The sequence below is a fragment of the Lycorma delicatula genome, chromosome 4 (assembly GCF_047948215.1).
Source record: "Lycorma delicatula isolate Av1 chromosome 4, ASM4794821v1, whole genome shotgun sequence".
NCBI lineage: Eukaryota > Metazoa > Arthropoda > Insecta > Hemiptera > Fulgoridae > Lycorma > Lycorma delicatula.
Window position 1 is genome coordinate 90,593,465 of NC_134458.1, and position 512,267 is coordinate 91,105,731.

Sequence of the window (512,267 nt, forward strand, 5' to 3'; positions counted from 1 at the left end):
TTTATTACAGTTTTGTTAATCATGGGATCATAAATTATACTGTTAAAATTACACTTGTATGTTTTTTGAATAAAAATTAAATTTTGATTATAATAAGTTAATAATGTAATAACATTTATACACATTAATTCTTTTTTAATTAATTTCCTGAAAGCAAAGACCTATTAAAGGCCCAAAATCATTTAGAAATAGACTGCTATATTAGAGAAATAGATATATTATTCAACAGTTTGCTATTAAACATTGTTGTATTAAATTTTGGTGTCAATGAATATAATGCCAACATATGAACTCACCTTTTCCTTTTTCATCTCTCTGTGTACACCCTATTTCCACTAAATGGATTAAATGGTTTATGAATATTTCTTACAGAGTCTGGATAATTAACTTTTCTTCTCTTAATAGAAACACTTAAACTTGAATTTTATTGTTCTGAAGAGTATAGGTATTTAATTTAATAATGAATATTGATTAATATATTTCTGTATTACCATGATTCTATGTTTCTGTATAGCAACTCTTACCTTCATCATTGTGATATCAGCTAATGTTACAAAAATATTAAATATTTTAGAAAATTTAAACATTTAATAATCTGTTTTAAATGTTTTGTATTATGCATTTATAAATCACACAAACAAAAAAAAAAAACACTCATGTGTGCACCCCCCACACACACATATATATATACATTTTATTTTAATAAATATAAAACTAGAAATCACTTTTACTTTATGCAGACTGTTGATGTTAGTTAATAAGAATATTAGAAGGACTAGTTAAGTCTGATAAGGCAGTTTAGCGACTAGTTACATTTTTCTCTACCTCTTGATACAAAATGCCAGACAAATTATAGACCACCCAGCTTCTCCATGAAAGCAACTTCTTCACTTCTTCTTTATTGTCTATCCATTCTGTAAGTAGATCCAGTGTGGTTTGTGACAACCCATCCCTATGGTACTTTTAGATTGAAGAAGGAGTAAAAGGTAAGATAAATGGGTGATAAAAGGAAAATGCATTTGACCGCACAGTGATTATGAAATGTTGGAAGGTTGGATAAATTTACCATCTTGATTAGGACTAGAAATATTGCCCTCAAACAGGAATGTAGACACATGCTACTTAATTAAAGGGATGGATAAAGGTTTACATTAGGAAAGTGCAAGCTGTTTTTTCTGGTAACTATTTAATATCTGAAGGAAAACCAGTTTGTTGCAGAATATATCTGATTCTCCAGTCTACAGAGTTACAGGGATAAAATGGTCGTAAACAACTGGAGAAGCCTTGAAGCACTCCTTTGGTTGCGTTTTATCATCTCATTTTGCACTTCTTATGTCAATAAATCATTCCTTTTCCTTATGATCCCTTCTTTGCTCAACTGATCTGAGGGTCTTGGCTACTAGATTCTTGCAGTGATATATAAAGTTATTGTGTCGTTGATATTGATGTGTTTTGGTCGGGTGGTAGGAGTAGCTTTGTTTACGGAACTGATAGAATACACTTATTCCTACTCAGTAGCTTAAAATAGCCAACTTGGGGTTGTTATTGGGTAAAGTCAAGCCTCCTATCCCTTTTAAAAATAGATACCTCTTCAAAATCTTTTCCAATCTTGAAAATTAGCAGCAAACTGTATGACTTATTGACAGTGTGAATAATATCTTTGAAATGTTGCAAATGTTTCATGTTTTTGTAAATAATGCAAAAAGCAATGTACATACCAAGTATTCTTTATTTATCCTCTAACTGAAGTTTCTGCCATCAGATTATTTAAGACTTTATTCTAATTAACTAAATGTGTAATCTACATATTTCTTTGTTTAAAAAGCAAAATACTTTGTTGCTATTTAAACAACGGTTACAGGCAAACACTAAGATTGTTACTCTTTGAACTATTTAAGCATTTCCTCTGTTGTTTCTTTACACTTATTTACATTAATAATTCTTAAAATTTTTATACACAGTATATGTATATTTTTTTTAGAAATGTTTTTTTTTTATTTTTGCATAATATTTCATAATAGTACTAATGAAGTTAAGTGTTCTTACTTCTTTGTAGTATTTTTTTTTTTGTGACTACTGGTTGTTGCCAGTAGTGTAAATACTCAGCAATTCAATGTTTTATTTTTCTTATTATTATATTGTACACAAAATGGCCAGGTACTAAGAATTTTTATACTCTTAAATTTATAAATGAAATTTTGCTGTATTGAAAATCAGTAATAGTAAAATTATTCAGTTATAGAATTGTCAATGACAATGAAAAATAAACAGAAATGTTAAAGAGAAACAAACTAAATTAATAGTGTTAGATGTACTTGTAATATAGTATTGTAAAAAGATGAGAAAATAGTGTAGATGGTAATTATAACAATTTAGGTCCAAAACCTGGAAGAGATATCGCCAATTTTGCAATATTTTAGCAATATCAATCATGTGAATGGTGCTAATTAACTAATATTATCATGTAGTGGAGGAAATAGAAACTGGCATAAAATTATTTTTTTAACTTTGAGCATGGACTCGCACTAACATTCTCAGTTATAATTTGATGTCTGAAGTCTGATTTGAGAAAAACAAAGGTGTAATTTTGTTCAAAATGAAACTCTTAAAATTAACTAATAAACAAGTATTTAATAACACTAGTACTTGTCAAGTTATCATGGAGTTAAAAATTAAGGTGGTCACCATTTTGAATTTTATGAATATAAAATTAACATATTTATTTCATAGAGAATATTATTTTAAAAAGATTTACCAAATTTAATTAAAATAGGTTAATCTGTTCTGGAAATATAAATTTCTATTTAAAAAACACAGCAAAGCAGATAGACGGATAAAAAGATGTTTCTAGACTTATGTTTATAGGAACCTTTTTCTTGTACTGACATTAGGAAAATACTATCAAAATATTGTGAGTGGGATTTTTTTAATTATGGCTTAATTAATAAGTAATACATCTAATCATTTAAGATAAGTTTTGATTCAATATAAAACAATGAAACTAATATAAAAATTGGTAAACTTATTTTGAAAATTTAAGTTTTATTTTTCAGCAGTTGAACATTTAGAGATTTTCCTTGTGTTATATAAAGTTTTTCATTAAGACCCTTCTGGTTCAATTTGTCTGTTGGCTCACAGCTTATTTGAATGTGGCATCAGATGAAAAATATTAACCTTTCAACAGTTCCTTAAATTTCAGAAATAAACAGATTTTTGTCAAATGAGGTTTGTACATATAGTGTACAGCAATGAAATATTTCTCTTTTTTGTTGTTGTCTGACTACAATATAGCCTTGTGTTATTAGGACTTAGTGTGGAGATAGTTTCTTGAGTAGTTATTAGGTTTCACGATGTAATTGTAATTACTTGTGATAAAAACTCTCAGTAAATGATTATTTGTGCCCAAAAAAATTGTAAACATGACATATTGTAAACATGACATAATGTAAACGTTTTGAATTTCCTTACTTCTCAAGAATCTGGTCGATTATATTATTCCATTAATTGTATTTTATTTTCTAGGTTTTAATGATGAATCTAAGTTTTGTTCCCAATTTTAAAAATTTATTTTTTTTTAACTGGCAAATTATATCACTGACTGCTGTTTTTAATAGACCTGACTACTTGAAACTGGAAAATATTATTACTCAAAGCCTATGTACAGCGTATTGAGATCATGTACATTTAAACTAGGAATATAGACTACAAATGAAAAATGGAACTTGTTTTTATTCTAGATGATAGTGACATTAAGTGAGAGGAGACCTTATTTATAAGTTAACTATCATATATAATGTACATATACACAAATGTTTATTGATGATAAACCAATGTAATTCTTACAAGAATTAAAAAACATTAAAAAACTATTTTTTAATTCTTCTGAGAAAACTTGTGTAAATCTTGTATAAGTTGTATAAGATAGTGTTTTTTGAGAAAAGCTTATGTAGAAAGAAAATATTAATCGATACGAAAAATATTAAATACGATGTTAAAAATTGATGGGAAGATCAGTAACCTAAATCTTATATAATTTTAAAGAGAGTTGAAGTTATTGTTATTTGTTTCAAAAGTGGACGTCAGAACATCAGATTACTAAAATTTTGGTTAAATCAGGAAAACCAGTTTTTAACTGTTAGGAAGTCTTTTATGTTCAGAGTGGTTGGCAGTAAAATTATAAAAGACTATTCATTTTTAATTACAAAACTAAAGTAAATTTTAAGTTATCATTTTAAAAACTATTCTGGTTTTTATTTAAATATTGACTGGTCTTGTTTCAATGAAATTTGTTTCAGTAGTCACAAGTTTCAATGGAACAGATTGTAAAAAATGCTAAAGCTTAGTATTTAAATTCGAAACATTCACATATCCAATTTATCACGTATACATAAATACATGTCTTTTTTTTTAAAAAAGAAGCTTTCAGCTATGTTACAAAGAACACCACCGATTGTCATTGAAGCTGGCCAGAAAAGCAACTGTAATTGTTATATGTAAGTTTAAATATTTTTGTTTAAAATAAATCTTGTTCAGTTAATAATTAAAAATGAATAAATTTTATATAACTTTGATTTGATAGACTGATTTCTTGCACAAATTGATGTGTGGTTATTGTGATGCCACATCTTAGGCTGTAATTTTTTAGCATTTATATTAAAATATTTGATAAGAAATATTAAATGAATAATGTTAGATTCAGATTTTAAGATTGTGAGGCCTAGAAAAATGCTATATCCATTCAAGTCACTAATTGGGATTTTTGTGCGATTGTGTAAGGAGTTATAGAGTTATTGGGAAAAGAAGTAAATGCATGCATGTTCACCACATTATACAGCTAAGCTATGTATGCAGCTGCCCATAAATTGTTTGACTCGATTTCATCGGTACCTATTCAGAGGAGAAAGGATCAAGGATGTGATAAATGGGTGAAGGAAGGAGGGGATGATAAATGTCTTGAGAGACTGCCTCCAGATATCAGGATAGTTTACCATCTTGTCCAGAAATATAATGTTAATCTAGATTAAAATGCAGCAGATATCAGTTTTTTTCTAATTTCCTTTAATTGTATTATGGATGATTGAACTGGAACAACATAGATGAACATATAAATGCGTTGCCAGTAAGATCACCATTACAAGATATGATTGATGTACGTACACAGTTTTCTTTTGATTTTCATTTAATGTTTGATAATATCAGATAAACAGAAGATGTTGGTTTAAAATAAAGCATAACTGGCATCTGTTTTTAATTTAAGCATTTAAAACATTCATTTTTTGGACTGACCGACAATAATATAATTTTTTTTCTTTGAGAAATTTAGCAATGAAAATGAAACAAAGAAATTATAAATGAGATTTTAAAATATTAAAAAATGTTTTATCTAATAAATTGATTTTTTTTTTAATAATTGTAGATGAACTGTGTTTATTTTTCTTGCTTAAATGATTCCATGCATTTTTTTTTATAGCTTTGTTTATTTATTACCTCTTTGTACTTTTTGTTATTTTGAAATTTATTTTTATTCCCTGTATATGTTAACAATATTTCTGGATGTAATGATATTTTTAAATAATAATGCAGAAATAGGCCAAGAAATTGGTTCTTTAAGGCAAATATACAGTATAAAATAATTGATTACAATTAAATTTTTCCTTTGAAAAATGTATTAGAAGTCTTAAAATAATACGTAGATATATTTATTAGGTCACTGGTTCTGTTGTGTTTTAGAATTGTAAACTACTCTGCTCCACATAGTTAAAAAAGAATTATTCACCAAAGCTATGTAGAGCAGATACACATTGCAAATAATTAAGCTGTTCTTTGTAAATTGTTTACTTTAGATTCTGAACCATAATAAACCAACAAAGTCATAAAAAAAGTTAAATTATAAATTACTTCTGTGAAAGATTTATATGCACTATTCTAATAATAGTACATAAATAAAATCCTAAAACAAAAATAAAACTTACTCCGTTACAAGTTTTTCAATACTACAATTGTTATTCAAAATTTCTTAAAAAATATTTTTATAATTTACTTCATTAAACAAAATTATCTGTAAACTAAATTATCTCTTATTTCCATAGCAAACCAAATTATTAATTTTTAATAGCAAACCGTACCAAATTTTTTTAGTAGTTCTAATGTTTTTAGTTCCTTTAATATTTGTATTTTGTTTCTATTCATTTGGTACATTATTGTTCTGTATTGCAAATATTATACAAACACATAATATATACTAAGTTTACAGATGCAATTGAAATTTAACAATTCATTCTTCTATCACACCTTAAATATTTCTACTACTAGCAATACTATCATTACTTACAACAGTGAAAAACTGAAGCACAAATATTGTTTGGTATGGCTAATAAAACTGTTGAAAGAATTATAAAGTTTAAAAAATATTAATTTGAAGTAGATTTGGTTTGTTATTAAAAGTGAAAATCTTCATTGTTATTCATTGTACACATCACAATTCCCTATTTGATTAACCAAAAATTATGTTTTAGAATATTAGCACAGAAGAAAAACGAACAAAGGAGTGTATTAAACAAATGATGGTAACAAGGCTCGTTTCAGTGCAATCCCATTATTCAATAAGTTTTCATCTTCCCAATTTCATAACTGTCTGAACTTACATAAATCACACAACTCTCCAAATTAAATGACATTTCATAACTGTTTACTGCTTAAGATAAATTACTTTTTCTTCTACACTGGTAAATAATACTTACATACTTTAAATACCTTCCCAGGTCAGTGTTGTGCCTCGTATTTCAGGAGAGAAGAGGCATGAATTTTTTTAAATATATATTTTAACTATTAGATTTGTGTAACCACTGAAAAGAAAGCAGAGGATTTCCTCCCACCAAATTACACCAAAAATGCATTGAATATATGAAAAGTATTTATATTGCCAATGTGGACTTAACAGATTCTGATTTAAATGATTGATAATAAGAAAGACTATCTATCCATGGGGAAACCATAGCATGAACCATAGAATTCAATTTGTTAGGATTGGATTAGTTACGCCTCTGCTGTCCATCCAACAAGGGTTAAAACTGTTTCTACACTGTAATAACTATTTATAAACAGTGTCCAAAATAATGATTTTCATAATGTTTCATCAAAATACTGGGAAATATTTTAGAAAATTTTGACTGTTGAACTCCTTTATTTTACCACACCAGTTTATAAAGAAGTTCACCTATGAATTCTAAAAATAAATTTTTGCAGAGTAAATTAATTTTTTCACAGTTTGTTTAAAAATGTTTAATCTACTGTATGTTTCAAAAAATTTTAAAAAGTACTCATTCTTGGACATATTTATCAGTGGAAAAGGTACAAATTTTTTTTTATTCTTGTTTGTTTTTTTTTTGTTTTGAATAAATTACACAAGCAAACCTGTGCAAAGATTTCGTAACTTAAATTTTGTAAAAATAAAAACAAATCACGTGAACTGCAGTAACAATCTATTTTTAAACAGAAGAAAAGTAAATACAATGATTGAAATGTTATATAACAAACTGTACAGAACATTAGAATACTTGAAAAATACAACTGCAACAAAACATTAGTACATTCACTGGTTCGTTCATAAGTATACTCATGAACATTAATTAACATAAAAAAAACTTAATATAATTCATGATAATTATACAGTAATTGAAGCAAACATATTTATATAATGATTGAGATATCCTAATGTACAATGATTGAAATGTTACAGTATAAACTGTATAGAACATTACAAAACATGAAAAATAAAATTGCTATAAAATATTAGTACAAAACATTAGTACTGATGTTGGTTGTATCACAGCGACTGGACGGTGGTGTGTCTTAAGCAATTGGACACATCAATGAGCCTGTGAAACAGATTTGAATTTTTACTGACTTTTTTGCACTTTCAGTACTTCTTCACTTTCTTTTTATCTTAAATTGTTTGATATACACCTGGAAGGTAATTCCCTACCCAGCAATACCACATTATAGGGTTTGTGTTGATAGCATCTTATAAATGGTGCAAAACCATTGTCTTTCCTTACCTTATTATATATAGAGAGATATACTCAAATTATTCATATTACCTGAAATTTCATATTTTCATATTTCCAACTTTAGTATTACTAAATTAATTTTGGGATTCCTTGTATTAAACTTTGGAAGAAGAAAATTTAAGATCAATTTTACAAATATCAGAAAGTATTACCTCACTGGCCGGTAATGGTGAACATAAATTTTAATTTTTAATCCAGTTACGATATCAATGATTTTTTAAATACAATATTAAGTTTGTACTCTAGTTTTTATAGAATGAGCTTTTACTTAGCACCATGTTAGTTTAGTTGTGTTGAGGTTAAAAGATTAGCTCAGAAGAGTAAGGAATGAAGGAATGGAAAACTAGCTCTTAACAAGTCGCATGACTAATAATAAAAAAAATTAGGTTAATAACAGTGTTTTTAATTCTATTTATAATTTATTCAAAATTGTCTTACATTGTACTTCGTTTGAGTGATATTTTAGTTCATAACTTTTGTAAGTATGTGTATTCACACAAGTGTTGTGTGTGTGTGTGTGTGTGTGTGTGTGTGTGTGTGTGTGTGTGTGTGTGTGTGTGTGTGTGTGTGTGTGTGTGTGTGTGTATATGTGTGTGTATATATATATATATATATATATATATAAAATAGTTGTGGTTTGTGGTAGCGTTCAGAAGTATTTAAAAATATATTTAACCCTTTTACATTAAATTTCTTAATATGATAAATATGTTGTACATTTTGTTTTAACTAAACAGGTGTTAAATATCTGCAAGAACAAAAAAAAACAAAATGTTTGTGTAACATAATTGTATCTGTAACAGAACTGTGCGTGGCCATGGCTAATTGCCAGGCATTCTCTTTTGATTCTTTTATGCATTAACGGATGACATAAGCTAATGGAATTTTAGACAGCAATAATGCTTTCCATCTTACTTTCTAATATTCAACTTACTACTGAAGTAGTGTTTTAATATATAATAGTTTAACAAGATATTCATTACATAAGTCACTCTTTTTTAACATAATTAACAATAAAATTATTTGACAAATTTTTTTTTATTATATATTTTTCATCAACTAATTAATAAGTAATTTTAATTTTAATAAGTAATTTTAAAATTTTAGTTCAAGTTATTTTTACCAATACTTTTTCTACTTTTGCTTATCTCCATGGTGGAGCAGTATGTCTTCTTATTTCTATCAGAAAGTTCTGGGTTTGAATCCTGGTCAGGCTTGGTAATTTGTTTTTGTATGTTTTATATATATTATCTCACACATAAAGCCTTGAGATACATATAAATTAATTATGGTAAAAATATACCTTTCTTTCAAAAACTTAAAATTTTACCTGAACCCCTTTTCAATAACGAGAATCTTATTAATGCATTTGCTCTATTTTAAACATGATATACAATCAAAATGTTTATAATGAAATATCTGTTAGATGTCATAAGTGGATGGTTATAAGCACCCTAACATGAATACAAGGGGCTCCTGAAAATGATGTGGCTGTTCTCAAACAATAATAATTTAGTGACAGGCAAACTAAGAAACGAAGGAATGAAAATGGTCCCCCCGTTGCGTACTCAACGAGTTAAATACACTATTTGCATAATTACAAGAAGGACACCAAGATGGAGGTTATGTTATAAGTGGCCATTTCACTTTTTTCAGTAAATATGTTAATATTGAATAGATTATCCAGATAATTCCCTTGTATCCAAAGATAATTATTATATAACGAATTAAAAAAATTCTTATTTAGCTATTCAAAATATCACTCACTTGTTGGATTTTAATTATCTAACTTTTCTATGAGGATAATCATTATGTATTTTGCAGGTAAATGTATGATTACTAACTGTATACATTACTGCTAGTGATGACATTAGTATCTATTGTCCGTAAAGTAATTTTTTCATATCTTATTATATAATGTACTTTTGTGGGCTGCTAAAATTGATTTTATTTCCAATAAGATTTATGTCATATTGAAACATCTGGATAAAATACTAAGTTTGCTGAGAGTATTATAAAATATGTGTAACACTTTTGTATATTAAATATTATATTTTGGGGCTTCTTCAATAAGTCAAAAATTTTCAGGATATAAAAATGGGCATCTGTCTGGTAACAGTAAACATAAATCATGCAGATTAAGATTAGTAAATTCAACATTACCATGAATTTATTATATGTATGCATGACCTTTATTTATTTATCTCTTTTTTAAATAAATAGTTATTTCTAAAAAAAATATTAAAAATAGCCATTTTAATTAAACTAGTCACTAGAATTTTAATATAACAAATTATACTTCAGCCTACAAAAAAAAGAAGAAATTATTTACACTTCTGTTACTATTCTTTATAAATTGCCAAATCATCTAAAAGATCTTCCAAACAATTTATTTTAAAATAATTTTAAATATTACAAAATTAATTTTATTGTTCAGTAAATTTTTAATAATGCTAATTTAACAAACTTAGATTTCCAGTACCTTATTCCATATATATTTTTACACTATTTCATATATTCTGTAGTTATCCTCAAATTTCTGTTTTTATACTATTTCTATTTTTTCACCTTTACTTATTTTAATAACTTTTGTTTAATATAATTATTATTCTTATTTATTAATTATAATAGTTTTTTTGTAATACTGCTCTGATAAAAATTTTCTCATTGTTTTCTTGAAATCTTTTTAACAAAAATCAGATCACTTCTTTTTATTACCTTCCATTCCTGATGTGATGATTGATGTATAGCTTTATACTCATTTGAATAAAAAATATTTAATTATTTATGAGGATTTTCTATTTAATAAACACATTACTTTAAGAGAAGGCAGCTTGACTAGTGCCACTGGTATCTCAGCTGTAAAGCCATAAGAAATACTATGGCAAGTAGTGTAAAATGACAAATTGTTGTTACTGATTGTGAATGCAATTTTAGTGTAAATAATTCTCAAATTAAGGAGAGTTATTTATAACTCTCACTAACTGACGGACCAATGTGAAAAACATTTAGATATGAAAAATTGAAGCATGAGAAATGATGCAAATAGCTCCAATGAAAAGTGTACGTTAGGGTTTATCAGCTTTTAAAAATCAGTTTTGAAAACCGTTTTTTAAAAGAAAATTATACAATTTGAAAACGGGTTTTTTCAGTTTAAAAAAAAGAAACGGTTTTAAATTCATACGAAACACCTATATATTAATCCGCTATAATGAATTTAATGTAAGCAAAAAGTACACAGCAAGTTGAATATACCAGAGAAAGGTTTGGCAACACTGTTGCCTGAGTGGAGTGAGATTGCAGTAGAACATGTGATATGCTGACTAGATATTTATGTGCATTGTGCACTATCCAATTGGTGCATGTAGTAGGCCAGTGGGCCAGTCTTTATCAGACTGCAGGAGTGTGTAACTGACTTGTTTTTTTCGGTGTCTATGTAAACAAATGTTTGTTGAGATTATTTAGATGAAATTCAGAACCAATTTTCATGTTAATTATTTCATGGCACAGACTACAGTGTTTATTCATTTGATATTATTGTAATTTTTATACTGTTAAAAATATTGATTTGTAAGTATTTTCATTTATTTATTTTTTTTTAGTCTAAAGTGTCAGATGTTTGGAATTATTTCAAAAAGGTTGAAAAAGTTAAGGCACATTGTAATTACTGTAATAAAATGTTAACTTGCAAAGGATCATCCATGAGCAGCCTCCACAATCATTTAAAAACAGTCCATGAAAAAATAACTGTCAAAAAATCATCTGATACTGGCTCGAGTTCACAAAAAAAACCCAGCATCTTTAACTTCTTGAAAAGGAGTAGTTTAGAAAAAATTGTATCAAAACATGCTGGCTTGAATGGATTATTCATCAATAGGATTACAGCAAGCTCGTTCATACCAGTCATTACAACAATGAGGCTACCCCTTACCACAAAACAACTCTTAAGTAATGAATTTCATTTATTCATTTTATGAAACTATCAAAAATGAAACTGTAAATGAATTTGATTGTATGAAGAATGATGAGAAAAAAGTTTCTATAACTCTAGATGAATGGACTAGCAAGAGAAATCGCAGATATTTGATATCAACATACACTATCTTGAAAAAGATTTTAATTTAGGATTAACTCCGATAGCAAGTTCTTGTGATTTTAAGACAATGTTAAAACTGGTTTCCGAGAAGCTAAAAATTTTTCATTTGGATCTATCAACTGATAAAGTTGCATCAGCAAGTGATGGTGCTGCTGTTATGAAAAGGTATGGCCAAATATCATCAATAATTAATCAACTGTACTATTCACATGCCATACACTTAGCAGTTACTGACATATTACATAAAAATAAAAATCCTGTTGAAACAGATGTAAATGCTACAAGTGAGGACTCTGAAAATAACGAGTCTGAGGATGACTATGAGGAGTTAGATCCTGTTGACATGGATGATTATAGATTACTTATTTCTGTATTATTAGATAATTACCAAAAACTTATGTCTGAAATAAGAAAAATTTGAAAATATTATAGAAAATTCCCTGTCAGAAATAGCATTCTTCAGTTAAGTGAAACAGAAATACGGAAAAGAATTAAATCTGATTCTTGACTGTCAAATTAGATAGAATAATTTAGAGGCCATGTTAGAAAGATTTGTACACTTAAAATAATGTGTTGTTTTAACTCTCAATGACCTCAATACTTTTCACATGTGGATTGAAGATGAAGAAGAATATTGCAAAATTGTAGAGCTTCTTAAAGTTTTAGGACCAATAAGATTAGCAGCCAAAGACTTAGGCAGACAAAATGCAAATTTATTAACAAGTGACAGGATATTTGAATTTTTGTTGGCGAATTAAAAAATTTGAAAACTGAAGTTAATTGCAAGTTACTATATGCTATAAAAACAGAAAAAGTGAAGAAAGAAGAAACACAGGATTAGTAACAGTTCTCTTCTATTTACAAAATTCACAGACCATTTTGACAAAATCTTCTAATAAATTTCTTCCATTAGCTACAAAAACTGACATTATTAAGTTATCTGGACAGATATTATCAAGATTATATAAAGATTATTCTACAGAAGATGACTGCGATGTTAAAAAAAGCGACGAAGAAGAAAATCAAGACATATCTATGAAGTAAAATGCTATGGAAATAGCAATAAATAAATATCTGCAAGAACCTGAAGAAGTGACTTCCTCTAGTCCTTAAACATTAAAGCAGGAGTTTTTGATCTTAGAGGCTACAAATAGAAGAAAAAAATTTAGATTTATTTAATGCTCTACAGAAAATTAAGCCCAGTTCAGTAGCAAGTGAGCAAGTGTTTTCTATTTCTGGACATTTTGTGTCCAAAATAAGGACGTGACTGAGCAGTAAATCCAATGATATTCTTTTCTTTTGAAGTCATATTTTATTAAACAAAGAAAGAAGTAAAATAATAATTTTCATAAATATAAAACATTTGTTAATGTCTTTGATTTTTTAAGGGTATTATTTTGTTAATTTTTTGTTTTAATAATTTTATTATGTACGTATATGTACCTTGTCTTCCTTTTTTGTATTTTTGAATTATTATAAATAAAACAAATTAAAAACTTCTATTTTAAGTTGTATATATGACTTGTTTTTGTCTGCAAAAATTCAAAACCAGTTTAAACTGGTTTCATGGAGAAGTTAAAATTTGAAAACTGTTTTTTTAAAAAGTTGGTTTTTGTATAAACCCTCATGTACGTCTTAGACTTTTTAGATTATAAACAGACTTGTCCAGGTTATTTTAGGCATCTGTCTTTCCTAAAATTCTTTTGGAAATCAGGTTATCTTTACCTTAGATAGAAGAAACACATTATTGATCATTGATTTATGTCACTGCCCATCTTAAATATATGGTGCAGAATCCTATTTTTCTTCCAGATACTAGAGCCACCTGAGAGGTGAGACTTGACTTTGTTAAAGAAAATCCTTGACTACCCCCAAAATTATGTGGTCTGAGGTATCCAACTGAATTATATTAACCATTTAGAATAATTCTCATCAGAAAATATAAAATTATTAGCCTCACTCACAAATGTTGATCGCACAATGCTTCTTTACTAGTTCTATATGACCAGTGGCATGGCGGACTACCTGTGTTACTGTTACTGGCCTTTACTTTAGAAATAGTATACAAATGAATTAGCAGTGCTACTAAGGATAGTTTATTCAACTTCACTAGTCTCAGAACACGTGGAAAAATATCTTCTGACAAATAGTAAATTATATAGTAAATACAAAGTGGTAATCCACATTACCACATTGGCTTAGATGCAGAATTATTATTATGGAGTCCATTTGTTAGTACTTTTATTTTTTCTGTTTTAGTTTTTTTGCAGTTTGTTTCATTGTGATTGTGTTTCATAATTACCTACACTAATAGAATCTCTATCCCATTAGTCAGTTTACGAACTAACAATTTTGTCCCTGCACTATTAATTGTTTCAAAAAGTTCCATATGTATAAGATGTATCCAATTACCCCATTTCCTACAATATGCTTATCATTATTTCACTATTTCTGAAAAACTTATTCTCAACTCATTTTATCAATGTCTAAATAAGATGTACTTCAGCACAGAACTATTATAAAAAATGACATGACTATGGGCTATTAAATATTTATTAAACAAATAGAGTGTGATCGGGTTGCTTGTTCTATAACTGAGATTATACAGTAGCATTGTGGGGTCCACAAACTGAGCTGTATAAGTATTTTCTGATGTAGACTTCATCGTTTCTTTATTTGTCATTAGATTCATTTGTTTACAATGTTTTCAAAAATCCATGACCTGTTCCAAAAATGAATAGATCTTTTATTTTTAATTATATTATTTTCCCAATAGTTATGCCAGCAGAATATTTTATAGCTTGGGTAGATTGTGGTAATTTTGTCAAAAATAACCTTTCCATTTTTATTTTTTTGGATTTAAGGGATTATGGAACATTGAAAAATGAGAAAAAGGGGGAATAAATTCTATTCATTCACATGTGCGTGTGTATTGGCATCTAACTCACTCATATCTGGATTAATAGCTTCAGATAAGCTGGCCTAAAATTTTCAAATTTGGATTAGTGACTTCTGGGTACAAGGGGCATTGATATTATTAAAATTCAGAGTCATGGTATCAGAAAGGGGGTCAGGTATCATATCTCAGGTTATTTAATGAGAAAGTTTAGATATGCTACTAAGATTTTTTTAAATTTTTTTTATAAATATTTTTTTATGTTTGGTCTTAATTTATTTAATTTTAGTGAACTTCATGTTGATTTATGTACTGCCTAATCTTTTTTCCAGTTAAAATTGCAAAATTTCCTGACATGAATTCAGTGATGGAAACTCATTTTATTATTTTTTTCTTGTTTTCATTTTTCATCTATTTTCAGTCTTTAGTTTGAAAATCTATAGAATAATGTTTGGTATATCATAAAGTTATTGAGGGCAAAGTTAGAAATGTGTGAATGCATGTTTCAATGAAGAATACAGAAGCTGTGATATATACTCAACACTTATTTTGGTAATATTTTCAAAATAAATGCATAAATCAACTTAATAAATATCATAATATTTGTAGTACAACATAAATCTAATGCTATAGAACTTATGTTTTGAAAATATTTTTTTAGTTTTTTGTTCAAACATTCCTATTTGTTGAATGTTCGATCCTCTCAATACGTAATTATTCTTCTAAAATAGATTAATTCTAAACAATAGCACATATTCTGTCATAATTAACTCCTACATAATAATATAATGGTTTATTGAAACATTTTAAATCACTCATTAAATTTTATTTTTAGAATATTTTCAAACTAAATGAAAATTTGAACTCACTGCATCAATATCGATTTCATCTGTTTGATGTAATGGTGAAGTATAAACATAGCTTATCATGTTATACCATGATAATGTATCAGAAAATGAGTGGGTACCTACTTAAATTGGTATCCTTCACTTGTTTTATTTACATGTTTTTCTTTTTGTATATAATGATTCATAATATATGTCAGGACATAACTCTGAATTAGTGTCAGTCCTCTGTAAGGCAACACTGAATTGAATGTCTAGCTTGTGAAATTTTTTTTTAAAAAGAAAATGTTTGTAACACAAAATAAGGTTTACTTTAGGGAACACTTTGTGTCACTGAAAACTTATCTGCTTTTGTTTTTGTTGCTAAAAAGAGCATGAAGTCGATAAATTAATGAATTAGAAAAATAATTATTTATTGACTGCCATGTTATAGTGCTGCAATATGAGTGCTATGAATATATTTAAGATTAGTATTCTTTGAAAGTAAAATAGACTGTAAAGAATAATTGTCATTTAAAATAATTTGCGCCCGGCCTCTGTGTCATGAGTGGTAGTGTCTTGGCCTTTCATCTGGAGGTCCCCCAGGTTCGAATCCCAGTCAGGCATGGCATTTTTCATATGCTACAAAATTGCATTTTCATATCTCACACACAAACTTCAAGCTTACTTAGTGATATCATCAGACAAAAGAAAAAAAAAGATTTTTATTAATGTTCAAAAACGTTTTACCAAAAAGGTCTAAAGAAATTTTCCTAGTTAAAAAAAAAGGAAATGAACACTTAAAAGTCTTACCAGCATCAGAGTCAATATTTGCTCACAATCTCATAGACATAATTGCACATCCAGTAATATTGACAACTTATATATTTGACACAACATAAAGAATGTCCATATCTTTACATGCTTATACATTATGAAATATATAAACACGCAATAATGATATACTGAATAAATAGACATAATAATTATTTTATATATATATATATATATATGTCCGTAATATCTTATTTTTTTACTGCAAAAATTACTATAAGATCTCAAAATATTGTTTTGTAAAAGATTTTATATCTGTATTCTCTTTCTGGTAATTAAGTGATTGATAATATAAATCTGAAGCACTTTTCAATACATTTCATAAACATGTTTGTATATTTAAAAATAACTATCAGCAATAACTTCAACTAGTATGAGAATATGAACACCAGTCACAGAAGATGATTACAAAGACAACTAAAATTATTTTGAAATAATTTATTAAAATCATTATACTTTATTGTTAAAATATTACTTATACATTAGTATATAACAAAGACAATTGATTAAAAAAAAAAATTAAAATGTATTTATTCAAAGTTGGTTATTTATTGTTAGCAGGTAAAGTTAACTGAATATAAATCAATCATTTGTCAGTGCATGCACTATTGGATTGTTCTATATGTATCTTTATTAGTGGTTGTGACCGAAGAGTGGAAGTAAAGAGATGAACTTACAGAAGAGTGGCTGTAGAAGTTTAAGTGAAACCATGTGCTGATGATTGCAAGATTTAACAGGTATATTAGCACCTTTTATGCAGTTTTAGAAACATTGCTTTTGAGATGAAAAAAATCCTTTTTTTGCTTATGTTATGGAGTAGGTTTTTCTAATTATTGCAAAATGTTATTAAAAAGGAAAATAATCAAAATTCGTTAAAAAGAAATTTACATTATTTTTTAACTTTATTGTGGGGGAAGGGATTGTTTTGTGAATCATTTTTTATTAGAATTAAACTTAGTTTAATTTCTTATTTTTTATTAAGAAAAACTGTAATTAAAAAAAATTTGTAAAGATGATTACTTCATGTTTAAACAAGAACTGTCAATCCTGTATATTCATTGTGATATGGCTTGAGTCCTTTGATTAAAAGGTGAGGTAATAATAGATGTTTATTGAAAAATAGATTTTTATGCTGTGTTTAACATATTTAAAAAAAATATAAAATCGATAAGTATAAAGATGGAGTCATTAAAATCTACAAAATGTAATAAATCTATGAAATAATAGTAAACCATAGTTGTGAAGATTATAGATAAATAAAATCGATATAAAACAGAATTACTACTTGTAAAGCTTTAATTAACATTACTTCTTCATGTTAAACAAAATTGAAGAAAATTTAAGTTTATCTAATTATAATTACAGGGTGTCCAATCTGAAATGCTCTATTTTTATTTAACTATATCTCCCAAAATATTACACATATCAACATGAAACAAAAATTAAATTAAAGCCTGCATTATCAAGTTATAACAAAAATCACATCACTTCCACATGCGCCTCATCATACATGAAGAGTATCCAGCCGATAGACAATTTCTTGCCATGTTCGTTGAAGCATTTCTGGTGTAATGATTGAAGTGTCATTCCGAATGCTCTCACACAGTTCCTGGCTGCTTGCTATTTTTGTCGTATACACCCTGTCTTTGACATGACCCCAGAAGAAGAAGTCCAGAGGGGTTATGTCTGGCGATCTGAGTGGCCAGGGAATTGAACCACCTCTTCCAATCCACCAACCAGGAATCTTGACATGTTGGAGTAGTTTGCGCTCCCACAAATTGAGCACAGGCATTGTAATATCCTATTCCAGCAACATGGGGCACTCCCACTCAAGTTTCTTGAGGTAAGGGAAAGTTTCTTGAGTTAAGGCTGAGACATTTCCTAGTTAGTGGATTGGAAGAGGTGGTTCAATTCCCTGGCCACCCAGATCGCCAGACATAACTCCTCTGGACCTCTTCTTCTGGGGTTATGTCAAAGACAAGGTGTATACGACAACAGTAACAGAAAGCCAGGAGCTGCGTGAGCGTTCAGAATGACATTTCAATCATCGCATCAGAAATGCTTCAACGAACATGGCAAGAGATCATCTGTCGGCTGGATATTCTTCGTGTGACTGGTGGGGTACATATGGAAGTGATGTAATGTGATTTTTTGTTACAACTTGATAATACAGGCTTTAATTTAGTTATTGTTTCATGTTGATATCTGTAACATTTCGGGAGATACAGTTAAATAGGTAATTTCAAATGGGACACTGTATTTAAAAACTTATTAGTAGAACAGTATTATTTTTGTAAATTAAATATTTTAATCTAATTTTATATAAATCAATGGAAAGTCCTTTTGAGTGTTAGACAACTTATTAAGAATAACGATAGAAGTCTTTATTTACTGACCGATTCGTATGATGTTTGTAGATATCTATGCAGAGCTTTATTAAATCGAGGCCATAGTGGAGGTCTGTCGAGGGACATATTCGTCCCTAAGTTGAATGATTGTATCTAATATACTACATCCCTGGATCGCCAGGCTAGGATTTGCTGTTAATTAGAACCCGACCAGAGGACAGTGACCGGGAGACGTTAACGAGTTGCCGATAACGTTAAAATATAAAAATCTAATTGGTCCGGCTAAGCCTTGAACTTTACGCACGGAAAGACAAAATTAACCTGTTTACAGTTTCCGTAATTTTGATAAAACATAGAATTTACAATAATTAGGCCTTTCTTGTAGACCGAAGTATTGTATTATGCTAATCGAAAATAGTTCTGTTTTCTGGTTTGTTTTTTTATTTTTATGAAAAAAATAATTATTTTTGATCGTGAATTAAGAGATGAAAAAGTTAGAATTATAAATACCCTAATATATTGTTGTTTACTGGTGATGAAAATGATTATGCAACATATTTTTCTATCGTAAAAAATCAAATACTTTTAATAATTTTCCCGGTAAATTTTTGTAATAATTGGAACTTAGCTCTCAAGTTTAACTGTAATTATTCAGCTAAGAATCTTCTCCGTCAACTTTTCTAATGTTCTATTTCAACTGTATCGATATCGATCGATGAATTTAAATTTTAAGATATACCGATAAACATACGGATTAAATGAATATATACTCATTTTATTTATTTAAAGTAACTACAAGTATTTAAACCCGATTATAGTTATCTATAATGATAGAAGAATTCGGTAGTGTATAAAAAAAAAAATACACCTCGATTCGAACCTAGAATCTTCTAGATGAAATTCAGAGATCGTAATATTAATATTATATTTCCAAAAAAATAAGGTTAACGACTCGAGAATTACCGATGTATATTTTATTATAATTTTGTTTTTCTCACTGTCGTTTTCTAAATCGTTACGTAACATGCTCTGTTCTATAACGAAAGTGTCAAGTAACAACGATGAGTCAAGTATTGCTCTTGTAACATTTAAGTAACGCTTTGACTAACTCCTACATACTTTCCTAAACGTTACGTAAAAATTGGATGATCTTTGAGGTCGAATTTATGAAGGAGTACTTAATATTTGGTTCTATAGTTTATTTTGGTTTATTTAAAACCCATTTTCTTTGAATGACGTATGTGTGTGTATATATATATATATGTGTGTGTGTGTGTGTGTGTTCTTTTCTTTTGTTTGTTTTAAATAAATCTGTTGAAAGGTTAAAGTGTAATTTAAATTAATTTGCGTATGTTTATTTAAATATACGAATTAAAATAATTAAATTATTTGTTCGTATTTAAAACAGAAATAAAATATCATAGCATGTAATTTTACATCTTAAAAATTTGTATAATCCTATCTGATCGTCAGACTGTAAAATTATTTTCTCTCAGAAAAATGAGTATAATTTTGTTCTAAAATTAGTTGACGTAACAGAATGCTAAGATTGCGCACAAATCCTAAATAAACTTTCTGACTGACCCGTTGTTGCTACATTACAATATAAAGTGTATTATCAAATTGAATTTTTATTTTGCTCACCAGTAACGATGTTTGTGCCAAATATCTTGTTGACACATAGATGTAGACAAACACACACACACACACACACACACACACACACACACACACACACACAAATGTATTGCAATATTGCTTACTACTAATAAACATTATGTTTTATATTTCAACGATTTAAAAAACAAAACACTACTGTATTTGTCCAATTTTTTTTTAATTAAAAAATTATTTTATCATTAAAATGTTGTAAAATATTATATTTAGAATAATTTGCACCAAAGGTACTATTAACTAATTTCTTTTATTTTTATTATTATTATTATTCTATAATCGTTTTGTTTTTTGCAATTTAAAAATTATTCATGTGTTATTGCTATATTATTATCATTATTACTAGTGTATTTTAATAATAGTGTTTCTACTTTTAACCGTACCCATGTGACGCTATTAAAAATGGTGATGCAATTCCGTGGTAATTATGTGGGTGTTTGTTGGAATTAATAGTAACAGAAATGTGGTGCAACGATCGCGCTACAACAATAACTCTTTACGTTATTGTGATGTTACAACCAAGAACTGCTATTTTGTTGTACTAAAAAATACATTTTAAAAGGAAAATTTTGATATACGAGTGTGTGTGTGTGTATTTTTTTGTATCAAAAACTATTGCTGTTTTTATTTTAAATTGTTTATTAATAATTTAGCTAATTTTTTCTTAGTAAAAAAATATAATTTATAAAATTTATTTGTTCTCATTTTATTTTCTCTTCCGCTTTTTTAGAGATCTCGGTATCATCAGAATGATTTATGTGAAATTAAATTAAATAATCACAGTTTAAAATGTTAAATAATATAGAGTGGTGTGTAATACCATCTCATTCACCGATGTAAAATGAATCACTCTACTGGTCGATAATGAGACAATTATTTTCGATAAGATAATATAGATTATATATTTTTAAATGTATATAATATTATTTAAATTAAATCTATAGTTTTCCTTAATCGATAATCACATTCAAATTTTAATCTTTCATTAATTATATTTTGTTACATGTTTTCTATAAAGTTTTTATAGGTACGTATTTCGTGGTAGTTATGTAATCGACGTGTAATTTCCCCTAATGTGATCGGTTAATTAGATATTTGTTTATTATATTTATATTCTCGTAAGTTTTCCTGAAAGCGTTTTGTAAAAAAAAAAAATATAAAACTGGCAAAGTATTACATGACTTTCTCGGCTATTCATAACAAAAATGAAGACTTAAAGAAAAAAAAAAAGAACATAATATATATTTTTTAAAGGTAGGGAACAAATTTTAAGAACAGTATTCATATATAGGTTATGCTTTAACGAATTATAGTAAAGTTTTCTCTAAATTTAACAGCCCCCCCCCCTTCAATAAAGGCTAAAATAAGAAAAAGGACATTTTTAAAAACGTTTTGCTGCATTTTAGGTCCGAGGTTTATAATTAAAGAAAAAATTGTAGATATATCTTGATAGTTGTATTTATGTAACATAAACTTTCAAAAAGTTTTGAAAAATATTTAAACGGTTGGAAGATAGAATAAAAGAATAAAACCATATATTTCAATTTTAAGAGATGGAGGTTGATTTTTTGAAAAAAAAGAAGATTTTTAGATTATTTATATATGCATTGTATGTAACAAATTTGATTTAATAAATTTTTCCCTAAAATGCCTCTGAAGAAAATCGGAATTGGTCTCTCGCGACATTCCTCACTCCCTTAACGAATTTTGGAATATTTGAGCCAAATTTGAGAAAAATCGGGTTGGTCTATCCTGAGATATAAGGCCAAAAACACATACATATATAAATATTTCTTTATTGTCTAGATGAACCAGTTGGAACCTAAAACGTAAAGATTTTCAAAGACTCTACACTCTATTTTTGAAATGATCTATCCCCTTTAATTTAACTGTTAAAATATATTCACCGGGAAAGTAAAAGCTTTTGTTAATAATTTTAAATTACGTTTTAGTTAAATTTTATATAAAAACGTTCTGATTAGTAGAAATTTCTCCGTGCTAAACGCGGAAGAAAAAAAATTAGTAAGTGTCAGAAATTAATTTTATACATTACTTAAGGATATAAAAAAAATCTCTACAAATCTGTTGAAAATTAAGTTAAAAAATTTCTCTTTTATAAAAACAGTCTTAATACCTTTATTACATTCTACCCGTTTGATCTGCAGACGTAGATTTTAAAAATTAAGTATTTTAAATCATTAAGAAATATACGGGATTTATCATTAACTTTTTTATTTTTTATTTTTTGTTACTTAATACGTCAAATGTTGTTAATTGCAGCGATTTGATATTTAGAATCGCTAATGAAACTATATTAAATTTATTACTAAAATAAGAACAATGAATAATCATAATTTGTTTTTCATTAACAAACGTTTACTCACTAATAGTCTGAATTCCTCAAATGACCCGTTCACCGGCAATTTACCCCTAATAATATGATTTTTTTGTATAATCATATTTAAATCGGAAATCATTAATACTTTTTATAGTGTGAATAACTGATAATCCTTTTCTTTTACGTTTTTTTCTTATCTCTTATTCTTTCTATGTTTTCCTTCCTTTCTATGATTTTATTTCGTTTTAGGTTAATACAATTTTTGTAAATTATGTCAGAAAAACTTAATATAGAATCATCTATAAGCTTTTCTATAATATTGGAAAACAAGAAAAATTAAAACCTTTTTACAAAAAAATTGTAATTAAAATCCAAAATTAGACGGCTATTTCGTTTGTTAAACACTCACAAGTAGTGATCGCTGAAAAAAACAGTATAAAAAAAATTAATTAAAAATATATATAATACTAATAAAAGGTATTAAAATCTACAAACATAAAATGTACACGTGGGAGGCGAACCAGGAGGAAGAGAAAAAGAGGACTGGTACAAAGTGGACAGAAGAAAGAAAACAGGAGCATAGTCAAAAAATGAAACTCCGCTGGGCAACCAAATAGAAAGAAGAAAACGGAAAAAACGAGAAAAACAACCTCACACTAAGCGAAATTATCTCGTGTAGTTCTAGTAGGAATTAGACTCGTCAGATAATGATAAAAAATATTAATTAATAAATAAGCAATACATACGAAAAACTATATATCGAGTTTTTCAAACAGCAGGCAATGTGAGTTAGAAGCTGTAGTGATTTAATTGTTTTTACGTATGTTTTTAAAATTTGATTTATGCTTTTGATTGGAATCTCCTAAAACAAGAGTTTGTAATTTTTTATTGTAATATAAGTATAGTGTCAGAAACACTATTATAGCGGTTTGTAAGTAGAGTTTATTTCTCAAATAATAATTTTTTTATTTATTTATTTTTATTTATATTTCCTCGGTGTATTTATTGATAACAGTCATTTAACGATTGATCTAATTTTAGATTTCAAGTAAATTAACGAATTTTTGTAAATTTTCTTCTTGTTTTCCAATTTATTACGTTACAATTTGATGAAGAAAACACTTGTAAGTACAAAACAGATGAGGTATTTGAATATATACAAGTTCTTCAAGACGGCTGTCATTAACAGGGTCATCTACAAACATCGCTTGATAAAAATAGATTGAAAAATAATTCCAAATCATCTTAAATTAAAATATTTAGGAACTTAATCTTGATTTAATTATTATGTTTTTTTTAAATATCTTATTTAGTCTTATGATATTATTGTAAAACGTATAAAATTTTATCCTTTACTTAAGCAAAATTTGGACTTTTGAAAAAATACAACAGAAAACAGACCACATCTGGGTCAATAAAAAATTGTTAGTTATTGTTTATGAAAGGTGAACAGATTATTTAAAATATATTTCATTACTTTTTCCAGTTATTAATAAAATAATAATAAATCCTTAATCAATTTTTTAACAGCAAAAATTCAAAGTTAAATTCAGGCGATTTCGACTTTTACACTGTCATCAATTTTTTTTTGTCTTCAGTCATTTGACTGGTTTGATGTACAGCTCTCCAAGATTCCCTGTTTGATTCATCTGTTGCTAGTCGTTTCATTTCAGTATACCCTCTACATCCTACATCCCTAGCAATTTGTTTTACATATTCCAAACGTGGCCTGCCTACACAATTTTTTCCTTCTACCTGTCCTTCCAATATTAAAGCGGCTATTCCAGGATGCCTTAGTATGTGGCCTATAAGTCTGTCTCTTCTTTTAACTATATTTTTCCAAATGCTTCTTTCTTCATCTATTTGCCGCAATACCTCTTCATTTGTCACTTTATCCACCCATCTGATTTTTAACATTCTCCTGTAGCACCACATGTCAAAAGCTTCTAATGCTTTCTTCTCAGGTACTCCGATCGTCCAGGTTTCACTTCCATATAAAGCGACGCTCCCAACATATACTTTCAAAAATCTTTTCCTGACGTTGAAATTGATTTTTGATGAAATTATATTTTTCATTGAAGGCTCGTTTCGCTTGTGCTATTCAGCATTTTATATCGCTCCTGCTTCGTCCATCTTTAGTAATTCTACCTCCCAAATAAAATTCTTCTACCTCCATAATATTTTCTCTTCCTATTTTTACATTCAGTGGTCCATCTTCGTTATTTCTTCTACATTTCATTACTTTCATTTTGTTCTTGTTTATTTTCATGCGGTTAGTTCTTGCGTAGGACTTCATCCGTGCCGTTCATTGTTTCTTCTAAATCTTTTTTACTCTCATTTAGAATTACTACATCATCAGCAAATTGTAGCTTCTTTATCTTTTCATCTTGTACTTTTACTCCGAATCTAAATTGTTCTTTAATATTATTAACTGCTAGTTCTATGAAAAGATTAAAAAGTAATAGGGATAGGGAATATCCTAGTCGGACTCCTTTCTTTATTACGGCTTCTTTCTTATGTTCTTCAATTATTACTGTTGCTGTTTGGTTCCTGTAAACGTTAGCAATTGTTCTTCTATTTCTGTATTTAAACTCTAATTTTTTTTAAATGCTGACCATTTTATTCAATATATCTTCTGAAATCCAAAGTTTTCCACCAGTTCTCTTTGTTCCGCCTAAGTTCACTTCTGCAGATTTAAGAATTTCCTTTTTAACATTCTCCCATTCTTCTTCTACATGTTCTACCTTATCTTTTTTACTCAGACCTCTTGCGATGTCCTCCTCAAAAATCTTCTTTACCTCCTCTTCCTCAAGCTTTTCTAAATTCCAATGATTCATCTGACACCTTTTCTTCAGGATTATAAAAACCCCAATCTACATTTCAGTATCACTAAATTATGGTCGTTATCAATGTCTGCTCCAGGGTAAGCTTTGCAGTCGACGAGTTGATTTCAAAATCTTTGCTTAACCATGTTATAATCTATCTGATACCTTGCAGTATCATCTGGCTTTTTCCATGTGTATATTCTTTTATTATGATTTATAAACTGGTTGTTGGCAATTACTAAATTATACTTCGTGCAAAACTCTATAAGTCTGTCCCCTCTTTCATTCCTTTTGCCCAGCCCGTATTCACCCACTATATTTCCTTCCTTGCCTTTTCCAGTGGTTGCATTCCAATCTCCAACTATTATTAAATTTTCATCCTCTTTTACGTGTATAATTACTTCTTCAATTTATTCGTATACACACTCTACCTCATCATCATCATGGGCGTTTGTAGGCATATAGACGTTAACAATCGTTGTCGGTTTAGGTTTTGATTTTATTCTTATTACAATAATTCTATCGCTATGCATTTTGAAATAATCTACTCTCTTCCCTATCTTCTTGTTCATTACGAAACCTACTCCTGCCTGTCCGTTATTTGAAGCTGAGTTAATTATTCTAAAATCATCCGACCAAAAGTCGTTTTTCTCTTCCCACCGAACCTCGTTAATTCCTACTACATCTACATTTATCCTATCCGTTTCCCTCTTTAAATTTTCTAACCTACCAACCTTTTTTAGACTTCTAACATTCCACGCTCCGACTTGTAGAATGTTATTTTTTTAATTTTCTGGTGACCCCTTCCTTAGTAGTCTCCAACCGGAGATCCGAACGGGGGACTAGTTTAACTCCGGAATATTTTACGAAGGAAGGCGCCTCCACCTTTGTTATATGAAAATGCAGAGAGCTACATTTTCCTGGAAAAAAAGTAGCTGTAGTTTTCTATCGCTTTCAGCTGCGCAGTACTCAGAAGATCGAGTGATGATATGGCCGTTTAAGTCGTCCTGACCTATGCCCTTAACAACTACTGAAAGAGCTGGTGCCCTCTTTCAGGAATCATTCCTTAGTCTGTCTCTCAACAGATACCTCTCCGATATGGTTGCACCTTCGGTTCAGCTACTTGTATTACTGAGCACTGAAGACCCCTCACCATCGGAAAGGTCTCACGATTCATAGAGGGAGACTATCATCAGTAATAGATATAAAACAATTATTAAAAGCTTACGTATTTTTACAATATATTTTGGGTTTTTGTCAAAATATTTAAACGAAAATTTTTTAATTTTATTCTATTATTTATGTTAGATTTTTTTATAATCACAATAGAAATGTGTTTTTCTCCTAAACTGGAAATGGAATTCTTCTGATGATCGTATAAGTCGAAAGCTCTTGAGTGATGCTTTGGGAATTTTTTGTTTTATAGAAGTTGAGCTTTTATTTTCGTTAATATTTTTATCAGCTTTGTCACCGTTGCTTTTCATCCTCTGCATGGACACAGTGACAGCGAATATTCCGACATCTCACCCGTGGACAATTCTCTACACGGATGATATCGCATTGACCAGTGATACCCGCCATAGCCTTGAACAGCAGATTCAGCAATGGAATACACGACTCGGCAGTCATGGCCTGCGTCTCAACACTAATAAGACCGAATACATGAAATGTGGGGATCATACTGACGGCTCCATAACCATTAGTGGACAGTTACTTAACAAAGTCACCGAATTCAAGTAACTGGGATCGCAGATGACATCAGATGGTGGCGCATTACAGGATGCGCGGATGAGAGTAAATTCAGCATGGATGAAGTGGCGGCAGGTCACCGGCGTTCTTTGTGACCGCAGAATTCCAGTATACTTGAAATCAAAAGTTTACAAGACAGTTGCAAGACCGGTACTGTAAGGAGCTGAGTGCTGGCATGCCCCAAAAGTTGACCGCATCACATACGTGGATGTACGAAAGGGAACTGGTCGTGCCAATTGTTGAGAAAATGAGAGAAGCACGACTGCGTTGGTTTGGCATGTTTTACGCAGCGCCAACCAATCGGTGGCCAAAAATGCATTCCATTTGAATCCAGAAGGACGATCCAAAAAAGGGTTGGCTAAATAGCATAAATAAGTACTTGTTCGCCGTTAATGTCCGATCGGAGGACGCGGCTAACCGAATGAAATGGCGGGTGTATTACCTATTAGCAGAACCCGCCCGTAAGGCTGGAACCATGTTAAGAAAAAGAAGAATATTTTTACACTTAAATGAGTCTTGATTTAAAATTCACTAGCGATTATTTAAAGTTTTTATTGACTGAATTAAAAAACTTTATAGATGAAAACTGACTACGGATTATAGTATTATATGTTTATATATATATATATATATATATATATATATATATATATATATATATATTCATCATTAAAGTGAGAAAATTCTAATCCTAAAACACTAAACATATATGGAAATATTATTTTTAGTATTAAGTAATAATTTATTGTAAAAATAACCACCTGAATTATTCATGGTTGTTTTTTACTTTTTTTATATTGAAATATTAATTTATTTTATATCGTATAATTAACTTACAAATTTATAAAATTTAATTTAAGCTCGGTTTTATAATTTTACATCTGTTTCATGTTTTGATTTCAAAAAATATTTACAAAATTATAACTACTAAACAGATTTTTCATATTTAGTGGGCAGTACGTATAACATTTTGTAACGTAATGTATTAACCGATTTAAACTTCAGATACAATATAAAATTGTTTGGTAACCTTTATGCCTAAAATGAGGTCGATTCCAATTTAAGATTATTGAATTTAAATCGCCTCGTGTTAGTTATTCCAGAAAACCTACGTAAGTCGTATTTTAATATTTTTTTTAATTAGTTTGATTTATTTCAAAGATTTAGAAAGAAAAAACAAAGTTTTATATATTTATATATACATATATAAGAATTTATATATGAGTAATCGGTGTTATAATTCTGTACAAACAAATTTTATTACAATAGTCTTTTATTGAAACGGTAGGTTAGCATCATAAAAATAAGTTATAGATATATTTGTTCTATAATATTAAGGTCTAAGAGCTAGACCAGTGACTGAAATAGACCGCTGAAATATAATGTCAAACGCCCTCACTACCGACGATCGCAACGCGCAGGCGGCGATGTGATTCTGTGCTGAAAAAAACAAAATTCGTTTCACATTATGAATATTAATCTTTTTTCTTTATTTCGCTTTTGCTTATACAGCGGTTAATATTTATAACATATATCATACTAATTATTTTTCTTTTACTATAAATTGAACCAGGAATGATTCCTTGACGGCGACGAACTGAAGGAAGTTTGTTATGACCTATAAATTAGTAAAAATTAATTAGTTAATCAATAAAGTTTGATTTATTATGGTATCATTGTTACTTTCAAACTTCTTTAAAAACAAAATAAGTTGTATTAGATTAAAGAATCTGAACTCTCATGTTTCTACGGGTACTAGCGTAGAATAGATGACATAAAATTGATTAAAAAAGAATCAAATGTTTTCCTTAAGTACTGTATTTTTTTAAGTTCCTAATACTTTTCCTTAAGTTTTCTTATTCAGATTGTAAAATTATGAGAAAACGATTACGTAAAGAAAATGTCAAATGAGTAACGGGTACCAATAACGGGTTTTTAAAATGTAACTGTATATATAACTGTGTAACTGTGTATAAATGTGGATCACATATAAACATTTGGATGTCAATTAATAAAATTAGATTTAAGTTGTTTTTTATATTATCAGCAGTGAAACAAAGAGCTGATTTTCGTATTTCGTTGTTGGCAATACTTCCTATCTCCATAACCACTGGAACGTTTGTTTGCTCTTTTATTTCCAGTAAGCGATAATGATTTTTACACTTGAAGCTCGCATATTTTTGGTTGAAAATGTGTTTCGTTGTGATAATGAGGTCACAAAATATATGAAGGAATTATTTCACCAAAGGTTTTCAGACATCATTCTTCCACATCTCAATGTTGTTCGAAACTTGACGGATAAGTTACGAGAAACTGGATCTGTAAAAAGACGAACCCTAATCTGGAAAATCAATACTCCTTTCCGAGAAAAAGTCGCATGATATTTCTGATTTCATAGCTCAAAATCCAAAAAACATCCTATTAAAAATTGGCACAACAAACAAAATTCTCTATGAGTATTACCCACAAAACACTGTCTAAATATTTAAAATTATACCCGTACAAAATACGAAACTGCAGTGCATCCAGTACACGATATTAATTTTCCTAAACATGTTTAATATTGCTAATGGTTTTTGGATTTTATTAACAAAAAAATAGAAGACACTCTTCATGTTACATTTTTTCACATGAAACGTGATTTCATTTATCGTACCATGTCAAAAGCCTGAAGAGTCGTGGCATCAGTCCATACCTAAGGAGGATAATCCAGTGTTACCTCTCTAAAAGATCTGCGACAGGTATTTCCGCCAGGGAAAGGTACGGATAGGATGATTTGTGATGTTCCATAGGGTTCAGTGGTGGGGCCAACACTGTGAATGTAGTGATAACAAAGTCCTGTCCGTCGCGAAGGACGGACAATTCTCCATCGAAATGGAGAACTTGTATCAGGTAGCGCTCTCGAAAGTACTATATAGAGCCGCAGTCTGGTCCGTCGCGTTGCAGAATGGATGGACTTTGCCTCTGGATCTCCTCGTTCGGAAGAGGGAGGAGATGTACAAGGGAGTGGGTAAGGAGGATGAGGAGGCATTGCTTGTCCATAGGTAGCAGGAGAGATGGGATCAATCGACGAAAGGCAGATGAACCCACAGACTGATCCCGGACCTCCAGAGATGGGTGTGCCGAAAATATGGGGAACTAGAGTACGAGTTAACACAATTCCTTACCGGTCACGGATATTTCAAGGGATACTTATGCGCGCGGAATCTGTGAACCCTCCGCGGATTGCGATTACTGTGAGGAGAAGGACACCGCGGAACACACGGTGTTCATGTGCGATCGGTTCCTGCAGCATAAGGTAGCATGCAGGAGAAAATTCCGCGTCTTAGCCCAGATCGGGACTATGCTGCAGACCGAACGATCGTGGTTCGCGGTGTCCTCGATTCTGGTTAAGAATCAAGTTGACAGAAAATGTCCAGGGATGAATAACTATGTCTGATTTTCCCTTAGGGCAGGTCCCCGGCTCCATGAGGTCGAAGTTTAAAAAAAATAACGCAGGCCCCGACAAGTTAGAAGCGTGAGACCAGCAATGGAGGCGCGGATGATGGAGACAAGACACATGGGATGCTGTGATAATACCGTAAGGTGGGCCCGGCATCCCACCGGGAGGGGGAGAGGGTTTTAGTGCGTAGGATCGCAAGAGTCCCACACTACTATGAAGTATGAGACCATTTGGTGGCTATAAAAGGTTTCCCCTCCTCCGAAAAAAAAATGAACAGTCGGACGTGATCTGTTAATTAATCCTCATAAAATCTTGGAACGACCGTTAGATGAAAAAAATTGGAGTTTGGTGTTCTATATCACGTAAGTGGATAATCATTCATTTTCTAGAACATAAGTCATTTATCCTTTCATCGGCCGAATAAATGAGGAAGAAATTGCTGGAGAGTATTTCTAACAAGTCGTAAAATTTGTCGCGTGAAGTTTTCGGGACTAGGCTTACTTCAAAGCCATAGCTGGCCACCGAGATCTCTAGACCTTACACCTGCAGATTTTGATTTATAGGGAGCGATGAAAGGATCTGTTCACAAAAAAGATCTTCGTACCCTGGATGGACTGAAAAATAACATAACTGAATGTGTAAATGCTTTGGTGCTTCGGCTTGTATTGTCAATTATGTTGAAACGTGTTCACGAGGAAAATGATGGCTATGTCGAGCATCTCATGTAAATAAAGATTTATTGTAATATTATTCCTACTTCTACCATTGTTTTTTTGAATATAATAGATTAAATGTTTGTAAACATCGGTCCGTATCATTTGGGACGCCCTCTACAAAAGAAAAAACTGTTTAATTCACAAAAATCTGCAGGTTGATTTACGAATTAGAAAGAAATCCATTAAAATATTTGTTTGAAGTGCATCGGTTTGTGATAGCGATAAATGAACGATAAGAATGCAAGAAAGATTAACAGTTGAAGTTTTTGAAACTCTGGATTTACCGAAGTATATTGATAAAACATATTGGAAATGCTACTAAAATATCGCTTTTACTAAGAATGGGAAAAACAGAAATTTCATTGGGAATTCTCAAAAGAAGAATAAATTCGTAAATCACATCTAAAGGGATTCTCATGGTAAGTAAAGAAGATGTATGCAATACATTATTTCTCGACAGAAAAGGTGCATTAATTTGTTGCTTTCTAATATTTATACCATTATTTTCTTACACTCGTACTTTGATGTATTTAAAACAGGTAAATATTCACTCCTGCTTTATGTGAAATTAGTAATGTTCACTATACAGCTAGTTTCTGTGTAAAGGTGTCACTTATAAGATTGATTTTTATCTGTATTTCTATGAGCATTCGTTATGACATGCAAAAGTATTATATATTTCTTTTGGTAAAGAAGGCCACTTGAAATCTCTTCATTTCTTATTTTTCTTAGTAAATTCGGCACCGTATGTATGTTACTTTAATAATAAGTATGGTCTTAGACATAATTTTAACTATGTCGGTTTTATACAAACTTTTTGTTATGACATTTAATACAAATATAAATCTTGAGGCACTTGAAATTAGTAGGTACAATTCAAAAAAAATAAAAATTGTACAGGTAGATGTCTAAAATACGTGAAGCTGATAGTTAAAGATATAGAATAAGACAAATATGTGGAGATTAAAGGATAAGAACGAAACATAGAGTTTATACGAGTTTGAAACCAGTCAAATGACTAATTATGTAAAAGTTAATTTTGTTTTTCGGATCGAATAAATAATTATTCGAACGATTTTTTTTTGTATTTACTTTTTTTTAAATTCACGGTTGAAGTGTCGATAAATATAACGATTCTGTGTATTTTCTTTTTCTTTTAAATCTTATTTGTTTACATATCCACGACGTTTAAAAAGCTGTAAAAAATGTTTTGTTAAAAATATTAATTTATTTGCTCTATAAAAAAAATCTTTTCTTAATTTATTAAATTGTTTATACTAACAAAAGAATATTAAAAATATTTATTTTCTAATATTTATTATTAGAAATATATATATCTCATCAAAAAGCTTTTCTTTGTTAATGTTACGCGTATTAATAAGCAAGTAGAATGATATATTAATGTTTAAATACATCTTTTACTTTGTTTTAAATTAATTTTATTAAAATTTTGTGTAAAAATAGATTATATTCTTTGAAAAAAATTATTGTGGCGATTGATCTTTTGATTTTTTTTTTTCATTAGGAATAAGTATTGAAGGGGTGGTATTTTTTCGAAAGAGGCTAGATTATATAAAATTTTACTCGAGTAAAAAATAATACTACTGATATACCAACGAAAATAATATTATAAAAACAAATTAATTAAGCACCCCCTCCCATTTAAAGTAGTTTCAATATACGTCATATCAATGTGTTTGAATTTCATTTCATTGAAAAAAGTATACATTTGACTTTTTTAATTCCTTTTTTAAAGAGGCGTTATCAGGATGAAATGATTTTACATATTTTTCATTGAGGAAGGAGGTATATATTTTCAGTATCTATTTAATTTTTTTTTTTTGTTCAGGTAGCCCAAAATATTTTCATTTAAGGTGATGTAATATTTTATATTACCCTTGGGGAAGGTAGCTGTGCATTAAGGTTAAATTTTTGCTAATTTGTACTTCGTAAACGATTTCAAAAAAGGAGAATTTTCCAGTCTAACCGTATGTATTTTTTTTTATGTATCAGTTTTTATATTCGTCAAACTGACCTGAAGATTATTTTTTATACAGATTGTGTATTAGGTTCCTTTGGTGATCTCGTTCAAGGTTTTATCCAAATAACGTAAGTAGAAGTTTTTTAGAAGAAAAACTTTATTGCATGCACGTACGACTTTAAGTAATTTTATTTATTTTTTCAAAATTATTAATTAATATTGAATTATTATAGCGTAATAATGTATAGTATGATGCCATTATAATATTCAATGTATTTTCATGAACAGAGATTAAAAAAAAATAGTTTAAAAGCTAAGAATAAAAAATAAGTATTCCCTGAATTTCAGACTATCTTAACTTAATATTTCTTGTACCCTTTGTTTATGATGAGAATAAAACGCTCCGTGGTCAATCTTGTGAAATAGTTACAATGTATACGATTTTTTGAAGAAAAACTATAAAGTTAGGAAAATTAGATAATGACAAAGATTTAACATGCATTCAAGAATGTAAAGAAAATCGCTGGGGCTGCAGCTTGTGAGATTTCAAGTTCACAAGTTCAAAAACTTAAAAAAAAAAACAGGATCTTCTTAAATCTAAATCTCAATCGTGCTAATTCATCATACTAAACAAAGTATAAACATCGTTCAGAACTAGTTACTGGATTAGGGAGTTTTGATTAAGGTGTTGTAAAACAAACGGTTAACAGGTTTAATGCAAAACATAAACCTACATTAAATAAGTCACGCAAAGAATTTCAAAAGAGTATTCAATTTAAAGTTTCTATAACTACAGTAGCAGCTATCGTGAAAGAGTTGGGGTGTAAGTGGTATAAAACTGATAATAACAGGAAAACTTTGACTGTGAAAGAAGACATCCGGTGGAAAAGAATAGAATATTTCAGAAAAATGACCGATTGCAGAAAATAAATCCTTCGATTGTTTATTTGGATGAATCGTATATTTTAACGTTCCATTCGACGACAAAAAATCGTGGTCGGATTAAAAGTGCCGATTAAAAAAGATGATCGGTTAATCATAATCCACGCTGGAGGAAAAATGGGGTCCCTTCCGAACGCGTTGTTAACTTAGAAAACGAGTTCAGAAAGCGGTGACTCTTACGATAGCGTCAACAGCAATTTCATGAGGTGGGCATCTGAAAAATTAATTCCTGGTCTTCCTCCCCAGTCAGTGGTTGTTATCGATAATGCGCCATATCATAAACAATATTCTGTTTAATAAAGTAATGTTAAAACCACAATTGTATGACATAAGTAAATCGCATAGAAAATTTAAAAATAAAGTACCATTTTGATGAACCATTAAAAAAACACGGGAATCACGTACTGTGAATTCCACCTTACCATCCCTATTTAAATCCGATCGAGATGGTATAGTCGGCTCTGAAAATATATGTTAGTAGTAATAATAACACATTTTTAATTTCAGAAATTAAAAAGATTAAGTGAGGGGAAAATGAATGAAATGAATAAGGATGATTGGAAACAGTATTGCAAACATACAAAAAAGACTTTAACAATATAAAAAGATGGAACCGCTAATAGTAGAAATGACGGATAAATTTATCACACATCTAGAGAGTGGAGTAGTGAAAGTAACTGTTCCGGTGAAAACAGAGAAGATAGTGAACTCGCACAGGAATTGGACATATAATGCAAATTTCAAATAAGTGTTAATAATAATAATAATAATTAATAATAATAATTATAATAATAACAGTATAATCAACAATGAAAACAGTCGTAAAAAAGATCTGAAAAGTTAAAATAATAAAAAAATTCTAAATATTGTAAAATAAAAATCGTATAATATAAATAATAATTTTACATCTGATTTAGTGTAATTACGGATACAATACACAATCAAGTACTAGTAAAGATTGTTTTAATTAAAAACATCTAAATTAACATTTTTGTTTTGTAATCTTTATTAAATTACTAATACTAATTACGTAATAATGAATTATGACTAAAAAAAAACGGTAATAAATTAAACGTGCATAAATAAAAGTACAACAATTATTATTGTTGTCCTAGTAGATGGGAGTAAATGTTTTCACATTCGGTAGTAATGCAGTTTGGACATTCTCCAACACAAGCTTTTATTTTCATTGTGTGCACTATACCGTACCGGGTGATTCAAAGAGGACTTCGCAACTTTAAAATCACATAAAAATTTAATGAGATAACTTACAGATTCGGTGTTAAAGTTTAATTTTATAGAAAAACACGTAAAGTTTTGACTCACGTAGTTCATTAGTACCCCATTTGGCCACCAGAGCTGTCATCAGTATTCTTAAAGATGGATACATTTAATGGTGCGGAAGGAGCTCGCTGTGTGTTTTGGTTTCACGATTTGCAGTCAGCAACTGCAGTTCAACGTAATTTTCGTAGAGAGTATGGTAGAAAGCCTCCTAGTACGCATACAATTTATTCTTGGCAGCAAACCTTCGTTGGGAGAGGTTGTTCTGTTAAACATATAAAACCAACAGGACGCCCGCACGTCCCTGAAGCCGCTGTGGAACGTCTCAGAGAAAGCTTTGCACGTAGTCCAAAGAAATCAGACAATGATGACCAAGATGGACGCAATTACTATCAACAGAATGGGGCATCACCTCATTACCGCCTAGAAGACTGAGATTTTCTTGATACTTGATTCCTAGGTCGGTGGGTCGGTTTTGAAGGTTCACTTGCATGGTCACCTCGCTCCCCATATTTGACCCCGCTAAAGTTTTTCTTGTGGCATTTAATTAAAGATCGGGTTTATATATCGTCTTTGCCTGCCCATCTTGAGCTAAGACTTTGAATTAACGCCGCAGCTCCAGAGGTAACGTGCGACAGTCTAAAATGAAATAGACTTCAAGAGGGATGTCATTCTCATTACAAATGGAAAACATATTGAACCAAAGGGAATGTTGGGTGACAAACTTGTGTTCTTCGATGAAATGAGGCTATTTGAATTAATTCATTAATTATTCATTTAATTATTTTATTTCATTAATTTTTATGTGCTTTTGAAGTTGTGAAGTCCTTTTTTATCATCTGTACTTTTATATTTTTTTATTTAACGAGTTGGGAAATGCCTATACAATGAAGAGAAGGAGCAAATTATTATTCACAGTATATTGTTACTTCATGTCATGAAAAAATACTATTTGTATATCTTTTTTGCCAACTATGAATCGCATTTAAAATTCCTTATTACAGAGCTTTTTCTGCATTTCTGAATTCTAATTCTCGGTCTTTTACAGTATTGTTCTCTGATGTTGTTTTCTTTCTTTTAATTTTCCGAAATTCAAAATTATAAACCTTTTCCCTAAATAAATCTCTTTCAAAAATATTGTCTGTGGAAATACTTAATGCTTTCAGGTCTTTTCCTGTTTTCATGATTCTGTTTGGTTTTGCTGCTGAAATATCAAAAACGTTTTAATTTTATCGATTATTACTCATTCGGAAAATGTATCCGAAAAACATAACTTTGCTTTTTTACTTTACCTTGTAAAATATATACATATATATATTTTTTTTGTTGTAAATTTAATTATTACATTTTAATAATCTTCCATCTTTGATTTTTGGACCTTGGATTTTTCTTACAACTTTTTTTCTTTTTTCATAACATTTTCTAATTGTTCGGGTTTACGTTAAGTTAAACATTCAGATACATATAAAGTTTCTGGTTTTATCACATATTTATAATGGCTTAATTTTGTGTTAATTGATTTAAATTTAGAGATTTTCTGTATTAAATACGGTGAGATTCATATAATTTATTTAAAAATTAATCATTTTTAAAATTAATAATTTTTTCTTTTTGTTTGTTATATGTATAAAGAGTCATAGATTACGGCTTTACAATCTTCTAAATATAGGAAATCTTTCAAAAATTATTTGATAAAGTTGCGTTTTGTTATTTATTAATTTTTCTTTCTTTATAATTTGAGGAATTCTTCATTACATCATTTAAAATATTTGTCTTGACGATACATCTTGAGATTTTAAAAATATTAAAAGAAAAATATCGAATAGAAATTGATCGGGTAATTTTGGTGAATTGACTATCAAAAGCAGGCATCCGCTGCTTTAGCAATATTAATTATTTTATTTTTAACATAACTTTAACGTTTTTAGATGAATGTCAATAAACATTATACTATTATAAAATACTATACGATGAAAGATTTCAAAACAGCTCGTCAATATTTTAAAGCTGCATTGCACAATAACATCGAGTAATGTGTATTGGCAGCGGGTTTTAATATTTCTCAGACGTTAGAGTTTATAATTGAATAGATGATTTCTCAACCCTTTTCCCCTTCCCCAGACGCCGGAATGAATACTAACCTTTTTGTTAGGGAGGTAAAAGGTGGTCGGGCATAGAGCCAGCCTCCTTCAGCCACCTACAGCAACCTTCGACTAATGCTGGCCAAGGAACGAGGCGTTTCTGTCTAACCTACCTCAATCGCGTACTCCAAGAGGAGGGGAAATTTTTTATACTAACCGCTTAGTTTGTTTCTAAATTTCCTGCATATGTAGAAGAGGTTATGGAAAACTATATGTAAATTAATAATTACAAAATTTCTTAAAATGTTATATTTAACTAGTTAGGGGGAAATCCAATACGATACAGTTTATTTTAGCTTATAATAACAGATTTTTGGTGGCTTACTTGTTCCCTTTTTGAAAATGAGAACCACTTATTTTTTTCGACCACTATTTTTAAGTTTTTGTTTTAAATCACTAAATTTTATACAATTGGTTTTGATGAATTTTTAATACTGTTATGTTTATGGAAAATAATTTGTTTATTCAGATATTTGAAGCAGATACAATTTTCACAAAATGATTTAAATAAAATCTATTTTTTCTTTTTTTTTAATTTAAAGTTTCTTATTAAAAGCTTTAGTTTTAGAAATAATTTTCAGAATAATCGAATGGTAATTTTTTTATGATTTTCTATCGATTTCGGAACAGGGTACCTGATAACTAAAAACAAATAGATTGGTAAATCAGTTAAATTGTTTTGTGATATACATTCCTGATTTGTCGGGAATGATAACTTGCTTAAATATTATATGTTAATTCTGTGTGTATTTTTTTGTTTATACTTCTTTTTTCTCTTATCGTTTTCAGTTATTTTGTTGGTTATCCTTCATTTTTGTAAAAAAAAAAAGAAAAAAGTTATTGATAAATTATAATAATACTACATTATACGTACTGCACTTATGAATATCGACCGCTAAAGAATACGTGTCTTATTTGTTATTATATTTAATCGGTTTAAATGCTTTTATATTGTTGACATTACGGGTAGATTTCACTTTGTGTAATTTAAACTGGAACACTTTTATTTTTTAAGTATTTTTTCCAGGTCTACCTCTGTTACTGCTGCAGCAGCACAGCTGTAAACGGAAAGTTAAGCTACCGGCCAAAATTTTGGGTACCGGAGTTTTTGCAAACGTCAGCGTTTAAAAATCCCTTTTGTTCAAAAAAACAAACATAAAAGTTATAGAAAATTCCGAAAGATGAATTTACTTACGTAACCACTAATATTTACCAGTATTTTGATTATATCTCCGAACCGATTCAACATATATTCTTTAAAAATGGCTCAACAAATTTCTAGACATGGGGCATTGACAGCACTAAATTTCGGACAATAGTGAAGAACGGGAAGGGTTAGTTTTTCCATTTTTTATTTTTTTTTACTTTTTGTACAGCAGTAGTAGAAAATTGAGCTTTAGTAAGATAAAAGTACTTCTTATTAAGTTATTCAAAATTCCAAAGTTTTAAGTCGATCCGATTTATTGGTGGAGGGATATTCTACACTATTTCTATACTGCTTTAGCCTCATATCTCGAAAACCCGTCGACTAAAAAAACTTGAAATTTGGTTATAAATATCAAAACCTGATTTTCAACCTCATCGAACAGGGGTACATAACGGCACCTATATTGTTTCCGTCAACTACATTTTTTTTATCCTTGTTAAATAATATTGCACAAATTGGAGCAACTTATTGAAGTAAGTAATTATTCCGATAAATAAACTTTTGATCCCCAGAATACAAGGGGGCTGAATGGGACCCATATTTAGAATATCGTTTTTTTTTTAGACTTTAATTTTCAAGATTGAAAATAAAACTGTATCGAGTAATAATGTTGACGGTATAGGATTTTTTTAAATTTAAAAGGAGGTCCCATGGAACTCGATTAAGAATTAAAAAAATCTTGGATTTATTTTTAATAATTTCTGAAGCTTTATCTATTTTTCAAGTTGTGGCTGTTAATAAAATTGTTATACGAGGTAATTGTCAAGCAAGGAGGTCAAATGGGACACGGATTTCTTTACTAAAACTTTGAAATTTTTAGGGGTTACACTCTAAATACATTATAATTTTGATGATAAAATTTAATTTAGTCGAGAGGGTAAAGTTAGACCTACATTTTTTTTACGAGACTTTTTTAATATTCGTGTTATCAGTACGTTAAGTGTAAAGATGATCTTTGCGGCCTAAGTTTGTCTTTGCTTGTGTATGTATTATTATTTTTTAAAATTAAGGCTTTTTCAGTTACCTTATTTAGATATATTGTCAAATTATTAATACTAAAATCCATAAAAAAAAATAAATCTAACAAAAAATTGCCATAGTGTCCAAACTGAGGTTTAGAATTATCTAAAACTAATTTTGACAAAATTTGACGATTTTTTAGAAAGTTACCATGATTTGGTATCCATTTCGGTCGTGCCTAAAAATTAAAAAAAAATTCTTAGAAGTTTCTTAACAGAATCTCTTATCGTTAGTAAAGTTTGACAAGATTATCGGTGTAGAAAAAACCAATAGTTTTCTAGGAAATTCTTTAAAAAACAAATAATAATTAATGGGTAATTATATGTAATTATCATTAATAACTAAATACATTATTTAACTTCTAAAATTCCCATAAAAGTTTCATGTATATTCCGTATTTCGTTAAAATAAAATTGTCTTGGGAGAGACGAATCTGTTGAAAAATTATTTCTTCGCACTGATTTTTTTGTTGGAATTTCAACTCTCTCTAAAAAAATTCCACTATAAATCGATTGCTTTAAATCATATTTTAACAAATGAAATTTCATTAAAAAAATACTTACTAATTATTTACGGAAATAATGATTTTTGATATAATAATGATTTGTATAAAAAACAATTTAAAAATCAAAATCGTAAAATTTCTCTGTATATGTGTTAGGTGTCGTAACCAAAATCAGGCTGACGGCAATTTAATAAGAGACATCTTACTCTTGGAAGTGGCAGAACAATTATCAAGAATAATAAGCACTCGATGCCAAATCTAGTAAGAAAGTGTTTTCTCGTCGCTTTCTTCATCGAGCCGACCAAATATTTTATCGCATATCAGCACGGCAAGCCGGACAAAATGCGGTTGATATTCAGTCTTGCAAATGACACTTGGTTTACCACAAAAATGGTTGCACGATACACATTGTCATGACCGTTGATACCCAAGTCGGTACTTCGTTTCATTAACATATACTGCATCCAGGTACTTGGGTATCCTCTGCTTCTTCCTTCCTTTTTATATCCTTTAGATCTATGATCACGTTCCGAGGTCTTTCAACTAGGTCTTTGCTTTATGGTTTCCCGCGCTTTGACTCATTCTATATAAATGAGCCATAGCGCGGTATTTTCTTACCCCTTTTTTTAATTGTTTTATTAATTCACCATATAAGCTGGAACCTTGTGCATAAGAATATGAAATGGAAATTTTTTAGCGTATGAAAAATTCCATGCCTGACCGGGAGTCGAACCTGAGACCTCCAGATGAAAGGCCGATACACTACCACTCCACCACGGAGTCACTTTATTCTTCCTTGTTAATAATTTATCTTTTCTGAATGCTGAATAAAAATGCGTTTTCTGCTACATACGTATAGTAGTACAGGTTTATTGATTTTTATTTACGAATGTTAGTTTGATGAGGAAGTATTTCAGAAAATATTGATTTATTAATGATAGCATTTAGAATGCTTTATGCATTGATAAAAATTTAACCCATTTTTGATCATCATTTTGTCTTAATGTTCGGTCGATATTAATACCGTTTGCATTTTTGAACTTTTCTAGAACGTGTATAAAAAGTCGTTTTGAACGTTATGGGCTCTCCGTGCATAGTACGATATACGAACAAAAATGGACACGCGCTTAGCCTTTGGGTCAATATTGCATTAGATACACCATAATCTCCTACAAACCCCGGGAGTGATGGTTCACGCTCTCCGCTGAAACTCGCAGCGTCGTTCTTCACCTCATTAGGTAACTATTTTATTCTATTCTTCGGCTACTTAGATGTTGCATTAACTAAAGCAACGATCTACTACTGTTCATCCACCGTTAGAAATTAAAGGCCAGGAACCCTTACCACGCCCACCAGTAAGATGCATATACGAATCCTTTCTGTTACAGGCCCGCCATAAGCAACGGAGTTTTGTTGAAGACGGACTTGGTTCGGGACTCATTAACGACTAACAGATACCAAATACTATCTCATTTTGTCATCCGATTTACCGCGCAGGAGGAACCTCTTTGCCGATGAGCAACCGATCACTAAGACCTTACGCGGGGTTGTATTAAGGTGTGGTCTTCAGAGACAAGGCAGAAGCCACCATCCTCATAAAATCGGGTTCAAATACGAGACGACCTGGATTTGACTTTAATGCCTATCCTAAGCGATTAGAGTCACAGATATCAGTTGTTTGATACAATAAACGTTTTGACTAATATGACATTATGACCATATCACCGAGGAGAGGTGGTAGAGAACCAGTTATTTAATGAACATATAACTAGAAAAAGCTATTGTACTTCAGATGCTTTATATGTGTGTTAGCAGTGAAGGAGACAGAGATTTAGTTTTAAGCAATAAATGAATATTCTCCTTTCTTTGATAAGTAGCACTGAAAATGTGTGCGTTGCTGTAGTAGAAAATTCTATTTATTTGTACTAAGTTTTAATATCTGTATCGGTTTTTTTAAATATAGTTTTTAAATTTCATTTTTGAGTCATGAATTTCTATTTAAAATGAACTACAGATATTAATACGAGGAAAACGCTACCAAAATATAGAACTACTAATTATTTATTTTATTTGGTTAAGGTTGAATGAAATGTAAAGCGATTACTGGTGTTGACATTGTTTACAATATCTCGGGGTTTTTAATAAACCGGAAACTCCAGATCAATCAGATCATTGAAATTCTATTACATGATATTTCCCTGTAGTTCAGGGAAAATTTTTCTTAAAAAAAGTTTTTATTTATAATAATCTGAAAATAAGTTAATATTGTATTTATTCGTTTTATACAATCAATACTGGAAATATCTCTTTAATTAATTTTACTCTGTAATTTATGCTAAATATTTATGGTATTTATCTAAACAAACAATTCGAAATGGAATTGTTGAATAATTACGTCACTTATGGAGGGCAGAGATCTTAAACGTGCAGTCGGTCTCGTGAGGCTGAGAAGTAGTTGCTAGCAGACCAAAATAGAATGAAATGCTTATATAAGTTACTCAGGATTTATTTGTAGGAAGGAGCATTCTCTTAGAGATACATGTCACACCCCACGCGCCAGTGTTGCAGCTATAATGCAAATATAACAATATTCATCTACTTTCTTCTAGTATATTTTATAATAAAATAGATTATCGATATTAATTTTAAAAGAATGCTATTTAATTATGATTATATTTACATTTTTTCTTCGATTTTACAAAAATAATGGAAGAATTGTATAACTGATAAACTCCTTAATTTATATAGTGTTTGATTCCTAATTAATCGTTTGATAGCTTTGTTATCATCCGTGAATCTATTTAACGTATTGTGGAACAAATCCTACTACTGATTTAAATCTGATCATTTTATCAGATTTGAAAATATTGACAAATTTATTTTAGGATTATTAAAAACTCAAACATTTTTTAAATCAAGTTTATTTTGTATTTCAAAAGGTTCGAATATTATTTATTATTGTTAATGCAAAAATAAATTTTTTACCATTTAGAAAAAATTAACGGACCTGAAAAATTAAGATATTTAAATTGAAAGTTTTACAAATTAGATAAATGCAAATAGTTTACTAACAACTTCGCTTTTCTCATAAAATTTCATTTGATTTTTTTCTTGGGTTAAAATTGCTTTTGTATTAAGGTTTCATTACCCGGAATGTAAATCTAAAATGAAGCAAAATGTATTTGAGTAATTATTTGTACAGTAAATTTTCTTTCTGTGAATGTATTGTATTTATTTTGCTTTCCACGTATGGAAAAAAAATTAAAATAAATTTGATTTTCTTCGAGAACAAAGTTCTGAGAAACATTTTCGGGGTGGTGCAAGAAAATGGGATATACAGCAGAAGGAAATGAATGGACTTTCATTAGCTATTCAAGGAAGTGGGTTTTCCTAGAAGCAACAAATGATAAGAAAACAATTCATCGGCTAGGATATAAAGTGAAGAGGGATGAAGAAAGATTTATTAACAGTTTTTTTAGCGTCCCTCTCCTTTCTTTTCTGTCAGTTCTTTTTTAAGTCTTTCACTGGTCTTTTCCTAAATTCTTTTGTTATTACACTTTTTTGTTTTTGAGCTTCTTAAAATAGATCCTCTTTCCTGAGATTTCGTTTAATCTTTTCTTGATGAATACCCAATTTCATAAGTCCACACATTCTATTCCCGCTTTGTTTACTTTTTTCACAATATACGCTTTTATTTTTTTATACCTAGATAAAAGAAGAAGATTTTCTTGGGAATCGATCACTAATTTTTAAAATTTGGCTTATAAAAGAGAGTTCCATCTCGTGCATTATTTCTTTAAATTTCTGATTTAGCTTTTTGTGAGGGCAGAGTTTGTACAGGTGTCCGGACTACGGGTATCCAAAAGTAATGGTCTATATTTAGAAAACCAGTCTTCGTAATCTCTTAAACGTAGGCTCAATCAACAGGAAATATCTCTAAGATTTGTTCTGTATTCTCTCAAGGTCAGTGGAATACGCATGCGTAGGCAAGCCGACTCACAATGTAATTGTAGTCAGTAGCAGTCTGTCAGATGTGGAACCAACAGCAAAAGTTCAGTGCGTGCTTTGGTTAGCGTAGTTTCAATCAGTTATGCGTGTTCAACCGCGTGTTCGAACTGAATGGAATATTGATGCTCCTATATCCAATCTATTCGTCAGTGGGATAAGACTTTAAAAGCGTCTGAAAACTTGGTTTCACAAACTGTAAATCATCCAAAATGTTTAGTTAGTGATGAGACTGTGGATTATGTACGCGATGCATTCGCTGCCAGTCCTGGAAAGTCAATTAGGTGGGCTAGATACGAACTTCAAATTCCTCGTTCCACTGTTCACGATATTGTTGTGAGCGGCTCCGTTTGGAGCGTGTAAGTTAAACTCCGTCATCACATTAAACCAAATGATTGCCGTCTACGATATCAGTTTGCTGCAGAAGTAAGGGACCGTGTCGAAAACAATCCTAATTATCTTGATTTGTTGTTATTTAGTGATAAGGCAATCTTTCATACGCGTGGGAAAGTTAACAGAGACAATTGTCGAATTTGAGGTACTGAAAACCCCCATACAGTTGTCGAAAATAAACGGAATGTACCGAAAGTCAATATCTGGTTAGGACTACACAAAAATGGCGTCATCGGTCCTTTATTTTTCATGGAACCTATTGTGACAGAACACACGTACCTTGAAATGCTCGAGAACTTTGCTGTTCTTCAGATTCCTGCAGGCTTCAGTTTCACACACCTTCATCGAGATGTTACCATGTTCTTGAACAACACTTTCCTCGGATGTTGGATCGGACGAGGAGGTCCAATTTTATAGCCACCTAGATCTCCAGATATCATTCCTTTGGATCTTTTGCTTCGGCATTTATTAACAATTGTATGTAACATAGAAACATTCGAGAGTTGGACGATTTAAAGCAGAAAATAGTTGAAGCTCTTGGTCTAATAACGCCGCTATACTTGGCTATACTTGAACACTACGTAGATCGTAGATATAGGAGTTCTTTTGTCTTGTTGGGTTTCAATTAACCACGCATGTCAGGAATGGTCGATCTGACTGTACAAGACTACACTTCATTTACATTCATACATATCATCCTCATTTATCGTCTGAAGTAATACCTTACGATGATGCCGGAGGCTAAAACAGAAAAAGAGAGAGGATATATGAGTTGCAGTAGGTCTGGCTGAACGTCATTTGACAGTTGGCAGTTGATGCTAGTATATGTGCAAAAAGTGTTGGAATTCTTATACTCAGACATAAGGTGCAAAAAGATGAGTGAACTTTCTGCAAAGCTGTACTACATTTTAAAACTTTATTTCGATAAAGGCGCAAATGCTGCACAGATCCGTGAAGAAGGGCATGAAGGGCTATTTCTGAGCAAAATACTTAATCAAAAGCAACAACTAAAAGTGATTTAGTCACGTTTGTTCTGGAAATCTCGATATCCAAGTTGCTCTCGCAATGGGCGACCAGTTACAGAAAAAGTGAATGATATTTTGGTAAAAGTCGAGAAAGACCGTCATGTAAGCAAACAGCCATAACATTGTCAATCCGTTTCCAAACAGTGTCAAACCACTTAGAGAAAGCTGGCTACAAAAAGAAGCTCGACGTTGGTGACACATGATCTGAAAGAAAAATGTACTCGATCGAATTTCTATCTGCGAATCTCTATTGAAACGTAACGAAATCGAGCCATTTCTGAAGCGGTTCATCATGAATGATGAAAAGTGGATAACCTACGATAACAATGTGCGAAAAAGATCGTGGTCGAAACGAGGAGAAGCTCCACAGTCTGATCAAAGTCCACACTGACGCCCAGGAAGGTTATGCTGTGTGTTTGGCGGGATTCGGAAGGGCATCGTGCATCACGAGCTGCTGCTGCCAGGCAGAACGATAGACTCAGACCTACACTGTCGACAATTAGCGCGATTGTACCTAGCAATTCAAAAGAAACGGCCAGAATTGGTCAACATAAAGGGTGTCGTATACCACGCTGACAATGCTAGACATCTTTAACGTTCCGTCAGAAATTAAGAGAACTTGACTGGGAGGTTTTAATGCATCCACCGTGTAGCCCGGACCTGTCACTGACAGACTATCATTTGTTTCGGCCTCTAAAGAACACCCTGAACGGTGTTAAGTTTGTTTCAAAAGAGGTCTGGGAAAACTACTTGTCACAATTTTTTAACCAGAAACCACAGTTCTATAGCGACGGAATTATGGTATTGCCGGAAAAATGGCAGAAGTTTATCAAAAATGGTGTATATGTAGTCTCATAATAATATATTCCAATAATAATAAATGAATTCTCAATTTTGGCCTCCAAAGACACAGTACTTTTTAGACAACCAAATTATAATAGATTACTTTTGTACTGAATAAATTATCACTAGGTTAAACTCGGTGAAAATTTTTATTAATTCAAAAAATAAATAATAATAATAATAACAAAAAATATTTCATTTTATTTATTTATTTTTTTTTAGATATTAATATAAGTAAACGAATAAGAGAATAAATTAGCTTGAAATGACAAAAAGTAATTTTAAAATTCGCTACTGGTGGTGGAATTAAATTTTTAGCTCTATAGAAATACCAAAAAATTTCAACAACGTTGTTGCCTCTTTTAAAAATAATTTTTTAAAAGTAATTCTACCTCGTATAATATAGCATAATTTTATTTGTATAACAGTTTCCTCACGTAATGTCTGTGTGTATGTGTATATACTTGCGCGTGGGGGAGAACGCGTTTATATGTTGTTTTTTTTTTAATACAAGATTAGGATGTTTTTAATTAAAATAATAATTCTATATTTGTATTTATCGTTTAAATTTTAATCTAAATATTTCTTATTGATAACAAGCTCGAAAATTCTTCATTTATATATATATATATATATATATATATTTTTTTTTAAATTAGAATATTTGTATGTATGAATTTACTCTTTGTACCTTACCATTGAATTCAATTTTAGCACAGGAGGCGTGGTGCGGGGGAGGAGGTAGCAAGAATCGGCGTAGTTGGTGGGGAACCTCTGTGACGCTTATACTAGTCTTTTAATGGTGAGCTGAGAACTATTCGCGCTGTCCGTGCACTTTAGAACCGGCGTGTTTAGTTCAGTGTTGGGTGTGTGGATACGTGAAACAGAATGTGGTCTTCTCAACTCAACATGCTTTCAGGTAGTCATTTTCAATTTTAAAATATTTATTTGTTATTTAATATAACTGAATGATTTTTGCTCGATTACTTTAACTTTTTTGTTTAAATACTCTCTTTAAAAAATATACATAGTTTCCTTATTCAGTTATAAGTACCTTTTTCTTTTTAACTAATCCAAAATTGTGTCGTTATTTTCAATTTTTTACTGAAAATGTTTACGTTACATATTTTTTTATAATGTTCTAAAACAAATTAAAAATTATATTTTTATTGCCATTCAAGCATATTTCATATAATTATATAATTTTCCGTGGTTTATCATTAAAATAATTACTTTTATATTAAAAAATACTAAATTATTCAATATTTTACTTAAAATCTTATCGTATTGAAAATTAAATAACCCTATCATTAACACGTGTATAAATGAGAATATATCATCAATCATTTAGGTAAGTTTTTTTAAAATAGACTTTTAACAATTTTCGTGAATTTTATCTTTAAATAGATTTATAAAAATATCATTTAATTTTAAAAAAATGATTCATGATTTTTCTCTGTTAATTTTTTTTTTAATTTAATATTTATAGAAATAATTATATTAATAAGAAAAAATAAATAGATTGTAAATTTATGGTTATTAGTAAAAATATATTATATTACTCTGTTTAAAATTTTAATTTACTTTATTTGGCTTCGCAAATTGAGGATTATTTTCGGTTGCCATCATGTTAGCTTACGCTCGGTTTTATTTATAGAAATGCAAAACTAATCTCGGATTAAAATATTGTACAAGCATTTACCTTATTATATACTTGTTAATTTTTAGGAATAAGCTTTACCTATTTATAAATTTTTATTAATAAATATTTAATTCGTTTTTTTTTTCATTTTCTTATATATATATATATATATGTGTATGTGTGTGTGTGTGTGCGCGAGAGAGAGAGAGAGAGAGCGCGCGTGTGTGTGCGCGTGCGCCGCGCACACTTATGTGTTTTTATAGTTAATAATTTTTAATTTTATAGTAAATAAATAAATAAATAAATACGAAATGTATTTTTAATTAAATTAATTTACATCAACTGAATAATTTTCTGTTCAATAATTCTAAATTTTGTTAAGTAATATTGTAAAAATTATTTATAAAATTATAAATATATTTTTTTCTTATACGAAAACTAAATAAAATGGAAAAACAATCTTTTTTAATAATATTTAACATGTTCTTAATTAATTAAACCAATTTTTTTTTATATTAACACCCATTTTTATGAAAAAAAAAATACTGTTTATTATGTGCAACGGAGATTATTACAAAATAAAATAAATAAATAAAAAAAATAGGTGTATTTTAAAGGAATTAAGTCCGTGTTAATTGTAATTTTTTACAAAAATTGAAATTTAACCTAATCAATTTTTTCTGAAATTTATGTAATTTATTGTTTCATTTAATTATTTTTTTCCATTTAAAATAACATTCAGTAATAAAAACAAATATTAAAGTATTCTTTATTTTAATAAAATTTAAATGTGATTTAATATATAAAAAAAGAAAGTATACATAAAATTTTGTTTTCTTGTAAAATAAATTTAAAAAAAAAGTTAATTCTATGGAAGACCAATAATGCGTGTTACTTAAATTTATAAAATATGTAATGCAGTATCTGCAAAATAAATATATTACAACGTACGTAGATTACTTAATAATTAATTCTGTATAAAAAATTATATCATGAATATAAAGGTATATTGAAATTAAAATCTCTACAAATAACTTCTAATTCATATCTGTAGAAAATATAAACGGATCGACATGTCAGTCGAAGTCGGTTGTCCGATACCTGATTTATTGAAATTCATATTCGTATTCTAGAAATTGCATTAAAAATAAATACCTATTAGAATTTATATATAATATAAAATTTTCGTAGCCTCAGTATCAAAGTCTCTTCCTATAATTAATTTGCATTAATTGTATTCGGGCTTTACTCCTTTATAAATAAATACTTTTAACATATTGGATTTTTCTGATTAAGAACATTAATTTTTTCCACGCATGTTACTATATTCAATACGAAGGCCTATGAATATATTTATGCTGAAGGACAGAAAATTGTTTACCAGAAAAGTATATAAATATATATATATTTTTTTATAAGTAAAGATTCTGGGAAAGAAACTGTAAAACGATAACGTAGCGTCGTTGTAAAAATTGACATCCGGTTTTTCGGTGTATTACGAACTATATTTTAATTTAGAAATTTGTTTTTATTTTTATATATTTTTATTTGCAAAAAAATCTGTTTATATAATTTAAAATAATTTCTTAAGCTCATTGATTAGTTTGATATAACGATGAAAATATTATAACCTGTGATGAAGTCGCGGTAATATAAACTAGTGTGAAATGATTTATAATAATAATAATTTTTCGTGGTATTGGTAAATAGTTTAGTTTATTGTACCTTTGTCATGTATTAATCGTATTAATAAAAAAATAAATAAAAAGTAGATACGGATAATATGTGTGAATTTTCAGTTTTGTTTGTAAATAAAAATGTTTTATCATAAATAAGAGATTTACGATGTATGTTTTTTCGTTAGTTTTTTTAAAATATAATTTTACAAATAAACCTAGTATCTATTTTTATTTTGTTGCTTTATTTTAGTATCTTTTAAAAATATATAAAAGAAAGATTAAACTACTATTATTTGAACGGTAAATTGAAATTAGCTGAAAATTAAATTACTTTATAATGCGTCGATAAAATTTCATCGTGATGGTAGGAACATATCATCTCACAAAATTTTCAATAATTGCCGTTTAATTTATTAAAAAAAAAAAAAAAGTTGTATCATTTGTACTGAAATATATAAACGATTTTTAAGCTACTTACAGAAATCTAAATTTAAATAGTTTGAACATTTTAACAGTAGTTTTCCTTTTGATACTACTTTTTAACATATTACAAAAATGTGATTTTTCATATAAAAACACTTTACGTTTTAGGTGGGAGATTCGTTTACTAATTAATTTTGATGAAACAAATTTTAAGATTAATAAAAATGGATATTTTATATTTGTTTCATTATAAGTAATTTAATTCTGTTTTATATATACATATTACGTATTCATAATGTTGAAACGAAGATATTTTTGTATTATTTATCTAACGAACAATTTGCCGATACTAAAATTTAATAATATTTTATGCGGAAGCCACTACTTAGTATTAGTTTTTTTTCTGGTTTTTCTCATGCTTTAGAAAAGTACGTTGTATGAATAAATATACTCTCATCAGTTTGAAAATATGAAAAATAATAATAAATTAGTGTTTTATTCTTGTCAATCGGAAATATTTTGCGTAGTTAAATTTTTAATAAAAAGTAAAATGTATTTAATTACTGCTTTTTTTTTATTGTGTAATTTTAATTAATAGTAGATGCTAATAAGACAGTATATATTTTGATGTCATAACTCTTTCAACAGGTTAAATTTAGTAGTTTTAAATAGTACACGGTTTATTTTTATAAATAAATATTCGGGCGGTGAATAGATCAAAACTTTAATTAGTATCAATGAATGAGTAGATCGGTGTTCTACGTGACCGTGTAGATGTGATTTGTGGACAGTTGTCAGTCGATCATCACTTCGTATCGAAGCGATTTGGCAGGTCGTCTGATGACTCGTTAACCCATTTTAAATGAATCGATACCGTGTGATTAATTTGTTTATAACATTCTTAGGATTTTCCGACCACGCTTTGACCTTACTTGTTTGATCTTATCGTGGTGCCAAATTTTTTAGTAGAGCCTATTGCAGCACGACTGTTTGAAGCTATTTCTATTCTGAACAATCATTTTGATGTTCGCTTTTAATTGAGCCCTGGTATATTTGTTAATTAGTTCATAAATAGGCAACGGTCTTGGTTTGAACGTGACGGTTCGTAATCGAAAAGGAGCAGATTTCCTACGTCCGTTTTATGTATGTATCGTTTATTTAATATTTTCTCGTACCGATTTATGTTAATATGCATTTTTATTATTTACTTGTGTTAAATCTAACTGATATGATGTTAACTAAAAATAAACCTTAAATAGACATAAAACTATAAAATACTGTTGCACAGTTTATATTTCATAAAATTTATGAAACAGTTTTGACAATTTATGGACTATCGTTTCTTTAAATATTTGTTTAAAAAATAAAAGATCCATATTATATTAAATCTAAGTAAACGTTTTTAATATATATATGTTAAAGTTTTTTCTTAATGCAATATTAATCAACAGATAAATTTTTAAATATCCTCTTCTATAAACACAAAGATATTAACGTTTTAAAAATAACAATTTAGTTTATACAGAATTAGCTTCAATTATCTTGAAATAAAAATAATTTTACTCTAATTAAATTTTTAAGTCTTTAATTAAACTTAAATCAAATATTATACTAGAATTTTAATTTTTACTTAATAATATTTTAATCTTCATTTGTATTTAAACTCATTTAAACAAATTAAGAAATATTTTATAAAAATATTTAACTAATATGAAACTTTTTTATTAGTAACATTTTGTTTGAATATTTTTCAGTTATTAATATTTTTAATGTAGAGAATTATAATTGATTGGCCTAATAAATAAAAATAAATATTTGTTTTGAATTAATTAATTTCATTTAAAAAAAAAATAATTTTATCTACAACGTGTTGAATTACAATTTAACACAATTAAAAAAAAAGAAAAGAAATAATGATTTATTAATGAAAACGAATGACTCGGTAATATATAAATATTTTATTTGTTATTTTTTTGATTACTGATGACTAGTTAAAAAATGAATTATTTTTATTTTATAAATAAATAATTTTCAAAAAAATTAAAGACGTGATGAAATCTTGTTAAAATCTTCGTAACACATGTTTAAAGAATTTTTTGTGGTATTTTATGTTAAAAATATAGTTAGGTTCATGAATAATGTTAATCTACATAATTATAAACTAAATGAGTAAATTATGATAAATAAAAATAAAATTCTACGTAATAATGAATTCAGCTATTCATTATTATTATTATTATAATTAATATTTTTTAAATTTGATTAATCTATGTTACAAAGTGGTTATAAAAGTGGTTAGATTTACTACTGTTTTAATAGAGATTTTATTATTCTATCAATTTATTAATAAAATATAATAATAATAATAATATTTTTTTAAAGACGTTTAATGAATAATATTTTATTATTGTTTTTTTTTTTTTTATGTAAACATTTCTACTCTATCATAAAAAAAAATAATTTGAAAAAGTAATATTATTAAGAAATTCTAATTACTACACTAAGATCTATGAAAGAAAATGTTTGGCTCAGGTATCTAATAAATTGTCCTTGAACGATACAGTAATGTCGCCCACTTTTTTAATACAGAAAACATATTGTGTCACAACGTGCGGTAATGTTATGAGTCTTTAAAAAATCTTATACCTATCAAGACTAGGAGTTGTCATAGCGTAATAGGGTGAGTCGATTAAACATTATATTCTACTGTGATATGGAATTCAATTTTCAATTCGGAATTAAATAAGCAATTATAACAATCTTTATTTATTTACGAAATTTTATTCCGGCGTAACTAATTTTTACTTTTTTTTTATATTTTCTTTCGGTTCTTTGTTTATTATTTCCATTATTATATTGAACATTTATTTTATTGGACATCTATTAATGGTTAATTTTCAAAATATACGGAGGCTGATGGTAATTTTACATTGAAACAGTTTTATTTTTATTTATTTGGTTATTAAAAAAAAAAAACAAGGATTATTTATGCACCTTTGGACTAACTCAAACGGCACGGTTAGTTTACTGTGTAACTTATGACCTTAAATCTTAAATCATATAATTTATGTGTTTGTATAAGTCTTTAGTGTAATCATTAATAATTACTAAAGAATAGATTTTAAAAAAATCAAACAATAACAATTTTTTCCAAATTCTTTTCTTATTTATTTTTTGGATTAAATTTGTTTGAATACGTGAATTTTCCATTCATTTTTTTAAAATAAATTAATTAATAATGAAATAATTATATATATATTTTATACGGATAATAATCATACATCTCTATAATCATCAAATTAAGAAAATATATGTATATATATATATTAAACTATACTAATAAAATGAAATAAGCCCTTAATCCGAGGTAAATTGATTCCTTAAAAATAATAATTAATTTTTAAAATAATTTATTTTATATATGATTTAATAGTAGTAGTAGTAGTAGTAGTTTTACATATGATTTAACTTAAATAATATAACTTTAGTTTTTTTTTTTAGGTAAACAGTAAAATACTCTAAATTATTTAAATGTTATACACTTATCTTCTACGTTACAATGTAGTCAATTTATTAAAATAATTTTTCGAAAGTTATTTTATTTTCAAATAATAAAATTTGAATTTTTTTTTAATATAAAAAGATAATACCATAAGGTATTATGGTAATATATAACATAATATAAACATACAAACATAATATATAACATAATTTGTTATATTCACATGTGAATTACGTAATGAAATCGTAAGAATTTTATTTTTAAGAAGCATTATTATGGACACTTATCCAAACAAAAAATAAATTGTTAGATCTCAATAAAAAAAATGTTCGGACATTGTGGTAACTACTGATTTCTTTAATATTTTCCCTACTTAGTTTTAAGATACTTTGTTATTAATTGGATAACATAGTATGTTATAGAATAAAAAGGAGATTTCATCCGGCATTAAATATATAACGTAAATAACACTTAGATTAATTTATTCTTAATTAATTCTCGTAATTATAGTAATCTAATGAAATGTTAAATTAATAAATTGTGTATGAGTTTGAGCTCTCACATGGTGTTGGTGTAGTGATCAGCATTGTGATTTCTTAAACGGTTAATTTAATTTACCGGTTTCGCAGTTTAATTCCTGGAAAATCTTTATTTTCTTGTAGTAACAGAAATAAAATTATGAAATCTAATTACCTGAAAAATTATGTCATTGTTACCTAAAACATTATGTCTAATTACCTGAAAAAAACGTTAAGATGTATTTATAATAATTAAATATTTTATTATATTATCTAATAAACTTAAGTAAAGATTTTTTTTTTAAATTTATTTTATTAACCGTGCAGATACATTTTTCGTAATATAATTAATAAAATAACCTTTCTCAATATTTAAAATTACAAGTTTTTTTAGTTAACAGATTTAAAATAAATCTACATAAAAATAAATTAAAATCTGTAAACTTATTGGAAAGGTTACATTTAATAGAAACCGATAATATTCTTTATTTTAAACTACAAACATAAAACTATAACTGTTGACATGAATAACTTTATTTCTTTTTCACCATCAAGATTCATGAATGTATAATTCTGAAAAAACGTATTAATCAAAAAAATAAAAAAAATAACTAGTATTACCATTTTAAATCCTTAAAAATAAATGTTACATCAGTGTATATCTATTTCCACAGAAATTATCACAACAAACCAATAATAAAGCATACTATAGTTCGTTATTACACCAAGAAATTTGACCTTGATTTTTTTTTATATGTCGTAACTACTTCTTTGTGTAGAAGTAGTAGGGATGAGGGAGGGTGTTTAACTTGCAATATGAATTCGTACATGGTCAATAGCTTTTCATTATGTAGTAGTCATTTAAGTTCTTGTCTTGTTATTTTTCATTCAACAGATTATCTTTTTAATCAAAGAATCTTCCTTTATCAAACGACTTCTATTTGTATTTATAAAATTATACATTAATAGGTATTACACACAATCAATAAATTTCTTTGAGTTAGTTTTTTTTGTGGTAGATGACCGAGATAATACATGGTTAACGGTTGCTTGCAACATAAATGGCTGCATTGTTGCCTTTATTTAATAAAAGAATGGTAGGAAAAATATTTAGAACTATTAAATAAGTCAATGATTTCAAGAACGTGATAAAAAATTTGTAAAACATTGTTAATTTAATGTTAAAATATTTTGTTTTTGTTGTATAATATTTAAAGTAACGATTTCATAACGGTAAAACTATTAGTGATAATAATAGTTCTTTTCAAATTTAATAAATTTATTTATTGTTTGTCGTAAATGCTTATAAAATCTGATTTAATAATAATTAAAAATTATAAATTGACCCAGAATGATAATAAAAAATAAAATTTCAGTTAAATTTTCTCGTTAAAAACTTATTAATTCAGTATTCATTTTTAAAATATTAATTATAAAAATTAAATTAAAATAGAGAACATAAACTCATAAAACAAATTCCAGTAAACTTAAAATATGAAATACAATAATTAAATAAACTAATTTAAAAATGAAATTAAACAATAATCGATTACGAAAATTTATTCTGATGCTGATTGTATAAGTATAACTTTTTGCATGATCCTGCGTCAGAATACAACATAAATTATTATAATAATTTTTATTAAAGAAAAAAAAATATTTCTGTGGTTATTATATAGCCCGATTTACTTGAGGAAAAATCGGATTAAAATCTTACCACAATAGAAATTAATTATTTCATTAACAATTGTTTTAATGTTTATTATCTCGTACTAATGAATTATTAATAAATTTATGTGTTAAGGTGTGGATTGTGGCTTAAAATTAATTAATTAATTACTTGTTTTTATTTGGTTTATGTTTGTTTTTTGTAAGTAATCTTTGGGTACGACCACGACTAGTATTTGATTATTTTGGAATAAAAAAAGAAAAAATGGATGGATGGACAATTCCCATTCTTGCTTAAAAAAAAGAAAAAGAAAATAATAATTTTGTGTGATCGGGCCTCTCTTTAAAATACCGTATGTGTTTTATTAATGTGTTGTAAATTGGTGCATCAGTGTTTGATAATTATGTTATTTTTATACGAATCATTGTAGTTAGGACTGCACTAATGTGAAAAATCTGATAAAAATTTTGTAAAACGGTTTTTATTTTTTTAAGAATTAAAATGAAAAAAAAGGTAATTTATTTTTTCAATAATTTCGTGAAAATTTTATGCAGTGCTAAAAATACAACCGCAGGACTGATAAAAGTATTTTTCTATTAATTCTTATAAATTTAATTAATCTAAAATATTTTTTCTTAAATTTCTTTAAATAAAGATTAAATGAATAAGGTAAATAAGCTCGGAAGGTCAAAAATTATCTTTATATTAGTTGAAAAGGAGGCTGAGTTTTATATTAATGCCAGGATTTTTTTTTATTAAGTAATTTTACCTTTTCCGAATTAACATAATTGGTTTTAAAAAGTTTTTTTTAATAAACACTTTCTGTGGGTGCGTGTTCATGTGGTTACTCACATATGTGTGTTTTAAAATATAAAATTAGGATATTTTAATTAAAATAAATTTTTTTTAATGTACATTTTTCGTAAAATTTTAATGTAATTTATTAAATATTTCTGAATAAGAGAATAAGTTAAAAGTAATTAATTTTTTTCAATAATACTGTAAAAATTATTTACAATTTAAAAAAAATGGCTAATAAACAACAAAATTTATAAAAGTAACTTGCTTGGGAGTTCCCACGAACACGCGTGTACAAGTATTTTCGTTTGTTTAAGAATTTTTTAAACCGATTGATATCATTTAAGTGATATCATTTAAAATCACTTCCAGTATTATTTCTAAAATGGAAATAGGTTTTATGAAATGTTTTAAAGCGAAAAGTCTGTTTAAAATAAATATATGTATATTATTGTCAAAATTGTCTGTAGGTTAAGTAAAATATCTTCATAAAAATATAAATCTAATATAATATTAATATAAAAATATCAAAACTACTGGTCGTACCTACCATGCATATGATCTTATATTTGGCTTAGGCTGATTAATTTTTATGTATATTAATAGTTAATATTTTAAATTAGCATGAATTTGTTTTTTAAAGTCCTTAATGAAAAAAACGTTTTTCCTATTTTTATATGGATTCATTACTTTATGTTCATAACAATAAAAACAATAATGTAATCTGTTATTATATGTATTTTTTTATAATGATATAAGTATATAATACAAAATTCAATAAATCAGGGTTACATTTCGTTATATAAGTGACCGGTTCATTAAGATGTTTTTTCATGCATTTTAGTACGGAAATCATTCAAGCACAATAATTTTTTTATTTATGATAATATCATTATGATTTGGAACAATTTAGGGGGTTGTCAGGCTTATTTATTAAAGCAAAAGCTGGTTATAAATTTGATATCATAAAAACGTTTTATTTATTCTGTATGTTTACATTTTGTTCCAATTTTTTTTGTTTAATTTTTTTTTATTATTTATTTATTTTTATAAAGACGATTAGCAGGAAGTATTTATTTAGGTTATGCACATATATATATATGTGATTCATAATCAACGCCCAGCAAAAACTAGTGAAGATAAATTGATGAAAATTTGTAACACGTTCTTTTTACGGTGTAAGTAGACACTAAGAAAGATTTTTTAAATTCCAAGTTTAAGGGTTAAAGTGGGTTTTTGATTTTTTTTTAAATCCGGCTGTTTTTTTTTTAATTTCTCGGCAACAAATGAAATATCAACTTGATTTGCTGGTGTGCGTAATCTTCATGAGAATATCCAAAAACCAGTTTCTAGATTTTTCGAAATTCTCTTTTGAAAGGGGTGAAGAAAGGTAAAAATATTTAAAACAATTATTGCACATTTTCCCCGTTTCCGTCTACACTAAACGAGATATTCACTTGATTTTGGCTTGAAAATATTCTTCAGATAAATATCTAAAAACTATTTTCGAAAATTTTTGAATTTTATTATTTAAGGAGTAAAAATAATTTTTGTTTACATTTTTGCCGTTCTATGCTTCCCCTACTGAATCAATCTTTATGAGATTTGGTAAAATTGTGATGGTAACTTATGTTTCTAATTCTGATTATGTATTTCGCGAGCGAAGCCTCGACGGGAAATATAAAAATTAATGGGTCCTGTACTGACTAAACTGTTGCTCTGACGAAATTTCAATCCGCTGATAGTTTTTATAAATTGAACAGGCTTTAATTTTTATTTATCATTATCATTCTCACAAGCATGAGTTTATTGAAGACAGGGAGGTCCAGACAACAGAGCTCTAACCAGCTAAACATCCCCTGACCGCGACGGGAAACGCAAGTAAATATATAGCTCGGGTGAAGCCGCGACGGGGATTCTAGTTTATGTTTATTCTAAACATATATATATATGTTTATAATTTGAGCGTATGATGATGTTAAAAGAATTTGTTATATCACGGCTTTTTTATATCTTAAAAGAACCTTGTTATATAAATAATAATGATTCACGCGTTCTACATTGTTAATCGTTAAGTTGTGGTTTTTAATTACTTGCCCGTTATAGCAAACTACTTAATGAGCCAAATTTATTCATTGTAGTGCTCAAAATAATTTTTTTTCTTCAAAATTAGAATATTTATATAGGTGTTCCACAAGTTTCCATACATAGGAAAATAAACAAACATTTCTTTATGAAGGCCATGGTGTATTAGGAAGATGGTGTACTCTAGCTGTGCTAATATGCTTGTAAACATGTGACTATGCTTGTATTGGCGTTTGTGATACTTTCCTTGAGATGATCTAGGTTTTGTATTTTTCCTGATATACCGTGGCCTTCATAAAATTTGTTTAGCTTTCCTATGTTTGGAAACTTATAGGGTTATGTGTTTTTCAGCAATGGAGGACACGTATCGAAATGTGTTTTCAAAACAGTGTTAGTTAAGTAGAGCATATTATATTAACAAAAATGGTTTTCATAAAAAAAATGTTTATTTTTCTATGTTTGGAAAATTATAGCACACTCTAAATAATGGGGTTCAATTAAGTCTTTAGGTCAGGATAATTTGTCGTTATTAATATTTTTTTCAAACATCGTCTAGATAAGAGTTAGTTTTTACGTGAGGTTTTTTGTTTGTAGTTGTATAATATTTTATTCTTATTAAAAAGTATTTATTAATTTTATATGATTGTTCGGTTAAAAGAAAGGAAAAAGAGAAATAGATTCCGTTTAATATTTCTATTATTATTTTTAGTATTTAACCTGATATATTAATATCGAAACCAAAAAAGAATATGAGTATTTTTTATCCCTCTTATAATGTCAATAGCGAAAAGTTGAAGTAAATATACAACGTGTATCATGAGTTATATATTTGGACTCCTCGTAACTATTCTGAGAACAAAACTGGCAGGATGTTGTCTGTAAATAAATGTTTTCTAGTACAGCTAAACTTTGCTACGTCTTTCTAGTTAGATCACAGAAATTAACTCTATCTAAATTATAAGAAATTTATTATTAAATAATTATTAAAACCTTATTTATAATGACATATATTAACCTCGTTTATATTTTATATTAATTTATTTTTATCGTTTATTAAATATTATTAAAATAAGGTCGTTATTTATTTTATTTTTTTCTGTATGCTTTTTTAGGTTACGTCCATTTTAAGAAGGTATTTTGTTTTGTTGTAATTCTCTTAACAACTGTAGGAAATTGAAAAAAAGTTTGTATTTCCATTTTAAATTATACGTAAAAAAATTGCCAAAGTAAAAAGTTAAAACTAATGAATATTTATTTTTTAAAAATATATATATATTTAAATGTAAATATTTGCTTAAAAATCAGTAGAAGACACACTATAGGATAAGTTGTTTTTTATAAACGGAAAACCTAATTGCCAATCATGATTATCTATTTTTAGTGAAGACGAAAATTTTCGTTTCCTTTGCTTAATATATGACTCATCAAATAAATATTTAATAAAAAAAATTAGGAAAGATTTTACTTATTCTGCAAAATTAAAATTATACTGGGCCTATTAAAAAAAAATTAACTTATGTTATCTGAAGTTTTATTCATTACGTTTTAGTATACGTTAATAATAAAAAGTAGTCATTTTATAAATTATACGGTTAATAAGTAAACTGCATTACAGTTCTTCTAGATGGACTGTTATTTTATTTATATTTGTTATTATGAGTCTATGAAATTCTTGTTTTTTTGTTTTGTTTTTTTTTTTGCAAGAATTACAGAATAAAAAAAGAGAAAAAATGGGGGAAAAGGATTGTTTTATTAGAATAATACAGCATAAAATAGTTTTGAAAGTATATACAGTTTCAAAATGTTTAATCTTAAGAACCAATTTTTAAAAACTTATGTAATGAATACATTTTATTTATATTTTTTAAATGAATATCACCAATTTAATCGTGAAAGAAGGCAAATTCTTGAAGGGTTTACATGCAGGAAAGTACGTAGAAGTGCTATGCTAATAATTCATGTTTTAAATATAAATCTTTAGGTTAAATAAAAAAAATCCCATTCAACACGCCGGAAGGCGGAAGTAGATTTCACCGGTGATAAGAAGGGGATAAAAAATATTTCCACCTTAAAGTTAAGAAAAACTTCGAATTTACTCAATACGACAATAGTTGCATGTGAAAAAATTTCACATATTTAGTATACGACAAGCCCCATCTTTTTACAATACCAACAATATTTTGGTCATTCCTTGCCGTAAGGGTTGGTCATATCAAAAATTGTTTCAGACAAAAGTATTAGGTAATGTTTAGTGGACTAACGAACACTTTAAACCGATTCGATACTGCACCTATTAAGGGAGGTAAGATTTTTTTATCTTTGAAACCCCATTTTTTCCACCCTCTGGGCCAATGGTTGGTGATATCAAAAAACTTTACTTAGATAAGTTTTACGCCCTTATCCAAAGAATAGTAGGAACTTTAAATGAATTCGATATTTTATTTAAGAACGTTATAGCGATATTTTGTTTTTTTGAAAAAGCTCCCCATTCCACCCCTATGGTCCGTCCGATTTTGCCTATTAACGAACTCGACCGGGTTTTGGGTCGTTATATTTTATGTACCAATTATCAAAATGTAATTGGCGCCAAATTACGGCAGTTATCGTGTCTACAATAAAGTGAAATATATATATATATATATATATATATATATACATATATATATATAAATAACATTTTGAACTGACGGTGGTTTTGGGGTCTGGGAGATGTGAAACGCGAAGATATGTCGAAATTTTCCGGAAGTCGAACCATGGTACCCATTACAATTGGTAGCTTTCTTTTGAAATCTATCTAAATGTTAGGCTATCGAGTAGGAAAAAGAGTTAGTTTGGAAGGAAACGACTTATAATGAAGAAAAAAGTTAATATTAGTTAACTATAGTATAAATTTCTTAACTTTTATCAACAAAGCACACCTATCCGCCTGGTTTAGTTTCGACTCTACCATTCCTCCATTCTTTTTTTTTCCAGTCGGCATAAACATTACTCGTTCCACATTGATCGTATTTGATGTTACTATTCATCGATACAATAATCGATGTTCTATATTTGTACTAAAAGCACTAAATTTTGGAGAGTTTGATTTCTTATTTATTACTTACTCTCCGACTTCCCTTTTATTTGTAAATTATACAAATAATATTTTATGTAAAATCACGTCGTCCTCTTCTAATTGTAAATTATTTCGTACAAATTCAAAGTTGCAATGTATGTATTTATCTCAGGGAGACGTTTGATTTAAATTCAGAAATATAGAATTTGGCTTACTAATGTGTGAATGAAATAAAAACACGTTTCAGGATTATATTTTTTATCTCTAAGCAAATTATTTTTAAACTAGAAAATCGTTTGCATAGGTGTTACAACGTAGAAGATTATTTTTCACGTGTAAATTAATTGTTAACGTATGATGAAACTTGGTGGTCTGATGGAAATTTGAGGTTGTTTATCTGTTGTAAAGTTTTATTTGGCAACAAACATTGCGGACAAGGTCTAATAGTTGGCAATATCTTTATTCATCTATTGTTTGAAAGGTGCATCAAATTTCCATTAATGTGTATAATTTAGGCCATTTATTTTCTTTTTAATTTCGATTTATTTATCTTGTACTTTTTTTTGTTAAAATATTATCACTTTAAAAAAATCAATGTTATTTTTACAAGAATAAAGCTATTAAATTAAATTCAAAAACGCACAACTTAAAATGATGAATCGGTTACGGAATGTAAAATTCCTCAATATTTAGAATCATATTAATATATACTTTTTTAATTAGCTATTGTAATGTAAACAGATATTAAAATAATATTTAATAATAAGTTAAATTGTTATAGATCTAATGATGAAAAAAATTGCTCGGGAATTTTGTTTGGATAAATTGTCGTAACTTCAATTATGGAGAATTATCTTTGATAATTAGAAAATAATGTTGGCCGCATTTATTTTGTTGGTTATATCAACAACTTGTACACGTTTGTTACCCAAAGAGTTGATACGTTATGCGTTGTTATGCTTATTAAAACATCTTTTTATAATCTGGAGATTTATTTTTAAATAGAGTTTGTGTGTGCGCAAGCACGTGTGTAAGCGTTAAATCTAAGAGTGCGATGTGAACTGCTTGTAATCTCTTGCTCTCAATTTTCGTTCAGAAAATAAACTTGTGAAAAACTGCTTACGTTACACTCACCTGTTCGTAGCGTAGTTGTCCAAGGCGCATGCATAATTTTTCCTTTTTACAGTCTCTATCAGTATTAGGTACTGTTAAGATGTATTTATATGATTTAAAACCGAAGTTTTCTAATATAATAGTGTAAAAAAATCCCTTTGTTTAATTTACAGTTTGTGCTATCCTACAAATCAATATTTGTATGCGGTCACACAAATCGATGGAAAGGCGTATTTTCTTTAACGCTCAGTTTTTTCGTACATCTGCATAGATACACCCACTAATTGAGTAATTGTTTCTAATTCTGAGCCTTTTCAGCCCTTGGCTTGATAACTTACCGAGTAGTTTGTATAAATTAGAATAAATGAGGCCCGGCTTTAGTTGATTGCACCTCAGGGTCAAATTGGCGATTTTCTCCAGCCTTCAAATGAGAAATGAAGTTTTGGAGAAGTCAGTTTGGAGTCAGGGCATGTCAGCCTCCTATCCCAAAACTAATTTTGTTAACTTTTTATAGATAAGTAACAATATAAGTACCGAGAAGGTTTTAATTATAAAGGACCCTACGACCTTACCCAACCCAACCGGATTTGTTGAGCATTCGACAAAAACTCGTGGAATGTCACCGGAAACAAACGGATGAAGGAAAAGACATGGGTAATGAAAAAAGAACAATATGCCCGTAAGGGGATTAAAAGACGAGACAGACAACCCTACCAAAAGAAGTTTTTAAGGTCCTCTCTAGGTAGTGAGCAGTCATTCTGTCATAATCTTCCAGGGAATCAAGATAATTTATGCTTATAATAGATAGATAAAGATAAAGATAATTTATATCAAGATAATTTTATCAAATTATGCATACATGCTAGTAAATTCTCTTTTTTGACCGGCGCCAAAATTTTGGGTAGGTTTTGTTGAAAGTTGATGGCCGAGTTAAAAAATGAGTTTTTTTTAACAACAAACGAAAAATAATGTAAATTATATTAAAATCATATTTTAAACTATGTCGCCATATTGTCATTCGCTACGCGTGTCGTAATTTATATTATGAACAGTTTAACTTTATAAGTAATACAACGTTTAGAGAAAGGACTGAACTTTGTATTAATTATGACTACAGGTATGAAGAGGTACAGAGATGTGAATTATTAATATAAATTTCTTAATTCATCTGGATAATTTCAAAAGTAAATAGCTTTATATTACTTACTTAAAAATATATTTTCAAAGAATTTTAGAACTTACTTTTATACTTCGTGAAAATTATCTAAAAATAATAACAAAATAGAGTAAATATGATTGTTTTTCTAAAATGTGAGGAATTTGTAAAAAGAAAGGAAAAAATGATATATTTTTTTTTTAATTGGAATTCTTTCTTAGTGTAATCAATCTCTTTGATTTAAAAATAAATATAAACACGAATTCTAATTTAAAATGTATTTATTTCCAATTTTTAATTGCATTATTGTTTCTGTTTGTATAAAGGCAAAATAATTTAATAGAGAAAAAGATTTTTGTTTAATTAGAAAACGTAAAATAATGTAATCGCTTTAAAAAAATAATAACTTAAAAAGAATTACTTTAAGGTAAATAGTTCGACTCGCTGGAACAGATACAGAAACACGGTTTATTTTACAAAAGTTATTTTCGTACCCTCTGTGGAATTCTTAACCAGTACTTACACACCGACGTTACTGAGCGCGCAGAATAACCTAGATATTTCTATTAAGTAAAAACGATATATTTATTTTAAAGAAATATTATTTTAACCTTTATTTCTATTTTAACCGTGTTTTTCTTAAAAGAACTAATAAGTTAGAGATAATTATTTATGTTTTAAGTACAAATAATTACAACGGTATTAAAGACAACTTTCAAAAACCGTTTATAAAAAGTAAAAATCTAGAAGTAGGTGCCTGTTCGATTGTTAAACAATCTTAATCATTAGTTGTAAAAGAATTAGTAAAAATAATATAAAAATAAAACATGGAAAAAATAAGAAACAAAAAAATTATCTGTTTTATAAAATAACACAAACTCTTAAAAATAAAAAAAAACATCACTGGGGGTAGTCCAATCGGAAAATAATATAAAATAAAATTTATTCCATTTTCTTTTACCAATCCTGATGAAGGTAAGGTTAAGTTAAAAAGTAGTTTAAACTTTATTTTACACACACACACACACACACGCGCGCGCGCGCGAGTGTATATAATTATTTTAAAAGTAATAAAGGCGCCACTCCACCACCTTCTCTAACGGAGTAGTAGTGTCTTTGTCTTTCATCCGGAAGTTTCTGAGTTCGAATCGTAGTCAGGGTTGACTTTTTTTTATTCATACAATTAGTTTCTTATCAAAAAAAGGAATGTGCTATATGTAATTTGGATATCAACGTGCAGTTGTCGAAGTGAATAAATAAATGATTGACTATTGTTATAGTATTGTTTAACAATCGGCATCGACATTTAGCTATAGTGTTGTTTTTTTTAACCATTTGAACGTTCTGTTTGTTTGTTTTTTTTTTTTAATTTCTCTGTACGTTTACTTGTGTACTCTTTCTTTGTGTATAAATAATTCTGATTTATCAATCAATTTTATCTGATTTTTTCAGTCCTTTTATCTTTTTTATTTTTTTTAATATTTTGTTTCAGTCCTTAAATAAAAAGTTTCAGTAAAAAAGTAAATAATAATTGTGTTTAAACGTTTAAACACAATTAATGCTATTTATTGACAAAATTGTCTAAATTATTTTAAAAATAAATATGGGATTGATTTAATAGATATTCCACATTCTAAATCCAAGATAAATAAATCGTGATGCAAATAGAACCACTTCACCGTTTTTAACAGACCTTTCTATATTGTCGGAACGGGGTCTGGATAATAATCAGTTAAAAATGTTTTGCATTAAGATGTGGATTAATTAAAGAGCAGTTTTAATAAAGTAATCTCCCGTGAGATGTTTTTTTAATGCATTCATATGCATCTAATTCTATTTATGAATTTTAATGTCAGTATTAAAGCCTCAACCTTCTAAAAATAACTAATTTAATGTAATGTAATTTATGGGGAATTTATGTTAACTATATTTTTTTTTTATTTATAAGAACCCTCATATTAAAAATTCCGATCGGGGTTCCATTTGAAACTTTCAGAAGAATGTTTATTTTCTTTAGATTTTAGAATTTCTTCCGCGATTATTCATCCATTATTTATATTCTAGCCGTTATTTTTCCCCCATTTTTACAGTTTAAAACTTTAATTCCGGCTCTACTGGACTTTTAAACCGGGTTTGACCCAGATCTGTTTTTATATTACATATTACTTTTTCTCATATCATCCCTTTATACTTCATTAAAAGATATTCTCTCCGATGTTTATTCTGTATCCAAGAAATTAACTTACCGGTTCCTCTTCGACAACAACATGATCGATGGATGAAGCCGTTACTTGATAAAAATTCATATAAAAATGTTAACACTAAAAGGTACTTAATCTTTTGAAGATACAAAACACCCGTAACGTAGGCTGTTAAATGAAACCGTTATAACTTCTCATAGAGATAACTCTTGGTTCAGATGATAAGTTATTATCAACTGGATTATTTTTTTCAACTTTCCTGTATTTATAGGAGGAAAAGAAATGTATAATTTATACGGTCGGCTGTTCTTCCTAACATAAAACTAACCCACGATGCTAGCAGTACTTGACATAAATAAACGTCACAATCGTTGTTACATAACTTTAATGTTCGTGTGGGAAACTGTCTGTTAAGATAGCTTAGGCCGATGAATGATAGACGGTGAAGTAAGATATGTTGAGTATATTTAACTACGGTAGAGTGAAAAATACGAATTCTTTCAGGTTTTTGCTTATTTTGTTTTTATATTCTGTTTGATCTACCGTGATCTATATATGAGACAGATTTAACACTAATATTTGTAAATTTTAATTGAAAAGCAGTTCCTTTTGAAACGTCTTCATTTAGAAATTTTTTAACCGACCTAATTTTCAACTATATGCTTTTGGATTAATAAATGTTTCTACCCTATAACTTTCTTTATTTCATATTATCGACATTTCGCTCCTACGTAATACTAAATTCCATCAAAGTACTCTTAAAATGTTTATTTGTTATACTATATTCATTTTCATATTACGAAATATCCTATCGATATGCAATCTCTCCCTTTTGTGCTTAACTGCTTTTTACAGATTCCTTATCGTTATTAATAGAATAAAATTGATTTACACCTTCTGTTTTTTATTACTGTTTTGATCAATTAGCATTCATAACTCCGTGTCATTTTTTCTAGTTTTTTTTAAAGTTTTTGTACGTTTTTACACCAATATTTTTCGCAATTTTGCTCAGTGACTTTTTAAAACTTAATCTGTTATACATTTGTTATCTTCCATTTTTATTTCTACAACGTTTACGTTTTATAAATTATAATTTTTAAACGTGTTTGCAATTAAAGTATTCCCTTATGTTTTTTCTTTTCGTGCATTTTTCTACTTTTTCTTATCCTGTATAAGAATAATATATTAAAATAATTTTAACAGTAATATAATTGAGTCGGGTTTAACATAAAAACTATGACTAAAACGGTATTGTATTAGTAGGTCATGTTATTAGAAAAAAAATCATAACGTGTTTATCCGTCTAAAATTTTGTTAATAATACTGCTTGTTTTGCTAAAGAAGACTTTAAGATGTTAGACTTTTTATTGTTTCAGTGATTTTGATGTTTACAATGCAAGCTATCAGCCGGTTTGGCTTTTTATCTAATTTATATAGACCTGTGTATTATCATAAAATGGTAATAGTTTAATGTAATAATTTGTTTCTTAAATATTTTGTATAAAAAGTCACATTACATGATACGGTAAAAAACAGGACGAATCACGGCAGGATTGTGAAGAAGTATATTGAACCTTCGGGACTATAATAATATTCATTTGATGGAGAAGAATGACTGTAGGAAGTTATAATTCGCTGATGAATGACCAGAGGTAGACATATATGGCAAAAGTTTCAGAAGATAGAACTTGACTATAGGTCAGTTTACCGTTTTACAGAAAGTACGTGTTTACAAAAATTTGTTCAGTTATATCTTAATCGAATATTGTAAAACGGTCACTAAATTAACTACTACCTTGTTTTGATGTCTTGTAACATCTTTGTGTCCTTGGTCCTGTTTAATTTAACTTCCATGCGGATTATAAATTTCAGTTACTGTTAGGAAACATTTTAAGATAATTCAGTAGTTATTTTTTCACGTGCTGAAATATGAAAATATTCCACAATAATTATAATTTTAATCGGTATTCGATTAACATCTCAATACTTAAAATATCTACTAGCTGTATCCCTACAGCCGGATAATAATTAAACTCTAGAAATAACTTTTACTTGAAATTTTTAATTTTCTATTCGGAGTCTATCAAACGTTCTCCTACCTTATGTCAATCACTTATATACATCTAAGTTTTTGTGTCGTTGAAAGTTAGATATATAAATTATTCCCTTAAGATAGAATAAAGTAAGCTTTTAGTTACAAAATTTATGTTTTTTGAAGTAAAATAAGATTAAGATATATAGTCAGAGATCACGACCGACACTTAACTGGAATAGTAATATTTTTTCTAATTAAGATGTGTGGGGTGTAGACGTAATCGCTTAATTACAGCTGAAAAACCCCCGTTAAAATAATAAGTAAATGTTTTCTTGTTTAGAAACATAACAGTTATGGATAAAATAGAGATAATTAAGATTTACTGTTATGAGATTTTTATCTGACGTCATAAGGGGGGGGGGGTATGATTACTTTGTCGTAATAGTATATTATATTCTAAACTGAAACTTCAAAAAACCTAAACGACTCGGTTGCAAAACTTCACTAGATTTTTGTCAAGATACTTGACTTTAAGTGTCTTGCATACTCTTTTAAGTGACTGATTTCATCATTGTTAATTAATTACTTTTAGATCTGGTTCTCTGTTGTGGAATGGCATCTTCTCAGCCACTCATACGGAAGGTCCCCGGGTTCGAAAAACGGTCAAGAATAGCATTTTTTATAAGGTACAAAATGTCCATTCCATATTCCCGCACGTAAACTTCGATCAATGTAAAGTAAGAATTTATTTAAATGTCTATTTTTAGGTCGGTCAAAGGATCGTTTTCTGTTTTGATTAACTTATTTCAACGTTCAATTCTACGTTCTGAAAGACTTTTATCTCAACGGTTTATTCGCTATGCATTTGACTTTACAGTCTGATGGTCTTTTTCACAAATAATATTAATATTAAATAATATTTAATATAAATTTCAGACCGATTGAAGAACTTATAAAACATGTGGAAGTAATTTCCTCGTACGTATGTACAGTCTTGGATCGTTTCAAAACACAAATCGATCTATGATGCGGGTCGATTCGTAACTACGTATTTATTTGAGGTTTCATTCGTTCGAACCTGCTCGAATACTATGTGATCTCCATAACAGGAACTCCAGTAACGCATCCATTAATTCGAAAAGCTCAAATCCTAAGATCGTTGATGCTGAAAATCCTTTGAGATGATTCCGCTGTTACAGAAACTATGTTAGAAATCAGGAGTGGCGGTGTGACACCGGTTTGTTGGAACCGAGCGTTTAATCGATAAACAGAATCTTAGAAAAACGATCACTGGTCTCTTCAAAGTTGTACCCGCAAGTCCGACTCGTAATTTTTGATCGTGTAGAAGTCTTAAGGGTACCATTTTCATTATATGGTGGATCTTTCCGACAGATAAATCGACCGTTGATTACAAATATATAGACAGGCGATGCGAATATTCAGTTAATGTAGATCGCGATCGCTTTCTATCAGTCGGAGTTTGGGACATTAAGAATAATTTGACTTGAGAGTGTTTGATTTTATTTGATTATGAAGAAAGAACTTAATTCGGTCGAAATATTGATATTTGTAAAGTACTCTCATGTGAAATTATTAAAATACTGGAATAAATTAGTCTTGTAATTATTACAACTTTATTTTGCATTTTTCAACTGATTTAACACAGGTATTATCTTATAACCCACCCGGTTGTTCTAGTGGTGAACGCGTCTTCGTAAATCAGCTGATTTCGAAGTCGAGAGTTCTAACGTTCAAATCCTAGTAAAAACAGCTACTTTTATACGGTTTTGAATGCTAGATCGTGGTTACCGGTGTTCTTTGGTGGTTGGGTTTCAATTAACAACTCATCTAAGAAATGGTCGATGTGAGATTGTACAAGACTACACTTCACTTACACTCATACATATCATTCTCATTCATCCTCTGAAGTAATACCTGACGGTGATTCCCGGAAGCTAAACAGCAAAAAAAGGAATTATCTTACAAATTTTTGTCCGAATACTGTTTGCTTTTGATTTTCTTCAAGCAAGTTATTTACTTGTACAACGTATAAAACTTTCCCAAAATTGTTTGGTTATTATCCGCAAAATACATTTTGCTGCTTATAATTATTCGCTAAAGCAAATACATCAGCATTTCAACGACTGACTAGATACTTATGTCTGGTGGAAAAATAGAGTTTTAACGCTCACCGGATTTTCCTTCTAGTTATCGAAGTCCGTCGGTCAATAAGCAAAGAGCAGGACAAATATGCCGATCTAATAGCAGTTATGCAGAGTCTGCACTCTCTCCGTAAAATCGTAAAAGTTATCAAAAAATTAATTTATGTTATCAGGGGAAAATGAATCATTCAAGTGAATTAAAGTTTACTCCCTTGAATAATAAAATATCAAGCACATTTCGACATCTTATAAAAAGTATACAAATTAAAAAAAAGAGAGAGTTTTGTGAAGATTAGTACGTATGAAGGTTATTCATCGGTACTTAAACGTAGTGGCTTCTCTAATATTCTGTTATGAACTATATAATTAATCGGCGTAAAAACAAATCTTCAAACCGTTCAGTACGTTTTTCATTAGCCAGTTTAAAAATATTTTTTTTTTTTTTTTTTTAATAAAGAAATCGGTGGATGATTTGCACAAAAATAGGTAATTTAGGTCCATCTGTTCTACTATTTTTAATTTCTTTATTTGAACTTGTTTCAGTATCTGTCTCTTAATATATATAAAATTCGTTTCCAGTTATTCTTATGTTCTCTTACGACGAATATATGTTATAAAATCCCTTGTAATGTCTATATTTTCACTCTATTTTGTTTTTTCTTATCTCCAGTAGCTCAAATCTATTTTTATCAATTATTTATTAATATTATGAAATATTTTAATTTAAATTACCAATTTAAAAATTTATTAACATTAAATTACTTTTATTGCGTACATTATTTTGTTTTTCAATTAAATGCCGGATGTGGTTAATATGTTTCCTTGTGAAAATAAAACCATTAAACGTCGATCTTAAATGCTATTAAAATCGATTCTTATGTTTATTAGGCGATAGAGATCAGTATTATAAGTTAAATATTACGATGAAATTACTTCTTAAATTAAAAATGTAGCTGAATTTTATTTTATTACATAATATTGTTGTATTTTTAATGGAATGAAACGTTCATGTTATTCGTATAATCATGCAACATTAATTTTAAATAATTAACATATGACGTTACTATTTATTTATAGGGTTAGAAAACATATTATTGTTATTCGACGGTGGATATTTATTGTTTATTTATAATTTTCGATTGCGTTATATCGATTTCCAAATAGTATAAGTATAATGCAAATTAATTTTTCTAGATGCTCTGAAGACCATTTTTGTGGGAGTATAAAATGGCTTCTTATATTAAGAGTGATCTTAAAACAATAGTAACACTGATGATAGTCGTCCGTTGTTGGTTATGTGTAGTTTATCCTATAAAAGAGATTTCTCATCTTATTTGAAATTTACTGTAACAACTGGACTCGTGCGAAAATTTCGGAAATTGTCTCTTTTAATTTAAGTAACTTCGAATATGATGCGACAAACGGGTTAACAATTTTATAAAAATGAAAACAAATCACGTTAACTGAAGTAATAATTTATTTCTAAACAGAGGAAAAGTATGTAAATGATATTACAGAAAAAAATGTGCAGAAAGTTATATACCATAAAAATAGAACTAGTACAAAATAACTGATTCTGATTGTATAACAGCGGACGGTGGCGATTGGACGGATCAGTGGGCCAGTGAAACAAATTTGAATTTTAACTAACTTGTTTGCACTTTAAATACTCTTTCACTTTCTTTTTCATCTTAAATCTATTTGATGCACACCCGGGGGATAATCTCCTATCCAGCAATACCACATTTATGGGGGTTTGTATAGATGATGTCTTATAAATGGTGCATAATCCTTGCCTTTCCTTAGCGTATTATATATGGAGAGATAATGCTATGGAATCATTTTTTTTAAATTTATATGATTTTTACTGTTGATTATTGGTTTTGTAGTGTTTTTACTAAGTAGGAATGAAAGAAAACTATTTATTTAAGTTTTAAAGTATTTCAAGTCGATCTTTTTAATGTTCCATAACTAAAAAAACTATGGCTATGAATCGGGAAATATTCGTGGTTGTTTGGAAACATTTGAACAGATGTTTTTCATATTAACATAGTGTACAGAACGAAGAAATGTGTACATTACAAATCGCTTCGTAGAAGTTTAATATGTAAAGAGCACTATCTTTATTTTATTTATTTTTGTGGAAAACGCCGTAAAAACACAAAATATATTTTGTTGAGCCGTAACAAAATGTATACGTTACAAAAATTACTTTGAGTAATGTGAAAACATATTTTATATTAAAATATATTATTTATAAATATGAACGTATTTTATTAGCAAATCATGTTTTATGTTTCTTTAAATCAGATAATATTTTACGTTACTATATTCCAATTTAAAATAACTTTTAAATTTATTTATGCACGGTTTTCATTTTCCTAGGAGTTAAAAAATATTATTTACCTAAAGCGAGGGTATCTTTTAAGTTTTTACATTAATGAAAATATTTACAAATATTAAGTTTTTTATTAGAAAAAAATTAAAGTTTTTTTTTAGAGACGCTTAGTTCTAGAGTTCTATTCGCCCGATTTCAACGAATTATTTGGTACTAGAAATATTTTAATATTTATAATTTCAGGAAACCCGAGTGAAATATTATTTTTCCGGAGAAAAGTAGACTTTTTCTTTTTCGTTTAGATTATTATTAATCACATATTTTTTAACTGAAAATACGGTTTGCAAATTATTTAGCATTAAAAAATTCCCGACCGGTCGATCCGTACCAGTGATTTAGCTGATAAAATCCTAAGATATTACCTAGTATTTCTTACAGAGGGAAAAATTCCTTGACTTTTTAAGATTTCAACAAAATTTAGAACTTTTTAAAACTAAACTTTACATTGCATTAAAATTGATTAAAATATGTTATCTGAACGAAATCAGCGACCTCGTTCGCATTAATTTATATACCGGTTTCTAAATTAAAGCCGAAGTTAATTAATATAGAAAATGATTAGTAAGTCTACTAGTATTCTCTGATACCTCTGTTATAGAGAAGGTATTTAAAAATTCCACCAGATCCTATATAAGCCTAGAAAACCAGGAAAAATGGCACTAATATTAAAAGAAAGTATTATAAAAAAATTACCGGTATTATTATTCCTGAAATATTGGGGCTAGTACAAATTTTAAAGGTAAAAAGCTTTATACATAAATAAAGCTTTATATACACACATATATATATATATATATATATATATATATATATATATATATATATATATATATTAGCTATGTTTTTATCATTGGTATCAAGTTTTAAAACTAACGCATGGAAATTTAAGACCTTCTAATATTTAAAGTTATTTAACATTTCACCTGATATTGTATGTTTTAATTTTTATTATTAATTTAAAAGCGATCGTGTTATTATTATTATTATTATTATTATTATTATTATTATTATTATTATTATTATTATTATTATTATTATTATTAATGATTGTTAATCTCATTAATAAAGAAAAGAGTTAAACACAGGAAAACGAACCGGTTGATGGTATATGTGTAGGCTTTGTTATTTGCAGGTGACCTGATTTCGTTAAAGATTATGAAGCTGAAGTGTAGCAAAGTTCTAGCTCATGATAGAAGTGTTAGAAAGAGAAGGCTAATGAGGATTTGAGAATCAAGAAAAGGAAAATTAATGTGATCGCCAGACAAGTGATCTAGCGTAGAATTAAATTTAACTGGCCAAAATGATATATTTAAATACTATAGGAGGGGGAAGGACAACGCTTATTTCTTAAGATAAAATCGGTAAAGAAGTCAACGAACGAATATCAACTGTTATTCAGTTTAATTATAGGCTTTATCGATAAACAATGGTACTTATCAGATAATTTTCAAGAATATTAAATTTATAAAACGATTTATTTAAAAAAAAAGAACTAAAATTTCTCACTAATCAGTTGCATAAATAAAAATTGTAATTGATTTTTAAACTATTAACTCTTACAAAAAGCTACATAAAAATATTTTTTTGTATACACCCAGCTTTGAGTTCGGTTAATTAAGTTTTCTCTTCAGTTCTAGGGTCGTATCCGTTTGGCATTTTTTTTATTCGCTAAAAATAAAATTACTATCCGTATCAGTAAGAATTATTTGACAATTTTTCTTTTTTATTAGATTCTACGACGGATATTTCATTATTTCTATCTATCATATGACTTTACAGTATATCTGTGAAGTAGATTTTTTTTTATATGTTGTGGTCTTTAACTTAAAGAAAAATTTGTCAAACTCCTCCCTTAACCGAGGGAAATCTTTCCTTAAGAAGATTTTTTTGGTTAATATTTCTAATAGATGCCAGTACTACTACCAAAGGATTAATATGTAATTAACCAGCATTATTCGGTTCTGTCTGCTTCTTTATCTTGGTGAAAGATGTTCCTAACCCGGCGAAGTCAGAATTTATCTGAACTGTTTACTTTCACTTTAATGTCTTCCGGGTCTGGATTAAATGTAGCTACATCAGATATTGTTACTTAACTCATTTATTCATCTAAAAATTTTGTATTCGATTCGATTAAAGTAAAAAATTTTATTTTATGTTTATATCGTACAAGCAAACCCTTCTTTCGTGTTACTTAACATTTTTATTAGAAATTATTTTTGTATCGTATATTAGTTTTTTTTTTGTTTTTTTTTAATTTTTAAATGTACTTTAAAATTAATTATTTTAATATTACTTTACTTTTTTTCAGGCGATCTGATGGCCTAAGTGTGGCCAGGACACACTGACGATTCGAGATACGGTCCTAGGCGTCTACCATCGTCCAGCACGATGGGGGTGGCTGAGGACTTCGCGCCGAGTTTCACGCAGAAGCCTCAACTTCGGCAAGAGGATGAAGGCAACCGACTCGTTTTTGAGTGCAAAATACTTTCTTCTCCGAAGCCCGATATTACGTGGTTCCGGAGTGAAACACAGTTATCTGAGGACAATCGGACTGTGATGAAAACACAGACAATCGGAACAAATTTATTTCTAGTTGTACTTGAATTAGACGATGTTGTCGAATCAGACGCTGGATTATACAAAGTTAAGGCCAAAAATAAAATGGGTGAAGTGGCGGCATCTATCAATCTCAACTTTAGTCGTAAGTTACAAAGATTTATTATTATTTATAGTCAATTTACTTGTTAATCTTGTCTAGAACTGCAATAAAAATTAAAGTAATATTCTTTAAATGTAACATTTTTTAAATTCGAACTACCATAATCGATGTTAAAAATCACTTATAGATAGTATTATTCTGAATTTCCGGCCTCCGTGGCGTAAGTGGTAGCGTCTCGGCCTTTCATCCGGAGGTCCCGGGTTTGAATCCCGGTCAGGAATGGCATTTTCACAAGCTACAAAATTGCCATTTCATGTCATCCTAACGGTGATCCCGAAGGCAAAAAAAAAAAAATGTATTATCTAGAATTAACTGCAAAATTATGCAAAGTACTTTCTTATGTAAACTACATTATAAATTGCTAAAAGTTTAATTATTTTCAATCACTTATCGACTATTTTCCAATGAATTTCGTTCGTTTGTTTTATAAACTCCTCTTTGACTACTTTTTACATTAAAATCTATCTATCCTATTAAAAAATATTTTAACTTATTATTTTACTTTCTTTTTGATGTTAAGGACTAAAAACATCTTTTGAAAATTTACAAGACTTAACGATTGTTTCCTATTTTGAGTTTAGATTAATTTTTTTTATTTGCGCAATTTTTTTTTTACTTTACGTTGATAATTTCTTACTTTACCACTTCCCAGTTTCTTAATAGATATGACGCGTATAAACTATCTGATGTAAACTATTAATAGCCAGATTTGTGGTTTTTTTTTTTTTGGTTTTGTCAGTAATGATGTTCACTATAGTAACTCTCCCTTTGGTAAGTAGAATAAAAAGTTAGCTTTTTTAGTACTGAATTTCATTTTTATTTGGTTGGTTTTGAAATTCTGATGTAAAGATAGCACATCACCACGATGGGAAATTACTTCACTTCCAAATTACTACAGTAGTTAGCTTGGCTGGGATACTTCACCGATAGCACGGGAATATATCATTTTTTAGAGAGAGAAAACCGTTTCTTGTAAGCTTTTCTACTACCCTCCATTTTAACCGCCATTTTAACCTCCATTTTAGGTATTAACCACACCTCTCAGGAATGATCGACCTGAGACTGTACAAGACTACACTTCATTTACATTGATACATATCATCCTCATTCATCCTCTGAAGTAATACCTTACGGTTGTTCCGGAAGCTAAACAGAAAAAGAGAGAGTAGTATCCGTGAAAGGACAGTGGTATCAAATTTCCCTTTACATGGCCTAACAGAATATCTCGTTGACTGATGTTTGTAGAATACACTTCATCACCTCTTATATTATAGAGGTACATACCTAACCTTACAAGTACCTTATCCTAGAGAACGTTTTCATTAGTAATCGAACTGCACGAATAAGACGTTGCTTACCTCTTCGGTGTAAATTCATAAAAAAATGTCTTGCATAATTATTTAAAAACCTTTGTTTTTTTTTTTAATTTTTTCAAAAAAATTCTCTTTACTTCTTAATTTAAGGATCACAGAGTTGAGATATTCGTTACGTTTCTTGGGAACGAAGATAGCAATTTCCATTAACTAAGTATAAGCCCTTTTATTAAACGAATGAAATAATGTTTAAATACTTAAAAATATCCGAGAATACTTTCTTTGAAGGCCATTTTTTAATCTGAGAATTGCATATTTTATAAATATTGTCATAAAAAGCCTAAGTGGATTATAAGACGGATAGATTATTAACGTTTTAATTCTGTATTATATTTTTCTGATTCATTAACTTACCGAAGCTTTTATATTTAATTTGTTACATTTACGCATCTATATATTTCTCTCTGGCAGTAGTAATTACTACATTTTACTTGCAAATATATCTTCTAAAATCCAGATAAATAAATAAATAAATAAATAAATATATATATATATATACATAAATTTTTAATTCACAGATCACAGATTTATTTAAAGTTAATTCATTTCTTTTTACTTTCATGTCTACCATATCCGGCTTTTACCGAATCTCAACGAATTGACTCCCAAGGACCCCAGAAAACCGAAAAATGGCATCGAAATTTCCGCGACAAAATGTACGTACGTATGTATGTATTTACGTCGGCGTGTAAATCTTCTTATATCTCCAGAACTACTTGACCGATTTTGACCAAACTTGGTTAGATTACTTGTGTATATGGGGAATTGATGCTACTAAATTTTCAATTCAAAAGATCATTGGGTGGGGGGTGCAGGGGGAAAACGAAATCGCCTCCAGATTTTGCATAATTAAGGTTTTTTTTTATTATTATTTTGTGAATATTAATAAACAACTTTTGTAAAAAATAAACTTTTGTCAAATTACACCTCACCCCTAAAAATTATTTTAATTTTGAAGAGTTATAAAAGGCAGTACAAAAGGATTTCGTTGCATTTTTTTAAAAAATATTTTTGTGAAAAATTATTAAAAAAAACATCTTTTGGGTAAAACGTGTTTTGCTAAATTGCACCCCCACTCCAAAAAATAATAATTTTGACACATCGTAGAAGGCAATAGTTAGCGTAGTATAGAAAGAAGTCTTTTTCGTTGCAGTTTTTTCTATTAGCATCTCGTTGGATCCACAAATTTGTTCCCCCATCAAAGTGGGGTCTTAAACCAGCCACCCCCTCACACATACCAAATCCCACTTAGCGGCCGAACTAGTGCTGTAATCGTCTGCTATGTTGTGACGTCACAGGTGAGGGGTAGAATTAAATAAATATATAACAATTAAAGTGGTCGCTAGTACCGCCACACCCACGTGAATGAATTACGGTATGTGCACGCGCTTTAGCTAGAGTCATTGAATTAAATAAACAAAAAATATTGCATATAAATAAAATGATAAATATTTTAAATTGTATGTGCACGTGTGTAAGCCGTGTATAAGAAAAGAGCCGCGTGACGGGAAAATCCTACAACTGTGTTGTCAGCTTTTTTTTCTTAATTAAACAAATTTTTTGTTAAAAATCAAGGTCTAATAAATAGTTTAGCACAGTGGTACGTGCACCAGTAAACGGAAAACAAAATAGGTTTTGTAATAATAATAATAATAAAATAAATAATAATAATAATAATAATAATAATAATAGTAATAATAATAATAATAATAATAATAATAATAAAACAAAATAGGTATTGTAATAATGACGTAGAAGTGCATTTATTTTCATTGGAAATTTAAGTAATTTTGAATCCATTCCAAATACGATGTAGCTTATTAATAGTTCCATCTCTGAGCGTTTTTTAAAATGATTTAAATCATAACTGAAATACAAAAACTTTTTATTGGTTTTACAATCTTTTCATGTATTATTTCTGTTAGTCCTTCATTTTACAAAGAGGTTATAAGATAGTTTTTTCTTTATGGTTTTAGTCTTTTATTGTGTTTAAATGTTACTTATTATACCATAATAAGCACGTTCATGCGTATATAAGCTTGTGCGGATTATTTATAAAGTAGGTTTTGAAACGAATTATATCTGATAACTTGACTTTCTATTATCATTTTATTTTAATAAACGAAGCTAATTATTGTTTTAGTGTAAATTCTAAAAATGACTTCTTTAACACGAAAAAACAAGTTTTCAAATTTATTTATTACAGAATCATTAATATTATATATGTATTAATTTTTAACACTGCTTACTGATATGTGTTAAGCTTCCATAAGTAATGTGTGCGTGTTCACGTATAAAAAAAAAGTATTCATTTCATACTTTAACATATTGCAGCAGAATGTAATTGATTAATTAAAATAAAGATTAATTTTTTCGTTTACTGCTTTTACTTTTTTATAATTTCCGTTGGGTATTTCTCAGAAGGTTCTGGTTCTTCAGAAGGGTTTGTTTTATGAAAAGTTAATTAACATTGTAAAATTATAGAGATAGCAAACATTTATCGCTATAATTTTTAAATTTTAACATAATTTTCATAAAAGGTCCGTTCAAAAAAGCAAAGATCTCTTCGGAAGTACACAACGAAGAATATAAAAAGAAAATAAGGAGTTTGTAAAAAAAGAAAAAAAATCAATTCTAACAAAATATATATATTTTAGGGCTGCAATAGAACAGTCCTAAATCGACTGTTCTGTACATAAATAAGTGTCGAAAGCGTTTATGGTTTTTCAAAACATACCAAACAGCAGTAAAGCAGGATATGAGATCAGATTGTTGTCCTAAGTTAATGAAAAACTGTGGAAATATAAAGACATTTTAGAAGATATTTATTTGCTTTAAAATCTGTTGTAACATAAAGGTAAAAATATTGATCTCAATTAATCCATGTAAGAAAATAAGTACATTAAATCCAACTGAGCAGCTAAATTGTCTTGCATTTGTTTTCCATGAACTGAAAGTGAGCAAAAGATGCTTTGAACTTCAATGCTTGGGAAATTTCATAATAAAGATATTAATGAACAAATAACCTTTTACTATAATACAATAATTATATGAAGTATTCACCAGTAAATAATTATCATTATTTTTTTTTTTATATTAAAATAAAATAATGTATAATAATATTGAAATCATAATTCTAATAAAATTATTTTTTTAAAATTTAGAAAATTCTAATTTAAGCTTCTGTGTATTTTTCTTGTTTTTTTTTAATTTAGTTCTAAAATTTCAAAATTTTTGCTGGGTAAATGGGTTTTGAACAATTCGTTTTTTCTTTAATTCCATTATATTAAAATATAAAAACATATATTCATGTAAATATAGATTTTTAATTAATTATATCAGAATTATATTAATTGATACAGTAAGTCAAAGTTATGGTTTACATTATGAGTCACAATACTAATTATTGAATCCTACACAAAACGAATAAAATTAAAAATTCCAAGTTTAAAAAATGAAAACGCATTCATTTATTGAAAATGGTAAGATCTATTCTTCTGTTTTAATCAAAATTTATTTTGAAATTAAATAAAGATGTTATTATTGCAGTGTACAGTTCCTTTATTGCGTAAAATAACTACATTATTCTATTGAATAACTCATTAAAATATAAAATAATTTAAAATTGTAGTGTATTACATTATATTCATATTATCAAACTGGGTATCAAACAACAACTTTTTTTCTTTTTTTGTTCGATCAAACAACCATCTATGAATTATAGTCTTACATCTATATTTATAAATAAATTCCTATAGATTTCAGTAACAGTGGTCGATTACTTGTTTCACTGAACTTTGGTCCAGATGAATAGGTTTAATGCTAGATTATGGAAAAAATTAAATGTCTAATGAATTAATGTTGTGACGTTCTACTTACTGTCATTTTCATTTTTCTGTTTAATATATTTTAAATTTTAATGGTAAGTGTTAGAATATAATGTAGAATAAATTTTATTAGATACTTCATAGATGATTTAATGTGCTGTCTATTTTTAAAATAATAAATATATAGAAAAAACTTTCCCTACAAATAATTTCCTCTACTTTTGCATTATATCTTTACCTATGAGTTATTAATTTCATAATAAAGATAAAGCTTGAGGTTGATCTCATTTTATTCCCAGATCATTTTTCTGTAAAACTATGAAATTTTATTTTATTGGTAAAATTATAAAAAAGAAAACCTCCTTTTTTGATTAATTTTTAACATTAATGAAATTTTATTTCAATTATCACTTTATCGTCATCATAATAATGATTACTTTAAAATACTTTACACATTTTCTTATTATACCACTATTTTTGTAATTTATAAAAATCTTGACTGAAGTACATGAAAAATAACCGATAAGTAGAATACCATGGGACAAAAACATCTGTATTAGGGGAGAACAATGAGAACGTATAAGATGTTGGATGTATTACTTTATATGACATATTTTTATAATTTAAAAAAAAAATTTACAAGGCTGATGATTAATATTGTTTTTTTAAAAAGCATGTTATTCTTTGGTTTTTTAGAAGAAAGATTACAGTATGCTATGAAGTATTATAGGTTCAACAGGAAAGTGATTTGAGAATGAAATAAGAGTAACCCAAATATTTTGACCATTGTAGCTCATCGTGAGCATCTTAGCTTATAATAAAAATAAGTTCTATAAGATGATAAAAGCATCTCAAACTTATCAAAAACGACATAACTCAACAAGAAACAAAATCATACCTGTTCAGTTTGTGAACACGTAGTAATTAATATGTCCTATATTCTTAATCACTTCACATATACAATTTGACATCGATTCAACAAGTGTACTACACATTTTTTTTTTTCATCATGAAACCATATCAATATTATTGCTTTAATGAGGTCAATTATTGTGGAATAATTAATTTTTGAGAATTGTTTTTTGACTATTGCCCAAGTTTGTGGAGTTGCATGGCCATAGGAGCACGTTAATGTTTCATTGTTTGAACAATTTTTCCACTTTTTAGGCAGTATGGCATAGACAAAAATCTTATTGGAATGCTCCATTGCTTTGTGGGAATTTTTTTAAAGTTGTGTCGCAAATATTTCCTTCAGAATCATGAATTATATCCATCACTTTTCAACATTACATCTACTGGAAGTAATGAACAAGGGCCTTCAAATGTGAAACATCCACAAAACATTTTTTTCTGGGGATGTTTAACTGATTGGTGGATATAAGCTGATGATGTATTCTCATCTGCTTCTTTTTGAATGTTTGGAATCATTTACCCCTGAACATTAAAATGTGTCTCGTTGGGAAAGATAACATTTTTTTTCAGTCTTATTTAGTTCAATTAGCATGTGCTTTGGCCCACATAAGCCTTTTTTTTTGCACATTGCTGGTGTTAAATGTTGCTTTTTAGCTGACCAACCAGCTTTCTGTCCAGCTGCAAGAAGTCGCAATCTAAGAGTTTTCATGTCTGATCTGCTCCACTGGCTGCTAATTGTCAATTTAAGTCCACAGTAGATAATCCTGAATCAAGTTTACATTTTCTCACTTATAACCGATCTTGTGTTGGAGTAGCGTTTCTTTTACGACCACATTTGCCTTTCCTTTGAGATGAGGAGGAACCAATTGCTTTAAATTGTTTTAAGATGATATTCACAATCCCCAGTCCAAGACCACACTAAGAATTGTTTGTCATTGTGTCATACGGTATGCTCAGAAAGAGAAACAATTTTCAACCGCTTTTTTGGAGTTATGTCCATTATCATATATTCAAGGCACACAGAACAAAAAATGCAAAAATATGATTTTGTAATAAAAAATTTAACTTTCACAAAAAACTATTTATAAAACAACACACAAATTGCTAAATAACCAAAGAACAATAACTTCACATTATACAGACAACTTAAAGAATGGGTGTGGTCAAGCAGTGCAGCCACAACGTAGAAATAAACAAAACATTCCTGTGTTCGGATTAATTTGCAGATTACTATGTATACATTTGGTTATCAAACATTTTAGGATTCACCTGACAAGGATAAATATCGGCAAAATAAAATATTAAAATATAAATAAATTTTTCTTTAACAGATACTAGATACCATTATTTTTAAAGAAAATATACATTTAATAAAATTAGCGAATGAAATTTAAAAAATCTGGAAAAAGTAAGGAAATGCTAATAACATAAAACCTTTTAATCATATTCTATTTTGAAACTGAAGTTAAATAAATAGCATACATATATTTGTTTAACTGTGTTAGCCTATTTTCTTGCTGTTAGTATGGCTTGTAAAAAAATTTGGAACAGAACCAAATTGTCAAGGGTTTTATTTTACAGCTAAATGTTAATTATATTTTTTTATTATGAAATAATTCTGAGTGAGAGAAACTGTTGGGGGATTAACAGTTTTACGAGTTGCCAGACACATAACTAAACCGTTAAATTCTGACATGAGACAAAATATCTATTCCTGCTATTTTGAAAGATATCGGTTTTTAATGGTGACTGATTTATAGGTGAAAAGACAAAAGGAGGAACTATAATAAATTTTCTTAATCTCATTTGTTAATTTACTCTGTACTGATAAAAAATAGACTCTTAGCTAAGCAAAAAGAAAAATATCTATTCGAGACATGTTTTTTAAATTTTTTATATACTTATGTTTTTTTCATTTTTTTCTTTTTAAGTCTTTTTTTATATTATTTTAAAAGCTTCTATTTCTAAATTGAAGTACATTTTTTGACAGTTTTATATACTTATTTATGTATATATACTTTTATACTTATTTATATGTACATATATGTATATATATATAGAATTCTTTTATATGAAATGTAATATAAAACTAATGTTAAAATTAACTGCGTGTAAAATGGTCAGAAGAGATAAAATACTCTTTTAACTTGAGACCACCGCCAGATTGGAATCTCTGAATAAATAGCCTACTCAAATCTTGGAAATAATTCAAGTTGTTATTATTATATCTTGATAATCTTTATAAGAGTTACATATTTGCATATGATGTTGGAATTATTTTATTTAAAATTAAATTATCTATTTTGGTTTCTAAAAGAAAATCACATTAAGGAATTTTTTTGAATTATTTATTCATAATTCACTGACATATTTCATGTGTTTTCATTCATTTCCTCTCAAATCTCTTCATAGCATAATTTATAACTAACTGGTTTTTCATTTTAGAAATCACCTGGAAAGAAAGAGATTTTTAAAAAAATACATGTATTATATCATTGAATCTCTCAAAAATAAAGTAAACAGAATAAAACTGGTAAATAAACAGAATAAAGGAAAACAAAGAAAGCTATATGTGCATAAAAATTGTAGATTCTTTAAAATTTATCGTATTTCCTTTCATATAAGTGAGCTAAGTTAATGATTATTGAAATAATACAATGAAAATGCTCATGAATTGTTAACAGTAGTAAAAATTTGAAACTATATATGCATTTTGATTGTTAGAAAATTAATTAATTGTAGTTGTAAAGATGTTAATTTAAAAAAGGTACTCTAAGGTAAAAATAAGCTCAATCATTGTCATTGTAAGTAGAGAAAGCAAGAGAAATCAGCCATCAGCAATGGTTAACCATTGCTTGTAAACTGGTCATAAAAGTAGAGACAGCATTTGTTACAAGTAGAATATGTTCATAAAATATAGGGCAGTTGTGAAGCTACCCTTTTCTTATAAGATTTAAATGAACAATAAATGTTTATCTTATCTCAATTTTCTTGAGAGATACTTTTGCCCCTGTTGAAAACTCTTGTATCAATATTCTTTGAAATAGTCTATCTTATCCTTTTGAATATTAATGATATTGATAAGGAATAGTGGTCTGTCCACATGGAAGTTTTGGTGTTGCAGACTACATCATCAAAGCTGAAAATATGAGCTGTTTTAATAATTCATTAACCTGTTGCAGACCACATGGTAACATGAATTTGAACTATTTTTTTTCTTGCTTTTTTTAATTCACAATGTTTTTTTTCATGTTTATCCTCAAATCTTGCCTCCTTAATTTAACATACTTCCTGACATGGCCTATTGATGAAATTTATACAGTTACTAAGGTCGGGTGATAATACAATATTCAATCATTACTTTTGCAAACATCATCCTGCATGAGGGGGGAGATAAATTAATTATTAGTTATTATTGCAGGTGCAATAATTTAACATACTTCCTGACATTGCCTATTGATTAAATTTTCACTGAAAACTTTACTATGCAAAACCTTCTCTATTTCATTACTTTGAATAGTAAATGTTTGGTTAAAAATTTGTTTGATTTTATAAATATATTAGAAATTTCAATATAGGATGTTATCTTTTGAAATCCAAATTAACCTGCTAATTAAGCTCATGAAACGTATGATAAAAATTTGATTAAAGTATGACTAAAAAGTATAAAGCACGTTTTGAAAAATTTTTGTAATATTATTAGGTTCAAATTCGGCATCAATGGAGTAAAATTTGTTAGAAATTGCCCAAATGTTATGTTTTCACTTTTAATTTGAAAAATGTATTTTGATATTTTTTTCGGAAGGTAATTCTTCTGAAAAACCATTCAAGGAACAATGTTGCTTTTTTAAGTTTAAATGTTTAACTGACATTAAAGTCTTTATTGAATGCTTCATATGGAAAAATAATTGATTCAGACCAGTAAAAAATGAATCATAGTTTTCAAACAAAAGGAATAGGTTATACTCTGTAGAATTTCAAGGAGAGAATAAAATTTGAACAATATGCAGCTTACCTGAAATACGCTTTGCCCTATTTTCATTTTTAATTCAAGTTTCTTGATTGTTATTGTCATAATGAAAAATTCTTATACTTTTTAAATTTATTTTCCAAAGTTTTGACTATATGCTGCAGTTAGGAGTTCAGAAAGTCTGCAAGCTATGGGCTCAGCACCCCCTAGGCTTTTTATTATAAGCTAACCTTCTGCTTTATCTATGAACTGATCACAGTATGATCAAATTATTTTTTAATTTTTGTTAATAAAGACAAATTTTTTTTTCTAAATAAATATTGTTTTTTAATGTCTTTTTTTTGTATTTGTTACTTAGATTTATATTTACTTTTATTTATGTATTTATAACTACTGATTTATAACTCTCAAAATGTGCATTTATTAGAGATTTTTACACTTTGTAAATGGGTTTTTGTTGTTTTATATTTTGTAAAACTTTATTTTTCATTTTTAGTAAAAGGTACACCTAAATACAATCAATTTTTGAAATTTATTCTGTTTGAATAAGAAACACAGAAATTCAAATGTGTTGTTTATTCTACTTTTCATCATTGAACCTGGGGTAAATATGATGTGGTTTACTACCCTCATTATTTTGCTTATTTTGGCAATCAAAAATAGTTTATTTATGAAAAAATTATAAAATTTTATGCCTACAGTTTTATTTATTTTCTACTTAAAAATTAGTTAAAATAACCTTGATCATATGAATACCTTCTAAACAAGAATAGACTGCTCTAAAGAATGAACAATTTGATCTTGGTGTTTTTGTCTTGTGAACCTTCCACTTCTTAGACAGTGCCTAAAATTTTTGATTTTAGTTGCATTTTGAAAATGTTCTGTAATGAACAGTATCAGCTGAAAGAATGACTTTCAGCTTACAGTTGACTGAGAGTCAACTGAATTCTTTGGGTTAATGTAGAGGTTAAATACTTGCCTTTTAATGTGAGAGAACAGATCTAGGCTTAGCCCATACTAATTACTTTTTTAAAACTAATAGTTCTGTCCCAGTTATCATTTATTGTCAGGTTCTAATTAACAACATATCCTTATTTGGTAAACTTAGGAGCTAACAATTACATGCACACTGTCATTACAAAAGCAAGGGAAGCAGCTATTTACAGGTCTCAACTAAATAACGTTATACCTGATAGCACAGATATTTTCCAAATTATTCTATGACTTATTCGATCAGTAAGGATCCTATTCATGCACCTCCTAATTGAAACTCCAACATCCTTTCAACTGTGCTCCAGAACTCAGTGTAACTGTGTTATTTGTTTATTAAATTAATCCTTTTTTTTGTTTTAAACCATTTTTTTAAAATATTTTGTTATTAAAAGCAGGTATAGAAAAAATAAACAAAATTTAATCATATTGAAACTGCTTTCATTTTAGGTTAAATCTAGAATCATAGAAAGAAATCTTATTTTACGAAACGCAAAATAATACAAACATGAGGCCTTACATTGTGGCTATCTGCTGTATCTTTCTTCTAGTATTCTGGCTAAGAAGACCAAAATACTAGAATACTTCTCCATTATATTAAACCAGTGCATGACATATATCATTCTGTTGCAAATATTTAATAGATTACTATAATTTATATTGGTTAATGTAAAATTAGGAAAGTATGAATGGCATTTATTATTATTATATATATATATATATATATATATATATATATATATATGTGTGTGTGTGTGTGTGTGTGTGTGTGTGTGTGTGTGTGTGTGTGTGTGTGTATGTGTGTGTGTGTGTGTATGTTCACACAAGTAAATCTAAGCATTTTGTAAACTGTTCTAAAATTGAATTAGTTGTTATGGTTATTGTGTAATTTTATCACTAACCTAGATAAATTTGGAATATGTCAGTTGTAATGTATCTGATTATTTAAAGAACACACTATTAGAATCCGTTTCATATTAGTATTGTGATTAGTTAGTGTAGGTGTATGAAAAATATTGTATGACTAAGAAAGAAAACATATTGCATACACGTTGCCAAAATTACTGTTTCACAGACAGTTCCATTCTATTCACATGTTTATAATAATAGCCACTACAAATATTATTCTCGACTCCACTTTGCGTTTTTTCTTCTTCACTATGAGTCACTTATCTATAACAGTTATTCTAATTTTATATACCTGTATATCTCTTCTCAGTGCTCTTTAAGAAGAGACATATTTCCTTCTGTGGAAGTTTTATTTTTAATCTGGTAAATTTATAAAATTACAAATATTGATGATGCATAATGTAACTGTGATAAAACTTATAAAATAATTTTTTTTTGTGATATAAAAATTAAATGAAGTAAAATAAATTTATGTTGGCCTACAGCAGGTGGTCATAATTTTCATGAAGGAACAATGATGTAAATTATAGTATTAATGAAATAAAGGTAAATTGTTTTTCCTAAGTTTTAAGTGACATTGACTTCTACAGACATTTGCCAAATTAAAATTCAATAACACACTTCTTAAGAATATTTTGGATTCAAATAAATAATAATGATCTTAAACATAGAATATTAAATCACCAGTCATTTTTTGAAGAAATTCAAACATTGTTCCAGTTGCTGGAAATGTTTCAGCATATATAAATTTGTTTAATATTTTATGTTTTATAATATAGTTAAACACAACTTTAAAAATTATAATCAGTTCCATTCATGGTATCAAACAAACAATAATCAAATGAATAGAATATGAACAAAACTTTTTAATGATGAAAAAAATTGTATTTTATATTTTATAATGTTTTAAGCAATTATTGACATAAAATTTAACAAAATGTCTTGTTGAACTAGTGCAAGAATAAATGCACAAAAAATAAATGCAATTTCAAAATCTGATATGTAAGTAATAAAAATACTTAAAAAAGAAGAAGAATTGTATAACTTTAGAATGTTATTTTCAGTTTCTTTTTTAGATTTTTTTAAGCCTAACCTTTTTCAAAATACAGAACCTCCTCCATATCTCTCACCCTTCTTCTAAATTTAAAAAAAAAATATTAGTAATACTTATTCTTCCTAATGCACAGACTGTCAGATGTGAAATGGTATCAGATTTCATGATAGTAAATTAAACTGTTCCTGAATTGTAGATCCCATATAAAGGCAATTGCACATTTATACTTACAATTTTGTAACCAATATTTTATTTTTTTACCATGGACCATTAAAAAATAAAAATAATGTGGGTAATCTTTTTTTGAGTTATGTGGTGCCCTCATTATTTTTTACTTAACAGCCAGGATAATAAGATTATTTCTAAAAATTAAAGGATTGTCTAACAAGAAAAAAATGATTGCAGCATAAGGGAATTACATTTCAAGGAATAATGGCCTTCTGTTTTTTGGGTCTTTTATCTCTTATACTACAATTTCAAACTTCAAAAATTTTTTCCCAGATAGAGACTTTTTGTTGATAGTTTGTTTATTCATATTAATAAAGATAAACAAATACTTCTGTTAATAAAACTTTATTACAAAATACTTACCTAGAGAAAACTATTCATTTTTAAAGTCAGTGTAGATCTGATATCATATTTCTGAATTTTTTAATTATGAGACATTGCACAGAAAACTTTCATACCTATATGAAGGCTTTGGATATAATACTGTGTTTAATCCTTTATCTTTCGACCACACAATTATTCTTAAAGTGGAAGTGACATGTCCAACTTCACCAATTATGTCTCCTTCAAGTGCAGTTATAAAAATTACAATAACTATTGACAGTTATGAATTTAAGTTTTCTATTAACGGTTATTAGTCATAATTGTAAATCTATAAATGGAGACCTATAATGAAAACCCTAAAAAAATCATCAGAATTTTCATTCGGTATTAAATTAAAACTTTAAAATGGATAAATTGATATGTAAAGTAACTATTTTTACATTATAGGTGTACCTCAATTTTCTCAAAATTTCAAAGCTAAATATTTCAAAATTGAATTGTATCAGTATGATTTTGATAAATCTGGAATATGTTTATTTCTGTGTAGAATAATATATTTTCCACGTGTTTTTATCATCTACAAGATAATTTTCAAAACGTTATTGGCAGATAAAAATTATTTTTCAATATTTAAATGATTTGCATTTTTTTACTTCTTAAAATACCTATGTTTAGAAATTGAATTTCTAAAAAATAGTTTATACAATTATAATAAAATTTGGATAAGCCTACTGCCATATGGAATAATAAATTAATGCAGATATTTTAAATGCATATAGATAAATTACATAAAATGATTGAAAAAAGATAAGTTTTTACTGTCTAAATTGCTTCATATTTTTTTAAAAAGAATGAACTATACTAAATGATTACTTATACTGAAATATGGCAACAGAGAGATTGATTAAGAACCAAAAAAATTAAAATTTTGTTCTACTTATGCATTTTAATTGTTAAAAAAGAATCATAATTATTTATAAAGGAATTAGCAAAAACAAAAATAAACTTTCAAAATAATAGAAACATTTTTACACATGATTGTCACTTATATCACAGGGCCTGGCTGTACAATGAATGTCATTACTATCAGAAAAAACAACTGCAATCTCTTTAATCGCAAGCAGTTTATATGTATCGAAGTAATTATAAATGTTCAGGGAGGTACCACTAAGTATCACTGTCTCAAATCGTTGTGGGAACTTGACTAAATGGTTAAACCAGACTAACTGATTAACAATAAAATGAAGGTATCACTTTTAGTGTAAATATCACTTATATCTCCATGGACTGTTGATATGCAACAGTATGTCCTTTATTCAGTAAAGGAAGCAACTGAAAACACTTTATTCCTCTACTTTCCTTAAAAAGCCTAACATCTAGGTTTTAAGAATACTGATTATTCTTGAGAATGGTTATGACATTTCTGAATGACTTGTTGCTCATGTCAGGTTGATATTTTTTGTTTTTAGTGAAACAATCTGTTAAAAAAAATTTACCCAAATAAGTTTGAAGAAACTACTACATCCACAGGTAGATAAACTCACATACAGTGACTTTCGACTTCTTCTCAGTGCTCTTCTTGGTAGATTATCTGTGGAAAGTTCTGAATTACCTGAAACTACTCCTTTTTTAAACAAACTTATGAGAAAGTTTTTTTTTTTCAATGAGCCAACATTATAAAATTTTCCTCCTACCTACAGAGAGTGTTTATGTTTAAATGGAATTTTATCGTGGTAATTCCACTGTAAAATCATTCATAATCATATGATTCTGAATACCAACAGCGAATGTGACTAATGTATGAATGAAAGATATTGTAATGACTAACTTTAATAATATTATGGCAGTTTTCCAGAAAAATTAATGCTTTTTTTTAACTTTATTGAGAGACTGGAAAATATACCTTTCAGCTATCATTGGGTGTATAAGCCAACTAAATACGTCAAACATTTATGCATTCCAAGATCTTGAATCATTATACCTTACTTTGAGCCAAATGTCTTCTTATGTATTACAAATATATATATTTCATAGTTATTTGTAGGAAAATTTTCAGTTATAAAAAAAGTATGGTTAATGATCATATTATAAATAAAATAAACTGTTAAAAATAATTACTGATTTAGCAAATGGCCAAAAGTAGAAAAAAATTATTCTTTTTCAATTTATTTTTAATCTTGACTTTGAAGTTCCCAAATTAAAAACAATTATCAACTAACCCTGAATTTAATGTTAATTTTAAAAAAAAAACTGAAAATTTAGACAAGAATTTAAGAAACAAATATATTTATTTAAAGTCAAATAATTTTTTTCTAAAACTTAACTTAATATTTTTAGTTCTATTTATATTTTAAATGTGGACTGCATAAAAAAACTTCTATATAATAAAAGCCAATTTTAAAAGAACATCAAAGCACGAAACCTATATCTTGATAATAATTAGTAAATGAATGGATAAAAATTATGTAAAGAAGCTACTGACAGACATCAGCTTTGGCTTTCTGGAATACAGGACTTCCCAAGTATTTTTAAAGTAATTTTCTTTAATTTTCTCAAAAAAAATATTTTAAATATCAAAGTTACATTAGGTTATATATTATGCCATAAAAATCCAGTATTAAGTGATGATGGCAGAAAAATGTAAAAATCTTAAATTATCTTGAAAACAGTCTAACTTTTTATTTAAAATATACTCCATCTAAGTTGTTTAGAAAAACTTACAAGAGGGGTCACTAGAGGAATTTCCTCTAAAAAAAAGTTTTAATCAAGTCTACTTGGTGAAGAGTAATGAATGGATGTCAGAGAAAATATACAGGGGTCAAATTGAAAATCTCCTCCTTTTTTGAAATCGGTTAAAAATGATATAAAAACTGTTAATTTGAGTAGAAGTTTTGGAGTATTTAATTTTTTGAAGTTTTGGTATATTTTCAAATTAAATAAAGTAATTTTTTTTGTAAAATGTAAAAATGTGCAAACAGAGAAGTGGTTTTGTATAGTGTGAGGTTTGTCATCAGAAGACCCTTAAACTTGGACAGATGAAGAGAATGTGAGCCTAGCTATTTTTTTCATTAATTTTGTTGTTCACCAATTTCATTTTTAAGTTTATATGGGTGGATATTTTATTATTTTATTTCTCATGTACTTTTATGCAATGAGCTGCATGGTGTTGGGTTCACCATGCAAGACAATAAAAACAATTTTTGTATGTTTAGAATAATTTTAATATCCATACCTCATGGTTTTCAGAAGAGCTTTTAAGTCTTGTATCTTGTAATTTCCTTAAATGTAAAATCATGGAGAACATAAGGATTAAAAATTTATAGTTGGATATCAAGTGACTATAACTTTATGTCATTTTTAAGATTAATTAAAAATTATTAATGACCTTCTTTCAAATTATCTGGAAATCGCTCTATAGAATTTTTTTTTTTGAGCTAATTATGCAGCTACTTCTTTAATGAGGTTACTGAAGCACTCTTGTTAGTGGCACCCAGTTTTTGAGTGGTTAGGATTATTGAATTTTACTGATTGAAGAAGTAGCTGGATAATTGAGTAAAAAAACAAAAACAAAGTACCAAAAAAAAAAAACTAAAAAATAAAAAAAAGGAAAAAAATAATGAATTTTCATACTTAAGCAAGACTTCAATAAGATCTTCTATTAGAACAACTTCCACATCATTTGAAAATCAGTCACTAATAATTTTTAATATAGTTTAAAAGATTTATTACTTCATTTTGATAAATATAATATGATAAATAAATATACATAACAGTTTATAAGGTACATATTATTTTTTGTTTATTTTGTTTTCCCTCATGTATTATTATAATATACATTTTCCAATACAACATTTAACATTTTATTTTTTATCATTTACTTCTGTAAAGTGACTTAACAGACTATAACCGCTTTCCCTATTCACTCCTTATGAAATTACGTTCAATATTGTGTTCCTTCATTCAGTGCAATTTATTAACATTTTTTTATTTCTCATTTATACTAACTGATAAAAATATACCTTGCTATAATTAAATTTTATCATGGCAATTTTCCATTGAGCACAGCTGTTTTCTTGAGGACAGTGGTGCGGATAGAATGACATAAAAATAATCCTAAACCAGAGCCAGGAATTAAACTTACCATTATAGTTTACAGCCAATAGTGTCAATGACTTAGATACTAAGAAAATTTAAGTAACTTTTGAACTATTTCTTTTTTTAGATTTCTATCTGATTGATCATATCTATTTAGAATTAAATATAACTTTTAGCAAAAGTTTAATATTAAATTAATTTTTAACCCACAATCTTGTTATCTTCATTACTTATATTTTCTGTAACTAAATGAAATCTTTGATGTCTACTTGAAAGAGTTTTATAAATGTTCTGTTGCCGATATGTGTAGAGTTAGTGTAATTCTGTTGCTCACAGTTAGTACCACTAAATATAAGAAAATTAAACTAGTAGTGCAATAAATTATTGAAATCTCTATCTGTTAATTATGTTATTGTCATATTATTCTTATAGTTTTTATAATAAGTATTTTTTATCGTTTTAAAATATTATTATTTAAAAGTATTTATTTGGTTACTGTTTGTAGTGTAAAATTTTAAAAGAAGTTAATTAACTATGCATAATTATCAGTACCATTAAAAAATGACCCACTACTAAAATGTTGGGGATATTTACAAGCTACAGTAAAGTTAATAAACGAATTCTCATAGAATTTCCTTTACTCCCATCAGTTATCAGCTCCCTGACTCTTCTATCCCTCCTTCCCTCACTCATTTAAGTATTCAGCTAAATGCATGTATCTGTTACATATCTGTGTTTGTTTGTATTTAGATGTAAGCAATGCATTTATGATTTACATGGATGTTTTTGCACCTGTGTATGTTATGTAAAATGCAAGCATTATAAAGTAACTTTTACAGCGATAAGTTCAATAATTAATTTAGTGATGTGTAAGTTGGATAGAGAATTCTACTCATATAAGAATTTTTTCCTTTTTTTCTATGTTGATTAATAAGATGATTTGAAAAAAATAATGCAGATAGTATATAGTTATCAAATTGTATGAGTTGAATCTAAAATTGTTTAATTTTGGTGATTTATGTGAACTGGTTTTATTCCAGTTGTCTGACTATTGACATCTTATCCTTACTTTACTTCATTTTATTAACAAGATGCTACTCCTTGAGACTTTCCAATCATTGTGGATTTTTAGGTTATAAGTTTATAACCTAATCCATCAGATATTTATTTACTTTTTTTTTTATGATTTGTAATATAAGGATTCTTAATTGTATAATTTTTAACCTTATACCTTGTTTTTCCAAAAACTTTCTCAAGAAATTTTTTGAAGTGTTTCTTTTCTTCTTCTACATGCCATATGCACATTCTTGTAGTAGAATCTTTTTATATGATGAAATAGGTTATAAAATTTACGTTTCCTTTTGGAACTATCTAGTGGTTTCTTATGTAGTCAATGTTATATTATTATAATATGAATTATAATTAAGAATCAACTACCTGTGAGATAATTCTGAAAATACCTAATTCTATTCGTGGTAATAAACATAAGTGTACAGGAAATGAAATTACACTCAAAATGTTTTGGGTGAAAGGTTTTTGTTTGTTTGTGAAATTTTTATTTATTTTTTTAAATTAATCTTTTAATTGTGTTTCAGCCGTTAACTTTATAAAAAGTAGTAGCATCTGTTAAATGTGTGAAACAATTAAAAAATTTATTTTGTGATATGTACCATCATTTGATTATTACAGATTTGTTATGTTCATTGGAAATCATCTAATATAAAAAGTGAGCTAGAGAGTTGTCCTCAGCCAAATGTTACACACTAGTTGTCAGTTTTTTCCATTAACTACTTCTTTCCGTAAAAATCATTTAATATTATATATGCTACTGTTATAGTGACTAATTTTATAGTTTCATAACAGCCTATGAGACAGTTATTTGAGTCAAATAAATTTTATAAATCTTTTTGATTTTATTTTTATTAGGATTTTAGATTACTTGATTCCCTATAAAATTCAAGAATGGATTTCCGTACTGACCTTTTTTTGTCTTTTCATATCTTTCAATGTTAAAAATTATTATATATATTTTTTTTTTATAATTTCAGCCAGAAATGAAAACAATGTGAAATTATGAATTTTTGAAATGGTAAAATTAACCAGTCTAAAGCTATGAATTTTTATAACGATAAATCTTCTAATTTTATAAATAAATATCTTTTAATAACTTATTTTAAAATATTTTTGATTGCTCTTGTGACCATCTTCAGTGACTGTGTTTAAAATCCTTCCACAGCAGCGTAACGTCAACATTTACAAAACCATCTCATAAACATTAATCACAAACATTGGCAACAACTTTTATATTATACTTACATACTCATAAAAGAACCACACCTTAACACATTTGAAAACTTATGGAATATATAAAAGCACAACAGTGATATATTAAATAAATAAATACAATTCAAGCCCAAAAACTTTTCTATCATGTTTTAAATTCGGTCTGCCTAACTCAAAGAATCACTTCAAATAATATAAGTTGTGAGAACAGCAATTCCAGTCACTGATCATGATCGCAAGTGCTACTGAAAATGTTTTGAAGTAAATTATTTAAAACATTATATGTATAAAATTTGTTTTGGTTTGTTATTTCAAAGTTTATAAAATTAGAGTTTTGAATAAAAACAATGGTTAATTTTGCTTCAATGCAAAAATAATTTGCATTAAGATGGAGATTGGGAAGTATTTTAGGGACAGCCAGCCGTAGTCATTTCATAATTACTTCTGCATTTATTAGTGGAGTGTTCTAATAGTTAATAAGATTGAATTTAAGATATCATTTAGAGATATTTGTAGCCTTTTAGCTTTATCTCATCAATTGTCAATTAGACTATTTCTTTTTATCTATCTACCTACTTTTTTACATAAATTTTTAATTTTTATATTCCATGATTTTCTGTTAATATTATACTATGTACATTATCTATATTGTCTTCTTACACAGTGCAACATACAAGGTTTTTCACAACTGGTTTTTGTGCCCTTCCCTCTTTTCTCCTATGAGGCTTAATTAGTTAACTCATAATTAATGAGCAGATTATATATATATATATATAATAATAAATTAGCAGCAGTTTGTTTCTTTATTTGTTAATGGAATTTGTTTCTACTAAACCATATGTATAATGCAACATGTTAAAGTGATAATAACAACTTAGTATACATCTTTAAAGTATGACCAATATTTCTGTAGCTTATGAATTAATTTTATTGATTTAAAATTAATAATAAACCAGAAATATACACTGAATTTTAAACATAGCTTTTTAAAAGTGAAAAAAAAAAGTTATTTACTATTTAAATAATATTTGGATGTTCTAAAATGAAATACTTTTCAAATTTTAGATATACCTAATATACATTGGCATTGAATGTTCACTGCATAAAAATCTCTCGTAGTTAATGCCAATTGGCATTATCACAATCATACAACATTCATGTTTACATGATGTTATTGTTGTTACCAGAAAATTGCCAGCGTTTAATTAGATATCTTGGCAAATACAGAATATCATAAATATAACTTAAACTGTTATAGAACCATAATAATTTTTATCATATGAGTTGTCCTAATAACCTTGTAAATGAATTATAGAAGTTGAATGTTGTTTGTAGAAAAATTATACTAACAAATTACCATAATATAATTGGCATAGTCACAAATCAGCAGGTTTAATTTTTTTTTTTTAATTTTTTAAAGATTATATAGGACTGGCCATCAATAGATTGAGGTTAATTGAGACCAATTAAGAAAATAAATAAATAAATTTAATAAATTATTTTTTGATCCAATAATGAAATTTAAGTTTTAAATATTATTTTTTTGCAATTAAAGAATCTTTGCCTAATTTTACATTCCTCACTACATAATGAAATGTTTAAAAATAGATTGCAAATAATTAGTTTTATAATTGGTCACCAGTTATCATTTAAAATAGTCCAAAAACTTAAATTTAGAAAAAAAGGAAATATTTAAAAAAAACTTCAAAACTAGTATAATTTTAAGTAACTGAACATTTTTGTTTGTTTAATTTTATTAATAAATTGTATACATACTTGAAAAATAAATAAATCTTTTATTTTGATCTGTTCATAATAATACATTATGTACATATCATGTCACCACAAAATATATTTTAAATATAAAAATATAAATTATAGATAGAGTAATAGATGTGACTTTTTCCATGGTAATTACTTCATATAAAAACACAAACTACGTTAAGATAAATGTAGTGTATAAAAAAGTACTGTAAAATAATCAACAATTCAGAAGGTTTTATTGAAAATTATTTTTTTGTTATTAATTCATGCTGAACCAGATAGAGAAAATTCTAGGTTTTTAAAAAGCTTTAATTAAAATTATAAATTCAACAAATTAATATTGTTTCTGAAAAATAAAATCTATAAACTGCATTTTAAATAAATTGGTGGGATATTAAAAAGTGATTCCTTAATAGAATGGAGAAAAGATCAGATATGACTTTACATCTGATTTTTTTAACTTCATCTGGTTTTTAAGGATGTAAACTAAAATGGTTTTTAAATATATATCCAGAAAATTCAAATTCTCTTTTATCATGTAACTGTAGAGAGTTTTAGTGTTTAATTGTCTTTATGACTTTTTCATTAATTCTTATTTAACTTCCACAATCCAAACCTAACCTTACCTGGTTGAGATTAGGTTTGGCAGCCAATATTTTTAAATCACTGTAAATATGACTAGAGTTTTAGTAGCAAAATCTATTTTTAAAAATCAAGATATTGTATCATTAAAATTATTATAAAAATTATAAAATAAACTTACTGTCAACAACAAATGGATGTGATAAGAACTTTGTCATCAACAACAAGGTAAATAAAAATTGAAACTAATTAACAGTATTAAAAGTGGTTTAAAGTATTGCCAAAAAATGTAATGTATTGCCATTACTCTATTAAACTTTTATTAAATTACATTGGAGTAACAAAAAAGAAAGTAAAAGCACGTTTTATTAGAAAGTAGATATTATTATTATTATTATTATTATTATTATTAGCAGTTTGAGTAAACATTTTTAACTTGAATATATATTTATATACACACACATATTATTTTTTAAAAGTAATTCCTTTAATAACCATACTCCTCTGTACCAAAACAAATTAATTTATATTTAATACATCAACCCTAAGTACAGAACAATTGAAATAGGATGGCGTATATATAGGATTTACATATATATATATATATAAAATAAGTTTAATATGATCAACCTTCAGACAGAATATGAGGATGATTGTATTATAAAGGTTGCAGTAAATAGTACCACTATCTGTTTAGATAATAGTGTTGAGTAATTGATCTTTCAATATGGTTAGTCAAGTAAAATCAGAAATGGCTAGCACATGATTTTGTTTTAAGTTTTTGTTTTTATTTTAAAAGTTTTACTTTTTAATTATGTAATTTTTATCTTTGTTTTAATTACATTTTTACATTTTAATTAATTGATCTTTATAATTTTAAACAATTTTTTTAATATTATTTATATTTTATGTTTTTATCTCTTGTTGGGATTATAATTTTAATTTAAGTAAAAGGTTTTAAATTTTTGTATGGTTTTAAAGTATAAGTTTAATTTAATTTAAACATTAAAAAAAAATGTAATTAGTTAAAAAATATTTTTAACAAAAAATTATAAATGAATGGGTGGTATGTTGTCATGGATTGAAAGTTTTTGTTAGTTTTGTAATATATATATATATATATATATATAATGTATGCAGCTGATGATGCAAATCAAGTTCACAAAAGTGCTTCTGTTATGTAATGAAATAAGGTAAGTCATCCTACTTCAATTGTTTTGTACTGAGGGTAGATCTATAAAATATAAATTTATATATAAATATACTTATCCAACTTGTGTGTAATCTGATATCCTTTTTCTTCATTCTCACTCCTCTAATCTTTACCTTTGTGTTCTTTCAACTTCTTATCTTTGTTTCTCAAGTAACTCACTTTTCACATTCTTTTATAATATTTAGTCATTGCTTCTCAAAAAACAACCTAACACTGTTTGTTCCTTCTTGAAAAACATATATTATAATTATTGTAAAATATCACACTCTGAAGAAAAAAAACAGCATCAAAGAAAAAATTAGGCATTTCACCTTGTTTTTTCTTCATCTCTTCTGTTAGATAGTATAAGGAGATGGAAAAGAAAATATCAAGTAAAACACCTCTTTCTCAAGAATTTTTCAATAGTATTTTAGTTTTAAACAGCAAAACTTTCCACCAAGAGAATCTGAGAGGAAAGAATTGCAATCAGAATATGACTGGTGTGACCAATATATTATGACATCCAGTTTTTGACATTCTGTCCCACTCTTCCACAAAACATGAGAGATGACAAAATTCCCTACTTGTTGTTACCAATAGCATTAAAATAACACATTTTAAAGAAAACATAGAAAAACTTATTAACAATTTTATGTTATGTAGAAATTAATGCTAAAATTATTTTAAAAAAAGAAAAAAAGAATGGTTATAGCAGAAACTACAGTAAAAAAGTAGTTATATATCTATACGAGGAATAATTTCTATAATGTTGTATTGATTTATTACAATGAAACCCCTTTTAGGCAAAACCCCTTAGCTTGCAGTATAACATGCCCTGAATAATTATGAATCCTCTTAAGATTTGAATGTAATTTTCCAATTTATAATTTTTTTGTTAGTGCTTCAGAATAATTTATGTAGGTCTGTTAGTGAAAGGGTCTTACCTGTACATATTTTCATTCTGTTATCTGGAGTTGGATATTTGTTTTTCTCAATTAATAATAGTTCTAAGTTTCTTTAAATAGATTAAATATAATACTTCTTAATTTGTAACATCTGTTAAATTGATTTCACTTCTAGTAAATGACATGCATTATTATTATTTAATAGCAAAATAAGAAATTATAATTTCTTTTATCATAATTACATAAAAAATGGGATGTACAATGGTAAAACAAATTTGCCACAAAAGTAATTTTGAATTTTATTATTAATTAGTGTACTTTTCATTGTTTCAGTTTTTAAAATGTTGCCTGTATATTTTTAAATTAATAAGTTTTTATTATTGACTATTATGTATGAACATGTGACAAATCTTTCATTTCATTTTAATAATGATTAATGAACTATCGTCTACTATTGCTATAATTTACATAATTTACAAAATATTAGGTTTGTTGATCATCAAGACAAAACTTGGTAACACTTTTTGAGTAATTATTTAGCACTCCTTTTTAAATTATGGAAACTATTCTTCAGTAAGATCTTTTCAGAGCTAATTAAACAGCTTTGTCATCAGTTCCATGGTTTGTGTCTTTCCATGGTTAAGAAGCACTTTTAGTATGTGGTTAACTAGTGTATTTGATCTGTGTTATGTTTTTCATTTTTTATATTTTTTATAAATTTTTTGTTTGTAATTTTCATATTAGTTGAATTTGTGGTTTTTATATTCTGAATATTGAATTTTTATGTTGTGGTTTATATAGCTGTATGTATTCAGTTTCTATGAGATGATTTGCAAAGATCAGTTTTGTTCTTGGGGGTTTATTCTTTGTATCTGTGTATAAATGTATCCAAAAAAATTACAATGAAATTGTGAACCTTATGGTAAGAGTCTCCCAGATATCATTTCTTTCGTTCAAAAAAACAAAAACTTCTGTAATATAAATAAAACGGTTTTTAAGAGAATGATACTGATATCAAAAAAAAGTAAGACACTACATTTCTAATATCAAAATCTGTTATTAATTTAGCATTTTGTTTTAAAAAAATACATGTTAAATGTATGTAATAGACAATAGATGTATATATATAAAATTATATATCAATTTATGAAATTAATAGAAAATTTCGTTACAAAACTCTTACTGGCCTGATTTCATTTATCAAACAACAAAATCAGGCTGGTAAGAGTTTTGTAACAAATTTTTCTATTTTTTGCTTATTATATGGAACAGTTAAACATTATTTATTATCTATTATTGTACATCTATTGTCTATTACATATATTTAACATGCATTTTGTTTAACAAAATTCTAAATTAATAACAGATTTTGATAATAGAAATGTTAGTGTTTTACCTTTTTTGATATCAGTATCATTTTGTTAAAAACATTTTTATTTATATTACAGAAATTTTTGTTTTTTGAGCAGAAGAAATGATATCTGCGAGAATCTTAACGTAAGGTTTACAATTTCATTGTATTTTTTTTGAAAATCACTGCGATTTGTTAGATTATTCTTTTATTTTTTTTTATGAATTACTGATTGTTATCTTATGGATGTATTAAAATTTATTGTCTTTCTAGAACAAACAAATATACATTTGTTGAATTTCTTGGGGAATTTTTTTTTGTTGATAGTCAATTTACTCACTTCATACCATATTGTTCCTTTTTTAATAAAACTAGTACCATATACCTTCATGAATCGAAGATCTGTGATGTAATATTTGTCTTATTACTTTGTAAGTGTAACCCTCGATTTTTATCGTATGCGTGGACACACTTTTTATATTATTATTAAATGAACTTTTTTTTATTTCTCCATCAATTAGTTCAAATAGCTTTAATTGTAGAATAAAAATTACCAATCGAATTTGTTTCTGTTTTATGTAAAAAATCTTTGTTGCCAGATTTGCAACACTTCCCTACTGTTCGTAATTTTTGTGTTTTATTAGCAGCTATAATCTCTTGTAAACTAATACTTTTATTTTTTTTTTAATGAAGCTGTAATATATTTTCTTTTAAATTTTATTATTTCAAGTACATTATCAAGTTTTTGTACGCTACCTAGTACTATCAAGTACTGCCACCTAGCAGCGCGATTCGTAAACCCACCTTTTTGAGGAAAAGTGACATTATTTTGATATATCGTCTTAATCTTTCTAAAAATTTTGTACTTGGATGTGTTGTTGGGCCATTAAAATTAGAACCCTATGTTGACAGTTTTTTTTAATGAAGGTCTAGGCATAATTTGAGAGTAGTGTTGCAGAATCATTAAAATTCATACTATATCTCTTTTCTTCATTACTTTTATAATTTACTTGTCTTTGGATTGATTTACAAAAGATACTGGCTGCTAATCATGGAGAAACTTTTGAAGAATTCAGTTAATGTAAGAAAAGTAGAAATGGATTTTATCCTTAAATAGTTTTAAAAGATTGACATATTTCGGAATAAATTTTTAAAAATCTGTCATCGATGTTATTGAACTATTCTGTCATATTTATGAGCTTATAATTTAAGCCCTTCTGCAGTGATTTGAAGAAAAATATTGTTTTTAGTATTTCAACCATTTTAATTTTTTTATTAAAGAAAAATAATAAAGAATTTTGAATATATACATAGACAGTAGATTCCGGATGATCGGACCACTTCGGGACCGGGGTTAAAAATGGCTGGGCCTATTAAGCGATATTAACGAAAAATAAGGAGCTATGCAAACTACGGTATACGGGTGTATTCTAATTATTAAACTCGAATTAGCGATTTACTATTCTGAATTTTATATTAAGATTACATGAACAATATTATAAATTACAACATAATAAAAATTTAAATACTCTACCGTACAATACGTGTCAAATAAAATACAATACATTATTTACTATCCTTTTATATTACATAGCTGCATACAAAAACAGGACTATTACATTTAAAAAGAACTATTGTTCTGGTGCAATAGATTACTGAATAGTTTTTGTAATCTTACATAACTAAAAAAGAACAGAATAAATAAAACAAAACGATTGATAAACATAATAGAGGTACAAAATACTGTAATGATTGCTATTTATGAACAATAAAACAAAAAAATACTTTAATGTTTCTTGTTTAAACTTTTTGAAAGAATTCTTTTATTTTGTCGTCTCCCTTTTAATACTTGGCGTTCTACATATTTTGTACAGTCTCGTAGTTCTTCTAGCGGGCTTCCTTCACTGCCTTCTTGTTTAAAATACTGCTGAAGTCCGTCAATGAATATTTTTGCATCTTGTGTAGATACGCGTTTGACATCGGGTTCGTCTTCATCTTCGTCAATCTCGTCCAGTTATTGAGTACCAGTAATGTTTTTAATTATTTCTTCATCACCGGTTTCATTCTCATCATAGCATTGTATTTTTTGTCTATATTTGAAAACTCTTCAAAATTTTGAACCTGGTGCTGCAAAACTAACGTAATCATTGTCATCAGCATCGATTGTCTTAGTATCATCGACGGCATTGACTTTTAAACCACTTTTGACAAAGCAATTTCTGATAGTGTTACTTTTCACTTCATCCCTATTTGCTACGAACTGAATCGCCTGCAACAAATTTGCACGTGCACTAACATCTTTAGTCGTAGCCGAGGAAGTCGACATATTTCCTTCAATTTCTTGTAAAATGTAACTTATCAGATTACTTCGGTAAATAAATTAAACATTTTTTATTATTCCCATGTCAAGCGGCTGAATTAAACTCGTTGTATTCGGTGGCAGAAACTCAATTTGAATGTTTCGTAAATCTACATTAGGATGGGCAGCATAGTTATCAATAATCAGGCAAATCTTTTTTGATTTTTTTCTGTAACTCGTTGTCTCAAGCACTCAGCCAATACAAAAAATTAGACTCGTCATCCAGGCTTTTTCATTAAAATAGTAGTGAACAGGTAAACTCTTCATTCTAAACTACTTAAAACATTTTGGTTTACCTGCTTTACCAAAAACAAGACGTTTTCATTTGTCACTGCCACACATATTCGTGCAACAAAGCACAGTAATTTGATCCATTTGTTTTTTGAGCCAGATAACGCGATGTGTTTGAATCTGACAGACCCATGATTAAATATAATTACGGAAAAATGATAACAGCCGCATACACAATGAACAACGGACTCGCAAAAGAAGAAATTAAAAACATTTGCTTCGTCATAACTGCATGATGTCATCTGTGTCGCCACGCACTACATACTGTACAGACCAGTAATAAATAGAAGGAAGTTACCTCCCTCAATACAACATTCAACAACAGTCAAGCAATTTAAATCACTAATAAAATTGTGGTATTTTAGAAGTAAAAGAAAGAAACGAACCAGCTAGTGAGCCTTATGAGCGGAATTTTGAACCGTTAAACCGCCGTAATTTTACATGAATTATATATGTTTCTATTTTAACAAAAATGCCTCAATTAAACGGCTTCCCCGAAAAAGCGGTGCTCCTATTAACTGGAATCCACATATCCATATATATATATATATTACACCAGTTATTAATTATGAAAATTTAAGCAAATTCAACCTTTTTCTAAGGTACTTTTTTACAGTAACATAAAACACAAGTATTTAAGTAATATTTTTATCTAACTGAATAAAAAGTAACTTGAAAAAAGTTTTACTCTGTAACTTTGCACTGTTTTTTTTTTAAGTCTCACTCATTTAACTGGTTTAGTACCATTCTCTATTCCTTTCTGTTCTGTGCTAATTTTTTAACCTCAACATAATTACTACATCCATGTCCTCAGTTATCTGTTGAATAAATTTCAGTCATTATTTTCCTCTACAGCTATTACCATCAACACATCCTTCTTTTATTAAATCTTAATATGTGTGGCCCACCATCCTAGTTTTGTTTCTTTACAAGATTCTGTTCCAAACCTCTCTCAAAATTAGTAATCTTTGTTTTCTTTTTATTACCATTAATTTTGCTATATGAAGATGAAATTCTGTGCTCTATCCTAACCATGTTATAACTGAAAAAACTTTTTAGAAAAATGTTAGTCATTAACTGAAACAATAAGAAATAAAAATCTATAAAACTAATTTCACAGGTAGTATAATCCAACTTTTTGACATTTGTGTTTAGTACTTCTATATTATTATTTCCAAGTGAGAATACTTACTTTTTAATAAACCAAAGTACGCATATAAGTTAAATTTGATTAAATTTAACCTTCTTTGAGTTATAGAATCCTCATAGCAAATAAAATCTTCCCTTCTCAGTCGATTTTTATTGTTAAATTTGTGTGAACTTATATTAAATCTTATATTAGCTTATTTTATTTCTAAATATTCTTTTTATTATTTTAAATTGATGAATAAATATTTTATTCGGAAATAACTACTTCACAATTTTTTTAAAATTAGACTTTATTTAAAAAACTTCAGTAAACAAACCAAAAAATTCTGATCTTACAGCTGTTATTTCAAATACATTAGCGATAAATATGTTTTTAAATTAATTAAATAAATGTTAGTCTTTAATAATTTAGTAGTATCTGATAATTTCTAAATTAATGTGGAGGTATTATCAGATCTCAACACTGTTATGACAAACATTATTCATCCAGGTTTATAGTTGGTACTAATTAATATTAATTCAAGTAATAATACTAAACAGTGTTAAGTTAGTATTTTAATGAACAATTTTAACTAATTAATTTTTTTTCTGTTTCAGCTGTCGATGAACCTCCAGAAAAGTAAGTTTTGTTAATCTATATTCTTAAATATACTGTACTTTTTATTTATGTTAATTTATTTGAAGAATTCTTTCTGATGGACTGATGATATGTAGTAAAATTTTTTATCGACAAAGTTTTGTGTAAAATAGATGTTATGCTAATTTATAATACAGCTGAGAAATAAATAAAACTGCTGATTAAAACCAGTTGTGTGGTTTGAAAGCTGACATTACATGGAATTAAAAAATTGACATAAGATACACTTTTGTCTTCAGATCAGTTGAACAAAATAAAACTGAAAATAGTTATATAAAACTTAACTTTACTGCTTATTAAATAAAGTAAATTATTAAATAGTGTGGCTGGTTTTAGCATATCTAAGAAAGTAAAATTTGGGAATAAATCTTTATTTCTGTAATGTAATTCAGCTCCAATTTTCTTCTTTAAAAAGGTGTTTCATAAAAAAAAAATAATTTATTATTAGATTTTTAACAGTATTAAATATTTGTATAGAATTTAACAATAAAAAATAGTTGAAGCTGTAATTTGTTGCTTCAACTTGACTTTTGCCACTAATACGAATGTTAAGGATCAATGATAGTTTAAATTGTAGACCAAACCAATTTTTAAATACAATGGAAGCATTTTTCTTATAGACAATTACCGCTGGTAGTTGAACAAACTTTGATACAAGTAAATTATTTTAAGTTTCATTCAAAGTAATTATTTATATAAATGATGTTATGTTATGTCAAATAAAGATAGTTAAGTTATAAAAAATAAATGTTAAAATTTATAAAATTAACTTTCAAATTTTCTGTCAATATCAGCAGTATTGATTATAAAATAAATTTTTTAATCTGATTGGTAATAATAATAATAATAATAATAATAATAATAATAATACATTATGTAAATCATGTCAGGAATGGATAGATAGAAAAGAAAATTCTTTAGCGTTGGATGAATCAAGGGGGAAATTCTGTGGTAAACCTTGATCAGAACAGCATCACAAAATAGAGAATTAACTATAAAATAAAATATAATAAGATGAAAGTTCATATTAATTATTTAAAATGTAACACCTGAAAAAATGTTAAAGTAAATACAGGAACACATTAATTATAAAAAAATAGCTATAAATAAATTACTGTTCAGAAGATATTAATGAAAATTGTTTGAGCATATATTTATAAGCACGTTGAACACGAGACAGATAATTCAGGGTATAAAGATTTTTATAATAATATATTTTTTAAATTCATCAAAAAAGTAATATTGTTTCTGTAACATAAAATAATTTAATTAAGTTTTAAATAAATTGATGGGAAGATTTGTTAAAATGGTTCAGCAATTTATTGAAAATGGCAATAGAAGCATAATAAGGCCTTTCATAAGGCGATGTATTGTGTAGAGTTGAAGTTTGAAGAATAAGTGACGATGTATTTAATGATATGATTATCATCTTTTATACAATTGTAAATATTGAAATAAATAGCTTCTATTTTAATACATTTAGTTTTACTGGCATGAAATAAGTGATATGAATGATTTCGATACCATGCTGCTGCATAATTTGTAGTAAAATTTTTTTTTGTCTACAGTTGTAGTAAGGATGTCAGTGTGAAAAAATACGTTGGATTACAACACTGGTACTATACATATATGAGAAGTTTAATACAGCTTCATATACTATCATAAGTTAGTGTATTAGTATATTGCAAGCAGGCTGCATAGACCGTAAAAACATTTAAGTGAGGATAATAATTTACAATATGGATGTTTCCAGTTAGTTATAGTTAAAACCATAATTTTGTGGAGGTATATTCACTGCATATGCTGTAACTGGTTTAGATAAATGGTAAATAAAGCATTTTTTTCTGTATTGTAAGATGGGATAATACTGAGAACAATAGTAATCAAAAAAATGAGTGGGACCAAATACTTAGTTCTGATTATAAGAAAAATGTAATTACTTTCAAATAAATAAGGCTTGTGAATAATATGTGTGATTAAATATCAAGTAATTCTGCATCATCATCAAAGCCATAATCATAATTAAAAGTCTCATCTAATTACACAGGGCGTTTCATAATGTCCTTAGGAGTTACAAAAATTCAGTACAAAAAAAGTATTTCACTTACCTAAATGAAAGTTATACGAGGTGATGCAGGGAGTCAAACAGTTTTTGTTAAAATCTATAAATGTTCAATATGTGCTCCTCTGGTGACACGGCACACATCAACACGAAAGTCCAACTTTTGCCAAACATTGGTGGGATAAACACCTTATCTTTCACGTAACCCCAGAGAAAGAAATCACATGGCGTGAGGTCTGGTGATCTTGGTGGCCACAGCATAATGTGTTGGTCTTTTTCAGACGCACGTCCTATCCAGCGCCGAGGTAATGTTGTGTTACTGTCGAACCTCGTTATGAAAATGGGCAGGACAGCTATCTTGCTGGAAAATGAAGTCGTTGAGTAGCTGAGGCATAAGCCATAATTATAACATATCCAGGTATATCATGCCGGATACTGTTGTTTCCATAAAAAAAGAACGGCCCATACACTGCCTCACGAGAGATCGCACAAAAACCGTTTACTTTCGAAAAATCCCGAATGTGTTCCACATAAGCGTGTGGGTTTTCAGTTCTCCAAACTCGCACGTTATGACGCTAATATGGAAAGTAGCTTCATCGCTGAAAATTATCTTGTTTAGAAAACCTTCATCTTACAACATCTTTTCCTGTAACTGTAAACAAAAATCGAGCCTACATGTTTTATCTCCATCAAAAAGACGCCGGATTAATTGAAGATGGTACGGTTTGCATAATAAAAGTTTACGGAGAACTCTTTTATTACGGAGTCGAAACTCCGAAGAACATTATGAAACACCCTGTATTATTATTTCAGGCATTTATATTATAAACTAATGGATCGACTGACAATTCTAGCTATCTATAAGAGTCTTGTAGAAACCCTAATTTTAAGATTCAATAAAAACACGGTATACTATATTGAAACAAACTTCATTTAGGCAAGGAGTGATTTGCATAAATATTCATCTTACAGTTTTTATACTCTGAGCAAGAACAGTAAAGCTTACTAAACAATTTTTTTTTAACATCAGTAGTTTTAATTTTTACTTTGAGTTGAATTTTAATATTATCAACCATAGTGATATAAATGTATATACATAAGTAGTACACTATGGCCGTTTGACAGAAAGATCAACAGAGTAAATCCAGATCTATATTTCTATGTTTATTCAGAGAATATCATGATAGAATATTTTTTATACAATTAAAAAATAATAAAAATTACAACTCGCTTTCTAAATAACTGGGAAATATAAAAAAAATATTTTCAAAACTGGTTTAATATCTTCCTTCTTATTGCAAGCAGTGCTATTGTTAATGGTGCTGATGGAAAGTAGTGAGATAGCATTTTTTTTTATATGTGGTCAAATAATATATTTTATCTGTGTTGTGCTTGTTTATTTCATATAGTTTTTTTTAAATATAAATATTTTTTAGTAATATATGTAGATATAAAAAGTGTTTGAAAATTTTATATTATTAATTGCCCTGAGTTCATAACTTTTACAAACTTTGTGTAAAATTTACATGTATTATATTTTGGTTTGCAGAGGTTGATTATGATATTGTGTTTTCTTAGTATCCGTGGTTGAATCTGCATTCAGTTTGTCCATTATATCATTTAATACAGTGATTGCAGTTTAATTAGTATATTTCTGGTTTTCAATGTTTAGATGCATTTCTATATGAGTAGACAAAATCACACATTATAGCAAATCACTCACTAAATATATTACAATTCAAGATTACCCAAATTAATTAGTAACTGTGCAAAATATTATACGGGAAAACTGGATTCATGTTCAACCAAAGTACACATACCATCAGAATCAATGGTTGTTAATACATCTTAGAAATTAAATTTAGAGATGTTAATAATATCATGCTAATTATGTATGAAGCATGTAAAAATCATGAATTGAAAATTATGAAATAATGAATCAAATTTGTTAAATTATCATTAACAAAACTTTCCAACCAGCTGATTTCGAAGTTGAGAGTTCCAACATTCAAATCCTAGTAAAGGCAGTTACTTTTGTACGAATTAGAATACTAGTTCACGGATACCAGTGCTCTTTGGTGGTTGGGTTTCAATTAACCACACATCTCAGAAATGGTCGACCTGAGACTGTGCAAGACTACACTTCATTTATATATACATGCATATCATCTCATACATATATCATTCTCATTCATCCTCTGAAGTAATACCTGATGGTGATTCCCAGAGGCTTAACAGGAAAAAAAGTAGAATGTGTAAATGAGTAAGGTAGAATGTAAAGAAGTGTTTCAATATGTTACACTTAATTTAAAAAGCATTCTGAAATTTTATGTTGATGAAGTTGTGGAACAGTCACTATCGATTGATCTATGTATAAGATTTTTATATATTTCATAAGATTTATAATCTGACATAAAATATATGAATGATGTCATGCTCCATCTATTGTGGTATTTTGAAAACTAGCTATTGGTTCTTATTATTAGTAGTTAAGATAATAATCATAATTTTAATGGTAATAATTTTTATCTACTTAATACATATGATATTCAAAGAATAAAAATAAATTGATAATTAAGCAATTCAGAAACTTTTCATTAAATACCTCTGAATACATGCGAATATATATCTTTTTTCTGTTATGGTACATTGCGCACTACTTTCTATTTTATAAATAATAGCTAGCAAGGTAAATTCCAACTGTCTGGCACCACACCCATGAATGTATTTATGCATTTTCATCAAAACATTAATTTTTGTGTGCATCCAAACATAGACCAGTAATGACAGTTAGTTAATATTTTTTGTACTCTTATATATAGTGTAAATATGTCAGTGATGTACAACTTTTTACAAAAAAGTTTTATTAAAGTTTTTTATATTTTATTTTTACAAAAGTAAATTTGCAAATACATTGTCAGTTGTGAAAATTCATTTCATTAATTAGGATTTTAACATAATTTTTTTTTTTTATTCAGTTATCATTTACAAAATTTTTTATTCTCTCCTTTGTCATCAGTATAATTTTATTGTTAATTGTAATATTTTGGATTATAAACTGTGTAACTCTCTTTGCAGACAGTTGTCATTTCCTTATGACTCAAAAAAAATATAATATGGTTTAAGGTCAATATACTATTATGAATAAATACTTTTATCAGATCATAACATAATTATTAAAAAAATCAGCTATGAAAATTGATTATGGAATGGGAATTTTGTGACATTTGAAAATATACGCCTGACCGGGTTTAAACTTGTATCCTCTGGCTAAAATCTGAGGTTCTCATAAGCTCAGTTGAGGCTCATAAAATCATCACAAAATAGAATAATTATTTAAAGGTGTTAGTTGCTAATTATTTGAATACTTTTGAATACTATTGAATACTAATTAAGTACACATTAATGAAGAATGCAAAAAAATTAAGTTTATCTACATATTAGCTATTATTTAAAACTCATCAAGATGATAATATTGTTTCTGTAAAAAGAAGTAATTTAATCTTATACAAATTTCTCAGAGGATCTTTTAGATTAGGCAATTGATTAAAAATAGAAACTAAATCATAATAAATTTGTTCTCTTAGGTCGAAGTAATACGCTGAGTAATATGAATATAGTTATGCTTCTTTGATTTCACAAAAGTAAATATTGTTACTTTTTATGAATATATATATTTTTATTTAAATGTTGCACATTTATAAGTATAAATGCATGGAAATGTCAGGATTTTAAAATTTACTAAAAATCACGTGAATCATTTTTTAATATCATCAAATACTGAAAAATAGACTACTGTCAGTCACATTAATGTGCATCTGTCTACCACTGCAGACACATGCAGCTCCAAAATCATTTATTTGTTAGAATATATTTTTTTCATTTACAGCCATCTTTCTCAAAAATTAATTTGTTTTTATTTTTAATATTTATTTTTGATCTCAGTGTCATGCATGTAAGCATTTATTGAACTATTATAAATCTTTCAACTTTTAACTCAAATTTTTATAGTAATATAATTTTAAACTTCCTATAAAGTCACTTTGTAAAGTATTATAATTAGAAAAACTTTCTCAAGTAAAAGGCCAATTATCAGTTTAAAATATTGTGAAAAAAATTTGAATTTTTCAACCAGTATAAGTAAATTATCTTATTACTTTTGATACTTTGTAATCATCAGGGATATCCGACTATCATAAAAAACAAGTTTTTATCAAATTATTTTTATTTTTTTTATTATTGCAGATGTATTAACATTAACAACACTGGCATCTGTTATTATATTTAAAAAATATATCTCTGATATTAGGATTTAGTTTAACGTTAATTTCTTGAGTAAAGGAATATCCCTGACAGTGATCTTGAAAGTTCATGAATTATCTACATCGGTCGGTAAGGTTTAACTTTTTTCATTATTTTTAATCGATACATACCAACAGTTTTTGACGTTTTGTAAAACTAGATCAAACATTATTTTGGATTTTATTTCATCATAATCAAATCTACCTAGCTTGAGATATAAATGCATTGTGCACTGATAGCATAAATTCTATCAGGTTTTCTGCTCTGCTGATATCATGCATCCATCTTCTTTTTATTATTTTTATTTGTGCTGAATTATTTATGACACAGCAGTTTTTTCTCCATAATTTCTATAAAATAATTGTTGGTTATTTATAAAAAACTAAAGATATATGACTTCGTATTACGTTGTTTTCGTCAAATTTACTATGTTTATAAATTTCATATTGTCTGAATGTGTTATAAAAGTTTATGACTTGTATGAGCTGTAAATAAGATCTGTACATTATGTTTTGTGTCTTTGTATGTGTGTTCAGTTTCTGTGAGATGAATTGCAGAATTCAATTTTTATGAGTTGTGTGTAGTAATTATTTGTTCTTTGTATTTGTGAGTGATTGCTCAATTATTTATTGCAGTCACTGCTGTCTAATTTGTGCAGTTATGGGTTCTTCTGCATATCGGTGCATGTATGTATTCAAAACAACCCATAAAAGTATTATAAAAAACAACACAACAAAAACAATGTAATAAACAGTCACGACATAGATCGAATGTAGTATTTGATCACTTACTAAATGGATTTTCTAGCTGCTTTCTAGATGGGTATCTATAATAAAAACATTATTTGTAAAACCAATGGGGGCCATGTGCACTTGGATAATAATTATGTTTTTTTTATTTTTCTTCAGTGAGAATAAGCTGCTAGACTAATCTTATTTGTATATGATTCTTCATATCAAGTTAAAATAAAGATAGATCATTTTAGTCGATGAAAAGATGTATTAAAGATATTAAATGTGATTGTTTTTTCTGATTTGTTTTTTTCTGTATTGTTTAATCAAAAACTGTTTTTTATTCAATACAATACTTATTTCCTTGCTATTGATTGAAATTAACATTGAATGAATTTGTACCAAGTCATGTTTAATTTGTGGTAGCGTACTATGATTAGTTTTTGTAATAATCATTGAATAATTTATAGACTCAATAATTATTTATATATTTCTTTTAGTATGATTTTGGACTGCAGAAGAAAGAAATTCTTTTTATCAGACTGTGGACTAATATTATCTAATTTATATTTATAAAAATGTTAAATTCCTTAGAATGCAACTATAAATTATTCTTTAATAAATGTAGTGTATATGTAACATATGTAATATTTTTTTTAAATCCAAGACCCTGTCTCAGGACCTTACTATTAGAATAATGGGAACTGTTTAGTTCTTTATTTTTCTTTCTCATTTCTTTGCAGTCAGTGTCCTTTTATCATATTTTCATTAACTGCATGAAGTAAAATTTGCACCCTTAACCAAATACTGATCAAAATCTTCTGATAGACAGAGATAGTTTCTTATTTGAGGTTATGAATTTGTATATAAATTAGTTTTTCTTAAAATTCACATATCTCCACAAATAGAAGTTGTGTGCTACCATAATTTAAAAACCGTATCATCATTTTATTTATCGTTCTTTTATTTTTTTGTTTAGTATAACTTATAAAAGTATAAAAATATCATGCTTTTGAAAATCATATTAAATGTTTTTCTGAGTTTTATTAAATAGAAATACTGAAGTAATAGGGCAATGAGCCAAATGCCGTATGTCCCTATATCCTACACTTTATGTTATCTCACACAACATAGGGCACTATGCTATGTTGTAATGTAGGGTGTTGTAATATGTTGCAGTTTTACATTGATCTATATTTAAGCTAAAAATCTTGATTGTTTGATTAAAACCACAGTGAGTTACAGAAATGATTTAATGTATTAATTATATTTTGGTTGTAACAAAAAATTTAAGAATTAGTAGATAATAAATTATATTCCTTTCAACTTGACAGTTCTGGAACATTTGTAATATCTCAGCAAATAGCATCCATGAAGTCGAAGAGTATGAAGTAAGAATAAAATGCAAATAGGCAAACCCAGTATTAATAAAAGATTCCCATCAACAAGGTTAGAAAATATTAGGTGCAGTTTCATCATATGCTGTTAACATTTTTTGGTAGATAATGACCACACTAGTCGATGCCATTTAAAAGTAGAAAAAAAGAAAAAATTTAATATGAATTCATAACATATCTTAAATTAAATTATAATTTTTTTGCTTGAATATACTCTGAACTGCCATAATATTGAACTAATGCTGAAAAGATTAACTAAAAATACAAACTTTAAAACATTAATAGAAATGAATTAACCAGCTGATAAAGAGTAATTTATATTAAATAAAGTAATTTATGATACTATTAAAGAACACTTAAATAATAAAATAAACACTGTAGCAACTTTGAAAACAATTTTTTTTTTAAATCAGCAAAACATAAAGGACAAAAAGCGCAAAAAAAAAAAAATATTTTAAACATTAGTGTAAGATTATGAAAATGAACAGTTCACATTAATTGCCTAAAATGGATGAAATTTATTATTTTAAAATTTGTTTATCTATTATTGATATAATAATGATTTCTGATTGTTATTTAATTGATTAATTAATTAATTAGTGTTGTTTTTATGTAAAGTAAGCAATAACTGTTCTTTGTAATCCAAGAAATGAGTGTAAAGGAAGATTCTGGTGGGATAATAATGAATCATATTCTTTTAGATAGACATGTCTTTTCGTATAATTCTTCATTCCCTCAATTTTTGTTGTATAAGAAAATAAAAGGAAAAATATTTTTAAAAAGTTATAGTTAGATGATAATAAAAAGAGCAAAGTTTTGAATAAATTCGTAAAGTTTTTATTGTTTAATTATAAAAAGAATTTTTATTAGTTTCATATTTTTCAGAACACAACTACTGTCAAAATAAAAAATTAATATGATTTATGTGGTAGTTTACAGCTTCATTTCATTTTCACGTTTTTGACCGAAAGCTAGAAATAGTTTAGCAAAATCATTTTCAACTGAAAACAACTTACATTTAGACATTTTAATTATAAAAACTGTCAACAATACATCAGCATATGGTTTTTCAACAACACCAATAATACATGGGTGAATATATTACCAGTAACGGATTAAAGCCCTAATGAATTTAAAATTCACTAAAATTGTTTTTTTTCTTATAAAAACTTAATGTTATGTAAAAAAAAATGTAAACCAACTAATCTTGATTCAAATGCTACCAAACTTTTAAAAATAATACAGATTGTAAAACAAAATATGATCTGACGCAATAATGTTAACAGTGGTTTTTTTTTTAGTTTTAAGATTTGATAAAAGAAGTACACGTATTTACTAAATAATGCAAGGATAAAATAAGTTTCTCTAAACTTCCATTGATTCAGTATCAACTAATCAGACTAAGGTCCCAGAGGGTTAATGATGCAAAATTGCAATGGACTCATGAATAGGCAGAAATGGTCTATAATGACAGGTTTGGTTTACAGTGTTAAGTACCATGTTTTGGTCACAAACCAGCCTCATTAATGACACTGGGGGAGACTGCAGCCAAATAATGGGTCTCTGAAAAAAACAAAACCGAATCTTTAACCTAGTTCTGTAGATCTTTTATAGAAAGACCTTACTGATTCATACTTTTATTTTAGATTACATTGGTAGTTTTTGGAAATGTGATTAGTCTCTTAAGTGACATGCTGTGCTCAGAGAGCATACAAGAGACTCCAGAATAGAAAAGATTCAGTGTTTTTTGGGGTATTCTCTATTGAGTATAGATTTTTTTATTTTAAGATAATGAATCTATCATTACCTTACAATGTATAAGAAGTTTTAAATCTATACTATTATATAAAGAAGAAGAGGGTTTGTTTTGTTCAGGATAAACAAAAAACTACCCAATCTATCGCTACTAAATTTTTACCCATATTTCTTGGCGTAACTGAGAAGGTTTTTGTATATATTTCATCTAAAAAAAAATTATATATATATTTGTAGTAGTGGAGGTTTACTAGTTGAAGGATAAACTTTAGTGAATTGAATTAATGAACAGTGAACAGGGTTTGAACTGAATGATTCAAAACAATCAAATGAATACATAATAATAGAACAGAATTTACATTAAATAAAGTAATCTATATCTATATGTACTATTATATAAAGAGGAAGAGGGTTTTTGCTTGTTCAGGATAATGAAGAAATTAACCTGATTTTGGGTGAGTGTCTTCTCTGATTCTGTCATCTTCATGTCAATAAACTAATTCCTAGATTTTTGAAATTCGACCTTGAGAAGGGATGAAGAAAGGTAAAAAATTGTTGAACAATTTTGTAAATTTTCCCAATCCCGACTGTAGTAAACGATATATTCAGTAGATTTGGGCTTGCAAATACTCTTCAGATAAATTTTCAAAAACTATTTTCGGGTTTTTAATTCCGATTTTTTGAAAGGGGGTGCGAAGGTATACGACGCTGTTGCCAACCACCACAGCCACTGCTACCATTACTGTACGTGTAAGTGGCTGCACCTGCCTCCAGTTACTTGATTAACAAACATAAGATCAACGATTGACCGTTACCGGAAACGCAAGTAACCATATAGCGTGGGCGAAGCTGCGACGGGGAGCTACTACAACAATAATACATACATACATACTTAAGTTATAAAAAGATTTTAACTACATATTTTAATTTATAATTATATGTAATTTATAAAAATTGGTCTAGTGATGATTGAGAAAAAACCCTGCAAAAAGTGCAACAGATTGGCGAGTGTTCTTACCTTTTATTTGAACTTTATCTGGTGGAGTTAAATAATTGTTTTTAAAGTTATATCAAAGATATAGTAACAATAAATATAACTTAGACCGATAAAAAAATACTTACTAAATACCATTAGAAGTAAAAATAAAAATAAATTTTTCCCAGAAAAGTAACTAATATTGTTTTTTGTAAATCCAATTTCTTTTATAAGTATTGCTTATTTGTCAAATGAGTGTTTAATACTACTTCATTTTCATTTATTCTTTTGCATACTATTTCCTCAGTATCCACTGATAATCTTTGTTTAACAATCTAAATAGTTTTAACATTTTATGTTTTAAATCATTTTTTTTAGAAATCGTTTCTGGATGATTTACGTGATTTCTAATTTAGAAAGCTGTTAAAAAATTATAATTTTTTAAGTAATTTTAATTGGTATTAAATACCAACAGTTTTCCATGTTTTATAAAATTATACACAATATAATTTTTTGTTTATATAATAGTTTCCCTTATCAACAATCTCTAATAGCATGTTCGTATGCTTTCGGATTATTAATCCATTGTCAGGAACATTGGTGTGTTATAATTATAATAATTTACTCCACATATCATTAATTATACTAACTTGAATTTAAAAACAAAAATTACAAATATAGCAATTGATTGTCAAAAGGTAAAATAATGTCAACGTTATCCGTCATGTCAGTATGAAGGTCTCAATTGTTATATAATTGCCAAATCAAATCAATTATTATCTCTACTGACATGAAGGATAACGTTGACATTATTTTACCTTTTAACCATCAGTTGTTATATTTATAATTTTTGTTTTTAAATTTTTTTAAATTCAAGTTACATTATTTATCAATACCAATGGGCTAAAATTAATATAATTTTGATTTTTAATTCATTATAATCAGGTTAACCAATCGTGGTTGTGTAATAACCTTTTTAATATATATCCATTTTATATACGTACATCAATAACTTTTTAATATAACAGTATTCCCTTTTTCCCTTACTCCCCTGGGCCGGACATACAGTTAAGTAAAACTCAGCCCAGGGGAGTGTCCTTTGACTCTAAGGGGCCTCCCCCCCTACCAGCAGTAAGTCCAGCATGGCAGGTCAGCCCGCCGGTTGGATCTTTTCATTCTTTATTTCCCACTCTAATGGGGGTACTCCATTACTGGATTCCCCCCACCAGTATCGGGTCTTTTCGTTTGTATCCCCCTAACCAAGTCTCCCTTAGAGTCCTCATTCGATCATCGGAACCGGCACATCTCGGCATACCAGCTCTCCCGATTGAGGCTGTTCACCCAACCCTACACTAAAACCCTCTTCTTCTACCTTCTGTATCTTTGTATCGAAGCACCTCCCTCGAGCATTCCTCCACTTTCCTCCAGTTACTCTGTGACATATACGAACTATGTCTGTATGTGTCACATATACGGGGCTATGTCCTCCGGCTCCAGATTTGCAATACCAGCCCGACTACGTTGTTCTATCCATTCCTCATACTTTAAGAGGGTGTGTTCAACCTAGTCCCGTTCACTACAATACATATAGTCAGGCGACTCCCTCATCCCAATTCCATACAAATACACTTCAAAATTACCGTGACCAGATAACATTTGCGTCAGCTCACCAAACCTTCTATTATACCATACTTTTAAATCGGGAATTAATCTCCCCGTCCATCCAGCCTTGACACCCAAGTTCCGTCTGTCTTGCCATACTCTTAGTGTTTCATTTCTAACTTTAGCACTGTCACCGCCTTCATACTTATGGGCACGCTCAAGAACGAAAAGTTCTATGCGGGGAGACCCGGCCGTACATATGCCGCGTCATAAGAAGCCGTCCGATATGCTGCCACCACACCTAACAAGGATCGTCGATGAATTCTCTCTACTCTGACTCGGTTCCTCTGTATACCAACTGCATCCTTCCAAACAGGCGCGGCATATAACATAATGGAAGAAATTTTACCGACATAATGACTCGACGTTTAGATGCCCGTGGTGCAACCTGTGAAGTCATCAGACGACTTAATGACGTAAGAGTCCTTTCAACCCTTTCACAGCACTCCAAAACGTGTTCGCTGAACGGTAGTGACTTGTCGATTGTCACACCAAGGTACTTCACCTTAAGGCTTTGTTGTATGCGGTGATTCCCAACCACCAACCTGATGGGGTCAACTCTACGTTTCCCTGTTAAGAAAACATACCGAAACTTATCAAGAGCAAGTTCCAGACCGTAGTCTCTCAACCACACGTGAATCAAATCAAGCGCAGCATTCCCCCTCTACAGGATTTCCTGCTCGTTCTGCCACTAATCATAAGGACTAAATCATCCGCATAAGCAATTGACTGCATCTGCTGCGCCAACCGAACACCAGATATGTCGTCAAAAACAATGTCCCAAAGGAGGGGCCCAACACTGAACTCTGTGGGACTCCCCCAAACATCTGGAAACTGAAGCACCCTTCCAAAGTCTCCGTCTTGATCCATCTCTCATTTAAATAATCGCCGACTTGCTTAATTAGGTAATTACTAATACCCTTATTTGCCAGTTCAGACATTAAAACGTCTCAAGGCACGGAACCAAACGCGTTCCGGATATCCAAGAACACGAAGATAACCTCCACGTCCGGAACACACCACTTACGTTCCACGTCCAGGGCGGCAACAGCTGTACATACGTACAACACATATAGCTGATTAACGGGGCTCCGAGTTTTTTCCTCGGGAATGAGATCTTTTTTTGACTTGTCTTCCACTTTCAAGTCACTATGTTGGATTGGATTTTCTCGGCCACCTGCAGATCATGTACATTGAAAATGATTGGGAAATGGACTTATACCACATTTAGAGCGGGCGATTTGGCGGCCAGGGTCGATGTTATTGCAGGTGTAACCGAGACTCTTCCGTTGTCCACATCTCCCCTGCGATGGCAAGCATGTAGCGAAGGTACCCATGTATGTCGGTGCATGGGAGCCCTGAAAGCTTCGGTGAGTATGTGCCTGGAGTTGGTGCAGAGATTATGCAACCACTTTCTGCCAGGAAATATGCCGAATCCACCGAAGTATCGGATCGGACCTCCAAGATTAGTAGCCCTGGAGTAGGGGTGTACCCCGGCGACTAGCCTTGCTACAGATGGGATCATATATAATACAGAACCTTGAATAACTCAACCTTGCAGAGGGTGCACGTAAACACCCTCATTTAGAAACAGCCGATTCGACAAAAGCAAAGCGTAAATGCAGTAAAGAGTCTGACAGAATTAGAAAAGATTTGTGGAAACCTTTGTTTAGCAACAATGCGCCCAGACCAAGACATCTAGTGATTACGAGAGAGAATGGAAACTTCCAGAAAGTCAGTCCATTTTAAATCGCTCCAGAAATTACAAATTGTGCTAGTGGTCCTGTCAAGGAGATTTGCAAGACTTTTAATGGTTTGTACATCAAAACTGTAAGCGATCGTCAAAGCCAAAAAGTTCAATATTTGAAGAAGATCGGTGAGTTCCCGGTGTCTATACAACCTCATAGTACGCTTAACTCATCAAAAGAAGTCGTTGTTTGCCGTGATCTTCTTTATTGCACCGAAGAAGAAATAGTGGAGGAAATGTCGAGTCAAGGAGTGATTCAATGCCGCAGGTTAACCATGAAGACAAAAAATGAGATTCTTCCTTCAGCATCGCATGTGTTGACCTTCAACAGACCTAATCTGCCTACACCTATGATTGCCTGACATATATTTTCTAGATGTACGCGCATTCATCCCGCAGCCTATGCGATCTTTTAAGTTCCAACGTTTTGGACACATTGCGGTCAGATGTGTAAGGCAAGAAATATGTGTGTGCAGAGTGGAGACTCATGAAGGCCATCCTTGTAAAGATCCTCCAGTTTGCATTAACTGCAAAGGACACCACAACTGCCATTCAACAAACTGTCCGGTGTACAAATTGGAAATAGCCGTTCAGGAAGTTAAAACGCTGCAAAAGATGAGTTACTCTGAAGCGAGGAAAATTGTTAGCAGTAGAACATCTCGACCAACAACGACTTTTTTTTTCTTTTTCCTGTTTAGCCTCTGGTAATTACCGTTCAGGTATTACTTCAGAGGAAGAATGAGGATGATATCTATGAGTGTAAATGAAATATAGTCTTGTACAGTCTCAGTTCAACCATTCCTGAGATGTGTGGTTAATTGAAATCCAACCACCAAAGAATGCCGGTATCCACGATCTATTATTCAAATCAGTATAAAAGTAACTGCCTTTACTAGGACTTGACCAACAACAACTTTGTAGAAGTAGCTACTTTGTCATCCAAAGTTAATGTGGAGCAGTTGCTTTCTACGCTTGCACCAAGTCTTGCTACTATGATAGAAAAAATCATTGACACTAAGATTGAATCTAGTCAGCGAAAAGAAACAATTAAACCCGTGAAGACTCATTCATAGATAGACATCATTGACACTAGGATCGAATCTTCTCAACAAAAAGATGAAGCAAAACCCACAATGATGACCCCACCAATCGATGTTGTGCGTAACGATAAGGAAACATCTGAAAAAGCCAAAAACATCTCTCCTTCAACCAGTCATAAGGCGAAGGAGGGTGTGAAAAAGGTGCAGAAATAGTCTGAAGTTAGTACGATGGAGGTGCAAGTAACAATAGAGAAAGCACCGAATATAAATGCTTTATTACCAGCACTATGGAACCTCCAAAAGCCCAAAGGATATCTAAGAAGAGAGCGAGTATTTCAACCGCCCCAAATACACCTTTGGAGATTGAATCAAGTTTGGATTCAGTAACAGCCATGCTGACCGCTTCATCTAATTTATCATCACCTGATGTCAGTTGCAGAACATCACTGGTATCTGAAACGGAGGAAGATGTCATGTATAAGGCTTCAGACACATTGTCATCAGAAGTAGAAACCGTAAGGATGGAAAAAAGATGTAAGAAAGGATGGCTGAAAGGAAAGCCTAAAAGGTAAACAACTGTGATATGTTTAAGAATCAAGATTATTATGGATTGTATTTTAGCATTTGTTTGAGTTTTTAATCAAGATTGAATTAACAGTCTTCAATTTCATTGGAAGTGGAACATAAATTAAGTCTTATTTTCTTCTTTTTTTTTGAAGTAGAAAGGGGCTAATGACCAAACTAGTCAATGCCCCTAAAAACTAAAAAAAAACAAAAAAAAAAAAAAAAAAAACAGTATGATTAAATGTAATTTAAACTTTCATAAAACAAATTTATTACATGGCTTGCTTTATAAATGCACAGAAATATGCTTCCATAAGACCTTTTCAGGTTTATTTTTTAGTTCCTTGATCAGTGATTATGTAGTAACTCCATCAACATCTACAGTGCTTATTAAAGAAAATGAAAAATAGTCCAAAAAATAATTTCTGGAAACATATTTCTTTATTTGAATAGAAGTTATTCTTTTAATTTTAATTTTTGCTACAAATATAACATATTTAACAGTAAAAATCACAACTATAAATTATACTGCATGCAGTTATTTAAAAATATTCGTAAATAATATTTTTTTAAATAATAATATTCAGTAAGGTTTTATTTTGAACTGATCACATGCTTCCTGAATTAGCTTTTTTAATTATAAAAATTATTTCAGAGCCAATATTTTATTTGAATGTCTCAGTTACAGAATAAACAATTGTTTTAAATTATTATTAAATATGTTTTTTTTACACATTTATTATATATAAACCATATAGTCACTAGGAAAGTTATATTAACAAGTTTTTTCATGTGTTTTTTATATCATCTCAATTATTCGCAACTAACAACTGTCCAACATTCATTGACAGATTTGTGTATTTGTGCTGCTCTGTCTAGGAGAAGGTGTTATCCTAGTTTTTTATCAATTTATTTTTAATATCTTTTGAAAATATAAGATTTGATCTCAGCCAGTCTTTAATAAAAAAATGCTATTAGATTATCTTATACTTTTCTCCTTATTATAAATAAACATCATTTTTCAGTAATTTTTATTGTGTGAGGATATATTAAATCTGTGAATATTTAACTTGAAAAAACTGTATTTCACAAGGTAGAATTATGAAATTAATAAAAAAAATGATTTATGAATTGATGAAAGTAATCGACCTCCATATAAAACAGTAGGTTAAACTCAAGTAAAATTGCCATACTCACTGAAGTGAAATTTCCATCAAATTTATTAATAATTTCTTAAATTTTTTTGAACTTAGCTAAATTAATTAATACTAGAAAAAAGGCGGCCGTATAGGCGCCGCGAAAATGCTACATGATTTATGTTTCATTACACATGATAAACGTAACTATATAACTGTAACTGAATAACGTTCATGAATTTAGAACTAACAACAACGAAAGCTTCAAAATATGGAACATTTTTAGCTGTTTCATGAGTTGTGAATTTTTTAACACAGCTCTAATATCAGTGTTTTTCTTTTTTATCCACAAAAACATAAATATAATTTTAGATAAATCGTTCAAACAAATGAATCGTTTGAGAAGTATAGATCGTTCGAACCAATGAGTCGTTAGTGTGCTGCGCGCAGTTGCCCAGCTGCCCGGCGCACCATTTGGTCTGCCCTCCACTAGCAGCTAAAATAAAAATGTGAGCACAGACGTCAAACAAACTCACATACCATCATTTTTTATAAAGTGATTAGCAATAACTGTATTGTTTTTCAAAAATAAGACAGTTTTTTTCATGCTAGTGTAGACCAACTAACCTCAATCAACGTTGGTAAGCGTGTGGTTATTTATATTTAATTCGGTTGATTTAGTGGGAATTAATCATCTAAAATTTCCATAAAGTTAAATTAATAATTAAATTTTCACAGAATTCAAATAAATAAATCTTGACTGGTAATTTATTATTTTGGAGAATCAGAGAAAGTAATGCATTCATTCTTAAAATTTATTGTAATGGGTTAACAGCAGTCCACCTTCGTAGTGTTGTTTAGATTTGAATCATTCGTCAAAAAGTGAAAAAATCTCAATATAAATATCATAATTACATTTTACTTAAATGAATAAATTAATTTTAGTGATTTGTTTGATTTAAGAAATAAAATAGATTTCATATCTGTGAAACCGAGACCAATACATGCATTTATTTAGCCCTTACTTTACTGTTTTTAATTTATTTTTAATTATTTTGCTTAAAATATCATACAAACAAAATAGAGTAAATTTGAGAGAAAAAATTATTTTCATTGATTTAAAAGATATATAATATTTGACTTTTTTTAAAAATAAAGTTGAATTTTTTATTTCAAAGTTATCATTTTCATAAAGTTTAAAATTTACTAATTTTAATAATTTTACTAACTATTTTGTAAGTTGATTTTTCAATATGTAATGCAATTTAAATTAAAGCAAAAAAAAGTTAGAAAAACTTAAGTATTTTATTATCTAATTATTTTAATTACATATATTTTCTTCAATTTCTTTTAAAACTGAAAATAAGAAAGCATTTAAAAACAGTATTTTCAAAAAAAAAATATTTAAAATCTAAATCTGTATGACCATTTTGGTTGTTAAACAATCATCGATAGATATGAGTAATTTATATGTAAAAAGAATGAGTGAAAATTATAATAAAAAAAATTAATTAACAATTAAACAAATGTTTATGTAACAATACAAAACAATTATTTTAACTATTTTAGAATAAAAATAAAAACAGCTGTTGACTAAAAAAGTAACAAATATCAATTTAGGTAAGCTTAGTTAAAGTGTAAATCTTAAAAACAATCTAACTACTGAATTTCCCAACAAATAGTAGCCATAAAAAATAAAATTTAATAAATGTTTGAATTTAATCTAAAATTACAAAATTTTTCAGATTTTTGCTGTAGCAGTGATATGAATGTTTGAAAGAAATTAATAAGTTTTAAGTGATAAACACTGTTATGTAATACTCTGAAGAAAAACCATTCCATGGTACAATATTTTTCTCTTGAGAATAGATATGAAAGTTAGAAAAGTTTAGGATTTATTAATGATAAAGATGAGAGGTCCTATTTGTTTGAGGAGTATACAACCAAACATTTCCTATAACAATGAGCAAAATAATAAGCTAACAAAAAGCAGTCAAGTAATACAAAATAACAGCTGGAAAATAATTGTTAAAATTCTTAAGAAAATAGAAAATAATATTATAAATATCAAAAACAAATGAAATAGTACTCAATAATGTGATAATGGGGGATTATTGTTAATATCAGCATAGATTTTTAGTAACTACATGATGACATTTTAAATATTTAGTAAGTATGTTTCCTAAAAAATATTTGTCTTTGATTGTCTGACAATAAATATCATATGAAAACTTTCTTCTCTCAACATATGCTGTAATAATGCACAAAATTTAATTCAAATTTTGTTGAGTTTTATACTTCGGCTTAAATAACAGAGCAGTACCTGAAATACATTTTACACAAGTAGTAAATTTGTGGATTAATTTACGATGATGATATGAATTTTGCTATGTTTCAAAAGTAAAAATTGTTTCAGTATCTTTTCTATTTTGATAATTGTTTAACTAATTGTTTTTTACTTATTTTTCAGACAAATCGATGGACTTGCACCGACATTCTCGAAAAAACCAGCAATCAGACAAGAAGATGATGGAAAACGACTTTTATTTGAATGTAGAATACAAGCAGATCCACAACCGTCAGTGATATGGTCTCATGGTGGCACAGTTGTTAAGGATGACAGTAGGCACAAAGTATGTAATGGTTTTCACTTTATTTTATTTGTAATCTGCAGTTCAATTTTTCCCTTCTGTTACCGGTTTCAGGTTTCAGCAAATCTGCTCCATCCTGAAGTGTCCAATAATTGCATGAATCATTATAAACTGTACATTTTTTTTTTTAAGTCAGATACAAATCTTCATTAATTCCTTAATGAAAAAAGTTGTTTTAAATATAATAAATTATTGAAAATTGAAAAAATAACTTGCAATCACAAGGGATGGCAGTGTAGGTTTGTTGGGATTAAATAAGGAAATTAGGTGAACCATTGCTGTATAACATTGGAGAACTCACCATGCTAGCTAAATTAATTACACTTTATTTTGAAAGTTTTGAAAATTTGTTTATTTCATTTCTTGATTACAGATTTAACAATGACATGCGTGTTAACATTAGTTTATTTGATATATTTAATCTGTGATTTAATATTTAAAGATTTTTATATTTAATGTGATTAATGATTCATGAAGGCAGAAACTGGTAGCGTAAAAGAAAAATAGTATTTGAGATTACATATAACAAAGTAATAATAATTTTTATTACTTTAATAATATCTTTTACTTTTCATTAAATGAAAATGTATTTGTATTAAATGAATTAGGGTCCTGGGTAAGATGGTAAAATATTCTGATGATTGGAACATCCTTTCTGTGTGTAGAACAAAATTTTCAGATACATTTGTATAGTTTATTTATTCAGATCAACTTATTAATGATTAGGTTGTTTTTTATTACCTGTATAATAGTGGGCTATGCACATTATTTTATTTTCATTTTTTATAAATGTACGTCTTTATGTTGCATTATAAGTAGTAATTTCATTTTTACTAGTTTTATATCACTTTTCTGATGTGCTATATTGCAGATTAAATAATTATTTCAACTTTTATACATTGAACATGTCCATTGCTAAATTTATTTCTAAAATTGACTTAAAATTTAGCTTTGATATTTGTTATTTCTTAATTTTTATAAATATATTCTCAAATCAGTTACAAAAAAATTTTGTAAATGGTGATGTAATGTAATATGAAATATTTCATCTTAAGTTTTATCCAGTCAATTGATGTTGATGTCAGCATGGACATAGCTTGTCAGCATGGCATCGTTTACACTCACAGAACTGAAATTAGGGAAGAAAGGAATTAAGTGTAAGGTAAAGGGATGGATGGTGAGAATAAACAATTTACTCTCATAGAAATCATAGTATAATACAAGACCTCATCCAGAGAAAAACTTAATTAGACATCTTTTCTGCAGACAATCCCTTGGGAGATCAGGATATTACATAACACAGAATATAAGCAAAACTTACTGAGCAGTGATTTTGTATTGACTTGCTTATAGTCTCAAAAAAAAGAAGGGTTAAGCTACCTTAGCCCATCCCTGGAAATGTATACTAGCCAAACTAAAGATAGTTTTGGCAGTACCCTCAGTGAAGATATTATGGTGATTGCGCAGTTATGATAAATTGATGAAGTTGGCTGATTGAAAAAATTTAGGTCCTTGAGGTACAGATAATTAATTCATTCAGATAGGTCATTGAAGGACAGATATATACTACTGAAGGAGTAATATCCCACTATATGTTTACAGCTTGTAGTGAGATCTAATAAAAAAGATAAATGGTGTCATTGTCTTTCTAACTTTAACATTTTAAACATTTTTATTGTGGACAAGGTGCTATTTTTAAAAAAAGTTAAGTTTGTTAAAACTGGTTTAGGTAATCTGATGCAGAATTTAGGAGTAGAAATGAAGGTATTATTTGGTTCTATAATTTGTTATCACATTACCTGAAATTGTAAAATTAATTTTTTAAACTGATTTAATTATTTATTTCCAGTTGGCAGTCGACAAAGACGGACATTCTTATTTTGCTACTTTGGAAATTCGAAATGTAACTGTTGAGGATGCAGGAAAATATAAAGTTACTGCCAAAAATGAACTTGGTGAAAGCAATGCAACAATTAGCTTAAACTTTGACAGTAAGTGAAGTACTACAGTGATATTTATATAAGCTTAATTATGCTTTTTATAACAAAAACAAAGAACAAAAATAATAATTTTGATGAAAATTATTCTATTCATTTTATTTTACAGTTTGATTTTGTTTTTAACAAAATTAACAGGATTTTTTTTTGTTTTAATTTTATTTCTGATTTTATAGCCAGGGCTATAAATTACATATCAGTATAATAATTTTAATAATAATACATTATTTATATTTTAAATAGCTGGTATAACATATAACTAAAAATTGCTGAGAAATTATTGCACGAAATATTTATACTGAAAATTACACACATTTTAAAATTCTTCAAGGTACTATCTCTGCCATATTATTTATATCATTTTAGTATTATTGATCATTACTTTTTCTTTTTTATTACTAATTAGCTAGTAAATTTCATCGATTAACTGAATTACTGCTTTAACATTTTAATAAAATCATTTGTCACTTTCTTTAATACAAATATTTACCCTACTACAGCTGATTAATGAGAAGCAGATTAATTACTAACATCAGAAAAAGTTTTTTTTTTTCTTTAAAAATACAATTTTTTAATAATTATAAAATAATATCAGTTTTTATTTATGTATTATTTTTTCTGTCAGTTATCTTTTTTAATTTCTTCGTTTTGCTGTACTGTACTTAAATTGTGTTATAATAAACATATTATGAGAGATTTTTTTATAATACTACAAATTTTACTACATGATCAAATTTATGTAATTTCCTGTAAAATAAAGTAGATTTCTTAAAATTTCCATTTTGGTAGTATAAAAGGTACACCTTATAATAAATTAAATAATTACATTTTACATTCTAAAACTTGACTCAAATGGTCGCTCAAATGGTCTGAAAAAGTAACAACTTAGCTGTGTGACTATTTAAAAGAAGGTTAATCAGTAATCAAATGAACTGTTAATTAATACCTTTATTGCAGTATATTAAATATGGGTTTGAATACTAACCCCCATTCAGTAATATCCAATAACTGTGAATCCACCTTCCTGGCCTTTTTTCTTTCATTTTATATACTTACAGTACTTGTATTTTGGGTTTTTGTCACTTGTAAATAGATTTTATTATTATTTTATCAGTAGTACATTAAGTAATGATACATTTAAAAAAAATTCATTAATACAATTATTGACACTGTTTTTTAATAAGCTAAATTTATCAAATTATTACTACTGTTTATTTTTTTACCATTATATTTTATATTGAGAATTGTCATTATTATTAATTAAAAATTATCTTCTAAAAAGTTGTTTTAATTGCAGTTCAAGAAAATTTTTTTTACAAAATAGGATTTTTTTATCAAAGCATTAGTATTGTAATATAAACTAAGCCTACACTTAACAGAATTATTATTTTTCTACTAAGCTGTTGGTCACTGATATAAAAAAATTTGTTCACAGGAAGTGCCTGAGGCAGGCTTCATTGTTCTCCTACACAAAATACCTAAACTAGCAATTAGTTTAGGATGCATGCATGGATTATATTTTGTATATTATTTATTCACACTTAACAGAAAAAGTATAAGCTTAATAACAGAATAATAACTTGTTTTTTTATCCTGATTAAACTGTGGTACATAACGTGCATCTAAGAAAAATAATTTATTTAAAAATTACATTTTATAAATAAATAATTAATTTTATAATGAAAGTAGATCATCTGTTTAATGATAGCACTTAATTTTATTAAATTCTGCAACTCTAATGGTTGTAGGCAATGTGACATGTTTAACAGCATATCTGTTCTCATGAATAAATGACATCCCATGTCAAGCTTGTTTAAAAACTGATAAGTGAAGTGTTTTATGTTGCCTTCTTCTCTTGATTGAATGTACATCATGCCAAACCCAAAAATACATGGGCAATAGTCAGCCCTACAAGTGATGTTTTCATTCTGTTTACTACTGGAACTAGTTAATGAATAATATTATTCTCAGACAGCGTAACTTTTGACTGTTACCTCTTGTTTCTAAGGCATTTTATGTGTGTCACAGCTGTAAGAAAACTGGGACATATAGTACAGAATGGTAAATTAACTTACTCCTCTATGTTGTAAAACAATGCATTATATCGAATTAAATATAAAAATATTTTTTTCTTATAAATTACAAAATGTATTTAAATTTTTAAATTAAAGTTAAAAAGTTTAGTCACAAAAAATGAAATATTTTTTAAAATTACCAGAATTATTGTTTTTTGTTTATTGAAAACATCAAACACAGACTACAATCTATTCTGATTAACTATTATTTTAAATTTAATATTTTTGGATTGGTTTAATGTTAAAAAACTACAGAAAATTTCAAAACAGTTCTACAAAATTACTTTAAAAATTATAACTGTATCAATTATTCAATATAAATATGTGTGACAGCATTGAAATGCTGGACATACATTTTGAGCGGTCACTGGAGAGGGAATGAAAGATAATCTTTTGATAAGAAAAAATAATTTTCAAAAAATGTATATCTAAAATAACTTTCTGAACCAATATAAAAAAAAATCTTTGCTTTTTTCACTTTATAACTATACTGCTCATTATGTATTTTTCAACTGTAGTCTTTTATTTTGCTCCCAATGATAAAATTCATTTATTCTCTTCCGCAATACTTATGCCCGTTGCATGAATAATTTCAATATTCTTCTTTATTGTAATATAAATATTTTCAGAGTAACTTTACTTTTCCTGTTCCTTCTTTGTTTTTGTTATTATTTTTACCCCATCAAATCTATGCGCACTTATATTTTCTTCCTGTATTTAATTCATGGGATAATCTCTTCTCGTTCTTTTATTAGTGATCTGCTATTATATTGATGTATTACAATGTAATCAAAGGTCAGAAGCCTAACTATAGAAAAAAAATGAACAAACTAATTAAAAATTGGCTTAATAAAACTCTCAAGTTAAGAAATATTGAGAATTATGAGTAAATGAATAGGTGATCTCTTTAAATTTATGCACCACTGGCATAATCATATAGGTTATCATCTGGGAGAGTATCCAGTCGGGTAAAATTAGTGAAATCCCTCTTGCTTAAGCTGAAATACCTTGAGAAAAAAGTATAAAATGCAAATATCATAATCAGTGCTTTTAGATGACTATATTATGTTAATGCAGATAACATACTGTATAAAATTTTATACTAAATAATTTATTTTTGCATCTGTGAAAATAATACAGATATGTGAATTATGATATAATTTTCTTTATTCACTACATAAAAAATTATAATAATATGAATCAGATTTTTAATTATATTTTGGAATATTATATTACCAGTTCTAAATAAATTTGTCACAGATTTTGACCGCTTATATTAATTATTCTTAATTATAATATTGTGATTTAAATTTCATTGAATCCGATGTGGGTTGTTGATTGTATAGTTATGTAAAAATATCACATAAGTTTGTTCAAATTAATGGTGGTATTTTATTACAGTTAAGAATAATTTTATATTCTCTTACTTCTACTATAAACAAATTTTATCCAGTTTTATGTATGAATCTTCTTTTTTTTTTAATAATAAAATGGTAGAATATATCCATGGATAAGGGGCTAATAATATGTTGTCATGCTATTTTTCAAAAATTTTTGTTAATCTACAAATTATATTTACCTCTTAACTGACCTTCATAGTGGAATGATAATATTTCAGCTTTCACCTGGAAGGTCCAGGTTAGAATCCTATCAGTTTTGGTATTTTCATATGCTAAAACATTTTCACACTATATTTGTACTTCATTGCAATAACTTTGAGCTTATGCAATGAATTAATCATAGAAAAATTAAAGATTTATCACTATAGTTTAAACAGAAAATGTGTCTATTCATTTTAGAGTAGCGATTAGTTTAGATTTGTATGTTATCTTTAAGTGTTATAATTAACACTTAAAGATAACCTTTACTAATGTAAAGGTATAAGTATAAGTACTATGGAGGAACCATATAATAAAGTTAAATATATACAAGAAACTGGAATAGTCTTGTTTATGTATTTTATCATTTGTGTATGGCTGGTCGGACAAAAGGGATTTTCCTGTACACAACTGTTTCCCCTTTACGCTATAAATTTGTAAGCAAGCAGTTGCTTCATTTTGGTTATACTAAGACACATATCAAGAATGCAACTTGTATGATGAGCAAAGAAGCCGTTGGTGTAAAGTGTTAAAATTATAATTTATATGTATTTCTTTGAAAATTATGTAAAAATTAACTGGTTTTATAAGGATTACTTTCACTGTACATTTTCCTCCTATTTCTTATAGGAGGGAACCCCCCCCCCCCCCCCGCCAATCATTAAAACTCCCTTCCTCCTAATGCATGACAGTTTTTAGACAGCCCCAAACACCACTTATGGAGTTTTTAAAAACTTGCATAAACACCTTCTTCTATTAAAAATTTCTCATTGATCAGCAAGTAGGAATATTTTTAAAAGTGAAAATTCATTAAATATTATAATTTATCCTCTCCAACTAACTTTAAATTGTGCACGAGTTTATTTTGTAGTTTTTTTTTCTAAAAAATTATTATCTTTTATTTTTTATTATATAACTATAAAATGTGAGCTATAAAAATGAAATTGAAATGTACTTTTATTATTCTAGTTAGTTTATGATTGTTATGTTTCTTTTTCAGATTTGTTGTGTGTCAGTAATTAGTTAATTTTTTCCTTTTAAGAAATAATAAAAAGTAAATATAATCGATTCTATGTTTTCAAGAGGCATTTGCTATTATTTTATAAGCAGTTATTGATTATATTTTAATATATACACTATTATTACATTGATACATATTTTATTATATTATTTGATTTTGTTTAATGTTTTACTTTAATTTATGGAGTGTTTAGTTGTTAACAGGAAATTTTCCGATGAATTTGAATTATAATTTCAGCAGATATTATTACTGTTTTATTGTGCTTTTTTGTATTGTATGAGGAAAATCATTTCAATTTTTATGGATGAATGTTGTTTTGTTTGTTAAAAATTTATTTGTGTAAATTTGCTTGAGTGATTGTTTCTATGTGTGTATATTTTTGTGCATTTGTATATATGTTGTAAAGAAATTTTTCGGAGGGTGTTTGATTTTAGTTTGTCTATTGTGAAAAGTTAAGTGTCCGATATTCTTAATTCTCTCTACTTTTAAGTAAGATTTTATTCTTCTTAATGACTGTGCTATAATTGTTAATTATTGATAGGTTTATCATAAAAATTCTGTTTTAAATTTTGATAAATGTAGATAATTTTTTTTTTAGAAGTGATGTATTGTACCTTTTATATATTCTCATAATTTGATGTAATAATAATCTGTTTTTTGTTTTTTTATTATCAAATTCTAGTATAGGTCTTAATAGTTTGAATAAACAAATATGTTTTGAGTATTTTTTTAAGGCTAACTTGTCAGTTAATTTGAAAATATCAAATATGATCAAGTAGATCTAATTGTAGTATTCTAATCTAAGAGAAGTTTTGATATTAGTTATGGATTTTCCTTCCTTGTTATTTACAGATTTCCTGTAACATGTACAGAATATGTTGTTTTTTTTTTTTTTAGACTATTGTTTGGCTTTTTTCTCTTTTGTTTGTTTTTATGTTATTTTTATAACATTTTTCTCAATACACAAAATTTTCTGACTGGTTTCCTCTCTCAAAAAAATTTGTTTACTGCTCATGACATTTTTTTATATAATGATTTTTAAAAAAGTTTGTTCGATCTGCCCCTATCACCATATAATTGTCTTTTGCAGTCTTTTGTTAACTTCTATTGTTGGATTAGCATTATTATTAACTTCACAAATTTGTGTGAATGAGATTTCTTGTAAATAAATGGTCATGTAATGAATATTTATAAGCAAGTGTTAATTTTTTATGGTAACTGAAAAGTTCTCCATCATCATCGCATTAGATAATTACATATAATTGTTGTTTTCTGTGTGATATTATCTGTAAATTCTAAACTAATGTTTTAGAGTCGATTAGGGAAAAACGTATGAAAATTTCTGTAAAGCAGTGTATGAAAATCAACCACCTATTTAATTGTACCACTGACTCTAACTAAAAGATAAGCCATCAGGTTCTTATTTCAATATTGCATATTGAAATCGTTTTCCTTGCTGAAAAATTGGCCATGTTACCATTATTTTTGTCTTATAACTTCCCTTAAATTGGCTTCTCACTCTTGAATTATTCAGTTCAGTTTTATGACAATAAAGGTTGATCTCTAAATTCTGATCATTTACTGTATATTCTGTCAATCTTGTATTGCCTTTACACACATTATTGATTAGGAGTAGTCTTTGATGCCTCCTCTGAAGAATTTCTGCTGTGATAATTAATCACCCATGCACTTAAACAAAATTTCAGTCTTCTGTAGGAGATGGTTGTTAATGTTAAATGACTTTATATGGAAATAAATTTCTGTAATGCTGTAATTTCTCCATATTATTAACTGAGAAGAGTACGCGTAATGTATAAATTACATTATAACAGTGTATTCTGAGAGACACCATTGGAAATTTTGCCAATTATATCTTAAGGTTATTAATTAGTGAAATGGTTTATTAAAGTATCCTTGATTTGCTTTTATGTAAATGAATGTTATTGTACTTTGTTACTGTAAATTATTATTATTATTATTTTTTTAATTTTTATTGGAGGACAATACATTTTCCTTTTACTATGACAAATTTCTCTGCTTTTCATCTAATCATGATTCTTTGTAACATCTATACCTTAATTCTAATTAAAATATCCATTTATTTATCATTCACCATCATTTTATTATTTATTTTTAAAGACTTTCTATTTTCTCATGTTAGATTATTTTAATGATGAAATTCCTATCTCTGTACAGTGTTATAAATTTTATTTAAATGGGATGCTTGTTCTGAAGAACTTGTGCAAGGTTTGTTGGGATTTTTTAAAATATTTTTCTCATTCTAATGTTATGATTAAGTATCTATTTGCATGTATTCATTCCTATTATTAAGTATGGACTCAAGTTATAAGTTAGTACTTTACAACTTTTGATGTTATAATATTATAATGACATTTAATCATAAATTAGAATATAACTAGCTATTTCTCTTTTAACCGGTTGTGCTTATCTTGAATAACTATAAAGGTATATGTCTTTTGCCCTATAAACATCTCTACTTGTTTGTTTATGTGTCAAAATAGCATCAACTTATTAGTAATATGTGTATTGATGTGCATGCATTTCACTATGTTTTATTCCTATGAAATACGTTTATTATCTTCATTATTTCTTTCTTTCTTAGTAGGTTATTCCATTGATCTATTTTCAATTGAGAGGTTAGAAACAGATATCAATAAAAAAAATAAGACAGCAGTCGACATACTTGGCATTTCCTTCGTTCTTGGTGCTACTTTTATGTTTTTTTTGCTTTACAAAATTGTTAATTGTTTTTCTATAATTTTTATTATACGTTCTGTGCTATAGTAATAATAATAATCTTATATTTTTTCGCTAATGATCAGAATAAAATTAAAATTATTTAAATTATTAAATAGAATTAAAATTATTGCTCCCAAGATATTTTTTAAAGATTTATTTTAGAAAATTTTTTAAAGCCTTTTTTTTATCCTTTAATAATAACAGTTATATCAGGAACAACTATTTACTATTATATTGAACAACAAGTTGCATATTTTACTTCTGTCAACTCTGAAGTACCCAAATATTAAATTTATTGTTTACTATCCAATTAAATTTTGGAGAATATCTGCTTATCAAATTACTATTTTTTCTATTTGTTTCATTTCTACCAATTATTAAACCTCTGATATTACATTGTTAAAATCAAATATTTTGGAAGTTTTTTCTATATTTCTTAAATAAAAAATGAAGGAGAGAAACCATCATTTATTTGTTTGTATTTTTGTAATTTTAGTTTTTCATTTAAATTTCCAAATACTATTAGCCATTCTACTATAATTTAATCTTCCCCAAATTTACATAAGTCCTAGATATGCATTTTAATGTTTTTTATTTTTAATTTTCTACTGTTTACCCTTTGTCAGATTCAAGTATGACCCGACACCTGGAAAATGTAAACTGTACATTAAACATTTAGCATTTGCACAATGATTAATTACATTTAAATTTTGTCACTAATTAAATTATGTTTTCATGAAGTTTTATTTTTTTAATTATGGTACATTTTAACACTCACATTGTTAAATTCGACATCCATTGGTGCTAGTGTAAGTAATATAAAAAAAAAATTATATAAAAATTATATATCACCAAAATAATCTGAATGTCAAACTTCAACGTACAAATAAATATTTTTGTATGTAATATTAATTATTATGATTCTTATTTTTGTGAATTTTATTCCTAAATAATCTTGAATTATAATGCCCTCTCAGGTATTCATTATTTAAACACCTTTCAGTGGAATTTTATTATTCTTAGTTCTTGAAATTGGTAGAAACAACCCATTAATTAAGTTTGTATTGTGATTAAAGATGGATCCACTGGAAAATGTTTAAACAGTTATCTTAAGGGTTTAAACAGTTTAATAGATAAGTAACGACCCAAGGTAGTAGAAATTTGTCTTGATATATTGTATAATATATTAAAAAATAAGTTTCATGATGGGCTGTAGAAATTTATTTATTAATGAATTAAAAATTATAACACAGTGAACACTTATGATTAATTAAGTGGGTTTCTAATTATACTTTATTAAACAAATTTTAATAGTTAAAATTTATTTATGGCGGTATACTACATACACTAATACTTATTTCTTAGTATGTAGTTATGAAACTGAAATGAATTTTGGCAATATGCAATATCAGGCACAAGTTAAAAATTTAACAGTATTAAGGATTTTAAAAGAGAATTATTATTATTTGTATTAAATCTACATTTTGTATTAATTTGTATTTAAATATATAATATTAAATTTTCACTTTGAATGTACGGTATTATATTTATCTACCACTGTGTATATAATTTACTTATTTGTTTGTCTACTTCTAACTTTTTCTCTGGAAGTAGTGTTCGCTTTATGCTTTGCGCTTTGTTTAAATTTGTAGCTTATTAAAAAAACTTGATGGCTTTTTTTTGGCAATGCAGTGATTTAAATTGAAGCTTTTGTTTTGAATTTATGAATTTTTTTTACCTGTTAATTTTTTTTATGATTAATTAATTTTATTCTTATTTACTTTCACAATTGGCTTTAAAAGTCTTGTCATTAATTCATACTTGGAGGTGTGAAGTTAAATTATGTAGCGTTTAATAATTTATTATTTCCTTTCTATGTGCAGTTAGTACATTTGTAGAAGTCATTACTGATTATTGCCATATATTTATGAAGTTCAGTTTTTCTTTTTATATTTTAAAGAATAACCAATTTTCCAAACTTATAAAAATAATTTATGTAAAGTATTTTTAAAATATTGAATATAAATGGATTATTTCCCATAAGCGGTTTATTTAGTTTTACGTGTTTGTATTTATTTGTCATTTGTATAATCTTCTTATCTGTAGATGTGTCAGGCATAATAAATTTATTTCAATTGACTTCTATATAGATATTGTTCATTAAAGTTTGCCTTCAGTGGATGACTATTTGATATTGCCATGTAATATTTTATAGCCAACTAACGATTTTACAATCTATCACTGTTCATAGAAAAAAATGTATACCTACTGTACATATATTACAAATATGTAATGTATATATGTATATTACATATATATGATATATGCAATATACAAATGCATATGTACATATTTTTAAAAAAGTAGATACCTATATAGTTAGTGATATATCATTGATATGGGCTTTGTTGTAAAGTTTACATTATATACTTAGAACTGTACACCTAACTTAACTTAAACTACATGCCTAACTTAAAATATTAATGTAACTAAAATTAATTTTGTTAAAATATTGCTTTGAAGTAATCTTCTAAAAAATATAATTTAAAGTTGTTCAGTGGATTTTTTGTTTACATATGTAAAGAATTATATATACTTTGAATAATGTTTAAAGATATAATTATTTTCACGTTAGCCAATGTTGTAAAATTTTTATGAACATTTTTTTTATTCCTTTCCCACTAAAAGTATTTTTAGTTATGTTGTGTATTTTTATTCATTAGAGTAATATTTCATCCTTAAAATGAGATTATTTTGTAAATATATTGCAGTAAAACTCTGTTAATCTGGAGCTGTTAATCTTGTATTTGTTGAGACTTCATAAAATTTATTTATAATTTTGTATTGAATTTAAGAATATACTTATTATTTTTTATTGTTAAGTTTTTGTTAAAATTATTTTATTTTTCAAACATACCTCTTGTGACTTTTTATTTCAGTAATTTTTCTGTTTATACTATGTTCAATGTGACCGTAAGAGTTTGGAAAGCTTGAAAAATGTTTTTGATTTCATTTTATTAGCTGAGGGAAACATTTTTGTATAAATAACAAGTAGTTTTAATTCATTAGAAGCTGAAATTAAATAGAAAAATAGTTTTTACCTGTAGACAAATCAAGAATATTTATAGCCATTCTATTGAATTTACAGATTTTAAAAACATGAATTTATAGACTGTATGTTCTGCCAAAATTTAAACAGTACTTAACATTAATAATTCTGTGAACAGTAGACCTTGCTAATTTTGTTTGGAATTTTTACAAAATTGACCTCCACACTGAAATTGAATTAAATTTAAATAAAAATTTAGTAAGAAATTACACTGTTTTTTCTTTGTTTGAAAAAAATATATATGAAAAACACCTCTTGAAACTTTTTTAATAAAATATTGTTATGATTACCTTTTTGTTATCACAAATATTATTAAAACTGTTTCCGTTAAATTTCAGTAACATGTACAAAAAAATATTTGAACTATGTAGATTGCTGAAATAGCTTAGTATTTGAAATATGTAGATAGCTGTGCTGTGTTAACAAATTGCAGCCAGGATGATTTGGCTTAGTAACTACGTACCATAAAACCACAAATTATGTATGGTTAATTTTTATAGCGGCCTTTCTGGCACCAAACTGCAAGTAATTCATTTGTATTTCAACAGTGACCTAAATACTCCTCTCTTTAAATGAACTCAAGTTATGTTTGTTTGTTTTCGATATATTACCCTAATAAAAACGAAAATGATAAAAATGTTAACCTATATTTGCCAAAGAGAATTTGTATTTCTTTTTTTTACTTTTAATTATGCTTGAGGGAAAAACTTTTACTTTAAATAATATTTATCCAAACTTTCATGTTTTATGATAAGGTACATGTAGTCTATATAATTATAAATAAGTTATGTAAAATGCTTATTGAAATAAACTGAAAAACAAGAAAATACTCAGAAATGATTTGTATCTTTTACTTTCCTCAAAATTGTTAGAAATCTCTTATGGTTGGCCTCAACCAGTTATGCTGACAAAAAGTACAGATCATAAAAATCCAGATTAACAGAATCATACTGTAAATACTTTTATATAGAATCTCTTCATTAACTGAAAACTGAAATTTTTTATATAGGTATTGAATTTAAATTTTATACTGTTAAATAAAGAAGTTTTAATACAGTAATGCAATTATTTACATGACAGTAACTTAAATAATAAAATAAACAGTAGGTTATTGTGATTCTTAATATTATAAGCTGTAATAATTTATTGTAACATGTTCTAGTTTTTCTGTTGTGTTTTTTGTCATTATATAGGCTCAATGATATAAAGGCTTAAACATTTAAACATCTTTATTGTAGGTTTTATAAAATTATATCTGAAATGAATAATTCTTATTATCATTAAAGGATCACTTGATTCTTTCCTACAGTTTTGAATAGTTTTGTTATGCAAGCTATTTAAATTTTTTTGCTATTTAGTTAGTGTTTGTTGCGCATTGTTTTGTTGTGTATTGTGGTTTTCTTTTTGTTATCTTCTTGGGTTGTGTGCAGTGAGAATGTGTTTTATGTGTGTCCGAGTATTGGTTTAGTTGATAGTATAGGTTCTGAATTAGGTGATGAGGCACCACTTCCGGACCATGGAATCAAGCCGACATTTACAGAAAGACCGATTACAAGACAGTCAGAAGATGGATTGAGTATAACGATAGAATGCAGGGTTGTTGGAGATCCTAAACCAACAGTCATGTGGTAAGTAAAATTATTTTTTTTAAGAAATTTGGATGGATTTAAATTCATAATATTTATAATATTGTAAATACTTTTTTTTAAGTTTGACCTACTTTATATTACTTACTGTACATATTTTGGGAAATATTTTGGTAAGTTTCATTTACAGATAAGTGTAATTTAAATTATGAAGTAAAATCTCAAGAAAGGCAGATTGAAATCAAGGAAAAACAGTTTTTATGTGATCCCTGTTTCACTCTTAATTAAAGCTATTGTAGTATATAAACTTTAAAAACAGAGTTGCATTTTATGATGAAAATCTATTTTTTTTTAATTGTTATTATTAATTACATTAGGAATGGTAGCTCACAAACCTTGTTACTGAGAATACTTTTGGTTTAGGCCTTGGGAATCTCTCCAATATTTCTTTTATTTTATAGCAGAACATCAAAATTTAATTTAGCACAGCCAGTGTAGATGGTATTTGAATCTATGTCTACAGCCTATGAATGCAGTGTATGCTGTAGCTAAGGTGTCCTAAGATTGCTGAAGTCCTTGGCTTAAATTACTAAGTTATGTGCAATTTAACATTGTTTTCCGTTACTTTAAAAAAAAAGCTATGTTTTATTTTGTTCTGGTGTCTTAATACCTGTACTGTATAAAGAAATGATTCAGATAATTAAAATTGCCAACTTGACTGACAGATTGGGAGAATGCCTAGTCTTTTGTTTCTTAAAGTCATATTAGGACCAATAATTCTGTTAACAAACGAGTAATAATATTTACTTATAATCATTTTTTAATGACTGTTAATCATGGTTGAAAAATAAATACAAGTTTTCATGAGATAAACATATATGCAACAAACGTTCTCATGAAATTATACAGTTCTTGAAATTAATAACGAACACAGTTAAAAATAAGAGATTATTGAAGCTAACATGATAAAAAAGTACAAATACAAGTATTTCAAGCTAAAGTCAGTAATTTTTATATTCTGATGAATCGTTTATACACACATATGTATGTGTATAATATGGAGTAAAAATTGCACATCAGAAAATAATTGATTGGTTCAATAGCTTTTATGATCTTTGACTTTTTATTTTGTGTGTCTGTGTGTGTGTGTGTGTGTGTGTGCTCGCCCGCGCACGCATATGTATACCTTGTATTCATATGTGAATATCAGATTTCATTGTATGAATAAAAATATTTTGAAGTTTCATATTTCTCAGTGTACCAGTACTCCAAATTGTTTCTCTTATTTAGTACACAGTGATGGCATTTTCAGACAACTTGGCATTGGCAACAGTCCCAGTAGATCCAGTGTACATAATGTCGTTCAGGAATATAATTTATTTTATATCTTAGGAAGAGCAGAAATAGTTTTTTACAGTTTCTTTTTATAGCACTGTTAATTTATTTTTTTAACACGCTGTAAAACAAATGAGATCATTAAGTACAGTTTATTATAAATCTATATTGTTATCATTGATATTTTACTCTGATGTGTGAGTCAAGGTTTTAAAGCAAAAATTAGGTGATAAAATCAGTGGTAGACTTTTAAATTCTATCTTAAGATAGTTTATGTTCTTATACATCAACATATAGCAGTCATTATTTTTATTTTATGTAAAGTTTTATTAGAAGATTAAATGCTACAGAAAGTTATTTATACTTATTACATTCAAAAAATACTTTATTAAAATTAAAAAGAAAAGAAATTTCATTGCATAACATATTTTCATCTCTTGTTTATAAATATGTTAATATATTCGAATATTTTAATTTGTTTATTTTGTATTGGTTTAGTATAGCTTTATAAATTATTAAATATGTATTATTTATACCAAGAGTGAAATGATGACACTCATCTAGAGAGCACTTGTTAATCACATCATCAGTCCAATTATTAAAACTATGATATTGAAAGTTTGTTTAAAAATCTTGTAACAAGTAACTTTATCACCAAAATATCATATACATGTGTTTTTTAAAAAACAGTTTTGTGGTAACAACAAAAAGTTGTATCTGGTGAGTGTTATTTACTTTTTTTAGTGGTTTAAATAATAATTTTACTAATAAAATGCAGTGGATTCAGTATGTTTAATAAATAAATAAATATATATATATATTTTATGTTATATCAAGATATTTATCATAAAATATTTTTGATAGCATATCTTGTGGTTGGAAACTGGGATACTAATTAAAACACCATAAAATTTGTAATTTTTCTGGTAATGATCTCAAAAGTGGATTAATTACTAGTCGAAATCATTTTCTCTCTTTTCATATGTCTCGTAACATCTTGAACTATTAGCTACGAACATTTAAATATTTACTGTAGCAGAATTGTAGGCTCGCATGAACTAAAGTAAAATGAAAGCCTCCTTTATCATTTCAGAATTCCCCACCTTGGATTTGCCAGTGATTTTTCTTAGAAGTGATCTCCTTAGAATTACTATTAATATTTATGAATTTTAGGGTATATTTAGGGAGAAAAAATTCAAATGAGCTACAGAACTGGATAACAATTTTTATATTTCTTACATCTCAAAAGCCTCAATCCAGTCCCCCTCTCACTCTTCCTCATCATCTATGAATCACTTCCATACAATATAGCACATATATATGATTTGGCTGACCTCTTCCTTAACTCTTTAGTCCAGACTTTTACTGTTTACAGTAGTAATTCATTTTTACTGAAGAATTAAGATAGTACTCAAATCTCTGTAGTTGTTTAATTTTTCTACTTTCCCTTCACTTGTCCTAACTACTAAATCTTTGTTGTTTACTTCCATTATTTTAGTTTTTCTTATATTTTTTCATATTCTTTTATTCCTTCCTCCAGGGCTTTTAACAATCTTTGAAGTGTGTGTCTGCTATCAGCTAGAATTGCCATAGCATCAGCAAATCTTATCCTTATTTTTTGTATTCCTGTATTTATTCCTTCTTCTTTTTCTTCTAATGTATTCCTTATCATATGTTCAATTTAAATGTTGAAGTGTCAGTGAGAGACAGCATCCTTGCTCCACATCTTCAATTTAAATGTTGAAGTGTCAGTGAGAGACAGCATCCTTGCTCCACATCTCAGCCTAGACCCACCCAGTTGGTCGTATTCTTTTTACTTTCATTGCTGCTGTTTGTCTCATGTATAATTCTTTAATTAACATTCTGTCTTTCCATTCTACTTTTTTCTCTTTAAGAATTTCTATCATTTTCTTCGATTTGACTCTGACAAATGCCTTTTCTAAATCTATGAAGCACAGACTTATTCCTCTTCTTCTTTCTAAATATCTCTCTCCAGCCATCCTTAGTAGCCCAATAGCACCTTTAGTTTCTTTCCCTTTCCTGAAGCCAAAATGTTCCTCCCCTGCATTTTCATTCTTTCTTCTTACCATCCTCCGGTTTAGGACTTAAAAATATTTAAAGATTAACGTTTAATTTTTATATATAAAATATTTGAAGAGCTTGATAATCCTTATTTATAAAATTTAGTTTACATCAACTGCTATAATTATTAGTCAGCTAAGAAACAACTATAATATGAATTGAAATTTCACACGATATTATTTAACTCATTTACTAAATTTGACTTCGGTGATTGAGATTTGGCTTTAATGAGCATCCTTCAACATACATATTGTTACTCATTGACACATTCTAGGATGTTGTAGAACTTTCTGATTAACTTTCTTTACTCAGGACCTTTTTCTCTTTATTATTAAACAATGAAAAAAAAAATCGTTTTTCAATTTTTTTTATATGTTCATCTAACAGCTAGTCTTCAAAAACATCTAATGGCGTATAATTTTACTGAGTTTCAAAGTATTCAGTTTAATGCCGTATTGCAGTATAACATTTGACTGAAGGTATAATAACCTGTTCACTATATGCTGTAGATGTTTGTTTTACTAGAAATAGTTTTGGAAAAATGGTGAAAACTGAATTTTAGCTGCCATTCTAAAAAAAAATTAAATAAAATTTTCAAATTTATGAAAATATTCATTACAAAAAAAGTATCAGATGAATTTTATGCCAGGGAGATTATAAATACCATAAACAAACAATTCAGTGTAAAATTCTAAGTTGCAGTTGCTTTATGAAATATATTCATAAAAGATGGCAAATTTTATTTTTTATTTCAGGGATCATGATATATTTTTTTGTACAACAATTTACATAATTTTTTGATGTTATTTATTAATTTTTTTTATATTATAAATTTTATATATTAAATAATATTACAAAGATTTTTTTTTAAAAACTTGCTTTATACCTTTTAGTCATACTTTAATCAGATTATTATCATACATTGCATGAGTTTAATTAGTAGGTTAATTTGGATTTCAAAGTATTCTTTACGCCCGCACTCTTAATTTCCACCCTTAATTTAACCCCCCATATGGGGAGATGTTTGCAAAAGTAATGGTGGAATATTGTATTGTTACCCGACCTTAGTAACTGTGCAAAATTTCATCAATCAGCAATGTCAGGAAGTATGTTAAATTAAGGATGCAAGATTTGAGGACAAACATGAAAAAAAATTACTGAAAAAAAATGAAAATTGAAAAATAAAACAATTAGAAACATATATTTTTCTTTTTTTTAGAATTGTATCAGGTAAAATATTCCTTTCCTAGATTATTTATTTATGCTAGTGTATCATTATTTCTGTATTTTTTTTTTAAAATAGGTTAGCTCTCTGTTTGTATGCGCCAATTAAATCTATGTACACAATATAAAAACTGAGTGTATAAATTTTAAATTTTCACATATAGATTGAATACTTATCATATTGTTGACACAAACTACAAGTTTTTTTTAAGGATACTACTTGTATAAAATGTTTTTATTTAAGTTTCCCTTATTTATTATATGTGCATTTGTATAATTTTCTAAACGAAGTTGTGAAGATATTTTTTCTGTAAAGTTGATTAATTAGTAGTTAAAACTACTTCAGTAATATTTTGAAATAAATATACAAATTAAAATATTTTTAAAACTTGTATGAAGAACAATCACATTTTTAGAAGCGTTTTTTAATCATAATATAAAAGTGTTTTAAAAACTAATTAAAACACCGATTCTCATTTCTATTTATTTATTTTGAGCCTTAATTAGAAATCTTTGATCATTTATTAGTAAAGGATTTTCTTCATTGTATTTTTATCATGCATCACAAACGATGTCCTTTCTACAAGAATTATATTTTTAAAATCCATTTAACTGAAAAAAAATGGAATCAGTTCAGAAATGAAGATTAAGTTAAATTTCAATTATAATTATGTGCACAGTAGAGAATTGATAGTTGCATAACATATGCCACAAAATAATATATTTTCTGAATCTTGATTTGTCAGTCATTTTTTTTTCTTTTAAGTTGGTAAGCAGTTACTATTTTTACATAACTTTCTGAATAAAATATTATTTCCAATGATTTTATACTGGTCAATAAAATATCAGAATTTTAACTGATTAGTTAATATATTCATTAAATAATTAATAGTTTTATTTTTAATCTATACGAACAAATTTAATTTATTAATAAGTAAATAAATATCAAAGCATGGTTGAAAGTTATAATTATATATATCTTTTACTCTATCGGAACTAAAATATTAATTAAAAACTCTTCCGGTTGATAATAGAAAATTCATTTATTTTGTACATGCAACACAATTATTTATTTCCATAAAATTAATTTACAAATTTTATTTTTTTTAATTTCCTGTATATATTAATAGCCCACTCTAACACTGGTTTGAACAATTACCTATTTTCTTTGTATTCGGTACCAATATTTCAACTTAAATATAGCCCATAATCTGTATGTATATTTTACCTCTTATTATTATTTTATACCTCATATCCCATAATCCATTTATAAATTTAATCTTTTCTTCTTTACTAATTTTAATGTCCATATTGCATTCTAGAATAAGATCCATTAATCTTGAATGCCTTAATATTTAACCATTAGCATTGCCTGTATTTATATCACATTTTCTACAAATCGGTTCTCTTATCTAATTCTTCTTAATATCTCCTTATTTCAAATTTTATAGATTTTAAATATTCTCCTGGAACATTTACTCTAAAAATCCTTAGTAAAATTATCTTGTCGTGTATTTTCAAAATTTTATTTGATCATACACTTAAATCGTGGACTACTGATATCGGGAAAGGAAATCGGCAAAAAAAACCCGGAAAAATGGATGTTAAGGAAAAAATAACTCTATTTCTAAATATATATATAAAGACCATTTGTTTTATAACAGGTTGAATGAAATTAGACAGATTAAAAAATTTGTTTATACTCAAAAAATTTACTTAAAATTCTAAACCTAGAAGGCCAATCTGACTGTTAAAAAACTATTGTCATAGTAGATGCTATGGAAAAAATAAACACTGAATGATGTACAACAGTAGTGCTGTGTATATAAAAAAAAGAAAATACATAAAAAAAGAAGAAATACTAAAAATAAAATATTAATTAACAAAATAATAAACAGCGCTCAAAAAACACTAAGAATAAGAATGAGACCAACCTATAAAAGAAGCGCAAGTTAAGTAGTGATGGGTAAACTGGATTGAAAGTTTAAATGATTGATATATATGTTTTTAGGCTAAATCAACTGGCCATAAAACGAAAAGAGATTTGTATTTTTACTTTTGCTTTTTATTCTTATTCCGTAAACCCCGCTAAAAATATTATTTTTTTGTGTGTTTCGTAAGTACTGTTTATTTGTGAATTAATATTTTTTATTTATAATTTATGAAAAAGCAGTTACTGGTATATAACAAACGGTCATAAAAAATAATTAAAACCCGTTTTTAATTTTAAAAAAATAGAGAAAAGCCCGCTTACTATATTACAAACCTATTGGTTTGTTTTTCAGCATATAACCTAACCATTCCATTCAGTGTGTATAAAATACACGGCAAAATATTTTCGACTTGACGTAATTCAATAAAGAAACTCATTTATCTACTAAGTTTCTGATTAAGAGAAATAAATTTTAGTTGTTACAGAATATTTTTCCCAGTTTTTACGACATAAATATTTTTAGCACCTAAAAGTTATGATTATTATATCTTTAAATCTTTTAAGGAAAATTCTAATATTCAGGGAATAGAAAAATAGTGTAACATCGTAGGGGAAAGTTTCGTTGACATTTCAGCCAACCAATCGTGTAAAACTTTTTTTTTAATTCCCTTAAAAACATTGCGCTAAATTATTTTCCTAGACGTAAACTATTCCAAAAAAAAAGTAACATTCATAAGGTTAATAAGATAAACTTCTTGTAACTAATGCACCAACCAAAGCTCCCGGTACTTCAGTACTACTGTACTCTAGCGATACAAAACAATCAAGTATTGCCTTCTTTTGCAGATAAATACTCATGCAAAAGTCGTAATTGCTTTTTAAAACTATTTTCATCAAATTTTTTGTATTATTTTTTTATCCAGGGGAAAACATGTTAAAAAGCTAACTTGGATTATTCTTAATCGAATACTTCTTTATGGTGATAATAATAAGTAACAGAAACGGAAAATTCTCGCAACATCAATTTTCAACCTTCAATAACCAATTTATTTATAATTATAAGCAAGGGCCCGCTGGAGCAGAGTGCTAACAGGCCAGCATGCAACGGTCAAACTTATCAATTTAATGATTATTTCTCAATAAGTATAAAAAATAAACTATTTATTTATTATTTATTTTTCTGAATTTTTTTACTCTTATTAATAAAACCAGACAGCGAGCTCAGTTAAGAACATCCTTTATTTCATACATGGGTGGATGCAAAATCTAGCCTCTTCCATTTACTTTTTTCTTTTTTTTTTGCAAGTTTCACATCAGAACAACACCCAGCAGTAAAACACAGCTAACCTTTTTTTCTACCCTTTTATATCAGCAAATTATTTTTATTCGTGAAGTGTTGCTTTACTCTCTTTATTCATTTCTATTGCTACCTCTTCCGTACACAGATTAAAATATAATAGTTTAAATCTTATGTAACTAAACAACATATAAACTTGATTTCGCCTCCTTAAAAAAAAAAATTTTTAATGTTTACCTATTTAATGAAAAATTAAAAAAAAAAATATTTTTTTTATATGCACCCAAAATTAATTGTAAATTTTGTTACTAGTTTACAGAGAGTTTTTAAAATTATTTACAAATTTCTCACTGTCAAAAGCACCACGTTATTTGCTTCTTTCAAGTTTTTAAAGCGTTTGGAGGTTTAACTGATGATCCACGTAAAACCAATTTTTTGTCTAGTTTTTTTTATGATGGCCAATTGAAACAATAAAATGTATAAAATTAAAAAAAGTAAAATGTTTAATTAGCTGACATACTGGTTCAGAGATCACCATGGCTGAATTTGAAATATATAACCAAGAAAATCAGTGAAAATAATTAGATATTTTAGCAAAAATTATAGCTATTATATCCTTTTCCTCATGTATATTTGACTGCAGGTAAAATTAAAAACTTATTTTGGATTGCATAATAATTGTGACATATTTTAAATGTTACATTGTTTTACTTTAAAATAATTCATAATTTGATAAAATTATAAAAAAATATTATCAGGTAATTTTGTCGATAATTTCTAATTTTCGTTTTTAATTAAAATCAAAATGAAGAAAGAAATATAAAATAGCGAGTGTGTTACTATCTCCATTAAAAATTGAAAATTTATAGTTCATATGATGACACGATCTTTAAGCCCAGAAAAATTTTGGAGAATTAGTCTTTAAAGAAACTTTAAAAGCACATTGAGATACTGGTTGCTCTTCTAATATCAAGTTTGATAAGATATCAAACTTGATACACTAAATCCTGTGTGTTTAGTCAATAGATCCGAAAAAATGTTATTAAAATGCAGGAAATAATTTAATCCTAGAAGTTACTGTAACAATATATACCAGTATTTCAGCAATCTGTAATTTGTAGTATTGAACTTTCTTCTGAAAATTTGTGTATTTAATCCTCAAGCACATGCAAACTGTTAAAGATCTTCTTGTCCTGTTTTATAAAAACTGGAATTATTATCTAATTCAGAATTTCTTATGGTTTTTCAGTGCCGTGATCAAAATCCAAAGATAGCAGTAAATTGTAGTATTCATCAAGATAAAAAACTTATTCTTAAAGAGATATTTTACCATTCATTTGGTGGAAAAATTTATTTGTACTCCAAATTAAAACAGCTTTTCTGTTTTACTGTTGGTAGATTAATTGCAGAGTTTTAATAAAAAGAAATCCTGCAGGAATTATGAAAAATTTAACATAAAACCTTTTCTGCTTTTCGACTGGTTTTTTGGGAATGTAATTGTTATATTTCAGAACATTTTTAGGAAAATGTAAAAAAATATATATACTTTAAGTCTACTAAAAAGCAGAATTTTTTTATCTGTCTACTTATTTGATTGAAAGATGTTTTGATCCTGTTTTTTTTAGAATTGCCTTTTTTTTCTGTTCTCAGTAAAGATATTATTTTGCCATGAACCATAACGATATTCTTATGTTAAATAAATTTGTTCATCATAGAACTGTAATATAGAGTAAAGAGAAGAGTAATATGATAAGAGAAGAATAATAATTTCATCTATCTTTGTAAATTATAATCACTTGCTGTTTGTGATATCTATTTGTAATGTTGTTTGTGACCTTACAATTCTTAAACAGCAACACAAGTAAGTGAGAATCAACTGCTCTGAAAGACTGCAGATCCCTGCTTAGAAACAGCTATGTTACTTTTAATAGGATTTAAATGTTGACATTAATGGTTTACCCTTTGCGTTAAGCTTTAATTATTGGTTATGTAAGATTAACAAGACCACATAACACCATCTCTTGAATAGTAATAGATGCTACCAGTTATTAGGCTATAAAATATAGAAAGTGAGTTTTATTTTATAATGCCTATATCCAAATGTATCTTTAAATTAACAACTAGGATTTGATACCCATCTTATCATAAAAAGTAACGTCATTTGATTTTAATATCAGCATTTAGTTATGAAATAGCTTCTTTTTTTAAATCAGAATTAAACATTTCCTAAACCACCTAGAGTTTTTCAGACTTGTCTCCACAGCACAGAATCTAAATTAGCTTGATGAAAATACAAGGGCTATTCCAGAATTGACTTTTAATTAGGTATTGATAATAAACTGGTTATCACGGTAACGCAGTGTGTTATACCATTACATGTTCATCTCCTTTCATTTCTATTAAATACAGATAAATTAGTGGCCACTGAAATATAAAATACATCATTGTTATTCATGACAACAAAGAAATTGATGATGTATTCACATTTTTGCAAGTGAAAAATCCTGCTAAGATTTACTTTTGATGAAATCACACTCATTTACTTAATAAAAAAATTGTTTTGTACTATTGAACCAAAAAAATGATGGCTACTGTGTTTTGGGACTGCAAGGGAGTTTTGATAACAAAATTTATAGATCCTTGGACTGTAATAACATTAGACTTTTTTGTGTAATGCTGAAGAAGCTCTGGTGATTGATCTAAAACAAGCAGTACTGTATGCTCATCAAGAGTAGTTTTCTTTGCATGAAAATATGTTTCTCCACTACTCTGGTTGCATTAAAGACTAGATTTACTTGAACAGTTCAATTTTTTATCATTCCCTTACAACTTACACTTGCATCAAGTGACTATGACTGTGACCTCTTCATTGAGATGGTCTGGCCGAGTACCATGTACAGTAGCCACCACATGAAGATGAGCTTCGATGATTAGCCCCCATGTCACTGCTATACTATTGTTATCAACAAACATGGGCACACCATAATTAGTATCTCTTCGTAGCATAAACATGATAATCGTCACCACTCCAAGCTCTCCATTACTTGGTGGTGACTGTAGGTAGAGAATTTTTTTTTATGAAGATCTGTAAAAGCTGATATCATTGTACATCGGGTAGCTGAACGTTGGTGAAAAAGTAATGTAGCTTTGAAGTTAACTTATGTAAAAAATAGAATCTTTTCCTGTATTTTTTTTATCAGCCAACTGGAAATCAATTTTGAAATAGCTGTTGTTTTAGTATTATTTTAGATCTTATTTTATTTTTAATTTGTCAACGTATTTTGAGAATAATACATTAGAGAAAAACTTTCATTCCCAGATATTTATAGCCATTGAGATCATTTTATATTATTTTCTTCAACCTTTGCTGGTGGAATTTGAAAGAAATTTAACTTAACTTTTCCCATCACACTTTGTGCTTCCTTATATTATTTGAAGGCGGTTTTAATATATTGTTTGTTAGTTAATTATGTTACATTAATTCTTTTAAAAATTTACATTTTGCCTTTACATCCAAAAGATAAAATTTCTATTTCAGTAACTAATTGCTATTGATATAGCATTTGATTACATATTTAATGCTACATTGTTAAACTTTTTTATTGTTATTAAAGAAGTATTCTAAATTTTTTGACAGGTATCACAGAGGAAAAATTGTGAAAGAATCTTCAAGACTTATTGCAACTCTTGAATTAGACCAAAAGTTATATTATATGGCAAGGTTAGATATTAAATCAGTTGAAAAAGAAGATGCTGGTGAATACAAAATTGTGGCTAAAAATGACCAGGGTGAAGGATCAGCTACCGTCACCCTGAATTTTGAAGGCGGTGAAAAACCAAAGTAAGATACAGATTATTTATTGATTTATCCTTATTCTATTTTTACTTGAACCCTGCTGCAAAATTAAAAACGATTTTAACTGATAAAAATATAATTCAAATTTATTTTGTATATATGTTACCAATTTATATAACCCTGTTATTTTGTTGAATAATGGCATTATTCTATGAAAAATTAGGTCCTATTCATTAAAATATAAAATAATTTTTTATTGTTCACTACCTGTTTTAAATAAAAAAAACATTATGCTATAACAGTTTTTCTAATTTTAGTGTCAGATGAGTACTTTTTTATATTTCATTTTCCCGAAATAAATGAAGTGCTACAAAATTTATTCACATTTAAGAATTCTTTAAACTGGCAGATATATAGTCAAGTACTAGAGCATTCAAGGCTTTTCCATAAATAAACCAAACTTTTGAAATAATGCACCAATATATCAATTGTTGGTAATCCAGTAGTGGCACTCATGATGGGATATTTTAGAAATAATGTTCTGTTATGCCACTACATTGTTTTGTTTCTACTCTCTAAGCATATAAGTGAGGTTGTGTTTTATACTTTTAGAAAATTTCTGATGTAAAGAAAATAAAGATTTTCAAAGAGCAAAGTGTTTACATGAAGTTTTTTTCAAACTGAGCAAGATATTTACAGAAACTGTTTTGGATGTTGTAAGAAGCTGGGGAAGAATGTATGAGATATATGCACTATGATTGATATCAGCATTTCAAATTGACCACCAAAGTCGTTTGAATGTAAAAGTGATAGTGATTGTATTTTTTGATTAGATCGATGTTATTCGTTATTAGTATGTCCCATGAAGTGATAACACTAGTAAAGAGGTTTATTTGGAAGTAATGTGGTATCTGAGGGCTGTAATGAGAAAGAAGTGGTTTTAAACATAAGTAACAAAAACATGAACCTGAACTATGACAATGCTTCTATATACTTGATGTTCCTTATTTGAGAATTTCTAATGAAGCATAAGACTAATCAAGCAGCGATTATAACCTAACCCTCTATTCAGCTGATAATGTTTAATTGCAGAATTCCTTCTGTCTCCAAAGATAAAGCCATCAAAATGATGATTTTTCCAGATAATAAAACATGTTAAAGATTATTCACTATGAGATTTGCAGACTTTTCAAGAATCATAAACAAAATAATTTTCTGACACTGGAACAACTTATTAGCGAAGGAGACTACTTTGATGTGTAACAAGCAAATAAAATAATTTTTAAAATGTTTGGTTCCTTTTTTGACAAACCTCTTATATGCAAACAAACAAATTTAATGCCATTTGGAATTAAAAACCAAGTTTAGACTCTTAAAGAACTGGAAAATAATTATTTTAACATTATTTTGGGAAATAGCACATTTCATACATTAATGATAGATTATTATTTATCTTACTAATGTACATCTTTCTTACAGAAATTTATTATTATAGCAAAAGTTGCAGTTGTGTTGTTAATTTTTATATAGTCCACGATTTTTTGTCTATTACAATTAATTAAAATTTTATGAATCTTCTAACAGTGGCTGAAAACTAGGTACCAAATCCTAAGTTTGAAAACATGGTAATGATATTTAATTGAGTCAAACATAAAAATCATTGGAATATTTAAAAAAATTCTGATTGCGGATTATCAAACTTTGTTCACAGTACTTATAGAGTTATCCTTATACATTTGCAGTGTAAGGATATTTATTAGTGTCTTGAAATCTGATAAACTCTAGATATTGTTCAATGCCTTGTGTATTTAGAATTAAATTTTAAGAAGAGCAATAGTTTCAGATTTTTTTTCTATGCAATTCATCCATTATAGTTTTGTAAAACCAGTCTATTTTTTATAATAACGTCTTACTACATACATTTTTTTCTGTCTCATCTTACAGCTGTTTTATTTTGAAGTTTATTAAATTGGATTTGCTGCAAAATTAGATTTTAAAACCTTTGCTCTTTTTCTGGTTTTTCTATCAAGTATATTTCTTACCTTAAAATTCAGCACTTCATACAAATATTTTTAAAAATTTGTTTTTCTCTTTCCAAATGTATGTTTAACTTCATTTATCTGTTTGGGTGGTTTTTTATTTGTTTAGATCAGTTTTTTTTATATCTTTGTTACCCGTCTTTTGTAATTTTATCAGTTAATTATAAAGTCCTTTTTTGTTATGTATAAAGTCTTCCTAATTTTTTGATAACATTTTTCTCAAGGTCATTAGAGATTAGTCTCTGCTCAGTAATTAATATTATATAATTAACAATTTGTAGTATATAGAATACTTTTATAGTTTTAATGCCATAAATGTGTCTTGTAATAAAACTAACTCCTATAATAATACAAATTTCTTACCTGTAATCTATCACTGATTAAATTTATAAATACATGCATATATTTGTAAATAAATAAATTTAATATAAATACATAACATAAGTTATGATTAAAATCTATGTAAAGCAATATAAAGTATGAAGATGCTAATTGTATTCTCACTTTCAATACCTGCAAACAATTAATCACCTAATCAAAAATATACGATACTTAATAGCCTAGCAAACATTTATCATAGTGAATTATTTCAGAAACATAAGAAATTAACTAGAATATAAAGTACTAATAATACAAGAAATGAGCTCTTCAAGTAAAGTTTTTTACTAAACTAGAAAAAACATAATATTACTGTCTATGTGGTCAGAAAGTTTATAAAAGTTATAATGGATTTTTAAACATTTTGGAGTTGTATAAAAATGCAGATAATTAAATTTGTAGTTAAGTTAATTAATCTTTTATTTAGATAGTTCAAAAGTATCAAATTCAAATTTATGTTAATTAATATTTCACTGAATTGCTGTAATTTTAACAGAAATAGTCCATACATATAAGCTGATTATAAATAATTATAAGCTGATACTTATGACGTTTAGACAAAAGAATATGGTAGTAAATTTCCATAATTGTGTAGCATTTTGTTTTTTAATCTATAATATTCTTATTTATTCTGGTTGTAAAGTATCTTATAGCTTTCTTATACCTAGAATCCATTACCACATAATGGAGGTTTTTTGCTGTTAATAATTTATTTGATACCTATTAAGGATGATCAGTAATTAAAGTTGACATTCACATTGTGATTGTAAATAGCTCAAAAGAATTTTATTCTGGAAGGTACCATAATGAAATGTGTAGTAAATGTGCTAGTGTCTCTTCTCAATCTTCCAGTAGATCTTTTATCATGAGATTACGTTTTTTCTGGATTAATTTTAAGTGCTTTCATATCAATGTTAAAATATAATACACATCTTATTTTACACATAATTATGTACATCTGCTGTAGAATCATTGTAATGAATTATTCTTACAAAACGCATTTGATTTTAATATTTAATTTAACTATTTGTATTGCATTTTATTATTTATTTTTTATAATGTTTTTACACATTTTTACAAATAACTCGTGTAGAATAGTAAAAAAAAATTTATTAAAAGGTAAAAATAATTTTACTTGCCCTATTTTAGAGAGTTGATTATAATCATTTGTGCATTAATAGAAATGTTTCTGTATATACATTTATTAATTTAGTAATATTTACTACTACAGTAAAGCCATTAATAATGAATCAGATCATTAAGGGATAGTATATCCAGCACTTTACCTTTAGTGATCTGTAGAAGTGATTTATCAAATTTCTGTTTGGCCATTAGTATTTTATCCATAAAAACTTTTTAAATTTATTATTTAATAAAAATTATGTTACATATACATACATTTAAACCTTATAAATTGCTGCAAGAATTTCAATTCACATCTTAGAACATTAGGAATAAGTGGTTGGAAAACTTATTAACATCTTAAATACATTTCTTCATTGATTAATTGTAAAAAAATAAAATAATTCCTTAGTAAAATTTTTCTGAATGAATGAAAAAATTGAGTACTTATTTTTAGTAATTTATTGTTCACTGTTAAATCTATGATTTCTCTGATTAGAAAAAATTAATAATTGTAATTTTAATTTGTTAATCTACATTTTATTTTAGTAATATTTTAGAAATAACTTGTTTATGAACAACCCCTAAATGAAATTTCAACCTGTCGGGTAATATATGGGTGAGCCAAGTAAATTTGTACCATTTTGCAACCAAATGAAAATAATAAGTACTGTGGCTTAATCAGTTAACTTTTGTGGGAACAGCAAGCTAATATTGAATGGTAGAAGATGTACACAAATCATGTGCTATACAATATTAGCCCTTATGGTAACCTTATGTTTATTCTCATGAATATATAATTCTTATATTATTTTATTGCTAGGATAATGGTTGACATAGGATTTATTAGATTTTCTTTTACCTTTGTTATTTTTTATATTTTTAATCATTCGAATTTCATATATACTGCAGGATAAGTTCATTAATGGGAAAAATGATTTTATTTTTAACTGTCATTACAATATTTAATCTTTAATAGATAATGATTAAAAAAGTAATAATAATATTGCTTATTTTCCATGTAAAAGTTCTTATTTACAAAAGGACTTAAAGAGAAAAGTCTTTATTAAATAATTAATTTTGAGAATTAAATAAAATTACTATTCTAAATAATACAAATATTTTGTCTATTTACAGATTAGTAATGACTCATATTTTCAGTAAGCATTCATTTTTTTAAGAGTTGTAAAAATTGAGGAACATACTTTGTTATGTGATTAAAATTTCAGTTTGAATTCATTTTTGTTTTGTTTATTTGATTTTTAAAAAGTCTTAAGGAAAAAATTTCAAAAACCATGCACAAAACACGGTTTGCGTTTAGTAATTTCTGTTTATAATTTTATGAAATAAATAGCTCAGTTCTTCCTTTGTATTTTACTTTACTGTAAAATTAAAGATCAAAAGTTTTGTATTGAACTTAATCATTACATTTACTCAAAAAAAGAAGAAAAAAAGTTGTTTAAACTGAACATAAAGTTATATAAATATAAAATACAAATAAAGTAAACATTTAATTATTTTTAATTCTTGGCACAAAATTTTTTTCTAAAAAAATTATTTACAATCAGAAAATTAAGACAAACCTGTAAAAAATCATCATACCTCTAAACAGTTAAAGGAAAAAGTATTTTCCTAGTCAGTAGGAACAAAGCTATTCTTATTACAGCTAAATTTTATAGGATAATAAAATGGTTTAATATTAATATTAACCATAAATAAAGATCACAAACTAAATTATATAAAATGTATTATTATATTACAATGTACAATTAAATATGTGCAATTCAGTATCAAGCACATGTTATTTTATTGTCTGCTCTATGGTTAGAATGTTTCTACAAATCTTATAAGTTTATAATATATAATATTTGTAATATAACATAATAAAATTACATAATGAAAGATAAACATTTTTTACAGTTGTAAATAAGTCTCTTATTGCAACCACATTCTGGCCAGACAGTAAACTGTAACTACACAACTTAATAGTTCCACAACATCTAAAACATCTCATATAGTGATTGTTAAAAAATGAAAGGATTTAAAAAAATATCCATTGGCTGAAGAAGATCTTGTAAATCGTTTTTATAGATCACTAATGTTGAAAATGCTGAAAGTAGCTCCTGTTTTGATAAGTAACTACAGTATGTTTGTTATTTTTGATGATAAAAATTAATAAAATTTGCTTCTAATGCAGATATGTGCATTGAGTGCAGTAATTAGTCATTGAATCACCATTGTGTAATACCATAGTTTTCACTAGATTTTTACTAATTTGTAAATGTTCATAGATGGGGATTTAATTTTTTAATAATACGGCCTTAAAATTAATTTTTGGCTCTTAACCAAAAGATATATGAAAAATTGATTAGAAAGAAGATAGTTACTTTCCATTTAGCTCACGCTCAAACCATAGGTATTATTACTTTTCATGATAAAATGATCTGATAGGTATTTGAAATAGTGTAATTAGGTGTTTCAGGCTACTTTGATATTTACAGCATCTGTATACTAATTAATTGATTTTTTTTTTAAATTATTGGTTAATTTAATTTACTCTTATTTATTTATTAAAAATAAAATAATGTACATGTTTATTTTACTTCTTGCATCTAATCTTTACTTTTGTTTTAAGAATTCCAGAGGGTAAGCCGCCAAGATTTCCAAAGAAACCGACCATTCATCAAGAGGGTGATATCTTAGTTATGGAGTGCTTACTAGAAGCAAATCCTGTACCAGAAATTATATGGTACCAGGGTTCCAAAGTGATACTCGATACAAACAGAATAAAAATGTCAAAGAAAGCTACAGGAAAGGACACATATTTATTAAAACTTGAAATTTCAAATCCTACAAAACAAGATGGTGGAAATTATAGATGTAATGCCTGCAATAATTTTGGCGAAAGCAACGCTAACATTGCATTGAACTTCCAAGGTATGCTACACATTTGGGACAGTAAAGGTATTTGCCCTTTCGAGCATAATTTCTTTGTAAACTACTCTAATTTCAATACTTTCTTTTCCACCTTCTGTCATTTCGTGTGCTTGCACTCGTGATTGTCTCTTGTTGTTGTGGTATCTGTACTCTTTGTCTGTTTAATTCGTACCCTGTGTGACTAATTTTCTGATGTTTTTGGTTAGTTTACAGTATGCAACGTTCCTGGTAGCTGTGATTTCTCTTCAATGGGCTCACTGGTAGCTGGCCTGCATGCTTTTCCTTCATGTTTCAACATTTGAACATTCAACTGTATATATATATATATATATATATTATATTTCTTTCTTGTAGTCTTTTTTTAATTCTCCGTAATGCCTGATATTGTTTCTTCTGTATATTAATCATTATAATGAACCTCTACACACTATAATTAAAAATTTACTTTTATGAGTAGTATATATTTGCATAAAATTATCTTTATTTTACAGGTGGAGCTGATGAAGGATTCGCTCCATCATTTATTGAAAAGCCTAAAATTATTCCAAATGAAAGTGGTACACTGATAACTATGAGATGTAAGTGCACGGCTAAGCCTAAACCAGTAGTCACATGGTTCAAAGGTACGAAACAGGTACTTGAATCATCAAAAATTAAAATGAAAATGATCGAAAATGAAGATATTTATGAAATTCTTCTTGAAATACAGGTAAGTCCTTTAATTTATTGAATGGAATATTTCAAATTAAAGTTTTAATACTCTCTTATTTGAAATATGATGTATGGTATGTAAATATTTACATTCACTTTTAGTGCTTCCAGATGGAGATCTGTGTAATAAATTTTGACAGGGTGTGGGAGATTTTTAATTTTCATTGTATTCAGTAGACTCTCTTAAGTGACTTTTGCTTAACCTACCCACTGATTTAATTAACTCTCTTGGTCGATTATTATCTAATGAAATGAGATAAAAAATTTTACTTGCTTACGTTATTAAAAACCACTTTATGAATGTATAGTTTACTATCTTTTTTTAAACTACTGTAATTTCTGTCCTTTTTTCTAATGAATCATCAGTCTTAGTTTACTTCTTTATTATGTTAGAGCTACCACAATCTCCTGATAAATTATAGCCATACCATTACATAGTTTTCTGTGGATATATTTATGATTATACTTTATTATCTTTCGTTGTCAAAGTTGAAATGTGTTACATTGTCATCTATGTTCGTTTACTGAAATGATCAAAATATAAAATTAACCTTAAATAAATCTAAGAAAACTAAAAACTGCAGTTTACATGTACTTATTGTTTATTTTTAATTTTTAATAAAATTATACTGCAGGCTTAATGAGAGTGTATCATTATTAAACATTTATATTTACTGGAAACAGAAGATATAACTTCTGTGCAGTTAGTAATATATCCCAGTAGCATTAATAGCATGTATATAAATGCTTTATGTTTATATTGTACATAAACAAACAATATATTACTCTTAGGATCATGAGTATTGTACATTTTTTTTATCAATACAATGCATTTTACAACCTGTTTAAAATAATGCATAAACTAGAAATTTCCCTACCAAGTCGAAGCAGTATGAAGCATGTATGAAAGGGTATATATTAATTTGTTGCTTTATAATATCTGCTCCAGTCATTGTTATGGCTATGATAAATGTAATATACTTGTGGTACAATGCACTAGTCATAATTGCTTTCTCTGAGAGTAATAATGTCTATTCTAAATCGAGTTGCTGTAATAAATGAAACAAAGCTGTCACTTGTAAAGCTGAGCATATATATATTTTTTATTGGACTTAGCCTGTTAATGTGTGAATTAGTGAAGAAGGCAATGGGGCACTAATTATTCCTCACTTCTTTAGTAAACCTGGCATGGGATGCTTTTGATGCCAGTTTCAGAACTGACTTATATCTTATATCAGGTCATCTACAACCTTACAATTACAACACCTAATATACATAAATTATAGAATAAATTCTACACAGTATTAGAATAATTACATGCCATAAAATTTATAAGTATTTTAAGTGCCATTTGTAACTTGCATTGTGTTATTGACATTAATACCCAATAATGAATTTAATTAATTATCAAAATAAAGAATTTAAAAATATAATAAAAGTATGCTGGGTTAACTCATTTATTTTGATTGTCCAATACCCTTCTCAGTCTTAGTTACATCAGTTAAGAGAGAATCTATTACCTGTACATTTTAACCTTTTGATCATTGCATCTGAAGAGCATAAATTACAAAACAGGGAGACTTTTTACAACCTTGTTTATATAAATTCTTTAACTTTTGCAATAACTACACCATGCTTGGTGTAACTTAACTTTATTTGGTTTGTTACAATTTTATTAAGAAAAAATGTCAAATGATAAGTAATCTCCCATTTTTTTTAATTTTTGCTTTTCATGTGAGCAGAGGCATATTAATTACTTCTGGAATATAAACTAACACTTTTATTTTCTTAAAAAAAGTAGAAAAAATACCTTTCACTTGGTGAAGTCACTATTTTTTACAATTTATACATATAATGTACAGTTTGCTTAGAAAAAATTAGAGAAATACAGTATGCTTATAAAAAGAAATAAGACTTTACTTTTACAACTTTCCCAGTGTTTTTAATTATGATTAAGAAGCTGAAAATTAAATTCTGTACTGTACAAGGGTCTAATCTGATTTCATCATTCTCTTGTCAAATGCCAATATTTTTCAAATACAGGTTTTTAATATGAAAACTATTAAAGGTAAAAAAGTGGTTTTAAAATGTTAATTTAAATTTAAAATAAGAGGAAAGTATATACTATTATTTTTAAAATTTCAAGTTCTTAAAATTGATTGAAAGAAAATAAACCTAGCATCAAAGAAAGCTTTTTTAAAAGAGTCTTTTTTTTGTAATATAACTCAAATATTTTCTAATATTTATGAAATTCAAATTACTTTGTTTACTTTTCAATTTCTAAAAAAAAATGATTTTATTAACTACATCTATTAACCTTTTGCATCAAAGATTAATATAAAATAAGTTTAATTGTGAAATTAATGAAGATTTTTTTTGCAATCGGTTTATGAAAGTAAGAATTTGCTAAACAAATGAATTATCAAGTACTGCTTTTAGTTACTTATGCCTGTTGATGAAACAGTGTATGTTGCAATCTTTGCAGCACTGTAATGTGCGTTACAGTATGTTTGTATCCAAAAAATTACAATGAATTTGTAAACCAAAAGGTAAGAGACTTGCAGATAAAATTATACTGATATCAAATAAGGTGAGAGACTACATTTCTATTACCAAAATATGTTATTAATTGAGAATTATGTTTAAAACAATAATATTAAATATGTAGACAATAGATATGCAATAATAGATAATAAAAAAAATGTTTAAGCGTTCAATATGTATAATAAGCAAAAAATAGAAAAATTTGTTACAAAACTCTTATCGGCCCGATCTCATTTATTAAACAAACTCATATAATTAGCAGGAGTAGTAGAAAGTCATTACCACAATTTTGGTTAAATTTTACAATTATAAATTTGCTGTCACAGATCTATCATGTACTGGTGTTTATATTGCAAGTTGACTTATTAGTGATTCAACAACTTTTCTTCAGTTACATATTTGTTTTGAAAGTAATTTTCACCTTATATTTCACTACGACTCGTATTGTCTTTATTTTAAGTATTCAACATTATTTCAAGTTTTTAACTTTTCAGTGTGATGAAAATTCGGTTTTTTCATTGAATGTAATATTTTTACTAAAGGATATAAATAGAAAAAAAATCAAGTAAATGCATTTTGCATTACTTTCTTTCATATTCTGATCTTTTTTTTTTAGCAATAGATGTATTCATTATTTATTTACCTAGTCTTACCTAGGTAAGTAGTTTAGTACCATATTTTTTATATATAGAAATAATAAAAATACAATTTAGCGTAGTTTCTTTGATGTTCTGAATGTGTTATGATAAAAAAAATGTGATATGTAATACATAACACATTTACAGAAATAATACAATTCTTATGATTGTTTAATAAATCAAATTGGGTTGGTAAGAGTTTTGTAACAATTTTTTTCTATTTTTTGCTTATTATATGTATGGAATGCTTAAATATTTTTTATTATCTATTATTGTATATCTATTGTCTATATATTTAACATGTATTTTTTTTTAAACAAAATTCTAAATTAATAACAGATTTTGATAAGAGAAATATAATCTCTCACCTTATTTGATATCAGTATCATTTTGTTACCGTATAGTTTACAATTTCATTGTAATTTTTGTGGATATCACTGCATTTTGTTAGATTATTCTTTTATTTTTTTTTATGAATTACTGATTGTTATCTTATGGATTTATTATTAAAATTGCAGTATCTAGAACAAACAAACATACATTTTTTGAATTTCTCTGCCATTTTTTTTTTGTTGATAGTCATATCATTCACTTCATATCATACCTTTACTTGTTTAATAAAAGTAGTATTGTACAAGTAGTATTGTAAAGTAGTACCTTCACAAATTGAAGATTCGTGATATAATATTACACTTATTACTTTGTAAGTGTAACCATGGTATAACCATATTTTATCTATGGACACACTTTTTATATAATTATTAGATGGACTTTTTTCTCCATCAATTAGTTCAAATAGTTCTAATTGTTCAGATTCAGTTTCATTGTATGTTATTAAACATTTATTTAAGAAGGACTTTAAAATTTAAAGGTCTTTCGATCAGTTCACACAGCTTCTTTCGGATTCACTTGACTCCTGACGGCTGCACTCAACTCTGGACGCTCACACAGCTCCTGATGGTTCACTCGTCTCTGTGCTCACTATATAAGCTGGCTCCGCACTACATTCATTCAGTTTCTTCCAATAGCCTTCATGGATACAACGTAACATTACATATACGATTCAATCATATTACATATAAACTTGCAAAAAATAATACTAATTGTAGAATAAAAATTTTACCAATCAAATTTATTTCTGTTTTATATAACAAATGTTTGTTGCCACATTTACAACATTTTACTACTGTTCATGTTTGTGTTTTATTAGCAGCTATAATCTCTTGTAAACTAATACTTTTATTTTTTTTTAATGAAGTGATGGGAATTAAAAAAATTATTTCATATTCAGTACTTTAATTTACATAAGAGCATTTGCTATTAAAACAAGCTGTAGTATATTTTCTTTTAAATTTTATTATTTCAAGTACATTATCAAGTTTTTGTACGCTACCTAGTACTATCAAGTACTGCTACCTAGCGGCACGATTTGTAAATCTACCTTTTTGAGGGAAAAGTGACATATTCATCAAATGGAAGAAAAAACATTGAAAGTATTCTTTGTTACAGATTTGAATTGAACTGAAATATAATGTTTTCATATATTTTTAATCTTTTTTCCCCATTTTCATTTCACTTTTAGGTTAAGTCATGTTTAGAACTGTAAACATAGTTTACTTTGCCATGCCATCCAGTTCTTCGGACTCTTACCGAAGAAGCTTGAACGAACTTCTTGATATTAACATGTTCACTGCAGTGTGGTGGATAAAATAGGGAACTTAACCATCTTGCTGTACAGGCAACTATGATCCCGTAGATTAATTACCCACTATGTGTTATGGATTACATTGGCCCGTCCTGAGGTTTGTACTGTGCGTGTAGTTTTATACGGATTTACTCTATATGCTGAACAGTTTGACCTTGGATTTTTGTTTGGTATACATGCGGTACTGCATGTTACATTTTTTTTAATCTCTTTCTGACAATTTTATTTCCTTTTCATATATTTTTATCACAAGTTGTCCAATGAATTATTCATAATGTTACTTAATCTTATAAATGCTGGTCTTTATTTATAAATTAAATTAATTATATTACATCACCTAATCCATCACTCACTGTTTTGAGTCATATTATTCTTAAATGAAATATATGTTGAAGTATTCTTCTTAAAAAAAATATCCATTCAGATGTACATTTTAATAATAAAAACACTAGGCAAAACATAAAATTTATTTCCAGATAATTGGATCTGAATCACTTCACATAAAATGTTTATACACTTGCTTGTAAACATCATCCAAATTACTAAATAATTAATAAATTGATTTATTTTTGACTTGATTACAAGTAGATGCTAAATAAGAATATGTATAAAGGAACTGTTTCAACTAGAGTTAGTTCACATGTTTTCTGAGAGATATCATAGACTATAAAATCATTTAAAAAAATATTTTTAGTTATAAAAAAAATAAAATATTCATCACATATGGTACATTATGTGCTGTAATGCACAGTCGTATCACAATATGGCAATAATGAGGCTCATACAACACAAAAGTTAAGTTAAATAACTTACCATTCTACACTGTACTGAATTATGCAAAAGAAGACAAGCACACAGCAACTTCCTATTAGGCACATATAAGTGCCGTACTGCAGTGAATGTGCTAATTATGTACATAGAATAACTGGTAATGTATTAAAATAGATTATTAAAACTACAAATTATGCATTTTATTCTAAGTATCCTGTTTATAAATTTATTGATCCATGCATGTTTATTAAAACTATAGAGATGATTTACCATCTTGATTATTAATATGAAATTTAATAAAAACAAGAATATACACATTTTCAAAGTCTGATAAAACAGTTAAATTTTCATCTGTTTTAAAAAGTATACTTTTATGTTTTAAAATATATACTTTTGTTATATATGCTTTGAGGTAATCCCATAAAATACACGTTTATGCCAGCCAGCATTTTGTCATATTGTCAGAAAACTTTTGGTGTAGCCGTCAGTTTTCACAGTGATTTTTGTTTAATATTTTCAATGATTACAAAACTTTGTGTTTCATATTTTCAGTCTCAGGAAGAGAAGTTTAATTGGGACATGTTTAAGATATTCAGTAGATTGTAGTATAAATTATAGGGTTATTTTTGGACAAAATACTACCAAACAAACAATACTGTGTAAGTTGATACTGTGTCATACAGTTTCTATGAAATGCCCTTCCACAAATCTAATTATATGGATAACTTCATACAATTGACATAAAATGCCTGATTAACTCTCTTTATTGATTGTAGCCCTTTTGATAAAAATGTATGAAACAATATTCTGTGATAATCAAAGAGAACTAATAAAACCTTTAACATCTGATCAAACTTGATTTACTACTTTTAGTCTCTGTTCAGGCTTTCATGAAGTGTTTTTCATCAGATTTTTCCCTTGATGTATTTCACCCATGATTATCAATTATGCATTCGAATAACATTGGTTTATTAGTGACTTTATCATTTCCTTTGCAATTTCTTGTTTGTGAACAGATTTTACTGCTATCCATCTCAAAACATGAATTGGCAAAACTTAAGTAAAAATTGTTTTGCAATAACTGCATATTAGTCTTTTCAATCATTTCCCTAATAGTAATGTAATGATAAGCCATGATTTTTTCCTTAATTAATTTTCTTCTATTTTTTTATACCATTTATGTGCTTTAATTCCTAACTTATCATCTTTAATGGAGTTCATGAACATTTAGAATTTTCCACCGTTTATCAACCACTATTTCTTACAAAATAACCTTATCAAAAGCATTCTCATAATTTTTCATCACTTAATATTTGTTTTACACATAGTTTGAATCAAACGCTGATCCTCCATTTTAAAGTAGTATAAAGTTGCTGAATACGTCTTACTCTTTTAGCTGGTAAATCAACACTGATAAAATTACTTACTTCCCAACACATAGAATAGTTTCAAATGTTGACAGACATCAAAAACAGGTATACAAAATTACAAGAAAGCAACAGATTTTCACCTAAACATTTCTAGTGTGGGAAATTAAAAACTAATCCAGAATTTTTTAAGATTTGGTGTATAGTTTTTTTTAATAATTTTTATGGAACTTCATATATATAATATCAGCAGGTAATTATCTACATTTTACATTTTCTACGTTTTTTTTTTTTTTATTGAAACTAAACTGTCTTAATATTAATTAATATATATAAATTTCGTAACAGAATCTAATGTTACCTTGAAATTGACCATAAAAATTAATATACCATGCATAATTTTTTAGTTTTAATAAAAAAATAATGCAGTTTTTAATTATAAGAAACCCCTGTGTTGGGATAAGATGGTAGTTTTGTAAACAGAAGAATGAAAATAACTGATGTACCAGATTTCTTTATGCTTGTTTATGGATTTCATTTTTTGAATACTGGTTATTTATTTTATTTTATTATACTAGTTTCTTTATTTTCTTAAAACACTGCCTACCATTATATGAAATTCTTTCATCAATTTTATCTGTGAAATATTTGTATAGAATTTTTGAGTTTGTAGTCATTTGTATTTAGAAGGAAATTAGTGACTGAAATTTTTGTTTCTGTGAATATCTTTTATTATGTACCTGCCTATTTGCTAATATTAAATCTGTATATAACTGTTAGATCATTTACAAAATATCTCTATAGATAATAAGACAAGAGAGTAAGAGTTGATTCCTATCTTGTTAAGCTGTTGCACCACTGCATTACCATTAGTAGTTTCATAATTACTAGTCTGAAAGGTCATCTTTTCTTTCCTATTTCTGTTTCTTTCATATCAGGAACTGTAATCCAGTTTTTATGATTCTTATTTTTTAATGTTAATCCATCTCTATGTTGATTTTTTAAATAGCTGTTTCCTTTTTAACTGTAGATAAAGTAGCTCATGGGCTTGTCAGTTTTCTAACACTATCTTTAATAGTTATTATTTCAAACACAGTTATTGATATTCTAAAAAAAATAAAAATAAAAAAACTTCTATATCTGTGTTAATTTTTTTGTATCAAACATTTTTTTCTTTTGCAGGATCCAATTGGTCCGGATAGTGGTACTTATAGATGCCATGTTAAAAATGAATATGGTGAAAGTAATGCCAATCTTAACCTTAACATTGAAGCAGAACCTGAGCCTGAAGGCGACCCTCCGACATTTATCGAAAAACCTCGTATTAGGTCTGAAAATAATGGCAAATTAGTCATAATGGATTGTAAAGTAAAAGCTAAACCAAAACCAGACATGGTTTGGTATCATGAAAGTAAAGTATTAAAAGAATCTACAAAAATATCATGGAAAATGGAACAAAAAGAGGAGACTTATTATATTAAATTAGAATTGAAGGTAACTTGTTTTACAGTATGAATTAATATTTTGTACATAATACTATTTCCAGATACTCTATTAGTGTTTGTTTAACTTTTTTCCACATCACTCAGAATTAGATCGTAACAATGAGTTTTGTGTTTTAAAATGATATTTGTTAACACTTTCACTATTGAACATGTGTACTATTTAGCTTTGATATACTGCATGTTATACTGATATAAAAATTTGTCAGTACTATGTAAAAATGACCATGTAACGCAGTATATAAATAAATAAATAAATATATATATATATATATATATATATATATATGTTACAAATTAATTTATTTTAAAGCAGATTGTATATATATATATATATATATATATATATATATATATATCCTGCTTTACTGAGAATCACAAACAAATTTCATTTTATCTGCTATTATAATAATATATGCATACGTTTTTGCAATTAAACTATTTTAGACATAAACTTCTCTTTTGATAATTAAAACGTTTTTTACACTGTTACCTGTTAAGAAAGTAAAAGGAACTATCGGCAATTAAGAAATGCTATAAACAGGAAGTACAAACTGGCGAAAGAAGAGTGGATTAAAGAAAAGTGTTCAGAAGTGGAAAGAGAAATGAATATTGGTAAAATAGACGGAGCATACAGGAAAGTTAAGGAAAATTTTGGGGTACATAAATTAAAATCTAATAAAGTGTTAAACAAAGATGGTACACCGATATATAATACGAAAGGTAAAGTCGATAGATGGGTGGAATATATTGAAGAGTTATACGGAGGAAATGAATTAGAAAATGGTGTTATAGAGGAAGTTGAGGAGGATGAAATGGGAGAAACAATACTGAGATCTGAATTTAAGAGAGCATTAAAAGATTTAAATGGCAGAAAGGCTCCTGGAATAGACGGAATACCTGTAGAATTACTGCGCAGTGCAGGTGAGGAAGCGATTGATAGATTATACAAACTGGTGTGTAATATTTATGAAAAAGGGGAATTTCCATCAGACTTCAAAAAAAGTGTTATAGTCATGATGCCAAAGAAAGCAGGGGCAGATAAATGTGAAGAATATAGAACAATTAGTTTAACTAGTCATGCATCAAAAATCTTAACTAGAATTCTATACAGAAGAATTGAGAGGAGAGTGGAAGAAGTGTTAGGAGAAGACCAATTTGGTTTCAGGAAAAGTATAGGGACAAGGGAAGCAATTTTATGCCTCAGATTAATAGTAGAAGGAAGATTAAAGAAAAACAAACCGACATACTTGGCGTTTATAGACCTAGAAAAGGCATTCGATAACGTAGACTGGAATAAAATATTCAGCATTTAAAAAAAATTAGGGTTCAAATACAGAGATAGAAGAACAATTGCTAACATGTACAGGAACCAAACAGCAACAGTAATAATTGAAGAACATAAGAAAGGGAGTCCGACAAGGATGTTCCATATCTCCGTTACTTTTTAATCTTTACATAGAACTAGCAGTTAATGATGTTAAAGAACAAGTTAGATTCGGAGTAAGAGTACAAGGTGAAAAGATAAAGATTCTACGATTTGCTGATGATATAGTAATTCTAGCCGAGAATAAAAAGGATTTAGAAGAAACAATGAACGGCATAGATGAAGTCCTACGCAAGAACTATCGCATGAAAATAAACAAGAACAAAACAAAAGTAATGAAATGTAGTAGAAATAACAAAGATGGACCATTGAATGTGAAAATAGGAGGAGAAAAGATTATGGAGGTAGAAGAATTTTGTTATTTGGGAAGTAGAATTACTAAAGATGGACGAAGCAGGAGCGATATAAAATGCTGAATAGCACAAGCGAAACGAGCCTTCAGTAAGAAATATAATTTGTTTACATCAAAAATTAATTAAATGTCAGGAAAAGATTTTTGAAAGTATATGTTTGGAGTGTCGCTTTATATGGAAGTAAAACTTGGACAATCAGAGTATCTGAGAAGAAAAGATTAGAAGCTTTTGAAATGTGGTGCTATAGGAGAATGTTAAAAATCAGATGGGTGGATAAAGTGACAAATGAAGAGGTATTGTGGCAAATAGATGAAGAAAGAAGCATTTGGAAAAATATAGTTAACAGAAGAGACAGACGTATAGGCCACATACTAAGGCATCCTGGAATAGTCGCTTTAATATTGGAAGGAGAGGTAGAAGGAAAAAATTGTGTAGGCAGGCCACGTTTGGAATATGTAAAACAAATTGTTAGGGATGTAGGATGTAGAGGGTATACTGAAATGAAACGACTAGCACTGAATAGGGAATCTTGGAGAGCTGCATCAAACCAGTCAAATGACTGAAGACAAAAAAAAAAAAACACTGTTACCCTAGTGGTCATTTCAGGCACCTATCCAGGTATAAATATGAAACATAATGCAATTTATGTGCTTATTTTTATTTATTTATTTTATCTATACTTATTTATAAATATAAATTTATAGTTTTCTGACCTCAGAAAAGGTGTCTAAGGTTGGTCATTATTAATATGTAACTAACATAGACAAAAATTACTCATTTAGAAACTGATATCAAGGTAATAATAAATTCATGATTGTTGATTTTTTAAAGATGATTAACTTATTAGTTTTGTACTAAAATGCTAAAATGTCATTGGGTAAAATAAATAAAATATATATATATTTAAAAAAGTCCAAAACCTTCAGCTCTGTTATAAAGTCAGAATAAGTTTTCAAATTACAAACATGATATGTTAGATCATTTTTTGGTGCCTGTAAACATGAATCATGTTGATCAGTATTTTGTAAATTAAAAATTCTAATTTTCCCCACGTATTTAATTTTAATAATGTGCTTCCTTTACCTTGAACCCAACAGGCAAATGATAAAATAGTTCTATTTTTGTCAGCTCTGAATAAATAAATATAAATCAGAATAAATTGTTTTCTATTTATAAATTAAATTGTAAATCAAAGTTCCACTTTATTAAGTATCTATTTTTTATATGAAACATCAAATGAAAATTATATATTTAAAAAATAATTATGTATTTATTTGTAATTATCTATTATCTCTGTCTTAATAAAGTTTTATATTGAAATAAGACTCTTGATGTTTCTGTTTCAAATATGAACTATTTCAAGTGTGGAAATTAAAAGGAAAAGTATATAGTTGTTTTATCAGGTAGGGAGGTGAGAAATGTTTTGTGCTGTGCAAACCATATTAACCTTGCCAATTAAAGGATTAAATCTTTATCATTACTGAGAGAGGTTTGCATTATAATTAGAAATGCTATAGTACTCTGAGTTTTCAGTTATGAAAATTTGTAATAAATAAGCTATTTTAATAACTCATTTATTAGCACAAAGTGATATATCAAAAAACGTATGCTTACCTATTTTTTACTTAAAAAACAATAATAGAAACTAAAATAAAGTTCACATTATTCAGTATATTTTTGTATAAATTCTATGTATTGACAAAATACAGAGTGAGCAACATAAAACTGAACCCATAACATAACCGCTGCAGAATTGGTAGGTTATGTTGGAATGAAATTTTATGAATGATACGATTAAATTAATAAGAAAAACTTAAAATGTAATTTAAATGTTGCATTTATAAAAAAAAAAATTAAAATAAAAAAAATTAAATTAAATAAAAAAAAAAACAAAAAAACAAAAAAAACAAAACAAAACAAAACAAAAAAAAAAAAAAAAAACAAAGGAATCAACTTAAAATCAAAAGACAAAACAAAAAAAAAATCAGCTTGTCACATATTTTACAGGTAATAGTCTGTAAATTCTGTTTAGGCATATTATATTAATTGCAATTTATTAATTAATACAGTTCAAGATATAAAAAACACTTAAATTTTTAAAAAAAGTAGTTTTTATAATGATATTTGTACGTCTTTATCAACTGTGCATTTAATATTACAAAAGATGTTCAAAATGACCACCCTTGGCATCGATGTACTTTTTGCTCGACTGATCATATTGAGAATTGTCTGATGCAAAATGTTGTTGTCAATTGATTTCTCCGTTTGATTTTTCTGTTGTCATGTCATTGATTTTTCATTGAATGTTCACCTTCAGTTCATCAATATTGTGGGGATTAGATGCATAAATTCTTTTCTTTAAGTAGCCCCAAAGGAAAAAATCGCAAGTAGACAACTGTATCTGTCCACTAACAATGTTTTTGAGAAGCCAGTTGCAATAATCAAGTCGTTTCGGTTTGTCTGTCTCCTTCAGATGTTGCACAGTTGTAATGCGGTATGGTCTCAATTTTAATTCATGAAGAATTTTACAAGATGTGCATTAAATATCCAGATTGTTGGGATAACTTGCTTAGTGATTTTTTTGGACTGGCAGTAATTCTCCTTTCAATATCGGCAATGGCCTGTGGAGTCCTGGAAGGTTGCCTATTTCATTTTGCATTTGAAACCGAACCTGTTGTACATAATTTTTTAACTAAATCGTGTATGCTACTCTTCCCTGGGATACAGGCATTTTGGAATTTTTCTATGAATACTTGATGTGGTTGTTCAAATGATCCATAACGAATATAGGCCTCAACTATAGCTATCCTCTTCCGGAGTGAAGGTATTTTGCACAAACACAACTGCACTCACAATACTGCACTGCAACAAAACGTACTCTGCACGGACACGTAACCACTTGCAAACAGCAGCAATAATCAGTTGTAACATATTCATCCATTAGTTAGTCGGGCTAGTTGTGTGAGAGTGTCTTTCATAAATAGTGTTGGGTAGCGGTTTCATTATGAGTTCGGTTTTATGTTGTTCACTCTGTATCTTGTCTGTTATTTTAATTAATTTTTTCAGGACCCTGGAAAAGAAGATTCAGGTCTTTATAAATGCAATATAAAAAACATTTGTGGAGAGTTAAATGCTAATTTAACGTTAAACATTGAAAGTAAGTATTCTGTATAAAAAAATTAAAATTTTTAATATAATTTATTCATTACAAATATTGTGTCATCTTTAACAGAGTTTATTTATATTTGGACAATATCTTAATCTTATAATGAAATGCTGTATCAAAGGAAGGCCTATACTTCCCATATACCTAGCCCGTAACTTTATTAGTTATGGGCTAATTAAGAAAATTACTATTATAATTAAAAAAAAAAAAAAAAAAAAAACTTAAAAATTATTTTTAATGAGGCTTGCCTATATTACAGTGAGTATTTTATGTCAGGAACTGCTGTATACTGTTATTTGTATGTTGTAAATTGTTATCTGCTGCTAATCTATTTTTATTATTAATCTATTAGTCCATGTACTGATGATGTTTAAAAGCAGCAGCTTGTCACATATTTTACATGTAATAGTCTGTAAATTCTGTTTAGGCATATTATATTAATTGCAATTTATTAATTAATACAGTTCAAGATATAAAAAACACTTAAATTTTTAAAATAAGTAGTTTTTATAATGATATTTGTACGTCTTTATTAAATATCCTTGAAGATGAAAGAATTGTTCTGGACAACTGAAGCATCTTAATTTAGTTTAGACCCATAAATCCAATGTAGCAGCTTGCTGTATTGCTTTTTTATACAATTACAGCATACAATACTAATTTACACACTTATGTAATTAACAGCCAAGATATGATATTAAATGTAACTTTCTACATCACCTACTTATCCTTCTTGTTGAATTATTAATCCTTTAACAACAGTTCTATTTATGTAGAGTACAGAACCTTTAGTAATAATAAGTTTTATTAATTTTTTATTTGAATGAGTTATATTTCATGTTATATAACATATCAATTTATTTGTATTATTGTTTGTTATTCAGTCATTATTTTTCAGTGATTTTAACTTAATCATAAATACTCAAACAGAACAGATCATTAAAATGTTTTTTATTTTCTATAAATATGTATATAGAAAATATATTAAAATATTATAAAATTAATTCACATTACGTAATCTTATATACGTTAGGTGCTATAAACTTACAGTTTTGTGACTTGATATAATCCATAAGTCACTTCCAGGAATGACCTAGCTGTTCTCAAAGGTTAAAATTATCTCATGTTAGGCTTATCAGGAAAAGGGAGGTGTTAATGCTTATTACCCTTTTTTTTACCCAGCTGTATGTAGTGTTGCTTTTCAGTTGCCAAGCCCATTGGAATCCAGATTATATTAAGCCCTATTTTTAACACATTCACTGCTGGATTGGCTGGGGAATGAGCTTCATTATATTAAATGAAAGCAACTGATTACCAATACTTGCTGCTTGTTTCTCAGGTGCTTTACATTGTATCACTATTATGAGCTATATAATGTATATATGCTGTATTATAACACAGTGTATATAATATATCCTAATTCAAATGACCAGAAGCCTTAATGGACTTATTGTAATCATTAAAATTTTAATGTATAACTACAGAATAAGTATTAGTTAATAAATTATCACAGAAAAACAGTTGTTAAAATGTACTAATTAAAAATTTTTCTGACCTCTCTTTCTTTTCACTTCGAGCTCTATCTGTTATCCTTACTTTTAATATCACCTCTCAAACTATGTAACTGAATGAAGATAGGTATATTTATCATATGATTTCTTTCTGAACATTTTGTTCATGTATAGCTATTTCTGATGTGTTATATCTCAGTTTAGCATTTCTGTTTCTGTAGAACTAATGTACTCCTGATATGTTTGATTCAAACTCATGATAAACCTTTTTTTTCAAAATGGCAGCCAATTATACCCTGTCAAGCTCAAATAATTTCATTTTACAATTGTTATTAGGTTGACATCAGATTATTTACATTACTAGTAAAAAAATCTTTTAGTTGGATTATTACAAATTCTGTTTTTCTTTTTTGTAACTTCATAAAATTATTGATGTTTGTAAGTTTTTCATTATTTTCATATTTTAAAATTTTATATCTGTACTGAATTAGTTATTTATTTTATTTTTTTTTTTTTCAGTTATTCCTGTTATTAAACAAGTTCCTAAAGTTGTTACAATTACTAAGAAGAAGACTGTTGTTATTGAAGCTCGTGTGCAATCAGTATTTGAACCTAAAGTCATATGGATGAAAGATAAGACAGTTATTAAAGAAGGTGTTAGACATCATATGAAAATTGAACCTGTCAAAGATGTGAGAAAAATTTTATTTTATTTAAAAAATATATATTTTTTACAATACTATTAAACATAAGTTTCTCTATTACCCATACTGTATCATTTTATTATAGATGTTGTGAACTAGATTCTTCTATTTATTTGATACTGTTTATGATACACATTAAGAAATTTTTTTATTTATAAAATGTTACTTCTATGTAATATATACATAATTTTCTGCTTTTGCTTACACACTATGCATTCCAACAAAATTTATAAGTAAATTTTGTGGAGTACATTTTATTGTTAATAGTGTAATTTAACCATTGATCAAGAGTTGATTGCTAGCATGCTAACATTCTGATTTTGCAAGTACATTTTCTAGACAAATCAGGCAGCTTTATGTGAACACCAAACCTTCAATTTGCAATACAAACTGTTTTCCTAATTATTTTTATCAGAGTTTTCTTTCTTTTCATTTTATATACTTCAATTTGTTTATGTTGTTTAATTTTCTATTTTTTTACTGGACAAATATTGGAGCTGTTAACTTTTGGTCTTGTAGTCTTTATCTCCATTTTAGAAATAATTTCCCTAAATAAAACAAATTTATCAAATATATGAAGCAAAATGATGTGAAAGAACATATTTTTATAAACAAAGTGTTATAATTTTTTTTTTTGTGGAAATCAGTTCCAAAGAGAATTTTTTGGAACTTTATACAGGTGTGTAAGGATTTTTACAAATTATTATAATTAAAATGCAATAAATTTTTTGTTCCAATTTAACTCACACTTTGACTGAATGAATTGAACCTGGCAACTCTATTTATTAGTCATATCTATAAGATCCCCATTTTGCTGTTTATGTCTTTTTCTTTAGTGGAATGAGACCAATTTCCTTGTAGTGGCAGTCTAACTCTTGAATGCGAAAAGTTGTTTCTCAGTATTCCTATTTATATTATAATTAAGAATAACAATGGATATTCAAGTAATTTTTCATCTAACTAAAATGTTTAAAAGATTTTAAAGTTAGTTAAAGAGTAAGTATGGTAATTTAGTCATACAGAACATAACATATTAAAAAACTTTTGTTTTTCTACATAAAACAATTTATCTAATTTTATTATTTAACTATAATTTTATTCAATTCATTTGAATACTACTGTTAATTTTGGTACCAATTTATTAGTTTTTACTAATTGGCGTATAAGTAAAAGTTTAAATACTATTACTAATTTGAGTTGTTTTATAGAGAAGCATTTTAAGTAAACTTCATTAAGTCAAGTTTTAGTTGAACTAAACGTTAAGAAAGGTGAATAAAAACTAGAGTTAAAAAATTGAATAAAATTTAATATATGTGTCTAGTTTTGTTTAATCTTCAGTTTTTTTTATTAGAAATTTAATGAGAAATTTATCTCATTTTATTTTTTAAATTTTGGTTACTTGTCTTGCCATCAGGAAAACTTTTTATGATAGTTATTCATTATCCTTTTAGTCTGACTATATTCTTTAATTTTTTCTGTATCAAACTAATTTTTTAAACTCTTAATTGAATTTATTTAAAGTGTGATGTGTGTACCTTTATTTATTTTTGAAAATAAAAAGTAATTTTTTTTTCTGAAATTGACAATATTTGTTTCAGGGTGAATATACAGTCAAACTTGAGTTGTCTGACTGTAGTTCACAAGACAAAGGTGCTTATAAATTTACAGCTAAAAACGACAAAGGTGAGGCTACTTCAGAAGTTATTGAGGTCACAGAAGTCCCTGAACAAGGAGAAAAGCCAAGTATCGGTCAAAGACTTAAGAACATTGTGAGTTTGTATATTTTTCTCTTATCTTAGTATAATTTTATCATAGTTCAAAATTTTAAATACAATTATAAGTTTTTATTCATAAACTTCTCATTACAATATGAACTATATTTATGAATATATTTAAATATAAATTTTAGACACCCTTCACCAAATAAGAAGAATAAATTAACAATTAATATAATCCACCTTACCAGCACATTGATATGTTCTCTAGATCTTTTGGCTTACTTGGAAGCCATCATCAGTAGTTAAAATTAATGCATTAATGTTAAAGTTTAAAAATCATAGTTAAAATTTAAAAACAATCATGACTGTCTCGGTCCTACTAGTATACTCATAAATGTTATAATGTTGGTTCTATAAACTAATTATATAATAAAATAAATAAAAAACTAATATAAATAACAATACAAAATTATTTCCTGATAAAAAGGATAAAATATACATACAAAATTAATATGCATCTTTAAGTCAAAAAATTGAAAAAATATATTAAAAAAATGGCTTAACAGCTGCATACGCTACTAATAACAAATCATTAAAATATATTAATAATAATTTTAATGAAACATTATATGATGATGATTCCAAATTTGATAAACAGGGAGTATACAGTCATGTTTATGATGATTGTGACTTGAAGTATGTGGGTATGACTAAACGCAAATTTTCCACACGTGCTAAAGAGCATATAAATAGCATTAAAAATATTAAACCAGAAAACTCTAACTTTGTCAAACATATAATAGAATACGGTCATTCATACAATCATAATAATTTCATGAAAATCTTCGATTTCTTACAAATATTATAATACTTCTAATTTGGAAAAATATCATGTATATTGTAATAATAAAAATTTAATTAATGAACAAACATTTTTTAAAGACGATATATTATTTAAAAACATACTAAACATAAATGTTAAGAAGTAATAATTTAATCTAATAATTATCTCTTTGATAACATGGTTCGGTTTGATTTCATTTTAATCCGCAAGAGATATGTGTATTGCTTCAGTATACTAGTAGAGAGTGTACTAATAGGACCAGGATGTGACTGTTTTAAAATTTTAACTGAGTTTTAAACTTTGACTTTAATGCATTAATTTAAACTCCTGATGACGCTTCCAAATAAGCCAAAAGATCTAGAGAAAGTGTCAATGTGCTGGTAAGATGGATTATATTAATTGTTAATTTATTTAATATATCAGCAGTACCATGTTTGAGAAATTAAATAAGAAGAAATCTGAATTTCCAAATTTCCAAAAATTCTGCTTGTCACATTAATGCAAGAAGCCATTATTTCAAATATACAATACAAACAGACAAATGGTATATATATATATAAAACACATTTAATAATCACATAAACCTTGCTGGAAATCAGTAAACAAAGTAATACAAACTGTTTATTAAAATGAAATAGTGTACTGTAATGAAATGAGAAGCATAAATTAAATATTATGAATATTGCATTGCAGTGTTGCAATGCAATACAACACTACAAATAGGCAGTTTGCAGTGTAACAAAGTGATACAAAAATATGTAACAAAAAATGTAATATGCTGAATATTTCAGTTTGTGGCCTACACCATTCAATTTATTGCTGTACAAGTCATAGCAATTAAAGAAAAAGAAATAATTTTAATTGAAAGAATGCAGTGATTAATACACTCACTTACTACATGATAAACCCAAAACATTACTATTAAAACCTGATATCATTATTTTACGATTATTTCCAGGGCTGTTATCATGCGATAATGTATTTTCTGCTTATAACATAAGAAAAAAAGACCTTTTTTGTGTCATTTACAAAGTTCTTCCTCAGAGTTTTGTGGCCTGCGACATTGTCATGATTCTCTGCATTAAATGTATTTTATAACCACTGATCAAAGTTTGTTGTGAAATTATTCGTATCAGAAATTTCCATTTGAAGAATTGAGAACATTATGTTAGTGATGTAATACTGCTGAAGTACGGTAAACTTAACTGTTATGAAGAGCTTTTTATCTTCTCAATAATAGTCTTTATCTCAGAATCGTCAATATAGATCTTTATAAAAAAAACTTGAGAATGGTGCTTACTGTACACTGCAATGCTAAAGAATTTTCAGTGAATGATAAACGTGTGATCAGTGAATGTACAACTTTCACTGGCATTCAAAGAAAAAGACAAGTTATGAGCTACTTAAAAGAAAATATTTTTCCATTTTGTAGAATTTAAAAATAAATATTAAAAAAAATTATGTCTAAAAATTGATTCCTTCATCCCTTCATGGCTAAATATTATCCCAGTCAAAAGTATTATAAGATTAAATAGGTAGGCCTAACTGCCTGTCAGCTACGAAAAAGTATCTATTTGTGAAAATATATTAATATCTTGTGGCCAAGTCTATTACATTGTGCTTTTTGATGCACATAGTACTTTTTATTATGCATTTTCCTGCTACTTCTCTTCTTTTTGTTCTTACTCCTTCTTCTAAAAATATGATTAGGATAGTTAAATTTTATACTGTTTAATTTGATTATTCACAGGTGTAAAATTGTACAAATATAAGTTTATATTATTCACTATTTTTTTTTTTTATTCCAGAATGTAACAGAAGGATTGGTTGCAGAATTTGTATGTTCCCTTACAAAAGCAGACAGAAAAGCTAAAATTGTATGGTACAGGTAAGATTTATTTATTTATGGTTCCTTTTCTTCTTGTTCTTATAAAAAAAATTTAGATTTTTTTTTTTTTTTTACTTTGAAACTTTTACAACCTCTAAGAATTTTGAAATTAAATATGCCAATTTATAATTTTTTAACTTCTCAAAAATAAAGACTATTAGCTGAAGCAGTAAATGAATAAATAATTTGAAATTTTTGATAAGAGATAATCTTGAAAATTATGTGGTTTGATAGAGTTAAAAATGAAAAGTTGTTTTTTAATACCAACTGGAAATAATACTGGTTATATTAAAAGCTTACTAGATGAAATGATTTTAATTTTAAGGGGTTTGTGATTAATTATCAATGTAGAAGAAGGAAGTATGGAGTGAATAATATTAAAGATTATTATGCATGTAGTTAAATAAGTATTAAGTAATTAAATAAGTATAAGTTAATAAATATTTTTAGATTAAAGGATTAACATAGCGTACAACAAAAAAAAACTATAAAGAGGTCACAGCATCTTTTATAATTAGTAGTATTATGTACTACTGAAACTCTTGTATTTAAAGAAAACTATTTTAGTGCCCTACAATAATTTGTTGAAACACTAGGAAAAAGGCTAAATGATAGTTAAAAATCTGGAACTATTTGGGAAAAGTAGGAGATGCGAGATCCCTAATCTGATTGTATTAATTTAATTTGACAATAATACTGTTGTTATTATTATTATTACAATAGCATACCTTCCCATTTCTGATGTAATAATATGTGTAATGTGCAAGTATATATCAATGTGAATAAAACATTGTTTTATTATTGCTTATAACAGAAATGGAAAAGAGATAAAAGAAACTGAAATGAAGACAAGCTTTGATGGCACAACTGCAAGACTGACTATTTCTTCTGTGAAACAGGAATTTTCTGGTTCATATAAAATTGTGATATCAAATGAATTCGGTAAAGATGAATCATCTGCGGAGCTAGTAGTTAAGGTAAGGGTAAGTTAACCTCTCATTTCATCAACTCATTTTTATAAACAAGTGTGATCTATGAGTTTTCAATTCTTTTTATAGCATTATATTCATTGGTTAGACAGGTGAATAAATCATTCTTCTTTTGTTTGTAATCCTCATATTTAATCCTTTATTAAAATTGATGTGGTTACAGTTACTTTAAGATCCAGTAAATGACTCTTTTATGGCTTTTCCTAGTTTTCCCTTTTTTTGTTATCTAATAATGAAATTATAATTTTTTTTTATTTTGCTGAATTTTCCTGAATTTCTTTATAAAATAAATAAAGTTCTTTGTTTTTATTAGCATAATTAATATTACCATTATTATTATTACTGAATTGAACCAAAATGTATATGTAATATATGTTGTAATATACATAATATATGTAAATATATTTAACCCTTTTTTTTTAGCACTTATTGATTTTATTTGCAATGATTTAATTAAATTAAAAGATAAATTACAAAACAGTTTTATTTCATCTGGAGATTACAAAGAGACTACTTTTACTGGAGATTACTCTGTGATCTACTTACTTTTTTCTTTCTTGTTTAAATAAATTTTTTTTTTACAATAAATACACCAATTAATCTTCAGCAGTGAAATTTAAATAATTAATCTTTTATAGGGTAACATGGTATGATGATTAATTTCAGTTAAAATAGTGATGTTTTTTAAATCGATTTTTAAAAAAATATTTTTAAAGAAATTTTTCCCTTGCTATAAAATTATTTATCTCATAGATCTGGTTCTTAATTCATCCACTAATCAATCATCCTTAAATCGTTTTTTTTTTTTTGAATAGATATACTATTAAACATTAAATTTATAATTTTAGTTATGATAGTTTATAAAAAGCCATATAATTATTCATCCGATTTAATATTTTATAACTATTTTTGTGCTTTGAAAGTATAAAAACATGAAGAAAATTATTATTTCACTGATTAATAGAGTATGTGTGTGGTTTTTTATTCAAACAGAATATTATAAATAAAGTAGGAATGTTTTTTAATTTAGACTCTTGTCAGTTATTCTAGGTTGGCTTTTTATAGCTGTTTAATTTGCATTATAAATATAAATTTGCAATTCTTTGAAAGAAACTTTTATTTATCGATTTAGAAACATTTTTTTGTTTTATAAATTTAGACTTATAATTTGGTACACTTTTACAGTTAATTCATTTTTTTAATACTTTGATCATGTCTAATACATTTTTCATTATAAATTACATATGAATAACCCTTTTATCCAAGACTGATTCAAATGGATATTAAATGACAGATTTATTTTTATAATAAAATTTGTCAAAGTTTTTTTTATTGATTTTTTCTTTCATTCTTAATATTTTTTTTTTTTGAAAAACAAAAGTCCTCAACATTTTTTTGATACTTTTTTGTAAGAATTTTTTATATTTTTCAAACTCAAAGAATTTCTAATTATTAAATTTGTATAGTTTCTGTAATTAGTTTTAAAAAGACTTCTCTAAATTTTTTTATATAAATGTTGGGTGTTGTATTTATATTGGTTTTGATTTTTTTAATAAATTTTTTTTTATTACTTAGGAAATGTTTTTCATAAAATTTTATTTTTTATTCTTAAGCTTTTTTTATTATCCTCTTTATATATATGTATATAGATTTTTTCCTGTACAATGCACAATTCATTTTGATTTCTTCTTCATGAAGTTATGTTAATTGTTTTTTGTGTTTTGTTTTCCATTTTTTTTTTTTTTTTAATTACTTTTTAGTAAAAACAAAGAATATATTTTTTTTGGCTTTTTTTGAATGGGTATTTATGTAGTTTTTGGTTTTTTTGAAAGATTGCCAAATATTGTACAATGAGTTGTATATAGTTTTTGTAAATAAGTATATGTAAATATATGTTGCATATTTTTTTTTTATTGTATTAGGTATTATATTATATATTACATTTGATTCTTCTTTTTATACATTTATCTATATTTATTATGTAAATATGTATATATTTTCCATGAATACGCTTAGAAAAAGGAAGAAAAGAAAGAAGAAAAGAAAGAAGAAAAAGAAGAGAAAAAGGAAGAAGAAAAGGTTGAAACAAAAAAGAAGGTTGAAGAAAAAAAAGAAGAAAAGAAAAAGGTTGAAATTAAGAAGGTACGTTAAGATTTTCTAAATATGTACTTGACCATGATTTTTATAAGAAATTACAGGCTAATAAAATCTTCATAGAAAAAATTAATCTTTAAAATATGAATTCAAGCTGGAAAATCTCTTATAGGTTTACAGCATATTCATTCAAAATAAAATTATTTTATTTTTGACTTCACCAACCTCCATCATGAGGCAGTAGCATCTCTGCTTTTCATCTTGAAGGTTCTGGGCTTGAATTCCAGTCTTCTTGAGATTAAATGTGATAGAAATTCAATTCCTTATGATAGTGCTCAAGCTTCAAGCATGTTTGGTGAATCAAATAATCTGAAATAGTAATGAGTTGAAATTAATGAAAAATTGTCATAATAACTTGAATAATCTTTTTCATTCTCAACGCATAATTTCTTTAGCTAATAATTTTTGTTAATCATGTTATTCATCATTGTTGTTATTAATCATAATGTTATTTTTTAAAGTAAAACGTTGTAGTTCTTTCTACAATGAATCGGACATAAACTTATAATTTTTTGTTAGTCCTGGATTTGGATTTTTGTTAATAATGTTATCTGCAAATGTTGATTCATCTTCTTCTAAGTGTAAGAAAATTTCTTGATCTATGATCCTATAAATATTGAAATTTAGAATAATAAATACATAAACATAGATATTTAACGTACAAAAACATGATATTAGACCAAGTTTATTAATTACATTAAATTTTTCTGTTTGTTTGTCATATGTAATGACTAGTCCAATTAATTTATACAAGATATGTGTTGGTTTCCATTTATCATTTTTTTGTTAATTGCTGCAATTTTTCAGCTTATTGAATCACCACTCAAGAATAATATATTTTTAATTTCATGAAGCCATTATTAAAATTATTTATATTTCACTTTCTTATTACATACTAAAACATAATCATGATTTCATTACCTTGATGCTACTTGCTTTTATTTAATGAAAAATTAATAATAACATTTTCTTTAATTTTTTTGCACACTTCAAGAATATTAGTGATTACTTAAGGGCTATTAAAAATATTAATAAGATATATTAATTTAAGTTGGCATTTTGATTATTGGTTACTAATGTTACAGCATTATTTATTAGGAATTCTTTTATAAATTATTTATTAATTTATTTAAAATAGAATTATATCACTGGATATCTGATCTCACATGATAACCAATTCTTTTTATAGCATTATTTTATGATTTTCACTCAACTTAATTTATAAACTAATTTTCTTTTTTCTTCACTTGGACTTGACTAAAAGTAAAATTAGTAGCAATAATTGGTAGTCTATTGTCAAATATATTTTTTGATACTATTTTTGTCTACTTAGTTTCCTTGAAATGTAATAAAAAATTTTTTAAGGCTAAAATATAATACATATTATAATCTTCTTTCATAGTATTTGTACCTTCCGGGGCTTTCTTTTTCTTCTTTTTTCCTTTTGTATCAATTAATCTAAAAATTTCACTGTGTTCTGAATCTGGCCCATATTCAGATTTTTCCTTTGTATTTCTATTATAATCATTATCTGGAATCATACTGAATATTTTATGTGTTTACAAATATTTTGTATCTTTGATAATGGTATACCTTTATAGTTAAACCAATCAGAAGCGGTTATCTATAAAAGGTAAATTTTGCTCTGTGATGGAATTATTTGTATCTTTATAAAATTGATACATCTTATTGATGTATCAAGGATTTTTCCTTTTGTATTTATCCCAGTAGTCTTTTTTTTAAGGTTTTTAATAATGTAGCTGTGGAAAAAATCCTGCAAATTTTCACTAGATTAGAGCCTTTTTAGAGATTCCTTTCCTAGATTAGTTCCTAATGCCTGTGCATCTGTTGCAGTGATGATCTTTAAATCATCATTTACGTAATTATTATGTATTGAAATTTAAAGTTTTCTCTTTCATTTTTTGCTACATTCTCCTTTCTGTGATATTGCTGTGAGCAGAGTGCGTGGGTTTTCAGTTATTTTATATGGTTGTTAAACATTTTTCTGAATCTATATATGCAATCAAGATTTAATGGAGTCACATTGTGCTTTCTCTCTATGTTGTAGTGAGTTATTCTTATTTAGTACATTTCTTTACAATGATTAACAGATTCCATATATTTCATGTGCTATCTTGTATCTATGTAATAATCTGATTAAAGAAGCTTTTAATATTATAAACATGTATGAAAATCTACAACCATTTTATATACAGAAAGAAGAATTAACAGTAAAACAAGAAGAAAGTCTAAAAGTAGTTCAAAGGAGAAAATCTGCTCAAATGAAATCTGAACAAATAACTATAATGCAGGTAATCGTTTGGGTTGTTATGAGGAAACAAATAATTAAATTATAAACTTCATGGACAATAATTTTACTTTTAATGGTACATAATTTTTTCTAGCACTATGGAACAGTGTGAAGAATATTTGTAAAAACTTTTATATTGTGTTTTATGTGATAATTTAAAGATCTGGGCTGATACACCAGTAAGATTGCTATAATTACTATTAAATGATTTTAATTTTTTTAATGGCAAATTATTAATTAAAATTTTTATACTTTTTTAAGGGCTGTAACATAGTATTGTTTAACTTTTGCTGTATAACAGATTTCATTTCATAATTTGCTATAACCTTTCTTGGCTTTCATTTGCTTTTATTTTTCTTGCTTATTTTTTGTCTTCATTTTATTAATTAATTATTTTTTTAAGTAAACTATTTATTTACTCTGTTAAAATTTTTAAGTTCCTTCTTATCCAAGAAATAAATTATATTTTTAAATTATAAACAGCAGGCAATGAAATAATATCTAACATTGTTTAAATTTAATATGATCTATGAGACTCAGTTAATTAAAGATGGCTTCAGTTTTTTTTTAAATTTAATCTCTTAATTGATACTCCTTCCTTTCTTTACTTGTCTTCATTTCTTGGACTCTTCTGAAACATCAGGTTGTAAGCGGATGACCATTAGAATTTTTTACTTATCAATTTTTCATGGCTTATACTTGCTCATGTATCATAGTCAGTTTTTATGTAAATAATCCTTTAATTTTATAAATTATTTTTTTATTCTAACTGATTTATTTCATATACACTACTTTATTCAACTATTTAATCCATTGTTTACTGCCAAATAGTATTAGTCAGTATGTTAGTTTTTGTTTCCGTACTGCCATTTTGTTAATTACACTGTCCAAGAATAAAATACATTCTTATATTATAAGTCATCATAATATTAGTCATTTTTATTAAAATGTTATGAGTATTACTTCTTGTCTGTTCTTGTTAAGGAAATATACTCTTCCACATCTATCATGCATTTCATTTGACACTACAAAAATATATAATATATTTAACATTAAGTAGTATAATTTTATATCTTACTCAAAAACACCATTTGACCTTGTAGCTGATGTGTCCCATTTTGTTACTGAATGTTAAGTATATTCTCCTTTTCTTATTTGTTTTATTAATTCAAAAGAACTATTTTTCAACATATATTATTAGTTTCTGCAAATTTAGGCTGATGAATATATTTATATAAGTAAAGGACTTTATTTATTTACCAGTGATTTATTTATTACAGTATAAGCAGAATTTTTATGCATTTTTATTCTTATTTACTTTTACTTTAAGCAGGACTTGACTAGTGTGGTCATTAACTGCTAGTAAAACCCAAAAAAATACACTGAAACTGCACACAGTATTATTTAACCTTGATTTATAGGAACTGGCTTACTGAACATGGTTTCAGCTGTTGCCATTCTGTATTTACTGTTTACCCTTTCAAATGTCACAATTGTACTCACTGAAACATTCCAATTGATGTGGAACTATTGGATTGTGAGGGGGTGTAGTTTATTATTTTACTCAATCCTTAAATATTTTAATTTTATATCTTTTGTTTTCTTTTTGCCAATGCTGTAATTTTTTATATTAAATACATATATTATTTTTTTCCACTCTTCATGTGATAAGTTTAACTTCATAGTCATGCTTAATTTTATACTCAGCTCCATTAATTAAGTCTTAGCACTATACATTTCTGTTTGCTTTGTATTTCATTTTCATAAGAATAAGATTTGTGAAGTCTCTCTTTTAATAATTTTTTCTATATTCATTTTCTATTTTAAATTTTATTGTTTATTGTTACTATTGTTATTAATCTGCTATTAATTTGTTCATTAAATAACAAATTAATTTTTCATGCTGTATGTACATCTCAAAATAGGAATTTATTCAGCACATATCATCAATCAACTTATTCATCCATAATATATATATATATATATATATGTATAATACCAATTAAATATATTATGCAAACACTACAGTGTACTACAACTTTTAATGAATTATAAAAATATTTCTTGAGACATATAACTAGATGCAGCTATTACATTTGGGTTTTATTGAGATATACAGATCAGAGACATGATGACAATTGATGTAAACTGAGGATGGCAAAATAACCCAGTTGTAGTTGTGATGTGAAATTTTTTCAGCAAACAGTAATTGAATTTCATTTACTTATGAGGGAAAATAATAAACATTAATTTGCATCAGTTATATTGTATATGTATTGAGGATTTATTGTTGGTACATTTTCATTATGTTGGTGTTACATTGAAATTTTTCCTAGCAAAATTTTTATAAAGCAAGTCAAAATATATAATGATGACTAAGGCACTTGATTGTTAATGCAGTTATTAAGTGAAACTATAAGATTAAATCTTCTATTTTTTTCTCATATTATTGTTTGTTTTTTAGGAATTGGAAATTTACTGCCAAAAGTAGTTTATCTGGCAATTAAAGTGTGAAGGAAATTTAGTAATTAAAATGCCAATTTGTACCATAAGATAGATCAATGGTTTTTGAAAACATAATGAATATAATCATATACAAAATTAAAATATTTAAATATGCATACACTGAATGTACGTCAAATGTACATAAACTGTACATGCCTGTCAAACATGTCAACTTGTCAACTTGACATGCATGTCAAATGTACATGCATAACTCTAAGGCTGTAGGTGATCTGACTTGAGTCACCTCCAAAAATTACATAGCCATTTTTAAGAATAACAAGCTTCACATGTCAGGTTATTATATAAAATGAGAGTGAAGTGGTTTTCCTTTGCTTTCTTCACTTAGCCAAATCTATAGTTGTATATCAGCCTACTGAAATGCTGATGATATTCAGTCCTACAATTAACACCTTCATTCTTTCCTCTACAGGCACCAGCTGTATAATGGACATCATTATTCTCAGCGAAAAAACTCTGTTGGTCCCTTGTATCATAGGTGCTTAACATGTGTCAGCCATGTACTCCTTTCTATTTTGAAACTGTGCATTAATGAATCGATAAATACAATCTGTCATGTAATAATACAAGTACTTTAAATATATATTTTATGTATTAGAAACCTAGCACTTTTTTAAGATAAATAAAATTTGTAATATTCATGGATTGTTAAATAAATTTAACACAAAATATATTTTTTCTGAAAAATACAAGTTATACATCCCATTATTAGATGATCATGTGAGATTCTTAATATCACTAAGTTGATAGAAGAAAGATAGTTTCATTACTCTAAATAATCCTTAGCTTTTGTCAGTTGGACATTATTTTTTTCCCCATTCCCTACTCCCCTGGGTCAGACATACAATCAAGTAAATCTCAGCCCAGGAGAGTGTCCTTTAACTTAATTGAGTTCCTCTGCCTACCAGTAGAACGTCCGACATGGCATGTCAGCTCACCGGTTGGATCTTTAAATCATCTGCCTCAAATCCCCAGGGAGGGTTAACCAGGCTCGACTATGTTGTTCCTGCCCGCCCCCCCCCCCCACCATAAGGGACCAGGACTTGGTCAGTCAATTGCCTGCCTCTAACTGCCAGGAGAGGGAACCAGGCCCGACTATGTCATTCTCAGGCGGAAAGCATTTGTTTGCTTATTCTCTTCCATACCCTATTAATTACAACACCCATGACAGATCTGACATATAGCTTGATTGATAGAAACTTTAATTCATACAAGTAGGTTCTATTGAATTTCTAAATTATATTCTGCTTACAGTAAATTGTTAAAAACTGATAAATAAAATTTAGATAATAGTATATAACTTTTAGAAAAAAAAATTAAGTGGTATCAATAAAATGAATAATGTACCTAACTGTAAAATGTTTTATATTTTTATATATATATATATATATATATATATATATATATATATATATATATATATGTAGTGTTCATTAATTAATGAATATTAGTATTTTACTGTATTACAAAAATTTAATTGTAGTAGAATACCATTAATTTAAACTTGGTAATGCACTCCTAGCCTTGATTACACATAGTAAGATCTAGATTAGCCTAAAGGCACTTTAATTTTCACTGTATCAGTTGTGTTTTTTATCCTAAGCTAAAAATTAAAGTATTTTTTGAAAATTTATATTCAAGAATTCATGGCTAATTATAGACTGCTACAAAAATAAAAATATGTAGTTTTAAGTTAGAGAAAACTATACTGTGTATAGTTTATCCAGCTTGTTATTCTGAAGCATCTTGTGTAATCTCTTAGGCATTTTGAGATCTGCTGTTCATTCATAATTGTTGATCACTTTTTAACTATACTCTAAATTTTAATTTTACAAAAATTAGTTTGATTTATCGAGATGTCTGAATTAATGGTATGAATGCTACTGTAATTGCAGAATAGTTTTATTATGATGTTTATTAATTACACATTAATTATCAGTTTGCTAAATGAAACAGTTTAAATAATTAGTTGTTGAAATTGTTAAATAATCAGTTTACAAAAGAACACATGATAACTTTTATAGTGATAAATATTAATTGGCTGGTATTTTTGAATGAAAGGTTTTTTCTTTTCATGAAATCTTGTGCATCAAGATTTATGAAAATGTTTTTTTTTAACATATCTTGCATATATACTTTTCGAATCAAGATTTTTTTTTTTTTAATTATATACCTTAAACATTTGTTGTGTTTTTGTTTTATTTTTTATTTTTTTAATGAAATATAATTTGCATATGTTAGCTTGAGATTTTTGTATTTTGTTGGACATCTACATTTTATCTAAATGTAATTAGATATATATGTAAGTGATTATGTATTACTGAATAAATAACTGTGTTCTTAAAACACGAATTCCAGTGTAAATAAGTTTTTATACACAAAAACTGCATTTAGCATGTTTGTTATTGATTTTGATACAGAAAGATGAAGAGAAAAAAGAAGAGGCCAAACCTGATAAAGAAATTGATGGCCTTGAGGTAAACTGGTTTTTTTTTATGGTTGTTTTTACTAATTAATTCTAACATATTTATGTTGTTTTTTGTTATTCATATTATTACTTTTGTCATATGTATGATTCTGTGTATGTATGAAAATGTTTGTGTTTATATTTTTAGTTTATTACCGTTGCTGTTTTGCATTTTATGAAGTTCTATTTGTATTTAAAGATTATTCAAATTCTTCATAAATATGTATTTTATTACATTTTTTTTAAATTGTTAGAAAGTATTATTCAAGCTTCACTTTATGATATGCATATGGTGTGCAGTTCTTTAGCACATACTGAAGCACAATCAGTGACTTATCAAAGTATTTTATACACTAATCACTGTATTTCTAAAAAAAATATAATTATTTTATTGTTATTGATAACTCATAATCCAATTGAGATGTAGCTGAATGATTAATAGTACGGTATTTCCACATGTCATGCAATTTCAGGAATAGGTGATCTATTTCATTAGGAGCCTAATCTCTACCTTTTTTAAAGGTAACTCTTTAATTTCTAAAAGAAAAGCAAGTTTAAAATCATTGATAATTAATGTGATTCTCTCAGCTGCCAAATAATGCCTCGCTCTCAAAGGATTATGTATTGACAGCAGGTACCTGCTGTTTGAAGGGAATTTTAGCCCTTGGAATGTTGTGGAATTGTCTCGTCGAACTGCATTCCCTCTTAATGTAGATCACCTTTTTATGCCATCCTCTTTCCTTTTTCCTTATTCTTGATTTTTTCTTCCCAATTTTCATCTATGGACATAGGTCTGATCCTACTAGTTTTGCGCTGAGGATGCCAGGATCAGTAGCACTTCCTTGTTTTGATCTGGTGGGGAAATGGTCTGTGGTCTGATTCAGAGACTCTGTTTCCTGTCTGGTAGTTGCACAAGTATAATCGGAAATTCACCTATTGGGTTAAGCCAGGCATCCTAAAATATAAATAGGTCATGTTACTCTTGGTGTGTGTGTGTGTGTGTGTGTGTAAATGGACTTGCTTAAATTCATGACAATTGAACTTTGTGAGTTTATATTTATAAGCAATTTAACTATAATTTTTTTTTTTTAATTGTGCCAACTTCTTAATTTCAGCTATTAGCTATAATACATTACATCAGCAATGATTTATCAGAATTTCATTTGCTCACATGCTTTTTTACATATTTATTCTTTACTTATTTTCTAATGGTAATTATAGTACTGCCTTTGCTTATATGTTTCTATTTTAAATATATTCTTTATATTTATGGCTTTTTCCAACTACCCTTAATTTTGCTTTCTTTGTATTTTCTTGTACTGATGCAGAATTTTTATTTACTTCTTTTGGTATATATTAATAAGAATAAGTATTTTATTAAAATATAACAAATCAGGTAGGCATTTTTTTAGTATGCTTACACAGAATGGCTTTCACTGTCTTCACTCCGCTTAAATGGAATCTTTGGCATGATGTGAAAAATGCCTTAAACTAAAATTTTATTTTCAGAATAATTTTTAATGATAATAAATCTCTGAGGTTTTCTTATTTATATCCATTAAAAATTAAACTTTTAATTGTTGTAACTTTTTATTTGTTGGTATATATTTTTTACAGCAGGAAGATAAAGATGTAAATTTAACTGATAATGGTTAACTAGTTATTATACTTCATAAAAGTAACTTCTTAACTCTCTGTGTCTTATGCACATTTTAAGATTTGTAACTGAACTTCTATACTGGCCATTATTAAAACAGAAGCATATTTCTATGTGTGGGTTCTTCAAATTTGTGAAGTTCTATGTTTGGTTGAACACTATGGTATATTTGTAATATTGACGTTTTTAAAAATACTATATTATTGAAATTAACACTGCTTTGTAGTAAAAATTAAAGGAAAAAATTCAGTGCAGTTTTTTTTTAATTCTTCTGAAAAATAAAATATAGGATGCTGTTAAATTGAATAAAAAAAATAAAATAAAAAAGATTTTTGAAGAAATTATTTTTTTAATAGAATGTTGCCATATATCATATAAATTCATATAATTATGTATTCATAAACTTATCTATTGGTTTTGTCGTTAATACTTTTGAAATTGGAATCCAATTTTTCATTATGCTAACTAACCCACTTGAATTATCAAAATTAGTACTACATCAACATCAACATGGAAATCAAACTAGATTAAGTCTATATCAAAATCCTAGAGTGTACAATACTCATAAGAAAATATGCCATATTACTGCACACTTTGTGACTGGCATATATTAAATAACCATAGTAGAATTATGTTTCAAGATTTATTTTTCCTTAATGGAATGCTCTGCTCAATATAGGCATTCTTATTGAAAGACGTTAGCTGTATTGAATCTTAGATATCTAAGGAATTAATGCCTAATGTGCATTTACTTTGAGAAATTCCAACATTAAAAAATAGAAGTAATTCCCATTTCTTTATTGAACCGCATTGATTAATTTGTATGATATTCCAGGAGTCTCTGAATATCTTATGCAGCTTTGTGAAATTGGAATCCAAACATTGCTGCATCCCTTAATCATTTAGTCAGTACTGCAGCTTGTTCATTAGCCATAGTTCAATTGGTAGGTCAGGATGTGTTATAAATTAGAACCCAACAACAGATTGACAATATGATTACATGATGATATGATGATATGGTGACAATATGATAATACTGAGAAGCTGATAGCATTGAAGTTAATTGGGTGAATTATACCAGATCAATTATTGAGTTACTGTATGAGCAATATCCTTCACGCGAATTGTGGAGTCCCTCAGCTCAGTTTTTGGACCTATTCTATTTCTAATTTTTATTAATGACCTATTCTCACATAAATTTTATGGTAAAGCTATGTTTTTTGCAGATGATACTGCTCTATTGTATTCATCTAAGAATCTTGATAGTTTACAGATTGATCTGGATAATTTAGGCTTATGGTTTTATGTCAATAAATTAGCTGTCAATAAATGCTTTAAAAACCAAATATCTCATTTTTACTGTATTTTTTATCTAATTTTTATTTTTTTTTTTTTTTTTCTCTTAATTTTTTTTTATTTTTTACTTTATCATCTGCTTCCAGCTTATTAACTTCATTAATTTACCATAATGTTAATTCTGCTCATATTCAATTATAATATGATTGTTCAGTCATATCTCAGATGAATTTTATTAAATAAAATTCTTAGGGTTGATGGTAGATGACAAATTGTCATGGAATTTGGATATACAGAGTTTGAAATTTGCTTATATTCATTAAAAAATGTTATCATATAAGAAGGTTTTTTCTGGTAAAAGTTCTTCGTCAAATCTACTTTGCTCTAGTTCATTTTAAATTAAATTATGGATTGCATTGCTGGGGATCAACCTATATATCAGTTATCTTCAACAAATTATAATTTTGCTAAAAGCTATTGTTTGGGTAATGTGTGGTGTGAGTAGAACACATTCTTTCCTTTTTTTTTTTTTAAATCTGTGTTTCCCATTAGATCTCTTTTCGTTTATAAGTTGCTTCTAATCTTTTACAAAAGAAATGGTAATGCTGGGGTGGTGATAGCTAAAAGTGAAAGCTTTATATATAACTAGGCAGACTTTTAGAGGAAGTATTGTTGTTTCAAGGCCTTATTTTACATTGTTTCAAAAAACTTTTATTTTTCTAACACGTAAGTTCTTTAATTACCTGCCTGGAAGTGTAAGAATTACCTGGAAATGCCTGTAATTTGAATCAAATAAAATTAAGTTAAATTAAATTTAACTTAAAGGAGTGGATTTTCTCCATGACAATTGATGAGAGGAAGCATTGTATTCAGTGGTGATTTAGTTTAATTGAAACAGTTGTCGATTTAAAATTTTAATGGGACCTTAATGTACTTATATTTGTACTTGGTCAGTGTCAATATTGTGTTGTGAAATTAGGTGTGTGTGTGTGCATGTGCATGTGCATGTGCATGTATGTGTGTGTGTTTGAGTGAGCAAGAGAGAGAGAGAGAGAACTGAAAAAAACTGTGCGTGTGTGTTGGGAATTGCAGTGTTGATCTGGTACTCCTGTCTACAGTCAGACTTTTGCTTTGTAGGTAGTGTATTTTTAATGTGTAATTATAGTATTATCTTTATCAATATCAGGATGCTAAACTTATTGATAGAGTAAATTGATTAAATATCAGTACATGCTAAATTAATTGACTAAGTGCTTTATATTTTAAATAATGCATTGTATTGTATCAATTCTGTCTTTTTTATGTTTTTATTATGTATTCATATTGCGGTTGAAATAAAAAATAACTGGTTCAGCTTGGCCTCGAACTATTAACCCTCTACCCACAGACAGATGCAAGCACTAATCCTTGGCAACAATACAAAACTGTTGAACCTTACTGATAGTTCAACAATTTTGATGTTGAACCATCACTTCCAACCATGTTCAATCATGCTTTTCTCATGACTAAATTTACATAAGTGAATAGTCAATGCTGTTAGTTGCTTTTTATTTCTTAAGTAACATTTACTGAAAGCCAAGAGTGTATACAAAATATTTTTGACATTTAATAATAGCATTTTAATAATAATTAATTAATTATATCTTACATATTTCAATAATCTTCTTTTTTGAAGTAATTATTATGATGACCAATTTTGCATTGAATATGTATTAATTTTATAGAACGAGGAAGTGTCCAAGACAGAAAAGAAGGTTGTAGAAAAGAAGAAGATTGAGAAGGTATAGTAATATAGTAATTCTCTTCTTCTCTTCTGATTTTTCTGCTTTTTTGCTTCTTAATATGTTATGCATTAACTTATTATTATGTATATTTTGCTATTTTTTTTCAAACTTTAATTTATATTTTATCTCTTATTTTTTCTGTCCTTCTTTTATTTATTTTTCTTCAGAAAATTTAAAAAAGTAATTAATTTCTTTACTTTTAATCTTACTGTATCTTTTCACTTCTACTTTTTTTAATTTTTTTCATCCATGATTCCATAAATACAATTTCACATAATTATATTAAAAGGTGAGAATTATTATTATTTTTTTTTTTTTTAAAGAAGTCAAAATATATCATTTATCCATTATCTTTCACATTTCAGCTACAACACAACATTGACTTTTATAGTTGACTAACAGACCTGGCAATGCTTTGCTATTCCTAGATTTCAGTACATATATTGATTAAATGAACACAATTTAAAGTTTGATAAAATATTTTAAAAATGAGCATTACGGGACTTCACAAAATTTAACCTTTCTTTCACTTTATTTCTTTTTCCCTTCTTCTCTTTTTCCCTATTTCCCTTTTTACTTTTTCCCCATTCCCCTCTTTTCCCGCATGTAAATTGGTCCAGAATTTTTTAGTCTATAGCAGACACACTTATGAACATTGCCTTTTATATATATATAGAAGAAGAAATTCTGTTTGGTTTTGTTTTGTAAATATCTCGATACCAGCACCACCTAGCAAGTATAGTTTTTGCAAAACTTTTTCTTTTCATATAATTAATATATTCTGAATATGAGCCAAATCAAACCATAGATACAATTCTTTGAAATATCTCGACCTCAGCGCCACCTAGCGGGTCCAAACTAGTTTCATCACAATTGGATGAATGGTATAGGAACACATACGGAACAAACAAACATTCATTTTTGTATATATCAATATGCATATCTAAGATATATATTATGCTTTGTAATATTTTATGATACATTGTTATTTTTTATTCTGGAGCCTAATATTTCTGTTTTAATCTTACTAAAATTTATAATAATAACAACAGTTAAAAATTCTTACTTTTAACTCAATTTTTAAAGCAGTGCATTTTTATTTATGATTTTTCAATCGGATATCAATGTTTTATAATTTTTTACACTTTTTAATTTATTGTTGTCTTAATAGAAGTTTACTGAAATCCTAGCAGTTCTGTTGTTTACCCATACATTAGTGTACATATCTACTCATTCCTAATGATTTAGTATCTTACTGATTCATTGCTAGTAAGATATTGAAATAATCATAAATAAATGTATAAATAATTTCTTGGTTTTTACTTTTATGTAATTTTCTTGTATAAAAGCAACTCTGATTTTATAGATATATGAATTTTTATGGAATCATGAATCTTTATTTTTTTATTCTTCTACTCTCTCTGTTAACTTTTTTCTGTTATTTCTTCTACTTTCTTCATTTTTCTTTATAGATTTTTTTTATTCGTTCTTTATTTAATTATGAATTGTATTTAAGTTATTTTATTAAAAAATTGAATAAATAATGTCATTAGAAAAAAGAAAACAAGGTGAAATTATTTAATTATACAATTTACCTTAAAGGCGTTGTAGATGATTATTTTTTCAGAAGCCTTTCCAAGAATGTTTAATTTAAAAAAATTAATTTTAAAAATAAAAAATAAATACATAAGAGATATGTGCAAGAATGCAAAGAATTATTTATGCATTTTTAATTTAGCAAAGTATTTATTACTATTCTCATTAGTAAAACAACAATAATGTTATATATATATATTTTTTTTTAATAATTCCTTTTGTCAGTAGTAATGTAATAATAATACCTTCTGATATCAATTGGCAAAGATTTTAGCTTATGATCTTGATAAGATTTGTTATTTAATAGCTTGTTATATTCAGTGTATGTAATTTAAATTTTTATATTGTTTATAATTTTTGGCAATAATTAGGGGAATATTTTGTTGTCATTTTTCTTGTTGTGATGATAAAGGTGTGATGTTTACATCTTTTGTAATAGTTATGATAGTAAAACTTTTGCACTGCAAGCCAAAATATTATATGTACTTTGCTCATGTTAAAAATTTTAGTTTTTACTTTATGCATTTAATTTTCTTTACTTGCATGTTAATTTGATGAAAATTATGATGATAATTTTTTTAGAAGTTCATGAACATTACTTTTCTTCATTAAATCTGTCTTTATAAATACAGTAACAGTAATAATTCATTCATTACTGGTATGCACATTATCACAATTTTGGTTTTATCATATATAACAATAAAGTAGTTAATAACAATAAAATAATAGCATTATCATGCTGTTAATTTTTATTTTCATACAATTAATATGTGTTATTCAATAGCTGTCAAATATATGTTTAAAACATATTAATTCGTGAAATTTTCATTCAATGTTTAAAGTTTGGAGGTTTTTTATTTATTTTTCCTCAAATTATCAATTCTTACACCATTGCTCTATAATACTTCTATTTATCTTAATCACTTCTATATATTTCTTAATTTTTATCTCTTTCTTGGTCTACCGATTGGGTTTTGCTGTTTTTCTCAGGTTAAGCATTTGTTCAGATTAAAAATGTTTATTTACCCACATATAATTTTAAAGAATATGTAATCAACCTGACTTCTTCTGTTATATCTAGTATCTTTATACACAATATTTATTTTCTATCTCAATTTCCTTTTTTTTACTATTCCATTTTTATTTAAATATAACATTGTTAGAAATATGCTGTTAGGTGATCAGATGGCTACACCCAGAATTATTTAAGTTTAGTGATGCACAAGGATGTGCTTATTAAATTAACTTTTACTTTGGTATTTTCCCCTTATTTCACTTTCTTTTAAATTCAAGTTCATACTCTATGAGAAGTTTTATGTGTTATGGAACAGCCAGGTTATAAGGGAAACAGTTTACAGTTTTGCTTAGGATCAGACATAAGCATGTGCAAGTATTATGTATAATTAATATTTATATATATGTTACATTTTGCTACTGACACTATATAAAAATGTGATGGCACTGACTTTACAAAATACATTTATTGTTTCTAATTGCATCTTTAGTCTTCTTATTAATATATGCATAAATTCAATAAACATCAGTTTATAAAACTGTTTCAACCAAGTATATAATAATCATTGAGTGCAGTTTTATTAATTAATGAGGCTTCTAACAAATTTATTTATATTTTATTGAAAAGATTGGAGGTGCTGTTAGAAACAGCAAAAGTGCTTTTGTGAGGTGAGTCACTTGTCATCATGGTGGTAAATATATTATACTGCATAAATAGGATAGCAGAGTCAATATTTTTAATAAATACATATTTGTAGAACGTTAGTGTGATTGATTTGTGTAATAATCTGAAAGTCTCCTGGATGTCTAGCAGTGTGAAATTTAATAAAAACTTATTGCCATCTGTATTCCTTGGTCATATAATTATAGTCTATCTATGACTATTATTACATATTCACCAAACATCAAGCCTTCCTCTTTTAACTCTTGTTTATTACAAAAATTATATTTATAAAGAAGTCAGTTATATTTAAAAGACTTATATTTCAGTACTATGAATAATTTTGTTAATTTAAATAGAAATAAGCTCCCATACATTATGCATTGAATGAAATTTTTCTCTTTAACCAAATATCATTGTTTGTATATGTGTGATGATTGTGGAATGTCTTGTATTGTTTAAATGCATGTAGAAAGAGGATTCTGTTATTGAAATGAACAAATTAGAAGAGAAAAAACAAGAAGTTATAGAAAGAAGGAAGTCTTCCATTTTCCTTGAGGTAAACATTTTTTTTTTAATTCTTAGATATTCTGTGATGTACATGTTTGTGTTTATGCACATTCACAGAAATCATGTCTTATAATTTATCGCAACTTTTTATTTTCATAAAGATGTTTTTATTGAGTAATTATAAGTTGAAAATACAGTGAATGTAAGGAAAATGATATTTTAATATTTTCTTTGTTCTTTTAATTTAATTTTTTACTCTGTATCATTTGACATTCATGCACTGTTCTTTCAAATTTTATTTTCCTACTGTTGTATAAATGGAAATTTTTTTATTATTTATACATTTTTCTAAATAGAATTTATAAAATAATGATAGTTCTGAGAAATCTTTACCAGAAATCTTTGTCTTTTATTTATCAGTTTAAATAGTAAACATTTAGATGCCATTAAAAATGTGAATTTTCATAGAAATTAGGTATCCAACAAAGATAATTGAAATTTTTAATTTCTAAATAATACTAACTGGTGATGCTGATATTTAATGTAAATATTTTTTTTTAGTAATGCTTACATAGTAAGACAAATATCAGTCCATCCTGTTCCACACCTTCCTATAACTTAATGTTGTATATTATGTTTATCTCCATAATTTAATGCATGTTAAATTAGTTCACATGTATAATATGTTAAAATAATCTTCATTCATGGATGTAGCTTCATTATTCAATAAATCATTACCAACTTCCTAGAAACCAACTCTTTATGTACATTCATTCTTTTCAAAATTGGGAAGATTAAACATGTAATCATGTAATCTTTATGAAAAAATTATTTCTATTTAGGTTTATTAATAATCAGTGTAATATTGTATAGGCCATGATGTAATTTAGATATTTTATTAGTAAAAAATTAATTATTAGATTCAGTGGTTTGGTTGATATCTGTTGCATCACTTATTATTTTAATAATCTTTAATCTTTCTTTCCTTCTTAAAGTATAATAATGTAAAGCTCCATTAAAAAACTTTTCTCTGGCATATAATGTTAGCATTTGGTAATATTACTGTATTATTTCATTATGAAAAATTATTTAGAGGTCTTTTCATATCTGAATATTTTGTCTGCTGTATCATCATATGTAACTTTCAGTTGATCTAAGGAACTCTTTCAGAATCTAAAACAAGATCTTTTATATATCCAGTTCTAAAAATACATACATTATTCATTTTGAGATTATAATGTCTTGCTGTAGATTTTTAGTTCAAATTCAGTTAGATAGTTTGTCTTACCCATTTTCAGGCACACCATTAAACCTTAGTACAGTATTCTATGAACAAACCATTGTAGTGTCAGTACAAGAATTAAAATCTGGTTAAAAGTCAAGTATATCTTAAATAAGTTTAAACCGGTTTGTAGCAGCATCATATAACATGTCATTATTGCTGGTTAGTGAGATGATAAACACTCACCTAATCGATTACATTTTTGCCATGAAACAATGAATAAAATTTTAAACAATCAACTTTATTTCTCATCTCTGAAATTCCAAATGTAATTGCACATTTATTTGGTTTGTTCTAATATTTATATATTTTTTCATGAAATAAATGTTTTTTTCTGTCAATGGATGTATTTATTATTTAAGTCTCTGGATTAACTAGAATTAAAAATTTGTAATGATATTTGAGGTATGATAACAATAACATCTAATATGGCCAGAGATTCATGTTTCATAGTTTTTTCCTTTTTCTACCTGCAATTTATCATCTATATTAAATCCCTTAGCATATAAGTAAATTTAACCATTCACTTATCATCAAACACTTCTGAAAAATTGTGTAGTAATAGCTTTACATTTGTTATACTTGTCAATAGTACCTGTATAAAAATTATAAATTAAAATTTACCTTATGTTTTATTATTTGAAAACATTCCATTTGTTCAAAACTTGCTTACATGCATTTTGAAGAACTTTGATGCTTAATCATCGGTTGTTTTAAATAAATTTGTGCTGAATTATACGCTTTGAAATGCATCTTGGCGAATTTTGAAAAATTGTTAAATTTCATGGTAATAAAACTTTAAGTAACTTTTAATTTATAGCACTACTTAATTAAATTACATGATTTAGCATTTAGTTATTCACATCATATGCTTCATATTTCTATAAATACTGTCATGTGATTGGAACACAGTGTTCATATGTACAAACTCATTTGGAATCTGTGGAAGTGAGCAATCTACATCATTTAAATCACCCCCTTTGTTTTAAAAGTTATTAAAAAATTTATAATTTAGTTGAGCTTTTGAATATTGTACTTATTCATGTTAATTCTTACATCATTGAATTATTATAAATTTTTCTTATAAAAAAGTATTAAAAAAAATTGCATCATTCACTCAGAAAACCAGAAGTTATCACAAAAAGGGACAACTCTGAGAAAGTCTGCTCCCTTTTTAAGTGGTTTCATTTTTATTGAAAACAATTATCCTCACTTAATAAAGATACCTATCTTTATTTTAAGCTTAGAGACTGCACATTTTGTGTAGTAATATTATTTCTTTGCTATAATTAATATATTTTAAAATAGTGTACTACATGTTTTTTTTAATTTAAATGTATTATTAGTTTCATATATATATTTACTAGTACTAATAGCTGTTTTTTTCTGTTTTTTTTTTTTTTTACAGAAAGAAGAGGAGAAGAAGGTAAAACTATTAACATATTCTCCTGAAGAATCTCATTATTTTAACATATTTATATTTATATTCTATTTAGTATTTAGTAAATATTATTAGGTTAGATTTTTTTTCAGTTGTCATTTGAATATTTTGAAGAAGATTAAGGTAAGAAAGCTTTTTTTATAATAATAATTATTATTATTATTATAAAACATAATTTATTATTATTGGTTTTTTATAGTTGTATGACTCCGCCTTTCTATTAATTTTGTTAATATATGATGTTAGAAAAGACATCTATTTCTCTTATAGAATGTGGCCACTGCTTCAGCTGAGCATGATACAATTATTCAAATGAAAAGTAAATTTTTAGGTTTTTTGTGTCTAAGAATCAATTTTTATAATTTGCAAAATATAAATGTTTTAATTTTTTAATTCATTTACTTTTTTAATTTAAACATTTTTTTTTAAATTTATTTACTATTTAATTAAAAAATTTTTCTTTTTAAATTTTGTTTACTTATATTAACAATAAGTATATCGATAACTTAAGAAGGTAAGCCTTTATTTAATTAATTACTTATTTTAGATAAGATGATTTGAAATATTTCTTATATTTTATGCATGTTTAAATGTAATGTGATACATTTGTAAAATCTACACTCTGAAAGTCAGTTTTATTCTACAGACTTCGGCATTTTACTCTCACTCACATATTATCAGTTGATTTAACTTCAGTTTTTACTCATAGAGAATTGCATGTATTTTTTTTATAACTAATTTTATTTCTTAAAATTATTTTAGTGAAACTAAACTTTATACGTACATTCTAATTTGTATCTACAATTACCATGTTTAGTGTTAATTTGTATGTTTTTCTTCTTACGTATTTTCCATTTAAAATTACATGTAGAATTGTTTATTCTGTTATATTTGAATGTATTCAAGTTACATTTGTAAGAACTTCCAATTGTATCAATTGCCAATTTGTATATATTTTTTTTTTATTTATAAAATATTACAATGTTAGTGTAAGCTTTGAACTACATCATTACTATATATCTAATTCCAATCCACATTTTACTACAATTTTATGATATTTCATATCCTAAATATTTTCAAAGTCAATAGAATGAAAAGGTCATGTACAGAAAATAGACTGTAGGTTCCACTAATGGTTAAAAGTTAATTATAGGTTAAAATCTAACTAATAAAGTCATTTTAACACATGTTACTGTCATTTCTTAATGCTATTTATTTTTAACCTAACAATTTAGTGACTTTTTTATTACCCTTCAGTGTTAATCTATTATAGTTTTTAGCCACTTTGAAACCTAGAATAGCATGAAGCATTACTTTGTGTATTTATTTTTTATTATTTTCATGTTTACTGTTTATGAAGATAGAAAAATATGTACGTGAGTTTCAGTGCAATCATTGAAAGCTTTGTATAGGAAACGCCATTCATTTTACTTTCTAATCTTTTACATTTGTCTCTGGTTCTAAGTATATACAATAAGTTACAAAATCTTTCTTTTGTTTACTTGTGAATGTATATACTTTGAGAAGATATATATAAATAGGTACATTTTAATTTTCATTAAATTTGATATGTGTCGCTTATTGTTTGATTATTCTGTGTTTTTCTTTAAGTGTGGAAATTGATTTTTAATTTCTTATTTATGTTTTATGTCTTAAATGGTACCTCAAGAGTTAACAAATATATATAATCTTCTTTTACTTGAACCTTAATTGACAATAATATAATTATCCTGTAGTAGTGAGAATATTGTAACACACTATGCACTCATAAACACAAATAGTACTTTAGTGGTAAATCATTCTCTTTATAATTTTCTTTATCTGATAATTTTGTTTCCCATATTTATGATTTTTTTTTTCTGTTTGTGAACTATAGTTATTTCCAACATTTTTTCACTAGCATATTTCTTAACAGCACATTTCAGAAATTTTTACTCTGCACAACACTATTGTAATTTTTTATCAATTTTGTTGCTGTAATTTCAAGTGTATTTGTTACATATACATATGTAAATTGGCCAGTCGCTAGATTAAAAAACATATGATAATAAGGGATTTTATCAAAACAAACAGTAAGGTTTCATATGTAGAATTCAGATATAGACAAATTTTATTGTACCCCAAAAACATCCTGACATATCCATCAGGGTATGTATATCCTAGTTTGGGAGCTGCTTGAATTCTTGTGTTAGTATCTAAACCTAGTTATTGGGTGGTTACATCAGTATAAGTATTAAGATGAGTTTAAAACGTGTAATGATTTGTATTCCATGTATAATTTAAATTTTCCAAAAGATTTCCATTAAAAGTTTTGTTAACAATTTTAGTCATATTACAACAATTGGACATTCGTTTATGTATTGATATTTATATTAAATTATTGCTTTTTAATTTTGAAATTAAAATCTATGTATTCTTCTTCATTTTTGTCACAATCTTTTTCCGTTAAGACAGTGGAATTGAATTATGTTTTCTGAATCATTTAACAGCCATATAACACAATTAATAGGGAATTGTGTTGTTAGGGAATAGCCCTAACAATACAATTAATTTTTTTTTATAAATTGTTGACTAGTTGGTTGTCTGACTTTGTAAATTATTTAATCTTTCTCTAAATAATTTATACACTTTTTTTATACAAAAATTTTATGTAACATATTTTTATTAAAAATAAATAAATTTTTGTTCCATGAATAATGAACATTTACAACAGAAGGAACCACCAGGAACAGATAAAACAAAACCTAAAGTTCCAGACACAACAGAACCTAAAAAGACTGACACTAAGGTAATTTATTACAAATAATACTCATACACATGATACAATCTTTTAAAATTATTTTAAACACAAATAGTGATTTCATAAACAGATATATTTTTAAACTCCGTTTAATATTTAATTTTGTTAATTTAATTATAATCTTTTTTTAATTATACATTTTCAGAGCATCTCATATTGCAGTTAAATTCTATAAACTAAATATGGTCACATTAAAAAAATATAAAATGTGTCAGAAAACTGTTTTTTTAAATAACAGTTGTTTTTTTTTGTTTTTTATATGATATTTCTTATACTGTCTGAACTTTTTTTTTATTTATGTATATGCACATAGATTAGAAGTGAGATTTAGTTTTTTTGCATGGTTTTAATGTACAATTGCACACAATGTGTTTCTTTTCAGAATTATAGACCAAATTATCGATTTTTTCCTGTTTGTTTAACACTTATTTATTTGTTAGGAAGGAAGAAAAAAATTATTTAACATTTTAAAGAAAAGTATGAAAAGTTATTAATCATTTCTGATTTTCACAGTATATCTCATTATTTTTAACAAAAGGGATTAATTAAAACAAAATTATTAGTACAATAATTTTCATATCATATTTAAATGTTTGTGATTGCTTTTGTATTGTAATTTTTGTGTTAAGCATTTTGATTGATGTCAATTGTTTATACTGTTTGTTGATTCATTTCTTTATTTTCATGTGTTGTAACTGAATAGAGTAAACCATTATCAGATAAACCTAAACAAATATAAACAGAAACATCTGAAGTGAAAAAGTATTGATGTTATAGATGATGCCAGTAGATCTGAATTACATAATGATTTAGGTGGGGGAAGTGATAGTAAACATCCATGGATAAAATAAAAATTAGCTGGTAATGAATTACAGACTAATCTATTTTCAAAAGACTGTGCATAAGTTACATACATCCATAGAGAACGACTTGCCAGTCATTACTGTATACTATATCAAATTATTGCTTGTTTTAGTTTGTATTGATCAGTAACTGAGTTAACTTTGTGTAAACTCTTTAAAATTACATTTTTGATCTAATGAATAAAAGTGTCTGGTTTTTATGCCTCAAGACATGATACCTAACCTTATCACAAAACAAAATTATTTATCAATTTCATGTCAAATTGTAATAGAATGTAGATAAAATTTGTTTAAATTCTCTTGAAAAAATAAAACTGTATATTTTTTTTTAAATGGTTTTTTTCTGTAAAATAAGTTTTCATCTACAATCAAAGTGCTAAGCGACTCCAAAATCTTATTTCAATTAGATTTACCTCATTTGATATGTGGTATTCATTGAATTTGGTATCAACATGCTTAAAAATGTGTTTTGTATTGGGTGTCTCATAGTAACTGCAAAGTTAATAGAAGACAGTTCATTATGCACTTATGTTAGATTACGATTCAGATATTTTGTCATATTCTATAAATGTACAATACATTTTTGGATGAAATGACATATTTTATGGTTATAATTAATTATCCTTTTTCATTTTCTTTGTAATACCATTAAAATATGGACTATTAACTCCTCTATCTTTTATTCTCTCAAGCTCAATATTTTCAATTTCTTACTATTTTCATTCTGCTGTTTTCATATTTATCATAGTACATAGTAATTAACATTTATCATTCTTTTTTTCATGTAAAATAATAAACAGGAGGAACCAGAATTAGATAGAACCAAATCCAAAGTAATTGAAATAGATAAGCCTACACCTGAAACAAAAATAACAGAAATTATAAAGGTACATTTACACCATAAAACATATTTCATTTCACACCTTTTATCATACATAGTTAAATATAATTGTTTTATAACTAACATTATTTTTCTTTAAGGAATTATCCCATCTTCAGTTTATTGTGCATTGTAATTGAATAATATTATCCAAATTAATTGAAAAAAGAATTAAGCATTATGATTCTTTCATATAAATTGTAGTTTAATGAACAATTTACTTAATTTTTTCTGTACAAAATACCAGTTATGTTTTGACAAAATCTTCTTTATACACGGTTTTTTTATATAATTCATTAAATTAATTAGATTGAAAATTAAATTTTTAGTTATGGTGAGCTTCATGTGGCTCTATACTTAAAGTAGAGAAAATGTAAACATAGCCAATGTTTCTAGTTGCTTGAAAGAAAAGGAAAGTAAGAACTTCATTTAAAATGCTACTATTCCTCAGTTTACTGAAAAATCAAGTAGAAAATCTACTCATGTTTGATTTATTTCAGATTCAAATATGTTGGATTGTGTGCCATACTTTTATTTAAAGTTTCTTAGAGAAAATCTTTAGTGATAAGTATATTTACACTCTTTTAATTAAAAAAAATGGAAAGTAATGCCACTGGATAAAAATTTAGTATTTAAAATGTACAGTTGTCTTAAGTCTGGTTGGAACAGACAGATTAACTAATTTTATAACAATAATATGTATTATAAACTCTGCTTATATCTGTGCAGGTTTTCGCATGTTTTTTCTTTTAGGTTTTCTTAATTATAAAGTTTCTGATTAAAACTGCACAATTAAAATGGTTTAAAATACATTCAATTCATGTTTCCACTTTTTTTTGCTTTAATAAATGACACACTATGTAATTTTTATGTTATACATTTTTAATAAAACTGAAGAAACCAGAGTTAGATAAAACAACTTAAAAAGATATACAGAAGAAAAAAAAGACAGATTTCATAAATGTATACTCATTTTGCGATGAAATTTTTCAAATTGCATTAACTTACTTCATTGCATTGCTTTCTCTTAAATGCGGTTATGTTTAAGTGCCTTATTTGTCCCTTGCTTTCTTTTAAATGCTATTTTATTTTAAGTGCCTTATTTGTCCCAGTTTTACTCAGTACTGTAATCTCTTGGATTGCACAATGTTTTTTTTTTCATTAATAGTTCCATTTTTTTCACATCATGTATTTCATAATATGTAGTGTTAGTTTTTTTCATTTAATTCATAAAAATTTCACTGAATTTTATTAACAAATATTCTCATTTGTTTTGTTTCATTTTATCTGGAATAAATTTAAAAAATATAGCTGTGACAAAATTATTAGATCTAAGATCCATTATTAAACTAATCCATCAATCATCACAGATGTAATTAGGTATGAAAACTTTATAACTGGCATTTACTAAAAAATGGTAAACATTATATTTTCACAATATACATTATATTTTTTCAGAATTTTACCTCCATATAAATTTAGGTCCATTTTTAAATTTAAAAGATAATTTGTCGCCTTTAAATATATACTGCATAAAATTAAAAAAAAAAAATTAGTTCATTAGAATGTTTATCATATGATTTTAAATCAAAAATCTTTTGAGTAGTAAAATAGCGTAGCTACCCATTCCTAATATGATCTGTATAATGTATTATTATATAGATATCAGAATAAAAGATTGATTTATGTTATTAAAAATTATTTCTGTTCAGTATGCACAACATGGCATTTAATACATTGTCATTTTTTAATATGATTTCTTTACGTACAGTTTTAATCTTGTTTTGTAAATTTATTCTTCTCTTTCCTTTCACATTTTGAATATTTTCTTATTTCATTTTATACATTTATCATTTGTTGAATCATTTTTTTTTGTTCCATGTGTAATATGTACAACAGAAGGAACCAGAAACAGACAAATTCAAACCAAAAATAACAGAAAAAGATAAAACAGAAACAAAAATGACAGAAGTTCCAAAGGTACATTCATGTAATCCTTTTATTTTAAACACACACTCTTAAAATTTCATTTAAATTATGTTTTTGAAGAATCCTTTTTTCTTTATTGCAGAATTTATTGTTATTGCTTCATTTTGTGTTCTCATCTTCTTTATTCTGTCTTTCCGTAAATTTCTTTTTATATATATACTATTTAATTACTTATTTTTATACATAATTTATTAAGTAATGTTTTATCTTTGTTGCATGCTTAATCATCTTATCAGAAGGAGCCCGATACAGACAAAATAAAACCAAAAGTAATAGAAAAAGATGTACCAGAAACTAAAAAGCCAGAAGTTCCTAAGGTACTTTCTTGCTGTTCAGTTATACTTAAATATTTTCAAACTTTAAATTACTTTTTCTTTCTGGCATAATTCTTTACTCTCAGTATTGTTTCCTCTGTTCTTTCTTCCTTCTCTTTATCTTTCTCTATGCTTGTAATCAGTTATTCGTACTTACCTCTGATTAAATATTTTTTTCTGTTGCATGCAAATTCCTGTATCAGAAGGAACCAGAGTCTGATAAAATTAAAGAAAAAATAACAGATACACAAGAAACAAAAAAGACTGATTTAAGGAAGGTAATAATCATTACATTATAAGAGTACAATTTTATACACGTTTTTGAATAAACATAAAATACTCACATGAATTTACAAACATTATATTATGAATTTTGTGTTTATCATTTTCTTAAAATTGTGTAAATGTTTATATACTGTTTACATTTATTTATAATTTAATATGGGAAAAGGCCTATTCTATTACAGTCAAGGAAGAGCTATTGAACAGTTTGTTTGGTGAATAAGAAATGCGATATGAACTTTTTTATATTCTTGTTCTTAGGGATTTGCTTATGACATGTAATACATTAATTTAGAAAAAACAAAAGATCCATTAAGGAGGGTATAGAAACATATGCTCACCCAAATATCCATTGATTTTCAGTTTTATCATCAATCATTTGATATAAATGCCACAATTTTTTTTTTTATCAATACTAAAATTATTTTTCATTTCATTTCCTAAAGATGTATCCATTTTATTTGCCATAATCAGTTCATCAGTATTAAAAATTTATTTAACTTATAATTTCATTAGTTTTAAATAGTTTCAAATAAAACAAAAACATATTTATTTGGCAAACTTTAGATTAAGAATGAGGAAAGATTTCTGCACTTATTTGTAGAAAAATTAAATAATTTATCAATTTTTCTATGACTTATAACTCATCATTATGTGTTCTTATATGTTTATATATATATATTTATTTATTTGATTATTTATTCAGATACATAACTGAAGTTACAATGATATGTATATACTCGGTTATTTTCAGAAAATCTACATTTCATTAATGTTATTTATTAAAATAAATATTTTTCATTATTGTTAGAAGTATGAACCTAATTCTTCTACAAAATTCAAAAATAATTTTTTCATCAGTTGATTTTTAAATCTGTTTAATATTTTTTATAATTATATCTATTGTATTCTGCAGAAAGCAAATGTCTTCAGTATTTTGTAATCATATTTTGAACAATTTAATTCATTAGTATGACAATTTTTAAATTTTTGTTTCATGTACTTTATTAAAGAAGGAACCAGAAACTGAAAAACCAAAAGCTAAAGTTCCAGAGGTACCAGAAACTAAAAAAACAGAGATTAGTAAGGTACATTTACAGTTACATATTCTACATAACGTTTACATATTTTTAATGCAGTTTCCTCTTTAATGAATAGTACTTCACATTTATTGTACTTTTAATTGTAATTCATTATAAATGAACCACGTGTTCAACAGAATTCACTGAATACTATAGGCAAAAAAGGTTTTTGTTTATTCATGCTATCATGAATGAAAAAAACATTGAGTTAGTCTATAAAACACATCTCAATTTTGGTAAAGTAAATCCAACTATCCACAAATATAAATACAGTTCTACTCTGCCAGTCATGAGTTTGAGCATATGAAATGCACATGTTAACAGATTATAAAGTGATTTAAATAAATTTTTCGCTGAATAAATTGGTCTTTATTTATCTTCTTTACAGTAAAAAGAATTTTTTTTAACTTTATTAATTAACCTGCAAAAATGTAAAAATATTATAAATCCAGAAATAGAAAAATTCTCAAAAAAAAATTTCTAAGAAAAATGTTATTACAATCTAAAAGATGTCAATTTATATTGTTAGATAAGATTGTTGTTTAATTCTAGCTGTTTTCATTCTACCTAAAATCTTATTTATGTTTCAGTTGTGTGATATCTTACTTCCAAATTACCATTACTGAAAACATTCCGCGATTTTCAGGTATAATAAATATTATACCAAAACCTGAAAAAGGTAGAATAATTTCAGAATGACAAAAATCGTATTTTTTCATTTCTTTCCTCTGTCATTCAATAGTCTTGCTTTTTTCATCTTTATTGTCACACCCTGTTCATTAGTTCTCTCGTTTCACATTTCTTGTTATTTCTGCATTTTTTCTTTCTTCTTGGATTATAATATATAAACAAAATTAGCTTTACTGTCATCTCTCCCCAGATTATTATTACATTATTATATTGTATTATCATGTATTACATTAATACAGTTTTTTGTAATTTTAAGTTACTATATTTGGTATTAATATATATTGCATGTAATTTATTGATAAACAGAAAAATTTTTTTTAGACCAAGTTTTCCTAATTAATGTAGATTAAAATTTGTGATTATGATGACACATTATATTAGAATTTTGCTTAGTAATTAGATGTAGGCACAGTGTAGTATATATTGATAATGCAGCCATGTATGAATGAATCATTCAACCCCGTATATGTTAGAATAGTGTTTTTGTTGCATGCATACATAAACTTAGTATACAGTCAATATTGCAATAGCTGTACTGCAATTAAATGTGTAAAACTTTATGTTATTCTAGTGTTGTTTTTTGTTATGTGTTTGTTATTTGTAAATGCACGCTATATTTGTTTGACTCCATTGTTTTCTTTGTTTACGACAGAAGGAACCTGAAAAGGATAAAATTACTAAACCCAAAGCTCCTGGTGAACCTGAAAGTAAAAAATCTGAACCTCAAAAGGTACACATACACATAATTACAAACAAATATATATTATATTTTTATAAGACAATTTAAAATTCTTAAAATCATATTACTCAAAAATTTTGTATAAAAATTATTATTCATTTGGTTTTGCAATATTTTTATTGCAAATAAATATATAATATTTTATGCTATTACTGTTTGTTTAGTATTGTGTTTGTAGATGCATGGTATAAATATTTATCCCTTTCTTCTTTGTTTATGACAGAAGGAACCTGAAAAGGATAAAATTACTAAATCAAAAGTCCCAGGTGAACCTGAAAGTAAGAAACCTGAACCTCAAAAGGTATACATTTGCATAATTATACACACATATGTATAGTATACTTTCAGTATTACTTATAATTGGCTGTATTGTTCATATTCCATCTACAACATCTCTAAATTAATGTAAAAAAACTATATAGGTAGTTTAATTAATTTTGTTTAAAACACAAGTAATACATTTTTCACCCAACGAATTTAATTTTGATTATTAGTGTGGTAGCTTTTGTTGTTTGTTTTGTTAATATTGTAAATTATACTGTAAAACCTTTCTGAAATAGTTGAGAATTTATTTAGTTGTTTCACAACATTTTTTGTTCCTTCATCTGATGTTGTTACACTTGTATTTTTGTTTGAAAACAGCCTAAAGTTTAATAGTATGATTAATGCCACTGTGGCATCATAGAAGACCTTCTGATTTGCTGATGAGCCACAGTCATGATATTGCCTTGTTGTAATCTAATTTTAAACATCCCTATAGATGATGTTGCTGTTACTAAACCGTTAGGGTTAGTTTTCAGATAATAATACAGTAATAATTATCCCTCTTGTGATAAACATTAAAATATTTTACCATTATAATATTTATCTGTAACTGTGTGAATACTATAAGAATTTTCAATAGGACTTAATTGGGAGAGGAGTTGGTTAAGATACTGAATATCTCAACTAATTGATAGTTGGATTTTATATAGGCCTAAATAATTTTTTTAAAAATCTTACTCTGTTGTAAAGAAAATGTTATTTAAAAGAAAAAAAAATTGTATCTAATCTACAGAATTGTATTTTAAGGATAGTAAAAGGCCTGGTTTTGCTGAATAAAAATGTCCAGTAGCTGCTTCTTTTATGTAAACACCAGATACCTAAACAAACCCACTAGTGAAATTACTATTCCAACAAAATCTACTGATAAAGCAGATCTCCACCAACTCCTGATTTCCCAGCCTTGGAGATGAAGTCTTGGACTTTATTCTCATTGCATTCAATGAAAGAAAGAATAGTGTTTAAAGGAAAACTACAAGGATGAGAGAATAATATGTTCGACCCACAAAACTGCTAATCTTTTGGTAGATGTAGTTAGTTTGCTGTCTTGCCTGAGAACACATAATACACATAATTTGCAATAATACTTTGATATATGAGTATGCAATTTTAGTGTTGTCAATATATAGAGTAAGACATTATTTAAAACAAGCTCAAATAGAATTGTTCTGGTTAGTAACAGCTACCACTATAAAGACAAGTCTTAATGAACCATTACTAATAAAAACAACTTAGCTACTAATATATTGATTCATTACATTCTTCTAAGAGCTTGGAATTGACTTCTGTATAACTACATAGCTTTTACGTATTATGTTATATTATGATTTCCATATATATATATATGTATGTATGATCCATGAATAAGTTACAAAAGCTGCCCCATTGAAAAAATAGTTTCAGAAAGTCTTTACGGTACAATTATAATTTTTTTAAAAACAATCTGTTTTTATATAAAATCATTATCTCTCTTCTTTTATTATATTAAGTACATTTATTAGCAAACCAATAATTGCAAGTTATTTTAATTGTATTAGGCAAATAAAGAAAATTTAATCTGACATTTTTTTTAAATTTAAATATATCTGATGTATGAAAATAATATTTCTTTAAAATTTGTTATCCTTTTGCAGTTTATTTCTTGTAGAATGTCCATTATACGAAGTTATTTAAGTTTAATATATGTGTAACAATAAATTTTAGCATAGTTTTTAATATTACTACTCTATTATAATTTGTATTATTAAAAAAAAATTATAATTGTTCATTTATCAGAGAAATAGAATATAATCTATTTATTTTATACATTACAGAACAAACATTAATTGAATACAATTTGGTTAGTTTATTTCAGAATAATTAGTGAAATTTGACTGAGATAGTTAATTATTCTTCAAACCATTAATGAAAATATTACATATTTATTTTTATTTATTATTGATGTACTCTGCATAATACTTCTTAGCTGCCTCAGTATATGTTTTAAGTATTCTGTAAAAAATATTTTTAATAGTAGTCATTTCAGATTAAAAAAATAGATGAAGTAAAATAATAGTCATTTTTCATATAATTTTACTCTTTAATCATTTAATTGTGGTTTTCTAATTTCCAGGTCAAGTTAATTTTTAATTTTGTCTAGCCTGATTATATATATATTTTAATGATTAATATAATTTATCTCTCTTGTATTTTTTTAAATATTTCTGATCAGTTATTAGCATTCAAAATATTAATCATTCTTTGCTTAGAACAAATTTATCAACCACTTTAAGTTGAAATATATTAATTAATTAATTCACTGATCTTCATTGAGTTAGCAGATTAATTGATTATTTCTTAGTCTCATTATTTACACTATTTATTAATGCAAAAACAACCTGGTTAACATTTTATACCCACTTTCAATTGGTTTCTTACTATAAAATATTGTTTTTTATTTAGATGTAGAGCAGCACAGTATAGTTGTAGATGTAGATGCATGTCTGATTTTTATGTACTAGAGAATTATCTTATTTTTTATTCATTTTTGTGTTAGTAACATGCACAGTACAGTATGTATAATATATGAATGAATGTTCTGACAGTGCTGAAAATAAGATAAGTGAATATCACATTTATGTTTTTTTTTTTGTATTCACTTCAAAGGATAACATGTTTTTAATGTCATTTTAAGACTATGATATTTGTAAATACTATGTTTATACTTTCTCTTGAAATCATAAGAAATATATGTTTTTAATGTCATTTTATGACTATGACATTTGCATGTTGTATATTATCTGTTGCATGTATTTTTTATAACAGAAGGAGCCTGAGACAGACAAAACTCCTAAAAGAAAAGTTTCTGACACACCTGAAATCAAGAAAACTGAAGTACACGTGGTAAATACATTTTTTATTTGTAGTATATTTCATTAATTTTGTAAAACATTATATCTTTACAAATTTATCTTTGCTATTGGAAAGAGCCATATTTTGTTAAATGATATAAAATATTGATTGCCGTTAAATTGAACCCTTCATAATTAACTTAAAGAAAAAATATTTGAGACTGCATAATATATTTTAAAAAAACGAATGTATAATTACATTTTAAGTTGTTGTTACCACTTACATTACATAAATAAAATCAAATATATACATACACATTTTAAGAGTTTAATTTCCAAATATATATTACAAATAAACAAACACACACACTTTATGTATAAATTGCCTATGAACATACCAAAGTAGCAAGCTCAATACAAAATTACCAATTTACATAAAAACCTTTTTAAATCGACAGATTCATCATCAGTTATAAAATACTGTATCAGTTAATGCATTAATATCATTATGTGTAAAAAGTGATAATTGTCATGACTACCTTAATAACTACCTTAAAATTTAAAATGGTTATTAATAAAAATACAAATAAAATAATAGGTTTACAATATTAATAATCGTAAATCTACAATTAAAATATTTAAACGCAAAATAAATTTTACAAAAGTAGCATTTACAGAATTAATTATGACAATTATACAATAAATAGGCATTGGTAAAACTAATGTGTTCTTTAAACAAGATTCTTAGCACCTATAAGAAGTATTTATGTATAAGTAACAGAAATAATTTTTCAAATGTTGCTGATCACCACATTAAATTCAATAATAAATGCAGAAAATAATCTAGAAATATAGAAATAAATAATAAACTTAATTATTTATAAATATGATCATAAATACAAAAATATGCAAACACTTATGAATGAACAGGTAAATTTCAAACTTGATCAGTTACGTAAATAGGCAAATCTGTTCTAGTAGCTAGCTTAACTGTAACCAATATTTAATTCAGTTGTTAATGACAAATATCCATTTGTACATGTCATAATAGCAATGCTTTACCTGATTTAGTATCTTATAATTGATGATGAATCCATGAATTCGAAAAAACTTTTGTTTAAATTGGTAAGATTATATCAAGCTTGCCATTTTCATGTACACATAGGTGATTTTTGTTAATAATTATTAATTACAACACACTGGACAACATGTTTGATATTTTAATATACATATAAGAGGTCGACAAAGTGTTTGATAATAGGTGTACATATTTTTTATAGTGTAGGCATCAGATCTGTTTACATACACAAGATTAATTCAAACTTCTGATGATCCAAATATGGTTCGATCCTAATTAGATCAGGCTAACAAGACTTTACTACATTATTACTTATTCATGTCTATGTAACTATTACACAAAAAGTAATGTAGGTTATATATATTTTTAATAATTTTTAACTGAAATGCCTTAAACAATATTTAGAATTTTTGTTGAAGTTTAAATAAGTATGGTCATATCTGTTCATTGCAAATGTTGAAAATGCAGAGATAGAATTCTTGTAATTTAAAATAATATTAATAAAAGAATGCTAATTAAGCCAACATAAAAATTAAAAATGTCATCCTATGTAACCTTTCAAATTGTAGAAAACTTATCATCAGGATTTTTTATCAAAATGTTCAACTGTTTATACTGTTACTTGTAGTTCATGTTATATAGTTTTATTATTATTTTTTTAATTTTTAAACTTGAGTTGAAAGTAAATTTTATTTTCTTGTTCTGTCATAAACACTGATAGAAAATGAATGACTGATGTCTTAATTATTTTAAATTAGCTTGTACAAATTATTAAATAAAATTATACAATGATTTTAAAAATAATAATTAAGCTGCTTTGTAAGTAAACAAGATATTACTTACTCTGCTTTCTCAAAAAAGTATCGTTCTTTAATGCATCCTTAGTGATTACTATCACATATATTTAAATATCAATAAATTATTTCATTTATTTGTATTTAAATTATAATTTTTGTTTTAATGAACATGAAATAATAATACTACAAATTATTATTAGTTTCCTGTTTTAATGGTTTTTATTATTTTTACTATTAAAGTTATTTAACCAAATATATACATCTTTTTACTGGTAGGATGGAACTGAAGAAGAAAGCAACAAACTTAAAGTTCCAGCTATTCCAAAATCAGAAGCAGAGGATGCTCCTAAGGTACACTTTACATATACACTTTATATACATACATCAGCATACAAATAATTTTCATCCATACATTTTATGCACACATGTACATCAAGTTCATTTGTATTAATAAAGGTTTATAAAAAGAAATTAGAAGCTATGTATCAGTTGACTGGACAGTTATTCTATAAATAACATTTTTATCAATTATTGTAAACCTTCTTGCCTTCTCTTAAACTATGACTTTTTAATTAAACTAATCCAATTGTAGATAAATTTTGTCAATAAGGTAGCAGCTAACAATTTTTAGCTTATTAATTAGTTGAAATAACTAATAATTAAGATTGTTGTTATCATTAAAAGATAGTTAATTGATAATTTACTAAGGGAGGTTTTATTATCTTTCAGACTGATGAGGTATCCAATAGGTACCTTCTTTAGGTTTAGCGTGTACTCCCATTTTCAGTTATTAAAGGTGCCATATATGAGGATCTACAAACTATTTTAAGTTTAAAAAAGCTGCCCTAGGACATTGAGGGTTTCCAAAGTTTTCAACAGTAATTTTTCTGTTCTGGTAAGATAATTAATTGCATCATTACAATCTGAAGTTTTCATAACATCTGGAATATCTCATAAAGTAGAACTCTGAAAATAGAATGATGTAAGGTAAAATGTCAGTGGTCAGAAGCATACTAAAAAAAAAAATAAAGATATTTTATTTTGATTGGTACATAACATTACACTATTTAAAAATTTATAAAACTGCAATAAAATGAAAATAAAGTGAGAAGTACACATTAATACTTAAATGTATGAAATAATAGTTATTAAATATGTAGAGTTACAAATACATCTGAGATCGTGTTAATGGAGATTATTTCATCATATGTAGATTAAATGAAAAACAGTCAGGGTTTTTTCAACTACTATTGTTAAAAAAAGCTCTTAACATACTAACACTAATATTAATAAATGTTGAGTATGTAAAAGAATTTATGAAATAAATAAATAATAATAATAAAAAAATAATATTGAATTTATAAATAAAAATGATCTAACTGGGTTGGTAATTTAATTTGGAATGATAATGATGGATAATAATGCTCCTTCTCATAGGCCAAAATGTGTTTTGCTTCAGATAAAGAAATAGTTCTGTGATCTGATTTGATAGAGATGGGTATTATTATTTTCTAGGAATAAGTAATTTTTTTTTTTTATAGATAAGTTACAATTTTTAAAAAATATACTTCCTGTAAATCACAAATTTAAAGAAGTTTGGTATGGTTCATAGTATGTTAGCATTTATTACTTACTTATGACGGTAATAGTAGATGCAGCTTAAAACTTGTTAAAGAAAAAGTAATCCATTCGATATTATCCAGTATTTTTCACTTAGGGTCTTAAGCTTTTTAAGTTGAAATTACCGACAGAGAAGTACTTGCCTCATAATCTGTTTACTGTTTAGCTGTACACTTTAATACTTTTAAAATTTTCATCATTTACCTCACATGTAATGAAATAAGGGATCGAGGGAATGTTCATTCTTGGAAAAGTTAATTTTTCTTTGATCCTTCTCATAAGAGATCATATTTCTATGTAGTATAATTTCAAAATACTCTTTAAAATATGTGGCTGACTTAGCTAAATGCTAATGTAAGGAAAGCAACAAAAATGTTAATCCCACTTTGCCCATATTTATGATTCTGGGAAAATTTCCTTCTGGATGATTTAATGCAATTTCTAGACGTACAATGTATAATTTTCTTCAGAATGTACTCTACTTTTTATCATTAGGTGTTTTTTTCTAGAATTTTTGTCTATGATGGGTATTATAAAAGTAAATCATATTCTTCATTGAAATAGTGCTTATTATAATTTTTAATTTTAAATGGAATCAATTGGTTTAGAAATTTTGCCACTAACAGTGGCAGTGCTGTAATGCTAAGAGCATGCAGTGAAATTATACATTAAATTTTCTTACTTTGGTGATCTACAGAAACTAGTTTATTAAAAATGACTGCAGCTATTGGCAATTTATTTTCAGGAAGCTACTCTTTCATTTTTTCCAGATATAGTGAAACCATCATCAGTTTGAATTGATGCAATTGATGCTATTTAGTGTCTTATCCATGATATTACATTCATTAATAGCTTTGAATTTTTTTTCTTTCTTTAACATTTAATTTTTAAACATCAAATATCTTTATTTTTTAACATCAAATTTATTATAAATATATTATTAAGATTATTATCAGTGTATTGATAAAAGGATTTTAATCATTAAGCTGTAGTAAAAGAAATAACTTAACGTCTGTCTCATCATTGATTACGTCATTCATGTCAGTCATTTCTATTTCAGTTAAGTAAAAAAAATATAATTTGTTTACATGTTTCTCTTAAACAGATAGTCAAAGAACAGGAAAAGGTTACTAAACTTAAAGTTCCGACTGCTCCGGATAGTAGAAAACGAGAAACTGATCAGGTACATTGAAACTTTTTTTTTTTTTAATAGATAAAATGTTTTTTTTATTCATTTGTTTTATTAATAGAAGTGAAGTTTCTTCAATTAAATCTGATATATCTTACCCATTATATATATATTAGCTTATTTTTCCATTAGTTTTTTCTAATATTTTATTATGATAAATTAATTTTTTTTAATAACCACTTTTACAATAAACATTTCTTTATTGAGAGGTGTTATTAGTTACATTTCTGTTACATACAGTATTTCAAATAAAGTCAAACTTGATAAACATGAATGACTTGTACAAGTACATTTTTTTTATATATCAATGAAAATTATAGTTAATTTTAATATGAACTATTAATTTTAGTAAAAATAATATTTCAAAATTAAGATTTAATGTTTCTTTTTATCATAACAGGAAGTAGACACTGATAAAATAAGTGAACTTAAAGTACCAGGTGCTTCTGAAACAAGAACAAGAACAGACAGTGTACAGGTACACACATACACACACATATATATTCTTACTCTTATCATTATATAAACATCTAAATTTATGTGTATACAAATACACACACACACACACACACACACACACACACACACACACACACACACACACACACACACACACACACACACACACACACACACACACACACACACACACACACACACACACACACACACATATATATATATATATATATATATATATATATATATATATAGCATAATTTCTAATTTATATATATATATATATATACATTTGTGTATGTGTAGGTGTGTGTGTGTGTGTGTGTGTGTGTGTGTGTGTGTGTGTGTGTCTGGTAATACATTTAGTGTTACCAGAGACTTTTTTTTTAATTAGTGTTTTTAATTTTTAGTGTTTTTTTTTTCAATTGCATTATACTTTTTAAAGTTTAATAATATCCTGTCTGTAAATCAATGAATTAGATGCATTTATACATTTTTAACTTTTTGTTTGTTGATCTAGACAGTCGGTTTTTAAAAGTTTTACAAAAAAGTAAACAATAATAATAAAATATATATAAAGCAAATTTTATCCCAATATGCATCGTAACAGATTTTGGAGATAACCAGGAAGTATTATATTCTTCATGGGTTAAGATTACTGGTTAAGAATAAAATCTTTAATTCTAAATTAGAGTATGTATTTCTCACACTGACTGAAATATGTAAATTTACCATATAAAAAGTTTAGAAAAATGGTTAGTGATTTTAGATTGAAATTCTGAGAGTATAGCTTTAAATCTTACAATTATATAACTCATTTGGATGCTTTCACATCCCACGTTTTTCTAGATATTTTCCTTTAGAAGTCCTATGTCTAATTTCAAATGATTTTTTAATTTCCTTGAGAAAACTTTGGTTTTTGTTTGTGGTAAACATTTAAATTGCTCAATGAAAAATTATTGATTTATAATGTGCTTCTCCAATCTGTGTATTATAGTGCCTTGGTTGGCTTAGGGTTTAATAGTAGGATGAACACTCGCTGCCTAGTGGAGACTTCACTGACATATACTGTCCCTTTTCATTCAGACTCGGGTAGATTCATGGTAAGGGCACATCATGGTGTGAACCACTAAGATGGCAGCTGCCTCAAAACCTGTTGAGGGAGTCTGTTTCCTGTCTGGTGGCTGCATAATAAATATAATGGTTGATAGCAGTAAGGCAATGTCTGGCTTCCTAATTTGTCCTAAAATTTAAAAAAGAAAGTGCAATATATTTAATATTCACTAATATGTACAGGTTTTTTTAGATGGTGTGGGAAAAATTTTATTTCCAAGTTACAAGTTACTAATGGGAAAAACAAGCTTTATTTCAATGTATATAAACAATTCAGAAATATTTATAAACATTTAATGGCAAAACCTACAAATATCTGTGAGAATTAAAGCTTAGATTACATTAAGTTACAAACTTAACATGGTAACATTACTTTAAGTTACTAGCTTTTCGATACTTTTTGAACAGAATTTCACGCATTGTTGATTTACATAGGCATTATTTTTATACTCTTTTAAATTAATCTTATAACTACCATACAGTAAAAACGGTATTTTTTTGTTGCATGCTGAATACAATAGAGGGATAGAGAGCCAGAAAGACTGAGGAAATTACACAAACCACCACCAGGTGGCTTAGATACAATACAGGTACACTTTTACACTACACATTTATGTTATACTGCATCTATGATACATTGCAGTCTCAAATCTTTTTTTTATATTTATTTAATTTTTACCATATTGAGATATATATATATATATATATACACTTTAAAATAACTATTATGCAAAATAGTCTTATTTTACTTCAATTTTTTTATTATATAAATATACAGTGCTCTCAGAAAGATTTATTAATTGTTTATATATTTAAATAGTTAATGAATTTGTAAGTTAACCTAACCAGAAACAATACTATAATGGTTTATTTTCAATTAAAAAAAAAATTCAGTGTAGATATAGCCAAGTGATCAGTATTACAATATAGTTGCACTTAATAATAAATAAATAACTAATAAATCTGAAAATATTGCGGGTAATGTTTTTTTTTTTTTTGTTATAACTGATACTTTAGAAAATATATATCATGCCTTTATTGCAGCATAAAATAACCCAAAATTAATTTGTTGTTAAGTTCATAATTTAACCAAAATGGTTATTATTATTTTAATATTTGTACATATGTGATAAATTTTTTATTTGTTTACTGTTGTGTGATATCAGTGTGATAATAATATCACTAAATAGAATTATGAGCATTCTTCTTTTCTTTTTATTTTATTAATTTATTATGGCATTAATTACTGAACTGTAACAAACTCAATCACACTTCTCAAGGGAAACTATATAGTGTTATTTATTAAATGTTGATTTCAGCTATTAGTATATTACTCTTACTTCATGTGCTTTTGTTATCCATTGTATTAACTCGTTAGATATTTTACAAGTTGTGGATTATTCAGATTGTAAAAAAAAAAACAGTTTACCATTTTGCTTTAGATTAAGAAAAAGTTCTTCCAAATGAAGTGATTTAAATAAACTATTGTACTGTATCCATATATAATTTTTGACAGTCTATGAGTTGCTTCGTTTTAGTTGTATCTCCACAGTCTAGAATGATGGACTAGCATAATCATATATGGTGTTGGCAACTTGTTCCTGAAACATTACATAAATAAAGATGGATTTAAATCAACAAATTATACATTTTTGAACAGTACTGTTTTAGGTGCTATCATATTGCTACTGTTAATCCATATCTTTTTACTACCATAATGACTATATACTAATATTATTCAAGATAATAAGCAAATCAACCACTAGCAGTTTACCTTATAGCTTTCACTCATTTCACTTAAACTCAGACTATTATCAGGCATCCTATAACATACCATATAAATGGGATTCAGTAGTCTGGAACACTTGTTGAACAAAAATGACTTATATTAATTAAAAAATTAATACCCAGTTTTATAAGGAATTACAAGCATACATTCTATATAAGTCTCTAATCTTAATCACTTACTTTTGTTTAAATTTTCTTATAACCAGTGTTGAATGTGCTACTGTTGGCTCATTCTTCTTATATTATTGTGTGTCATATCTCATTTGATTGTACACTGTATTGTATCTCATATGTTGTACGTTTTTTATGATTTTTTGAAAAAATTGTCTTGATTTTACATTTATATTATTATATTGTGCACAGATTATTTTCTTTTTGATAAGTGTTCCTTATAATACCTCATAATATATATATATATATATATATAACTTAATACAAAAATATATTACAGTTTTTTTCTACTTTTATGGGATTCTCTGATGATAGTTTGATTCATAATTGAAACATATCTTATAAATGTAAAATAATGCTATTCATTGAGGTTTATTTATTTATTACTTATATGACTATGGATTATGTTTGATAAAAACAAAGTTGAAATTGTTATCCATACTACCAGTTCAGATAAACTGTTATATAAAATTTGACCAATTTTTTTTTTTTAATGGGCCAAATGAAGAGTTGTTAAGAAATCACAATTTCATTTATTATTATTATTGTTATTCAAACAACTCTTACGTATTGAACAAAAGTCTATTTGTGTAATAATAGCTGTTTTTATTAACATTTTTTCTTATCACACTGAAAATGGATTAATATTTTTATCAAAAAAATATGAAAACTAGTACTTCAATTTAAATAATGTATAAAGTGGAACATGAACAGTAAGTTATAGTGCAACAACATATGACTGATTATTCCACAACTGAAATGTCTTAGGGTAATTGAATCTTATAAAATAAAAAAAATTAAGGTAAGGGTAAAACCTAACTTCTGATAGCATATTTAATAAACTAGTTCTTGTAGATTACTTAAACAAATACACCCGTTTGAATTTGTAATTGCGTGAAGTTATTAAAGTAGTTGTTACTGATCATATTTATCAGTGATCTAGAATAAAAAAACCCACACCGACCATTAAACAAAAAAATTATTGAAAAAAAATGGTTTAATTAAAATATATTTTTATAATTATTTTTGTGTTCTGATACAGGGTAAAAATGAAACAAAAATTGATGAAATAATACCAAAAAAAGATACAGAAACAAAGAAACCAGAAATTAAAACACCTCAGGTAGAAGTTTACAGATGTAACATCTTTAAATTAAAAATACTTATTTTACTTTTTGATATATAATTCTTCTTTTAACTATGTATTTTTACTTTCTACCATTACTGGTATTCAGATTGACAAAAGTTTTAAAAAAACTTTTTGTATCTTAGTAATGCATTTAAATTTCTATATTCTTCTACTTGCATTACATATTGTTACACTATACACAATCTTTTTCTTTCTTTGATTTTCCTGTATATATTTTTTTTAATTTGTTGTAGTTTATTTTACTGATTTAATTTTTCTCTTCTTTTATACTATTTGTAAATATTTATTCTTATATGGGACAGAATTTTTTATCTGGTTTTATTTTTGCTTAAATACTAGATGTTATTTTATCCTTTTAATAACTGTTTAATACTTATTTGCATTTTCTTTATCTTCTGTGCTTCTTTTTTCTATATTATTTGTAAAAATAGAGTGATGAATCAGAAGAAGAAGCAGAAGAAAGTGAGGAAGAAATAGATAGTGAAGAAGAAACACGTTTTACTGACACTAGGTATAAAAAGGTATGGTGTGTTTTATTTATTATATCGTATATCTATAAAATGTAAATTTAATTCACTTGTATGACTTATTTCCTAACAATTTCAATACTTTTTTCTTTTTAAAAAGAGATTTATTTTGAATTTTTAAACATGAATAATTACTTTTTTATGATTAAAAATATTCTTTTAAAAATTTTAGTTAATGTAAAATATTAGGTTTTAATATGTTCAATCAGTTAATATGATTTTAAACTACTGATATGATTATACAGTTCAGTGCTTCATAACCTTTTTTGAATCAAGACTTGTGTAAGATTAATGTTCTATTGGTATGGCCCCTCAGATTCCAAATTGAATTTATCAACAATTTTATAGTACGTTAAGCATGTATACTGTTTTAATATTGCCATTTTATTACAGGTGTACTGTTTTGTATTGTAAATATGTTGATATCTGTAAAAAAACACACACACACACACACACACACTCTGAAGAAAAAAACTTTCTAGCTTCCAGTTTTTCTAATAATTTAACAGCTAAGCCACAATTAAAAATCCAAGGATGGTTCAACCCACGATAACTTGTCATAGACATTATTTTCAGTTGGTAGTCAGTCTATGGACGGTATCCTTTAGCTGGCCCCATTTTCATATAAAATAACTATTTTGTTAAGCATTTTAAAGTGAAAAAATTAACAGTTTTATGATGACAAACGCCCATATTGAATAATGTGGTATTTCTCTCTCTCTCTTTTTTTAAATGTTTCACTTATACAAAAACTAATGCAACATTAATTTTGTCTCACCCAAATAAATTTTCATCCTTTAGAAGGTATTTTGCTGGATTTAAGTTACATTTTTTCTAACTTACTTTAGTAGGATGTACATTTTTTATGCATAAGTCCTAGCACTGATGACAATTCTTATAAAAATTTAAAGCATACTCTAATGTTATTAATTGATATGTTACTCTAATTTATTAATTGGTACTTTATTAAGTAATTTTTTATACAGAATTATTTTTTTTAATTTCTTTGACTTATTGCTGATGGGTCAGTTTTCTTTATCTGTTTCTTATATATAGTAAACATATAATAATGTTTTTTGTTTATTTTAAAAGTATGTTCAACATTACTGATCTGTATAAATAAGTTATCCAAGTATTTTTTATTCTAGATCATTGTCAAAGATATCTTCTATGAATAAAATAGTTAAAATACATAAACATTTTTTTAATCTCCAGTAGTCAGTTATTGGTAATATTTATAAATATATATCACTTAACAGTTAAAGATATAGTGACTTAACACAGACATATGTTACCTTTAATTGAGATCGGGTATATTACTTTTTTTAAATTTATACATTTTAATTTTTTTGGTAGAAGAATATCCCTGATGATGTCTTAGTGATGAAAGTATGTCAATAATTTACTTATATTGGTTAGTAAGATTAAATTCTTTCATTATTTTTCATTTTTATTTTGTACAATGAGTTTATCATCTTTGATAAAATTAAAATGTAAGGTATTAAAAATTTTGTATTTCTTTTAAATTCATCACACTTACGTTTTCATCAAATTAATCAAATCCACATATCATCAATATTCTGTGCAGAGGAATTAATCTTGACTTTCATGTCTGACACCCAAGCTAATATTAACTTATGCTTCTTGCAAGATTTCTTTCTTAAAAAAAAAAAACTGAACAGTCATTAAACTTAAATTAGCATTTCATATGTTTGTATTCAAAAATAAGGATTTGAAAAACATCTGTATATTATTGCATTGGTTGCAGAAAAAATGTTGTAATACTACAAGTATAATATTGCTGATAATAATTAACAATCATGCTGGCTCCAAATCTTTTTTTTATATTTTTCAGAATTGTCATAAGTTGTTGTTTTTTCGTAGGTTATGAGTATTTTTGTTACTTGTTATAAAGAGAGAAACATGTGAGTAACATTATGTGTAAAAACTAATTTTTAATGCTAAAAAAAGATTTGCCCTTTCTAGGCTAAAATACCTTGAAAGTAAACCAGAAATCATTATTATTTAAAAATTATTATGAACCATTGTACAAATAAGCCAAAGTCATATTTTTTTTCATTATAATACTATTTATGTATTTACAGATAAAAAATTGTGTATATATCTCTTTCGAAAAACACTAACTTTAGAAAATAAATTATCTAGTGAACATATTTATATAGTTAAAAAATATATGATGTACTTATTAAGAACATAAGAATGATATAATAAAATACAAAAATTTCACACTTACTAAAAAAAAACAGTGATAGGGTTTAGTTTTAATACTGTTCAGGGTTTCTTTTTAATTTTGTAAAGGAAGGTATAACAAGTTATATGTTAACATTAACTTACTCTTCAGGCATAAAAGTTAATCCATATAGAACATGTTAATTACAATTATTAGTGTTCTATGTATAACTACAAATATTTTTTTTTAAATTTTTTCGCAAACAGAGAGATGAACCACGTAAGAAGCCCACAGGAAGAAAACAATCAGACACAGAGGTATTTACAGAAATACTATACAACATACATTGACATTCACATACATATAAATGTTGATATTAAAAATATATATTTATTTAATAAAATAGAGTCCAATGTTTTCTTTTCACACACATTTAAAACATTAACTATTTTTATAATTAATTTAATCAGATATTATTTCTTGGTATTTCAGAATCATGTTTCTTTTTAGTATCATTGTGATATTAATTATTATCGATAAATAAAAAAAAATAAAAATATTTTACCGTATCCATTCCATTAATTCATACATATTTTTTTTAAATTTTCAATTAATTTGAAATTGACTGTTTAATTTTCTACTTTTTATTAATTTTATGTTACATGATTTTTGTAACATTCCTTACCCTTTTTTATTTTTAACATAAAAAACATGATTACATATTGTATGTAGTCTTTTTTTGTTTTATTAACTTTTTATTTTCTATAGTCACACCTTACTATCAACTATCTATAAAATAATTATATCCTTTTGCTCTCTGTTGATATATTAATAAACTTTTAACTCACTTTAAGCCATCCTCACTTTATCCTTATCTCTTTCTAACAGAAAAGATTCTTCTTTATAATGTATGTAATTATGAAATCATTACTTTTCTATCACTCATTTTTTTATTTTATTACAAGTATTAATTTTATTAACCTTATTCACATTGAAAGGGTTAATTAACACCTTTCTTTCATTTTATTGGTTTTATAATTCTCTTATGTTTAAAAATTCTACGTATTATCTTGCATGTTTTTTATTATTTTTGGCTTGTAGAATAATATTAAGGATATATCATAAGCTAATTCGTTGTCGACTACTACTCACAAGGTAAAATTTTATCATTATTATTTTATTATCTTTGTGTGTTTTTCAATGTGCTTTAATCATACTCTTAATTTTATGATACATAGTTAATAGATTATTTACTCATTGGGTTATTAATATTATCTTTTTTAATGATTCATTTCATTGAAATTCTGTTTCTGAATCATTTTTTCTTGTTTCGCATTGTTTATTAACAGAAAAGTATTTATTTGTTAAATTAAGTAATTAATAGTTATTACAAGATAAAACATGTTTTACTTACAAACATTAACTCATTGATACCTTATTTGCATATGTATATATATACTATTAAGGGTTAAAATTAAACTCAGCAATCCACCACAGTAAAGAATCTAATAATATTTCTAACCTTATTATTACTTCTTCATTTGTGCATTAAAAGTGCTTTTGAGGATTTTCCCTCATCATCAGTTGGTCAAAAATTTAAAAACTTTAAAATTATACATTAAGAAATTAAAATTATTGCATATATATTGTAAAATATGAAGTCAAAAATTAAAATTAAATATTAAAAATTAAACATTCTAATAATACCAAATTTTTTTTAAATTTTTATTAAGATTTTTTAAAATTTCCTATATGTGCCTGTGGCCAGCCACTGTATACAGCACTGTACTCTTAATAATTAGTACAAAGAAACATATGGACAAGAATAAAGGAAGAATTGATTTTACTAAATTAATATGTACATATATATACTCTACATACATGTATATGTATATTAACTAATAATAATTTATTTGTTATTAATTGAATCAATTTTTATTAAATTTATTTAATGTTTATAAAATAAATTCTTTTAACCCTTTCATTACAAAATGTTTATCTAAATATTCCAATTATAACAAACTATTCTACTGTTCTTCTTGTGCTAGTTCATTTTTAACTAATTTAAATAATTATTGATACAGACTGAAATTTTGGTCATCCAACTGATTAATGTGTAGTTAAAAAAGTAATTTTTTCAAATAATGTAAGTAATTAAAATGAGTGAAACAATCCATATTTGAATTTAGATTTTCTGGAAAATAAGTGGTACAGGTTTATCTCAGCTGACAGTCTGGCTTCTTGTGTAACACCTTGATAAAAAATAAGTAGTCCAACAAACCTTGAACTATCTGACCCTGCAGTACACAAGCACAAAAAAGACCAAATTCTAACTCTCTTGGCATTATTAATTATACAAACATACAACAAAGCAGACACACAATTAAATGAGCAAACAATCAAATTTGACATTCTTTTCAACTAAATTCTTATATATTCTGTTTAATTTTTTTTTAAATCTATCAGTATAGCATCAGCTGCCATCAAGCCTACAACACCAACACCATTCACTGAAAGTGGCTGAAATCATTGCAATATGAATTTTAAAAACTCAGTATTATAATAAATTTGGCTTGTTTTATCATTTAAACAGTTGATAATTTTAATTTTTTAATGAACGATATGCAAGAGATTTAAAAAAGAAATTAATAAAGTGAAAGGAGTAATTTATTCCTTTTATATTTATAGACATGTTTAAACAATCCTAATTTTATTAACCATTAGAATTTTTTTCTTTTTGAACAAATGATTCAGATAGTATTTAATTATCATATATATATATGAATGTTTGTTGATATCTTTTTTATTTTAAATAAATTTGAATCTTCAAAAACAGTACTTTTTGAACTGTTGAAAATACTTTGTTATACTTTTACTCATCTATCCAGTTGAACTTAAATTTTTAAGGAATGAAACTTTTAGTGTGGAATAATAAATACAATATTGTACAAAAATGACTGAAAATTAGAAAGATTTGTCATGGATTATAAATTACATGTGAAGTTCCTGAACTGTGTTTCTATTTAGCTCACTTATTGACATAGTACTAAGACACACTAAGTTTTTTCTCAGGGTCTGTTTAATTGTAAGTATGCTTATCTGTTGCTATTTATGCTTTTTTTGTTTTTATGTTTATATTCTTAGTTCCTGATAAAATATGAGCTCTTACTAATAGTTCAGAGTTTTAAGACTGTTTCTGATGTGCATTATGGAGCAAATAATTAAAAATAAACATAATAGTTTGGATAAACGTAAACTGGATAATAAAACAAATAATCAATGTATGTCTAGAACTACATCTGGTATACTTGTTTACCACAGTGTAGTTCCAAAAAAATGATATCCATATTGATTGTGTTTAAATGTTAATACCATCAATATTACATGGCATATTTCCTGTACTGTATTAAAACTACATAAGACAATGCTAGATGATAAGTGTACTGTCTTTAACATGGTTTTAATTCTGATATTTTGATAAATGTTTCTGAAGGTAATTCGTTCAACTGGTTATATCAAAATAGTATAACAAAATATGTTTAATGGTTTGTTGAAAAATAAAATACTGTTTTTGGTATTTCAAAATTATTTTTATGCATATAATTAAATTAAATTATATCAGTAAACCTGTCATATATAAAATCACACAAATATTATTCATTAAAATTATTTTACAGTAAGTATTTTTCTATACATTTCATAGTTAAAATAATCTTAATTAGTTTAATTTTTTATATTTATATCTATGAAATGGTGTTTTAGCAGCTTATCTTTTCATTCTGTGCAGTAATTTAATATAGCACCTCATCGTTTATTTATTTATTTTTTTTTTACTTTATTCTTACTTAATTTTTTTTAACATTTTACCTTGCATTTTCTTTCATTTTTATGTTTTTTAATTTAATTTTGTTTTTTTTTCAGTTCATTCTTTTTTTCTTATTTTATTTTTTTTATTTTGTATGTTGAATCTGAAATACTTATAGCTAAATATGTTTTATTGCCAAACTTGATTGTTAACCAAATTTCTGTTATAGAGTGTGTTTTATTGTTTATGATTTATTTATTCATTTTGTTTGTTGTTAATTTTTTTTTTACAGGCTTTTAATTTGTATTTGCCTCTCTCTCATTACAGCTTTTTATCCTTATTTAATTCTTGTATTATTTATATTCGCATATGTTTTGTATTTGCTTTTATGTTAGTGTTTTTTTTTTTATTACTTTCTATCAAATATTTGATAGATGAAAGGACATCACAACACATCATGTTATATATTTTTTAATTACTCTTTTCTTTACAGCAGTTTTAATCATTACTTGAAGAAATCTGTATATATATATATATATGACTCATTATTATTACAAAAAACAGTTACATGTTACTTATGTAATCATATGAGTGTTTGTCTATATTCATTTCTAAACATACATTAAGAATTAATTAATTAAATTAAAATTCATTCATAAGTTTCAGTAACAATTCATATGTCACAATTTACTGAAAGTTTTCAGCTTGAACTCATTTCTTTAGTTATATAACAAAATATATTAGTTAAACATCCACAATCTTGTTTTATATCAGCACTCCCTTTACCTGGTATACTATATAGCTATCACTGTATTGTTACTAGGGTTATATAACTGTCATTTATCATCATTATTACTGTCTTAGTAGTTGCATATACTCGTAGTTCAGATTTATTTTAATTTTATAAATATACATTAAAGACATGGCTGAAGTGCAATTAATTACATTCCATTTCATTTTAATTAATTAGAAGATAATTTAAAATTACCTGTTATGTAGATTTTAATGGTTGTAAAATTACTTTTCATTATTTTATAATATAAAAGTAATAGCTTTTGCAGTTTCAGGTATCATTTTATTTCAGTAACTGTTAAGAATTATGATATTTAAAAGTAGTATAATATATTCTAGCATCACTGTGTATAAACAATGAAACTCAACTATAGTTAGGAATTTCTGATGAAAGTGAAGTTCTTATATATATAAATTAAATCAGTAATGTGTTGTTCTGTGAAGTTCTTCAATTAATGTTTCCAGTAATTTTTTTTTACAAGTAAGATATCACAATATTTCACTAATGAAACTGGACATTATTTGAAAAAGAGGACTTATTTTAAGTTACACTTGGACAGTTTTTCTAATTGTATATACATTCTGTAGTTATTGTATTAGAAAATTCATAAAATATATGTTGTAAAATTGTTTATTTATATTAATGCTACTAGTATTTATATGTATATATACATATAAAAAAGAGGGATTTTGTTGTTTTAGTTTATCTGTAAAAATGGTTTAGATACATTTTTATTATTTTGTACAAAATTTGTCATAGATGTTGGTCAGTAAACGTTAATAATTGTGCATTTATTTAAGTGTATATAAATATATGTCATTCTCTGTAAATGAAGTGTTTCAGTTTTGTTCTCTTCCTCTTAGAATGAACAGGTTATAACCCAGCAAAAAGAAGAACAACCATCACTACAAAAACGTTCTGATAGTGTAACTTCGATTTCAAGCACAACTGAAAGCCGTAAAAGTATAGATTCAACGAAAGACGACTCAAGAAAATCTTCTATTGATAATAAATATGATAAATTTGGTAGACGTTTATCTAAATTTCCGATTGAAGAGAAAGATGGCGATAAAAAAGTTAAAAAAGTTGAAATATTTGAAAAAAGACATAGCGTTGGAGGTGAATCTTTTTTCAATGTTCAGTTAAGACCGACTAAGCGAATTAAAGAAACAGTCGTTAAAGAAGAAGTTAAACCTTCTTTAAATGAAATACCGAAGGTAAAATGCTTTCTGGATGTGATGTGCCTTCTTTTATGTTCACTGACTCACAAAGATATATCTGTTGTAAATATCTATGTTGGAATTTATCAGCATCTACTTTCTCACTAAATATCTGTTTAAGTGTGTTCTAAATTCTTTTTAAAGCCTGTAATACTTTACAGACTTATTTTCTTGAGTGTACTCTATCTTTTTCATTTAATTAAAGAAAACTTTTGTACACTTTACTTTTTATTTCTTCTAAAAATAAATCAACTATTTTTGTGACTATATAAAAACTTTTCATTAAATGTTTGTATATATTTTATATGTATATGTTTGCACTAAATGTTATCTCTTCTATATTAATAATAATATTTTTATGGTAATTTATTTTATGAATGTTACTTACAGTTTATTTTAAGACTTTATGGTTCTGGAAGACTTTCTGGCAACAAATTTGTATATAACTGTTGTATGGATTTACTTCACTATGGGACCTCTCTGTAAATTATGGTTGCTTCAGTGTCAATAATTGTGGTAACTTACGTGTCATCTATTGTAAATATATTTATTATTATTTTTATTATTATATCTTCAGTGTAAACTATTACATATGTGTTGTATTATATATAAATTCTTTTGTATATAAGCATATTTTCTTTAATATTTTCTGTGATATGTGTAATAATGTAAATTATTTTTCTTATATTATAAACATAAAATATATTTTGTACTATAATTACTTTTATGTTTTTTACTCTTTTACATAACATTACTTGTAAATTTAATTACTATTAATTTTTTTCTGAACACATAGATATGTATTTATATTTCACAATCATAAATAAACCCTGACTGATCAATGCTTGTCAGTTAAGATGTGGTGGAGTTATAATAATGTATTCCCAGTTATTGTATGGGTCAGATATACGCAGATAAATTATATTTTCATATATTTTTTTATGAAAAGTTATTCAAGAAAATTATTTTTTTTTTATATTTAATGAGATGTGTGGGCATCGACTGCTATGATCATTTAGCCCAAATGGAAATTTTTAGTGTATAAAAAATGTCATGCCTGACTAGGATTTGAATCCAGGACCTCCAAGTGAAATGCAAAGATACTACCATCTAATTTTTCCTAATTTTTCTTTTTGGAAAACAATTTAATTTTCTCCACAGTATTAATAAAATGTTAATGTAATGCGACTTCTATTATTATACACTTGATTTTATGAATGTTTTTCCTTCAGTATGTAATCATCTTTAAAAAAAATTAAGTCAAAACACTGTTATTCAAAAACATTGTCAAGCACATTCTCTAACTTCCTCTGTTTAAACCAATGAGATAATTAAAAACATTTCCTTGCAAAAGATATAATTGCATTGATTAAGTCTTTTACTCAACACATAATTCACATATCTAAAACATAATAATAAGCATGAGTTATTATTGAATTTTCTGTTTTTTGATAGTGAAATTACAAAGCTTTTAATAAACTATTTATACTGAAAGAAGTGGGATACCAAATCATAATTATTTGGGAAAATTTAAAAGAGATGCAGTTCAAAATTACTGGGAGAATAATTATAAATTAAAAAGAAATTCCCATTAGAGAGAAAATTCAAAATCATATAATGAGTTTTTATTTTTTTATTAATTAATCATATTATTACTGAGCTTTTGTGTTATTTATGATGTTCTTGCTGCTGAAAAATCCTATAAAATTCCATCTTCTTAACAGTAAATTCATCTTCTTAACAGTTTTTATTTCAAAATGATTGAAATATTTCAAAAATTAAATAAATTGAATTATTTCAAAATAATTAAATAACTTTCAATTAATGTTGCTGTTTTTAATCTCCTTGTTGTGACAAATAAGAAAGAATGTGATTCTGTTTCCTAATTAATGATGTAATTTTTTAGATTATATCTGCACTGATCAGATCTCCATTATCGTTGATTAGTAATTCAGTAGACTGTGTCAAAAAAAATATATATACATAAATTCTTGTAACAGAAGTAAAAAATTAAATTATGTAAAAAAGTCATCAAATTATACACAAGATAGTTTTATAAATTCTAACATACATAAATTCAAATCTGTTCAAATACAAATTCATTGTATGTGCACATATATATATATATATATATATATATATATATATATATATATATATGCATATCTATGTATCCATTTGTGTAATTATATGTGATAAATACTGGTAAAATGGTGTCTATCTGAAATAAGATACTGGATATATGTTTATTGTAACTAACACTTTTTTTTTGTTATATGTGTAATAATTTAATATTACAGAAAAAACATACTTTTGTTTATATTTTGGGTAATTGTTCTTCTGTTATTCATAAAATTTATTTTCTGTGTTACCAGAATATCTTCTGTGACTGATATTTATTTACTTATTTTTCACTGTATTTGTTCATTTTTCCTTACCTTAAAATTATTTTCTTTTTTGCAAGTTTTGTAAATATTGATTTCATTCTTCCTTCTCTCCAGCTTTATATATGAATATATGTATTTATTTATTTGCTATTGTAACTGTATTTACATTTTATCACTAAAATTTCTTTGATTTCTTTACAACCTACCTCAACTATTTGAAAATGTGATTTTTTTTAGTTTATCATCATTATGAAGTGATATAATGCATGAAATGATTCTATCACTTTTCATTTATTAGTAATGTCCATTCAGTTATATATTATTTCTATCCTTTAATGTCCTTTTTTTGTTTTACTTACTATATCATTTTAATTCAGTTTTGTTACAATATTTTTCATATATTATGTAATCTAATCTATTTATTTTTCTTCTGAATTGTTATAAGTAGGATTTTCTACTAGTTCACCTTGCAAAAATGCTTATTTTTATCCATTAACTTTATTAGTGTAAAGTTTATAATTCAAAAATGAATATACATCTTTTATCAAAATTTCCATCAGTGAATAATTTTTCTTATTTCTTATCCATGTCACTAGTTTTACACTGCAATTTTTGTTTTGTATATCTGTTTATGTTTTAAGTCTTTCAAATTATTATCCAGTACTCAAGTTAACATTTACTGGAACACATTCAGAAAATACTGATTAATACTGAAATGAGTTATGAGTTATAGTACCAACACAGTTTCAGTACAGATTGATACGTTTTCTGTCATATTCATTATACAACAGAAATATTATAGAATATTTAGTGAATTTAACTAAATTTACATTTTATGTGAGTAATTTTTATTCTAAATTTAAAAAGAAGCTATTTATAAAAACTGAAAACATTGTCAAGCTTTAGCACTATGGTTATCTGGTTTTTCACTCAATTTTCTTGCATTAAATACTTAGCAATTCTTTCCCGAGTTCTGTAATATCCTCTTTAAATATATTTTGTCATTCATAATTTATAATTGAGTAAACAAACAATTTTTCAGAAATACCTCAGTTATTTTTTTTCAATTAATTAAAAATCACTCAAAATGGATGGATGGAAATGAAATGTAGGTACTGGTTTTTTTTTTATATATATCAATTTTATTTTTAGTTCATATTTAAGTTTACTTAATTTAATTTATCTTGTACATTTAGTTACATCAGTTAATATCATTTTTATTTTAACTTTTTCTTATTGAAAAGTTCCTTCTACTTTTTATGTTTTTTTCTTTTTTTTAATCATTCTGCTATATGTACAGTAAATATTTTTATTAATTTGATTCATTTTCAACTAATTATATATTTCTTCCACATTCTTTTTTTGTATATTTTATTGTACAGTACCTTATCTTTCATAAAAAATTTGTCATTGTTGTTTCTTTTTTTTGTTGTATAAATATATGTCTGTGAAATTTTTTTTATAGAATTTGTGTGTTTTTCCAGAGTTTTTTTTGTTAAATAACTATAAATTTTAACATATTATCTGTGATTAAATGAAAATTTACTTGGTATTTTATATATATATATTTTTTTTGTGTATAATATATATTTTCTTATGGTTAATTCTTTTTCTTTACTATTTACTTGTATTTATTTTTTATAGAATATCATTATATATTTATATCAAGCCATCTTTATTTTTAAAAGGTTCATACAGTGTTCCTTTATTATGTGATTGCTATAGTAGTTTGAAAGCTATTAATATGAGCAAATTTGCAATTAAAGCACGTGCATGTATTTCCATCAGATGAATTGATATATTTTTAGTACTATAGTTTAATGATGTTAATTTTTATTTATAATAAATATTATTTTATTTTATTAAATATTAATTTCATTAAATTTTATTAGGTATATACTAAATTATGCATATTGGCTTTTACTGTACAAACTTATTTATATTAAGTTATTTTGTCTAATTCCAGTGTAAATTTATTTTTTAAAAATCAGTTATTCTGCTCATATTGTAAAATAATTTTGAACAATTTTTTTCTATAAAGAAAGTTGGATAAATTAAAAACATTTTGTAAATATTTTACTGGGTGCATTCCTGATAGACCAAAAGACACTAGTAGCAAAAGGCTTTCAGAGGATTGACTGAAGGGGAAATTACATTGGATGAAGGACACAAAAAGTTTGCAAATCTCCCATGTAATAACTCCAGTAAAATCTTATCAAACTCACTATCTATAAAAATAAGGGTCAGAATGCAATTTAAAACTCCATTCATCATAAAAACAACATAAATATAATATATAACCAGTAGTAAAAATAAATACCCACCAGTTAAATAGAGTAAGTTGGGGGTAAAATATCCCTGACACATACACACTTTCATTCTGTTCCATTCCAACTGTTCTAATACCTTATACCAGCTTTAATGATGTTGTTATTACTCAGTGCCTGATTGTATGAGTTGAAGATATTGATCTGAAAGAGAACATCATCAGAGTTCCTTTATTTATCACAGGAATCAAATGTTTTAATGCTTCTTTTTCTGTTGAAATTTCATCCTTAATACCAATTTCCTGCCACCTGTAACAGCCACCATGAACCATCTTTTGTATATTTTTAGTTATTATGTACAGCAGTGTGCAATCTTTCATCTAAATAAAGTATAATTTTATATGGAGATTTTTAACTAGTGAGTTACTTAAAAATGTTTATTAAATTTGGCTCTGCTGTTGGGATTTAACTCTTTCTTCACTTTCTTTAAAATATGGATTGCTGCTTCATGCTGTTATATTCATAATGAAACCATATAATTCCGAGAGAATGTACTTTATTTAATTTCTTACTGTGAATTACTTCTTAACCTACAGTAAATTATATATTTTAAAATTTTTTCCGTGTAGATCGATAGTTCAAACTTTAATTTAATTTAATGAAAATAAGTTTGTACTTAAAATATATTAAAATTATTCAATTATTTTAAGTAGCGGAAACTTTTCAAATAATAAATATATACAGGATCTTCTTTAGAATGAAATGAAAAAACAGTAACTGAATTTTTAACTAAGATGATTGAAGAACAATAATCTTCTTCTTTAATGCAAAGAAAAACCTATGCTGATTGGTTACTGGAATAAAATCATAAATAAAAAATGCCAAAGAACCATTTACAAAAAAAATAAATAATAAATACCTAAAATTAGACGTGCATTTTTTCATTTCAATTGTTAAATTGTAATCATCGGTAGATGTTTCAGAATAAATTGAACAGAATCTAAAATAAATAAAAGAGATATTTTGATAATAACATGAAAAAATTAGTATTAGTTGATTAATAAATAATCAATACCTTTGAAGAAAAGATTCTTATTTTTTATCTTAATTAAATGTTTTTGTATAATTATTAGTTTTTATTATTTATTTTATTTAAAATTTTATTTTTTTATTTATATTTTACCTTTATAATTACCCTGTACCTACTAATTATTATGATTTATAATTTATTTTTTTTTTGTTTTTTAAATGGTTTTTGAAGAGGTTCTATTTATGATTTTAATCAAATAATTTTAATTACATTGAATGTAATTTTTACTGTTCATTTTGATGGATGTAGATTTCCTGGAAAGTGCTTATGTGGAAAAATTCAGAAAAAATAGCAATTAACAACTTAGGTTAAAGATATCTATTTGCATATTATATTGTGTCCAAAATAGTGAAAAATAAGTTTCATAGTGTATTATATAGTTAACATGTTAATGATATGGTCTTTTTTTTCTTATATTTCTAGTTTATATAAAATATTTTTATATAAACTAGATTCCAAAAAAAAAAAAAAATAGAAATGTATTGGAGTAATAAATAATAATAGTAAAATTATTTAATAATAACATTATTTATTTTTTTGTCAATTTTTTATTAGAGTACTGCATGTGAGATAATAATTTTCATAGCCAATAATTATAATTTTAATTTTTTAAATTTATCTCAGTGAATAGTTCTTACAGGATGTAAGTTTTTTTTTTAATTAAGAAACTTCTTTTTGTACTTTAATATAATTATATGTATTATCAATCTTCGGCCATGTGTTTTAGTTTAAATAAAAATACAAGCTTTTTTTAATAGAAATAATATTAACCGTATCTTATGATAATGAATTAGTACAAGTTTTATTGTGATACTTTGTATTTTTACTGCAATATGTATTAGTATTGTCAGCGAAACTAAATATTCATGTCTATATTAACTTAATGTCCGTCACATTTCCTATCTTTTGTTTTTACACATCTACCCATGATACATTATATTCCTTTCATTCTCTAAATTATCACCATTACATTTTATTATAATACTGTTTATCTCTTTTTCAACTTAAAATATACCTGTTATTCATATATTATATATATATATAATATATGAATAAAAATTTTTTTTTTTTTTTTGCTGTTTATATTACATTCATATTTCATGCTTGCACAATGTCCTGTCTGATTTTTGCATGTAGAAAATTGAACCTAAGCTCAAAGATGAACCAGCCAAAAGGAAGCTTTCTGAAGTTAAAAAAGTGGAGGAAAAGAAGGTAATTTTTAAACTAGAATATGATGCATTTTTCTTTTATAAATATTTTAATTTAGTGGTATTGTAAAAATATGTTGATTGGTGTACATTTAATGTGTTAAATTTACACATTGTTTAATTATGCTCTATTTAGAAGGTTTTTATTACATTTTTTTTTTTTTATATTATCTTGTTGAAAAAATATACACAACAGTTGACTTGAACATAAATTTGGTTAATTATTAATAAAAGATAATATTTAAAGTAAATAAATATACATTTAGATTTTTGTGCATTTATTTAAGTAGCTATACAGTAAAACTTCTCTAAACTGCAATTTATTGGAGTTTATACATTTATCGGTTTTGCAATTCTTTATATATACTAAAAAATTGTAAATCATACTTGTGAATGTCACTTTTAATCTACTCGTATAGAACTGTTTTTGAACTTAAGGCTTTTGCAGTAAGATGATATACATATAACCAAACTTTATTAATTTTTATTTTTAATGAATTAGAAATTATTAAATTAAATAAGTACTGTCTGGAGAGGATTTTTACACATATGAACATGCCAGTTGTAACCATGGCAATGAGTTACAGGTATTTCTTCTCAGTAAGGATTATAAGTAATACTGATTTTGTATTGAGTTTCTGGTGATTTTTTTAATATTTCAGATAAACAATTACATCATTGTATGCAATCATTATTTTACTTTGCAAGTCATATAAATCAGTTTATAGCAGTTATTTAACATCTTTGAAGTCCAAAATCTTTTTATGTATTTAATATTGTAAACAATCATGCAAATTTTAAGTTTGTTTTAAAAATAACTGATTTTAATAAATAAACAGTTTTAGCAATGAGGAATTTTAACAAGAAAAGAACTGGTATTTATTTTTATCAGAAATCACTGAGATGTTTTCTGTTTAATAGTTATCTTTAGAATAGAAGACAATTAAAAAAATAGGATTACATCTATTTCATCATTAATGATTTTCACTTTTTACATAACAATTCCTGTGTTTATTTGTTTGGAACTGATAAGGTTTTCCTTTAAGATAAGTTTCTAGTCGATAGATTGTTTTGGTTTAGTGACGTTTTGCTTACATATTACTTAAGGCATAAGTATTACTTAACAGTATGGGAAACAAAGTTGCCACACTTTCAGACAGTTTTGGTTATAAATTTACACACTTGGAATACTTAATTCTATTCTTTTAAAAATTGTTTAGATATTTCCTTTATCTGTGCATAATTTGTATAACAGTTATAAGAATTAACAAATACTCTTTATTTTACCAATTTTTTCATTTTTTATTATTAAGTATAATCATCAGTAATTATGTTTTTATTGTATTTATTATTAAGTTACTAAGTTTATTATTAGTTGTTATGATTATATTTATTGCTAGAACTTTTATTACATCTGATAACATGTTACAGTTTTCACATACCCTCTGAGACAACTTCAAAGTGTCATATTCATTTTAGTTGTCTTTAACAAGTATTTACATTATTTTTATTTTTTTCTAAGACTTGTTATTTACTTTTTTAATTCTAATAACTCATTCAAACTCACCTAACTTCACATGTCATCTAATTTTTTGTGCATTAAAAAAAGATTTCTTTTTTAATTATTATTTTACGATATCTTAATCTTCACTCTATCTTTTTCTTCTATTTTTCTTTAAATATAAGGAAAAAATTTTTTCAGTCTATCAAAGAAGAGTATTACTTTTTCAAGAGATTAAAAAATTATTTATAAAATCATAATGACCCATCTGTCTCATGAAGGACAATCATGTTGTAATTAACATAGCATCAACATTAACATAATGTGTTCAGTAGATCTGAGAGTAGAGAAAGTATATGTTAATTTAACAGTTAATATACTGTTAGTGTGGAATAACAATAAACAGCCAATCCTTTTTCTATAAAAGTTGTGCAAATTTGTTTATTAAAATCGTTCAGAAACTAGATTATTTACAGTTATTGTTTTATTAATGAATAATTTATTTTTTTACATATTATGTCATCATCAGAGACCTGTTATTAAAAAATAACACATTAAAATTAAAAAAAAAGTTATCTAAAAAAAGAAATGGAACAAAATAGAGCAAGCAGTTTTTTTCATATACTGAGAATTTTATATATTAAGTTTTATTCTAAAAATTTTGATATTTGTTTTTAGTAATTCTTCTCTGATGGTAATGACATAATTTTTTCAAAAAATATTTGATTTTATAATATTTGGTAAGTAAACTATTTATAGTTTCTGTCTTGGTAGTTTTATTATGCTCAATGTTGAGCATAATTTATATTTAGTGAAGAAAGGATGTTTGAAAATATACATCTTTATTTATTTGTAAATAATGAATGACTTTCCATTCATTTTTATTTACATTAAAAAATAATGAAAATATTCTTGTTGATAAATAGTTTTATAAAATAGGTAATTTAAGATAATTAGATTTTAAGATTTATTAGTACTGGTACTAAAAATTTCTGCTTAAAGTTTCTTATTTCTTACATCTTGTATTTTTATTTAGTTACCGGAATAAATTACATTAACATTTTTAGTATGTGATCATACTTTTTCTTTTATTGAAATTATTACTTTTTTGATTTATTTTCTTTTTAATTTTCCCTTTTATTCTCAATCTAAGTAATTTTTTGTTCGTTTATTAAGTTGAAATTTATTTTTATTTTTGTACCTACGTAATACATTTGCATTTATCATCATTTTCTATTGAAATAATTTTGGCAGAAAACATACAAATGTTGGTCAACAAGTAGTAATTTTGACTTTTTTATTTTGTGGAAATATTTTTTTTTTTTTAATTTTTTAAAGAAAAGGAAAGTAAGTTGCATGCTTGTATGATATTGTATAATACAGGTTTTTTTTTGTTTATGAAACAGTATGTTTTTGAAATTTTTTTTTTTTTTTTATACTGGCTTGTTTTATTTTGTATTTTGATTGCAACTGAAAATTATATTTTTGTTTTTGATAATATATTAAAGGAAGCAAAATTTTTTTACCATTTTTTTAATTTATAACTTTATAAAATTGAACATAAATATTTGTAGTTGTTACATTTTAATTTAGGCATGTTTTAAATTGTTTTTAATTTAAATTTATATTAATAATTGTATATAGGCACTTTTTTAAAAGTGTATTTTTTAAGAGCTTTTATGTTGAATTTATAGATTGTGAATTAATATTTTTAAATTGTTGCATGGTATACAGATTGAAGAATCGAAAGTTCAGCTTAATGCAGTTGATAAGAAGAAGCCTGAACCTAAGGTAAGCATTATTCTTTAGATTTACATTAAATTCCTACATTTTAGTAATAAACTTTCTGTTCACTTTTTTTTTTTTTTTTTTTTTTTTTTTTTTTTTACTGTCATCATGTTTACGTCATTACACATTTAAATCATAATTTTTAATGTTTGTTGCCATTATGTAATTTTTATTTTCATTTTTTTCATGTTTCCTTAATTCATCAATACTTTTTTTTTACTTATTGTATTACAAAATAATATGTTTTTAATATTATAGAATATTAATTTTTCTTCATTTCTGTTTTAAAGGTTTCATCAGCTTTTATTTTATTTTATTTTTTAATTGACTTTATCTTTGTTATTGAAATTAAGATGAAGATGAGTGTTTTGTAAATACATTCTGTCTGTATGATTACTGTTTTTTTTTTTTTTTTACCAAGGTAAATAAATTTGATAAAGTTGTTCTTTTTTATTTGTTTTTTGTTTTTTTTGTTTTGTATTATTTCAGAGCAATGTGGAATCTTCCTGCTCAATTTATTTACTGCATATACTATCAGAATTTATTAAATATAATAATTATGCTGTATAATAAAATTATAGTTACTTTCTATTAACCCATTCGTTTAGTTTGAGTGTATTTTGCTCAGAATTAATTATTGTAAGAAATAAATTGAATTAAAATTACATATACAAATTAATTTAAAAAAAGATTTTGAAAATCTTTAAATTAAAAAAATTTTTAACATTAAAATTCTAATTTTTATCGTATTCAATAAATAACAATTTTTTGTTATTATTTTCATCAGAAGAATTAGTAAACCAATGGGTTAAATACATTTTTTAGTATAAAATCTAATGTAGCTATTTAGAGGTGAATTAAAACAATACTTGTTTCAAAATATTACAATCATTCATACTACAAGTATTACAATCACATAATTTTGTAGAAAATTAAGTCCTTTCATTATATTTTTTACTAACAAAAAAAAATTCATGCCTGTAAAATGATACTTTTAAAAAATATTTATACATATCAGGCCTTTTGCATATGAACTAGTTTCACATCATAGGCAAATTTCTAATCAATAGTCGAACCACATTACAGAGCTGAAATGCATTGTGTTTCATATCACTTGACTATGTCTACTCTGTTATATAAACATTAACTCATGTTTTATCAGTTGTGATTACAACTGATAGGTGGTTGATTTCAGCTCAACTGTTGCGTTATCTATTGCTAGTCAGGCTTCCCTAGCTATTTGCATTAGTTGTACCACAATGATCAGGTGAACAAACAGTGTTTGCAACTAGCTAATTTTTTGTAATGTGCGATTTAAGTAGTTTTTTATTTTTGTTTTTTATCAAGAATTTAAAAAACATCTTTGAAATTAATTAATTAAAATTATTCATAAGCTTTAATTTAATCTGAAATCAATTACCTAGGTCTTGTGTCAAGAGCAGTAATAGGTTTTTAAAATTATAATAGAATTTCAAGATTGTTCTCTAGCTTTTTATGGTGATGTTTGTTTTTCTGGAATTTATAAATTATTTTTGCTGTCAAGTGAACTTTGTATGCACCATATTCACCCATTCAACAGTGCAATTTTCCATTTAATGTTAACACATAAAACCTGTTGTTATATGTATTTTCTCTTTTTTTCAATGTAACTTTCATATTGAAACCTCAATAACTAAGTTTCAGCTTTACAGTATCTAGCTAAAATCAATTGTTGCAGTTTTAAGAAATATTAACAAAAGATTTATGAAAATCAGTTGAGAAACATTTCAGCAGCAATATATATATACTTGAAAAAATAGTATATTACATTTCTTATGAGGCGGGAATCCTCTTGGGAGTGTGTAGGAAAGGACTTAAAAAAGATAGAATGTAGAAAGGTTTTTAACAAAAAAAAAATAATAATAAAATTAAGGTAAGGAAAGAATAATAATTCCTTCAACTTAATTTTACTGGTACAAAATTTTCAAAATATAAATTTTAGGAAATAATGTAAGGAATACTTTATGAAAGAAAATCTATATGGTATTTTATTTTCATTTGTAGTGCATTTTTCACTTGCAAGCTTAAAAAAGCTTATTCCTCTTTTGTATTTTTGAAACTAAAGCAGTTATTCAAACTTAAATATTTTCTCTGGAAAAAAGTACAATTTTCAAAGAACGGGCTTTTGGAAAATAAAAATAGAAAATATGAGTTCTTGTGAAAATTTTAATATTTTTCATAAAAAAACAAAGTTGTCATTATTACACGTCATTCTAGTTTTGTTATGTATGGAAATTAGAAAATATTAACACCTAAATTAGTTGTAACATGATTATATAGAGATGATACAAAGGTTTGAAGAAGTTATGTTCAATGAATGACTATTCTGCATTTAGTCACGAGAGCCTTTTCAAAAATTACTATACTGTATGAACACAGTACCAATTCGATCAGTTTTTTTTACTTTTTCACTTGACAGTAATAAATATTTTATATATTAATATTAAATATTATTTTCTCTCAAGAATAATACAGTTAGTTACTAATACTACATTTAAAAAACAGCTAAATGTTAAGCCTATTATATTTTATTTAAAGTAGATTATGATTTAATAATTTTAACAGATGACAATTTTTATAGTTGAATTTTATTTTATTAAACTGTTATTGAAGTTAAAGACTTCTTTCCATATGTAAAGTCATTAAAAGCTTAACACACACATAAGTTATTAAGAGCTTTATAAATAAATAAATATATATATATATATATATATATAAGTACTCTCATAAGAGTATTAATCTATGCATATTAATTCCAAATACAGTGAATTCAGTGAATGAATACAGTGAAAACAATGAAAACAGTGATAACATTTAATTAATAGTATTTTATAAATAGTATTACTGTATTATTCTGAGAAATTTTAATTGCATTTTGCAGTTTTTCATTGCTGATTATGAAGTAATTTTTGTAATTTGCATTTTTGATCTTTTTTTCTCTCCCCTACTCCCCTGGGCCGGACATACAATTAAGTAAAGCTCAGCCCAGGAGAGTGTCCTTAAAACTCTAATCCCCATCCGTTCATTGAAACCGGCACACCTCGGCATGCCGGCCCTCACAACTGGGGCTGTTCGTCCTTCCCCTACTCTAAAAACCCCAATTTCTGCTCTCCATGTCCTTTGCTCGAAGCACATCATGGGCAAACACCTCCACTGCACTCCAGTTATCAACAGAGCTCAACATGTGAGCCACAATGTCTTCCGGTGCTAGTCCAACAATATCCGCTATGGCTTGGTAGCTGATCCACTTCGGACAATGAAACACCATGTGCTCAGCTGAGTCCTTTGCATAACAATACATGCACACCAGTAATTCCCAACGGCCAAAACGATGAAAGTAGGCCTCAAAGCAGCCGTGTCTGGACAGCACTTACGCAGTATAAAAGGTAACCTCGCCATACCGCCTATTGCACCACATCTCTAGGTTCGGGATTACCCTCTTCATCCACGCTGCCTTTCTTCAATTCCTTCACCTGTCATACCAAATGCGCAGTGTAGTCGCCAACACCTCTGCTCTGCCAGTACCACCATTTCTTTCGATCCGCTTTCGTATCAACAGAGCTACCAGGGGAACAAATGCCAGCACACACACCACCTCATAGGAAACAGTCCTGTAAGCCGAGACCACACCCAACAAAGCCTTACGGTTAATGCTTTGCAGTTGCTGAAGATTTCTTCGTCGTTCCACCACCACTCCTCAAACCGGTGCCATGTATAACAGGGCGGACATCATGGCCATCATAATCACCTTGCGCTTAGACTTCTTGGGAGCAACTTGCGACGTCATCTGCCTTCTCAAAGATAACAGGGTTTTCTCCGCCTTATTACAACTATCTAGGACATGTTTGCTAAACCGACTCGCCTTATTGATGGTGACACCTAATTATTTGACAGTAATCAGAGATTGCAAACAATATTCGCCTATCCTTAAGGCAATATGGCCAACCCTCCTCCTACCGTCAGGGTGATAAATTCACTCTTCTCCAGTGCAGTGGCGAGGCCATATCCCTTCATCCAAGTGTCAGTCACCGCCAGCGACTCATTGCCTTTCTCCTACAACTCTAAGTCCGTTTTCCTGCTGACCAGCACAGCTAGATCGTACGCGTAGGTAGTTTTCGTATTCTCTGGCAGACGAAGACGAAGGACACCATCGTAAAAGATGTTCCAAAGGAGAGGCTCCAAGACTGACCGCTGCGTGACCCCCCCCCCCTGTACATCTGAAACCGCAGACACTCGCATTGCGTTTCGGCGGTCACAAACCTGTTTGGAAAAAATATTCATTTATCTGCTGTTGAAGGTACCTGCTGATGCCTTTCTCAGTCAAAGCCGCCATGATTGCATTTCAAGGGACGGATACGAATACATTCCGAACATCTACTAGAATCAATATCGGCATCCACCGAGTCCGCCTCGTCCCCTTTCTAACTGTTGCAGCCCAATCTACCACTTGTTGCACTGCCTGTACGGTCGACCGGCCTTTCCTGAAGCCATGAATGTCCTCTCCAACATCCAACGGCAACAATCCGATCCACCAATACTCACTCAACCATCTTCCCTATCTCTTTCCAATACATTGGGAAGGAGCCACTCATCATCCTCTTATTCACCAGCTCCACAATGTCCCACGGAATTTGTTGCATTAAGCCCTTGAGGACCCGGGCTGGTGTACCACCAGAACCTGGACTCTTGTTGTCCCGCAGCCTATTAACCGCTGACGAGACCTCCCCGAACGTAAGGCGTCTTCTTTCAAACTCATAGGGCCCGATCGTCTCCTGTTCACCACAGAGGAAAAGTCTCGCCACCTCTCTCCTGGCTATCTCGTCCGTCAGGACAGGCAGGCATCTCCCAAACCGCTTGGTGATGATGCTATATGCCTGCCCCCAGGGATTGTCCAGGTCCGCATGCAGTTCAAGCCACTTCTGCCGCTTCGCTTCTTTAATCTCGAAATTAAGTCCTCCTACAGTTTATATATCGCTGAGCGTCTATCTCATAACCCAGTCAGTTGCCGTCGGAGCCTCTGCTTGAATCTTCTCAATCGCTGTAACTCACGACGAAGCCGCGCGACATGTGGCGTCCACCATTAGGCGGGCCTGTGTGTCCCTCGTGGTGACCGGGAAGGCAGACATTTCACGATGTATCACATCCTGAAGAACCTCCGGCGATAATCGGAGCTCGTCTCTAAAACAGGTTTAACTGGTTTGCCAAGTCCTTCAATCCTCCAGGAACAGGGTCCTCCTCTTCAGACGACACCGGCCAAATCCTTTTCATCCACTTAGACTCCTGTCACTTTGAATGTGCCTCCGAGGTCCCAGGAATACCTTTCTCCACTGATCCCGCAGACAGGAGTGAACCATGACACCGCAACTTGTCACTACCGTTATCAGGGCCGTATTCCAGTTCACAATAACGCAGTAACACAGCTAGTCAATGTTATCAAGAGACCAGACACTGCATTTTTGACCTGTACATATTACATAGCACTTATCAGTGTAACTTTTTAAATAATATTTCAAGTGCATGATTCTTTATTTTCATTGCATAAATTATTTATATAGATGTCTGTACATTTATTCCATTTGCATGGTGATGCAAATTTAGACAATTTAAAGCGATGGTTAGCGTGTGTAAGATACACAAATGGTTCTTATTTAAAACTGTTGTATATCAGTTTAATAAACTAAGAGGTATAAGTTAACTAAATTAGGGTGTGACTAGATGGTGGAGGAGGTTTTTTGCTGCTACTGCATAATCATTTTTGGTGCCCCTTCTCTCTGTTTCAAAAAAACATTTTGTCTATATTTTTACTCGTTCCTTTGGACTGACTATTTGTATATATTCTATTCCTTATTTCATTTATATTTGTTTAGAAATTACATTTCTTTGTCTGTTGTAGTTGCTTGTGTCATAGGTTTGATTTCTTGTGTCGTATTTATTTACTGTTTATTATAGTTGTTTATTAAAAGTTTTCCTTTGTTTTGTAATTATATTGAGTTATGTAATTTCTAGTTATCTGTTATTTGTGCTGCATGAGTATTTATGTACTCATAAAATTTATTGGCATGTGTTGCAATAGTTTGTTTTTTGATCTATTAAAAAGATACTTCAGGTAGTATAATTTGTTTCCAAATGATTGTTCAATTTTTCAAAATTTACAAGATAATAACTTTTGGTATATTGATTGATACTAAAATAAACAATTTTTTTTTTGTTCAAAAATTGTGTAATTGAATTTATAAACTCAGCAGAAAAGAAATTCTAGGATATTTGAGCCCAGATATCAAAAAGTTAAAAATGTTCCCTTTTTTTATATTTCTTAGAATTCACTGAAATTATTTTGTGTTTTTACATTTAAAATGTATTCATTGTTTTATATTTATAAATTTATTGTAAATGTATAACATTTATATATTATGGTATTTATTATTTGCATGCAGGAAGTAAAGAAACCAGGAGCAAAAGAAGTACCAAAACATGAAGAGGTAATTCTCATCTTTTTATTATCTTTTATCATTTATATCTAACAGATATTTTTATTTTGTTATGTTCCATTATTATTTAACTGATAGATTGTTTTCAGAGTTTCCATCGATTAATTTACAAATTTATTATAAGTTATACTATGAAAAATTATTGAATTTTAAATCTCCTTCTTACAAGGTAAGTATGATTTCCATAAAAGTAAGTGACGTTTAATTTTTCATAAAAATTAGTGGATTCTTTTGATTTTAAATAACTCTAAATTTTATTAGAATATATTCTAAAACTCTATTTATATGTGCTCATCTATATATATATAGTTTCCGTGCACAAATCTTTTTTTAATTCATAAATTAGATATCTAATTTTGCATTTATTTAACAAGTTTTAGGTAGAGGGATTAATAGTTAGATAGCTGCAGGGTGTAGATAATGCACGCATGTAAATGTAGATATTGCATCAGTTTAGTATAGATATATTTAATTTTTTTTTTTTTTTTTTTTTTTTTATAAACGCTTATATATATTGATATTGTATAAAATATAATTATCTTTTTAAGACTTTTATTGATATTTTTGGGTTCTCCTGTTATAAAAAATTGTATGTATATATATATACAATATATATATATATATATATACAATATATATATATATATATATATACAATATATATATATACAATATATATATATATATATATACTATATATATATATATATATATATATATATATATATATATATATGTGATGATGAAATGTATTTAATATCATTTAAATAAAATCATGATTCATTTAAAGAGTACAGTTTATATTATATGTCACTTTTACCTCATGAGATAATTAAAAAAAATAATGGTTTACTCATAAGTTTTTTGATAACACATTCATTCCAAATAAGCAGTGTACTCAGTCAAATGTTATCTACCTCCTTATAATTCATTCATACAATTAAAGTAGTAATATAATCAGGTATATGTTTTGTGTACTTCTCTGAAAATAACAAGTATAGTGATAATTCTAATTATTTTATTCAAATTGACCCTGTTAAAACGTTATTTGGGTAACATTATTAAACAAAATTGGATTTATACATTAGAAACACTTATTATTAGTAAACATAAGATATACATTTGAACAATATTCATTCACCATGATGTTACATCAAAATATGGAATAATATTGTCACATATTCAGAATACGTTATTGTAATGCACACAATTATGAAAAATTGCATTCAAGTAGCTATTTAATATCATTAAGGGTATTTTTCATTTAAAAAGTTTTTATTCGACATTATACTCTATTTTTAAGGACTGTTGATGAAAATAGTACTCATAGCAGTAATAGAAATCAGAAATCCATGCATGTTAAAAATTAGTACTTTTTTCATTTGTTCACAGTGCAGCTAAATTATATTAAAAAGTACTAGTGAGGATGGAATGTACAGAAAAATTTCTGACAGTACATTTATTATGTAAAATATTTAAAAAATGTATTTTAAATTTATATCCAAAAAAGAAAACAGTCTTCCATCTGCTTACTTTTTTCATCATGAATTCATATTTCAAAAACAGATTGAGATATATTAATAAAATTTCTTTATGAATGTTTAAACCAACATTCTCTATTAAAAAAAGTAAATAAATATAAATTTTTCATTTTAAAATTTCAAAATAGCAGTCATGATTTAAAAAATAATTAGTTTTATCGGTTAATCTTAAGTAGTTTATTGTGAACAGGATAACACTTTGATTTTTCAGATAACTGAGTTAATGGGAAAAATCATTGAAACGTTAAATGAAATTCTTAAACTGTGATATAATTTAGTCTAAACTATATAAATATCGTATTTAAAAGTTAACTCATTACAATTTTGAAATTTGAAAACAAAATATTTCCACATTTATTTTTTCAATAATATCAGTCTAAACATTTACAACAAAATTACTTGAATATCTCTTTTCATTCTTGAAATATAAATTTCTGTTATGTATAAAAATACAGGCAGAGAGAAAGTAAATCTTTCCTTGTGTATGGTCGTACTTTAATTTTTTAGTTATTTTTATGTCTTAGTTCCCAAAGTTTTTCTATATGTTTTAGGTACACTGATTGTAAAAAAGAATATTTAATAATTATTTTTTAATATTTAAATTAAAGTAATCAAATTAAAGAGCATAGTTGTAATAAAAATTTTAATGTAATAAAATGTTACAAACTTGAGATGACAGTCAAGTTAATATGAATGATTTTTTTTTTGTTTTATTATATAATTTGTACTGAATTATAGTTTTCAAAATTTCCTTGTCAAAATAGTTTTAACATTTTAGGGTAGCAATGTAAGTGATAAGATAGCTTAACCGTATAAAAACCAAAATATTGAAACTAATTGGTTTTCAACTATGAGAATATTTTTAGCTGTGTGCAAATTCTTCAATTTTGAATGTTGTGGTTGTTGGTGTACTACAATTAAAGCAGAAATTGATACTGTTCATAATTTTTTGTTATAGAGAGACATACATTTAAATTGTACTTTCTTTTAAGTTATATAAAAGTTATATATCTTCCTAATATAGATAATTAGCAGTTAAAACTTCCATTGGAATTGCTTTATTATTAAACAACAGCAGTATTAATCATTAATTAAGGTCATTTGCACATAACTGAAAACAAGTTGATATTCATTAAATATTATTAAGTTTAAAATGTTAAGCTTAAAAGTTGTTTTATTAATGTATTTATGATCTGTTTTTAATCACAGTGAAATATATTACATTTTTCTGATATTAAAATTACAGTAGTATTTATCATAGTTTAAGTAAAATCAGCAGTTCATTTAAAAGTAACATGTTTGGACATAATTTTTTAAAGGTACATAATTTTAATTAAATAACAGACTTGTTTGTTATTATAGTTATTTTGAAAAGAAATGATTTATTCATAAAATGGTAATAAATTCTATGTATTAAGATGAGTAAAAAAATATATGTATATCATGTCATACTGTTATCTTAATTTTGAAGAAATTGTCCGATTATTGTTTTTATTACTAATTTATGTTAATATATTTTTAGCTTGTACGTATAAATGTAAATTTAAAAAAAGATTATTTATTTATATTTTAATCATGTTTTTAACAAATTGCATTATAAAACTCTTAATTTAGAGCCTTGGAAAAAAGAGAGATGTCAGCGAAGATATTATTGATGAATTACCAGGCGGTAGGAAAGTTAAACGACAAGAAATCATTGAGAAAAAACATAGTGTTGGTGGTGAACAATTTTTCAAAGTACAATTGAAACCGACCAAAAAGGTTACTAGAGTTATCGAGAAAGGTGATGAAAAAAAGAAAGAAGATTTAAAACCTGATAATTTAAAATTATCTGATTTCGATAAGAAACCTGTTGAATTAAAGAAAAGACCAAAACCGAAGAAAAAAGATGATGCTATTACAGTACCAGGGATTCAAACAGATTCAGATAGTGTTGAAGAAGATAAGGTGAGATGTATATTACAGTTGTTGAAAAATGTGGTTAACAAGTTGGCAATTTCATAAAAGCGTTTTATAACAATTGTGGGTTTCATCATTGGTTTATATCATACAGCATTGTAAATATATATGTGCTACAAACATTTTATGACATCATTTTGGTTTGTTTGTTATTTTTAGAACTACATTATTTTAAAATTACATTGTTTAACTTTCTTCAGAGTATCATTCATATACGAACTGATTTATCATAACTATCTTCGACTTATCTGTCTTTTTTTTATGAAGTGTCACCTGTTTTATTGTTCTTTTTTGTTTTTGTTTTATTTTGAAGAAGAAGACTTGAATTTGATTTATGATTCACTTATTATCAATTTTGTGCTTTCATTGGTACTTTATTGAATAAAATTGGAATTTTTTGAAACTTATTATATTTATCAAGATTATTTGTTAACTCTTTTATTTCCTTTTTTCTACTTTCTTATGTATCTTCTTTTCTTCTTTAAATATTCTCTTTTTCTTTTATCATACCATTTACATAAAGCATTCATTTATTCATACCTTTACATTTAGACAGTTACTTCATTTACTTCACTTTTTTAACACATTGAAACTTCTTATAAATATATCTCATTAATCTTATATATATCTTATTAATAATATATTGCTGCATTCCACTTAAAAATTCCAATGAAAAAAACCACTGTTCATAAAAGTGAATGTTGGTTACTTAGTAAAAATTAGAAATTAAAATTAAAATTTTTCTGTTATGTAATGAAATAAGGTGTCATCCTATTTCAATTGTTCTGTACTTAGTATTGATCTATTAAATATAAATTAATTTAAATTTAAATTTATGCATTATTTGGTATCTGTAGCGTGCCTAGTAATAGTATTTGCTGGCATAAAGCAAATTCCAGCTACAGTTCTAATGCAAACTCAGCATTCTTTCTTACTTTTCTTGAAGTTATAGTATAGTAATACTGAAGCTAGGAAAAAGTATGGTATCATGCCAAAAATCACCTTTCCATTAACTTTTTTTTTTTTTTTTTAGACTTGGGATCATGAAATGCAGAGAATGATTAAATATAAGAGAGTAAATTCTGTGTGTGTATTGATTATTTAGGATTATCTTCAAATTTAGTATGGTGACTTCTAAATATGAGGCATTGATTATGTTAAAATTCGAAAGTGGGGTCTGAAAGAGGCAGTGAGCTAAAGGGAGGTCAGGAGATCAGAGTCATTTCTTGGCTGGAGCTGAACTTAAAAAGAATTTTACTTTTATTGGTTTGCCCTAAAAGATTTTTCCCCAAATGATTCCTGAATTTAAAAATAAGGTTTTAGTAAAAAATTCCAATTTCTTCCTAATTGAGTGATTTTGTTCAAAATATGTACACATACATTTGTGATCGTTTATCCATTATTTCACTTGTCATTAAAAATTAAAATTTTGTTCTAGTTCTTTAGAAGTTTGAGGTTTCCTCCCTTTCTAAAGTACCTATAGAAAGCTATATACATAATTCACTGTTACATAATATTCATTTTACAGCCAGTACCTGTAGAGAATAAAGTGAAAGGACACATATAGGACTAAATACCAGCTGTATCAGTAGGTTTGACATACTGATACACAATTGTATATTTAGCTTCATTCCACAAAATTATATAATTTACTGTATTACTGATGAACTCTATGCTTTATTAAAAAGTAAAGTTAAATTGTTATTAAAAGCTAAATGAATTTGAAGGGTCAGTCTTTGGGTGGACAGTGGTATGCAAAATTTCATTAATTTCCTGGGTTTTTAAGTAATTTCTTTGAAAAAATTCAGTTAATGGAATTGTGATGGTTGTATTATAGGGATGAGTATTAAGAGAAGTTTTAATGTATTTATTTATTTATCTTCTTCTTTCTGTCTTAAAATTTTGTTCTTATCATTAATTAAATGAATTTCTTACTCTTCTTTTTATACTATCATCTTTTATAAAAACTTAATCTCTTTTTATTACTATCTGTTAACTTTTATCTATAATACTTTTTACTACTTTCTGTAATTTATCTTCTTTCTCAATTCTTTATTACTTACGTGAACTCTTTATCTTTTCTTCTATCTGTCCTTTTAATCTACTTTTCTTTATCTTCAGGTTCTGTTTCTAATTCTTCTGGTTTTCTTTCATGTATCTTTACTTATTTTATAAACTGTTTTTATTTTCTATTTGAAAATTTTAATAATTTTGCGTGTTGTATTTTTATTTATAAGATGTATATTTATGTAAGGAGTACAGTAAACTCTCATAAAATTTGTTTTGGCGATACTTTTCTGATTCTCTTTCTTTATTAGTTAAAAATAATATATTTTTTATTTTTTTTTTAAATTATATTTAAATACACTTCTCTATAAAAAATAAACAGACAAAAATTATATAATTTTTTATTTAGATAATACATTTTTTTTAATGAATATCATTATTATATTTTCATTACATTAAATTGCACGATTTATATTTTTAAACACTGGTAATTGAAAAATGTTTACTTGATTGTATGTTGAGTAAAATAATGTCTTATTTATAACTTACACTTTTATTAATACATAGATTTATTTATTTAAATGTATATTATATAAATAGAAAATGTAATTCATAGTAGATGATAGCATTTAAAGTTTTTGTATTAATATATATATACGAAGCATTTATAGTGAATTGTAGAGAGTTTATTGTACTTAAAGTATTATTGGATATTTTTATATATTTATATGTTAAGTATAAGTTTTATAGCACTTAATTGTTTGTTCAGACCAGAACTGATTTATTTGTTTTATCAGAACTTAATATTTCATTTTTTTATAATTATAAATATGTCTCATTTAAATTGATTTAAATATTAGATTTAATCATTTTATGGTGTTATTTTAAAAAACAATTTTCAAATTTTAGCATCACATGTAAGTATTCAGATTTTATTCGCTTGAATGCTCTTTTTTTATACTTTTCAAATCTAGATTAATTAACAAATATTTTTATATAATTTTATTTTAGGATTTTATTAGTATTTTTTATTAGATTTTTATTATTTTTTTTTAGAACATTTTAAATTCTTTAATATTGCTCATTTAATATGTAGCTAGTTTTATTACAATTTAATCAATGAAACAACATTTAAAATACATTTATAGTTATATATTTTATTTCTCTTAAACAAAGGTAGGTTATAATAATAAATTTAATGAGTTTAATTAATTTTAGATAAATGATACTGTAGAACCAGTGAGAAAGCCTTCTATAAAGGAACCAAAAAGTAGGGTACGTATTTTAATTCTGTAAATGCACAAATGTTAAAATTATCACTCATATGTATATCTTCAGTCATTTTTCTGTCTTCATCTTTCTATAGATTTATAATGATATTATACAAGTAATTGTTTTAACTGCTATTTAACTTATTTTAGAAATTCTTTCTTTTAATTATCATCATTTATAACTTTTTATTTCTATTTTTTAACAGTTAGTGATTTTCTTCTATTTTTACTTTTTGTAAAACAAAAAATGATTCATTTTTAATAGTATTTTGTGTTTCTGATAGATTAAATATTTTTTAATGAACTTTTTTTATACTTATATTACTTTTAATACTAATAAATAATTGTGTTGTTACACTAATAGAATGACTTCTTAGGTTCTGAATGAAAAGAGTTGCTAATTTTTGTGTAATTATTTAATTAAAATTTCAGTAATATAAGTTTAACATTAGTTAATGTTTTTATTTATGTATATTTTAACAAAATTACAATTTACTTAAAGAAACACAAAAATTTGTTTGAATTAAGCTACTGTTTTTTAAAATTTGTCTAAATATGATCATACTCCATTTGAGTTGATTAATTTATTAATGTGGTATATTAGAAGCTTCCATTTAATGTAGCTTAATTTATCCTTGGGTTATTAAATTGGGTTTTATCTCATAAATATAATTTGGATTAAACTGTAACAATAAATAATAGCTTAAGTATTATATCGTAATAATATATAAGAATTCATCTACCCAATTTGCTCAAGAAGTTCCCTTGGTCAGTTAGTCAGAGCTCCTAAGGGCGTTGCAGTTTCTCTAGACTTAATTGTCATTTCTTCTCATCTACTCCTTATGTTCTCGTTGATCCTTTCTTTCCTTATTAGAATCATAGGAATTAGGTCAGTTCCTTCTGTCTCCAAGCATTAACATAAACAGCAGCCAGTAGAGGAATCTGCTTCCTTAGTAAAGTTTAGCGGGAGGGTGTCTCTGGCAATGAGCTTGACTGTGACCTCCATTTCCATTCCAGGGGTTGCATAATTGGACCAAGTAGAGGCTAAGGCGCCTATTAGGGAAGTTAGGCATCCTACAGTTCCTGTAACCTATCTACCTCAGGCCTGTTGTTTGATTTTATATTGAGGAAAGTTATGGTAGTTAATTAATGGGTTTTAATGGTTTCAATATTTTATATGATAACAATAAAGTCTAGTTTAAATATATAAACATTATTAGATGTAATATACCAGTAGATTTAAATTCTCTCTGATATTCCATTTAAAAAAATACATCTGTATTGTTATGTGTATTATAATCATACTTATGTATTTATTATAACTCGTCTTGTGTATCTGTACAAATTAATGCTTGATAATTCATCCAAATAACATGCCACATCTGATTATTTTCTGTTTTAAACTTGAAGAAACGTTTATTTAAAGCAAATGAGTTTCAAATTATTGTTTCATAGAAATAATTAAGAATATGGTGTCTTTTATATAACATATTTTTATAATTTTTTTTAATATTTTTTAATTATGATTGTGATTTTTTTTTATAACATTTTTTTAATAAATTTGGTTAGACTAGTTTTTCAATAAATAGATATCACATTTTTATATAATTTTACATTATATACATCATGTTAGGAATGGTAGATGTGCTATTACCTGGATAATGAGTAAGAACTGCTACATCATTTGCCTGGAAGTATGAAGGGAAACCGTGAAAAATGTAAAATGTTGACTTTTATTCGATCGAGGCAAAATTAGATAACTTATAAAGATAATCCAAAAAGTAAAGACCATTTAGTGTCAAAAGATTAAAACATTATTATTTAGTTTTTTTAAGTGCAACATGTTCTCTATTTCGTAATATAACCATCACTTATATTTAAGCATTAATTAATTCTGTTTTTGATTTTAAAATCTTCTCGTAGTCATCCACCATTTAACCAACTGGTCGACAGTCAGTCAGTCGTTGTGGAACCTCTTTTGTACAAATTTTGTTGTAACCCAGATATTTCTATACAGTTTTATGTAGCAAAGAATGAAGAACATTTGGGGAAAAATGTACAACTCAATTACAGTTGTCTTTTTTTAAACATTTTGATATTAACTGCATATTTCAAGTCTTCTGTCATAAGTGATGAGCATCCTGATGAATCCTTATCATGAAAACTTGTCCATTATGATAAGTTGACTGGTCTCTCGTTCTGAGCATTCAAGAATTGAATAATACTCCATACTTCACATTTAGCAGGATTTCATTTTAATGACACATGATGTTTAGAAAGTATGTATTAAAACATGTGACTCTTGGAACACTAAGAAAATAGATTAAAAAGACAAATGAACTCTTTAAATTGGGAAGAAGGAATGACTAAATAGCCTTTACTTATTGGATTTACCCTCATTTATTTAAAATAGGAAAAGATTTGATGTGGCATAAGAAACTTTGAAGAATTACCAAATCTCTTTAATGACTGTTTTTTAGAAGCATGTTTTTATACTGTAAGTTATATTTTTAGATTGAAAAAAATTACAATACTTTTAATATGTTAATTTTTCTCAATTTTACTCATTCATCATTTAAATTCATATACAAATTTATACTAGATTTTTCATAAATTCATTTATAAATGTGTTTATATTACCACATATTTTGAGTTTTTGTATGTATTTTTGTCTAGAAGTATTAACAATACATACATTAAAATATGCATCAAAAATTTATTCAGAACAGTTTCATAATCATTAGTATAAGTTCTAGAAGGATAATAAATATGTTATAATATAATTCCTGTTATATTTACTAGGACACAATACATCTTTTTTAATAAAGTTTTAACTATGAACTGTAAATCAAATCATGTATTATCAATTTGACATTCTTAGCCCCTTTATGCCTATTTTCTAAACACATATTCGTTTTTTTTTTATAATATATAATTATGTTTCTACTTTGTAGTAGAATTGCTGAAAGGTGTTACAACAAATGATGTTAATTATGTTGTCCTAATGATTAAAGGATACTGTTAAATATGGGCTTATTTAGCCAATCATTAACATCAAAGAAGTTAATAATCATATGCTGACATAGTAATATAAAAAAAAACATTATCTATTTACAGTAAAATAAATTTTTTTTTTATTTCTAATAAAATATATATTTATTAGGAAATTTAAAATGTATAATTTTTTTTTAGTATCATAAATAGAATACAGTACAAAACAACTTTTTTTTAAACTAAATTAATTGCTTTCTGTATAGATATTATAAAACAATACACTGGTACACATAAAGTGTTTACATATGGCATGGTGAATTATTGTATTCAAAAATACAATTAAATTAATGTTGTGAACGTACAACTTAAAGGAGAAAATAACATTTAAGAAAGTAACAGTATTTTTTTTAATTATTAAATATAAATAACATTAATTTTGTGATGGTAAAACCACATTAACTTTGACTGTTTCAGTTAAGAGGGTTCTTATTAAAAAAAAGTTCTATTTTTGAACATTCTCCATGAAAAACTAATTGAAAGACTCCTTTACCCAAAGATTTTACCAAAGAAGATACTGTTGTATTGTAATTATCAAGTAATATAAAGAAAATATTTTTTTAGAAAGAACACCAACAGTATTTTTTTTCTGTTACTTTGATCCGGACAGCATTAAAAACCTAGTATAAGTTAATAATATGCTAAAATTTCCTTGTGAACTAAGAGTAGCAGGAGAGTACATCAAGAACATTACCTCCATCAGACATAATGTTATTAATGAATGGAAACATACAGCAACCACTGTCATTGAAGAGAAACTTCTTTAACTCCAACATGTTCAGTTTAGCTTGTCTAATTTACTTGAGTCTCTTAAATTCTATTAATGTAATACATTGTGTCAACAGGAAAAGAGAAGTAGAAGTGAATTGCCCAAGTATTGGTGGGAGGGAGGTTGGTATTACAATTTGAAAAAGTCACATTAGGGTAGAGTTGTAATGCAGAAAGGTCTCACAAATTCCAGAAGGAACTGACAAAAGTATATAATTCTATTTGGAATAAATATACACATTTATCTTTCATTTATTATTAATTATTAGATTTGCTTCTAATATGTTTAAAAATAATTAATAAATAAAATTCATGATTTTGATTAATCTGGTTTTACCATCTGTAATAACTGAACTATACTAGATGAATGTTTACTATTGTAAATATATTGTTACTTTTATGTTTACATACATCGATACTTATGTATGTTGATAAAAAATCTATTTGTATATATATTTACGTACTAACATATTAAATACTTCTTGAAATATTCTTTGTGTTTGAATGTACATATTTGTTGTTTTTTTTACATGTTTGTATGTATGTATTTATGTAGGAAAGTGTTAGAGAAACAGCACCAAATGTTCACTTTGAATCACCAGAGAGAACACAAGATGAGGTAATTACTGATTTATTTTATTAATTGTTTATAATTTTTTTCTGTATTAAATTTCTGTGTTTTCAGTACCTGATGGACGGTAAGTTATTTTTAAAATTATACACAGATATATGATTTATTACAAATCTCTTTTAACCATAGATGCTAAAAAGAAAAGTTAATTATTATTTTGTATATACGCGTATGTATATTTTAAAGTTATTTGTATGTCACCATCATTCAAAATTTACATTTGCCTGAATATTATTAATTTTTAACCGTTTGTGATAATTCAATATTCTTATATTTTCCTTTTTTGAATTACTCTGATCCAGAATATGAATTAAAATTAATAGATTATCTTTTATAACTGAGATAAAAATATAATTCATTTGGATACTTTAGGAAAGGTTTATATGATTTATATTCCATAGATAAGCATTAAAGAAATGTATACTTTTATATTTATTTTGAAAGACTTGTTAAATTTTAATGTAGTTACTCATTTGTATCCTTGTCTTTAAACCATTGAGTATTCATGATAAAAGTTATTGGTTATATCAAATAATCAGTGTTTTTGGTATAGATATGCTATAGATGAGATTAAAATTTAATTATAATTTCTGTTATTACAAAAATTTTTTTATCTAATAAAATAATTTAAATAATGTTATTTTTTAAAAAATGGAAATACTTTAATCTCTTAATTTTCCTACAATCCTACAATATAGAAAGATGCTACTTCAAAAATTAATAAAATATGATTTAATTCCTGACTCACTCCAAAAATAAAGAAACCATTCGATTATAGAAGGACACAGATAAGATCTAGTTTTGTACTTTCTATATTGAATTTTATGCTTTATAAAGTTCTGTTTTATTAAAATCGCTTGCAGTAATCAAAAAGTCTGAATTTATAGAATTTTACAGCGTGAAAAATCTTCTACAATGTGATGTTAGTATCAGTCACTATTAAGACTTGAGTTTTATCATTTGAAAAATATTGCTGAGATTAGATAGGAATGAATGTATAAAATCCTTGGTTATGTGCTTTAATTCTCAACTTTAAAAAATTGATCTTATTATTACTGTTATTATTTAAATATGTATGTTTAATCTGTAATCATTATTCTTTAATTTGAATTAGTAGTATTATATTGAATAATATAAATAATTTTTATTTCTTTGTCATATAACTTATATAGATACATCAGGTTATGGCAATGTGTTGAAGAAAGTAATTTGAGATATCAGCTGACAAAATTTCATTCATACCACTATAATGATCGGAAATAATTTTCTTTCTATATTCATTTATCCTGTGAAAATATCAGTACAATAGTTTTCTATAATAATTTTAATTATTATATTCTAGAATTATAGCTACACAGTGCGGTAGGATTTGTATGTTTAAATTGACGTAAGAGAGTAACAAATTTTAAGTTCGATCTTTTATTCTAAATAATTAAGAAGTTTTATGGATAATATAGTACAGTACAAGTGCAATACTTCAGAATATTTGGTATTTAGACTGTGCTACATATGAGTTGATAGATTTAAAAGGGTAATGGTTTAATATTTACAAAATTTTACTAATAACCCCTTTATATTTATGTGAAAAAAAACTCTTTCTCCGACCTTTGTACATTTTTTTTTGTACTTTTAATCATATAAATTCATGATAATTAAAATTACTGTTTAATTTTTATTGATTCTTTGCATTTATAAAAGTATACAGATATTTTGTATTTTGTTTTGTAGATTAGTAGTTATTTTTATAAGTTTTTAAAAATGATAATGAGTTATTAAATTATTATAAGGTGTAAATTGGTACAGTATGAGAGTTCCAAAGTTCTGGCAACTGTGCGTTGCTTCCTGGTACATGGAGCTCTTTCTTACATAAAGTTTTAAAGTATTAGATTTCATGTGGTTTTTACTTATTATGTATATGCATAATGTTACACATCAAGTATATAGTAAAAGTATAATTAAAATAATTATCGTTTTTTACACTACATTGGTTTCTTAATGGATTTTTCCTTTTTTTATACAAGAGCCAAAGCTCTTAAGTTTGTAGATTTAGATTTATTTTCCAGTTTATATATTTGGAGTGGTTTTTAAAATTAATCAGTTAAGATCATAGATGGTTGTTGATTGATATATATCAAAAACCATTAATAATAATAATAATAATAATAATAATAATCATTATTACTATTAACAATCATCTATTATCTTAACTGATATATAACTGATCTTAAAGTATATATATATACTTTTTTGAAAATTCAAATAATTCATTAACGCATTGACCACTGTGCTAATACAATTTAATACTAAATGAAATATAAACCACCAAAACACAGTAATTAGATATGTTAAACTTACCATACTACTCCCGAGAATCAAATTTTGTGGGGTCCCTTATCTTCAGTTATTATTAAATTCTATAATTACATTATAAACATATATAATATTAAAAATATTTAATATAACAATAACTGAAGATGCAGGATTCAGTAGTAATTAAATTTTCTAATTACATTATATTAACAGTATGTAACATTAACTGAAGATGCAAGATCCCACCAAAATCAATTCTTGGAATTAATATGGTAAGTTTAACTACCTATTTCCTTTATTTCGATAGTTTATATTTCATTTAGTATTAAAATTACATTTTAATAACTATTATTACATTATAATATACTTATACAATATACTTATACTTATACAATATTTTAGTATTAAAATTACATTTTAATAACTATTATTACATTATAATATACTTATACTTTATTACATTATATATTATTATAATTAACATATTATATGTTAATTATAATATATATATTCTACCTAAAAATTAATATAATAGTAAAGGATTGAAATAATTTGGAAAAGTCTGTTGTCAAAGTTTAAAATGTACTGTATATTTGTACTGTGGTTAATTCTTGTGCAGTTATTGCTCTGCACTCAAAAAATCTTTTTATCAGTATTAATAAATGAACCAATTAATAAATAAGAACATCTTTTGGTCTGTAGACCGTCTTCAAAGTCTTGTGAATCAAGTGTTGTTTGCATGAAAAAATTAAAAAATGCTTAGAGTACCATTGCAGCAATGTTTAATGTGAAAAGGAAAGAAAAATGAAAAAATTACATTTGATCATTATATACTCCATTTTCCAATTCTTTTTTTTTCTTTTTTACATATTAAATACTAGTATTATGAATTAATTTAACTATCTTTTATTATTTTTTAAAATTTTAGTTATAAATAGACATTTAAATCGAAGATGGTTAAAGGACCATCTGGTTGAGACATCTCTCTTCTGATCGATTACTCTATTTATATCGTTCATTTGTTAATATTAATACTGATTATTAATAATTTAGGTCGGATATTGTGAATTAAATAATTTTATATAGTCAAGTAAAAATACTATATAACATCAAAATATTTTTCTTTATAGCACAGCAACTTACATTTTTTTAATATGTAAAATGTTATTCTACATTTTGGATACAATGGAAGAATTGTGTAATAGTGTTAACTATTGAATTTTGTCAAATCATTAATTCTGAAAGATTATTTGTTATATATACCATTTTTTTCCTCCAAATGTTTCTAAAACAGTTTTTGTTCCATTTTTTTTTGCATTTAATAAACATGATTTAATCTGGATTTGAAAGTAAATAACATGACTTGAATTACTAAAATCATTAAAAAATTATGATTCAGAGCCTATAACTGAAAAAACTTCCATCATTAAGCTTTGTTTACTTAACAGAGCAGTGTTATTTTTTATGTAGCTAGTATTGCTAGATGTCATAAAAGTGAGTAACATGAATTTTTAAGTATAAAATTTTGAAGGTTGTTGTTATAATATTATCTAAAGTTTGTTTGAAATATAGAGAAGAATTTCTTAAAGTATTAGTTTTTGCAGATAATGTGTAGAGTAGAATCTCTGTCCATATGTAAGAAACCTTTTAAAAAAATGGTATGTAAATACGTATAAATATTTAAATTTAACAAAATTATAAATCAATTTTGCATTGAATGTGTTTTAATACTAATTAATATGACATTTGATTTCTTTTTTGTCAGTTTTAATCAGATGATTAACTGGAAAATATTTACAACAGTATATTGATTAATTCAGACCCTATTGATGAAGTCTTAGTTGACTGACGTTTTGCTGTATATAATTTAGTTAACAATTATGGTATAAAAAAATCTTTCATGAAATGTAAGTCTTGTGTTATAAAGCAGAATATTTGTAATACAAAATATATTTTAGTATTTATGTTTAAAAAAAATAGGAAATATAAAGACAATATATATATATATATATATATATATATATGTGTGTGTGTGTGTGTGTGTGTGTGTGCGTGCGCGCGCGCGCGCGCGTGTGTGTGTGTGTGTGTGTGTGTGTGTGTGTGTATTTAGGCCATTTTCTTTTATATATTGCTATTAGTGAGAATTATTTTAATGCATTTTATTTATGTATAACAGTTAACTAAATAGATTTTATTGATTTCATAATCTTATGAAAATATTTATTAAATTTAAGTAATTGAAAAAGTCAGTATATTTTTATTTGAAGTACAGTCAGAACTTCCGCATAACAAACTAGGTTTAGTATCAGCGTTAACAATTAGTATCCAGATTTTGTTAGAGATGATTATTTTCCAAAGTTTTGAACCTGGTAACTTGGCTCAGTTTAACATATTTTTTTCATAAATATTTATGAAGTAAATTAATTTTGAAAAATTTAGTAGAAAATGCTGTTTTAGGCATAAAGTACAAAAGGACTAATATGAATAAACCTACTTAATTTTTTTTTTTTAAGGTAACACTAAACTAATATTTTTAATAATTATTTTTTACCTTATCTTGACTGTTCTAGTTGCCACTAAATGCAAATATTTTCCCAATAAATAGATAATAATATCTTTAACAAAATCATATATGTATAGTAATATTTTGTATTAAAAATACTGAATATCAGGCACAGACAAGATATAAGAACAGTTACCATAAAGTAGGATCTCTTTTCTAGAAGTTCATAATCAGCATGAAATTATCACAAATAATAAAAGACATAAATATCATAAAATAGTTAGTTATATACATAGCAAATATCCTTCATAAAAATGGTATAGTATGGCCATTATTATATGATTTAAGCACATAATTTTTGTTAAGTTCATTTTAAGCAAATGTGACTCATTATGTGAAAGAAATAAATTGCTTTTTATTTCTATAATTTTATGTTACACAGAGAAATTTAACATTTTGGACAATCATTTCACTTAAAATTTTGTTATTTGGAAGTTCAACTGTTACACTATAACAAAATTTTTAATTATTTTTTACATGACTTCTTATAATCAACATATTTATTTGTTTGGTTCTTATTTTATACAAAATAATACAGTAAACATATATTGATTTTTAGATCAAGAATGATTTGAGACCTGAAGTTAAAGAAAAAAAGCCTCCCACACCAAAGGTATACATTTACAAAAAAAAATACAATACAACATTCACTGGGGGTTTGCAAAAAAATATTATGCTTGGTTTTTATTTTTTATTTATTTAATTATTTTCATTACACTTTCATCACAGTATAACACAGTAAAGCAATAACAGTGAACATTTCATGTTTTACAAAAATGTTTCTTCATTATCATTGAGTTAATTAGTTGAATATTTCTGTCAATAAGCTAACAAAGCATTAATACATTTTGTAAATATGTATTAATTTCTATCACTTAGTATATGTAAACTGTAATCACATAGTTAATATTGTTTTTTTTTTCATTAGTTTATTGCTTTTTACCTCTTCAAAATATTATTTCTTGAGTTAATTTTATTTTTCCATGTTGTTCATTAAGTATTTCCATTTCAATAGTATTTTATTTAATTTGCTTTTTTTTCATTCTACGCATTTAACAATATGTATTCATTTTAGTATCGCTACACATTAATTGTCTTCTTTTTTTTAAATATATATGTGTAAAATAAAGTAGTTCAGTAATATTGTAATATTATCATAATCATTGCTTATTTTGATTTTGAAATAAGAAAAAGTAATTAAAAATTATACTTATTATTTATCTTGACTATACTCATACATGAAAAATTATTCAATAAGTAAAAAAAAAAAATTATAATAAACAAATATCATCTATGAACCTGATTTATTTTTGTTATAAAATTACTTACTTTTATATTAAATTTTATATGTAATGATTCAATTAATTTCTGTCATTTACTGGTAAAATATTTATTTTCTTTCATTTTAGTATTGTATTTATAATTTTCCTTTTCACATAGTTTGTAGCATTTAATAGGCCATCATTTTTAATAAAAAGGGATTCACTGTCTCAGAATCTATGTGTTATGTTAATATATATGCCCAATGTTGTTAAAAGTCATTTTAATGCTACTATCTGGTGTTATAAAAATCCTAATCAGTACGGGATGGGAGTACTGAGCTAATAACTCCATATATGGTACTTTTTTCTTTTATTCGATGAACATATTGCAGTATTTGATTGTCATTAATTACATCGGTTATATGCTTTAATGATTGGTATGTAGTTAAATCGGTTTGCTACTCTCTTCTGAATGCATTTGTAATTATTTTCATAATTTTAAGTTGTAAGAGTTGGCCCATCGTAATTACTTATCTTTATTTTGACTAATAATATATTACTCTGGTATTTTTGTACTTCTTGATGAGCATCTTCAGTGTTTCTTTTTGTTATATTTAGTTGCATATTTTTTAATAACTTTATTATTTCTCTGATTGCATCAGAATTTTTCAATAATGAGTATCATTGGTTTATTTGTTAAGTTTATATGTTGTATAGTGTTAGTCATGAATCGACTAAAAAATAATATCATTGAAATTTATAAGAAAGTAACAGGAAGGTTAGTTTGTTAGGTTTGCTTAGGTTTAGTTCATAAATTTAAAAGAGGGTTGGTTTAGAAAGTTCATTAATTGATAAAAACAGCCAGCTATTAAATTCCTCACATTTGTTGTTTGGTGATTATATTTGACTATTTATTGAAAAATTTCATAATCGTCGGTATCATCTTTTCAAACATCTCCGTTAATTTGTTTCCTTTTCATATCGGTTTATGCATTTACTTATTGAATAATCGAGACATTAAACTGATTTGACATTATGTAAAAAAAGCTTATTAATTTTATTACTTTAAATAAAATGTAGATTTTAACTATGAAACACAATATTTATTGTTTTATATATATATATATATAGTTCATACTAGTATATACGTACTAGTAATTTAAGTTAATTCTTAGCAACTAATGATAATCTATTCTTTTATCATTTATTTAAGATTTTTTTTTTTTATTCATTACAACAGTTCAATATTAGTATAATAATACATTTTTTCTTAAAGTTCATTAATTTTCAAGTATATAAACCGTAATATTTTGTGTTTGTAATGTTTATCTCCAATTTCTGTTCTTTATGTTGTTTTTAATATTTAAAAATTATAATAAAGCTGTTTTTCCCTTTTATTCCATTTCTAAAGTAAGCTACAAACTCATCTACTACCTAATAGTTAATAGTTTGGTTGAAAAATAACTTAAATCATGCTATTAATTAAGTTATTTTTTGATTATTGAATCTTTTATCATAACAGTAAAGTAGTATGATCTTTTCATAAAAGATATTTGTCCTATTATTTTAGAACAGTTTTAGTTTAAACTGAAGCAAAAAACAGTTATTAATAAAAACCTGCACTTCAAAATGAGAGATGGGGCATCTTGTATAGTTAAGATTCAGTTTTGGTGAGCAATGAATCAAAATAAAAATATTTTTTTCTTATATACATTAAATGTTGCATAATGACATCAAGTCCCTATTTTTCTTATAGAGTGTGATTTAGGCGAAGATTCAAATTTTCATAACAGGAAATTAATCTTAGTAGTTTCATTTAACACAACTGAATAAATATTCATAAAAGTGCACAAGAAACTAGAATTAAAAAGAAATTCTATTCTGTTCAATAATCCAGAGAAATAATTAGTTAATTAAGAGTTCCTGTTAATTAGCTAGTTATTTCTCTAAAGATATGTTTTACATCTAAGATGCATTAAAATAGCCAAAGATACGTTTTGCAATTAGACATCTATGTCTATTAGTCAGAGTAAACAAAAAACTGTGTAATACATATCAGTCACTCAATATTTGTTCAATCATGACACTCAATTTTTGTTCTTAACTATACATTATCACATCCTTTTTAACTTTTGATATAAATGAGCATATGTGGCTTGCTTAAGAAACTAGGGTAGATGGACTGTGTTCTGTATCAAGCATTATATTTGAAGTTTATGGTTAATAAATTACCAATTTAATATGGTTGAAAAATGCATCTTAAAATATATCTTCCTGTATGTTCATATAGACATATATAGGTATATTTTTTCTAAGCAAGAATTTGAACTTAAGAATAACTGAACTTATTCAGAAAAAAATTGTTTACATTATCATAATAATTATTTCATTTGTGGGCCAAAATTTTATCATTTATATTCATGATATATGTGTTTGTTTGACAAAGAATTATACAAGGTGTGTTTTTTAAGTCGGTTTAGTTAGATATTGCAAAATACTGTCAAATGTAAAAACTGTTTATTAAATCTAAAAAATATTTTCCAAATTTTAGATTGATTGGAATCATGTGAAGTAAAGTGTAATTCTTCAATAGCCCTCTCCCAACAGAAAGAAAGTTATGTATATTGATTCAAAGGCATGCCTATGTTTCCTCACGTTTCACGGTATGAATCTACAGTAATATTCTTTCACCAGTCAAACAGATTAATAAATGAGAATGCAATTACACCCCTCTCAAAAAAAAAAACAAAAAAAAAAACAGTGACCATATTTTTTTCTAACTGAAAGTCTTGCTGAATTTTTTTTTTTTTGAGGGTGATGATGCATACCACAGGCACTTTTTATGGTTCTAAATTTTGTTTCAACATCATAGATTATTTAGTTTTAAAACTTCTGAAAATCCAAAAACCATTCAGATATTGTAAAGCGATAATTTCCTTAAGTTTTCAGTTCACTTTTTCTACCAAATAATCTGCCATAAGTATTTGCATACCGCTACACTCCTTGTTATAGATAATTGATATTCTCTACTGTATACATTCGACTCCATTGCCGAAGTTTACTGTCATACATAAAGTTTGACCCAGAAATCTCACAAAGTTGCCTGTGAATTGTTGTTTTTATATTCATAAAAACTGAAACGACAAGTTGTAAACTGGACATATAGAATTTATTTTACTAGAACATAGTGGCAGACAGCTAACTAAATGAAACAAATAAACATATTTTGATCTATATCGTCTTTTGCAGCCATAATCAATGATAATTTCAAAATGAATATATACTTAAAAAATTAACACCTTGTATTACTATACATGTCATTCTGCAACTTTTTTTAATATTACTTTCATGTTTATGTCATTTCTTTAATTAATTTAATTTAAATTTCAGTGTTAATTAATATTTTTTTTTATAAATTGTAAAAATAACTGAGAATTTTGTTTTATGCATGGGATTGTTTGTTTAATTAAATTGTTTAATTTAAATAATAGTGTTAAAAATAACGTTCACGTATACCTTTTTTTGTTTTTACATTTATATTTTGCACAGTTCTAATTTTTAAACACATTAATATATTCATACAGGGACCAATAAAAAACAAAATAATAAATAAACTAATGTCCCTGAATTCATTTATGTCATATATAATAAATGTGAGTGTGCATGAAATTTTATAACAAGAGACTTGGGTTGGTTTAAGTAGATCAGACGTTATGATCCAATGGCGTTTATTCCAAGTAGTTCTGAAGATGAGGATGAAGGAGAAAAGCAGAATGAGCAAGAACATGATGAGGACCAAGATACGGTCGATGAATTACAAAGTATAGGGAAGGTATGATCCTGTTGTCCCGACGGTGAAAATTTGACGCCATTTTTGCTGCTGCTGTATTTTTCTTTTCTTTTTTGTTGTTATTAAATGTTCATGTCTGCTGCTGGCTTCGTCCGTCCATTGTGCTGCTATAGATTTAGCCGATATCCACAGTAAAATATACTCATTTAAATCTAAAAAAAAAAAAAACATTTATATATTCATAAATTTTGATGATTTTTTAAAAAATTCTATTAAAAGCATTTGTTAAGTTCAATTAACATTTATAAAAAAATTGTAATGATTTAAATATTAATACTTGTTGAAATCATATAGTACTAATAGAAAAATAATATATTATTTTAAAAATGAAGGTAATTTATTTTAAATTATGTATTTTTAGTACCTTATACATTAGACACAAGCAAGTAGCAAGTAATTATATTTGCTTAGCTAATGGTATCACTGGAAATACTTAATTTTTTTATGCAAAATTTTTTTTCATCTAGAAGTGATTATATTCTTTAGGTATGAGATTATGATATTATTTATTTATAAATTTATTAAATTTTTTAAAACTTATTGTATAGTTTTTTTAATTATCCATTAGTAATTCTTATTTTATTTAAATTTATATCAGGCTGTGGATGTTGACTGTGGTATAGTTAAATGTCTTAATTGTTGACTATAGGAACATTTAATGATCTCGAATAAAAGTGGTTCTCAAATACGAACATAGTACATCCTATGAGGAAGATGTATTTCAGAAATATAATCTATAAGTTAAAATAAAGAAAATATATCATAAACATATGGATCTGAAAATGCTTTTTTGTAATTATGGTTACCAGATTTGTACTGCAAATATTTAAAAGAAATATTACATATTTTTCCATGTAACGTATAGGTAAACAAATTTGCTTCTTTAATTGTACTTGTAATTTGAAGTGAGGACTTTAAATAAAAGTTATCTGAATTACTATTTTACATTTCTATTTTCATAAAATTGAATAAATAACAGTATAAAAGTACACTCTTTTTAAATAAATAAACCTTTGTTTAACAGATTTTTAACAATGAAAAACAAAAGTTTTTTTCAAATAAAAAAGCGAAATTCTGTTTTTATTGAAAACTTATTTGATTCCACATTAAACTTTTATATTTATTTTTATCTGTACAATATATTCTTGAAGTATGCGAGCTTCTTAATAGGATAATCTGTATACATAAATTAAAGTTAATTCAAATCATCAGATATAATAAAGAAAAAGATATTACTTCATTATCAGTGATGACATGTCCGTATGTGTGCCACCATAATTAACTTTTAAAAATTTTATAACAAATGTATTTGAATATCTGCGTGATTATTAGATCTTGCTCTTTAATCGCCATGATTTAAAGCAAAAATTTTGAATGTTTCATTATTGATAAATAAAGCTTGTCTATATTTTAATATGTTAATTGTTTTTGTTATTACAAGAGCTGATGAGTCAGGTATTCCATGGAAAAGCACTTTGTGCTGCGGGTAACAGTACTTAATGCATTTGAAAAATTTTGGATTTTAAGGATTTATTTTTGTGAGTTATGTTTGTAGACTAGTAATAGAGTAAATGAAAAAGTACATATTTTTAATTTGTTTTCATTTTTGCCATATAATGAAACTGATAAAAAAATAAACAAAAACTTTTGAAAATTTATCATTTCAAAATTCTTTTCTGTCTTATTATATAGATAACTGGTACATTCAAAGTTAGTTATTAGATTAAAATATTTGAGAACTGCTTATTTATTGATATAAAAAAACAATGTGTGTACTGCTTAATTTCCTGCCATTAAAATTTATCTATAATTTATGTAGATATAAAAATATATAAGTGCAGAATCGTTCATAAGGAGTAGATTGCTATACACTTGTAATTTTTAATTAGAAAATTTGAATATTAAATTGTTAGATCAGTCAGGATCAGTAACATATCATGTTATGGATGATATGTTATATAGAAATATAATGATTTTATTAAAGCCAAATGAATTTAAAATGTGTTGGTGATAGTTCTAGTCATATTACTTCCTTCTGCACCTATGGATTTTAAATATGGCTGTTGTAATTTTTAATATTATTTGGATACTTATATTTGGGTTATCTATTTTCTTTAAAAGAATATTTGTTTTTAAATGATCTTGATAATAAAACAATTAAACAGTTTAGAAGTTATTTTAACAAAACTTCATTATCAATTTTTTTATTTGGTTTTTGTAAGTATTTAGTTTTTTTTTGTTATACTGGAATTAAAGTTATTCTATTTTTATGGCAGGAAAGTATGCATTTTATGTGAAAATTTACATATTTTTTTGTAAATTGTTAGTATTGAGTAGTATTTATTTCTTACCTTTATTTTTACTGCAGTGATTCCTAAGTATTTTTCATTTAAGTATATTGCATCATTCTATTTCTGCAGTAATCTATTTTTGAGCTAGCTACTGTCTTTTCTTGACTAACTGGATTCTTTATGAGGGATGATATTACTGAAAAAGTAAAACAATGATTAAGCTAAAAACTCATTTTTTGTCTTCTTTTAAACAAGTAGTTCCTTAATTGTGTGTTGTGAAATCAAGGGCACCACAGCCACTGAGATTAACCATTTAATGTTCTGTTGAAAGCATGTCATAATATTTTTTTACAGTTGTAGAAAGTGTGTGATGAAATCAAAATTTCTTTGTCCTCTGTTATTTAAAATTAAAAGTTTACCTCCTTTGTAGTCCTTTATTATTTTTTATATATACTTCTTTAATTGAAATTTTAACAAGCTAAACAACCCCTCTCCCTCTCTCTCTCTCTCTCTCTCTCTCTCTCTCTCTCTCTCTCTCTCTCTCTCTCTCTCTCTCTCTCTCTCTCTCTCTCTCTCTCTCTCTCTCTCTCTCTCTCTCTCTCTCTCTCTCTCTGTGCATGTGTGTGTGTGTGTGTGTATGTGTGTGTGTGTGTGTGTGTGTGTGTGTGTGTGTGTATGTGTGTGTGTGTGTGTGTGTGTGTGTGTGTGTGTGTGTGTGTGTGTGTGTGTGTGTGTGTGTGTGTGTGTGTGTGTGTGTGTGTGTGTGTGTGTGTGTATGTGTGTGTATGAGTGAGAGAATGAAATTTAAGTAGTAGGGGGATAAAATTTTATCTCTTCCTAAATTATTTTAATAGTCCACAGCTCTTTACTGATATCTGCAATAAAAATAGTCTTTCACCTATTTTGTAAGTTTGTTACTTCTGGTAAATAAAGCTGAAGAATCCCTTGCCCAGTAACTATTTAGTAAAGAAAGTATATTTTGTTATGGTTTTAGATATATATTTAAGGGTTATCTCCTATTGTTATATTTTTAAATTGAATATAAGGGGAGAGTTCATTTAGTTATATTCTCTAAAGAAAGTGAAGTTTGCCTTAGAAAAATTAATTAAGGCCTAAAGAACTACCTTCATACTATAAAAATATATTTTATAACAAGAACACAAATTAAAAGTTTAATTTTTACTTATTTAGGTTTAGTTAAACAAAATTATAAGTGACAGTCATTAACATATAACTATCATTTATTAAAAAAAAGATATGTTTTGGGAATCACTGTATTAATAGCTTAGATCTCGTGGCTTTGCTCACTGTCATTGTCTGCATAGTTTAATGTTATTTTGTATAGTTTTATTTGTAATTGGGCCTGTAGTAAATGCTATGCAGTTGTTAATGTTGCATTAGCTTATGGTTTAAATTAGAAAATTGAAAATTATTATTTAATGATTTTTTTTTTATAACTTATTTATTTTTTTATTTATATACTTATTTGTTTTATTATTACTATTTTATTTGATTATTACTGGATACATTTTTTACGATATACATTATTAAAAAGGAACTGTATGCCATATATTTATTAACTGAATGGTTTTTCTAATAAATATTATTAATATAAATGAAATATATTCTTAAAAGAATTTTTGATCGTTATCTATTTATTATTTTATAACTTTAAATAGAAATTAAAAAAAAAAATGTATATATGTATATTTCTTTAAATCCAATTCTGTAGTACAAGTGATATTTCATTTCTTATTAATTTTTGCTGCACTAGGAATACGGTATGTATGATGTTTCTTTTTTTTTAAATATGTTTTTTATCATTAATAAAGTAGGTTAAAACATAAATCTCATTTTCTTGAGCCTGTTTATTATTTTTTTTAAATTAAACATTGTTCAATTATGTTCATTCAAGTTTCATTTTTAGTAATCACAGGTGGTATCCTATATATTTAATACCCAAATAATGAATGCAAGGAGATACCTTATATGATTACCTTATGCATACAGCCTTATTATTTTTTAATGATTAATATGTTTTCAGAGGCAACACGTATGTACAACATAAAATAATTTATTTTATTTTACATAGAGCATATATAGCATATATATATATATATGTGTGTGTGCGTGTGTGTGTGTGTGTGTGTGTGTGTGTGTGTGTGTGTGTGTGTGTGTGTGTGTGTGTGTGTGTGTGTGTGTGTGTGTATGTGTGTGTTTCCTGGTTGTATGTGTAATTATTTAAAATTTATTTTTAAAAAGATATTTGTAATAAAATCTGTTATTTTTTACTATAAAGTTTCTAATTAATATCCTGAAGGTATCTGAAGAGAACAATACAGGTATTTTTTTTTTAAATATATAAACTTAAAGTATTTTCTGTTCTATATCCAAGAAAAATAATTAATTTTGTAACATATATTGGTTTGATATGTAATTTTTTTCATTGCATTTAAATAACTTATGTTGTAATTACTGTAGCAAAGTTGTTTCACTTGCATATGCAAATTGCATATTGTTTGTAATAATAATAAAGGTCAGTTATTAAAATGACATTAGAATACAGTTCTGTAAATTATTGTTTTACCAAGTAGTTCTTTATTTTTGTATTCTTGTGCATATATTTTGGTGAATTTGCATGATATTTGTTATTTACTTTTGCCTTGTGATATTTTATTTATCTGTTTAAATGTTTTTATGACTAGAAAGCTAGAGAACGTTATAATTTTTTTAAAGGAGATTTACTTTATACTCAGATATTTTTCAGAGTATGAAGAATCTTTTTCTGTTTGACTAATTAAGGTAAAAATATATTAATAATAATTTTATTAAAATATTTATCAAAATTTGATTGATTGTAATTAATTTTATTAAGAAACAGCTCTTGACCTGTGAATTTGATCCTGTACTGTTATCAGGCCAAAGTTCCAGAAATTAAAGCTCCTGAAGCACCCAAGATTGAAGTCATTAGAGAAAAGACTCCGACTGATAGCAGAAAGAGCTCTTTAGTCCCTGGATCTGGTCAGTCTAGTCGAAGAGGCTCATTGATTCCACCAGATGATGGGCGAGGTCGACGCCCAAGTTTAATCATCAGTGATGAGGTAAAACTGATGATTTATATCGCCTGTAGGGCTGTAATTTTGTTATACATAATCTGTGGGTAGTGTAGATAATAGTATATTTTATTTAATTTGGTTTAAAATAAAACAATTTTTTTGCAGTTGTTTTTATTCACTTCTAAATAACAAATTAAATATATACTTTAGATGCTGGTAATATTTTTAGTGACTTTAAGATTTTTATAATGTGTTATGTCAATAGTTAAAATAGTTTATGTATGAATAATATATTATTTTTGTATTTCTTTTTTAAAATGTTAATTGTTTAGTTAGTAATATGCTTTTTTTGATTTTTTTTTTTAATTTAAAAAAATGTTGTAAATACATTTTATACATACACTAATATATATATATATATATATATATATATATATATGTATATATATATTTATTTATTTATATAAAGTAGGTCACATTTTACATATATTTATGAATACATATTTATATGCGGGTTGAGTTCAGTTCTATAGTTAATAATATCCATATTTTATAAAATTTTAATATAAAATATACATTTACACACTATTTTCTAACTTTATATACTTGGTGTCCTATACTGTCATTACACTCAATGCAATGCTTTAGGTATTTTAATTATGTATTATTTAATAATACAGTAATTTTAGTTTGTAATGTTGGCAGTAATAATCATGTCATATTTTGAAATTAAGTTGGCAATGCATTATTTTTGAAGAGATATTTTCGTTGTATATTAAAAGGACAAACTAAACTTTGACAATGGTAGCACCTAGTGGCATGACCTTATTTTACTGAATTTCTACAAAAACCTATGAAATTTTCACTATATTCATTTACTGGTGCTATTGAATGTAAACTGTCAGTCATAATGATGCAGATTAAATGCAAGTTGGCATTTAAAGATTAGATTATAAATTATGAGAAAGAATTTTTTTACGTTTTTTCAAATCTAAGATTAAGAAAATAATAACTGCTCATTGGAAAAAGTTAATATTTTGTTAAATGACTACACCAAAAAATAATGTTAAAATATCCTTTAGGCTACATTTTTTTTTTTAATATTAAGAAAAAACATGTTACTACTGAATATTAGTAAACTGCACCATGTTGCCTCAGGTGTTCAGGTTTTGTTTAAAGTTAATTTAATTTTCTAACCAAGCTTAATTTAAATCAAGCTTTGGTTTTAGGATAATCAGTATCTATTATGAGCATGGTGTAAATGATGTTGGAGAAAAAAAATGACAGATATAGATGGACCAAGAGGTCATCATGGTCTGTCTAATACTGTCCCACGATCTACAGATTTCCTCATAAAATAAAAACTTTGGCAAGATCATTTTGGAAGTACTACACCCTATCAAAAACTGATATGAAAGAAAATAAAGAAATTATGTTTATGTAGTCATATAGTTTATCAATTAGGAGTTCATCTATGAATTATAGATTTCTGTTTATTTCATTCTCCGATAATGTAAAGTAAAAAAATTGTTCCCTACAATCGATTCATGATTTAACTGGACATGATTTTTATAGATACAGCTGACTATGATATTTCTTAATCATACAAAGAAGCTTAATCTCTTCTAGAGAACTAATTATGAGGAAGAAATTATTTATTTTTATATAAATTTCTACAACTGTATTTACTGGTACATAAGCAATTTCACCATTGTGGTGGAAACTTAACTTAAACATGTTTTATATGTGTGAGAAGGCCTGTATATCTTTGGAGGTAATGGGTCCCCTGCTTTTTTGATGTTAAAATGATTTTAATTACTTAGACATGTTAAATAATTATATAATTTTAGGGGTTTACAAACTTCTGATTTTTTTTTTTAATTAATGAAATTTTTGTACAAGATGCCTCATCTGTGCTCCTACAATATACATTCAGATTCTATCAGTGCAGTTTTACCTAGTTAAATAATCGATAGAAGAGAAGCTGTGGAAGAGCTCCTGCATCACCTGATCTTACCTTATGTTCTTTTTCTGGGAATGAAAGTAATAAATACTGTCTATGCTATTAAACCGAACTTACACTTTGAAGATAACTGAAGCCTAATGTAAAGAGTCTTATTTAGATGGTAATAAATAGTATTCCACAAAATAAAAATTTCAAGCATAAGTGAATAGTGGGAGATAAATTTTGAATGCAGAATTAGTGAGGACTAGTAACAGTCTTTGCTTTGTTAATTTTTTTTTTATGACTGCACTGAGTACATGAAAATAAGTGTAATAACTTATGGGACACCCAGTATTCATTTATGTTTTTTTTTTTTTTTTATCTGAAATGTTACGCTTTCAAAATGATCTCATTTTGAATGTAATAAAAATATACTATTTACAAATTTAAAATTTCATTCCTTACTATAATTCTAATCAATGTAAATTTTTTTTATATTTAATTAATTCACGTACTTTTGTGAACATAAAAAATTAACGCATCTATTTACACACTTGTTTCAAAATTCACATTGATTAAAAAAACTCACATTTCCCACATTTATGTTATGAATATTTTTAAATTTTTAATTCAGCAAAACATATTTAGATTTAATTAATTTTTTATTGCTATTTATATATTACTTTTTTAACACTGTATTATAACTAGTAATTAAATTAGTAGATTGCTATTGTTTTTGTCTTTTGATAATGTGCTTTATTTATTGTCTTTCCTCTATAGATATATCCCATCTCAGTTGTATAATTTCTTGTTTATTTATTTATTTACTTTTTTTAACAAAATTTTGTACATTTTTCCTGTTGTCTGAAAAATATGTCAGATATATTTTTTAGAAACTAAATTTATCAAATTCAAGTATTATAATTTTATGAATTTTTTTCAGTTTGTACTATTGTTTAGTGTAGTTTAGTTCCTTTATTTTTTCCTAATTAGTCGATTAGTTACTTTCATTTCATTCCTTGATAGTTAATTAGCTACGTTAATTTCATTAGTTTTCTTAGTTAGCTAATCGATTAGTTATATTAACTAATGAAATGGATTAGTTAAATTTATGTTTAATTTTATTGATTTCTTTATTCAATGATTATTTATTACGTTTATCAACTTTAGAGATATATTTTAGTTTTAGTTCTAATTTTAGACAGTGTACAAGCACATCAGTACACCATTTTTTAGATTGTTTTAGATTATAATTTATTCTTTATTTATATCATTACAAGGGTGTTTCGTGTGGTCAACATATTGATTAATTTGTCTTTACTTAATTGCAATGAATTCTATATTTTTAGGAGCGTAGGCAGTTACGCCCTGGAGAAATCGTAGAAGAGAAAAGGGTGAGATATTGAACTAGTCTCTCTCTATGCCTCTCATAGCCTCATCTCGCCTCGATCTGCCTCTGCCTCATGCAATTTATTTATTCATTATCTATTTGTCAATGAACCAAGTTCAAAATAAAAACAAATTTAATCATTAATATTATTCTATCATTTGTGACGTCGGTTCTTAATAATTTTTTACTTAATATTTTCACTTTATTATTCTTATCGCACGCTGAGATTAATATTTAATTATTTTAATAAATAATAATTATTATTTTTCAGTTTCAGTAACCATATATCGTACAGTAATTGTGTTGTCCTAAGTTCTACCTATCCATCAGTCCAATGAGTCAGTGATGAGGGTATTGTCATGTATTGTTTTTGTGCCCCTGTGTTATTCCTTACCACAGCTCTTCATCAGTTACGTGCTATGCCGGTAGGAGTCGTCCTGTGTCCATCTGTCAACCTGCGTCTGCCATCTGTGTTGTTTTTGGTGTTCTCGTTATTGTTTTTTTCCTCTCCTGCAGCTCATCTGCTCTGCAGCTAGCCGCTACGAGTCGCTCGCTCACTCATCTTTATGTATCATCGTATCTTCGTGTTCATCTCATGTTTTACGCTTTTGCTCTTGTTAATTTGCTTTTCTCAATTTATTTTTCTACAGGTTGGAAAATTGCGGCCCGGTGAGGTTTTAGATCCCAAGGTGAGATTTGTGTTGTAAACACAAAGCTGACCTTCTTCTTTGGCATTCCTTTTTCTATTTCTGTATGCACTAATCGTTGCACTGTTGGTTCTGTACAAAATAACTTCTTATATATATATATATATATATATATATATATATATATAAATTTACAGAGAACAAATGTATTCTTATATCCTAAAATATCACTCAATTAATATTTTAATGATGTTTGTGGATTTTAGAATTATTTTTGCTTCTTTTGTATTTTATAAATATTTAATGCGGTATACAGTTCAGTAAAAATATACTGAGACGTATTTGCGATCATACTACTGATAATAATATTACAGTTTGTGTTTAATGAATAACAAAAAGTATTTTCCTTCATTTGATTTTTTGAAAATATTAATTTTTTATGCTTACTGATGATTTATCTTTTATTATTTTTTATTGTTGTTATTAATTATAATATTAGCATTACTAGTGTTATTATTATTTGTATCATGCATAATTTTGTTCAGGAGTACAGTGCGTTAATAAAGTAAATCGCTGCAAGACATTCAAGCAGATATTTATAAGCATTTTTAAAATAGGATTTGCATTGAACTTTAACATATACCTACGCACACTCGTGTGGATAATAACTAATGCCTACAGGATGCCAAAGAAAAGAAGAACCAGTCTGTTGCTTGTTTCCTACTGCTTTTTCCTGTCTTATTCATTTCTTTTGTGATTGTTATGCACTTCTGTTACCTATTTTCTTTTGATTATCCTGAATTTATTCTTATTTCATTTTTTCATTGTTATGCTTTTCTTTTCTTAACTTAACAGAAAAGAGGACGTCTGGGCGAAAAGGAACCGGCTAAACAGGTTAGATAGGAGAAAATTCCCTCTCATAATGTATGTTATATGTACATAACGTATAATGTTTGTTGACATCAAAAAATTATTTTATAAAAATGTAGTTTTGTTATTGAAAAAGCCTGATGCCTGATTGATGTTACGAAAAATTATTAATTTTTCATTACGAGGGAATCGAGCTAATGTTAAAACCAATATTTCACCTCTGACTGAAACTTCATATCAGTATATATGTATTTTTACGGAATTAAAGTTTAATTTTTCTTAAAAGATTTTTGATATCATGTATCGCTATTGTTATTATTTTTAATAGTAATATTCATTGCATTGTTCGATTCCCATTATTTTGAAATACATTAGTGATTTTTTTTTTTTTTAATAATAAATTTGATTAGTTATTAAATTATTAAAATATTGACTTGCATATTGCGGTACATCTGTTTAATTTTGTGTTGGGTGTAAACGTAGAATTTTTGTTAATAATCAGGCTCATTATAAGTAGATTTTGCATCTTGGCATTTTGGAGGATGTTTGTCATATGAAAGGTAGTTAAGTTTTATTTACAGATACATTAAAAAAAAATTGCACAAGATAAGACATTGTATACGCACAAATCTTCATTTGCATCTTATTCATTACATTTTCATGTTTGTATACACATGCGTACAACTTTAAATGTTATCAAAATTTTTTGTGTAATAGTTCTCTGTTTCAAATTGAACATGAAAATGTATGCTAGTTGACCAGATGAAGTGTTTGTCCAAATTCGGTAATCAAATGATTACTGTTTTTTTGTTTCAAAAAATACCTGTCTATGCCATATGTAAATAGCAGTACTTTTGCATAATAATTACTTTTTTGGCATTTACCTATCTTGTAAAATTTTAAAGCAGAATTTCTGAAACTATGGCTTAGTACTTTCATAAGATTTTATTATTATTTATTTATATATAATAGTGTATTCTAGCACTTGCAAACAATTTTCACAAAACTATTAAAAATAATTTTTTATTTATATTTCTTAAAAAAATATTTTATTACAAAATTGATTTCTGAATGGTTCATGCAAGTTAAATCTGTAAAGAATGCTAAACTTGTACACATATTTTAAGTACTTGCAGACAAGTCTTACAAAATTATTTTAAAATAGATAATTTTTCATTAAGTATTTCACATTGAAAGTACTTATTGAAAGTTAATTGTATTAAGTGCTATAAGATAGTTTCACTGTCAGTAGAATTTTCATCATTTATTCCTATCCTTAGAAGATGAATGATAGAATTCATAAATTTCTAATGCACCCTACACATTAGATTAATAGCATAGTCATTGTTACAATATTTCATCTTTTATTGATACATGTTGCAAAATTCAAGAGTCTCTGTCTGTTACCTTAAAATTCAAGAAACACAGAACAAATTTAATGTAGGTTTTCATCACTAGAAATTTCTCAAAGAATGTTAAGGTGTACAAAAATGTAAGTAAATGGTATAACAGTTAATGTTGTTTCTGTTTGAAATATTAAATTGGGATATTTTTAAATTGATTCCCTGACCCTAAAAACATAGAAACAAAATGTAACCAAAGATAAATTTTATAATATCTATCTCAGACTTTTTTTAAAAACCTATTTTGGTGTGATGACATACTATTGTATTCACACACCAGGCTGATGTTTAAGAAAAGGCTATACTGTACCATATAGGATATTACTTAGTCTCAAAGGAGTTAGTAATTAATTTACTCATGCGATGAGTCGGCTGCACTATATGTCATTTATTGTGAAATTATTGTCTTCATGATATGTTTTCAATTTTCTTCTGATTAATTATCTAATTTATCAGCAATTCCTGTTAACTTTGAGAAATATTGGAAAGAGAAAATATTTATCGAAATATTAGGAAAATGTGACTTAATGCATTTCACTCAATAATGAACTCGCAAAACTCTTTCTATTATACACATCATATTCATTGTTTTTCTTGTGTAATATTACAGTGCTACTTTATATTTAGTTTAATATCGATATTTCTTGTTCCAAAAAATAATAATAAATCCTTAACATGAAACAACTAAACCCAATATTTGAACTACTGGCATTAAATTAACTATACTACATATTATTGTTCTGTTAGACCCATACTTTTACATATAAGAGTAGATCTAACAAAGCTGGGTAAATACTTTGCTGATCAACTAGTACACATTTTAAAATACTTTTCTAAGTAAAAATTGCTCCTCTTTCATTATGTTTTTGTTTTAGAATTTTATGTATGAGTATAATACCTTTTATATTTGTTTATGATGTTAGATTTTTTTTTAATTCACTGTAAAAAGTAGTTTTTTCTTTTTAATTACTATACATGTAATATTAATAAATCTAATTTTAGACATTCAAAACTAATTCATTTGCATTATGTTAACGATACATATAACATAATGTTCAAATACGTAGTGTAGTCAATTTTTTTTAGTAACACTGAAAAAAGACAATGTACATTATTTTTTTATTAATACAAGTTAATTCTATGTATCATATTAATTAATTTATTACTTTTTTATGTAACAATATTATATTATATATCAATTTTTGTTTTAATATGACAGACAATTTTATTATAATGTACTTATTATATAGCAAACAATATTTAATTAATACTGCTCGGTTAAAATATCTACAACATTGTGCATGCCACACACTATATAGTCATAGTTTCTCTTACGTTTTTTCTATCTATTTTATGAATTTTTATGATATTAGTTGCATTCAGAATTATTGTTGTTAGCTTGCAAATCAGTTTTTAATGAAAAATACTAAAGTTGATTTCTTAATCTTAATTTCATTATTTCTTAATTTATTTTTATAAATATCACAAAATAGAATCATCAACTAACTTTCAAATTAGTTTGATCTGTAATTTAATTATTGGTAAATTAATGATATATTTCGAGAAAACTGCCTTCATTAAATTTTCTCTGAATGTTTATTTAACAATTTTTTTTTCATATTTGTTTATCTGACAAGGGTACTTTGTAGTTTTTGAGTACTTTAACAAATAGCAGACCATACACAATTCTTTAGAGAAGTCATAAAAGACAAAAAAAAACTGTATTGACCTAATTTGATGTTTTTTTATCTTTTTCTTTTCTTATAAACCATGGTTCTCTAAATATGTTTATGAGTTTTGGATATAGAAATAAAATATTATTGGAAGACTGTTTAAGAATAATATAGTATTAGAATTTATAATGGTACTTATGACTTTTCAAATATGATTCTGAAAACTTTGTTAGATCTATCATTAAAAAAAAGCATTGCATCTAAGTGTTCCTTTTAATCCAGAATTCGCTGGGTTTACCACTGTCTAAAACTTTTGAGAATTCTCATACTTGGTTGATGTAAATAAGTATAAATTAATTAATATGTATCTGTGCAAGTCTGATGTTTCAGTTATTCAATATCACTCTGGGAATTCTAGAACGTAAACATCATTAATATAATGAAGTTCATTAAATTTATGCATAAAGAGATATTTATAGTTGAGATAACTGATAGGTATTCCACTATTGAACATTACATCCTTAAACTGGTACATTTGGATTTCATTAAAACCTCTGAAGTGACACTTATATTGATCTGACAAAAAAAGGAACTGAACAGCTTAACCTAGAGATTTTTAATTTGATATTCAAATACAATTATTTGACATACAGAAAATATTATTTATAAAAACTTTCATATTTAAAAAAAATGTATGCTAAATGCTAATTTAAATTTTTTTGAAAATATTTACAAAACTTTAAAATGGGTAGGGTTGATTCACAATTCTCTCAGGTGGGTATGTAGATTGGCAGCTTGAAATACCATTAGGTGAGCTAAATCTTGTACTGTGGTCCACGGTGACCCATAAATTTGTATCAGGTGGATATAATTTATTACTTCATTTTATCTTTCTTGTAGCTCTACTTATAATTTATGACAATTCTTCTTACATTTTCACTCTGCAGCCTACTGAAATGACAGCTGGTGTAGAATTTGTCATCCGCTCAGTTTTTGTACTACCTGAGAATGGGCATGATTAAATCAATGGTAGCCAGGTGATTGTACTGATACAATCATGATTAAGCAGATAATATACTACTTGGTATAACCCACAGAGTTACGTAGAGGTTCATTTTTCATTCATCTGCTGTACTGTTGTTGCACAAAAAGTGAAACTCACAAGTATCCATTATCTTGTTATATTAAATGGAAGATTTTAATTTATTATAAATATATCACCTATACAGATATTATCGTACCTACCCTACAGTTATAAAATTAATGTAGAATTTTTTATATGGCCATAGTTTACATGAAATAAATTATGTATTCCTTCATTCTCTGTATCATCCAGCTAAGAGTTCATACTATTTCTTCTTATTACTGCTAACAGTCGTATCAGAAGAATTTTTGATAGAAAAAATAAGCGCTAGACATTTTTTATTTTACATTTTGGGCTGTAATGTCTAATATAAGAGGTAAGAGGATTTTTACTTCACAAGACGTCTTTATAAAGTTCACTACTCTGTGAATTACAAATCAGTGTATGATCCCTTATACATTACAGTAACACAATATATTGGCCTTTGCTCTGTGACCTTTTACACTTTGAATTTTGTTTCATAAAAAAAGCAAATGTTTTTAATGTTGCGTGAATTGTGAATCAGTTTTTTATTTTTCTTGTAAAAAATTCAACGTATTCGGTTGAATTCATTAATTAGATCCTTGTTTAGTTAAGTTTACATGTTACTATTAAAAGTGTAAAATCTGTGATTTTATAGAATAATGCAAATATTGTTTTATACAAAATATAGTTTTCAATATTTTAACTTTTACTAACTTTTCAAATCGACAATTAAAGAAAACCTGTTTGTTTGTATATATATATATATATTCTGCAATAACTTGAGTAAACATGTGAAAGTTCTAATAAAATTTTTGTATGTTATTGACCAACATTTTGAATAAGATGTAATTTGCTTCACTTGATCTGACCAGTTGACCAGTAAATCTTTAAAAATTCTCACCTGGCTCTCAATACGTCCAGATGGATGTATTGTAAAATAATATTGGTTTTGGTTCAAAACCAATAGGTAAAGCAGTTTAGGGCCCTGTAATTAGGTGAAGAAGAATTTTTTTTCTTTTGGTCGATGATTAATTTACTTAGTTGATTATTAATTCACATAGCTTAAAGGTTGTGTCTGAGAATACAGTATGGAAAATTTGTGGTGTATGAAAGATATCATGCCTGACCAGAATTCAAACCTCAGACTTTGAAAATCAAAGGCCAATACTTCTTAGTATTTAATGGGTGGAATCGGTTATTTCATGGAAAAAGTTTATATTTATGGAAAAGGTAGGATTACACAGTTTGATAGTAACATGTATCCTTTTTTTTAATAAAAAAAAGAAGTGATTTGTGAGCTAACAATGAAGTTTGTGAATTAACTAAATCATGTTATTTTATTTATATAACTATGTCTTTTTTTTGTAGGAATTTTTAATAAGTTTTTACCTGGAATTTCGTGAGATTTTTTATTGTAGTAGATTTTAAATATATTCAAATTTTTTTATAGATGTTTGCTTGAGTACTTCTATTGTATAAAGTGTGATATAGTTTTTTCAAGCCCATACAGAAAGAGGTAGCCAAATATCTTCTTTTCTTTAAATCTGTTACAATTTTCTTTTTTTCTTTTATTTTCTTTTATTTTACTTTATTTTATTCTATTCTTTATTCTATACTTTTATTTTCTTTCACCCTTTATCATTTCCCTGTAGCAATATATGTTTGCTTCCTTTATTTGTATTTTATATTTCATTTTATATACCATTCCTTTGTTGCCAATTGTGTATGTTTCTATTTATGTTTATGTCATTGTCATTGTTTTACTGTTTTTTTGGTTTTTTTTGTAATTATTGAAAACATAGATGCATGTAAGCAATCTTTTATTAGTTTTGTTAACTAAAATTTTAGTATTTGTGGTTTTTTAACAAAATATTTTACTGGTGTGACTAACATTCATTTGTACTTATGTAATTTTTAGAAATATTTTTTATTATGTGGTCCTAAAGTCTTGTATATATTTTTTTTTTATTCTGTTTATTATTTTTTTTATTTATATTAAACAAAACTTAAATTTTAAAAATGATTTTTTAAATTATTATTATGTATAATCTTTACCGTTGTTTATTTTAGGCAACAATAGATCAGATATTTTTGTAAATTACATTAACCAAAACATACTGAATGAATAAAATCTGACCTCTTAAAACCCCAGGAAAACCAATAGCATTTATTATATTACTTTTGATTTTCAATAATGGTGTCAATAATTAAATTCTCTTGTTCTATATTAGCTAGAAATAACAATGGTTATAAACATGAGTGTTTATGAAACAACACATAAAAAATCACAAACCAACTGTTATAATATATCTTTTTTACAGCTTTAAAGTATAACCCTTATAAACTAGCAAAATAATAATGAATCATTCTGTAATAACATGGCTAGATATGAATGTTCATTATTTTATAATCTGTTTTACTGGTACTGTAATAACATGTTTAGAATTAGATTACAATAATATGGATTATATTCAGCACACTGCTGACATGACGCATTAATTCAAAATACTATAAAAACATGTCCAGGATAGTATTCTTGACAAACAGTGTCGCTCCATTTGGTACATTCAGTTTATTATTTCAGAACTCTTACAAAAAAACCTGATCATTGGATGTTTGTGATTGACTGGCTGATAGTTTGGTATTAATAAATATACCATACAGCTATGTACACAAAAATATATTGGAACATAATTGAAGTCACAATCAGCTGTTATAAAATCTCTTGGTAACATTAAACAGTAGTTTTAGGGCAAGTTTTATTGGGATTTGGGCAATTATTCTTGCTGTAAAAACCATTTAAATAATAATGATTATTTCATTTAATCGATTGATTATAAAATGTATACTAAAAATAATTTAGCTGTTAAATTATTTACTATTTATAGTATATGATGTAGAATGATTCTAATATAAAACAAACTTTTAGAAATTTGTTATATTTTTTATAAAGTAGTAATTTTTGTTTGCATTTTGTCAGATTTTTTTTCTGATATAAAAAGTCATTAAATTATAAAAATTTTATTTTATTTTTTATTTTTTTAATATTTTAGACTGATGGACCACTGTAGTTGTAATATTTTTCTATGTTTAGTTAAGGATGGGACTGAATTCCTGTTTAGCAAACACAGTGTTAACAATTAGTGAAAATTTGGAGTCAAATTAGAAACATTAAAATATTTGATTCCATTTTAGTTTTTAATTTTTATATTATTTTGTCAATTCATTAATGTGCATTAGTATTTTCAACTAAGACTATATCTACTTTTTTGTTGTGATTAGATAATAGATTAGAACAGTTAGTTATTTATAACCATTAAAGAGTGCCTGTTTAGTTTTATAACATTAGTGAAAAAAAATTAGAAAACTTCTTTATTTTTTATTTTTTAAATAGGATAGATACATACTCTTATTCTCTTAAAGAGAATACCGTTTTATAAATGCTAGATTATTTTATACATAAATTATTTTTTTTAGAGACTGGCTTCATTTATACTTTTATTTAGTTAGAATTTAATCCCCAAAATTTTTCATTTTCCCTTTTTTATTAGATTCTTATTAATGTTATTACTTTAACCTTTACTTTCATTTTTTTTAGTTTTAAATATACCACTAAAACTAATGGTAGATGTTTACTTTTTTTTTTTATTTATTTACTGTACAAGATCAGTAATAAGAAGTATTATAATTCTGACTGTTAAGCATGTTAAATTCATTCACTCAAATTTTGTTTGATTACACAAACATCTTCTGGTCTTTAATGCTGTTTGTTATTATCATTATTCATCAAGTATATACATATATAAATAGACAATTAAATACATAAATAATCATGTACAATTCATAATGAATTGTTTATTTTTTTCTCTATATTTACTTTAAAATCTTAGTACAGATTAGCTGAATACTGTTTTGTTTCTAGTAAGGTGATAAATGATTCTAAGAATTACAGATCTCATTCATAGTCTGGATTCCACTAAATGACCACCTATGTCAATGAATAGGTTTTTTGATAAGCAGGAGTCCTGATTTTACCCTGTAGGTCAGCTGCTAGAGATGTGTTTCCTGTAAAGGGAACAGAGTGCTTAGTCGGCTCTACCTGCACAAGTGTCACAACCCTATTCATTGAAGAAGCAGCTGCCTTGCTGGATGTTAGAAATTGCCAGCATGACACCACTGATGGAACCAGGGTGGTTCCATCCTAGAAAGAAGAAATAAAAGATAAAAAGAGGAAGGGGAAAATCAGCTCACAGAAGGACTGTCTTTGATCGTTTTACTATCTTGCTTAGGATCTGACTGGACAAAATTCTTTTTTGTTTGACCTTTTATTAAATTAAATATTAAAAACAAAAAAATAATTATTTGCATATGTGTATAAACTGTAATATAACATTCTTCTTAAAAATTCCTTGCACTCCTTGGAGTACAGGAGAATCTTCATGTTCTACATAGGGTAGAATTGTTACCCCAATGACTAGAGTTTTAGTAAATTTCACTCATCAATCTAAATCGCTGAAGTTTAACAATGAATAAATTTCACCTTTACGTTAACAATTGCTAGTAACCGTCATAAAGTAGCGAATGAATTTGGCTGATTCTATTGTTTTAATTTTCTAGTAGTTATTTGGTTATATCAGTGGTTCTCAATCTGTGGCAAAAATCCACTTAAAGGGAGTAGAGTATGCTCATGTGGAGCTCTGATATTTGAATTCAGTTAACTTTTGTTACTGGAATTGTTTTTAACAGAAAAATTGCTTTTAATTCTTTTAAATAATATTTTAAGATAAAATCTTGTAAATCAGTTTGAGGTAGTGATTGAATGAAATTTTATTTAATTTCTACTATTCAACTTCTTGAATTATATATTTATATTTATCATATTATAATTTAGCTAACAAGAAAGTAAAATTTAAAGAGTATTAAATATAAAAATTAAAATCTAGTTTTATAAGTAAATATTTCAAGGGTAGATTTTTATCCTATAAATTCATTGCTCTTTCATGGTATTACAATATTGATTTATTATCCTTTGTATGTTAAGTTCAATAATTCTGTTTTTGTAAAAAAAAAAGCCTACAATTACTTAATTGATCATTTATTATTTGTTTGTAACAGTTTAATTTTATTAATCATTGAAAAACAGTTGATAAAAATACTTTTTTTCTGTATCTTAGTTTTACAAAGTAATTAAATTATCTATAACGTTAAAAAAACTTTTAACCTTTTATAGTATCAAAAACAAAGGTCTTTATTGTGTTTGAAAACTGCTGGATATTGTATATACTTATGTTTGATGATTTAAACATGGCATGATAAACCAGAAAACAATCAAGTTTCTTTATTATTATATACTGCTTGGAACGTATATAGTTATTTAAATATGAATTTTATTTTCTTATCTTTTACATTTTCAATATTCTCGTACTGAAATCTTTATTCTGTTTACAGTCAATGTCAGTTTTTTTCCATTAACATTATAAATATTACATTTAAATTGAAATTTAATTCACTTCTGTTAAATAATTGTATAAACTAAAATAACTCTTATAAAGATATGTTTGGTAGTGATTATTATTCAATGGTTTACAGGTATTTTCATCTAGAGTTTGTCTTGTCATTGTAATAAAAAATTTAAATGGTCAAAGATATTTATTTATTACTGCCCTCTATATTGAATATCAATAGATGAATTTGAAAATTTTGATTTTAATTTTTCTTAGATGAGAAAAAAAGATTTTACTTCTTTTTGTATTTTTCCTGAAATTATACTATAATAATTTTTCCTGTTACTCTATCATTTTTATTCTTTTGTTTTTTCTATGAGTAATTCCTTACTGAGTTGCCTATTTAACTTTTTTTTTGTACATTAAAGAAGTATCTTTTTTGATGACAAATAAAAAATGAAAATTATGCAGGAATTTTAATAATTATCCAAAACTGTAAATTGGTTGCAGATGAATGCTGCTTTCACTTTAAATTTGATATCAATCATATCTTTTTAGAACTTATGACGTTGTTTAATTACCTTATCTTGAATATTTCATTGGAAAGATGTCAATTAATCACTTTTACATTTATAGATATCTCTTCCAATGTGATCTAGATCGTTATATATAAATTAACACTGAGAATGCCAGCAATTAATTAGTGTATATATTTTTTAGTCCTTTATTTATTTATTAATGTTTATCTTATTAGTTTATAGTATTTTTTAGATTATATATAGACTGAAAAATGACATGTTGATCAAGAACAATAAGTTTATCCAAAATAATAGAAGCATCCTTCTTTGATTAACAGTTTTACAAAAAAGTTGCTTTGTTACTCAGTTTTCAAATATGGATAGTATTATTAAAAATAAACCTAAGAAAAATGCAAAGCTGTTGTTTTCACATGTAAGAATAATCTTTTTTTTGGAAAATAATTATTTCGTAAAAATGTTAATTGCCAAATTTGAATTTATCAATAACTGTTCATCCAGCTTTGATATAATTTTAATATACTTCTTTGAAATACTGAATTTTTAGCACATGAAGGTAGTTTTAACACTGAAAAAAATCACTTTTCTGTTTGAAGTGCTTTACATTATCAGCTTTCATTAAAAAGTGTTATTTGAAGAAATTTTATATTGATATAATGTCAAATTTTACATAAAAAATTTATAAAAATTGGTCTAAAAGAATTATTTTCCAAATTGACTTGTACAGTGATACTTATTATACTCTGTAATGCACTTAAAATAGGTTCCAAATCACTTGAAACTACTTTTTTCTTGAAAAGATACAATTTTCATCACCGTTACATTTTTTATGGTTCTAAGATATCTATGGATAATGCTCATGCCTAAAGACAAATAATTTTAAGATAAATTAAGAATATTATAAATTAAAAATATTTTTTTTTAAATGTTTTGTTTGTAAATTTTTAATTGTTTGTATTAGCATTGGGAAAGAATTAGTTTTGTTTTTATTATTTGAAGAGACTTTTTATTTTATGAGGTGTGGCTATTAAATAGCGAGACTAATGCTGTAAAATATTTTATTTTAAATTTATATATATTTAGTTATTAACCCCATCAATATCCACCTCTTCTATATCCCTACAATGCTCCGTGCAAATTTTCCATTGTTCAAAACAGTGCTGGAAATCTTTTGTGAGCACTTTCATGACGTGTGCTCTTTTTCTTTCACAGCTTCAACAGTCTGAAATCTTGTTCCTTTTAATGCAGATTTGACCTTAGAGAACAGATAAAAGTCACATGATGTGATGTCAGGCGAATAAGGCAGATGGTCTAATACTGGGATGTTATACTTGGCTAGAAATGTCTTCATATACAATGCAGTGTGAGCCGGTGTGTTGCCCTGATGAAGAACCCATGACTTGTTCTTCCACAATTCGAGTCATTTTTTCTTATTTTTTCATGGAGTTGAGCAAGGACCTCAAATTAGTAATGTTGATTAATAGTTTGACCTTTAGGAACCCAGTCAAAATACACAATTCCATGAATATCGAAAAAAGCAATCATCACTTTGAATTTTGATCATCATCTTCAACATCTTCTCGGCCATCCTGGAAATGCTTAAACCACTCAAAAACCCACGCAAGTGATAAACATTCATTACCATATACTTTTTTTAATAAAAGATAAGTTTCAATAGAGGTTTTTCCAAGTTTCATATGAAATTTCACAACAATTCTTTGCTCTAATGAGACACTTATCATTTTTTCAGCAAAAAAAAAAAAAACAAATATTATCCAAACAAAGGCCACGGCCAGACTAATATGTCTACAGAAACTGGAGTGGTAACAATCAAAAGAGAAGGCTTCACGCTACACAGCTGTCAGTCTTATGAATTTAGCGCATGCGCAGTTCTTCTGTAGCAGCATTAGTCTCATTATTTAATAGCCACACCTCATAGTTTATGTACTTCACATACATATTTTTATTTTCATGAGAAATAAAATGTCTCAAAAGAAATGTTTTGGCCAAAAATAAATATTTAAGTTTAAATAAAATATAAATTCATATTTCAAAAATGTTTGATAATTAACTCAGAATGATATGTATGATTAAAAGAAACATTGCAAAATTTTTATGTTTGGGGTATATTCATTGTTTACAAAAACATTCATCTGCAACCATTTGTATGACCACTTTACAAGACAAATACAGGATAGAATATCTTATTGTAGAATATTATTTAAGACTAATAAGGAGTCTAATAGATATTAGATAACTAAGTGTGACAGTTTAGAGCAAAACAGAATTCTGTGAAATTATTATAATGTGTGGTTCAGAATGAATATCAGGGGTTTCAAGTTATTTAATATTTATTAAGTTTTGCTTACATTAAAAAATTATACATCAAATGAAAGAGCAGCTCAAACAGTTTTTCCTATAAGTGTTCAATGTTAGCATCATTTATCATATGGCACACATCCAGCCAATAGGAGAGTTCTTCCTGTACTTTAATGAGCAAGTCTGGAGTAATTGATGCAACAGCTACTTCAATCCTGTTTCTCAGCCGGTCTTAGAGCAGGTCAACCGGTAACAGTGGCAAATACATTTAATCTTTTATAAACCCCCAAAGAGAAATATCACACAGGGTTAGATTGGGCGAATGTGGAAGTCATGTTAAACAAGCCCTGTCATCTGGTCTCCGGTGACCAGTCTAGCGGTCAAGGTAATTTCATTCAACCGATCACATACAGCATTATGCTAATGAGGAGGCCCACCATCTTATTACCAAGTAAAGTTCTTTGATTCGTATTGCAGTTGAGGAAAGAGCCATAGTTGTAGCACATCAAGATAGTTCATTCCAGACATACTTGCTTCCGTGAAAAAGAACGGCCCGTAAACTTGCTGTCGGGATACATCACCAAAAACATTCAATTTTGGGGAGTTTCGTTCACACTGCAATATTTCATGAGGATTTTCTGATCTCCAGATACGCACATTATGAGTGTTTACTTTTCCATTAACAAGAAATGTTGATTCATCACTGAATATGACACGATAAAGAAAGTCTTCATTGTCACAGTATATCATTTCATTTGTGAAGCTAGCACACAAACCATAATCTGTAGACTTTAGAGCTTGCATACAGCTAAAACTGTTTGAGTTGCTCTTTCATTTCATGTATAACATTAATCAGTTTACATGAAACTTGAGAAATATTACATAGCTTTAAAACCCCATTATTCATTTTAAAACATACAGTACTTTGGTTACGTTCATTATTTGAGTCTTCGGCTATACTTAATTTTATGCAGTTAAATCAGATTATTGATATGCATTTAATTGAAAGAAACATTAGGTTTTGAAAGATCTATATTTATTATACAGGTATAATTAAATAAAAGTTGTTTTATTTATTCTTCCTCTTTTAGTAGTTAAAAACAAAAGATACAGTTTTTGAAAATATTTAATTTTTGTAAATATGTAAAGAATGGAATCTTTAATCCATCTATTCAATGTTTTTAAGGTCAGGTTTTCAAATTCATTCTGTGGATGACATTATGTAAATACCTGTATAAATTGTTCTTTGATTTTAAATTAAAATTTAATGTAAGAGTACAATGTATATATACATTTTTTTTTGTTCAATTGGTATATTTTATTAAATTACATACCATTATATTGTAAATTTGTTTGTTTAGTTTTGTTTTGTTCAGAACATTTACATGTTTATGTTTATATGTAAAAGATAATTTTATATACCATGTACAGTTGTTCATTAAAATTACAGAATACGTCTTGTAAATTTATTTGTTTGTTCAAAATTTTTACATGTTTTACTTTAAATGTATATACATTTTTTTCATGTACATACAGAGATACATGCAAACAATTTCCATGTACATTTTTATTTTTCATTTTGATTTCTGTGTGTCATACTCCTTCATGAAAAATTATCCATCAAAATAGGTATGTAAAATTTCTAATATTTTTCATCCAGATTCATTAAAATATTCTCTTTTAATGTCTCTAAAAAGAATTTCCATTTTATTACATGTTTAATTCTTCTATTTTTATTTATTTACTTTTTTTAAATTAGCAGGTGGATTATTTAATTTTGTTGTAATATTTGTAATTTTATCATTTTGTTGATAGCAGTGAACGAGGAGGATGCATTACTTAAAATAATGCTGTGATCTTCAGTTTGTTATAATTAAAAATATTTTTATACAGGAATCATCCCATCCTTCAGTTTACAAATTTTTTATCGATATGCATTTTCTGTTAATTATAATTTTTTATCAATTTATATATTTTGATTATTTTATGTATATTAAGTTATTTTATAATTTAAAGTACTGCTAAATTAAAGAAATAATTTTTATTTTAAATATTTATACTGTTTATTATTCATACTGTTCAATATGGTTATTGATATCAATTTATCAAGTTTAATAGATCATACTATGTCACTTGATTATTTTTAAAAAATTTAGTTTTGCTTACTTCATAAATCAAAATTTATGTTAGATTAGGTTGATATTAGTTATTTTTAAAATAAAGTGAGAATAGCTGAAAAATGTTATTGAAATACGATAAAATTATGAGTTTTATATTGTTTTATCACAATAATTTCATGAAATACTTGTTCTACTGGTTAAAAAAAGTCTTTATTACATTTGCTGTAGTATAAAATCTAATGAAAATTTAGAATTTAGACCTATATATAGAATATTTATATAGGACCCTCATATATTTATATAGATCTTTCAACATTAATTTTTTTAGATAGTCACTAACTTGGACTCATGAACCATCACTATGACAAATCTTTAAAAAATATGGTGAATCTTAAATTCACAGAAAAAATATTTTTGTTTTCACAACCGAATGCAGTTATGAATATAGTAGATTTAACATTGCTATTTCCTACCAAATGTCTTCCTATGAATAAAATTTAAACAAAAAAATTAATATCAGATATTTTTTTTATGTTTTATTTAATTAATAATGTAATTATAGTTTTATTTATCTAAACATTAAATTTTAGTTAATATAAGATAAGTATGATTAGAATATCTATGACAGATATTTAAGCAAGTTGTGAATTTTTGATTGGATAATCAGCGTCGCAGACCAAGTGCAGATATGCGTCGTCCTAGTTTACAGGATCTTGAAAATCTCATTGAAAAGCCTTGTACACCGCTTAAACCTGTTGGTGACCCTGGTCCTCCAGCTATTGTGGATGTACAAGAAAGTTACTCTGCTGTTGAAGGTTTGTCTCTCTCTTGAAGGTCTTAATCTCTCTTTTTTATTCTAATTTTATTGAAAAATTTCATATATTTTTTTACTATTAACTCTTAGTGATGTGTACACTTAGTTGTTTGGTAAATCTAATGACTGCTTTCCCTTCATTATACTAAGTAAAATTGGAATAAGCATATTTATGAAACGTTATTTACGTGCAAATGTAAAAATACCTCTTGTTGGTACTTACTTTTAAATTAATGATTAGAAAAAAATTAGATAAAATCTAAATATTTTGTGATTTAAAATTTACTGTAGATATAATCCACTATTTTATAAAAAAATAGGAATTTTTTTAATTTATTAGGTTATTACAATAGTTGTTTTATTACAATTGATGTGTTGGATAAAAAACTACTTTTTTTTAAATGCTGTTTTAAGTGCTGATATGCAAGTCATACTTATTGGAAATAGACAAATGTGTAAATAAATAGATCTTTTATTCTGTAAGGTATATAATAATACAGATCGTGTTAGGGATTGATAGATTTGTTATTTCCCACATAAGAAGAAGGAAACAAGAGATAATATTAAAAAACACGACTGTCAAAAAAGACATTGCTGACAAACATTGCTGTTTAATATAGGATAATTAAAGAGCATGCGGGTGACAATTTTGTGTATAGTATAAGTTTGTTTTCAAATTTTTTAGATTTATTTAAACATATATATAGCCTGTGACACTCCTGTTAACGTAAGGATTCCAACGTGGGATCATACATCTAAATCGGTTCAGCCGTTGAGATGCTACGGTGGAACAAACATACATATGTACAACCTAAATACATTACGCTCCTTTTAAGGCAGTTGTGTAATAATTATTAATAATATAATTCACAGATTTATATTTTATGATTATGAGTTTAATATTTGTAAGCATTTGTATTAATAAGAACTATCGTGTGTCATGATCCAAGAACATTATTTAAATCAGTATAAATATAATTATTATGATAATTTGCTGAATTACATATTTTTTGTCATTGCTAAATCTATGGGTATAGTTTTATAAAAAAAAAAAATGCTTTTACATTAATTTGTAGTAACAGATGTAACTTTGTAAACAGTACATTCGTATGCTATACAACATTAAATAATGTCCATTTATAAGTATATCAGTTAATTTTTGTTTTGGTTTGGTATACACCCTAAATACATTACACTCCTTTTTGGGCAATCGTGTAAAAATAAAAGATATGTATTTATGTGTTTATATTGTTTATTGTTATATAATGAATCCTATAAGAGGTCTGTGTCCTTGATTGGATGCAGATATTTTATTTATCAATTTATTTGGCTGATCAGTCTTTTTTCTTGAATACAAAAGAAATGGTGGCCTTTCAAAATAAAACTCCAGTTTTTTACAGTCTGATGGTAATTTTTGATAATACCTCAGAAAAACAATACTGTAATGTTGCTATTTTTCTCCGTGGTCGACATCTAGCATTTGAGAAAATTATCTCATGTATGTGGTGACGAATAAATAAATTGTTTAGCACAGCATGAGAGTGCACTCTTATAGTGTATAATATTTGATTGCTTGTTTCATAATGGTTTGTATAAATTCTCTAGTAATTGTTACTCCTGCAACATATTATCAGAGTAATAATTTATTGTTTTTGACATGTGAAATAATAAGTCAGTAAATCTTGAAAATTATGTTTCTAAAAAAGAAAATTTTTTTCATTGTCATGCTAAATTCTACTTTATTTGATTTGAGGAGGATTAAAATTAGCCAGTGAGGTTATAGTCAATTTGCTCCCTTTGTTAGAAACTCTAAAAATATTTTATTTCCCCCCTCACACTACTCCCTGTAGTACAGTTAGCATTCCTTTTATACAACATATCCAATCTCACTAAATAATTTTAACATGGTTCTAAAAACTTGTCTTCTTTTTTAAAAAAAATAAAAAATCATATTATACTATTTGTGTTACAGATCAGACTGGTTACATCACTGTACAAGTTGAAGGTAATCCAGCTCCAGACATCAAATTCTATAAGGTGAGCTAATCATTTTTTAGTGTTAATAATAAAATATAAAACTGAATATTTATTTTTTATATAAAAAAATAAATATTCTTATGATACTTGTTTAATTATGTAATTTTTGTTTGTATCATTTGTAAAGAGGATGAGGTAAATAATGTATAAACAATGAAAGTTCAGCTTATAAAAGCTACAACAACTTACTTTCATTATTTATATATTATATATAAAATACCAATGGTGCCATGTACGAAAATTTAACCTGAGATAAATAATCAAAGAAATTTTTTGACCAAACCAACTTTAATATTTAATTTCTTTATTTTACTATTATCACTGTAGCTATTTTATTTACAAATTCTCAATTATATGTATATCTGATTGAAAAAAATTTGTTTATGCTAAACAGAATTAATTATTATGATTTTTTGCTTATAAAATTTTAATTTCATTTAAAATTTTATCATCTTTCAAATTTTAAGTTGGCATTATTTACCTCCAGCCATAATTTACAGTTCTCTTGTGAAAGCATGTTCAGAAACATTCTTCATTTAGTAAGTGTAAAAGTGGTAATCTCTCTCTTTCTTATATTTGTTATTTTTCAAGCCTTCCAGTGTTCATGATTTATTATTATTTTTTTAAAATTATGTCACTGAAAGATGAAAGCAGATTTAATCTGTTAAGTTAAAAAGAAACAGGTCAAGGAGTCCTTCATTGAGAGTACAAAGTTACGGCCATATATCTGCCAGTAACAGTAACAGACATGTTTACTTCACTGTATGAACATATTCACACAGTAAGACTTCGATGTTAATTTTGAAGTTATACAACTACGAGATAAAACTAAAAGATAAAACTACGAGATATTCTGACACCTGGGTTTATTACCAGGTTGACTTCAGAGGAGTTCTTGACATACAGTTTGTTATGTTATTGAAAACTTCTGGTGTACATATATTATCATTTATCTCTCAATTTTTGGAAACAGCAAAAATTTTGTCATATGTTAAATTATGGATTGTTGATTTTGCACAAACTTGTCAGGTTGTTTTTCTTAAAATCATTGCAAACAAACTTGAAAGATGATTTTTGTTAACACACTGTTCTATTACAAAATACACTGTTCACATGAGTACATTTGTTTCACTGGGTAATACGAACATACTAGAGTGGAGAACAAATTTTTAGTGGCTACCTTGAAAGCTCATTGTTGTGTTTAAATTATTAATCATTGTTGTACATCTGTATACAATCAGATAACAACAAAAAAACTAGTATTTTTACAGAAATATCATTTTATTTGCCTTATTCAACAGTTTTTTTCTCTTTTTAGTAATATATATAAACTAAAACATGGACACATTTTTTCTGTAATTTGAACTGATTAGTTTGCAATTTGAACTTTTCATTTAATAGAAATAGAATTTAATGGATTTTTGTAACCAAATTACTAACCAATGTAACAAGCTGTCTTCACATTCTACCAGAAAACATATAATAAATACATGATAAAACATATTTGTACTTTGTAATGTTAAGCTGTTTATTTGAAGATAGGGATAGTCTTTAGTTAGATATAGTAATACTTGTTTATAATTAAACTAGTAAAATTAAATGCACTTTTGCAATTAATTAACAATTAAAGATATTCTCCATTTCAGGGTATGACAGAAATCATTGATGGTGGACGTTTTAAATACTTAACTGATGGAGAAACAAACTTGGTTACTCTCTGTATCCGTAAAGTTAAACCTAATGATGAAGGAAAGTACAAAATTGTTGTCAGTAATATACATGGTGAAGACTCTGCTGAAATGATGCTTTATGTATCAGGTCAGTTTAACCTATGGACTACATTTATTTGTACCTGTATTAATTTTTTTTTTTTTTATAATTTTATTTATGATAAGCTTTGATTAGTTGATTTTCATATAATTAATTTTTCTTGTTGTTCAAAAGGTTTGCCTTTTTTTTATTCGTAAATGCATCTTATCTGACTAAATCTTCTCGCTCCATTAAATAGTTTTTGCAAAGTTGTATCAAAGATTTTCCAAGATACCTTTATTTTATAAGTACTGTGCACATAGTACTTCATAGTAGTTTTCTTCAGAAACTACATGTTTTTACTAACATTCATAAAGTTTTGGAAACATTCTGGAACCTGTTATTAAAATAAACTTCAGAAAATTTGTTACATTGGTGATGTCATAGGTATTCATTTATTTATTTCCTTTCAGAATCCATCTCAAATAAGAAATAGAGTAAATATCTGCTTTAGCCCAATGTTTTCTCTCAAAATAGAATTTAACTGAAGTTTAAACCATGTATCATGATAATATTCTCTTTTAAGTATGACCATTTGCTTTTTTTAGTTTGTTAAAACACCTAAGTTGATATTAAGCAAACAGTACTGGAAGAATTCTTTAGTTACATTTTTGCTTGTGTGGAAAATAAATATGAAGCTTTCCTCATTTTTTTTTTTTTTTTTTTTTAAATAAATATAAGTATTTTTCTGAATAACTTTGTGGGAGTGTATTTGTAACAAATATTCAATTTTGTTCCTTAAGATTTTCAATAGTCAATAATGTATTAAGTTAACTGACTAATTTGTAAAACACAGTTTACAGATTCGTGGTATGATCTGAATCATATTATAGTACTGCTATCATGTATATTTTCTCACTCCTGTGAAGAAACACCTTAACTTTGATTTATTGTAGCCTTTTTGAAATATTTAAGAAAAATTTTTAAATAAATTAAAACAATCTAAGTCATCAATATTTGTCATTATTTTTCATTTAGATGCAAGTGGTATGGATTTCCGTGCCATGTTAAAGAAAAGGAAATATGCTAAATGGGGTAGGGATGAAAAAGATCCGGAATGGGGTGAGCTGAAAGAAACAGAAAAACCAGGTCCAGCCCTTAAGAAAGTAGAAAGGGTGAGTATTTATTTAAACCTTTAATTATTGCAACTGTGCATTTTTATAAAATTAGATTTTTTGTACTCAAATGTTTATCTTACAGTTTGTGTACAAAATACAAAGAAATAGTTATACTATACAGTTTTTGAGATATATTTGAAAAAAAGATGCTTAATAACCACAAACAAAAAAAATGAAATCTAAAAATAAATGGCCATTATGATTGTTAAACAATTTGTAGATCGATTATGACAAAACACTGAAAACTTAAAAGATGGAACAATATTAATAAAATAAATAATATATTGTTTATCACTGGCGATGAATACTTAATAATCAAAATAATTATCTAGTCTTAATTTTTTTTTTAAGTTTTTTTTTTAAAAAAGTTTATTTTTATTTAATAAATAAATCATGTAAGTTGATCAACTCAGGCACTGAAATCATGAAAGAAATCAGTAATCTAAAATGAAACATTAAAAATCATGAATAATATTGTAAAATAGCAAGACAACATTTTTAAGTAAATGTGTGGTGAAAAAGAAATTTTGTTTATAGAAAGTTGGCTTTCACTGTTTCCTAAATATTCATATTTCCAGCTCTTTATATTTCAAAACTGGATTTGCCTAACAATTTAATGTCTAAGAAAAATAACTGTTTGAACAGTTTTTATTCATAATTAATTTTTAAAGTCTAAACAATTTTTAGTCTAAAAATTTATTTTAATGTTGACATATTTTGTGGTTTTTTGTTCTTTTTTTTTTTTTTTTTTTTTTTTTTTTTTTTAATCTTGATCCACATATTAGATCAGAATACACCAATTTTTATTTTTTCTGTTTGGGCTAGTAAAAATTATTCTGCTTTTAATTCAAAATAAGAAATTTTATCAAAAGTTAAATAATTTTTTAAATATACCTTATGTTACTCTGTATTGTGTGATATTACTTACTGATGTAAAGTAAAGCACTGGAAATACCTTCCATAATTTACATATTTAAAGCCATGAATTCAAATCAATGATTAAAAAAAATTGTATGTGTGAGTATATTTTCCAATATTTATACCCATTAAAGACATAAAAAGAATTAGCAGATGTTAATAACTAGAATGGTAATTTTTTTATAAAGCTCTTATGAAAATTTAAGCGAATATTATTCGCAGAGTATTACTAAATCATGAAAAATAACATTTTTAATAGCCAAGTACAGCAGTATATCCTAATAATCTATATTTTTGCATAGTCTGAGTTAGCAAAGAGAAACCTCATTAAAAAGATATAAAAAAAATTATTTCACTGCATAAAATATTAAACTAGTGCTTAATTGAAAAAATACATAATTACAGATTTCAGCTTATAAATCAGTTGATAACTAATAATATTCATTATATAGGTGGCACTTCCATGTAATTTGATCATAATTTTATTGTCTTTGGTTACAATATTATTTATTTTATTTGCAATACTCACTAAATAAAGATCTGTGCATGCTGTGCTGATAAATCAGTTGAGGAATGTTCAGAAATTATTTCATGCTTCTGGGCCATCACTAGTGGAATAGTGCAGAAGCTATTCTGTTTGCATGACAAGTATATCATAATTTTTATGATACAATTAATTAAGTTTATGGAATAAAATAATGATTTTTTTTTTCCAGTTCTCTTAAATTTTATTCCTATGTGAATGTGGCAATTCATTTCTTGCCAAAGTATATTTAAACATATGTACTCTATATCTAGTTAAAATCAATTTAAGAATTTTGATCAATATCAAAATTTTTTCTGTGTAAATTTTATTATAAAAAATTTTATCCTGATAAATTCTAGGCATAGTATTTACAAGAAATATTCAAAAAAATGTAGAATGAGTTATTTATTCCAAAACTTATAGGTTTAAAAAATTCTCCTGTAGGAAAGAAATTTACTTCAAAAACCCAATTTTTTAAATGAAATGAAATTTATAAAAAGTTATTAAAATATAATTATTATAATAATTAGTTATTATAATCAAAATAAATTATGAACTAATATAATAAAAATTGCCACAAAATGATCTTAATATTATAATTTTTGTGGAAAAACCCAGCAGAATATATAACACAATGAAATTTCTGAAAGGTTCCTTGTCTAATTTATTTTTGTTCATTTTTTAAGGGTTGTCATGTAATTTGGATGCAAAATTGAAGAAGGCATATCACAGTTTTACTTATTAAATTAATAATTTTTATAATAAATAATAAATGTAGTTTATTGGACTGTTCTACATCATGTTAGACCATTATGGCTGGTATCCATACAGTCTTTATGATGATTATTACTGGTCTTAGTCGCAATTATCTCATATTATTGGGGCTTCTCTGTATTTAATTTTTTCTTAATAATTAAAAGTAAATCTTTTGCTGCAAAATATTATTTTAAAAAACTTTACTTTTTAGATGTGTTTATTTAGGAGATGTAAGTTATTGGAAATCGCTAAAGAAACTCAATGTTTGTAAAAAATTAATAAAAGAAGAAAAATATCTAGTTATTTTAATCTAATATTCAATATTAAATAATTTTAGAGAAAAGTCAAGTGCTGGTCACATTGGAGTTTTATAATTTTTATAAATCAATGCATTACCTTAAAACACAGTTTTTGTGTATCGTTAAATGTTTTCTGAATCAGCAAGTTGATTTTGTCCAAAGTGTATGTATGTTTTTAGACTACTGAAAAAGTTGTATTGCCACCACCCTTACCAAGGAGAAACTCTTTAGCTGATATAATACCAGATTGGCCTGTTCTTCATCATTATGAACGTGTGGAGGTTTGATTTTCGATGGAAATCTAAATGTTTAATTGTTTTATAAATTTTTTTATATTTATTATATTGTATCTTGTAGAATTGATATATTTCTCTTCTTAATGTATATTTTTTTTATAAAGTATTTAATTTATATGCTTTTTATAATTACTCTTTTGTAGATTTTTAATATAAATTATGTATTTTTCAGATGTATATTATTCAACCCTTTATGTTTTTACATTTTTAATAAATTTTATTACTTTTTCTTTTTCTTTATTTGCTTATTTTATCTGTTAATATGCTGTAATTTTATAAAAATAGTTTTATTACTTTGTGTAAAGTGTAAATTTTATAATCCGACCATATCGTGTAGATTATCTTGGCAATTCTTTATATTATATTTTGTATAAGTGGAAAAAATACTAACTTCTCAATTCTTTAACCTATTAGAAAATAAAATTCAGTTTTATTGCTTTTATTTCTAAGAAAAATGATTTTTTAGGAGTTATTGAAATAGCATTAGTGCACATATATATTTTTTAAGAGTTAATTAGTTTCTGTTAATCAGTTTGCAATTCTTTGATATATTATTTTCCATAATTAAAGAAAATAAATTAAAATGTATTTTTACAATTTAGTTTTATTAAAATTCAACTCTAGAAGCATTAGTTTATGTAAATCTACAATATAGGTCAACCAGTTATATTACTCAGTTCATTATTTTTTCGTTTTACTGTTTATAAAGGCATGGTATCTTTTGTATTTATCGGGAAAATGTATTTTTTTAATGTAAAATCTGTATGAAACACAAGATTAAAAATTTCCTCAAAACCTACCACATGTTTGTGTTTATAAATGTTATTTGTGATAGCATCATTTTAAAATAAACTTTCATTTCATCATTAATTCTTAAATATTGAGTTTAATATCGTGTGAGAGTTCTTAATCTGTGCATTAAAAATATCAGTAAATATTTTATTCAGAGAAATGCATAGTTGTACGTTAAATAGATAATGTTTAGGAACAGTTAGTTGCTCTTTTCCATGGTTAAAAAAATAAATTGCTCTAGAATTTGCCTATAAGAATCCAGGAAAATCATGATCAGAGCACCTTCACCAAATATAAAATTACAGTTTGAAAACAGGTGACCTCATCAGTTCTATCATCACTGTTCTATCACACAGTGTCTTATTTGCATGAACATAAATTACTAGGCTTGGAGTTACAGGATAATAGAGAAATTTTCTTATCTTCTTTAAAGTACATACTTTGCTAATTATTAATCATGTCAGCATAAATATATATTATAAAATATAAGATATTTTACACCATTTTCTAATTAATTACGATTTTACAATCAGATTTACGGGCGGAGCCAATAATAAATCATATATAAGGATTATAATTTTATGATACATTAATATAAATGAAAATTTTTCAAGGTTTTATTTTATTTTTTGTTCATTTTGGTTTCTAGTATCACTGAGTTTTCATAACCTAACTTTTGTGATTACAAAGATCTGGTTGCTCTGATCATGTAATTTATTAGATTCATTTTATTGTACTTTCATTTTAGGCAGATTTATTTTATCTATGTATTTCCAAATAATATAAAAATATTTATATATCTGCATTTATTTATTAATTAAAATACTGAACTATCCTATTTGTTAATATATATGTATATTATTTATATCATCTAGATAGTATATATATATATATATATATATATGTTTTACCGTAATTATTTCTGCTTTACTGGTCGCTTTTTGTATTTATAGACGTGTATATTTTTTTATTATAATATTCTTTAAATGTATTATTTAGTTTTGTATTACCTTGTAGACAGTTGTTGTTTATTATGTATAATTATTTTCAGTTAATAAATGGGCGTAGTTGTATATTGTGTATATGTATGTATATATGTATATGTGTATATAAACAGACCTATTTATATTTTTATTTTCATATGAATATAGTTTATTTTTTGCTGTCTCCTGTATTTTGTTTTAACAATTGATGTTTTTTTGTTTTTTTATATTATTTTTTAATATATCACTTTTTTAATTTCATTAACATATTTTTATCGGTATTATTAGTTTTGGTTGTTATAAAGAAACATTTTTACGTATTATTTTTTAAAAATATTATTCATAATATAAACAGACATATGTTATTTTGTATATCTACACTTATTTATTTGATTAAAATATTGTTTTGAGAGTTAATTTTATACACTGATATTCTGCATGTAGAATATGTATAATTTTTTTGTAAATTTCTTAAAGTACAATTTAAAAAAAATTAAAGGGATATAATTTTTTTATTTACATAATTGCCGAAGAAATATATTTATAGAATTCAGTTTTCATCGTTATGTATTAGGTTTGAAAATTTTATAATTTTTTTTTTATAAATTTATTCATAATTAATAAAACAATATTTTTTTGTGCAGAAAGTTGAATCATTCCTTAAACCTCTGGTTGATCAATATGCCAAAGAAGGCAAAGATAAGAAGGTTACATTTGAAGCTGTATTTTCCAAACCAAATTGTAAACCTAAGTGGTACATCAGAAAAGATGTAAGTATATCATATCAATTTATATTGTTTGTTAATATATTTTTGACACTTAAGATTTATGATTATGTTAGCAAATGATTGGTTAAAAAAAGGCAGAGATATACTTAGATACCTTTTGATTTTAATATTTTCTTATTGATTTTGATTTTCTTACATAGTACAAAAAAACAAGGTTGTCTTTTTGCCATTAGTTTAGTTAACTGAAATTGTAGGCTTTAATTTTTAAAGTTGATTGTTAATTTTTTTTAATACAATAACTATTCATTTTGTTTAAGATATCTATGGATTCCTGTGTACATTTTTACAAATTTATTAATATTTAATTTTTTATGTATCTGTCTTTATCTTTCTAAATAGCAAGACCATAAAAGAGCATTTCTTGTGTGATTGTTGTATTTAAATCATTACATCATTTTTACCCAAAATACATGCATTATAATTTAGTAAAATATAATCTATTAATTTTCCAGTGCTTCCATAAAATAGAAAACTTTACCCAACGACTTGTTTTTATCCAATAAGTAGATATTTAAATTGTAATAAATAAAACTTTTTATATTTATATTCTACATCTATAAATAAACCACCACAGTTATTCATAAGCATGAAGTGATAATTACAAGCCTAATAAAAAAAAAAGTAGTGTTAGACTAAATATATTTGTAATGAATTATTAAATGAAGTTGTTTTGCATGAAAATTAAAAAAAAAAATCTTACCAGATATATTGATTTTGTCTTCTTTTAAATGACAATGTATCAGAACAAATTATTATCCAAAATTAGTTATTACTGTTTAATTAATAACTATTAAACTTGATATCTATAGATGTTTGGCATCTCTTAAAAAATGTTTTTTTCTGTTGTTACAGAAATGTAAATCTGATTTAGTTTTAACTTTACCACTCTTTGCATTAAATATAACAAGTTTAATGAAATATATTTTACAAATAGGATAACATATTTGTGCGTATTGATCGATTTAATAATTTTTAATATTTTAGGAACTATTTCCCGGATCAAAATACAAGATGAAGGTGGAGGAAGATGTCTATCAATTAATAATTAGCAATCCAAAAGTTGAGGATGTTGGAAAATACAGTATTGAAATTTCAGGAATTGTATGCACTGCATTTTTGAATGTTGATGGTAAGACATATTAATAAAGTTTTGGCTATCTGGCTGTTATAATGTTTTGTTGTTTTTTTTATTATCAATTAAACAGTTTTTCAGTTAAATTTTTTTTTTTTAGTATATTAATTAGATTTTTTCATGGATGGAATGCAAAGTTGACTGGAGTTTATTTCTCCCTACTTATCGCAGAACCTGGACAGAGTCCCTTGCTGCTGGATCATTCTAATCGGGCTTGTTTTTTAAAAGGGTTATTTTATATAGCGGGTCTAATTTTTCAAGTTTTGTTTATTATTATTTAGTTAATTTAAGACGGATTTAGTTGCATTCCAATCCGTTGTTGAACCAGCGTTATCGAACCCATTTTATGGGCCGACCGCGGAAGGCTAGGCTTAGAAGCCTGTCCTCCCGACGTAATTCCCCTTCAGACCGTCTACTGAAGTCCTTTCGGTGCTAACGCTTCATAGGCTAGCAGGAATACGCCACAACGGGGCACTAACTATAAGGAGGGAGCAATGCGACCCCTACTCCGGAGGAGTCGCAATTGCTGGTTTGTTTTACTCTACTTGTAAGTTTTAAAAGGAGAGGTTGTGTAGAAGCTCTTCATCCGCTTCTGCTATGGCTGCCCTTCAGGTCGCATCTCTGCTGGGCTCTGTTCCGGACTCCAGTCCGTGATGTTTTTTCATGGACAAAAATATCATTTTACTTGTCTCCTGAAAATATGCAGAGTGCAGTGCTCTTCCTGAGAATGTGAATGTTAATTTGCTGGTTATGTAGCATTGTATTGAAGTCTATGTTCCTTTATCTTTTGAAACTTTACACTAAGGTTGTTAGCCAAAAAATCCAGTAGTATATGTGCTCAAATTGAAACTTCACTTTTTAACTTTTGTGATCTATTAAGTGATCATTAAATGTGGACTGAATGTTGGGATTTAATCCCTAATTCACAACCTCCTATTTTCACGATGTTATTCTTTGAGATTTTTTTATTTGTTGGTGGTCTTAATGTTCAGTATAAAGGAGAAAAATGTTGACACATGATAACAGCTTGAAATACAAAAAACTCTCACCTGTAACCTAATAATATCTTGAGTATCTAATAATTATCAGTTAAAATTCAAATCTCACACCTCCTTTCAAACTACAGGTATAATAGAATCTCAAAGTTCAAAAAACTCTCTTCCACCGGCTTTAAATACATCCCTCTATTTACATTTCTTCACTACTTCCTTTCCATTACATCTATTTTATACAGAAGTTTATTACAGAAATAAGACATTGAGAATACTCAATACAAAAAAAAAAATACGTTTGTTCATTGAAAACAAGTTGTACTATAAAAATAAACAATTTTATATTTTAATTTATTTAACGTTTTTTATATACACTTGAAAGATATCAACAACTTTTTCATATTATTACTTTTTAGAGTTTGATTGAGAATATAAAAAAATTTCATTTATTCAGTTTTATATTTTAATTTATTTAGTGTTTTTTTAAATACAGTTGAAAGATATCTGCAATTGTTTCAAATTATTTATTACCTTTAGAGTTTGATTGAGAATATTAAAAAAATTCATTTATTCTTCTGAAAGATGATATTAGTTAAAAGAAACCGTAAAATAAAAATTAAGTAGACAATCTGATGACAACATATGTACAAAGCAAAAATGATTATTTTTTTGCACTGTATGTTACTTATTTTGTGTTTATCTATTTTTTTTTTATTAAATTATTTTCATACAATTAAAATTTTTTTTCTAGATCCTGATCCTACCTATCACTTTTTGACACCTCTGCCAAAGAGAAGCGATGGCTTTACAAGGCATGAAACTATACTTGAATGTACTGTTAATAATAGTAATGCATTTGTTTCATGGTACAAAGGAACAACAAAACTTACGGTGAGATTTCTTAGTTTCTATTTTTGTAGATTATTTTTCATAGTATATAATATTCTGTTTGTTTTTGATAACTTAAATGATTTAACAATAGTAATAGAATTTTTGATCAGTGATAACTAGCATCATATTTACTGGATTTTAAAATTATTATTTTTGTTATCTTTCAGGAAAATGACAAATATTCCATTATAAAAGAAGTATCTGGTATTTGCCGACTGACAATCAAGAATTGTACTCTGGAAGATACTGCAGAATACAGTTGTAGAATAGATAAACAAGATGACAAGACAATTACTAATTTGAAGATTGTCGGTAAGTTTTAGAATTCTATTGAACACCTTTTATTCTTCAAACATTTTTAATTGTTTTATAATTCACTATAAGTAATAGATACTATAATGTAGTAAATCTAGGCAGAATGCCTGACTTATTAAAGTAGAATATATTTACTCTTTTAGAATGTTTTTATTACATGATTGTACTTCTTTATTCTTATTTCTACCATCTGTACCTGTTATGAAGTGCTACTCATTTACTCTATTCAAGAAGTTAAATTTTTATCTTTCTGTCTGGAAGGTCATCAGATCAAGGGTAGCGATGTCTCTTATATTGTTGTCAGTCTTCTGATTGCCAATTGTTCCGTAATTCTAATTATACAAATATCCTGGCCTGGTATATTTAGGATGTATCACATCCTAAATTGACACAAACTTTTATCTACATTTGCATTATTACTTCATGAACAAGCAACCAGCTATTTATGAGTCCCCCAGTTAAAGCTTCTCTAAATATCCCAAAAACTTTGGGATTATCATTTGATTTACACATATTCTATGCAAGTCTTTTATATGATTTCTATGTAATTGTTCATTTTAATTGTCTTGTTTACTTAAAATAATCTAAATAAAAACTAATCTCTCTAATAAAAAAATGTACAAAGAATTTAATATCTGTGAGCATGTGAATCTATGTTTGATAAAATTCATGATCAGGAGGTTTGTGAAGTGCAAGGTATGAGTGTAATCGTAAAAATAGAAATGTTTCACTGTTTCAATACTTTTTTCCTACTATAAAAATATGTTTAAAGGGATTAAAAAAGGAAAAATCTACCCAAGTAGTTTTTTTTTAATCAATATGTAATTATTCTAACATTGTTTCAGAATATCCATATAAATTTGTCAAACTACTAAAGAGTCAGCAGTTGACTGAACATGAAACTCTTACATTGCTTTGTGAACTTGATGATGCTGCTGGTGATGTCAAATGGTTTAAGAATGGTGAAGAATTGAAACCAGATAAAAGGTATTTGAAATAAATTATCTTATTTATTAACATTAACCAACAAAGAATAGTCATTAAGGATATTTTATTATGTACCTCGTTTAATGCAGTATCTCTTTTAAGGCTACCCCCTAATCATTGGCAGTTTAAACTTAAAATATATAAAATTTTTTTATAATATTATGATTCAACTATATCATAAGATAATTCAGAATAGATTAAAATGAGTAGGGAGTTCTTAATTATCTCACGATACACTTTAGTTATAATAGTGCATTTTAAGTTTAAATAGCTGATGATGAAAATACCTTTGCAATATAATAAATAGTATTAAAAAATATACTTATTTTTTGTTATTAATGTTCTTATAGAATTCATATCACCAAGGAAGGAAGAAAAAGAAAAGTAGTTATAAAAGATTCTAAAGTTACTGATGCAGGAATGTACAAATGTGAAAGTAATGCTGATGAAACAGAAGCAGAAATTATTATTAAATGTAAGTAAAAAAAAAAAGTAATAAATAAAATACAATAAGAAAACAATATTTATGTAGTTTTCTTTTGTAATAATGTTTTGTATTTATTTTAGCCTTTTATTAAAAATGGAATTTAAGCTACATACCAATGTCTTTTCAAGAAGATCAGTGATACTGAAAGCATTATTGTAAAGAAAAGCAATAGTCTAAGAGTGTTAGAAAACATAAATGTACTGTTAGGTTCATCCAATCTATGTGAATGGTTCATATTTTCCCCCTAAATTATCTTTTTTTGGAAATTTATTATTAATTTATTTGATTAAGGTTATTATTAATTAATTTTATCAAAACCTGGTTTTTCTCTACTATAGTAGTAACTTATTTAGAATACAGCATAGGTAGTCAAATTTTTTTCTACTAAAACTTTAAATATTATTATACATTCATTCACTGAAACTTATAGGATCTTATATTGAATAAACTCAGTTACAAAATCCAAAACTTACATGTCTTCTTAACGGAAAAATAATAATGTAAAATAATTTTCATAAAATAACATGTGTAATCTGTATCAACACTGCTTATGCCTAAGTTCTAACTTTTATACAGCATGTTCATAATATATATATATATATATATATATATATATATATATATTATGTATTACATAGTAAAGTGAATAACAATGAAATTGAAAAAAGGAATCTTTTAAGACTCAGCTGTTACTGTATAACATAAATTAAGAATAGTATATGTTATATGTATAATGTAAAATGATCAGTGTCATCTTTGTTCATTTTCTAAATTTTGCCTTAGTGATAGAGAATGATAAATATTACACCATTTTTTACTTTATTGTGGTAGGAATTGTAGGAAAATACCAGTTATGATAAAACTGTTTTTTTAAATATATGTTTATATTAATATTATTATTATTATTATTATTATTATTATTTTGTTATGATATGACTTAAAAGAATTTTTTTCATTTTTGCAGACCAAAATCGGTTTAACAAGAAATTAAAAGACACAACAGCTGTTGAAAGAGAGAAACTTATTCTTGATATTGAGTTACAAGATCAAACGGCTCCAGCTGAATGGTTCTTCAATGGTGAACCAATTAAGGAATCTGACAGGTATGAACTTCAATAATAAGTGTGTAGTTCTCTTCATTTTTTACATTGATTTATTATCTTCTTAGTGTTATAAAATTGTTGTTTTAATTCATCTTCAGTATTCTAGTATTTGAGTATTATCATTGAACAGAGGGTAAACATTAGTACATACAACAATTGTAGCAGGGCTTACTGTTTCCTGTAGAAAATTGTTGGATTGTATGCTTAAAAATTTTTGGTATTTTTTAATTTAATAATTAAATTAAAAATTACATAATATAATTATGTAATTATATTGTGTAAATACATGATATACACTTATATTGTGTAAATGCATTTAATTACACAATAATAATTGTGTAATAACACTTTTTGTTTTAGAATTGAAATTAAGAATCTTGGTGGCGGTAAACATCAATTGATATTTACAAAATTGGAGCTTGGTGATAAGGGAGAAATAATGGTCAAATCTGGTGAATTAACTTCAAATTGTACTTTAGATGTCAAAAAAGGTGAAGGGAAACCAGTCATAAATTTTGGTGATTCAGTTGATGCTCCAGCTACCAAACCTATTGTCTTCGATGTTCCATTCAAAGGTAATTACTAATCGCTTAATTATAATTTATAAACAGTAATATTTTTTCTTACTTTTTACTGATTACTCGCATCTAATTTATTATATTTTTTAAATGTTTTTGTTCTAATAATTAATCATCCAATCCCCTGTTTTATATGGCTTATTTCATCTCATCAAATTTATTTTATCAGGATTGTTTTTATGTTACCAGTTTTTTCTGATTTATTTTGTATAACAATGGCTTATGATTATTAGCTAGTATAATGTAGTATGCCATAAAAAATAGAAAGCACATCCAAAATCAGACAAATTCAAATACTTGAGGGAACACCAATTTATTTATTATAAAGATATCTTTGGTTGTTGACACTTTTCTATAATTTACATTTTTTTTTTATGTAACTCATTGTACTTCTCAAGATGCTTCAAGTTTATTGAACTCACATGTCAGATGGAGCTTATCTTCAGAAAATGTGTTCATTAGATTTTAAACTAATGGTATTATTATTTTTAGATTATAAAACATCTATATATCAATTTTCTTTAGATTTTTATTATTTTAAAGTTTAAGAAAAATATTACATTTAAATTTTCAAACGTAATTGAAACGTAAACTTATTTTTTTCTTTTTAGTTGATGGTACCAAGCAGACAGCTGTAGAGGCTAAACTTATAAAGGATGGTAAACCATTACCATTGAAAGATGTTGAAGTTGTTGTATCTGATGAAAAGGCAACATTTAATATTAAGAAACCAGCTAGAGCTCAATCTGGAAAATACCAGATCAAAATATCTAACAGTCAGGGTGAAGATGTAAAGGATATTACTATAAACATGCAAGGTACTTCAGTATTTCTACCTTTAATTAAATATGATTTAGTTTTTATTAATAGTAAGTTAGTAATACTTATAGTAACAAATAGTTTATCTGTAAACAAAAGCTACATTAAATTAATTACAGTAATGTAATTAAATTCTGAAATCAAAGAATTTTATTTTTTAGGCAGTAAAACTGGAAAGGATAAAAAAAGAAAGAAAAACCTCAAAAGCAGTAGAACTTTTTGCAGAAAAGCACTCTGTTAGGATGATCAAACACAGATTTCTGGATTAGAAACAAATTTTAAAACAGATTTATTTGATAAAAAAAAAGGAAGTAAGAAATACAAAGAGTTTTTTGTTAATTGCATTTCTGGAGAAATTTTCAAAATAGGTGGATTTACTAAATTACAAATTAATGTTTATTTTAGGATAAATTACAGAAAAAAAAGCTGTTGGGGAAATAAGATTCTGGATTGGTGAAATATACATTTAACTTAAGGCATTCAAGTTTCTGTAAAAGAATAAAAAGTATAATTTTTAGGTAAATATTATAATCAAACATTTAAGTGAAAACTTTTTCTTCTTTTCTTTTCAAGTAAAACGCAGAATAAAGTTTTTATAAGTACTTAATACATGGAATTATAATTATGACTGATATCATTTTTAATAGGTGAAGTCAGTTCATAAAATTACAATTTGTATAAAATAAAGAAAAATTCAATGCACTCTTAGAATTAAAATATAGAACATAATCAGCTCAAATTAACCTTTAGGAACTCATGCCAAAAATTTAATTTGAGTACTTGTGTGTTGTATTTTATACAACAGTGACAATTTTTAGTAAATATTGCGTGCATTTTAGTATAAACCAAAGAAACATACTTAAAATTTTATTGTTTAATAAAAAGTTTTAAGTCCCATTTGACCAAATGATACTCATATTATCAAAATTATGCTGTATATAATGTAAAATTACTAAAAAAAATAAATAAAAATTTTTAGGTATCTTTTGACCAAATGATTGTCATCAAAACAATCGTATATATAATGCACAATATACTAAAAAAATATCAATATTTCATATAAAAAGATTTACCATCAAAATTATACTGTAAGTATAGTATAATAATTACTAAAAGAATCAAAATTTTTAATAAAAATGTTTAGATCCCACTTGACCTAATGATGTTTGTATCATAAAAAGTATGCTTTTAAACAAATAATATGTTTATCATCAAAATAGTAGTGTATCTAACGCACAATAAACTAAAAAAAAGTCAAAATATTTAATAAAAACTTTTAGGTCCCATTTGAACAAATGATTTTTCATTGGAAAAGTAGTGTGTCTATATAATGCACAATAAATGAAAAAAAAACAAAACATTATATATTTTAAACATTTTAGGTCTGGTTTGACCAAATGGTGTTTGTTATCAAAATTATAATGTAAGTAGAGTATAATAATAAATAAAAAAAAACAAGATCTTTAATAAAAAAATTTAGGTCCCATTTTACAAAATTATGCTTTGTATCATCAAAATTATGCTGTGTAATGCAGAATTACTAAAAAAAAAAGTTTAATAAAAATCTTTAGGTGCCTTGAAAAAATGATGTTTTCATCAAAACAATAGTGTATATAATACACAATAAACTAAAAAAAATATCATATAAAGAATTTTAGTTACAATTTAATCAAATGATGTTTACATCATGAAAATTATATTGAATCCAATGTATAATTACTAAAATAAAAAATCATTAAGTTCATACAAGATTTTGATTTAGTTCAACATTCCAATGTGACATCAGTACTCGTCCATTATATTTTATATAATATTCTGATATGTCTTCAATTAAATTCCAGTATCATGTTAAATATGCATTTTTCGTGAAATCTTTTAAAAACACATTAATCACAAGTAACGAATTAAGGAATAGAAAAAAGTTAAAAAAATCACTTTTTTGCTTAAAACGTACAAATAATACCAAACCTGTTGCATAGAATACAACAGCAAGAGTTCATGAAGGTTAGCTTCCTTTTTTTTATATGGTCACAATTAATGATCTCACCATTAATTTTAGTATATCTGTTTTAACTGATTTAAATTTTTGAGAGATATTTATAATGTGTTTTATCTGGAAATTAAATAAGTAAGTTACTGAATCGATTTGTTAGAGAATAATAGTAAATAAAATTAATCAAATGTTTTGTCAATAATAAATTAAAAAAATAATCTACTATATTATTTAATTTTTTGTCTACATTGTGTTACTTATTCAAATCATTTTTATTTATTAATGTTCTTGATTTTCTTTTCAGATGTACCAACTCCTCCACAAGACATGAAAATCACTGATATATTTGCAACAAAATGTAAAATTTCATGGAAAACTCCTCAAGATCATGGCGGTTCACCGATTACACAGTACATAATTGAGCACCAAGATATGGGTGTTAAAGGTAAAATTACTCTTACTTTTACAAATTTTATTTATTTACTCATATTATTCAGGTGTATACCCTTTAGATAGAAATATATAAATTAACAAAAGAAAAGAAAATCCTATAATGTCTGTTTAAATAAAAAGTATATTCTTATTCTAAGTTATATTTGAGTAGCTGCTTTAACACAAGTCCACTTTCATTAAACAAATAGAAAGAAGTTATCAAAACAGGAGATTGTAGAAAGTTATAACTCTTGGAATAATTTTATTAAAGTAAATATATTATTTTTCCTTGAAAATGTACAGTGCAATGTGAAAATTAAATTCCAAGAATTTTTCATTGTAATCTATATGGTCATTAAAAATGTTTTGTAAAAAAATAATTTTATCCCTGGTTCTCATTGAAAATATTACTGCTCTAATTAAAACTTGAAATATTACTTTAATCATGGTTAGTATTTGGTTTACCTGCTTTATGAGTCACATATCTCATATATAAATGACTTTCTTTTCTAAGCAATTATTTGATATTCTAAACATATTATTATGGGATATATGAAAGAAAAATATTGTTTTCTAAATGTAATAATTTTCTTAACATTTTTAAAGTTTTTTTTTTTTTTTTTTTAATAAAATATACCTTTTAATAGCTGCTATGCTGATATACTTGAAATGATGGATCAAAACCTAGCTTTTATTAAAGTATTTTTTTATTAACATAATTTAAAAAAGTAAGTTTATTTTCTTTCGTTTTTTATATAGAAAATTAGTTATGCAAAATATTAAATAAATACTTCCACTTTATGCACATTTTAATATCTACACATTTTATTTTCAAAATAGAATCAACTTTTGTTTCAGAATTATATTTTAAATTAAATTAAAATTATAATTATATTCAACATTAGTTACTAACAACTGCTGTTGAATTATAATAATTCATGCAAACATTATATTGTTTTGACAGGTGGTTGGCACGTCGCTGGTGAAGTTCCAGGAACTGAGAATGTATTCCACTGCACTGAACTCATAACAAAGAAGGAATATAAATTTAGAATAAGAGCTGTAAACAAAATAGGTTCATCAGAACCTACTTTATATGGAAAAGCAATTTTGGCTAAAGATCCATGGGGTTTGTATTGCATTTACATGTATTTTGTAAATATAATCTAGACCCCTTCCTTATTTTTAATTATTTTATACATGTTACTGTGTAACAAAATATTATTTTAGTTAAATGATACAAGAGTCAGAACTTTCTAAACCTTTATATTTAATATGGACTTTAATATTTATTATTAGATGTATTGTGTACTGGATTTCTAAATTCCTTTCATTGTGTCCCAGTGGATCATGAATTTTATAAAAGAAAAAATAGAGACACTAGTTACTTTTTCCCTCAATAATGAAGTATTGCATATAGGTATTTGTATTACACATAACACATATTACATATAATGTAATATTACAACAGGCATCCCTGATATCTTATCAGGGATAAGATGGGATATCTTATCATGGGATAAGATCTTATCATGGTCTAAGACCATCAACTGGAGTCACTAAAGAAGAAAACTGTTAACAGTAAAATAGAAATTATAAGTGGTAATGAGCGTGAAGGATATGTTTATGTATTAATCATTTTTTAAAGATTTTTATTTTTAATATCTTATTTTATGTTAGCATCTCTCATAATTATGAAATAAACTGTCATAAGCTAATATGCTTAAAAAATTTTTTTTATCAATTCTGAGATTCATTGTATTGGGCTGGGCTCTCTCTATACATATAGATCCTTTTTATTTCAGTTATTCTGATGAATTTGTTTGACAAGATGTGACGTTATTTATGCTAATAGCAATGGCCTTTGTGATTTTATAAAATATATCTGTCAAAAAGGATAATTAATTTACTAAATATGTTTATTAATTTAAATAAGTTATTTTTAATTTATTCGCTTAAGTTTATTGGAAATATTTTTCACTGAGCTGTTGGTTAATTAAGAGTTTTGCTTATAATAGATGAACCAAGCAAACCGTTGAATGTTGAAGTTGTTGACTGGGATAAAGACCATGCCGATCTTAAGTGGAATCGACCTGAAGATGATGGTGGTGCTCCTATCACTGGTTATGTTATTGAATTCAAAGTATGTAAATACAGTCTATGATTAATTGTGCTAAATGACATGTTTGACTGAGACTTTTGTTTAAATGGAAATGACTTAAAGTATTATTCTTTTTTAAAAAAATTCCAATTTACAGTCAGGTGTTGGAAAAGGAAATGACACGTTTACATTTGATATCATGTATTTTTTAACATTTCCATGTGTATTTATTTTCATCATTACCATGTATTACATCACTCTTTTTAATACATATGTATTTATAAATCAGTTGACAGATTTTGACAATTAATTGTGATTAATACAACTAATTATAATGTTCTGATTCGTAGACAGATTTTTTCCTTTACAATTAAACCTCCTTAATTGATATTTTTATACTTTGTTATTATATTGTTATTATGTGTTATAAAGAAATATGTTGAAATTATATCAATAACTTAAGCAGCAGTGTGATGGACTGCTGATAACTGTATAGAATGTTTTTATTGTGAAAAGTAATTATAAACTCCTGTAAGAAAGTCATGATGTATGCTACTCGATAGTCTCAACTAAACATATCATTGAGTATAATTATATTATTTTTTAAAAAATTTGTATTATTGGGGAAAGAACATTTTATTAAATTTAAAACAAATTAAAAAATCAGATCATTATATGAAAAATAATCAATAGATATAACATAGTACCTTCCTCAGATCAAGAAACTTTCTCAGATTTGAGTAAGGTATGTAGACCGAAACAGATGTCATTTTTTAAATAAATTTGGTGAAAATAAAAAAAAAATATTTTGTTTTCATTTTCTTTTTATTATTTAAACAATATATACTATAGGAGCCGAGGGGTGCACAAAAAATACAAATGGAATCATCTCATAAACTAATTTAAATTTAGGGGTTTTTATCACCAAAATGTAATACTCAATACAGTACCAACTCTTATGAGTAGATTGTTTTCTAGGGAATATTCATACTTTTTCATGTACTACAGTAGCGCTAAATATAGAATGTATGAAATCTATTCTAGTGAGAATCCTTATGGTGTTTTTTTTGTTTTTATAATGTCTAGGCTCATTTATCTGAAATGTTTGGTTATAACTCTTGACAGTAAATACAACTTTTGACCTGCTTATATAAAGTCTAGTGACAGTCTCTCTCAATGAATATTGGACCATTCTAGAAAATGGCTCATTCTTAGGAGAAAAAATTAGTTTCATTTCAGATCTACCATGTTCTAAGCATAAATCCAAGTTCCCTAGTAAAACTCATTATTGTAAATGATTACAACAATCAGATTGTTAATCATTTTACTGTCATTTATAAAATAGTTAATTACTATTATTAATTACAAAAAAAAAAAACCAATAAAACTTATTTACCATGTGGATTTATGGTCTTGGCTTTAGCAACTACCAAGATGAGCTCTAATTAATACATCTGTGTTGGACCATAGCACTTAGCTGACAGGGACAATAAATAAAACTTGATTACACCCACTTCAAAGGTTAACATTATGTAACTGCTTTCTCTGTATTTTAGTACTATTACTTTATTTCTGTACCTCCTTTTTTTCTTTGAGATTAATAACTTCAATGTAGTTATTAAATGTTTCTGAACTTATAACACTTTTAAAAGCTGTGGTGCAACTTAATTTTTTGTATAAAGTAAATTTATATATATATATATATATATATATATATATATCAGAAAAAAAAAATTCAGTTTTTATCTTAAATTTTCATATGTTTACAGGAAAAATTTGGAAAAGATTGGGTTGAAGGAAAGGTTGTTGATGATGTAACAGAAGCAACAGTTGATGGTCTAAAGGAAGGAACACAGTATGAATTCCGTATTAGAGCTATTAATAAAGCTGGTCCCGGTGCGCCCAGTGATTCTACTAAACCTATTATTGCTAAATGTCGATTTGGTATGTATCAAAATTTGTAAATGTTTTAATCATATTCTTATGAATATTTAGAAGTTTGTGTTATTTTTTATATTTAAAATATTATTTCTTCTTTATTCATTAAATTTTGCATCAATTTTACCTGAATTTTTATTGTTATATCTTGCTAAACATTTTCGTACATCCAGATTCTATTTTTATCCTATTTTTTTTTTTTACAGTAAAACCATTTATCATTGGTAATGACTTGGTGAACTTGGTCGTTAAGAAAGGACAAGTTATTAAGTATGATATTAAATATGGTGGTGAACCTGAACCTGAAGTTCAGTGGTTGCTTAATAATAATGAAATTAAAGCTGATGGTGAAAGGTATATATTCTATGATCAATTTATTTTTATTGGTGATAATTTACTGAAGTACTGAACTGATTGTAAGCATTATGTATATAATTGATACACCTGTATTCATTAATAGGATAGACACTTCTGTTCAGGGATAACTTTAAAATTAGACTGCACAGTTATTGTTTGATTAAATGCATCAATGAAATTTATTTTTAAGTCTGAACATTTTTTTAGTTAACAATTCATTAAAGTTTTCACATTAGTGACATGGTCTAATTTTTAGTGAACGATTTTTTTTGTATAAACATTCCTTTTAATTTTTTTTAGAAAAACCTTATTTCCCTAAAACTATAACAGGAAAAAGTGTCATATAATTGTTTTTTTTATTATTATTATTATTAACAACACAAGTATTATAATTAAATTAAAGACTATTCATTAAATTGGAAAGTATTAATTAATATTTATTAAAATTTTAGGTGTCAATTGTATTCTTTGTTAAGAATCCATTAATTGGTACATAAAATATATTTTATGTTATATTATAATAATAGTATAATTTTCATAAAAAATAAGAGAAATGAAATAAATTACCGACTTTCACAGTGTATAAAAATTACTTATATAGAAAGTAGAGTTAGAAGGCTGTCTGAGAGATAGGAAATACTATTCAGAAAGAAAAATTGTCTTGGCCAAATGAAAAAAGTTCTTGAGAATAAGAAATTTAGTCAGTTATTACTACTTTTAAATATGATGTAGTGTACATCATATTTTACATATTTATATAATGGTTACTGGAGAGTGTCTCCAGTACCCTTTTATTCCAGATTAGTATATTAGCATAATTTAACTTTGGATGTGTCTATTGATGCAAGTTTGAACTTTATTTAGTATCAACTGCATTTGATGTGTTAAATTATTGCATTATATATTTTATTTATTGAAGTATAATTTGAATTAACTAGGATTATTATGTAATCTTATTTTATTTATTATTATAATTTCTGTTTTCAGAATTACATATGACAAATATGAAAGAAATACTGTTATTACTATTCGTCGCTCTGTGCGTGGTGACAGTGGCAAATATAAACTGTTATTGACAAACAGCTCTGGTACATGTGAAGGAACAGCTGATGTTGTTGTGTTAGGTTAGTTTATTTTAAAACAAATATTATAGTAACTAATTTGAGATAAATTAATTTACACAAAATATTTTTAATGATAATATAATAATGATTTAATATCAGAAAAGATGCGCTCATATTTGATGTATTTGTTTAAATTGGTTATTAAAATAATGGTCAGTTCCATTGCTGTCCATCTTAAAAATATATTTTTGGATGATGTCTTTTCAGTAACCAGGTAGCATTATGTTTATTAAAAAAATTTAATTTATTTTCATTGTGTATGGTCTAGGGGCATTTATTATTATTGTATATTATATATATGCATATATTATTGAACTTGTAGACTGTAACTAATAACAAAAATAACTGCTCATAAGGAATACTATGTTTTCCATTTTTTTATTAAATTTTCTAATTTCAAATTTATTTTTTATAAATATTTTCAAAACTTCAGTTCTTAAACTTTTGCATAAAGTTAATGTTAACTTTATGAACGCCAAAAAGTTATCACTAAAAGATGCTCACCATATTTTTTATTTTAATTATTTATCTTTTTTTCATGTACTCTTGTCTCTGTTCTTATATTGAGCTGATTTTTATAATTCTTTGTAAATAGGAAGCTCATCTTGTTTTTACATTTTAAAAAATCTTGTAATGAATGTTTTTAATTTAATTTTTATGATTTAAAATTTTTATTACATTGCTAGTTGCGCTGAAATCGGTTGAGAAAATAGTAATATTTTTTGTATTCTTGTAATATCTGTTTCATTCTCTTTTAGCTGTAAGAAAACTCAAGAATTTCCCAGTTTCCCATAAAAAAAATCCAAACTAGAAGGTCCCAAAATATAAATTTTTTAGAACCAATTTTAATCTGCATCCCAAATGTTTCAAATTATGATATTAAAATTTTGTATTATTTATATTGGTAGAGAGACTTCAAAAGATCTCACCATGAAATTTGCTTTGAATTTATCCCAGAACTACATTAATCTATTTGCACTTCTTATTTTCAGTATATCCAGGGAAAAAAAATTGGAGGTCAAGGTGTAAGGGAAATGGGGGGAGAAACGAAATGGATAAGAAATTAAAAGGATAAAAGTGTGTTATTTTATAAATAATTAGCATGAGTATTTGATAAAAAAAAGATTAATGATAATTAATGGGTATTTTATTTTAATACTTACAGATAAACCTTCACAACCAGTTGGACCACTGAAAACAGTTGAAGTACGGGCTAACCATATTACTGTCTCTTGGGATAAACCTGCTGACAATGGTGGCTCTGATATTACTGGGTACGTTGTTGAAAAAATGGATATGGACACTGGACGTTGGGTTCCTGCAGGAGAGGTTTGTATCTTTATGTTAAATGTATAAAGATAAGATTACAATTTTATTAGTTATTTAATTATTATCAAAAGTATTTACACTTCTTTCTAATCATCATTATTCATCAGCAATTGTTAAGATGCAGTATAGTAAAGTTACGTGGTGTTACCGGCTTAACGGTTGCAATTTAGGTCTCTTATTGTAATTTGGACTGGTTATCTTTAATCAGAACTGTTATTTGAAATACATGTGAAAAATGCTTTGTTAAGATTATCACACAGAGGAAAAGATTGGACTCACAATAAAGTTTTTTTCCCTAATCGCTTGCTAATTAAAAAAAGGTTGCATTGTTTTGGATTTCACCCATTTGATAATTGGTTAGATAACCAGAGAATGAAGTAAGCTTTCAGACACGTGTAAGATTTTATTACAAGGTATTTTACTTTACTCTATTGAAAACAGTGGATGTAACTTGTTAAAGATAGAAATTTTAGCATTTTTTCATGACTTGCAACAATATAATTTAACATTATTCCAGTACTTAAAAACTAAAAAGTAAAGTATAGCAGTATTAAAATGACATAGCTTCATAATTATTTTAAACTAATGTTTAAATTACTTAAAAGAATGTTTTCTATATCTGTTTAGTTTTTTAAAATTTATGCTGTAAATGATCACTTTGAACCAGATCTACTAAAAAACTTTATAGTTTACAAACAAACAGTTATTTTAGTTAATTTAAAATTATAATCTTTTTCTTCATTCTTGCAGGCTGGTCCCAACACACCAGCTACTTTCAAATTAGAAAATCTAACACCAAAGAAGAAATACAAAGTACGTGTAAAAGCTGTTAATAAGGAAGGAGAGTCTGAACCTCTGGAAACAGAAGAGGCAATTCTTGCTAAGAATCCTTATGGTGAGTTCTACAAAAAAGAAAGTATAGTAATTATACTTTTCTATAGGAGTTCATATTGTTTTTACTTTTTCAAGAATATAAATAAGTTAATCTTATAAATATTTCTTTATGTATTATTTTTAAAATGTATTTTTATTTCATCAGCATTTATTTATTAATGAACATCTAAAATATTTTAGTGTCTTCATAAGTAGCAATGTTTTTTTCAATTTAATTATAAAATTATGTGCTTAACATGTTTGAAAAATAAACTTATAAGATGGTACCAGTAATTCTGTGAATAGTAGACCTGTCTTATTTTATAAATCTTTTTGATAAATTGAGTTTCATAACAAAATTGATTTAATAAATGAAAATTAAAATAAATTACAAAATGGAACTGTTGATTGTAGAAAGTTTAGCCAATATCAAAAATAATTTTATGTATTTGCAATATCATAAGAACTTACCAGTGACACTAAGTATCAATGATCGTCAAGGAAATATTTCCACTTATCCCAGTGTGAGCAGTGTCCATGTTACGTGGCCTGGTGGGCAGCTGCCAAGATCGCACCAGGAGTGAAGGAGAAGCCACCTGTACTTTCCACCCGCTTGAGTACAGAAACTTCCCCTCAACTGCTTCTCTCTTATGCCCTTGTCTAAAAAATAAAAGTCAAATGACTGATGTAATAAAGTTTATTAAGCTTTATTCAAAAATCTTAAGTGAAATGCAAGTAGTCAGTTACAAACTAAAATCAAAATTTTATTTTGCTTTTAAAATAAGTAATTTTGTGTATTATGCATCTTCTGTATTGTATATAAAGTAATGTAAACATAATGTTAGTTTAGAAGTTTCTACTGCAGGTTTAAAAAACATGTTATACATTTCAAGAAATTTATGTTTTCTCATAATACTTATTGTGCTAGGCATAGTGGTTCACCTTAAGGGATAAAAAAACTAATGTAAAAGTTATATGTGCTTAAAATTAGTGCTTATTCTTTTTTAGTTCAAATTAAGCACCATGAGTGTTAAATTTTCTATTTTAGCATTATGTTGTATAACTTATTATAAGTTTAGTTGGTAAAACTAAAATTTTAATTTTAACCATCATATCATGTCATGGGTTTGTTAATAATGCATATTGCTTGTAATCTGCAGATGAGCCGGGACGTCCTGGTAAACCAGATATCATTGATTATGATAACAAGAGTGTCACTCTAAAATGGAAGAAACCAGATAGTGATGGTGGAAGGCCTATACTGCATTATGTAATTGAAATGAAAGACAAATTTTCAACCGACTGGGTAGAAGCTGCTAAAACATCTGACAATACTTGTGATTGCAAAGTTGAAGAACTTAAAGAAAGAATGGTGTACCAGTTCCGTGTTCGGGCTGTAAATAAAGCTGGCGCTAGTGAACCTAGTGAGCCTACAGATAATCATGTCTGTAAACATCGTAACTGTAAGTGCAATGTATTTTTATAATTGTTATATTAATATATGATTTATTTTGGTTTCTTATCTTCATTGAAAATGATTCATTTATGAGTAATACAGATGTTTCCATACTTATTCAGAAATGTATAAAGATACTTTCCTTTACATCTTTTATCAGTTTAGTAGTGTTTTTAAAGTTCTTAAATGGATCAAAATTTCTTTGAAATCAGTGAAATTTGGTCTAGGAAAATTTGAGTTTTCCTGTTTTCCTGAATAGCTTTTCTTGATAGACTTATTAACTTTATATATTTTATAGATATAATTACTATTTTAGTTTATTATATTTTTATTTAGTTTTTATATTTTGAATGTTGTTTTTTGTAGCTTTTTTTAACTTTTTAATTCTCTTTACATTATTATAATCAACCATATAAGAAACCTCCTACTCTAAAAATGACTTCTTTTCAGTAATATTTCTATATGGTTTTTTAAATATATGAAATAAAAGCAAAATTAATATAGCTGAATCATGATGATTGCAGAGTGAACAGTAATTTGAACCTTCAATCATAATTTCTACATTGGAACTTTCTGGCATATGCCCTATTACAGTGAAATGGCATTTTATTTTGGTTAACCTCTTCTGTTTTTCATACTAATCTTCACGTACAGTTTTGTCTTCTGAAGAAGGATCATTTTATTATTCCTACTGAATTCCATTATAGTGATCTTGTCTCATTGTAGTGGCTAGTAATCTTGTCAGTTTGATTACTAACATTACTTTGACTGGAGCTCTTGAAATTAGTGTGTGTGTTTTCATTGTTTTGACTCCTCTTTAATCTGTGATATTTGGGAGTGAATCTAGCAAATTAGTAGTCAAAAAGGAAAATTCTGTAATGGATTGATTTTTTTAAAACCAATTCATTACAGAATTTTCCAGAAAGTGAAAAAATGTTTAACTAGACAGATTTTAATGTATAAAATTATTAATTAATTTAATTTTTTAGTTAAGTTGGGTAATGCTACATAATATACACATTCTATACCTTTCTACACCTTATTCTATATATATAATCTGACAGTCTTTTATCACTGTACTTCTTATTTTATATGTTTATTAACAGCTTTTACAGTTTTTCTCTGTAGTTTTCCTCCTTCAAGCTATTTCCCTATTGCTGATATTAGTTAAAGCTCTCACATTTTTACCATAAAAAGAGTAAATTTTTCTAAAATATTATCTACATTGGCTTGTGTATGCTTCCTGTTAAATAAAGGGCTTGACAACTTATCTAAGCTTAAAATATATTATTTTTTATCCTTTTAATTACTTGACATAGTTACTAGAGTTAAATAAACTGTCTTATCAACAAATACAAATTTTTCATAGATGTTCATGTGAAAATAGCTGGTTTATTTTTAATACAAAGAAAGTATTGAAATACCAGAAACATCATTGTGTTGTCTTAATTTTGGTTATTAGTAATATTTTTATAAAGTCCTTAAATTTAGTTGGAGTAAAAAATTAAGTGATAAATGTAACTTTTGTTGAAATTCAGTTTGAATAAAACTCATTCCAAAGTTTTATATGTAAATTTTTATTTAAATGAAATTTATGTGGATTTTATATGATTTATAAAATAAAGTTTAATATTTTTCTAACTTTCTTTTCCTTAGTGCGACCAAGAATTGACAGAGAAGGTATGAAGAATATAACAATTAAAGCAGGAAGAACTCATAAGTGGACCGTTGATGTCTCTGGTGAACCCCCTCCATCATTAACATGGACTGTAAAGGATAACGTTGCACTAGTTAATACTGAAAGAATAAAAATTGAAAATGTAGATTATCAAACGAACTTTACTATTATAAATGCAACAAGAAGAGATACTGGAAAGTATACCCTTCTTGCTGAAAATGCAAATGGAAAAGATCAAGCAACCTTAGAATTGACAGTTCTTTGTAAGTATTCATTGTTTTGATTTTAAAGTACATTTAATATATGAACAAATCTCTTTTTTTGAAGGAAGAACAAAAAATTGGGTTAGCAACATTTAACTTTTCAATAAATGATTAGATGGCATTCATATAGTTCAATAAAACATATAATATTTATAAATGATTTAAAAATATGTTAATCAAATAGATTTCAATTATGTAGTTATGGATAGAACTGTCTTATTAACATACCTCATACCTATTGTTTAGGATAAAAATCTTGCACAAAAATTATCAATTCATTACTTATACAGATGAGTAAAAAGTTACTGAAACAATATGGAAAAACATAGAACGAAACCAGCATATGAAAAAGATTATTTAAATCTTAAGAAAGAAAGAAATATTAAATAATATCATACCTTATAGTAATTTTGTTGCAATAATTGTTTAAAATTTCTTCCATTTGCAGCTATACATCAACATTTCTTCATATTAGCAGCCACTTTTTCTAATGGTTACAGAGCACTGTTAAGGGATACTTTGATTTCAATGTTCCATTTGAGTAAATCAATTGTGCAAGGATTTTTTTTGAACAGTTTTTCTTTTAAATAACTTCAAAGAATAAATTAGAGGGAGATAAATTTGTTGACCTTAGTGGCCATTGATCTCAGGAAATGACTTTCTTCCCAAAGAACTAATATAACAGCAACAATGTGTTATTCGCTGTGTGGGCTATTACACCATCTTGCTGCAACCAGGAATCATGTTAATCTTCTTTAGCAGGTCTATGAAGTCAGTTATAATCTGCTGGTAGAATTCAGATGTTACTGTTTATGTAAAAAATATTGTACCCACTATTCTTTTCTGAGAAATTGCACCCCAAACTTTGATCTTTTCTGAATATCTGGTAATGTAATTTCTTAGAAAATATGATGGTTTTTTACACTCCAATATCAGTTGTTCTGGCTCTTTACATAGCCACTTTGATAAAACCATACTACTCATTAAAGAAAATGCTGCCAGAGACCCAATATTACTGTGAACAAAATGCATAAACCATTTGCAATAATTGTTTCTTTTTCCATGACTGGGTTCTCACAACTCCTGTATGAGATTGATATGATATGGAAGTAACTTTAATTTCATTGTGACTTTGTGGCCACTCCCATATGATTCCCAATCTACTGAGATAGCCTTCTTATTGACTTCACAGTAATCATGCAAAGAATGCACAGACACTTTTTCTAGGCTTTTGCTGCAGCAAAGTCATCCTGGCACTTTAAAAATGATTGCATTATAAAATAACTCTTAAGAATAATTCTCATTAAGCCTGGGTAAAACGCGTGATAGTATTTTACTGTGATAGCACACCTACGAGTGACAGACAAAATAGAGAGAAATTACTTGATTTTGTATATATTATCTACTACAAGACCAATCATTGCTAACCCACCCATTTGTGCCAAGCTAAAAGAAAATTTCCCACTTCAGTGAATTAATGAATTCTCGGTGTTGACTAACTTTTCACTTGCCTTATACTTGATGATTCTCTCTATATCACTTTTTCTCAGCTTATTTAAAAATAGTAATGTTTATCTTTTTATTATTTAAGTTTTTTGTAATTTACTCGATAAGAATATATACATAGGTTGGTTTATTTTTAGTTTCCCGAGTCCAGGTGTTAACTAAGCCTTTTTCTTTTGCTTCACTTCCTTCAGATGCTGCCTCAATTTTAAGTCTCTTCCTAAATGCCTTCTATGCATCTTCTCTTCAGGTTCCTTCCTCTCTCCCATGTCTCCTCTATCCATCCTGAAAATTTCTCCTTCTTTGTCCTCTTAATATGACCAAATCAGTACACTAGGCTTTTCCTAGTTATCTTCTATATTGTTCATTCCTAATTCTCTCCTGATCCCCTTATTCCTTACTCTGCCCTTCTTGTATAATGTCTTATCCAACATGGTTTATTTCATATTTATGGAACACATCAGGATAAAGAGAAAATTACATTTTCCCTATGCAAATGAGGCTTGGTAGACATTTCTTTGCTTTTTTGATCTGTTAAATGCATCTTATCATTCTGATAATAATAATAAAATTAATCTGTCACACTTGATAGTATGTTGCAAATAATGTGACGCGTACATATATAATGAGTATTATGTGACACTGAAATACATGGTAAATATTTAAGTTTGTACCATTAAAGAGCAAGAATGCTAGTTTTGGATTCTGTTAGTTTCATCAGTAATGCTTTTAAAATATAAGTATTATTTTTAATAATATATTTGTGAAATAGTAAATATTCTGCGGTTCAGTTATTTTTATTAGCTAAACATAATATTATACTGGTGGTTTACCTCAAACAATACACACATAAAATGTAGATTGTGGAGATTATGTAGATTATCATTACAAGGTATATATTAAACTATCATCAAATAAAGAAAAAAAATACTTACTTTTTTCCTTTTTTAAGCTTTATGAATGTTTTGACTGTTTCCAATGCTTCATCAGGTGAACAAATATAAAATTATAAATTAGTCGGTTAAAATTTTAGAGAGAGATTGTGAATTGCTAATTGACTGAGAATATATGTCTAAAATGTTAACAATTGACTAATTTATAATATTATATTTGTTCATCTGATGAAGCATTGCAAACTGTCAAAACATTCATAAAACTTTAAAAAGGAAAAATCCAGTAAGTGTTGTTTCATTTTTATTTGATTGATAGTTATAATTCTACTGCTATGATGTATATGAATAAGTTATTCTTTAAAATATATATATATAAATTGTAACAAATAACATAACCATAATTTTCATTTTTTTTTTTTAGTACATGGATTTTACAATACACACTGGAATAGTAATAATTCTTTTTTTGTACTAATTTTCATATAAATAAACATTTTTTTAAAATCTAACTATTATTTTTTTTAAATTATTAACAGCAAAACCAAGTTCCCCTGAAGGGCCTCTTGAAGTATCAAATATTACTAAAACCGGTTGCAAACTGAAATGGAAGAAGCCAGAAGATGATGGTGGTACTCCAGTAAGAGAATATGAAGTTGAGAAGTTAGATGTAGCAACTGGAAAATGGACTAGAGTAGGTAAAGTACCTGGAGATCGTGGTGATGAACCTGAAATGATAATTACTGGTCTAGAACCAAACAATGAATATAAGTTCCGTGTTACTGCTGTCAATGATGAAGGAGACTCTGAGCCACTTGTCACTGACCGATCAATTATTGCAAAGAATCCATATGGTGAGTAATTTTATTTTAGTATCTCATCATTTCTGTTCTACTTTTATATTTAACAATTTAAATTATATTTAATTCTGATGATAGATTATCTCTGTTTTATCAAGTTAATGCAAACTGGATGCTAATAATTTTTTAATTTTACCAGTTAAATATTTCTCTTTTATTACATTATATAAGTAGCTTTTGAGATATAAATCTATTAAGTTTTGATTTTTCTATAAAATATGATGTGAAAAATGTTATATTGGTAATATGAATTTCTAAATTTGATACAAATATGTATAATGTGACTGGACATCCTGTTTTTGAATTAATGCATCAGATATTGTTACTCATGTCCTACCGCCCCGTAAAACATTAAGTGGCAATAGCAATTGTCATATTTAGCTCAATGATGTCATAATAGAAATGTAATTCATATAATTCAACAATTTTTGCCATTTTTAATTGAAATCCATACTACAACTGCTAAAAAAAAGTTGTAGTAGTATAAAATATGGAACATTGAGTAATCTGCATTACATATCATCATATGATATGAAATATAAACATTAATTACACGATTTTGTATAAAGTTCCTTCACTTTATGTATATGACCCTCTTAACTTTTGCTGACTATCTAGCTCCTTTTCTCCAATATTTATGTTTATATTGTTTTGTACAATTTTCTTAAAAAAAGTGAAGATTGTAAAAATTGATCTAAAATTATTATTCTGTATAATGTTTACACAAATAAGTTCTAAGAGGCTCTAAGTAAGTGTTTAAATCTTTTATTTCTTCTTTATTCAGAAGACATTTTATTTGTACATAATTTTTTTTAATATTGCTGTTTGTTTTACAAAATGTATATCAAGTACAATCGTCTGTGTTAACTTCTTTACTGGCCAGGATGAACTAATACTGAATTATTGTTGTGGCACTGCCCACAACAAATTCTATTTACATTAGCGTATGTGAACACGTGAAGTTATTTTAAAAATTTAGTAATAATGATAGAGCTTGTTCTAGATTCTACATTTTTTTTTAGTAAATATATTGATACCTAAGGCATTTTTGGAGGTAGCGAATCAGAAGCCCTCTGTAATTCATCATATCTAATAGATTTTAAATATTATATAATAATTTCTATATGATATAATGTTTTTAAATGGTTGATAAAGGAAAAATATTGTAGCATTACAGCTTTTGCTTGACTTCTACCATCTATGAATTTTGATATTAATTCTTTTATTTATTTAAATCTTTGTGTAAAGAAAATAATTTTTTTTTAAATTTATTTAGTGTTAATAAATTGTAGACCAAGTACAAAATGAATGGTAGAATTGGGTATAAAGAACTGAAATGTACATGGGCAAGAGAACAAGTGCAAATATAGACAAATGTAGTATAACTGTCAATGACATAACCACTTTTGTCAGTAATGTGTAAAACCAGGAAAATAATTACCACTGATGGGTACATGTACCCACCATGTTTTTACAGGAATGTATTAGTCCAATACTTAAGAAGCTTGCCAGTATAAAACTGACCATTTAAGAGGGGTTAAATATGATTTATTCATAGTTGTGTAGTTAAATAATTATTTTATTGTATAAGATCTTAATTTTGTAACTTTTAAATATATTATTGAAATATGTTATAGATGAACCAACAAAACCAGGGACTCCTCAAATTACTGATTATGATAATGAAAGTGTCAATCTCAAATGGACTGCACCTGATAGTGATGGTGGTGCTCCAATTGAGAAATATATCATAGAAAAGAAAGACAGGTATGTATATATATATTTTTTTTCATATATAATTGCACATACATGTGTACATATTTAGTGAAGATTATTTGTAATATTTTCTATGCTTTCCTCTGTCTTAGCCAAAATAGATTGGATCTATTGTTGATGAATTTCTGGTATATCGAATATAACTTTGTTTATTTGGTATCAATAGTTAGCTGCATCCTTTATTCATGCTGTACATTTAACTATATTAGTCTAGGTTGTCAGGAAAGAATATGTTATTAATTTAAACATAATAAATGTAATTTAAACATAATATAGTTATAAGCTTATTTAGGTATAAGACAAGCTTGTTGTCATAAGCTGCTTAAGCTTATTGTTATTTTACTTCAAAATAGAAATTGACTGTATTGCCATAGCTACCTATGTGCACTTGTTTCCTTAATTTATAAACTCTTCTATACTGTCATACTGTGTTGGACTGGATGGTAAAATGATTGGTAAGCAAAATCTTAATTTGTTATGAATTTCTTGTTACTGTATACACAACAAAAATTGACTAAAGTAAATCTATTTTTTTTACAATTGAAAAGAATGTTGACTTAACCAGAAGTAATGAATTGAAACTTCTTTTAAAAGCTTTAGAAATTTTTTTTTAAAAAGATAAAAAATAGGGAAAGAGTTTGAAATATTTTTTAAATCCCCTATAATTTTTAATGTTATGCGTAACATAAATATCCCACTGGTGAGTGAGTGGGACATTGTTACCAACCAACTGTCGTAACAACTCTTATCTGATACTGTAGAACATAGGATCAAATTCAAGTTAGGTCATAGTTTCTTTTTTAGTATAGTTTAATTGTAATATTTAAAAAAGAGAGAAAATAAAATTTAAAAAAAAATTATTTTTAAATTTATGTAGATTTGATTAGCTACTGTTTAGATAAATAAAATGAGCCATTACCTAAAAGTTCAGTGTGACTGTATTTCACTTTTTGAATTTATTTTATATTCTTTTAAATTGTAATGTGCTTTTACTTTATCATTAATTGTTTTTAATAGATTTAAGCCTGACTGGGAACATGCTATTGAAGTACCGGGCGATAAACTGGTAGCTAAAGTTCCAGATCTGAAAGAACGTGCTGAATATCAGTTCCGTGTAGTTGCAGTAAACAAAGCTGGACCCTCACCTGCATCTGATCCTACAAAGATGCATGTTGTCAAACACAAAGCGTGTAAGTTATCCCATTTTTTCTATGTAAATTTATTATTAATAAATATTTGAAGTAGTGTTTGAATACTACTGTAAGGTTGATTGTAAAAGTGAAAAAATATAGTGAAGACATGTACTGAGATGCAGAAAATTCTTTCAATTCAGCATAAATGATAGGACAAGTATGAATACCAAAATTACTTCAAGGCTAAGAGCTACTTGCTAGGATTTTAGCCAGTCCTTGCTAGGATATTTAGCTAGGTTATAATTTTATATTGGTATTGCTTAATATTAAAGGTATTAATCTATGTTCTGGCTGAATTAGGTTCATAGCTCAGGGTGGCAAATTTTATTATTGTAGATGAAAAATTGAACTCCTTTTCTTTTGAAAACTCAGATATTTTAATCCTAATTTCATTTTGATTGTCAAAACTGGTTCATTGATTAGTGTCTGCCTGCCAATTCATAAATGAAATATGTCATTAGCAGGTTAAATATGATAAATGTAAATAATCTATTCTACCAGTCATATGTAGTTTTTTAATAATCTTTTCTTCTATATGAACATACTGGAATTTATTACTTTATTTAAATACAGATGTCATTACAGCAAGATCATCAGTATTATTGACTGAGATGTGAAAAACCTTAAATATACAAGGTCTGTTCAGAAATTAACCGAACATTTTAAATTACACCATTGGAGATATTTAGTTTTGTGCTTTTGGCAGCATTGTGTTCCGCATAACCTCCTCTGTAACCACACCTTTTTTTGGATTTTTGATATCTTGTTTACTTTTCCTGTTAGTTATTTGAATGCAACATTTAATTATTAGTAGCGATTTTTGTAACGTTGGATTTTTTGATGATTGAACTTTTGTCTCGATGTCGTAGCCGTAAATCCAGTTTTCATCTCCGTTATGATCCTTTGCATGAATGTTTCATTGTCATTGGCTTGTTCAAGAAGTTTCCAATAAACGTCACTCGATGTTCTTTCTGCTGCTTGGTCATCAAACGTGAAACAAACTTTGCTGTAACTCGATATATGTTCAATTTGTCAGTCAAAACGTCATGGCACTTATCCAATTGAGATGCAACCTCTTCTGCAAGTTCTCTGACAGTTAATTGGCAATTTGTACACACCACATCGTTGATTTCCTGAACGTGGATGTCATCAGTTGAAGTCGAAGGCCTTTCTGGTCAAGGATCATCTTCAACGGACTGACGATCACTATCCATTCGTAACGTGCGTGCAACCCAGAGCATCATCTCTGTAAGCTTGTTTCAAAACTTGGAAAGTTTTCCCCAGTTTCACGCAAAACTTTACGTTGTATCGTTGCTCCTGAAAAACGCACATTAAAAATGTCGCTAATAATACTTAAACATGTTGCACTCAAATAACAATAACATGAAAACTAAACGAGATATCAACAATTCAAGAACATGAAGTTACAGAGGAGGTTATGTGAAACACAATGCTGCCAGCCGCACGTCACTATATATCTCCGTTGGCGCGTAATTAAAAGTGTTCGATTATTTTCTGAACAGATCTCTTATATACGAGTATGTAAACAAATTTGTTGATGTAGTGAGTTACATCAGTACTGAACAACTGCTATATGATATTGCATGAGTCAGATTGAATCTAGTTTTTGATATTGTTAATGTTACTTAAATTTGAATGCCTGCACTCCTGTGTACTTGGATTGTTAGATTTCAAATAATGGTAATGCTCAGGGGCAATCAGATAGACTGTAGGCTAGAATTTTGACTCTTCTGAAACTTTTCTAATTTTTTATGAAAAAATATCCGTTGAGAAAAGCACTTGTAACAATTTGATAATTCAATTTTTTTTGTATTCAGTCATTTGACTGGTTTGATGCAGCTCTCCAAAATTCCCTATCTAGTGCTAGTCATTTCATTTCAGTGTATCCCCTACATCCTACATCCCTAACAATTTGTTTTGCATATTCCAAACGTTGCCTGCCTGCACAATTTTTTCCTTCTACCTGTCCCTCCAATAATAAAGCAACTATTTCAGGATACCTTAACATGTGGCCTATAAGTCTCTCTTCTTTTAACTATATTTTTCCAAATGCTTCTTTCTTCATCTATTTGCTACAACACCTCTTCATTTGTCACTTTATCCACCCATCTGATTTTTAACATTCTCCTATAGCATCACATTTCAAAAACTTCTTGTCTTTTCTTCTCAGATACTCTGAATGTCCAAGTTTCACTTCCATATAAAGCGACACTCCAAACATATACTTTCAAAAATCTTTTCCTGACATTTAATTAATTTTTGATGTAAACAAATTATATTTCTTACTGAAGGCTCGTTTCGCTTGTGCTATTCAGCATTTTATATCGCTCCTGCTTCGTCCATCTTTAGTAATTCTACTTCCCAAATAACAAAATTCTTCTACCTCCATAATCTTTTCTCCTCCTATTTTCACATTCAGTGGTCCATCTTTGTTATTTCTACTACATTTCATTACTTTCATTTTGTTCTTGTTTATTTTCATACAGTAGTTCTTGCATAGGACTTCATCCATGCCGTTCATTGTTCCTTCTAAATCCTTTTATCTCTCAGCTAGAATTACTATATCATCAGCAAATCGTAGCATCTTTATCTTTTCACCTTGTACTGTTACTTCAAATTTAAATTGTTCTTTAACATCATTAACTGCTAGTTCTATGTAAAGATTAAAAAGTATCAGGGATAGGGAACATCCTTGTTGGACTCCCTTTCTTATTACAGCTTCTTTCTTATGTTCTTTAATTATTACTGTTGCTGTTTGATTTCTGTAAATGTTAGCAATTGTTCTTCTATCTCTGTATTTGAACACTAATTTTCTAAAATGCTGAACATTTTATTCCAGTCTACATTATCAAATGCCTTTTCTAGGTCTATAAACGCCAAGTATGTCGGTTTGTTTTTCTTTAATCTTCCTTCTACTATTAATCTGAGGCATAAAATTGCTTCCCTTGTCCCTATACTTTTCCTGAAACCAAATTGGTCTTCTCCTAACACTTCTTCCACTCTCCTCTCAATTCTTCTGTATAAAATTCTAGTTAAGATTTTTGATGCATGACTAGTTAAACTAATTATTCTGTATTCTTCACATTTATCTGCTCCTGCTTTCTTTGGTATCATGACTATAACACTTTTTTTGAAGTCTGACGAAACTTCCCCTTTTTCATAAATATTACACACCAGTTTGTATAATCTATCAATTGCTTCCTCACCTGCACTGCGCAGTAATTCTGCAGGTATTCCGTCTATTCCAGGAGCCTTTCTGCCATTCAAATCTTTTAATGCTCTCTTAAATTCAGATTTCAATATTGTTTCTCCCATTTCATCCTCTTCAACTTTCTCTTCTTCCTCAATAACACCATTTTCTAATTCATTTCCTCTGTATAACTCGTCAATATATTCCACCCATCTATCGACTTTACCTTTTGTATTATTGGTGTACCATCTTTGTTTAACACATTATTGGATTTTAATTTATGTACCCCAAAATTTTCCTTAACTTTCCTGTATGCTCCGTCTATTTTATCAATGTTCATTTCTCTTTCCACTTCTGAACACTTTTCTTTAATCCACTCTTCTTTCGCTAGTTTGGACTTCCTGTTTATAGTATTTCTTAATTGCCGTTAGTTCCTTCTACTTTCTTCATCACTAGCATTCTTATATTTTCTACGTTCATCCATCAGCTGCAATGTATCATCTAAAATCCAAGGTTTTCTACTAGTTCTCTTTGCTCCGCCTAAGTTCGCTTCTGCTGATTTAAGAATTTCCTTTTTAACATTCTCTCATTCTTCTTCTACATTTTCTACCTTATCTTTTTTACTCAGACCTCTTGCGATGTCCTCCTCAAAAATCTTCTTTACCTTCTCTTCCTCAAGCTTCTCTAAATTCTACCGATTCATCTGACACATTTTCTTCAGGTTTTTAAACCCCAGTTTACATTTCATTATCACTAAATTATGGTCGCTATTAATGCCTGTTCCAGGGTAAGTTTTGCAGTTGATGAGTTGATTTCTAAATCTTTGCTTAACCATGATATAATCCATCTGATACCTTGCAGTATCGCCTGGCTTTTTCCATGTGTATATTCTTCTATTATGATTTTTAAACTGGGTGTTGGCAATTACTAAATTATACTTTGTGCAAAACTCTATAAGTCGGTTCCCTCTTTCATTCCTTTTGCCCAGCCCATATTCACCCAGTATATTTCCTTCCTTGTCTTTTCCAATCTCCAACTATTATTAAACTTTCATCTCCTTTTATGTGTTTAATTGCTTTGTCAACTTCTTCGTATATACACTCTACCTCATCATCATGGGCACTTGTAGGCATATAGTTGTTAACAATCATTGTTGGTTTAGGTTTTGATTTTATCCTTATTACAATAATTCTATTGCTATGCATTTTGAAATACTCTACCCTTTTCCCTATCTTCTTGTTCATTACTAAACCTACTCCTACTTGCCCATTATTTGAAGCTGAGTTAATTATTCTAAAGTCACTTGACAAAAAGTCGTTTTCCTCTTCCCACCGAACCTTGCTAATTCCTACTACATCTACATTTATCCTATCCATTTCCCTCTTTAAATTTTCTAATCTACCAATCTTTTTTAGACTTCTAACATTCCATGCTCCGACTCGTAGAATGTTATTTTTTTAATTTTCTGGTGACCCCTTCCTTAGTAGTCCTCACCCGGAGATCCAAACAACGGATAGTTTACCTACAGAATATTTTACCGAGGAAGGCACCTCCATCATTGCTATATGAAAATGCAGAGAGCTACATTTTCTCAGAAAAAAAAGCAGCTGTAAGTTTTCCATTGTTTTCAGCTGCGCAGTACTCAGAGTATTGAGTGATGTTGATATGGCCGTTGAGGTCATTCTGACCTACGCCCTTAACTACTACTGAAAGAGCTGCTGCCCTCTTTCAGGAATCATTCCTTACTCTGGCTCTCAACAGATACCTCTTTGATATGGTTGCACCTTTGGTCCAGCTACTCTGTATCACTGAGCACTCAAGCCCGCTCACCAACAGCAAAGTCTCATGATTCATAGAGAAAGGATAATTCAATAAAAAATATAAAAACCTATTGTTTTTGTACAGATTGTAGGTAGCATTTGTCCAGAGATCTGGGAAGAAGAAGCCTGGATATACATCATACATGAAATTATTCTAGAATAGTAAAATTGTAGCATGATTATTTTATTAACTCCTTAATAAATATTATGAACAACTCTATAATATGTTAGATAAGCAGTGTTGTTGAATCTTTCTTTTTTATTATAGTGAAACCAAGAATTGACAGGACAAATCTTAAGAATATTGTTATTAGAGCTGGTAAATCATGCAAGTATGATGTCAATATTAGAGGTGAACCTCCACCAACTGTTACATGGTTCCTGGCTGATAAGGAGGTAAAATTAAAATTTTTGATAATTTTATTGTATTCAGATAATATTATATAGTGTTATGAAATGTAAATGTCAATGTATGTTTCTGTACTGTTTTGTTTATTATTATAAATTGTACCTGTCACATTCCTACTATATTGTAATTTTTCCTGTGTATTGATACTCCTCTCATCTCATGTTTATATATTATCTCTACTGTGTTTTCCATATCTTTTTTCTGTACCTTTTATATTTTGTAACTTTATGTGTGATTTGTTTATCCTTCAGTCCTTTTGTGATGATTTTTTATTATATGAAAATTATTGATTTATCAAAATACTGATAATGGAAACATTCAGTTGATAACTAATTAAAATATATCTCAATTCTATCAGTTTATTTTTATTTGTACTGTTTAATTTCTGTTTTGTATAGAATATTAAATTGTATCTATTTTTTCAATTGTTTATAATTCAAATTTTATTTTTTATTTTTATCCTAATTTCATAGTACTTTGTAAAAGTAAAACTGCTATTACTGTGAAAATAACATAAAAATCAAGAATGCAACCTCTTTCTGGTTCTATGTCAATAAATTTAGCAGTTTATTTAATATGTATAGTGTATATACATTTTTTTCTATAATTTTATTGCTTTAACATATTTCATTTATGGAAATAGTTTTTATTATATTTTCTTCAATATTAAATTTTTACTTGAAAATTATAGAATTCTTTTCAAATATTCTTAAATAATTAATTACTAACATAATAATTAATATTTATTATTCACATATTTAGGAAGCTTAAAAGTTTTTTTATGCTAGTTACCACTTTATGTTTCACTTGTATTTGTTGATTCTTTTTATGTTTGTAGTATACTTGGTCAGTACTCAATTAATACTTTGAATGAGATAATTTTACATTATTTGTAATAGTTTTTGAAGATTAACGTATTATAAACAATATTGTTATTGAATCTTTATACATTTTATACATTATTCATGCAATTTTTTCATGAAGTTCAATAAGCTTTGATCTTTTTTGGTAAGTTTTAATAATCTCCTGTTCATGTTAAACATGAATACTAAAAATGAGAACTAAAAATAAACTGTGTACTTAATCAATGGATTGTACCGATCCACTTTCATTATGTAATCGTAATAAACTGTTTATTGATAAAATTATTCATATAAAGTATTAAATGCTTCATCATTTGTGAAACAAGGAAGCAAATGATCAGTGTAGAGTTTTAGAATTAATTATTTATGCCTTTTTTAGGTTCACTGATAAATTTGTTACCAAATTTTCTTTACAATCTCTACTTAAGTAACTGAACTGCAAAAATTTTCAAGCATTAATCTTTGTTCATGGAATACTTTTGTAATGGAGATTACGTTACTAAATGACAACAATTCTGACTAGTGCAAGTATCTGCCCATGTCTGTATCTTTATATTTCTCCTGTATTTACATAACCATTTGTAACAAAAATTATATGATGGTTATCTTTAAAGTAAACATTGTTAAATTATTTAAATTTTTATGAAAATACTACAAATAAACATTTTTTTACTAAAATCTTAGTAACTCATTTTTTTTATTTTAATATTATTCATCATTATTACTGCTGCCAACATCAATTCATTTATCATACCAACCGAAAATTTTGAAATTCCTGGGCCATACTTCTTTGCTTCCAGTTCATTGAAACACTGCGTTAAAGTCTTATTTTTTGTGAATCACTTTCTACTCAAACATTTCTTCAGCTTTTTGAACAGATAGAAATCACTCAGAACTAATTTCAGTGTAATGAAATTAGCTCTGATGGAGCAAATTGTGTTTAGAGGAATTGAAAATTTCCCATCTAATTTTTCCTTTAAATAGCTTGTTACAGCTGCAGAATAAGTACGCACATTATTGTGAAACAACATTTCACAATGTGTATTATCATTATCATACATTTATTTGTGTTATTTATTGCATTAACATTGAACACAGCAACCAAATGCACATGAATTTCAGCTAGTATCGGATTTTAAAAATACAAAAAATTTATCATTATTTGAATTTCACAAACAGCAATAATGTAGGTTGTCTTATTATTTTTAAAACTTAGCAACTCTCATATAAATGAACATTTTCCAAATAAAAATTAGTTTTGGCAAAGAAAATAATCTTGCATTAAAATTATACTGATACCCTTAAGTTACTATCTGGAAAAAAAATAACCACTAAGATGTAACTATCTGGTAAAAGTTTATTTAGTTAAATTCTATTAAGAGCTCAAACTATTCAGTGTTAATAAGTGTTATGATGTCATGTGTACTTATGTGCTAATTCCTTGATTTATATCATGTTCTTGTTGTTAATCAGCTAAAAATTTTAAAATAAATCTTTTCTGAAAAGTGATGGTATTGTAGTTGTTAATGTATACTGATTAAAATGGATTAACAGGCTCTCATAAATTATTGTATGGGCCAGAGTAAATCAGTTCTGCAGTTTATGTCACTTTTTTGGAAAGATTTAATACAATTTTTATTTACAAGCATTGTTAACTATTTTTTTTTTAATATGAATTTATTTTATTTAATTTTCATTTTTATTTCAGACCGATAAAATTATTGCTCCTGTGAGTAAAACTTTGTCATATTGTGGGTTATAAAAAGAGGTTATTTTGTGTACTGTTGATATGTTTAATTTAAGTAGATGCTTTATAGTTAAATTCTTTATGCTGATAGATAAAAAAAATTGTGATATAATAGTCAATGAAGTGGTTTTTCTCTTTTAAGTATTAAACATCTTTTAGTTTTTTCTGTAGAAGTTTTTGGAAGTAGTATTTTAAAAAAAATTATTTAAGATAGTATTTTTGAATTTTGAACTGTTTTTCTTTTACATACATATTTTTTTAATGTTTTTTATTCTACATTTACTGGAATTTGTTTTATTTATTTTTTATCATGACTTATTTTTGCTCATTTTTTTATTTTTAATAATACAATATTCATCAAAACAGTTTTTATTTTATTTTTTCTTTTAAACAACACATAAAATATAGTACATTCCACAAATATTTCATTTAATATTGTGTGAATTATGTAAATATACATTTTTTTAGATTTTATTATTTTCTTCTATTCTGTATTTCTATTAATTTCTATTGTAGTTTGCTTTTAGTTATATTATTTGTAGTAAACTTTCTTTTAAAGCTGCTTGCTATTATTTCCTCTTTAAATCTAAAATTAATATTAATTTTTAATAATTTTTTTTTTCCATTAATGAATATTATTGAATTATTTAGTATTGCCTTGTTTTAGCAATGATTTTATTTTTTGTTTTCTTACTAGTGAATTATACATTTTTTATTTTTAAGGGAATTAGAGTATGTTCTTCACACTAACTGTCTTTCTTAAATTCCTTTGTATATATTTTACTTTTTTACTTCTTCTATCCTTTAAAAACTTATTGAAATATGCTTATTTTTAGAAGTTCTTTGTTAAGGATATGATATTTTAAACATTTTGTCCAAACAGAAATATTATAAAATAGCTTTACAACATTTAACCTCAATAAATATTAATTGATATACGAGTATGTTATATGTAATTTTAATGTATCATGATATTGCATAACGTTATTTTAATGCTAATCCTTGTAAATTTGAAGAATCATGAAATTATTAAAAAATAGAATAATATGGTTTATTTTCTGTGACAGATAAATAATGGCTTTGTCTTTTGGCTTTTTGCAAGAGCTTCTGGATTTAATCCTGCTCAGACATGACATTTTTCACTAGCTTTAAATTACCGTACCACATTACTTCTCTTAAAGTGGAATTGGAAAAGGTATCTGGCCATAAAAATTCTGTCTAATTCCATTGGCCTGATTCCAGAAAACTGGGAAGAATGGCTGTTAAAAGACAAAAAAGAATGTTCTGGTTTATAAAGAAAGATTTACCAACAGAATATTTATGTATTCTATAGGTATTATAATTGTATAATATTGTGTTATTGTAAGTATCAGTAGTTCATAGATATTTACACATCTATAATTCTATCATTATATACCTAAAGTCTGTCTAATAGAGAAGGTGAATTGTCAAATAAAAATCTTCTTAAAATTTGTTAATCTTATTTTTAATTATTAATTATTTGATTCTTTTCATTATCAGTTGTTTTCCATATGCTTAAAAACATATGTAGTGTAAATAATTTATCTACTTTTGTTTTTGTCTCCTTCACTTATATATATATATATATATATATATATACACACACACACACACACACACACAGTATATAATGATGATTACTAAATTTTATATCAATCATCTATAATTTTATTCTCTCTGTTTTATCAATCCTCCTATCTACAGGATTTGTAAAATATTTTTAACATAAGAACATTTTTAGTTACCTTCCATTATTGTTTGGAAAAGATGTACAATAAGCTCTCCCATGTATCATAAAAATCCAAAATTTTGACTAATTGCCTGCTTGGCATGCGTATTTAATATAAAATTAAAATCACTTCAAATAGATTCTACTTTACATGTTTCATTACTATGCTATGATTTTCAAATATATTTAATTTTCTTTCCATGGTTTTGTATGATTTAAAGTTGTAAATCTATTTTATAATCTTTGAATATTATCTAGATTTTACTGCAGATTGGTGAAGGTAACCTTTTTATTTTATATTTACACTTGGTTTAAATTAGGGAGTAGTGTGGGTTTTATCATCTTTAGATCTGTATATATATATATATATATATATTATATGCATTATTAAATGCAATTATTGTTGCATTTAATAATAGAATCATAGCTTACATATTTTCTTGTAATTTCACTTTATAAGATAAATGTTTTCAATTACAACTCCAACAGCAAGCTTATAACTTAGCTGTCATAAACATCTGGAAAAGAACAAAGATTTACTGTGAGAGTTTTTATTGTAGAATAATATATAATGATAAACGTATACACAAAAAGCAGAGTACCATACAAATGAAATTTAAGAAACATTTATTTGATAAAACAAGAGGGACCAAGCGAAGACATACAAAATCAGTTAAAGGATCTGAGAACAGTTTTGCATGCTAGGTAAAGTGGTAAATTGTTTTAATTACAACCTGATTATTTCATAACACTTAGGATATCTTAGGGAGTAGCATCCTATGATTGAAGGGTGGTTAGTAAGGACAAAGTGTCAATAGCCAAAGTCACATTTAATTAAATAAATCTTATAGATCACCGTAAGCATATATCACCATAAGTAGTTTTATAGATCACCAAAATTAAACAGCATTGGGTATAGTTTTACACCATACCTTTGGCATTAATCAGTGGCTAATGATGGTAAAAATTTATACCTCATTAAATTAATCAAGAAAATATTTACAGATGATTAGTCACTTGGAAAAGGATTACAGACTAAATTTTCATAGTGTTAACCTGTGAAAAGAATACGTGTCGAGCAACTTATAAAAACAAAAGAATGCATTTCAGGAAAGAAATGCATTCCTGGATGATAACATAGTTTAGAAACTATATTCCTAGCTATGGTCACAGTTGGTAGTACTGTAATCTTTGTAGCTGATGATGCACATTTTTTCAACATGTTCATTTATTAAGGTATTCATCCTAATAACACTTTATGTATAGAAAAAACTATAGTGTTTGTTGATTCTATTTATGGTTTAATTCTTTTTTTAAATATTACAAAATTTTATTCATTAATGTGCTGTCTTTAAAATTCAGCTTCATAGAGGAAATTGTGTCTTGGTTTTATTACGAAGGCACTGTAGTGTTTTGTTGTGTGTTATGTTTAGATCAAAATATTCTCTAAATCTACTTACTTAAGAACAATTAAAAATATTTTTTTTTCTTTTTATAGGTGAAATCAGAAGGAAATATTGAGATTATAAACATTCCTTATAACACTAAGATAACAATCAGTGATGCTCTCAGAAAAGACTCTGGACTTTACAGAATTGTTGCTGAAAATCCTTCTGGAAAGGATGAAGCAGATGTTGAAGTTACTGTTTTATGTTAGTAAATGATCTTTTTATTGTAAATGATCCTTATAATTACTTTAGTAGATAATATAACAAAAGAACATATCTTATATATTAGTGTTTTTCAACTGATGGGTTCATGTAGCCTATGAGATTTTTCATGATTATGTAGTATAAATTGCTGAGGGATTTTTTGGCATGCTTGAAAATCAATTTCTTGTCAGATTTTTAGAAGCATCCTGTTATTTGCTAAACTTATGTTAATACAATTTAGTTGATTATATTGGAAGAATTTTTTCAGCTTCTTCATTCATCATATAATTGCAAAAAATTGATTTTTTTCCTGTATGATGCTTTGCTTACATATATATGTATGTGTTTTTTTATATTTAAAAATAACAAGAAGAAAATAGCGTGTTAAAATAATTCAAATGTCTAAACTAAAATGTTCATTTTCAATAGCAAAATGAAAAGCAGAGTACAAACCATATAAATGAAGTTTAAGAGAAATTTATTTGATACCAGTTAAAGGATCTGAGAACAGTTTTGGATGCTGGGTAAAGTGGTAAATTGTATCAATTATAACCTAATGGTTCTACAATACCAAGAATATTTCAGGAGTAGCCCTTGAGATTGAAGGGTGGGCAGTAAGGATAAAGTGCTAATGGCCAAAGCCACATTTAATTGAGTAATTCTTATAGATCACCAAAATTAGACAACATTAGGTGTAGTTTGACACCATGCCATTGGCAATTATTAGTGGCTGATGATCATAGAAATTTATACCGCTTTAAATTAAAAAAGAAAATATTTGGAGATTAGTTTCTTGGAAAAAAATTAAAGACTAAATTTTCTTAGTTTGAACCCATGAAAAGAATAAATGTCATGCAAATTACAAAAACAAAAGAATTTTTAAATTCAAGAGATTAGTATATATGAGAATTAGATCAAGAAAAAGATAATTAAAGATAGGGATAATTAAAGATGAAATGATTAGGAATAAAGAAAGAGGGCTAAGGATACATAATATAGCAATCAAAAGAATGCAGATGAATTATGCAAAAGAAGATAGATCATGACCAGTAAACAAAGAAATTGCTGTTATTCTTTGAAATGTGTTGTAATTAAGACATTTACAGTTTGATGTCAATATCTTTGACATTATTAGTCTAATAAACATTGGGAGCATTAAAGTAGACTTCTTTTTTCGGTATTGCAAACAGGATAAGTATATGGAACATTTCATCTTGGCTATTGTGACATTTTTATGATAAGAATAATACGTTTTTGCTCTGTACAAATAATACTAATGTGAAAAATATAGTCTTGCTTTTTTATGTTATGTTATTTTATTTTTCAATAAGATGTAGTCATAAAGACTTCACTTAATAATTAACACATGGTGTTTAATTATTTTTTTTAAATTAGCTTCCATGCAAATTCATTCATTGAAGAAGTACAGAAGCATTATCAATAATTAAAATATCTGAAATATAATCAATGAAACAAGATACCAAAAAATCGTATTATTAATTAAAAATTGTAGTAAGATATAGAGGAAAGATCTCTAGTGTTGATGTGATTCTTTTTGTAACAGTACTGATTATATTGTTCATTGTAACATATAATAGATTGAAGGGAAGTTAAACTTTTTTTTTGCAATGAATTGATGTGTGTATGTGTGTGTGTGTACAAGATTTTTCTGGTTTAAGAGCAGAAATACACCAACAGCTTCTTTTGTAGTTTGAAAAATTTAAGTTATTGTTGAAGTTGAACTGAATTCCAAATGTATAAAATAATTCAAAAGTGTTTTGAGTAAAAAATATTTTCGTCTTTAATTGAAGTAATTTTAGCAAAAGGAAATTGATACATTTAAATAAGCTTATATAATATGAAACCTTTTAATCTGTTAGCTCTTTTTATCATTTTCAGTTGTTCTTAGCTTACAATTACTTGGTTTGAGCTATGTTTCTGAACTGTATTGGATTTTTTTATAGTGGGTGTTATCAGTTGTTTTTTTAATCCTGTAATTTTTTCAGTTAAAGTAATTGTGTTATTTAAAAATGTAGTTAAGTGTAGTTATGATTACAATAAACTTTAATGTAATTGTTTATTATCTTTCTATGATTTCAGCTGCTCCATCTAGGCCTCAGGGACCAATGAAAGTTGAAGAAGTAACTGCTAATAGTGCTAAATTGAAATGGAAGAAACCTGAAGATGACGGTGGAAAACCAGTTACAGCATATTCTGTTGAAAAACTTGATATTGCTTCTGGACGTTGGGTACCTGTTGGACGTACAAATGAACCAGAAATGGATGTTAAAGGTCTTCAAGAAGGACATGAATATCAGTTCCGTGTAAAGGCTATCAATGAGGAAGGTGAAAGTGAACCGCTCGATTCTGAAGGAACAATTCTAGCAAAGAATCCTTATGGTGTGTAATCATAATTGAATTATTTATTTTGATTTAGATAGAATGGTAACTCAACTCTGTATTCCAGTTTCCCCCTTTCCTTCTTTACTGTATTTTATATCTCGGTTACATCAGTATAGCCTGAACATATGTAACTATTCACTTTGATACCTCAAGTTCATTCTGTTTAACAATTTGTTTATGTTTAAGTAGTTAGTAAGTTCAAATTTCTTCTATTCACATTTCCTAGTTTTCTGTTATTTTTATAACTAAAGTTTTGGCTTTTTTACTTATATGTTTATAATTCCTATCTCTGTTTCTATTATCTTGCTTTATTTTATATTTTTACTCATGTTTTTTCACCTGCATTACTTTAATTAACATCTCAGATAAATCTTATTGTCATAAAATAAATGTATTTGTATTTTAAACAGACATTCCAAGCAAACCCGGTACACCAGAATTCACTGACTGGGATGTTGATAAAGTAGAACTGAAATGGACTGCTCCAAAATCAAATGGAGGTGCTCCTATTACTGGCTATATTATTGAAAAGAAAGAAAAGTTTACTTCATCATGGGATGAAATTTTAACCACAAATGTAAGTATTATATCATAATAATACCGATTATTTATCTATTAATGTAGTTCTAAAACAGTGAAAATAAAGTAGAAATATTAAAAAAAACAGGCAGTTTCTGAAGTAATTCCTATATTTACCAAGAAATGTATAAATTTGAAATAGAATATACTTTTAGTACCATATAGCTAGGTCCATGTAACTGTCGAACTGAGTAACCTTTAGATATATTGAAGAAAAAGGAGTATAATTTATGTATTTCTGGAAACATTTATTGAATACCAACCTACACTATTTTGCACTGGCCACAAAGCTAACTTTTGTTTATTCACAATCCTAGAATCAGCTCACTGCTGTTAATCTATAGTACGCTTCATTTACAAAGTACAAATAATATCTGTAAACATTTCTGTTTCATTTTCTGGAGATAAAAAAACAGAAGTATATCTTTAGTGTGTATATAATGGAATAGTAAGATTAACATGTTTTTCACAGTAATATTGTATCAATGCAATATTGCATGTCTTGATGGTTACATGGGCCTTTGTTATACCTTATCTGAACCTGACTTTCTGATTCTGTTAGTAATGTGGATTAGTAGAGACAGTTTTTGTCGTTTTTGTGAAATATTAAAGTGAATTTTTGCTTGTTTTACTAAAAATAAACGGTCTTTTGTTGGTTATATTAAAGTAAAATAAACATTTAAAAAATGTATATTTCTTGAAAAAAATATTTTTTTATTTTGAGTTAGTTTGACCTAATGACTAGCTAATGAATGAAAAAATATTTCTGCCATTTCAGTACAATTAAGATGGACAGTTAGTGGTGATTTATCCAGAGCACTAATGCTTGAAAATTACAAAGGTTGTTTCAATAATATATGCCTTAGTTCTATGGTGAATGGCAATTGTTTGCAGTTCAGTTATTTGGTGGTATTTAGTTCAGATCTGGACTTACTGATGTAATTCAATGGGAAAGAGTAATGAAAATTTATTTTAATGGTGATCCAATGGTGAACTGCAGGAATAAATCTCTTAACACTGATAGAAAGTCTTTCTGTCAGTATTTTACTTTTTGGATTGAAAAACCCAGAGACGTTTATGCTAGATTCCTTATTTAATTAAAAACATTAATGAAGTCTCTTAATGTTGCAGCATTATTCATACATACTGTATAGAATTATAGCTAATACTTGGCTGGTAAAAGGAGAGGATATGTTTCTATTTTAATTCTATGCTGAATGGTTATGTAAATTAAATTAATTTTATTTCAGACTCCTGCTCTAACTGCAGTCGTACCTGGATTAAAGGAAGGCAACCAATATCAATTTAGAGTCCGTGCTGTAAATAAAGCTGGTCCATCAGAACCATCTGATTCTACTAAACCAATTATTGCCAAGGCTAGAAACTGTAAGTTTATTGATGAGCTATTCATTAAGTATTATTTTTCTTGATTTTATTATTATTAATTTCCCTCCTCCCCTATTAATCTTTAATCGTTTAATCGTTCTTTAACTCGCTCATTTGTGCATTTTTTTTTTTTTTTTTAGAAAATAGTGGGCCTTGTTATAGTAATTTTTCACAAAGTGTGCTTATGAACAGTTAATCTTTAATCAGTTATAAAAAATATATCCAAGCACTTACCACTATAGATTGTTTTTTTTATTTTAAAATACTTATCTTTAGTAGATCAAGACTGTCATTAGAGTGATCCATTTATAATTATCTCAATGAAATCATTTTAAAAAATAGTCATGAAGCATACAAATTAATAATTTTTTTAATCTTTGTACATAATTATTATAAAATTGGTAATTAAAATAAACAAACTTAATTTCTAAGAATGTGTTAAAATTTAATTCCAATAACTTTTGCTATTTACAAAGAAACATAACTTCAAATGCTGCTACATAAAAAATTGTCCATTGTAGCCATAAAAACAGTAGTGCACAGAATAAAGCATTTATACAGTTAGGATTATTGTCAACAGAAGAAAAGGTTATCAGGGTATACAGTACATTTCATTTACCAACCAATAATTTAACAATGAGAACTGCAGTTACATTTTTAAATGAACTACATATATATTGTCAAATATGCAGACGGACCCATATTTTCTTTTCACTCTAAATTTTCAGGAAAAATTTACCTCTTAAAATTAGTGGAGGACCAACTTAAATGTTCAGTATTAAATTTATTATATATATAAAATATATATAAATAATAGTAATAAATTTATTTATTATATATATATATGTATATATTTTATTTACCACTGTATCAAATAAAATAAAAAGAATTATGTATTATAACCACCAGGTCTTTATTTGAAAAAAAGTAGTAAAAATTACTTTTTATCATAAATAATCTTTAATAAATTGTGAAACTGTTTTTTTTTTTCAATACTGTGTTAACGTTACTTATATAATAAAGTTCTAATGATTAATATTTGATTTTTTTTCAGTGAAACCACATATCAATCGTGAAAAACTTCAAAAGGTTGTTGTACGTGCTGGTCAAAGTGTTAAATTTGATGTCGATGTAAAGGGTGAGCCTCCTCCAACTATCTCATGGATATTTGCTAAGAAACCTCTTGAGAACAGTCCAAGAGTTAAAATTGAAAATGAAGATTATAATACAAAGATTGCTATTTCTGACACGACAAGAAAAGACACTGGAATCTACACTGTTAAAGCTGAAAACATCAATGGTGTGGATGAAGCTCCAGTTGAAGTTGTCATTTTAGGTAATTATTTGATTACATTTGAATTCATAGTAAAGGCATTTACAGTAGATTTTAATAATAAAATAATTAAGTATTGCATTTAACATGATTTCTCTTGTAAAGATTGTAGTGCCACGACTTCGTACTCTTCCCAAGAGTGCTTAAAAAATTTGCTTTTAATATGTTCATTGTTAACAATAATTATTAGTATATTTACTATTTGAAGTTTAAATTAAAAAAAAAGAAGGGTTTTCTAATTCATATAGCTCTGTAGCACTTGTATATATTTAGTTTTGGGGGAATAATTTATTCTCTGGAGCAAATAGCTGTTTGTACCTGGTGTAGTTGATTCACAGTACAAAAAAATTATACATTCCAATTTATTTGGTAGAAACTATAGTAACCAAGCTTGCTATGTACATGTTTTCCTGTCCAAGTTACTCTATTTTTTTGTGTGAAGTAGAGAATATTGCGAGTGTGATACAGCTGATAGTAGTTAGTTTATAATGTTGAATGTCTAGTTTACTTAATCGGAAACATTTATCAACAACATTTATATTTTTGCTACATATTTAATATATACTTGTGAATTTTAATTCTGCATAACATTAAAAGAAATTTATAAAGTTTACCATGAACTATATTATTTTATTGTTATTAATTTAAATATTTTAAATGTAAATTTTCCTTTATTTCTGAGTATAACTGTTTTTTTTTGTTTTTTTTTTAAGACTTATGCTAAATGTAATGTAATAATTATGTAGTAATAGTAATAATAATAACAATCTGAATTATATAAATTTTTAGATAAGCCTGGAGCTCCTGAAGGACCACTAGAAGTTACTGATGTACACAAAGAGGGATGCAAATTAAAATGGGAGAAACCAAAAGACGATGGTGGTTTACCACTCACTGGTTATGTTGTTGAAAAAATGGATACAGCTACTGGTCGTTGGGTACCTGCAGGATTTATAGATCCATCAAAGACAGAAGCTGAAATTAATGGACTTGAACCAGGTCATAAATATCAATTTAGAGTGAAGGCAGTCAATGAAGAGGGAGAAGGTGAACCACTTGAAACATCAACTGCTATTCTTGCTAAGAATCCATATGGTAAATATTTATTGTGATATCAATTATTATACTCTTTAATCATATTTATTATTGTCTATATAATACGTACAAATAACTAAAAGATTTTTATGAATATTATAAAAGTATCAAAAGTGTTATTAAAGTTACCATCTGAATCAAACATTGTAAAATAACTAAGGAGAGTTAAAGTAAATTTACCTTAAGGTAAGCTACCTCATTTTATAACTGGTGGTATAACTAGAAAGTAGTATGGCTAGCCTTCATGTGGCTGCCTATCTATCACTTTCCTTAAAAAAAAAAAGATTGTTAGTCATTTCAGCTGAGTGATTACCAGAATAATTTCATGTTACAAGTGAATTGAGGCAACTTTGAATATGCAGTCTGTTGATCAGAAAATCAGTAGTGTATTAATGAATCATACTAACCCCAATAAGATAATCTTATAACAAAGACCTTATTAAAGACCAAAAACCTTTTAATGATCTATTTATCTCCCAATTTAACTTTACGTTAATACAGTTTTTGAGTATTCATATAATTCTTACCGATTCATAGATTAGTAATCAAATAGAAAAATAATAATAGTAGATGAGTAAAATATCATTAAAAAATTGTCTTGAATCACTGGTATTTTCTTAATCCAGTTATTAAACATGTTGTAAAAGAAGTTCTCAGAACCAAATTTAAAATTTCAGGGTTGTAGCACAGATCTGCTAAGATTTGTGCAAGATAAGATAAATTTAGAAAAAGAGTATTTCTTATCATGATGAAAATTGTATGAAGCTCTTAATTTTTAATAAATGAATCAAATTAATTTCTATATTAAATTTTTTTAACTTGTAACTGAATCAGCACTCCAAGTGACTAAGTGTTGTTACATTAATTTAAAACATGCAATATTAAAATAAATTTGGCTTGTAATTAAAAATAAATAATTTTGTTTAATTATAATAAATAATACTTTTAAAAAAATATGATAAGAAAGCCAAGTAATAACATAAGTAACAGAGTAAATGTTAGACTAAGTGTATAATTCATAGGCAAACTAAAAAGAGTGGCTGAATTATGTTATTTGATCAGCCTGATAAAGAGTCTAGAATGAAATGCATTTGAAAATAATTAAGTTTTAGTCTCACAAAATATAAATTTTAAAGATAGGTTATTATTGTTTTGAAAAAAATTAGGTATGGAGTGTTTTATTGCATGGATGTGAAACATACTGTGATTAAAATCAATGACATCAATAGGGAATTGAGGGGCAGTAATATGGGGTAATCCTGTTGGGCTAGTGATAATACTAGGGAATTTTTTAACCTGAATCACAATAAAAAAGATGCTTGGTATTTTTTTTTAGAACAAACCAATATAAAATGTATCATTAATATGGAATCAATTAATGGAAGAAGTAGATATTAGCTCAAATTTAAAACGCTTGAAATAAAGTGTTTTGGTTGTTGGGTTTTTTCTTTTTTGGTTCAAAGATTAGTACAGTAACAAGATAATATAATTTTTTTCCAGATCCACCAGCTGCTCCTGGACTTCCAGAAATTATTGACTATGATGAAAATATGGTAGAATTGAAATGGGAGCCTCCAATCAGAGACGGTGGTGCTCCAATTACTGGTATTTAATGATATAGAATTTTACTTAATTTTATATATTAAATTATAACCTAATATTTTTTAAAAATGTGCTTTAACGGAATCATTTAGCAGAACACTTGTGAATGTTTACTTACATTCCTCTGGTTTACTTATATTTTTATAGTTCACTTCTATAGCTTGAGAAGTTTTAACTTCTCAAGAGTAAAAAATTAAATAACATAATCTAAAAAAAAACGTTGTAATATATTGTTCTTTTGAAGAATAAAAACCTAATTTAGCTCTGACACTGGGCATCAACATGGTTTTTTTTTGTAATTAGTTATAATTTTTTCATACACTTATGGAGAGTACTACATTAGCAAGTTTTTATAACGCTTTTTGCTTTTGAACATTTTTTTATTCATTAAACAAATGATTCTAAATGTTTTTAATATTAATAGAAATAACTACGGTAAGTCATTAACCTGGTGTTTTCAAATTATTTTTCTATTATTCAGTCGAATTAATTGTTATTTAATTAACTGAATACAGAAAGATCATCAGTTATCTAGATTTAACCACTGTTTAGTTATGTCCTGAATGATTGAATAATATTAATATTTTATTTCTTATGTATTTGGTAGCCAACATTTTTCAATTTAGATAATGTACAATATGTAACAAATTTTAAATTAAAAAAAAATTAATTTATCTTGGAAAAAACAGTACAGAATAGGGGAAATATGTATTCTAATTACAAAACATTGCAAAAAAATCCAAAAAATAAAGTTTGTTTCAGTAAATCTTAAACATTTATAAAAATTAATTCATAAAAGATTACAAAAAAAACTGTTTAATTTATATATTTATTTTTAAAAGTTTTCAAAGACAGTCAATAATTGAAATAGAATGTAAAACATGCCATAAAGCTAAGTAATTCTTGTTAAAATGATCTGTAATGGAAACACTCTTTAGAACATAGACTCTGAATGGAATCAAATTCTTCTGTTGTTCCAAACATTTTTTTATAACAAACAGTGAATTGCGTATGTTATGTGGCCTTGCTTTATAAATTTAAATTGCCCAGGAACATTCATCAAATCCTGGGCAATGATAAAGAAGTTTTGGACTGGGTGTTTTTATTTCTTCATTGTGTTAGTATTTTACATACTTTTTAATAGTTTTATTTTTATTTTTTTATTGTTATGAACTTCATTTTAAAATTTTTATTTTTTCTGTTATCCGAGAAGGAGTCCTTTACACTCCTCTGGGGGTTAGTTAAATTTATTTTAGTTTTATATATATATGTATGGGTGTGTGTGTGTATAGAGTTGTTTTGTTAAATATTATTTATTTTTGAGTTTTTATCTGTGATAGTAGTTGTATGTTTTTGTGTTTAATATTTTTAAGTTTTTTTTTGTTTTTAATATTTTAGTATGGTTTAATTTTGTTTTTAAATTTCTAGTTTATATTTGTTTTGTTTCAGCATTTATTTTTTATTAGATTTTATATTTTGTTTTTATATTTTTGTTTTCTGGATGATGAGAGCATAAAAAAAATTTTGAAAAACAAGAATTCATATAACTCAAATACCATATTATGTGCTGACCTTGAGACATATGTTATTTGTTCTACTTACTTTCTTATACTTTCAACATCTTCATCAGCCTCATAGGTTATTCAAGGTTGTTTAACCACTTATTTTTACTACATTATTTATTTTTTCTATTATTCTGTTCAGAAGTTAATTGTGTGAATAAATTTATTTGGGATTAATTATTAAAAATCTTAAAAAATACAGCACTGAATCAATTCAACGATGCTCATGGTTGAATTTTTAATATTTATTACAGTTTACATGATACTCAACATCTACACGAGTATAATAGACTTCTGAAAAATCAGTATTTCATTGCATTAAATAGCTTTAACTTTTTTTTTATTGCCATCCCTTTTGTTAACAATACCGTTGAGAAAAAAGGTTTTATATTTATATTTGAAAATTTGTAACAGGTTACATCATTGAAAAGAAAGCTAAGTTTGATCCAGATTTTACAAAGGCAGCTGAAATCAGTGGCAATGTGTGTAAAGGAAAAGCTCCAAAACTGGAAGAAGGACAACAATATCAATTTAGGGTTAGAGCTGTGAATAAAGCAGGTCCTGGTGAAGCTAGTGAAGCAACCAACCCTCATACTGCTAAGCCACGATTCAGTAAGTTGTAATATTCTTGTGTAATTTTTAATATTTTCTGTTAAGTTCAAGCAGTGTTATTAATGTAATTTAGATGAATAAAAAGGATTAAATACTCTGTTTGTTTTTCATGGAATTAAACTTGTTGACATAATACTTATTATGAATGAAATAAGAAAAGAGATGTGATTTATACTTAGTTAATACTTTGTTATTACAGTGAAGCCTAGGATTGATCGTACTAACTTACAGAACTTGGTATTTAAAGTTGGTCATACTGCATTAATTGATGTGAATGTTAGCGGTGAACCTCCACCAACTATGACTTGGACCTTTAAGGACCGCGTAAGTAAATAGATATTTTTTGGTAATAGTTATGTTTCATTTAAAAATTGTGTAAGCTACTTCTGTTTAAAATAAATTGAGTTCCACTTAAGGAAGTTACTTTTAAATACAAGTACGTCCAAAATATTGATAAATTAATGTAAAATTTTACATTTTATTCAAAAACTAAAATACTAGCAAGAACAATATATGAATCTAAAGAAACAGCTCTGTTGATTGTTCAAGCTAAGTTTAACATCTGACCAAGTTTTTGGTTTTGTTAACTTGTTTTCTCAAACATGTTCTAGATTTTTGAAAAACAAATAGCTTCAAATTGTAGATTGCAATAGTAAATCAAATAGCTTTAAATAATTTCTTTATGTTATCAAATTTAAACTAAAAATTGTTTAAAAGAATATTGAATTCTGGCTCTCCATTCAGTTGACATTGTTGATCGTTTATTTTATCAAAAAAATTTTATCAGTAAGAGGAAAAGAAATATTAATAGTTTAATGAATTTTATCATAGAATTAAAAAAACCATTTTGTCAGCCAACCAAGATTACTACTCAAACTAAATATTTATGGCATCAATAAATCTGCAACTTGGTAGTGGTGATAGATAGGAAGCACTGCCTAATTTTTTCCTATCTGTCTCTTCCATCACTCTCCCTTGAGCCAGTATTCTCTCTATTCAGATTCACTCTTACTCAGCCTAGCCATACTTTGATTAAATTAATTACATTTTATTGTAAAAAAAAAGTTATTAGAAATAGGTTAATTTCTGACCAAGGCATTTATTTTATATATCCATTTTTGTAAAAAAAAATTTAATTCTTGTGTAGAACTTAAAATAAATTGCTGTTATCGTACTGAATAAATTTATATTAACTATAATAAAATGTATCACTAATTTAAGTTAACATTTCCAACGATTTTTTTTTGGATCTGTCAGTTTGTATTGCTGATATGCATACAAAAACATTTTATTTATAAATATATGGAATTTATTTATAATTAAATAGTATTAAATAAAACTTATTTAAGAAATATAATCTATGTTTTTACATGAACATGTATTTTATTTTATTTTATAAAATGTAATATAAATATACTAATTATACATATTTTATTAATTCAGTATATATTAATTTTGATAAGTATGACAGGATTTAGATGTGTATGAAATCAAGTGTACAATTATTAAATGAATGTGAAAAACATATATTATAAATTCAGTGTAAAACCCTTTTAGGACAGTTGAAATTAATATTTCAGTTTTTGTAAAAATCAGCTTAACATTTCATTTTTTTTTTTTCAGTCAGTTTTACAGTTGATGTTGTTAATTGTACTTTTACTTCTTTCAGAATAAGAATTTGCATTTATAAATACTAGTAATGATAACACTACCTCCTGGTCTAATGGGTAATTACAATCATTTACTGACCTGCAAAAACAGTTAATCTATAATGATGCTTAATCCAGTTGCAAATATTTTAAATTTTAGTCACTCTTAACTGGATTTGAAAGCTAATGTTACTGGTATACTTTTTTCATTGTAATTCAATTAATGGTATTACCTTAGAAATATATTCAGCTTGAGTCTAGACAGAATTCAATTTTCACGTATACACTACACATCAATCTCATTTAATAGAGTGATTAAATTACCTACAGTTATAAATCTCACTTAACAAGAATAAACATGAGAGCTGTATTGTAAAAAAAAAATACACTCACACTTTGAACACCTTAGGATTGGTTAATTAGATTTGTTCTTTTATTTTTAAACCATTACTGACAACATAACAAAAAAAATGTGCTGGGCATGAACTCAGTTTATAAGCTGAAAATCCCTTTCAGTATATCTACAATTTCAATTACATTAAAATTTCAGAATAATAGAAAATGATGAGTGGATTATAATCTGTAAATGCATTATATGCTTATTTGTCACAATAATGCTAGTGTAGACTTTGTAGACAAACCCACCAGGTTGGTCTAATGGTGAACACGTCTTCCTAAATCAGGTGCTTTGGAAGTCAAGAGTTCCAGCGTTCAAGTCCTAGTAAAGGCAATTACTTTTATATGGATTTGAATACTAGATCGTGGAGACTGGTGTTCTTTGGTGGTTGGGTTTCAATTAACCACACGTCTCAGGAATGGTCAAACTGAGACTGTACAAGACTACACTTCATTTACACTCATATATATCATCCTCATTCATCCTTTGAAGTAATACCTGAATGGTAATTCCCGGAGGCTAAACAGGAAAAAAGAAAGACTTAGTAGACAAAATAAATTAACAGGTTTGGTATAAAGGAGAAACATTATACAGCTGTCCATTTTTGTTTCAAAAACAAACAATAGTAGATTGCTACTTTAGTGCAATGAAAATAGTTCTAAAAAATTGCATGTAAGAATGAATTTTTTGTATTCAGACGACTTCATAAAAGTAGATGTTATTTGTTTAGCTGATAAAAGACAGAGTTAAACAAAGTAAAAACACATGAGTAAAGTAGTATTTCTAAGAACTGATATACATATACATTTTTATGATGGAAAAGTAATCAGTCCTTTTCAGGTTGCCATCTTTTGAAAGTGAAATGATAATCATTATTATACACAAATTTTTATGAAACCATTCAATAAACAAAGCAAATACAAAAAACTTGCTATCTGTGTAATGATGTAGTTATACAAACTGTTTGTTTCAAACAGTTATAGAAGAATATAAAGAAATTGCTTTATATCTGTTCTGATCAAACATTATCCAGATTACATTTGTAGGGCACATAAGGAAAACCATGTGCACTTTAAAAATTATTTGGGGTTAGTTTTGTGACAGTATTTTCTAAATCAACCTATAATGTGAGCAGGAACAAGTTAATAATTAATTTGCCTGTCAGGAAATAAGTCATGAGGAAAGTCAGTATTTCCTTCGAACAGAATTTATTTTTCGACTTCACATATTTTTTTTTAATAAAACTAATTTTAATCAATATTCAGTTTAGGTCCTAAAGGGGTTTTACTTATATTACGCTTTTATTATTATTCAGAAATTTATTTTATAGTATTAATTTTATTTCAGAGTGAATTCCCTAAAGTGGTTGTGAGTAAAATTTGTATCATGATTTTTATTGCATTACTATTATTATGTAGCAATTTTTAAAATATATTTATTTTTTCTTTATGAACAAAAATTGCTAGATAGCTGCATAAAACATATTAAGCTTATTCTGTTGATGTTTAAAATATTTATCTGTTATAAATTCTTATTTTTGCTCTGTTAGTTGTTAGTATTGTATGGCTTTTATATTTTTATCAAAATTTAAATATAAATTAAGTTCTAGCATGCTTCATTTCAGATAGAAATCTAGATATTTATGAATGTAATTTATTTTTTGTATTTTATGAATAGTATAGAAATGTGCAAAATAATATTTTAAATGTTCTGATAAATTAGAAAAAACATATTCTCTTATATATTTATTTTATAAATATTGTCATGATTACAAAATGTATAAATAATATTAACAAATGGCGCTTTTAATAATAAATAATGCTTATTTTAACATTATTTACAGCTTATAATAAATGTGTATATTAACATAGCTTTTAGCTTCTGCTAAAACATTTTAGTAGTATATGTGCATCAATGTTAAATGTTTGTAATTGCATCACTAATGCATCAAATTTTTTATAAACCAGCATTTTTATTTGTGGTTTTTAAAATGATATGCAGCTTTTTTTAAATTTGTTATATTGTAATTATTTTTTGTATATGTATACAAACAAAATTATGAATTCAAGTATAGCTAACTAAGAGAGATAGTTGTTTAATCTGTAAATTCTAATTAATTTGGTTTATAGTGTCATAAAATAGTACTGAATTAAGTAAACTGTTTCACTTGTATGATTAAATTACAATCTTTAAGAATTTTTAGATTCTTATTTAAAATGTAAATAAATACTTACTTTCACATCACAACTATAAAGAATAATTATTTTCAAACAGCTTAAAAATAAATGCTCAGTCTATTAAAAAAAAGATCAAATGATAAAATAATAAAATGTTTTTTATAGTAGTTGACATAATTATAGCGTTGATGCACAATTCATGGAATGATTTGCACAATTTGCAGATTGCTTTGTAATAAACCTATTTGTATTTCTGCATCTATCTGTACTGTTTTTAATACAGTATGGCACTTAATATACATACAAAAATGTAGTCTGCTTTAATAAAACTCTTAATCATCAACTTTAACTGATATTTAATAAAATCATTGAGAAATAGTAAATAATTTTCAAAAACCCTATTACAGATTGAGAATATATAACCCATTGTTATTTTAGCTACAAAATTTCCATAAATCAGAATGTCAAATTTCTTTTGACTTCCTAAGTATTAGTGTATTTGTAAATATTCTCTATTGAATGAATAACAAGAAAATCAACGCATCAAGAATGAATGAATAACAAGAAAATGAAAATCAGAAATAATATATTTAGCATGATGAAATATAGTTAAAGTTTCTTCTTTTTTAAAAAAAAAAAACAAATTTAAAAAACAGTTCAGTTTCTATAAATTTGGAGCTGCCCTTTTAAAAGAAGTATTAGATAATTGCTATCAGTGGCATTGCAGAACAGACTGTTTTTAATGGTGCTCACTAAGAAATTTTTGTGCATTATTAATAACAGAATGATCTGCAACACCAATGAAGAAGCTAAGCAATTACACCAAAACAGTCTAAAATCACAATTCCAAGTATTTAAAATTTTTTTTTTTTTTGTTTAAGAAAAGGATTGTGTATGTTTATTATCTTTTTTTTTAATGGATATCTTCTAATTTAAATACATACACACCAACAGATGATAGACATAATTATACTTCTTAGCCAATTATACAGTTTTTTATTTTTTTTACATGGTTTGTTTTGTATGGTCAACTACATGCATTTTACTGGTGTATGTTTGTATTTTATTGTGTACGATAATAATGCTATTTTGTGTTAAATGTTTGTTATTATAAGGTAAATTAATGTATTTAATTTAATTAACTGAATTAAGTAATTTTATAGCATATTACTTAGCTCTACTGAAATATTCATTGGATTGAATTATGTACATTGTCTGGTTTATAATGATTTTGTCTTCATCTACTTCAATTTGTGTACTTGTCTAAACCATAACTTTTCATAACATAAACATAACAGATAAATAAAAATTATCTCATTAATTATAGATTAAGCATAACAACACATTTTTATTATTAACTACTTCATATTAAGTTTGTTCGTAATGTCAATGTCTGTTTTGTAAATAGCCTATGCTTTTTGCTGTGATTCATTTTTAAACAAAATTATTGTTTTTAGACCATTAATTAATTAAATAGAAATCAGATAAAAGTATCAAATATTCAGATTTTGAAATTGAAAGATCTTTTTTTTATAATATTTTTAGCCTTATTCTCAGTAAATATTTGACAGTGAACTTTTTTTAACCATTAAATTCCTTATGTTTATAAATTTTTTAATAATTTAAATGTAATATCCACCTATTCTAGCGAGTAAATGCAACATTATTGAACTACCAAATACAATAAGTAGAACTCACCAAATTTGATACATATTTTGATCCTTTGACATCTTCAGTCTTGTTTATATATGTTATTAATATAGTAATAATATTTTTGTAAAGAAAAAACGTAGTTTTGTTAACTTAAGAATCTGATCTTGGGCCGATGTTATTAAAATGCTATGTTCTGGGAAGAGTAAAGCAGTTTGTGGATTAACTTATTATTATACCAACTCATTTTAATTCGTCCTGATAATGCTTTAACACTATAATTTTAAATCTAAATATTAGCAAAAAATGATGAACCATCAAGTAGTTTATGAATTAGTCAATACATTTAAGATGATGCAATCAATATTAAGAGAAAATTGAAACAGTTATATTTTACACTGATTTTAGATTTTTGGTTCATAGTTTAGTTCATTACTAGAAACAGAAACAATCAATTATAACATTTTTTTCTCTATAAAAACATTTTTGTATGTAAATTATAATGTATTAAATGATATATTTTTTATTAATACAAATAATATTTTTACATAAATTACTTTTTATGAGTTGCTCAGCTCTTTTCATGTAAATCTTTCATTTAATCTAAATTAAACAAAACATAAAACCTGGGTTTAGAACCATGAAGTTCATTCATGCAAATTCAAGAATCAGTGATTCCAAGTGGTATCACCACCCCCTGATTATATCGGTCACCACAGAGATGGCAGAAGAAACTTAAATAGTTTTGGTAATTTGAAAGGATAGTATATTTTTGTATTAAATAGAATATAATTACAAACTACTGTCAAATTCAAATAGTTTGTATATGGTGCTGAGGTATTATGTATTAGGGTATTAAAGCCTATTGAAATTGTTTCTTACCTATTTATATATGGCTCATGGCTCTTTGTTTCCCCTTCAACCATTTAGTTAGAGTTAATAAAAATTGTTAATGCAGACAAAAATTGTTTGGATGATTTGAACATCTACAAACTTCTGCAGAAGCCATGTTGTAGGAAATAAAAATGTGAAAAATCACTTTTGTATTATAAAGAATTAATGAAAATATAGGAAAACACTAATAACTCTGTGAAACACAACACACAGTTTAGACAATTGAAGCAAAATTGAATAAGATTTTAAGCTCTGTAGTAGGCAACAACAGATGTCAGTATGATGTCATCATACAGACATGTTTGTAGATGCCTACTTCTCAAGATACAGTGTATATATTTATTTATTTTTTCTTTATGAAGCATGTTTGTATATTGATCAAAAGTAAAAATACAGAAACTATTCTTAATTGTAACTAGTAGTTGATCAACTACTAGATCAAATTGAGTTTATTATAAAAAGGTTTACAAATTTATGATTTAGGTAAAATCTTTATGTGGTGACACAATTTCAATAGCATATTTGAAATCAGCACCCAAATTACAGGGCGAAAAGTTGTGAAACATGTTATATACATATTTTGTATTGACTACTGATTATTTATATTCAGATAGGTTTTATTACCTTTTAGTATAAGATTTAATTCAGAATCTGTATTTTAAATATTCTACTTGCAATTAAAGAAAACCTTCATTTATACTTGATATTCTTCAAAATCTTCTTTGCTCATTTTTAGTAAAAGGAGGACAACCTTTTTGAGTATGGCTCTTGGAACAACATTTTTCGACACGTCTCTGACACAAAAATTTTTTTAATCATTCTTTTTTCTCAAAAAGCCCCTTTCACTAAAAGATAATACCTTATTGACATGTTTAAAAATAAAATTGCAGTTATCTCTTTCAAAGGACAATCCTTTATGCTGGAAATGGTATAAGTTAGATGATCTCTTAGACAGCTTAAATGAAAAATATGTTAAACGTTTAGTACTTTTTCGTGTTTTTTTTTATCAACTCTTAAGTGTGCAAATAAATTCAGAAAAGAATAAGCATTAAATTATTATGAATTTACACTCATGAATGGAATATTTCTAAACCCAGATATCATTTTTTTATCGTATGAAGTATAGTAAAATGTATAGAAATAATGTTCATATCAAGTTTTCCTTTTTGATATAAATAACAAAACATTTTATTTTTTAAATATATTTTAGCATTGTTATTCCCAGTCTTATTTTACATCATAATTTTTCCATTAGAGACATTATGTATCACTTCATTGATTTTTATGTGTTAAAATAATGCCAAATCTTTTGTTATGTTTTACCTCTTTTTTACAGCTAATAATAATGTAAATATAATATTTATGAACTGATAAATTATAAGTATAATTTTAGATATTTATATATATTTTATAATAAAATATTTTTTTAATTTGTTTTTATATTTTTTCTGTTAGGAATTACAAACTGACTCTACCTTCAGAATTGATAATGTTGATTATAATACTAAATTGCTTATTATGAAGGCATCTAGAAAAGAAAGTGGTAAATATAAACTTACAGCTAAGAACTCAGTTGGTATGGATGAAGCTGAGATTGACATCACTATACTTGGTGAGTTTGAGTTAAGCTGTTTATTTTTATTTTTATTTTTTTTATATAGTGTGAAATTGTCATGCTAAGATAAATCTACATTCTACTTAGGGTCAGTTTAAAATCCTTTCACTGCTTCCGCAAAGGAATTTAAGGTTTTTTTTTAGAAAAGAGTGAAATTTGTTCTTTTATAAAAAAAGAATGAAAATCGTGTAAATGTAATTATTTTATTTATTATTTTTCATTTCATCAGTTTTGGTTTAATAATAGTATTTCCCTAGAAAAATTGGAAATAACTCTTAAATAATAATTACTCTTTATCTTTTTCATACACTCATGTGTGCACACACATATACACATACAGACACACAAACTATAAATGGAAAGAATCACATGGTATTAAAATTTTTATTTTTACAAAACTGTTCGGTTCATTTATAGTGTAGATATTTCCTTATTGTTATTTTTTCTTTAATTATTATTTTTTTACCTCCTTTTTTGGCTCTAATTTCTCCTCAAATGTGTTATCTCAACAATTCATTCTGACATATTGCAATATCAATTTCAATAATTGATGTAATTGTTGTCATTTTTCATTACTGCTGTCCTTAACAGTTTATTTTTTTATAATATATATATTTTTTTGTGTTATTAGGTAAACCATCCAGACCTGAAGGACCATTAGAAGTTGCTGATGTTACAAAGAATGGTTGTAAATTGAAATGGAAGAAACCAGAAGATGATGGTGGTACACCGATTGAGTACTATGAAATTGAAAAACTTGATCCACATACTGGACAATGGATTCCATGCGGTAAATCAATTGAACCAGAGGCAAATGTTACCGGTTTACAAGAAGGAAAACCGTATAAATTCAGAGTGCGTGCTGTAAACAAAGAGGGTGAATCAGAAGAGCTTGAAACTGATAAAACTATTATTGCTAAGAACCCATATGGTAAGAAAAATTTATTAAGAATTAATTTTTTTCAATATTTTTATACATACAGATCCTATTGTAAACCTGTTTACTTCTATTGCTTCCCACCTTATGAATGTAAAATTCAACATTTACTTCTTTTTTTTTGTTTAACCTCCAAGTCCACCATTATGTATTGCTTCAGAGGATGAGAAGAATGATTTGTTGCGTGTATGAAAATGCCATGCCTGACCAAGATTCAAACCCAGGACCTCCAGATGAAAGGTTGAGATGCTACCACTCGTGCTACGGAGGTCGACAACATTTACTTATTTATTTCATTAAATACTCACCATATTTGTTTCATAACATGAAACAATCCACAAAATAGGGAAATTCCTGTGATATTTCTCGGGGAAGAACAAATCAAAGATTTGGAAAGAGATGTGGATAGTGATAGATGAACATCCAAATGAAAAATTAAGTAATAAAAAAAAATCCCACTAACCAAGTTTATCCAATTTTAGAATCTCTTCTGAAAGTGGTTGCTAATCAGTTCAAATTCACTAATGTAATTGGTAAATAGGATATCAGTGCAATTCATAAGATACAGGTTAGTTTGTTGTCTGGTCCATTTTCTAAAGAAATAGATTCAGCATTACAAATTTTTACTCTAATATGTGTATTTAAATGAAATAAGGACACTAATGGTACAATTATGTAAAACTGCAAGTATTTTAGTTATTTACAATGTGAATAGTTGTCAAGGTTTTAATTAGTGTTATAATAACATTTTCATTCATGTCCGCTTTTGAATTGCAAAAGTGTATTCATGGATGACTGCAGCTATAGTTTATCTACAATAGGTTGGTTTTAAATACAGAGAAAACATGTCATTTAAACTATAATACAATGAACTGTTTTTCTTTTTGATGAGGAGTTTTATATTCATCTGACTGTAAACTAATATCAATCAATCTACTTGTCTTGTAATAAGACAGAAACATATAATATAATGTTTTGGACTGTTGCTGGATAAAGATTAAATGTGGAAGTCCCAAATACATAAAATTAAATCACAGTTACCTATATTTTGAAGATTTTTTTATTATTTAAAATCTGTGTGACCAAAGAACATAGATTACTGTATTTTCCTTTTATACTTTCAAGCTAAGTTATGATCATTCACTCTCTTAAATATAATATTTACATTATTTTGAAGTAGATTAAGCTACATATTATCATTTTACATAATTCTGATTGGTTATTAATTTTTAGTTATTGTGTAATTTGATTATATTGAAGATTAATTTATGTAATTCAGATGAACCGAGTAAACCTGGACGTCCAGATCCAAAGAACTGGGACAAAGACTTTGTTGATCTTGAATGGACACCACCAAAGAGTGATGGAGGTGCACCAATTGAAAAATACATTATACAGATGCGTGATAAGGATGATCGTACTTGGGAGGATGCTCTTACTGTGCCTGGCGATAGGTTTGTTATCAAAGTTTAAACTTACAATTAAAATGCTGGCTTGTAATGAAATATGTATAGTTTTTTTTTTCAAGAATTTAAGTAATGATTAATGTAACAGATTTTTTTTAATATCAAAATTGTAAAAATTAATTTCAATTAATTTTTTTCTTTAAAACTAGTTGTTATTAAAAAAAAATTTAAGTAAAAAATTCTATTTTAGTATTTTTTTAGCAATCATCTTTACAAATCTAATGAATAATTAATATTTTCACAGAACTGTTGGAAAAGTGACTGCTGTGAAAGAAGGCCATGAATATGAATTTAGAGTTGTTGCTGTTAATAAGGCAGGACCTAGTCCACCCAGTGATGTGTCTAAATCAGTTGTAGCCAAACCTCGATTTTGTGAGTAACATAATTTAACAATATTAAGTTATTAAACTATTAACTGATTTTTTTTTCCTTTGATTTGAAACTGTTGTAATTACAAAGAATTCCATTCCAATTCAGGGCTAAAAAATTAATTTTAAAATATATTCGTTATTTACAAACTAGTAATAAGCTTTGTAAATAATAAAATATGCAGCATACATTAATGAATGGACTTATATATTTTGTTCATTATCAGAGATGTGCCAGAATTGAACTTATGGTCTCAATCCAAAAATAGCCACATTTACAGTTTAGTAAAACATTAAATATTGCTTCAGTATTCAGTATTCGGATTCAGTATGTTTAACCCCTGTTTGTAGAATGATGTCAGATTACTGGAATACATACTATAATGAAGTTAAAATGAAGAAAGTAACATTAAAAATAACCATGGTTCACATGCATTTAATTTATTATTAAAAATAATTTTATAAATACAAAACTAATGTGCCAAAATGTGTATTAAAAAACTGAATGTCTTTTATAAATACTGTAAAATGAACACACAAATAAATTCTAAAAACCTAGGAAATTAAATGCACAACATAGATTCAATTTTTTATCAGGTTATTCAGATTTCATAACCATTTTCTTACTATCAGTATTTAATGATGCCAGGCAGTTGTATGTGGAATTGATATTACTTGAAGCCTTTTTAAAGTGTTTGAAATGAACTTGATTTCTTGCTATTTTTTAAAAAAAAGGTCTGCAAATAATAAGAAGCTTTTACTTTTTGAGTGTTGTACTTGGTAATCACCAGTAATCACTCAGAGAATTTTGCATAATTACTTAATATGCCTTAATATGTCAGCAGTTTATACCAAACGATGTTTGTTGCAGAAATATTTTTTCATTGTCTTTCACATCTTTTGCTGGCTAGTCTTAAATCTTTTTATATGATAGTTTCAAGATTTAATTCTTCTGTAACAAGCTACCAACTTCAATTAAATCAATGATCTTTTTTAGTGAGAATGTGATCAGCGGATTACTTGAAATATCTTGCACTGTATTAGGAGTTTATGTTTAACCATAGGCTCATCTATATCTTTGTCATCCACATAATATAATATTCTTTTATAACATTCAGCACAATTTTCTCAACTTTCTGTAAGGTCACCTTATGTGGCACCAAGAAATAGAAACGAAAAAGAAATAGAATAGAGTGCTTCTGAGTGCTGACAAATGAAACTTGTAGAATGGGGATGAAGGCTGTACTTGCCAAACTATCATTTTCTTTCCCTTACTTGAACATGCAGTTAGTATTTTTATACTTTGAACTTATTTTTCATTTATATTTTAAAGTAGTAAAAAAAGTATTATTGTAGAAGATTATTATAAATAATAAAACTTTTTTGGTTGAAAAAAATAATAAAAAATATTTTGTTACTCATTAAGTAATTAATGCATGTAAAAACTGCATCTGTTTGATATGTATGAGGAATGTCATATGATATTAGTAATTTTCAAAGGATTAGAAATATATTAAAATTTTTTAACTGTAATTATTGGTTAGTTATATTACTGTTATTCTTATTGACTTTCTTTTACAATTGATTCATAATCTAAAATTACAATGACATATATACTAAATTTAAAAGAAATCATAAACATATTTTTATAGGTTGAAATCTGGATCTCATATTTTAACAGTCAAAGGCTCAAATGCATATATTTCAGAAAATAAGTTCTGAATACTTAACCAAACGTTCTAGGTTTAATTGCTGGTGAGGACTGAAATCACCTGATTATTAAATTATTTTATTTCATTAGATTAAATTTTATTTTTTTTACAGTGGCACCACATATCGATCGTAAGAATCTTCAAAAGAAGGTAATTCGTAGCGGTCAACTATTAAGAATAGAAGCTGATGTTAAAGGAGAACCTCCACCAAAAATTACGTGGACTTTGAAAAATAAAGTTCTTCATTCTGAAGATAGGTAATCTTACATTTTTCTGTTATTATTAATATATATGTATTCATTTTTGAAGATATTTTATTATAATTTGTAAATTTGAAAATTTATTGATGTAACATTACTATGCAATGAAAAACTCATTACTTTTTATCTGATAAAAGCACTTATTTATTATTTCAGATTAAAAATTGAGAATGAAGACTACAAAACTACATTTATTTTACAAAAAGCTAAACGAAGTGACTCTGGTGCTTATACCGTAACTGCTAAAAATAATTCTGGAGTTGACTCTGTTGAAGTTGAAATAGTTGTTATGAGTAAGTGTTTAGCATATCATTTTATATTGTGTTTTAATTTGTTAGTCAATTTTTACTGTCAGATATTTTACTTTTCTTTTTACTTTCCTCCAAAAAAAGTTACAGTTGATCTTATATTTTTTAATGCATAATTAAAATAGGTAAATTGCTGTTTTGGTTAGTATTTTCAGTTTTTTAGCATTTTTGTGGTTTGTATAAAGGATATGCTATATATTAACAAAAACTATAGACTCAATATATGAAAATCAGTATACAGATATATATTCCAATTTGTTTTTTTAATTGTATAATGATAGTAATATATTTTTTGTTGCTAAATTAGAAGAGTGCCTTATTGTCTTCTAATTGGACTTAGATGCTAAGTTGAAAAAAAATAAATGTTACAAGTTATCCAGATTGTTTTATAGGTAGCCATTACTGTGTATTTTTAAAATTAATGTACGTATCAACTTATACTGTAATTTTATTTGATTCATTTTAATAACTTTTTTCTTTAATTATTATAGTAAAATGTCGACAATACTTCAGTATAAATTCTTGTTAATGTTTAAAAAATGACAGCTAACAAGCAATAATTTATTTTGAAGAGTGATAAGTTTTACTTATTTTGAGTAATTTATTTTGATTAGTGAAAGTTGACTGCTGGTACTGAAAATACATTTAAAGAATTTTTTCCCTTCGCTCCAGCAGAGCAGACTGATACAAGCATTTATAGGAGGAGGTGGGATCTTGCATAAGACATCTGGAGACCGTGTTTCCGGACATGTCGGATGCTACCAACTAAACCACTCCCCCTCATCAATGCTCCCTGGAATTACCTTTGAGCATAACATCAGGGATAACAGACACCCACATGACATAATAAACTCACTCAACAAAATAACACATCAACTCACCTAGAGAGTGCACCGAACACTCTCCGTACAGCCCCGCCCCACGAGCAACGCATGCCCATGATGTGTTATCGCACATGGCACTGTGCCGCATAATGTGTAACACACCCTATGTGAACTCCTTGCTACCATCATCACCAGCAGGGTGAGGTCGTCCGCATACGTGACCGTTGACGCACCCTCAGGCAGGTCCAAACTGAGGACTGGGTCATAGGCCAGGTTCCACAGGTATGAATCCAGCACCAATTCCTATGGCACACCTGGTATTACTTCTCTGCAGACCAGCATCCCGTCAGACTCATACATGATTCTCCGGTTGCACAGATAGTCATGCATGACCCTCCAGAGGTAGTCGGAAACTCCTCTCGACCGAAGAGTATCAACCACATTATGCCAAGGCAGTAAGTTGAAGGCATTTTTAATATCGAAGAGGACCAGGCCCGTCACCTTCCTGGTCCTACGCGTTCCACTTAACGCCTCGCCGATAGTAGTGACGACCTTGGTTTCTAATATTATGATATACTTTACCATGAAAAGTTTTTTCCAGCTGTGGTTTTGAAAAACTGCTGACTTAAGTTCTCTAAATGTTAGTGAAGGGTTTATGTTTCATATGTCTATGAACAGTTTCATCAAAACTGCATGTATTATTTTTGGTAAATTTTAATTATGAATAGAAATTGAATGCTTTTACAATCAGGATAATAAAATGATTTATTTTAAATTAATTTTTGTTACTTTCAGGTGCACCGAGCAAACCAAAGGGACCACTAAAGGTTTCTGATGTGACAGCAGAAGGCTGCAAATTGAAATGGGATAAACCAGAAGATGATGGTGGACAACCGGTTGACCATTATGTTGTTGAAAGGATGGATCTTGAATCTGGTAGATGGGTACCAGTAACAACCACAAAAACACCAGAAGTTGATGTAAGATTGTTATTATATTTTATTCACATAATACAAGTTACATTTGAATAAGTAATTATTCTTAATTCCAACACCATTGCGTTTGTGATAAAAAAAATCAAAAAATAAAATTATAAAATTAAAAAAAAAAATTTATTTATTTATTAGTATGTTTTTTTTTTTTAATTCAATAGATAATCAAATTAAAAAATAAATAATGATTAAAATTAAGATACTTTTTTTGCAGGTTGCAGGCCTTCATGAAGGAAAAGAATATACATTCCGTGTTAAGGCTGTGAATCCAGAAGGCGAATCTGAACCATTAGAAGCTGATACAACAATCATTGCAAAGAATCCATTCAGTAAGTGTAACTTTTAGGAGATTAACTTTTTTCTAAAATTCTACCTCTAAACAGTCTAGATACTCCTGTAATGACATACGTTTTTCCAAGAGATCTTTTCCATAAATATATATTTGCTGCACATTTATAATCTGCTTTTTTAGCAATTTTTTTTTAACCGTTAATTTAATCAGTTTGTATAAGTCCTTTAATATTTCATAAAATTCTTTTTTTAATAATGTGCAAATATGCATAGTTATTAGAAACAGAAAATTATAATTAGATAGTCATATCCTAGAGAATGCTGTCATTGTGTAATTTATGATAATTTCTTATTTCTTGATAAACTTAGTTGTTGACATAGATACTGATAAATTAATTGAAGTATTTTTGAAGAAAGAAATATTTTATTTGTTATTGTAAACTCAAACAATCCAATAACCTTTTTATGAAGAGATACTTCCTTACTACCACCATTCCATTATTGATTTAGTCGGATTTTTCAATTTTGTCAAAAAGTGACTGGTATTTTTTTTTTGATGTATGTAATTTTTTTTTTCAGTTTATATTTACAACTATTTTGCATTTTCCTTTTTAAGATACCTATTTTAATCTTTTGTGTTAAAAGACTAAATAATTATCAAAGTCGTAAGTTTAAGTGTGTGTGTGTTTTTTGAAAAGCACATGCATGCACATTGTGTTTTTTGAATATACGAGTATATTGCTGTTTTTAGTTTAGTACAAATTTAAAGTGTTTAAAATTGGTTGAGAATAATAATTAAAAGTGACTATTTTTTTTTTTTTTAAATACCTTATTAACTTTTTTCTGTTAGATTTACACTAATCCAGACTGATAATTTAAGACAAACACTGCAACCACAGTAGGTTTTAGGTGTATTAATAAAGTCTGATCGAAAAGTACTCAACAAAGTTTTTCAGTTCAGAAAGATTAGAAATTCATAGTTTAAATTCATAGATGGTAAATTTAATTTTAAATAACAATTCAAATATCATTTTTTTTAATGTACATTCATTTTTTTATCCATTTTATAATTATCTAAGTTCAATATATGTTTATATGCACATGAGGTTTACATATACCATTACAATGTACAATGAATTGTGAAGTTCTGTTTTACTTTGTTAGGTTTATATGTTTGTATTATTAGGACAACAAGGCTTAATACTTAATATATACTTTTTTTTTATACTTCGTATCAGTGTCTATCATTTTGATGCATTTAAAAAGCTGCAAAATATTTTACAAAAATGTTTCAATGAGATCTAAAATCTACTGGTTTTGCTTGAACTATTACCTTCTGATCAGACTGCTAAGTGACTAACAAACTGATAAAACATACTTTATATGTCATGAATAGTTTAATCGCATAAATTAGAATATGTTCTCAAAATCTCTAACTCTTCCTGATATAAAATTATCCATCTTATTTTAAATGTAACCTAATTTTTGTGTTATTATTTTGTAATAGATGAACCAGATAAACCTGGTAAACCACAAGCCAAAGACTGGGACAAACATTCAGTTACACTCAAATGGGCTCCTCCAGCATCTGACAATGGTGCACCAATCACATCTTATATCATTGAAAAGAAAGATCAGTACAGGTTTGTTTCTTCATAATTAGATTAATTTTTTTTCTTATTGATGAATAATATTTTTTTTTATATATATTTTCTTGAATATTGGACTGGAATTCAAAATTCTCTATGCTAGTTTTATTACAAAAGTAAAAAAGAAAGAAATTTTAGATTAGATTAACCTCTATATAAATGCTGTTAATAGCTTGAGATAAAACTCCTATTTATGCTTAAGTACCACCTTTTCAGTTGAAAATAACTTTGTAAATGAGATGTCATAAAGTATGAATATAAAGTGATGTAATTTAAAAATATAAATCGATGTACAAATTCAAAACATCACAGTTTGTAAAAGTTCATAATGTAATGAAAAGATGTGAACAGTACAAAAATCTGAATCCAGTTTAAGTTCATAGATATGAATGGCATCATATATATATATATATATATTTTTTTTATTCACATTGAAATTTTTTAAGAAAAAATGAAGTATATTAAAAAAACATTCTAAAATAATGGCCTTCACAACAGACCTAACTCATTCAGTTTCATGTTTTATGGTGAATTCCAGTTTTTTATCATTTCAAACTAAGGTCTAAATTAAAACTAAATTAGTCATTGGATGGAAGAAGATACAGAAAATATGTGCGATGAACTTTTTAGACCTTGCACGAAGGAACTAGACCTCACAAAACAATCAAATCTTTATTTATTTTTTGCATTTAAAGAAATGTAATTTGAGTTCAGTGTGTCAAATATAATTTTAAAGTATAACCGTACAATATTTCATATAGCAAATGACATGAATCAATCCTTTTTTCAATCTTACATTAAGTGCAGAACTTAAAATAAATAAGCAATATGAAACATTAGAGAACATACTGATAACATACAATATATATAATGTACAAGAATGTATAAATGCTCATTATATTGTCACTTAAGCAGGAAATCTTCACAGATGTATATAATGAAGTTAATTGTAATAAATAATTCTCAGATTCATCTTAAATTATTTTTATTTATTCTAATGTTTGCTTACTTTTTTTCAGTTCAAAATGGCAGAAGGGAGTTGAACTTATCGGTAATAAATGTGAAGGAAAGGTTCCTGATTTAATTGAAGGCATGAAGTATACTTTTCGTGTAATTGCAGTTAACAAAGGTGGTCAAAGTAAACCTAGTGATCCTAGTGATCCAGTTACTGCTAAGGATCGTAATGGTAAGCCATTATAGGATAATGTTTTGAAAATTTAAGCCTCTCTTTCTCTCTCTTTATACATGCACATGTACGTACAAATCAATAAATTTATCAAATAGTGAAGTACAAGGAAACTATTCTTATGGTTGATATATGAGAATGAATCAAAAATTATCTACACTTTTGCCATAACACCTTAAATGTTGTCATACTGTATTTTACACATGTGTGCTTAGAGTTGGTATAACTGCAGTCACATGTGCAAAATTTGATCTCAATCATGTCATTTGCCTTCCAGCTATTATAGTGTAAACATGTCCACTCTGCTAGTGGTTTGTACCAAGGAGGAGCAACGAGTAGGATCTGATTTCTCTGGTTGGAGGGTGTGAAAGGGGCTGAAATTCATTGTAGACTTTTATCACAATATGGGGATAGTGGTTTATTGCATGATAGTGTTTTTTCATGGATTGAGAAGTTTGAAAATGGCCGAAAGAGTATGACTAATGAAGAGGGAACAGGGCACCCGTCAACTTCCATCAGGGTCAACAAGATTCAACAAGTTTGAGAGATGGTTTGGTGAGTTTTTATTGATGAGGTAGCATCTGCTTTGAATATTAGTCATGGTTCTGCCCATTAAATCAACAAGTTCGGCTTCTGTAAAGACTGTATACAATGAATACTAAAGCAGCTTACTGTAGAACACAAGCTCAAATGTGTTGACATCTGCAAATGCTTACTTGATCACCAAATCAGAATTGAATTTTGAGGTACTGGATCACCCTCCTTACAGTCCAGATCTTCCTCCTTCCAACTTTCATATGTTTGGGTAGCTCAAGGGTCCTTTGCGACATAATTTTTCATAAACTTAGATGTGCAGGAAGTTGTACAAAAGTGACATCCTGACCAAATAAAAACCTTCTTCTTGGAAGGAGTATGCAAGCTTGAGGACTGCTGGACCAAGTGCATTGACAAGGAGGTGGCTATGTAGAGAAACGATGTTTATGTTGAACCCCTACCTTTGAGTAAATAAATTATACAATGAAAAGTGTAAGTAATTTCTGACTCGCCCTTGTAATTGTGTAAGTTTTAGTTTGTTACTCGTAGTATTTGATATATGTGTAATTTTTAAAATTAAGTGTTATGTAAGAACTGATGATAGAGGTATCTCCAAAAATTCATTATTCATCATAAAAAATAAATTAGTAAAATTAGAATATATTCCTTGTACTTTATTGCTTGTGTGAATTCATTGATTTGAATATGTACTTACAGAGCGTCCCCCGAAGAAAAGGTAAAAGTTTCAGGACATTTTCTATTGGTGAAAATAATGAAAAAAATTCATAAACATAGGTCTGGAAATGCTTTGTTTTGAGTTACTACTAGCAAAAGATTTTGCCTGAATTTCAGCTCTTCTAATAAAAAGACCTACTATAATTTTCAGGACCCAAATTAAGGAGTAAAGTTGGTGGTTTCTAATGCAGTTTGAGTTGAGAAATAGGATTAAATAGGTCCTAGAATTGTAGCTCCAGTAGTTTTTATGATATCTGACATAAAACACACAATTTGATGTTGAAAAACAAGTTTTTTTAGATTTGGAGTACAAGTACAATAGCTTTGTTAAATGACTAATAAATGTGGAAGATTTAGTAAAAAAACTTGTATAGAATTTAATTCTGAATAAATTGATGTAAATAAAACCAATAAAAATTAAATAAAAATTTTTAAAAATCAGTTTTTTCTATTAGACAAAAATAGATAGAAAATCATATTATTCTTTTTGTAATTAATAATCACCATTTTAAAAACAAAAACACTAATTACTGACGCCAATTTTAAAAGAAATACAAAATTTATAAAATAATATTTTAACTGTGTTTATTCAATAATTTACAAGGTAAAACTAAATTGAAATGTATGTTACTTAAGAAATATTTTTAAAAATTTCTTGTATACGTTGGCAGCTGGTCATCAATGAAAATTGAGTACTTCATTTGAATCTGTTGTCATAAATTATCATATAGATAAAGCAAATGTAGTTTTATCATATCATAGTGTAAAAATGCCATTTCAATTTTATAATGAGGAATATGCCAACATAGTTTTTGTTTATGGATTTTGTTACGGAAATTCTGAAACTGCTCGACATGAATATCAGGAGAGATTTCCTGGAAGGCAGATTCCAAATACAAAAACCTTTTCTTGTATTAACATTTACAAATATCAGCATTTACTCTAATTTTTATTAGAACTGACTTTGTAGTGACAGTTACTACTAAGGAAATTGGATAAATTAGCTGAGTAATGTACTGCTGTGTATATGATACTAATAAAAAATTGGCCAATTTTTGTAATACATCTAGTATAAATACTGTTGGTAGGCACAGATACTTCATCCATCCCCTTCATTTCACAATTACTCAGACCTTGAATTCAGCCAATATTTGTATTAAAAAGTGTATTTAATTAAGATTTTAACTTGTTTATTATATTTACTCTATCTTAATTTCAGTTTGTTGACATAGTTTATTTTAATTTCTAGTCCCTCCACGTATTGATCGCAGTACTTTGAAGGATCTTGTTTTGAAGGAAGGACAACATTTGAAAATTGATGTTAAAATTACTGGTGAACCTCCTCCATCTAAGACATGGTATTTAAATAAAGGACGTCTTGAACCAAAAGATATCCTCAATATTGAATCAGAAGATTACAAGACAAAATTAACAGTTTCTGGTGTTACAAGAAAACATACCGGCACTTACACAATTAAAGCTGAAAACACTTCTGGAAAAGATGAAGCATCTGTTGAAATAACTGTTCTAGGTAAAGTAACTAATTCTTATGACTTCTATATATTTTTACTGTAAAGTGGTTCTACTCAAACCACATCCTTTTAAAAAAAATTAATAAACATGTATTACTGAAAAAAAAATTTTTTTCAAGTACTACTTAGATCCAGTTACAGTTATTATTCTAGAAATTTTCTGTTTTTATCTATATCAAAATAAGAAACTACAGATTGCAAACTGACAATGCAAGTATTCAGAAATGTAATTTATTGTATGTTAATATTTAATTTACTTATATAATGAACATATAAGTAAAAAAAAGTTACTGTTGAGAGAAAAATGTAAACAAAAGCATTAACAATTGCGTGAATTTATGTAAATTTTTTATTAAATTAAAATGTTACATTTTAATAAAACTACTTAAATATTTATATAAAATTGTGAAAATCATATTAATCCAAAATTGATATGGTCTTCAATATACCGAAATACTTGAAAAAAAAGATGGGTTTAATTATCCATCTTACAATAAGAAATTCATATTTATTAAGGTAAAAATGCCAACCGTTCAATTCCTTTGTTAAACTGGAAAATAATTTGAGAACAACAATCCTATTTCAGAATTAATCACAACATTAACGTCTATGTACAAATAAAATATTTTAAAATTATAGTGTTTTCTAATACTTCAAATGAAAAAAGTTAGCTGAAGTAAGCTTTAAGCTTTTATAATGTAAATAAATTTTATTACTGCATTAGAAAGTATTGAATGTACTTATATATGTCAAAAAATTAATGACAACAGACTGACAAATAATTAATGATAAGTAATTGAGTAAAAGTTTTACTTTAATCAATAAATTTTTTTTGTATACTTGGTGTTCATATGGTTATAGAAATATGAGCGTGTAGAAAACCCTATTTGTAAGTTAAGTGAAATCTGGTGTAATAAGTTTCATATTAACAAAGTTTCTGTATACGTTATTATAATGAAATAGGACATAAAATAAATAAGAAAAGCATTACCAAATTATTGTTTCATTCGGATTGATATGGATCATTAGAGTGGAATCAAAATATTATTATAGAAAGTGTGTTTCATTATACTAGAAATGACATAATTCATTTATTGAAGTAATTATAAAATGAACCCATAATTGTCACGTATATTAGGTGACAAGCAAACAGTACTCCAACATTACTGTTACATTATGTTCACCAATATCTTCTTTGTTGTTTAGTATAAAAGATAAGTTATAGACTAAAGCTAATCTCAAGCCTTAGTAAACCATGCATGACATGTAGGCTTCTATTGATGTGGTTTTGAAACCAAAACAAACAAGCAAATAAATGATAATGGGAAAATATTAACCCATTCAATTGTGAGTAATCTATTCCTAATACATACTTTATTCTTAATAATACATACTTGTAGATTACAGATGTAAGTTCAGCTCTAAGCTGTATATGGACTCTGTTGATATAAAAAAAAATCAGAAGTCACTTCTATTATACTCTGTTGCAGAACTAATTGTAGCAGCTTCAATCATTAAGTAAAAAAAAACTAATATGTACTTAATTTCCTTTAAATTGTTCTGGTTATTTTTAGTTCAGTTTAACTTTATTTAGTTTGTATTATTTAAAATATAATAATCGGGGAAAATATTGATTAATGTATCTTTGTACACTATTACAGCTAAGCCTAGCAGACCTGAAGGACCCCTGAAGATCTCTGATGTACACAAAGAAGGATGTCATCTGAAATGGAATCCACCTGAGGATGATGGTGGTTCACCCATCGATCATTATCTGGTTGAGAAAATGGATCTAGAAACAGGTACAATTTGATTACAAAATTATTTACTCACTAAATGCTGGCGTCTTACATATACAAATCAGTTTTTAGCCTCATCCATATCTTTTGTTCCCTGCTAGTTTCTCTTTAGCTCCCAAACAATCAAGATCCTTTTTCACATGGTTCTACCATCTGAACCTTAACCTCCCCAGCAGCCTTCTCTCCTTAACTTCCTCCCTTATCCTTCCTTCAACTTAGTTCCCTCCACCTTCTTATCAACTGTTACTTACATGTTCTGTAATACTGTTAGACCCTGGTTCAAATCCAGTTAATAGGTATAATTATTTTTATATGGCTTTAATATCCAGTTTTACTGGTTGATGGGTTTCAGTTCACAGCACTCTTAGGTATGGACATCTTGAGACTGGTGAGACTGAATGTCAATATTTAGTTGGGCTTATGATCTTTTGTGAGGCAATATAAACAGAAAAATTAAAATTAATAAAAATATATACAAATGAAAAACAGTAAAGACAAAAAAATTGTTGGTATTTTTTAGTTTATTTTATTTAGAATTTCTTTTAATTTAGCTTGAGTTATATTTCATATTAAAATGTTTTTCTAAAATAAATTTGCTTATATTAGCTATTTACTAAATACATCTGTTCATCTATTATTAAAAAACATTTTTAATGAAATATGCCTCTGTTAAGAAATCTCTGGATTTATTCATGGTGAAATAGTCGATAGGTTTTTGAATGATTTGATATTTATTTAATTTAATTTAATGTTTCAGGTCGCTGGGTACCAGCAGGTAGATCTAAAGAACCAAAATTGGATGTAGAAAACTTAGTACCCGGTCAAGAATATAAATTTAGAGTTATGGCTGTTAACAACGAGGGAGAATCTGAACCTCTTGAAGCTGAAACTACAATTATCGCAAAGAATCCATTTGGTAAGATTAAAAATTAGGTAGTTGTGCTATATTAGTTACTTAATCCATTGTTAATAAATATTAGAATTAATCTACGATTAAAAACATTTTAATTTGCAAATCACATGAAAAAATGAATGCAAGATGCAAAAGAAAGACAAATACATTTATTTTGGTTCTATATCTTATACTTGGTAGTAATAATCGTTCAATGCTGATGACATCCCAGGCAAATACCTACACTATATATTGATGTATAATTTTTGTAAATTTATACATTTATATAATTTGTGTAAAATAAACAATCAACAATCATTAAAAACTACTAGCAGTTGTCATTTTACTACTTTAAAACAACCACTGTTACTGTTTGAATATTGTTAATGAATAGTACATTCTCTTTGAAAAAGGAAATAGTGAATTTTTTAACTGAAAAATTTCGCTAAATTTCTTATGTTCTGAGCTTTTTTGTGTTGAAGGATATGGAAAAGTTATTCGAAATTTAAAATAATTGTTTTATGTTTTCAAATCTATGTTGTTGATATTTTTCAATATATCCCACATACTCATTTGGGAGCTGGTTATTGCAACTTCATGTATTTTTTTTTTTAACTTAGAAATATTTTTGTACAAAATGTAGTAATACATTTTTTCTACTTTTATTTTAATTTCAGATGAGCCTGGAGCACCCGGTACACCTGATATTGTTGACTGGGATAAAAATCATGTTGAACTCAAATGGTTGCCACCTACTAATGACGGTGGAGCTCCTATTACTGGTTATGTAATTGAAAAACGTGAAAAGGGAAGCCCACGGTGGACTAAAGCAGCTGAAACACATTCACCTGATTGCAAAGCAAAGGTTGATGACCTTGATGAAGGTGTAGAGTATGAATTTAGAGTAAGAGCTGTCAACGAAGCAGGACCTGGTGAACCTAGTCAGGCTAGCAAATCTGTTGTTACAAAGCCTAGGAAATGTAAGTTTATATATATAATATTTGTAATCTTTATCTGTTACATGTAATTTAATTGTCCAACTTTTTTTTAATGGTTTGTTTAGTTGTTTGTTAACCGTTTGATAACAATGTTTAATGTTGTCAATTAAATGATTCATGTTAACATGACATTTAAAATAATATAAATATAACTATGTATTTATTACCTGTTAATTATCTATCATATTATTTATTACCTATATATGTTTATAAAAAATTAATATATATCGAATTATATTACTCCACAACATGTGCAGGCTGACAAGTTAAATAATGAGTCAGTGGCTTTTTTGACTGTTCATTCTCAATTTTTGTGCCGCTTGTAAGTAATTTGTATGATTAACTTTTGATATTTACTAAGTTTTCAATACATTGACATAATTTAATTTCTGACTTCTTCAAAATTAGATTATATATGATAAATTTGATTTTTCTGTTACTACTCTGTAACCTTATTGAGTTTTGAAAATTATATCAATTATAAGATAAATGTGTAGCATTTTAAGTTGAAATTGACTATCTCACAAATAAGCTATCTTTTAGTTTTATACTACAGTTAAAATCATTTTTTTTCTTTTATTATTTTAGTGGCTCCTAAGATCGATAAGAAGAATCTGAGGAATGTAGTAATTAAGGAAGGTGAGCCGGTATTATTTGATGTCAAAGTACTCGGTGAACCTCCTCCAGAAATCACATGGACATTTGCAAACAAACCGATCGGTAGTGCTGGTTCAAGGGAAATCGACACATCTCCAAACCATACAAAATTCTATCATCAGAATCCAGAACGTAAAGATTCTGGTGTTTACACTATTACTGCAAGCAATAAATATGGAACAGACACAGCTCAAGTTGAAATTACTGTTGTTTGTAAGTATTTATTATTTTTATTCTTATTCCGTAGATTAAAACAAAGTGAAGCGGTAAAATGATAATGTAAATCCAACAGCAAATGAATACACTAAAAAAGTGTATATAATTAACATTTGATTTGTTGCTTTTATTTTGTATAATATATTAAACTAATATAAATCACTGATCTTAATGTTCTGAGCTGGAGATTATTGTATTGTCAAAGTTTAGAAAGTATTAACTCATGATCACAGTAGTTCTATTTAGGATGTATAAGGTAGTGTTGGTGCTAGTACAGTGGAACAGATAGTGTTATGTGTCACGACATTAGAACTAACAAGAAGGCAGTCACAATCCATCCTCACCCTGCACAGAGGTGAGCTTTCTTAACTTTGACAAGTAATTATAGTTTTCTCCTGCAGCTTAAGAATGTTAAGTCGGTTTTATTAAAGGCATATTTACTAATTTGTTTTCCATTTTTTACCATTCTCTTTTACATCCTTTATACATTTGTGCACACTTTTGTTGACAGAAGAATTAAAAACAATCTCTGTTTTTATTTGTATGCTTAATAGAAAGTCGTGTGTGTGTGTGCGCGCGCGCGCGCGCGTGCCCACAGCATGCATGCATTTGTTTATGTAAATTTTTCCCCGATTTAATTGAAAATATAGTTATAAACTGTGTATTATTATTTGTTGTGTAATGCACTAAACTTGGCTTTTAATTTCTAGGTAATGAACACTCTTATTTACATTGTGTAAAATTTGTTTTGTAGCAAAGCCTGGTATACCAGAAGGACCATTAGAAGTATCTGACATCCATAAAGATGGATGTACTTTGAAATGGAAGAAACCTAAAGATGATGGTGGTGAACCTATTGAAGGTTACATCGTTGAGAAATTTGATCCTGATAATGGTGTTTGGCTTCCTGTTGGAAAATCAAAGGAACCAGAAATGGCTGTTGCTAGTCTTATTCCTGGACATGAATATAAATTTAGAGTTAAAGCAGTTAACAAGGAAGGAGAATCTGAGCCTCTTGAAACATTTGGCTCAATCATCGCCAAAGATCCTTATTGTAAGTATTGATTTAAATTAAGTATTGTAAAATTTGATTTAATTTTAAAACTAAAATGTATGATAACATCATTTTACAATTTAATTAATATAATAGGAAATGGTTAAAGAATTCTGTTCATTTCATTTTTTTAATGAATCTCATATAAATAGATACTATAAGAAATTATAATCATCTTTTGTCAAAATTAAAAAAAAAAAATGATTGTGTATTGGCAGTTACTCACCTGAAGTAGGTCCAATCGTGACTGCTTAAACTATCAGCTAAGTATAAACAGCATTGCCGGAAAAGTATATTTGCCTAGACTTAATAATAAATGGCAAGTATCTATTTTTCAGAATCGTGCATCACTAAACAATAGTGTATTAGGATGATGATTAAGAACTAAAAAAGCAATATGTTAAATGTCTGTTGATAAAAGATCAATTATGAATTTTAATATTATTAAAAATTATAAATAAGTCATTTTAAATAATTAGAAATTTTTTTTCTAAAGTATATATTTTTTGGAGTTATCGGTCACACCAATGAAAAAGTTACTAGTCAACTATGAAAGGTCCATTGGAAGAAAAAGTTTCATTAATTTAAAAGTGAAATTTTTAAAGAATAATTTTAAAGTATTATAACATTTCATTATGATGTTCATGAAAGTAACAAACAATTTTTTTCCAATTAATATATTATGAATTGCATTGGTCATAGCTAATAAATGGCTGTAGCATAGGTTTACACCCAAAGGAAAGTTTTTTGAGTGTTTCTTTTTTGAATTCAGTGATATATGTGAAAACTGATTTATTAAATAGGATTTTTGATACTGCTGTTTTATTCCTTATCTCCTTTTTAGTTTTGAAGTTGATATTCCCTGAAATTTTCCAGGTAGAACCATCAGGTAATAAGGAGACTCCTTTTAATCAACCATCTACCTGGTTGATAAATTGACTGTATGATGTACTGTTTAATATATATATAAAACACATATACTACATTATTATTGAACAAAGTATGAAAGTTAGAGATGAGTTGAACACTATTTTTTTATATCATTCTTACAAATTTTATTGTTTTTATTTATGTGTGCTAAATGGTTTTATTTATTTTTTTAGCACCACCAAGTCCACCTGGAGTGCCTGATATTGTTGACTGGAGTCAAAATCATGCTGATCTTGTCTGGAAGGAACCTGAATCAGATGGTGGTACACCTATTACAGGCTATATCATTGAAAAGAAGGATAAGTACAGGTGCGTATTTCATATTTTAAGGTAGTAAATAAACTTGTTTATTCAGTAGAAAAGCTGGAATAAAAACTCAGTTATTGACCAAGTCATTCCTTAGTTAATTTGCACTAGCTTACATTTTATGTTTTCTATATGTAGTGGAAACTTGAAAATCCACACTTGATATAACCAATCTTAGTTTGAGTCACTGACAGTCCAAATTAATCTTAAGTTTCCCAAAATGTACCTGGCTGATTCAGTTAGATTATTCAAAGTTTTAACTCAGCGTTTCTTTATTAATTATATTAATTAAATTTATAGTAAAACTCAATATATTTTTATTCTTACTCTAGGTTAATCAAGCCTCAAATCAATAGAACATTTATGAAAATATAAATGAGTCATTTTGAGAAAGTGCATTATCACTTTCTTCTGATAACATGTTATATCATGCCTAAACACTGGTTTTTATTAATTAAAGTAGGCCTATAATACTCATAAGGAATTTATTTTTATTAGTCTGTTCATTGCTTTTTTCCTAAAAATATTTTTTTAAATTTCATATGACAAGACTATAGCTGTGATTAACAGAAGTTTGGATTATCAAAGTATGGATTAACAGGTTTATGCTGCATTTATTATCTTGCAAGGTGGCATTTTTTTTTACCAACTACTTGATGTCAATCCTAGAAGTATATCTTTATTCTGTGGTTTCAAAAAAACCACCTTTCATATGCGATAAGAAAATAATATTTATTTCTAACCTTTAAACATTAATTTCATTACAAACTTACATTTTATTTATTGAAACCACCCAGGTTTGATGAGAGGATGGTAGGACTATAGCCCAGTCAGCCAAATTACTGTCTTCAAATGTAAATTCAGAATAAAATTGTTCATTCAACTTGATAATATTCTGGAGAACAGTCTCAAATTCTTTGTTGACTGATTATGCAGAAAAGTAACTGTATAAAAAACATATTGCTCAAATTGCCGCTGAAACCACATTCACTTTAAAATTTTTTTGTATATACTTATTAGAATAAAGTATTAATTTTGTTTTTGTATTTTTAGTGGTATCTGGGAAAAAGCTTTAGAGACCACTTCTCCAACACCTCAAGCTGTTGTAAGTGGCCTTGTTGAAGGAAATGATTACCAGTTTCGTGTCATTGCTGTTAACAAGGCTGGACAGAGTGAACCTGGAGAAGCCTGTAAAAACTTCACAGCAAAACCAAGATTTTGTAAGCATATTTAGTTAATTATTTTTTTGGCTCTAAAAATAGTAATGTCATGCAATGTGTTGCATGACATTACTAAGTGAATCTGACACATTCACTGTCAGATCACTGCACACTATCTACATGGTCTGCTTTATGCTTTTCTGTTGATAAAGGAGTTCTACTAATTGATATATTTCAATAGAACAATAAAAAATATAAACTTTCCACTTTCTGATAGTTCTCAGTGTATCTATATCATGTTCTTTTTAATTTGAAGACCTTATTTTTGAAAAAATAATTATCTAGACCAAATTAAAATTGCGTATAGGGTTGTTGGTTATATCTAAGATTTACTGGTAGCATACAAAGAGAGAAGTACAAAGATATTTACATTTAAATAATTAGTTATTTTTACTACAGTTAAATTTAAATAACTCAATCTTTTCTAATAAATGAATAATTTTTATAAAAAATCAAATAAAATTTAAACTTTACCAAAAGATTTTTACTTGCATCAAAATCTCAGTTAATAATTGAATGAGCTTCAGCAGTTACATTCCAAGTGTAGTTGAAAATATTTTGGCATAAATAGATAACATACAGTACAATTTAAGTTTTATTCGTTTGTAATAAAGATTTTTCAGCTGTTTTCAGCCTAACAACAAAATTATGAAAAATTGAATCGGTAAAAGCAATACAGAAAATAGAGCATACAGGACAAGTAGGAATGTAATTGTATAAAATCTACTTAACAAAATTTAAGTTGTTTTCAAAAAATAATTTAGGTGACACCAGTTTACATTTTATTATTAATTTCTTAACTCTACTTTTATTATCATTTATATTACTTTTAAATTTATTACAGTGGCACCAAGGATTGACAGAAAGAACCTTCGGGATGTCAAATTGTCTGCTGGTAGTACACTTAAATTTGATGCCAATGTTATTGGTGAGCCTGCTCCAACAATTGAATGGAGAGCCAGTGGCATTCCATTGAGGTAAGCTGGGAATTGAAAAATTTTGTGTTTTCTTTTTTGAACAATTAAATAAAATTACTGCAAATAAAAATACTGAAGTATTTAGAAATAATATATATAATAGGCTAATTTTTTTAAGAGAAAGTTATATTTCCATTAAAAATTAATTTTAACTAATACTAATACTCACCCTTACTATTATATTTACGGTTTACAGTTTGTAATCATTTTGAGCATTTGTGAAGAATAGAGTATGAGATAAATTGTAGTTGTGAAAACAATTATCTGTTTTTAAAAGTACGGATTTATGAATTTTTAGATTACCAGTAATTAATAAAAATATTGCTTATTTAATTATGATATTAATTATTTTAATATGTATTAAATAATGTTAAGTCAAAATTTATATAGAAGTAACAATAATATTTAAAAAAATATGTTACTTTGAATAATAAAATTCATTAAAACTGTTATGAATTAATAAAATTTTTAATTTGTTCAAGAAGGGGAAAAAATAAAACGTATAATATTTCCACTTTAAAAAATTTTAAAATATGAGTTACTGTAACTATAAAACTAGCTTTTATCTTTTTAAGAGAAAAACCTACATTCAACTACTATTTAACGTAGAAGTTGTGAAGTTTTATGTTATTAATGCTGAATGAATAATATTAGGCATTGAGTGATTATTATATGGTATGGTTATTATAGTTTTTAAATATAAAAGAAATTCATCAAAATTTTATTTTTACTTTTTCACTTTACCCGAGCTTTGCTAGTAATAAATACATTTTTAGAAAGTAGACATAAAGTATTATATTTATCTCATTTTTCAGATTACTTGTAATTAATTCCTGAATACATCATCCCTTATAATGCTAATATACCTTTTAAGTACTTAATTTAGCTTATTCTTTATTTCCTTTCCAGATCTGGCAAGAATGTCCAAATTGATAACACAGAACATAACACAAAGCTTGTTATTCGTCCAGTATCACGTGGTGATTCTGGAGAATATGTGGTTACAGCTACTAATAGTTCTGGCAAAGATACTGTGACAATTGAAGTTACAGTTATGGATAAACCTTCACCACCTCAAGGTCCATTACAGGTTAGTATTTCACATGCTTTTTATGTATTAATATAAATACTCCTAACAACATGCATACACACACACATATATATATATATATATATATATATATCTTATTCTTTCTCAACTTTTTACTGTATAAATCCTGATTTCTACATCCCATTTTGGTCTTTAGAACATTCTAATTTATCACCAAGCAGCTCAATTTATCTTGTAATTCTATCTTTTATTTTTTTTTCCTTAGAACCCATTTTTATAATATTAATGGTTTCTGAAATTCCCACCTGTCAGTGTATAAACCTTTTCTTTAGAAAATTAAAATTCTTCTCTGTTGCATGTCATTATTTAAATTACAACTAAAATTTGTCTATTAACATTTATAATTTTCAGTGTACTTCATCTGCCATTTTAAAACCCATAATTATACCAGTAGTTATGTAAAAAATATTTAGTATTACCAATAATTTTATATTTTATTTAACTTGTAATAAACTGTATTAGTAAATTAATTTTAATTTTATGTTAATATAAATTATTTCAGGTGTCTGATGTTCACAAAGAAGGTTGTAAACTGAAATGGAAGAGGCCTAAGGATGATGGTGGCACTCCAATTGAATATTACTTAGTAGACAAATATGAACCAAACAAATGTATGTGGGTTCCATGTGGACGATCCACTGAACCGAGTAAGTTATGTTGATTGCATTATATTTTAGTTTAATTTTTTTAAAAGAATTGTAATATTTTAGCTCATTATTATATTTAATAATTATTTATCTCTTTTTATTCAAAAACTAGATAATTGATGGTACTTTGCACACAGTAGAAGAAATTTATAAATTTTAAAAATATATACAGAATATATGATTATATAACTAATTTTTAATACTTATATTTTTTGTCATGACATAATAATCATTGAACAGCATGACAAAATGTGATGAAATTTTTAAAATAATTTAAATGGTGGTATCATTGTTTTTTTAACAGATTTGGAAGTAACTGGTTTGACACCAGGAAATGAATACAAATTCAGAGTAGCTGCTGTTAATGCTGAGGGAGAATCGGAACCACTTGAAACAACAGAAACAATTGTTGCTAAGAATCCATTTGGTATGTTTCTATTAAATTTTCACATCTTTAATTTTCTTTGCAATCTATTTTATAAGTTATTTTTCCTTTTTACTGTTGTAATTATTACAGTATAACATAAGTAAAAGATAATTAGATCTGTTTACAGATTTTTAAATTTGATTGAAAAACAGAATATTTGAAAATGAATATATACAAAAAGAAAAAAAAAAGGAAAGGAATTGTTTGTATTATACACAGAGTGTATCAGTGTATCACAAAGTTTTCTTGGGACTTTCATAACCTATTCTACTTGAGAAAATAATGGAAAAATTTCATATAAATATATGTCCTAAAATGCTTCAATGGTGACTTACAATTAGTGAAACTTTTCACTCGGATTTCAGATACCCCGGTGAAATTAGGTCGCACTGAAATTTTTAGGACGTTAATTAAGGGAGAATTAGTGATTTCTTATGGTTTATGACCTGAAAAATGGTCCCAAAGCCATATCTGTAGTAGTTTTTTTTTAGAAATATGGGGTGAAAACCAATAAATTGTGGTAAAAAACCCCTGTTTTTTATGTTTGACATACAATGTTAAATGGGTGATAAAAACATAAAAATTTTAAACAAAACTTGTAGAGAATTTAATTCTGAAGGTAAGTTGAATAAAGTTGAAGTTAAGTTGATAAGTTGAATAAAATAATGAAAAATTAGAATTTTATTTAGAAACAGTACGTTACTCATTTGTCAGAAAAGTACTTATTGCCTTCCACCATTTCAAGAGGATTTACTTCTGCCCATGTATGCTCATTGCATAAGTTTTTGACACCATCTCGAGTGAAATTTGTCTTGTTGGTAAACAAAAATACTTGTAGAGTTGTAGATTTGTATTCTACCAGTAGCAAAACTCCAAGTGAAGTGAACCGTCTCTGGGTTAGAGTTGAACTGGCTGTTTATGATAAGGATAAAACTTGTTTTGTTGAAGTGTTCTCCAAACCATAGAATGCAAAGCTTCTTCGATCTGCTTCGATTGACCTCATGTACTGACGCCTAGACTGGGCTGAACTGCATCGATAATAATTTCATTAATAAGAGCATCGTACTGGACAGATCATTCATAGCTGGTAGTGAACCTGTTTCCCGAAGATTGCGAAAAGTTGTGCTAATTGTTTTCGGATCAGGAATAGTGCGATTCGGAAAACATATTTCATATTCTACTGCAGCAGCTGTAGCATTACTGTTTCACACACACAAAATTTATACCAGATCAGCATATTATTCTGTTATAAATAAGTATGATATTACTTCAATGGCAAACTGATCACATTCAAACTAAAATTCACAGAAAACCTTCGCTAATGACAGCACTGTTCACAGTACTTGATATACTTAATGTATATTACAGAATGATTTAAATACTAATACAGTATTGTGCATTGTTAATCAGCTGTTGTTATTTTATTGTCAACCACCAAAGAACACCGATACCCTTGATCTAGTATTCAAATATGAATAAAAGCAACTACCTTTATTAAGATCCCAACCTGAGAACTCTCGACTTCAAAATCAGTTGATTTATGATGACAAGTTTAATCACTAGACCAACCCAGCAGGTTATGAAAATAAATGATTGTTTAACTTAAAATCTGATCCAAGTCCAAAGGAAAATTGAAGAGTAAAAATTAGAAGAGGTAAAAAATAAATAGAAATAAGTAATTTTACTTTTGTTTGAAGCATAACATGTGAGGATTTACTCTGCAGTAAGGAAGTAAAAATACTCACAGTAAAAAATTATGTATTTAATGAGAAAAAGAATTGTTATAAGATCTTACGATTCAAAGATCTTAGGAAGAAACTACCAAAATATTGTTTGGAATGTGGTGCTGAAAGATGGAGGTAAAGTATGTAGAAGGAAATTGATAAAATTAAGATTAAAGGAAATTACAATCAAAGCAAGCAGAATCAATTTTTAATATCGGCTGAAAGACCAACTAACAGGCTGTTAAAGTAGCTGTACAAAGGTTAGATTTATTAATTCCTTCGCTGTCTAATCCTACAGAAGGTGGTGTCTACGAATTTAATTAACTTGAAATTATTACTATATTTCATTACACTCAACACATAAAAAAAATGTCTATATGAAATGTTAACTCTGATCTTTTGAAAATTTCATAAGGTTTTAAATGTGTTATTTTTTTCAGTTGAATTAATTCAAATCTTTCCATTATTTCTTTTATTCTATCATCGTAATAGTTATTATTTTTCTATTATCATCTACATCAGGTATAGTTTGTCTGATTGAGTTATTTTTATCATATGTTGAACAAAAAATTTAGGTTGCTTCAGAGCTACCTAAAGAAATAACTCTGAGGCCACCATTTGGTTATGATTTCAGTGCATACTTATTAGATTTCTTTATGTTCTACACACCCGTATAACTTTTCCTATCCATATCTATTTATTTATTTAATAAATTTTTTTGTTCTGTTTTGTTTGTAGATGAACCTGGCAAGCCAGGAAATCTTCAAGCAACAGATTGGGATAAAGATCATGTGGATCTCAAATGGAGTCCACCAAAGACAGATGGAGGCTCACCAATTACGAGCTATGTAGTTGAAGTTAAAGACAAATTTGGTAACTGGGAAAAAGCAGCAGTAGTGCCTGCTGATCAGACTAAAGTGACCATTCCCAATTTAATGGAAGGTGAACCTTATGTATTCCAAGTCAGAGCTGTAAATGCTGCTGGTCCAGGTGAAGCTAGTGATCCAACACCAACAATTATCACAAAACCAAGGAACCTTGCACCAAAGATTGACAGAACCAATTTGATTGAAGTACGAATCAAAGCTGGCCAAAACTTTGTATTTGATGTAAAAGTTACTGGAGAACCAGTACCTACAACAAAATGGCAGCTTGGTAGAAAAGAACTTAAATCCGCTGAACGTATTAAAGTTGTACATGCTGATTATAATACAAAACTTAGTGTTCGTATGGCCACTCGTGCTGATTCTGGAAAGTATGTGGTTACTGCTGAGAATATTAATGGTACAGATATCGCTGACGTCATGGTTACTGTTATTGGTAAGTATTATTCTTCCATTTTCTTATTTATTTAGAATTAAATTTTATACAACTAATTGTATTATGATATTTTTCATCATAATTCATCCTTAGAGATGATAATTAAATGTTGTAATTTAAGAAAAAAATATTGTGACTAAATAAGTTACCAAACTGAAGATTATTTTGATTTTGCCCACTGTTAGTATCATTAACTGTTACATAAAGTCCAACTAGCACTGATAAAGCATACCTATAAATCAAGCAGCAGCTATGAATTAGCTAGAGATACTTCATAAACCACAGCTTCATGGCTTTGAAGTTGCTGGAGTGATCTAGAACTATGAAGTAGCAGCCAGTTCTTTTTATGTCAGAAAGAAGTGTTTTCAGGTAATTATTGATGATTCATTTGTATAGTATGAAGATGTTTATATAAAATTAATATACCTCCTTCTTATTCTGTTTGAATGTCATCAACGTGTTTTAATTAAGGAACAATGTCACAGTAAAATTGATTGATTATTCAATGAAAATAAGAGTTAAGGAAATAAGATTGACTATTTAAATTCATAGACTGGAGAGACATTTGCTGAATACACAGAAATTTATATAGATATAGAATACAAGGAATAATATTGCATTTTACAGTAGATTAAACCAAATTTATTTTAGTATTATTCATTGAATTTATCATTTAGTGAGCTCTAAAAAACTTGTTTTTTATTACAGATAAACCATCACCACCACAAGGACCTCTCAAAGTCTCAGACGTAACTGCAGAAGGTTGTAAACTTGCATGGAAACCACCTGAAGATGATGGAGGTCAACCTATTGAGAAATATGTAGTAGAGAAAATGGATGAAGTTACAGGTTCGTTTTAGCTTTACATCTCATTTTATAATTTTTTTACAAATTTTACTATTCAAAGTTATTTTTAATTAAAAATTTAGTAGAAAAATTTTAGAGGTATAAATTTAATTATATGTTTAAATGATCTGTACTTTCTGCTGATATAAGCAGTATGTATTTCAAACACAGATTTGATAGTAGAATTCTGGATATAACAGTGTATAATTTAAGTTAGGATATTCTTAGTTATGTCACAGACAAACTTACATGACATGTATTGGTAAGATTAAAATAAATATTAAACACCTTCATGAAAATATTAATTAATTTTTCCATGCCTTGCTTTTTTTACAAACTTACTGTCACTTTTCTGCAAATGTTTTATCTTTAAATTATTTTATAAAGATCTGTATTTTTTAGGTAATTACTTGCTTCATCAGCCCAGCAGATAAAGTGTATGACTTTCCTATCTGTTATCCTTATTTGAAAGTATATTCTCTGTATTAGTTATAAATGGCTAACTAGGAATTATTATCCTTTCAAATTGGATTCAAGCAATGAATACCCAGTAATGATAGATTGAAAATAAAATGACCTACATAAACTGTCGAGAGATAGTATTTAAAATATTATTTATGTATATATATATATATATATATATATATACATACAATATAGTATTCTTTCAGCCTCCGCAAAGCACAGATTAGAGAAACACTCTTATCTTTAATTTTTTTTACTTCATCAAAACTCTTTTGGTCCTAAGCCCATCCTCAGTGATATATTTTATAAATTCTTAAACTGCTTACAATTTATACAATAACCCTATTAGCTTTTTACATTTTGTAAAAACTGTTAGTTTAAAATGAAAAAAAAATTTTTAAATCTTTAAAAACATTTAAAATATATTTAGAACAAATATTTGTTCAGTCAAAAATGAAAAATAATCGATCAATAATGAAAAAGTTATTTTTTATTATTGACTGAACAAATATTTATTTTAAATGTTTTTAAAGATTTAAAAAATTTTTTTAATTTATTTTTATTTTAAACAGACAATTTGTACAAAATGTACAAAGCTAATAGGGTTATTGTGTAAATTGTAAACAGTTTAAGAATCTATAAAAGATATCACTGGAGATGGGCTTAGGCCCAAAAACATTTAGATGAAATAAAAAAAATTAAAGGTAAGAGTGTTTCTCTAATTCTGTACTTTGCAGAGGCTGAAAGAACGTTATATTGTATTTATATACAGAGGAAAAAAAATGGACTATAAAAAGCTTAACATAAATAATTTAATATATATATATATATATATACATACACATACACACACAATGTTTGATAAAAAATAAGTGAATTTTTAAATTTTCCAGGTTTTATAAGTCCATCACAATTTTTTTTTGTTGTGTTGGTACACTTGTCCCTAACGTATGTTTACACTGGTAGCCATATTGGATGCTTAATTTATTGTTGGCTGTCAAAAAGGTTACACACGTTTTGCTATGGTCGGCAATTTTTAACTTGCGGAAAAAATAGAACAAAGGATTTGCATTAAATTTTGCTTTAATGATGGAATAAAGTGCAGCACCATATTGGAAATATTGAATGTTGCTTTTGGCAATTCTATGAATAAAACAAGCATTTACAAGTGCAAATGTTTCAAAGAGGGCTGTGAAGACAATGTAGATGATGAGCACCCTGAACGTACTAGCACATGAACATCAAATGACAATATGGAAAAGTGAAGAAAATGATTATGGACAATCAGTGAATCACTATCACAAAATCAATAAGGATTACTACTTGGAAGTTCTACGCCATTTGCGTGAAGCAATCATAAGGAAACACTCAGATTTGTGGCGAAACAATTCATGGCAATTGCACCACGATAATGCACCTGCTCACACTTCACTGCTTGTTCATGAATTTTTGGCAAAAATATCATCATTATGATGTCTCAGCCTCCGTATTCACCAAAAACATGGCCACCTGTGACTTCTTTCCATTCCCCAAGCTAAAAAAAAACCATGAAAGATTACATTATGCTAACATGGAAGAGATAAAGACAGAATCACTTAAGAAGCTAAACACCATACTGTAAACTGCGTTCCAGAGGTGCTTCGAAGATTGGAAAAAGCACAAGTACAAATATATTATATCTGAAAAGGAGTAATTTGAAGGGTTCAAAATCAATACTGATGAATGAATAAAAATCTTTTGAGAAAAACTAAAATTCCGCATATTTTTGATCAATATATATTTTTATATTTAGATTTATTTATTATATATATATATATATATATATATATATATATGTGTGTGTTTTTTAAAACATTTTTCTATTTATTACAATCAATTATTGTTCAAATTTATATAAACAGTTATTTAGGTTGGTGGATTAAATAAATAGAAAAAACTATACTAGTAAATGAGTTAATGAGATATTGTCTTCAACAGTTATTTTATGACCAGCTAGGATGGAGGTGATACACATATTAAGTCTGTGATGTACATCTTTCTTTGAGTACATGAAGCATAATAGTTGAGCTTGGGTTGTGGGGAAAATTTATAAAAGGTGAAGTTTTCTAGTTGCTACTACTTCATCACAAGGGTCAAAATTTGTTAATTCTAAGCATTCAAAGATGACGGCAAAAGCAGTTATGTTATATTTATTATTTCATATCTATCATTCTTTCATTTCAAAATAATTCTGTAGAAATAACTTTGTATTTACATTACATTAAAAATATATATAATAGCGTAATATATGGTTATAAGTAATATGTCTTATTGTAGGACGATGGGTGCCAGCTGGTGAAACAGATGGGCCACAAACATCATTGCAAGTGGAAGGTTTACAACCAAATCACAAATATAAATTCCGTGTTCGTGCAGTGAATAAACAAGGAAAATCTGAACCGCTTACTACTGGAGCTGCTATTGAAGCTAAAAATCCATTCGGTAAGTTAATTCACTCAATTTTTTTCATATTTAATTAAAAGTTTAATTTTTAATTATTAATTTTACTTTAAATTTATTATCCATTAGAGTAATTAACAATTTTTACCATCTTTTATGCCACCTGATAGATTTCTGACTGCTGAATTAATCACCACTCTAATTACTTCCCAACCTTAAAAACACATTTAGCTTTATTAATTATCTTAAATTTCCCATTCTTTCTTGTTTGTTGTTAACACTCATCATTCTTTTTGCATCATATATCTTAACTGATGGAAATTAAAAAATGTTTAATTGTCCTAAATATATTCAAATATTACTGTCTATTATAATCTTTTAATGTTTTTATAGCTTTTCTTTTAAGTATTTTTATTTTACTCCTGTTAAGAACAGGTTTATATTTGAATTTCCATCCTATGAAGTATGTTACCCAAAACATATACAATATCTGAATGTTTCCTTTTGATTCTTAAGTTTGTTCAGTGTGCGTAAAAATATTCTTTATCAGTAATGTTGTCCTTGTATCATGTAAATCAAATCTATTTGTAGTACATGTATGTATATATATATATTTTTTTTTTTTTTGTACGTAGTAAAATTATTCAAAAATTAGATTACCTATCTTCTGGTAGACCCATATTTTATTGTCATATTGCATCAATTTCATTTTTTGTTACTTAATTACTTTTTCTTTACCTTCAGATGAACCTGGAAAGCCTGGTACACCAGTTATTAGTGACTATGATAAAGATTTTGTGGAATTACAATGGGGAAGACCCGATAAAGATGGTGGATCACCTATCACTGGTTATATCATTGAAAAGAAAGAGAAATTCAGGTATATTAGTTTTTACATAATTTTTTAAATATACATTTAAGAAATCATGCATTTTTAATTAAAATGAGGTGATAATATAATATGTTACTATCTACCAATCATAATAAAAGATTTATTAATTTTATTCTAACAGATCATATTTCATTTTCATCAAAGATGTATTTTACGTATTATTTATTTATTATTATATAAATATAAAAGTCTGTTATATCTAAAGTTGGCAATGGTTTGTAAAATATGTTATTTAACTGTTGTTAAAGTTATATATTTATCTACATGCCTAGTTTAGAAGTCTCTTAAGTGACAATCGTTTGACTTTTAAAAATATCCACTCATTTTTTTTGCCATGTTGACAAGATGAAATAATTATTTACTGTACATTTATGCTTGTAAAAATTTCTTATTAATATACAGAAAAGTAACTGTAGATCAGATCATCTACCGTTTCTAATAATTAATGAATCTTATTTTGAATATTTTTAGTTCTGTACAGCACTTTCTATAAATAAACTCATTTTTTATAATAGTGTATAAAAAAATTTAAGCTCTATCTAATCTTATATCTAGCCATTTTATTTCTGTTTTGATTTGCCTAGGACAATAAAAGACCATAAAATATATTTAACTTAATTTTACTCATAATTCTTCAATGTGTGATTGCACTTTAGTTTAAAAATATGTGATATAATTTGAGACATAATTCCCCTACTGGGAGGAGCACTTATATAATCCATTTTTCCCATAAAAAGGGTATATTAATTTGTCACTTTACACTATCCGTCCCAATTTTTTTAAGTCTATGAAAAGCATCTGAATTGCAAGTGATAATAGTTAGAGTTGCTTTTTCTCTGAGTAATAATGTTAGATGACTGGCTAAACAGTCAGTCCTTGTAGTGAACATAGTAAAGGTGTTGCTCATAGGATAAATGGCTTTGGCTTTGCATGCTGATATGCTGTATTTGGCTAAGTTAAGAAGGCGAAGGAGAACTATTTCACTCATCAGTTTGCCTAGTTAGCATATCATGAAATACTTGTAATTCTTGGGAATGGCCGTGTACTTTTCATAAGCGAGTTGTTTCTCATGTTAAGTTATCTACAAGTGTTATATTATTATTGCAAAGGATATTTTTGCGTGTTTTTCTTTTTATTTTGTTTGTAGTTTTGAAATCAATACAATAATCTTTCCTGAAAATGTTGGACATTTTTAATGAATGTTAATTAATATATTTTTATGTTAGTAGTATGTATTTTTGTTGCTAGGCATGGTTTGTATTTTTTGATCTTGCTCTGAGGTTCTGAAGAAGCCTTAATATTTAAGTACTACTGTGCATAACAGGAGTTAAATTCAGTTAAATAAGTAACCTTAGTGTATAATCATCTCAACTGTAATATTACATTATAAAACAACTGCCGTATCTTTATTCGATAGTAATTTATTTGGTATGTAAAACTGCTATAATTGAGGAATTTTGTTCTGTTTTAGTCCGTCATGGGAAAAGTGCGCAGAAGTTGAAGGTGATGTTACTCTGGGGAAAGTTCCTGATCTTATACCAGGAAACCAATACGAATTTAGAGTTAGAGCAGTAAATAAAGCTGGTCCTGGAGAAGCTAGTGATGCTACTAAACCCCATATTGCCAGACCTAAGAAACGTACGAAAATTATTTTTACTTATAATATTTTTAAATGTAGTATACTCTTTATTTTCTTAAGTTTTATGTTTAAAAAATGTCTTCCAATAGTATAATGTGAGATTCTTTTAACACAGACCAGGGGAAGCTATGATCACTATTAAAAGAGTTTCTTCCAGAATTTAGTTTAACATGTCAACTAAAACAGTGAATTTAATTTTTTGACCACAATATTATAGGGCTCTGGTTCCTAAACATGTCTCTAACTACATGTTCTGAGTTTCTGTTTCTGTAAGCAGCTTATTATCCAATTAACATATGTCGGGAGATATTAAATTTTTTCTTCATTCTAAAATGTCTTTATTTGATTATATTTCAGTTAATTTTTTTTTTAAATTTAATTGTTTATTAATTATTTAATAAATTTATAATTTATAAATAAAAAGAATTAAAAAACTTTAAATTATTTATAGAAATAAAAAAAAAAATATTTTTTTTTTCTTTAAACTATTCACGAAACAGTCACAGCCACATAAAATGCATTCAGTAATTTATATTAAATTTCAAATATGGTTTTCTGAAAAACAAATTAAAAATATTAAAATATGAAGCCTACTAAATATTAACATACACAAATTGCAATAAATCTAAAAAATATCATTTGAAAAACTATTTCTAAATTTTATTGGATAATTTCAGTATTTTTATATAATATACATAGGTAAACATAATTTTTAAAAATTTTAATTTTAATAATTAGAAATAAAAATCGTTTAAAACCTATTACAAAAATATATGCTTTAAATGAAAAAAAAAAAATTATTTTTTTATAGTTGAATTTTTGTTGGAATAATCTGTGATTGAAAGGATCAGAAATTATAATAATAACTAACATTCTTAGAAATCAGTCTAAATTACATAACACAGTACTTAACAATCATATTCAAAATTGATTTTATAGAGAAAAAATATATTTTAAAATGAACTGGCTTAAGTTATAATTTTAACAAAGATGATAAAACAAAAAAAAATTTCTATCCAACAAAATTTATAAATTTTACTGTATGTTTAGAAATTAATAAAAATTTTCCCCGAATTCTAGAAAAAATATTCCTTTAGAATTCATACATTTTTATTTTTTATTTTTTTAATTCAGATTGTCATGAATAATTAGTTTAAATCAGAAGATCTTTGCCATAAAAAGGTAATTCAAGATTCATACTACACAGTACAAGACCCCTGTTTTTTAATTGTTTACATTACTACACTTATTATTTAACTACTAAATATACCAGAAAAAAAATAAAAAGCTTTAATTAATATGTTAAGTAACTTATGCAACTTAACTTATGCTTAGTAACAAGCAGATCCACAGATATGATAAATCCTTTCAGGAATCCCATATAACCAAAACACTCATTTTATTAAAATTGTAAAAATAATGTTATTAAACATATGATGATAATGCTGAATTTTTTCAGAATAAGAAATAATGTCAGGTAAAGTAATTTATGGTTTAAAAATGTTATTAAAATGAGAAATACACAGTATTTGTTTATCTGTAAATTTTTCAAAAATTAAAATTTATTAATGCCAAATCAAATCAAACTGAATTATAAAATGTTTTTAAAAAACTTATTTCAAAAAGTTTAAATTTTAAGAATTAAAATATCATCACTGACCATCATAGACCAAAACATAAGAAAAAATAGATTTTTCTTTAATCTACACAAGTCATATTACAGAAAATTTGGTTAAGAAACAAAAAATTTTGGAATTAAATATATATTGTGTCTTATTAATACTTGCTTGTATCCAGTAAATTATTTTTTATACAGTAATAACAAAATTTTAAAAAATAAAAGTTTTAAAAAGTATAAAATGAAGTAATTTTTTTTAAATAAAATTTTTTATTACACAGTAATAAAAACACGTCTGATGTGTAAAAGAATTTTTTTTAATTCCTTCTGGTAATATCAAAGAAAATGTTTTACTTTAGCCTTAATTTTTGTTTATTTATTTTTAATCCTAATTGAGAAATAAATTTTTCGATATATTAATGAAAAAACCTGAAGGATAGTTTTTATAAAATCGTTTACTTTTAACGATTATTAAAGAACATTATTCTGATTATTTCACCAGTGTACATCCGTTAATAAGGGTCTGAGACTGATGATGCATACTTTATTTTGCTTCTTCATTTGGAATGGTGTAGTTTTATTATTGTTTTTACCATGCCATCTTTCTGAATATATCAAGTTGTTTATTCTTGTGGAAACTGAACTAGTTTCACTGCATTAATATAACTTTAAACAATCGTTTTTCTGTTACATACCTGTTATTATTACCTCACTGTTAAGTAATAATGTTTCTCATAATTCAATAAAATAATATTTAGAAAATAATCTATGGATGATGCCTTTACTTGGTGAAATTCCATAATAACAAATAGCTATCAGTTTTTGAAACAGCTGTAATTTGTTAAATAAATCTTGTGAAAATCAAAAAACTTATTTTTTTTTCATTTTCTATTTGTTTTTTAAATATTTAGTATTAACTTTTATTTTTTTAATCTTTAAAGATTTTTTTTATTTATTTACAGTGGCTCCACATATTGACAGAAATGCAATGATAGATATCAAAATTCGAGCTGGACAGAACTTTGAGATGGATATTCCAGTTACGGGTGAACCACCTCCAATTAAGGAATGGAACCATAAAGATAATCTATTGTTAAATACTGATAGAGTTAAGATCACTAATGAAGATTATAGAACAAAGATACATGTGATCGATGCAAAGAGAAGTGATAGTGGTACTTATACACTTACTGCTAAAAATATTAATGGAACAGACACAGCTTCTGTTAATGTTACAGTTTTAGGTATGATTCTATGTTATTCTCTTTTCATTTTAATTAATATTTAGTGTTATAGTGATTAAAAATATTATTGTAATTATTGCAAGTATTTATATCATAATTAATATTGCTATTACAAAATTAATAACCCTTACTTGTGCTGGGATTACAGATTTACTTGGCTTTCTTGAATAAAACTAAGGTAAAAGAGGCCCAAGTAACAGTCACTTTCTTTAAGAGTAATGATTTTCACTGTACAGCCAGCCATTGTGGTGAGCTAAGTGAACTTATCATTTGCAATACTAAATATCCCCATATTTTGATAGTCTTGCCCTGCTGATATCCAGCGGTATTTTCATCTCATTGAAGCGAGCAACAGGAACTTCAGATCTTACTCTTCTTTCATAAGCTTGGCATGGAATATTTTTTATTTTTTAGAAATGCTGATCCATTTTCATGAGTATTTTTTGTCACCTATCAGGTTGCCTAATTTAGGTTCTAATTCAGTTATGGTGATTAGGAGCACCCCTTAATATTGTTTATTAGATCATACTAAAGCAGTAAAGGCAGAAGGTAATTTTACATATAATTGTATAAGACTTCATTGTTTTGATATCGGATATAAGATAATAAGACATCAATTTTATGTTGTTTGTTGAATGGAGAATAATACTGTTGATGAGTGTATTATTCTCCATTTTCATTTAATTTTTTTTCTCTAATGACATTTTGTAAATGAAGTGATGAAATTTTTTCCAGACATTCCACAACCACCAGAAGGACCTTTAACACCGACACATGTAACCAAATCTTCTTGTCAATTACAATGGCGACCTCCTAAAGATGATGGTGGATCTGATATTACACATTACACTGTTGAAAAGATGGATACTGATGCCATGCGCTGGGTACCGGTAGGAGAATGTTCTGGAACTCAAATGAGGTAAAATATATTATATTTTGATAAAACAGTAATATAGAAATTTAACTAGAATTATTTAAATTGTTTCTGAGAGCTTTATAAAATTGTTTCAGTTTACTCTTTATAGCCTTTCTATTTCTATACAAGCATATTTATATGAATTAATTCTGAACGTGTAATATACATAGTGAAGTTTACCTTTTTTACGGGTGGTACATTCTTAATGGGAATCTCTGTACTAGGTGTAATCTTTTTATACAACTACCTTTTCACTTATCTTAACATAATGTTATTGAACAATTAATTAAAAATACTGTTAGAAACTTGAGTTGAGTGAAGTTAATGTTGCATAATGTAGGTTAATCTAACTCACCGGGTTGGTCTAGTGGTGAACGCGTCTTCCCAAATCAGCTGATTTGGGAGTCGATAGTTTCAGCGTTCAAATCCTATTAAAGTCAGCTATTTTATACGGATTTGAATTCTAGATCGTGGATACCGGTGTTCTTTGGTGGTTGGGTTTCAATTAACCACACATCTCAGGAATGGTCAAACTGAGATTGTACAAGACTACACTTCACTTACACTCATATATATCATCCTCTGAAGTAACACCTAAATGGTGGTACCCGGAGGCTAAACAGGAGAAATTAAATAAGAGTAATCAAGTATGTTAATGTAGATTAATCTTGCCAGCTTCTGTGGCACAAGTGGTAGCATCTTGGCCTTTCATCTGGAAGCCCCAGGTTCAAATCCCAGTCAGGCATGGCATTTTCACATGCACTACAAATCATTCACCTCATCCTCTGAAGCAATACCTAATGGTGGTCTCGGAGGTTGAAAATAAGAAAAAAATATATATGTAGGTTAATCACTTTATTGTGCTAATTCGAGTTATCTCTCCATTATTCTGAAGTCTTTTTCAAATCAGTCATTTAAGTGGTAGAAGTAATGCTATCTTTTCTAAAAACATTAATTCATTAAGTTAGGCAGTTTAGCACTTTAAACAAATAAGTATGTTGGGAAGAACAATAGTAACTGTTGATCCCACTAACCGGTGAACATCATAACTCAACTTTCCACCTTTCATGCGATGAGAGTTTGTTTTAGTCACCTTATATTTGTACTTCCTGCCAAATATAAGCATTCTGATTCCACAATAAAGCTCTTCAAAAAAAAAAAAAACAAGTAATAAAATTTTTTTATGAACTAATTCATACTTACTAATATCAATGTGATAATATTCATATACTATTTTTTTTTTTGTAGAGTTGATCACTTGATTGAAGGCCATGACTACAACTTCAGAGTACGAGCAGTTAACAAGCTCGGAGAATCCATGCCTCTCACTGGACAAAATCCAATTACAGCCAAAGATCCTTATGCCAAACCAGATAAACCTGGTACACCACAACTTGTTGGTAAGTAAAACATGAAGATTGTTCAGCTGTTTTTTTGTTAGGTCTTTGTTTTTATTTTAGAAATCTGAATTTTTCAACTCAGTTAATACATCAAAAATGAAAAGTGTATGAAAGAGAAGATATTTGATTTTCTTTTTAACATTTTCAAGTCTATGCCTGTTACAATTACTGAACTGTGTATTGAAGTTGGTATAACATTAAAATACATAAGTTATAAACTAAAATTTTCATTTGTTGAAATTCAGATAAAAACTGGATTTAATTTTATTATTTTTCACTTGCCACAGTCTGCTAAGATCTGTTTTCACAGAATTTTTTTTTTTTTAATTTCCTGAACAAGCTAAATTTAGAGTAGGGTAAACTAAGAAAAGTTCTGTTACTGGTTGCTATAGATTTTCAGTTAAAGTTATAATTATAAAAAAAGTAAATAAATAAATAATTTTAAACCATCCTCTAAGTTCAGTAATCTACTTTGTAAGTGCATCTATTGACTTAAAAAGTAATAGTGCTAGTACTCATAATTCAGGAGGTGACATGTTCAGTTTTGATCATCTGTCACGAAATTAGGTGTTTGTATTCATTAAAATTAAACCTAGATATAAAATGTATAATCTGGTTAAAGCAAAATAATAAAAACCAGAATTTTCCTATTGTTGAAAAAATTAAGGTATTTATTCCTTAAACAGAGAGATTTTAGAATTAAAGATACATATATAAATATGTACTTGTACATACATATGAGAAATTTGTTTTAAACTCACTTGTGTTCTCTATGATGTCATTATTTATTTGTTACAGATTGGGACAAAGATCACGTTGATTTGGAATGGACTCCACCAAAGAAAGATGGTGGTTCACCAATCACAGGATACATAATTGAGAAGAGAAATAAATTTGGGTAAGTACAATCTCAGTGGTATAGATTAACTTGGTATAATTATATAATAGAATAGTAAATTCATTTACCATTAAAATAAAATTACCTCACTCTGCATAAATTTTATTTTTATACATAATAGACTAAAATAAGATTTCAAAAATGTTCCACCTTTTATCCATTTAAAAGCAAGTCAGTGTTTCACTACAGCGCTGCATTCAGAACTTTTCCTTTTACCTTTGTCAGTTCCTAATCTGGTGATGAGAAATCCTGTCTCTATATCTTACTTTCTGATTTATTTTTCTGTTTTTGTATCTTTCTTTCTTTTTAGGACCTTGTTCCTGACTGATTATTGTCAAAATCTAATAAACAAAATAGGTATGTTAATAGTGACACACTTTCGCCTGACAAATATACCAATCATTATTTATTGTTATAAATAGCAAATAATTGTTATAAATTATTATCATTGTTATTGTTAATGATGTAGACTGACCAAAACCTTTATACCACATCTAATGATACACCTTGCCAAGGATGTGTAGGTTTTTATAACAGTTCATTATGGTAATGGTGAGTTTCAACTAACCTTTGGGATGACATAATTTATGTAACAGATATTTTTCACTGCTTAATTCCATTGTTTTAGTGCTATAAACGTTTTTAGGTTCCTTATTACCTTTTTCATAGTGTCATTCTTTTACTGCCAGTTATCATACCTTTGATTTTTTCTATCTGCATAAATTTTAAAAAGTTTGTTTTTGTAAATTATTCTATTTGTTTAGTTATTTAATTGTACATTAGCCTTTTTTTAACAGAATCCACCATCAGTTCATGTTTAATAAAACATTTCCAAAATTTGTTTTTGCTGTAAAATGGTTTTTAGAAAAGTTCTATATTGTAATTAAAAAAAAAAACTAACAACCTATGAAAATGGTAAGCAATTTTTTATAAAATAATTCGTTTAGTGTGGTATATATTTACATTTCATTTTTTGTTATAGACCATGGGAAAAGGCAGTTGAAGTACCTGGTAATACTACAAAAGCAACAGTTCCTAACCTAACAGAAAATGAAGAATATGAATTTAGAGTTATTGCAGTGAACAAAGGTGGTCAGGGCGAACCTAGTGATGCTTCTCAGTCTGTTATTACTAAACCAAGATTCCGTAAGTATATTATTGTGATCATTGATTATTATTAAAGTCTATTCAACTTTAATATCTATGCATACAACTTTAAAAGTCTATGCATAACTTTTAATATTAGGTATTAGGTAAAGTAGAAATGTGTGTATTTTTGAGTCTTTCGCATTAATGATATAAGACAGATATTATATTTTACATTATTCCCTAAAGATTGGTTTTTTAACTCCTAAAAAGATCATAAAAGGACGAGGGTATGTGTAATTTCTTACAACTAAAGAATATCAGTATTCTAATTAGTTTTTAGTAATTAACAATCTTTATTTACATAATTCTAGCTAAATTTCATGGTTCGTTAAGTGTGTAAATTAATATGACTATACATAGATCTGAATATATATATATATATATATATATATATATATATATATCCTTCCAACTAAACAATTCACAAATAATTTTAAATTAACTTTCTAATATATCTTATACCTGATAAAATTTTAAAGTAAATATTCAGACGCAATTCCGTACCATTCACAACTCCTGATGATTCACGCAGCTTCTGGCAGTTCACTCAGCTCCATCTACACTATTTAAGCCAGTTCCAAACTAGTTTCTGGCAGTCTCTGACCATCATTTTTGTGTGTTACTATTCAAATATTGTTCAGTCAAATTTTACATTTCATACAGTTAACATGTAAATTACACATATTCTTCAACAATGTAATATACACATTAAATTAAATCTGTTAAATAACTGTATGTAAATATGTTAATATATAATGATCATTAATAAAAATATACTCTAATATTTACTTATTTATTGATGAAAATATATATATCTAACTATAAATATACATATATTTTAATGAAAATATACTCTTTAAACATAACTGAACAATGTTTTTTATTTACCACAAAATATGAACCAGCAATATTATTACACAGAATAAATACACCTAACCAAGGTATGGCACCAAGGCGGTTTTTATTCAACAGTAAATATGGATTAAAAAAATTAATTTTAAAAATTATTTTGCAACAGATATGAATAACTTCAGTCTGACAATAACAAAAATCAAAACTCAAGAAAAAAACAGGTACAGTGGTTAAAAGTAGTTCAAAGAAACTATACTAGAATTTTATTGGCTCTTAATTGATTATTTTTTCAAACATATGTATCTTGTAATATCCTTCATCACTAGATAATCTAGAAAACAAGTCACTTGATGTATTTAACAAGTACTGAACTTGATTAATAATAGTACATTTTAATGTGCATTTAATTAAATATAACCCACTTTCCCTCTCATAAAATATAATTATACTGATAATTATGTCAATCATACTTTTCTAATAATACATTTTTTATTATTATTTGTTTTTATTGCAGTTGCTCCTCAAATCGATAAGTTAGCACTTCAAGATTTGATAGTCCATGCAGGACAGAGAATAAGCTTTACAATACCTATTGAAGCATCACCAAAACCTACTGCAAAATGGGCTTTGAACGGTACATCTATTCCAGATGATGGTAGAGCTGATATTAGAACTTACAGCAATCAAACTCTTTTTGAAATACCATTTTCAATTCGTTCTGACACTGGTCGTTATACACTTACTTTAGAGAACAGCCTTGGAATTGCTTCTGCATCTGCAAATGTTACTGTTATTGGTAAGATTCCGTTTTACATTTATAATTCTTTAATTCTGTTGAACACTATAAATATTTTGTTGTGTTTTTATACAAAATATACCTTAGAGAACTTTTTTATTTATCTTAGTTATCTTGTGTTGCAATATTATTGGATAAAAAAATTGTCAGGATAAAGGTGAATAAAAAATGGCTTCACAGCTTGAAGATTGATGCATCTGGCATATTGCATGTTAGAAGTAGATTAATACGTTATGAGGAACACAAACAGAACTTAACAATGTGTAATTATCGCATTAGTACATTTTACTCACTATTCCTATGATATTTTTATAATTAACACACATAAAATCATGAGTAAAAAAACAAATTATTCTATGAATTGTTGTCTTAGAATATTTTTACTTTACTTTTCTGGTAACCAGGAATGTAGAAATATTGAATTATTTTAATTTTTAAAAATAATGACAATTCTACATAAAATTTTAGTAGAATAATATTCTATAGAACTATCTCTTTGATTTCTTTCAAATATATCGTGGTACAAAATAATTTAAATCAGATTTCTATATTTTTATTATAAATTTGATTTGCTTTCTGAGATAACAAATGTAACCACTTCTAGGATATCAAAACAATATTATTATATAATTCTGGGGTGCTCAACATATGCCCTTCAGGCCACTTGCGGCTCACTTACCGAAAATCTTTGAAAAATACATTTTTAAATATAACAATTTTTTCAGTAATCTTTGTTTGGTCTTTGAGTTTAGATATCATATTTTTTTTGTAATTAAAATAGCTCATAAAGAAGAATATTTTGTCGTTAATTTGAATTAAGAAAAAGTAACAAAAGTACTTTTTTCTTAATTTTTTATTTCAGTTCTGTTCATTTAGTTTATTAGTTATAATTTTCTAAATGTTTTCTTCTATTTTGAATGGTATTGTATTTTATTTGTTTTATTTTCTCACACAAATTATTTAATAAAAAAATTAAACTTCAAATAAAAAACCAAAAGTTGTTCGTTGAATAGATTTTTCTCAGGGATTTTACATTAAATAACAGCTATCAAAATTCATTTTTCAAAATAAAAATAAATCCGTAAGTATTTGGATGAGTGGAATATGTAAAAAAAACTCAGTTTGTTTTATGTATATTTTATTATAAAAAATTGAATCTAAAAGTGGTTCATATTCTTAACATCATGTGGCCCATAATACACGTATGTTAACAAATTATCAAAATGGCTAAAACTTTTGAAAAATTGGCATCCCTGGTTTATGCAATATTACTTATTTATGAATTTGATTACCTGATTATAAAAATAAAATTAGATTATTTTACTCTTTATTCTACTTTACAGCAAATTATAATTTTATCTAAATGAAAACAAGAAAATATTCAGGAAAATGTTATTGGTCATATTTTCTAATATAGTATAAATATTAAAACATTTTCATATTTAGATTTTAAACATTAATTACATACTCATTTTATTATTCTGATTAATTTTGCAATCATATACGTTTTCAGATCGTCCTTCACCACCAGTTGGTCCACTTGAAGTAAGCAGTGTCACTAAAGAAAGCGTGAAATTAACATGGAAGACACCAGTTGATGATGGGGGTGCTCCAATATTACATTATGTCATAGAAAAGATGGATATGTCTCGTGGTACATGGTCAGATGCCGGAATGTCACCAATTCTTAGTCATGAAGTCATTCGTTTGATTCATCGTAAGGAATACCTATTCAGAGTTAGAGCTGTTAACAGCGTTGGTGAATCTGAACCACTCGAACTTAGCAAGCCAGTTATTGCCAGAAATGAATTTGGTTTGTACTTTTTTTTTATTCATTTATACTTTGTACTTAATAAACAGTTGCATATACTTGTATATTATATAGTCATAATAATTTTAATAAGTATGATACTTACTAAATGGGTTATTCTCTACCTCTGAAACCACTCATAGTTTTCATGTTTACTTTTTAACCTTGATGATTTTTCACACATGGGGCTCAAGGAAATAAAATCACAAATTAAAGAAGAATTTACTAAAAACTGCTTATAGGTATTGTGATTATAATATAGTTATTTTTATTTGATGTTTAATTTCAGTAAAGCACTTTTTCACTAAGTCCATAATGACTGAATTAACTAATAATGACTTAATTAATTAAGGAATTTTATCGAAGAAAAGATTATATCCTCTGATGACTGAAGAGACAATTTATGCTTTTTCAAATGCCTTCATTTGCTTTAGCGTGTTAGATTTTGGATATTATTTTTATGTTATGAGACTGTGCTAAACAACTAGGAGAGATAGATATTCATTGTGAATGATTATTCTGTGTCATTTTTTTCGTTAACCTGTCAACTTGTATTTCTGTCATAGTACAGTTAATGTTTTTTTTTTAATTATTACCATGCTAGTTATTCTCTGTATTTTTACTTACTTTAATTTTTTTCTTTTATCCAAAGTACATTGTTTTATACTGTAAAATTCTACTGTTATTGCTCACATTATGTTCTTTCACAATGACTTTATTGAAAATATACTAATTGTTGATTCTGTAGTAAATAAATTTGTATTATCTTGTTTAAGGATTATGTAAGAAACAACTGACTTCTCAGTTAGGAAGTCAGTGACTAGTAACTTTATTATTATTACTATTAATTTGATGAATGAATCAATTTTTAATTTAATTTCTGGTTCTAATTGTTAGATGAACCAGAAGCTCCAGAGAAACCCGTTGTTACTGATTGGGATGAAGATCATGCAGATATTGCTTGGGTTAAACCAAAATCTGATGGTGGCTCACCGATAACCGAATATATTATACAGAAGAAAGAAAAAGGCAGTCCTTATTGGGTTAATGCAGCAACTGTTCCAGCTAGCAAGACCAATGTAAATAACTATTCTGTTAAATCATTATTTCATGTAATTTTATATACAGAAAAATTAATATGTGAATTATTTTCAAGTTATAAATCATGTAAAGTAATACCAAAATACTAGACATCATATTGGAAAGACTATAAAATCTGGTATAAAAGTCAAGATTTTGGAACATAAAAAAATAATCAAAATTTTAAACTGGAGTTAAATAAAATAATCTATTCAATGTTTTTATTGTAAGTTTTTATTATATGTACAGGGTTATCTCTTGTCCATGTTAGTATGTACAGATAAATAACAGATTCTTAATTTTTGGAATAAGCAATAAATATAATTATCAGTAAAATTGTCATAATGATTTTAATTCAACTCATATGGCAGATTTCATAAATAATCCAATATCCCAATCAAAATAAACGTTGACTAATACACTGGATTTATAGAATATTTAAATCGTATTACTTCTGTATTATTTTATAATATGATGTATAGATATGGATATTATGTAAAGATTGCTATGAACACATATTTTTCTATAAAATGTCAGTACTTTCTTGGTTGGATCTTATGTAAAATAATAGAGTATAAAATAATCATCCCTTTCAATCATGTCACTAAGGGTGCTGTAAGCCATGTGTGATTTGGTTTCATAAATATTTTATATGAAAAAAGAAGCTAAGATTTGGTTTGAACTCACCATCCAGAACTGATTATCCAAGTTCCATTTTCCATAGCTTCTCATTCAGTAGTTTGTTTTACCTGTGACTGAATTAATAGTCAAAATTTTCTGTTATTGTTATGGTAGAATTAGGATTAGATTTGTATTATATATTATTATACATACACAGTTTACACGACTGTGTATTTATATAATATACAGAGTAATTATTGTATATATTATACATATACGTAGTACGTTATAATACTGTGATGTTACATCAAAACCTATAGCTATAGTTTTCCTCAGAAATGTTCCAATTTAAACAAAAATTTTTGTAGATTTATCATTTAAGATATTTATTGTGAAATGCTTTTTTTCTTATTGTAATATAAAAGGCTACAAAATTATAAATAAATATATATAGGCGAAGTACATAGTAAGCTATTCCATTCAATCCATTTAAAATTATATGAAGAAAATTCAGATTGTTTTGATTCATGTAGTATTTTTACCTGTGTATTGTAAGGCTTTAGTAATATTTCATCCATTTTGCAGGTTACCATTCCAGATTTGACTAAAGGTCAAGAATATGAATTCCGTGTAATTGCAGTTAACACTGCTGGACCGAGTGCTCCTAGTGAACCTACTGATCCAATAATAGCCAAACGAAGATACTGTAAGTATTGCCTAAATCACTTTTTTAATTAACACAATCGCAAGTTGAAATTAATAAATTAAACAAGTTCTTCATTTTAGCTTCTAATCAAACAGATTTTTACTAAAATTTTCAATCAGAAGCTGTTAATGCTATTATTTCTGACAATAATGCTAGTTTTTTTAATATTTTATGGTGTAATATAAACACTATCACCCCTACATTATTTGCCTCATCTCCAATCCAATTCTCTCAATTAAAATTTATGAAAGTAGTCTTCTGTATTCCATTGTGAATAGAAAATATTTTAATGCTGTAATTATAAGTTTTAACTGCTTATATTTAGTTTTAATTTTCTACACTTTGTCAATGAATAATTTATTAACATAAACAGATAAATAAAATGTTTGAAGTTAAACTGATATGTGAGAGTGCTGTAAAGTTAAATTGTTGTACTTTCCAAACAAGTTATTTTCATACAGGCTGTAGATATTTTCTATATCCATTTTATTTTCCTTTCCCAGCTGTTTTCTAACCAAAGAAAATTGTTTCTATAGTAAAAAAAAAGGTAACCAAAAGAGGTTTTTAATTTCTCAATGTTTTGATGTCTTCTTAGACCAAAAATATAATTAGTTGAGACTTAGTTCAAAAATCTTCGTTCCACAACTGTTAATATATATATTTAAAAAGTGTGTGTGTGTGTGTGTGTGTGTGTGTGTGTGTGTGTGTGTTGGCATCTCTTTATATTTCAAAATATTGTTCAACCTAGAATTTTGATGTAGTTGCTTCTCTGTTAGAAGAATTAATTGTATTATATTGAAAAAATTGGACAGAAGGAGGGATATATTGACAGGATGTTGTATATTGAATGGAGTTGAATTTTTTTAAAGTTAATTGTAGTTTCTTTTTAGTTTTTAAAAAAAAAATACTATTAAATTTTTTTTTGAAAAATTTACAAATTAAAATCTTGTACAAGTATTTTTAGGAAGTATTTAAAGGTAATTTTTTTTTATTTATGAGCATATAGTACATGAAGTTCATTCATATAAAATATGGGATTATATTACTAGTTAATCCAAGTCTATAGTTGATTTTATTTTTAATATTCCTTTACTCTAGGAATTGAACAAATATTTTTTCTTAAAGTCGAGTATAAAACATGATAATATTAATTCATTACTTTTAATAATTCAAGAATTGTTTTTATAATTTTATTACAATATGCTTTATTAAAATTGTTTTATTGTATTATATTACTTATTTCCTATGCCTGTTATTCTGTAATTTTTTTTTTTTTAGTGGCTCCAAAGATCAAAACACCATTGAATGATATAGTCCTAAAAGCTGGTACTATTCTACACGTTGAAGTTGAATTTATTGGCGAACCACCTCCAGAAGTTTTCTGGACTGTTGGTAGTAGGGAGCTAAAGACTGACGCTAGAACAACTGTTACTTCAATCGGTTATCATTCAATTATCCACACTGTTAATACAAAACGTAGTGATAGTGGTTCATACCACATTTCATTAAGAAATAGTTCTGGTACTGATGAAGGATCATTCCAGATTACTGTACTCGGTAAGAATTTTTAATTTTCTTTTTATATAAATTCTTTACTTAATTTATTATTACTCTGTATGTATATTAACCAGTATTGTCTGGAAGGTATAATTTTGTTAAATTTTTCAATTTTTTTCTTATAGATTGTTTGTATATTGAACAAAATGTATTATTTATTTGTAATTTAAATAGCTTAGAAATGACTATAAAAATGATTATAATATTGCAGTATAATTTAAATTGGGATCTAATATTTATTTCAGTTTATTTAAAAGTACACAAGTAGAAATAAGTATTCTCATATTTCATCTTCTTATCCTTCAAGGATTAGAATATTTGTATCTATAATCCATCATATTTTGGGACAACTATGATCTCTTTATCATGTTCCAAGGATATAATACAATAACCCACCGGGTTGGTCTAATGGTGAACTTGTCATTGCGATGCAGCTGATTTCGAAATCGAGAGTTCTAAGGTTCAAATCCTAGTTAAGACAGTTACTTTTATATGGATTTGAATAGTAGATCATGGATGCCAGTGTTCTTTGGTGGTTGGGTTTCAATTAACCACACATCTCAGGAATGGTCGGCCTGAGACTGTACAAGACTACACTTCATTTACATTCATACATATTATCCTCATTCATCTCCTGAAGTTAATACCTTACTCTGGAAGCTCTTGAGGTTCTGGAGGCTAAACAGAAAAAAAAGGGATATAATATAATACTAATCAAAAATTAAGAATTACTCATTTCAATTTTTGTAATGGGCTGCATTGCCAACTTTCTACATTTATGAATACAGCTTTTTGTGTAGATTACACATCCGTAGGAAGATTACTTTCAACATTTCTTCATATTTTCTTGACACTAGTTTTCATTTAGTGATTACTCCTTCATGCTTTTCTAATTAGTTGATTATTAGGATTTTTTTTAGAAGTTCTCTTATTTCTGTCCACATATTTTCACTTTAGCTTTCTTCCAGTGTTCTACTGCATACTGTTATCTTTAGCCATATATACCAAGATTATTATTCTTCTTTATCCTCACTTAAATGTTACTCCAACACTTTTATTACATGGCCTATTGTTTTGAATGGCTAGTTTTAAAAATATATTTGTCTGAGGATAAATATTAAAACATTAAATTGCAAGCAGTCTGCTAGTAGGTACTGTAATATGTGATATATTTTTATTTTTTGTACAACTTAAGCTCAGCGACAGACTATATATTAATTCGATTAATAGGTTAAAAGTTTAAATTTGTTTATTTATGTAATTCTTTATCTTTTTTTTTATAGACCGGCCAGGACCACCAGGAGAACCACTTGAGTATGAAGAAATTACATCTTCAAGTGTTACGCTAAGCTGGATACCTCCTAAAGATAATGGAGGCAGCGAAATCACGTAAGTTATTATCACAAAATTGTGTGTGTGTGTTTCATTTTCATACACTTAAACTTATTTATCAAATGATTTCACTAATATCAGTTTTCAGTCAGTTAGTTATACACATTTTTTTAAATGAATTTTTTTATTAAGTCTTCCATTAACTAATAGATGTTTTTTGTATCATTAAAATAATATTAAAAATAATAATATTAATAATATTTAATAAGCTAATAATATTATCTTTAACAGTCTTTCGCAATATTTTATTTTACATGCTCTTGTACCTTCCATGTTATATTCATGATAATTATTTTTTTAAAGCATTCCATTTTAATAGCACATTTATACACTTTTAAACTTAGATAAACCCTAATTTTAATGTATTTAGTATTTTACATTATATAATTTCATTACTTAATTAAAGAACTTTTTTTGCAGTGGCTATGTTATTGAGAAACGTGATTTGACTCATGGAGGTGGTTGGGTACCTGCTGTAAACTATGTTAATCCAGCATATAATCATGCTACAGTGCCTCGCCTTTTGGAAGGTACTAAATATGAGTTTAGAGTTATGGCAGAGAATTTACAAGGTAGATCCGATCCAATTACGACTAGCAAACCTGTCATTGCTAAGAACCAATTTGGTAAGTAAATTACTTAATGTTCAAATCTTTTTAATATTTATCATTGAAAAAAATTTTTACAATATAAATCTGATTTTTTTGATAGTCTCATTCAATTTAATTATTACACTTTATTTCTCTTAATAAATTAAATATGAATTTGATTTAATGAATTTAAGAAAGGATTGAATATATCATATTTAGAGGAAATGTGTTTTTACATTTTATTTCTCTTAATAAATTAAATATGCATTTAATTTAATGAATTTAAAAAAGGACTGAATATATCACAATATTTAGTGGAAATGTGTTTTTTATTTATAAATTTATGCATTTTCTCTAAATTATACTGGACTATTATTTTAAGAGTTTTATGAGCCCTACTGCTGTTAAATTTAAAAAAAGTTACCATAATTCTCAATATATACTTCATATGTCTTTATATGAAACAAAGTTAAAATAATATTCAAGTGTGTACATTAGCATTGAGCACTGTGCACATGGCATACTTTATGCTAAAGTAAATCATTTTTATGTAAAGTGTTACATGTAAGATAATTTTTTTAAGAGGTTTTACTTAACATTTTTTATCAGTTTTTTCATGTTGATTTTATTTTAAAACTAAAGATAAATCGTTAAACTTTTACTCATGAATTATATATGTACAACTATTATAATTTTTTTATTCTTTATGATTTTATCTTTTGATGATTGTCTTGAAGATTAGGTTATTTGTCATCCTGGTTCTATCTGTAGCATCATGCTGGGACTATCCATCAAAGCGCTTCTTTCTTGCTCTCAGTAAGAAGTTAAACTTTATTATTCCTGCTGAACTATCCAAGGATTCTGTTCCCTATCTGAAATTTACACAGTAAGCTAACTATTGACTGGATAAAGCTAGGCCTTCTATTACTCATAAAATTTAAATTATTGTTATAGTTAAAATTCTTTCATGAATATTATTTTTTTTAAATGTATTTGCAAATATTTTATACCTTTGGCATTGGTAGTTGACCTTGAATTCAAAATTTTCATATATGGATCTCGTTATGGTTTAGAAAGCTCTGTTGATACGCAGGATGGGAGTGGATTACGCTACCTATGATATTCTGTCATGGTATCATGATAAGTACCCCCTCTACTGCACGATTAGCAGTGTTAACGATACTTCAGACACCCCACATAGAACTAATGCCTATTTATAAATTTATAGTCTCTAAATTTTGACAAATAATACTTTATACAGTCACTGATTTCATTAATAAGTATTTCCAACTAGTTTTCTTAAGCGGTTTTCTGAATGTGTTGCCTACCATAGTCAATACTTTCTAAATGTGTGTGACCTTTGGTCATAGAGATGATATTTTCATAAAAATAAAAATATTGAGGTTAGTAAAGCTACAAGTTAGATTGGTATCTTCAGTAGTATATAATCAGAAGAATAAACAAATTCCTAAGCCGTGACGACTGTTTTGTTTAAGAAAAGCAGTTTTGTAGCTGATTATAAGTGGTTAATTATTACATAATTTTAAATGTAAAACAAAAATTTTACACAAACAATTAACAGTGACTATATATATAAACTTCTTTACAGATGTTCCTGGTAGACCAGGCAAGCCAGAAGCAACAGATATTGATAAAGATCACATTAAAATTAAGTGGACTGCACCAATCAGTAATGGAGGATCCCCAATTATTGGATATGATGTTGAAAGAAGAGACAGAGCTACTGGTCGTTGGGTCAAACTCAACAAAGAACCCTGCAGGGTAATATTTTTTATGACTTCAAAATATAGTCTCATAGGTCATAGATAATAATTAATAACTGATTTCATATAATACAAACAGTGCAGTTGTAAAAATAAACATATATATGTTTTCTGTCACAATAGTTCTTGAAATATCTGGCTTCAATAAAATGGTAATGTATTGTGGATACATGGTGTGATTTTTTATACTCTTAATTCAAAGCTTTACATCTTTTATTTTTAATGTTGATTCAGATGTTATACCAAACTGCATTGTTTTTATTATACAAAATATATCTACTAAAGCTGGGGTCTTGAGCAAATCATAGATTACCTCAACCTCTAGAGGCAGCTCCTCTGGAAGTTGATTGTTCCCTGCTTTCATTCTTCCACTGTCATTTTCCTTGGAGCATTATGGTTATTGCATTAACCGCTTCACTAGTTTCATCAGTGGTACTGTGCTAATACTATCAAATAGTTGGTGGAGCAGTCATTTCTACCATCTAGATTATTTTGACTTGGTGTTTTCCTATGGACTTGTACAGGGATCTTTGTTTCTTCTCAGAGGGGTTGCGCTATAAAACTTAACTGAGGTATCTATAGGATAAAGCTAGACCTCCTTTTCTAACTGCAATCCAATCTGTCTAAAATCATCGATTACAGAATAAATCACTTATTCTTATATCCTGATGGTTTCCACTACACATGGAAGATCAAAGCATGAGTTAGTCTGAAATATATGCAAATCAGAATAATTGCTCTTCATGGAGACTGGATTTATTAAACAGTCTCCTCTTTCTCCATAAGGTTTTTAGTGGAGCAGAGAAAATGCAAGAGACATGCAATCAAGTAATACATTAAAGTGTGTAGAATAAAGAGGCAAACATCAGCATTATAAGCAAAATCTGATTATCAAGTTTGTTAAGAATTATTACCACAGGGTACCTTCAGACACCCCACTGAATATCATCATCTTTCACCTCTCTGATTATCTTCACTATAAGATTTCTACATTAGGCATTATTTCTTATCGACACTATATAGGATTTCTTATGTTATACATCATTTGGATTTAATTTGAAATTCAAGTTAAATTAAAAATTTGAAGCATAAGTATTTTCCTTCTTATGATATTTTGTTATATGAAGTATATTTCCTCATTTAATGCCAACAATATATCCTTTTAGCAGGCTTAATTTCTTCAGAATTACTACGTACAGTATTATCAAAACTTTGTCCTCATTCTTATTCTATATGCTCTATTATAAACCCTAACATTGGTTTGATTCTACTTATTTGCTTTATATTATAAATATCCTAAATTAAATAATTATGAATACAATTTAATTTTTTAATGTTGTTGCAGTAAGTTCTATAAAAATTAATAAAATAGATTATTAATTTTCAGTTTACCCTGCTTTTTATTATTTTATGCAGAAATTCTATTTTCATTATATGTTTTTTTTTTGCCTTTACATTAATTCTTTAAAAGTTGTCAAAAAAATTTATTTCAAAAAGAGCTCATAAATGAAGTTGAGATTTCTGTTGCTTTATTTATCTCTTGATTAATTATCTCTCATATAATTATTTATTATTATAGCTGGTATAAACTGAGTGAATTAAATTTTTTATTAATTACATTATAAATTAATTTATATTACATTTTAATTATTTTTTCTACTTGTCTTTAGCATTTGGAATATTATGATGACCATGTTCATGAAGGAAAACAGTATGAATACAGAGTAAGTGCAGTGAATGCTGCTGGAAATGGCAAACCAAGTGATGTATCCAATGTATACACAGCTAAATTAATGAGAGGTTGGTTTTTATTGTTGTTCATTTTGTTAATTATCTTTTTATATTAAAAAAATATTATTGATGATATAAAAATATATGATTGACTTAGTCAACTGGATATAAAAGCAGTGTAACACAAGTCATAATAAGTTGTTCCTTTATTTTAATTGTTCCTTTTTAAAGGAAATTATTGTTCCTTTATTGAGCAATGAATAGTTTCTTTATAGTTAAAAAAGAGTTTTAAATTATTGCTAGTTCATAATAACTGTTTTCTTAATTATGTTGAAATAATTTCTGATTTTTTTTTTAATTTCTTCTTTTTTATAGAAAAACCAAAACTCTTTTTGGATGGACTTCTTGGAAAGAGGATCAAGGTTCGTGCAGGAGAGCCAATCATTATCAACATTCCAGTTTCTGGTGCACCTACACCATCTGTTGAATGGTCCTTCAATGGTTCTAAACTTCCTGCTACAAACAGAATTACAGTAATTATACTTATTATTTTAATTACTGTATCTTCTTATTACACTATCTTATTTTATAAATAAGTTTTTCTTCATCAAATTTGTTAATAAAGTATTACTGACAATTCCTATGTTTATGGGGATATCCCAATCATGTAGACCAATGTGATACTAGACCAAAATGAATACGAAATAATGCTATTCCAATAATACATTATAATATAATATTTTTCCATTATCTTTAAGAATAAAATTTGATTCAGTTTTATAACTACATTTTCATAAAACTTACATGCCAATATATTGTTTAAAAAATTCAACACTGTACAATCGAGGCAGATAAACAAGATTTTATAGTGTTTTTAGTATTTTTAAGGATCACTTCAGGAGATTAAATCTTCCTGGATACAGGAAATTCATTTCTGTTCCCGGTTCTACAGAGATAGTTATCAGATTTGATTTCCTTTCCTAACTCAATATAATCTTGTCCCTGGTATGTGATAGTCTGTTACTATGGATTGCTGTTCCATATTTGGTAGAATGAAGTTTCCATTATGTAGGGTTCTGATAAATATATATATATATAAATCTTCTCTGAAGGTCTCTTAAGAAACAACGGAATATTTTTTCCAATATGTGTGTAGAAGGAATTGTGGGAATTGGAGTTTGTGAAGTATTTGAACAATTGTCCCTTGTATCTATACCTGCTGTTAGGCTAAGGATCCTTTTTTGTAGTTAAATAACACGTTGTACATTAATTTGTGAAGAAATATCTAATATTGTTACTCCATTCATCGAGTGATTTTCATGTAAAGGATGATATGTAATTCTAATTTCTTTTGGTGTGCTGATAATGCTCCAAGTGGTATTTATTGCAGTGTAAAGTTTAAAACCTACAAAAATAAGCTACTCTCCCATGTTAATACTATCATTAGCTACTATGGCCTGGTATTTTGTACTTTCTTCTGCTTGATGTTTAAACAGTGCTGATACAGTATTACTTTTTTGTCTTCCAAGTGATAATCTAGTTTGTATTTTCCTCACTGAAGATGCCATCTTTTTAGTCATTCTTAAGTCAGTAATTTATTGGTAACAAAAATGTTATTCTCAAACTTCACTTTTCCTCTAGTTATTGGAAGACATGTTCAAAAATCAACTGAATTGGTTAAGTAATGGTTCTGATTTGAAATAATTGAAGTCTGATCATAACATTACTTCTGATTTACATTATAAAACATTTAAAGTTTATGTTCCAGTGGAACTGAATAATTAAATTTAAAACAATTAAATTTGCATTACATTAATTAATTTTTCTTTAAAAAAGTCATTTTTTAATCAAGTGTTTTATTTTATAACATTTATTGAAGTGGAATTCACTTTTGCATAGTGCTCTGACTATGTTTACGGCTTGTCTTGAACAAAGAGAGAACATTAGAAAGATAAGTTTATGTACTATGTACTTACTAACTTTATGCGTATTATTTTGTATAGACAATTAATTTGTTTTGATTAATCATATTCAGTTAGTATGAAATTTTAATCTTTATTTTTCACATTAGTATTTTTACTCATTTCTTTTACTTTTTAGACTGACACTAGCGGAAATGTTACAAAACTCAGAGTTGAGAATTCAAATCGCAATGACTCTGGAAAGTATACGATCTTGGTTAAGAATGAATTCGGTAAAGATTCAGCAGATATTGAAGTTATTGTCGTCAATAAACCTGGAATTCCAAAAGGACCTCTTACTTATTCAAACACAACTCAAGATTCTGTTTCACTATCATGGAACCCACCAGATGATGATGGTGGCAGTGAAATAACAGGTACATTGCTAAATAGTTCAGCTTACAAATCATAAATATCTAAATTCCATTTCAGTAATGGCTTGTATATCCTGGCTACTAGTAAATAGTTTATAAACCATAAATAGTTTCGTTTTAGCCACTAAATTATAAATAGCTTACATGTAGTACACAAGAAAATTATCCATCCCCATAGTACTGTATAGATCAGAATTCTGGTTATTACCTAAAGCAAATTGAGTGAATGAGTCACAATGGAAATGAAAAAGTTTAATTGGATCTTGGGTGTAACTTGTCTTTATAGGATTTCTGATGACTTTAACTGGGTTGATCTGTCACAGCAAACTAAACTAAGGTAAAATGAAGTTTGGGAGGTAAGCCATATCCTAAAGAGGAATCTAGGTGAGATGATTAGATGGCAGAATGCAAGACCAGCTCAGAGACTTGAGACAAAGAATCAGGGGTATGAACTACTTCAATCAGTTTATGAATCAAAATACTGATATATATATATATATATATATAATCTATATATAGTGATAATATAATATATTATATTATATTAATATATTAAATGTAAATGTTTGTTTGTTCAAAATCTTAAATCTCTGAACATTCTTCACCAATTGCTTTGAAATATTGACACAATGTTGCAGTCGAATACGCACATGTGTTTACACACCTTCTATTTATATATCTAAGATGTCACACCTGTGACAGGTAAAAACATGCTCTTTTGGAAAACACATCCTATCTGTTGGACGTAAAAGCAACACACGCTATAATAAATATTGTACAATTCCATTTCAATATTTCCGATATCTGTGTCTGCTATAGACTAAAAAATGACTGGACCAATTTACACACAGGGAAAAAGGGAAAAATTGAAAAAGGTAAAAGGTAAAAGGGGAGAAGGTAAAAAGGGAAGAAGGGGAAAGGAGGAAAAATAAAACAGGAAAAGGGAAAGTGAAATAAGAGAAAGAAAAATGGGAGAAAGGGAAAGGGGATATAGTAAAATTATAATGGAAAAAGGAAAATGGGGAAAAGGAAAAAGGGAAAAAGGGTAAAACGGAAAGGTTAAATTTTGTGAAGTTCTGTAGTGTTCATTTTGTTAATGTTTTATCAAACTTTCAATTGTGTTCATTTTATCTATATTCAAATCTAGCAATAGTGAAGCTTTGCCAATTCTGCTTATATATATATATATATATATATATATATATATATATATATATATATATATATATATATATATTGAAATATTAGTTAAATTGTACAAATATAAGAATAACCTTTTGCATTGAGGAAACTAATGACTAAGATATAAGCTGAAAAGAAAAAGTGACTTCCTCAGAAGAAAAATTGCTAGAGATATGATAAATAGATTATATTTTTTTAATTCTAAAAATTAGCTTATATAAGTTGAATTTTACTAACTCCTTGAATTAGTCCTTCTAATTTTGAGATATAAATGTGAGCAGACCATCCATGATCAACAGATTTTTAATACATATCCATTCAAAGCCATTTTAATACAATGCCCATTAAGCTATACTAAAACATACGAATATTACTTAACAGAATTGGTTTTACTTATAACTTAGGCATTCTGCAAATTGTTTATATTTTAAATATGCACTCTAATAAATTAAAAAATAATTGATAGAAAATATTTGTTTAAAACTTCTATTATTAAGCAAATCACAAATAAATTATTTTTTCCTCTGTGAATATCACAGTAATTCATTTTTAATTTTACTAAATAGCAATTCATTTTTTCCAGGTTACATTGTTGAAATGTCCGAAGCAGGATCTGATACATGGAAACCTGTACCAGGATTCTGCCCCAAAACATCATTTACTGTTAAAGGTTTAACAGAAGGCAAGAAATATATATTCAGAGTCAAAGCTGAAAATATTTACGGTGTATCAGAACCCCTCGAGGGTAAATCAGTTACTGCTAAAAGTCCATTTGATCCACCTGATGCTCCTGGACAACCAGAAATTCTTGGCTACAGCCCCAACTCTTGTACACTTGCATGGACTCCACCGACATTTACTGGAGGAAAACCTGTTACAGGTATGTATAATTCTTTAAAATTATTCTATTGAAAATTACTTAGTTTCCTGAAAATATATTTTTCTTTATTTTATTGTGAATTAAATAAATATTAATTGTAAACATTACAGGTTAATTTTTAACTGTTTCTTAAAAACCAATTTTACTTTTAACTGATTTTTTTTTATTCTCAGGAAAGCTTTTCTATACTAAACCACAGGCACTTTTATCAAAATTATCTTCTTTTTATCATACGAACTAAAATCATTAATGAATATTTTTCAGTTGTGCATTATCCTAAATGCATACTACTAAAAATCTTGACCAAAATTAATATTTGACTCAAATAATTACCTGTTTTTTGTTTTAGGTTATTACATTGAAAAACGTGAGAGAGGTGGAGAATGGTTTAGAGCAAACAATTATCCAACACCAAATAATACATTTACAGTTCATGATCTCCATGAAGGTTATCGTTACGAATTTAGAGTTGTTGCTGTGAATGAAGCTGGTCCTGGTAAACCAAGTAAACCAACTGAATCTATTACAGCTAAAGAACAAAAGAGTAAGTATATATATATTTTTTTCTTTCAGTCTTCCTAAATTTGAATATTTCCATTCTCATCATAACTTTTCTGACAGTAACACCTTGAAATACACAAGGATATGAAATAAATATGAAAACGCAACAATTTAATTATAATGCAAGTTTGCTGTTACCATTAATAAATAAAAATGGAATCCAGTTTCCCTTTTGATAAATAGCTGTAACTATTTTTACATGTAATAACTAATACAGTAACTGTATGAAATTTAATTTCAAAAACATGAATTTGATAAATTATATACTCATTGTTAATGTATTTTAAATATAAAACATTCTTTTTGCATCAAATTATATTTCATAGTGATGAGGTACAACTTCATGGCTACAGTTACATCAAAATCGCAAGTTGCAACACAAACATTTTGATGGCATTCTTGAATACCTTCATTAATATCACTCATTTATGAACTCATTAATAACTCATCCTGTTGCTGTAATTTTTCAGGTTAATTGAAATTTCAGAACGAAGATAATAGTTCATCAAAATTATTTACCAACATTTGTTAAAAAAAAAAAAAAATAGGAAAAACGTTAAAGATTATATTTATTTCGATATTACAACTGACTTAATACCAACCAACAAAATCTGTATGATAAAATTCATAAATATGAACGAAAGGTTCTGAGAATGGCTCCAAACTAATATCACCATTAGTCCCATAAATGTAATGTTTGTAAAAAATTATGTGAAGAAGAATACCCACTGGTTGCATCAATTAGTGCAACCAGTTTTAAGTTTTAAGTTTGTCATAACTGAAAGTCGGATAAGTTAGAGAGTGCAAATATTGAATAATCAAAATAAGTACAGCGCACTTAAATTTCATATTGAATAAATGTTGGGTTGGGTTTTTTTTTATTATTAAATCGTTTCAAAAGTTTTAGAAAGACGAAGAGCTAATATTAAATTATAAATAAAAGCTATTTTTCATATTTCTCAAATACATGAGTTTCTAAATGATGTACTTAAAATGAAAGATATACTTAAATTTAACTGTCATTCATTATTATGAAGTATGTTAACTTAAATTTCTATATATTTGTTAAATTTTTATTTAATTTTATTACATATTGTTATTTTTTTTAACAGGAAAGCCTGATGCTCCAGAACCTCCTAAAGCAGACCGTGTTACAAAAGACAGTGTTACATTATCATGGAGGCCACCACGAAACGATGGTGGTGCTAAGATTAAAGGTTATATTGTACAAAAGAAGAAGAAGGGAGAATCTAAATGGTCCGATGCCAATACCATTCCTGTACCAAACTGTCTCCATACTGTAAGTATAATTTTTTATTGGGTTTTTATTTTTTTAAATCATACCTTCGATTTACTTTTTGATTCATTATTTATTTCATTTTTAATTTACCTTTCATTCATAACAGTTTAATACCTTGCCTTTATGACATTTGTCCTTCTTTTTATCTGATAGTCTAAAAAACATTTTTTTTTATTAGAAGATATATGCACATTTGATTTTATTTGAAATGATTAAAATAAAGTTTCCTGCAAATAGACAAAATTAAAGTAGAGTGATATTAATAGATGTAAGGGAAGAAAATATGGTAAATTGGCTGTCCTAGTCATGTGTAACAAAAGATGAGAGCTACAAAATATTATTTTCTCGCTTTACAAGAGTACTATATTTTTTGCAGTATGACTTTACTTTATATAATTTTTCAAAATAATTTTCAGCACAAATTATACACTTTTACGTCCTTCAAAACTAGTCTTCAAAGAATCCATGCCATGTTTCATCAATCTGGGCACACTCGTCATCCCAAGTCCTTAGGAGATCATCATCGCTCATAAAATGCCTCCCTTTCAGTCTGTACTTCATCTGGGGGAGCAGCGCAAAGTAACATGGAGTTAGGTCAGGATTGTAGGGAGAGTGCTCTTAACAGTTTTATTCTAGTGCTGGGCAAATACTTGGAGCAAAATTTGCAGCGGTGTGCTGGAGCAAATCAAAGTGAAGAAGCCATGTGTCTATCTTTGAGTTTGGGCACAGCTTCTTGAGAGCTTTGTCACCTTTAGACAGGCATTCTTCAGTAGACCACTTCCCTGTAACTGTCTTCTGAGTTAAGAACATAACTCGCTCTAAAACTCCTCTCACACTGTTCACTGATCTGGATTTTCAAAAAGCCACAGGGGTCTCCTCAACTTTGAACATCCACACTTTGTTCTGAAACTTGATTGGGATATCATAATGGTATAGCCAAGTTTTGTCACCTGTCACAATACTGTTTAACAGGAAGATTTCCCATTTTCAAACTTTTTATGCAGTATTTCATGGCACCATGAAATTGGTTTATCTGATCATTGGTCAAGTTATGCAACACATAAAGGATACGAAACTTTCTAACTTGAAGGTGATCATGCAGAATAGCACAAACTGCTGGTGCATTAATGCCATTGATACCTCTATTTGAACGTCACATGCCTGTCTGTCTCAAGCATTTTCAATACTGCAGCAATGTTTCCTCAGTCACAGACTAAGATGGGCAACCTGACCTTGGAGCCACCTCAAGGCCAAAATTTCCAAACTCTCGATAAAACATAAATATTATTGTAAGATGAGGACAATCCTCTCCAAGCACAGAAGTCATTTCCTCTAAACAGTGATCAACACTTTACTTACCCATGTGCAGAATTATAGCACAAAATTGCCAGTTATTTAGTTTTCAACCATGATGGACATCACTAAATCTTTTCACTAACACAGCTAAAAAGCAAATGATACTATGACAGTGACTATAGTGGCTACAGTACCAGTTGGGACCTATCTAAACACTCGCTAACTTGTAACCACCTGTGATGATTCGTTCCATCGTATTACAAAACTTTTCTAGTGCTCTTTGTATTTTTTGTTACATTTACTATTTGTATAATGATTTTTGCATTAACATACTGCACTGTATTGAAATTGACTCATATTATTACTCTTTCATTTGTAAGAAAAATGCGTTTTTCCAGTTTTATAATTAATTATTAACCTTTTTTTTATTTTAAAAAGAGTCACTAGACTTAATATTCTGTACACTCAATACTGTAACAAATAATGACTTAGTCTGAGATTTAAGTAAATTAGCAATCTATTTTTCTATTTTCAAAAATAATGTACTTGGGTACAAATATACTGCCCATTTATAAAAATATATTTTTATTATAAAATAATAAAAACTGCCACTAACCTTTGTGTTTTTGTGGTAATGTTTGCTTTTGAGTAACCAAAAACAATTGTGGTTTTATTCATTATAAAATCAGAATTCATTATAAAAAGCAGGGTGAATGGACTCAGAAGGCAACAGGAAATTACTTCATTCTCACTTTCTCTAGTAATTCTAACACGGGACATGTATTATTCTTCATAATGACTACCTTTTTAGGAGCCACTTACATCTCAAAAAAAGTTTTACTGTTATGTTGCCTAACATATTTACATAGTAATTTAATTAATTTCAGCATAAAGAAAAAATTTGTAAAAGAAAATGTTCATTAGAAAAATAAATAATGAAGAACAGTTACTTAGGTTGTAAGTATGAAATTTCTATTTACCTGTTGTACATTTTCATTATTTTAGGTTCCCAACCTAAAAGAAGGAGAAGAGTACCAATTCAGAGTGAAAGCAATCAACGATGTTGGAGAATCTGAACCTAGCAGACCAAGTGCCAATATACTTATTGAAGAACAGCCAAACAAGCCCACTATGGATCTCGGTGGTGTACGGGATATCACCGTACGTGCAGGAGAGGACTTCTCAATACATGTCCCATTCACCGCATTCCCACCACCTGTTGCTTCATGGTTTATGAATGATAGCATAATGGATGACACCGATGGCAGAGTACATAAACAGGTAATTTTTTTTTATTCATAAATTTAAAAAATTAGATCTCCGTTACGAAATTACATCAATAATTTCTCTACATTTATTGACATTTGCAAGTGTGTTCATACATAAAAAAATTAGATATTAAAAATCTTTAGCCTTGAAAAAGAATAAATAGAATAGAAATAGAATATTGCTTTAAAATGAATAAAGATTCATAATACAAAGAATGAGGGCTATATACATATTAAACAATTCAATTTTAATAATTTAAAATTATTATAAAAGACTCCAATGTATAACGGAAATAAATTAATAAAAAAAAATTCCCAAAAGTGTAAAAAGGTTGTAGAGATAAAGAAATCCTTAGACTTTGTAATTAATAATACATTCCATTAAACTGATGAACCCATTTTCTTATAAATCTGTGTCATGTATATTTCATTATATGATTAGCTATGTTACCTACATTTCATATGGTATTAAATTTGGCCAGTGATAGTAAGTTTGAGTAGTGATAGTATTATTAATCTTATAAATGTATTATATTTGGTAATATTTCATGTTAATTTTAAATTGTTTTCGGCTCTTCCTATATCTCTTTGAAGCTCCTAGGATTTACATTACAAAAAGGACTCTTCCATGTGTGACATCATCAGTTTATGTTAGGAAGTTGTAGTGATACCAGGAACTTGCCAATTAAACCATTTGTACCGCTTTTTATTTCTTTATATGAATTATGTAGTTGTTTAAAAACTTTCCTCTATTAATAAATTATAGTTTGTATGTCTATCTATTTTTTTCTTTTTTAAAATTACAGCTGACTGATAATGAAGCAAGTTTGGTTGTGAAGAACTCAAAACGATCAGATACTGGTCAGTACAGGTTGCAGTTAAGAAACCAGTCTGGTTATGATACAGCCACAATATATGTTAAAGTTCTTGATCGTCCATCACCACCTGAAAATCTACATGCTGATGAGTTTGCTGGTGAAGCATTGACTCTTTATTGGAATCCTCCTAAAGATAATGGTGGAGCCGAGATTTCGAATTACATTGTTGAAAAGAGAGAACCTGGGGCTCCAGCATGGTCAAAGGTAAATTTTATTATAGTACTTTTCCTTTTAATATATTTTAGTAGTCAGAATGTATTTCAAGTAAAGAATAGGAGTAGAAATCATGCATTGTCTATGGACTATGATAAATTTGTAAGACATTTCATTGTGGGTTTTTGTTGTTTAAATTCTACAATATTTTTATAACCTAATTACTTGCTTTTCTGAATATTATTTTTTTAATTACAGGAAGATGTATTTAGATTAAATTTGAGATTCACTTACAGAATGTATTATATGTATTCCTTGTTTATTAACTTTACTGGGACTACCAACTATTACTATTAGAAGTAACAAACCTTTTCTGTAATTAAAGGTATTTTACAGAATAATTATGTGTTAGTAAACATTTCTGAATTTTGAAACATTATTTTCCAGTTACCAGAGTTTAAAAAATTTCTACAATTATTTTATATTATTTAAGTTTCTAAAGTAAAAGGTTTTATTAGAAAGATTCTTTATTAATTTAATTTATTAGATAATGTGATTTATTTTTTTATGAGTTGAGAAGTTTTATTAAATAATAAAACATAAATAAAATGTTATGAAAAAATACTCCAATAAAAATTATAAAGCTTATTTGAATTTTATACTTTACTGTGTTTTACTTGAAATGCCCTGTTTAAATACGCACCTGAAAATTACGCATACATTTTTTATTTACTGGTGAGATATTAGTATATGTTCTTAAAAAGAATAAAATAAGTAAAATATTGTCACCGATTATTTTTAGTTAAAATAGTCTACTTTTTTCTTTTGTATTGTAAATAAAATTTAATTACAGGTGAGCAGCTATTGCACAACACCATTCATCAGAGTGAGAAATCTAATAATTGGACGTAAATATGAATTCCGCGTAATGGCAGAAAATCAGTATGGCACATCTGATCCAGCTATTACTTCTGATCCAATTAAAGCACGTCATCCATTCGGTAAGTAAAGATATTGTCTTCCAGTAATGTTGTATTTTATATATTTACATAATATACATATTTTAAGAATTGTTTTGATGTAATGTTCTTACATTATATTACAAACTTATATTGAAATTTATAAAATTTATACAAACTTATATTTATATAAATTCTATTGCAATTGCATTTCCGTTTTTGAACCTTTCAAAGCTAAGCCATAAATTGTGAATTCACCCCAATGACTAAATCAAATGTTTAAATTAAACGTTTCATTTTTGCCTTTTTCTTATTAATAGGCCTCAGAAATAATGTATTCATCATTTTTTTACATTTTTGATGGTTAAAAGAACATTTTTTAAAGTAATTATTGTAGGCTGTTCTATTGAGCAACACTCACATACCTGACCATCTTTCTGTTTGACAGAAGTTGTACCATAACCTTTCTAGTTAAAATTTTGAAATTTTTTGGGAATTTATGACTGTTTGCTATTCATCTAGAAAAAAATATTTTGATTTCAAATATTTTGGTTTTCAAAAAGATAAATATAAAACTTTCACTAAAAAATGTTAGCTTTTATTAAATGTTGAGTGCGGTGGTTACGAATGATCTTTATCTGCACTTAGTTATCATACTACTCAATCTATAGTTATATGCAATTTCTGGGTGCTAGAGCCAGAAATAGAAAAATAAATTTATCCTCCTTTATTTTTTACATTATCTCTAAAAAAAAGAAAAAAATTATGCTGCTCTTTGTAACTACCAATAGTTTTTATACAATAGGAGTTCCAAATCAGAAGATCAAAAATTTTGCTTTTTCAAAATTTTTTTGTTTGACTAAAAAAACATTATTATTATTATTATGTTATCTTTCCTGTTACAAGTATTTTTTTGTATATTACTTCTTTTAATGTGTTATTAAAATTGTAAAATTCTCTGAGATAAAGCATGATCTGTAAATGAAAATTGTTCGATCTGCATTATTCCCGAATATCGCAATCACCATGATAATTATTCAAAATCAGAATTATATGTGTTTTTCAGAGATTAATTACAATAACTATATTTTGTGATTCATTTCTAGATCCCCCCGGGGCGCCTGGAGCGCCACGTGGTGTTGACTCGACAGAAGACTCGATCACAATTACTTGGACAAAGCCAAGAAATGATGGAGGTGCACCAATCTCTGGATATGTCATTGAGAAACGTATGATCAGTGAAGAAAAATGGATTAAAGCATTACATGCACACATTCCTGATCTTACTTGCAAGTATGTATTTAGTTATGAAAAACCATAACATTCTTTTCTTAAATTCTATACTCTTGCTTCCTTTTTCTAAAACTTTTAAAAGTCTGTTTTTGATATACTGTTAAATTATGTTGAAATAATAATTTTCTATTCAATATAGTCAGTTTGGTTTTTTAGTGTAAAGGTATACACTCAATAATTAGTTTCTAGTTGATAAATTTATAGAAAATCATAGTTGCACTTAATAAGTTGGAGAATTTGATAGTTATTTTATATATTCAACAAAAGCTTTTGAAGATATCAACAACTTAGTGATTTTGCTAAACTTTCGTAATATGAATATGGTAATTAAGTGGTTATTGTTGTATCTTCTCTCATGAAAACAAATGGTAAAGCTTTCTTTTAAAAAGAAAAAAATGAGGCTTCCAGTTTAATCTTACAGATGAGAAGATTATGTTGTACACCTTCAACAACATAATGAATGTGGAAAGCAAATTTAATGGTAATTTCACACATGAAAGACTGGTCTCATTTTAAACAGACTGCAAATGATTGATGTAAAACCCCAAATTTTAATTTGTAGAAGATTTAGACAAAAAGTAATTAATACAGCCAAACATTTTATAGGTGAATTAGTAGATAAAGTCTCTTTCTTGGAGATGGTACCTAGATAACAAATTGATGTTGGAGGTGCTGATAAATAACTTAATGAATGAACTGAATAAAAAATTGTATGCTGTATTAATTGTATTCAAAATGAATGATATTGAAGAAGAGTGTTGATGAATCATTATGCGCTTGTTTGAGGAAATTCTATTTACATCAGTGATGTGTTCTTTTAAAACACTTAAAAACATTCTGTTGGTTCATTTACAATCCAGCATTGAAAAAAATTCAGAGTTAGATCGGTTAAATAAAAAAAATAAGGAATTTAAAGTTTCTCTACAGAAAAAAACACCTTTGATGTCATCAGTTTCTTAATTAGAATCATAAAACCTTCATTTCCAGTTCATCATTGTCTGCAACAAGGGCTATAAGTAATTCATGTAATAGTTGAACGCAAGTTTACTAGTTTCCATTGTTTCTTTGAAATGAAGGTTGAAAAATATATGGAACTAAAATTATTAATGTTTAATATTTATATAATTCAAAGCAGACTATGAATCACTGAAAACTAAAAATATAACTCAGGACTTAGGTTGTTTTTAAGAAGAGAACTGTAAAAATTGTAGTGCATACTCAACAACAGACACTCAAATAACTTTAATGAAAGTCTTTATAACTCTTAGTGTACTGTCAAAATGTAATTTCTTTATTTGTACAGTCTTACAAATGTATTACATAAATGTGTAACTATAAGAAAAAAATGATATGAAATAAATTAATAAAATTTAAATTTAACAAAGCTATGGATTTAGAAAGCTGATGCTACAATTGTTACATTCTCAGGAATCCATGTACTGTATATCTGTAATCTGCTTGTAACAGTTAAATTTTATGTTCCTACATCCATGAAGTAAGCCTTATCCCTGAAGTAAGCAAAAAATGTGTTTATCCAAATACTTGATAGTCACTCAAAGTACATCTAGCACTGAACAAAAACATTTTATCCCTAAACATTTTCTAGGGATCATCATCAATTATGAACTTAAATTCAAATTAACTATCTTAAACCAGTTGATCTTCAGTACCATAAATTTTTTTTATGTTAATATCTCTCAAATCTTTATATGACAACAAGGATGTGTATTAACTGTAACTAAAACTGATGAAATCTTATATAAATAATTTTGAAAAGTAGAAAACCATAACACTTTTTAAGATACTGTAAAAGCAATCAGTTTATTAACAATTAAGTGAATGCTGTTTTAATTCAATGTTATGACTGTAAAATTTTAATTTTTTACAGGATACCAAACTTAATTGAAAATCATGAATATGAGTTCCGAGTTGCAGCTGTTAATGCAGCTGGTCAGGGTCCATGGAGCTCCTCTTCTGATGGCATTTGGTGTCGATCACCGCCTAGTAAGTTATTTATTTTTTTATAAGTTAATATCTTAATTATGAAAAATATCCTCTTTAATGAATATATTGATTTATGAAATTACATACACTTACTTTGCAATCAATAATTGTGAAGATATATTTTTCTTGAAATTAGCCAAAAATTATTTCTATTTTATCGCCATATTCTCATAACTGTTTATAACTTATAGAGCTTTTTGAAGGACATTTGCATTCATAATCTAAACCCTGACAAAGGACTTAAAAAGACTCATCCAAGCAGAAATTTTTCAAATGCAGAAGATTTTCTCTGGCAAGCTTATTTGTCATTTGTAAACTATTCCAATGTAGTTGTATATAGACTTAAGTTTGTTAAATCAATAGTCAATCTTATCCTGTTATTTTTCTTTTCCTGGAATTATGGCAAAATATCAGCTTATTTATCAGTACAAATAAATGAAACTTCTTACATTTTTGAGGGCAAGTTTAATTTTTAAAGGTTGTTGTATTCTTTCTCTACAAGAAAAAAAGGGTGATATTTTTTGTGATTTGTCTATTTATGATTTTACCAAATAGTTGGTAGAAACATAAATGGACACTTATACATCATGGACATATATTCATTTATTTTTCTGTCAACCATTTGACATTAAAACAATAATCCAATTTAAAAATAAAATGTAGAACTCAGTTATGTTCTGTAGTAGTAATAATACGGTTTATTGTACTCACTTTTCTTTCCTGATAACTTGAATTTATGGGTTCAATTATTAAATTTTCATTAAAAACTACACTGTAAGCATTAACTGTGAAAACGTTTAAACTTATAGGGTTAATAAATTTTTATTTTGTTTCTTTCTCTTCATGTTATAATATTTTATGAGGTTCTTGTTTGTTATTACACTACCACTTTTTCTGATGCAACTTCTTTGTCAAAAAACAACATATTAAACATTACAATGTATAAAACAAAAATATATCTGTTAGCGAGCAAAGCAAGCATACTTTGTTTGTTTAGATTATGTTGACTCTATGTACTGATGAATCATAACCTAACCTAACATAATCTACATACATAATATGCATATTTAACATTAATTAGACAAGGTTGGCGAGCAAAGCGAGTGCAGGTTATGTTGATATATATACAATTCGTCAATACACGGAGTCAATATAATCCAATGTGTTTTGTAATTTTATTCTTCATTAAAAAATGGACTACTTCAACCTTAAATAAACATTATTCATTTTCTCATGAAAAATGAAGAAGTTACATCAAAAAAAGTGAAAAATGGTAGTTCAATAACATTCAAGTAGCTTTTATGAATCTAAATTTGAATATGTTTATTATTAATAAGATTGTTTCCATATTCAAATATTTTACAATTTTTCTAAACAGCTGAAAATAAAAAAGATAGCTCTAAGAATTTGGTTACTTGATATTCCAAACATATATTATTATTTTATGAGAAATATTTTTTCTATTTTTTGATTTTATAATTTATTTTCAACAGGTGCACCAAAGATAACAAGTGATCTGAGCATACGTGATATGACCGTGATTGCTGGAGAAGAATTCACAATAACTGTTCCATTCACTGGTAATCCTCCTCCAAAACCAGTATGGACAATAAATGGAGAAGAAGTTGTGCCTGATACCAGAATTAAATTTGAGACTTCAGCTAATCAAACAATCTTTAGAAATAAATCTGCTAAACGGTCCACAGATTCTGGAGCATACACAATTCAACTTTTCAACACAGTTGGCTCTGATACTGCATCATGCAAAGTTATTGTTGTTGGTATGTATGCCTTTTATTAAAATAAAATGTATATATTGGTATGTATGCCTTTTATTAAAATAAAATGTATATATTGGTATGTATGCCTTTTATTAAAATAAAATGTATATATTGGTATGTATGCCTTTTATTAAAATAAAATGTATATAATTTATTTTCTTTTATAATAGTTTAAAAGAGATTTGAGTGAAAATTTTACTATTAGCTTCTTGGGATTTCTTCTGTTACATTTTCTTTTACATTGATTAATGAAGCCTTTCCAATATTTCTAAGAACTAACCTCTAGTTAAAGCAATATTGTTTATAAAAAAATGAACTACTGATTGAATGAAACGTAATTTAGCTACCTAATATATCGTAAAAGGTAGTAAGACACTTCCTAGTATTCTTACACTAATTGAAGAAGCTGCATAATTATATTAAATATCTTTCAGAAGTACAGTGTCTATACAATTTGTAAGCGAGTTAATTATTAAACATAAATATGTGAATCCAATTTTCAAATAGTTATGCAATAAAAGTCTATATCCATTTGGGATGTCTTTATGTTACATTAAATGATCTGGAATTTCAAATATGAATGATTCTCATTAATTTCTAAAAATATAAACATTTTTACTGTAAGCTTTATTTTAGTAATCTAATTAATATAAAAGTTCTCTTCAATAATTTTTTATATTTGGATTTCAGACAAACCACTTCCACCACAAGGACCACTTGATGTGTCAGATATCAGTCCAGAATCTTGTTCTCTTACTTGGAAGCCTCCTCTTGATGACGGTGGATCACCAATTACAAATTATGTTGTTGAAAAACTTGAAACATCCACTGGTGTAAGTTATTTTTTATATATTGTATTCATTTTATTACAGAAAGTTGTGTGGATTATGATAGGTTGATATTTAATCTAAACTTTATGAAATAAATTCTTTTGAGGAAATAAACTTTAAAATTTAATAATTCATTGATCCATAGTTTTTGAACAGCTTATAGATTTAAATTTCCATAAGCTACAAATAATTAATTTTTTATGATGTTTATTTTATTAATTTAGAAGCCTATTTTATTAATCTTGGCAGCAGACAATTTCATGCAAGAAGCCTACAGGAAACATGATAATTCAGTGAAAAATATGCCTCTTTAAAGATGTATCGAGAAGTTGTTCTGGGTATTTTTAATTCTACTCAAGGAGTAGTTGGCAAGAAATAGGTGTAAAAGCTCATTTTAATATTCAAATTATCTGAATACTATTTTACTATCAGCATCTTGATACTATAAATAATGTGGTTGTTGGTGGCATGTCATGAGATACAAGGTACTACTGAAAATGACATATCGTTACTCAAGAACAACAAACAACGCATAATTATTACAATTGTCATGTATAATCAGAAAAGTTAGAAGGGAAGGGGCTTCTTGTTGTTTTTCAGGAGCAGAATATATTAATCAACATCACATCAATCCTACCTATAGGTTTATTGTAGTCAGTTGAAGATAACTCATTTTACATATTCTGTCACTTCTTTGTTTAATACATTCAACAGATGTATTAATTTGATTCAGTTATGCTTTAAGGTCTTAATGTTCAATATTTCAGTAAAATATAATATTTTAAAGCAGTATATAATAATCTAACATTGTAATTAAATTATTTCTTTATTTTTAGATATGGTCAAAGATGAGCAGCTTTGTACGCAACTGCCATTATGATGTAATAGGTTTAGAACCAAACAGGAAGTACAATTTCCGTGTTAGAGCAGAAAATCAATATGGTATTTCAGAACCTATTGAAATGGATTCACCTATTACAGCAAAATTCCCATTTACAGTACCAGATCCCCCAGGACAACCACATATTACGGACTGGGACACCAGCAATGCTACACTTATGTGGGAACGACCTTTGTACGATGGTGGCTCAAAAATACAAGGATACAAGGTTGAATTCAGGTGAGTTTTAAATTTATATTATTTTATCTGTAAAAAAATAATTTAATTTTATCTGTATAATTTTGTAATTATGTGTTCTGCAAAGATCAGTTTATTCAGTTTGATTCTTATTAGTTATTAGGATGTAGTTCGTAAAATTCTGTTGTACATACATAAATTCTTGGATACCACCCATTCATTTAATAAATATGATTCTCTAGTTAAATATAACATTATTTTTTTCTTTAAAATCTATATTTATTTATAAATTACTATAGATAGATGGATTGATTAGGAGTAGGAATTTGAAGCCTGGCTTTTCCTGGTAGGCATGTCGGCCACTAGTTTATCTTTTTGTGCTACCTTTCCAGATAGGAAACGGAGTCCTTGGATAGTTCTGCAGGCATACAGTGTCACTACTGCATTAAATCCAATAAAGAAATGGCTGCCCTACTGGCTACCAAAAGGTACCAGATAGTATTACCGATGGAACCAAGACAGCTGATCCAGCTCTTATAGAACTTGTCCAAGACAAAAGGAGTAATGAATAAGGAGTAGGACTATCAATCCACAGAGTGACTGCATCTGATTAGAGGAGTTTATTGTCTTATCCAGTTGTGAACTAATTTAATGAATACAGTATTTTAAAATGTTAAAGGTTTACTATGATATTTATTTATTATTAAAATGACAAAGAAATAAAATCATCATGTCTTGATCTTGTTTAAGATCATGTCTTATCTTAGGTAAATTAATAATTACCAGATCAGTTCTGATAAAGCTTTTACACAAACTCTAACTTCCATGGTGGTGTTTAGAAGGTTCATAGTAGGACTTTATCTTTCATTCAAAAGATTCTAGATCTTCAACAATGATTGTCATTTTTTACACATCACAAATATTATATGTTACATTTCCAAGCATAAACTTTGAACTTAATTGGTGAATAGATTATCAAAAATAAAAATAGTAATTATGGTTTCTCAGCTTAGAGTTTAATTATTTAATGGATTATTTATTTGACTCGGGTAATAAGGATTTAAACTAAGCTTATCAACAATACTTCTTTGTGCACATAAAAAGAATATTGTTAATGAGATAATTTATTGTTTATGAACTTTATAAATAGCTGCTCCTTTACTAGTATCGTCATGCTAATGAACAAAGTTAACAGTTGATTATTATTAGCAAAACTAAGTCTTGTAGAAATTTTAGTCTGGATGAGCTATTAGTAGAGTAGCAAAAAATCATATATCTATAAATCGTATGATTTTTATAAATATTTTATTAAATATCTTTTCTTTATTTTCATTTCAGAGATGTGGCTGAAGACACTCAGTGGCGAGTTGCAAACGATTATCTAGTTAAGGAAACAACTTACATAGCACACAGTTTACTTACTGGACATGATTATGAATTCAGAATACGTGCAAAGAATGCTGCTGGTTTCAGTAAGCCTTCACCACCATCATCACACTTCAAACTTAAAGGAAGAGCAAAAGTTCCATCACCTCCAGGCACACCAACTGTTATTAAAGTCGGTAAGACATACGCAGATCTCAAATGGGAGCCACCTGTCTCTGATGGAGGAAGTAAAATTACCGGATACATTATTGAAAAGAGAGAAGTCGGAGGTGCTCTTTGGGTTAAGTGTAATGACTATAATGTCTTGGATTGTACTTTTACTGCACTGAACTTGATTGAAAATTCTGATTATGAATTTAGAGTGTTTGCTGTTAATGCTATTGGAAAGAGTGAGCCTAGCTCATGCACAACACCAGTTAAGATTTGTGAGACTGAAGGTGGTGAAAAACCAGAGTTTATTCAGCCACTTCCAGCAAGTCAACCTGTACCTCTTGGAAAGTTATTAACGTTGCAGTGTGAGGCATCCGGCAAACCTATACCCAAGGCTAGGTGGGTAACAAATATTACTACATGCATATATTAATTTTGATATAATTTTTCGTTTTATTTATTTTTTCGTTGCTTTTACTCATTTCATTGAATGTCAGGTAATGAATTCTTTTCTTTTTTTTGTTGAAATGTTTTGTTAAACCTTTAAGTAGTTAATAATTTATGAAATAGTTCTATTAAAACAGAAATAGTTTTCGTTGTATATCACTTTAATTGTAAGCATTATTTTAAAAATTATATTTTATTTGAAATCATATTTTATTCCTACGAAAGTGAGTGGAAATCCTTTTTTTCTGGCTTAAGTTTAAACATCACTAGGATAATATTCTAAATATTTTCAGTTTTTACTTTTTTGTTTCATTGAAATCTTCCTTATTTTTGTTTGCTAAATTTATAATAGTGATATAAGTAGTCTATTTACCAATAAAAGAATGATAAAACTGTGAAGTGATTTTAACTACTGAAACTAATATGTTGTTCAATTTTAAAAAAATGGAACACAGTTATATTGTTCTGAAATAACTTGTAATTTTAATTACTTTTTGTAATAACATAGGTCAGTAATTATTATTAACATTTTTATAATTACATATAAATTTTTTTTATAACAAATTTTTAGATGGTTGAAGAATGGCAGAGAAATAATTTTGGGTACAAGATTTACTTCAGAAACAGCTGGTGGAGTATTTAGATTACATTTCTCTGATGTTACTGACACAGACGATGGTGATTATACTTGTGAGGCTTATAATACTGTAGGCTTTGTGACTACAACATGTCGTGTGAGAATTGGAAGTAAGTTATATTATATTAAGTAAGTCCTATTATATTTAATGTAATTATTTTATTTCTGATATTAACTCAGTTTATTTATTTATAAAATATCATAAAAGAAAATGCAGTGGAGAAGCCAGTCAAATAACTAACAAATAATTAAAATAAAATAATTGGGTACACTTTTACTCTTTATGGTTTTTTTAATGATATATACTATTACTGGGGAAATTCTTTAACAGTTTTTATTTTTTTTGAAAACTTTAAGTGCTAGTTCTGTCATATCAGAATTTTGAAATTTCTGAAGAATGCATATCTAATTTTTTTGTTATTATTTTATTTTATTTGATAACATACACTATCACATTATTTCTCTGGTACATACTATATGCTCAACTCTTGTGGTACATATAGTACCCAGAACATTCACAAAATCATATAGATTTACCAATAATTCTATATTATAATAAAATAAATAAATAAACTGCCATTTGCCTTCTAGTTATATTTCTGTTATGGTGTCTTATAGACGTATAAAAACATCACCAAATGTTTTGTGCAAGTATAATTATACTTTTCAGATTTTCTTTTGTGAAAAGACCTTTTTGATTATTTTAACTATTAGAACATGAGATTTAAACAATAAAATTATATAAATTTGAAATATTTATAATGTAACAAAAAAAATTCTAACATTTCTAAAAATCTAAAAAGAATTTTTCTATTCCTTCAGTAAATAAATTATATTTCTGTTCCTCACTGAAATTATAGAATCTTTAATGGAAGCTAAAATTTTAATATCCTTGTCAATGGCCTTATATAAGAGATGATATTTAAAAAAGTATTGGGTTTTTGAAAATAAAACTATGATTATATTATTTAAAGCTTGTTAAAAATAAAATTTGTGAGCATTCAAAAAATTATGCTTTTAAATTAAAGTTTGTTTGATTAAACTGATTAAAACAATAATTGTGTCTAAGTTATGGTTAGCTGTATCTGCTAGAAAAAAATTCATTTCTCACATCACAGTTGGCTGCCATTAACCTATCTTTCCACCCTTTCTCTTTATTTTTCTCATCTTTACATTTTTCTTTTCTGTTTATATTTTCTTCATAACATACCCATTTTCCTCATAACATACCCATTTTCTTCAGCTATACCACAATTTTCAAGGTTCATTTCTGGAATTTTTTGTGAGATAGAATTTAACGGATGATGATGATGAGATGCAGTATAATTCCAACCTGCTACATTAAAGACACCAGGTTTTTATTTTGAGATTTTGAAAACCTGAATTCTAACACCAAGTAAGCAATTCTGGTTTTGGTCCAACATGGGCATTCTATTTCCTCAGTACCCACCTAATCTGATGAGCGTAAACCTCAGTCTGTCACATGAGGAAGCACCTGATGTTAACAACCATTCTATCAACTGAATGTTAATGTCATGTCATCTAATAGAATAGCATGTTCTTTAAAAGCTAGTAAAATAATGAAATTAAAATTTATTCTCTTTGAAAAAAATTGGTCTTTACTATAAATTCTGCTGCTAATTTTTTTAAGTTATGTGTTTATTTAATTATGAATTCATTTTTGAATATTTGTTATAATGATAAACCTAAATGAAATATTAATAAATTAATTTTATTTAAAATAAGTTAAGTTACATTGAATAATATTTTAAATATAAATATATCTTAATTTTATTAATTGATTTTATTTTGTTTTTAACAGATCCACCACGTATTGATAGGATTCCACACATTTTGTACTTACCTGAAGGTGACAATAATAAGATTAAAATATTCTACAGTGGTGATCAACCAATGGAAGTCTTTCTTAGTAAAGATGGGAAGGAAGTTCCGCAATCACCTCATATTAAATATACCATATTTGATGAGTATATTATAATATTTATTAAAGAAATTACTAAAGAAGATGCTGGCTTGTACACATTAACATGTCAGAATGAAAGTGGAAGTGTATCTGGCTCATTCACAATTTATATTACAGGTAAATGATTATTTTTATATATAATCTTTTTTTTACTATTTATTAATTTTAAGAAGTTTTCTATGTGTATATGTGTATCAGTTATCAGATTCAAATAACAGAGTGTTAATGTATATCAGAGTGTTCTAGAATATTTTAGAATTCACAGTGTTAGTTTTCCAATTAAAATTTATTCTTTTGTTAATCAGGCATTCCAGGACCTCCAGTCGGTCCACTGGATGTGTCGGATATCACAAAACACACTTGTCAACTATCATGGCATCCACCAAGATATGATGGAGGTTTACGCATCACACATTATGTTGTTGAGAGACGTGATATCACTAGTAATCACTGGATATGTATATCTACTACATGTCGTGAAACAACATTTATTGTACAAGGCCTTACTGAAGGTAATGAGTACTTGTTCCGTGTTATGGCTGTCAATGATAATGGTATGGGACCTCCTCTAGAAGGCATTAATCCAATTAAGGCTAAAGCTCCATTCGGTAAGTGATCTTTTTTTTTTAATAAAATATATGCATTTAAGGTAGTTCAATTAAAATATGTTTTTATTTAAAAGATTAAAATGTTTCTGTGGCATAATGTTTGTTTACAGAGTTCAGTACTTATTATTTAGTTAAACTAAACAAATGAAAAATTAATTTGTTAACATGTACACCAGTTTTTAACTTGGTAGTTCACTGTAGACAAAGCTGTTGATGAACATAAATGTTCACTTCTGTAAAAAAATGTTATAACTTCAACTCTCTCATTGATACCATTTAAAAATACCAGATTACATTTTAACTATACTTTTCAGTGCAATAGGTTATATTCATTATATTTAATATTATTTTCTTAGGGTTTTTTCTAATTTTTACACTCCTTGCTTATTTTCCCTCAGATAATTCTGAGGGGGGAAATTATGAATTATGGAATTAGTAATGTTCATAAAATTAACAAATAAGGTACATTAATTCACAATAAAATTGCATGAATTCATAATAATATATATTATAAAATCAATAAATAAACTATACTCTGTTTTTATTTTAATGTGCACGTATGGTTTAAAAATCATCCATGCACGTATACATGTTTGTACAGAGAGAGAGATTAAGATGGATGACATGTAAGAGAGATTTTACTGTTTAATAGGAATTAAACTATTAGACTATTCATTACTGTTTTTATCATCAATCATCTTTTTCATTTTTTTTTTTTAATTCAGTAATATTGTAAGTATATTAATTATATTATTATTTATAATATTAAGTATATTTGTTAATATGAAACAACATGGTTTCATTATTCTATAAAGAAAATTATCTTATTTACAGATAAACCATCACCACCACAGAACCTTAAGGTTACAGAAGTAGGAGGTGACTTTGTTAACCTCAGCTGGGATAAACCAGAAAATGATGGTGGATCACGAGTAACCGGTTACTGGATAGACAAACATGAAGTCGGTTCTGAAGCATGGCAACGTGTTAACCTTGCTCTCTGTGCACCTTCACAAATTAACATTAGTAACCTTGTTGAAGGAAGACAGTATGAATTCAGAGTGTACGCTCAAAATGAGGCTGGACTAAGTTTACCATCAGTAGCTTCAAGACCTGTGAAGATTACAGATCCTTTAGGTAAATTAGATTTTAATTATATGATTACAATAAATACACTGCGCACACTGCACACTGCAAATTTGTATAATTATACTTAAGTGTAGTCATGATTTACTCTGTTTTTTTTATTTTCTAATACTCATACATGAAGTTATTTATAAGTTTTTATTCTTTGTATGTAATTGTAATTATTAAACATAATTTACTATTATTGTTAATTTAAGTTTAGTTACTTTACCTCCTGGTGCAGTAGAAAATGTTAGTTTCAAATTATGTTTATGTCTATTTGAGAAAATTCATATGGCAATGATCTTTGTAAGAGATCAAATATAATGATAAACTAAACTTGGTGCGGGATATAATGGATAATTCCCAGCCATTAGAAAACTAATAAGTCATGAGAAAATTTAAATATGTTTTTACTCGCAATTAAATTTATACTTTTCTCTAGAATTATCCAAATTGATGCCCTTATTGACATGGTGTTTTTGTTTTAAATGTGTTAAGAATTTTTCTTATAAAATTAATTTTTTTTCTTTTAGCTCCTACACCACCAGAAATAGTAAAACCACTGAAGAATGCAAATGCTATTCAGAATCATACAACACAATTCCAGTGTACAATTACTGGTGTGCCAAAACCAACAATTACATGGTAAATATATTTATTATTTTTATTTAAAATTTTTAATATCTAGTCTGTTCGAAAATTTATTATTTTTTTTAATTTTAATAATTTTTATGGTAATTTTAACTAAGACTGCAATTTTTTGTAAAGTTTCTGTATAGCTACATTTAATTACCGTGGCAAAGCAATATTAGTAATAATTTTGATAGCAAAAATCACAGTTTATTGTTAAAAAAGCTATCATTTTATTATTAGGATAATAGTGTTAATTAATCTAATTGGGTCATACTTTGATAATAGATTTCAAGCTACAAAATATCGTAATAAATTATGTGAATTTTTGAAAATTAATGCAGTGTACCCAGGATCAGTTCGTAGCAATTACTTTACATAATTTTTACAGATTTTTTACGCTAATAATTTCAGAGTATTATCAGGAAATTTTGATTAAATTAAATTTTCATACGGTAAACAAAATGAATGGTTGGTTTACAAATAAAAATTGATTTTAAATATAAAAAAAACAAGCATTATGTTTTTAAGACTAAGGAACTTAAAAACGATTAATAAAAGCACTTCCAAAGTTATACGTTTAGAATTAATGGAGAGCCCTTCATTAAACTGGATATCACACACAGATCATATACTAACTGGATGAATAGCAGCATTGACTCATTTACTTTATAAGGTGTGATAGATTTAAATTATCTAAAAAAACAAATGCTTACATTTTATTATTCACAGTCATTTATCATATGCAGTAAATTGGAGGGGGTCATTCTCTTCATGTGAATAATATATTTAAGGCTCAGAGAAGAGCAATCAGAATATTATCATTTCTCAAATATGAGTTTAACTCATATTTTGCTGTGCTCTGATGCACTGCTTGTAAAATGATTTCTTAGGTTTATAGATGCTTCTGAATCATATAAATGATTTTTGACCCTCAGATATGTTTATTTATTGATTTATCAAATGTTGCAAAAATGCAACTTCAACAAGAAAGGGTAAACAACAAGAAAGTAGGCCAAACTGATTTGGCCTACTATTTTTTTATATTTTCGTGAATCTAAATAAAAACTAAACAGAACAGAAATTAAGATACAATATAAATGGAATGTTTACGTTTTATTTCAGTAAACAATTAATACATATCTAATTTATTTTTTATATTAATCAATAAAACATTTTGGGTGAAGTGCAGCTTTACACTTATTTCATGAAAATACTGTTTTTCTTTTACGTTGTCAGTAGCAGATTCTTCTGTTATTTACATTCTCCAGGAAGATGCTTGTTAACTGAGTATCACTGAGTTGTTGCAGTTGAACACACTGTTTGTCATCCAATTCTCTGCATTTATGGAATAGCAATTTCTTCTGTGTTATTTGCCTTTGATGATAATAATGCAATAACTACAAATTGTTGAGATTTGAGTTGCTCAACTTGTTCTTTGTGAACGTATTGATAAAGCCTTCCACGAATTTACTAAAGCTACATCAAGAAAGTTTGAAAACAAAGGTGACTACCATTTTTTTCCTTTAATTGTTATTCAATAGTTGCTGACACCATTGTCCAGTGAATCATTCCCACCCGTATAGCGACTATATTGCTTGTTGAGATCTGGAATTGAGTTTCATTTTTTTTCACCTTAGAATACCTTTTGACATTATTCAGAGGTTCAGTGAATTGAGAATTTGTAATTAGAGTAACAGGAAAGTTGTCATTCCATTTTGTAATAAAAATTGAATTGGTGGTATCAAGTTGACAAGGTATCATATGGTATCATATGTCCCACAAGGTTCCTTACACAAAGAACAAGAATTTTCCAAAGAACAGTTTTGAATTCTATTTTCATTAACTGTTCCTCTTGCGAAAAAGGCTTCCCTCTTCAGTAAACTTTATACAAACTAAAAAATCTATCAAAATATATGCTCTGCTTTTCCAGGATTGTCTATTGTGCGCAATAAATTTTGAACAACTGAAGCGCCTAATCCAAGGATAGAATCTATTTCTGCTTCTTTTCCTTGATAAAGAGGAAAGTTGAAAAGGTATCCTTGTGAAGAACATAAACACCACACCTTGTAGCCAAAATGCACAGGTTTTCCTTTCATAATCATTTTACAAGAATGGTAACCAAAGTACAGTATCATCTGTTCATCTACTGAAAGGTGGTGAACAAAAACACTGTATTTGCCAAAGTTTATTCAGAAGATCAGTGTAAGGCTGCATTGTGTTTATGTGATGAATGTCAATTACAGTTAGTCATTTTGAATATTCATTGCTGCTGAAGTTGCAAAAACACAACATTATATTTTTACTGTCTAGATATAGACGTAATAAATAACTGATAAGATGAGTTTACATAGAAAAATGAAGTCTATTCTTATATAAATTATTTATAGGTCATATCAGAAGAAGAAAAAGTGTTTAAATTTAGTGAACAGTAATATAGAATACTTATTACCAACAAAATACGTTTTTGTTATTATATAATAATATGCAAGATTATTATTAAAACAGGCTACTTAAAAAGAGTAAATAAATATTATTTCATGTAATAATAACGTGAAACAAATTATGCTGCTTTATCGCAACTTTAGGTATATATTGGTTAAGTTCACATTGGGAATGATTATACTTTTTTTAAGGTACAAGGGTGCTCGAGAAATTACACCTGGTGCTCGACATTTCATGTTTGCTGAAGGTGACATGTATACATTAATTATTAATAATGTTTATGGAGCTGATGCTGATGAGTACATATGTAGAGCTGTTAACAAAGGTGGCGTTAAATCAACTAAAGCTGAACTTATTATAATGAGTAAGTATACACTTTTTGTTTATAAATTCCTTTATTGTATCTTCATATTTTACAGTAGCATGATATCAAACCTATTGTACTACACATATCCTTTCATCTTCTTCTTTTTGTCTACCCAACCTCTACTACCACTCAGTTAATACTCCTTAACGATTGTAAGGATTCATCCTTAATTTATTATTTTTATCTGTTAATATCATTGTTCTAAGTATTCTTTTCCTTTGTCATTCAAAAAAGCACATATTCAGTTTCCTTTGCATATTTATGTTACTTATCTACAGCCTATGTAATCAGCTTTTAATCTTCGGATCCTGACAACCTCATTTTGCATTTCCTTCTATTTAATTTTCAGATGCAAAAAGACAGCTTGAACTGATGTTAGTTTGTTTAACTCTAGAATTATGATCAGTTATATAACTTGTATAATGTAAAATAATAACCTGTTTCTGTGAAGTTGGCTAATTAATAATTGTAAGTTAGAACTTAGAGGGTGTATTTTAATTCTATAATTTACATTTTTATTAGTATAATGTATAATCATTTGTCATTAATGCATGTATATGAAGGGAGAAGGATAATGTCTCACCCATCACTTTTGGCTTCGTATATCTCTCCAGTGATTTTTTATAGTGGTTAATATTAACATTAAGGAAATGAAATCAGCTTTTGTATTAAAACTACATACAGTAGTACAACAGTATTATATAAATATATACAATAGTTGATTTGTTTCTTATTTCATTTTATTGTATAGAATTTTGGTAAGTTGAAAAAATATTTATCATTGTAATTTACACAATTTAATCCTGAACTAATGTCTTTTACGCTTAATGTGTTATTTTCATTTCAAATTTTTAATTTTAACTACAATAACATCAGAAATGACATGTGAACACTTAATTATAATATTAAAATGATGGCCCTGAGTCCTGTAGTATTTTTTACAACCAGCAATTATTTTCTAACCAGTTCCTATAGATCACTGAATTTAAACTGTACTGGATGCAGTTTTTCTTGCATGCTGTTGACATTTATTACTTCCTAATTACAATTATAGTTAATGTCCTTTATAATAATAAAAATATGTGATGTATCAAGAAAAATAATCTTATTATGATTTTTTTTAACATATTAATTTTTACTTAATTTTAGCTGCTCCTAAACTAAATGTACCACCAAGATTCCGTGATACTGCATTCTTTGACAAAGGTGAAAATGTTGTCATTAAGATTCCATTTACTGGATTCCCTAAACCAAGAATCACGTGGTACAGAGATAATGAAAAGATTGAATCTGGTGGTCACTTCCATGTTGAAGTTACGGTAAGTGTTTTTACCAAAATATATGATTATCTTTTAATTAAAGTATACTTATTTCCTTGTTTGTTAAATTTCCTTCAGGTAAATGATATCAGTAAAAAATAAACATTTAACATATAGACATTTTTATTGAGTTGTGAAAATTGTCGGTATTTAAAATGATTATTCAGCTGCTTAGTATCATTCATTGATCCATACAGAATTATATGAAATAGATTAATTTTTTTGTCATGTTTGGTTAAGTGTAGTACTATTGGCTCTGAGTAAAACAAGTTTTTTTTTTAGATCTGTAAGATTTAGAGATTTAAAGAATGATCAATCTCTCCATCAAAGCAATAAACATGCTATAAATTATGTTTAGCAATAAATATATTAGTGCTAATCAAAGAGCCAGAAAGTATGGCTAAAAAAATATTTTGCAGCCATATCTAGGCAGCATTATCAGGAGAAAATTTTATGTTAAAATAGTTATAATTTATTTGATCCTAAATGTAAAAAATCACCTAAGTCCCTGATTTATGTTATATTAAATGTCTTTTTGTCTATCATTAGTTATTTTCATTCATCGAGTAAAATATTCAGTGAACTTACTAATAATAAAAAACCATTGAATAAATCTGGTAAATTAATTCAATTTCGACCCGTAATGTAGGGCAATGAGTAGATAAAATTAATTGGATACATGTAACTAAGGAATGAAGCAATATATGTCAGAATAATTGAAAAATAAACACTTGATAAAGTTTGAACTGAGAAAAAGGAAAAGTTAGGTCTGATGCCATAGGAAGTTTAACTCATTCTTTATATAAATATACATTGCGTTTGATGATATATTTCAAATGCAGAGCACCATATATGCTGCGCTATTACATTACCATGAATATTGCCATTTTTAATACGTATATGTATAATGTTAAAAAATCATTTTAATATGTTGTTTACTACAACATATTAAAATAATAACTGCTGTTGTGTTATATACTAAGCATGAAATATAATGACGCATTGTGATTATATCAGAATGCCATAACCGAACTAGTGCTGAACTTGTATAAAGTTTAATAGTAATGGTGTAGTTCAAACATTAATTGTGTAAATCAGTTAATTGCTGAATTTATTTCTTCAACACTTATTTTATTTGTTTTTTTACTATGAATTTCTGATCAATTTTTTGTATTATTTATTATTATTTAGGAACGTCATGCAGTATTAACCATACGAGATGGCAGTAAACTTGATGATGGTCAATACCGTGTAGTTGCAGAAAATGACCAAGGTGTCGACTCGGCAATTATTAACATACAGATAAGTGGTAAGTATTACTTTTCTTTTGTTAATTGCTGTAAGTCAACTAAATTATGGCCTCTGATAAAGCTGTAAACTACTCTAATCTCTAATGGCTTGCAGTTACTGTGTGCTCTTTATCTTTGATAATTTTTTTTCTGAATAAGTGTCATGAGAATTAGGCCAGTCACTCCACTGGTTCTGTTTTAACAGCTCTTGCAACAATAAGTGCCAGAGAAGTTGATTTTCATAGAGGAGTTTGATTGAATGCAAAATATGCCTGATAGAAGCATGTTCAGCGACTTCATTTCCTATCAATGTTGACTAACTTGTGTGAGGTAAAATCAGGCTTCCATCTCCTATCATTTTAATCTAATGTTTTTTTCATTAATCTTATATAACTGACAACCTTGTCTCTCACACATAAAGCTTATAATGTGTATGTATCACACTGTATGACAATATCTACCATTCAGTCGTATAATTTCGTGTTAGCTGATTTGGAATAATAATTTTATCAAGATATGAGAATGAACTAAGTCAGTAAAACAAATTAAGAGATTATTCTTTGACAGCTTATGATACATGACACCCTTCTAATATTATTAAAAAAAATTTACAAAAATAATTATTTGTATTATGTACGAGGCAGCTTCAGATATAAACAACAACTTGTTTCTATAAATTTATTTACATTATAATCAAAATGTGTCATGTATTATTCAGTGTAATCCCACTCAATCCCAATACACTTGTTCCACTGATCTGAAGTTTTTTTAATTTCAGTTTCAACAAAATCTTTCATTTACTTCACTCATGTACCCTAAATAACATTATTATAACTGGAATAAGCAAAGTCATAGCCATATGATTAATATCGCAAAACATATCATTTGAGTTGATGAAATGTTGCCACTGTTACAACAGCAGTGCAAGGATAAGCATTGTCTTAGAGAAACAAAATTGAACCTTGTTTCAATCTACTTCTTGAGTGTATCGCTAACTTTAATTTTTTATTTAACAGAGTTAATTAATATTGTTCTTTGGTTTATTATTGTTTTTATTTTTTTTTTAGTATTAAGGAAACTCTAGTAAACAAAACTCTGAATTCCAAAACTTAATAGCCATATTCTTGCTCCTGATGAAACTGGTTTTGTCTTTGTTCAAGAAACATCACCAAGCTTCCTCTGCGCACTTATTAATTCAGGAGTATAAAGCTGGACCGATATCTCATCTCAAGACTAAAAAATTGAGTAATCTGTCTTTCCTTTTCTTTCAAAACTTGAAGAAGTCGAGTCACGGTCACTTAAGATAACATTCTCTATGCTTTGATATAAAGAAGCAGGGACTCATATTTTTACACTTTTTTATACTGTAATTTCATTTCAATATTTACTGTACACTCTCAACACTAATTCCTTCCTTACTTCTATGATGGTTGTGGTATAGTTATCAGAATGATGTGATATTACAGATGTAGCAGAGATTCTTTGTCACCAAGTATGAGATTTATTTTCCACATACTCTTCCTTCATGAAATGACTTCATCCAACAGTTATACATTCAAGCTTTTATTCCCAAGCTGTACTTGAAGTTAAATAGAATCTCTAAAGGCTTGACTCTCTTGTTCAAGAGATAATTTTTAATGATTCATATTCTTAGTACAACTTATTTGAGCATCACTACAGTCACTTGCTGATGGATTGGGAGAAGTTTTGGGTCCATGTAAGTTGCAGGTTTAGAAATATCTGAACATGTCTCAAAGAAGATGGGATTACAGATATGCTACAGCAAGGAAGGCAAAAAGCCCTCATTTATGTTCTAGCAATCCTTATATAATTTGTCAAAATGTATTTTTAGTTTTTCTTGTTACTTTGTAGCTGTGTAAAACTCTGTGACCCTGTTTCAATATTCTCATGCCTAGATCATGTCTTTATTTTATTATTTGCAGGTACTGAAATAAGAAAAATTTATATTTTTCATTTTTGTTAATACAATGGCTTTTAAAATGTTTTATTGGATTTTTATAGATCATCCTGATCCACCAAGATTCCCTGAAGTCGATAAGATTGGACAAGATTCTTTGGCACTGACATGGAAACCACCTATTTGGGATGGTGGTAGCAGCATCACGAATTACCTTGTTGAAAAACGTGAACATCCTATGAGCAGCTGGATTCGAGTAGGAAATACAAGGTAAGTGTTAAATATGTATTCTTCAAATCATAATTTTTAAAGTAAAATATATTCATAAAAGGATATTAATCTGCTTCACAAATAGCAAACATTTTAAATTTTACTACGTTCCCGTGTTTATCTAGTTAAGATTTCTTTCATTATTCATGAATTTGTTTTATTCTTATTTATTTTCAAATTGAATTTCTTTTTTTTTCATTACTGAAATATTTTATCACATTTAATTTGATTATAATGTTACAGATTTACAACAATGGCAGTAACAGGATTAAGTCCAGGTCATCAGTATGAATTCAGAGTTTATGCAGAAAACGTATATGGTAGAAGTTTACCGAGTGAAACAACAGAATTGATTACAACTAAAGATACCGGCAAAAAACCTGTTAAAAAGAAGCAGTATGAAGGTAAATTTTAGTTTAAATTAGTTATTTTTAAAAATTGATAAAAATAACGTTCACATATTATAGTTATTTCCATATCATGTACATATATTTTCTAAAAATAATGATGGCAGAAAATATTATTAGCATAATTGTCATACTGTACCAAAGATACTTTTCTCTCTTATAGTTAATAATATTGGCTGCATACTTATCCAACCAAGTTGATAAAGCCTTTTCATTTTAGTTTTATACGCGTTAGATTATTGTCAAATTCTGAGTGCCTTAAAAATAGCAAAAATGCAAAAACACCCTTAGAAATTAAAAAGCAGTTATACCTAATACAGTTGTTTACATCAAACTGATGCAGCATGTAATTTTTAAATTTATTCTGAAGTGTAATTAATAGCTAAAATTTTACTTCTACCATTCTACTCAAAGAAGAAATTTTCTTCATATTTTTCAGCTACAGATTAAAAATGTTTGGAACAAAGAAAATAAGACATAATTGTAACAGGGATTGTAAGAATTAGAAGTTTTTTTTATAAACTCTCTAAAAACATAGTTAAATAGTTATTCGTATGTATTTTTGCTGCTGCACAAAATCTCCTCTCATCCTAACAATGCAGCAATTATTTTAAGAGCTGTTAAACAATGCAAAGATAAAATCAGTCAGAGTAAGAGAAAACATATACTTTTTCAACTGGCTCTTTTTATAAGACAAATAACAGACTATCTTGTTTTAATAGATTTAATGGCAGAATTTTACCTAATATTTTCTTAAAAATTGCTGATAGTTGAAACTTTTCTATAAAAATTTTTTTTTCAGTTTTCTCACAAAATTTTTAATTAAAGAGTTTAGTTTTTTAATGAAAGTGTGTGATTATTTTATAACTTTTTATTTTTATTCTTTACAGTTGATGAGCATGGGAAGAAGATTCGTGGACGTGCTGAAGACAAAGTTAAAGACTATGATCAATATGGTAAGTTCATTATCTGCATATGTGCAAGTATTTCATTACAAATGCCATACAAATGTAACTGTTTTTTTTTTTTTGTCGTTTTTAATATTTTAATATTAAAGATGTTATTTAGTATCTTAATTAATAAGTTGAGTGAATTATTAAACTATAATATTTCCCCTGTAAAATTATTATTGAAGTACATATATTATTTATATATATGTTTTTTTTTGAAAATACATTTTTTTTTATTTCAGTGTTTGACATTTACTCCAAATATGTACCACAGCCAGTTGATATTAAAACAGAATCAGTATATGACTACTATGACATATTAGAAGAAATTGGCACTGGAGCATTTGGTGTAGTACATCGTTGCAGAGAACGTAAAACTGGAAATATCTTTGCAGCAAAATTCATTCCAGTTTCACACGCAATGGAAAAAGAATTGATTAGAAAAGAAATTGACATAATGAATCAGTTACATCACCCTAAACTTATTAATCTTCACGATGCATTTGAAGATGATGATGAAATGGTTTTGATCTTTGAATTGTAAGTATTAATATTTATAAATTTATCAAATTATTTAGTTTAAAAATAAGTTGTGATTCTAACAGAATCAGAAATGTAATATTAAATGTGATAAAAAGTGAAAATTTGTAAATATTGTACCTTCATGACTGTGTTGAACATTTTTTAATATTTCTATACTAACTACACTACCTCTAATGTGGGGCTTGCATTTCTACCTTGACAACATTTTCAACACTACAATATTTTTTCATGCCATGCAGGACAGAAGGTGTCTATTTATTTTAATTTTTGATATTTTATGTGATAATTTAGTCTCGAAAATCTCTATAAGTAAAATTTAATAATTTAACTTGTTTTACATACTTTATAACTTTTTGTCATAGACTTAATTTCATTAACATTTTTGTTGTAACTTCATTTATAATTTTTTTTTTAGAATCTAAAGAAATTTAAGTGCTCAACAGTTTTCTTAAATTATTATAGTAGTCAGTTATTTAAAAATTCATATTAGAGTTTGCATATGTAATATTTACAAAATTAATTTTTTCCCACTTACTGCTTTTGTTATTTTCTCCTCATTTAATACTTTCATTAACTCTGATTTATCGGAACATTTCTTTAAATATTAAAATTATAGAGAGGTATGTTTACCATCTCAATCACTGAAATAACCATTCGCTGAGTTTTAATATTTTAAATTATGTTTTTAATTAAATTGTAAAAAAAAGACCTAATTAAGCAGAGATTTCTGTGGAAATACTTAACACGGAAGAGAAAACAAAAACGTAAGTTGAAAAAATTAATTTTATAAATAATTATATTCTGCCAATTAGATGCAGGGCAATGAAACAGTACTAAATAAATATAAATATTATTATGTGATTCTAATTATTAATTTTCACAACAGTAACATTTTGTTTATCAGATAACAGTATAAAACACATAACCTGTATCCCTAACTGTGTTTTCCATTCCTTAATTTAATTACGTTTTAAATTTCAGACATAATTATTTTAATAACTTTTATACTACTGAAGAAGAGATTTATTATTAAGCAACTGTAATATCTAGCTGTTAGTACTGTACATTTAATGAACTTTTAAGTTTTTTATTAGTTTATGATAAAATTGTCTGAATTTTTTCTGTTTTGTTAATGTTATAGCTTATCTGGTGGTGAATTATTTGAAAGAATTACAGCAGAGGGTTACACTATGTCAGAATCTGAAGTAATCAATTACATGAGACAGATCTGTGAAGCCATCAGACACATGCATGAAAAGAACATCATCCATCTTGGTCAGTTATATTATTTTATAATTTATTTTTATTGTATTAAAAATTGTTTACCTCAGTATTTATGGTTAGCTATGATTAACTTGAATTCTGTGTTGAATATAAAATTAGATTAAAATAATAACTCTAGATAGAAAAAAATCAAAAGGTTGAGGAAAATATTTTGCCTATCAATGGTATACCAATTATTTGTAACAATTATGTTGGTAATAACATTTTTATATGGTTTCCACCTCTCCCCTTATGTCCATCCATTGAAGAAAAAATCTGCAGAAAGCTTGAATGGCCTATGATGGAAAAAAATGCAAACAGAATGATAAAAAATAAACCTTTGTATATTCCATTCTACATATTGCAAATTACACAGAATGAAAATCCCTTGGTAAGGAAAAGGCTGCTGCATTCATGTATAATCAGTCTGTGATCCACCATACAGCTCTTGCAAACAAATATTAGGTAGATCACACTGAGAAAAGTATGACAATCAAAGGATTTTATTGAAAAATAAAAGGTCCTAATCAAACACTGATTCCTCAGAGAAACAGATTCCAGAAGTTGTACTGGACTCCATAGTGAGAAGATATAGTACCACATCCTTTTGTGTTTTAAAAATGAGAAAAGAAGTCTCTGATTTGCTTTAACCTGACCAGAAGTACTACATTTTCTTATTGGAATAGAGTACTCAAGATACATAAAAATAAAGTAATAATTAAATAATCTTTAAAATATAAAAACTGTATTAAAATTTTAATATTATTTTTTTTTTTTTAATTACAGATATCAAACCAGAAAATATTATGTGTCAAACTAAGAACAGTACGAATGTGAAACTCATTGATTTTGGTTTAGCAACAAAACTTGATCCGAATGAAGTTGTAAAGATATCAACTGGAACCGCTGAGTTTGCTGCTCCTGAAATCGTTGAACGTGAACCAGTTGGTTTCTACACTGATATGTGGGCTGTCGGTGTACTCGCATATGTTTTGTAAGTTGCATGTATTATATTTTATCTATCATTTGTGACTAGCCCAACTCTTTATTTTTAGTTTTCAGTTATGAAAATTTTATATTCAATAATTTTGGTTCATTTTTTCATTAACAATTAATAGGTTTATATAATTTTCATCTACCATGGACAAAGATATACCTAAAACAAAAATTAATAGACTTATGTACTCGTAGTAGTAATTCTTATGATGATTCTTTAGTTTACTTAACTGTCAAAATATTATGTAATATGTCATTTATTCTGATTCCAGGTTGAGTGGTTTGTCTCCGTTTGCTGGAGATAATGATGTAGAGACATTGAAGAATGTTAAAGCCTGCGACTGGGACTTTGATGAAGAAGCATTTGCAAATGTTTCTAATGAAGGAAAAGACTTTATTAAAAGACTATTGATTAAAAACAAGGAGTAAGTATTTTTATATCTTCTTTCTTATTCACTCACATTTGCACGCACACGTATATAGACTTACATCTATAGTGTAAAGTCAAATCATATAGATGAATTAACTTTCTAAAATCTTTCTTTTTCCTATTTAGCCTCTGATATTTACCATTTAGATAATAGCTCAGAGGATGAATGAGGATGATATGTCTGAGTGTAAATGAAGTGTAGTCTTGTACAATCTCAGTTCGACCATTCCTGAGATGTGTGGTCAATTGAAACCCAACCACCAAAGAACACTGGTATCCATGATCTAGTATTCAAATCCGTGTAAAAATAACTGACTTTACTAGGACTTGAACACTGGAACTCTCAACTTCCAAATCAGCTGATTTGGGAAGATGCGTTCACCACTAGACAAACCTGGTGGGTGACTTTTTAAAATCTAATTCTGTTCATTTCACTATTGAAGACATTGAAATTTTCATCTGTAATTCGAATAATTTTTTTATCTGCAGACTCATTCTGTATAACTAGTAAGATAAATTCAAAATTTTGAAGAAAGTTAAGGAATGGACCATATATATTTTAAAGTAACTGGTATCTTTTAATGAAGTAATATACACTGGATGAATCAGTCTGCTATGAATTCATTTTGCGGAACTTTTTTATGAAATTAAAAAATTCTTTAATCAATAAATTGATTTTCTGGGTTCAGAATTGGAAGAGAGAAGTAATACTTTATTTATTATTCCAAATTCTAAAATACTAGTATTAAAATTATTAAATAATTTATTTTCAACATTATGTACAGTAATTATTTTTTCTAATTAATTATTATCAGTCTGTTATAACAGCTCGTAACAGAAATCAAATTTATCCTTATCTATTTATACAATACTTGATCAATCTCCCTTTCAAAATTTAAGAAATTGAAAATTACAAAAAAAATATTCTAACAGTTAAAAAGAAATCAATTTATTGTAATATTTATGATACCACAGTAAATAATATTTATAGACGTGAATGTAAATTACTTTGAATTTTAGAAAATTATATAATTATTTTACTTTAAAGAATGTAAATTTCAAATTTTTAAATATATTTTTGTTGTGATTCAAATTATAAAAAATATCGATATATTTATATTTATATATATAAATATATATATATTAAAGACTAAAACTAAAACTCAGCAATCCACCATAGTACAGAATCTAATAATATTTCTTAACCTTATTATTACTTCTTCATATGTACATCAAAAGCACTCAAGGATTTTCCTTCATCATCAGTTGATCAAAAATTAAAAACTTTAAAATTACACATTAAAAATTAAAACTATCACATATATAGTGTAAAATATGCAGTCCAAGATTAATATTAAATATTAAAAATTAAACATTCTTAACGTCAGATATAAATTTTTTTTTCTTTTAATTTTTTTAATTTCCTATACATGCCTGTGGCCAGCCACTACATATAGTACTGTACTAATATTTTATGAATTTTACTTTAATTTACAAAAGTGCTGCCATTTATAGCAGCTTTGATAAGAAAATCATTATCAAACTCTGTCTGCAGATTAATCAAGCTAAATTTTTGTATATATAATATCTTTCTAAAATGTCCAATTTTTTATCATTTTCTTTTGTAATTTCAATTATTTTAAAATCCGTTTCTAAATTGTTAATGGAATGTTTGTTAGCAGTTAAATATCGGCAACTATAGAAAGTTTTAACTTATTGTTCTAATAATGTCTAAAATGTTCTGCAAACCTTGCCCTAAATGATCTATTACTTTTCCCAATATAAGTTTTATTACAATCATTACATGCTATTTTATAGACACCACATAAATTATTAGAATCATAATCACTATTATGGAATTTTAAATGTCTTATTATATAGTTGTTCGGCTTATATTCTGGTTTATATTTTTCATGATTATAAACATTAATCAAAATTTCAATAACATTATTAGTATAAGAGTATTTTATATAGATATTGTCACTGCCATGCTTATTATTTATAGGTTTCAATGTTGTTGTTGTATTACTAGATTTTAACCATTGTTTTTTTATAAATATTATCAATTAATGAGTGCTATATCCATTTCTTACTGCAATACTGTTTATGATATTTATTTCTGTATCTAATTTTTCCTTGTTGTTCTGTGTGTAATATATCACTCTATTCATGTTTGTAAATACATTAATTTTGTGTGATCAAGGATGATTTCATTTTCTATTAATAGTTACTTTAACCAAAAATAATTATTAACTAAAAATTATTTTTAGTTAGCTTTAGCTTTGATGTACAAATGAAGAAGTAATAATAAGGTAAGAAATATTATTAGATTCTGTACTGTGGTGGATTGCTGAGTTTTACTTTTAGTCTTTAATGTAACTAGTACAGAGGAAGATATGGACAACAATAAAAGAAGAATTGATTTTACAAAATTAATGTATATATATATATATATATACACACCAGTAAAATAAAATATTTTTTTCTTTTAGGAAACGAATGACAGCACATGAGTGTCTCTTACATTCCTGGCTAACGGGAGATCACAGCGATCGCTCAGCCGCAATCAGCTCATCGTGCTACACTAACCTGCGAGATAAAATTAGAACTAAATATGAAGATTGGGACTCATATCCTGTACCTATCGGTCGTCTTTCAGAGTACAGTGCACTTCGTAAACTGCATCTTGAGAAATATAGAATACACGACACATCATTTGGTATGAATTTTACTTTCTGTATACTAAACATTGTTTAATGTATTTTCTTTTTCCTATTTATCATAATCATCTTAGCCTTTCATTTTTTAGCCTTAAATTATGTTATCTTTCATAACTCTTCTGTATTGTAATTTTATTCAGTTCAATCATATATTAAGTAACCAGTCCTTAAGTTTTTCTTATTTCTTGATCATTTTCTTTAACTTTTCTAATACTATATAGTAAGAACTACAAAATCCAATGAAAAGATGTTCTGTTTGTCTTAAAGTGTAAATAATTATTTTAATTTTACTTTTTTCTTTTTTACAATAGTAGGAAGGAAGTTTGTTACTTGTACAGATAACTGGAATACTGGAATTATTGGGGGGGGGGGGGGAGAGAGCTAGCTGATAATAGTGGAATAGATTGAAAAACAGCAGTGTAAATATTCCCTTCAATGCAAACCTTGTCAAGTTGATTTTTTAATGATTTTACAAGGCACATTATGAATCAGATTATAATTTTCTTCCTTTTTTAATTAATGTTATTTTTTTCTGTTATTATTCTCCTTGTTCGTCCTTTATAGCAGCAGTATCTTGGTTTATTTTATTTTTTATGTGGCTTGAAAACATTGAAATAATCTCACTGACCTGTTGTATTAAAATACTTCAAGTGGTGTCATAAAAAGATTTCTTAATTTCCTTCATTAAAAATCCTATCCATTTTAATCCACTCCTTCACCACCCAAAGAAACCTTGTTTTATCCAATTGAATTCTGACCTATGATTTATTTTACAAAGGTGAAATATGAAATTTTTAGTTGTCTGATAGCTCTTGAATTTTGAACAGTCTTAAGACATTCTAATAGTTATTTCTAAAATCTTAGAGGAACTTTTATTTCTGCCAGAGGATTCCTTTGTGTTTTATTTGCCAGAGCAACTTAAATGAGTAATGCTCAATGCAAAATAATTGTATTCACAGAATACATGAATTTTATTAAAATTAGTTCATACTAAAGTTGTTTTGGAACACTAATTAAAACATATAAACAGATTTAATCATAGTTAGTGGAATAAAGATAGTTAATTTTTTTTTTAGTATTGTTATATATTTTAATGCAAACTTTTTATTCTATGAAGTAATTGATTTCCATTTTAACAGTAACATACATACCAGATATAATTTACACACGATTCTGAAATTAATTATATCATTTTTATTTACTTAGAGTAAATTATAATCAAATATTACTTATTATTTACTTTCAGATCGTAGACAGGCAGCTCCACGATTTGTTATTAAACCAACAAGCGCATTTGCATATGAAGGACAGAGTGTAAAATTCTATTGCAGAGTGATAGCTATTGCTACTCCAACACTTTCATGGTTCCACAATAACCAAGAACTGAGACAGAGCGTAAAATTTATGAAACGATATGCTGCAGATGATTATACATTTGTTATAAACAGGGTAAAATGTGAAGATAGAGGTGAATACATTATTAGAGCAGAGAATCATTATGGATTTAGAGAGGAAGTTGTCTTCCTAAATGTTCAGCGTGAGTGATCAAATAATTATTTTACTATTTACAGTAATGTAATAATTTTTTATTTATTCTTTCTTTTTGTAAACTTATTTATTAGAAAATATAAAAATATTGGTTACAAATAGAATTGACATAAAAATAATTATATAAATTGAGATCACGCCTTATGGTTAAAATGTTGACTTTAATCAGCTAATAAAAGAGTCTAGTCTGACAAAGTTTTTAAATCCAGCAAAACACAGGTATTTGTATACCAGATATAAATGGGGTAAACCAGGTATAGGTAAACATTTTAGCAATATATTATGAATTTTTACTTTGTATTATGAAGTTCCCTACTAAGTAGAGGTTACATATGTAATGCATTGCTCTCAACTTAAGGAGTACATTAATCTATTCTTCACATCTATTTTCTTATGATTGTAAACCACAGGATGCACTTTAAGTTATAAGAGGCAGTAGTAAAATGTCTTTGTCTGAGAGTAATGATGTACATTTATCAAGTCCCTGTAGTGAACACAGTGTGAAGGTACTACTTGTAGAGCTAAACACCTCCTGCATTGTAGACGGCATTTAATGTCAATGTGCAACACTGACTCAATAAAAAAAGCAACAGAAAAGCAGTTTTATGCCTCAGTTTTCTTACTAAATCCAGCATGAAATGTTTGTTATCTTTAGTACGACTGCCGATTTCAGAGTGTATCATCTCAGGTTGCCTACAACATTTTTGATTATGCCATAACAGTCACAATCACAACCATGCATATAAGAATTCTGAACTATATTATTACAGTTGTTTCCCACAAGAGTAACCCTTCATAGAGTTATAAATCTATCTTGCATAAAACACAATATTTATTTTTTATAGAAAATATTTCTAAATTTCTTTTAAGTTTATTATTTATCAATATTATTCTTTCTTATTTTTTTGGCAGCTCTACCAAAGACTCTACCAGCATACAAACCTGAAGTTCAACCAGTTCGCAGACGAGAACCTCTTGCTTTTAATTTCTGGTTGGAAGAAAAGGAAAGCGCACCTTGCTTCACATTCCTACTGCGGCCACGTGTTATGCAGTTCCGACAAACTTGCAAGCTTCTTTGCTGTCTCTCTGGAAAGCCATTCCCCACTGTAAGTTCTGTTTTTCTTTTTTCTTCTATTCTTATTTTACAGTATTCATCATAAATACTGATTATTTTTTTAAGTGATTATTTTAGTAAACCTACACATTTTTATTTACTGTCAGTCTATATTTTTTATAAATAATACACTCTTTGTTTTACTTTTAGGTTAAGTGGTTCAAAGGAAGCCGGGAACTATCTAAATATGATTACACAATGTCACATTCAGATGGTGTTGTCACAATGGAAATTGTTGACTGTAAACCTGAAGACTCTGGAAAATATAGATGTGTTGCAACTAACATCCATGGAAAAGATGAAACAAGCTGTGTTGTCATTGTAGAAGGTAAGTAGGGGTTTTTATATTTTGAATTTTGTAATATGTACATTTATAGATATATATATTTCTATATGTTTTAATATTGATTAATAAAATATAATTTGTTTGTTAATTTATTTTTTATTAGAAACAGCTGAAAGAAAAGAAGAAATAAATATCATATCATCTGTTTCAATTTTAATTTATTTGAATTATTATGTCTGATTAAAAAAAATAAAATAAAATAGTACTTATGCTTTATTTTAACCTCCACTTTTTTTTAATAAAAACACTATCATAAGTTATTAATTCTGGTAATGTTTTTATCCATTGTTACTGATTTTTTTAAATCATTATATTTAATATAATTTTTAAATATTATTTATTTTTTTGCTTGTTGCTACATACATAAAAAAACAGCAGTACATTAGTTTCTTGAAGAAGAAGCTTACATAATGGTTTTCTAGAGTTTAAATATTAGAGCATAATAATAATAATAATAATAATAATAATAATAATAATATAAGAAGCATAATAATATAATAATATTAGAGTATAATAATAGTTAGCTTATTTTTATAAGATGTTAAAGTTTTTTAAATCTAATTTTTTGAAGTAAAATGTAGAGTATGAGGTGATGTTACAGGTTTTCTTTGTCCCTTGGAAATTCAGTGATCAGATAGTGTACTCGTACCATTTACTTTCATCTTAGTAAAAAAAAAGAAAATCTTTGTACTATTTCTTTTAACTTTATAATTATCATGAGTAAATAATTGAACAATTCTGGTAATTTAGGGATTATTATTATCTTTCTAATTTTGAAATTGAATGCCAATCTTTAAAAGATTTTCTCTATGTATAAATAATTCTAAAATTAACATTTTCATGCAGTTAACATTAAAACTATTTTTTTAATCAGTATTTTCTTTGATATTTATCTCATTAATTGTTCTCTTCAAGTAACTACCTCTTCGTTATTTTCTGCTCATACATTTTTATTATGGAGAAATTCTTGATTCTCAATATCTGTGAAAAAGCCAGGGCAGTTGTAAATGATTGTATATTTTATTATTTTACATTCTAAAAGGAAGAAAACCATAAATAATTTATCTAATATAAGACAAACAATATATTATATATAATCAGATATATATTTTATTAAAAACTGGAACAGCTTATTACAAATAAAACCATATGATTGATAGTATTTCATGACAAGTTACTACGTAATATTTATGATTATTAATATAACTAAAATAATTAGGTTAGTAAAACTATTGATCAATTTATTATTAAAAAAAATTGTTAGGTTAGGTTAAGATAATGTAAAAGTACATATTACTACTTGACAGGTTGACATCAAGATTTGGAATATAATTACTCTTATTATTCACTAATACATTAGAAATTATTATACATGACTTAATATTTGTTATATAGTAGTTGTGCTCATTTTTATTAAATATATAAATTTGTTTGAATATGTGTGCATGTGTGTGTGTGTGTGTGTGTGCATGCTCATGTCTAAATATCATTGTTATACTACTTTGTATTATTAGTAAATAATTTGCATATTAAATGTATCTTGAATATTATTATTTATAGATATTTTACATTAATATTTATGCATTAGGTATGAAATAAGGTGACTACAAATCAGTTTGGAGCAGGTGATAATGTGATGTTTAAATAAATTCTGTAATAATGTAACCTACTTCAAGTATTATTTCTTTTTATATTAAATGAAACATTTTATTTATCTTAAGCATGCACAGTTTATGTAGTTGTATTAAATTTTTGAACTCTCCTCTTTTTTTTTAGAACTGATGTACTTGTTTTAGTTGTTAGTATTAATATACCTTTTGCTTAGTCTTTTTTTGTAGTTGCTTTTAAATATCTTATGAAGTATGCTTAAAAAATAAATAATTACAGACTAATTTCTCTTTGAATTTGTATATTTATGTATTTTCTATGCTATATATTAATTGTTTTGATCTCCTCTTTCTTACTTCTTGAAATAACAAAAATATGCATTTCTGTTTTATTCAATTATCTATGATTAAATAAATGGTTGAAATAAAATTTGTTGTATTTATATTTTAATAGAATATTCTTTTTATTTTAGTTTTATTATTCTTTTTAATCTCTTTTAGAACATATTAAACGTTAATCTTTTCCACTTTTGACATTTAAGTATTTTTAATAAAATCATAATTTCATAAATATAATTAATAATGAAATGAAGTTATTCTCTGCTAATAATTAAAATAATATGAAATATTTTAATTATTTTTTTTAATTTAATCATTTTTTACTAAAACAGTAAGTAGTTGCAACTTACATTTACCCAGCTATATTTTACCCAGTAGGCACCTCAGCCATTCATTTGGCTTTTTCTGCCACCATTGGATAGGAAAGAAAACCTTGGGCAGTTCCTTCACCATGAAACAGAGTCACCACCTTGTTGAGTTCCGATAAGATAAAGCTGCCCTCCAAGCTAATTAAAGGTGATGTCACTGATGGAATGAGCATGACACCTGATCCAGTAATTCAATGAAAAAGGAGTGAAGGATAAGGAAAAGAATGATGATTTACCAACAAAAGGACGGTGTTGGAATCAAGAAGCTGGTATCATGATCTGTTTGATTTTATCTATATCCCAGCAAGACTAGCATTTTTCTTCACTTTATCATCCAAGTATAAAAATTTAATAATAATGGACTAATGTTTATTAAAATTCTGCAAAATAACAATTACAATCTTACCAATACTATGAGATAACTTTTCAAATTCACACATCATCTTCAGTTGCAAATATTAAATTTATATTAGATAGTCCATTATTACCTTTATGCATTAATTTTTATGTCTGTCACAGTTATTATTTATATATAATACTTATTGATTTTTTATTAATAATTGTCACATTAAATATTTTTTAAAAAAGATTATTACATTACAAACCTATGACTTTCAGTTAAATTGGACTGATCCCAGTTGCTCATATTAAATTCTAACAATTTTGAAGAATTAATATTAAACAAAAGATGTCATTTTTGTGATTTTAATCTATTAGAAATTGAATTATTGAACACCAGTTTTTTGGTATGCCATATAATAATGCAGAGTGAGTAATGATGCATTTTTTGAAAATTTTTCATTTACTTCTTGCAGATATCCACAACAGTACATTAGGCCAGATCAATCAAGAGCAAGGTAAACAAAGCCTATGATTCTGCAGCTAGATAACGCAAATAGCCAATCCACTGTTGCTTTCTCATATTCTTTCCTTGTTTTGCCATCATTCCAATCTTTCTCACATGTTATACATAAAATACTATGTAGTAATTTATAATGGTTTTTTTATACAGCCACCTACATTTTTCTTTTGTTTTGGTTTTCAAAAAATTGGGTTTTATATTCAGTCTTTTGTTCTGTTTTAATTCTTATCTTCATTTCATCTGGATTATTTGAATTTGAATAAGTATTTATTTCCTTAGTTTAGTTTGTTAACAGAAGATTGCAACTGGGTAAAAGGTGTTACAGTTTCTATGGAACAGTAATGTATTTGTTTTGTACTGATAAAGAGGAAATTTTACAAAATATCACCCTTAATGAAACATTGTATCCAGCTGGAAGGTGATTGAAAATTTTCATTCAGAAATAGTGGCCATTTTTTTGGACAATTTTTTTAAATACAGTATAGTGGTCCATTATTTTTCTTTAAATAGTCCAGTAAAGAAACCAACAATATTATAAGTTAAATTATTGTGACAGTGAATAAAAAGTCACCACTGGCTTTTCTAAACAAAGAGTGATTCTTGTATCGAATCTGGATATCAGATTTGTACTCTACAATGTAGTCATATATTAAATAGGTTTTTCATTATTTTTTTTTTTTAACTAGAAACCTGGATGTGATGAAGATGCTAGTATTTAAGACTAATCTGGTACACTGAAACAAATATTTTTGATCTTGGTTATTTTCTTTAGATTGTTTTTATAAATCATTTGCATTATCATAGAGACATAATTTGGATGAAAATATATGTAAGAGTTGAGAAGTAAACGATGATGTTGTAAAGTGGAACGATTAACATTATTTTTAATCTTAAGTTAACTTATTTACTGTATTCTATCTTTATTAATATTTTAAGTAACAGCTTTAGATGCTTGAAAAAAAATCTTGCTTATTTCCCTATCTTCTGTTCTATGTTCTTCATTAGGCCTTGGCGCAACTCAAGAACAGACTGAATTAGCACATAATTTCATATACTCTGGAGGTAAATCTTTGTTTGTTTTTGATTTTTGTTTTTAAATAAATATCTATTTTATTTAAAATTACAATAGTTTTGTACATATTTTTTCTGATTTATTTCAGTGTACAATTAAAATATAAATATTTTTTGTAAAAATATATTTTTAATATAATTGTAGTTTAAAAAGAAACTGTAAATAAATATTTTATAGATTTAAAGGTTTAATTTTATCTCTGCTTATAAATTAAAACGGAATTAAATGACAGTACAGTATATGCCTATATACATTATTATTTATATAATAAAAAATGTATTAGCTGGCCTAAAGTGAATTAAGATGCTAAAGATTGTTCACAAATAATATTACTCTCTTAGAGTGAGATATGAAGATAGTCATGATTATTAAGTAGAACTGAAAAGGCATTATAAGGACCATATATTAAGGGAATTAATTCATTGTGTAATATTAGCATTCAGTTAATCTTTATTTTTGTATATTATAAGGATTTAGTTATTAAAGTAAATGTAAAACAATAACATACAGTCACAATTTTATTAGTTCACACATTTTTCTTAATGTTAATGACATTTTTATTTATTTACATTTTTTGTGATTTTTTTACCATGTTGTGCAATAATAATAAAAACAATCATAAGCTCTTTTCATTATAGAAACATTTTCATGATCGTTACCCAGTTATTTTTTTAAGAAATCAAAATGTAAGTACTGTAGTCATTTGTCATTATAATTAAATATCTTTTCTTTCTTCTCTCTTTTTATTATTATTATTCTTTTTAAATGCTTAATCATAGTTTCCATTTATATTGAACATCTTTCTTCTTAGATCTGTCCTAACAGAACATATAACATAACACTGCATGTACGTATATAACATTCAAATAATTTTTCATTTTTTTCTCGGTTAATTCTGTTATTTTTTTTAGTGATGTACTTTCTGAACCCTTTTTTTATAGTAAATTAATCCACCCTTCATCTTATCAATAATATTTAAAAATAGTATTTTTCTGTGCAAATTCATGTGATTTTTTTTTTTTGCATTTATCACTTTTTAAATTTTCACAGATTAGTCATCACCATTCAGTATCTCATGTAGATAATGTTTATTATATTATGGATCTACAACTCAGTTAACTACACATTGTCTACTTAATGTAATGAAGTTGTTCTCTAAGAGTTAAAGCATTACTTGTTTTCAGAATATGTTATATGAACATGTTACAGTGATATTTTTTATTTTAACTAAATTATAATTGTGTTTGTGAGTGTACATGCATAAAATGTTTGTATGTTTTCAGAATATATATTAGTTATATTTATGAAAGTTATATACATCTTATTTGAATAACTATAAAAAAAAGTGTATTAATTTCTTATAAATAGATTATAAAATTACATTAAGGTTGCCGTAAAAGTTTATCGTAATCCCAAAATCATGTTATTTGGTGTAATTTTTATTAAGTTTACTTCTTTTAATTAAACTGCATTTATTTTCTTTATAAAAATGTTATGATATTGATCTAAATTATTATAGATAGTTAGAAAGTAGTTCCAAAGTTTCTTGAATGAGATTATATAAACTATCAATAAGATTGACAATTCTTTAAAAGCTTCCCTACATGAATCACCCTTGTGAAATATCAGATTTCTTCATTTTTAGTTTGATTAAAGGATAATAAACAATGATTCTCTAATAATAATGTTCACTATGTTGCCAGTTCTCCCTGCAGTGTAATGATGATATTACTTTGAGGTCTAAATGTTGATTTCATTTTGGTGACCTAGCTGATGATTACTTTTTCTAGCTTGTAGTTAAAAGTACATCATTATAACTACACACCACATACACTATATCAAGTAGATTATTCAAAACTGTGTAGTTGCCACATTCAAGTGTCCATTCTTACATCATGATATTCCTTAAAATAAATAATTTTTTGATTTTAAATCTGTTATCTTCTTCAGAAAAATTTGATCATCTAGGTGTACTTTTAAGAATGCAAAATTTCTGCAGAATTTTTTGCTTAGATGTTTGTTCATAGAGTTGTATGGCGTATACTGTTATTATTTTATCTATTTATTTCATTTGCTGTTTGTGATTTATATAAATTTTACTTGGATTAATAATTTTGATCCATTATTTAAACAAATTTTCATTATGATAAATTTCAGATCGAAGGTACATTGAACAACCTCTTAGAACTGTACCTGCAGTTGTTACCACAAAGACTCTTATCAGTAATACTGCAACTCAACAAACATCAAGTAGTTACTCATCTAAGACAGCTTCATCTCAGAAATATGATTCATCTTCACCATCACCATCAATGGTAAGGGATACTTTTTACGTTTATATGATTTATAAGTTGAACATTAAATAATTGTTTTTTTATGTAAAACAGATGCAGTACAATATCATTTATATAAAATTAAGTAAAGTGAAATCTAGTTTCTTTGATAAGAAATTAAACCATTCTAGATATAATTGTCAAACTGAGTAGAGGAGTTTATATAAAGCACTGTTTCACATATGAAGGGATACAGTAATTTGTTAATGCTATTTGTCCCAGCCTTTCTTATGACTTTCATACATGTTAAGTACCTAAATTGTCAAAGGTACTAATAAAGATGCTTTCACTAAAAATAATAATTTTCATTATATTATCAGTTTTCCCTACGGTGTAACAACGGTATTACTTGAGGTCCAAATGTCAATTTCATTTTGGTGACCTGACTGATGATGTGATGCAACAGTACATTTAGCTCGGTGAAGAATGAAGAGTAAAACCACTTTACACTTCACTTTTATGAGTATGTTTAACATAGTATCTTGTTCTTGAGAAGGGCTTTGCTGTTTTAAGAATAGTTTGCATTCAATGTTGTCAAAATCATTTAGTTATGTTACATAATGAATAACATCAAAACATGAGTCGTTACTTAAAAAAACTATTCTTTGAGGAAGCATGATTACAAGAGCTCATACAATGTTTGCCCATTTAATTTATTTACAGTGAAATAAAATAAGTGTATTACTTAATAAAAATAAAGAAAAAACAATTATATTTAGTTTTTATAGATTGCCATGTCTTTGTTAACATCATACGTATACCTGTACCATAGATCAATTAACCTGTAATACTTGTGACCTTGAGATAGCATCCCAATATTCAGATTTGACTTTTATTCATTATATATCAAAATTTACAGTAATGTGACTTGAAAACCATTTTCATGCAATTTTTCACATAGTTTAAATAAAATTTAAATTCATTTTTCCTTTTCCTTTTTTTAATGACATTCAGTCTTGAGAATTTCAATTCTTAATAAATAACAACTGCACCCCCAGTGTTAGCTTACTACAGTACTTCATGGTAACACTTCATTAAATGTTTTAACAGGTGGAGATTTATCAGGTTGTAAAAATGAAGTTTATTGCTGTAATTATAACCTGATACATACTCCTGTTATTTTTACATATTGGGTGATTAATTTTCTATATAAATAATGGCATTTGTCATTAAAAATATTCCTTTTATCCTTAGAACCAAATAGATAAATGTTATCTCATATTTAATTTATTAAAAATTAGTCTGCCTCATATTTCACACAACCGTGGTTGTGCTGTAATGTAAACTTTTTATATCAATGACTGAGATGGTAAATATACCTCTGTATTTTATTTTTTTATGAAGAAAAGAGAAAGAAAAATATTAAGTGGTAATTAGTTTTAATAAATAATTATATCTTGCTTCCGACTCATTAGACTATTTAACATAAATCATGGAAAAAATACATCAATTATTAAAGCAGTGAAAAACAAGACATTTACACTTCAAGGATGAAATCTGGATGGTAACTACGAGGGTTATTTTTTTTCAAGGTCCGATCGGTCATGAAATTAAAACCACAGTGAAAATTAAACATTTTTTATTTGTAACTAGTACTTACATAGTTACGCCATTTCTCTACATAATCGCCACTCCGATTTAGACATTTGTCGTAGCGTGGTACCAACTTTCCAATACCCTCGTCATAGAATGGAGCCACCTGTGTTTTCAGCCATGTTTCTACGCTGGTCTGCAGCTCGATGTCTGTCCCAAGATGTTGTCCTCCTAGCCAGCGTTTCATGCAAGCAAAGAGGTGAAAATCGGATGGAGCCAAGTCCGGGCTGTATGGTGGGTGATCAAACACACTTCTCAACGAAAATGCTGCAGGAGCTTCTTTGTTACAGCTGCAGTGTGCACCAAGCATTGTCATGGAGAAGGCAATGCCTGATGACAACATTCCTCTCTGCTTATCCTGAATTGCCCTTCGTAGACGTTGAAGAGTCACGCAGTATGAGGCTGCAGTGATGGTCGTGCCATGTTCCATGAATTCCAAGAGAACTCCATTCCGGTCCCAGAACACAGTAGCCATACACTTTCTGTTGGAAAAGGTTTGCTTGAACTTCTTTGGTTTACTGGGAGAATGAGAATGCATCCACTGTTTGGATTGTTCTTTTGTTTCTTCAGTTTCAAAATGGACTCATGTCTCGTCCCCTGAGACAATTTTGTTCAAAAAATCTTCTCCTTCATTGTGGTAGCGCTGGAGAAATGTTAGGGAGGCGTCCATTCTCATTGTTTTATGATGGTCGGACAGCATCTTGGGAACCCATCTCGCACACAGTTTTCAGTACTGAAGTCTCTCACTCACAATGGTGTAGAGAGCTGACCTTGAAATTTCAGGAAACGAATCACTCAATACAAAAATTGTGAACCGATGATTTTCTCAAATTGCCTCATCCACTCGCTCAACGAGATCATCGATTGACACTCTCTTCCTTCCCTGACCGCCTGCATCATGAACATCTGTACGTCCTGCTTTAAAGTTCCTGCACCATTGTCGCACTTTGCTGTCACTCATTGAAGTTTCACGTACACATTACTTATTCGTCGATGAATTTCAGCTGCATTACACCCCTCAGCCTGAAGAAATTGAATTACCGCACGCACTTCACACTTGGCAGGAGATGCTATTGTTGTAGACATGTTTACGTACTAGCTGCGTGTTCAGAACTAAACGAAGTGCCGCAACGTGATTGAAGGCCATACTAGAGATGCTGTGCAACACATATGCGCAAAGGTTCATCTGATTTTTGCACGGGTTTTTATTTTGTGACCGATCGGACCTTGAAAAAAAATAACCCTCATACAAATTGACTACATTATAAAAATACAGCATGAATGAACAGATGTATGTATGTGTAATTGTGTGCCAAATTTTATTCTGTTAATTTTCACAAATATCAATATAATTATTCTATATGCAGTCAAAGATGATCATACTATTGAACCATTATGTACATCAATTAGGCTGTTTAAATGATAATTCCTAAAAGACTGATCCAATTGACATGTATTATTTCAACAATATCTTGGTCAAGTTCAGAAAGAATATGAATTCACTAACTGTAGTTTTTTTTTTTAAATAAAGGCATACTTGTAAATATTTTTTTCTTTGTGGCTAATGTGGCACATTTTTACTCCCCTACAAAACTCCTGTCTGTGACCAAATTTATGTGCAAATACATTCTCCAATCATACTTTAAGGCCTACTTTATGTATGTGACCTACTTTCTTTTACATCAAAATGTTATTTATTTATTTTTAATAGGACCTTAAAATTATTTTTAATTAATAATTTATTATTTTATGTTTTATTCAAATAATATACTCTGTTTAAAAAATGGAGGTTTTTTCTCTTTTTTCAAGTATTCATAATAATAAAATTTTGCCTGAGGTTTTTAAAGTTTTATTTTAAATTAATTATAATATTGTTTATGATATCTATTTTTTAGGCTTCTGATAAAAAATCACCAAAGAAATACGGCAGACTGGATTCAACAGGAAGCCCATCTCGTTCAAGAAGTGCTACTAAAGAACTGATCCTTCCACCAGATGATTCTATGGTTCCCCCTGAAATTACTAAGAAGTTACCTTTGACTGTTATCGTTAATGATGGAGAAAATCTCGATCTAAGTTGTATAATAAAGGGTGATCCTGATCCACAGGTTGTATGGACAAAGAATGGAAAGGTATATATACGTGTAAATAATCTATATTAAAAAGCACTAAAAAATCTTAAAGGGTTTTTTTTTAATAAATCCAGCTGTATTTTATTTGGGAGTAAGTTTCCAGTGATTATATAAGTAATTACTCAATGTAACCTTACTGAGACATTTTACTAAAAAAGTAACCTCACTGAGACATTATCCAGTGATTTGATGTTCAAGTGTCGGTTATTATTGTAAAGTACTATTCAGTCTTTGTTAGCACTGTGGTTTAATTTATACAGAAATTGACAAAAAAAAAAATCTGTTACTATCGATTGTAGAAGATTTAATTAAGTTCTCTGATGTAGCATGAATGAATTAAAATCTTTTATTAGAAAAGTGTAAATTTGTTATAAATTTTTCATGATACTATTTTTTTTTCTTTTGACTGGCTCTTCAGTGTATGATCTTTCACATTTTACAAATTTTGTTATTAATATATTTTAGGAATATTTTTTATCCTTATACTGAATCTAGGTAGTGGTTAAATGGGATGAGTAATCTTGCCACAGTAACCAGTTATACAACAGTCACTAATACTTAGTTGCCAATCAGACCTTTGCAATTAGCTTTTTCGTCATTGTTTATTAATATTGTATTACTATTATGGAACAAGAACTGTCCAGGGTAAGTGAATTCCAGAATAATGAATAGAGAATGTATTTCATATTATGAAATACAGAATAATAATATTATGCTGTATAGTATAACGGAGGTTATAAAATCATAAAATTTTATTTAGTCATAAATCATTTTTAAATATTTATTATACTTTGATTGAAGCAGCATTAATTAAAAAGTTCCTATTTTGCTGGTAATATCATAAAACAAGGTGTGTTTTATACATATCATGTATTCATAAATAAATTCATGAACGCAAATATAAAATACTAGTTTTATACTATTTCCGTAAGTTTAGAAATATAAAATAAAATGGAAAATATTTAAGCAAATTATATTTAATTAAGTGTGACTGACAGATGTATAGTGAAATCTGAATGTAAACAGTAAACCGTATGAACAGATTAGTAACAGATGGTTGAATTTAATAGATTTTTATAAATTAATAAAGATTTTTTTTAAGAATATAAATCAATTCAAAACCTTTTTCTTCTCATTTAAGTTTAATTGTCATATATGAAGAATTCTTATTATATGAAAAGAATAAATAATTTTCATTAAATCTAAAAACAATTTAATTTTTCTACTGTATGATCTTTTCAGATGTTAAGCTCGTCAAATATTGTTGATCTCAAATACAGAAATGGTGTTGCAACATTAAAAATTAGTGAAATTTTCCCAGAAGATGAAGGAGAATATGCATGCAGAGCAACAAACTCTTTAGGAACAGCTGAAACAAAATGTAAATTAACTGTAAAATGTAAGTAAATTTGTTATGCTCATATTTAAAACAGTTTGATAATAATTAATTTATTGTTCTTATTTTGGCAGATATTCATTGTTACCTTTATCTTCAGGTATACCTCTTTTTTTAGCACTTTATGTATCTAGCATGAATACAACCTGTAGTAGTACATTATTCATAACAGATAAGATATGGGGCTGTGTTCACATTGACTGTTTTTTACTTCCTTTTATGAAGTAAAGGAATTATTGTGATCGTGAAAAGTTTCAGTTTTCAGATTTCAACGATCCATTTTGACCATCCCTGAATACACTTCGACTAGTTTCAGCATGATATCTGTACATACATATGTATCTCGCATAACTCTTGGATTTGGACTTTTTCTTAACTGCAGTAGTAAGCCCTCATTGAGAGCTTTTCAACAATATATGATAAGTGGTTCTTATTTTCATTGGTTCCAGCGTTATATCCAAATAAAATTTTAATTAATGAAATATTTGGATTTTACAAGGGGAAGGCACATCAGTTCAAATCTGACTTCATCTGCTTTTTTTAACTTTTTTCTTTATTTTATTTAAATGTATTGATTGATTTATTAACAATTATTAACCTCTGATGGTAAAAAAAGTTTACAATAAAAAATAATTCAATGATAAAAAAAAAATGAAAACATATTAGAAGTTATTAATGAAATAAAATTTTATGTACTTTTCATTTAAAAAAAGATGTGTGTATGTAATTTAATAGGCATAGAAGGAAGTCATGTGGTGTCCATATTAGACTTTTTAATTTATCAGAAATGTTGTAAATGCTCAAGTATAGAATTAGTTCTTTCAGAAATATATTTATTTCATAGTTGTTTTTTATTATTGTATAGCAGTTAGTCACTCATCGCTTTCAGGCTTGCCAAGTCTTCATTCCTATTACCCCAGAATTTTAATTGGTCTTCCCAAAGGCCTCCTTCCACGTGGTCTTCCCCTTGATACTTCATAGAACAAATCAATCCCCTTCTTTCTTATCACATTTCACACCCAGTCTACTGAAACTGCCTACTTTTAATCGCATCAATCCATCTGGTTTCCTATACATCACTCTTCTTTTCCTGTTTTTCTCATCCTTTACATGTCCTCTTTTTTTATAGTGTTTTCTCACTATTTTATTCTCAAATTAATGAGTATTTTTGTGCTGGTCTTGCTCAGAAATTAAAATATTTATTATTTTTTAATTAAATTAGTGATAAATTTAAATATTTATTTCGTACAGCCTTGATGTTTATTGAATTTAGGAAATCTTAAATACAGTGCGTTTCATAATGTTCTTAGGAGTTACAAAAATTCAGTACAAAAAAAGTATTTCATTTACCTAAATGAAAGTTGTACGAGGTGATGTAGGGACTCAAACAGTTTTTGTTAAAATCTATAAATGTTCAATATGTGCTCCTCTGGTGACATGGCGCACATCAACACGAAAGTCTAGCTCTTGCCAAACTCGTTCTAACACATCATTTTCGATAGAGTTGATTGCATTGATTATGCGATCCTTTAGCTCAGCGATATCGTGCGGCATTGGTGGGATAAACACCTTATCTTTCACGTATCCCCAGAGAAAGAAATCTCATGGCGTGAGGTCTGGTGATCTTAGTGGCCACAGCATAATGTGTTGGTCTTTCTCAGACGCATGTCCTATCCAGCACCGAGGTAATGTTGTGTTAAGGTACAGTCGAACCTCTTTATGAAAATGGGCAGGACAACCATCTTGCTGGAAAATGAAGTCGTTGAGTAGCTGAGGCATAAGCCATAATTGTAACATATCTAGGTATATCATGCCGGTTACTGTCGTTTCCATAAAAAAGAATGGCCCATACACTGCCTCACGAGAGATCGCACAAAAAAGTTTACTTTTGGAGAATCCCGAATGTGTTCCACATAAGCGTGTGGGTTTTCAGTTCCCCAAACTTGCACGTTATGACAGTTTACTTTGCCACTAATATGGAAAGTAGCTTCATCGTTGAAAATTTTCTTGTTTAGAAAACCTTCATCTAACGACATCTTTTCCTGTAACTGTAAACAAAAATCGAGCCTACGTGTTTTATCTCTATCAGAAAGACGCTTAATTGAAGATGGTACGGTTTGCATAATAAACTTTACGGAGAACTCTCCACACTGTTGTTTTCGGAATTCCTAATTCTCTGTCTGCAACCACAGTCGATTTTGATGGGCTGCAAATGAAACTTGCACGCACACGTTCGACATTGACTTATGAGGTTGATGGACGACCAGTTGATTTTCACTTGCACAAGCAACCAGTTTCAGTGAATTGTTTATACCATGCACGAATTGAATTGTCACTTGGTGGCTCCTTATGAAATTTCAACCGAAACGTACATTGCACAGAAATTACTGACTTTGACAAGTGAAATTCTAACACACAAAACGACTTCTCGCTTCCCGTGGCAGCCATTTTCTCTACTGTCGACGCCTAGCGAGCGAATGGTTTACTAACTGCCTAGTATATGTGGAAAAAAACTATTTGAAGTACTCTTTCGTACAGTATTTGTTTTATTCTTATGAGTGAAATAGTTTTTTGTTAATGAATTTTCAAAACTCCGAAGAACATTATGAAACACCCTGTATTACAAAAATATTTATTTATTTATTTATTTATTTTTTTATTTAATTCCATGTATTAATATATACCATCATGATTTTAACAGTACTTGCATCTAATAAGCCAGAGACTCCAATTTCACCATCTGGACCAGATAAACCACCAAAAATTGTTAGTCACCTTTCATCACAATTTGTAAAGGATGGTGACCCAGTTATCTTATCAGTTCGTGTAATTGGTAAGTATGGGTTTTATTATTTGAATTAAGGAGCTCTAGTTTTAATTTTTTTGGCTAATTATATTAAGTTATTGCTTACTTTTTTTTTAATTAAGAAAATTCTTTTTATTTATTGAAAAAAAAATATCACACTATGTCAGTGTCATGGGTAAAAGTAAATAGATAACATAATTAGATTTGGTAATCCTAATCAAACAATTGATCAGTAGATTTAAGAGTAAACGTACATTTACATCCCAAGACAAATTTAAAACATAAATATGTATTCCAAGTTTTTTGACAATAATTAAAAATTAATAAAAGACTAACTCATATACTTATCAGTATTAAATCTGTAAATCTGCATTCTATGCACTTCTTACGATACCTAATTTGAGAAAATCTGATCTTGCACATAAAAAAATAGTGTTGCAAAAATACCTCTAATCGTGAAACAGATAATTTCCAACTTCTTGAGATTATAACTAAGAGATCTTCAACTAGTACTGGAGGGAATGCAACTTGATAATAAAATTAATATAACACTAAATTGTTATATAATATATATAAATTATATATATTGCACAGTATAGTAATTACTTTAGATAAAGCTCAAGAATTGGGGCTTAATTTTGATAACAAAACCAGAATAAAATCTGGCTTATTTTCTAAACCATTTATTCATTGCCACTATTAATGTTTTGGTGAGCATATTAGAACATTTTTTGATACAGGGTTTTTGTATATAATAATAGATATGAATTTAATTTTAAATTAGGGAAACCAAAAGTAGTTAAAAGATGTTCTAAAACATCAGTTAAATGCAAGAGATAAAGGTAAGAAAGATGTGTACCTATAGTTTTAAATGGCTTAGAAAAAGAGTTGTTTTAAAAAGATTTATACCAATGCTATATTACAATTGGTCTGATCTTAATCATCTCGAGCAACTGTGCCTTATACGGTGGAGCAGCAACACAACATAAATAATACAAACTGATATTTCACCGGCATGATATAGAAACTTCAAACTTAGTACCAGTGAAGTTTATATCCTTAAGAATCAACGAAAGGTTGAAGATTCCCACAAAGCTGTGGGAGGGGTTTGAAAAATTGGATTCAGAACCAAATGCAAAGAATTACTGCCAGACAGTTTCTGTCCACAATATCTCCTGATAAATTGGTCTGAGTATAATGAAACAAAAACCAAAATGAAATTTTGGCTTTTCTGTAAGTGTCAATTGCTTACATTATGTATCTATCCATGATGGAACACATTTTGGCTTGATACTTTGATACTTATAATTTAACATCTAAAATAGTGCCATCTGATGTTGGTTTAAAATTACAATGTACGTAAAAAATGTGATTAAATTTTAGATCAACTAATATTGAATGCAAGAAATTTATTTTAAAACAAAATAATATTTGTCCAATTTTGATCATACATATATGACAAATTTGGTTCTAATACGAATTTAAAATGAGCAAGCCAATATTTAACAATTATATGAGTGGGGCACGAGCTCATTCTTTTTCATGAGTAATCAGCTACTCCCAGCTTCTCTATGTATTTTAGGAGCAAGAAAATGTTAACAGCTGTTTGTTTTTTTTTTATTATTTGACATAAAGATGAGAGTATATTAGTTATAAACTTTTTATTAAAACCATACAAGCAATTTTTTTTACATTTTATATTACTTTACATTGAACATTAATTTATTTACTTACTGTTACTTAACAAGAATTTGATGCAGTAGTAGTTAAAAATACATTTTTTTTTATTATTTTTTCTTTAGGAGCACTTAAGTTTGATGTTGTGTGGCTTCATAATAATAAGGAAATTAAGCCAAGTAAAGACTTCCAGTATTCAAGTGAAGCCAACATTTATAAATTAAATATAGCAGAAATTTTCCCTGAAGACTCTGGAACTTACACTTGTGAAGCGTTTAATGATGCTGGAGAATCATTTAGCACATGTACACTTACAGTCTTAGGTATGTATTAGTAGAATTTATATTACTTTTGTAAATAAACACAACTGTATGTAAATCCATAAAAGACTGACAGAAAAATTCATATGATTATGCTTTATTAGCTACACAGAACAATATTGAGTTAGAGGGTTTATGTTTAACAAATATTATAGGGTTTTATGTGGTGATTTTGGTAGCCAAATTACCAATTCCGAAAATCATAAATAATCAACATCCATACTGGTGGGATGCCATCTTGCTGGAACAATGTGAATTCTCTAATTCCTCATTTGAAATGTTGTTTATTGAATTTCTTTGACATTCTTGTAAAAGCCACATCAGGGAAAAAACCATTTTTCAAAAAAAAAAGAAAAAAGAAAGGCTACCAACTGTTCCAAAGACTATTGTGACTTAACTATTTATTGTTTGACTATGATTTAACAATCGCAGTCAAACTGCTTGATGCCCTTTAGAGTTCCGTAACACATTGTGAGCAATTCAAGTGAGACATTTGTAACTCATGCACTTCTGCATATACTAATTTTCATTGACTGTGAGAAATGACTTTTGTACTCATTGGACATTTCCATGTAATATTTTTGGTAATCTATAACCATTATAGACATTTATTTAATCTTTATACACATTTCAGTAAAAATAAATTTTTCATTCCTATTCACAAATGATCAACCTTGATGGTTTGCTGTACAACCTTTTTTTTTTTTTTAATATGAGGTGTGGCTAAATAACGAGACTAATGCTGTAAAATATTTTATTTTAAATTTATACATATTTAGTTATTATCCCTTCAATATACACTCCTCCTTTATCCCTACAATGCTGCATGCAAATTTTCCATTGTTCGAAACAGTGCTGGAAGTCTCTTCTGTGAGCTCTTTCAAGACGTGTGCCGCTTTTTCTTCCACAGCTTTAGCAGTCTGAAATCTAGTTCCTTTTAATGCAGATTTTACCTTGGGGAACAGATAAAAGTTACATGATGCCACGTCAGGCGAATGAGGCAGATGGTCTATACTAGGATGTTATACTTGGTTAGAAACGTCTTGACAGACAATGAAGTGCGAGTCAGTCCATTGTCCTGATGAAGAACCCATGACTTGTTCTACCACAATTCGGGGGTTTTTTCTTCTTTTTTTCATGGAGTTGAGCAAGGACCTCAAGGTAGTAATGTTGATTAATAGTTTAACCTTCAGGAACCCAGTGAAGGTACACAATCCCATGAATATTGAAAAAAACAATCATCGCTTTGAATTTTGATTTGCTCATTTGATCTTTTTTAGCTCTCGGTGAAGTTTGGGCCTTCCAATGCATGGATTGACATATAGTTTCTGGATCATAAGTGGATCATAAGACCAAGATTCATCACATGTTATCACTCTTTCCAAGAAGTTTGGATCATTTTCAATATCATTCACAGTGTCAGAATAAACATTTTCATGAGCTTCTTTTTGTTTTAGTGTGAGAATTATAGGCACCATTTTCACATTTTAAAATTGTTATGTAAAATTTGCTTTGCACATTCTTTGTCAATTCCTTCAGCAATTGCACGAATAGTTAACAGATGGTCAGATCATATCGGACTACCAATTTTTTCAATATCTTTTTGTGTTTCTAACATGGAAGGGTGACCCAAGCAAACATAATCTTCAACGTCTTTTTGGCCATCTTGGAAATGTTTAACCACTCAAAAACCCACGCACGTAACAAACATTCATTGCCATGTACTTTTTTTTAATAAAAGATATCTTTCAATAGTGGTTTTTCCAAGTTCATATGAAATTTCACAATTCTTTGCTCTAATAAAATGTTTATCATTTTTTCAGCAAAACAAAAGAACAGATGTTATCCAAACGAAGGCCACGGCCAGACTAATATGTATATAAAAACTGGGGTGGCAACAATCGAAAGAGAAGGCTTCATGCCACACAGCTGTCAGTCATACGAATTTGGGGCATGCGCAGTTCTTCTGTAGCAGCAATAGTCTTGTTATTTAATAGCCACACCTCATAAATGTATAATAACATCAACTGCTATAGTTATCAGTCACTAAAATATGTGGGATAACAGTTATCCCACATAGCTACAGTAGCTAGTACTGTTTAATTTTGGAGAGCTATGGGAACCAATAATATTTTATACTTACTTCAGCATTATATTTTCAGGATACTACTTTCTGAGATATTCAAGATGTTGCACCATCATCAGATTGTAAAATGATGTGACAGCATACTGACTTGCTTAGAACCCTTGTCCTAAGTTACAGTTATTATATTGTAATGATCTTACAAAACACTTACTATATACATATATGTGTGTGAGTGTGTGTGTGTGTGTGTGTGTGTGTGTGTGTATGTGTGGATATAACGATATGTTTATTTCTAAATATAAGTGGATTTTAACAAAATATATAACTTGTTTCACTCAAGTAATATTTTTAACTGAATTTCTATTTTTACAATTTGTTTAGTTCCCAATGAAGAACCAAAAAGTCCAGTGTTCAAAACATTCCCACGATCAGCTACAGTTCAAGAAGGAGAAAATGTGGAATTTGATTGTGAAATTGAGAAGGACCCAGTTAAAGGTATTTTTGTCTTGATCACTAAAATGTTTATCATATTTTAAAAATGCTATTTATCTATGTGCTAAGCATAATAGTAAAATAGATTCTTACATTTTTAAGATAATGGATTAAATCTCTTTCCTAACTGATTATAGTAGAATCCTGCTATGATTAGTTGTCTAGTTTCTTTTTAAATGAAACTTTGATCTTACCCTTTTTAAAGTTTCAGTATACAAAAATTTTAAAATGCATCATCCTCTCTGTACCTATTAAGCAGTTTATACTTTGTACAGATTTTCATCTGAGACTGCTATACATACACACCTGTACATATTAAAAATAAATTTAAAATAACAGAAACATATCAGGAGAAAAGAAGCCTGTTTTTAGTCTTCATTTCTGTTAAACTTTTTATTGTAATGTTTATAAAAAGAAAAAGAAATTTTATATGTACATTTCTACTTCTTTAATAATTATCTCTAATTATTTTTAATTAATTTCAATAGTAATACATATAATGATAGATTGTTTCCAATCTAGTATAACTGTATTTTATTAATCTTTTTTTCTTTTATTTAATTATATTCTTTATTAGATGTGTATTTTAAAATTTTCTTTCATTCTGTTTAATTTTAGTTTCGTGGCTGAAAGACAATAAGCCAATAGAAGACGATAGTGCAAAGTATCAATTTGTACAAGCTGGAAAGAAATTCCAATTGAAGATACTGAGTTGTACATTAAATGATGTAGGGCAGTACAGTGCTAAAGCAGTAGATAAGACCGGGGAGAATGTAGTAGCATTCGCATTAAACGTACATGGGGCCGGCGATTAAATTTACAAATTAAAAATCAGACAAATATGAGGTAAGTGCCTTTCCTCAGTTGTATAAATATTTAAAAAAATATATGTATCTATTACAGCTGATTAACATTTTTTCATCCACAGCATTTAATTAATTACTTTAGGAGTAGTAAGTAATTACACAGCAATAATTACTTTTTCCGGCTCAACAAAAAAACAAAATCAACTAGAGTTTAGCAGATCATTTAAAGCATCCAGTCGGGAAATTTGGCAAAACTAAGGTAAAAAGGTGGATAAAAAGAGTAGAAAACAAAGATTATAGTAGTAATGCTGGAGTTAAGTTACAAGATATGATAAGTAAATTCAGATAAGATGATTGACTCAAAAAGGAATGTAGAATTTCATTCTAAAATAGTGTAATAACAGAAAAAATAGTGTAGGGATGTAACGAGCCGATAAGAGAGAGTAGGGAAAGAATTCAGACACTGTTTTGTTCGCTTTTTTCTTTTTACATATAAAGTGCATTACTTGATTAAAAAAGATAAACTAATTTAAACTTTTGTTTCTATTTTCAGGTTAAATTTTAATTTCTACTTCAATTAAAAGTGAAGAAGAAGAAATATATATATAATATTTAATTAACATATATATATATGCATGTTATTTTGTTTCTTGAATTTTCATCCATCATATATTGTATTTATAATATGTGTAGTTGTGTAAAATATTATTAAAATAAAACTTGTTGATATTCACCAGTACTAGTTATGTAAAATAATGTGCACTTGAATATTGTAATAAAAACACATTGTTTAATATAATTATTTGTTTTATTTTATTAGATTTTCCTGTTTAGATACTTTTAATTCCTTTTTTTTATACTTTGTTTGAAAAAAAGAAATTTGTCTGTTTTCAGTGGATTATTTAATCTTGCAAGTCTAATCCTCTCATATTCCTTGTTAAAGTATCTGTAATATGTCAGTTTCTAGGGAGTGTTGGTAGCATTACAGCAATAGTCAATCCACCATGTGTATATAAAATAATTAAAAATAATATTCACTTAATGAAATATATTCTTATATGCCACCTAATAGTGTTTATTTTCATAATATAAAATTTTGTGTTGAATTAAAATATACCATATGAAATGTATAATGATATGTTATAAAAGTCATGAATGTCTGAATGAACTTTATTCACATAAGTCATAAAATCAAGATAGTTTTGTAATTTGTTTGTAACCTATTTTCAGTGTTTTTAAATAAATTTCTGAAGGAAGATATAGTTTAGTCATTCAAATTATGTGAATACAATGAATTCTATATAAAGAGCATGTGTTTTTTTTTTTAATAAGTTCCTTAACCAAAACAGCTGTATACATACCCTAACATGATTCATAACTCCCACAACTGGAATAGCTATTCTTAAGAACATTCAGCAACCCATGCTGCTCTTAATACAAAAAGTAGTTTCCTGCTGTGTTTTTTACTGAGCTGAATATACTGGTGCACATTAGCAAGCCAAACACAATTAAAATGGTGATATTTAGTTGTGTAAATGACAGAGTCACTTTGTTCATTACAGACTGTGGCTGTATAGCAAACATCATTGCTCTCAGGTAAAGCAACTCTGGTGTTTCTTGTACATCAGATGCTTTACAAGTATCTAACATAATACAAGTAATGTATTATCCTCTGTTGTGAAACAATGAATTATTTATGCTGTCCCAACTCAGTCGGGAATGGCATCTAGTATAAACTGTTATAAAACTTAGTAGTATAAAGTGCATTAACCTAGTGTTTTTCTTATCTGTAAGCATCTTATACTTTGTTAACCGTTATAATGTTTTATAGAATTGAAACAATTAATTAAGTTTAGTTTCTTTTAAATGTTTGTAGAGGATCTATGAACCGTGATATATAATTTCAGAACTGCAAAACAATAGTAATATCAACCATACACTTTTAACAAATTAGGATCAAGTAACACATTTGACCTCAGTACAAACTGATATTTTAATGTTGTAAAACTACCCCTAATTCTCATTTTTTCTACTGTAATGTACTAATGAGCTTGAGAGTATTATAAGCTGTAGGTTTATTGTATTACTTTTGTACAATTAAGTACGCAATTCAAGGTCTTATTGGTGTACAGATACAGTGATGTAATCATGTACATTATAACCCTGTATTCAAACTTCTGATAGACATAACATTTTTAAAAAATCTTTTCTTGCAATTTGTTCATTGTTTTTCTATTATATTGAAAAGCCTATTTTTATTGTGGACAATTCTCTTAGCAGTAAAATTCCACGACTTTATAATGTGCTTTATTCTTTACTCCTTCTACAAGCATATGTACTTAGTGCAGCAACAGCATTTCTTTTTCAACTGTAATTGGCTATGTATCAAAGGAAAGTAAATAAGGCTTTATGTTTCATGCAGGCTTTTTTTAATTTCATAACATGTTATAATTCATTTATTACATCAATAAGTTTGTTTTGATAAATTTAAGTGATATGTTTTTCCATTTAAAAGTGTTAAATATTCTAGAGTCAAAGGATAAGTTATAATAGAGATAATAAATACTTAACTAAATCCTCACTTAAAATGCTACACTGGAAACTTGAAAGAAAAATAACGTCATTTTATTGTTAAAAATAATTAACCATACATAACCTAACTTAATTCAAAGAAGATGAATACATTAACCTTTCGGGTACATTAAAATTAATCATATGTACAAATAGCACATATGTATTCCATACAGTTTCTTGAAAAAAATTAATGTTTATGTAATCACTTCAGTACTCGTCAGTTACATAGAATATATCTACTTAAAATCGATGGCTTACAAATCTAAAGTATAATCTACGTTTAATAACAATAATAATGAAAATTTACCTTTTATTATAATTAGCTCAATATATTACCTTAAGGTATGAACAAGCGGATCCACTTCAAAGCCATCTTATTTGATTAAAATTACACAAATTAAGCATTTTTATGAAAGATGTTTTAACCTACATTTACACCTAAAAAGTACAAATAAAATAAAACAGTAACCGACTTTTTTTTATTAATATCCTTTATAAGTTGTACTCTTTAATACTGCATTAAGTTTTACAATCTTAATATTTGGCGATTGAGAAAAAAACCATACCCAAAAAATTACAGTAACATAATTTGTATTACACTACGTGAAAGAACAAATGTTTAGATGATTAGTTCCAGTTTATACCTACAGAGTTCATGATCGTTTAAAATGAGATAAGATTTAATAGTTTTAACAGCAGCTGCACAAATTCAGTGTGGAGTTTACCGTTTACAGTTAGTGCAATTAATACAAACTGGAGAAATGTTTTTGGTTTCAGTCTGAATTAAATTTAAATTTAATATTTAGGTTTATAAAGCACCATGCATATTACCGAATGTATTAAACAACAATTACGCTTTTTTAATAAATAATAACTAAGTAATGCCTATAAAAAGCTAAAACGGTTTAGCAGGTAAGTTAACAAATTTTCACTTGAAATTTTGTACTGTTATCTTACTCATATTAATCTATTTGTAATCGGCAATAACTATTATGAAATCGGAATACTGCTATCATTCGTCGCTTTTTTACTGTTGGTCTTTTAACAGTTCATCTGCAATAGACACATCGACTGTTGCTGCCTATCTATGAATAAAAGTTATTCATAACCGGTTCATATTAAACTACCTGTTTTATCTTGTGACATAAAAAAAAGTACAATATCTTTTAGAGAAAAGGTTGATCGAGCGATCATTAACAAATTTTTCTCTCGGTAGACCGCCTTAATTTTATAGAGCTACTAAATTGTTATCCGTTCAAGACGTTGAAATGGATTAGCGATTTTAAAACCAACTTAGTCTTTTGTGCAGTTTATTTGTACCTGCGAATAATTTATAGTAGGCGGATAAGTAGAAAGATCCAGCAGCAAGAGAAAATGTCAAAAGTCTGCTATAAAGGGATATTGAACCCGTACTTGCTTTACACTGCTTTTTATATTGATGCCGTCTTGTTTTACGATGTGCGATTTGTTTTGCCAGATTCTAAATAATGTTAGTCGATATTTTAACAACATAAAAATTTTTACATGTAGTTTTAGTCAGACATTTTTACTATTTACGTCTTGAGCGGTAAGTTCGTTGCCGGTATCATTACCTAGTTTATAATAGCAGCTTTTGTTGGTTCATTCGTGAAACAATCGCATAATTTGTTTTGCGCTTGTATAAGGTATTGCGTATGAGTTTAATGTTTTTATAAGTGTATTTTAGAATCGTAGTTTCAGGAAATCACCGGACCTCCATAGTCCAAAATTTGATTTATATTATTAAAATGTATCTCCACCAATTGGTCTACTATTTTAAAATTATTAAAATACCAGATTGTTTGAAAATTTTTGTCTTAATACAGCACTCATAACACCCGACTCAAGGTGAGAATAAACGAAGTAAGTTTGTTAATATAATCATAAATACGGCCTTACATTTTGAAAATTGTGTTTTCTTTTAAGAGTAACAATAATCTGAAACATATGGTAATCTTATAAACGGTCAATACTCTTGTATAAGTTACGTATAGTTTATTCACTTACGGAGAAACCTTTTACTAATAGATAGTATTTATCTCTTTTTTTTTTAATGAATTAAAATCCGATGATTAGACCGTTAAAATTTACTTTTCAGGTAGATATACCATTGCTAGTCGCAAAAATAATATTCCCATTAATGGTATCATTTCTATTGTCTACAGCATGACGTTTGTGATGACAGATGATAAATTCACTTGAGACATTTAAATTTATATTTCTTCAACAAAATCAAGCCGTATCGTTTCGCTTTAAAGCGTCTAATTTAACATTAAGTCTATCATTATTATTAAATATTTATTATCCCAATCCGAAATACAATCTTTTTTGTTCCTTTAAAAATCAGAACGAGTTTTAAAAAAGGGTCTCTGATATTTCTTGGTGCCGGTAAATATGAAACCGAGTTAACACATCTGTAGGCTAAACGATTAAAAATTCTTATTTATTTATTTGTATTTAAAAATGTGCTACAGGAATTAAAGTAATTTATTTTTTTAAATAAGCAATATTAGACAACTTTTTAGCGTTATTACACTTAGTCCTTCGAATAAAGAAGTTATTATGCATTTTCAACCATAAAGTTTTTCTGAGAAATTTATTTTAAATTTTTAAATATATTAAAATATTACTTTTATAAAAACAATGTTACTCTGTTGATGGCTTCTTTTTTATTAAAACAATAACTAAATAAACCTGATTTTTCTGCTTACACGTTTACTTCATAGCCTATTTAAGTATGAAAATATAAGTATTTGTTAAATTAACCTCATCAAATCTATTTTATTATGAACAAATTTTATAAATTTATTTACCTTAACTTCGTCACTTCAGTATTATTTCGTAGAATATTAATTTTTATGCTCGGTAAAACCCCTTTTAATAATTAATATTGATTAATTGTTTCTATACGTAATTCGGTTAGCTTATAGAGTTCAATCGTTGTAGAGGATGGGGCCGCAAGACTGGTTGACTGTCTGAAAAGTGCCTGTTCCGCTCTTCTTCCCAACAGGTATTGTTGGAGGGGTCGTTATCAAATATTGTGGTGGTCCGAAGACATAGCCAGTAAACTTAAGGAGTGTCTTGCGGTCAGGAGGGTCGCGCAACGAATACGCATCCATGCACTTAAACAACTGCACGTGGAACGCTACAGGACCTCTAGGGGCGAGCTTAATAAGCTTATTCGGGCTTCGAAAAGGGCTTCCTGGAAGCCATTCATTGCTGAAATAGATACAGACATGTGGGAGAGACCATTTCAGGCCGTTGTTAAAAGGGTATTGAAAGCCAGAACTCATTTGATCCTGGGCTCCGGTGCGGTCCGGAATATAATAGACGGACTATTCCATCGCGGGGATGGAACTTCGGAGGAAGTGGAAGAAGATGCGAATCCCCCACCGCTTCTCACAGAAGAGAATTTAGTGGCTGCAGTTAAACAGATCTCACTGGATAAGGCGCCGAAACAGGATCTACTGCCGAATCGGACAGTTAAAGTGGCGGCTGAGGCCGATCCTAGTGCCTTTTTGAGGGTGTACAACAATTGTTTAGTAGAAGGAGTGTACCCCCAAAGTTGGAGTCGGCTGCGCCTGGTACTGATCCCTAAACCAAGGACGGATCCGGTGCTGCCGTCCTCTTATATACCTCTGGTAATTATTGACGCAATATCTAAGGTATTCGAACGCACACTGCAACAGAGGTTGTCCAGAGTTATAGAGGCCGCAGGAGGGCTTTCAAACAAACAATTTGGATTCCGTAGAGGGAGGTCAGTCTTAGGTAAGGTGGGGATGGCGAGAAAAACAACTCGTGAGAAGATGTTATATGTGCTCGTGGCGTTGGATGTCCGCAATGCCTTTAATTGTGTGACCCTTGTCGCCATCGGGACCGCGATGGTGAACAGAAGAAGAGTTAGTTCCCTCCATACCTTCGAAGGATAATCCTTTCTTATTTCAATGACGCCAATTCATCTGCGAGGCGACGGACGGACTAGTTGAACGGCGTATAAATAAGGAAGTACCACAAGGGTCGGTCCTTGGACCGACCCTTTGGAATATTGTCTACGACAGTGTATTCCGGGTTCCATTACCGCCGGGAGTCATGGTTGTAGGATATGCGGACGATCTTGCCCTCCTGGTTAAGGCGACAACACTGAGAGAGTCCGTTGCCCTAATACAGGAGTCCTATGCCGCGATTAGAGATTAGATGACAGAAGCAGGGTTAACCATGGCCCCAGACAGAACGGAGGTCGTTGTTATAACAACTACAAAGAAAAGACCGTCTTTGAAAATGATCCTTGTGGATCAGACGCTAGTTTCGAAGGCTGCTATCAAGTATTTAGGTGTAAGGGTGGATGCGAGGTTACGCTTTGGTAGTCATGTTATGGAGACATGCCAAAAGGTAGAAAAGCTGAGGCGGCTAATAGCTTGTTTGCTACCGAATAATGGGGGACCCAGCCAGCGGAGGAGGAGGTTGCTGTCTAGCGTTGTGTCCTCTGTGCTACTATATGGTGTCGAAGTCTGGGAAGGAGTCACAAAATATGGTAAATACAGGGATGCTCCCGAAGCGATACAAAGAAGGAGCTGTCTCCGAATCACAGCAGCGTATCGCACGGTTTTCCGCGAGGCTGTGGACGTCTTAACGGGAATATTACCGATAGACCTTGAGATTCTTCGTAGAAAGAGGATGAAAGAACTAGGTGCTCTAACACTTACTGAAAAAAGGAGATTGGCCAGTTTTATCATGGAAGATTTGAGAAGGGAATGGAAGAGGCGGTGGGATGACAGTGAGAGGGTCGATGGACGTACCCATGATCAGGGACCTGGAGGATTTGTGCGAGCGTACCCATGGCTCGCTGGATTACTATCTTACACAGTTTCTGGCGAGCCGTGAGGGATTTAAAGAGTACCTTTATAGGTTTAGACTTGACTACTCCTCATGTTGTTCGGTTTGTAAGAGTATGGATGAGAAAGCACACCAGGTTTTTTTTCAGCTGTCCCATACTTAAGGATCATAGGAATGAAGGAAGCATTGTATGCAATAAGCAGAAGGGATATGTTTTCACCTGTGGAAGTGAAACGGATCTTGCTTGAGAGTGCAAGTGACTGGACGGCCGTAGCAATGTTGGCTAGGAAGGTAATGCAGGAGCTCTACGCCTGGGAGGAGTCCCGCAGTGGCAGGCGAAGTAGGGGTCGCCGGAGGGCATTTGGGAGGACAGGCTGTCGGTTGAACGCCTAGGGGGTCCCCCGAACGTGTGGAGGTCGTCTGGGTGTGATGAGGCCGGGGGCAGTCATCTTATGCGTCCGATGGTGGCCTGTGGTAAATGGTATGTTGTAAGCATGTTGTATGTCAGTGATTGTTTTTGAGTATGTGTTGTTGAGGGATGTGTCTATGATGTGATTGTGCGCGTGTGTGTGTGTGCGCGCGCGCGTTGTTAAGGGGATGGATGTCACTTGTGATGAGTAGCGACGTATATAGTTTGTGGTTGCTGTTTAGTTGTGTTGCGCTTTTGCCTTATGTGATCTTGTTGTGTGTATGACTTTCTGGGGGTTTTTGATTGTGTGTGGGCGTTTTACGCCGTTCCTGATAAAATGTATACCAGCTGTACCAGGAATAGGATAGCCAGGGGTGGAGGTTTAGTCGGTAGTGCGCAGGAATTCAATACACACCTAATATCATCTTGCGAAACCTGTTAACGAGTCCGACAATGCTTCGGCGCCCGTAAATGGGGGTTCCTTCACCTCTTTAACAGAAAAAAGAAAAAAAGCTTGTTGAGTTCAAGTAAACAAACTGTGCGTACGAGTGTTCAGGCGGCCGATTCACAAACATCTCCCCTGTAAATCCTGATGCATATAAAAGAAACGATGTTAATATTGATGTTAATATTCTGTACGATGTTAATATTCAGTAACCGCACGCTATTATATTTTAGAAAAATTATCTATATATTCTAAATTTAAGTAAATAAACATATTAAATGATCGATAGATATTTCTTACCTTGTTCATCTGATAACCTGTGAGCATTTTATTCATTAAAAATGTTTATCGTTAATTAGACATGAAATTGTCAGTTTTCTACTATCGGTAAACGTTTCCTAATATTTTAGATTAAATTTCTCTGACAGTAAACAAATAATAAAGTCAATTTGGTTTTTGTCATTTGATCGCGATGAATCCGTAGTGCTGTCAGTATTAAGAGATAAAATAACAGGTTTGATTTTGTTTTTTATTAAATTATCTGATTCCCAATAATTTGGTTCAACAATATCCGTTTCATGTTTTATGCGGTTTTTCCGTTCGTACTATCCCGTTTTACCGATGGCTTTTAAGCGAAATTTTTGACATCAGATATTTTAAATGTAGTATTTTCTGACGCTAGGTAACTTTTGGTTTGTCCTCAAATTAACTCGATCGCGTTGAGTTCCCAATGATAAGTAGGTAATCGAAGGACGGTTTACCACTGGATCTTGCTAACTTATCGAAGTTATACACATTAAAATTACTTTTAATTCGCGAAACCCTTCGCAATAATCGGACCATAAGTTCATAGTCTTCAAAGACCACTTTTGAACTAAGCCATAGTTTGATATCATTCTTTTCCAAGATGCAGCTGGAATTTTTCTTTTTTACTGAATGATAAGGGGCATGTCTACGACAATAACCGAATTATCTTTCAGAAGAGGTAACACTTCGTTAAACCATTTCTTAAAATACGTGTCCGTTAATCTCGTTATGTTAGTCTCATGCAGATTTAGATTCAAAAATCTAGAGACCATAATTGACAAACCCGGTCACTAGTGTTGTATATAGATACTTCTGCGTCGTGAAACGTCACCGATACACGAGACGTGACTCAGCAGAATAATGACGAACTAACTCACACAAAGGCAACGTTTTTTTTGTTTTTTTCCCCTCTATAAGCTGACTGAATACAGTACAGATAAGCTAGAATCTTTTCATCATCGTAATCGCTTTTGTCATCAACATCAAATATTTATTATGTTTACGTATACCCCGACAAAAGTATAATGTTATCTCTTGGCGTTCCCATAAAACGTCAGATCGAGGTTTCAAAATACAAAAATGAGTTGTCACATCATTATCTGGCCTCCATACATATTAATCGTTTAGATATTTACAAAATTAAACTATGTTAAATTATCCGTATGTTTATGAATGTGAAAATTTTGCTAAAAAGTAGTCACTTAAAAATAACCAGTACCCACCTCTACCGAACCAACAACTTTCGTGCAACTCAACACAGTACTTCGGCTTATGAAAAAGGCCCTCATTATGCTTCTGTTGCCATTTTAAGTAAATTACCGATACCGAACCGTTTAAAAAATTCTTATCACCAATTTATTTAACATACAATTAAAATGTCTTCTTTTACGGAAAACGTACTACGCTGGGTAATTATATACAACAAGGGACTCGCCTCCGATTTTGACGAAAATTTGAATATACCATATTTAGATCCTAAGTTATTCGTTACGATTGAAATTATTCGTCGGAAACGCCTTTCACTAGAGTTACGTCCCTCGTAAGTTACATAGTACCGTCGCCAAAAATTTCGTAGTTCAACATTGTACAAGTGTAATTATCCGAGTAAATAATTGGTAATTGTATGTAATTATGGACTAAGCCTAACAATCGGCCGATTTAATGTTTACGGTTAATTAGACGAAAATAGCGAGCGTTAGGTTAGGTTGATATCGTACGAAGTTCAGTACACGGAATCGTTAGTTACCTAACCTAACGTTAATCTTGACCTAAACCTAACCAAACTCAATTAAATCTTCCTTAAACAAAGTTATTTACTTCGTAAATAATGTATATTGCACTTAACCTAACGTAATTTAGTCTTGCACGAATCTAAATTCATTCTTAACTTAATTATTTAACTTAACCTGAATCCTTAGTCCGAAAATATGTATATTACACTTATACAGTGTTAAATTAGGAAATTTTTGGTGACGGTACTGTGTAACTTACGAGGGACGTAATTCGAGTGAAAGACCTTTCTGTCGAATAATTTCAATTTTAACGAATAACGTAGGTCCTTTTTTTTTGTCTTCAGTCAATTGACTGGTTTGATGCAGCTCTCCAAGATTCCCTATCTAGTGCTAGTCGTTTCATTTCAGTATACCCTCTACATCCTACATCCCTAACAATTTGTTTTACATATTCCAAACGTAGCCTGCCTACACTATTTTTTCCTTCTACCTGTCCTTCCAATATGAATGCGACTATTCCAGGATGCCTTAGTATGTGGCCTATAAGTCTGTCTCTTCTTTTAACTATATTTTTCCAAATGCTTCTTTCTTCATTTATTTGCCGCAATACCTCTTCATTTGTCACTTTATCCACCCATCTGATTTTTAACATTCTCCTATAGCACCACATTTCAAAAGCTTCTAATCTTTTCTTCTCAGATACTCCGATTGTCCAAGTTTCACTTCCATATAAAGCGACACTCCAAACATATACTTTCAAAAATCTTTTCCTGACATTTAAATTAATTTTTGATGTAAACAAATTATATTTCTTACTGAAGGCTCGTTTCGCTTGTGCTATTCGGCATTTTATATCGCTCCTGCTTCGTCCATCTTTAGTAATTCTACTTCTCAAATAACAAAATTCTTCTACCTCCGTAATCTTTTCTCCTCCTATTTTCACATTCAGTGGTCCATCTTTGTTATTTCTACTACATTTCATTACTTTTGTTTTCTTCTTGTTTATTTTTATGCGATAGTTCTTGCGTAGGACTTCATCTATGCCGTTCATTGTTTCTTCTAAATCCTTTTTATTCTCGGCTAGAATTACTATATCATCAGCAAATCGTAGCATCTTTATCTTTTCACCTTGTACTACTGACGAAGGTCCTAAATAAGGTATATTCAAAATTAGAGGTGAATCACTGATTGCATTACCTTACTCTGACGTTGAATTTTAAAATATTAATTATTAAAATAAATGATTTTGCTGTTCCCGTTCAACGGTTTGTAAATATGGGTTCGAAGTAAGTTTCAGTATCGGCTTCTGAATTATGAAATATTTTGCAGTAAACTCTTATATTTAATATATTTACATTAACGTTATTTCATGTGCTTATATTTAAATAATTAATAATGAGCTTTAATCGCATCTAGTTTTATCTTATAATTTGTTTTTATATTTATAATCTATTTTAAAATGACGTTATCTATATAATAATGTATCGATCAGAATAAAAGATTTATTTATTTACTTATTTTTAAATTAAATTCTAAATGAGTTTCGTATTAAATATATATTTAGTGTAGTAACAAATGTAAAAATTATGCTATTGTAAAAATATATAAAAACAGAACGTTCAGAAAATTGCTGTGCACTGGAATTATAGAAGTGTAATGACGAAACTTTCTTAATTATTAATTTGTATTTTTATTTCATTATTTTATAGAAATGGATATTACAATAACTGGAATAATTAAAAAAAGGTGTTGAAAATGACCTCCTCCAACATCAATACAACACTGCACACGTTTCAATTTGTTTTCAAACATTTTAGCCAGCTGATGTACTGTAATGTCTCGTACGTATGCCGTAATTGCGGTTTTTAGTTCGTCAATCGTGCGTGGTCTGTTGCGATACGCTGCTTGTTTCGCTGTCCCCCATAGAAAGTAAGCTGGGGAAGTCGGATCGGGCGATCGTGCAGGCCACAAACCCCTCGAAATGATTTGTTCACCGAAGACATTTCGTAAAAAAACCATCGACCTGTTAGCTGTGTACAGTGTGGCTTCATCTTGTTGGAACCGACCGTGATTGATTTCCACTTCTGTAACAGACTAATGAAGTTTGTTAAAATAGCACAATAATGATCATTATTAACTGTATTTTCAAATAATATTGGACCCACAATGCGTTCTACTTAACCGATCCAGACTCCTGTTTTCGCTTCGTGTAAGGATTGTTTGTGTAATTAATGGAGGTTAGTTGTCGACCACAGTCGTGTATTTTGTAAATTAATATACCCTCAGATCAAATCACGCTTCATATGTAAAAAATATAATGCCGAGGATACCTACGCAATTTTGGTCAATAAAACCTTAAACCACTGACAAGATAAATGTCTTTTGGCATGGTCTGTTGGTTTCAGTTCTTGAACACACATTACTTTTTAGGGAAAAAGTTTCACTTCTTTTCTTACAGCTTTATATGGGGTAGCAAGTCCGATATCGTGCTGCTGTGCTAACTTACGCACTGACTTTGATGGACTTTCGGCCATAGCATCCGAAATATCAAGCGGCTTCTGTTCGTTTAGTCTAGGTGGTCTTACACTTCGATCAGCGTCTTCAACTGGGCCTGTTGCCCGAAATATTTCGATAAGACTTCTAACTGCATTGCGATGAGGACAGGGAGTATTTGGAAACTTTTCGGAAAACTGCTTCACTAAATCAGTAAACTTTTCATCTTCACTAAGATGTGTTCAACGAATAAAATGCGTTCCTCTACCGAAAGAATCATGTTTCTCGTAACTACTGATTCCGATAAACGAAACAAAACGAAGCACGTTCAATCACAACTCAACAACTGACATCTTTGTTTTATTACTGAGTAACGCCCAACGAACCCGCAGGCTAACCGTATATTGTACCTCATGATTCTATAGCATACTGCACAATAACTCTCCGGACGCTCTGTAGATTGAAATACATAATTATGTATATACTATACTTCATTTTTTGTTTTTAATGAAACATATGATTAAATTATGCATTAATTAGTTAGGGAAAAAACCATTAATTTTTCGTGCATTTTAGCTTTATTTTATTTTTTACAATATCACGTTAAAGTTTCATAAGCAGAACATTAGCGTGAGTTCCAGATAAAAAAAATAAATACAACTTAACTTTGTCTTCCAAAATGTGTTCTGAAAATAGACTTCTTTTTCTGTTTGTTTGGACTAACCGTATGAAAAATATTTCATTTAATTGCTCATATTCGACTAGTTTTTTTTACAGTTTTTCATTTAAATTTTGAATGAAGTCAGTTTTTTCAAATAAATAATTAATTTATCTCGATTTCATCAAATTTGAAACCGTGTAACAGTCAAAGATTATCTCGATTGCAGTTTTTTTTTTCATCTACTCGTTTTGCTATGCATCTAACCCTTCATTTTTTTAAAAACTTTTTAATGAAAAAACTTTTCTTTCATTTTCGCCTATAATCGTCGATTTATTTCATAAATAAAGTAAAAGTACTTCTACAAAATAAAAATTATCAAATTGTATCGGTTATAAAAAATTAAACGAAAAAATTTTATTTTTTACTAGTAAATGTAGGAAACGCAAAAAAATGATTTAGCTTAACTGTATGTAATTATTTTAAGTCCACAACCTTAAGAGTTTAGAAAAACCGACTGAGCTACAAGTATTTCCCAAAAATTACATAATCTTCGCTAAGAATAACAATATACCGTGTCAGGTTTGCTAAAGAAAGGGGTTTTCCGTTGAATTCTTCATTAAAACATATTTACGGTTGCATATAAGGATATCAAACCCACCTAAATGCGGATATTCTGACCTAAAATTGATACCTTCATTCTGTTCATCGTTTAGTAAACATCATTACTGCCAAAGAAAGAGAGTCTGATTAGTGCCTGCTGTTTCTCAGGTGCTTTACATAAATTACCGCCATAAAAAAAAAACTAGGAAAATAGTGTAAAACAAAAAAAAAATGTTCCCCCTTTTTACCCGACTACGTACATAGGAAGTGCGGTATTGTATTTAAATGAAAAGTATGTTTATTCCCTTCTGTAGTTTCACAGATCCAACCAATTACAACCAACGTTTGGGTAGTAACAGGTCTTCGGTTTGGAAGTAACATAGGCTATCTTAAATTGTCTTAAGCAAAAAGGGAGGGACGCTACACTTGGGAGGAGACAAAATTAAAAAATTACGCTGTTCTCAAATTTTAACGATGGTATTCCATAAAACGATGAAAGAGAACATTTTGCCGCTTGTGATGTTTTTAAAAACTTCATCGTTCTCTAGATATAGATATAAAATGTGCTCAGCAAAAGAAAGCAGGGCATTTTACGCAACAGAAAAAATAGTAAAACTAATTTATTTTACAGTCATTTTTTTAAGATACTTTAAGTTAGTCAGCGATGTGAAATTTAATATTAATTCTGCATTTTATATTTATATTCGAATCGATTCAATTCGAATAAATAAATGGGAATTTAAACGTGTAAAATCACTATTAAAAACCGTAGATGATATTTTTGGACAAGTAATAAGATTATTATAGAAGTTATAACCTTGATTAGACCGGAACCGGAATCTTGATTGACAAGCCGACAAAGGTTTTTCAAGATTATTCCGCAGCGGAGTAAAATTATAAAACTAATTATAGTGAGTGCTACAAAACATGACGCTTTGTTTAAACTACTACGTCTTTATACATTTTAAAGATACGAAAAAATTTTTTTTTAAATTTTATAATCTGCCATTATTTTTGCATAAAACGGTTTATAAAACTACTTCATTTTCATCCGTAATTTAAATGTTTCTGGAATGGCGAGGAATAATAATTACGGTTTTTAGTAGTAATTTTTTTTTAAATTACATACTTAGACATCTAAAAAATAAAAATAAGTAATAAAAATTTGAAATGTTACGTACTTTTTTATCAAACTGTAACTTCGAGTTCATTTTTTCTATCTGTAAACGTTTTTGAGGCATGTAGCTTTCCATGATGATTTATCATAAACTACTGAAAACAAATGACGCTTGAAAAATTTTAAAAAAAAGAATCAACGTCTCCTTCACAGTCTGTCAGCTTTTTGCGCTTAATTTGAAAGATCCCTTACTAAGAGGATAGTCCTAAGCAAACGGCAAGATGTTTTTAATTAACCTTTAAAATTCGAATATCGATGACTGTTACGAGGTCAACGTATAACATAACCGGTGAGTTGTAACGTCGAGTCGGTTCTATAAATTCGTTGCAACAATAAGTAAGCCGATCGGTATTCATTGAAAATGTTAACGTTATTCCAGTTCAAGTGTTTGTTTTTAAAATATGATGTTATGTTTACGTACATTTTTATCCTTTATATATATATTATATAATGTAAATAAATGAATGTATTATTAATTGAAACAGCCGTTTATCGAAATTAGCTGAAATATTTATTTTTTAGAATGATTTAGAATCTTTTAGAAAGAAACCGTAATAAGAAAGGGAGTCCGACAAGGATGTTCCCTATCTCCGTTACTTTTTAATCATTACATGGAACTAGCAGTTAATGATGTTAAAGAACAATTTAGATTCGGAGTAACAGTACAAGGTGAAAAGATAAAGATGCTACGATTTGCTGATGACATAGTAATTCTAGCCGAGAGTAAAAAGGATTTAGAAGAAACAATGAACGGCATAGATGAAGTCCTACGCAAGAACTATCGCATGAAAATAAACAAGAAGAAAACAAAAGTAATGAAATGTAGTAGAAATAACAAAGATGGACCACTGAATGTGAAAATAGGAGGAGAAAAGATTACGGAGGTAAAAGAATTTTGTTATTTGAGAAGTAGAATTACTAAAGATGGACGAAGCAGGAGCGATATAAAATACCGAATAGCACAAGCGAAACGAGCCTTCAGTAAGAAATATAATTTGTTTACATCAAAAATTAATTTAAATGTCAGGAAAAGATTTTTGAAAGTATATGTTTGGAGTGTCGCTTTATATGGAAGTGAAACTTGGACAATCGGAGTATCTGAGAAGAAAAGATTAGAAGCTTTTGAAATGCGGTGCTATAGGAGAATGTTAAAAATCAAATGGGCAGATAAAGTGACAAATGAAGAGGTATTGCGTCAAATAGATGAAGAAAGAAGCATTTGGAAAAATATAGTTAAAAGAAAAGACAGACTTATAGGCCACATACTAAGGCATCCTGGAATAGTCGCTTTAATATTGGAAGGACAGGTAGAAGGAAAAAATTGTATAGGCCACATACTAAGGCATCCTGGAATAGTCGCTTTAATATTGGAAGGACAGGTAGAAGGAAAAAATTGTGTAGGCAGGCCACGTTTGGAATATGTAAAACAAATTGTTAGGGATGTAGGATGTAGAGGGTATACTGAAATGAAACGACTAGCACTAGATAGGGAATCTTGGAGAGCTGCATCAAACCAGACAAATGACTGAAGACAAAAAAAAACGACCTACGTTATTCGTTAAAATTGAAATTATTCGACAGAAAGGTCTTTCACTCGAATTACGTCCCTCGTAAGTTACACAGTACCGTCACCAAAAATTTCCTAATTTAACACTGTATAAGTGTAATATACATATTTTTGGACTAAGGATTCAGGTTAAGTTAAATAATTAAGTTAAGAATGAATTTAGATTCGTGCAAGACTAAATTACGTTAGGTTAAGTGCAATATACATTATTTACGAAGTAAATAACTTTGTTTAAGGAAGATTTAATTGAGTTTGGTTAGGTTTAGGTCAAGATTAACGTTAGGTTAGGTAACTAACGATTCCGTGTACTGAACTTCGTACGATATCAACCTAACCTAACGCTCGCTATTTTCGTCTAATTAACCGTAAACATTAAATCGGCCGATTGTTAGGCTTAGTCCATAATTACATACAATTACCAATTATTTACTCGGATAATTACACTTGTACAATGTTGAACTACGAAATTTTTGGCGACGGTACTATGTAACTTACGAGGGACGTAACTCTAGTGAAAGGCGTTTCCGGCGAATAATTTCAATCGTAACGAATAACTTAGGATCTAAATATGGTATATTCAAATTTTCGTCAAAATCGGAGGCGAGTCCCTTGTTGTATATAATTACCCAGCGTAGTACGTTTTCCGTAAAAGAAGACATTTTAATTGTATGTTAAATAAATTGGTGATAAGAATTTTTTAAACGGTTCGGTAATTTACTTAAAATGGCAACAGAAGCATAATGAGGGCCTTTTTCATAAGCCGAAGTACTGTGTTGAGTTGCACGAAAGTTGTTGGTTCGGTAGAGGTGGGTACTGGTTATTTTTAAGTGACTACTTTTTAGCAAAATTTTCACATTCATAAACATACGGATAATTTAACATAGTTTAATTTTGTAAATATCTAAACGATTAATATGTATGGAGGCCAGATAATGATGTGACAACTCATTTTTATATTTTGAAACCTCGATCTGACGTTTTATGGGAACGCCAAGAGATAACATTATACTTTTGTCGGGGTATACGTAAACATAATAAATATTTGATGTTGATGACAAAAGCGATTACGATGATGAAAAGATTCTAGCTTATCTGTACTGTATTCAGTCAGCTTATAGAGGGGAAAAAAACAAAAAAAAACGTTGCCTTTGTGTGAGTTAGTTCGTCATTATTCTGCTGAGTCACGTCTCGTGTATCGGTGACGTTTCACGACGCAGAAGTATCTATATACAACACTAGTGACCGGGTTTGTCAATTATGGTCTCTAGATTTTTGAATCTAAATCTGCATGAGACTAACATAACGAGATTAACGGACACGTATTTTAAGAAATGGTTTAACGAAGTGTTACCTCTTCTGAAAGATAATTCGGTTATTGTCGTGGACATGCCCCTTATCATTCAGTAAAAAAGAAAAATTCCAGCTGCATCTTGGAAAAGAATGATATCAAACTATGGCTTAGTTCAAAAGTGATCTTTGAAGACTATGAACTTAAGGTCCGATTATTGCGAAGGGTTTCGCGAATTAAAAGTAATTTTAATGTGTATAACTTCGATAAGTTAGCAAGATCCAGTGGTAAAACCGTCCTTCGATTACCTACTTATCATTGGGAACTCAACGCGATCGAGTTAATTTGAGGACAAACCAAAAGTTACCTAGCGTCAGAAAATACTACATTTAAAATATCTGATGCCAAAAATTTACGCTTAAAAGCCATCGGTAAAACGGGATAGTACGAACGGAAAAACCACATAAAACATGAAACGGATATTGTTGAACCAAATTATTGGGAATCAGATAATTTAATAAAAAACAAAATCAAACCTTTCATTTTATCTCTTAATACTGACAGCACTACGGATTTATCGCGATCAAATGACAAAAACCAAATTGACTTTATTATTTGTTTACTGTCAGAGAAATTTAATCTAAAATATTAGGAAACGTTTACCGATAGTAGAAAACTGACAATTTCATGTCTAATTAACGATAAACATTTTTAATGAATAAAATGCTCACAGGTTATCAGATGAACAAGGTAAGAAATATCTATCGATCATTTAATATGTTTATTTACTTAAATTTAGAATATATAGATAATTTTTCTAAAATATAATAGCGTGCGGTTACTGAATATTAACATCGTACAGAATATTAACATCAATATTAACATCGTTTCTTTTATATGCATCAGGATTTACAGGGGAGATGTTTGTGAATCGGCCGCCTGAACACTCGTACGCACAGTTTGTTTACTTGAACTTCCACGTTTGGAATATGTAAAACAAATTGTTAGGGTTGTAGGATGTAGAGGGTATAATGAAATGAAACGACTAGCACTAGATAGGGAATCTTGGAGAGCTGCATCAAACCAGTCAAATGACTGAAGACAAAAAAAAAAATGATTTAATTTAAATACAACACAAACAACATTATTTACCAGTATATGTGATACACAAAAAGTTTGTATTTAAATTAAAAAAAAGCGAAGTTAAATTTAAGAAATCATTTTACACAATACGAAATATAACATACATTGGGCTAGTATGACGGCAAAAAATGTTTTATATCTTCCAATACTGTCTCTTTTATATCTTATGCATCTGTATCATAGTGATGTCATTTTAATATCTTATTATATTAATAATAAATTATACTTAATATCGAAAAAAAAATTATAAATCGATTATATTAATAATAAATTATATTTAGTATCGCAAAAAAAAATTATAAATGGATTTTAAATTAATACAATAGATAATAATTTGTAACAAAAAAAAGTAAAAAAACATTTTATTTTATTTTATTAGAACTTTTTAAAGATTTGTGTAATTTTAGTGTAAAATAAATTTTAGAAGATAGAATGAAGGCTAAAAGGCTAACACTAATATTTATTATTCTTGAAAAAACATTTTTTAATAAAAAATAGGAAAAGACCTTTAACATTTAAGATATTTTATAAAAGTATTAAAAAAAATCGTTTATAGTTTTATAACAATCAGATACGGTAGAAAAAAAAAGTGTATAAAATGAAGAGAGAAAAAGATGCATCCTTTTTTCTAATTTTTAATCTGTAAATGGGAGAAGCAATAAAGAAACGATTTTTTATGAAAGTTTAAGAACAGCGAAAAATATTCGCCGATAATGTTGTTTAGTTGAAACTACGGATAAGTACGAAACTGTATAAATGTGTTACCGGAACTGAAACCAAACGAGTTAAAAGTACGAAAAATAATTTTAAAAACCGTCAACAAGCTAATACAACGATGAAATGCGACAAAAAGAAATTGAATATTGAAATAAGAGAAACAATATACTAAAATTTACAGAAATTTTTTTACTGAAGTAGTAAAATTACAAAAAATGGATCGAGTAAATAAAATAAGTTATCAAAACAAATTTGGCACCCACCAATAAGGAGAAATGTTATGCGTAAATCAAATCTATTGATATAAAACTTACATTTAAGAATTATAAAGAAATTCTTCGAAAAAAAAACGATTTGATTGGAGGGTAGCGTTTTATGGCAGCGAAATAAAGATAATAGGAAATACAGTAAAACAAAGATAAAAACTTTTGAAATATGGTGTAATAAGAGAGTAAACAAAATAGAGTTTGAATTGAGGAAATTTCAAAATGATTTGTAGTAGCAGAATGATGTACACAATCTATACAAAATGTTCCAGGTCTAAAACTACAAAAATAATAAAAAAGTTTTTATTAGTATTTTAGCTTCTACATAGTCTCCTTCAACTCGATCGATTTAGATCGGTTACAAAGGTCATAAAAAGATCTAAAGAATTCATCTTTTGGAATTGCCTTTCTTTTTTTCTTGTTTAGCCTCCGGTAATTACCGTTCAGATAATAATTCAGTGGATGATATGCATGAGTGTAAGCGCATTCATCCTCAATTTGGAATTGCCTTTAGGATGCTTGTATCAGTTTCTTCTACAATATCTATCGACTCGTACTGCTTCGCTTTCATGGGTTTCTTGAGTTTAGGAGATAAAAAATTGTCCGCAGGAGCTAAATCTGGCGAATACGGAGAGTGGTCCAGCCCTGTTATCTTTTGTGGCCAAAAAATCTCGAACAATGATGGTGTGTGAGCTGACGCATTGTCATGGAGCAGGAACCGATTTTTAGTTTTATGAAAATGCGGTCGCACGCGACGAATTCGGTTCGATAAACATTTTATAAAAACTTCGTATACGTGATTCAGTAATACGTGAAACAGTTTTTTTATTTTTATATATTTTTTATAGTAATATTAAACTTTTATCTTCGTGCTGCGACTTTTTTTAAATTTACATGAGAATATCGATTTTTTGTTTATAACAAGCATAAAAAATTTTCTTTGTACCGATAACACTAGGATTTAAATTTGTACTCTTTTTAAAAAACGATAAAATTGAAGCGTGGCTCATGAAAACGACATTAGAAACTAATAAAATATTGCATTTGTTATTTGCGTATACGTCTTCGTTGTTACCGGAAGTCAAAACTACGTAATACCTTATACGCTCATTATAAATAGCATCTGTCGTAGTTACTTAATAAATTACAATTATAAAATAGTTATTCATAATGATGGCTTTTAATTAATTGTTTAATCTCAATGATGTAATTAAACTCTGTACGATTAATTATTCGGTGTTGACAACGAATCAGTAGTTAACGGCGGTTAGAAAATAAATAGATCAAAATTAGTTTATAAAGAAAATATAATAAATTATAAATAACATGTACGCAAATTAACAAAATTATTAATCGATTTGGTAATTCTATAGATTTAACGAAACATATTTATTAGACTTAAATTAAAAACAAAAATAAACTTTTTTTTAAATAGTGCTTTAAGTTGTGTTGATACAGTACATATATCTGATACAAACGATCGGCTGTGGTTAAATAACGTCAATATTGTCAATACTTATGCACAATTAAAAAAAATAAAATCCTAAATTTCGAAATAAAAGCTAGTAAATCAATACGTATATATAAATCAATAAGAAGTGAAAATCAAAGATGAATGTGATGAGTAATTATTTACTTAAAAAAAAAAGAAAAAAGAAAAACATAACCGGAAAATTTGGACTGCTATTTAAAGCTGGCAAAGTATTGCATGACTGTCCTAACTTCGCCGGTCAAATTATACAATACCTTTGTCCGAGAATTATCAGAACAACTTTGATGTCTTATTAGAAATAAAGTAACAGTCCTATTAATAATTGGTCGGGCTCTCTTTAACAGGTAACTCAAAGTTTCCTTCGGCAAATACTAGACAGCGCTGTGACTGCATACGCAGCCACGTACGTTAGTCGTCATGAATACACAGATGAAAGCGCAATGCGTAGAGGGGTTTGTTGAAAGAAATTCAGACACAAGTTCGACGCAATTTTAGAACTCGGTACACCCTGAAGAACAAGAACATATATACACCCTTTTCTTTTTCCTGTTTAGCCTCCGGTAACTACCGTTTAGATAATTCTTCAGAGGATGAATGAGGATGATATGTATGAGTGTTAATGAAGTGTAGTCTTGTACATTCTCAGTTCGACCATTCCTGAGATGTGTGGTTAATTGAAACCCAACCACCAAAGAACACCGGTATCCACGATCTAGTATTCAAATAACATATATACACCCTAATAAAATACATGCTTACATGATTGAACGTACTGCCCGTCCAAAAATCATATGATTTTGTTTTTTTAATGTTTATAAACAACGAGTAAGAAGAAGCAACACCAACAAATAAGAGGAAGAAGAAAGAACATGTTTACGTGATCGAACATACTACCCGTCAAAATATCATAAGAATTTTTCTTAAATGTTTACTCAACATGTTTTAAATGTTGTAATAGTAAATAACAACAGTAATAATAACTATAAAATAAATTAATAAATTTTTCTACCGCTATTCATTCATTCAATATCGTAGCAGATCTTAAAACATAACTATTTTCGTTAGAAATAAATCAATATTGAAAATACTATGGATTATCTATTTAGAATCGCATAAATGATTTTTTTTGGCCTTGTAGTTACAATTAAACAGAGTTATGGCAGAAAATTGACGTAATTTTGTATCTGTTTTCATGTCCTCCACTTTACGTTCAGTTCGATTAAATGTAGTTGTTTTTATTTATTGTTCATTCTAATATTGATAATAAGTATCAAACTAAGTAATAATTATCTCACAATAATAGACCTAAAATTAAAAAAAAAAAAAAAAAATACTTCCTGTAATAATCTTACGTTAATTATTGTAGAACATTAGGTATACTTTTTTTTTTAATAAACAGTTAACAACTGTTAATAGTTATAAGAGATCTTCAAAGTGTCCACCATTAGAGATTACACAAATCTCCAGTCTATTGCTGAGAGATTTTCTTAACCGTTCAAAAATTCCGGGAGTATTCCTAATTACTTGAAATCCATTTTGGATACTTTGTTGAAGATCCTCAATGTTGAGTATTGGAGTTGAATAAGCAATATGCTTTAAATGGCCTCACGGCTAGAAGTCAAGAGGATTTAAGTCAGGTGATCGGGCAGGCTAGGGCACTGGCTCTCCGCGACCTATCCATTTTTTTATGGAAAGTTTCATGCAGGAAATCTGATACCAGCCGACTGAAATGTGCTGGAGCTCCATCGTGGTGAAACCACATATTTTCTCTTAATTGTAGCGGTTTCAAAAAATGTGGAAAATTTTCGGGAAACGAGCAAGATAATTTTCTCCATTTAAATGATTTGGTAGAATGACAAAACCCAAAAGAAAGTCATTAAAAATACCCGCCCGTATGTTCAGGAAAACTTTTTGTTGATGTCTACTTTGGAAGGTACCATGAGGATACTCGCGCTCCAGATACGCTGATTGTGATAGTTTTGATCATCATTCCTGTTGAAAGAAGCTTCATTTTTTACATTGTTAAGATGATCAGCAGTAATAATCGCCGTGTAAAATTATTCAAAAGTGAAAAATTAATATCAATTGTTTTATTATTATGTAATGTTAAAATTTATCGACAGAAAATTATTACATAATCTGATACTAATTTACAATATTAGAATCAACAGTAAATAAAACAATTAATATTTAATCGAATTGAACGTAAAGCGGAGGACATGAAAACAGACACAAAATTACAACAAATTTCTGCCACAACTCGGCTATTTGTTAACCGATTTAAAAAGTAAAATGTCATTTTGTTCAAAATAAAAGGCTTAATATTTTCGAAATAACATACATTTTGATAAAACTTATATTTATGGAGATATAACGGATTGAAAAATAAACATGGCCGCCATTTTGTAATTTACCAAGGTATTTAAGTCCCGAGTTTTTGCTAATTTAAAAACTTTATTACAAAGACGCTTACAAAATATTAATGCGATTCCTCTATTCGAACTAGAGATATAAATTTTTATAAAAAAATAACAAAATGGCAGATAGCGGGAGAACGAAGGGGTAATTGACATTTTTCCTAAGGATATTTTTTGTTTAGTTTTACAAGTAGAATCCGAAAAAGTATAGCCAGCCCACCATTTTAGAAACAGTTTGTATATACGTATTTATATTGCTTATGACACTCCCTGTAATGCACGGAATCCAACGCGGGGTCGTACATCTAAATCGGTTCGGCGATTGAGCTGCTACGGTGGAACAAATATACGTAGATACATACATACAAACATTTAAAACATTACACTTCTTTTTGGACAGTCGTGTAATGAATGCTTAAAATGAATAAAAACGAAGCGCTTTATAACGAATATGATCCAGTTGTACTTTTTGTTAAATAATTAATAGGTACGATAATTAGGATAATCTTTAACGGCCATTTTTGTCGTTATGTTCTACCACAGGAACAGAAACCGAGTCTTCACATCCTTCTACGTGTAAAATCTTATCATATCCCATTTAGATACCAAATCACGTAACGATGCTAATAATTTCTTTACATCCTTAGCAAAGATCAGTTGGAGACCTGACAAGTACTCATGATAAAACCGGGAAGTAGGAATCAAGGGTCAGGAAAAAAGAACGTTCATAATTCGTAATCACCGTTTTTTCTTATCAGAGCTTTATTAAAACGATCTTATTACTACCGTATAAGGGCAGGATTTTGTATTCTAGCAGTAAAATTCATCATTTTACTTTAAATTTACATGATTTAATTTTTAATATAAAAAAGTAACTTGTTTTACTATTTTACATTTTAAAGGCTAAAATAATGAGGTTGAAAGTGTATCGGCTTATTGATAGTGGGTGACATACAACGTACTTAAAAATCTACGCTTAAGTATATGTTTGACTGCTCGTAACAGAATAGGTAAGTTATTGTTTGAAAATAATACGCAAAAACGTTATCTCTATTAACTTTATAATTAAAATACGTTTACTGATAATTCTTAAGTAAATATTTGTTACTAATTGTATTTAACAGTGCATTTTTGCACCTCGATATTATTGCTATAAAAATTATTTTGTTATTCGTAATCATGAACATTTCATTTACGTCTGAGAAAAATAATTATTTTAATTTATATTTAGGTTTTTTGAATCTGAAAATTGTTCGTCTTATACGATAAAAAAATTAGATTTATCGAATGAAAATAATTATTACTTAAAAGGAACATAATATTTACGTTTAAGTCTTTATTTTGATTTAAGCCGTAACTTTTTATATCTTATTCGGTTTATACAAAACTGTTGAATTACAGTAATCAATTTTTCAATCATTTCTAATTGAAAGTTTAAATTGATTTTTAAAAGTTATCTTCATTTTAAGATATTAACGTATTTGAATTTTAGGTAAAATCGCATTTTTCAGATCTTTTTTTGAATTTTTTGAAAACGTTTGGTTTATTTTCGTGCATCGTTGTTTTTCCACTATATAATAACCCGTGCCAGGAAAGTATTAAAACTTTTTTGTCCGTTTTTTATTTTATTTTTGGGAAAAAATCCTCTTTTCCGAGATTACTTTTAATTTTTTCTCAACCGATTCCAAATTTTGATGAATCCCATCTTTTATTTATTATATGAAGTTTTTTGTTATTTGATCATAGTCATTCGCTTTTCTATTTCTTGTATGTTAGTTATGCCTTAGAAATAAATATTATTACATATATTTTTTTATAATTTTTCAAAATCTTTTGCAATAATTTGTTAATAACTGCGTTTATTATCATAATGTTACGTAGTTGTTAAAGAAAATACGGCTTGAAAAGTACGAACCATTATGAATCATAAGCCAAATTTCGTCATTAACATTGTAAAACAAACATCGTAATACAAAGTTTTTTATTTATAACGAGATATGGTAATAAATAATGACTGGGTAATTAAAATTTTTCTTAAGTAATTTTGCCGAAATAATAAACGATGTAATACGTATAATAAATAAATTATCCGAAACGAATTGCTTTATGAATCAATTGCATATATTATTTTTTAACAGAATTTGATAACCGTTTTTGTTTTGGACTATATTTACACACAATTTAATGTAATATTTAAATATCAATATTTAATTAATAATAATTTTATTATTATTATCTATTAATAATATAAGGTAATTTTTTTCTTTTAACAATTTTTATAAATTTAAAAAAAAATTTATATTAAACTACGAAAGGTAATTAATAATTAATATTATTACCTTTTGTTATAAATAATATTTGTTTAAATTTATCTTGTTTGTGTTATGCCTTTATGATAGTTATTGTTTACCTTTGATAGAGAATAGTTAAATTCCAAGTTATAAATATGCCCGTCTATTATGTTAGTCGCGTATTCTGTCTTATTTTATGAAACTTATTTAATTTTAGGATAAATTCAACATATCAATAGTTGTACGACGCATAGCGATGTCGTCAAGAAGCGCTTTGGGTGCGTGAAAGAGTTCGAACTGAGACCGTACAGTAGAGTAAATTTCCCTCTCCATTTCGTGCAGTTTTCTCGATAATCCCTTCTGCAGTTTTTTTTTTTGTCTGCGGTAACCGTGGGCTGAAGTACTGTAACGAACCATTCATAATGATTATCCCTCCCGCTACACGTTAAATAATCGTTTATTGGCTCTAGCTATTCCATTCATGCAAATCGTCCACCGATTAATAGCTGTCTATCAGGATTAGTATTGTATGTTACATATCCTTTTAATCTTAACATCATATCGTATCCGTTATTCCAACAATAAACTACAAATCACTTATAATTGATTTATACAGATTGGATTTCCGTCATTATTAAATAGCATCTTAAATTCATAGGACATTTTAAATAATTCGTTACGTTTTTACGGAATCTATACTAAAGATAAAAACATAACCGGCACTTCTTTTGATTTACCCAAATAAGATAAGATTTTAAGATCGCATGACGGAAATGTAGTTCTTCATTATTTATTTTAATTAGTTTTAAAATAACTCGACTTTACACCTGTGGGTGCAAAAAAAAAACTAAAAATGTCCTGTTAACTAATATTTTCTTTTACTCAAACAGAATTTGGGCCTTTTTGAGGCAACTATTTCTAGATATTAGCCATTTTTTTCCCAGTAATATTTATTTATGTTAGGAATGATTATTAATAAAAATTAAAACGTAAATTTACGCTCGTTTGAATAACCCGATTAAAAAAAAGTTATAATAAAAAAAAAACGAAAATAAAATCATTGTTACGACATGGATAAACGGGCTATTTTAAAATAAAATAAATATTTGGGTTTCCGGATATTTATATGTAGCGACTTTTTCAAGAAGATTGTTTCCTCGCAGAAGATATCACGTCTTATCAGCAGCAGTCCATAATATCTACGGTTACTTTTAATTGATAAGAATAATCTGTCGGTTGAAATTTACCTTAATTGAGCGGTGACAATGAGAAAAGATTACTTGTTAGGCAGTAAACAGTATATGTTTTTAGAAAATTTTATTAGTATTAAGTCATATTAGGTTAAAGAATCAGTAAAAAAGGATACTATTTTATTTTTATAGATTTTTATGACAATTTTGTTTAATGAAACGAAATTACATAGGTTTAGTAGAAAATTGATCACAAAATAAAGTAAGGCTGTCCGAGAATCTTTTATCATGGATTAAGTAAACCGTTAGGTTTCTAGCTCATCAGAAAAAAACGCGACCGGAAGAAAGGGTACACTGTTATATACGGTTGATTGAACGTTTTAAATGAATTACTTTTTTAATTAACTTTTCTTCAGCCGCAAATTCAAACATGTAGAAAGATATCAAATTTGGATATTTGCTTAATGAAAATTTTGTACATCTTTTAAGAAATCCACCCGAATTGAACTGCAAAAAGGTAATCTCCGACGACGAAAGGTTTCCAACATATGGCAGGTACAAGAGTAAATTTTATGTACATTTGACCTCGTAAAGTTATTTCCAGCTTATTGAAATTTAATAATAATTACAATATTTTATCCTAACAGAATTATTCTTCAATCGATTTTACTGTAATAATTTGACTGTAATAGCCTTGATGGACAATTATATTCTTAATCGGGAATCTCAAAATGTGAAAACTGCAAACAGATATGTTGACTTATTTTAAACTTTTGTTCGAAAAATATATTTAACCAACATATAACAATCTGATCGTTACCAAACGAAATTTGTTTTATAAATATGTACAATATGATAATACGATAAAATTAGTCTTCGGCTCAAGTTGATTTTTTAATGAAACTTTTTACACGAACTGTTTTATTTGTTTTCTTTATTTTTATCCCTTTAGAATAATCACATTTTAGTAACTCATATTTAGGTTTAACTTGGTAATTTAAGAAGGCTAATCGGCCAAAAGGAAATCTTTACACTTTTCATTTTGTTATCCTAATATCCCAGCCTATATTAAAGATAAACAGTTATTTTTCTGAATTTATTGATAAAATATTTCTTTATAAGAGTAAGTTAGATGAATTTTATTCAATCTTTTCGTTGAAGTACAAAAATGTTGGTGTAAATAAGGTAATAAGTGTTTTTCACGTTTCGAGACCACTCTACCCGTTTTTTAACAATAATTTATATTTATTTATTTTCCATCAAAGCTATAGAATTATTTTTAATTATTTAGTGAGTTAGATTATATTTACTTTATCAAAAAAGGTTTTTTTCGTTGAAAAATGGATGATTGTTTTTCTTTTTTTCCATTTCATAATACTTAGTTGTAAGTCTGAAGTATCCGATTTAGTTCTTACCTAAAAACGAAAAATAAGATTATTTATGAAAAATTATAAGATTTTTGCATATTATTGTTGTACAAAGTGCCAAATAAATTTCCAAACGTAAGAAAAATAAATATTTTTTTACCAAGGCCACGGTGTTTATCAGGAAAAGATACAAAACATAAATCATCTCGAGGAACGTATCAACAACGCCATTAGAAGCATATTTATTTTTTCTGGAAATTTATTGTTTAAGGAAATTTATGGAGTTACGTGTTCTTCAGCAGCAGTAGACACGCATCGAAATGTGTTTTTAAAATAATAACAGTTATGTATAGCATATTATACAGTGTCCCACGAAGAAACGGATAAACTTTCAGGTAATATTCTACTGGTGAATAATAATATTCTACTTATGAAAAACGTTCATATAAACATAGGTCTTGAAACGATTTATTTTTGAGTTACGGCTGGTGAAAGATCTCTTCCGGACTTCATTTTTTTTAATAAAATAAATCTCAACTGTAATTTTTTGGTTATAATTAAGAATTAAAGTTGGTGGTTTCTTATGCGATTTGAATTGTAAAATAGGATAAAACATGTTCCAGAACTGTAATTCTAATTTGACGTAGACTGGAATAAAATGTTCAGCATTTTAAAAAAATTAGGGTTCAAATACAGAGATAGAAGAACAATTGCTAACATGTACATGAACCAAACAGCAACAGTAACAATTGAAGAACATAAGAAAGAAGCCGTAATAAGAAAGGGAATCCGACAAGGATGTTCCCTATCTCCGTTACTTTTTAATCTTTACATGGAACTAGCAATTAATGATGTTAAAGAACAATTTAGATTCGGCGTAACAGTACAAGGTGAAAAGATAAAGATGCTACGATTTGCTGATGATATAGTAATTCTAGCCGAGAGTAAAAAGGATTTAGAAGAAACAATGAACGGCATAGATGAAGTCCTGCACAAGAACTATCGCGTGAAAATAAACAAGAAGAAAAGAAAAGTAATGAAATGTAGTAGAAATAACAAAGATGGACCACTGAATGTGAAAATAGGAGGAGAAAAGATTATGGAGGTAGAAGAATTTTGTTATTTGGGAAGTAGAATTACTAAAGATGGACGAAGCAGGATCGATATAAAATGCCGAATAGCACAAGCGAAACGAGCCTTCAGTAAGAAATATAATTTGTTTACATCAAAAATTAATTTAAATGTCAGGAAAAGATTTTTGAAAGTAATGTTTGGAGTGTCGCTTTATATGGAAGTGAAACTTGGACAATCGGAGTATCTGAGTAGAAAAGATTAAAAGCTTTTGAAATGCGATGCTATAGGAGAATGTTAAAAATCAGATGGGTGGATAAAGTGACAAATGAAGAGGTATTGCGGCAAATAGATGAAGAAAGAAGCATTTGGAAAAATATAGTTAAAAGAAAAGACAGACTTATAGGCCACATACTAAGGCATCCTGGAATAGTCGCTTTGATATTGGAAGGACAGGTAGAAGGAAAAAATTGTGTAGGCAGGCCACGTTTGGAATATGTAAAACAAATTGTTAGGGATGTAGGATGTAGAGGGTATACTGAAATGAAACGACTAGCACTAGATAGGGAATCTTGGAGAGCTGTATCAAACCAGTCAAATGACTGAAGACAAAAAAAAAAAAATTCTAATTTTATTGAGAGTAAGTTCTTCTGATGGTCCCCTTGTAACTGTTTCCAGAAAAATTCAGTAGAAGATTTTTTAACGAAAAATTAAATCTATTACTTCAATAATTTACAGATTCTTTTAATTCTTTATCTTCATCATTATTAAATATTGAATTTTGTTGATGCATAATGAACTGTATATATAAAAAAAATGAAGTTATGTGTTAAACAGTTATTGAAATAAACTGGAAAATGATAAAGCGTTTATAAATAAATATTACTTAAAATCTAAAACTACATTTCAATTATTTAACAATTTTCAACAGAAGATAGAACAGGAAATAATATATAAAAAAAGTAAATAAAAATCTAGGTGATCTGAATTTAAATTTTAAATGGTTTATATGTTTTTAAACTAACTTTATACTTTCGATTTGGATTGCCTAAAACAATTGCAGTTTGCATTCTTTATTTTTATTTTACAAAATTTGTAAAATATTCGTTTTATAGAGTTTCTTAAATATTATCATTATTTTAAGGAAAATGTATTATTACTATTTCTTAATTTTATTTCCTGTGTACATTAATAATAACTGTTCAACAATAATTAGATTGGCCATCTAATTTTAGATTTTAAGTAGAAATATTTTGTAAACAGTTTTTTTTTAGTTTTCCGATTTTTACCGTTTATAGACCGATATTATTTTGGTATTTAAAGTGTTTTCACACAAATAGTTAAGATTATTAATTATTAAGAAAACGCTGGATAATTTTTAAATAAAATAATAATATCTGGACTTCAGAGGGTCATAGTTCACGTTCTACACCAATACGTTTTTGTTTTACTCGACACACTTTCTTTTTTTTTTATTATCATGATACACGTTTATCTCTTTGCGTTTCTTGCAAACAGCTCTTTCATAGAACAGTTTTTCTGTATTTCTCTCTTCACATTTTAAACAAAATATAAAAATAAAGTTTACAAATGTGTGATATTTAAAGGAAACCGACTTAAAAAACTTGTAATAGAAGTTAATATTTTTTTCAATTATTTTTTTAAGTTTCGATGTTTTTTAAATCGTCACTAAATTAAGGTTTATTAGTTTGGTTGTAGTTATAGAGTTATAATTTTTTAATTTGGTTCCGATTTCAAAAACCCAAAATTAATGCAGTATTAATTTTTTCTTTTTACTTAAAAAAAAAAAAAATAATAAAGGTTGTTTAAAAATAGATTTTATTATTAAAAAAAAATTTCATCAAAAATTTCTCAAAACTCAAATAGAGAAAAGTTATGTTATTCGAATTAAAAAAAACAAAGCAATTAGAACATCTTCAGTTGTTGCATGTAATTATTAATTACTTATAAGTTTTTACCAGTCATTTGAAAAAAAAGTCTTGGAACATTTTTGAGATTTTATGTTTTTTTTTGTATGAATTTTACGCACTAACAAAAATATATTTTTAAAGCTTTAAATGTTTTTTACTCTCCACGAATTATCCTACATGCGGGGAAAAAATCACTTGGTTAATATTTGGTTCAGAATAAAAAAAAGATAATTACGTCTTATTCTTTAATTAGTGATTTCATTAAATTAAATGATCCACCATATGACTCGTGTTTCTAATTTAGGCTACTCCTAAAAAGTCTCATAAGGATTTTCTTTGTGAGATATTAATTATAACTACGTATTTTTCTAACTAGAATAGGTGGTGGTGTTGTATAATCAGTATTGGGAAATATGGGCACCACTATTGCTGTTCAACGTAAAGACATGTACATACTTTAAACACATACATATACGGTATATATATATATACATGTATAAAATGTATATATATATATATATATATATATACACATATATAAAATGTACACTACATATCGTTGTAAATATAAAATTATTTTGTTCTTTGTTCGAAATAAAAAATTGTAGGGAGTTCAAAACTATGTGCGTTTGTGCGCGTTCTGACGCACGTGCATATCTGAGAAAAAATGATGGTATTAAAAACTGGTATTTGGATTATCGGTGTTCTAAAGTTGCACGTATACAAAGTAGCATTTATTATTTACTACAGTAAATATACTTGTTTATTTCTATAAACAAGAGATTTTTTTTTGTTTTTTTAC

At 27.3% G+C, this 512,267-nt stretch overlaps 1 protein-coding gene across 50 annotated transcripts; it reads left to right on the forward strand.

The window, feature by feature from the left end:
* The first annotated feature begins 47,913 nt into the window (after positions 1 to 47,913).
* On the forward strand, positions 47,914 to 480,275 carry bt (projectin protein bent). Of its 50 annotated transcripts, none has more exons than XM_075363582.1 (169): positions 47,914 to 48,073; positions 75,899 to 76,291; positions 106,465 to 106,486; positions 126,347 to 126,509; positions 128,377 to 128,518; positions 140,580 to 140,715; positions 152,182 to 152,385; positions 158,515 to 158,816; positions 159,308 to 159,525; positions 167,735 to 168,046; positions 172,861 to 172,951; positions 174,991 to 175,163; positions 176,774 to 176,944; positions 179,546 to 179,625; positions 180,440 to 180,602; positions 182,631 to 182,756; positions 184,985 to 185,080; positions 190,023 to 190,079; positions 194,747 to 194,803; positions 198,550 to 198,636; positions 201,278 to 201,295; positions 204,024 to 204,098; positions 205,774 to 205,860; positions 207,753 to 207,833; positions 208,079 to 208,159; positions 208,360 to 208,434; positions 209,452 to 209,526; positions 210,863 to 210,940; positions 211,173 to 211,250; positions 214,076 to 214,153; positions 216,253 to 216,327; positions 218,702 to 218,779; positions 219,186 to 219,263; positions 220,879 to 220,947; positions 223,359 to 223,439; positions 223,898 to 223,987; positions 226,451 to 226,501; positions 231,646 to 231,999; positions 238,884 to 238,958; positions 242,190 to 242,246; positions 248,717 to 248,761; positions 251,926 to 252,258; positions 255,496 to 255,552; positions 259,924 to 259,986; positions 265,431 to 265,484; positions 269,837 to 269,965; positions 275,193 to 275,375; positions 278,625 to 278,669; positions 295,453 to 295,600; positions 297,572 to 297,636; positions 299,283 to 299,454; positions 300,424 to 300,560; positions 305,778 to 305,903; positions 306,906 to 307,050; positions 308,797 to 308,936; positions 309,104 to 309,248; positions 310,097 to 310,238; positions 310,589 to 310,713; positions 311,690 to 311,828; positions 312,189 to 312,403; positions 313,018 to 313,224; positions 315,523 to 315,663; positions 316,615 to 316,779; positions 317,669 to 317,793; positions 319,521 to 319,695; positions 319,896 to 320,043; positions 321,034 to 321,170; positions 322,336 to 322,499; positions 323,250 to 323,394; positions 324,533 to 324,835; positions 326,485 to 326,769; positions 329,702 to 330,016; positions 331,660 to 331,789; positions 332,816 to 332,988; positions 338,291 to 338,418; positions 341,003 to 341,023; positions 344,290 to 344,443; positions 346,544 to 346,843; positions 347,257 to 347,423; positions 348,676 to 348,811; positions 349,866 to 350,147; positions 350,934 to 351,239; positions 352,740 to 352,844; positions 354,818 to 355,015; positions 355,215 to 355,339; positions 358,409 to 358,429; positions 363,238 to 363,394; positions 364,029 to 364,328; positions 365,614 to 365,788; positions 366,045 to 366,172; positions 367,993 to 368,137; positions 368,297 to 368,433; positions 370,068 to 370,252; positions 370,479 to 370,593; positions 372,063 to 372,198; positions 373,224 to 373,390; positions 375,909 to 376,190; positions 377,853 to 377,993; positions 378,748 to 378,906; positions 379,560 to 379,862; positions 380,469 to 380,750; positions 381,508 to 381,807; positions 382,911 to 383,046; positions 384,097 to 384,263; positions 385,108 to 385,240; positions 386,150 to 386,330; positions 386,854 to 386,998; positions 387,303 to 387,425; positions 389,888 to 390,469; positions 391,178 to 391,318; positions 394,097 to 394,261; positions 394,964 to 395,099; positions 396,583 to 396,749; positions 399,331 to 399,612; positions 400,348 to 400,531; positions 401,777 to 401,928; positions 402,727 to 402,826; positions 403,809 to 403,972; positions 405,342 to 405,623; positions 407,137 to 407,436; positions 408,331 to 408,512; positions 409,720 to 409,840; positions 411,119 to 411,397; positions 412,681 to 412,786; positions 413,210 to 413,415; positions 414,989 to 415,161; positions 416,834 to 416,963; positions 417,270 to 417,427; positions 418,995 to 419,232; positions 420,995 to 421,291; positions 421,641 to 421,835; positions 422,965 to 423,152; positions 425,454 to 425,729; positions 426,523 to 426,798; positions 427,601 to 427,748; positions 428,813 to 428,999; positions 430,888 to 431,003; positions 432,497 to 432,784; positions 433,475 to 433,617; positions 434,451 to 434,734; positions 436,031 to 436,627; positions 437,247 to 437,422; positions 439,135 to 439,413; positions 439,602 to 439,904; positions 440,739 to 441,041; positions 441,566 to 441,677; positions 444,299 to 444,471; positions 445,624 to 445,793; positions 446,985 to 447,102; positions 449,105 to 449,270; positions 449,514 to 449,674; positions 450,568 to 450,633; positions 450,870 to 451,167; positions 452,312 to 452,445; positions 453,220 to 453,427; positions 453,702 to 453,854; positions 456,352 to 456,578; positions 457,826 to 458,116; positions 459,040 to 459,233; positions 459,392 to 459,569; positions 463,769 to 463,825; positions 465,993 to 466,150; positions 469,657 to 469,893; positions 471,136 to 471,292; positions 473,991 to 474,122; positions 475,898 to 476,095; positions 478,560 to 478,673; positions 479,289 to 479,516; positions 480,030 to 480,275. In XM_075363582.1, exons 2-168 carry the CDS (start codon positions 75,979 to 75,981, stop codon positions 479,483 to 479,485), a joined length of 28,011 nt encoding a protein of 9,336 aa, XP_075219697.1. In that variant the 5' UTR covers positions 47,914 to 48,073; positions 75,899 to 75,978; the 3' UTR covers positions 479,486 to 479,516; positions 480,030 to 480,275. The 50 variants fall into 50 exon arrangements, with proteins under 50 accessions (XP_075219697.1, XP_075219701.1, XP_075219702.1 ...); XM_075363586.1 differs by lacking the exon at positions 278,625 to 278,669 and adding an exon at positions 279,316 to 279,354; XM_075363587.1 differs by lacking the exon at positions 278,625 to 278,669 and adding an exon at positions 280,168 to 280,206.
* The last annotated feature ends 31,992 nt before the right edge of the window (positions 480,276 to 512,267 follow it).

What these genes read in the sequence shown, in the direction of transcription:
- bt (XM_075363582.1), top strand. Translation starts at nt 75,979, where the DNA reads ATGGGGGTGGCTGAGGACTTCGCGCCGAGTTTCACGCAGAAGCCTCAA. An exon ending in AAGCAGAGGATGCTCCTAAG is followed by an intron (nt 216,328 to 218,701) that starts GTACACTTTACA and finishes TCTCTTAAACAG; the next exon opens with ATAGTCAAAGAACAGGAAAA. An exon ending in CATTGCAAAGAATCCATTCA is followed by an intron (nt 370,594 to 372,062) that starts GTAAGTGTAACT and finishes ATTTTGTAATAG; the next exon opens with ATGAACCAGATAAACCTGGT.